This window comes from Dicentrarchus labrax, unplaced genomic scaffold, assembly GCF_905237075.1.
Source record: "Dicentrarchus labrax unplaced genomic scaffold, dlabrax2021, whole genome shotgun sequence".
In the NCBI taxonomy this organism is placed as follows: domain Eukaryota; kingdom Metazoa; phylum Chordata; class Actinopteri; family Moronidae; genus Dicentrarchus; species Dicentrarchus labrax.
The window spans coordinates 13,984,043-14,439,042 of record NW_026136704.1 but is presented as its reverse complement, the minus strand read 5'-3'; the positions used below and the strand labels follow the sequence as shown (position 1 = coordinate 14,439,042).

Sequence of the window (455,000 nt, the reverse complement as noted above, 5' to 3'; positions counted from 1 at the left end):
TCAGCTGTGGGCATTTACTCTTTCAGTTAATCCAATCAGACTTAGCCACAATCTTAGTGTATAATCACCAGAAAATAACCTAGAATGAGCCATTTTTATCTGCAGATGGAGCAGGTCCTCTTCAACGGAGTCTACCATGTTGAACCGCCATGTTTCTACAGTAGCCCAGAATGGGCAAACCAAACACTGGCTGTAAACAGAGTTCAGTTAATTGCAATCTGCAGCTTCACCTCTAGAGGCCACAAAATCCTACACACTGGTTCTTTAATTTCATTGAAAATCAAATAATCAATTAATTGACTGATCATTTATAGTTTAATGCAACTTCTTGCAAAAGGTGGCAATACAGAACCTCCATATCTAAAGCTTTCATTATGTTATTTTCACTCGAAATGTTGGAGGTGACTCACCCTCCAAATTGTCTGGAATCATTTCCCAAATCAAAGGGGAGTATTTGTCTTTGTCTGGCATCTAAAAACTCATCTACAGTACTATGCTTGAAGGTAACTTAGCATTAATGCCACAGTGACTCTCACTGCAGCCCTCTATTATTTGTCAAGGAGGTTTAATAAGATGACATTTAAGGCAAAACCTTACAATAACTTTTTAAAAATCATGTCATTAGTTTGGGTCCCTGGATCTTACTTGAGTTCTGGCTGAGCAATGTTGATCTTTTTGGCACATTTTGCACTTTGGCTGAGTTAATTTGGCTTTGACTTGGAAAAGGGTTTAAGAGTTTAGGCACAAGTCAGTCTATGCATACAGAATTACTGAAAGCGTGCTAGTTTGTTAGCTCCTGGATTTGGATATCCTTTGTTTTCATTTTCACAATCGCATCTACTTGTATCACATTTTCACTGTATTCTGCACTCTATATTGATGAGCTGCTGCAAAAGGTTATATGACATATTTGTATTTTATTTGGAGAAATTAAATAGGCACAAACATACTTTTGATCTGTAATCCACATAGTTTAAGATCTGTCATTGCCTACAATAGATGCAAGCATTTGCCCACCTTTCCCTCACATAAAACGTGTGGAAAGGAGAGGAAGAAGCGGAGGATAAATGTTATGCTTTGTCATGGATGATATAATTCAGGCCCAGCCACGGTACGCTGTTATCAGTTAGAAATCTGCCACATGGCACAACAAAATACACTCATGCATGAACAAGTGCACGAACAAAGCCTTAAGGATGATTTGTAAATATTAAATAAAAAATACAGAGATATGCACACAGTGGAAACTGAGAGGCCACATGGGCATTAGTGCACATACACACAAACACAGTCATACAGATAAAACACCACACACACACTCATATTTAACACAAACACAGGGGATAACAGAGTGGCCCGGAGCTGTCATGGGAGACTGGGTTGTCATTTGCAAAGGTGAGGTAGGGGACCGACTGAAAGGGATGGAACAGAAAGAAGGGAAAAGGCGAATGGCAGTCGGAGAAGAGGAGCAAAAACTAAAATACAAGTAATGGGGGGAGAGGGAGAAAGACTGAGAAAACATGAATTACCTGAACAATGGTACAGATAGTTAGCGGAATTAGTTTGGAGGCAGAGCCGTGAATGAAGTTGAGGGAGATCAAAAGAAGAAGGGAGATGAGGGGAGTAGGAAGAGATCAAGTGGGGGAAAGAAACCACAATTGATAGGTAGAAAAGGGTTGCCTCAGCAAGACACTTCCCCACTGATATATAGACTTGAGTGTATTGGATATGCAGCTTGATGTATTAGCCTACTGCTGTGCCACCAAAGTTATGTATTGACATCCTGAAGAGTGTGGAATTGAAAACTAATTGCAGACTATCCCCGACAGAGAAACTACTTAGGTCTGTTTCAAAGAAAATACTTACTTTGAAAATCAATATGTTGGTTTTTACCTTTTAAAAATACCCTGCACCTTGATACCTTAACAAGTCAGTAATCAAAATCATATGTGTTTAGCTCTGCAAGCTACTAGATCAAATGTGTTTCAATATTACAAAGACAGTGAGGCGCTTAGGTCATAAATTGCTCAATTAGGACAATTCGTGCACTGGGCATTTCCAATAAGCATGTGTATCATCAAAAGTATGTGGCAAGAATTTGCAACAATATTAATAACATAATATTAATTAATATAAGAAAAGGGACATCAAAGTAAATTATACATTGGCAGAAACATTACATTTTCTTTCCTGAAAACAGTGTATCAATTCCTAATGGAGTTTACTTCTGTGCCAGAGTCCCAGTGCAGCAATATTAATGCACTACTGATATCCCATCAGTAATTTCTGTAATGAGATGCTACATTGTTTTACACAACATTACTTAATAATTGTTCTTTTACTACTTGACTACTATCCCTGCAAGATGTGAAGTCTTTATACTCGACCACTACCTAGCTAACCTAAAAATGGCCTATGTGACCAGCAGATCAAGACTCACTACTCGGTTGTTTTTTTCCAACATCAAAATAACTCAGTCGACTCTGTTTTTTCAATAATTGAATTGAAAGTGTGCAGACACAGGCTTGCAGAATTAAAGATCCAGTAGTGGAGGTTGTAACCACTTGAAAACCCCTCGCCTCAGCCTCCCCTTTCAAGCGTATAGGAGAATCTATGGTGGCAACAAAAAAACAAAAAAGACACACAAGGCCCTATCTAGAGTCAGTGTTTGGTTTGTTGGGGTTACTGTAGAAACATGGTGGTTCAACATGGTGGCCTCCGAAGAGGAGGACCCATTCCCTCTGTAGATAAAAGGTCATTCTAAGGTAACAAAAACACAATGACTCTCATTTTCAGATGATTATACACTAATAAAAATATACCTATGAATGTTATATTCCATTTCTTCCAATAAATCTTCCTAAATCGTACAGTCTCCTTTAATGTGGTTGTTGTGACAGCTCACTGAACTAATAGTAATTGGCTACAGCTGTGAAAATCTGCTGCCTAAATTAAAAAAATAAAGTCATTTCAGCCTGAGACAGACAGTTTGCAGGAGAAAACAAGCCTTGTGTTTGACATTCAATGTTGACTGACAATGACACGATGAGTCATCATGACATTAATGTGAGAGTTAGCATAACTTTTATTAAGCTTTAAAAGTTCAACTGTGGCTTTGACTTCTGTTTTATGCTCTGCACACACATGTTCATTTATTCTGTCTAATTAGACCTCTGCTCAGATTGGAGCTGTGCAAAGTTGTGCTGAAATTAGTCACAAAAACTCATGAACCAATAAGCAAAGGGTCAGATAGATGTCAATCAATCTCGGAGTTTACACGTCCACCCAGTCCTCAGACAAGGTCGAATCACTTTTTTCATGTATGAGGAATAAATAAATCAATGTCATCCATGTGTCAGCACTTCTAATCAATCATTTTGTAATTAGTCCTAGCCTAGAAACGATGTAGTTATTTGCAGGCCATTATACTGTGGGTAAATACCTGTTAAACAAGTAATAGTCAAACCAAGTCTTCTTTGAATCAGACTGAAACTTACAAGGCAATGTGTTGATGCACAGTTCTGCTCTGTTTATGTGGTTCCAGGCTTTACATCACCTCTCACAAGCTTGAAGTGTGCAACAGCGTGGAACGTGCATCACTTGAACTTGAAAGCGGTTCAACTCCGGGGTATACAGTAACACTTTGACAATTTTCACTGTTTTCTCTGATAGTGAAAGTATCACCTCAGATCTAATGGGTGTCTTACCTCTAAGAGAACGCTAAGCTGCATTTTTGTCAGTGTGACAGAGTTGACATTCAGCCATGAAAGTGGACGCCGATTTCAAAGATTAGAAAGGAAAACTGGTAAGCATGTCTCTCTGATCTGACGCCAAGTATGTGAATTTGTTTGTACTGAATGCATCAGCTCGGTTGTGTGTTTGTATATAGTATTGGTGTTTGTATATGTGCAGGAAAGTGTATGTGGGTACGCTATTTCCTCTGTTATTCTGCGCTTAGATCTGCAATCTAGAATTACCTTTTTTTTTTATAAAAGCTGGGGCCGTTGTGGATTTTGGACTTCAAATGATGGGTTAGACACAAAGCCTTAAGCAACTTACTGACACAGCCCACAGTGCACTCTATTTACCCACTGTAACTGTGAGTAAATACTTTAAGATTTTATGCAGTTTCTCTCTCTTTTCTATGTGTATGTGCGTGTGTGTAAGGCCCTTTGGAGACTGAACCGACAAATCTTGCTTTTCTATGCAAATTCTTACAACCAACACAAATATAAACAAATCTACCCTAGCAGAGATAAGTGTTAGATTAAAGTAAGGGAGAAAGAGGGACATCAAAGAGGAGATAAAAGAGTGGACCTGTCTTAAGCTTCACTGATTCTTCTGTTTTGGCTGCTTACTGCTTTCAGGTCAAATACAATAGACCCACCCATAAAGTGATGTACTAAACTAGGTATCTTTGTCTTTGTTGCCTTGTCTTTTCATTCATTGCTAAAATATCCAGTATATGTATCTACATAAATATGTATTAGAAGATGATACTATATATATTTGTATTTCATATGTTTTTTTATTTCAGCCAACCCAGTGTATCCGTACGCCTGAAAAATGAACTTAATAAAGCAAAATGTTCATGAATAATATAAGCAGTTTTATCTCCTACAACTAGATAAGCAACCCAATTAACTTGAAAGCACTCAACAGTCAATTACCAAGTGTTAACAGTATGATGATATGATAACAGTTACCCGACTAGATGTGATGATTGGGAATAATGTGTTTCATTATTGCATGTTGATATTCTGACCAGTCAATCATTGGGCTAACACACACAGAAAGACAGACATTTAGTATTATGTGAAGCAACACTGAAAAAAAGGTAGATCACATTTTTCAATTCAATTGTATTTGTATAGCGCCAAATCATAACAGAAGTTATCTCAGGACACTTTTCAAATAGAGCAGGTTTAGACCGTACTCCTTATGAAGTTACAGACCCAACAATACCTGCAAAGTATTAGTAATACAAACCTGGTTTGAAGAATCTTTCAGATAATCTTAAATGTGCAAAGACAACACTTAACGTGTATGTATAGTATATTTTGTATGGTAAATATTTGGGAAAGTATAGTAACTGTAAGAGTTAATGTAAAATATATTCATTAATATATTTGACATATAAGACAGTGCCCTGTGGGTATTGAAACACAACAGCGGTCAAACCAAGTGGTCATACCAAAGACTATTTGGACAAATGGAGACCTATTTGTTCTGTTGACGAGACTGAAGCTGCTCAACCAGCTGAAACCGCAAGACTGTATCACAGAACAGAGATGACGTTGAGAAGAAGGGTGAGCAGGGGGTGGGACAAGAAACAGTAACAGGATGGAGAGAAGGACAAGCACAGGATTCAAGAACTGTAGGGATAACAAATGTGACATGGCTACCTTGGAGAAGGACGGCTTCTCTGAGTAAGGGAAAGAGAGGGGAGAGAAAGATGGACAAAAGAGGTCAAAATGGGATTCAAAACTTAAGGCAAAGGGGAAAAAGAAAAGAAAAAGTCACCTGACAAGCAGGCAGGAGTTTATTGAATTGAGTGTTCCTTGCAGCCAGCAGTTTGTAGAAATCATTGTTACTTCCTTGGCTGCCCTTTTGCCCCGTGTCATCTCCTTCCAGTCTCTTCTCCTCTTATCATCCTCCCTTCCTACCCTATCTCGTCAGCCCCTTCTCATTTCCTTTTTGCCCATTTCTCCTCATCTCGCTGTCCTCTCACCTTCTCTCCTCTTGAAGGTTTCGAGATGACATTGTTGCAGCTTATTCAGTGGCGCCATTCTTGCGTGAACTGCATATATGACCTGACAGCCACTCGAACACTCATACACAAACACACGTGTGCACACATGATTCAGATGCATATTAAAATACAAGGGCAGACAGACTCTGACACACACACACACACACACACACACAGCCAGGAGGAACAAATAAGATGAATGACAAGTGACATGAGCAGTTAGAAGAAGAAGAGCTCCCGTGAATATCAAAAGACCTTGTGGAGAGGACAGAGTGACCCTTCCTTCTACATCCTTCCCATCATCAATCCTGCAGACATCCCACCAGAGATGTTCAGCTTCCCAACCCATGTGTGACTCATAGAAGCCGTCTTATCCGCAGACCATTTATATGTCTTGCTGTGATGACACAGATACACAGTGATTTTAGTCTTTACTATTCATCAGCGGTAAATCCGACTGCTATTGTTTTTCATTTATTTATTTGTGTGTGTGACAGTGCCACACTATGGAAGTTCATACCCAGTATGTTACCATATCCTCCAGAGGTTTGGAGTCACATGTCTCAAGTCACAAATTGGATGACTTTAGACTTGACTTGACTAAATGAAAAAAAAAAAAACTGGCAACTCGACTTGGACTTAAACACCAGTGACTCGTGACTTCACTTGGACTTGAGCATTTTGACTTGAAAATACCTTCCCCCAAATCCAAACATTAAAAAGTATGTTATTTACCAAGCTAACACAGCCTGCTAACATGAGTACTGCCGGTTCCTCTCCCCGACTTGTACATTGATGTTCACCTAAAACAAGATGACAAATAAGCTTATAAATTAGATGCAGCAACGTACAGTATGAGAAAAATAATGTGTTTAACATTAAAGCATGTAAATCTATTCTATTAGAAGACCGGTATCAAAGTTTGAACTAAAAAAGAGCATAATATATAAATACTCTATTGTTAAAATGACATTACATTTGGTGAAGAGCACATTACAACTTGTTTAGGACCCAAAACTAGAAGTTTAGGACTTGGAACTTGAATGCAAAAAAAGGGCTGTTTTCAGCTTCCAGGAATTGTGTACAGATCCTTGCAACATGGGGCCGTGCATTATCATGCTGCAACATGAGGTGATGGTCGTGGATGAATGGCACAACAATGGGCCTCAGGATCTTATCACGGTATCTCCGTGCATTCAAAATGCCATCAATAAAATGCACCTGTGTTCGTTGTCCATAATGCACGCCTGCCCATACCATAACCCCAGCGCCACCATGGTACAGTGAAAACCGGGATTCATCCGTGAAGAGAACACCTCTCCAAAGTGCCAGACGCCAAAGACGCCGAATGTGAGCAGTTGCCCACTCAAGTCGGTTACGACGACGAACTGCAGTCAGGTCGGGACCCCGATGAGGACAACAAGCATGCAGATGAGCTTCCCTGACAGTTTGTGCAGAAATTCTTTGGTTATGCAAACCGATTGTTGCAGCAGCTGTCTGGGTGGCTGGTGGCAGACGATCTTGGAGGTGCTGGATGTGGAGGGCCTGGGCTAGTGTGGTTACACGTGGTCTGCGGTTGTGAGGCCGGTTGGATGTACTGCCAAATTCTCTGAAACGCCTTCGGAGACGGCTTCTGGTAGAGAAATTAACATTCAATTCATGGGCAACAGCTCTGGTGGACATTCCTGCAGTCAGCATGCCAATTGCACGCTACCTCAAAACTTGCGACATCTGTGGCATTGTGCTGTGTGATGGAACTGCACATTTTCGAGTGGCTTTTTATTGTGGCCAGCCTAAGGCACACCTGTGCAGTACCCATGCTGTCTGATCAGCATCTTGATATGCCACACCTGTGAGGTGAATAGATTATCTCGGCAAAGGAGAGGTGCTCACTAACACAGAGTTTGACAGATTTGTGAACAATATTTGAGAGAAATAGGCCTTTTGTGTACATAGAGAAAGTCTTAGATCTTTGAGTTCAGCTTATGATGAATGCGGGCAAAAACTAAAGTGTTGTGTTTATAATTTTGTTCAGTGTATGTATTTATTTATCATTGGTGGACATATACTGTTGAAATAATCAGTTAAATACATTGTGATTGGCAGAGGAATTGATCTGCACACAAGGGGCCAAATGTGGGAGATTTTGCCCGCACCTCGAGGCATCACCATGTTCTATCCGGCTCCAGCCTTAAACTGATAGATAAAGATAATAGAAGGAAGCAGAGAACATACAATTGAATAGACACAGGAATTGCAGATGGAGGAGTTCATATGTCAAACACACTTATGTCAGTAAATAACTGATTTATAGAGATTTTAGAGTCTTTGACAAAATTGAGCTGCCTGGTTTCTGTAGCTAGACCCTTTGTACTTGTACCTTTTAAACCTTTGATACCAATAGCACGTTCAGAGTTTTTAGCAGCACTGTGTGGAAGTACAAGTCTCCAAACTATTTTAAGCGTTGATTACAATCGTGCTGAAAAGGTGCAACCAAAATCTGTGTAAGTGCAAGAGGCCTTGCGTGATTTGAATTACTATGAGCATAATTGCAAACTTGGACAGAAGAAAGCGGTCTTCCACACAGTTCAAACCTATCATATCATATACATAAGTTATCCCTACCATCTATTCAATTATCGTGTCTGCTTAAAATGTACACTAGATCACCAAAAAGATAAACTGGCCGTACACTATTAGGTTCTATAAATCAATTACTAGCAAAAAAAATTGTCTACATCTGACAGTGACTCATAAACATGGATGCATTCTGGCATTGTGACTCTATCCCCCAGTGCAATGTATTAATAACGCACACACACACACACACACACACACACAAACACAAGCTGGCATTCTGACTCCATCCCTGGGCACAGCACATAAATCTTCCCTAATAACAGCGGTGGCATTTCAGCAACAATAGGGATTACACACAACCTCTGTCGAATGGTCTACCAGCCAGAACACACACACACATACACACACAAACACACACAAGATACACAATATGTTGCAAGTTCCTCAACTTGTAGCGGAGAAATAGAGACAGAGAGAAAAACAGAGGGAAAGAGAGAGAGAAAACTTTCCCTTGATTTCTCTTGTTTGCTGTTGTCAGACCGTATTCACACAATACAGCCTCATGTTGGCATAACCTGTCAGTGTTTCATTGTGTGGTAATGCAGTCAAATACATGGATTCATTCTGTCACCATAGTAAATGCATGTGTGGTATCTTTAACACCTAATCAATTCAAATCAAAATGGATCAGGCTTTACACTGCAAAGCGGAAACTAATCCATCTAAAACTCCGGGATCAGACTTGATATGCTGCATTTGGGACTGGGTACCATGAGCAGTCAGCTTGTAGCCACCACTTTAATCAGATCATTTAAACCACTTAATTTGGTGGCAAAACCACAAGTAAGCACACCTGTATTGCTGCTAATAATCCTTCTGTGCACAAGACAACTGTGCCAGAACCAGAAGGTCTGTCTCTATACAGTGATGGATGTTACCAATTCACAGTTCGGGCGTCAGTTTTGCTTTTTACATTTTAATTTTTTCTCGTTTTACACATCTGTTGGCTTGTTTAAAACCTGAATGTCTGATTGCTTGTGTGTGTCTTCTGTTGTTAGCAATTGTATCACATTCAGAGATCACAGTGTTAACATTGCCAATAGAACTGATGACCTGAGCCACATAAATAAATTAAAGGCCATTGAGAATTTACAATATGTTCTACATGCATCTGGATTTTATTTATTGTATGTCCAATGTGTGCAACAAGACACATTTTTCAGTAGTTCTCTGGGAAAGCAGAACTTAAATCTGCCACATAGAAAACCCCAAAACATGTGTGTGCATTTGAGTGTTCCTTAAGATCCTCAAACAGCTGGATGCTCTTGATTTAACAGCCCATGGGAACCTTTTACTTCCAAACAGTTCTGCTTGTTGATAACAGCACTCCAGTGAACACAGAGTAGCAGACGGAAGTTCATCTTCAAAATCAGCTGCCGGTAATTCAGCTGAAGTAGTGCTTTAACAACCATTGATATCAATAGATTTAGTAAGATGCCAGTATCAAGTCAATTTAGAAAAGGCCAGCTCCACTCACACGGACTAAAATGCTAACTACACTTTTCTGGAACTTATAGTACATGAATCAACAAACCTGAACACAAAATTATATGCGTTAAATTTGCAAATGCTCATTTTATTTTAGTCAATGCGCAGTCAAGTCCAGAATAACACCCCTGGAGCTGGTGGGTGTCTTCTTTAAACCAACCTGTCCACCATGGCATGCTTAAAGTAACTGTTGAGGAAGAGAAAAAGACCAAATATTTGGTCATAAATGTGTTCTGCCCTGACATGCCCCCGCTGGGTCTGCTACGACAACGTGTCCCACACTAATGTACTAATGAGGAATGGTGAGCGAGAGTTTCTGAAGCGTCACCACAAATAATGGAAATTTGTCAGGTAGTTTGTGAGACTAGTCACACTATTCATCACTGTCATGCTATCTCAATCTCCATCTGGCAGAGTTAAGAAATGAATACAAAACTGTTCTGCTGCAGCAACTCTTTAGTAACTTCACTTTTAGCCGCTATGATGCACTACAAACTGCTGATCATAACAGGGCACAATCTAGAGAGTAAAAAAACAAATGAGCTTCAGTTTAAATCACTGTCACGGACATTAGATAATGCTTTTGTACACGGTTCTGTACATTATTTCAGGGATTTTATGTCTACTATGTCTAATGTTATGCTCAAGCATTCTGCACAACATCCTGTGAAGTCACAAAGGCCAAACCCACACAGAGACACGTGCCTGCTGTCAGTGAATAATATCCAGAGAGGAGCATTAAGGTCAAGACTGAGACCAAACAACAATTAAAGTTAGCATTATTAGCTTATTATATACTGTTCCTATTTGCTGTAATGATTGTTCTTGTTGCTTACTTTTGCTTCTTTGGTGGATAGTTGATGATTAGAGTGTGATAATGATTATAGTTTGTAATAATTTGCATTCCATTAAACTGACGTTATAGTAATATAATCAGGTGTTAAAGTCATATACCCCCTAACCTAGCCGGACCTGAAAGTCTTTAAATTATTGTTTCTAATTGATCTGTCACAGAGCACTTATGTTCAGATGCCTCAACTTACAAAACCTGCCACAGTTAAGAGTTGCCTTACAGTCATCTCCTAATGTGTGAGACTCAATAGCACAAGAGTGTCACTGCCGTCCAGAAGAGTGATTTCCACACACCGCAACTCAAGACTCTCCCCTATAATTACAGCTATTGATAAGAAGCAGCAAGCACTTACTCATAATTACTGGTCTCTCTGCTAGGTAACAGCTGTTGGCCAGACAATGCCAGGATTTCAGAAAGGGATTTGTATAACTCAGAAACTGAAAAGAATAAGAGAAAAGAGAAAAATTTGGGAATGTACAAAGAATATAAGTTATTTTGTATAGGTCGAAAGACAGTTTATTAGTTCTTTAATGCTCTGATGAGGTTTCTGTGGCGATTTTGCCTGTACTTGTTGCACAACATTTAACTTGTTAACATCTAATTTAGTCTTGATCAGTGTTCGGCAGTAACATGTTACTGAGTACATCAACGTGCAACATAATGTGATTACTTTATTTCAGGAACAAGAGGTGTAAGGGATTGTAATTAAATTTAGTATTTACATTGCACATTCTAATCTTAGCAATGCTCTGTTTCTTGAATATTGTAGGAGGTGGGCTTGGTTGCTGTTTCACCAAGATATACAGTAGTTTGGAGGGTTAATATCACTTTAATCTCTGTGCTTTCAGTAGACAGATTGGTCCAGGACTTTTAATGGGGTCAGTATTCTTCAAATGAAGTGCTTGTTAGAACTTCAAACACAGCTTGAACCAACTTTCACTTTTTTTTTCCCAACACCAACAACCTGACATGCAAAGTTGTAAAAGTCAGCACAATTTCAATGTCTCGCTCTTTTTTCATTCTTCATACAACTTGTCCATTACATGCCGTGTGTGCAAGCAAGTGCAACACCACAAATGCCTTTAAGGAGAGAAAGTGTGTGGTGTTATCCCCAGTTGAACCCTTTTTTATGTAGACAGGCTTTTCAGATCCTGAAATTTCTGAAATTAAGGCCATTAGCTTGGCACAGGTAATGGAGGTAGGGAGAAGAAGGTTACACACGTCGAGAGATGGAAAATGCACCTTCCAGCAACGCCATATTTCTCTTATTCACAAGTTATGTGCTCTTAGCCGGTTAGCTAGTCACTCATAAGTCTATATTCAGGCATTACCAGGGTCTGAGTGAGGACTTTTGTTGTAATAAATAACAATTGTCATGTAATCTGCCCAACTTGGGTCTTGAATAAGAACGAAGATAAGCAGCTACAGGAACCTCAGTTTTGTTTGATGTACAGATTGTTCGTTATGCTACTGTTTAAGGAGAAGAAATGTGAGAAAGACAAGAAATGGAGACATGCAGAGAAGTGAGATAACTTTTGTTATGAATTGGCGCAATACAAATAAAATTGAAATTGAATTGAAGTGAGCCCAGACAGGAAAGGAGGATGTTTGGGGGGCAGAACAATAGACACAAAAATGCACAGGAATCCAGCTCATCTCAGAGGAGCACATGAATGCACAAAAAGCAAAACAGAGTTGTTTGTTTTCAAATGGCCACCGTCAAAGGAGGCACAAGGGAGGTGCAAGGCTCTGCTCTGCTGGGACATAGAAACAGATGATTGTTTACAGCAAGGATGCTACTGTTGTCTTTGTTGTTTCCCTTTAATTCACTTGTTCGTGCTTAGAAAATAACATTTGCTCTGAAGCATCCGGGAAAATTACCTTGGGAAAACATGTTTTTTTTCTGCCTTTCCCTCTGACGCTATGGTGAAGATGTGGAAAGATAAGGCATACCTATCTGCTATATAATTTGTTACAGTCCCTCTTTCTCTCATTTTACTCTCCCTACCTGGCTGCCTGGCTGTCTTTGTTTGTCTGGCTGTTTCTTTCCCTCCCTTTCTCTCTGCTATCTTTTAACCACCTTGTCCTGACAATACCCTCATGTCAGAACAGATATGCAGGTCCTGGTGTGTGTAATCAAAGGGCGAAAAGGGTTTGTTTCTCTGTATGGGTGTGACAGAGAGGAAGAGAGAGAGAAAATGATGAAAAAAAAACATCCAAAAACTACATAGGATTTATTCTCCCTAGGAATGTTTTATTTATCTGCTTTATTTTCCCTCCTCAAATCTATTTTTTGTTGCTTGCCTCTGCTTTTACGTTTGAGTGTCTGCTCTACTTCCTGCTCTGATCACTGTTACAGCTGTGTGCAAATAAATTGGGGGTTTCATTAAGAAACCGGCAATTAACCAAGTTCATTCTTCAAAAGTCTCACTGGCAAAAACACTTTACTTAATATCAGCCCTATGCTGATGCATCCTCTGAGGTTGTCTGGTAATTTTGCGTGTATGTCTGCGAGTGTGTGAGTCACTCACCACATAAAGGCCAGAGTGCACCTGTCTGGAAGGAAGATAGTGATTCTAAAGAAAACATATTTTATCGCCCTCTTGAACGAGTGCATTTCAGGGCTGATAGGGGAGATGGGAGGGCATGGTGTCACGATAAAAAGCATGGTGAGAACTGAAAGCGAGTGCACATAAATACACATACGCGCCTACAAAAAATACCCACACACGCACACAAAATATAGACTGACACACAAATACCCCCTCATTAACACACAAACACACAGGAGATAATAAATCTTGGAACAGGTTTGCAATTGCACATGCCAACACGGCTAACATCTGCAGAGCTACACAACCTTTAAAGGCTACAGACAGTTGTCTGCACTAACTCTACAACAGACAGGGCACGACCAAGAGTGACCCTCTCAGTACGGACACAGAAAATACTGCATGCCGACACGGAACCTCTTAAAAAAGAAAAAACAAGAGAAATCATAGGTTTATGATTTGTTGAATCTTAATAAAAGGAAAATACGTTGCACAATATAAAGTTCACAAAATATAAATACCTTAACGCTGCAAATAAATGCTATATTTCAAGTTAGACAGTGAGTGGGAATTTATCTTTGCAACTTTTTGATCTACTCATCCCACTCCTACGCACCTGTCTCATGAAAAAGATGTGCGTTTTTTTTTTGTCAGAATAAAAAATTATTATTAATAATAATTAGAAAATTTAATAAATTCAGATAAAAGTTGCACTGGTAAGGGGTGGAGGTAATAAAGATTGAAGTGTTTACTCTTTGATTAGCCTTCTTGGTTTGACCAAGCAGTTCCTCATGATCCTGAAATGAAGTTGCTTAATATCAAATCACATATGTCTGAGTTAGTTTAACTAACTATAAAAGTCTAACATGAAAAAGATGTCTGCGTTTTTACTCAGAGCCAGTTTGAGCTACAGAATAGTTGCAGACAGCAAATGATCTTGAAATGGATCACACCAAGGTAAGCAACCTAGAAACAAAATACACACACGATAATGTGAAGTGCTTCATCAAAGGAAGACAAAGGTACGTATATGTGCATATAATAATTCAAACGTTGGCGTTGTGGTTTTTAGTTAAATGTCTTGACTTTTTCTCTTTGGTTATTTTCTTCGTGCTCATTAGTTTTAGGAGTTACACCTGAGTGGATTGGGTCATTAGCTGCACCTGTGGTCTGTACGCTGGGTATGTCTTGCTGAGTCTTAACTTTTATTTTGTATATTATTATCAGGACAAGATGCTTTGTTCTCCTCCATGTTCTCTTGCAGCTTAGATAAAATAAATATATTTATAAGAATACATAAACTTCATTTATATATAATTATAAACTTTATTTATGCAGCACTTTTCTTAATAAGGTCACTAAGTGCTTCACAGAAAACACAACACAGATTAATAAAGCAAATAAAAACAACACAAGGGTCATAAAACATTGGGGGATAGAATAAAGTTAAAAAATGTTAAATGGCAGGAGTAGAATGATAAAACCCAGTTACTTACACTTAAGAATTAATTAATTCCTTCATATTAAAGAAAGTTTTAAGAGATGATTTAAAAGATTCTCATAACTGTCTGATTTCAAAACACAGAGAGTTCCACCTTTGGTCAGAAAAAACAGGATCTACAGGAACAACCATCAGAGATGCATCCACCGCTCTCAGAGAATCCCCCGTCAAGAAGGAAGTCAATAAAAATGTTATGTCATTTGGAGCGAGGCCATTTAAAGCTTAAAAGTGATTAGTAAAATGTTTGATGTACGGCAAATACTGTAATGGTAATAAAAGGCACAAAGCGGGAAGCTTACAGGCTACCTGCGATGATCTCTAACAGAGGAGTCATGGGGTTCAAGCTGTTCGACATACACATGCATGCACACAAATATACACTTAGCTTTACCATGACACTCAATAGCAAGCCAGAGATATCGAGAACAGGAAAGCATTCCCATCTGAACAGAGCTAAAAGGATAGTCAGTTACCAGTGTTTAGGAAGCAACCAACCAAAGGACTATTATTCAGCCATGCATTTAACGCTCCTTTACTATCCATCCTTTAACAAGCATTGACTTCCAAATGGGACACGCATTGACTTCAGAGAGGACTGTTTCTGAGAAGTGTGGCCTCGGAGGAGGACATGTATCGACTTCAAAGGACACATGCTTTGAAACACATTAGATTCAAATGGGGTAGATTCAATACAGAAACTTCAAATGAGTCATCCTTCATAGTTTATTGACTTCAAACAGAGAGAGGGAGGTTAACAGCAATATACCCAGTTACTGATATGCGACACAAGGGTGGGACACCTGCTGTTGCTGAAAGGAATGGTGAAAAAATAAAACTTGAACCACATTTATACCTATTTGATTTAAAGAGTAGAATGACAGACTCAGATGGAGAGCTACTTTTGGGACCTTTCATCATAAAGGATTGCTTTCTTTCCAAGGCCTTGTGTCCAAAAAAGAATGTTTTCTGTATCAAGTTAATGTTCGGCAGATATTTGGATTGTATTTCGCCAAGGGTGCACATAATTGCAAAAAAACAACAACAAAAAACTAATTAAACAGAAGTTGGTTTTCCAGGCAAATGTTAAAGATCAAGGTGCTTAACAGCTTGTTAAGAGAATCAAGTTATTTCGTATTTTCAATCCTTAAATTTAGATAGCCAGTGGGTGATTTATTTTATTAATTTAATAACAAATTAAGTAAGTCTGGTAAATAATTACATAAGTGTTCGTATTACAGGCTGAGTATAACAGTGGATGCTTAGGAAAAACATACCATTTATAAAACCTTCATCCAAGAAAAAATTAAGCAAAAGCAATACTAAACCCAAACATTCTAGTTATCAACATAGTTATTATTACTCTCTGTCTGTACTGCTTTAGTTCCATTAGGACTAGACACATCTGCAGAGGACTGTAAACTGTGTAACTGTAACACTTGTCTTATTCTCATTTAAGTTGTCAATCAAACAGAAACACACAGGCAAACACACACACAGAAGAGCACATGCACTGCGCACAGATATACACTCACTCACACAGATACACAAATACACATGCAAAATCAAAGTACAAAGAAACACACATGCCTCACAACTCTCTGTAGACTGTGAAGAGATCAATGGACATGTTGACAGACAACACAGAGCAGTGATAACGGGGCACATTTCCATTTCTCTGAGTGTGTGTAATGTGCATCCATCCTTAAAGGAGCATTTCACCCGTGGAAACATTAATATTTATTGAAAGTGGGTTATATATGTAGTCGAAATGTAACATACATTTTGAATTTGGTGCCTATTTGACCGAGAAAAGACAGAAAGTGACTTTAGGGCACATTTGTATTAAAGACAACAACTCCCACAATGCACAGCTCCGCAAGCCGCTCCCACTAACACTATTAAGGACTACAACAACGTGAATGTAAACCATTTATTTACAGAAATATATCAACAACAACAAAAATAAATATGTTAACAATGACAGTTATAGTTCCTCCTGAGCGTCCTCAACTTCTTGGTGCCCGCAGTACTGGCCATCTGGAGCTGGATATTTCTGTCGGATAACCTGCACCACATAAGCGGGTAAAACGACAGGATGGCCTCGATCCAATCTCTCGCCTTGCAGGACCCATTCCAGAAAGGCTGTTAGGCGATATTGTCTACAAGTCATTGAGCACACAGTTAGCGATGCATGGTCTTTGTGTTCAGCGTGCCACAGTAGTTAGCAATGCAACTGCAAGCTGTTTGTGCAGTAAAGAAGCTAGTTCAGTTGGCTGATGTTACGTATTAACCGGGAATAACTTTGTGATAATGCTTGAACTAATTGTGTACATACATGCCACGTTGTTATAAGACAGAAAATAGAAACACTCACTTTACAGTCAGACGTCCGCCCCCCAGCTCGAGCCAGTCCGGGCTCCTCGTCTGCGACAGGCAGGTCCTCTGCCTCGGCTGCAGAAGCCTCAGCCGCCTCCTGTTCAGCCTCAGCTGCTCTTCGCTATATTGCGGCTCATAAAGGTAGCCACGAACATCTGATTCGACCATCATACTTTCGAAATTTCTTCCATATTACATTGATTACCATAGTCGTAACGTCTGGCTCGACAGCGCCTCCGCTTAGCTTCCAAACAAGATGGCGGTTATATTTTTTAGTTTCTGCAAGTGAAGTTCCACCCACTGATCTGTAATAGGTCTGTAGCGTGAGTGAAAAAAAAAAAAGAGGAAGTAGTGTTTGTAGTCTCACCCCCTCTACAGAGATATGAGACTTCCTGCTTCCAATGACACAAAATGACGATTTCTACATCATTGGAAGCAGGAAGTGCAACACTAAAATCCTTATTTCTCCCCTCTCAGGGAAAGTGAGAGAATGATGCACGACCATTCAAAGATATGACTGGGTTTCTAATGATACAAAGCTTAATGCAAATGGCTGAAGTGTCCCTTTAAACCTAATATACACAGAAAACCACAATGTATTCATAGATAAATAAAAGGGTCAGAGCCCTCGGATCATGCCCTCCCCTTCCCTCAAAACTCACATGATACCTTCAGCCCTCTTGTCTCCTTTCTTTCTCTTCCCTCCCTCATCTTTTCCTTCATTCACACACTCTCCCTCGGCCCCTTGCCTCTCTCTCCAGTACAGTAAATCTCCTCTCTCCTGTCTCCAGGCTGTGAGGTTCGTTGGAGAAGCAGATAGTCAGTGACACTCCCAGCGAAACGGCCGGCCCGATACTGGCTCCAGCCCTCCCTGGGGGATAAGAACCTGACTGAAAAAACAAAAGCATGCACACAATGTCACACATACACTTTGGATTTCTTATAAGGATTGTCATTGACTGGCAGAACCCTTTTTTTTTACACAGTATATACCTAAACCTTCACTCCTGTATAAACCTATACAAACATATATAAACCTATATAAACTATATTCCCAAACCAAAGTTCTTACTACACAGGAGGAAATTGAACATACGTAATGCAGTACTAAATGGAATAAGTATATATATTACTAGATCCCATATAACGAGAACATAAACTCAAAGAAGATAAAGACAAGAGAGTCTGTAGCCATGCATGCCAGCAGCTCTGTGAGGCTGCATTGCAGTGCTTTTAGCTAAATGCTAACGTCATGCTAACATCCTCCTCACAATGACAATGTTAACATGCTGATTTTTAGCAGGTGTAGTGCTCAGCATGTTCACCATCTCAGTTTAGCATGTTAGCATGCTAACATTTTTAGCACTAAAAATAATTAGTACTAAAAAGTACAGCTGAGGCTGATGGGAATGTAATCAGGATTGTAGGTATTCGTTTTTTATTGATCGATGATTGTTTTGGATGAAAAATGAAGGGATCACCACGTACCATCATTACAATTCATCCTGAGGGGAACATTAATATGTGTACTAAATGTCATGACAGTTGTCAAGACATTTTTTTATTTAAAAACACAAATGTCAATCTAGATCAAATCAGGTAATCAGGTCATAAAAGTAAGATTCATGAAAGTCTGTACACAATTCCATAGCAATCCATTCAATATTTGTATATATATTTCATCCTGAACCAAAGTTGCCAACAAACACTGTCATCTTAACCTGGGCTGGTAGCGTGGCTAAAAATATGCACATATAATATGCACTTGCACAAACACTCAAACATGTATTGACACCCCCTGCAACACACTCAAGCAATAAGGGCGTGGCTCTCTGTTGGTACTGTCTGTCCGGGGGCCTCGTGTTCACTGAGTTGTGTTGCTACATAGCTTCTCTAAATGGGATGTGACAGATGTGGGGTCACTGCCTTCATTTATAACACAGGCACCAAAAGGAGAACAAAAATCATGCTGCAATTACTGTCACTTCATGGCTGAGCTAGATGTATGCTAACCACAGGCTAGCCTTAGGTAGCCCTAAATGCAATGATGATTCACTGACTTTGAGCCTGTACAGGGACAGGAAGAAGGCTGTTTGTGTGTGTGTGTGTGTGTGTGTGTGTGTGTGTGTGTGTGTGTGTGTGTTTTGACTAGTGGGTGTGTAGGCTGATGCCATGCCAGAGGGACAAAAACATTACCAGTGGGCATTTAGAAGGACGCCATCAGAACCTGAATGAGAGAGAGAATGCTCTGTCCACTTCAGCATACATGTTATTCTTTGTATGCGCACACCCTCATGTGTGTTTGTGTTTGTGCGAGTTCATCGATGGCTTAAATGAAAATAAAGTGAGAAGTGAGAGGCTGTTTTCAGGCGATTAGTCTGACCCCCAGTATTAGCTCTTTATTTCCCTGGGTAGCTAAACATATTAGACCATCCTCTAGCCCTCGAGCTGTACACGCACATACACACACTAACACTGTCATACTCAAACACACCAACAGACATCAAGGTATGCTGAAAAACATAAATGTGGCAGGTCTGAGAAGTAAAAAAAAAAAAATTCCTTGGAGAGATAAATAAAAGTCAGATACATTCTAAATTGGATTCTTAAGGTTATCAGCTTGCAGGGTAACTCATCTGCAAAAAAAAAAAAAAGAAAAAAAAAAAGTTGTAAGCCCTCGAATTCTAATGCCCTTCACTTCACCACGGAAATCCGGCATTTTAATCCCAGATCGGCTAAATCCAGTCGTCTGGAACAAATAGCATGGGAAGGCTGACAAGGAGACGGTAGAAAATGTCAGGAAATCCATAGGAATTCTATATGCTTGTAGTAAGCCTTGATGGGAACTGCCGATTAACACTGCACACATAAAATACAGCAGATGTCGTGACAGTATGAGTGGCACTTGGATTAAAGAAGATATATAGTGTAAGGAGTTATTCTTATTCTTACTCGACCAACTTAGAAGTAAAAAGATGGAGGGTATTGAGAGGGCTGGTGAAGTCCCAAATGCATAATTCGCCTCCTTGAGCCTCACCTGTTCTCTGCGGCTGAAATTTATCTCACAGCTAATGCAGGGGGGAGGGGGGATAATATTAGGAACGCTTGAGCTGAGGGTTTTATCTTAAGGTCAGGTTTTACATATCATATCCACACACACAAGAATTATGCAAACACAGTTGTTCAGAGTTGTTGAGAGTTAAACACACAAATACCATATGTGTGAAAGTTGGGTATTCCTCTGCAGTCCTCTTCATGTGCGCACACATACGTGCCTCGGACTTGCAAGCACTCGCATACACATACGCTGTTAGTGACAGCACCTATCTGCCACCCACAGTAAGTGACCGGGGTTAAATATGTAATGACTGCTTGTCCCACACTCAGGATTAATGGGCTGTGGAGAGAGGAGATAAAGGCACATCATTACCACACAGACACACACACACACACACACACACACACACACAGACACTCACACTAACACACACCTACATATAATGATAAGAAACATCATTAAGAGCGGTGGAATCTTGTGTGGTGTGGTTGAGCTTTGCTAAAAGAACCATTAGGATATTTTACAATTCTAAGTAGATATTTTGTTTTTAGCAGACTGCTATACAGCTGGTGTGGCAACAAAGTAAACAATAACCACTGATTTTCAGGAATATTGCATGATCAAATTATAGAAAATGTATTGAAAGGGTAATTTCCTATGCTAAGAAAGTTTCCCAGGGGGAAAGACGGAAATATATGTTACAAACAACTAATTTCTATCAGCATAAAAAAAAGTCATATTATGGTAAATTGCATATCTGTTGGCATAATTCAGAATACATGCAATAGTAAGAATGAAATGCAAATTACCTCCCTCAGTTTGTCCAATCCACCCACTTCCTCCCCTCCCTTTCCTAATATGCCACATCACACATACAGTATTTGTCTAACTGTGTAACCGTTTCAAACAAGAGGGTTGTTCAGAGAGGTGAAAATATAAAACTGCTGCCAGCACTGCGGCTGATAGTATTAGCTTTTGGAGGATTATGTATTACATTAGATATTACTGATTAAATGTTTAATCAACAAAGTTATTATCTTAAATCTTCAACCTCAGCAACATAATCAACCCAAAATGAGAAATGGGACCCACAGAAGTTGTTCATCCAGTCAACTGTAGGGAGGTTTAATGATGATGTTTATAGTGCAGCATACTTTAAATTAAGTCCGTCATGGCCTTTTTCAGAAGTTTAGTAAAAACTATTATATAATGTGAAGAAAGCAGTGTGGTCAGCCTAGCTGTTTAACATTTGCAGACACACAGTTTGGAATTATCAAAGACATGCATGCATGCCCCATATCATATTAATACATTGACTTGAATTATTTTGAATCATTCCCCTGCCTTTCATCTAATTTTCTTAAATGCTTTTTGTCATTTTGTATTGTAGCTTTGTGTTTCATATCCCAATGAAACAGTCCATTTCAACTCCTACTCTTATCTTAAATCTTTGATCTGCAGTACATAGTCCTTACATTATGCATAATGTATGTACATGAACATGAACACATATGTACAGTGTGTACACTATGCACACACATTTAAACACTTTTTCCTCAGCTTGCTGAATGCTTATTCATTTGTCCCTGTAGATGTGGTGTGTGCATAATCTCTTTTAATAATACATAACAGAAATAAAGCTACTTATTCCATTATTAACACTTTGGAGCTGAGGGACACCCATGGTTTATTCTACATTATAAGCTGATATGCTGCATGGTCACACACACTTACCGACGGACAGGCTTGTTGCATATTGATGAAATGCATATTCACAAACACTGATATGATTGCTGATATGCACAAAGAACATGGCCATGACTGAGGGAGAGGTCTTTGATTTCAGCTGAGCGGCTGTAAATCATTCAGGAGATGACGATGATGGTTGTCTCCTTGTACAACACCTTCTGATCATAAAGAGTGTGAGAGAGAACAAGTGGGGGAGATTGTCTTGTTAGTAAATGCAAAGAGATGGCTGCAGCTCTGAGACTATTCAAAGGAGGACCTGTGTGTAGCCTTTCCGGAAAAATCCATTGATTTATTAAACCAGCCCAATTAACGATGGAATACTTTCACAAATATTAGTTTTTCATCATGGAATTATAAAAATTGTCAATGATAAATTATGAAATGGGCCATTATTTACATCTGAATGCTGTCCTTATTCCTAAGCTCTCATAGCAGAGGAGAGACCATTCTAACATAATGATTTATCTTTGGTTCATGATCAAACAATCAGCTGAGTCTGTTTAAAAAGTGCTAAAGTGAGCCAAAAAGAGAAAGTGAAAATGAGCAGAAAACCTTTTAGTGCTTGAGACTTTCATCACTGCAAAAAGATTCATGGTTTCATTAGATTTAAAGAAAATCCTGAGTGTGATAACATTTTTGATCTCAGCTACTTGAGTGTTTTCTGGAGCTTTGTAATGGGAGCTCACATATCAGTGCTTTAGATGAATGTCAGATTTAGCAACCAGAAATTAAGCAGCAACTGTTTATTTATCCAAGAAAATGTGCAAACAATGTGTCTATGATTACAGATAGTTGCTGCTGTCTTCCCCCGGATTAAGCTCCACTGTAGCAACAATCGTCAATAGACCTTCCACACATATTTAAACCAATTGATAATCTATTGGCTTTCTGTGCCTGGACCCAGGCTATAGTGAAAGAGTAGTAAAAAGCCAGCAAATGTATAGGGTGTGTCTATATTGCACTTAAAGCAATACTATGTACGATTTGGTATTCGTTGTGACTTGGCACCTTCAGTTTCGGAGTGTAATACCACAGTTGTAAATATGCACAGCTGTACATGTGGATTTGTTACGATTACATTACTCATGACCAAAAACTACCCAGTCAACAATATCAAGCAAGTGGAACAGCAAATATTACTTGCTAAGTCAAACAGCACGAAGGCCAGCCAACCCGCCCCTCCAAAGCTCCTGTGCTACCAGTGTAAATACAGACACTCCCCCAGTCCCAGGGGTCCAGGGCAGTACGGTTGAGTTAGCTGGCTAACAGCAGTTACATTTCTTTACTGTCCATGAGGAAACTCTGTAAATGAAAGGGAAGCAACTGGAGGACATCAAAAGGGAAAACCAGAAAACATTTTCTCCATAAAATATGATCCAGTATCACCAAAATCAGTGACATAGTCGGTGATGTTCGACTTTGCTCTGTTACCCGCAGACAAATTAAGACAAGAACAGGCGTATGGGGAGCAGAGTGGGAATGACAGAGGGAGAACGTGCACCCAAATTATTTTAAAACTGTTTAAGGTAGAAAAGTTGGGGCCTTAAACCATGTCAACTGTCTTGCAGTTTGTGAAATGATTAAACAAAACTCTCAAGCACATTGCCAGAAGTTGATAGTGAAGCTCAGTCCTCTATATGACATTATAATGTGAACCTGCTGTGCAAAAAATGAATTGAAACTAGATGTTAGCCACAAGTAGCCATTTTTTTTTTCTACCACCCAGAGGGACACTAAACAGGACAGCACACTTCCTGCTACAGTCATCAAGGCTCATGGGAAATCTCCATGGTAACACTGACAATGTAAATCCTGTGTTTTTCCATCATTTGTGTGTGAGTGTGCGCGTGTAACATGCAACTTATCCGCTGGTGTTTATCACAGCTCATTACCACGACAACCAAAAAGTTAAATCCTCTTATGCCAATGAGCTGCATTTAGATTTACCCAAGTGCTCTTGGGAGTAGGAACCTCATTCACACACACACACACACACACACACACACACACACACACACACACACACACACACACACACACACACACACACACCAACCACACACACACATGCACAAATACACATGCTGATAGGTTACACTGAGTGTTTAGATTTATCCCAATACTCCAGGGAGATTCTAACTCATTATGCTGTGGATGTGTTGGCTGGCGAGATGCTTAAGCTGGGGCCAGTGCTGTGAGGCCACCAGAGAATTTAGTCTTGGCTCCTTCATTGCCTCTTATTTACCCAACTCAGGCAGGGACTGACTACATCTGATAGCAGTCTGGCCACCTTGTCATTTTGGAGCTGCAAAATCAGACACATCAACATGTTTTATGCATAAACACATAAACAGTCGCACAGGCAGACGGAAATACACGTACACCCACCCGCCCACGCACACACACACACACACACACATACATAAACACACAAACAGTCATTTGAATGATGAAAATGCCGACTCAGGAGAGTGGAGGTGGAGGAGATGAGATGAGTCGGCACTGTCATTGCCCATGGGCCTGTCTTATGGCTAGACACGCACAGATATTGAAGTACACACACACACATACAGAGTTTTGGCTCAGATAAGCAACAAGATGGCACCTCTCATTGAATTGATATCAATATTTGGCCAGAAAGATATTTACACTCCCCTTTAATCAGGAGGAACAGATGGCCCAGGGTCTGTGAACTGTGTCCATCCCTTTAACCGAGCACCAAGTCCTGTCAGTTTTTTAACATGCATTGAAAAATGAGAAGGCAGCAGACAGGGGAAGGAAAGACAAGCAAAGCAAAGGAAAGGAAAGGAAAGGAAAAAGAACTCTGGTTTCAGGATAGACATGTTGACCGTCCTACTGGTTCTAGCTGTGCAAGATACAAAATAACAAGTTAATGAGAAGTGAATTTTTGTAAAATAGAGTTAATTTTTTAAGAGGGTCATACATAGCTGTGCAAGATACAAAATAACAAGTAAATGACAAACAAATGACTTTTCAGACTTTTGAACAGTTAAGTTAATTTTTTAAAAGGGTCATACATTGAAGGGAGTGACAACCTCACAGCTGTAATAGTATTTAGTTGAATCCCTTGGTTATCACCATACTGTCTTACAACAGCAGTCCCAATGAATTGTGGAGTTTTTTGGCAACCACGGAGTCATTTTTCGACAGCAACCTCTCCTTTGAACGCCACGTCAACCAAATCACCAGAACTCCCTTTTTCCACCTGAAAAACATAACTGGTCTCTACCCATCACTCTCCTTTCATGATGGTGAAACTCTGGTCCACGCTTTCATCACATCCAGAATTGACTGTCCACAGTCTAATCACAAATCAAAATCCATCTTTTCAAAACTGCTTTTAATGTGTTTAGATATTGTTTCTATGAAAGTTTGTACTTTAACTTATGTGAAGTGTCTTTGAGTATCATAAAAAGAGCTTTATAAATAAAATATGTATGTATGTATGAATTATTTATTATTATTATTATTATTATTATTATTATTATTAATACTGCAGTTTCACTTTGTCTAAAAATGGTCTATGAAACCTATCAAGACATTTTCCAGTTTTGATCTTTTTTCTCTGTGCACTGTCCCTTTACAAGGCATGTCATGCCCTTTATGTCTCGCAAACTTCAGACATTAAATGAAAGTAGAAATGTATTCACACGTTAAGGTTTTAATCTCGACTTCACATACTTCCTCCCTTTCTCTGCATGTGCCTGTGTGTGCGCGTGTCTATTTGTGTGTACTATCTGCCCTAAGGAGTATTACACGAAGATGGAATTTCATGTTTCCATCCATTTCTAAAGCACCCTCTCACACTTTGGGTTGACAGTTGCTTTGAGGTATTTGCCGCTTCACTCACATTCACAAACCAGACCAGACCGATTTCCAGACCCCCCACACACACACATACAACACACAACACACAAATGCTCACAAATAGATACCAACACACAGTAATCCTGGCCCGGGTGTTGAAATTGCAGTGATACATTTCTATAGAATTGCACTAGAAGGCAAAATTGCATAAATGCAACTTGGGAGAAAACCTTTTCACCGTTCCGAGGATTAAATCTTCCTTCTAAGCCCAGATCAAATATCTGATTGTTCAGCCTGCTGCTGCTTCAAGGTGAAGCAAATGCACACACATGCACACACATTTTGATGATATAGATTAATCCATTTCATTTTTTGCCTAGCATTCCACATTCTCAACTTTCATCGCAATATATATTTCATCTGTTCACAAAATCCATGATCATTTCCCCTCACTGCTCCAAGAAAGCTTTAATTGCACCATCTTCAATTAAACATAAGCCAATATCCCTGAACAAAATCCTCTTTAGTTGGTATAATACAGGTATCTTAATGCCTGTACAGAGGAGGAGGAGATGGAGAAGAAGGGGATTTTATGAGTCAGAGAAGATCAGGGTTAGTTCTCATAAAAAACTCATGGATTTAACTACCGCCTCTTTATCTGTCTCTGTAGAAGTCACTTTTTTTATCCCTGCTTTTTGTCTGTCTTTATGTTTGTTCCTGTCTTTGCTTGTTTTTTTGTTTTTTTTAGTATTGCCTTCATTGTTCCCTTTCAGTGGGTACACTCAGTACGACGCCTAAGTATGGGGATTGTGCCCTCGTGAGACCAGCCTGAAGGAACTCTTTCAACACACGCCTGTGAAGGCCAATGGGACTGTTGCAGGCAGAGGCAGTCCCGCCTTCCCCTGGGGCTATAAAATACCCAGCACAGTCTCATGTCCTTAATCTAAACTGCACTTTACCTCGCAAACATGACACACGGAACCTTGCTAGCGAATAAATTGTCCAACGGGAGGTGGGCTTGCTCCCTAACCAAGGTGTGGTTATCAAAGCTGTATCTCTGCTGTTTACCTAACTGAGATTTGTTTTGCCTCACTAACAAACAGCCTATTACCACACCATTTAGTAATAGCTTTTAGGTTAGCTCCTCACCATTTCTTAACTTGATGAAGTTCAGTTTAAATTGAGGAGATATTTTATTATTTATTTTATAGCCCCTGCCTGTAACAGTCTCATCTACCTTGAGAGGCGTGTTGAAAAAGTTTTTTCAGGTCGGTCTTGCAAGGGGGCAAATGTATGTGTTGTACCTTGTTTCCCTCCCTTAAGTTATATCCATAACCTCCAGTTCTTTTGCTCCACAAACCCATTTACGGCACAGGAGAATGAACAGGGGCTCAAACTGCATTTGACCCATTGATACCAGACCCCTTAGATCTATAGCAGGCTTTGTATAAATATAATGTTAGAAAAAATGTCATTCAGTTTATTCAAACTATAGCCACAGCCATGTATAGAGGGGAGAGAAAGTAATGTAGTGTTGCTGTTCTATATTTGGTCACCTTATGAAAAGTTAATGCACTAACCTACATGTGCACTCCACAATCAGTGTATCTCTGAGATTGAGAAGAGTCAAATTTAAGGCTGAGAAGACTAGAGATTACTGCAATTCATATAGCAATCTTGATCCTGTAATCCTAATAGAAATGTGTTTACAATTTCACATCAGCACTCAGCACAATTAAATGCCAAAATTAAACCATGTCATGAGGCCAGGTGGCTCCATTTAGTGTTTTAAACTTACAGCAAATTGGGTCATTGTTTTTACATTTTTGACTTCTGGCATTGATAATTGATGATTATAACACAGTAATAAGCTACAGTTTTCAAAGATTTTCTGTAATCCTTGAAGACATAAAGATGGTAACTGGGTAAGTAAATAGCTATCCTTTCCATGGTTGTTTTAGTTAAAGATGATGTGTGAAACTGGTTGAAATTCAAATGTTCTGTATGATATAAAGAACAAATATGATAGTTTACATATCTTAAAAATGAAGTAAGAGTTCTTAATTAAGGGTGTTTCCCCTGTGCCACCACAGTCTCTGTTTTCAAAAGTAGTGTGAGGAAAAGGTGGTTGACCCACTGATATGCCCCGTTGCCTTCCCTCTGTCATTCTTTCTACTGCACTCTATCTCTGCCTCCCTGCCGTTCCACTAAGCGTGAACTTTGGTGGATGCATTCGTTAGTGTACACCATATCCTATTAGTAGTATCATCATTGGGTGGCTGGCTGAGCCAATGTTTCTATTTTGAGTCCATTGAAATACTAAGGGGTAAAGATCATTTAGCCTTTAGATCTGTGTTAAAAGGCTCTTTAAAATTATAATTCTAGAATTACAATTCATAATGAAAATGTGAATGATTGATGATAAATGATTAATTATTATTTCCCATTACTCAAAGGAATAATGGCAAATAGTCCAGGCTGGTGTGCTATTGTTACAGTGTGTGTGTGTGTGTGTGTGTGTGTGTGTGTGTGTGTGTGTGTGTGTGTGTGTGTGTGTGTGTGTGTGTGTGTGTGTGTGTGTGTGTGTGTGTGTGTGTGTGTGTGTGTGTGTGTGTGTGTGTGTGTGCAATTCACCTTGGGTTACAGATATCATCCAATTTGTCAAGCGGGCATAACCAATGACACTATGCAAAACGTGGTTTGTATATGCAGCAATGTTGATTAAAATTCATGTCTTGAAAGCCATTTTGACAATGAGTTAGACTGTGACATGATGTAATTCATGTACAGCCTACGCCATGTTTCATATTTTGACAAATGAAGTCATAAAGTGCAAATATAAAGTAAACATGGAATAGAATGCATACACACTAGCATACAAGCAAACATATATGTTTATAACACAAATACAAATACACAAGGGTGTAACAAGATGGCAAGTGGCAGGGAACTAAGTTCCCGACTGAGAAAAATAATGAACAGGTGTCCCACAAGCCTCAATTGGTGTGTCTGTTTGTGCACCCACTTTTGCATAGATTGTCTATCTTCACGTTTGTGCTTTTGTGTGTCCCTGTATTTGCTTACAGACTCCCTTCTCAAGTCTGAGAGCGTGCTGGCCTGTTGAATTGTTGCAGGCAATGAGAGGGGTTGACCTAAACTTCCCATTCATATTCTAAACATCATTAGTATGCAGCCAAAACAAAGGCGAATAGACTATAAAGGCTGTCAGAGAGTCTGAATTAACAACCAGTATGACGGAGCTGTCACCTTGCAGAGGGAAGATTGACAGCCTTTGATTGCATTATTATGCATCAATCACATATTCATCTTCAGGCACAAGTTATGCCAGCAAGCACAGGGGCGTACACTCCCACACAAAACAAAAACTATATAATGTGGCACATACACACACACACACACACACACACACACACACACACACAATAAAAGACACACTAAACCAAAATACCTTCACCTAACACAACATACACACACAAACACAAATAACTTGTACAGAGTCTGAGTCACTTTCACACCTGTGTCTCTGCCTCCTCCACCTTTTCACTACCTCTACTCTGTTGATCATCGAAGTCCTGATGCCAATGTGCCAGTGGTGGACTGGCAAAGTTCCCCAGTGCAGCAGGCTAAAATGTAGCTGACAACTGACACTTGACAAATTCTTGTTGGCAATGATATGCAGAGACTAAAGGAGAAATAGCAGGCTGTGTCTACATGAGCTTGTTTTGTTGGTTTATTCGCAGCTTCAGTGAAATCTTTGCTAACTTGTGCAGCCTGTCTGTATATACCTGTACAGGTGAAGTGTGTGATGTATTTAAAGCATACAAGGTTAAACCTTTCCAGATTACACCAGAGAGGAGATCTGTAGGCAGAAAAAGGGACTTGGCTGTAAATTATAAATCAGGAATGTCCAGTCTGAGGACATAGATGCAGGTTTGTGAGTCACCACATTACATTTTGTAATTACCCCATTAATTATTTATATAAACTGAAATATAAGATTGTAAACACATATTTGGAGGACAGGGAACATGGGGACTGTTTTGAAGTACTTAGCTGAAGGACAAATTGGGGTGATGGTAACTTTTCAAAAAAACACACACACACACACACACACACACACACACACACACACACACACAAAGAGAGAGAGAGAGAGAGAGACTCCCCAGCTCTTAAAAGTGGGATGTTGAACTAACTTGACAGTGAAAGTAAATTGAAGCAGACTCAGAAATGATTTTGGAAAAAGTTTGTCCCAGGTCTTCATTTAATTACTTTCCCATTCGATAATCTTGATAACCCATAACAAAATTAAATTACTTTTTCCTCTTGACTTTGCCATTTTGGATCTGGGGACCGGGGTCCAGTAGTGAAAATGCATGTTTAATAGAGAGTATATTCAATGGCAACTCAAGCAACTTCTTTGGTCTCGCTAAACTTATGTGGTTTGCAGGGCTTGTTCCATTAGAGGCAAGTTAATCTATGTCTACCCAGGACTCTTCGCAACCATGTGAATGTCTGTTGGGAGAGATTATCCCTTTGCCTGTGTTAAAACTCGAGAAAGGCTTCCCTGAATTCCAATATCAAGACCATTATGATCCAAGTTACCATGTACTGTATGTCAGCTCCCCATTAAACCCAGAGATTTTACTCTTTAGAAGCACTACAGGAACACACATTTTTACACATTTCAGTGGTTTACTTCTGTCATTGAGTTTTATTATTATCATTTCAGTTAATGAGTTGTAAACCATAAAATCAGTTTTACAACTATTGCAACAGGATGAGTGTGTCCCTACAAGACACTTCGTCACACAATGAGGTGATGGGCAATGTCAAACTATCTGCATTATGTAAGTGCGTTGGAACAGACTTAGTGTGAACTTTTGATGAAAAGCTTGAAAGTTCAGGTCATCATATTTCCTCACCAGGCATGTGGAGTATATCTGAAATCCGGATGTTCCAGATACATTTGAGTCCAGGAGTAGATAAAAAATACTTGGGTGTTAAAGAGGTGGATGTACCGGGTCAGAGGTTTAATGGGTAAAGCGCTTAAGTGGCGATAAAACAAACCCTCTCTGGTTTTAATGCCACCCAGACTTTCTCATGTGTTGCTTATACCATTTTGGTACCATCTTGGTACTATCTACTACTACTACTACTACTACTACTACTACTACTACTACTACTATCTATCTACTAAGGCACATAATCATTAACCACCTTTAATTGGTCAAAGCTTGTGAAATTAAACAGTAAAGGTAATTGAGTGAAAGTTGGATCTTTGACAACTGATTGTATATCAGAACGTGATATATATGACAAAAAAACGTTTATTTATAATTTTGCACAGTCTGCACAGAGTATGATAAACTGCCTCAAGTGATGTCACTTGAGTCAGCATTGGGGCTGAAGACTACAAGAAATTAAATTTTAAAAATCTTTTCTGTGACCAACAGTATTATAGGAGTGCAATGAGTCCTCTTTTAAGGTGCTTGTACTCTTTAATTGTGAATGAAATTGGTATGTAAACAAAAACACCAAAACAAATTCTATTTTAGTGTGCTTTGGTCTGCTTATCAGTGTTCCCATTCCCCCATGCATTGGTTACAATAACGTTCAGGGACCTTCACTTGTAATTACCTGTCTTGTTCATTTAGTTGCATTGATCCACTTTTTTTCAAGACATTGCTTAAGTGCACGAGAGGGAGATGCAGGATAAGGACGATGGGAGAGCAAAAGGGAAAAAGAAAAAGTGGAATAGATACTGTAGGTCTCTTACATGCAGATACAGTCAAGTCACCAACCATTAACCCATTAGAAAATGTGGGAGTTCAGGAAACCAGTTAATTCTCACATAATCACTGTTGATATGTGTATGTGAGGGGGGTGTGGGTACATGTATGTGCAGTACATATAATGCTTCTCTGACCATTGTACTATACACTCTAATGAAAGAGTGAATTGGAAAGGGTGTAAGTACACAGTAACAAAGGAAGTCTTCATACATACAATGAGGCTGAAATGGGAGATGTTGCTCTACGTAAGGCAGGGCAATAAACTGATATGGTTATGGTTGAAAAAAATTTGGCCACCCATGGGCACCAATGGAAAAGAAGCACAGTATGAACGCTGCTAAACACAAAGGTTGAAAATGGCCATGCTCTGAGATAAGTGGTCTTGTTACTATCTCACTTTCAGATCCACACACACATTCACACAAAGACACAATCTGTAGCCTGTAGAGACCTCCTCGGTAACAACCACATGCAGTACATACTGTATACAACCCTCTGCCAACAGCGCTGTGAACAAATCTGATGCTCATTTTCAATTCATCCTTTTTCAGCCTGTCACTCAACATGTACACTCAGTCAAAACATAGGGTTTTCTGAGCTTATAATTTGTGACAGATAACAGCTAGTGGCACAGGCAGGTGGCTATTAGTCCTGATAAATTATGAATCAGCTTTATCATGCTGACTGTCTCCTGCTGGAAATAAATGAGACTTGGGTGGTGGTACATTTGGACTGCGTACATTTTTGTACATAATGAGGTTTTTAAGTGAGTGAAGGTATGCTTGCCTGTATCTGTCTGTTTGTATTTCTTTGAGTGTGTGTTTGAATAGCTGTATTTATGAGTGGTGTGGTTATCTGTGTCATAAAGCAAAACTTCAGGTTTTAGCTGACACTTTAGTGTTTGTGAAAGTGGTGTTGACAATAACTAGACGGTAATGGCTCTCTCCTTGTGGGGCCATTCTGATTGTATATGATAAAGACAAATGAGCTGACAGCGAAGAGCTTTGCTCAAACCACTAGACAATATACACGTCTCCATATACTACCCTCTCAGCTCTCACACACAGACACAGACACACACACACACACTCACACACATTAATGACACGTTTGACTTGTGTTAACCAGAGTCCATGGGAAAAGACCTAGGTGGGCTCATATGAAAGTCCAATTAGAAAAGACAGTTAAAAGCGCTAAAGGATAATTACAGCAACGCTGAATGTTGAGCCTGTTTTCCATTGAGGCATTTCTCCTTTTCTTCTTCCCTCAACACACCATTCACCTCCATTTTCACCTCCCATCAAAAACCAAACAACACTTCTGAGATGGCATTCTGCAGTGGTTATTTTGTCTTCAACATCTTTTTTTTGTTTTGTTTTTCAGATCTCATCAATTAAAAATGATCTTGTGAATGAAATATATTTCCTGTCAAAGTTAATTCAAATTATTTTATAATTCACATCCAGATAACCAAGAATGAAACAAACGAGGCAAGAAAAAGACATGCTTACTACATTAAACAAAAATGCAAATTAGGTCAAAGATATTGAGATACTGCACTGGAACAAAGTCAAAGTCAAAAGACTAAACTAAAGTGAAAAAGAAGCTGGAAGCTCCCTGTGCCAAGAGTATGAATTTTAACTAGATGCGCTTTTGTGTAAACAGTGGCACCTGAAAAGGATTCAAGTACAGTAATTCGTGGTTGTTTTGTACTTTTCATACACTTAACTTATATACATTTTATTTCTGTCCATTTTAATCAATGAAAATGTTAACTCGTTTTAAAAAGCTGCTTTACCCCCCAAAAAAAGAAATTATATTTATTACACATATTGTAATATGATGATAATTTAAGTCACAGATGGCATCAGTATGAATTCTGTCACAGCTACAGTAGCTGGAAAAAGGTTGAGATAACTTGAAGAAGAGATGGACGGGGAAACAAGCGATGAAGGAGAAAGAAGGGGTACCCTCATGTGAGAGGAACAGCGTGAATTAGTAAGTGACTTTTCTACAATTTACCACATTTAATTACAGCAACAATACAAGGCGGCCATCAGAGAAATAGATCGACATTCCCATCTTCTCAACTTTCACTCTAATTTTCCCTGGTAATGATTTTGCATAGTAGTGATCAGACAGTTAACCTTTTCTTCATTGTCCACATTCAATACTGTACATTAAGACCATAATCTATCTATTTATATATCTATCGATTAGCCTTTCAATCCATCTGTCCATCCATATTCTGTTTATTTTCTATTACAGGGTAGGAAAACCACATTGGTATCAAATGGCATCAAATGACAATTCTACAGCTCAATAGCGAGTGCTATCTTTCGGCTAAATTGATATCATCACAAGGGGGAAATTGCAATGGGAAGGTAGATACGGTCACACAAATCTGCCGACACACATGCACACACACGCACATGCACATGCACACACACACACACACACACACACACACACACACACGCAAGCGGATTGAAGCGATTGCTCACTCCGCTCAACCCTGACCTCCGCGGTAATATCTGGTGCTCCTGCCGCCCATTTTCTCACCATGGAGACGTCAATCACAGGGTTACATGGCGGGAAGGTTAGCGGCTGTCTGTCAGTTCCACAGCTCCGATTGCCCACAGGCACAGAGCATGTACATGCACACACACACACACAACATACTCTTGACTGCTTTGCGATCCTGGTGTCCTGTGTAAAGGTCCTTCTGTCAGAAATCATTAAGCTTGTTGAATCCCCTGCCCCGCCCTTGAGAAATCAATAATTTCTTTAACATGCCACATCTCAAAGAGCACAAACATTGTCTTTTTTCCTTTTTTCTAGATGCTTGTATCTTTCATCTAGCCAAAGAAGGCAGGCCCTAATTGATGCCGCTTCTACTAGACAAACAGCAGATACTTGAGACCGATTTATGACGTACTCTCACCCAGTGTCCTTTCCACCATGGGTGCTATCATGGGCTCTTTTGTTCCCCAGTGATCTTTCAACCACAGGTTAAGACCCAGTCTTTGCACACAGCTGCACAACGGCACACACACTTGCAATCTCATTATTAAAACTATACACAAGGATATTTTTTTAACATTAGCATTTGTTTTACCCTCACTAATATTTGCATGGAGGCTAATTAGTGTCCCTTCCTGGCCCTGTTCTCTTCATGTACTGTGAGGGTAATGGTTTTGTTATTACTGCATCTTCACATGCTCTCTTTTACCACTAACAATCTTCTCTGTAGTTTGCACAGCAATGTACTAAAGTGGAAGAGAGCTTGCCAGGGGCTGTGTGGCTCTCACAATTAACCTCCAGAACTGCGAAGTAAGGGAAATTAGACTTGACTTTGGCTTTAATTACAAAACAGCATGGAACTGCTGTGCACACACATGCAGATGATACACACAATGCAATATGCACGTAAAACACACACCCAGATGCATGTGTGACATTTTCCTGTATAAATGTACCCATACGCTGTCACAAATATCCTATAAATACTCATTAAATAAACCTAAAAGCAGGTCATATGCACTCCAAAAAGAAACACATGCCACCAAATCACCTTCATTTAGAGTGTTTTTAATTCTGCTCAACAAACTGCACAAAAATGACTCTTCACGGCAGTGTCATTTGTCAAGTCATAAGTTATGAACAAATTTGCACAGAAAGATAATATATTCAATACCAAATATTCCAGCTGCAAATGAGACACTTCAGAGTCTTTACAAATATTGGTATGCATATTTCATGTTTTGATTAAGGTTTTGGCCAGCAGTATCTCAGCATCTTTCAAGGTTCTGAAATGCATAAATATTAATAAATGTAAGCCCACTGTCTTCTCTTTGCTCTTTTTGCATTATGAATGACATCACATAACATTAGGTTGCTGGGTAATGATAAGAGAACAGTGGTGCTGGTTTGATGAGTTATGCATGAAAGGACTTCTTTCAACCCTCCCCAGTTTCTGTCTCAGCAAAGCTCGTTTGCTTAAAGCTGTTTTGATGTGTGTCTTTGTGAGACCTTTGTGTGGGCCTTTTTGACTTTCCAAACTTCAAATTCACAAATTCAGAATTCATTTACATAGAGCTGCTTATTGCTTGTGCCAAGTCACTTGTGCCCTAGGATGTCAGTCAATGTTTTACGCACGTAGTATAGCGTTTTCTTTGTGTTTATTTGCTTGTTTGTTTTGTATGTAGGAATCTGTGAGTTGGCACTATTTAGCATTACAAATGTATTTATATGGTAATGTCGAGGACATGAGGAACAGGATAACACAGCCGTTCAGGCTAAAGGCACGTGGGCATGTGATGTATGCAGCCATTGTTCCCCAACGATTTCATTTTTGGCAAGTAAAGAGAAAAAAAAAAGCCTCTGAGAAAGCATTTAAACCATTATGTAAAACTACAACTCCACTGACACCCAAACAAATAAAACTCTTAAACATAGGGCCATCAGGCCATGTTCAGACAAACAACAGCACTGCTTGAAAAAAGCAGCTCTCTAATTAATTTAAATGAGATTTTTTTTTTTTTTTACGATATTTTTTCTGCTTTATTGGATAAGTGGCAGCTGGAGAGATGCAGGAAAGGCAGGAGAGTTGGGATGACTTGCAGCAAAGGGCCCTGAAATTGAACCCAGGCCACAGCGGTAAGGTCCAAGCTCCGATACATAGTTTGATGAGTATTTTTTAAAGCATGTGATTTTATTCTTAATTAAATACTGTATAAATTATATGTAGTCTACTTCACATCTTCTAAAATCCTAATTTGCTGAGTAGTATTGAGTACGGAAGCGCTGCCTGCACTGTTCAGCCAGAGTGTGACACGGAGCTCTGCAGGCGGCTCACAATCTACAGCGACCAGCAACTGTGCTGCGGCCCACAACAACATGAAAAAACGAAATAAACAAAAAAAACGCTGCAGTAGGCACAGGTTTGGAGAGGTAACAGCACTGACCAGAACAGTGCAGAAGTTGGGAATAATCATGCACTGAACATTTGGAGAAACAGAAACCAAATGGAGACAGCTTAGGCCCTCGCCTGGCTGTCTGCTTGCATTGCATTGGGCAAAATGAATTACGTGTTTCAGTGGCACATTTGCACGTGCTGGGGGGTACTGGAATTTTCAGTGTGTAGGATGATATGATCAAACATGCCTCGGACCTTGTGGCCTTGTGAGTGATGACAGTTGTGTGAGTAGCAAAGGCTGAAGTAGCGTGACATTGTTTCAACACTCGTCCCATCAGTCAACACTGGTTTCTTTTAACCCCAATCTTTACCTAACCTTAACCAAGTAGTTTTAGTTGTCTCAACCTAACCAAAGCTTAATGACAAAAGTGCCACATCAGGAAACAGTCATTTGACAGTCCTTGACACAGTTTTGGAAGACACTTATTAAGTCTGTTGCTCTGACAATAGGGGAGCTGGATCATAAAAGTCTCATGTGGGTCATCTTGGAAGGAAATGACAATCAACCTATTTTGTTCAGGACTTGTTGTCCTCAGTGGTGTACCAACCTCAACTACATCTGCTAAGCAGATGACTGTAAAATGTAACTAATGTAGATAATATATATAATATAATATATTAAATAATAACACTCTAAATTTCATATGTAGACAATACGTGGCACCGGTTTATTTGACTCTCTCTGGCTTCTGCATTTACATGCAAAGGATTTCTGTCTTTCACCTCCGCTCAAAGAAACATTTCTACTGAAAGAAGAAAAACATTTTCTCTGCCCGGCAACTGGGAGAAGATCCATCTAAGGTCTAACAGTCCACTCATCCACATTAAAACAGTAGCCATTTTGTGTCTGACTCTACGACCCCATATCAGTTGCCCTCCATTTATCAGCAGCCATTTTGTGTCTGATAACAACACAGTTTCAGTCTCTGTGGGTCAGAGAACAGTTGGTGCTAAATGATTATTACAACAGTGAAATATTATGGTGAGACAATAATTGCTGTTCTAACCAGAGTCTGTAATAACGTAGTGCTTTATGAGCTGAGGTTGGTTCACTTGCCTCTGTGCCGCTGTCTCACAGGACTCACTATTTAAATATCATCAGCCTGAATGACAGGAGGCAGACAGAGAAAACCATACGTGATGTACAACAAATACATACAGTAGAGACAGGTACTTAACAGTTGGACAGATACACAACATCTCTGAGACACATTATTCAGAGCAATAAAAAGACAAACACACACAAGAGAACAAGAAATGCAGCTCAAATGTCACAACTATTTCACCTGCCTTTACATATAAAAGGTAAGATGATTTCATATTGTATATAAGGTATGTGTGTGTGTGGGGGGGGGGTGTCTGTGTGTGTGAGCACATTTATCATCAGCACCTGCTGTGTATGCCCTGTGTTTACACATCCTGTCTGCTGTACAGTATGTACTGTGTGAGAATTCACTGCAGGTGTTCTGCGCAGTGTACGTGTAATCATATTTGTAACAACAGGATATCCTACTCACTGAGCACACATGAACACACAGAAACAGTAAAGATGGCAACACAATTCATGACTCCTGACCTCATGCAAGGGGCATCACAAATGATCTCCCAAACCCATGCATGCTAAATACCTAAATTAGTGGCAAAAACAATGTGTATATTATTTTTGGAACCAACAAATAATTTGTTCTCTCAACTGTTATTCAGTACTGTAAGTCTTTTTGGAGACATCTGCTCTCTGATTTTATTTTGTGCCTTTGATTATACATACAAATATGTAGACTCACAAGCCAGTCATACCATATAACATTGCTCAGGACGTCCATTTTCAATGTTTTATAAATTGTTACAAAGTTATTCGCAAAATATCTCTAATTTGTTTCACTGTGGAAGAGAATAGGGGTACAGCATCGTTTCAGGTAAATCGTGACCTTGAATTAAGGGACGTACGTTTGTAAGCGGCTGTTCAAGCAACTACTTTGCATTTAGAAATTCCCAGACGATTGGTTGCAAGAACCACGGGACACAGCAGTTTAAGTGGTAGGCCACTGTGACGTGTGACACACACTACATTCAACAACTAAAGCCTCATATAAAAAATTATCTTTAGAGGAGATTAATATTCTTCAAAGCCTTATAATACCAAGAACCATCGGGAACCTATTAAGCAAGATTCACAGCCAAATATGAAGTGATAAATAGGAAGGAAATGAAATGATTTGAGCCCTGACAAGGACACCTATTCTGAGAGCGAGAAAGAGAGAGAGAGAGAGATTTTGGATCAGGGAGAGGTGGCATCTGCTAAAATAGTAGGGGGTTGGGACCACACATGCACAAACTCACAGGTGAGGTGAAGCAAAACACTCTTAAGCACACAGGTGAACACTCAAGCAGGTGAATGAACTGATTTTTTTCCCTCCATATGTCATCAGAAAGGAACAAACAAAAATGAGGCAAAGCCACATGTACACAATCATAAACAGATTGTTGTTACACACACATGAATGCAAATACATACACATACATAGAATGGTCAAACCTGCAAAACTGCCTTCATCTCTATGGTCTCTGTGCCCTTCAACCTGCACCTCGTGGGTCAAGTTGGCATTTTCACAATAAAAACAGAAAGAATAGTCCCAGAGAGAGAGAGAAAGGTTCTGATTGTCAGGAAGAAGCTTAGAGTTGGTGGGAGGAGAGAAAACCCTATTATTTAGGCACAATAAAATAGCTGCCTTGGGCACTCCAAGTTAGTATGCGTGTATCTGTCTCTCCATGGCAGGGTTGGTAAGTAATATTCAGAATATTTGTTGCAGTATTAAATATTATGAATACAGAAACATGTAACTTTATTCAATTTAACTAACTTTAATCCCAAAGTTATTAGCACCCTTTTAGTTGACATCTGTGCTGATTGTGTAAACCCCATGAACGATCTTATCATTGAGTGTATCATTGATCCTTCCTGAAATGCCTGAAAGGAGAATCAGTTAATAGTAAGTCAGTCTATGACTTATTGTATTATTCACAAAGTGCATTATTACAGAAACAGGTATCCGGATGGCCTGGTGGTTAAGACACATATTTCACTGTCTGTGACCAAGGATCTTTGTTGCATGGGTCCTGTCTGTTAAATGTCAACTCAAAACTAAAGCAAAATGGTACAAAATAGTGATTAATCAGGGACAGGTGAGTGAAGAGCTCAGCATGAATATGGACAGTTGTGAGTAGTAAGTGAAATGTGTCTCTTCTCTGTATATATATATACTTTCAGTGCACACAAGTGGTTCAGCTGCAGTTGGGAAACATACATTATTGAATATTGTTCGACATTACCGTAGTCATAACTGAACTAAGAAAGAAGCTGAGAAGAGAGGTGTTTTTTTAGAGAGGAAGAATTGCTTCTCTTGCTTGTGTTCTGCTCAGTTTTTTATTTCATTTATATTTATTCATTCTCTTGAGGAAAAATTCTTTTAAGAAAGATCTGACATTTCCTCACTTTATGTATTCTGCATCTTTTTGTCAAGATCGGAGTCTGGGGAAATAAAGAAGTGTGTTTCACGCTACATAAACTTGCATGAAATTTGTTTGACGAAGACAAAATACACAAACATGAGTTGCAACATATGAGTTAAAATGGTATTTTTATACGCATTTAAAAAGTAGTTTATTGTCTCTACATCTTTAAATGTGTTTTTTTTTTTAATTCTATGAAAATTAATTCAACTTTTCACGTATTCTACCCTAGTGTGTACAAATTCCAATAAAAACATGTTGATGTGGCTAAAGAAACATACATTAGGCCGGTCTCTAATAATGGTCTGGTCCTCAGTCAACACCTCAAACTTATTAGAGCTTTCACTGTTCCACCTCAAATATACAAAAATAATCCGACAGAGATCAGAATACATTACCAATGTTGGAGGAAATTAATGATTACAGTCCTGATAAGGTAACTAGTATCTGTGACTGAGCATATTTTGAAAGTAACCCGCCCACTCCTGTGTGTGTGAAAACATGTTTGTGTGCTTGTAGTTGACTATATTTGCATGTTAATGCCCGTAAGAATATTGATGAGTCCGTGCAGGGGTGTGTGAGAGTGTGTCTGTCCGAATGTGTGTGTTTGTGAATGTGTCATACCCTCTTCCACTCATTATAGCAGGACATATCCACGTGTGGCATTTACCTCTGACCTCTGCTCCACGGCAGGGACAATTACTGAAAGGCCAGACTCTTCAGCGAATGTCCATCACATCCTCTCTCTCTCTCTCTCTCTCTCTCTCTCTCTCTCTCTCTCTCTCTCTCTCTCTCTCTCTCTCTCCTTTCTTCTTTCTTATTACTTCTTTTTCCACATCAGACTCACTGGTGGCCCTGATCTGAAAAGAAAAAGGAAAAAAATAGAGTCAATTTGACATGTAGTTTAATAAGGTGAAGTTTTATCTTTTCATGACTGGACTCTTCTACTCTTTTTCTAGCATTCTTGTCAACTGTTTTATGTCTTTTCACTTTCACTAGTTTCTCATTCTATCTCTGATACATTTTCACTTTAAATCACAGATTAGGCAAAGTTTTCTAAGTCGGGCACACAAGATAAAGAGAAAAAGATGGAGCAAAAGAACAAGGGATGGAAAAAAAGCAGATAAAGACAAGAGTGAGAAGGGAAGCCTGATTGGGGGCAGTCACGGGCCAGCTTCCTGTCCCTCTCCCTGCCTTCTTCTCTCTATCCTCCCCCTCCTCCACCCCATCCTCTCTCTCTCCATCTGCTCTCTTCCGGAGAAGAGGGGATGAAAAGATTAAGAGAAAATTACACAGAGTCCTTCTCTTTGACAAGACAAGGGAAGTGGAAAGTCGGAAACTTCAGACAACTTTTGAGATGGCGGGGTCAGGTCGGAGAAAGAAGGCCTGGACAAGAGTGGGACAGACAGATACACACAGTAAAGGACAGAAAAAGCCATTGGGGATTTGAGGTCATGGTAGATGAAGGGAGGGAGACTGAGAGAGAAGTAAATTAGAGAAGAAACAGAATCTCTGTGTTGACCCGAGACAAAGACGAGCTTATTGAGGTGGCAGAAAAGTAATGTCACTTAGGTAAAGGCCATGAGACTGAAGCCAAGGCACAAACTTCTTTAGCCAGTGAGCTCAATTTAACTAACTCATTGTTGAAAGAGGAACCCTAAAACCTGACAAAGGGTAGACTGTGGTTTTGTCTCACAGTAGCTGATCAAACGACTAACCGAAATGTTAGAAATTATTTGATTAAACGCGTTGACTTTTTGATCATTTTTCCTGCTTCTAACACATCAACTTGAGGACAAAATGTTCACTTTCTGCCTAATATATCCCACCCACTGACTGTTGCAATGATAACAAGATAATCAGTGTTACTCGCTTTTTCTTCTCCTTATCTTTTTGTGCACATCTAAAGCCTCTCTCACACACAAAGATTCAGTGTCCAGTGTAATGAATTACTTTATGTTTTCAGAGCAGACAAGAGAGCTTTTCTATCAAATCAACTTTTAATGAAACGGGGAAGTTCAAAAGAAACAAGATTTTTTTTAAAGAACAGCTACATATCCATATCGTCTCAGAGCTGACTTACACTTTATGCACGGCTGGTCTTCTAAAATCTCAGTGGAGATATGGGTGAACAGGAACAAGTTTGTTTGACAGAATGGCACAGTGTAAAGGAAAGGTGTGTGTGTGTGTGTGTGTGTGTGTGTGTGTGGTGTGTGTGTGGTGTGTGACGGGGTAATGTAATTTGCTTTTGTTTAACCCTGAGCTGCAGGGTCTCTTGTTTTAATAGAGTTGTAGATTAGTTTTGCAATCCCACATAATTGGGTAAGTGATAAGCATACTGTGCTATTCCTCTCGTACCATAGTCCGCATTCCCCCTCTCTCTCTCATCTCTCTCTCTCACTCCCTTCTCACGCACGCACACATACATAACTCAATTAATTCGAAAAATATAATAATTTATTAAAAGTATATATATTATATATATAAAAGTATATATATATATATATATATATATATATATTGAATCAGTTTTAACACCTGTTCATGAAAGCTACTGTAGTTAGTTAATGAGCAGAGAAGTCTAAATAGTTAGCTAAAAGTAACAGATAAACTGTTGGCTTGTGACACAAGTAGAACAAATGCTTAGTTAAACAAACCAAAACACGGAGAGATTATACTCTAAAAAGTAATACCTTTCTCGAACTTAAAAAAAGTGAGGTAAGTGGTTGCATTGGACTTTTTGAGTTGAGTTAACTTTAAGGCTTTATTGAGTAGAATGAACACTGTAACATTACTTAACATGAACCAAACAAAATCAGGTTGAGTAATCTAATACTACTGATAGTAGTTTGTTAGATTAGTTTAATTTTCTTGGTAAAGCTAACTCACTTGCATGTGATATTGAACTTAATTATTATGAGTACAGGTTACTTTTAGAAACCTTTAAATCCGCCAATGTTCTTACATATAAAATAGCTCAAAAGTAGTTCAGTTAAACTGGTTGGGGAGAAGAGATTAAATAGTTCATTACCTGTAATCCGGCAAGTATATTATCTTAAACAGATTGTGGGTAAACAGCGTTGTTTTGGCCATTTGAGACAATACATCATGCTTTATCCCCTTAATTTCACTGAGATAAAGGCCAACTGGGGTATTCATTGCTCATTAGTTTTTTTTTTCTCTCTTTTAATTTGCCTGTACGTCCTTCTGCTCCATTCTTCCATCAGCAAACAGCTTCAATCACATGGATTCAACATCTACAATGTCTCCTGTTAGGAGCCGAAGAAACTGACATCTGCTTTTTCTAAGGATATCCCCAATTTTGAGTCGATGTGATTCTATCTAAGCTAAATTATACCAAAGCATGGGATCGTTTAGATTTAATTTATTGGGATGTAATGAGATTTGGGTAATCGTTATATAAATGCTGATGTTGCAAATTTACCATAATAGATTAAAGTTTACTTAATCTTACTTAAAGCTGATTTTCAGTACACACAAATAGGCTACACGATAGTCATTATACATAATATTACTATATTTTGCAAAAACAATGTATCATGTGGGATATTTGCTGAATCTGAAGCAAATTATTGCTGTACTGCAGGTAGTCCTCGCAACCACCATCTGCCAGAAGTCAGGGTCATAACACACCTCCGCTTATAGGTAAGTTGCCAATGTGGTGCCTAGTGTGTGTGTGTGTGTGTGTGTGTGTGTGTGTGTGTGTGTGTTCTTGTTCTGTCTATGATATGTACATATGATAGTGCCCTTTGTATCTAGATGCTTGGATATAGATCAGTGCAATACATCAATATAATATTAAGGTTTTTTAAATATTGAGATACATATGTTACTTGTCTTTAATACATTACCAAGGAGCTTTTATAGCTCAATAAAGCTACAGTGAATCCTTCAGTTTGGTCATCAAACATTTGTATCCACATAACAAATTATAGTAAAAGTATTTCCTGAAACCGCAATGGTGACCACTAGATTACTTAAGTTTGTTTTAAAATATCACAATCACGGGTGTAGCCAGGATTTTAGAAAACCTACTTTAGTCAAAATTACGATACACAATTACCCCAAGACCTGCAAACTTATATAAAAAATATTTATTTATTCAGTATGTTTTCTGTCAAACTAAAGCACAATATCAAATGAAAATATGAAGGCAGTCGTGTTTTAAATCTAACTTCAACCTGTTTATTTAATGTCAATACAGATATTTGTTTTCTGTCAAGTCTCCCTATAATGGTCTGAAGGTCAGGCCGTATCAATAACTTCTCCTTGTCCAGTCTGGTGGAAAAAAACGAATTGTGTCAATACGTGTGTACCCAGTGAGCACCAACTGGGATTTCAGTGTTGATTTTAAACGGCCTGAATGTTTGTTTGTTTTTTGATGATAATAATGATGACGATAACAGCCATAATAATAATGATTAAAAATTAATAATAATGATGTTGATAATAATTATATTAATAAAAATAATATTAGCAATGGGTGTCAAGCATGACTACGGCAGCAGGCACAACCAGGATCCATGAATGTGTACCGACAGAAAGGGAGATGAGGAAAGACGAGCTCAGTGCATTATGGGTAGTCCCTGGGCATTCTAGGCCTACAGTGTGATTTCTTTTCCTAGTCCTCGTCATTACTGGTGCTGCAGCATTCTGGATCAATGTGTCTTAATGGATTTATTGAGGCAGCCTGATAATATGGAATTGCATTAATCCAGCTTAGAAGTAACAAATGCATGGACTAGTTCTCTGTGTCTATAAAGGAGGCGGAAGGGAGAAAAGAACAGATAAAAGTAAAGGATAAAGTAAAGAGGTTGATATGAAATTTAAAAAAAACATACAGGGAAGGGAAAAGTGTAAGAGAAGGGAAGGAACAATGAAAAGCTCCTGAGAACGAGAGACTAATCACAGGTTGTTTCATGAGTCCTTTCTATGCTATGCTGTGAGGCAGTTACTATGACAATACTGTATTATATGTAGGCTAGCCACAGTACCAAAGTGACCTCTAATGCCCTATAATGTGTGTGTGTTAGTGTGTGTGTGTGTGTGTGTGTGTGTGTGTGTGTGTGTGTGTGTGTGTGTGTGTGTGTGTTAGTGTGTGTGTGTGTATGCGTGTAACAACACTACGGATTACTTTATATTTGGTTTAGATTATTTTCTCTTAAGAATTACTCAGTTTGCTTTTTTCCATTTTATTTATCCATGCTGGAGTGTGAATGTTGCGATCTAAAAGGAACTTATGCCATTATGTACCAGCCAACAAGTCCTATAAATATAGGTTTGTTTTGTTTGCCTGAACAAAATGACACCGGTCCATTGTCAAATGTTATGGAGCGACAAACACACACCTACATGGATGTATTAGGACAGAAAAAGACATCAGTGTCAGTTTGACAGAAATACATACATACATACATACATACATACATAATGTTTGATAGATTTCCTAATTTTCTCCTTTTTTCGTAAATGTGTTTCCTGCTGTCTCTGTAGAGTAAAATAAATGATTTACCAAAGAGCCTTTAGATGATCTTCTAGTTCTGCTTTCTTTGCATTAATGCTTGTAGAAATGCACACAGGAATTATGTCATGTGAAAAAATTCTTGAAATAATCTTCCATTTGTTGTCTTTCTCTGATGGCTGCAATCTGTGTCACACAGATTTAAATTTATTGTTGAACTGCATGCGTCATTTATATCAAAATAGAATAGTTTTATAGCTTATAGTTTATAGAGTTTCTTTTGAAAATAAATTCCAGTGATGCAAGATTGTGTCCAAATAATGTCCAGAGCATTTATATTATACGCAATTTGGATTTTACTAGTACACTCCTGTACTATTAAGACTGATAGAAGCAACATTAATACACAATGATGGATGAATAAAGACAGAGGAGCAAATTAGCACAGCGAATTAACCTTATTTAAAAAACAATGAATCTGTATCTTTTATCTTACCTTGCTATATCCATGAGTTCTAAATGAATGTCCTGAACATGTCCGAACAGCTTCAACAAAGTATAGTCAACACATGATCCAAAACCTGCCCCAGATTGGGAAATGTTTGTTATTGGGGGCAAAAATAAAATAAGATATAATCCACAGGTTTAATGGACCCCTCCTTAAATTATGATTTCCCCTAAGAGAAATTAGTGCACTATTGTAATAATATATAATTCTATAATTAAACACGAAATAAAGTAATTCTGTTTCTAGCACTGCAAGTCTTCATATTAGTGCATTCAGCAAAGTTACTTCTTACTTGCAGAAAAATAATTTATACTCAAATAAAGTGGCCATAATTATTTTATAATATCTGTATTGCAGATACATCTTTAAATACTGAAAACATTACAGTTAAATTGCATCTTGAAAAAAAACTAAAAGACTCATTAGGTGAAAGAATGGGTAGAGGCAGTTCCACTGCAGTGTAAAGGCTGCAAGTAAAAAAAAAAAAAATCACATTTGAAGTAATATTATGGTAAAAGACCATATTTTATTTTTTTAATTTTTTTTTAAATGAGCAGAAATAGTAGTCCCCTTTTCAATATTGTAGACTGATAGTCCACTGTTGGTTATATAGGAGTGTAGGTATATGTCTGTGTGTTTGTGTGTGTGGGTGTGTCTAAGTAGTGAGAGAATATAAAGCTTCAAAGATACTGATTGGCTGGAGAGTTTTGGCCAGCCCACACAGTTCATACCAGAGGCCCTAACACACATCAACTCTGACTTCCTGTGTAACAAAGCTGTTGAAGTTTGAGGTGTGAATCTATAACTGATCTCTTGTTTTACTTGATTCTGCATGGAAAATGAAGTAGAGAGAGAGGGAATAAAAGGAGAAAGAGAAGGGAGGAGGGATGTAGGGTGAGTAAGAGAAAGGCAGTGAGAGAAAATCAGCTTCATGGTTCATACAGTGTACAGTATATGGTATCATTTCCAAATTGAGTATGAAGCTAGCTGTACATGTATGTTTGTGTGCTGGGTTTGTGTATCATGTTGATGCCAGCCAAAATGGGACATGAGAGGGGCTGTCAGTAAGCTCAACAAGGGGCTTTTTTTTCCTGAGGTGAGTAAAGACCTCCCTGCTAAAAATTCAAACTTGTCTATTATACTGTAGGCAAGTACAACAGCTCTTTGATGGTGGAGCTATAGTTGCATGAAAACATATGGACACCCATGCGTGCAGACACACAAACACTCACTGTCTGTTGGAGAGCAAGTTCTCAGAAAACTTTAGCAAGTTGTTTGTGCAAATACATGTGTGAACCTATTGTGACATCAACCATTGGTTTGTGAAGTACCAAGATGGTAGACTCGAGTTCGGTAATATGGCCTTTTCAAATCGTTTGTGGAAGGAAACAACGACGACTTGTTTAATCACACGTGTTCTCTATCTATGTTTCCAATGTCTTTTTGTTATGTTTTGTTTTAATGGACTTTATTGAACAAGTAAACAAAGCCCACTTCAAATATGTGTTGACTCTTAGACCACAAGACCTCTTAGTGCTTTAAGTTGCCTTAATATACTGTAACTGTAAAAACATGTATAATGCTTTTGTTAAAAGAGCAGATACTGTAAGGAAAACAAATAAAACTTGATGATGATCAACATAAACGTTTACAGTATATTGCTATAGCAGATAAGTTGTATATAAATAAGATTTTAAGGAGACTGGGCTGCAGTGACCCACAATCATAGCAATGCTACCAAAGCCCAGTGCTGTAACGTAAAAATATTTACTGTGTACTGTCCAGTGTGTAACATTTAGGAGGATCTATTGGCAGAAATGGAATTGTTGTGTTTTTGTTACATAAGAATGAACCTTTTACATCTACAGAAGCCATGTTGAACCACTATGTTTCTGTTTCTAGCGTAGCCCAGAAAGGACAAACTAAACACTGGCTGTAGAAAGGCCCTTTTCCATTTTTCACAAGTTTTGCGGTCACCGTAGTTTCTCCTGCACACGTCACAGCCCGCTCTCATTCCCAGGTCATCAAATACAGATGCCAGCAGTGTTCAGTTAGTTGCACTCTGCAACTTTAACGATATATGCCACTAAATCCCACACATTGGTCCTTTAACAAAACAGCCACTAGCTGTATGTCATGCTGTCCTTCTCAGATGGAGAGACTACAGTCCTCCACAGCCCACATGCGGCCTGCATGTGGCCTGTAGCTATGATGTCATTTTTAAGACTTAATAAAACTGAAACGGGTAAGTGAGACTGTTATGTTATGTTAACACAAGTTGTTTTTTCACAGGCAGTGTCTCCTTTGTGCTTGTAAGGCTAGGAGGACGGGAGGAGGTTGCAATCTGCAACTACACCGCTAAATGACACTAAATCCTACACACTGGTCCTTTAAGTACAATTCTTGAGTAAAGTACCATTTTATGATACTTCTCCACTTGGGAAGCAAATATTGTACTTTTTTCTTCCCTACCTTTATTTGACAACATTAGCTAGTAGCTTTACAGATCTAGGTTACTAATAAATAAAATATAAATCAACTAATAAATGATGATGTATGATTACAGATTAAGGTCTGTGGCAGTGTGTAAAAGAATTAGAAATTAGCCTAACAGCTGCAGCATTGGTGATGTACACAGTGATGAATCAATAATTATTATATTATTCAGGGGGCATTCTGTACATTTACTTTTGGTACTTTAAATTTATTTTGATGTTACTGCTTATGTACTTTCAGTTAATGCAGCAACAAGGAACTTTAATTTTTTGTTGATGGCATCCACTGTGTTTCTACTGCCTTGTTTCACTGATTTTGAGGGGAATCTGACTGAATCTGGCCAAGACGAGATGCAAGCTAAACTTCTTTTCAGCCTCTGTAAAAAGACATTCATGGTAAACGGCCAGTGTCTCATGAAAGGTGTTGTTGATGGCATTACTGGTCTTTTGGTTTGTGTTGTAAAAAGCGAACAGACAGATTTTTTTAGTTTGCTATGATACAGTTTTAGGCATTACCTAAATTAATGAATGAAGGGCTAATGTTTCCTACTGTCTTTCTGTGTCTCTCTTTCCCCTCTTCAGAAAGTTGTTAAACAGTTTTCACTTACACTTTTTCTCATTTCACCAAAGTTGCCTAAAGCACCATTTAAACTTTCTGCAAGAGGAAAATATTAACTGTAATAGTAAAAATTTAACTGAACTCGTCCAACTCTACCGCAGCTCATCTTTCTTTTCATTCACATCCTGTCATGTAAATTTCAATTCTATTCCTATTTCTCTTTACTGCGTAGCCCCCTCGGTTGTCACTTTTAATTCTGTCTTTGATTGTACTTTTGTCTTTTCATATTCTTTTATTGTCTGAGTTGAACGGGAAATGTGACTGTCCATGTTCCCAGAATTCCTTTCACAGTCTTACCAGAACGACGTACCCTGAGTTCAGTGTTAAATCCAGCTGAAAAGGAACGTAATCATATCAGTGCTGAGCAGCAAAGTGGGTTATTTGACGGTAGAAAGAGAGACTGAAAGGGACAAGAGCCAGACTCATTGCTGCTACAGGGGAAAGCTAATTCTGCTCTTTCAAAGGGCATGCAAGGAACGGCATAGGAGAAGAAAAGAGAGTCTGTGAACAGATCTCTTCAATTCCATCTTACAGCCTACACTGGACATGTGCAAGAGGGATTAACAAGGATAATAAAAGGGTTTAATGGTGGAAACTTAAGAGAACCAAAGTGTGAGGCTGAGTGTGTCACAGAGGAAGACAAACAGACAGACAGGACAGAGATGGACAGACAGACAGTTAGAATATCTAGCACGATCTTCACTGGTCCTCTCATTAAAAAGCCTGAGGAGGAAATATGTTGAGGAGCAGGGCTCATCCTTCACTTTGCTGCAGTTTCAACTGAATGGCCTTGAGTGTGTGACTGTGCCTCTCAGCCCTGATCCTGTAGTGAATAGACTGAATTTACAACGGCAGACATAATTAATACCCAGTTGAACGGACAAGAAAAATGGTTCATGAAAAAAAGGATGAAAAAAGGTAAGTAAACCGGTAGGAAGTGAAAGAGAGAAGGTCAATTCAGTATGTTCAGCATGCTGAGTTGCAGTTAGTCATTGCTGTCTATTGACGTAAGGACGAGTGTTAACTAGCTCTACATCATCTCTCATTTCTGCCTTGATAGCAGATATTGTCATTCTGGGAAAATGGCTATTGACGAGGTAAAACCACTGATCCTTCCTATGTCAGAAATACGTGGCAATCTGCCAACTGCCATACCATGAAAATCTGGATAGAAGGGGATTGCTATATGACACTAAAGAGATTATATACTATACATTTAGCAAACTTTTTTAAGCTGTCTCTGCATTGCCATTTGAGTAGAAAGGGGTTAAACCACTAAGAATCATATTAAACATCTACTGACTGTTAATAATTATTGCAAGTTAGTAATAAAATATTTTACTTTATAAGAAAGATACATACTGCATGTTTTAACCACACTGTATTGACTGGAATTACAAGAATAAAGTAGGAAGATGTGCTAAAACTATTTGTTCAACTTTCAGGAAAGGCCAAAAAAATATCAAATTGTCCATTAACTCGACTGGTATGGAGTCTGCCACATTGAACCGCTGTCTTTCTACAGTAGTCCTGAATGGACAAACTAAACACTGGCAGTAGATAGGGCCTTTCAGGTTTTTCGCGAGTTTCATGGCCACTGCAGTTTCATTAAACACACTCCCGTTCTCATTCACAGGTCATCAAATACAGATGCCAGCAGCATTCAGTTAGTTGCCATCTGAAATCCCACACACTGGTCCTTTAACAAAACCCCTAATGCTAATAGCTGTATGTCATGCTGTCCTTCTCAGATGGAGAGACTGCAGTCCCTCGCCACCCAAACGCAGGCCTGAAGCCATGATGTGATTTTTAAGACTTAATAAAATTGAAAAGGTTAAGTGAGACTGTTATGTTGACTTGGCAGCCATTAATATCCTGTGTGGACGGACAAAACTGCTGATGCCTTTAACACAAGTAGCTTCTTCACAGGTATATTAGGTCATTGAATACTTTTCATATAAATGATGTTACCATAAATCAAAATGCAGTCCTATAGTTCAAAACCTGTTTTTGAATTATGCTGGTGCAGACACTTTGGGTCACTGACTGTGCCTTTCACATAAGCTCTGCTTTACAGTTTTTCTCGATTGTTTACACAAATTTTCTGAAAGCATGCCTCATACTCTCAGAACTCTTCACACAAATCAAAAAAAACACACACACAATGGGCAAAACCCCTCAATTCTCCTGCAAAATGAAACTTTACATTCAAAACAATGTTATTTCTTCTCAAAATGGTATTTTGTTTTCAAATGAAACACACAAACCATCATATGAATAGACATTTATAAGAACCAGTTGAACACTGATGTGCTCAATGTAAAACACTATGATGAGTGGAAAACACTTCATCTCCATTCATCATAATGACTTAGGCCTTTTTTTTTGTTCAGTGTCACACTTACTACAGACAGTACATACATAAGTCTGTTGTAAAATATTTGAGAATATTGTTTTTATGCTCAGAACACACAAATACACGGTAACAAATATATTTTATTTTTCCCACAAAAACAATGTACACAATGTACATCCCAACCAACACAAAGTTGCACATACAGTGGTCTACATACAAAACAACAGAAGAATTTACTGTATACAGTTAGAGTAAAAAAAAAAAAACTATGCTGCATCCCCACTTCTGTTTCCGTCTGGCAACAGCACCTCACCCACATCACAAGCAATGTTTTCCCTGGCCAAGCAGCAGGGGAAATATCGCCTAGCATGGCAAATACAACCATGAAAAGCATCAACTGCTATATCTAACCCTAACCTGTTACCCTTTTATGCTAAAGCTCTGATTGCTAATTGTAAAACTGTGTGACAGGTGTTTGCCCATGTTATGAGTCAGTGTGAATAGTAGGGCAATTCACTTTAGAATTTTGAATGACAGTGTGTTCCTTGTGAAAACAAGATATAGTCTTCATGAAAATTGTGTCAAATGCAGAGAATTGTGTGTAGTGTTTTGAAAAAAGTGTGTTTTAGAACTGCAATTTGAGTGTAAAGCAGGACTTGTGCTTGTAGTTTAGCAGAATTGGTCCAGGGGGTTGGTGCATTAGTTACATGTTGTGGTCATTGTGTCTCAAGTACCAGTATTTGTGTGTAAACAGTTGAGAAAAACTGTAAATACATACATGTACATTATCAATGAGGTTGGTAAGGAGTTGATGGGAAAGGCTGGAAACTCCATTTAAGTCCTGATACTGAATTTGTGAGACGTGCATGTCGGGGAAGGAAAATAGTCCATAATAAAAATAATATAGCTTATAGTTGGGTTTCTGTGGTGCACATTAACATCAGCATCTTTTAATTCCCCTCAATATCCTTTCCTGCTAAAGTAGTTTTCAGTGTCATAGTACCATAGCAATTACTAAAATGTCTCTTTTTCCGTCTCCTCTGCCTGATACTGAAACAGCGACGTACATATTTAGCAACTAACCCCCCCCAATCTCTTGGATTGCTGTCAGATGGTGTTGGCAACCCTAACTCTACCACACTAACAATGTCTGCTATGAATAGAAACAATTGCCATGCCTACAACAGTGCTGCAAATTTTACACCTGCTTCTCCCACACCTTAAATCACAGATGCAATTACCTGTGCTACAGCGGTCAGTCAGCAATGATAAATCAGTTTCAGTGGCCATGTGTGTAAATTTCCACTTCCTTCTCTTTTCTTTTTTTCATACTTAAAAGCAAATGTCGCAAACCTTTATTTTTAGTCTAGCTGCTCTTTAAGTCTGTACTGTGTTGCTACATGACTTGTCCTCTTGTTAAAAATCACACTGTTCCCATTATTTATTTAGAATATTGAATAATTGTTCCTGAATCAAAACCAACAGAGGATTACTACTAGATTTTTTAACTAAGCCATGCCATGCAGGAGAACTATAATAATGTATCATCAGCTTTCAAAAACTGAAATTATGATTGTTCATACTCATTATTGTTTAAAAACATATAAGAATGGGGAGAAAATAACTTTAAAAAAAAAACAGAACACAAGGTTTTCAACAATATTAGGAGTGTGAAATAATAGTCGGCTTCCAGAATAAATCTGAAACAAAAGGGGGAACTAATAAGTTTTCTCAAAGGAGTCAACAGTGGGATGGATATTTCAGTAGTAATTACTTTACACATCTATGCAGCTGATTCAGGCACACTGAACAGAGCCCATTACTGCACAAAATCTTTCAGAAGCCTGGGATAGAAGTTAATGACCTGCTGCTGGAAGAAGAAAAAAAAAAAAGAGGGGAATTCGGTCTACACTTGAGAAAGAGACAGAGAGCGATGGATGGGGATGATTAGGAAGGACAGATTGAGCAATACAAACAGAAATGGCAACAAGAAACTGAAACAGGTAGACCCAGAGAGGAGAGGAAAGTGATAAACAGATGAATTGTGGGAAAGAGACAGGATGAGACTGGGAGACAGAGTCGAAGAGAGTGGTTATATATATAGGGGTGGTGATGGGGCAGACACAAAGGCAGCCGAGACAAGATGAGGAGACAGAGAGAAAGAGTGGTATGCCTTCTGGTCGACAGGAACAACCGTGTGGTGGAGAGAGCAGATGAAAAGCAACAGCAGACATCAAAAAGCTGAGTATGCAGGTCAAGGTCTGCGCTAATCATTAGCTCAGTCTCTCTCCTACACACACAAATCAGCATCCACAGCAATGCCTTTTTCCAGCTGAAAGACACAAATCATTACCAATACGTTAAAATGGAAGAGAATTACAGCACAGGAACAATGCCATCACGTAGATGAGGTCAACACAGTTTCATTACTCTCTGGTGTTTAGACTGAAAATAGATTTTCAGTGCAAGAATCAAATATATTTTTGTTTTGTTGACAAAATAACAGTAATTTAATAGCTCTCCAAACGTGTCACAGTAGACCAACATCAATATGTCTCTGTTTTCAAATTAAACACAGATTATTATTATGTGTTTTCGAGTCTTTTTGACTGTTTTGCTAATTTTTGCTTCTCAAATGAGCACCATGAGTGGTGCGATAATACTTGGGGCTGGATTTGCAGTGTGGTCAGTTTAATTATTTCAGGTTTTGAAAAGTGCTCCTCATTCAGTTAAGCCAAAAATAACAGAGGCCTATAGAATGAATTATTCTATCTCCCCGATCGACTTGCTATAATGAGATAAAAAGTGGGACATAACTTCACTGAAATAACAACATTACATATATTCATTAATGAGCGTTCCGTGTTTCTGTACTGGAGAAACAGAACGTATATATTTCACCTCTTTTAAAATGCAATATAATGAATATGAGTATGCAGCACACACAATAGCCTAATTGGCCACAAGATAAATCAATACAGCCTTTAAGTACTTTGCACAAAAAAGGTTATTTCTTGTTTTTTTTTAATGACATGCATAGGGTCAATACATTAATCCCTTCAGTTTCTTGTGTTCTCAGACAACCTACGTGCTTTAGCACATGTTATAGATATGTAGTAATACTGTTGTGCTTATTGGAGTGATTATTGTGTCTTTTGACCAAGACCAAAAGCTTGGGAACCTGCACAGATGAAAGGCTGCTTTATCCCACACTGTGTCTGGGCCTCCATCAGTGGGTCGCAGGGGAAATTTGTCTGCATTTTCAGGCTGTGTTTCTTCCTCTCCCAGCAAGGCTGACCTGTTAGACTGACAGGTCATAACGCGCCAACAGCCCGGAGACAATTCACTATCCACTATAACAGTAAAAGCTACAGGGACACACACAAAGGTGTGTACTTGCAGTGAAATAAAAAGGCGTACTGCCTTGTGTTTAGTTTGATGACATACATGAGTTTAACTGACATGGTTGTTTAAAGATTTCATAAGAAGTTATCAAAATTCAACAACATGTATAAAGAGAAGCGTTTTATATCAACTGTTATGAGGCGCACAAATCAATTGATGTGTGCATGAACTTCTGAACTGATTTAATGAATGGTGAAATGTATGAAGACACTGAAGGTTGTAGATGAATTACAAGAATGTGAAATGTGAACTAGTATGTGCAGTAGTTAGTTAGAGTAATTACAGAAGAGAGAGAGAAAAATAAGTAAGCATACACTATTCATAGCACTACCACCATTTTAGTCTCTTTGCCTTAGTGGTTCTTACCCCTTACAATATAAACTGCATTAATGCTCAATTATAGTTACTGAAAAGACAAACAAGTATCATTATATTCGAAAAAACACATGCATAATTTTTATTTATTTATAATTATTAGATGATTAATAATAACCTATATGTTGCTACATTTCATAGCTTATGGAGGGATATGGAAATATTAAAGACAGTCTTACTGCAGCAACATTATGTAATAGGCTGCATATTCCACTATTGATCCCACATTGATTGAAATTAGACCTTGAGGTCACACAGTCAGAACAGTATGCTAACAACATGCTTTAATCAATACCGATTGTTGTACATTTGACCCTGTTCACATTGAAGAACAGGGTCAAATTAATAAAGGCTTTTAGTCATGACCAATAAAAATGAGTATATGACATTTAAGAGGTATCTTTTCAGACACAGACCCTGTATGTCCCTCCATCTCCCGTCTCTGTTTTAATTGTGTGATTTTCAGTCTCAACACATGTATGTGTGCCTGTGTGAAGATTCACATGTGTGCTATTTTAGAACTTTATTTTATGAGCTTCATCAGACAGTGTGAGGTCACCATAAAGGTTACTGAGGTTCGAGCTTATAGTCTCGTTAAATGTTTTATGGGGAAGGCTGAGCAGTCATGCATATCACCTTCTCAATCCCTTCAATGAGACGGACCACGGCAATCTATCTAACTAAAGACAGTTAGAGCCTGAGTACTAGAGGATACTTCCTCATTAGCCTCAGGCAGCACCCAAAACATACTTTGTTATTTGACTTTTCTAAGACCTCCTTTTTTCATTTAGTTTAAACTTAATTTTGATTAATTGAATTTATGCTTTTTTTAATCGAACAGATATTGCTGCACAGCTGTAGCCCCACACACTGCATAATGCATGCAAAGGTTTAATGATCGCTTCTTGATTTGTAGGTTTTTATTTAATTTGAACTTCTATTAATAACTTGTTCTGTGGCTTGGTGCTTTGTGGTATTTTCTTATGCTAATGTAGACTGACACAATGGACATAACTTGGCAAATTATGAAATACTAGATTTTGAAGTTCCCAGCAGTCAAAGCATTATATGTCCTTTATTGTCTCCATACACTGACCTATTTTTTTCTTAAACAATCAGAGTTTCTTCCTGTCAACTGATTTTGTTTCCTATATAATCTTGAATACCATCCCATGAGTGTATAAAACCCTTAACTTGTGATGTCTAGAGACCACCTATTATCTCTCAGATCAGAGAGCTCAGATATTTACTTATATTACATCCCCATTTCCAAAATTGAGGGATTGGTATGGTGAAATAAAAAATAGACATGGATGTTTTAAGTACCTACTTGGGTGCAAGTTCAATCTAAAATGTTGAAAATGTAAAGTAAATAAATAAATGCAGTGAGTCTGCTGTGTTAAAACTTATTGTGGTTTGACAAATTAGCCAAGTTTCCTCATGCAAAGTACAAACTGCACACAACCATTACTGAATGTATTATAAATAATTTTTTAATCAATTCTATTTTATTGGTCATCACCCTACAACACATCACTGATAATACTTTCCTCAAACCCTCATCTTGTTTTAAGCGTTCAACCATTACAACACACACCATGTGCACACTGCACATCACTGACTGTGAGGTTGTGTGTATAACTCTGCATACTCTTCAAGCATCTTTGCACTGATTTAGTATGCAATATGCATAGATGGTCAGGCCACAGTCTCTCAAACCTTTGAAACAAGTGAATGGGTAAAAAGCACACAGGCAGTGGTTTACTGAACAGTGAAATAAAGCCATATGGTCAGAGGACTCTGCCCTCACTCAGCAAGTAGACAAACACATGTGGTGCACACCAAGAGAAGTCTGCAAACCTTAGTGCTCTTTTCTGAATCTGAAGGGGTCTTCTGGTGTTAAGATGTGGGGAGTATTTTCCCAGCATTGCAGCGGTCCACTGAACCCTACAAAAGGCAAGTTAAATGTTAATAAATACAAGAAATAAATGTTATTTGAAATCATTATATGTTTATTGTTTATTTATAGTTTTATGTCTACTGAGAATGACTCACCTATACAACCACATACACTACACTTACATTGACTATTTGGGATATCTGTGTAAGTAATTAATTTGAAATTTGAAAAGAGCAAAGTCATTGAATCAGTGTATTTCATAACAGAGAGAGAAAGCAAAAGCCAAAAAATAAAAAGAGCAAGATGGAGTTGATGAAATGGTGGAAATTAAGTGAAACACTGAAAGTGTGACGGAAGAGAGAGTGAGACAGCTAAAGGTAGATGTAGTCTTTTTCAGTGTAAGACCCAAATGAGAAATTTCATCTCTTGCCCTGGGTCCCAGGCTCATTAAAACATATCACTACTCTTGTCATGTGGGGACCCAGCAGGAACACGTCTGTGACCCATTCTGGTTCCCGACCATTAAAAAATATTAAGCTAGAAGAAACAGGGGGATAATGATAAGAGGGAAAGAGAAAGGACAGGAAAGGTAAAGGGGATGTAGAGGCAGACATGCAGCCAGCAGAGAAAAGAGTCTGCGTTTTACTGTCTCGCTTCATCTCTCAGCCTCCCTCAGTCTCTCCCCCTTTCTTCTCCTCGTTTGCTGCCATGGGGGGGGGTAATGTGGCATGAAATATGTACTTAAAGCCAAGCTCAGGTGGCGCCATAAAAGGAGTAAGAGACTGTCTGGGTCTGTTGTATGTGTGTAAGCCGTGTGTGTACATGACACCAGTGCGTCTATGCGTAAGCAGTTTTTATCCTATACTTATGTGATTTGTTCATACCTTTTGAATCAAAATAAAATTTATAGTGAATGTGCCACTGTGTTGATTCAGATATGAACAGCATCGTTTTGTTTCTGTGTTTACATTTGAGTGTGTGTGTGCGTGTGTGTGTGTGTGTGTGTGTGTGTGTGTGTGTGTGTGTGAGAAAGAGTGAGAGAGAGATGGCTCCCACTTTCACACATTCTCACATTGCAGGACACAGATTACTCCTCCGCGTTAGGTAGAGGTGTGAAGATATTAATATAAACTGAAACACACACACTCAGGTGTGAAGCTACCTAGTTGTTTTTATAACCAGTCAGTTGGCAGGGTGAAGACAGAAATTTGTGAGGTATTTCTTGCCTCCTTGGTACATAATTTGAGTTTGCACTTAGTGATCTCTCACACACACAGAAGTTTGTGTATTTCTACTCTTATGAATACTAATCTCTAATAATTACCATTACAACTACATGTGTATCCTCAACACTTACCCTAACGCTGTTTCTCTACACAGGAGGCGTAGCGTGAGCAGAACCATAGCCGAGTAAAACCTTCAGTGCTCTGTCTGTGTCTCTGAAAGACTGGAAGAAGGGTGAATACAGAGAGTCAGGCTCTCTCCAAAGCTCAGAGACAATCATGTAACAATTTCCTAGGAACCAGCAGCAATACTGGATCTAGTTCTATAATTAGTGTGCAGATACAGGAATTGTACTGATGTTTTTTCATCTATGTCTGAGCAAAAAAGCAAACCACATTTTGAAGCATTGAACTATTCCTTTAACAAAGAGGTTTAGCTCTGTAGGTTTAGTCAAATCATATGGTGGAAGATCAGATCCTATTTTGATGTTTATGTATGAGGCTGTATGAGTCCACATCCTGACTATGAAATGTCCTGTCCAAGAAGTGAAATGACCCATTTGGGCCATTCTGGGCCATTCTGGGTATGTTAAGTTACATGTGCACCTCAGTTTCTCAGAGTCTCTTTTTCTTTTCCTTTCTCAGCAACCATCCTCCTCCCACATCCAATTCCTGGAACTTCCTCCTATTAATTGGCTGCTGTCATTTATCTTTCCAATTACCCATCCATCCATCCACCAAATATCCTTTCTTGTTCCCCTCCTTTCGTCTTCTCTTATTTCCAGATAGCCAGCCTCTTCGTTTGCTCGGACTCAGCTCATTCCAGCTACAAAGAGAGAACTCCAAATCACTATTGATTCCACTCTCATGAAAAATACATTTTGCGCATTAGGATTCAGTCTCTGCCTACTTTCTGTATCCCCACTGCGTCTGGTCATCTCCTAATATCCTCCCTCCATTCCCCCATCCCTCCTCCGCGCTCCTCACAGCAGGTGAGAGGTATATTTTCCTTCCATACATCTGCCGAGACTTCTGTCTTCTGATCGATCTCCCACTCTGACTCTCCGGGTCCATTAGGACGAGTGTTTATGCTGGAAATATCAATACTTCTGCTCCTCTGTCTTTGTCTATCCCCCTATCCTTTTTTACAATGCACTCTTACTCTCCGGCTTCTAAGTTCTCTTCCCTCCCTGGTTATATCCCTTGCCATTGTGATTTAGTTTTCCCACTTTGACTCTCAGAGGTTTATTTCTCCACAATAGCTCTGCCCAGATTTCCCTATTTCTTCTTAATATTACTTTTGTTTGTTTTCTCTTTTCTCACTCGGCGTAAATTGCCTAAAACCGTAAGAGCTGAAATTGCTTTTCCTCACATGGGGCTGAAAGAATATATACTGTAGCTTTGTCACAAACTTTATTTGATACTAACAACTTACAAACTCCCTCTCAGTCTCATTCCTGTCCAAACACTTAAAAAATACAGAAACAAATATACAAAAGCCACATATATTTCAATTTACCTTTTTCTGCTGTGCTTGGTCATAAAACATCACATTGGGCCTGTCTGCTCTGGTGGTATAAAAAAGATAGAGAAAGGTTGCATCCCAACAGCTGTTTACAATCTCGTCCAGCCTGCCGTTACCATTGGATGAGCCTGTTTTGGAATGGCTGGCTTTGTATTTTTCACTGCTATAGCCAATTTGCCGCGGCTATTGGTGGCCACATCCTGTCTCTATTAATATCCTTATGACAGTTCAATTTGCTGTGTTTCCCCGTCTGCTCCCCCACTCCTCCCTTCAAAAACTGGTGTTATACTGGCTGCCGCCTCAATCTGTGCCGCATGCATGCCTGCTTACGATTTGGAAAATAGTATCTAGGAAATTAAACACAAAGACAACACCTGCACGTGTGAATAAAGAACATGGGAGTAAAAGATACTGGAGCTCTCTACAGAGTGCAAAATGGTTTGTTAAGATAATCCTGGCCATATTTACCAAGCAGAAAAGCCACTAAAAACTGAATTGTTCCATTATGCATTCATGGTCTTCCTTATGCTTTCTATAACACGTATGAAAGTCATATTTCTTAGGAGAAGGAGCCCACTGGGTAAATATTTTAATATTTAATACTGTGCATCCACTGAATTTCTCTCATGCAGAAAGAAATGTGTGAATTTTCTGCATGAGTATTGATTTATCTACCAATACAGTTGCAAACTTGAGTCCAAAGGCACGTATTTTCATTATATTCAGTTATCTATACTTTGGTAATAGATCAGTACTTTGAAAATACTGAAATGAATAAATTTTTCCCTAGTTGGGATCTTATACATTTCCCATATATTAATGTAAATTTGTCTCACCAACAAATCAGATCTTATGACATAAATCCACAATTTAAAGGGCAGCATTGTACCTGAAAAGCAACTACTAAAGCAACTAACTATATATTGTTATGTATCTCAGCAGTTGGGATGAACAAACACACAACAAAAAAATGCTCATAAACAGTATGCATAAGAGTTGGTATTGAGATACTACATTTAATCTCCATTAGTTTGTCCTTTGCACCCACCACAGATGGTTTAGACATGCACGCATTCCCCCAGAAGACATACGGAGACAATGGCCAACAACACTCATCTCTGTCGGTGTTGTTTAATTGCCATATTTATCATCAATCAATCACACCAGGACATCAGGAAGTGACAGGCCTAGATGCATAACAATAAAATCCTGTCCTTGCTGACATGGGATGTTTTAAACCACTTTTGGAAGTGGCCCGTGGTGGCATTTTGAATGGAGGTTTACATGAGGATACAAAGGAATAGCAAGAAAAAAAAACACTGTATATTGAGTAATTAAAACTCTGAAAGCACAAAGGGGCATTTTCCAGGACAGGCGAACATACGCAGCAATAACGTCCTAATTAAATCCAGTCTCCATGATCAGATCTCACAAATCCGATTGAAATGACAAGTGTAACCGCGGATCAGCCGACTCCATGGTGATGGAAAGGGTGAACAACTCGCTGGAACACATAATCCAGCCTTGTTATGGGAATCTTTCTATGTTCTATCTGTCTGTCTCAGTCTATGTTTCCAGGACTTATCAGGACTTATCAACCTCCCCCATCCATCTATCACTGCTGGTATCTACATGCCATTTTACTATACCAAGATAGGATTGAGACCTTTCTGTGTGCTACAGTATGTGTGTGTGGGTGTGTGCCTGTGTGTTTGTACGTACACATATGTGTGTGTTGTATTGCCATTAAATTACAACCCCTCCAGTGTCAGGCTCATTCTATAAAGGCTGTTATCACTGGGTGGAAAAATACCAACTCTACAGCCCTGGGATTAATAGAGAGAGAGAGAGAGAGAGACAAAGAAGCGGGGGAAAGAGACAGTGGAAGGAAGAAAAGTGACATAGAGAAAGATGAAAAATGATAAAGAGGAGTGGAAATGGTGAGGAAAAAGAAGTAGTAATAAAAATAAGGATATTCTCTTGTGTCTGGAAGCTCCCAGTTTCTTTTCCTATTTCTCTCATTCTATCCCTTCTTTCCTCTTTCTTTGCAGCCGTTATCTTTTGGCTTCCAACATCTCTCCGTGGATATTGAGAGCTCCTGCACATCTTTGGTCATGGATGAGGACATAATGAGGAAACCGAAGGAAGGGATGGAGGGCTGCGCTGCTTGTATGTGTGTGCGTGAGAGAGAGACTCAGACAGAGACAGAGACAGAGACAGAGAGAGGAATGGGGAGAAAGAGAGTTCTCGACAATCAACTAGAGTGGAGTGACAAGGACAATCGCACCCAGCTGGTTTTTCATCGCTTTTTTTCATTTAATTTATGATAATACTCAATTTGTCTCTTTCTCCCCTTTTCATCTTCTCAAACCTTCTTATCCCGTCTGTATCTCTATTTTTTGCTCCCCCCCCCAGTCTTTCCTCCTGTCAGTCCCTTATCTACATTTATCAACCTCTCACTTGCCTCTCTCCTCATATCTCCCTCTTCTCTTCTTTGCCTTCATGTCTCCCTGTAGTGCTCCTTTTCCCTCCCTCCAATCTGTCCTTGCGCTCTGTATCCACTCCCCCCCTCCTCTTCTGTTTTCCTGGTCTATAAGGCATAACCGGCCTCTTGTGTCAGGGTTGGCTTGGCTTTGGCGTTCTGCTACTTGTTTCTACTCTTCCTTCTCCCGCTGCCTGGGTTTTGTTCCCTCAGCCTCTAATCGGCTTTTCCGGGTTTGGGATCGTCTCTTCCTAACTTTACCCTCTCTTGGTGCCACAGGATTATCCCTGTCAAAGAGGCCGGACTTCCTAGCTTGACAAGTGTGAGTCTATCTGTGTGCGAGTGATTTCTCTATGCATGTGTACGTGTGTGTGTTAGCTTGTGTGTGCATCATTGTTTTTTGTTGTTGTTGTTGGGTTTTTTTGGTACTGATCCTCTGTAATCACTTTGAGACAATCCCATAATACCCTATAGGTTCAAAGGATGGTCTGTGTGTGTGTGTGTGTGCATGTGTGTGTGTGTGTGTGTGTGTGCGAGTGAGTGAGAGAGAGAGGGAGAGAGAGATGTTCACCCCTTTCACTCAACTGTATCCCACTGAGAAAAGAAATGTGTAACATGTTGATCAAAGAACTTATTTTGCCAGTGGAATTAGCAGTTTGTCCAAAGATTCTTCAATATTCAGTTTGATTTTAAATCTTTTTGATTAAATACATTATACATAATGTTACCATGAACTTTTTGTGTTTTACTTTGATGCACACGCATCCCTCAAATATATAATCCATGAAACAAAACAAAGAGTCTGGAGGCATGCTGGTGGCTCTGTGAGCCAGTGGAATACATCGTCTGAGAACCATGAACATCTGGACTGGATACATGAAATTTCTTCCCCTAAGTGAAAAGTCAGGAGATCAAGGTTACTAGGATTCATGCTCTGGACGCTGCAGGGTCACCTATAAAGGTCAACTCAAGCGTGTGCCCACAGTGTGCCATATCTCATAATTTACTGTACTGTACCCTGTACTGATGACACTACAGTCAAAAAGCAATGCTCAAAGTAAATAAACAAAGTAGTAGTCAAATTAATCAGAGCAGTTTGATCTATGCTGCTGATCTACGAGCAGGAAGGGAACAGAAGGCTTGGCAGCCATTTGGGGACTGGCATTTAGTCTCAGAGTCTCCCTCCTTCTTTTGTTCTTCTCTTTCTGCTCATTTCCATCCCTCCATCCCCTCTTTATTTAACTGGCTCTCTGTAAAGGTCCTGCTGTCAGCCTCCACCTGTCCCTGTCACAGTAAACAAAGACAACCAGGAGACACAGCACTCTCTCTGTTGTCTCCTGTCTCTGCTCTCTCTTCTCCCCTGCCTTCTTCTCTTACTTTCTTTTATTTTGTCTACTCTTGATTTCCCCCCCACCGCCATGTCCCCCCTTCCCCCCCTTCTTCATCTGGCAGTTTTTCCTTTCTCTTTATCACCTCCTTCCTTGCTCAGACCTTTCTTTTTTGTTTTTCTTTTATTCTGTCTCGTCCATTTTTTTACACATTTTATTGCTTCTGTTTGTATTCCTTGGCCTTGTGACAAACTTATATCATCACTGTCTTGGTTGTGGTTGTGCCTTTCTCCTTTTTTTCTTACTCTATTTGCAGTCATTGAACACACTGACTGTTTCTGTAAATCTTTTTGTATCCTAAGTTTTAAAATTAACCCAAATTATGATCTCAATGAACACAAAATTAGCTTAAATGCACATAAGAGAAGATGACTTTGCACACGGTCCTTCTCAGTGATGCCCTTTCCTCCTGTTAGGTCCAGATTTTTATATTCTGGCCTGGTTTACCACGTACAGAGCCTCAGCAGACTGCGAATGTCTGCATTATGCAAATCACTTCCTGCCCGCACAAACAAGCCGGGACCAATCAATGTCAATCCCCATTCCCTCAGCCAATCAATGTCATTCCCTTTCCTACAAAACCGGGTCTAATCGAAAGGCATTGTTCCTCAGGCCCTGCATGCTAAATCAGGAGGGCCTAAAATTCTCACATCCCGCACTGTACCAAATAACTTCAAGAATCATCGATGTACAATGAGAAGAGATGAAAGTGGACAAGATGACTTAGGAAACGAGGATGGGAAGGAGAGCCAAAAGACAGAGAGCAATCCAGTTTTCAACTTTTGTTTGTGACCGCTTAGGAAAAAGTACTAAAACAAGCCAACATAGGGAATCACACTCAGGTGGTCACTATCAATATTATAAATATTATTTTTCTGCTTCAACAGAGATCTCAACAAAAAGTAATCCATCTCCAGACCTTCAAAAAGATATGGGTCAAGTCATATGTGGTTAATATTTAACTATTTACCCAGACAACAGACTGCTTAAGGGTGTGACCAAAGATACTCCTGAGAAATCAGTGGAAAAAAGCCAGAACACAATGAAGTAGCAATAATAGGGATTTAAAAAAAGTCACTTGTGGTGGGATTCAGACCTCAAACAGCCCTGCATTTAAACTGTGTTGGTGTTCACAAGCCACATTCAGCTTTTTTTGCCTAGCAACCCTGCAGTTTTTTAGCTGGAGCCCCCTATATTGGCATCTTCAGATAGCTTCAGATAGTTTTAGAGTATAGAGAGAGAAAGTTAGAACAGTAGAATTTCCCATCACTACTGTCATGTTTTTGCCATGTCAATCTATTAGCGTACGTTCTACATTTTCACAATAATTCACACATTACAGATGGCTAAACTACAGTCTTTCCTGTAATTGACCGGATACATTGTATGAGAAAACGACAGACACTCCTCCTGAGCACGAATATCGCCCTCATTACTATCACATGTTAGGCAGTGTGCACAGACAAAAATATTTTGGCTAGAAACATACCACCAAACGTGTATCCATCCTCAAAGCCCTAGTTTCTCCCTTCTGTAACCCCATCTCACTTTCCATATTTTCTTTAATGGTCTTGGGTTCCTTTTATCTCATAAAGTGGCGGAGCTCATGCTGTCAGCGTAGTGTCATTAAAGTCAGTGAAGCTGGTTTTAATTGTTGGTGAATTGGCCTTTTATGACTAATGAAGCCTCTAGTATGGGCTGCTTGTACTATTTAATCAGCCATCATGTACTCTGTACCACCTACACACTCGACAGTGAGATAATAGGAAAGAGATAGATAGAGAGATAGATAGATATATATAGAGAGAGATAGATATTTGTACCATCCCTGACAAAAAGTTCTCAATTTGTCTAAAATACAACTGTAGGTCTGTCTCACTTCTGTGACACTAAATATGGTAAGCTTCCATTCTGTCTCTCTGTCACCAGCTTGTGACATATGCCCTGGCAGATGCAGTCAGCTATATATACAGAAAAAAACCCTGCCTATTTTGGGGTATTTAGTGCACCTTTTGCAGTGGATTCAATGTAAAGTTGTGAGCATTAATAACGATGTAATGCTGATGATCCGGGAGAGGAGATGACCCTTGAGGTTCTATTGAGGAAATGGCCTCTGAAGCAGCAAAGAAGAAAACAGGGACTCTCAGGGACACTTTATTGTCTTAGTCTCAGTATTTTTTTTACATACATTGAATCAAAATTTGTCCTCTGCATTTGACCCATCCAACACACTGGAGGCAGTGGGCAGCCATGGGCACTCTCTCCTTTGACTCTAATAAAGAAGACATTTTTTGAGGCAGGGTGGCACAAACTCAAGGCAGAACTCAAACTACTTTCTTGTGAGGGAAAATCTGCTGCATACTAACTCGTAACTATTCACATCAAGCTTACAGCTTGTGTTGCGTTTTATCTCCTGTCTTTATTTTCCATATTTTCCCCTCTCAGTCCTCTGCATAATAATCAGGAAAACGGAAATGTCATAAAAATGATTTTACAGTTTCAGCTGATTAAAATTCAAAGCCAATGGGGTAGATGGTCAACTATACTGCAGTTTAGCATTTTGCAGTTCACAGGATTTCTTACAGCAGCTCAGTTCAATGCGCTTTATTGTCCCTGAGGGAGGGTTACATTTCAACAATAATACAACATCCGATTTTCTAATTACTGTCTAATAAAAGCAGATGTGATTTGTAGAAATTGAATCTCTCAAGTCTTGCATAGTGAGGTAAAACTGCACAGGTAGGAGAGTCAAGTTTTATCATTTATGTATATTTATGACAGTTGATGTTTTTTCTAATTATCTTCGTTGTCAGTCGACAGACTCACTGATGCTACAGGCTGTAAGTGCTTCTAAAACTATACCAAAAAACACATTAAAAGCACATTAATATTAAATCATGTGATCACGGCAGCAGAGTGATGCAGCCAATGGGGAGATGGACTGGGTTGAAGCCCCTGTGCAAACAAAATAACCTTGAGAAAAACATGCTGGATTGCTGTTCTGTAAACGACCTTTTCTTTCTTTCTGCGAAGGAGAGTTTTAAAAACAACATTTTTATAAAAATGCAGTGTCACTCTATTGGAGCTGGATGATAATTCAGTATCATCTTTTGTAATATTTCTCTTTCTGCAACATACTGAAATCTGTCACAATATGATACATGGAATAATTCTGGGTTAAAAGTTCAGGGTTTGGTTTCACAATATTGACACAATAAGTTAGACTTTTAATTGTGCAGCTTTTAAATACTTCGGTAAATATTGTTAATTAGAGATAATGCTGCAATATGTCTCACTCCTATATATATATTCAATATATATATTTGAAAAGATAAGAATTATTTGATAAGAATAGTTGAATGCCGGTTGAATGAGAGAGTTATTTTTCTTCTGCTTTGAATTAAGTTCATGTGGCACAACAGCTCACCCACCAATAACTCAATGGTACACTAATACATGTGGTTGTAGTTGATTTGTCAGTCTGGTTTTTATTCTCATATTTCTGTCCATTTTTACTGTTGGCGACTCATGTTTTACTCCAAACCTCCGCTGTATAAATTCGGGACTCAGACTTTGGCTTTGATTGCTGCAAGGAGAAAACTACAACTTTGCTCCAATAGCTAGAGGGATACTTTCCGTCTTTACCTTTGTTCTGACTTAAAGACAGGTGTTTGAAATCATTTATTTTAAGTACATTATCATATTTTAATTATATTTAATGTTATAAGTAAAATTAAATAAAACCAATGGTGACAAATATTGAAATTTACCTTTATTATTGAGTGTTTGTGTATATGTGCATGCATAGTCAGTGCATATGCTTTAGAGTACACGCTGATCGATTCCCTACTTCTTGTGAAAGATCCATCAACTGCTGAGTCAAACTTAAACAAATGGAGCTGCTTGGACTGAGCGCTCAGTGGAAACAACCTAGCTTCCCATTACCACCCTGTCTACAAATTATTTTCTTGTTACAGTATGTTACAATGCAAGCACTCACACACAAAGACACACACCATCAGTACCATGACAAGTATGCACAATAGAAAGAGCCATTTGATGGAATGGGGTAATAAAACAGAGTAAGGGCAAAGGGGAAGCTGAACAATAACTGCAGCTATAGAGACCAATGTAGTGGCCAGTTTAGAGGTGGGATTTATGGCAAGGTGACACACACACACACACACACACACACACACACACACACACACACACACACACACACACACACACACACACACACACACACACACACACACACACACACACACACACACACACACACAGCAGGCTCTCATACAGGAACCATAAGAGACTCTGTCACTGGTCTCTCATCTTAGCAGGTAGCACTCTCTCTTTCCTTTCTGTCTTGGTGTCCCCCGTCTGTCTATATATTGCTCCCATTGCCTATTTTCTGTTTCCCAGCAGTCTCTGCTGAATCCTCTTTCACACCTCCATCATCTCTCACTCTTTCACTCTCTACCCCTTTTCTCTTCATCTCATTCCCTCTAAGCAGTCTTTCCTGAAACCCCTTTCATGCTTTCACCACTCTCTCCCTGCACACGTTCGTTCTTTCTCACTCTCTACAGTCTGTCCTGAAACCTTTTCATGCCTTCATGCCATCATCTCTCTCTCTCTCTCTCTCTCTCTCTCTCTCTCTGTTTCTGTCATATTCTTTTCTCTGCACCTGGCCATGACTCTTCCCCCCATCGCTGTGGTTTCCCCTCTCCACCTCTCTGACAGCTTCACATTAATCATTCCTACATCCCCAGGAAGACTGCCTTCCTTGCCTTTCTCTACTCCATCTTTCTCTCTCCCTTTCATTCTGCCTGTATCTTTCTTTCTCTCTCTCTCTCTCTCTCTCTCTCTCTGTCACACTTTCCCTTCACCCTGCTTCTCTCATTCTCTCCTCCTTGTTTCTCACCTCTCATCAAATCTATTTATGTACATGTAACAGAAATGGTATCACCTTCCTCCCAGTTGTGTGACATTATCAGTTGCTGAATATGTTGCCAAAAAGTTTTACATTAGCTGCAATGCGTGCAAGGCGGTGAATCTGATTTATTCTAAGTGAAGTATATTACGTGAGAGTCTTAGCAGGCATTAAGAAAAGAATGGCACACAAGTGGCTGCTTTAGTTAGGTTATGTTGCTTCAGGTACTGGTGAGACAATGAAATACGATCCTGGTAGGTTGGTTTGAGAGAAACCTCCCTAAGTTGCAGAGTTTTATCAGAGATCAAAACACTTCACAGCAATTTATACAACTCTGAGGAAACATTTTACAACTTTGAAAAGTTAGAACAGCAACTATCCATGAATGTATTCAAATAACTGGACACTGCATTATAAGATGGTGCCTTATTCATTCCAATAACAGTTGGAATGGGCCCATAACTTGAAAGATTTTCTCACATGGACCACAAGGCATTTTTAGGCAGGTTCCTAAGCCAAGCCCGTTGGCATGAAATAATTTACTGATATGGTTTTTCAGTTTTATTCGACATAATGGATCCAATTCTGATGATACAAAAAATCATTTCAGGGTGTTTATGATGCTCAGAAAACAGTTTGGCACCTTTTAAGAAGCGTTCTTTTTCCAATTATTGTGTTAGGAAAAAACGTTTCTAGCTATACCAAGTGTGGCAAGTACACATAAATTGCTGTCACAAGTGGCTCGCTACAATGATTCCATGATTACGAAAGTAATCTACCTGCACTTCTATCTTTGATTGGCCAACACAGTGGGTCTTCTGATGACAATGATGGCACTGCAGTACATGTAGAAACCTTTAATGTTAACTTTTTTGCTGGAGAACCCTGAATTCTTTGACAGAATCCTCTGTATCAATAGCCCTGCAGTGTTGTTTAATGCTCTCATTAAAACCAGTGAGTAGGCTGCATTAATGTGGGTCTGAACACGGCTTTAGTGAGGGAGTAATTGAATCAATGAGTTTTTGTTTGAAGCCACTGAAATTAAAAATAAAACGTTTTATTTATACAGGAATATTCAACAAAGTACTAACTTCTTTGTGATAACTGAACTAGCAAAAATAAAACTTTTTTTTTTTCCACGTTTGCACATGTACTTCTCAGGAATTTGACTATAATTCTGAAGTAATATTGGAGGCTAATGAGTGAAGTAGCCATGCTCACAAAAGGGTAAGAGGAAATTCCAGGAAATTGAAAGCTGGCTTGTTACACATTCATGACACTGTGTCGAGAAATGACTAACACCAAACAACAGAGAGCCATTCATTTAATTTCCTCATAGGCGTTTTCAACTGTCTCTTTCACACACTCATTTGTTTTATGGTTCTCTCTTATGCTCTTAAACACTGACTAATCCCTGATTAGTGTAGGAAGAGGGCGTTTAATGCTCGTCTCCACTTGTCTGCTCCTGAACTGTGACACACAAGAATGCTTACAACCACACATGCACGCACTCAGACTCACACTTTCAGCAAAGGAAATCCATGCTCACACATAAACAATTCAAAACACACACACACACACACACACACACACACACACACACACAAGCCAAGACTGCTTCTCCTGCAATGCCACTTACACGTATCGCTCTCTTTCTCTGGTGAAACAGGTACTTGAAAAGGATTTAATAGTATCCAGCGAGTGCAACCAAACACTCATACGACAATGTGTTTACCCAAGAGAGAGACTTGACATTAAAAGAGAATACATCCACACACAACCGTGCTAATTCTGCCAGGACCAATTTTGTCAAAATACACCGTAAACAAGCAGTGGAATTATGTTTAGTGGAATTAGTGTGATGTTGAAACTTCCTGCACATTTGTCTTTAAGTCAGACCAAAGTTAAAGCACGGATGGAAGCAGAAGGCAGGAAGAGAAATTACCAACATGGGTAGTATCCAGTGCTTGAATTTGGCTGGCAATCACACCAATGAAGCACTTTTCATTTCATCTCAGGTTTTCTGCAATATGTGGTTCAAATCCTCTGAACTTCTGCCGGAGAAGAGCTGGCGTTTTTGCTCTAACCACCAAAACACTCTGTTGGTAAATGGTCTATCATCAGTGGAGACAGTAGATAGTGTCAATCAGGCTCACTTAAGGATTGTTTTCACTGACAAGGTCTGACCATTCGCAGAAAAAGTGGAAGATGAACCCACCTTAAATTACTTCACTCAACTTTTGGCCTGTCCTAAATCTCTACTGCAGAAATCCATGGCATGCTATGGCTGTGTTTCACGTTTTTCCAGCCTTATAAGTTTTTATTTACATTTGTTTCTTTCTGATTAAATCTGTTGTATTTAGATTTTTTTCTGTTTTGGGTTGAGAATATATTATCAGTGAATACATACTGTCTATGTCAGCTTCTGTGGTATTTATGGCCGTACATTAGTTTTCTTCACTCTTGTTAGCAGTGGGGATTGCAAACTAAGCACTGATGCGAAGGTGACAGCAAAATTAATTGGAACATTTAAATAGCATCTTATTTGACAGAGAGCACGCAGCTGCTGAGTTATGGTGGGAAAAGTCATCAATAGAATCAGCTGATCAACCTAAAGTTGTTCCCTAAAGCTGAATCTGAAGACAATATTAAGCAAAGCACGAATGTAATTCAGAAAACACAATATCAGCGCAGTAATGGCCTGACTTGACAGGTATGGTTCAGAAATAATGATAGGATTGGAGGTGGCACTGTTTAACGGGAGACGTTGGTTTGTTTCCTGTTTCCAACCATGACCACAAACATTCCCGAACCATAACAAAGTGGTTACTATTGTGACCATGACAGAAAAGGTCTCCTAACTTCAGTAAAGTTGTAAATTTAACCCAAACCACAAAGTTAAATTTGACAAAATACTTGTTTAGTTCAGGTTTTTTGAAGTGGACGTGCGGCTGTTAAATCCATCAATGCTCTTTTCAGAGCCTCCAAACAAAATCAGATATAAACAATTAAATTTGATACCAATTTTTTTTTTTTTTAGGTTGGTCTTTTTTTATGTGACTCCTGTGTACTTCTCCCAACTGGGGGTGTGCTGACTGCCGTCTTCTATAGGTAATACACTGACTATGGATAAGTACTTCATACAACCCCACTTCAAAATTCCTGAACTATCCCTTTAACCACAGCACCATCACATCATAAAATGCACTGATTTTTCAACAGTGATTTGCTGAAACTGATGGCAGAGACAATTTATGTTGTCCTACCAATTGGGGCCTCAGATCAGAAAACGCTACTTCTCTTCTCTTTACCTAATTTGACGACGTCTATAATGTGTTCAGTCACGCTGGCCCATAGATGTTTACGAACCTGTAGCCATTTGACTATCACCCTCAGGTCTGTGTATAAGAATTATCAATGTCACCCTCATCACACATATTAAAAAGAAAAAGCACTGTGTATACAGATACAAGTTCGGCTGTGAAGTCGGTCCATGGCACCTTGCAGATAACCTGTGTACAAGTCATACATGGCGGCAAGCTATGACTGTTTGGGATCCCATGTAATCTACCATTTCTCTTGCTCAAGTTGCATGAAGAATTTTTGACTCTGCCATTTCCATCTCAAAAGACAAAAATACTGATCTCAGCATTAACACAGCATGTGGTCTTTTCAAACTAGTTCAGTATTATCATTATTTGTGGTGGCAGTAGTAGTATAAGTAAGTTATTAGAAACCAATATTCCATCTTAAAGACCTCTGGTTTTATCTGAATACAAATTCCCTTTTTCTTTATTATTAGCAGACGTGTATATACAAATACAAATGGTGACATCTGTCATTCGTCCTGGTCCATTTTGAAAATTTACATTATGGATCAACTACTGGGGATTTGCTCAAGGAATCCCGGGTCCTGTCACATGAGATTAAATAATCTACAGCTAAAACTTCAAAAAAACTCAAAAGCCATAACAAAAATCACAAGGATGTGGTCTTTTAATGACACATAGATTATGTTGATGAGAACTAATGGCATTGATACTTTTGAACCTACGACCAACATGCCAAAACAAAAACATTAAGTTCTACTTATCGAGCAAAGTAAAACATTACTTGAAATGTCACTGGATGATCAGTGATATTTTTCATTTCCCATACTGAATAAAGTAATTACATCGGGCTCCAATCAGGGGAAGTGGTGGAACACTGGAGAGCTGGCAGATTGCTATCTGTTTGACAGAGACAAGTCAACAACACCTCTATCTTCACTCACATTTCCCCTGATGCAACAACACTTTATCTCTTCATTACTAACTGATAGTATATGAGGGCACAACAGTTAATTGCATCCCAGGAATGTGTATGTCTGTGTGTTGGTTTATGGGTCATTATCCTTTATAGTTTCAGCATGTATCTGTATGCTAGTGCATATGTGTTTACATGTATATGTTTTAGGGATGTGCATGTGATGCGTATTAAAGATTTGTGTATTTTGGGTATGTAATCTCGCCGTCGCTACCCACCGGAGCTACCTGTAAAGACGGGGTGAAAGTCTCTCCACTGTCTCCTCCCCTCCCTTTCCCTTTATCTGTCCTCTTCCTCCCCTCGTTATATCTTTTCCACACCTCTCCCCTCTCCTCCAGTCCCTTTCGTCACTGCTATCGTCACCTGCAGGTGTCTGTGTCCCACGATGCATTGCAATCCGTCCGCTCCCCTGGCTGGCGGTGGAACTGCAGTGACATCTACTGAGAGAGGAGAGGTGAGGAGAGGAGAGGGTGAAGGAGAATGAAGGGAAAAAAGTAGGAGAAGATGACTCACTAGAGTATCGGAAATGCAATAACAGATTGGAGGGAATAAGGGGAATGCAAAAACCGAGTTACACCTTGAACCTTTATTGGTACGTATTCAGCTCAGTCCTTTAATATCACAAATGAATCTTTTTAAACAAAGGACAGTGTTTCTCCTATTGCAGTAGAAGTTTCCCTGCCTTCCCTATGTTATTTTCTTTGAGCCTAGTATTGTGTGCAGATAATTGCTTCTCTTTAGTAACAACAGCTCTAAAATGATTTTTATTCTAGTCAGCAGGCTTTGATACAGGCTGTCTGTGTGTTTGTAATTATTGTCTTAGCCAGTGGCTGTCAAACCCTATTACGTGAGGTCAAGCCCAAATGACTATCCTGAGCTGATGACAATAATTTGACGACAGAAGCACATGCATTAGTCAATCATGCACTTACACAGACATGTTTCCGCACGGGAACACACACTGACCCAGCATACACAAAACCACACACACACACACACACACACACACACACACACACACACACACACACACACACACACACACACACACACACAATAGATACGAGAACACCTACTACTGCACATTAACACAAAGCAAACACACAGCAGGAAATTTAGCCCTTGACAGACATCTATACCATGAATAATTCATGAGCTGGTTTACATAAACCATCCATTCAGTCATACATGAATTAGAATTACAGTTGTATGTGCAGGAAGCAATCATCATGTTATGATAATAAAGCTGGGATGTTATGCATATTCAGATACGACTTTTGGGAAATCTAGTGAAATTCTCATCCCTTTTTCTGCAAATTACATCCCATTTCAGGTATTATGCAATTTAAGACATTTTCTTTTCTATATATTCCGTTATAAACCACTAAAACACAAATATGATGTGTTTAAGCAGTGTAGTCAAAAGCAATGAAAGTCTGCATGGTAACGTAAAAAAAAGTAAAAAAATACGGTGGCTTAAAACATTAATAGTAAAAAATGTGATAAACTGCAGACATATTTTGGAGCCCTGTAAATCATTTTATAAAAGGAGTATTATAGTCTAGACCTGCTTTGTATGAAAAGTGTCCTGAGATAACTCCTGTTATTATTTGATGCTATACAAATAAAATTGAATTGAATATTTTGCAGTTACAAGTGTGGATATAAAAAATTAATTATTGGGTTAGCAGTAGTAAACACTGTTATACTGGTGAGTCATATTACATTTAATGCAAAATACCAGCATTTGTCAACTAGAAAAAGGTCTGGCAATCAGCACCTTGACATGTTACTTTTCAAACCAACGTGAGACACCTAAAAAGAGCCTGAAAATAATTATATATTAATTTGACGATTATTGTCTTGATTCACTGATTGATCTTCTGGTCTATAAAATGTTATGAAACAGTGCCAGATGTCCATCCCCCGGCCTTTGTTTTGTGTTTGACCTGCAGTCAAATACCGAAAGATATCCAATTTATAGTGATCATAGTCGTAGAAAAGCTGCAAATCTTCACATTTGATGTAAGTACATTTTTCGCTTGAAAAATGACTGAAATGATTAATTGATTGTCTAAATAGTTTGTAACAGTGTGTAACATTTAGGAGGTTGTATTGGCAGCAATGGAATATAATATTCATAGACTTGTTTTCATTAGTGTATAATTACCTGAAAATAAATATCACTGTGTTTTTGTTGGACCTTAGAATTAATCATTTCCATGTTTCTACAGTAGCCCAGAACGGACAAACACTGGTTCTAGATATGGCCATTAACTGTTAAAATATAAAATAAACATAATATATAGGAGACAGCATTGTATTGTTGGCCATCATTTCTATTGGTCATTGGTAACATTGTACTCACCAAAGTCATGGCAGACATCTGGAAAACCAACATCATTTGTACAATATAGTCAGACAATCGGGTAGATTATAAATCAGCTTTATCTGGCGATCATCTAAACCACTGTACCCAGAGGTAAAACCAAAAACAAGCTTTACCTTAAATGATGGCAATAATCCCTCATTGCCCAAGAAATCTGTGTGTTTGTCTAACCTCGGTGTGTTTAAAGTCTGTGTTATAGCCAATCCTCCTGCTGGTCCCTAAAAACTAGTAGGTTCATATATCTATAATTGTATTTATAATCTTATAAATACCGATAGGAACGATGCTCAAAACTACAAAAATAACAATGACAATATACTCCAAGCACATACAAACTGCACTGACAGGGAATGTTATGAAGCATTTTCTCTGTTTTTGGTTTACCATAATTTTAACCTAGAACACATTAAGTGTACACGCCACCTCCATTAATCTTCACATTCCCCTGCAGATGTTTTTTGTCCAGTTTCATGCTTCATGCCTTTTCAGTTTGCATCTTTCAGCACATGCTATAATGCACATGAAGAGATTACGACAGGCAATGCCATCATATATCTGATTTATATATTATTAACTATTTCCATCCTGGGGGGCCTGTTCATTTTATAAAGTGCCCATGGTGGGTGTACCCCTGTCTATCAAAGGCCAATGACACAGGGACACATGTCATATAAAACTATATTACCTCTGATTGATTGACGGGGTTATGAGACTCTGAGCAGAGATGGACAGCCATGTCAGAGGTGGTATAGAGGGAAAGAGAGCAAGAGGGAGTTTGAGAGAAACATGTTTATGTTGCAGGGAGTAGGGAAAAGAAAAGAGATGGCAAAAGAGTGGTAAACACAAACAATGACAGTTGTGAAAAGGAGAAAAAAATGAATTAAAAATGAATGTTTACAGATAAAATTGGAGGAAAAGGCTGAGGTGAAATGAGAAGGGAGAAATGCCAAAACGGATGTGACAGATAAAACAACTTGGACAGCACAGAGTGTGAAACAGAGTGAGGAAAACAAAGGTGGTAGAGAGGTCTGCCTCTTTCTCAGATAACAGAGGAGGATAGTTCACACAGTGAAGCTATCGGACCCTTAGAATAACCCTTATTATCTCCTATCTTATTTAAATAAACCACATTCACACACACACACACACACACACACACACACACACACACACACACACACACACACACACACACACACACACACACACACACACACACACAGGGGAACATCCTGAGACCTGACCAGTGTCCCCCTGCACAGAACAGCTGGTTTCTCCCGGGAGAGTTTGAGGCCAAGAGTGAGAGACTTAGACAAGTGATGACAATCTCACACATGCACATAGAAAACACTCTCCCTGACACACATGCTTACTCACAGGTTAGTATGTTTGATACCACAATTTAATTAAAATGCACTTAAAGCATATAAAATCATCTAAAATGAGACCATAATCCAGCAGTATTTGTAGCTTAACCTGCCTGTAAGCCAGTGAAGTATAAATATCAATGATTGACAGCTTATCTGATTGTCTTAATGTGACTGATGTAATTCTAGTGCTTCCAGGAGCCTGAAACAGAACACTCAGAATTACACTTTAGACCAGCTGCACCAGTATAGATGCAAGTATGTTTTGGATGTCATTGGTACACTGGTATATGCCTCATGCAAGTTTTAACACATAAAAGTGACCATATTTTCACATTTTCTCTTCAGGTGTCTTGGGAAAACATTAGTCTCCAGAGACCTAAAAGAATGAATACATTATATTATTAGCATTTGCTTTGTTTTCAGTAGTATAATAACTGAAAAGCAGCTCACTGACACACTGAATAAAAGTCTTATACAGTTCACTCATGGATATTTTGACCCCATTTAACCTGCACATTGATTTTCTTTTTCACAAGAGGAGATTATTCCTGGATCTATTCACTGCACCACAAACTGTATTTTAAATACCTTATGAGGTCGTATGCATAAGAAAGTATTATCCCTATACAGTAACATGTAAATGTTACTAATACACCAAGCCTTGCCCCTTGCCGAGATTGAGGTGTTTACTCCAGTGCATATGTTTTATAAGTCAGCAGAGGGAGAGCACCTGCTCAGTGTCCCATTCTTCCTTATTATGCTTGGCAGGGTGATGGAGCACATAGCGATAGATCAATATTCACCCTTACACACACACACACACACACACACAACACACACACACACACACACACACACACACACACACACACACACACACACACACACACACACACACACAAAGTCACACAAGCTCACAAATGTGGACCCCACACCACCGCACACACAGACACAGAAGAAAATGCACATAAACATTAATAAACATGCACACGTAATGACACAAACACATTTGCATGAGGGGTTGAGCCTGTTAGCCCATTTCCCAGGTTATGAGATGATTAGCATCCCATTAGCAGCAGTTTTCCTGCCGTGCACACCCCCTCTTTATGCCATAGGTGCTGTGGGATGATGAAGCATTGTCGCAAGGGGTCATGAATCATCCTCTTCCTCAAATTAAACACGCTACGTCATAAACACATTATGGCTATCCTGCAGCTGCAGGATAGACGTGTGTACAGAAATATGTGTGAATGTGTGTGTGTTTGACTGAGTGCCTAGTGTCCCAGTTAAGTGTAATAAAGCACAGGGCTAAAATAATGTGATGAGTTTAATGAGCAGACCATCCATGCATTCAACTCCCTCCACACCCTGCAACCTCCACCCTCCCTCTGTCTCCGGCTCACAGGTCCTCTCCCTCTCCCCATCTCCCTGTGTGTGTGTGTGTGTGTGTGTGTGTGTGTGTGTGTGTGTGTGTGTGTGTGTGTGTGTGTGTGTGTGTGTGTGTGTTTGTGTGTGTGTGTGGAGGTGTGGAGGTGTGTGTGTTTGTATGGGGAGTTAGGAGTTGGGCTGGGAGGTAATGTGATTCGACTGGAACGATTAATCTTGCTCAGGTGAGAGTGCATTGGGAGAAACAGGGAGGGCGACAGGAAGAAGAGAGATGGGTAGAGATGGTAGTTTAAATGTAAGTGGGAAAAGAAAAGAAATGAATGGTAAGAGAGAGAGAGGCAGATGACGTATGGCTGGTGATTTCTCTCCTCTCACTTTCTTCTGTCTCTATCTCTCTTCATAAGCTTCGTCCTCTTTTTTGCACTCCGATCCAATCATTTCATTTGTTGCGTCACCTTTTTTTGTTTCCTACTGCCTCACACTCCAACCATACTTCTTTTTAATGTTTCCTCTTTTCTGCAGTCTCTATACTACCCCTCCCTTTATCCTTTTATTCCCTATTACTTTCTCTCTCCCCTTGTTCAGAGGTCTGCAGTAATGTGTGGAACGATCAAATGCCAGAGCCAAAATTACTTCACCTGCAGGACCTGCATACAGTCCATATGGAGGCTTTTGCAAATACTGTGCATACATATGTAAACACACTTTATTTAAACTTAGTGCATCAGATTTCCACAGTCTATATCAAGGTTTACAATTACCTTAATGGTGAGACAAATGAGAAACCCGTGTAATTAGACTGCAACGCTTGAATCAAAGACAAGTATTTATTCCATATCTGATTTTGTTTTAAGGGACCGTTTTCAATTTGTGTGCTTTAAACTCATTATTATAAGCAGTAAATGCGTCTTGAAGACTTACTTTGAAATTACAGCCATTGCTCAGTGCTCCCGAGTTGCAGAGGATTCAGCCACCCTGCATCTCCCCTGCATTGGTGATGCAGGATTTCCCAAACAATTAGCCTTTGAGGTGAAGCAGGGGCTAGAGAACAAAAAGTGAAAGTGACATGATTCTGTAGGTGCAAATGCATTTTGTTATTTAATCAAAACTTAAGCATGTGCTTACAGTTGCCAGGGTAAAGGTAATCCATATGCATCAGCAACCAAACAGTATTCCCAAGCTTAGTTGAATAACAAAATCTAAACTAAGAACTAATAGTATTACTGGCTGGGGTACAGTGCTGGATCTGTGCTAATTTCTTAATTTGATTTCCCTCCTCAAATAGAGCGAGTAATTTGTTTAGGGGACCAGAATTTGCCCAATTTAGCTGGTAAGCTCCTTGGCAGCAGTAATGGGGATAAACAGCTAGCAGAAACTGCAGCCTAATCATACTGCGTCTGTCGAACTCTTATACACACACACACACACACACACACACACACACACACACACACACACAGTGTCTCTCTTGTCCCTGCCCCATCTCTACATTCCACCATAATTATCTAGTTTGAAATTACAGTTTCATAAGGCTAAGTAGCTCGCCAACTAACCTGTTAGCCAAGTCAATTTGTATACACAGACCCTCACACCAAGGATTCATTAGCTTTCTAGCTTATGTAATTCATAGCAAGCATCTCTTGTAATGAACTATTGCTGTATTGCTGCATCCTGCAGACAGTTATTCGAGAAATGAAAAGTTTTCTTTCAGTTTTGTTTTTTTCCCCCCCTAAATACAGTTTTAAGTGAATACAGGTTGGCCAACAGCTTTTTGTTTGGTACATCATGTATGAGATGATCTGAGAGTATTGTGAATAAACTACTATAACAGAGCCCAGACAGCTCAAGTAAATAGAGTAAAAACAGTGCTGAGCAAAGAGAGACAAACAAACACTCACAAGCAGTTTGTTATATGTCTTGAGTACACTCCTAAGAGGATCCCAAGCATATGTAGCTGTGTAGTGAGTGCAGGCAGATTTGTGTGAGTATGAAAAGTTTGCTTCATCCCATACAGTTTTATGGAGGGTCTCTAATAGGTCACTTTGGTCCTACAGAGCACACGCACACACATACACACACACACGCACACACACACACACGCACACACATCACACACACACACACACACACACACACACACACACACACACACACACACACACACACACACACACACACACACACACACAAACTACTGTAAGACAGAGTGCTAATGAAAAGGTTTCCCAGGACAGAAATTTCCTGTTACAGCTCAAATCTACTTTTAAGAACATTCACATGCAGACACACATACACCTGTTCCTCTCAATTACTCCATACTAAAGTATTTGCTTTCTTCCGCCTTTGGTTGCTCTTCCTTCTCTTGAAGCTTTTCTCACCATTTTGACTAAATCTACCTCCCAATTACATTTCTGTAATCCAGGTGTTCTTTACATTTCCTGGATGTTACACGCACCATTTGCACACACACACACACACACACTGCAAAGGATTTTCTGTTATTAACCAACTGATTCACTTTCACCTGCATGAGACACATGCCCAGCAGAGAGTTCACATACAGATGCGATTCTTTGTTTTTCTAATCTCATAGACAAGAAGTGTGGGCGGGATGAATGACACATAGGTTTGATTGACACATAGCCTCAAGACAGAACAAGCCAAAGCATCTTTTCATCCGACATAGACCAAACTCAGTGCTCCGGCTTTTTATCTCTGCGCTCGCTCATTCTCTACTTCAACAAATAATGAACTCTTTCACCCCTTACAGGGTTTTCCCCTCATTTTCTCTAAACTGTCTGTTATTCATGGTCTTTTTTTATCTGACTGCTCTCATTTACTCTCATTCATGCTCTTGCCCTACATGCACCTTTCCACCCCTCTTTTACCCTCCTGTCTCTGCTCCCCCTCCTACGCCGGGTTGACAACCCTACTGTTCCTCTTGATGTTCCCTCTATCATCTATTCATCATTGCAACAAATGATGGGTAACCCTAGAGTTCTAGAGGCCTCATGGTACAATTCAAAGCTGAAGGGCTGAGTGACAGCGTGTTGCCACTATTTGTGACATCCAGTCATGCAAGCAGTTGATAACTAGTTGCCTACCCCTTTTATAACTGGGCATGGCTGAATGGGAAGGGGGGTCTCATTTACACAGTGATACCAAGCAGAGTTGTCGAGAAGTGAAGGTACACACACACACACACACACACACACACACACACACACACACACACAAATACATGCATGAACAGAAACTCACTTGCTCAAACAAACATATACACACTTCTGGGAAGCAATGCTGCCATGGTCTTCCCCAAACTCTATTAGGGCACAGTACCTCAGACTAAAGAGGTGAGACTGCAGCTGAAAAGCACGTAACTAAACAGAGCAGGGATTTTTAACAGCATTGCTCTTGTCTGAACCCCCTGAAGAAACCTCTGGCTCTTCTTGACACAGATTTCGCTTGCAGCGAGAAGTCAAACCTGTCTGAACCCTGGTTGAACTTTTCAACTGTTTTTCCCTTCGCTTTGGTAACCCCAAGAGTATGAAAAATAGCTCTGAGTTGCTGAATTGTCATAAATATTCAATGAGAATGTTCTTCACTTGCAGTCATGTGACTTGTAGCATCTACCTTTGTGTATTGAATAGTTTGGAGAATTCAAATCTAAGCCAGAAATCTGGTGCACCGATGCAGAGGCAGATCAGCACCATGGACAGCTCTACATCAGTGAACTACTACAAAATGCTTCAGCACATAGGACTTTTACAGGAAAGCTGATTTTTGCAATGAAAGCACAGCTCATCTTAGAGGTTTTAAGTGTTTCAAGACCTTTAATAAGTAAATATATGGAGTGTGACTGTTCGTATTCTGACTGTTACCATTAAATTTCAAGTGGAACTGTTTCGGTCTAAAATGGAGATCTTTGGGAGTGGGACCAAAGTATTCCACCTTTCTATAAAAAGTTTAATGTTTTTTTTCTAAACTATTCAAACGTTTTCTTGTGTGATCCTGTTCATTCTCATCTGCTAATCTCAAAGGGACTATATCCTAACTTTTCTTGCCCTTTTCATTACCTCTCCACCCTTCATATCTTACTTTCAGTTCAACCTTGCCATTGTGTTTCATCATGGATTTGATTAAAGTTTTTTTAGGCAGGTATAAAGCAGAGCTTACAAACCTTTGTACTTCCTAACGCTGTGTTTTGTGTGTGTATGTGTACAAATGTGCCCTCAAACAAAAGAGTTTTTTTCTTGGGCCAACAGATTCATTCAATTCAGAAGTTTGTCCAACTTAGAAGTGATGTCAAAAATGAAAATAATAAAAAAAAGTAAAAGATGACAAGGACCTTGGCAACAGCGCTACGGTCACTGGCCATATTTCTCTATGCATCATGTAGACTGAGTGAGGTGGGGAGAGAGAGATTGATGAGAGATGACACGACTTGTGAACAACAGATGTTGAGCTACTTTTGTTTTTTTTTGTTTTTACATTTTTAGTGACACCGAAAGACTCTCAAATAGGTTTGCGCTAACAAACAAATATTAATATTTATTTTTCTTTATCAGTTACACATATGCAAAGATGCACCCACATGCCCAACCAACACCCATCCTTTGAATTTAAAAAGTAATATTACATCCAGTCAGTGTTGATTTTGGTCCAGAAAACAGACTGTTGCCACCTGATTCACTGAGCACCTGATGAGTATGTGTGTGTGTGTGTGTGTGAATGATTAAGCACTTTCAATATGATTTACGACAAAGGAGAGACCTGAGTCTCCCCTGATTTGTTTACCTACTAATGTGCCCGGCCTGCCAACACAGACAGACAGACACACGCACACAGACAGACAGACATGCAAATTAACACTGTCACTGGTAAAGTCCTTTCAGAAATAAGATTGATGCTCAAGTAAACTCATACTGAGGATCACACTAAATAATATCACTAAAGATTTCAGTCACTCCAGAAAGAAACTGAACTTAGGGCTCAGTAGTAAATATACAAGCACTCAATCACACAATCACACATCACCCATGTTCTCTATAATGGTGTGTCATATGTAACATAATATGACCTGTCACTGTATAACCCTACACCATAATCTTTTGACCTTTAACCCTTCAACTTTTGACTTCAAAACCACAGATCTAGGTCGAGTCACTTTTATTAGCCCCTCCCTTCCTCAGCCCAGCATGAGTCCTGTTGAAGGTGACAGGCCTGCAGTGAATACACACCAAGGCGAGGAGTGAAAAAAGACCTGCAGAGAGGAAACATGCTACACACGCGCAGCAAGAGGTCATGTTTAAAGCCATCTGTTACAGCCAGTGGGATGCAAAAGGCACACCTGTGTTTGCTATCAAAGATCTACTAACTACGTGTGCGTGTGTGTGTGTCATCACACCCCACATGCGCCACATGTATTGTGGTTTGAGGCTATTTCTGGACCTGGAAATCACAGGCCACTCTTCACACCCGGTACATACAACAGTTTTTCTTTTAATCTGTCTCCGATTCTGACTGTGCTCGTAGGCATTCCCTCAGCGACTCGTATTACCACCTCGGAGTGGGGTAGAGAGCCCAGAGGATGAAAAAATAGAAAAGGTAGAAGACCTTCGTTGGAATCAAGGAAAAAATGAATGACGGAGAAGAGTAAAGACAGCAGTGTTACATAGAGTTTTTCATTTGAATATAATTTTAAAAGGTAATTCCTGTTTTGATTAACAGTTTCTATAAAATGGATGATCAAAAAGCTGTAATGGTGGTTACCCATAGTAAACTGAATTATAATGGCTGTAAAAATAGGATGAGTTATAAACATAAAATTTGGAAACAAGTTTTTGAATTCATACTTCTTAATGAGAATCATACATGTTAACTTAACACAACAGCCCCATTAAAGATTTTGTATTTGTTGTGATTTGGTGTCCACTGTTTAAGAGTGCAATACCACAGCTGTAAATATGTACAGTGCCACACATGCAATTCTTTTTATTAGATTACTTGTGTCCAGTCCAGACAGCACGGAATGAGCTAACTAGCTTAGCAGTACAACTTACTTTAGCAACTAGTAAAGCTTTCTTAAGCTTTACGCACTTCTCCCGATAGAAGTTATGTGGCACAAGAACAGGTGTATGGGGCGAGGAGTAGAGATGACAGATGCACCATTCACCCTATTACAAATCAATGTAGCATTAAAATTATTTTGACGCTGTTACATAATGGGGCTTTAACTTTCATACCTCTCCATACATCTGCACTGTTTATCTAAACACTACATATTCCACAGGTGTTTAGTTATTCAACACCCTAAGTAATGTAGTTATGCTGCCTGCAGCGAGCATTTGAATGCCTGGATCCAAACTGATGCTACTCATATTGTACACCATTCTGGATTTGAGCACTATCTAAATTTCCCCTGTGTTGCTGTTAAAAAAGGTTATGAAAGACAAGAGCCAAGTCAGATTTTCTCAGCAGCTCAGAGAGGTTTTGAGCAGACGCTTTGTGTTGTGCTGTACATGTGCAATCGATTAAACACTATTAATCACTAGTGCTAAGATTATTATGAGGAGAAAATCCTCAGAAAATGCTTAACATGTCCTTCATTTGAGGCTAGACAAGAGAGAAAAGCCACATCCTAAATACATAGGATACACAGGATTTAAGGTTGTAATCCTTTGTGCAATCATCCAAGGACAGCATTCACACACAGAATCCCAATTCAGATGTCCAAGGAATGATGTTTGAACTCATGACTACAGAGGACATCACAAAAAACAGTAACAAATCCATTAGACCACCAGAAAGGCAGCAACATTTACCAGACACCTTATCTGAACGTTACAGTGTTGAGTGCTAGTCGCACTCTCAAGATCTTGCATCCTGGGGTTATCAAATTGGCACCTCCCTTCACAGATGTTTCGTTGAATTAGACCCATGACACTTCCAGAAGGCTCAGCAGTGATTTCTAGCATCCCAGACCAACACTTAGACTTTAAAAAGGACAAAAGCTGGTCTGGGTATTTCAGGAAGATAAAATATTATTTCATTTAATGTCACTCAGAGAGCTTGTCAGTCTTAAAAATTTAATCTGTCTAAATTCAGGCCCACAACTACTAATCATTACAATATTATGGTCTAATTGCATGTGATCTCTTAAAAATGTACCTGGGGATATGACCTGCATGATTGGGCCGCAGTAAAAGATCTTAATGTGGTGACGACAGTGGCCACATCCTCATGCAGAATAAATCCATAGTGCAGGATTACCGTGTTGCTCTGCCTCCTTCTGTTAACACCTTTACCTTTCACTGTTATTTCTGGCTCTGCAGACATACTGTGGTGCAGACAATTACAGATGTGGTAATGAAGAAAGGGTGTTAGCAGAAGATGAGGTGAAGGAGGAAGGAGCTTGTCAGTAAAATAAAGTGGAAGGCAAAAAAGGCTGTTTCTGCATGGGTAAGCAAAAGTTATGTTTATTTTTGTGTTTTCATTGTGAATTTTGTATTAAAAAGGGCAATACAATTCTGATAATAACGATGCGTCTACACTTAATGCTGTGCAATGATCACCTAAAAACCAAAAAACAACCTTTTTCAGTGGCTAGAATTACTTACATGCCTATATGGCTAGGATACAGGTCAGTTATGCAACTAAAAGTATTTAAGAGTCGGAAAAGATCCCGTTCTGTTAAAATAAAGTAATGTTGGTCAAAGAAACAAATTGCTGTCTCAAGCATCAAGTCCCACACTGTGGGCACGCAGCCAACCACCTTAAAGTATTTTCTGGTGAGGACAGTCCTGTTCCTCTATTCAGATCCCTCTTACGTGTACAAGAAGTCAGAGAGCATCTCTTGTTACTTTCCACTTAATTTTTACACCAAGAGATTTACACCCAGTAGCTGCATGTTATTGATAGTGCGGATGAGACTCAAAAGGCTTTACGGTCTTTGTACTTTGTTCCAGATGAGAAAAAATCCCCCAAAACATTAACAGGGAAAAAATAGCTATCCAGTCTCAGGTGTCACAGCTCAGCTTAGTTCAGATTGAGTTTGGCTCAGCAGAACTCCACCCCCATCACGTCCCAAAATAGGACTGCGACTGCTATCATCCCCAAGAGACCAGTGAAACCTATCAAAACACATCAGAGTTAAAATACTTCAAGTGTCCAAACTGCTTAATATCTAGGCATGGCGTCAGTAGGCCATGTCAATGGTGCCTCTCAGTCAGAGCCAGAATGGCGGAGTTGAGAGATGGTGCGCGACTGCAGTTTCACTAAATGATTGAATTTTGAAGGCAGAGTGGTGACACTGTGGAGAGGGATGGCGCCAGCACAGCATCAGTCACAGTGCAGATGACAGAGTGGACGCTTGGTAAACAGCTAGACTGGGGTGAGGAGTGGGGGACATATTGGGTGGGTGCGTGGAGAGAGGGAGACAGGAAGGTGTGACAGGAGATGGATAGGAGGTAGACAGGAAGGAAATATGAAATCAGGAAAGAAGGAAGTGAGGAAGGATTGAGGGGAAACAGAGAAAGTGGTGGATGAAGAGAGTGTGATGAAAGACAGGATGAAGTAGAAGCCAAGAGAAGGAAGAAATGAAGTGAGGAAAGGTTTAGATGACTGAAGGAAAGAGAGCAAAGAGTAAGAACACATACGGTCACTGAGCGTAACCTTTCTCTAAGTCGTCACAATCTCACTATGAATGTAACTGTGGCTGCAGTGGAATGGGAGTAGAAACAAGCAGCATAGCTTGTCCTTAAAGTTGCAGTTGAGGCAAATGTAATATTGATGCACTCAGGCCATCTGGGGACATCTGAACACAGCTGACTCCAGGAGAGAGGAAGTTGAAAGAGTAAGAAAAAAAATTCTACCAAAGCATTACTCTTATTTCTTTTTTTTAAAAGGGTGGGGAGGATTTTTAAAGGTTGATAAGGATAATTTAACAATATACAACAACAAACTAAGTTTTTAATTAAAGAACACATTTACTGTACAAACTACGCAAAGAGCAGATGACTAGATTTACAGTATTTTCAGTTTTTTTGATTCCATATACATACACTATCAAATGAGAGACATATGATGCCTGTATAATTGTACTTATCTTCAAATAATTATAGACGTCCCTCTCTTGTCACTTTAGTCTCCTTATATTTAGTCATTTTAAAGCAAAGTGCATAGAACAGTACTTTGACATTTGAGACCAGGTTCCCACATGGGGTCAAGTTGGGTCAACACTCTGGTTAAAGTTAAGGAACAACTGTCTTTTTAATTTTACAGAATTTAAAGAACACCTTTACGCTACAAAATAATTGTATTAAATGTTGTACGACACCATAGAGCCCTGATTTCCAAACCAACAATAAGTTCCCAGAAGGCACTTTTCAGCCTTTGCATACAACTGATTATCAGTTATGACTAAACTAATTGCCTTCCTCAGTGTAGCCTTAAACGCTCGGTATACTCGCCGTTGCCGACCTGTCGCGTGACAATGTAACGTCACGGGAGCAGCGGAACTATTTATACTTGCGTGTGGTGGTCGCGACACTTGTTGCAGTCTTCTCCTGAACAGAGGTGTCGCTACTGAGGAAAGGCGCGGAGGTTCTTCCAAATTTTCCGGCATATGGCCTCCTCTTTTCCAACATTCAAAGCGATTTCTCGCCATGAATTCTGGCACCCCTGGGCATCTCTGTGTTCCTTCATTGAAGGATCGTACAGATAGTCCATCTTCCTGTTTCCGCTTTGGCGGGCTCAGCTGGAAAAAAGTGGTGCGTGACCTGGCGCGACTGAGCCAAAATCCATGAGCGCCAGCGAGATCTACGTAATTTTGACGTCACGTTGTCGCGCAACAGGTCGGCAACAGCGAGTATACCGAGCGCTTTACAAGACAAGCCTTACAAAATTCGACATTGTTACAGAAACAAGAGTAATTTGTTTGTAACTTACCTCTTCCACCCCTTTATTTGCTGTTAAGGTCAAGAATGAAAAAGGAGGTGCTGGCTGTACCACAAACATTGTTTTTTGATCCGAGCAAGTAATTCTAGTTGCAGAATCACAGGTATCAATTAAAAACAGCTAATGTACAATCACATAACAGAAAGAAATGTGTCACAAGTTATGAAATTAATGCAGCCAGTGATACATTTCTTCAGAATTTATCTCATCACTTAGCACTGGATGTACAGTGTTTTAATTATTGCAGAAAAATGTGTAGAGCATTAAGCATTTCTTTTCACTTATGTCTGGTAATGACTGCATTCTGTGAACTAATTTGTTTGCATGCACACAACAGCAACAAAAAAAGAAGAAATTGTGTATGCACTGAGAAAAGTATTCATGTGCACAGTGAGGTTGATCCATATCTTTGGTACTGATCTACTGATACTAGGATCAATACTCAAAAGAAGACTTAGTTATCAGTATTATAGGTACTTCTGGTATCAATCCTCCCAATAGAATGAACTGTCAAGCCCAACACTTCAGCCAACATGGAGGATAAATTCAGTCAGAACATTTCCATGGCACTTCACTCAGTCTTCTGATGAGGACTATGATGTGGTTGAAAGCACAAGAACAAATAAGTAAATGGAATTTGAGTTGAGATTTACAAAATAGATGTTTCACTAGTGAAGCAGTTAACCAGTCAACTTAGAATTGATGTTTTGGGGGCATGGCTGTTTCCATTTACTCTTCCTTCTAACATTTCTATCACACATTGTTCCCCCTTCCCGCATCTGTTTTTGTTTTCATTTGTTGCAGCTCTGATTCTTTCCACCCTGCTTCTCTATTCTCTTGTTTTCCCCTTTAGCCCCACCTCTCAGCATGTAGCTATTGTCAAGTCCGTACTGTACAACAACCTGACATCGCTTATACACAGTCATCCAAGCAGAGAAAATCCTATTGCCTCCTCAAGCGTTTGTCCCACAGTGCTCCGTACTGTAGATAGCAGCAAACACAGATAGCAGCAATCTGCTGAAAGCCCTGGGTTCCCCCTCCACCTCTCTAATCCACAATCTGTCAATAATAGGTTGATGTCTGACAAGATGTGGTGGAGAGAAATAGGAAGCCCATTGAAATGTTACAAAGGTTTGATGTGCGATGTCAGGTACTCCCCTCCTTAAACATGACACCCTCTTCAAGCTCAGACTGCTGAGCGGAGAAATGCAATCTCTTATCTTGTCACTCTTATTGCGTGATTGCGGGGAGAGGGGGGATGGGGGGGGGGGTGAAATGGGAATGCAAGGAGGATGGCGACAACAGGAGAGATGGAGGAGAGAAAGATGGAGGGTCGAGGAAGTGAAGAGAAGTTATACGTCAGGAGCCGTACCCCTTTTTGCGCAGTTCGGTGAAATCTGAGTACTGGGGGGAGATGAAGGGGGAGAGATGTATTAGAAGGAGTAGAAGGGGAAGGAGAGGAGGCGCAGGTTTAAGAGAGGGGAGGTGAAAGCATTGAATGAAGGGTCATATGGACTGAGACGGGGAGGAATACAGGAAGAGAAAGCGAGAGCTCGATGCACACAGATTTTTTTTTTTCTCTCTGGCCATCTTGTAGCGGGAGCTCCTCATCACAGGCGAGACCGAAGCCTGCATGGTGTAAAAAAAAGATAACACAGCGAATTTAATCCCAAACTGTACTGCATCTCATAACTCATAATGTGCTACACATTCAGCCAGTATCAGAGCAAGCCTGGCTGCCGCTGTTGCCGCTCCAGGTCTAGATCCAAAATGGGAAACAGGCAAGAAAAGCAATATGTTTTAATGAGGCCGGGTACCACAGAGAGAGACTAAATTTCTCTGAGTCCCAGGCTGAAAATATATACACACACCCTTGCTAACAGCCCTCGCTTGACACTTGTATTACATGGAGGCCTCAAAATTAACATGCTAAGCGAACACACACACACACACACACAGACATACACACACCCCCCATGTTACTTCCTGTGCAGCATTTCCATGGTGGGAAGCTGCGCTAACTGCAGCGTGAACATAAAGCCCTCGGCAGGCAGCTCAGAATGATGTAGGGCCTTGTAATGAATTTGATTTCATCCTGCCATTTCAGGCAATAAACATACAAGCTTAAGATGCATGGGGTTGTAAATTTTAACTGAGGCTCTCTTTTCAGCTGGCTGTGTGAATATTGGTTAGTGAGTGGTGTGACATCCTCACAGGAGAAGGTTGTGAGGTTGGACAAGAGGAGTGCGTGTGTCTGTGTATTTATGCGCCAGGCGGTTAAGTAATGCTGGTTTTGCTGCACCGCCTTCAAGGATACACAAATTTTACCGTATATAAATAAAAGGGAATAATTATTTATTAATGTAAATGTTGATAACATTGGCAGCTATATACAATATGTAGATCTGCTAAAAAAAAAAAACACAAAAAAACCCACAAAAAACACAAGGAAGGTGCACTGGGAACAGATTTTTTCTTGTTAAAAAAACATCCCCAAGGCTGAATATTAGATTTAAACACTTAATGTTTAAGCAGTGATACTGAAATTGATTTCTTTCTTTATGAATACGAGATACTTACAGATTTAAGTAAAGTGAAAAGGTGTAGAGGACAATGAGTGTGAAGAAAAGTGGATTAACTCTGTCAGTCACCGGAACGGTTGTGAAGGGAGAGGAATGAGGGGTGTGTGTGTGTGTGTGTGTGTGTGTGTGTGTGTGTGTGTGTGTGTGTGTGTGTGTGTGTGTGTGTGTGTGTATGGAGGTCCTCAACATATTGAGCACCGAGGCTAACATATCTCATCAATTATGAAATCAGCGGTGCTATTCTTGGTACTTAAACAGTTGACAGGAACATTTTCCAATCAAATTCAAGCTGCTTTGTCAAATGTAAAAAAGACAATTTTATACAGCGTTTTATAACATTGGTGGAAATTCCAGCATCCATAAATAATTCACATGCAGCAGTTGCACTAAGCCAGACTGTTATGACTCCAATTCAAAAGAACTGCATATTAGTCTCACTGCACTGCACACATTTTTTTCTATTATGTTGAATAATCATAAAACAAAAGCCCAACTGAAATTACTGCTGATCACTGGTCTTATTTCACTATCCAGAATATGAAATCACTTAGCAGACCTATTATAACCCATATTGCATAAAAGCCCAGATGCTGTGTTATATCTTTTACTGATTTAGATTAAACACATGAGAAAAATAATAACCTGGAAAATGGTATGATATATTAAAACCAAACCAAGACATGATGCTGTGGTGTGTGCAGGTTAGAAATTATTTAAAAACAGAGAAACACAGATACCACCCCCAAAATGGCGTGCGCACATTTTGCAATCACCTCATGTTGATTGATTTTTTTCATACCATGTACTATTAATACACACATTTAGTACAGCGTATGCCTGTGTATTTACTGAAGAAGAGGACCTAATCTAAACCGCACCCATGTATTGTAAGAAAATAACACACACACACACACACACACACACACACACACACACACACACACACACACACAGACACACACCCAAGTCTGTCTTATGGGATGCTCATATTAGTATTTCACTAAAGAATTCTTTCTTTAGCTCTACCTTGAAGTGTCACTGTAATCTGGTCTATCACCTTTAACTGTCTGGAACACCAAGTTCAATGGAGCAGAGGGTAATGTGTGCGTGTTTTCCTCAGAAACAAGTGTATTAGCGAGTGTTTATCTTCTTGTAATTGTCAATAAGTAGAAATGTGCATGTGGATCTACAATCTCCGTGCACTGTGTTTTTTTACAGTCTTTGTCAGTGCTAGTGTGTTTTAATTTGTTTCAGCCTGAGGGCCGTCTGTCAGCTTTAAATGGTTGTCTTTTAGGTCTGTTAATGCCTTTGCGTCCCTTTAAACAAACACACTAACATGCAGTCATGCACACACATACAAACAAGGGTAGCTGGTACTGGCCGCATAATCAAATCTGAAGGAAAGCACTAAAACTTAAACAAATTAGCTATCACACATCAGCATGGAGCCTCGTATATTCAGATTCCCATACACCAGTGCACACACACAGACACTTTATACATTCAAAATTACTAATCACCCACCCAGACAGAGCAAGCTAAACCCACAAGGAAGTTGACTATGTAATTTTGGCTGAATAGCAGCAAGCCTCTGTGGTATAATGGCCACAATCCGGCTGAAGGCTGTTTCATTTCAGTATCAAAGTGGCTGTAATGAAGGCTGAATGACACTAGGGAAGGGCACAATAGCTCAGATATTGCTTCTAATTAATGTAGCTGATGTTAGAAACATGAATTAGATCTTTCTGAGCTGAGCAATAGATGTAATTATGTCCATTCACCACTACATATTCCGTTTCTTACCTTTTTTTTCTTTAAACTTTCTCTTTTACATATTTTTGTTTAGTGTCATCTCTCATATTTCTGTCATCCATCCTCACTCATCTCCCCACTCTCACATACACATATTACTATCTGTCTGTTTGGTTGTGAAGATTTTAATATTCCACTCATCTAGTTCAGTCTGTGCCTCTGTCTGACTGTCTACATGCCTCTCTAACGATGAGCCTAACTATCTTCCTGTCTTTGCTCCCGCAGAGGACGTCAGTCAGTCTGCCTGCCTGCCTGTCTGTCTGCCCTCTCCCTTTCTACTCCTCATGCCTTTAGAAAATAAAAGCTGAGCCTGTTTGACACCAACAGGATTACCTGAGCAGACGTGATTCTCTCACCTTTGTTCTCGACAGCGCCAACACGCCACATTAACATTCCAAAGGAAGGGGAGGAAGCCCTCTGATTGGTGAACTGGGGTTTGTTTAAACCAATTGAATGGCGGACACAAAAATTAATCATGCCCAGGTGGACCACGATTCAATTTGGAGAGCGACTGTGGTCAAGGGGCTTTTCCACATTGCTGCATATGAATGCAATTTGTGTGTGTGTGTGTGTGTGTGTGTGTGTGTGTGTGTGTGTGTGTGTGTGTGTGTGTGTGTGAGAACAACTACGAGAATCTTATCCCACATGTAACTGTCTTTTTGCCATTCTTCGGTTTCTTTTTGCCAATTCTTCATTTCTTATTGATATAGAAGCAAAACTGCATTTATACAGCAGTTTTTAACACTCACAACTCACACACACACACACACACACACACACACACACACACACACACACACACACACACACACACACAGTAGATGACAGCTGTGCAAGGTGCTGCCCTGCTCATTGGGAGCAATTTGAGGTTCAGTGTCTTGCTGGATACTTCGACATGTGGATCGAACTCCAGTAACAACCCTACAATTTACTACCTGCTCGACCTGAGCCACAGCTGCCCCAAAGAAAGTCATTTGTTGTTGTATTGTACAGCAACAATCTTTATTTCAGGGGCAATATACAACCACAAAACACATTAATTAATTTTTACCTAAGGCACTGTTCTAATGATGTGTTTCTCTCTATAAAATGTTCAAATGTCTGTTATTTTACAGAAACCATTAAAAGTAGTTTAAATGAAGGTGAAGTAGTGGCTAGAAGTATTCTTCATGGTTCAGAGTATCAGAGGTGTTTTTAAATGAACTGAAACAATTAATTTTTTATCAAACTGCTGTAAGCTGGTTCACTTCTGTACTTGGAATGTAGACAGAAGTCTGTTAAAATCAATTTGTTTGAAATCAATCATCAATATTTAAGTGTATAAACAGCCCTAGATGCAATCTGTCAATATATCAAAAGATATAACAGCGAAGAAGTCATGACCAGAGGGGCAACAAGTGGTATCTGAGTTTCAAGATACAGAACAACTTTTGGTTTGTCATAATTTACACTTGCAATCATAGTAAACCTTACCACCTGATTTAAAACTTACAGTTTTATCTACACAAGTGAAAAAATATAGCTTAAATAAACCGTTAAATGTAAGTAAACATTTATGGATGTATTTATTTTTTTAATCTGGATACAAATTTTTAATATCTATATTTCTTGTTGGAAATTAAGCTGCTTGCAGTAGGTCAACACAGAGCTCACTAAATGTCATTGTCATTTGGCCAAAAGTGTCATTTACCCAGCTGCACATAGCCTAGTAATAGGAGACCAAATTATTTCAATAATTTTAGCTGATGGTATCAAATAGGCAAAACATTTATCTGATTGCTGTGATTAGTGACGTGTATGTACGTATTGGTTGGGTAATTAGCATTTCTTTCATCATAAGCCAGACAGTGTGCGAAAGTGAACGATGTGGCAATCAGGCAAGAAAAGAAGGAAGGCATTTAGTGTTGTGGAATCACATCATATCCTATCATAATTAGGTCATTAATACAGCTTATACCTTTAATTACTACTACTAAACATGGCTGCAGGGCTAAGAAATAAAGTCATATACTCCAGTGAAAACCAATTCAATATTTTACTCAGCAACTGTGTGTGTTGCTTGCGTTTTATGCATTAGCAGAGCTTGTTCTGAAATCACATCCTGCTTAGTAAAAGAGCCGCTGGCTCCCAGGTGTCCTCCCACTTTTCCACCACCATAGAATAAGTCATGTTTGAGGTCATTTTGATATAATTTCCTTGAGTAAAACTAAAGCTGTGTATTCATTCACCTAGCAAGACGGGGCATAAATGATCACAAGAACAATTCTTGTTTAAATCACATGATTAAATATGACAGCCTTACCGTGAAAATACATGCATTTCTGTTAAACCAGCAGATTAATGAAACACAACATTGACCTGCAGATAATTTAAATGAATCATTAAAAGACTGGAAAAAGTTGAAATTATCAAAATGGATCTAATTTACAAATGATTCATATACAGGTACGTTTATACAACAGTACAGTGAAAAGATTCAACACACAAAAAGAGATATGACTCCTTAGATAACTGATGACATTTGTATTATTTCAATTAAAGTTGGGGAAAGCCATTCTGAAGAAATCCAGTATCATGACAAATAACACGATATAGTGCAAATGTTAACTACTCACAACTCTCCTGCTACTATATTTGCCATCACAACAACAGCATATCTTGGCAAACTAGAAAGGAAACTGCATGTCTGTAGGCACGTCATTTAACGCTATCAGGCACACAAATCCTGGCTGGAATAGCAAAATTAGTGGTGTGTGTCTCGGTCCAATCCACTTTGTTTCCCATTTACAGAGCCAGGGCTGTGCTCAACCACAGGGTTTTACTGGAAAGCTAGTGGACTGTGAGGAGATATTTGCTGAATTTGAAAAAAGTGTATTGGATTAGAATCAAATTACCTAGAACTGCTTACCCCATCTTAAAGAACAAAGAGGACTGTACAGAGAATATACTTTTTGTTACCAACAGAAGACAATAATGCTACACCTCACTTTTACTGGTTTCAACGGAAATATGGAATTTTAACACATCCAGTATAGGTCATTTCATATCCCAATCCCAACAATATATATCACAATATAGCACATTTTCTGTAAATTAAATGAAGAAATAGTTTATATAAATGGACCACATGGACATCTTGTTACATTTTGAATTACTCAACAAATAAAAAAGTACCCATTTAAGCATTTTGCAGAGAAACACAGAAAGAGAGAGAGAGAGAGAGAGAGAGAGAGAGAGAGAGAGAGAGAGAGAGAGAGAGAGAAGCGTTATCTGGTCCTTGGTCCAGACCAAGTATAGCATTCTCATTCTCAGACTCATTAATAACAAGCCACCTCCACATGAGGTGCACCTGCCTTTGTGAAAATGAAATTGAGGTTGAAAAATCTAAAACGCAAGTTGTGTTTTGGCGGCGACTGTATGAAACATATACTGCTGGAGAGAGACAGAGAGAAATGGAGAGAGTCGGCGTGTGTGGTGCAGAGCTGCTGGTGTAAACGCAACAACACGCTCATTTTGCATTGCAACCCTGCCTCATCAACCCCTACAGAGCGCATATTTGTCTCATATGAACTACAGAAGAGTGTGATCTACTACTCAACAAAATAAACGATAAAGCAAAATATGATAACAATAGATTTTTTCGTCACATGATATACATTGTCATATAGCACTGCCCTTGAAGTCGGTGTCGTGCCAAAACCGGAACCAGGTGAGAGGGCAATGTAATCAGGCTCAGTAGCCTCTGCAGACATCATGGCAGAGGCCGAAGAGGATGTTAACGGAGGAAGCCATGAAGAGAAAAGGAGATAGAGATCAAGCAAGAAGCTGCCAAGCACGATTAAATCAAGCTTTTAGTTGTTGCTGAGATCTTTGTGAAACAAAAGGCAAGCTGTCTTTCCCGCTGTTGGACAAGTAGTATTAGCTGGCTTGCTATGTCTTGTGCTGTTGCACTTGCTTGAGGTTTGGCCATGTTATGAAAGTTCTCGACACACTAGTTTGTGATCATTTATCACTTACTGTATGACAGTGGTGTATAACTGAATTGCACTCTGAAACTGGGGACACCAAGTCTCTATTTCTGATAGACTTAGAGAGACTGCCAGGTCGCTGGTCCCGAACCAGGAAGTTCTAGATCATAACAATTTAAGTTGGGTGTTAGACAAGCTACAGGAAGCAAGCTGGCTAATCTGTCAAACACACAGTGTAAATCCACCAAGTAACAGCATGCTCCTTGTGGACCACGGGCCAGATTTTTATTTATGGAGCCATAAACTACCTAGACACATCATCTACATGTGTGTTGAAATGCAGCATGTTGGTTTCTCCAAGTGTAGAAGCACTGGTCTATACATGCATTCATGCAAACACAAATGAGTGAATAAATGGAGGTTCACACAGGTCACTTACAGAAACACGCTAACACAAGGTGACCTTAGAAAAGTGGATGTCACATCCAGACCTACAGCAAGGAATTGGCAATCATCAGAGGGCCACAGCAAAGAATTATGGGACAGAAAATGCTAGCCCTAAGGGAGGTATGTTAGACTGATGGATAGAGAGAGAGAGAGGGAGACAGGCCGACTTGCGGCACAGTCGTCAGTAAAGTGTGAATGACACTGCAGACAGCTGTGAAGAGCCAGATAAGAAAGAAGCGAGGGAATGAGAACGGATGGAAACTGACGGAGAGAGGAAGAAAGTGACAGAGTTTGATAGAAAGGGTATCATAAAGAAGTAGATAGAGTGAGATGAGAAAATATGAGAGGAGAGCGATGAGGAGAAAGACAATAGAGGGCTGTAAAATGCGTGTGTATGTGTGTATTATAAGGACAGGGTGTTTTCACAAGCATAGAAAGATGAAGCAAATACACCAAAGCAAGTTCGTCAACACTGGCTGCTTTCAGGGGTTATGTTGGGTTAGGACTTGTGTTGAGTTTAGGGTTAGGTTCAAATCAGGGTTAAGAGTTGTTTTGACAAAGAATAAGAGGTATATTACTGCACACAGGTAGGGTGTAAGAGTATCAGTGAATGCTTTATACATGTCTCCATCTAGTCTTCAAACACACTGAAGCAATCACAACCTTTAACTAATCTTAACCCTGGCATCATTGTATTTGCTGCACAGCAACAGGTGCTGCCATTCAAATCCCAGTCTCATTTTCTTTTTTCATATAACAAAATATGATGTGTTTTTTTAACAAAATTTTTAATATCAGTAGTAAGAAAACTTCCTGAACCTTTTCAGTTAAATTGTAACCTTTCCATTCCTCTCATTCTGTCATTAGTGTGATTAAGTTTTAAGCTGAATTGATGTTCTCTCGGCTTGATAACAGACAGACATGATGAATCGTTGAGGATCAGATGTGAAATATAAGTTACGGTAAATGGGGGGTAAAGAGGAACACTTTCCGTTCTTATTATACAGGCAGGTGGCTAAGCCATCAGAAGTAAGACAGATGAGTGTTGAAAGAAAGAATGAAATGGACTGAGTGGAGAGATAAGTGCAGAGAGATAGAGGTTAATCTTCTCTCCCTCATTTCATGGTGTTGGCTCTCTGTCTCTCTCTGTCTTGGCTGTGCAATAAGATGGTTTCCACTATCGCTGCTTATTTTACTGTCTTTCCCAACAGTTTAGTGAGACTAGACTGGAATTCATTCATGGCATACATGTAGAAATAGAATTTAACTTTGCAACACTAAAAATGGCTAAAAATGTATACATGTCAAGAAATACATTTAAGGCATTTCACATTTAAGACAATTCACCATGACTTACACATTATTTTAGTGACTAAGGCTTAAAATGTTATACTAGAGAATACTTGTATATTTGGCAAGTCTAATTTCTGAATTAGGCTGAATGAGAGAAAAAGAAGAAGAGATATAGGAAGATATTTCAAACAGGGCAGGTGTGTGTGTGTGTGTGTGTGTGTGTGTGTGTGTGTGTGTGTGTGTGTGTGTGTGTGTGTGTGTGTGTGAGAAAGATTATTCAGAAGCGGTATTTACTCTTAAATGCAAAGAGGCATGTGAGCTATGACTAATGCGACTGTCATGGTTATACTTCCTGCCCACACATATAGTATAGAAAAATAAGTAAAATGAAAAATTAGATCTGTGTGTGTGTTTGTGTGTGTGTGTGTGTGCGTGCGCGTGTGTGTCTCTTGTTCCTCTTGACAGCTCAAGCACCTTCTGGCCTTTTGGCTGACCACAGCAATCTGACCTCAGTGGCAGTTAATCAAAGTCATATGTAAGCTACCATTCATCATGGCTTCCACATGGCACACACACACACACACACACACACACACACACACACACACACACACACACACACACACACACACACACACACACACACACACACACACACACACACACACACACACACACACACACACACACACAAATGCATTATTCCATGTGGATTACATCTGCTACATTATAGACATGCAAACACAGATAACAGAACACAAAAACAGACGCACAGACAGATATTAACATCAAAAGGCCAGCCCCCGTGTCACATTCAGGAGATATGTTAGAGTATGTGAGAGTTAGGGTTACATGTGAGTCAGGATATCTGTGTCTGAGTGTCCATGCTTCTGTTGCTGAGTCGTTGCAATATGATCATACCAAATGTATAGAGAAATATCTAAAGTTTTACAGAAATAGGAAAGGATATGTCTACTTGCACCGACATTATTAGCTGTGTTTCTATAAACGTATTCTTATTCGCATTTTGAAGTATCACAACTGGTTGATGGAACAGAAACTTTTTTTCCCTCGCTTGAGATGGTGTGAATGACATTTGCCAATTGGATTCTTGAAGGGAATCAGCTGAACTATGAGATGATTGTATGTAATTTTCCATTTGGAACCTTAGGAGGGAATCAGCTGAGCCATCAACTGATGTGTGTACGCGATCAGCTGCAATCGGCTGATGTAGCTGGAATTAAGAGCTGAGCTTGACTTCCTGGCCTGCCTGAACTAACGCTGTGCCCAATTTTGTTAATGAGGTTGAGTACCTGAGTTGGCCAGGCTCAGGACAATACTGTACCTGAACTATCATCTCACTTATTTCCCATCTGTCAGACTTTGAAACGCTCCCCTCAGAGCCACAGAAGAAATTGTAAAACTATTTTCACAGTCTGAGTAGAACTCTTCATAGTAACTAAACTAATCTTCATGTATAAAATTGGTGGAGTACCTCTCTCCAGCACCCTGCGTATTAAACTGTCTGCAGCATTTAAAGGGAATGAGAAGAGCTTGTGTAATTGCATTATTAAAGCCCACCCCAACTCCACCTGCACCTTACTGTATTCTTATTATTAAAAATACCGTACAATCGCCAGGCTTCAGCCTCAGTTTGCGCAAAACTGTGCCAGGTTCAAGCTTAAGCTTTTGGTCATCAAAATTGCAAAAATTGGTTGGTCACACGCACTAAGCCTCAAACTCAGGTTTGTGCTCCAGCATTTTCCTCCAGTTTCATTACATACTTGCGGATTCAGTACATAGACACAAATACAGGCACACACACATTTACTTGCTCTCTATAATCAGTGCTAAGATATATTAGAACAGTACCAGATATTCTTGCCTTAGGGCACACTCTCTCTATTGACTGGTTCTAATTTAGATAGAAACCCCCAGTGTCTTTTAAACAACTTGAGGTAAAAGAGAGTGTGAAGCAGAGAGAATGAGACAAGTGAAACAGAAAGAGTGGATGTAAAGCTGCAGAGAAAAAGGGAAAGAGAGAGACAGAAGAAAGAGATAGATGAGAAAGAGGGAAGGACAAGGAGTTAATGATGCTTTCATTTTGTTTAAATTTTATTAGGAGATTGAATTCACAACTAAATCTAGTAAAATGTAGTGGCAAGTTATGCAGCTGCTGAATTGTACTTGCGGAGATGGGAAGCATTTATATTAAAAAGGTCAAAATATACATGACAACTTAAGTAATAAATCATTCACTGTTTAATGACACTGAAACAATCTAGAGATTTTATCACATTTGTTGCTGATGTTTTGGTCAAGTTTTGGTTTTGGCAGAAAAGGTTTTAGGTTCATTTTTGAGTCAGGCCAATGAACCCTCATGAAAACAAGTGCATGAAAACAAAATGTACAGGAAAGCACCGCATTCATTATGGCATTTCTGCTTCTCATATGATCTTCTCTTGTTTTGTCTAGTAAAATGTTAGCTTGAAATGTTGAACACACCAGATCACATACAATGCAGCTACACAATGCAGAGATTACCAACATTGGTTCTAGACCATTTTTTTACTGGGATTTCTGAGACCAGACAAAGTGGTTCAATTCAGAGTTGTACAGCAGGGAGAGAAACTATGATTTGAAAATTCAACAGCATTGTACAGCAGTGGTGCTACATCAACCTAGTGAGGTTACCTCTGCAAAAAAAAAAAAAAAAAATTGACTCAGCCCTCTAGTCAGTCCAGGCACTGCTGGGCTTAACGCCCAGAGTAGATTCCCATAGACTGTAAAACATTTACTGTCCTGACAGTGGGGTTTTCCCATTTTTATGCTTCATATTTTTTCCTTTATTCCTTCCTCTTTATTCTTTTACCAGCCCCTTTCATTCTTTTTAGCATCTCTACATGCTCCCCTTACTACTATCTTTTTGATTTTCCGTTTCTCAACCCTCTCTCTGTCTAGATGTTTTTGAGAGTTGTTGTCCACTGATAAATGTATTAGACTTCATCTATGGCCATATCTCCCTCTCTTTGTCTGTTTCTCTCTCTCAGCAGGAGAAGTTAATCAAAGCGCCTGCCCCAGAGCTAACCCAGCACACTACAAAGTCTCATCATCATCATCATCTATGGGAACCGATCAATAATTCAGCATGCTGCCCAATGCATCACCATGCATAGAGATATTTCTGCTCAGTCCTGTACAGTCAGAGAGCTCCCATACATGGGAAACGGAGCCATTCACTGAAGACCAATAACAAGGAGAAAATGGCAAATACAAGCCTATAATCCCCAGTTAGTGTGCAATAGTTCTAGCCCTAAGGCTTTAGGGCTTGCAGAAGTAGTGTACTTTGTAGAGGGGCATTTGAAATGCAGACACAGTAATCGAGGGGATTTAAAAGAGCAATGGAGCAATCACAAAGGTTCTCCCCCATGGGGCACTAAGGATAATATGGGGGCATATCAAAGTACTGTGAAGTGATTTCTTCCTCTACTTGGTTTTCATCGCCTTTGTCCCTGTTTATTGTCTGGTCAGTAAAAGCCTCATATCTTCAAAATACAATTTGTGCTATACATTTACGCAGGCTTTGCTCTCTAGCAGAGCTGTTATGTCTTGATCACTCAACTTTTAACCTCCAAACAATGACATTTTTATTTACATACCCAGTCAATCAGTATGAGCCCATTTATCTCTATCGGTACAGATCCTGTATGGGCTGTGCTAATCCTACACTTCATCCATTTTTCTTCAGAAAAGAAACAGAAAAACAGTGAGAGCTTTACCTTGAGACTCCGTCAGACTCTGCCCTTCTCGCAAAGGCTTGATCATTGCGGCTGCCAACAGTCAAGGCTCACTGCTTCTCACTTCCTCTGATGATGATGATGAGGAAGACATGTTGCTGGGCAGGGACCAGGAGACTTTATAATTTATTTAACTCTGTCAGCTTCCTCTGCTTCTTCTGTCCTGTCCTCCTTGCTGGTGAGGCAGAACCTCCTGGTGGTTATAAGGAACCAGGATACTTAATGCTGCTGGACCTGCGATACCTTGTGTGAAGCAGTGACTTCTTATAAAAAGAAGCACCTTTTGACCCATGCCACTGGGCTGCAGAAAAAATATGGTGGCATGAAGAGTCTCTGCGCCCAAAGCAAGTGATTGACATTCTGAGCCAACAAAGAACAGGACCTGACTCTACGTCCAGAGGGAGGCTGCCAGCAGACATGGAGTATCCAGCCTAGGCGAGTCAAATCTTGACTCAGTTCAAAAAAGTGGAGGTGGATCTGTTTGCCTTGAGGCAGGACACCATTGTTTTCTCTAGCACCTGACAAGTCCACCGTGGAGAGTGAATGCAGTGATTTGCATCCTCAGGGCATACCCCCAACTGTTAGCGAGTGCTGTCACAGGTTAAGAGCACAACAAGAGCAAAGACCCGCCTAGAGCAGCCTTCTTAAGGCTTGATCCTGATGAGGGGGAGCAGGTCAGTCTATGGTTGACCTCAGGCATCCTTTATTCTTAAGTACATCAAGAGATTTTTAGATCTGGTTTAGTTGATTGCCTTTTGTGCTTTCTGTGAGTCAGAGATGCATTGGAAGAGAAGTGGCCATGTTTGTAGCCTGCGCTCAACCGCAACATATGAACAGCTGACAGGTTAAAATATAAGAAAGGATGTTTTATAAAGCTGATATACTAGTATGAAGTAGAGCTAAGTTACCACTGCAGAGTGATCACTTCACATCATAAAAGCACTAGACAAGAGTCAAGATTTATTTTGTCAAAGGCAGTTTCATATGCCATGGTAACAATAGTGTACCACATACACTGTCAACTCAAAAGGCACAACCTGTGCTGGCAGACATATCACTTGTGTGAAGAGGAAGAGAGAACTTGATCCTTAAAAATCGACCAACTTTGAAGAGTCTCCTTGTTGAAAGCATGGCTCCTGATATATGGCACTGATAAAATGTGGTGGCAATACTATGTCACCCATAAATCAACTTATCATCATAGACATTGTCAATGTAAGGCAAGACAGAGAGGATAAACAGTGAGATTGAGCTGCCCTAACCAGCTCAGGACTTTCTGTCCTTCAACTTCAACTGGAACAAAGTGACACTTAAATAGTGTGTCCCCCATCTCAGTCCTATCTAAGTGAAAGATCACATACCTGTATCTGATGTTGGATGAGGTAGTCAAATAAATGGTAACCAAAAAAATCTATGACTGCAGACTTTTGTTTGAGCAACATTCAGTGTTAAGGATTCTATACAGTTCTAACCCACATATTTTTGTACTATCTAATTTGAATCTGTTCATAATCCTCAGGTGACATCAGAATTATTGGGGTCGCACTGCCCCCCACAGGCTGGGGATTAAGCTACACATGACACATTTGAGAAAAGGAAGCTACGTATTGGTTTATGATACAGGGGTATTTTTTTCAAGAGCATGGACTGTCCTTCAACTCTCTCTTTGCAGTCTCTTACTGCCTGAGTCTCAAACACATGCCCATAAGATACATGCACATACCCCCCCCACACACACCCACGCACACACAAACACACCCACATGCACACAGGCCAAATTACTGTGCAGTACGCAGAGCTATGCTCCAAAATACTCTACACACACACACACACACACACACACACACACACACACACACACACACACACACACACACACACACAGACACAAAAGAAGACACAAACACACTTAAACTCTCAATTCAACAGGGACACATACCTCTGATATGATAAATGGAGTATGTGTTCCTCATCAGCGTCACCAGCACAAGGATACACACACACACCCTCACAGCTGGACAGTGAGGAAAGTGTCAGGGGACCTAATTACGAACAGGAATGAGGGAGAGTACAAGGTGTAACATGAGGGTGAGGGAAGGGACAGCACAGCAGTTGATGCAGTCAAAGGATGAATACAAAGGAAGTGTTTCTCAGAAGAGATGTCATTTAAAACTTAAACCAACTGTCCATTTTTAATGGGATGTCTACACACAACATCGCCTATTGGGTAGGTTAAACTGTGAGCATCGGTGTCTGCTGTATAGAGAAATACAGAAGTATAATAAGGGAACTACATGTATGCAATGTCTACAGCCTTGTTCCTGCTCATGGATTGGCCTAATGGTGTTATAGCACCATTATTGTTACACTTTCCCTACAGAAGTCTCACTCTTTTAGTGAAGCCACATTAAAGCCACAGAGTCAAACTCTGAACAAAACCAGGGGATTCCTAAATGTTGGCTTTACTGTGGCTCACGTCACCAAGTCAGGTTTGAATATATAACATGTAACCAACGGCCCCCCCTCACTTTCAGCCCTTACGCCAAGCTAACACATCGAAGCCCACTCGACCAGTCTGAAGCACTGAACCACTGAACACAGAGACTAAAGTGATATCACTCCTCCGTCAACCTCCCAGTAAGACAGCAAACAAGGATTTATAAATGTAATGTAATTAATGATTTTCAAATTCTAATCAAAAAATGTATTAACATTACTGTAGCAACATGTTTATGAACCCAAAACTAAAAAACTGAGGCAAGTTCCTCAAAAACGAGTCATTTCCCATTTTTGGATTAGCCAGGAGCCGGCAAAGTCAGGCACTGCCAAGATGGCGACGACCAGAGCCGACCACACTGGGCGCTTCAGAAACTTCTGTGACGTCACAGACGCTACGTTACTGTTTTATACAGTGTATGGTTACTGCCCAACGTTGGTGCCTAAAAATAGTATGTTTAAATGCAACCTCTGCTCGGCTTTGGTGACAGACGGATATAATGTCTACAGTTAAAAAATAGGAGTCAGTAAGTCAGTGTTAATGCATTTACATGTTAGCAGTACAGAATAGCCTGCCAGAGGAGGTCTTGGTGGTAAAGTGGTATCTCATTCCTTTTTGCATTGCAGTTAATTACGTCAAGGCTAGAAGTCTCTGCTCATCTACACATCACCTTTCACTACACTCCTGAATTCACTTGGCCAGTCTACTTCATGGAGAGCAGGTGTTCCTACATGGCTATTTTTCTTGCACCCACTGTGTATTTTTCAGCATCTGTGATGCTGTATGCAGGCAAATTATTCCAAACAAACCAACTCAGGTGAGCTTGCATCCCACACCACCACAGGCTCTGGCACTGCTGATGCACAGACACACACACACACACACACACACACACACACACACACACACACACACACACACACAGACTCACTACCTCAAACAAATAGACTGTAATGCTGTTACCGCAGGCCCAAATATTGCCAGCTCACACAGCTGATGAAATATTCTCTGTTTACTCTCCTCCAAATGTCCTGCTAAATCCTGCGTGTGTGTATGTGTGTAGAAAGTGGATCCTGAAATAACACAACGTAGCGAAGGCCGCTACCCAGGGCAGAACAACATTTAGACTAACCCATACACAAACACAAACAAACACACACGGAGGAAAAGACCACACATATTATCTTCCGTGCAATTGGCTGTTTCCCCTGTAAATATAAAACCAAGGATGCACAGCTTCATTGAAAACTGAGCTTGAGTGATATTTAATGTTTTTCCAGAATAATGCATTAAGGATACCATCTCCTTCAAGTTTAATTATTTTGCCAAGCACATCAGGTCCAATCCAAATCAGAAACCTCTTTGTAAAATTCTCTTTGAACGTGCTGAAAGGTGTAAAAGTCTACTAATATGTCTTTTGAGAAACAGTGTTCATGTTACATTATTCCAACTGTAATTATTCTATATATATACACACATACACACACCTGTAGCAGCTGTTCAAATAAGGCTAAACATTTTTTTTAAATTAACTGTAGTATCTATTATCTGTGTATTTTCAGATTATCCCTAAAACCAAGCCAGCCAGCACTGCAGACAAACCAAAACATGCAATGTGATTGAGGGTATATGAATACATCAGGGAGTTGGCTTTAGATGTAAATTTCATACATTTTGTTTCATCGTGGGACTCTATACTGGAGCTTGCTATATTTAAAAAAAACAGAGAGAACATCTGATTGATAATTATATATTAAGTAATACTATTTCTTGACGTCTGAGGACACATTCCAGTTTATGAACTTGCATCAATTTAGGGGCTTAGCCAAGAGAGGAAAGTGCGGAAATCACAAGTGTGATTTACTGAAAAGATAATGACACCCCTGGCAGATTAAGACAAACCTAAAAGAGATGGTGATTAACAGCTGAGTTCAGCATTTTTTATTTTTTTTTACATTGTCTGAAGATGCAGCAGTTCTGAAAAGGAGTTCTGTCTTGAACGATATCAGGTATGAACTTGCTGAAAGGAGGTCTTAGGGTTGGCAAACAAAGTGTGTTAACATCCAGTAGGGATGGCTGTGATATAAACAGAAGAAGACAGTCTACAGCCATGGTAGTGGCAACGACCCAAATACAAACATTAGTATGCTAAAATGCTCAGAATGCCAACGCAAACATGCTTATAGTTAGCAGGTATGACAAAAAAAATAGCGAAACTTACAACTACAATATCAACCCAACTCCAATAACAAGTAAAGAAATTGACAATGTACCTGATCAGTGTTGTGCCACATCACTATGGATGCGTGGCTTTAAGCTGAGAAATGTTGGATGCCTCGGACGGAAAAGTTGACGATAAAGCTCCACTCCAATAATCTAAAAAAAAAAAAAACATTCAACTGCTGATGCAAATGTAAGAAAAACTCAGTTTGTGAACATATATTTCTTTCTTTGGTTTCTAATTTCCTTTTCAATTTACCTGTTTATATTGCACCTACTGTTTGCATTATCTGATCTTCCTGCTGAGTGATTTTGAAATGATTACTTGAAATGCTTCTAATATGGGGGACTCATTACCAATTACGAAAGTTATTGCAGCTTCGTGAGTTTCCTGAATGGGATTCCTCAACCAAAGCAGGAAATGTGTCTGTGAACATGAAAATTGGACTTTAATGATTTCAATTCCACTGTGTGTTTCTGTTTATGAATTGCACCCCACACTGAATACATTTATTGTATAGGTCTCTGTGAAGTTTCCAGAGGATGATACAGTTTCAGCTGTGCTCTATAGCATACGGTACAAAATCATTTTGAACTAACGTATGACAAAACTGAAGTTAAAAACAGTTGATGAGCCAGAACATGTCTTAACAAAGGGTTAAATGCCTGCAATGATGTTGGGTGTTAAAACTTAGAGGCCATTGAATGGTTCATGGACCGGGCAAGAGGCTGATAGTGATCCTGATGCGATATTCCAACTCGTTTGTTTCCAGAGCCATCAGAGTCTTCTCCGATGAGAAATGACAGGCGTAGAAAGGCATTAGGAATCGATTCTCACTCACACACACACACACACACACACACACACACACACACACACACACACACACACACACACACACACACACACACACACACACACACTACACACACAGACTTTCAGACGCACCCACTCTTAGTTGAAACCTCCTGCACTAACTCTTGCTTTCTCACACTCTGTGGAAATCAGTCAGCAAAGCCCATTGCTTTGACAGCAGACATATGAGCAGCAGACGCAGAGTGCGCTGGCTTATCAACCATTTAGCAGCCGATGACCTGTGGAGGGAATGGCCCTATAATGATAAAGTGTGTGAACCCTGCACATTCAATTACAGGTCAGAGGGCAGCGCGTACATCAGCATGCAGCATCCATCACCACTGCTATTGATTGCCCTGCAATAAGTGTGTATGTCGTCTGTGTGCGTGTGTGTACAGGGGGCATGTATGTGTTTGAATGTGTGTGTGATGGGGCGTGCAGGCTGTTGCAGGCAGTGAGGGGTTGCACGGCTTTTGTGGACACTATAATTCAACTTGAAAGGCACAAATGTTTCCTGCCAAACTTAAGCAAAAGGGAAAAAAAGCTAAACGAAAGCAAATTTGGCACAAACGAAAGCAGTGAAATGGCACAATTAGATTTGAGAAAGACAGCCAGTGGCAGCCATTGTAGTGAGTGACCTTCCTGTGTTTTTAATTTCTGTAATCCAATTCAGTTAAGTCTCCGGTTGTCATCTTGATTTGATGTGATGGCTTTTTTTTTTTTTTTTTTTAAAACATTCATTTCAGGTTCATTTTTTTCAAATCTGACTTGCACATATTTGCAGTTTGTCTTTCTGTGTGCCGATCAGTTGTATCAGTACAAATAAAGAGAACAAGAACAATATTCATTACGATTGACCTGCAGTGACCCAGCTTCGGTGGAAATGTCTGTAAAAGGCAGCCACATTCAGTTTTTGGTATTATTCTGTATTTCAATATCCAGCCATTTTCTGTGTCATATTTACAGACACTAAATCTTATATGTAGGTTTCAACAGCTATTCAGTCAATTCTCAGGTCTGAACAGCACACAGCGCCATAAAGCACTTGCTAACAGAAAATATTCTCAGCTCCCCTTCCCTACTTAAACACTGTATATCTAATACATTAGATGTCTTATGTAGTACAAACATTAAAAATGCACTAAATGGAACGCCTTGGTAGGGTAATGCTGCTTGGCCGCACAGTCGCAACCTTTGTTGCAAGTCATTCCCTCTCTCTACCCCATTTCCTGTCTGCCTCGTCACGGTCCCTATCCAATAAAGGCAAAAACCGCCCAAAAAATAATCTAAAAGAAGGCTGATACCCTGCTTCTACGTCATTCCTGCTCCTTTCATATCTGATAGTTGCACCCACAGCTCACATATTCAATGCGGCATTTCTTTCCAGCATCGTCCCTGAGATATGAATATCAGAGCCAAGTGTGGTGATAGAGCCTGCCTTTCCTGCGTGCCTACTAATCTTCTCTTACTGATCATTTCACTGTCATACTGCCCTCCACATTATTATTTGATAGATTTTATATTGTTAGCCACATTAGAGGTTGCAGCTCATTCACTTGTTATTGATCACCTATTGTTATGTGGGTTGGGGATCCCAATTGCATAGCAGGCAATAATAGAGAAATTACCTAACTGACTAACATCTCTTCTTTGTTGGGGAACAATTATTCAGCATACTTTACCTCAGAGCAGTTAGTTGTGCACATTTTATGTGCCAACAGCGAACTGAGTAAATCTGCCCTCACATATCAAATGGGAGCTTCTGCATTTCATTAATTCAGGCTGTTCTGCAAGCTAAGATTTAAAGTTGCTCATTTGGTTAAGTATTTTAGCTGTAGTTTTGTCTGTCATTAAGACATAAGCAAACCATAAAAGCAGCAGTCATAGACACACGTCAAGGAATTGACCATTTATAGCATATATTAGGTTTGGCAGAAAAGGCTCTGCAAACGGTCAGTCAGTCACTGAATATGTAACTTGTTCGCTTAGCTCAGCAACTAACGGGACAATAAGTTCAAACAGTTTATTCAAAGGTCGCATTTGTACCATCGACTCCAGTCTCATAACTGTGCAAACTGTTGCTCATTTGTGGAACGGATTTGCTCTGCCAGAGGAGCTTCTACTGTCCATATTTGCTCACAAGCAAACACACATACAGACAGTCAGACACACACACACATACAGTACACACACACACACACACACACACACACACACACACACACACACACACACACACACACACACACACACACACACACACAAATACAGACAGACAGACAGAGATGGGTGTATGTTTTCAGTGTTGGCACACTTACATTGCTTTACTACAGGTTCCTGGAATACATACATACTTTTATTTTGGTTTGAATGGATTTATCGCAAACACAAACACAGAATATCCCATGTGACGTGCAGAAAGAGATCTTTGATCAGGACATTGACATAAAGATGAATATAGCCCAAGTGTCTGATAGGCAGGCTGGCTCGTTGATTATGGATGAGCTCTATGTGCCCCGATGGAAAATAATCTATGATGTGAAGCTAATAAGCTTTTAGAAAGTGATCAAGACGAGATGGTCTATAACAGTGGTTCCCTTTCCTTTTTTTCTTAAGGGACCCCTTTTCAATCATTGTGTAAACTGATGACCACTGCCAAAGTGACATATTGTATGTATATGTTAATGCAATAACAGTACAGAACAAGATATACATTGTGCAATGAACTCAAATAGTAAACGCAATAATACTGCAGGAAGTTTGTATAAAACAAGCAATTTGGATGAATACAAAATAAAAACTGTATAGATGGCTTAACAATTTCACTTTTCATTGCGATCGATATCTGTGCCGATCAAGGCATTTTTTATCTGATCGGTTTCGGCTATATTCAGCTTTATTGACCCAATGTGATCTTTTGTTTTATGTCCCATCGGTTGCGGAGTTTCACTGCAGGAGGGGCACAGGCAACCCAGTAGAACACTCACTCAACACGAACACCAAAAAGATTACAGACAGTTTGTTATTTTATACTTAATGCAATGCAGAGCTATTTAATGATCAAGGATATACACTGGATTGATGTTAATAACTTTAATGTACCTGAAGTGTGCACTACGCACTGTAATATCTAAGAAAAATACAAATATCGGATTAGACTTCATATCGACACATACTCAGATCGGGGGATAAAAAAAACTTGATTGGGACATCCGTACTTTTCATATACGCTCTAGATATTATTTAAGAGAGTTTATTACACATAAGGTTTAGCATTTCAACAGGAAGGGTACCATAACAAACTAATAGAAAGGTTAACATGTATAATGAACATATGAAAACGGAAGAAGAGGGTGTTTGTGTGTGTGTGTGAGAGATGTTGTTGAAAAGCACTTACAAGTGCAGATGTATGGATTTGTCCAAGTGGCAGTGAGCCTGTCAGCGGTTTTCCACATCGGTAAATTCACTCTTGTGCTTCATAGCATGTGAATACGTCACTTCCAGCGACACGAGGGCTTGGACATTTCCTGCCTCATCAGGTCCCATCCTCTCTCAATCACTCTCTCTCTCTCTCTCTCTCTCTCTCTCTCTCTCATTAAAAAGCACTTGCACTCAGCACGTTAGCATAAATACATAAATTCATGGCTCGCTAGATGAGAGGCTCTGAACATATTGCTTCTCTTCTAAACACACATACAAAAACTCATGTGATTACACATCTTCAAGGTTTGTTCTAAGGCCTTACTTCCAGGGAAAAAAAACTCTCAGTTCCTTCCAGCTCACTCACTCTCAAACAATCGGTTCCAAAACACTGGTTGAGGAATTGCACACAGAGACGTGTGTCTTTTGGTAATGTGGAACCAATCAATATGCGGATGAATACAGAGATGCGGTGTCAATGGAGAAGAGGAAAAGATAAAGAAGGGATTTAGTGTGTTGCCAAATGTTTTGAAGTGGATATTAGAGATAGTAGAGGAGAGATTGTTTGAGAGATCAGTGTGTGCTCATGTGCGTGTCTTTATATGTACAATTTTTGCACAGTGGTAGCACAGTAGCACTGGAGCATGTATTGTAATCAATAGCACTTCAGCCAGAGAGCAAATCGATGGAGGCTGCTCTATAATGGAATGCATGGTCAAGAGAGAAGCAGAGAGATAGAGAGCAGAAAGATGTGAATGTGGGCCAAGAGAGACGAAAGAGTTGGGAAAATGCAAAAAAAAAAAAAAGGATCAGAGGATAAAAAATACATTAACTGAATTAAAGGGGAAAAAACAGCACAAAAAATAGAGGAATGTGAGTTCACTGTGGCATGTAAAATGAAGAGAGAAAATGTAGGTGTGATGTAGAAAAAAAAAAAGCGGACATTTATCCACGTAGACAAATTTCTGCATAATTGCACTGCCTTTGTGAGCTTGTTCAAACCCCCTGTGAGGCTTAAAAAAAGCAATACGGGGAAATTGGCTCCAATGAGAGGAAAATTAACAATAAAGAGAGACAAAAACAGAGAAAAGAAAGAAAACAGCATGGGATGCAGGTACAGTCTTAAGTGTGCCTGTGTTAATTTGCATAAAAATTAAAATAAAAATATCAGTGTACCCTTGTGTGAATGTATCCTTAGTTCTTATATTTCTTCTGTGCTTATCTGACCTGTGAACGCAGCTGACAGCAATATGATGCAGACATGACTCCTGCCCTCTCAATTATTGGAGTTTATTTGGGGTTTGGTGAACTTCAATAGAGACTACCTTTATTTCCACTGGGGCTTTAAAGCAGTGAACCAACATGCTGTATTTCAAGTTAAATAGCAGAGTACTCTTAGAGCTAACTCGTGTTTGCAAACTGTATGGAACAGGCTGTGAAGAAACCATTTTTTAATAAATACAGGCAGTCACAAAAAGCCCACTTACAATACAAGTGTAGCAAAGTGAAATGACAGGCACTGATATGTTGGATATGTTGAGGGAGTGTAGATTATGTTATATTGCTCAGTCTTGCTCACTAAAGTATGGTTACGGAAATCCTTCCTGTCACTCAAAATCACTCACACTTTCCAGACGAAATGCATCTGACAACCTAACCAGCTGGGTAAAAACATGTCAAATCACAGAAAAGACATAAAAAGGCTGGCTTGCATGCAGTATGTTTATGCATACACTGTTAGAAGAACTATCTTCTGTAATTATGTACTCCACTACAAGTCAAAGTCCAGCATTCAAAATGTTGCTAAAAAATCTGTACTACTCAATATTTATATACATGAATGTAAAAGTGCTTATTATTAATGCATTTACATAAACATCTCTCAAAGTTTTAACCACTTTAAATACTGCTTGGTTGTAATTATTTATTTATTTTAAGTCCAACTTCAGGGTGATCATATGGTTTCTGATAAATGTACAGTAAACTTCAAGCACCTCAAAACTGCAATAAAATACAGTACTCAGAAAATTGTAATTAATTACGTTCCACCCCTCTGTGTGTGTGTCTGTCTATGTGTGTGTGTGTGTGTGTGTGTGTGTGTGTGTGTGTGTGTGCCCTCGCCCACATAAAACCCACACAGTTGGTAGAAGATAAACCGTCAGAAATAAAACAACACAACAATAAGTCACCAAAGTTAAAGAGCTTTCCCTTTATGGAAATGAACTAAAGTGTCTCAGACTGCATTAAACACTTATTATTTGTTTGCTGATAGATGGCTCTGTGTGTGTGCATATGTGTGTGTGTGTGTGTGTGTGTGTGTGTGTGTGTGTGTGTGTGTGCATGTGTGTGTGTGTAGAGTGGCGGTTTAATGGGGATTGATAATAATGTGTTTGTGAGTGTTTTTTGATGAGCTAGGAGATGAGAGGGTATCTCTCTCAGCAGCATACATATTAATAACGGTTGGGGTGTTTGGAGGGAATACTACTGCTCGACTATTACACCTCACATGCATGACTGCGCACACACACATACAAGCATGTGCGCACACACACACACACACACACACACACACACACACACACACACACACATACATACATACATGCACATACACAAACAAGGCTAAATACAGACCTCAGTAATTTCTTTTCTATCTCCATGTCTCTCTCACACACGTGCATCCACCTAAGTATGCATAAACACAGCCAGGCAAGTACTTTCCCTCACACACACACACACACACACACACTGCTATCTGCTCTCTCTGGGTCTGATAAACTTGCTTATGACAGCTAATAACTCCCATATTCCCTCTGGTCTTAATTAGGGCCAGTTATTACAGTGTTTGATGCTTTCTCTCTTTCTCTTTCTCTCTCTGTCTCTCGCTCTTTTTCTCACTCCTTGCTCTTTTTCTCTTTCCCTCCTTCTCACACTGTTGCACAGCTTGATTCCTGCATGTTGAGAGTGGAATGTGGAGAGGAAGGAGGGAGGACGACTTCGAAAAACTCCTCTCTGCCTCACTGTTGGGGGTCCGTGCAACCAGTCTGAACCCCACACACTTATACGCACACGTACACACACACATAATTATTATTCCCTGCTTCTTTCTACTTTGCATTTAAGTGTCTTAGTTCAACTTGGCTCCACGCAATTTCTAGTTTCATGTTTTTTGCAGTTCAAAGTTGAGAGCGGTATGATGGATGGAGGGTAGAAAGAGGGCATAAATTGGACTTGAATCCACAACACGACTAATGTCAAGTGTGCTTCTTCTATCAATAAAAACTCCATGTTCGGGGACGGGGAAAGGGTGTTTTGTCCTCATTGACATTCATAAATGTTTTCAAATTATACAGCCCACTTTTAATGTTTCACAGCTCTAGGGTCATAAAACTTGTTTAAACACACAAAGGAGGCGATTAGCTTTAATGAAAAAAAAAAAAAAAAACACCATTTCGAATGGCTGAAATTTGAGGTTTTCAGAAATGCTGCGTTATGTGCCTCATCCTAATTAGCAGAAGAATTCCAAAATGGGGGGAAATAATGTCAAAACAACTGGTTTACCGCTCGGTCATAAAGTTTCTAATCCAGGATGCTATCATTGGGATTCACATCACTGTTTTAGAGTTTCAGAAGATATGGAAATAAACGTAAATATATATATATGTGTCAGAGATATTATCAGCTCGTGTATTTAATACTATATTTAGTTAGTTTTTGAATTACATCTTAGGTTGAGAAATTTTTTTGAATGATGAAAATCTGGTGAAGATGTTTTATATGGGACACTTATGAGACCTACTGTTTCCTCCCCACACCCCAGAAGTCACCAACTTATTTAAACCATTTAATATTTCATACAATTCCCCCAGTGTACAGCACAGTTAAAAAAAAAATGAATATAGAAGAAAGAAAACGGAGGAAAATCAAGAGGCAGAGGGGAAAAAGAAGCAAGGACAAGGGTTTAAATCAGTCGTAGTCTGATTTGATGAGCCAGTGACCTCATGTATTATGCAGAAATTATCTGTGGTCCCAACATGATGTCATGATCTGAGAGAGGAGCATGTAGTGAGACTCCACACATCAAATATTCATCACACACACACACACACACACACACACACACACACACATATTCACACACCATCTTACAGCATGTTAATTGGCTGTTTTGATTGCACTAGTCTCAAGTTGGACAGATGACTCATATTCCTACATTCAATAAACAACTGGCAATATAATTTGGGAGATGGTTCGCCATACAACAGCTATTTGTTGAAACAGCCTTTGTCTTTATGGTTTCCTTTATACGGTGACCGAGTTATTATGTTTGCTGTAAGCGATTGTAGCTAATTTTCTGTGAAGCCAGGACGTCTGTCCTTTTATGACACATTCCTCTGTGGCTACAAACTGTTTTGCCATTAAGTTTGCTTTGGCAGTCAGTGTCAGTTGACCAGATGGCAAAGCTGAGCAATCAACAACTGAACATCAATGACTCTGAAATAGTTACATCATTGTGCCCTTTGTCGCCAGGGCTATAACCTTTTAATGACAAAGCCAAAATAATACAGAAAACCACATATGTTAGACCAAAATAAGTGCAGAATAAAGATAAAAGAGATAACACAGTGTGAAGTTTGGAAAGCTGTGAGGGTCAAAATAACAAGTGGAGGGATAATGTATCTTCTGAAAGAGCTTAGACACTCATAGTCTCTAATTGTATCACACATACTTAAGAAAGAAAGCTGCCTCAGGAACACTTTTGGACTTTTTCAGGATTTTTTTGTTTTCTCTGCTAAATAAATTACCATGACCTTGTCATGGTAAGTGTCCTAACCCTTTATTTTAAAGTTGGTTTAGCTACTAGTTTGCAGACTGTTGATATTTCTCATGGAAAACCTTTGCTAGAAGACAGGATAACTTTTGTTGTGGTTTTTTTCAATCTTACTTGTGGCTATTTCATGATGGATGAAGCATGCAGTCCCAGGCTTCATTTTTTAATAAGTCAGAATGGCTTCACAGTCAACCCGGCTAACTTCATCCAAGAGTGCAAGCTGCCTGCCAACTCAGTGAACATACACATTTGGGTCTTGCTTATTTGAGCTGACAGGGAAGCTCAGTTCTCTGAAGCTTTTGCAGGGGCAGAAAAAAAAATCCATACAGTACTCAGGGCTGCGGTGTCTCCTATCCAGTTTGCCAATTCAGTAGTTTTAATTTCTGCGTTAAAGTTGAAAGTGTCAATTAGAGTGTCCGGGGATATCATTAGTGCTCTCTCAGTCTTTTCCATAGTTGCAGGGTAAATTGAATGGGTTGTAATTGTGTGTCATGGCAGTCATTGAGGTTGTAAGCTGTGATCCAGACTGATCATGGCACAGTAGGTTGTAGCCCGCATTAAGGGTGACAGGCAGGGCTCACTCTGAGAGGGGCTACGAGTGGATACAAGTTATGAATTTTATCTTTTTCATTTACAGTCACCATAATTTTCCTGTTCATGATAAAGTCTGTTTTTATATGAACTCTTATAGATAAATCATTGATTCATCTTCCTTCTGAGGTTTAATAATGATGACTCAGATATCACCAGGATGATGATATATGTACATGTACATACAGGTGTGATGAATTAGCAGTATCTGCACTATAAATAGCCATAGCTGTGCATAATGTTCTGATACTGTTGAGGAACATCGCTGATGCAACACAATCAGTTGCAATGTTTCTCATTTGCCATTCTTATTGAGTGGGCACAAGTATTGATATGCAAATGGGTGTTTAAGAACGTTTCTACATGCATTTATTTATTATTATTGTAGGAGTAGAAATGAAGCACTCATTTCAACAATGACTGAGATTTGTAAAACAAATCAGGTGTCCATGTGGCTTTATAAACTGTGTTTAAACTGTGGGTACACACAGTTTTAGTCATGAATCAACATCTAGTTTTATGTATCTGGTCACATTCTGGCTATACAATCACTAACAGGTGACAAGGCATCTCTGACTCCAGTGACAGATCCTGCAGTACTCCCACAATGCAGTCCATCCAGGAAGCTGCATTCGCAATAATGAACACAAATTCAACCAATCCCAGTAAATTCTGAGCGACCTTGCAATTTGGCCCAACCACCGCAACCTTCCAGCAAATTTGACCTATCATTGTAGTTGCCTACACAAAATGTTGAGCCATATGTCACCAAACTCACTTCCTTGTTTCTAGTTGTGAAGATGCAGACCTTGAATATGTTTACCCTCAGGTAGGTTACTTGGAAACAGTGTGATTTTATTCTCAAGTGCAACTATTTTTGCAATCTTTTGGCAACAATCTCTGTAGGGGTAAACACTGCCCACTGTCCAGGACAGAATCCGTATTGCTCTTTGTGAATCCAAGGTTGGACAAGTCTCCTTTCCAGCACCGTAACGTTTTCCCAGAGAGGCTGAGCAATGTGAGGGGCCTCTTCCCTGTCTTAAAAATGGGAACCATTACCCCAGTGTGCTGGTCCACAGGCCCACCTCAAAACACAACATGAGGACAAGCCCCAGAATGTCCAGAGCCTTCACCAACTCGTGGTGAATCCACTCCAGGCACCTCGCCACTGCAAAACGTTTTAACTAACCAAGTGACCTTCAGTGAAAAATGGACAAGGCTTCCCCTGAGCCCCCATCAGCTTTCCCTTTGTCAGTCTGGTTCAGGAGCACCTCGAAGAGTCCGACGATCTCTACAGTCCAGCTCTCTTTGTGGCAGTTTTCTCTGTTTTTTCAAAATAGTTTTTCTGTGTTTACAAGTGTTATAGTTTTATTTCACAAACAGCAGTCATACTAATACAGTAATCTATTGGTGGGGCGTATGATAAGCTGTTTGTGTTTGGGTCTATTAAAAGACAGGTGATGCCTGGTTAGTGCATTAGATGGACTGTGACTTTACAGTACTGTACTGCATGTTAATCACAATAAACATTTCATTCATAGTGCTTACACTTAGCGCTGGGCAACTGTCTGTTACCATAACTTTCATTGACAGCAGACACACACACACAAACTCACACTCATGAATCTCTCACAGACTTAAGCTTGAATGGCTCATTGACTTGCCATTAAAAGAAAGGGCCTTCATTAGTTAGTATGTCCCTCCTAAAAGGATACTAACTGTGCATATTTGTGTGTGTGTGTGTGTGTGTGTGTGTGTGTGTGTGGGTGTGTGCGTGTGTGCGTGTGTGTGTGTGTGTGTGTGTGTGTGTGTGTGTGTGTGTGCGCGTGCGCGCGCATTAGAGTATCTGAGGCTGCCTGAGACATATGCATCTAACCATTCAACCGGTCTCCAGCACAACACGCACCCATGAAGGCGTATTCATTAGCAAGAGGGGTGCCATTCCCCGGCACTTGGAAACTCAGTGGAGCGTTCATGGCTGTGGCTGGATGTAGAAAATCAAAACATATTGGGAGAGATTCAGACGAACGAAATGGAAGAATGCAAGCGGAACATTAAAGAACATTCCAGTACAGAGTGTTAGCAAGAGACAATCAGCTCCGGTCAGGGACAAACAGGATCGGAAATGAATTCAGGCAGAAAGCTTAGACATTTTCCAGGCTAGAAATTTTACAACAGGAAGGACGAATAATGACAGGAATTATGTTCAGTGGCTTGGACATAATATAATGGTAAAGTAGGCTTCTATGTCAAGGAGTAATTCTTTCTCACTGCTGCTCTCAGATTGAGAACTATGGCCATCAGTCATTAATTTAGTATAAATTGCCTTGTAATATATTTAGACTAACCTCACCTGCTTTTCATGATAAAAGAAAAGAAATACCACCAAATACGACAAGTGCAACCACCACTTATACTTATCACTTGAAAATCAGACTAATTAAAAATATATCCACAGTAATAAGTGTAATGTCCTATAATAGCTCTATTTAAAAAGGACCAGTGTGTAAGATTTTGTGGCATCTAGAGTGCAGAAGAGACTACAGTTGCCACCAAATCATTATAACATGTGAAAGGCCCCAGGGCCAGCGTTTGGTTTGTTTGTTCTGGGCTGCTGTAGAAACATGGCGGTTCAACATGGCAGACTTTAATGAAGAGGACTCACTCCCTCAGTCGACTGCTTCACCAATTTGCAAAAACAGCCATTAATGGCGACACCATCAGACCTAATCTTTGGACAAATCAGAGATGTGGGTGGTGTTTCAGAGGTCTGAAATCAGGCAAAAATAAAAAAAACATACAAAAATGGAAGCCTCATGTCAGCCAAAGTCTGCTGTTCAAGGTAATTAAACAGAGATTTAGTGGATATAGTGCTGTACTGTTAATGCACAGTATTCATAAACCCTCACATGACCAACCTTGCAATACTACAACTGTCTTGTGTGGACATGATATACGCCGTATTACATATGCCGAGTAACTGGTGACACCTGAGCTTCTTACTGTTCACCTACATGTAGCCTTGTACAATGTTCTTTGGTCAAAAAGACCCAAATTGTGGACAGAACCTGAACAAAACTGAACAGCTGTTTAAACAGTGTAAAGAAAGAGATGCCAGAGGAAGAGGAATAGATATGGATAAGTACATGAACCGCCACTAGTGCGTGAAGATTATCATCACCATTGTTAGGGTAATGTCTACCCTTACACCCTTCATCAAAATGAAGCTCAGTATTATAGTACTGAAGCTCAGGATTAGTCAAGAGGAAACTATTTTCAATGTGCCAGAGTGACTTTTGTTCATAACCGCTGAATCATGGCTGTTAAACAATAAGTGGATCGTGGCAGTAGCAGCATGTGCTATTGATGTGGATGATGATCAGGTTACATTAAATATGACAGATGCATATAGTGATGGTAATGCTGCTTTACAGACACCTGCGCCGTGTTTATGCTGTACTTGACTCAGTGTCAAGATGTGCTTTCAGCTTACCGTGTTTTCATTTTCACTGATTTGATTGTTGTGACACAGTCACAGCAGCATTAGATCATCATTGGCTGGAGGAAGAATACCACTGAGTTCCTCTCAGGTAGCCACCTCTATACTAATGTCATATTGAATCCAAATGCACATAGTTATTAACAGAATAGGTGGATGTAGTTACTTCAGTTCATAATTAGAAGGCAATTATCAATAAGAAGGTTGGAAACAGTGAAGAAGAGGAATGATTTATACCTTTAGCTTTAGCACTGCCACCTTTATGACATCCAAAGATCTAGGCAGTAATACTGTGATGTTCCTATTTTTCTGCAGTGTTTTTGGAGGAAAATAAAATTCCCCAGTCACAGATTCACAACCATGTTAACACATAACAAGACGCAGTCAAGTCCTCAGAGTTTACTTGTCCTGAAAGTATTGTACAATTAGTTTTGAGATCATTAACACAGCAGTTTGACACTAAGCCATTTGAACATGTAAGTAATGAAATGTAAACAGACAGTAGTTACACACATTTTTGCATTTGCACAAAAACAAAAACAAAAGCTTTTTAAAATTCACACCTCCACCACTTCACACACAAACGCAGAGGGATCAACAAACCTTGGAAGTTATGAAAAGTAATAACACCTTGAACATAAAGGCTTGGACTTGAAATTACAAAACAAAAGACTGGATCACATAAAGCACAACATAACTTCAATGTGAAAATTAAAGCCTCTCCTTTTATATTCCCGCACACCTTCTCACAAAACAGCTGTCCGTAGCTGATCCTAAAACAACCACAACTTGCCTTAAGTATAAGACCCTGGCTGTTTGATCATGACCTCATACACTGACAGTGCCAACTACTAACAGCGACAGTTCTTAGTATAGAACAGACTGACCAGGTGAATCCAGGAGGATCCCTTTTTGCTTTAACCTTAAATCCACTTTGATAATCAAGGGGAGATGTGGGTAAAGTAGAGGAGACAGGATAAATAAGGATTAAGGCTACAAAGACATGGATTGTGCACAAGTCAGTACTAGGGAAAGACTTCTGAAACATTTGCATATCGATATTAAGTCCCTAGGCACATAGCCAGCATTACAATTGCAGCGATCCCTGTAACCTAAAGTCGTTTACCCATTGTTGTGGCCTTGTAACTGAAAATAATGTATATATCTATCAATCTACCTTGTGCACACAATTGTTTTTTATTTCACTTCAGTATTTTTTGACAATACAACTTAAAGGTATAATCATATTTGTAATTTTGGAGTTTCACTTAAAGCTGTACTAATCAATATTTTTATATCAACACAGAATCAAATGATTTTGAGTAACGTAAAATGGGTTGCTCATAGTGGAAGACTCAGAGAATTACAACCCAACTCTGCAGTTCCTCTGCAGCTCCATGGACCTTTTTAGCATCTTTCAGCTCATTGTGTTGGTTCTAGCCACAACTTGAATGTTTTGGTTCTCCTTTTGAATTAGCTTCATTTCAAGTCACAGCAGGCATCAAAAACGGTCAGATAAACCCACTATACACTACCTACTCATCACCAGACAGCACCCAGACGAAGCGGGTGAATGTAGTGGAGCATTTAGCAGCTGAAGAGCTGGAAATGTTCTTCAGAAATAGGTTGAGAGCTGACCTGATGGGCCAGATGGTTTGTTACACAGAATCGGGAAGTTGTCGTTTAGAAATGGGCACTTTGAAAAAAAATACTCGACAGGTGATTGGGTGAACTATCTGTCAATCACTGAGCGAACCGTATAATGCGGTCAAATTCTTACTGAAGCAAATCGGGAGAAGAGTAAGAACATATTTTCCATCAAGAAAAGCCTTCAGTGCCGTTCTTTGCTCTTCTTTCGATGAAAAAATACTTAAATGTAAAAATACACAAGTTCTGAACTGATGCTAGCAGCATCTACTCTAAACCCCTATGCGTCCACCCCTGCAGTTGCCAGTGCTTCCTCAGAGGACGCTGATTGGTCCAGTACCGCGTTGTTGTGTCTGTTGGATGTCTAGATAGGCAACTCATTGATTTTGCGGCCAGCATAGTTTCTCCTACACGCTTGAAAGGAAATGGTGAGGCGAAGGTTATTCAGTTGGTGGCAATCTGCAACCTCACCGATAGATGCTTCAAAATCCTGCACACTGGTCCTTTAACACATTCATCATATCCACTTCATTACGAAGGTGATAATATGTTAATGCTGTGTTTATAGATGTATTGCTTGAATTTGAAAACACTGCTTACCTTAAATTATCATAATTAAAAATGGTTTAGCTGTTTTGACGAACATTGTTGAAGTAAACAAACCTCACAGAATCAATCAATCCATCAATTAATCAATCAATAGATATAGGCATACTGACAGAGCTCAGTTAATTTGGCAGGGATAAACATGCAGGGCTCTTGTTTTGTTTACATTTGGATCACAAATTGCACCTTTAACAGTAACTGATTCTGTCCAGATTGTTTCTCATATTGAAAGTCTCTTTTGGGATGTTAAGGGATCCGTATTTGTAAAATGTGTAAAAAATAAATATATTGTTGTTGTTCTATCAACTTATATCCAATCAGTATGATGACTTAATTTTCCATTATTTCTACATCTTTTCTTCACCATTATTCTTTAGTGCCAGCTCAAATTGAGCAGCTCGTCCTATATTCACATCCTTTTCCACTTCTTCTCTGTCCTAGGCAGTTTCATTGTTATTGAGAGTTCATCAGCTACTTGGTTTTCTGTCCCCTTCATTCAACGGTTAATTCCTCTCATTTCTAAATGACATCCTTACAACATTTTTAGTATTGAAAATGGGGCCTGGTTAAAGAAAATGTCGAGCTCCACTCACACATGACTTGTACATAGTGACTTTTTTGATGTAGAAATTTACCCTCCATGTCTGTGATTCATGCAGCGCACTCACATCAGATAAAATAACTCTGTGCTTCTTCACATATGACTGAAATGTAGTGTAATATAATAGTATCCCCAAGAAATCTAGGTTGAGCCTATTCAAAGAATAAATGTTCCTTATCACATGCTACCATGCATGTCATCCATCTCATTATCATTTGCATTTTCCATGGATTTGTGCTTGCTCCTTCTCCAAATGAGTTCTCCATGCTGAGTAGGTGGATGAGCCTCGTGAATTTGCTCTTAAAATGCTATCAGAGCTCTCCTTAATTATTTTCACTGCAGTCTCCATAAGTCTCAACCCATAAGAGGCAGAGAAAAGTAGAAAAACTAGGAACATGAGTGTTAAGTGGAGTAGGAATTTTTATTTCATAGCTTACAAATATGACAGCTTTGCAGCAAAAACACGTATTTGCTTCCTCGCCAAGTTAGATGAGAAGTTCAGCATCGCTCTCACATCTGTGCATTAGCTATCGATCTAGAGCTGGGAGGTGATTAGCTTAGCATAAAGAGTGGAAGCAGGAGAAAAACGGCTAACCTGACCCTGTCCAGCACCTCTAAAGCTTGTGAATTATTTTTTTTCTCTTGTTGGTTTAACCTGTAAACAAACAACAACGTATAAAAGGACAATAAGCCTCATCCTCTAACTCTCGGCAAGAAAGTGAAGCGTTATTTTTTCAAATTGTCTGAATATTTCTTTAATAACACTGATGACCTATGAATCACGATCACATGGGATCCCTGTGTCTCACCTTGTCATCTGATGTAAAAGAGGCTGTTCCTACTTCGTTTGCTTTAATAGAGTTCAAGCTAATTGAACATATTGAGGTTGGGGTTCACTAAGGGGAAGTCCTGCTGTCATGCGTTCACTGTCACTGTCATTGGAACACTTAATAACACTAACGATGGCTCAGTTCCATTCAAGTCCACCTGTGTTTTTCCGGCTCCAGTCAAAATGTCTGCTGTGCACCCAGTCCACAGGAGTGGGGCTGCGTGGCTAGCAGTGATCTTGCAGGACATTGAGGGTAATGACAGTTTGTGGAATGTAAGCCATTAGCCTGCCAGCCATGCTATAGCTGCAACATTATTTCTCCGTTCTGTCTGCCGTTTGCAACAGCATGCCAATTTTGACTCTGAAGCCTGCGGAGCACACTGTTTGGAACACACAAAGTATTCAGCGATGCATTAATGGGTGTGCATACAGTCAATATGCGGACAGTTTAACCTTTGTAAATGTGGTGGGGGATGGATGGATGAGCGGATGAATAATAGATAGAGAGCACATCAAAGATGCGCTACCAATCCTGTGTTCAGAAATGATCTATACCCTTACTCCCCACGCACAGGACCACTCATTCAATGTCGGATTTCACTGCGACATTATCTTTCTGTCTTTGCCCGTCCTCCCAGTCCTCACTCATTCAATCAGTTTCAATCACTGCAATATTTCAATTTGTTTAGTATTATTTTATCGTCCCTACGAGGGAGATGTACCACTATGTCTCTTCCTGCTCTAATCCCCCAATTGGGTTGTGCAGTTAATTGCCTTGTAAATTTATATCAAGAACTCTAACCTCCAACCTACTCTCCTTGTTTTAGAGCAAGCAAGGTAGGCAGGCGTACAGTGCATGAGTATACTTCAAATACACACACCATTGCATGCATTTGTCTGCTGCTATCTATGCTAGATGTCTGTGGAAAAAAACAACAATTCATGCACTCTGAATGAACCTGTCTATCTGAGCACAAACATTCCCCCCTTTGAAAACACTAAATGGGCAAATGAGACGACTGCAGGGACCCGAACAGGCAAGAACTGTCAGGATAAAAAAAACAAGTGTTCGCATTTGAAGACAGAAAAAAATCTTTCTTTCATCTCCTTTTAGATCAAAATTACAGTAACGCTAGACCCCTAAATAGATGACATCATAACTCATCGCCTTGGTTACTCAGTCACCCCGTTTCCATGGTGTCTCAGGGGGAACTGGTTTCAAAAGCAGATCTGATTGGTCGCTGGGGCTGCTTCCCTATGTGCTGCTAATTAGCAGTCTCATGGCTTCCCTCAGGTCTGTAGTGAAGTTGGTGGGACAACAGGCTTTCATATTGAAATACACACACACACACACACACACACACACACCACAAAGGAAACAAAGCATGCACACAAAAACACATACACACAAATATGTTCTCTCACAGACACACACACAAACAGAAACACACGTTCCTCTGCTGTGTGGTGCTGGTGTGTGTGGTGAAGTCAGCGGGACAACTGCACTTCAGTGCTTTTATCATACAAGTTCAACTTGAAAACAACTGTCTCCCTCTCCCTCTCTGTAGTTTGTGTGATGTTTTCTTTTTCCTTTGTGTGTCATCACCCACCCTCCTTACTTAGGGATGTAATCAGGGAAACAGCAAAAAACAGAAGGGGAAAAAGCAGGAAGACAATCAACTCCTGTCGCAAATTAATGGAAACTGAGTCGCGAAATGATAAGATCCTGGAAAACAAAAGCCACAGTCCCTATCACAGCGTCCCCCTGCTCACTCTATGATATCTGCATCCTGTTTCTCTTATCTGACTGTATTTCCGTTGTAACTCACTTTCTCCAAGTCCATCTTGCTCTTTCTATCACCCTCCTCTCCGCTGCATCTCCTGCTCTTTGTTATCCACCAGAGGAATGAACAGATAAATAGCTTCAGCCCTGGAGTTTCTTTTTGTTTTTTCACCTCTGTGGGCAAAATTAAATGTAGCCAATGTTTCCAGGGATATATATTTACAGTGGCAGAAAACTCAAAGCAGAAAACAGTGTGAGTATCGTTAATAAGCATTGGGAAATATCTGTACTGATGTGCGTATACCTGGGATTATAAGGAACAGAACATGTAGAAAAATGTAAGAAAAAGTTCTACAAACTTTTACTACAATACAAACTTCTGTCATGTCCAATCTTTTTAAAGGGAACAGTTCAATATTTTGGGAAATATGCTTATTTGCTTTCATGTCAAGAGTTAGATGAGAGGATTGATACCACTGAGAGTGACATAAAACTGTCCTTTTGAAGAAATTGGAAATGACAGAACTTTGTATTTTCTCTTCACTTTTCTACATATTCTTTTCTGTTCTTTACAATCCCAAGCATTCAAGCAAGTATGTGTATTAATTATAAACCTTTGTATCTTTGTGAACTTTAGATATATGTATACATCTATACCTGCAACAAAACATAAAATTTGATTAAATAAAACCCTATGTCAGTATTTACAGACGCATCACATCCTAACATCTGTAAAACTTTCCTCCAATGACTAATGAAGTCATCATTAGCATCTATTAGTGACAGTTTGATGCCATGTTGCATCTCATTTCAGAATGAAACCCTTCTCTGACATTAAAAGGCAGAGTTCAATCGAACAAACACAATCTCAGGAGTTTTTTTTTTTTCCTCTAATGCACTCCCTTGCATCATGCCCTCCTTCAAACCAGTGTTTATGAGGATCATATAAAAATAAACTGCCATTCTCTGAGGGTGTACATGATGAAACAGATCATTGTCAGGTATGATGGGATTCATATTCCGAATCAATAAGGGCTTCAGGGCTCAACAGCTTCTAACACTTGAAACTCTGTATGCTGCTGGTGGTGCGTTCAAGGTCACAAACTTTTTTTTTTTCCCCCAAAGGGAGAGAATGTGGTTAGGTGAGGGGAGAGTGGTGTCAGCGGGGTGTAGAAAGGGGAAGGTGGACAACAGGATGCTTGTGCGTAATTTTTAATGAATGAGAGCTAATGTTCACAGGTTGTACAAACATATGGATGGGGGGGGGGTAGACAAAGGTGTGAGAGAAAGAAAGATCCAGAGAGTCGGACAGACATACGGCGAGAGATATACAGCAGGTTAGAGAGATAATAAAGACGTGAAGAAAAGTAAGACAGCAAAAAGGATGGAGGCAAGGAGAGGGATGTTTATCCTCCCCATGATCATGTAGCCGTCTGTCTCTCATTTAGCCCAAGGTTCTGATTAAGTCGTTTGTGTTTAAAGAGGAGGAAGCCTCTAATTCCCCTCCTTTCATCTAATTTAATTATGTGCTGACATTCTCCCTTTCTTCCTTAGAAGGATAAAAGCAGCTTAAGCTTTTATGTGGAGCTTTAATGACAGCGGCGAGGAAACTTTACTCGCTGATTGCTTAGCCTTAAGTGTGTTTAGCCTTAACACAGCACTGCACCAAACACAGTTGTATACGAGCTCTCGCAGACACACAAACTGTATTTCCGCGCGGTTGTCCCACATGGGCATAACGGCAGCTCATATAGATGCTTTCACACATGGGGTGAAACACAAAAAGTCTTTTTATGTTTAACTAGAATTCTGTCAGGGAGCCGGAAAAACACAGTCTTCTGTTGAACTTGCAGCTGTATAACTGCCTTCAGGTGCATTCCTCACTGTCGTGTTTTGGCATGGTGGATCAGTGGTTAGCACGGTCTCCAGCAAACAGGCTGGCTGGGGCTTTCCTGTGAGGTGTTTTGCGTGTTTTTCATGTTAAGGTTAAGGTTAAGTAAAGAGGAAAATGTAAATTACCCAGAGATCTGAATGTCTTTGTGTGTTTGTATGTTAGCACAGAGAGAGAGGGCCTGGCTGTATGAAAATTCTGCAAAACCCCAGAATGCATTCAAGTTCAAGCTTAAGTGAGCATAGAGTTACAAGGAGCATATAATTATACATGACTTTCCTTTGATATCGGCATTATACACAACACAACTTAACACCTCCTGAAGCTGTTGTTTTTGCTGACCTCCAGTTGTTCAACCTTTCACCACACCACAGTGATGTACAAGTGTAAGCAGGAGACAGGAAGCTACCGTGAGGTGATGTTAAAGGTGCAACACAGAGCACACTTCTTCACACCTTCCCAGCCAACAGTGATACTGGGAGTGAAAGGGGGAGGGGTTAGGGTCGTTACTAGGGTGCAATATGCAAATCGCAGAAGCTGCAGTATTTTTGATGAAAAGGTAAAATGTCTGACAAAACAACATTTTAATAAAGTACTGTAGGGCTGCAGAGATGCCCTGGCCTACAAATCTTGTTCTCCACAAGTAAGCTGTTTGTTTGGTACAGACCCATCAAAACATCATCATGATTTAAAATAAATAAATAAATCTGTGAAAAATTTTGATGCAAAAAAAAGATCATTTCCACTAATTGTGAATCATGTCACAGTCTTTGAACATAAACGCGATATGATTTACTATATTGTGCCTCTGGTCTCCAACCAGAAAGTCAGACACACTTCATGCCTTTACACCCTCCTTACTTTCTGTATTGGCCCTTAACTTTGACTCTAGACGTACATGGTGAGGTCCAGTATGCTCAATATTAACAGTTACACCAGCATGTATGACAACAATGTACAGTACGCTGAATATAGCATGACAACATGAAAGGAGTGTTCAGTTTGCACTAACAGCAGCAAACAGTCAGACATTTTACTAAAATATGATAAAAGACAACATAATGTGATGACACATCAAATAAGAGCTCTTCTCAGAGAAGGTAAATACTATAAAAGGCCTCTGCCACTCAAATTTTCTGGTAATCTCATATCCACAAATATTGCAGTGTTTCCTGTGTGCACTGTACCTCTTACCCAGTACATACTGGGACGGATCCCAGCTGCATGATAATTGATTTAAAAAGGGTTTAGGGGGGGAAAAAAACATTTCAGTCAGCTCACTGTGGATTTGATATGGAGATCGAAGCTTTCTAAGCTTTTTAACTGCACACACAGCAAAAAAATCAAAAATTAAATTAATGCTGTGTAGTGTTTTTTTAAAAGAAGCACTGAGAATGAGGCAACTATCTATAATATATTTCCATGTACAGATATATGTATCTTAGATCTTCCAATGTACACACGTAGATGAGTTAAAACTTGTCTGTCTGGCACATTGGTCAACTGTCTTCATTTCTGTTGAGTTTTCTGAGTTCCCCCAGTCTATGTAAAGTACAAAGGAAAAAGAATGACCCAAAAAGTATTTCTGGGAAATATAATTAGAACGACAAACAGAATTTATAAATAAACGCTCACGTGAACTGGTGCTTGCATTTTTACACAAACACACACACACACACACACACACACACCACACACACACACACACACACACACACACACGCACACACACACCCAGACACACTCACAGGGCACTTTGTTAATACCCCAGGTATGTCCTCACTTCACAAAAATAATCATCCCATCCCCATCAAAAAGTACGTTTAGAGACATTCACCAAACTACTGTAGAGCATCAGCTTAACAGCGCTCAGCAAGAACTGTATTGTAAGAATCAGCTGTCTAAACAGCGCTACACGGGTGGGGCCCAGCCAAATCAGCAGAAATATCTTTAATTAGGATGAGGGGTATGGGTATAGTCACACAGACAAACAAACAAGCCATTAATCACCTCATTGGCAGTCTCACACACAAGAGGCCAGACTTTAAGAGGCAGACTAGGTGTGTATGAGGACAGAAAGAGTCAGACAAGTCAGAAAGAGAAAAAAAGAGCAACGTGAGAGATACCTTGATAAAGGCGATGAAATTAACACATTTAAAAGAGGCCATGAACAATAGCCGGATAATGAGAACGGATAGGAAAAGGTTGAGTGTTTATATGACGAAGGGAAGAGAGACAGAAGGAGACAAATGAAGGAAAGTGTGACGGGGGTGTGTGTGTGTGGGGGGGGGGGGACAGAGAAATGCAGAAATAAAACAGAAAGCGGCTTAATGAAAGACATGAAAAAGGAGAAGTGGATCCAGTTTAGTATTATGCTGCTGCATTTGTCCATGTGTTATATAGGCCAACATTCATAATCATCATGAGGAAGTTGATGAACCCCATTGGCTAAGGAGCAGGATCCCTATCTGTGCAAATGGAACATTATAGCACTCACTCACACATACTGTACCCTCTGTATCTCACACACTCAATGATATACACTTCCATGCATATACACGGCGCTGGGCGTGAAGCACATTTAATATTCTGTGTTCAATATGTGTAGAAATAGAATACAAAACCTTATGGTTTAACAAGCAGCCTGCCGACACTTTTCTGCACATCAACAGGTAGCTTAATGTTTGCCTCACTAACCACATGGTTGTTATGTTCCACCCTCTGCAGCGGACCTCCACACACGCCCTCCCAATCTGAATAAAGCCAGTTGATTCTTGAAAGTAGGCTTCACCAGTGGCTGACATGTAGAAAGTCAGAAAAGAGGACACAGCATTTGAATAAAGCCCCATTCTAACGGGTTTAACATTACAGGATGAAATGGTCACTGTTCTCCTCAGTAATTTAAGTCATTATGAATTACAGGATAAGGGCTGTCATGGACATGGACAGGATGCACGACAAAGCCAAAAGAGAAAGCCAAACAGCTTTCCAAAAGCCTCAGAAGGATATCATTAGTATAGCTGCAAACTCAGTGGTTTTCAACTTAAGGCAAACGTCACAAACTTGGTCAAGGTGCAGTATGAGTATGAGGCTACAATTATCTCCCACGTCACACTACGAATAAACCATAAATCATCACAATTTTAAGCTTTCTTCAGTATCAGTGATAGCAACTCCAGAGATAGTTGTCTGCACATCCATGGATACATTGTAAACAAGGACTGCTAACAGGAGGGATGGGACCATTTATTTATTTTATTGCATATTGCGTGTTATTAAAAAAAAAAAAAACCTCCTTCACTTCATTGCGGTGAATTTTCATTATCGGGATCATCGTAAATTGGGTTAATCGGGAATATCCTCACGAGTGACCTTTCTACTGTACAGTCCTATATTGATTTCCTGATTTATTACCGCATGGGGGAGTATGCATTTTTTCCAGTCATGTCAAAATCCTCATGCCCTGGTTTACACTGAATATTTGGATAATAACGTGAATGACAGGATAATAATCGTGACATGAAATTGTCATATCGTCCCGTGCCTTGCTTATAGCTACTTCAGCATACCTTTAATGATGCCAATTCGCCCAGATCTAAACAAATAAAGGCCCAAAAAACACAAGGCTCAAAAGAGAACATCAACAGCAACCTGAAGCTGACAACAACAGTCAATATAAGGAGCTCTTCTTCTATTGATGGCTTTAAGTTTTTACTCTATTTTCATACAAAAGTCAAGGATGTTGCTCCGGAGAGGATTTAAATTACACTAGGACCAGCGAGTTTGGAAAAAAACATTAGGGAATTGCAGCTGTAATTATTGCTGGGTTGGGTTGGAAAAATTAACAACGTAATCCAGATGGGATTAATCATATGTAAACAACAATGTATGTGAACAACATTTCCTGAACTGCAAAATCACGCTCAACGCAATATGCTCGTGCCTCTTCGGCATGGACAAAACATGTTCTCTCCATCCACTAAATGGTAAACAATAACAATATGACAAACCAAAAACCTCCGCCTCCTGTAGTCTTAAAATTGCAAGATGCCACCCTCAAAAGTGCATATTTTCGTAATTGAACCAAAGATTCCACACTGTACACAGAACGACTACAAGTCTAATGGGACCTGAACAAGGGATGTCTAACGAGGAGCTCTAACAGGTGTTTCTCATTAAAGCTGGAAGAAACGAATATCTAGTGCAGAGAGAGAGAGAGACAGGGGAGGAGGGGAGAGAGAGCAGAGTGTGAAGAGGAGAGGAGAGAAGCAAACGATGAGCTGATATATTCCCGTGTTATTCATTAGTGTCTTACAGGCTGCTGATATTAATGATTCACTGTCCATAAGATTTCCCATCCCCACCACGTACACACACACACACACACCAAAACAAGCGTGCAAACACACTATATCACCCTCTATCTCTCCCTCTTCTCTCGCCCGCTCTCTGACCTTTCCGCTGAAAAACAGATTTGTCTTTTAATCTCGACTGCCTCCGCTTTTTGTTTTTTTCTAATTTTGCCTCACATTTCCTCCCTTTTTTTTTTTTTTTTTATTCTGCTGCTGCCTCTCTTTTACGCTTCACTCTTGCTTTAATGTAATCCCTGCCGTCTGTGTGTGGGTGTGTGCCTCTGGTGATCCACTGCAGGTGTGGGTCAAATATAGAACAGACTGTGCAGTAATTGGTGAAACCAAAACCAACAGGTTACCACAGTCACGCCGTCAAAGAGAAGCTGTGAGCAACTAAAAGCTCATATGAGCACACACACACACACTTGAACACACTCTTACTTCCTACCTGGCACATTCTTTTCTCCCAAGGCCAGACATTTTACATCTAGCCTTTACCTGTCCTAATTAACCAGCTAGATCGGTCCATCACCTCGGGAACTGCTCTGATTAACCCTCAACACCCCTAACTTGCCTTCCTTCCCCCCCAAACCCCTTCACCTGGCTCGCGATCCTGCCCCCTTTTCCCTAACCCACCACCTGCAGCACTTTGCTGCACATGGATGCCTCTGCTCCATTAACCATTAAACTGGCCTGCGCCAAAGCCCACGTGCGAAAGGGAGGAGAGGGAGGACGGGGGTGGAGGAGGGGGGGCTCTCATTAAACACTTTGAGCCCCGACAGAATCAATTACAGTGATGTATCGATTTGTCAGCGGGTCCCGGTGGCTCAGCCAGGGGACTGGGACTTGCCACTGAACAGGAAGGAGCAGGGGACAAATGAAAAGATTAAAAGTAGAAAGGAATGGAGAGGTGGGAAGACAAAAGCACAGCAATGGAAGAAGACATAAGGAAAGGAGAGATGGAATTAGGAAGGGACTGTGGGCAAGGAGGGGAAGACGAAGAAGGCGTGAAGGAGAAAGGAAGGACTATATAAGGGTGGAGTAAGGAAGAAATGGTTGAAGGAGGAATGATGCAAGAAGTGTAAGAGGAAAAGGAAGAGGTGGAGACAGACAGAAGGAGGAGGGAGAAAAAATGTAGACATGCAAAGGGAGGGTGGAAAATACATTTCCTTATCAAACTAAATAGCGTTCTCCCTCCTAGTGCCACCCCATTTCTTTCATGTCCTCCGTTCACCTTTCTTTAATTTCTATCCTCCACCTCCTCAACCTCTCTGTTCTTTGTATTTTCTCACTTCATCTCCCTCTCTCCTCCCCTCCATTATAACTTTCTCCGCCCGAACTTTCTGTCCGGGGCATACTGTACTTCCATCTCCAGCATATGGGTCATTTGAGTATAGTCGGGGCTGTAACCTTGAAAGTAATATCCAGCCACAGCTTAGGTGAAGCTGGGTGGGCTGCAACGTGTGACTACGCCGTAGGGAGATCGTCAGGGACGTATAATACCACTATATGTCCACGAAACAGGGATTTGGGTTTATTAAAATAAGAGAAATATGGAATCCTTTGGGCTCTGGTGTAATAAAACAGTATAGCTGGCTTGAGACAATTTAATGTATCTATCCATCTAAACAGCAAGATAACTGAGCTCATGCTCGCAGAATATTTTTTTTTATGAGGCCATATGTGGCCTTCATACATGCACAAACAAGATATCCCATTATTATCTTTCACCATTTGCCAAAGGCATCCCACATCAGAGTTACACTTTGCAGCAACATCTATACAGAAGTAGGAATAACAGGGTAGACGCATACGGCAGCCGGCACAAACTAAGTAGCTACAAGGCTTTTTATGTTTCACAGATGACAGACACGTATTCTCCTTCTCCTGTAATGAGGCAGCAGGGCTCCAATAGACAACATGGGACATGATTAGATGGCACATCCACGGCAAATATGCCTCCAACCTGACAACCATAGACGGAAAAAAGCCAGTCATTCATACAACGATGTAGATAGCACTTGAAGAGGCGTGCAGGTAAAATATGAAAGGATTGATGGCGTATGCTTCAGTCTTGTTGTGTTGTCAAGGTCAACGGTATCTGTACCTATACATGAACACACACATATAACCAGAACTGGTGATCATTTATACAGTGACACTGTAGTAAATGTAGTATTCTCTGCCAGTTTGATTCTTGTAACATCATCTTTTTCTTATTTTAAATGCTCAAATATAGATCTGGGCGTTTCACGACAGCATTAATATTTGGTACATAAATTCCTGTGAGAAATTTAAAAGGAATATTTTTTTCCCCCATTTTTTTGTTTAATAAGGGTGCCCCCCATTTTTTGCATTAATGAGAATGTTTATCTATCTTTGGAGAATCCGACAGCAGCCTGCTTTACAACACAAGAGCCACAGACTTTGAATAGCCCATATTAGCTCTCCTGTTCAAGCCTCCTTATTATCTAAATTACAAACATCCTGTCCTGAACCTTAGCTGGTTGAAAGAGTGTCCAAACACACATTCACAGAGGAAAAGCTCATTGCTAATGCAAGCTAGTTAGCTAATTAGCTTCTCAGTTGCAGCCAGGCCACAATATTATCACAAGCCCAATGCTGGTACAATAAGAATGTGGCTGATAGATTTTCTTCACCCACCAGTAAAAAAAAAACAAACAAAAAAAAACAATGGCTGGTAAAAAATTTACATTCACTTCAGGTGGGAAAAAAAGTTCATTTTGCTCCCCGACTGAAGCCCATTAGAAAGCTTGTAAACTTACCTGCAAACAGCACTTGGTTCGGTCCATTTAGATGCTGGTGTGGTCATGTAAACATATCACAAGATTTAAGTTTGTATACTACTTATTTCTACTACTACGTACATTCCCACAACCACAAACCATTACCATTCTCCTTCCATCCACCAGATGACCTTTCCTCCTTTCCCCATCAACTGGCTGACCCAGCCATCTCCACACCTGTTCCCAATTCCCTCATCTGCTCTGCAGTTGCCTGAGCTTCCCCGTCCATCTCCCGAGCTGCACCTGATGAGCCCTGCAGTACGTACACCAGCCCCTTTTTACCCAGTAGGTTGTCAGATCATTGTAGTTTCTGTCTGCCTAACTGCCTGGACCATCTGCATTTGGGTCCTTCCGCTGCCTCACACTCACCTGCCTGACAATGATAGGGAAACTTTAATAAATAAACATTTTATTCAATATTCATTTGTGGCAACTAAAGCACGATAAACGCTTTATGGTCACATTTAGGCAAATCAAAGCAGCTGGTTAAGGTTATATATCTCAAGACAGGTTGTTTTTAACTAAAACCACAATCTTTCCCTCATCTTAATCAAAAAAATCTGTAGCCTAAACCTCACTTCCCTTATCAGAATCACATTATTAGAGAGTGTAAATGTTTAATCCAAAACATACTTGGCAAAACCCTTTACTAGTAGTTTAGTGACAGGGATGCTATAGAATACACATAACATATAAAGGACAGAAGACTACTACTACTACTAAGTATGTGCAGTAAAATATTAACAGAGAATTCCCATGACTGAGGCTAAAAGGTGAAGAACGAGTAGGGAAAACAACTCTTTTCTACATTGGGTGTAACCCTTTGTTCCATTTTACCCCTTTCAGGTTATTTGTGTGATCAAGTTGTCACACATGGATGCAGCTGCTGTCCTTTGCAGCTCACTGTAGGTGACTTGTGAGACTCTGTGAACAAGGGAGTCCTTTCAGGGCATTCTGGGTGAGAAATCGAATGGGTTTTCATCAGAAAACAAGTGGACAGGCAGCCAGAGGCAGAACAAAATGTTTCCACCGTGTACCTTGCTGTGGAAGAAAATGCCAAAACCCATGAAAACCAAAATAACTAATATGGTAAAAATGACAGCGACTCTTGGGGAGACGGAGACGGGAAAAATGGAACCGCACTCTTCTATTAGATTTGCCACCAATGTCCGCTGTGTTGTTTAAAATGAAAAAGGTACAAGATTTCTCTTAAAATTCACTGGAAGGAAAAAGTTTACAAAATTCACCCGAGAACAAAACAAAAACTTAGTTTATAACTGAGCGTATTTATCTGTCTGTTTTTGTTTTGTTTTTTGCAACACACCCAGTCTGAACTCCAGTTCCGGAGAAGGGTCAGTTAATATAGTGGAGTTAAATGTCAACTCCTCCGGTTTCACTGTCTTTCTAACAGCATCAACAACATCACAGACGACTCCAAATCAAAAAAAGGTCAGCTCTCTTTTTCAGTTCTCTTTCCCTGTTTGTATGCATGAGCGTGTGAATGTGGGTGAGAGAGAGAATGAGGAAGAATGAGAGCTAGAGAGAGAGAGCGAGTGCAGATCTCAGAGTTGTTTAAACCCGGCCTAGCGGTTCGATATCCATCAGATTTATGTCTCTGTTATTTTCCTCTCCTAAACAGTAAGTGATAAACTCAGTGAAGGACACAATAACAAAGATCTACCTCTTCACCTCTCTCTCTCCTTGTCTATCGCTTGGTCTCTCTGTCTATCTCTCCCTGTCCCTGTGCTATCAATCAGTCTTGTGGTGATTGCTGTTGGATTACAGGGCTTTTGCTGTCCGCTTCTAGCGATTAACGTCAGGACAAATAAAATACCCTTATATCCCTCCGCAGTGACTGAAGTAAAGAGCAGAGGCCACGTGCGCTCACACTCATATTCACACACATAACCACATGCAGTGCACAAATGAACCTTAATCTTAAATGCAATCACAAAGTTGCCATCTTTGACATCCATTCTACCTTGTGTGTGTTGTGTAATAACGGCGTGATTTTCTCCTTGTGTCCTTGTTTGATCCTCACATGCCCATTGGCCAGAGATAAAGTAGTGGATGGTGGGTTGTGAACTCATCTGAGGACAGTGGCAGCCATGATATGTTAAGACTGGCTGTGGGGTGTAATGCAAAACGGCACAACTGAGAAAAAAACACACCAACAGTACATGTACACATTCACCACAGAGACAAACCAGTTCCAGTGCCTGGTGTTTATCTTCCCCCCACTCCTGCACACACACAGATGGCAGCAGCGGCCATTGGCACGGTTCCTTATTCCCTCCCAAAAACATAATTTATCACCTGCAGCAGCCTCTTTAGTGTGTGTGAATGTGTGTGTGTGTGTAGACAAGCTGACCTGATCCAGTGCCACCCTAACCTTATTAAGAAACAAACTGATCACCACAGAGAAAAATGTTGTGCGTTCAACTCCTGTAGGTTGAATTGGCACAGCAGCCGACTGTCATTTAACACACACTCATGTACACACGCTGACAAACACAAAAGTAGACTACTGCTGAGAATTAAACCTAACTCACCGTTTATCTTCCCTCCCCTCCTGTCCTCATCCTTTGCCTGTCTCATCGTTGGCTTCATACCTTCGACAAGCATGTATCTCGCAGCACACACAGCATAAACATTGTTCACAAGAAAAAACATGGGCAAATGCAAAAAGTGAGACAAACCATAACTCAATCACAATAATATTTAATCAATATTCAGCAATGTTTTGTTTTTTTCAAAGCAACACATTTTTATTTTCATCTATCTGCACAAGATTCAGTCTTAGGGGTCTTCACCTCACTGGAACACAATTTAAAATGACGTGTTTTTGCATGCTTTACTCTGTCATAGACATGTATCTACACGTGCATGTCTTCTGATTTGTTGTTATTTAAAAAGCGTGTGTGTTTATGTGCGTGTATGTAAATATCTCAGGGTAGTAAGAGGACACTCTGCTGGTCTCTCTGTGCAGCCGCCTCCTCATCCCTTTGTTCCTCGCTGACTCTGCCCCTGCAAGACCAAATCCACCAATCAAAGTCAGAACATCCTACATACACAGCACTCAAAAACCAGCCTATGATTAAAGGACAGATGCACTAAGCCTTTTGGAATTTGTTTCAGACGAATCATGGGGACACATTTGTGATATATTCAGATGTGCGCAGCAGCTGAAAGTTTGTGTGTCATCTGCATTGGGCATCCCCAGGGTCGCGGTTTGACAGGATTTTATCAAATCTGAATCCGGCATTGACTTCACCTACAAATCCAAGTTGTTTGAGACTTGTGGAATGTCCCTGCCTCTAAAGAACAGGAGGACAAAGGTAGAAAATTATAAATAAGAAGGCTCTGACCAATAAAACCCTGGCATTGAGGAGGTACAATTAACTGCACCAATGGGCCTGCATACTTTATTTATTGAGAAATTTAGGAGAAGCATCTCCCAGTTTGCATTCAACTATGACAAGGCCAAATTAACTTTGGATTCTATAAAGACAGCAGGCATATCAATGTCAATGACGCTGGTGTCAGATCAGGATACCAGAGGAGTTGCTCTGTTGGTGTCAGCCTCAGCCTGCAGTGATCCTCCAACAGATTCGGTGGCCTGGGTTTTATTAGAAAACCTTCTTTTAAATGTCTTTTCATGTCATCAAGGCATCCACAAATGTTCCTCAGATATTTGATGAGTGACTCATACATTCAATATATAATAGAGGGTTAGATGTCCAAACAGATTTTGTTAGTTAGACTTAAAGTGCAAACAATTTAAAGCTTCCTTATTATTATTGCAAATCCTGAACTGTATAAAGCGTGCATCAGAATATTCTCGTCTTGTCTTGATTAAGTCAATTTTCCAAATATTAATGTGATACTGCTGTGCACCTACGTACTGACTGAAGGTTAGATCAAAGACAGCCAACAGACTGAGGCAACAGTAAAGCACAGGCAGCTGGAAGCAGTTGAGTCAGAGCAAAGATAGATGATGAATAGTTGTCTGGATATGAGGTAAACACAGGCTAGGTCAGCTGACAAAGACATCAATGGATGTATACATCCTGCACGTAATACACTTTGTCACAGCATTCAATTGTGTGTTGTGTGGGTGTACTTTAGAGCGTACATGTCCTATTACTGGATTAGTCACTAAAATAAATGTACATTTTAAATGTTTTATACAAGACTAAATTATAAAGCCGCTCGAGTTTGATCTGATTATACTGTTATTCTATTTGATGGTGGGCAGCAGAGACCACTCACACAGCACAACTCCATTATCATGCATCTGCTCTATGATGCAACTGCAGCCATCAGTCAACTTCGTCTAAAGGAACAGCTATCTATTAAAGTAACAACTGCCTCTGTGAGCACCTGGTGGCTGAGAGGGGCATTAAACTGAAGGGTCCTCTGTGGATGGTACAGTATACACCTATATTAAAGGTGCAGTAAGACTTTAACAATCTTACTGTACAAACTGCATTTACAAAAAAGAATTAAATATACATACAAGTTACATACTTTGGTTTCATTTCAGTCAAAACATTTGTTCTATGGTACAGAATGGTGGATCCATTGCCAAAATAAGTTTGTATTTTTCTATTTCAGTGAGTGTTTTAAGTAATATTACAGCTGTGATCCAAATAATTGCATGGTTAAGTTCCTCTTATCTCAAGGACCCTATACTTTTGAATTTTGTATGAACTGAATACTGTCACATTGACCAAAAAGTGCATGACTGGACGAAATGTGACAGTAATGACGAAGATAACAAAAGACGCTACCTGTAAAGCTACGCCAAACTAGTCCGATTAAGTGCATCAGTGTATACGTGTGCATGTCTGAGTGTGTGTGTGTGTGTGTGTGTGTGTGTGTGTGTGTTTGAAGGTTGTAAGGAGCTGTTTTTAGAACCTCTTTGTGTAGTATGTGTTAATCCGGTTATTACACGTCTCAATGTGATATTCACAGTGCTCTGCTCAGCACAAGGCCTCTAGCGCAGATTATGCCCACTACACACACGCGCGTGAAAGATCAACAACGCACAGACACACACACCCACACACTCAGTTTCAAGAAATACAAGAAAAACACATTGACACTCTCTCTCTGTCTCATACACACACACACACATTAAGAAGCACATTAAGGCCTGATGCCCAAGATGCTGTCAAAGCTAAAGTCGTTCTGCTGGCTAACGATCCATTACACACTCCACATATCCGACATAGAGGGGGATTGACAGAGCACAAAAAAGGAGGGATTACCCCCCATGGTGACCACTGGAATGGTAGAGGAGTGTAGGGAAGTGTAGGGAGCAAGCAAGCAATGGATTACATGCCGATCATGGTGAAAAGACACAGACAACAGTATGAAAACCGGAAGTTACAAGACTATACTCAGATTCTCACAGGGGAAAGAAAGCGTATTTGCATTTCAGGATATGAAATTGGAATGGAAATGTGAACAGCTATCTAAGCTGCAGCTACTAACTCTAAGTTCTAGTGGACATGCAAATGTCCTAATGGGTGGAACAGAAAATTATTGTTGTTGGACATGTTGAAGAGCCTTCTGTCATCATATCTTCTGTGTTTAATAGTACGCAATTTTATTTATTAGCAAACTAATCCATACAATAACTATCGGCAGTTCAATACCACAGTGCCATTAGTACAATGAAAGCGGAATTTAAAATGCGGCCTATTATTAATATAAACCTGATCCTGATAATGACCCACAAATAAACTGGGATTTTAAACTTAACACACTGTTGGTTCTGGGAAGACCAATATAAAATGTAAACTAAAACAATGTCTATCTAATCTATGTTGGTCATCACAGTCCCACGTCTAGTCATGATGTTACTGTTGTTATCAGATGTTATCAGTGGAGAGAGACATTTTAATTGATCTACGATTGTTAATGGAGCAGTGTGAGTTGTTTTCATCCGTCTCCAACACACCTGTTGATTTACTCTGCAGTAGAAGGTTTCCGTGGTTATTCTAAAACTATCTGGTGCTGGTTGCACAAAATTTAACCATTGGAACCGCCATGCGTAATTGTGTTTTGACAGTGACAACATCACCCCAATTAGAGACTGCAGATGAACAGACACCTGCTGCCTTCAGATGCCTGTAAAGAGAGTCACCAGAGTAAAGGAATGGCCTTCAGTGTAGACTACTAACTGCTGTGGATTACAGAGCTTGTAAGAATCACTCATTAATTTTCATTTTTTCTTGCTGGCATTAATGAGTAATTGGAATACAACCTCAGCTGGTTAAAAATGAGAATAACAATTTTTATTTTTATTTTATAGAAGCTAATATGGGTGTGTCTTCGCCAAATAAAGTCACCATATTATCATGGAGCAACACAGTGCTGATCTGTCGTCCTGCTCAGAGCAAGCGGGCAGGGGCCAATGTGAGACGCTCATTTTTGGATGGCAGTATTTTGTGTGTGCATGTTACTCACCGTGTGAAGTGATGATTTCCATGCTGTTCTTGACTTCCACTGTTTCCTGCACCAAATTCTGAAGCCTGTTTCCCTGTTTCTGAGGTAGATATTAGGATAAGTTAATGCTTATGGCCTTCATTTAAAATCACTCAAAATTCATCAAACATGATTAAAATGAACATATATTCACTCTTGTACTACCGTTAACATAAAACATCAAATACAGAGTAATATGTTGATCGGAGATGGCCATACAATGATGCTGTGTTTGCATACATGATTTCTAAATGTACCTATGTGTATGTCTGCTCCCTTAGCCATGAGTTTGAGTTCCTGCTCCAGTTCATGGACTGTGTGTGCAGTTGTCTCAGTGTCCAGGTCAGGGTCCTCACAGCCCATCTGGTCCACACTACAGATCTCCATGATCTCCTGGGCTGCTCCGGACAACGGACGAAATGCTGGACCCACGTCTGAGCCCAATGTGGGACGGGGCAGGCAGCAGGCAGCAGGAACCCGAGAGAGAGTTGGCGTGGACTTGCCAGGCAGGTGAGACCCTGACCCTGAATAAGAAAGAAAAAGAGATATGATATGAGATGGAAGAAGGATAAATGTACAGAAGGATAGATGAATAGATGTAATTATGGATATGAGGATATACAGTAAAGATATCTTACAAAAACAGCTACAGAGAATGAGTGTGGGAGAAAGAGATAAGAGGAGATGACAGAAGAAGACAGGAAAAAGGGGAGGTGCATGCGGCTCGGGATTCAGGGAAAGAGGGTGAGAGACAGAGAAACGATCACAACAGTCAGTGGAATGAGTGGTGTCTCATCCCACTCCACTGCGAGCCACATCAAATTGAATCAGATTGAACATCCATCCCCACCTGCTCACTGTAAATTACATCGCGGCCCCCATTGAGAAGCTATGATGGCGTGGGTGCATGTGTGTGTGTGAGCGGCACACTGATTCCTCATGCTGCGTGCTGTCTAACCAGCTCCAGTGTTAAGTCTTCCATTCTTTCAATCTTCCATTGTCTCCTTACCTCACCCCCCCCTCTCAGCGCCTGGCTCTGTCTTTCAGCTGGCACAGAACCTCCACTTAGTGCTTCACAACCACCTGCACTGTCAAACTAAGCAGCATGGGAGGAATGATGCGTGCAGTACAGTGCCGTTGACACACGTGCACTCACACATACCCGTAGACTCAATTCACTTCCATTTCAAATCAGATACGACATTTATCTCGATTTTGGTTACCGATAAAGCTCTGTGCTCAATTTAAAATGCATTCAGTGTAAATTGAGAGTGAGATTAAAATCTGATCTCTCTAAATGACCTCCTTCAAGAGTTCCCGGGGAAAGTCAGATTTAAATCTTTCTCGTTTTGCATGCACTATATGTGCTCATTATTCACTGTAAGTCATATTAAGATGCATTCAGTAACATATGTATCTTTTTCCATGACTAATTAAAACATCAGCTATAACTAAGGTCTATGCACCATGCACATAGCTAAAATGAAGCCAACGAAAAACTAAAATAGTAAACCAAATGCTGTGAACTTGAAAAGGAGTTCCCCACTCACAGATGCACTGGAGTACAAAACTATTTCAAGACATTCATTAATGGCACAAGGGAGCCAAAACACAGATGTTTGGGCGAGAAGCCCTCCTCACAGTGCTGTCACACAGCACACTGGAGCGTCACACTGACAAGACAGTACAATGAGGCACACTGAGTGAAGCAACTTGCCGAAACGCCTGTGCTTAAGTTCCCTTGTGGAATTAAAAATATTGAAAACATGTTGAGCACTCGAGAGTCCTTCTGATGCTATAATTAAACATGTTGAAAAGGTTTTGCGCTCTCAAGAGGTTTTACAAGTGCGGACCTCCTTTCAAGTACAAGTATACCTGAAGGCAAGTGAGCACAATTTGGGCCTCAGTGCCTCAAACTATTTACCTTAGAGGGCAAATTGCAAATAAATAGAGTAAGGAGAGAAATAACACATACAAATGACAAAGAGTGGACAAGATTGATGAAGAAAACAACAGACAGCAGTGCTAAATGGCTTGACTGTGCAGAAAGAACAGAGCAGCGGAATGAAGTGATCAGATTTAAATGCAGTAGCTTACAGTAAAACGAGTGAGGAGGGAGAGAGGAAGTGGATCCTGTGAATTCAAAAGAGATTATTGTCTTGTCTCTCAGGTGTTTGTGTCTGTGTGCATCAATGTGTGCGTGTGTGTATCAGCACAACCAGATTACTGCAGTGTTTCTGGGGTCTGAGCGAGGGAAGTGATGACTGGACATATTCCTGGACGGTTTCCCAGTCCTGCCTGAGCATGTGCACAGTACGTGTGTATATGACGTGTGTGCGTGCGTGTGTGTGTGTGTGTGTGTGTGTGTGTGTTGTGAGAGTGATACAGTATAATCTCTTTAAGAAACCTGCATACTCAGTGCCAAGAAAGTGAGGCTATATGCAGAAATGAGGTGTGTTAATTCTGTATAGAATAAGAGTTCTGTGTATATGAGAGAATAAGTAAGAGTTAGAGTTCAGCGAGTTTGATAGTGTTCACACAGATAGACACACAAGCATGCACACACACACACACACACACACACACACACACACACACACACACACACACACACACATACATCTACCAGATGTTCCTAGTTCATTTTCTGATATTTCTCCTCTCCTGGTGGGTTTGGTTGAGTGAATTTGAATTCCAGTTGGCTGCGTGTGGGTGTCCTTCATCATTTCGAAAACCAGGTGTTCCTCAGTGCAGATACTGAGGCTGCTGCTTGGCTCGTAACCCTCTGACCCTAAAAGAGTGAGAGAAAGATTAGGAGAGGGGGCAACACCAAATCTGAGTTGTAAAATAAAAAAACTCATACGAAAGTAGAAAAGAAAAGTCATACAAAATGTGTTTAAAAAATAATGTATACAGCAGAATGTATAAAAGGCATCCCATCACTATCCACTTTCATGTTCTTTTATTGCCCTTTACATTCTCTAAAAACCTTTGGAATATCTGGATACATGATAAATGAAATCCGAAGACAGTCCCACTGCTATCAGTTAGACATATGGCTAACAAATGGAAATAGCAATGCATTTGCTTTGCAATCTAACTCCAACAGTGTTTGATTTCATATAGATCCAATGCATGGAATAACTTTTTTGGCTCTGACTGAAAGCTGCCGTGTGAATTATAGAACATTGTCATTCATTTCCACGGCTGTTTATCAATTTAAAAAGTAAAACTAGGTCATGGTTCACCCTCACGCATTGCTGTCAGTCAGCCTCTTTTTTGAGTCTACCACACGAGTGGCAATTTCAAATCACAACATATCCATTAAATCTGATACAATAATCCACATGTCCATTCAGCAGCAGCATCTGTACCAAACCAATATTGCTTAACAAGCCTGTTCAGCCAATGCAATTACTGCTGTTTTCTTCTCTCTCTCTCTCTCTCTCTCTCTCTCTCTCTCTCTCTCTCTCTCTCTCTCCAGTGGTTAGCCAATCAATTAATACTATTGACTGGAGGAGAATCTACTAACTAGTCTAAATCTGCAGCAAATGAAAAGAGGAAAGGAGGACGAGAGTCAGACAGCAAAATTTCAAACTCACACAAAGAAAATTGAGAGGGTGTGAAAAAAAAAGAAAATACAAAAATGACTAAAATGCATACAAAGATACCAAGGGTCTTTTGTCTGTTTCTTTATCCATTTGTCTGCAGGTCTTTGATTCCCTTGCTACTTGAGTGTCTACCTGTTTGTCTGCTTTTCACCATATCTTACTGCTAGTGTCTCCATACATCTGTCTGTATCTCTCTTCTCTCTCTCTCTCTCTCTCTCTCTCTCTCCCTCTCCCTCTCTATGTCTTTGGAGGTTAGAATACTGTCCAGCCTGTCTGTCTATCTGCCTGTCTCTCTCTCTCTCTCTCTCTCTCTCTCTCTCTTTTTCTCTTCGACTGGATGCACATGAGACAGAAACTGCACACTAACAACCTCATTTTCTGACTGACCGGGTGACAGGGAGTAAGAGCAGAAAGGAGAGAGAGGTGGAAAGGTAGAGCAGGAGACATATAAAACCTGTTGGATCTCAGCCCTGGCTGGGGAAAAAAAAGGAGAGGAGACAGATGGAGGGATGGAGGGACATAAATGAGTGCAGAGTGTTGTCAAGGTGATATTCCTCCTCTCTAACCTTTCTCTCTCATTAACTTTGGAGCTTTAACGATGGTGGCAGAGACAGTGCGGGGTTTGACGAGCGGCTGGCTGCATGGTGCGAGGAGGGTAGTGGTGCCCTTGTGGGAGTCTCTCACTGTCAACCTCATTCATTTAACGCAGGCTTGTCAACGAAACAGTGAAAATCTGGGCTTTAAGCCTCGATGAAGGAAAAGGTTGATGAGATCCTTTCAGGCTGTGGCAGTTTACTTTACTTCAACACACAAAGTATGAATTAGAAATCCGTGCTCGATCAAAACAGTGACCGCTGTTTGAAATGCATGTAATTCGACAGCCTTGGACATGGGTACGAGGTATAATGAGCACCAAGATAAATTATTGCAATCCAAATGTTATTACTTTAACTCTGAAGCAATTTGGAGGTGGAGGCTAGACTTCCAACAGCCTTGTTGGGCAGTCTGAGCACCTCACAGACATGGCCAGTTTACCAATCATTAGTGTGAGAAAATAGAACATGTTTTTTAACACCCAGACACAGTCAACGTCAGAAGTTCTGAAACCATCTTGTTACAGCAGTATTTGTCTGGTGTAGTTCAAGGTGAAAAGAGCAATGAAAGAAGAGGAGGATGAACAAAAACAAAACCATGGGATTAAATGTCTATGCATTCTCTCACCAGCAAAGGGTAGTGATGGGTAATAATCAAATATATAAAAATTATTAACAACATGAATAACTAAAATACAAAAAGAAAATACAAAGTTGTTCTGCACTAGACTTTGTGTATCTTGTAAAGTGCATTTTCCAGTAGTTTTCTGGACAGTAATGACTGATTAAACGATGTGTTTCCAGGGGGGTTGTATAAGAAAGATGACATTGCACTGACAACATATGCCTTTCAACATTCGTCACAAAGGTAAAGTCAAAGCAAACTTTTGTGTGCATGTGAAGGACACAAGCATTATTATCTACACCTTCAGCTGGGAAAGAAACAAGAACAAAAGGAGGCTGTGTTGTCTGTGAATGTGTCTGTGTGAGGAAATATGGATTGTTTTTGTGCCTGTGTTCACCAGCAGTTTAAGAAAATGGAGGCACTAAACATAAGTAAAAAGAAGCACACAGGCTTAGAAACATGTGCAGGCAAAGACGTGCACACATACACACAGAAAATAAAAAGGCATCTCAGGAAAGCTCCCCTTGGACCCACCAGTAGTAAATTATCAGTGTTGTCCCCCATCTCTCGTTTTCCACCAAGCAGCCAGCGCTCCTCTGGGTTTAAAACTCATTTTCATCTCTCTTGTAAGCTCTACATTTTTACATATTTGTTCTAAATCCTATTATGAGGCCTTTGTGATATGAATAACGCTTGCAAATTGGAAAGTATCTCCAGGCAAAAGTTGGACACAGAGGTAATCTTCACAATCTAATCTCTTGAAGCATAAAAACAGCAACGGCACTTCCTGATGTAGTTTATAGGAAAACATGAGCCAGTTTAAAGGAAAAAAATCTCAATAAAACAGAAGCATAAAAATTCTGGCACACATACACGTACATCTAAAAATACCTCTCTTCTTTAACCTACCTGTTGGGTCTGAATCATACGGGAAAGTTTGCCTTGTGTGCAGTGAGTCACAATGTGTGTGTTCTGGTGTGTCGGAGTGACCAGAATTCATGTCCAAACCCAGGGGCGAAAACCCATCAAGATCACAGAACTGCTCTGATCCAGACCCAGCACTCTGCTTGTGCATCACCTAAGGGGGATATGGAAACAGACGGAGGAACGCGGGAGAAGGAGAGATGGAGGGAAGAAGGGGGTAAGTGGTATAAAAGGGAACAAGAAAGGAAGAAAAATAGACCATGCAAGGATGAGATGGAGAAATGGAACACAGAGGGAGATAGTGAGGAATAGAGAAATGGAAAGAATAAATAGATTAAGGAGCGAGTTGAGGAGGGGATACAAGGGTTAGCGTTGTGTTGGGGGGTAAAGAGAGGGACATGGAAATACAATGAAGATAGTACAGGGGAATAAGGGATTAATAGTTTGGTCTCACAGCTTGAGCTTCATTTTTATCCTAACAAAATCCGTTCAAAGGACAAACTGAAATTCAATATCAATTTAACTTTTATTAAGATAGGTAAGTGTGTTAAAATTTATATTTTTCCATTTTCTACTGTGTAAATGCATATTAATAAGCCAGTGTCTTTCACTGGAGATTATTCCCTTCTCCCCCTGTTTCCTTTGTTTCCACTTGATGAATAGATTTTTAATTAACCCCTGGAGCTGGCGAGAGCATCTCACAACGGTGTGGTGGGTTAGCTGTTCTTCCCGTGCCAGTGTCCTCCTGTGAGACGGGGGTAAAATGAGGAAGCTTTTAGTTTAGTTAAGATTAGATCTGATGCATTAGCATGCTAGCCACAGCACTGCAAGACACTGCAGATGGGCCAGGAGAAAATAGGAAGGAGGGCATGTGGGAATAGTGCTGCTAAACGCGAGGAAGGAGCAAGGATGGAGAATGACAAGAGGAAGACAGGGCGAAAGAAAGAAGAAAGGCATAACAATGAAATGGCAAGAGACCAAACACAATGATACTGCGTAGCAGGAAAAATTGGAGTTTGTCTTTGTGCGGACCAATGTCTTCACATATCAAAAAGGATGCCACAGATGCCTGAACTTTCTTTCCGTCTACAGCTGGCCTAATTAACAAGGCCCGGAACCCCCACTAACTCTGACTCTTAAACCCACCCTGTATATATGCATTACATTAATGCACTCCCGTTGGTTTTTCTATCCTGCAAATTGTAAATATCTTTCCTGTACAGTTTAGATCTTTCTATCTTTATCTATATCTTTACTATATTTGTATGTGATCTTTTGTGCAACAACGTACCAAAGCAAATTCCTTGTACATGTAAAATCTTACTTGGCAATAAACTTGATTCAGATTCTGATTCTGAACTATAGGGTAAAGGTAAAACAAAAAGGAGGAAGGGGAGAAGAAAAGGGGAAAGAGAATAGAAAGAGACACAAAATGGACCAAAGCAAAGAGAGTGAGACAAAGTATGAGAGATACATGAAGGACAAGGGAGTGCTGGAAAGAAAAATAAGATCTAATCTTTTTAGGAGCAGTTTGATTTAGATCCAGAGGCCACAGATAACCACCATCTTCACAATCATGAACCGCATTTTGCTCCCTCTTTTTTAATAAAGCCTCCCTCCCCCTCTCTTTTTTAATTCCTCCGTCACAGTATAAAGGATTCATACCATTAAATGGCTGATAGGTCATTTGGGACCATTCAAGCGATGTCTTTTAAATCCACTGTTTTCTCTTTTCTTCTCAATGGTGTGCACCTTTAACACCACTCCCTTAGGTATCTCTGAGCTATAGATGAATTCTGTAGGCAATTAGTGTGATTCAAATGTTATCTAAGAGATCAGGTCAGCTACAATAAGAAACTCTAACTGTACGTCGTTGAAGTCTTCTAGCAGTGATTATGTCCACTCTAATTATAGTGGTTCTCTAAAACTTCTAAAACGTGCCCATTTATTCATTTTATTAGCCAGTTACTTCAAAGACAATCTTTAGTGTATTGGCATATAACTGTTACAGCCTATTTGGCAATTATTTCATTCATGTGTTAGTAATAAAATATTTTTCAACCCGTATGAATTCTAACTTTTATCGAGTATCTTAGTGATGTACACCAACAACGGTTGTATATGGACTAAATTATAGATTAAATTTAGTAGGCTAGTGTTAGTTACAGTGGTTTAAAGTGAAATCTTTTTTTGTATTGTTGCCTGCTTGTCAGCTTGGCAAACACTTAATAAATCTTACTTAAAGCTGAGCCCTGTAATTGCATAATATTCCTTTACTAACAAGAGCCTTGTGCTCCCTAGAAAGTGGTGCTATTACAGCTCTCTAGCCCAAGGTTCTTCCTCCAAGAGGCAAAAAGCATGTAGGAATATGGAAACATGTTACCATGGATGGTTCTGACAGCTGTTCTTGCTCATCCATCTGCAAAGCTTTTTTTCTTTCTGCATTTGTAGGAACAAAGGATTCTTCTAGATGAGGTATGGCAGTATTCCGTTGCTCTTCTTCTCCAGATCGCCCTCTCGTTAAACATCCACACATCTCTGCTTCTTCGTCTGAAGAGTCTTCCTCATCTGGAGCCAGACCCAGGCTATCACTGGACATTTCATCTCCACTGTCTTCTGAAAAAATACAGACACATAGTTTTAGTGCACTGGTCCCCAACTTGGGGGTCCCGGCCCCCACAAGGGGTCGCCAATGTTTCATGGGGGGTTGTGAGGCCTTCTTGATTTGAAAAAATATATTCAGTGTGCGTACAGTATATGTCAGCATTTCATACATTTCTGTGAAGAACACTGTTGTTAAACTGTTATTTTTAAAGCCTAGATTATTATTTAAGATATAAACCTTTTTTTAAATCTCACAGGATAAGGGCACGGTGAAGACCAGAGCACGAGCTATATACACAGAACCTTCACTCTCTGATAAACAACTTTGTCTTGCATTAGAAAAGTACACCCTTAGAACAACCCAAGAGTTAATAAAACAATGGCCTCAGGGAGAAGAAAACGCTGGATCCGTCAAAAAATAAGATTATTAAGAAGTTTTCACTTCAGAATAAAGGTTGGGAACTACTGTATTAGGATAAATGTTTACTTTCAATTATAATTCAATATGTACAAAGCTCCAGTATACTGGACTGAAATAATTGAAAAAAATACCATTAGATTTATATAGCTCAAACAATGTGACTTTCAAGGTGAAAAGTAAGAACACATTGACCGTCCTTGCTTTATCATGCTTTGAATCACTGAAGCAACATTTTCATCTCTAACATCCAATGAAAATTTTAAAACATGATGTAAGTGTCCTTGACATTGCCACACAAGCATCAAGCTCTAATAAGCTGATAAAGCAGGCATTCAGTGTCAGATTGGTCAAAGAGCTGTAGGAAGTGAAGGGTGAGAAAGATGCAAAGGATGAGGGAAAACACAGACATGATGGATGAATAGAGGAAGAGAGGCAGAAGTGTGAAGCCAGCCCTCACAGTTTTCTATCCTTGGTTCTCTATTTAAAGCCAAGATTTTAGCACGATTTATAATGTTAAAGTGACAGTAAAATATCCCCAGATGTTTTGCCCTCAGCAAACCATACCCTATACACACACTTTCACAACACACACAAGCACATTTGTATTTGCATCAGTGAATCCTAGTGTGTGTGTGTGTGTGTGCTGTGTGCTGCATACTAAGGAAATTCAGGGCAATGCTTTACAGAGTAATTACCTTCCTGACTGTTGCAGAATTATGTCAGGTATTTACTTAAAACCCTAATCGATATTTAAAAAAATAAAGAACACTTTTTATGGTTGGATCTAAATTGGCTTTGACAAAAGGAAACCATTACTGCTGAGCTCCACAAGCATTTTATTCATATAAACTGCCTGGCCATTGAGAATCGTGTTCAAGCAAAATGTACCCTGGCAGTAAGTGTTCTATCAGGAATCACTTTACCGCAAAGACCTGTGCTTTCCCATCCATAAATATGAATACTTTTTTTTTCTTTTGTATTACCCAAATCTTGGTCCCCAGGAGTTGTTGTTTAGTGTCTGAAAATCTCACCAAATAACTCCTGAAATGCAAATTGAATGAAATCAGTGTAGGAGACACTACCCCAAACATACCATATGATGGGCTCATACTGTATGTAAAAACAGTAGCAGTGCAGTGGAAAGTAAGGATGTTAAGTGGATGGGCATATACAGTACAGACATAGTATACTGCCTTTAAGATTTAGCTGCACAATTTATCTACATCAAACTTATTTGACCTTGTTACTTGGTTAATTTCATGCATGCCTCCTTAGAGTACAGATAACCCTGGTAAGATAACAAATAAAAAATACACACACACTTGACTTGAGGAAAAATTACAATAAGCTGAGTCACTGATAAACTTTGGAATATGTGGGTGGCTGTTGAATTAGATGTTCGTAAGTTGTAACTTGAATGGTGAGGGTCAATATTTCAAACTTGAATGTGAAATCCAACGCATTTCAGTCTAGTGTCATTCTGTTTGTATGCCATTGGGTTCAAGTTGTGTTCATCTTTATTACACCAGTGGCCTTCATCGAGGTAAAAAGAACTTAATTTACTTACTTAGTTTTTGTTTTAATAAGAATTTAAGTGATAAAGAGGCCTCGATAATAGTGTTGTTCTCATAATACTGTTCATAATACAACAAATTGCCTTCGTTTTTTCACATTAAAGACTGCCTTCGTTTTCCTTGCTAGTGGGTGAAATTATACCAGATACCCACTTGGACAGGTTCAAGATCTATACAATGAGAAATGTTCATATAGTGTCGAGTAGAGGTGGGAATGCTCTTTCCAAATCACATGATTTTAGTTAGAGTTGTTAATTATATGAAGTGTAAATTGGCAAATTATTTTTGAATAATGAGGAATCTTTCATGTAGAACTGAATCTCAAGAGGGACCAATTGAGCAAAGAACTGTATCATTGGCATGCATATGAATGTAGGAGGACTGATTTCTGATTGCTTGTGTTGCTATTTATGTAAATAGCTAGGAGGTTGTTTTTCTGTACTCGGTGACAGGGAGTAGGCGTGGTACCTAATATTCCAGTTGTAGTCACTGCCCCAAATAGCTACACACTTAGAGATCTGTAGGTCTGTCCAAACCACATCACCATCACAGAGTAGCGGTGCATTGTACAGTTAATAAGCTAAAAGGTGGGGTAAGCGATTCTGGAGAAATTAACAAATACCATGATATAACGTTACACTGTCACTAAAGTAGCTGCAAACTAAAAAGTAAGCGGGATGTCCGAGGGCAGGAATAGCTGTAATAACAAGTTAGTGTTGTGTGTTTTGGTCCAATCCACTTTGTTTGTTTCCTATTAACAGAGCCAGGACTGTGTTCAACCATCTGATTTTTTTTCAGTGCACACAGAGTGGAAAGCTAGCAGACCGTGAGGACATATTCGCTGAATGTGGATTGGATTACAATCCCATTACGTAGAATCACATACCCCACTTTTAAGTGTGATACAACTGATACAACCATAACAAAACAACAAAAGCATGCAAGAGTGATTAAACTTGAGTCAGACTAGCTGAAGACTAGATACACCCCACATAAAGATTGTTTCTATCAGATTTTTCAGGCTTTGACAGTCAGAGAGGAGAATAAACCTTACAACTCAGTAAATACACGAGACACACTGAATGACTGGTCAGTAACGACTGGGGTTGTGGTGGTAGATGACTGTCAAAACCAACTAGCCAAGTTGAACAGACCCAGTCCAACTTGGTCCGATCAGTTGTCACCCCAAATCATATTCATTATCTTAAACTGATCGCCACCTTTCATATCTAAGAAATCTTCAAAGAATTTTTGATATATATGAAAATAGTTATCCAGCCCATCTCCAGTAAATAATAAACTTACTAACCACTAGTGACCATTTCATTATCAAAAAAAGTCAACTTTGTGTGTCTAATTGATACTCTTGTCACCATTTCAAAACCATCAGTGCACACGCACATACAGACAAAGACATGTCATCATTACAGTTCACTTACCTATTGATAGCTCCTCTTCCTCCTCCATTTTCACAGTTAAATGAGAACTTTTGATGACATTTAAGAGATGTAGTGGAAGAGATGGGATACACTGTGTATCCTGAGGTGATAGAGATGATTCGTGGTCACCAGAGATGGGGGTAGAAGACATAAAAACTGGAGCATCTTCATTCGCTGGAGTTGACCTATGTTTAGAATATGCACCTGGAGGGGACTCTTTAAGTAGAGATGAACAGGATAGGGTTTTCAAAGGTGGACTTTGTTCCAGAGATTTTGGTATTGGGTTTGGACTGTAGGACACATGTGACAGAGGCAGCTGGAGTTGATCATCTGATAGGAGAGACTCAGGGTCACAGAAGGAATATTGGGATTGCCTTGGAGACTCCAGATTGCTAGGAGGGGGTTGGGAAAGCTTCAGTGATGAGATTGGTTCTGGGAATAACTTGGGAGATTGACATTGTTCTGGTAACGGAGATGAGTCTGAGGCTTTTTGTAATGGGGTTGATTGGTAAACTTTTGGCAATAGGGTTGTTTCAGTGGAGCCTGATGGTGAGACTGTGAACGTACACCCAAGAGAAAAGGATATGGATGAAGAAGGGGAAGGATACTCTTCTGGGATTGGTGGTCTGGCACTAGCCAAAGGAAAGGCATCAGGCTGAAATGAGATGCCATGTGATGATTTAGGGATCTCAGTTTGGGAATGTGGTAATGAAGGAGAGGACAAAAGTCGTGGTGATCCATGGTCAGGTTTTGATTTATGGACAGTGGGAGAGCAATTGGGCTTTTGTGAAGTCGGAGTTGGTGTCTTGATTGATGTCTTTGAAGTCCTTGGAGTCTCAGCAGTCGGGCATACTGATGGCTTACTTTTAGAGGACGATGCTGTGTAAATGATAACACAAATAACAATAAGAATATGAGTTGCTTTTGCTGACATGTGGCCACATACATTTTTCATTAACCACACACACACACACACACACACACACACAGGGGAGGTTTTCACCGGTAAAGGGATTATTAGGTTTGTCCTTGACTAGGACTAAGCTGCAAGCCTAGGTGCACAATACTGATTTACAACTAACATCCAATATTTTTCTGTGGCCAATATTCAATACATTGATCAAATAAACCTTCGCAACTGAGGTGTAAACTACAACAGTATGCACCTGGTATGTTCTTGACGAAACTGAGGCCACACTGACTTATTCTCATTTCATACAATACAGTCTAACATACTTTAAATGGACGTTACACAGCCACAGACAATTCTTTATTTAGTCTTCACCCTCTTTACAATTAATTTTAGTCACATGAATATTGACATGACTGTCCATGTCACTGCCCCACATAGATAGATTAATTAAAAAAGGGGGCATTTCTCTGTTAATATAACTAGAGAAAGCACTTCCCATTTACTCATAAATATAAAAAAACACACATCTTACATTTCCTTGAGTGTTCTGCTTGTGTCTGAGGTTTAGTTAGATGTGACTTCTGAGCTGCTTTGGGTTGTGCTGGGGCTCTAGACTGCTGGTATGATTGTGTTGAACTGGGAGACAAACGTCTGACTCTTGAGGACCCAGCACTGGTGAAGGCTGTTTGAGGCACCAGAGTTTTTCCCTTACTGAGGACCTGCTGAACAGAGGGAACCCTGTGTGGGGAATGTAAGACTTTATTAGAGAGTCCATGTCCACCAGTGTTAATTTCGTTGACGAAGAGTATGACGAAAAATATTCGTCACCGAACCTTTTTCACAGACGAAAACTAAATAAAAACTAAATAAAAAGTCAGATATGATGACGAAGACTGTGACGAAATATAACTGACACTTAAGTCAACAAATAAAAATGAGACGAAAATGTTAGGGAGGGACAAATGGAGAAGAGATCCAATCAGAACTACTCTTCTTGTGGGACAAGTTGGGAAGAAATCCAATCAGAGTGAATCTTTGAGGGTAGGTTGATCTATGCAGAAGCAGCAGAGCCATTTTAAAAAGCCGCGGCAAATGCAGGCGCAACAGCTAAACGAGTTTGCAGAACTTCGCACAGTTTCAAGGACGTTTTCACAACAGTTCGGTTGTTTACATTATATTTAGTTGTGTTTAGTTGCACAGTCTTAGTTACACAGCTTTAGCTGATTTCAGTTGACTTCCTCGACTAGTGTCACTAGCTCTTTCTATTCATGCCCAGATGTATCATATGAGATAAGGTGACTGGATCTGATCATAATTATCTTCCTTTCCCTTTTCTCAAAAGGAACAAAAAGGGAATTCAATCAAGTGGACACCCGCTGTTCACCTGATTGTTTAGCAGCTGCTTGGAAATTTTCATAAATCACATCTCTCCTCACTTACAAATTTTTGTTTGTCACCTCATGAGTCTAAAACGAAACTTCTACACAGGCATTTAAAAAAATAATTTCAGCTGCAAATTCCCCTCCCAATAGACATCTACTTTAAAATCAGTGTGCTTGATCTCAATTTCTTGACTACATGCTGAAAAACTGATGAACAACATTTGGTTGATAATAAGTGGATATAGTGTCAACCTTGATTAGTAAGTCAAGAGTTCTCAGAATTGCCTGTACAAGTCCCTTGTGAATGAAATCCTTGTTCTTTCTTACAGTCTACTTATTAGACAGACCTAGCCAGTTCACACAGGTCAGTGTGAATGTAATAGGCACCTATAACGTCACAGTAGATACTTGTTTTTAATTGAGGCTCACATTCTGTTTTTGTCTGTCCTCTGCTCAGCAACAAAATCCCCATCAATGTCTCTGTGTCCCTGTAGAAAACAAAGGAGAACAGTGTTGTCACACATGTGAATGAGCATGTGTGTGTCTACTCCCCCATTTGCCGTCTACATTCAGTGTGTGTTCCTGTTAGTAAAACATTTTTTGTTAAAATGAAATGCTTCAGTCTGTCTCACCTCATCCAGGACTTCTATGATGAGGCACGATTCAGGTGTAGTAATCTGAGGCTCAATTCTGCCCCTGCTGACAGGGACAGCAAACAATGATGCACAGTAGCGACGGAAATCCTCCTCCTGAGCTATAAACGCACACACATACACACAAATCAAGACAAGGCAAGAGAGTAATGCTATGTGTTGCAATGAGAGGAACTCAGGGTATTTATTTTTGTTTGGTTTTTTTTGGTGGCTGCAGCCATTTTTTTCTAGAATGATCTTTTTTAGGGCTTTTTTTTTTTAGCTGCTGTAAGAAGAACATATTGCATCACAGAAATGAAATCATTTTATAAAGTATAGATTCACTTAATGATGAATCATTCGGTGTTGGCACTGAAATTGTGTGAAAAGTGAAGGTGACCCTGCAGCTACGATGCAAGATAAACAGGAGAATCAAATCAAACTTGTTTTTATTAATGTTTTGTTTGATAAAAATGTACCAGTTGAATTACACTTAACTACATAAAATCTGTTTTTCAGATTCATTTATTTTACATTTTTCACCTCATACATCCACCTTCAAGCTTTCAGAGAGGTACTGCACTGTCACTTTTAATTAAAATATGGCCAGGCAATTAAAGTTGGTTAATGTGATTGTTGGCGCAAACCAAGTAAAAAAGTTTAAAAAAAGAAAGACAGAAAGAAAGATGTGTGCTCCTGGGCATATTTTCAAGTGCTGTTTCCAGTTCTTCTTATCACTTTTCTACCAGTGAAAGATGCCAGTGGACATGCCTCGATACTTGATGCCAATAGGAACATTTTCTTCTCTTAAACCCTCCTCCTCCCTGGATCAGAGGTCGGGGTCATACAGAGCTGCACAATTCGGTCTGTATTAATATATTATCTTGTTTCAGTTGAAAGATGTTGCCGACACAGCAGGGACTGAACCCTCCCTCCTGATGACACTACCCCTGCTGCTCAAAGGACAGCAGACAAATGTGGTAATCTATAGCACCATACAGTTGGTTATAGGTTATTTATGCAGCAAAACATAATATAGGAATACAACCTCTTACCTTGATAGGCAAATAAAACATACGATTAAATAATAATAATAATAATATTTACAATATAATGTATGATACTAAATGGTATTTTTTTCCTGGGAATAAAGATAATAAGATAATATACTGTATGTTGACATCTTTTTCTTTTTCTTTATTTCTAATGTCATCAGTCTATGTCTTTCTAGCACTGCTCAGGCACTGCAGGTTACCTGTCTGTGCCAGCTCCCTATCTCCCCATCTCTCTCTCTCTCTCTCTCTCTCTCTCTCTCATACTAACAATCCTTCTATCACATCACCACATGGGTTTGACAGCTCAGGAAAATGAGAATTTAAAACAAGGGAGAGCTCCCCACATGATGCCGGAAAACAGCTTTTATTATTCACACATATCCCACCCTTTCATATTCAAAGACAGGAGGGGAGGAGAAACTCTGCAACCTGTTGTAATTGGCATGCGTTAGAAAAGTTTGAAACAGGTGGAAGGAATAGTTTATCAGCTGCTGAACAGCTCTACATTTCCCAAAGTCACTGCTGTCTTCCTCACATCTGCATATCACTGAAACAATGGAATATCAATTATTAAACTGTGAGCAGAGGAAAATGAAATTCATGATGTGAATAGCTGTGTTTTTAGCAGACAAGTATGGGTTATATTTAAGAGCTGAAGTAAATTAACCATGTTAATTATGAATAGTTTGAGAAAGCTACAGTGATGTGAGATAACAATGACTTGTGTGACTCTAACTCTAACTTACTTCAAGCATATGGTAAGAGGTGTGAGTACATATGCAAGTTGCATAAGCTGTAGCAGCCCACCCCCAAAACTTTCCAGTCTTGCACCCCAAGCTTGACCTTCAATTAATTAAACAAAACAATACTACAGTTACAATTTATCATTTAACTGACATAGGCTGATCATAACAGCAGGATTAAGTAAAATGATTAAAATATACTAAGGAAATTAGAGACATCAACAATAAAAAGTTATAGTACAATAATGACAAAATCATTAAAGGGGGGATGGGGAGAGTTGAGTAAAAGGCAAACTGTGTAAACAATAATGTCATTAAATTGCATGTAATTTCAAACTGTCTATGTAAGGAATGTGCATACAAAGCATGGGTAGCGTATGACCACCTGGGCACCCTGACTGGTCTGCAACTACGCAGCCCCGTACCAACAAACTGTGATGCACGTGTGTTCTGACACCTTTCTATCAGAACCAGCAGTAACTTTTTCAGCAGTTTGACCTACAGTAGCTTGTCTGTTGGATTGGGCCAGCCTTCGCTCCCAGTGTTCAACAGTGTACCATACTCTCATAACATACTGCCAACTTTCTGGGTTAATGTTGGGTTAATGACAGTTTTGCAACAAAAGAAATGGGTCAAGGGATACAGAAGGTTGAGAAACTGTACTTTGATAAGCTCTCTCAAGACCAGATCATTTTGTACTAAATGTTTGGAACAAATGGCCTAATTCTCTGAAGTAAATGACTCTCACTGAACTTTCAGCCTTCAGCCTCATAAAGACCAAGATCTGACCAAAACACTCTGGTTCCCTAATGGCTTTCTAACCATTATAAAGTATCTAGAGGTTATTCTTAAACTTCATGTCTGTTTTTGGTATGTCTAGCAAGAAACAAGAAAGTCCCCTAAAGCTCAATCCTGTGTAATCAAGTCCTTCTTCAAGGTAGCTTGTTTGAAGTATCAACCAGAATGCAGGAAGAGATCTGTGTTGAATGTTTGGAATGGGATTTAAAGTGCAACCTGTGGTTGAATGGCAGACATTATTAAAAATGCTTGGGCAGGGAGAGCAAGAAGTGAAAAAAGTACAAAGCTGCCTATCTATAAAAGTTGTAATACTTTGGAGACAGGAGCTGTTTAAAGCTGTATAGTGTTACTTTTTAGACTGCTGTTAAGGCATTTCTGATTTATTAGATCAGGCACAGTGGAGAGCTGTAAGAGATATTGTTTATTTATAATATGCACCTTAGTCCTTTAAGGATACTCCAGTTACTAAGAAATATTAGTAAAAACTCCAATTTATTGTGTCAAAATTGTGTGGTTGCCTTGCCCACATATTAAACATGTCTTTTGGGAGCACAGGGAACCATTTTGACCTCAAAGATTTTCAACCATTTGAGATAGACAGCTGTGGGGAAGGGGGCAAGCAAGGACTTGCAGATCCTAACAAGGTTGAGATTGGAGTGAATCTTGATAAATGTGATGAGAGGCAGTTGACAGCCCCAGGGTCCAGAGGTTTGGAAGGGGAGAGATAACCGTGGTCTACCCGTCTCCTGACAGCCTCGGCTGGGGGCCAGACAGCCAGGACACTCCCCTGACTGATGAGCTCCAGGCCCTGAGCTTCAGACTACAGGCCGACCCCCACCTCACCACTCTCCCTGCCCCATTCCTTACCCAGGCAGAGTGCAACCTGTCAGGCATGAGCTGCCTCTAACGGCCTTCTGCCCACACAATCACAGGCAGTGATTACCCGTCACACCACCACGGATGGATGGGCAGGCACTGATACGTCTGACCCGCTGAGAGGGAGAGATTTTTTACTTTTACTATTGAGTGTTTGTATGTGTGTGTGTGTGTGTGTGTGTGTGTGTGTGTGTGTGTGTGTGTGTGTGTGTCTGTGTGTGTGTGTGTGTTTGTTTGTGTTTGTGTAGGTCATCTGTCAAACTACTCTGTCCTTAGCTGTTTCTTTGTTTGGTCTGAAAGCCTGTTTGAGTATGTACATCAGAAAGGTGGTGTGCATAGCACGAGCACACAGCTGTCAAAGCTGTATGTCAGCATCCTATCTTAGTGTCAAAAGGTGCTCATGGACACACAGACATAAATGTGTATGTGTGTACGTGCATGCATGTGTATTACCTGTTAGGCTGCTTTCAGTCTCTTCTTCATTGTTTGTTTTAGTCAGTGAGTTTAAATCTGTACCAACGGTGGCCAACGATGGATGATACATTTCAATTGGTGTTCTAGAAACAAAAAATCAAACATTAATCAGTAAAAAAGAACTAAATGAATAAAGACACAAATTGATGTATACATTCATACTTTCTGGTTTTGTTCACTTGTTAGACATCACATACCTGTGTTCTCCGCACTGCCCTTATCCCCCCCCCTTTACCTCTATTCCCTCCTTCCTAGTCTAATCTGGGCAAAGTGCACGGCCAGTGACAAAGACTTTGTGAGAAGCTCCAGGCTGCCCATAAGGGGTGACTGGGGAAGTTAATTTATATCTTTTCCATATCCTCAGACCTTGCAGTGTTTATCTTTTCTCTGTCTATTTAACGTACTCAGAGGGTTATATTTAATCATGTCCCTCACATCCCATTTCTTATCCCTTTTCTCCATCCATCCATCCATCTCTTACGTACAATACTCTACATGCAGTAGCCTCACTAGCCTTAGGCTGTTTGCATTTAGGCTTTTGCCAGAAAAAAAAATCATATTGCTCTTCTGGTCTCCTCTAGTCTTGGATTTTTAAGATACATGTTTGAATCCATCCTAATACAGAATATATCTTATACATATTATTGAGTTATTTAGATTCATGAAAAAAGTACAAGACGGAGCACAGGACAAGACCTTCAACCAACTGAGCCTGGTTTAAACATCCACAGTGCAAAAAACCAACACTGGTAAAGTGTTCTTGAGGAAGGATTTTGAATCCCTACCAAATTACCCTGCACACTGTAAGGGAGAGCTAGAGGTGAGTTTCCTTACAGTAAAATAATTTATAAGTCTCTCTAAAAGGGAGAAGGTGAGATACATTATAACTACCTAGACTCCAGACAAATTAATGGAACTGTATTATTAAGTGAATGGGAGGTGCTGCACTTCTAGTGTAAGTGATGTGTAAGACGTGCTTTCTTAGCTTGTCAGTTTTATTCATGATACTTCATCAGAAACAATATTTCATTTAGATTTAAGCATTATTTATATATCTCTTAGACTAATGGAAATACCCGTTTGATGCCCCTGCAATAAAATAAAGCCAAGTAAAAGCAAAGGGGATTTGACAAAGATGAGCCCTTCAAAAGGACCATTATTGCTGTTATATTTGCCCTGCGGACAGAGGGTTAGCTCAATCAAATTTGACATTTGTGCCAAAAGTGCTTTATGGAAGTCACCACATCTATCAGAGGTGGTATTTTGACCATTACTCCAACAATTCAGGCTTCTATTTCTGTACTCCAAGCTGAAACTTTGGCTCTAAGTAACTCTATGGCACAGGTCAAATTAGCTGCTTCAGACCTGTCCGACCTATCTGTACTTCAGAACACAGTTGACAGTTTATAGTCCAAAAAAAATAACTAGCTCAGAAAGAAGTGATGATCTACAGTCTTGCTGGAGAACAAATGTAAAAGTATTGGGCATGAGGGACAAACGAGACAATCCACTGGACATTTAGAAGCATCCTGGCATCTATGTATGTATGCTCAAGCAAGACCTTTTCTCTGATTGTTTTAAACTAACAGCCTGCCTATATTCTTTTCTTACACAGACATGTAGCAATATTATCACCCCAATAGGAGTCCTGTTCAGTAAGCCAATATTGGTTCTATGCCTATTATAAACCATGTGTGCTTTGTGTGTCTTTTTTGTGTGGACCTAATATGGTGTCTCCAAGATTGGTAATTTTTTTACTTATAGAAAGGCTTTTCTATGTCTCTAAAGTAAGCACATATGCCCTGTAGATGACCTATACTTTGAGGTGTTAGTAAAAAAAAAAAAAAAACTAGAGTAATTCCTTTGACAAGAAATAACTAAAACATAATGCCACATCGGACCAGATCTGGGTTTTAAATTTGGCAGTACAAGTCAGGTCACTTCTTACAGACGCAGGTAAGAGCCAGTTTAGTTCTATGTCTGTGCAGACTTTTATTTCAGGGTTCAGTGCCTTGATCAGAGATACTTTGACTCTGGCATTTGATGGAAGGGCGAGCACTCACTTACCCCACCCACACTGCCCAGCCAGCTAAGGAAAGGATTGATGCCCCCCTGGTTGCAAGCTTGCTTTCTGTAACCTGCAGGGCATCTACAAATCTAACAAGGTGATAGAGTTTATGAATCTAATATAGCTGAGCACTTTTAGCAAATTCTTTAAAACTCCTTCCTGCTCCACGCACCCTCCTTACTTCACTCTCTTTCCCATTATTATAGAAGCTTGTTAAAATTCAGCCTCCCACTCTTTCTTTCTGCCAGGCAGTCTCTCTGTCTCTCCATTAAGCTCTGTCACCATCACCGCTGCAGGCTTATTGCACTCTAGATTGGCTCTCTAGTCTATTCCACAGTTAAAGGCTGCTACAGCTGGGGACTTGGAGCATTCCAGCTCATGCAGTCGGCGGGCCTAAAACTGCACTCTGCTCTACTCTGGCCTGCTCTCCAGTGGGCTACTCAGCCCAAAAGGAGCCGCTTAAATAAAGGGCTGTAATAATGGGACCTGCTGAAGCCAGACCCTCAGGCAGTCTACTGCACAATAAGTGCTGAGAAACTGCTTTGTACACTGGTGGCTTATGTAGGTTGACTACAGAGAGGCATGCGCAGTGGCAAGAGAGGGTGTGCGTGATGTAATGTGATGTGTGAGTGCACACATGGGCGTATTTGTGTCCCCAGTAATGGAAGTGGCAAGAAAGATAACATTTTCCCAGTTGTTAAAGTAGCGACCTCAACCAGTTGTCACCAAGTGACCTCTGTATGGGTTTGTTCAAGTGTTGGCATGTATACTACAACTGTCTGACGTTCATGGGCACATGTAGACATGATTGTGAAAAGACGTAAAATTGACACAGTGATGCAACGTCTTAAAAAAATTTACCTTGGCATTGCTGCAGTCTTCAAAGTTGATAGATGCAGTTGAAATTACATCATCATGGTTTCCAAAAATAGTGTGTACATTACTACACTTGATACATCAAACTTAAGAAACCAATGCAGGGCATGAGAACATCTGGACTGTGTATGGTGATAGAGCTGGAGGTTTTATCTGTATGTCAACAAACTGTCTTGTAGTTTTCAGATGTACAGTAACAAATACAGAATTACTTTCAATTAATTTGGGAAAATCCACCTGTCCCACAACATGCCAACAATAAAACCAAGTCAGACGTCCTAGCTCATTTCTGAGCATACAATAAGTACCCTGTCATTTCCAGTCATACGGACAGACTTCATGTCTAATATCCATTGCACTACTCAGCACTTACATCGCAGTCGGAACTTGTCATTCCCTATAGTACTCAATCAATTTTAGTCTGACTAATGCATGAATACAGTAAGTTCATTACTTCTAGGCCCTCTAAGAAAAAGTAGTCCATACAATAATACTTGGAAATCATCCCATTTTGTGAAGAAGCAATTGCAAAGCTAAAGACATCAGTTGGCACCAGGAAGGGAACAACAGGAAATCAAGGTAATGGAACCGCAGGGAGAAACTGAGGAGTTGTTCATGACATTTCTTGAAGTTAAAAGAAAGACTTTTGAAGTTTTCCTAAGAATGTCTATTTATTTTGTTAATTATTTATCAGTAGACACTGCATGAATGAATACAGTGTATAGACACTTTGTTGTCAGTGCATACTATTTGTATGTGGTATTTAGTAGGTAAAATATGAAAAAATGTTCTCACAAATGTCAAATCTACACCATCAAAGTAAAAGTGGAATAATCAGTTATTATTACAGGAATAATCGCTGTCTTTAATTTTGATTGGTTGTGTCACATTAAAAGCTGTTGTAAAATGCATGATAATCATATTAGTACATAACACGCAATATACAGATATTGCCTACGTAGGACATGTTTTTCCCTGCAAATGCAAGTTACCTATGTTTTCTAAAGGAAAGAATGCTATTGAACCAAACTGATTTGTTGGGAGCTATTGCCTAAACCCAATGACAGAAACCCCTACATTCTTTAATTTGAATGAATATGTATGTGTGGGCCATGCACACTGTTGTCTGTCTGTCTGTCTGTCTGTGTACCTGCGGTGCTTCTTGAGAAGCAATCTGTCCATGTAGGTAAGGCTGTTTTTGGTGAACTCCAGTGTGACAGGTACCCTATCTTCTCCCCCCCTTCTTCTTCTTCCTTGTCCTTCAGCTCCTCTGTCTGAAGCAAGGTCAGTCTGGGTCGCCATCGCTGACACTGATACTGGAGAAATATGGGGAGGGGGAGGTCGCACAAAAATAAAGTTAAGGAAAGAGAGAAAGGGGGAGGGAAAACATAGCCAAAAGCAAAGAAAGAGTCAGACAAAGGTAGAAAAAGGAGCAGGAGAGCATCATATGCCAGCTTCTCAACACCTTCCTCAAAACACCTCCCCTCAAGAAGTGAGAAAACACCTTGTCACGACGCCAAAAGTGCCAAAACACAAACAGACAGGACAGAGTCTCCTGGGAATAAGAAAAAGATGTACACAATACAAAGGGAACATAGTAAGTGCATGAGAGAAAGGGAAAGATAGAGGTAAGAAAAAGAAATGTTATGATTGTACTCCAGACACTTTGGCAGTCCATAGTTGCGGCTTTAAATTGGGCCTGGGCGCCATTGGCCTGACAGAAATAATTAGGGCTGGAGGGCCTAGCAGCAATTTGCAGAGCAGAGAGAAGCGAGAGAGGAGCAGAGTCTGTCCAAGCAGTAAAACAGAGAAAATAGGAGGCCTAATAAAAAGCACAAACACCTAGACACATATACACAGAACCTGGAATAATAGCGCTAATAATACACACCCACATAAACCAACATTGTTGCACATGCGCACACGTAGGAACACTGTATATGTGAAGAGGCATAAAAATTGCCTGACGCAGTGGAGCTTGTACGCATACGCATGCACACAGGCGAGGTGATTAGTGCTGTGGTGTGGAGTAGGGCCACCCCTAACACTCCTCTCATTATCTCAATATGCAACAGCCATGGATTACCCTCCTACTGCAGTGGTAAGCACTTTCTATAAGGATTTAACAGATCAGAGCACAGATGGGGAGAGGGGGTGCAGGAATTCTGAGGAGTAGGTGAAAATTGGAGGGAAGAAGGAGAGAGGAAACTAAAAAGTGAAGGATGTAGTGGGCAAAGGGGGTAGCTGTGGCTCAGGAGTCAGAGCAGGTTGTCCACTAATCAGAAGGATGGCGGTTCGATCCCTGGCTCGTCCCACAGCACATCGAAAGTGTCCTTGGGCAAGATACTGAACCCAAAATTGCTCCTGATGCTGTGCGTCAGTGTATGAATGATTTAGTTTCTGTTTGTGATGAGCCTTTGCTATCACTGTGAATGTTTGTGAATGGGCGTTTGTGGCATGTAGCGTGAAAGCGCTTTGAGTGGTCGGAAGACTAGAAAGGCTATACAAGTACAGTCCATTTACCATTTAAAGATGGAAAACATTTTCTCAAGTACTACTGTATTTATGCATAGGATTTTGAGGTATCTGCACTGAACTTGTGAGGGAGGTACCGTAGTCTATATTTCACTTCTATATATTCAACTGATACCCATGGTTACTTTGGAGGGTTAGCTTTTACATACAAAACAAAGGAAAAATTCACAGAAAAAAACTATACAGAACTCCACTTTATAAACTATTAGACTAACCACTATTTGGACCATCTACAACATATGATACCAGTTGTGTCAAACATTATGGATATGTACTTTTTAATGCAAGACTTTGAAGTGGGGTTTGCTACTGTTACTTTTGTGTTACTTCCACTTAATTAAATGACTACATGTAATGTGAAAGGGTTTACATACTGTGACAAATCACTTCAAAGTTATCACCCACATTTGCTTCCCCACAGACCATTCCAGCCTGGTGAAAGATTGACAAGGGGGGAGAGTGAGGATAGGGTACTAGAGGAGAAGGAGGATATATTAAATATCAACATATAAGGTAAGGTATAATAGTATAACAAAAGGCACTATTTGTTGTAAAGTTCTTGTATTGCATTGTACTAGACTGCACGTGTTAGATATTCTGTCTACTCCCCATAAAGATAAAGATAGGAATAGAGTGAAAGTGAAAGAGGGTGGAAAGAGAGGATAATGAGAAAAAGTAATATTAAAATGAAAGATGGGGCTTATTACCTCATTATTCTCATAGAAAATACTGGTTACATTAAAAATTTTGTGGGTATGTGGATGCTTGCCAACAAAAGGATTAAACTAAATGGTAACAAATGGGTATTGTGTGTGTATGCGTATGTCTGTGTTCCTGCAAACATGTCAGTGTTTACCTGGTCGGACCGGTGTCCACATTGCATCCTCAGTCATAGCTTCTCCTGTTCCATCAGTCCTTTCTCCTCTCCACTGACTGAGAGCCTCCTGGAAAGATCTCGCAGACTCCTCCTCATCGTACTCTCCTCTAAGAAGACAGGTGGGGAATTCCCTCTGATCCTTCCTTTTCAGCCCCTCCTCAATCATTTCCACATTTTTCTCCCCTCCATAATTCAAGAGAAACACCTGCAACAAAAGGAAACTTGTTTTCTGACACACTAACAGAGAAAACCTGAATCTGTATGCCTGTGTATTTTACCTTTAAATGACTAAATATTCATTTGTTGATGAGTGCAAAATAACCGAAGGGACAGTTAATGAGATTTTTAATGCTGGCACACTATTGTCTTCTGATTCTGCAACCAAGGACAAGGAAAAACTCAGAAGTTTGCAAACAAGTTTGGCTGTGACCTTGGTTATACATTTGTTAATGCACTATTAAAAAGTAATGGGGAAACTGCCTTCATATTAGAACTCTAAAATATAGCTTGGTTGGGATTAATGTGAAAAAAGCAAAAAAAAAATATTATGTACAAAATAATTGCAGTTTGTACTCACACTGTCAAGAAAACATCAAACGGTGTGAAGGAGCTCAAGGCTGTATAGTTCTTAATGATGTATAATAATTTTTCCGAATAATGTTCATCAGAAGTAAAATATTTTATAATAATTTATTACATTACATACTTAAGTGTCAAACTGAGCGAGTAAAAAAATCTGCCGGCATTCAGCAGTAGTTTTCTCATCTCAAGTAGAAGAAGATATTAAGAATCTGGAGCAGTAAACTGTACAGTAGGTTCATATTTTTACATATGCAGGCTGTTAACACTAATTACCACAATTTAACACATATGAACTTCCATGTCAGACAGTTGCTGGAGTTGCTGCTTTTCGGTTTGGTGGCATTTCTTTGGTCTTGGTTTTCTAAAGTCTGAACATATAAGTTGAACACTAGATTGACATATAGAGTATACCGATCTTCTCAGTAACTTCAGACCCCAACTGTTCAAAATGACTGCTGTGTGAATAAGGTCAACTGAGCGCTGTGGTATAAAGAGTCTGAAATGTCAATCTAACTGTTTTTGCCAGACTAAGACTGTTGGGGGGCATTTTTTAGTCCAAAGGTACATGAGGTTCACAAGCCTGCCTGTAGATACAGCCCGTGGATATAGCATCAATTAGGGTTTGTTTGAAGTCTTTTCCAATTGACTCACAAGGTGCAGAGGTAAAACACACACAGCGCAAAGGCTTGTTTGACATGTTTTTTCTGTATTGTCACAGCAAGCGAACCATAAATGGAGAGAAATTTCATGCATGAGTCAATAACCAGAAAATATGCCTCATTTTATTAAATAATTGTTGGTGTAATTGTTGTTAAAAGTAAAGCAAATGTATTTTAATGATTTAAAAGTTTTGAAAATGTAAAAAAAAAAGTGTGGAAAAAGATTAAACTTGTAATTGCAAATTATGGGTAACATTTTTAATTAAGCATTCTGCACTGTTCCCTAATATAAAATTAATAAACAATTAAATCTGATAGAAGCACAAACAGCAGATTTGGAAGATAGAAGTTTTGGCTTAAAATTACTAAACTGCAAATCTGTATTGGATAAAGATTGAACCTGATGTTCACACATTTCCCTTGTGTTATCGAACAACACTAAGAAGCACAAGATAGGCCACATACCCAGAGTTAAGTGTCATTTGCAGGACATCTGCACTTTTAGCAAGAGTAATGACTCATCTTATTATTACTAGCCTGTCATTTCTTTTTAAAGTTTCTTTTTTTGGCCTTTTCGTGCCTTTCTTAGACAGGGACAGCTGAAGATAGACAGGAAAGGGGGGCAGAGAGAGAGGGGATGACACGCAACAAAGGGCCGCAGGTCGGATTCGAACGCAGGCCGCTGCAGCAACTCTGTATATGGGTTGCCAGCTCTACCGACTGAGCTAACCGGGCGCTCGGCCTTTGATTTCTTTTTAAGAGAAGATAATTATATTTTTTTCATCATCTTTCATTTTTCATCTAAACTCCCTGATCACATACAGCATACAGCAGCTCTACTACTGTAGTGTGTGTGACTAAATAACTAAAAGTAAAGATTACCACCTACCTGGCTGGGATCAGGGTGCAACGGCATAGGTTTTGCCACAGCCTCTGTTCCATTTTCTGGACTCTGATTTCCTCGTTTGGTTATTCCATTAGACGTGAATGTGTGACTGGGACTGGGTTTAGAATTGGGACTGGGATTGAGAGCAGGAGGGGAGCTAGGGCTAATCTGTTTCTGGAAGCAGCTGACAACATCTCGAGTGCTCACATGGGTCTGTAAGTCTGCCTGTAAAAGAATGCAGTAGTCTGTGAGATTAGATCAACGTTGTTGAGAGAGATGTGATACACTTTAAAGGAAATACTCTTAATTAACTGAAAAACACAACCATTTGCATACATTGTATAAAAGCACAAGATAATTTTGCATAAAATTAAAAATTGGCAGTTATTAATCAAAGTAAATGCAAAGGCTAGAAATTGCTCCACAAGGCAATCTTGTTTTTTGAGTTTTAAGTTTTAGAGACTGAAATGATGAAACATTTCAGAGGAACTAGCTTTCATCAAATACATCAGACCCTTACAGGATTACACAATCCCGTTTCATGTTTACATTACTAGAATAAAAAACCTTTTATGCCCGTCTAGCAGTAAAAAGCAGTTACTGTCTAGTTTTGGAAAGGCAATACTGTGTTTTTTGTTACAGAAAAATAAAGCCACAAGAGTGATGGTAGATCTTCAGTGTTACCCCCACAGCTTACAGCTTGTGATCAACAACAACAAAGCCTCAGAATTGTCAAACTGTAGACAGGAGATGAATCAGTCACAATTTTTACAAAAATATTTATATAATTAAGTATATTACCAAGCAAGTTCTACTTCATGTGCACTAATGGCATGGAGGCAATAAGATGAGACCACTATAGACAGCTGCCATGAACCCCACTTAAAGGGTACAACCTAATAATTTTAAGTGCTCATACCTACATCACTGGCATAACCTTGAAAGTCACAATGATGAACTCCATTTTATGGTTAACGTATGCACCTTTATTTTATGTAAATGGAACCACAAAGAGCCTGTGCAGAATGACACTGGTAATGCACATCACATGACCAAGCTGGTACCTCAATGCATGTATTTTGGCTTTACATTACATCCCATTTTAACCAAATACTGATCTATTGACAAACTCCACCCAATAACACACTTAACCTTTTTTTTTCCTAGGAAAGAAATTCTTTACATAGAGGATGATCAGATATCTCCATACTTATGGACAAGAGAAAATGGGAAGCACACTACATGAGAGCTGATTGCTTTTCTTTTTACCACAGGCTGAATTCATTATTCTGTTCCATTAATCACCACAGACCAGTAGGGCTACTGAGGTTAACCCATCTGTAGAGTTTCATCCTGTCCTTGAAGGTGTCCAGCAGAAACACACAAACAAATGCAGAGTCATGAAAATGTGGAGACACTGAGACGCTGAGAGAAAGATAGATTTTAGGTTAAGCTAGGAAGCTAGGCATTATTTTTCATGATACATTTTCTTAACCTTGCAATGCCGTTGGACAGTATAGATCACAAAATCGCAAGATCATGTGAGAATCCATCTTGTGAGGCTTCAAGCAATGTCCTTGTGTCCACACGACAGTGGTTCATCCCAGTCAGCTATTCTTATTAGGAATTACTGGCACCTACTGCATGAGCTACGGGCATGGTTTAACAGGAGGTGTGTATGATGACGTGCGTAAGAATTGACTATTGGCTTGAAAATAACAATTGTGGCTGCTGAAGAGGTATGCATAGATGCTGCTAGCAAGTATTTATTTATTGACAAAGAACAGCATTCAAGGTTTTTCTCAAGGGAAAATCTGTTTTCACTCTTCTCCCAACCTTCTTCAGTCAGAGTGACTATGTTATATAGTTCTGATTGGTTGATGTTCACCCATGACAGACGGTGATACACAGATTCATCCGCTCACCTAAGTGTTTTTTGAAAGTACCTGTCCTTTTCCAAACAGTGTCTGTTGATGATTTCCCGGATGGTTCTGTATAAGAACATTTAGCCCTGTTACCCAGAACACAAGAAACCTATTGAGTATGCAGAAAAGTTCTAGGATCACCTTAATCCTATGAAATCACTCTTATGAGCCCCATAAGGGACCTTTGTGGCGTCCTTGGTAGTTTCATCCATGAAACTTTTATGTGTGTGCTGATACCTGTCAAACAAATACGCACTATGCCACATTTAAAGGAGGCCTTTTGTGGAATAACATTACCTCTTTCGGCAATGTAGACATTTCCCCCCTGCAGGACAGAAGCACAATCATATGTTTGATGTCTTCTGATCAAGAGCTCTTTGTTTACGCCTGTGATGGATTCCGCATCTGATTTTTAACAGTTGCACACGGTAATAATGTCATTATGGATGGATGAATCTGTATACGCCCAATCGGGCAAAGAAATGAAATATCTCTGGCCTCATCAGTGATGAAAGCGGAGAGCAGCTCAGTCAGTGACACATCCATATGTTGAATTAGTTCATTCACTATCTCGTGGGAGGGAACTTGCCCATGGCCATGAAATCTTTAAGAATCAAATCTTTGTCTGCAAACAATCCAACAAGCCTAGGGACATTACTTTCCTCATCTTAACACCCTCTGAAGGAAAATCTTTGCATTGCAAGAAGTTTCAAACACTGCAACAGCTGAAGCCATCAAGAGAAACAGCATTCTTGCTGCACAAAGCCTCCAAGGCTTCTCATATGATCAGAGAGAAAAAGAGCGAGTGATCAGTGGGGGTTTCCAACAAGAATTAGCTCAATTAAATATGCTGATGTAATTTTTAAATATTGCTGTATGACTAAAAATTACCTAGCATCATAATTGTTTTGATACATCATACACACCCATCCGGTACTCCACACAGGTTAGGCTACATCAAATACCAACAATGCCTTGCAAACATTAACTGAACAAGGTCTGTGTGTGTGTGAGGCTGCAAAACACAAGTTGATGAGGCCCTGACGAAAGCCCTAACACAGCGTACCGATGAAATTAATATTCTTTTTGTCTCTCCGACTCTCATTCGCTGTCTCTCCCTCTCTCATTTTTTTCCAAAGCAAATGAAACAGGATTAGCAGAGGAGAGAGAGAGAGATGCCTGTGTCAGCTGCACATCTATAATCCCTGGTCTTTATGTCCTTCAAAAAATACAGTTTTGCATTTGTGATTGCATAAGAGCGTGCATATATGAGTTCAAAACTGTGAGTGAGATACACAGGAGTGTTGTCCTGTCTGGTTTCACAGAGCTGTTTCGATGTGTGTACTTTTTGTCTTTGTCAGCGTGTATGGCTTTGTTCCACCATAGCGGCTAACCAGTGTGTTGACCCAACCAGCAGTCAGGTAGCACATGAACACTGAGATGAGAAACAAAGAGATGTCTACATAAGCTGAGCTGCACTGCTAGTTAACAGTTTGCTGTTTTAAATATAAACATAAAAAGCTTCTGTAGCTACACAAACACACCAATAATACAGACATAAACACAAGAACACACATTATTACACATAAAGAAACACCTTTTGACTGACAGATCACAGGGTGTACACACAACCATATCCATGCACACTCACAAAGTGCACTTCATATCATATCATAATCTCTTTCTGAGTACTTCTAGATGAAAATAATAGCACCCAAGGAAACAATAACAGGAAAAGAAGCTTGCAAAATCACACACATCCTCTGAGGGAAAAAAAGGAGAAGATGTACATAAGCCAAGAGAACATGGAGTAACTACATAAAACATAGATACCAGCACACCCACACATACACACACACACACACACACACACACACACACACACACACACACACACACACACACACACACACACACACACAAATATGAACACAAGTCAGTAGCCATGAAGGAACACTGAAAGAAAGTGAAAAAATGCCTTAATAACACAATAAGAACAAAGTAACAACAAAAAAACACGAGTTACCAAAGTTCCAGAGCTGAATATGGCAAGACTTTTACAAAAGGTGTTTTTTTCTCTGGTAACCTGTATGACTACAACCAATTGATAAAGCTAGTGGAGACCATAACACTTTGGTCTTGCTGCCAGGTAGGACCATAATATGATGGGTCACTGCGGTTATATGCAGCAATGGCAGGTCCACATAACAGGTTGGTTACATCAGTAGACTCACTTTTTCTTCTCACTGATAATTTGAAGAAAAGCCTGGTGAAGCTCTAGCGGAGGTTCAGGTGAGACCCTCTGCCATGGACTCACGCATATTCACTCATAATGTCCTTGCTGTTAGCATCTGGGGCTGTAAATTGTGATATCAGCTGGTCCACTAGCACAGCGACACACCTACACTGTTAGCCTTTGTCATCTCTCTACCTTTAGTACGCTCATGCTGCTGTTACGCGCGCCCCTCCCCATTCACCGCCCAGTCTTCGCTTTGCTTCATCATTTCATCAGCCTCTTCAGCCTATCAGTCTTAGCAGAGCCATCAGCCACCCCCAGTGTCTGGACTCCATGGGGGGATTTATTTTTCTGCTGTTCAGGGCAGACGGCCCTCGATTATAAAGTCTCCCTGTAGAGTCTAAGCGCCAAAGACTTTCTGTCAAGACTTAATTATCACATATCATCTGCTACAATGAAAATCATCTTTACTTCATTCACTCACCTCTCCTGATTGAACTTAAGGCAATACATTAGTGTTGTCAACTAGGCAACAGTATGTTGACTAGTTGGTTAAAAAATTCATATCTGTAGCAACAAACACAAATACTGCTATGAAAACTGCACATAAGAGCAATATCTACTTAACATCCCATTTTCACATGATTAAATTTAATTTATAAATATCACAATGTAAAATGACATCCATTGTAAATATTTAAAAATCCATAAAGGTTGTTTAAACAGTACAGCATACTCTATTTTATTATGAGAATAGCTTTGGAAAAATGAGATTCTCCTAATAAAAATGCTTTGCATACAAATTTGTTTTAATAGGTCATTGCAATCCATTGTTTGAGTGTGTGTGTTTGTGTGTTGTGCACGTGTGGTTACAGCATCTTGTGTCCTGTATTCTATTCCCAGTGCAGTGTACATTTTCAGCATAGGGATCTGTGTGTTCATGCATTTGTGTTATCTACATACACAACTGCTGACTGAAAGGGTTTGAGAATTGCAAGTGTGTTGCAAGATTAGTGTCTACAGATCTGTCACAATTTTTTGACATCTTTCTAATGACAATGTACACAAAACGTACATTTAATTATAGTAAGTAATAGTATATAGTATATAGTAAGTAAAAATAGTATTGCTTTCATGCAATATCCAGCAACAACATATAGTTCCAAAAAGTCCAGCAGATGAGTCAACTGCCTACTTTTACGTATCTATTTTTTAACTTAGTGAATGGATTAGAATCTTTACAATTGTTATCCTTGACTCGTTTTAGGTAGTCACAATTAGTTAATTACTAGATATGTTCCAGGCAGATGTACTGCAGAATCTTTTTCCATTTTGTGGATCCAACACAAGTGTGTCGGCTTAATTAAACTGTCTGCCATTGACCTGCTGTCTTGTCTCTCGGTTTTATCTTTGACTGAGCACTGCTGTTGCTGGTCTTGGGTTGACTGCTGCCTGAGGCCTGTTCTCTGTTCTCTGTCACAATGTGAGTGTGTGATTGGATCTTAGTATGTGTATATGTGTGGTGTGTGTATGTGTGTGTGTGTGTGTGTGTGTGTGTGTGTGTATATATATAAGTGACCGGAATGAGCTTTTGAGATCAAGGCATTTGCTAATGAGGGACATCCATTTTGTGGTTCGGTAGGAGGACACAGCAAACCTGCAACAGCACAACACACACACACACACACACATATCCAGACAATGCAGCCTTTCCTTCCAGTTATTTTGTGTGTATGTGCACACGCACATACAAAACTGTGAGATGGCTTCAGAAACAGAGAAAGGGGAAAAAAGAAGAGTGGTTGAGATAAGTAGTTACTGTAGCCAGAGATGCAAGAAATGCAAGAGAAAGAATGAGTAAAGCAGAAGAAGAATAGGATCAGGACAGGTATTATTGAAAGTATCTGTGAAAGAGAAAGAGAGACAGAGAGAAACAGACACAGACACAGGCACAGAGAGGAGAGGAGATAGACTAGATGCACGTGGGACCATGCTCACCTGAATGGGGATCATTCTGTGGAGCTTCAGTGCCCCCTTCTGGTGAAATTTGGCAAAGCAGCCAACGCAGTAGTCTTCTGTGCATTCAGCACACATCTACAATAACAGAAACAAGAGATACACGGTGAAGTCAGTGTGTGTTCGCGTGTGTGCGAAAGAGATGAATGTGAAGATTTGTGTGTTGATGTGTCTCAAGGAAGCAGACAATTAAAAAAGAGTGATCGTGTAATGTGCATGTACAGTATGTGCATGTGCTATCTGTCAAGTCAACTATCTGCACTGACAAGCAGAAGCTTAAATAATATTTGTTGAAGATTTAAACCTAAAGCCGGATATCTGTTCCTTTCCTCTAACCTCAACCTTGCCAAACAAACTTTGACAGGAGGGATGAATATTGAAATGGATTCTCTGGCAAGATGCTGCAAGGTGTGTGTGCGCGACTGTTTTTGTGTGCATTTGAGAGAGTGCTTGTGTGTGTGTGTGTGAGAGAGAGAGAGAAAGAGAGAGAAGAGAGAGAGTGTGTGTGTGTGTGTGTGTGTGTGTGTGTGTGTGTGTGTGTGTGTGTGTGTGTGTGTGTGTGTGTGTGTGTGTGTGAGAGAGAGAGTGAATGCATCTTAAGGGAGGTCATTATCATATCTATCTATGAGAATCCAGTCTTATTAGTGCGGAAAAGTCCTTGCATCAGCAGGTTGGGGAGATACGCCTAGGCTGGGTGGACGGAGCACACAGGCGAGGACAGAAGGAGTGGAGAAAGCCAATGAGAAGGGAGGATATGTGGAAGGGAGGGAAGGAGACAGAAAGGGACCATGGCTTCTTAAAATTCAAGAAACAACAAACAATAAACAAACAGCCACCATTTGTTTGGTTGCCTTCATTAGACATGCAGGTTAATTTTTTTCGTTATGGCCCATGGTTTCATCATCAATACCATGTCAAATTCAGAAAGTATACATAAGTGCGCTCTCTGAGGGAACAGTGCAGGTTGTACTTTGAAGTGGGGCTTTAACTGTTTGTCTTTTGTAACTGTGTGATATACTTCTGGATCTAACGACTTACAACATTGCATCTTAGTCTCTTTCTTGTTCACTTCCATATTTGCTACTTCTTCACCTGTTTCGTCATTGCTTATAGATAACTGAGTTAAACAAGGAAACACTATAAACAAAACAATTCACTGTTCCATACAATTTTTTTTGTGGATCAACAGGGAGCAGATTTGCCAATTGCTCCTGCTCCTTTCTTTTTACTCTTTTATCTCTTCTTCTACCCTTTTAGTTATTTGTTATGTATTAATAAATGCATTTATTCGCAACACAGTGTTAATTTTTTTTTGCCCCTTACTTCTTTCTCACACATATCAGTATGTTACTGTGTGTGTTTGTGTGTGAGCGTGCACATACAATCCTAAAGCTGCGACATTGCCATTTAATGGTCCCATAAAGCAGGGCCTCATTTCCCCCTTTCAGGCCTGAGGATAAATTACAGCCACTCCCCAGGGACTACGCATCCCTATCAGGCTGCAAGCGGCATATCACTGCGCTCTCCAGTGCTATGCAGAAGGAAATGAGATCCTTTTTTTGCCTGGATGACTCTGGATTACAGCACAAGGCTAGGCATGCAGTGTGTGTGTGTGTGGGTCCGCGCACATGTGATTTTGGTAGTCTGGCCAGTATGTGTGAGTCATAGTTTAAAACAAGCCCAGATGTCTATATGATTGTGCATTTGTGTGAGCATGTGCGCGTGTGCTTTTGTGTGCTTAAGTGCAGTTCCAGACAGAATTGCAGAGACAGAGTCGTAACGCTTCCCATTATTGCCATCATTATAGGGCACAGGGGCTATCCAAAACGTGTGTGTATGTGTGCCTGAGTGGATTGTGTGTATCTGTGTCTGTGTGTGTGTGTGTTTTTATCCTATGCGTTTGCCCAGACTACTACAAGCATTGCCATTAAGCCCATCACTATGGGGCATTGGGGGCACTGGGTCCTTCATTGGACAATTCAGCACCATCATCATCAAATGCACTATCAAGCAAATTACCACATTACATTTTAACGCAATGTGTGTGCTGCCCTTAAAATAAGTTATTCCACAACAAAAAGGGCAGAAAAATGGTGGCTGTCAGCTCAATCAGTCAAACCCCTCCCTCTCCTTCATTCCCTCTATCAATCTCGCTGTGTCCCTCATTGCTCTGGTTCTCTTTCTCACTGTGAGGCATTGGTTATTCAATACTAAAAATCTGCTGACATGGGATCGGAATTACACACAAGTAGCTGAGGATCTAGAAGACGGGGATGTGCTAGTGACTGGTCATCAAGCATGTATTACTCAGGTCACTTTCATGATACACACATGTACGGACAGAAACGCACACACACTGTGGCTTTCTCCAGGATTTCTCTCTCTCTCTCTCTCTCTCTCTCTCTCTCTCTCTCTCTCTCTCTCTCTCTCCCTCCCTCCCTCTTATACACACATACAGTTGCCAGCCACGGTCCCTCCTCCTGAGCAATAGTGGATGAAGAGCGAGAAAGAATAAACAATGGTGCCCTCAGAGGTCTCAAGTATCGATGAACAGATCCAGCTAAACTATTATCACTGCAAACACAAACACACAGATAGACCAACAGATAGGACAGCAGAGAGAGGGAGAGGTAGAGAGAGATAGGGAGAGGTGAAGAAAGGACAGATAAACATGATGGACAGGGATATGGCAGAGTGAAAAGGGTAGAAAGAGAAAATGTGTTAAAGAGTGAGAAAGAAAGAAAGAAAGAAAGAAAGAAAGAAAGAAAGAAAGAGAGAAAGAAAGATGGTAAACACATAGGAGGAGAGGATAAAGATAACAGGCATCTTGATGACAGAGGGAGAAAAAAGCTGATACAGGAAGAAGAGAATGAAGAAACATAGAAGGATACAGAGGGGGGAAGAGGACCGTAAAGCACCATAAACAGAGAGATGGAGGGTGATGGACAGGTAGAAAAAAAAGAGGGGCAAGAGAGAGACAGAAAATCAGAAAATCAGAGTTTTATCTGTGTGTGCAGGTCAAGTCATTTTACTCCTGGGGCCAGATGAATGAAACTGAAATAAATAAACAGAACGGCAAAGAAGAAGTGCAATGTCACCGATTGTGTTGCACCTGTTCTGCAACAGCACCAGAATAGCTGTCTTTATGTCCAACCGTTAAACACAGCTGTGCTTATTTATAGCGCCCATACAATCATCACATCTGCACACCGGATACATGTGATATAAATCTAATCTAGTTAATCTATAGAGCTCATATTTAAACAGGCTTAACAAAGTGCCTCACAACTCAGGACGAAATTATAAACATCATAAAGAGGAAATGATGGCGAATGCAAATAAATGATAAAATTCTTCATTCGTAAATACGTTTTTTAATATGATTGAAAATTTTACAAAACGCTGTGGGGAGTGCAAAAATAGTGACACACTCAGTGAAATTGGCAAATAACTAAACAAACAATGTTATACTAATACACATCTCACTTTCTCCACTTCATCGTATCTGCAGCTGTCTCTAGTGCGCCTGGTCTGAGGTCTGGTTGATGCATACATTCTCCCCTCACTCGTCTTCTTCTATAAATGTATGCATGTGTGGTAAATGATGTATGCCTGGTTTCTGTGAATATATATCACTTATACATCTGCCCCTTGGTGTTTTTAAGTGCACATAGTAGTAAAATAAACAAGATGGCGAAATGATTTGTCAATTAGTGACATTTGATCCCTCAAAAAAGGCAGATTTGTTTTGTCTTATCAGAGACCTCAAAAGTCATGCCTCCAGAGGATGGTGGTGTCTTTTTTGTCCGGTTTGATGAGAGTTACTGAGCTGAGTTTCTATCCAGAGGATAGGAAATTCTTCAACTGCACAACACTGGAGTTACAAATATGTCAGTTTAAATTATGTCTTTCGTGTGTCTGTGTCTGTGTCTGTGTCTGTCTGTGTACATACTAGTTCAGCAGTCTTGACTTCACATTGTCCACAGGATTTTCCCTTCAGCCTGTTTCTTCTTGTCGTCCGAAGACCAACAGCAATGGGTGGCGGCGGAGGCGGTGGCTGAGGTGGGGCTAAACAGATCAAGTATGCTGTTGTTAACATTTGACAAGGGGATTTCATTTAATACTTTGACATTTAAATGCTATTTATGTTACTGACTACCTGCCTAGTCCAACAACATTGTCAAATACACAGTACAGTATAAAGCAAACTTAAAACAATCAGAACATCAACAATTAACACGTTAACATACAAGTAGTTTAAATCTCTGAGCTACTGTTGTGGAATGTATTATATAGTAAATAACAAAACATAAGAATATATCACCTATTATGATTATGACTAATTATAAACACCAAAGCCAGAACTTATAGTGCATTCACTAAGGCTGTATACATTTAACATATATCAGCGCATCATTTGGAAACATTCTGATTCAAGGTGGCATTGTGTGCCTCAGGCGTGTTCAAAACATTAAGAATTCTGCCAAGGTTGGCTACTGGTTACACAGATCAATCTTTAACAAGCGAACTCCACAGTCTGGCCTCTGTGATGGCAAGGATCCACTCTACTGAAGTAACAGTGAGCAAGACACTGAACCTTTACCGGTTCCCAGGGTGCTGCTCTGTGCTGTAGCTGCTCTTGAATGCTAACCTCCATGTGAAGGGTAGAAAGGATTTCCGTACAGGGTAGTGTATCAAAGCACCAGCGTTTTTTGGGTACACATCCGTGTTAAGGCTACCTGGCGCAGGTAACCCACAGATGAAGCCCAGACTGTATCTGTAAACTACTCACCTGTCAGTGGTTCATCCTTCAGCACTCGAATCTTCACCTTGCCTGCTGACAGCTGCAGAGGAGACAGGGAGTGACAAATCAGTGCCGACAGTTTGTGTAAGCTCTAAGCTTCCTAACGCTGTTTTGTTTATGCATTTATATGTAGGTGTTGGCAAGCTTGTATTTATAACCTACTCTGTGTTCATATTATCTTTTGCAATTTAAAATCACTGTATTTTTTTAATGTGGAAAAAAATTCATATAAAATGTGCTACACATGGGGTTCTTCAATATATTTTCAGTCTGTGTTATAAAATGAATAAATGTTATATTTAATTTATTTTATTTACTCTTGATTAAATCTTTTATATTTTTATTGCCTCTCAATGAGAATCATAATTTGTCTCCCACCACCTTTACAAGGGGGCATTTAACAGCAGTGCCCCTGCTTTCTGCTGAAACTGAAATGCAGAGAATTCAATTATTCTTATTCTTTTTTTACTCTAAGGCAGTCATAACCTTTAGAAGTTACTTTTTTCTAGTGCAAACTCAAAGACATTAGGGTTCCTCCCCTGAGATCAAGAACACAAACTTCTCATATAAATGGGCAGGGTGCACACTTTTTATTGATGCAGGAACATTGTGCATCCATAGCACACTAGGAAATGGAACTAAGATAAATTGGTAAATTTCCATTATCGTGCTAATCATAAATCTGGATAACTGTGAATATTCTTACATGGCTTGACTTAAAAAAGTCTCTAGATCACCAGCATACAGTCCTATTTTGATTTCCGGATTTATCTTGAACAAGGGGACAATGGGGTGCCTGCATCTTTCCAGTCTTTCCAAAATCCTAAACCTAATCTTATATCACTATGGCTGAAGGCTCAGCTTGCCTGTTACATCACCCACAAAAAAAAAAAGATTAAACCACTGCGTGGGAATAGTATAGATTCCAAAATAACATAATAACAGGGTGATGCAATAAATATAAGTGTTTCTTAACTAAATGCAGTATTATTGTAGTGTTAGAGCTAGCTCTAGAGCCAAGTATATTTTCCTGATTATCGTGATAATATCATCTATCACCATTATAACCAAGATAATTATAACATTTTCATGTCGTCCCATGCCTAATCCACAGACGCTGAAATAGATTTCTCTTGTACCTTTTGGAGTCTGTTCTCCTTGTTCATCTTGGTGCTGGTTGCATTGCTGTTTAAAGAACCACACTGCCCAGACTTCCATCTAAACCTTCCAGAATGCCTACACAGACAGAAAGACAACGGGAGAGAGAGGTTGTTTGGCAATTGTAAATCAACAATTTTGATATACAGCCCCTTTTGAATTCGACTACATAGCTCATCTACAGTATCATAGCTCCAATTTAAAATGAAAAGAGAAACAGTGATTACATCTAGTCCTTTGTTTGATTTGTTTATGCTTCTTTTTTAATGAAGACATGTTTTTCATATCTACAAAAACAGTCACTCTAATATTCATTTGACGTTAGAAGATCTGGGTATGGGAGCTGAAAACATAACAATCGAGATTCTTCATCAACAACAACATGCAACACAGGCACAGACACACACATCGAAACACACAGAGAAGATGTTTTTTTAAATCATTTTTCTAATACAGATTCATTTCCATTATATTTGAGAACCTTCGCATAACTGTTCCACGCAGCATATACCAAATAAAGTAGAGTGAATGGAGAAGATGCATTCTTTACATGTCCACATTAACTGTTAAAATAAATATTTGTAAGATTTTAAAAAAACTGCAACGCAAACACCTTGCTATTCCTGTATTTCCAGTGGGGTGAAAGTGAAGGCAGAATAGATGTAACAAAACTAAGAATGAATGCATTTTAATCCATTCATCCAAGGAGTCAGAATTCCAGTGTCAGACTTAAGTACAGGAGAAGGACCTGATGTCAAGAAAAATAAAATAATATATCAGCATGAAAAAGGCATAACAACACCACGCAACTAAGTCCCTCAGACTAAATCCATGAAAAAAATCACTTTGTTCCATTAGACAGAAAAGAGTGTTTAATTTATCACAACATAGTCCTTGTGTTGTTAAGAAGCCTCAGAACAGCAAGGAAAAGCACTCTGCCACACGCCTTTACACACACGCAAGAATTTGGCTTTGCCAACATAAATTCTGCACACGTACAATGTCAAAGGGGCCTAAATTTCACAGTGCATGATCCAGTCTAAGACCAAAGGGATGGATGTTTTCCATCTCGTTGTAGACAATAGAGGTCTACTGAACCTCACACATAGAAATAGAACATGAAAGGTTACAGGAATTATACTTACTCAAACATAAACACACAAAGGCATAGATGCAGATGCAAAAACAACAACTTGAATGCAAATGCAAATGCAAATGCACATGCACATGCACATGCACATGCACATGCACACACACACACACACACACACACACACACACACACACACACACACACACACACACACACACACTCATGCAGGATGCTCATGTCAGTTGCAGAAAGTGAAGAAATGGAGAGGGATCCTCATTTAGATGGGAGTTATTCATGCTCATGTTGTTGAATTATTTATGCTATTTATGCTATTGTGATGTCTGGCTGTCTTTGAAAGAAGTTTATTTTGGATTGAGCTGGCAGCCTGTCAAGGCACAGGAAGTCAGACTCTATTTGTGTGTATGAGCGTGTGTCTCTCTGTATGTGTGTGTGTGATGGCAAGAGTTGCCAACATCCCTGACGCCGTTGCTGTGCTGCGCTGACACTGAGGGTGGGCGTCAGGTAATCACCCTGGCGACATCACCTTGGAAACTGGACTGTCGCTAGGGGAGACAGTTGAGGCACACCCCCGTTGGTGCAGGATGACAGGGTGTCCCCTCAGGACAGGCAGCCTGGAGAGATAGTGTGTCTGTTTGTGTGTCTCTGAGGACTTTGCATTAGCAAAGATCTCATTATCTAATACCCACAGAAACACACTCAACTACACCCACACATGAACGTATGAGTAAATACGCACTTCAAAATAATAATGGCTTAAAGTTGTTTTTAGAAACATACAGATACATCCCCGTAGTCAATGTTTCTCTGTGTGTGATAAAGCCAGCAATGCAGTGAGAATGGCATGCAGCGACATGATTACACCTGTTAAACAGAGAAAGAAAAACACATACAGACACATGCACATTCACACAGTGCTATCACACATTGCTGTGCACCTTTCACTGTCTAGTGAGTGGATAGCAGATGACAACCTCTGAGTCACAACTTGCATATTGGAAACAAACATCAAACGCGACACCAAACACCACCTCGTCAAAAAAAATTCTTCATCATAGTCAAAGCGGAAGAAAGACAGTGAGGAGTACAGCGTCACATTAGCTTAGAGCAAGCTCATAATTCTAAATGAACAAACAAATACAATGCAAGGAAAGGAAAGGAAAGGAGAAGAAACGTCAAATTATTCAATGTTAACCCAAGGCAAACGCTGCCTGTCGTACCTGGACACACTCATGTCTAACGCTAGGACATGTACACAAACAGACATATAGCTATCACCTTTAACCGACCTGTCTCACCCAAAGGGAGAACTGACAACATCTGCGTCCCACACGTACACACACTTTGAAGTCTAATGCCATTTCCCAATTCCCGCTTTCCCAGTGTGAGACGAGAGGATGGGGAAAAAACAGAGAGGGTTGAGGAGGAGATAAAAGAGCCATTCAGACACAGAATCCTATAAACACATGTTAGCGCATTTAAGGCCAGCATGAGCAGGCCGTAAGGTTAACACACGTGTATGTATGAACACATACAGACTGAAACAGGTGCTAGTAGGGGTCAAATATAACAAATACACGTACTGACAAAAAAATAATAAACAAAGACTGGTAAAAAGAGTAAGAGAGGGAGCGCAGAGGCCTATAGAAAGAAAAGCACAGCAAAGAGAAAGCAAAGAGGGCAGGAAAAAGGAGAACCTCAACTGTACTTTTAGATAAGGCGAGAGTGAGTGTCTGTAAGCCATGTAGGCCTAAAGACAAAGCTACATTAAATCTGTGATTCGGGCAGGCCAAAACAGAGAATGATATACTGCGTTTGCCCCAAGCCACGGGTCTGGCTTTATTATCGCCTGTGTACTCTTCACAAACTGATTATACCGCACCTCCTCTCGGCAAACTGAATTTGTTCGCCTATTCTTTGAGTCCGTATATAAGTGTGTGTGTGTGTGTGTGTGTGTGTGTGTGTGTGTGTGTGTGTGTGTGTGTGTGTGTGTGTAGCCTGACTCTAAGACAAAGATGAACAATTCATCTACTCTGGGAGCTCTGCGATCTAAGAGGAAAGCAGAGAGAGAAAAACAGAGTGGTGCATAACACAGACACACAGTACACCGCACAGCCTGAGCATAAATCACAGCTTGAAGATCTGCAGTAAAGACTTGTCAAAGATATACTCGCATGTTCTGAGAAGAAAAGACGGGTAAGGTAGGAAGCTTAAAGAAAATCCAGGTAACCTTCACATCATAACACCTGATTAGCCGCCAACGCCCCCCATCCTTGTCTGCTTTCTCCCGTGTCAGTCAGAGAGGAACTGATGAGAAAGTGTCTCCTCTTCTTCATTAGAGGTGTGCCGATTAATTGATTCAAACTGTTAAGCTGGACTTCACATCTAAGAGGCTGCTGCATCGCAGCACACAGCTTTCAGATAAAAGGTAGGAGGCAGCTGCAGCTACATTAATGTGGAGTTCAATTGTAAAAGACGGATGGGACGTGTGTATCTGTTTTATTTTAGTACCTAATAATGTAATTTACTCCATGACTGCTCCTCTTCAATCCCAGTTCATGTGTTTTCAGCTTCATCACACATCACAAACTTTTCTTCTACCTTCCCATCCACTTCTGGTCACTGCGTCAACTGCATATTCAACATGTTGACCAACAGACAGCAAATATACAACAAAGTATGGAAGTATGGCAATCTGTTACACTTGAAAAGCAGTAGTTAAAGCAGCAACGAGGAATGTTCTTTTTTTGTAGACAAAATCAGCAACATTTCTACCACCTTGTTTGATTGATCTCATGGGGAATCTGATATGGTAGCATGAATTAAAAATAACTATACAGAAACAGCCAATCCTCTTGCTGAAGGTCCTGTTTGCTTATGTAGCTCATACAGAGGCATCTGTATTCAACTGAGATTGTTTCATAACCAGTTCTTTGTGGTAGTTTTAAATATAAAAGGTAGAACAACTCATCTTCTGACCCATCTCAATCAAACCAAAAGACTTGCTGTGAGTCCCCGCTTCCCCTCTGTCTCTGTACCCAGCAGCAGCATGAGAAATGAAAAAGGTGTTCAAATGTTCTTCTACGCTCTCCTTGACAACGGCTCTGCACAGTCAAGACTGATTAGGGACACCAGTGTGCACAAAAACAAATCAGCAATGCATTATTAATCAACAATGGCCTGTCTGAAATGGAAGGTTGACTAATTTGCTATTCTAAACAGGTGAATAAACATTTGAAAAAAGAATACTTAATATGGTGTTATCATTTTTTCAGTTACCTCTCAGCCACATCATATCCAGAGTAAACTATTTCATCTATTTACACTTTGTAGTGAGTCTTTGCCAGAGTCTTTCTCCTGCCTTCACACACTACCTCTCACACATACACAAACTCTCACTATATCTTTCCACCCCTTTCAAGCTGTCTTCACACACAATGTAAAATCTTTCGGAAACAAGTAATATTTCACAGACATACTGTCGAGCTTAAGCAAGATCCATGTCCTTTAGCGGAGTTGATCTGATTAAGGAACACAAGATAGACAGAACCAAAAAAAGCGTAGTACCCTCTACAACCCGCAAATTGTTGAAAAAAACACACACACAAACACAAGCGCCATTATTTATGGAGGACTAGTATCAAATGATACACACAGGCAGCCACGCACACACCTTGTCGTATCTTGGGGCTGGTGGAGCGGTAAATGTTGCAGTATTTCAGTGTGACAGGAAACACTGTGTTTATGTGCTTATCGTTTGTGCAGCCAGGACAAGATGGGCCTCTCCCCATACTGATGTATGGCTTCTTAATTAGAGCTAGGCCTCCGCTGAGAAATAAAGCAGTCCTCATACAGTATACAAGGACACACACACACACAATTCATCGCCTAAAACAATAAATACGTATTAACCTATAATTATAATCTACAGTATGCATTCCATTGTTTGTTTGTGATGTATGAATTTCAACCAATAGAAATAGATCATGTGGAAAGAGTCTCATCATACCCCAGCTTTAAATCACTAACATTGCAATTAGCAGCGCTGCCGGTAAATGTGTGTGTGTGTCTGTGTGTGTTTATGTAACCTGTTACAATTTGAAGAAGCCTGCGCGTAATATACATACACCCCTTCTCCCTAAAGCTGTCTCTGAGTTATGTGCTCATATACTGTGATATACACCTCTGTTAGGCAGTTCTCCATAACTTCACATTGGGTAACACATCTCAGAGTTATCAATGAAATGAGGTGAACTGGGAACTGAGAATAAAACAATCACATTAATAACCAGTGTTTATTTTCATTCTGCAAATTCATTTCCTGCTCACACAGATTGGGATGTCCCTCGATATGAAATTAGTTAGTTATTACAGTAATGGGCCAGGCACACACTATGTAATGAAATGCTATTTTGCATGAGTGTGAGTGAGCTATCCAATATATCTATTATAATTTGTGGAAGCATGTTTTTTTTGTCTTTGTGTGCATGTTCACTATGTGTATGCTGTCCCATTATATTTAGGAATGGTGTAAAGCCCAATGCCCAGTCAATAAGAATCCAGCATTTGTTTAATTGCAAAACATAAATAAAAGTATTTTATTATACCCTATAACAGCCATAGACCTACAACCACTAGACAGACAGTGTTTATCTAAAAACAGGCCTGCTTTTGTTCATCATCAAAACAGAATCTCTTTTGTCACGATGACACTTATTATTTGACATGTGAGAACTTGGAAATAGAAAGAAATGTTGGAGTCTGTTTCCATTGCTTACAATCAGTTTGCACAGTGACTCAGGCAATTTCATTATGTGCAGGCCTGGCCCTTACAAGAGGAAAATAAATCTACCTCAAAGAGAACACAATCATAATGTGTTCCTCTGCAAGTTCAGGAGACTTGTGTGAATGTGAACAGGTCTCTGTTAAATATGGAAAAAGAAGTTATAAATGAGAGATGAACAATGGATTCGGTGGGGGGGGACAGCCCAAATACTAAGTCCAAATGACAACTGTAAATTCATTGTACTGCATCCTCCCATCCTTGGGAGTTTGAACTCAGAACTTGACATTGAGAAGGGCTTATGATTTGTTATGAATGTTTATACATAGGTACAAACCCTGAAATAAATTAAATTAATTTTAATCTATACAGTTAATAATATATTCTTTGTCACCAGAGTGCTACTTGTTTTGTTTTGTTTTTTTTTAAATGACAGACTTACAACTCAGCTCATAACTGAAGGGCAGCTGCTTGTGATATGAATGCTCACTGAATAGCATCATGGAAACAACATATCGTTCATCTGTTTTGAAGTGTGCTTTTTGCAAGCCTCTCAAAATGAGATAAATCTATGAGAGGTATTTGTAGAATAATAATAATCATGTTGCACCAGAAAATCTGCACGCCTGCAAATCGTCTGCAATTAGACTAAAGCGTTGTGACAGTTAATGTATAATATGTTGTAAGCATTAAGCATTATTGAAAATATAGTGGCAATTATGGGAGCCGAACAAAAAGCACGTCAAACAGAATACACTGCAGACAGGTACAATTAGGACTTGTAGTTTTCATTAAGATTGGTAAAGGAAGAAAAGAAAAACACCGGGGTACTTGTGGCAGTAAATGTATTCCTTTTAATTAAAATATTAGATTAACATTAAATGCTTTCCCATTGTAATCTTACTCCTTCATTTTACTGTTGCTTATTCTTATGTCCTCTGTGTGCGCTTGACATGCTCTTCCATTAATGTCTTTCATATGTGGAGAGCATTGTTGGCCATCGATTCCAGTGAGGGGAAAATATGAGTATGGTTGCATACAAGTTGTTAGGACCAAAGTGTCTGTAGGGCTCCAGTGACCTTTAGAATAGTCCACTATATAAGCATGAGCCTACTTCATCTATGAGTGGCTTTTTCAATTTTCTGACTGCTCCTTTTTCCCTTCCATGCCAACCTTTTCTTGACCTTTATAGGTAGAGAAGTCATGGACCTCCCCGTCACTCTCATTTAGTCTCCTCCTCCATCTATCTCTATTACTCAGTGTCTCTACTTTCTCGTTGCTTGCTCTTTTACAGCTGTTGCAGTCTTTTTCCCACCTTCCTACCTCTCTCCCCCACTCCCGTCTCTCCATTAGTCACCTGCTCTGTTCCCTATACGTTCAGCTGTGACTGTGGATATGATATGTTTCAGAATCTGTACGTTAAACCTCTTATCTCCCATATCACTGTATTCCTCCCTCAGCCTTTCTTGTTTGTCAAGACTTTCTCTCTCCCCTTTTCCTTTTAGGTCTCCATCGTCCTTCTCTTTCTTCTCAGAACACTCTCTTTACCTGTTGTAATCCTCCTGTAAGCCTCCTACTGTCTCCTTTCTCTCTGTCTGAGAGTATTAATCTAAGTAACTTTTAAGATCACATAGGTGGTTACTTTCACCAAAATAATGGCACAATTTTATTATCTGCATAGGCCAAATAAAAAACTATATTTACTGTATTCCAGTACTCAATTAGAGGGAATCGGGCGTATCATTGTTCAGATATCTTGCTCCGGATTAAAGGGTTGGACAGTAAGACAGACTGACGAATGGACAGCGTCATCCTTAGAGACCTGTTGCTGGTGGAGTTAACAGCATAAGATGTCACACAAATCCAACCACAGCAAAGTAATAACGCGGATATTCCACGTTATGGAGTGCAGACGACAGTGGTAAAGAGGTACAGAGTGGTAAAACTACTTGTGCAGTCAGTTTAAACTTGATTCAGGAAAATGAATCCCCTCTTCTGTGTTTTCTGTTACAGCTGCTGCAGCCCATCCTGTACATACAGTACTTATTCACCACCATCTCTCTCCTCTCTTCCTGCTGCTTTCTGCTATCTTACTTCCATTCTCACCTTCCCACTTAGGTCTGCCCCTCTCGCTCCTCCATGCCCCCTCTCCGTCTCCTTTCTCCTCTTTTTCTGGTACGCTAATTATAACACTGATACTCACCCTCTCTCCTCCTTTTCTTTACTCATGCTCTCTTTCAGCTGTTGCAGTTTCTCCTCCATGTCTTTGCTCTCCTGGCCCAGAGTCACCGTCTCCATCTGCAGTTCTTGCAGGTTCCTATGGCAACAATGCACACACACTCACATATATGCAATCAATCAACAACAATCAATCATACAAATGACCTACTCCGTCAGATTGGACAGCCGGGCTTTCATCGATACGTTCAATTCATCTGCTGCACTAGCAGATCCCTGTTGCCATGACTGATCAATACTTTGATCAATTAGTCACTGGATCAGGGTACCACCAAGGCAGACATCAATTAAGTCAATTACCTGTTGGCAAATGAGAAACTATGTAGGAGACTGGACTCAATTTTGCGCGGGGCAATATCAAGAAAACAACTGCACTGCACTGAAGCAGAATCCAGGTCACATGGTTAACCTGCCTGAAACACCATTTAGTCAAATTCTGCCATTATCTGGGCAGAATTTGAATGGGAGCAGATGGAAACAGTGTGTCAGCCAAGTAATGCATTCAAAATGACATGTGCCTTAAATTACATCATTGATCTTATCTCATCTCACCTGGCATTGAGCTTGACGGATTTGGCCTTGTTGTGCGGAAGCACCACAAAGTCATTTAAATTCATGCCTCTTCTTTCCGGGGGCTCAGGTATTCCTCCTGCGTCTTTCGCTGTGCTTTTAACAAAGAGTCTCTCCTGCAATAAAACCCAACAGTAATGGCATAAAACTGGCTGTCACGCTGGGCCCAGGCTAAATCACAGACTGCCATAAATGAATACTGCTGTAATGAAAAGAGCAAAATAGCAGGGACAGATTTGCGCGAATGTATAAGAGGCAGTTAAAACAAGCAATCCTGTGTGTTTAAATTGTATCTGACAGACTTATACGGTTGACAAATGGCTGGCAACTCTTTAGGCAGTAAAAGCCAATTAAGAAAATTAGCCAGTGAGGCAGATATAATATATTGTTATAATAGCAAGACAGCCACACCTGTTAGCAACTCAGCTGCTACCAAAGTGGCATTAGGTGGAAGGTGTTTAGATACTGTAAGTTTCACTCAAGCTGGGTAACCGCTTAACAAAGATACAAATCAAAATAATAATATTTGTTGTCCACAAATGTGGAAATTTGTCTTCAGCTTCACATGCTGATTAAAAAACATCCCTGTAAATCCCAATAGAAACAATAATAAATAACACAACATGCAGTTAAGTTATTGCATTTTGAATGAAAGTCTTTTAGTAAATGCAAATCATTATACACAATATCAGGGTAAAACTTCAACACAGTGACCTAAGGTTGGGGGGGGCAACCCTGCCTGGCAACCACAGTGGACAGCCTTGGCAACAATGACTCAGAATACATCATCATGTTTTCTTATATGACCCATATACCTCAGTTATCTTGACCCAAACCAAGGATATATTTGCTAAAGCAGACAATAATACAGTGAATAATAAAGTTTTGATAAAGGAGAGCTAAAGTTACTGTTGACCCGCCTGTATATAAACTTACAGCAAAGGCAACAGACACACGGGTCTAACTGAAAGCTAGTCAACGTGAAGCCAACCAGACTGTGTTAACGTTACGTTACAGTGAGTGTCGGTAACCTCAAGTTAGCGACAGTAAATGAACTTCACACACTGCTGAGAATACCTAACTCACCTTATGCTTCCGCCACTCTCGGTCGGTTCCCCGGCTTGTGATAGCACTATCAATCTTTCAGTGCCTTGTGGTCATTAAATTGAATGTTTCAGTAACACACGTTGGCACGCTCCAGGCTGCGCTCAGGGCGGTTGTGTTTGGCTCTCGTTACTACGGCAACCGAGCTTCTCTCGCGATAGTTTAGGAGTTTAACGCTATTCACCAGAGGTCGTTTAGTTTGTGTGTACACTAAATTTGAACTTTTCCCTGTCTGGATTAGTTTACTAATCTTAAACTTTTTAAAGGAATTATTATAGCATGCCTTTGTTTCTTGAGGGAATAAACATCGGATTCAAAGACATCAAGTCCCCTATTGCCTCAGTAATCATGGGCAGCGGGAATTCCCTTCTAATTAAAACCCTCACAGCATCAAGATAAATGTTACAGCTCTGATTGGAGCTTTGAACCCTGGTTATTTTTTTAAACATATTTTAGAGTCGTCTTTAGTCATCCAAGATGATGTTGTTTAGATCTTTCATGTTGACAGTCATTAGAGATCAGAGGCAATAATTTCCCATTCATCACATAAGATAAATGTGCTAGATGAATAATGAATTTGATAAGACCAAAGTGAGGGATACAGTGTGTTGGCCTATGTGTATCCACAAGCTTCTGTTTGTTTGAGAAATTAGCCACCAAAATGAGTCACCATGTATCTGTGTGTTACATAAAAGTCTACAGTGTATTCATAGGATACTATGCAAAGGAAAACAATTCTCAATTCAATTGGGCACAGAGAAGAAAAAAAGCACCGTCAGCGTCCTTACAGTACAGTATTATCAATAAAAAGTTTGAAAGTTTATAAATGTTACATGTTACGCTTTTCCTGTAACATTAGAAAATAATTGGAATTTGACAATTTTGCTTTATTTCCCAAGTAAAATAAACATCTGAATTATGAAAATAACATATTTATGTATTATTATAAATAAATAAATTCATTGTGAAAAAGTTCAGTTTCAGAAGTGTTTGTGTTGGGATACAGAATATACCAGTGTACGTACAACACAACAACATATCAACTCCTTCATGTAGGCTCAATTCTATGTAGTGTTTATATGCTTCCTTGAGCTTATTTGTAATGCGGTTTTATCGCAAATACAAAGTCATTATATTTCAGTAATAAAAAAGACCAGAGCAGAAATACTTGTTTTTTACAATATTAAAATCCCCTACATACAGAAATAAAACACATTTAAATCCCTACAAAGGCCTATACCACGATCATTTCTAAAACTACATACTCTTTTGGTTTAACAGGTAATTATTTAGAACATCTTTGTATAGTAAATATATATAAATGTATATCAATTGATATCATTTAATTTCTTTGTGATGTTATTGCATACACGACTATGTGTCTAACAGAGGTAAGTCAAACAGACACAGAGGCTGTGCTTGTGCATATGTGAGTCTATCTGTCTCTCTGTCCCATAACAGTGCAGCCATGCACTCATCTATCCAGCCCTCATCTGTATTCCAGGACAAAAGAAACTTTTCTGACTCTGTTGCAAAAAGCACTCCTCTACTGCAGGCCATGTCCCTTCCATTGCTTGCTTTTTTCTGTCTCTCTATCCGTCCTTGCAAGGCTCCCTACCAAACCACAGGACAATTATGGCTCTGTAAGCAGTGAACACACCTCCACCTTATTCCTAAATCCTGCTATCTCACTCTCTCCCTCTCTCTCCTTTTGTCTGTCTCTCCTCCTACATTGTTGGCATATGACCTATTGCTCCTGCCATCAGGGAAGTGTGGGTGTATGACTTATCGAGCGGTGCCTGTGTGTGTGTGTGTTTGTGTGTGTGTGTGTGTGTGTGTGTGTGTGTGTGTGTGTGTGTGTGTGTGTGTGGATGGTCACTTAGGGTCGTGACCCTCCAGCTGGATTCTGTCTCTGCTGCTAAACAGTGACTCTCTCCCTCCCTCTCTCAGCTCTGCCTGCATAGACAGCTGGGCGTGCAGTAGCATACCGATCAGTGAACGAGCAAGAGGAAGCGATAGAAGGAGTATGAGAGGGAGTGAGGGATACAGAAATGAGTTAGGGAGGGAGGGGGGCAATAGCAAGAGGCCAGAAGGCACATGGAAAAGCAATGCAAGAGAAAGACCAAGAACAAGAGAGCGACAGAATGCATGAAAGGAGGGGTACAACAGCAGAGCAGTTGCAGGAAAAGGACAAGCGTTGTGCTGTGAAATGTCAAGGCTATTTAATTCATTAGGAGGCAATGATTATGGCGCTGTACTGAATGTCATCTGCTGGGTTAAACCTTCCTCGGCGGCCTCCTGCTGGATATATATTGACTGTTTGGCAATGGTTGGAAACCTTTTAGCAATGACAGAGCGGCAGCAACAGTGACAGTGAGAAAGGAGCCAGCCAAAGTCAACACCATTTTTATGATTCCTGTTATGCACAGGGGGGTTGTAGATAATCCTGGGAGTCTATTCACGAAATAATGGTGACATTGTTATAAATAACCTTGAAAAGGTGGTTGGAAGCTTTCACACATTCATCTTCTATACCTACTTATTCCCGCTCAGAGTCACAGGGGGGTGGAGAGCATCCCTGCTGGCAGGGAAGCAGGTCACCAGTCCATCATCGGATTAACACCAGGCAGATGCATTTATATGGGCAATTTTAATCTGCTAGGTCTCCTGGTCTGCGTGTCTTTGGACTGTGGGGTGAAAGCAACAGAAAGACATTTACATAGAAACAGCTGGCCCGTGATCCAGGACCTTCTTGCTTTGAGTGTCACAGCAGCAGCCCTCACTTTAAATTATTGTTAGGGAAATCATTTAGCCTTATACTAATTGGATCCTGACCTGAAATTATCTCACCAAATCAAACTAAAGTGCTCTAAATCAGAGAGAATGTGTGATGTATTAATTGAAGTCAATCTGTGATGCTGGCAAAGTCACATCATTATACCAACTAAAAGAACAAGAAGAAAGGCAGAGAAGGAAGAAAGACTTGCGGAATTTGATGCAGAAAGATCAAAAACAAAGAATAGTACTAATCTGGTTTCATGCTTTAAGACAACTACTGTAAATGGCCAACTACTTCATAAGCAGCCAAGAAAAGGAAGTCTCTGAACAGCCACAGCTCACACATTGCAATACAGCCTCTGTGCTATCTGAAAAAGTTGTGTAATAATAATAAAAAAAAGATTAAAGAGAAATTATGTGTTTCAGTGGAGCTGAGCAGGGACAATTTAACGATGACAGCTTAGTGTGAAGTCCTAAAAGACTTATCAATCGACAGTGACACACATCCCAGCATACATCTCTTTAGGCCGTAACACCTGCCCACTAAAGCAATCATATTCAAATTTAAAAAGTTTTATCCATCTCTGAGATTTCTGCCTCCACTCCAGTACAATAGTTATTTTTCACAGCAGACATTTTGACATGTCACAGTTGGAAAAAGAACATGTGTAATTAATAACATTAATGACAGCTGAATTTTATTTAGATGTGTCAGTTGCAGGGGCCAAGTGTGGTGCATACTGGCTCGCTCACTGGGACACTTAAATGGAACTGAGCCATTATTAACAATAAGTTCCAACTGTGCTTTTATCTGCTATAACAAGTCAAAATGTCTGATGTGATACATTTAAAAAATAGAAACAATGTCCCATAAATGTCTGAATAAGCCGCAGACCCCAATCGAAACCTCACTTTTCATTGCAATTACTTCCTACTGAAGACATACCTGAAGTGAAAGCCCTTCACTCAACCTTTTTCACAGCAGACATTTTGATTTGTAAATCCAAATCTAACGCAAGTTTTAACCACATTTCCACACCACATCAGCAAAATGAAATGCAAATGAATGTGCATCATGGGTCATGGGAATATAAACAGTGGACTTCTCCACATTTTTAACTTTTTTTTTTCTTTCAAATTTCCAGCATTTCCGCTGCAGTTTTTTTAATGAGCAAACTAAAAATGGTCATAAACACAGGTAAATGGACAGAGCTTCTTATAAAATGTACAAGAGCTCCACTCTATTCAATAGATCTTTTTCACAGCAGACATTTTGACTTATCATAGCAGGAAAAACACTGGCAAAACAAATTCTGTTAGCAATGGCCCAGTTCCATTAGTGTCCCAGAAAGCCATGCCAGCAGGCCAGCACGCACAATACCAGGCCCCCAGCTCCCCTAAATGCAATATTCTCAATGCTATTAATAACACCTATGCTTTTCCAGCAATGACGTGCCAAAATGACCTTTTTCACAGCAGCCATTTTCACATGAAATAGTAAGGCAAACACAGGTGTTACCAATGATACTAATTAAGGCCGCATTCAATTTAGAATAGCAGAGCTTTTTCAGTGAGCCAAACATGCACAATAGCAGCGCCCTCACTCTGTTTGACACAACCTTTATTAATGTCATTGGTAACAGCTGTATTTACCCTACTATTTCATAATTCAAAATGGCAGCTGTGAAAAAGGTCTATTGTCCCATCAGGCAAGTGTGCACAATTTAGATAGAATGTATATTTCAGTCAGGCAAGTTCCAGCAGTCATATGAGGGGTTAATTTTAAGTGCAATAATATTAAATTAGACTTCTTACAGTTAAAACTCTAAGGTCAAATGTAAGTGTTCATTTAGATATTGTACACCAATTTTCAACATGATAACCAATTAAAAATGGGCACTGGAGCATCTGTTTTATGATAAAAACTCTGCTCATAGCAGGTACTGTTGCTGCGCACTAGAGGCCCACAACCACTGCAGCGCTCCTTTGTTAAAAAGAGATATTGTTAACTTCTGGCAGGAGATGTTTCAAGGGCTGCAACCATAATTTACCCTCAGCGCTGTGTGGAACATCCAACTGCAGGTCCCATCCACTGAAAATAATGAGATTCCTTCTCGCTGAGGTTCTCATCACTGAAAAACCTCTCTCAGGCCATGACTGTGATGAGACGTACTCGGTGGACATGCCAGTCAAAAAGATGTGAGTTACATGATGAGGAGCTAGAGAGGCGAAAGCTGCGAATGAGGACCAGTGCCATCACCATAGGCCACAGTGGGACATGGACAGGAAGTCCTTGACATCATGAAGAGAGTCCAACATACTGACTCTCCTAATGATGTCTTCATTCTCCTCTGATTCCCCACTGAAGGTCCCACAGGGTGGTGTGTTATTAGCTAGTTGGTATACTGTGTGTGTGTGTGTGTGTGTGTGTGTGTGTGTGTGTGTGTGTGTGTGTGTGTGTGTGTGTGTGTGTGTGTGTGTGTGAGTGTGAGTGCGTGTGTGTTTTCTGCCTTTGGGTAGAAAATACATCAAAAGAGAAACAAATAATAAAAAGAGCGATAAGAAATGGATGCTGCCTTTCAGCAATATGGTAAAATGTATGATTGCTGTAGACTTACTAATGTTCTTATATCTAAAAGCCATAAATAGGGTTGACATTGACTTTGGATATATGAGTGACAGAGAAGGGAATAAAACACAGACAAAGCACAATCCAATGACTATGAAATAGAAGGAAAACCTGAGAATAAGACTATTTGACAGAGCCTGACCAACGGACAGTGAGGAGGTGTCTGTATGGATTGAAAGGTAGATAGGAAATTAGAGAGGGAGAGCAAAGTGGAGTGAGAGGGAGTAAGTGATAAAGAGAGTTGCAGAACGAGTGAAAGAAAGAAGAGAGCAACAGAGGAAGAGGACAATATATCGAGGTGTCAGGAAGTGATGGCCAGCCAGTCATTGCATGTCACTGTGAAAGAGAGGTAATGAGAGTTCTGGTGGAGGGGAGAGGGGCCAGAGGGCTGGATGCAAAGGCCAAGTGAGAAATTGAGAGGTCGAGTATGGGAGGGAGGTGAGGAAGTGGGGAAGGGAGGGAGGGAGAGATGGATGAGTGTGAAAGATAAAGGAGGAGGAGGGTGCTGGGGAGCACAGGGGAAAGCATGTGAGTGGCTCTTCATCATGTGGAGTAGCTTAAGCTGATGGCTCTGTGTCACACCCCAAGACACGCACACACACACACACACGCAACTGCATAACCAAGCACATACATAGAGATCACACAGATCAGTCAAAGCTCAGTGTCTGGGTATCTGACAGTTAGTGGGGCTTAAGAACGGTTGGTGGCAGGCAGTGATTTTACTGATGACCCTGATGACCAGCTGATAAAATAAAAGACAGATGGACAGGGAGATGGCAAAGTTAAAGCAACAGGGTAGAAAGAAATGAAAAAAAGAAAGTATCAAAGAAAAAGCTAGACGGACAGGTAATGAGTGTAAAAGATGATCAAAAGCATTTGGATGAAGGCAAAAAGTGTCAAAGAGAAAGGAAGGAGGGTAGAAATACTAGAAAATGAACGTACAGTTGGAGGATACAGTAAACCACAACCCTCCGTTGGACGATGATTAATTGTTAATTTTGGCTCAGGGTGGAAGGTTTGACAGCAACACCGACTGCCTTGTTAAAGCTGCGTCAAACTAAAATTATGTGTCATTCCTTTTTTTCTTTTTTTTTACCACATTCTATTATATCCAACTCTAGGAAAGGTAGTGAGTGTGACAGTAACGGCTGCGTAGGAATCTGGGTCAGACATGACGTTTAATAACCAGGGAACAAGCTGATACTGTTTGATCACATCAGCCTATTGTTCTGCCATGGATTATAGAGACAAATGGTGGCACGAACAAGATTTAGAATAGACAATTTTCCTTTCCAATGTCTGTAAAACAATGTGCGTGGGAGCACAGGTAAAATAAAACTCCAATACCTTTCACTGTTGGAATTTTTTTCCCCTGCTTGATCACTCTTGCGCACCCTCACTCTCTCTTTCTCTCCCGCTCACACAAACACAAACAGATTTCTGCAGGTGCACGCACACACCTGCACACAAGCACAGTAGTCTTTGAGTGAGCTGCACCTCTACTGCCATCTACAGGTTGTATGTGTAACATGTCCTGGATTGATTGCGCCGCAGTGATGAGAGCTATGTCCTGAAGAATGACTGTTGCCTCTTAAGCAAATCATTGTGGTTTTCTACGTACAGGATGGGGAGGGGAGTGGTCACCATGCTCAGGAAATGCTCAGATAGGCTACTTCTGGGAATGTGATCTGCACAGTATATCACAAATGGGATGTCATTTGTTTCCCACTCGTGCAAACATATGTACAGGAGTGCGGCAGTGTGGTAAGCACGTCAAAATGAAAAATTAAAACTCTTTCGTGGTTATGATTGTGTGTGCATATAAGCTACACCTGTGTGCAACCGAGCTCTATGAACACATAGCAGCAGCACCTGACTGATGTCTGTGTTTGTATAATTGTATCTGATATGACTGTTTATACTTGTTAGTTTGTGTTCTGTGTGGATAGCAGTTTGCACAGTTCCCCGCTGTGTTTTTTGTACCTCTGATAAGAGCCGGAATGTGCGTGGGGTTTATAGGGGATCATGTGATTGTGATTGTGGATGCTCACAAAAAAAAACCTCCAAGCTACACCAACAGCACCCCAACTAACCACAACACCTTGTGCTTTTAGAATAATAGAGCACTAGGTTAGCATTAGCATTAGCATTAGTCCAGTCTTTTTTCCAATCCGATCCAACTTTATTTGTTAAGCACTTTAAAAACAACCAAAGTTGACCAAAGTGCTGAAGGAATATGGTTTGATATATATATATTTTTTATCTTAGATCCATCGAAATTTCCTTGCAAGCAAAGTCTGTTTTGTTGAGGGAGTAGTTCAACATTTTGGGAAAGCGATGACCTTTGCTTACCTTAGCTTAGCATAAAAATCCTTCCACCTGGCTGTTCTTGCAACACGTAGCCTAACTTTAAAAGGTAGGGTTCGGGAGATTTGTTTCCCCTGCATGCAAAGCTCAGCTAATCGCCTTGCAGCCCACACTCTATACAAAATGCACAGAGGTGAGAGTGCTATCTTCTCCTCGATATCAAAACTGTATTTTTTTTTAAAATGTCAAACCATATTCCTTCAAGCACAAACGTAATCAGTGTCATTAGGGAAAGACCTGTGGATAAATAATGCATTGCACTCAGTAAAGGCTCACAGGCTTCATCCTCACACCTTCCCTTTCCCACCTCCAACACCATATCAAACACTGAGGCATTACCAACTGTTTGGTAGTGGCAATTAGCTTTGTTGATCTGTGTTCATTCATCCAGCCCCCAACAGTAAACAATCCAGATTTTTAGTTAATCATCACAGTATCAGGCCACACCACCTGCTAATACTGATTATCTATGGATTAATAGCTATCTAAACACATCTTTCACCACACATACACATGTGCAAAAACACACATGGAGAGAATTAGGAACATGCATCTTTCTGCCTTTTCCCTTTATCATATAGAATTATATGAACACACACACACACACACAAACATACATGCATACATAGACACAGCACTTGGGGTGGACAGTTTCTGTCATCGCAGCACTTTCCCAAACAGGCTCTGATTAAACAGCAGCTTAGAGCGCTTTAATTTCATGGAAGAACAGACAGCGAGAGAGGGAGCGACGGAAAGAGACAGAGAGAGACAGAGAGAGAGGGAGAACGTGTGAGAGAGAAGGGGGGGGTTCAGATGCAGAGAAGGGGGGGGGGGGCTGATAGGAACAGAGAGAATGACAGAAGCAGCAGCCAGAGAGTAGATTGAAAGGATGGATGGAAGATGAGAGAGAAAGGGTGAGACACAGGAAAGAGGGAGATTACTTGAGCCGAGGAAGGTGGCAGTGATAGACAGGATATGGGGGAGAGAAAAGGGTCACGGAGGAGTGTAAGGGCACAGGACGAAGGAGATAAGAAAGAAAGAAAGTGAGAGAGAGAGATATAAAAAAAGAGAGATCTGAAGGCTTGTCCAGAATTTAAAAAACCTTGAACAGGAGGTGAGGAGAGGTTGGAAAAGATATACGCTGCAGGCAGGTGGAGGGCTTCAATATTTCAGTCACATAAAATATTTAAATCCTGGCTAAAATCTGTGAATATACTGCGTATTTGTGATTTGTCTCATGTTCCATCACACAACATGCTTTCTCCTCCTATCTCCATCTCTCTTTACTCACACACACACACACACACACACACACACACACACACACACACACACACACACACACACACACACACACACACACACACACACACACACACACCGTATAATACTTTCATGGCACACACATGCTACCAGTTAGTGGCTGAATGGAAAGGGGATAGAGATTATTAGGGGATATCAGCCATGGGGATGTGACCACGGGGCCAAACTGTCACAGCATGTTCTGAGCCAATACACAAGTGAGCGGGTGTGTGGGGAGAGCCTATAGCAAATGAGTTAAGGAGTTAAGCCAGCAGCCTGGAGCAGTGTAAGTGCATGTGTGTGTTGGACATTTCTCCAGCTTCAATTGCACTATTCTATAGATTTGCACACTAAAATACTTCAGTCAAAGGGTTTTTAGCATTCAGAAAAGACAATGTGGATTATGCAACACACACACACACACACACACACACACACACCACACACACACACACACACACACACACACACACACACACACACACACACACACACACATATATATATATATACTGTACATAACAGGCTTTTTAAAATGCAAGGCTTTATAATATATGTTAAAGTACTCAGAAATCCATTTCCTTTGAAGAGCTCACTGTGGCCTTAAGGAGAACGGTGCAGTAGCAAGCTATGGTACCAGAATAGTAATAATATATGAATATTTATGCCACATTCTCCATGCTGAACTGCCTATAGATGGCACGGGACCTTTACGGCTGGATGTTTGAATGCGGGCTCCTTATGTGTGCGTGGAGTGGGATTGCGCACAGAATATGGATACTAGAGCTCCTGTGCATGCACGCCACGCCTTACCTTTTCATTCTTACAGCGGTCAGAATGAATGTTACATACATGTTTCAGTGATCTGAGGATAGACAGTAGTTGTTGAGTTTTTGTAACTTTTAATCTTTTATATAGTTACATCTACTACAACCGTTTTTCTCCTATGGAGTGGAGACAGAAACATTTGCAGCAAAAATATCACATGAACTGTAATTGGGTGAAAAAAAACCACATGCAGATTGGTGTGAGGGTCATTAGCTTATGTATCACATCACACACACACGCTCATCTTTTTTTCATCAAGGCAAAGAAATCACATGACATCTGGTGTGTCCTGTGAAAACACACACACAGTTAGTGTCTCATTTGTCAGGCTAATTGTTAATGAACTTAAGATGGACACGAAGCATCTCTCACCTTTACTCTTCTATTTATATCCTCTGTCTCTTCATCTTACAGCCTCTCTTTTCATCCCTCTTTCTCACCTCGCTCCCTTTATCCTTATCTACAATTTTCCTTTTGCCCCTTTCTGTCTAACCTCTACACTCTTACATCTCCTTTACCCCTCCATTTTTCTCTCTGGTTTCTATCCACCAGTAACCTCTCCTCTCTTCATCTTCTGATTCTGTCCTCTCCTCTTTTCATCTTCTCTCTGCTCCTCTCATCTTTGCCCTCTTGTTTCCTCTCTCATACGCTATTCCTTCACTTGTTTCTCTCCATTTCTATTTTCCATCTGTCCCAGTCCTTTTTCTTAGTCTGCACTCGTCCTCTCCACACTTCCCTTCATCTTACATACAGTATATATCCCTTTCCTCTGCCCTCTCATTCCCCTCTCTCCTTCGCAGTTGGACAGACTAGGGTAGATAAAGTGGAAAGGAAACCTGTTTTGACTAGTGAGGGCATCAGTATTTACAACCAAAGTGTGTGTGTACCCGCTGATCAGTAGCAGGCAGCCTTCGGGGAAGCAGCATGCAGTGTCAAAGGGAATTTATTGCCCTACACCTTCTCAATATTAAGACTGTTTAAAACTGCTACTTAGCATTCTGATTGCATGGGTCTTCCTGCTCTAAGTCAAATGTCCCTCCTGCACTGATTCAACCCAGATACACACACACACAGAGAAAACTCTCAAGTGCATATTTACACACACACTTTGGGCAAGACACAGTAAGTGCCGCTGTTTAGCATGCTGATGGATGGTTTTCATCTACATTTTTTGTTTTGGGGTTTGTGTCTTTTAAACACTGTCCTGCTTTAATATACTCCACATGGTGCATGAATGGCCATACTCACCCACACACACACATTCCTTCTCTCAGGGGAGCAATAACACAGCACATAAGCCCTATCTGAGTGATTGTCACTATTACTGTAACATGATAGAATGGGTTGAATAGCCCGGTAAAAATGTACCCTCTCCCTCCCTCTCATAAAAAAATATAATCATTTCCATCTTTACAAGCGCAGCTGTAATCATAATGCAATTAAAAACTCATTCAGGAAACCTCCATGGTGAATCTGTTGTTTCGAGAAATATGAAAAATCACATCAGTCAATAGAAAGCAGGATTTGTGAGTATGGCAGTTAGGTGAGCAGGCAGACGGATACACCGGTTTACTGATGGATGCAGAAGCCACAAAAAGTTAAGAAATAAAGAAAAAAATGCAGTTGTTTTCAATTAAAGATGCCTGTATGAGTACCAGTCCTTACAACCTCTGGGTTATTAATGATGTCTCTCTGTGTCAGCTATGGTGGCCCTGAGGAGGAATGTTATGTTTTATATTTTGCTACTGTGTTTCATTCAATGTTGTGTTTTGCAGCTCAGGGCCACCAAGACGGCATTCATAAGTGGCAGCAACTGTGGAAAAGTAAAAAAAATAATAATAATAATGATTTAAAAAAATATATAACTTCATTAAAATACAAGAAAAGACTGCTCGACTACCTTTGAAAAGGCTTATTTTTCTATTTGGAGTGATGAGGAGTTTAGAAATTCAACACAGCATGTCATGGTCAGCTGCCATATTTTCTGCACCTAATCAACGTTTTCATTAGCAGATTGAGGATTCAGCTCTTCTGTGTTTTTGGCCCATACCCAACAGGCATATTCAAATAGTTGTGCTTTGTCCTATTGCACTGTATAATTTCACAGCTGTGCGTGTTTCCATCAATACCTCTGATTTAATTGCCTTATTGCCCACTTAATTAATACAGTAGGAACTTTGTTAATGTGATTAGTTCAGATAATCGTTTCCTCAAGTTCCGGAGAAATCATCATCAACCGATATTAGACACATGAGTTTGTGTAACCTTTAGTTTAATTAATATATTGAAGACAGGTGATGAAGTTACACTGAGGTTTTGACCACGAGCCAGCGCCAAATCAGCTGTCACTTTTTGCACTTTTGGATACGTGTGAGATGGAAAACACTGAAAAACAGGCACATACTGTACAGTGTATACAGCCCTGGTTGTGAATGTTAAGCAAAGCAGAGAATATCAGGTACATGTGAGACTTTGGCTTGATTGCACAATGAAGCCAAAAAACACCTTTATAGAAACGCCAAAATGGGGTTGAACAGTGGCTCATCTGGTGGAGTGTGCGCCGCATGTAGACTTAGTCCTTAATGCAGTGGCCCGGGTTCGATATCAGCTTGTGGCCTTTTGCTGCGTGTCCCCTTTCCTGTCTATCTTTTCTTGTCCTATCAAATAAAGGCAAAAAGCTCCAAAATATCTTTTAAAAAAAGCCTATTTGTATATTTACTAAATATATTACACTTCCTACACAATGACCAATGCTTACCTTATGTGTACTGTTTGACCGTACTGTACATGGATTGATAGAGAGTTCACACATTGTTTCAGTAAACTAGTCAGACCCCCAGCTAATAAGTAACACGTGAAATTGTACTCTACATTATTAGCATCACTGTCATCTAAATTGGTCTCGGTTTTCATTCATTACAAGATGGATTCCAAGAGAGTTTAAAAATATAATATAAATTGTGAAAACATAACATAAAGGACATTTGCTGCTTTGATATGTGTTTTGATTAGCTAACAGTTTGATAGCTCAGTTCTTATAAAAACCACATGACAGGTCACATTGCACACAAAACATGCTGCTTGTGCTCTTTAGATACTTAGAATAAGTCAATCAAAGCAAACTTTGGGAAAGAACTGATCAGAAAGTTTCGTCCTTTAGTTTGTTTTCATATTTATTTGACAAAGGCTGCAGTTATTTAAAGATGATGTTTATTTATGGATTTGTCCACCTGGCTCAGAGCTTTATTTTTGGCTCCAGTTCTAGTGTTAGTTTGGCTCTGAGTGCACGTCTGACGGTGTCTTTATCCTGGCTTCAAGCTGTATGTAAAAAGATTGTGGGCTTCAGGTGATCCATAAAAGCAAAGGAGGATATAGATACATAAGTCCACGCTTAACGCACAGTATAAAGCATTAGAGGCAACCAGACTCCGGATTCTGTCGTAAAGATTCAAAGCTTCGGAATTCTGGACATTATGTCTGAAACATTTCACAACCAAACGCAAACCTGGGAACACTTTCAGTTTGGAAGCTGTGTTGTGACATCTGTCCCGTGGATGAGTTCTTGCAGTGCATCCAGACCATCTACATATCTAAGTCCTAACACCCGCTCTCAGTAAACTGGCTGGTAATGACACTAGAGAGAACAAGTAAAAGAGTGTGGGGTTGCAAGAGTGAAAGCTGAGGGGAGAACTACTGTATCTGAAGTGTCAGATGTTCACACATAGTTGTGGTATTATGATAGCTCCCTTGAGACATGCGTGGGAGGTACATATGTATGCGTGTGTGTGTGTGCGCGTGCATTCCAGTTATTAAGCTGTACGACAATAAACCTTATTTGCGGTGGACGCTAAAATTAACCAGGCAATACCAAGATGAGAACTAAATTACATGACAAATGTAAATTTGATTTATGGTAATTATGCTGCAATAAGGCAGTCGGAGCTGCAATGTGCATGCACCTGCCACCAAACTCATACATACAAATGAAGCTATCTTCAAAATAGAGTATATAAAAAGAGATTTGTGCACCATTCAAACAGATAAGACAATGTTACAAGCCTGGGCGCTTCAGGCCAATTAATGCGTGGAAAATGCATGTACATATATATGTACTGTATGCACACACAATATACTGTATATTTGCAATTCTTAATGAGTTAAACCCACCAATAAGTGAACCTCATTCTCTGAAGGCAATATACGCTGGAACTCATACTGTGGAATTGCAATTTAATGGTATCACAAATTATATTAATGTGCGCATGATGTATAGACACACACACACGATCATGAAGATTCATGCACACATATAGGAATGTGTACAGAGTATGATTGTGAGTCTTCCGCAACTTGAATATCACCCTAAAAAGAGAGACTGCTAAATTAAAATAAACTGAGGCTGAAAGGCACGCCAAATATGTGAACACACACACACACACACACACACACACACACACACACACACACACACACACACACACACACACACACACACACACACACACACACACAAGATAAGTATACTGCACCAAGAGGCCCATATAGCAGTGCACTTTAATCACAGAGTTCATTTCATTTCCTCTCCTCTCTCCTTTATCACTGGCTTGGTTCTTATTCATCTTCATAAGAAAGCGGAGGAAGAGGAGCCAGCTCCTAATAGCTCACTGATTTACATGATGAGTGTTTAGCCCCATAGACAAACTCCTGGGAAAAGGGACAGGAGAAAATACAAGTACACAGAGAGAGCTTCACACACTCTCCATAATACACACAGTAATGTAATTTGTAATTTGTTTTCATATTACTAAGTCAAAGAATTAGAAGCAGATACACACACACTCACACACACACTCACACACACACTCACACACACACACACACACTCACACACATCAAGAGAACAAACAAGGCAGTCCCTGCTATAAACAGATGAGTTAGCACTCGTGCACTGCTTTGCTTGTTTAGCGTGTAACTCAATTTCAAAATGCTAACACTTCCATAGGCTCAGGGGCATGAAGCGGCAGGCTAGCATCATCAGCCCACTTCCCAGCAATTTAACTCCACTCTTTCAACACAGAACAGTTGTGCAGTGGCCCCATATTTTACACAGAGTGAATAAAATTAATTGGGCATTTTTGGGCACACATCATTTGCATGCTGGACCTACTTTGAATTGTAGATGAAGAAAAAGAGGGGGGTGGTTGTAATGCACCGCAGCATATTTAAGTGTGTGACCGTGTTTGTGTATGTTGTTTTTTTATCTGAGATGTGTGTTTGTGTGTGTTTGCGTGTGTATGTGTGCATGTGTGTGTGCTGTAGAGCTTACATTAATGATAATGACCTCTAGCTCCACCATTACCATCCATCATCGTGTGTTGGGTTAAGGGAGGGGAGATAATAACAAGAGTGAGGGAGAGGAATCGAATGATTAAATTGATCATGTATGTTAATACGTGCATTACACGTAAAACGAAGCAGACAGGCTCCACTGTATCTGTGGAAAAACACAATTACATGCAAAGATATTTTTATCAGTTACTAAAGAATTGTGGGAAAAAAGCAGAAATGTTGCTCCTCCATTAGTCAGGGTGTAAATCAAGATGTAATATCAAGCTCTACAATGTTAAAGATGGTAAAAATATCATAACTCATAATCCTGTTTATCCACATAAAAGTGGGTATTATGTAAAAAAGATTTTATATATTTTTGTAAGATTTCATGATACCAAGTGTTTTTTGTTACTTTCCACTGATTCTGCAGGTTAGCAAATGTAAATGCAAAAGTATAGCCAGATACTGGATTTTTGATATTTGGGAGTTTTAAAAAATCCATGTATCCCTATATATCAGCTGGAATTAAGTTTTTAACACATAAACTTTACACTTTAAGTAGGACATTTCACTGTCATAAAATTACCTTGTCAGTACTTTCTGGTGAACAAACTATTTAATTGTGACACTGTTTCTAAATTACCTTTTTCAATAGCCTTCTAACAATTCTTGTTGTTTATCAGGCAACAGAAGTTGATACAGTATCTGCAATAATCTGATATCGGCCCAGCCAATCTAGTGGTCTGTGTGAAAGCTCAGAAAATCATTCAAGCAAGAACTTTAAATATAACACCAGAGGTTAGTGAGAATGATTTGCACTGTGTTGTGTACAGAAAGAAATGATGCAGAGTGATTTAAATATGGGTAAACAAAACTAGGAGTACAGTACAGTACTTTGAGCGAAATCCTTATGTCAGCATGCTAACATGCTCACAGTGACCATGCTAACATGATGACATTTAGTAGATATAACATCGACCATTATTAGTTCAGCCTGTTAGTATGCTTACGTTTTCTAATTAGCACTGAATTTACAGCTGAGGCTGATGGGAACTTCATTAGTTTTGCTGGTATGTGCTCATAAAGGACTGGACAACAAATAGAAATGTTGACCTGATGATAGCTGAATGAGTTAAGAGGTTCACCAATGAAGGAAACATGAATGTCTGTACCAAATGTCTTTGCAAACCATGCAGTAGTTGTTAAGACATTACACACAAAACCACAATATCAACCTCATGGTGGCGCTAGAGGAAAAGTCCGGAGGTCACCAAAGTCAGTAGGATTCATCCTCTGGTGACCATGAATGTCTGTCAGGGTAATCCAACCAGTCCACCCAATAGTTATGTAAACAGATAGATACTTTAATCTGGACATAGAGAAGAACAGATTGACTAACATTGCCATCATAGTGCCAAATCACTAATGAATACATCTTAAAATAACTCTTCATGTTTCACATGCTCAGTGGAAAAATCAAACTCAAAATGCCTAAAAAAAACCATGTTACAGGATTTTCAAATAAAAATCAGAGAATAATACCAAACCATAAAATCTCACTAACCAAAAGAAATGTGAATGTGAATCTTTGAGGAAACAGAACTGTACTGACAAGTGTTTTCATTTGGAAGTGCGTATGAAGCTCAAGTGCAAAAGACGAAGACGCTGACAGGCACCATGAAAAGGAAACAGAAGAAGATACAGAGGAAAACGAGACAGAGTACTGAGTGGAAATCTGATTTCGCGTTAAGTTTCTTCAAACAGTCTACAACTTCTACAAAAATCATTATTAACAATAAAACACAATTTGCTAAATACTGCCGATCACCACTTCGTACTAAAACTGTTCAACCAATTCATTACAAGAACTTGGAGGAGGAACTGGTGATTAGGCTGCAGGAACTTCGATTTAACTGAGTGAAAGAGTTTTTCAGGACTGACAACTCCACATTTATGTTTGTTGGCTGTCGACAATAACAGGTGGAGCTCACAGCAAGGGCTCCAATTAAAATCAAAATCAACCTGCCTGCTAGTAATTGCTTTTCCACCTCCACGTTATGTGTGTGTGTGATGTCGGTGCTAAATTTAACGACATCTAAATTTCACAGGCTTGTTTGGTTATTAGACGCGTTTCCAATATTCACTCTTTTAATCTAGTTTGTTATCATTTTGAGTGATCTTTATGGCTGTGTAAAGCCACAAAGATTAAATCCTGCACTTTTCCTATGTGAGCGTTTGTGTCACAGGGCAAAGTGTCTTATTTCTCCTGTGGATACCCGAGTACTTTGTGTTGCCGCAGAGATTAGACTGAGCGCCCAGACCCATCAATATCCATGACTCCTGTATTGCTCACAAACACACACACACACACACACACACACACACACACACACACACACACACACACACATACACACAGTGATAGAGTGAGCGGAACAGACCTGACGCTCTCACTCACCGGTAAATGGCTGCTCTGATGGACTGAGGCTATTTAGACACACACACACACACACACACACACACACACACACACACACACACACACACACACACACACACACACACACACACACACACACACACACACACACACACACACACACACACACACACACTCAGCTGGTGATGGAGTGAGGCCATTCCCTATCCTCACCTCAAGCCCAGTAGCTGGCTAGCAGCCCAGTGTAGACTTGCCAATTGGCCCTTCCACCAAATCAACCACACAAACTTTTCTGATGAGCTCAGTACAGTACAGTACTCTCTCTCGCTCTCTCGCTCTCTCTCTCTCTCTCTCTCTCACACACACACACACTCTCCCACACACACTCACACACACAGATTCACAAAGTCAGTATTGATTCCCCCCTGTAGAGTCCCAGTTCACACTTTTCATGTGTTTCAAAAGTTAGCGATTCTTTTAAAATGTGCAATCCTTTGTCATTTGACTTGCCCTTGGGCTTACTTAAACACTTAAATTCTCTCTTCTCCACATCTACCATTTTCATTATCCTTCTGAAACTATTACACTGTAAATTAATATTACATTATACTTTTGATTGCTTACATTTTCATGGTCATATAATGATTACTTGTGGGCTTAGGTAATAATCACAAGGATTAAATAAATTCCCTACAGCCTAAGTCCATGCTATAGCTTTGATTTTACATCTCATTACAGCTAAATATTACATATTACTGTATAAAACTGCCTCAGCCAGTGAAAAGAGACAACAGCTTTGAGAGCAAACATGTTTGATTGACCTTTATTAACTGCTTAACATCATTCATTGTCTCCCACAGACACTATCATTAAGGACTAATAAATGTACTAACTGTAACCATGTCCCCTACAGAGCTTACTCTACACCCTTACTGCTGAGTTAAGATGAAGACATCTTTCTTCTTAACTCAAAGAGGACATCTTTCATTGAAACTGCAAAACATATGTCTAAATGTACCTTATTACAGCAGACTACGGTGGAACTTTTTAAAGACTTTTTCTAAAGACTTCTGTAGCTTCTCAGGGATTTTTACAGCTTTTTTTTTTTGTTCCGTTGTGTGTGTGTAAAGATGTCTTAGCACGAGTCTGAATGCTTAAATTGAATGCTTGTCTGGTTCTGAAGAAAAGAAAAGATGTTAAGGTGTACAGATCTGCCTCTGTGTCCCAACATGACGGAATGGCAACAGCCCCATCACTGCTAAACAATGACTGAATTAGTCAATTATACTGAAATCTTCTTAGAAATTGCCATTAATGTCTTCTTCATTATGTTACAGGATATTATGATTGTGTTCATTCCAGCAGTAGACAGTCATTTGACTCTATGTATGACGACAATGTCAGTCTGTCTACCACTTTGTTTCAGACTAAAACATATCAACAAGTATTGTGGACTGTGGTGATCCCCTGGCATTTCATCTAGCGCCACCAGCTGGGTCAAAATTTACTGACTTTAGCTAGTTAATAGCTTAGTCTATGACCAAACACTAATAAGACTCCCATCAGCCTCAGTTAGCATTGTTATTTGGAGAATGTAATTGTGCCAATGGCTCATTATTCCGAAACCAAACGGCCATTCCTCCGAAGGCCCGTTGTTTTCAAAAATACACAGTGTGGTATCACCAACTTACGTACAGAACATAAGTGAACTAACAAATGTACTAATTTCAACCCTAGCAAAGTATTTTTGATGCATAAAACTTAACCAAACTGCAACCAATTCACAGCATCAACCATTTGTTTATTATTGTTACCATGATGATGAAGGTCACCTGACTTTGTCCTTTCCTGCACATTTAAATACGCTAATATATTAAGGGGAAAACTGCAGGAAGAGTGTGTATTTTGGAAAAAAAAACATGCATTCGGAGCAGGGGGCTGTCAGACAAATGGGCTTTCGATGCAATTGGACATTTTTCGGACTATTTGGGTATCAGAATAATGAGCCGTCTGAACAATGTCTCCATGGCTGTAAACTCTTGATTCTCTACAAGCTGTAGTTACTCAAGCTGTACTTATGTGGCAAAGAAAATCTAAGTCAGTTTATCTTTACAACACTGTTCTCTAAGGTCAAGACTCAAAACAGTAGCTCAAATCTTCATAGAGTAAAGGCATCTAAGAAAGGGAGTACCCCAGCTGGGCTCTGGATAGGCCTTGTCAAGTCTGATGTTTGTGTGGGTGTGTGGCGGGTGTGTGTGTGTGTGTGTGTGTGTGTGTGTATAAAGTCAGATACACAAATCACCATGAGCCAGAGATGCCAGATGGAGCTGGGATCACTTTTCTGTCTATCTTCATTTGAGCGAAGTCCCCGAGGCTGTGCTGTCCATTGTTTTTCCACAGACAAATAAGGGAGTTGTTTCAAGACAAAATTCCTTTTAAAGTCTCCATGGGAAAAAATAACCTTTTTTCAATATTGTTATGTGTTGTATTACACACTTATTTACCAATATGTACCATAAAATATCCAAAAGGAAGAAAATGCTGAAAATATAAAGTACAAAAACACTTGATCCTTCACATCCCGTTTGGACAATAAATACATCAAATGGCAGTAAGTGCCCGTGAAAAAAGACTGAGTGGTTTTGTTGCTAAAATGAGCATACATAACCAAAAAGTCAGTGAAGCAAGGAACAGAAACTGCAAGACTGCATGAAGACAAATGGACCACAAAATTGTCAGTCAGGCCGAGGTTGGGTGCCATTTTGTATCCCGGTTGGTTGTCAATTCCTCATTAACCCTTTCTCTCCTGGTAGCTCCTGCCCGCTTTTAGGTGAGTGACTGTAAAAACAATCACAAGATCAATAAATACAGTCAAGACACTCCACTCAAAGACATCTTTAAGGCTTAGTTTAATGATTATAAGAGTTCACATATCACGGATTCACCCCTGGATGGCCCCATCAGTTTTTTGTGATATGAAAACCTGTCTCACAAGTCTAGAAAAACCACAGAATCAAAACCTCCAATGTTAGGTGTCAACTTCGTGCACCAGCCTGAATATACTCCCTTGGCGATGATTGGAAGACTGACTTTGAGAACTCCAGTATAGACTGTCAACTTTTACTGACTTTTATATTACAACAGTGCACAATCACTTTCAAACCATAAGGCACACTCTAATTTACCAGAAAAATAATGCTGAATGTGACCTCTTTCTATTCTTTAAGCATCAGAGTGAAAATTATAGAAGTGGGAGCATCACAAATGCTATTTCATTCTTTGCAGTTGTAAAAGGCAGTCATGACTATTTACTGTTACACACCACACTATCCTGAGGCATAGAAATAAAACGTGAAAAAGCTGCAATTAAGTGCCATTTTTCTGGCTCAAGTTCTTATGACTACATTGCAAACAATGGCCTAGTTCTTTTTGTGCAACTGTTATTAAAGTTTTTATATAAAATAAGAAGAAAAACTTGCCAAATACTATTTTTTACTTACAATAAAAATGTTTCAGTTGTTCCTCAGAACTCCCACTAGAAATCATGGCATTTTAATTACGAACATTTTAAATACCTACAGGACAATTCAAAAACACTGCAGCTTAACCAGAGAGTGAAACAGAGCTGTGAAAATTAAACTGTACAACTACGGCACAATGCACTTTAGAGGCAGACTCTTCACCTGGATAAAGATTGTCTTCTGTCCACTCCAAAGTCCTCTCTCTCATCTTTTACCCCCACCTCTCCACGCTCTCCAGAGGTGTCGGGTGCCGGGTCAGGGGGTGTCCCACTGGGAGCTTCAGGGGACCTCTTTCCTCCCTGTCTGGTGTCTTCTTGCGCTCAGTGGTCTCCCTGGTCTTGCTCTTGTTCCTGCTGTGGGTGCAGAGGTCCATGTCCCTCCAAGGACCACTGCTCCTCCTACAGCAGTGAAGACAACAGGGCAATAATATTTGGGATCAGCGTGAGTTTCGCTGGTTTGCGAAGTGACCCTGTGACCACAAGATTGCTACTTTGAATCAGGAGATTAACTGGGGTCATTTGGATTTGGAAAACTTAAAAACGCAACCCAGTCTGCCTGAGGAGCTCACATCAAACTGTTGTGGGAGACTCTTTAATATGAGTCACAGTCTCTGTATTTCCTCCTTGCTTGAAAGCATATTCATAATTAACAGTGTATCCTTTGATAACCTTAAATGCTGGATATGCATGTAGTCTTTCATTTGCAGAATTCGCCTCTGATAAACATAACACAGACAGACAGAAATGTGGCATATTATCTCTTAAACATTTAAAGTAACACAAAGCAGATTTAAAAAAGACAACTCATCTTTGTCTAACAGCTCTGCACGCATGTGATGCTACACATGCGGACAGGCATTTACACTGTACTACCAAGAACACCTCCTTGTATGTGTACAGTATATGTATGTAGGTGTGCATGCATGTTTGCTTTTATTCATGCATGTTCTTCTTTGGGATGTGTTAGATTTGTGTGGCTGTATTTGCGTGTCTGTGTGTGTGGGCCTGAGGCAAACTGAAATGAAGCAACCCTCTGCAGACACCGCCCCGGGCTAACTTAATATGGGCCTCCTTTGACACAAACACACACACACACACACACACACACACACACACACACACACACACGTCTAACCGTGGCTTGATGCTGGGTTTCACATCCATTTCGTCAACTACCACCCACCAGCACGCTGCAGAGTGGGAGGTTAGGTTTTATCAGAGCCAGCCTGCACTTACTGTACGTTTGAACCATGAGGATCTAAGGCTGTTACCTCGACAGTGTTGTGCTGAACAATATATCTGCCATCCAAAACAATTTATTTCAAACATGCAGGTTATGTTATGTAAATCGAGCTACTGCAGTGAACTCAAATGACCTGTGTATGTATGTTTTGTTTACCTGTCCGAACAGACCAACGGTATCTCCTGGAGGGTAGCTGAGAGCCACACTGCAGTCGGATGATGACGAGAGAAGGAGGAGTCTTTCACCATGGTAACACATCTCCAGGTGAGTCACACGTTCAAGGTGTGGGCGGAAACTACGCAGTAGTTTTGGAGGTTCTTTGGTTATTCCATTATTTGCCTCAAGACAATGATGCTGAGGGACAGAGGAGCAAAGTTGAATAGTTTATCTATGTTTTGGCTGGAAGAACATTTTCCTTTGTGGATGTTCAAAAACATGCATTTAATTTATATCACTGTAAGGCCCTGGACACTTAATGTTGCTATGCCTGTCAAGCGTTACCTTCTCTTACTGCAAATAGCAGTTTACGATGGCAACATTCACAATAGCAACAGTGGCAGATTTACCATTCAGAATTCTTCATACACACACACACACACACACACACATATATATATATATATATATATATATATATATATATATATATATATATATATATATAAAATGTTATTTATTTATTTTTTTAATCTATATGGGTCCTTCCACACAGATGTACACAAAAGCAGCTTTGCATTTCTTGAATTTCTTGTTTGGCGACTGTGTATAGTTGGCTAATAAATATTAGTTTTTAGTATTCAATGAATGGATACATACTTGATATGCTAGAAAGACTAAGCTAAAGGTACATGTCCTTGGTAAAAGGACAGCTGATGATCCACGTATAAGACTAAAATAAAGGAACAGCATATTGTTCTTGTACCACGGAGTAGAGACACTATTATACTGCAATATGATAAGATCAGACTGTTATTTCGTTCTAACATAAGCCCTGTTTGGATACTTCGCTTACTATAGAAAAACATACATGGGTTAGATTTATGCATTATTATTTGTATTTTTGTTCTTCCAAAAGAAAAGGCTTTGAGGATTGAAACAAATAAGTTTTGCTGGGGTTGCTGGAGTGTAAACCTCCCTTATTCCAATAAAGAGCAAAACAGAGCTGCCAATGTTATCCTAAACTCTAATACCATCCAGGAACACAGTGGGGAAATACTACACCATTGCATTTCCTACAGTTTTGCTGTTGTGTTTTTGGTTTTGGAAAGGTGCTAAAATAAGTCACCTTCCAAACTCTTTTGACAACAAGAATTGCTCTTACAATAGACCCCTGCAAACCACTTCAATATGTGTAAAAATGCAAAGCTTGACAGGTCAGCCATAGTTACAGTTGCTGAGCTATGTCTGAACAATCACTGGGGAGGGGTTACGTGAGGGTTCAGTAATAAATGAATGAATGGCCATATGTGTTTTGCAGCAAGAAATATCAAAAACATACAGTACATTTATTGTAATTAAAACAAATACTTTGTTACTTTATGTTGAATGTTGTGTAATATGTAATACCCTGGTCATATCTGTATAAGTTAAAGGTGTATATAGTCCATATAGATTTTATATTTATTTATAATTCTCTCTCTACTCTGACGTCTGACTCTTGAGCTACTGTAACAAGTTAATTTCCCTGGTGTGCCATCAATAAATGTTATCTTGTCATATCTTAAAATAACTACCACAAACTACTGCATCATGTAAGGATGAGACCTGGTACTGAACTACCAAGTCCTGTATCTAAGAGCACAATACTATACAATACTGTGCAGTCATGTAAAGTCATCCAGACTGCGTGTGCCAGACTAGCCAAAGGATAGGATTTCTACCAGAGCACTGAGCTTGTCCAACTTCTTCAACTCTGCTACATATATACATATATCTCCATAAATTAAACTGGAAGCCAAATGAGATCAACCATTTGAATTCATTGCCTCTTATAAACTGTGACAGAGAGTTGAACTGCGAATATTGTGGCAATAATACCCGAGAGGGTGTTCTTTTACTGCGATTATGAGCATGACAGTGATGCAGCTACGCCTCATAACGTAGTCTTCATAATCAGAGTCAAAAAGTCAAAAGGGCTTCTCTGAGGTGTCAAAAACTCTTCAGCAACCAACCATGTGTGGTGTTAAGTGGCCACGCAGCCTACGCTGAAGTGAATCTCTAATCAGCTGATTTGGCTGAAATTACTGATAATTTTACTTTACTCTTTAATGATTTTATCCTCTTCTAGTGGAGGTGATTTGCCAAACAAATGACAAGAGTAAATTTGCTCTTCCACACATTTCAGACTGTGAGACATTTTTCCTCACTACTACATCATGCATTTTTCTTTTTAAGATTTAATAATCAATCTTATTTTGTTTTACGAGTAGCATAAAGGGAACTATAATCTGAATTTCATTACACAACCCTGTGTTGTAAATGACAGTAAAATAACCTTGAATCCTTGAAATTCAGAATCAGTTACCAGAGGATGGGGGCATTGTGTCCTTATGCTAATCAGTGGAGATTTTTTAAATGATTGACTGGTCTGGTTGTACTCGAGCAAGCTGCTGGGGCTTCAAAACGACAGACCGTACTGTCATTCCCAGAGTGAACAGCATGCCTGATCTAACGGAAGTATCACGGTTCACTTTCTCTTCACACTTTGTCTACTACAGTCTGTCTGTTGATCTCTGTCCCTCGCTGCGGCCCTGTGTTCATCTCCATCACTCAGCCTCTTGTTCTTCTTACAGTATACACAAATGTCATGAAGGCATGCAGTGCAATGTTCATTTGTGTGGTCCACTGCAGCTTGTATACAATACATGTGTGTGCTACAAACACCTACCTGTATGTCCCAAGCCTTGAGCGTTCCCTCCCTATCAGCTGTGACTAGATATTTTCCACAGGGGCTGACAGTCATAACAATAGACCCCAGGTCTCCATTGTGAGCTGTGAACTGTCCTACCAGATGGCTGTGGACGGTGTTCCAGAATCTGACCACACCTGATCCTCCACAAGACACTAAGTCTGCACCACCTGATGGAAATGAAGGAATATACATATATAAGTTTGTGTTTAAGTTTAAAAGCAAAAATATGGCATCAATAGCAAAAACATGAAAAAGCAGAATGCGAATAACAGTTATAACACACCTAAAAAGATCAGCAACACCTTTCCGCATGCTTGTCTGTGTGTTGAACCACAGAAAATCCTTAAATCCTTTGCTATCTGTACAATCACTGATGATGTACATATGTTCTTATTTTAGACAGCACAGCAGGGAACTTGAATGTTAGGAGCTGATACAGTATCAATGAAGGAAGCAGGTCTGACCACCCACAGACCATCAAGGGCCGAGTCTTCCAGCCAGAGGCAGAGATTGTGCTTTCGCAAAAACATACGGCACCTGAGCCAAAATGATGTCAAACTTCCCTGCAACAAAGCCTTTTCTCAATAGGAGAGATGATGCATAGACACAGAGTCAAAAGGTGGCAGCTGACCAGGTGTCATCTGGCTGTAAAATGAGTTCATAGAGTTCATAGATAGATACACTGCTCTGTTGACAACATGTACTGCCAGACGAGGGCTCAGTCTCAACAACACACACACACACACACACACACACACACACACACACACACACACACACACACACACACACACACACACACACACACACACACACACACACACACACACACACACACACTCACTCAGTCAGTCAGTCAGTCAGTCTGGGCTGCAGGCATAAAGGCAAGGGTCCAGAGGCTGATCATGTGTTTTTTTTTTTTTAGCAAGCTGCTAAACAGCTACAGCGAGCAGAAGCAGAGGCTACTGTCGGAGTAACACTGAGAATAAATCAAACTGGAATAAAAACCTGAGCAACCACAGGTAAAGTTAAAATAAAGAAGGAGAGAAAAGTAAACTTCAGAGTTTGAGTTGCTGCATATGAAAAGTAGTTAAAATTGGAAAACTTGAAGCGAACTCAACACATCAAACAATCATTGATGTGTAGCTACTGTACAAGTTACCCGGAGCCTTACTGTCTTTGTAATGTGCAAACATAATACACACAGAGTAATGCGCAAGTGTGCATCCATGTATTTACAGCTGTGTATTTCAGCAACAAAAACAAGGCTGTATGTGCAGCGTATCTGAACTTTAAAAAAGGCTTTTGATTGTGCAACTATTTCAACTCTCAAGTAACTTCACTGTGTTTGCATAGACTGTAACTCTTCAAATCGCAGGCTCTCACAAATCAACTCAAACTATATATACAATCCAGGCAAAATATACGGATGGGAATCTAATTAAAGGACAAACCTGAATGAATGAGTGGAGAAACGTGACAGGACATTGAATGGTTTGATGAAATTATGTGAATCAATTGAACACCTATGGGAGATTGGAGAGGGCTCCAGAGACTAGGAGAGTTACGTTGTAATCTCCTTTGAATTGGCACCCATCTGTGTGTTTGAAAAGACTTTGACCTCAAAACAAAAAATCCAAATCACTATTTGGTTTCCGAGTTGGGAAGTTTTCGTAGCTATAATAAAACTGGTAAGTCGTAATAGAGAATTTATTTGGATAAGAATTTATTTGGATAAGAATTTGCTTTGTAATCCCTGCCTTCATTTTGGGACAGCCCCTGAGGCGATGCTAGCTAACATTGTTACTTGAACATTATGCCGTGTCCGACATCTTACAGAACCTATTTTAACAAATAAGCCACACTCAACTAAGGTTGATAAGGATTACACAGTTGCAGTTTAGTTTTCACCTGTAGCTGCAGCCGCAGGTGTGCGCCCTGGTATGAAGAACAATCTAGTGATGGCAATGGAGTTATCAGAGTCTTCTTTGCCATTTGCACCAAGGTGAGAATCGGGGAAATGACCTGGAAAAGTTGTAGACAGAGAAGAGTGAAAAGATATAGAAGAAAAAATAAGGAAAGAGGGAACAAACAGAAGAGCAAGAAACATTAACTTAAAAATGGCAAAATTATACGGTGTTGTTTGACTTATTTGCAGCTGTGTGTGAAGGTGAGACCTAGCTGCTTCTTGCCTTCTCTGTGTTCAGCATGTGGCCGCAGTTTCCTCAAAGCTTTTTCTGTGCTGTTGTTCCACACTATAATCTCTCCATCGTAACTTCCTGCACACATCAGAAGGGAGACGAAACAAAGTGCAAGCGACTTGTGATTAACTCTTAAAACACATTGCTCTTTGGCATTCTTGTTCCGACAAGGGGCTGCAAAAACTGACAGGCTTTCATATTAACCAACAGAAAACGTCACATTTTCAAAAGAAATATTAACAATCTACACAAACTTTGTCTCAACACACACACTTTTACTTTCTTCATGCTGCTGAATCATGCAAGTCAGACACTAAAATCACTTCAGAGATGATAAAGCTCAACATCTGTCCCCAGCTACCATCTGTTCCACCACTCAAACCTTAACGTTCACCTCAAGAGAAAGTGCTTTTCAAACAATCTGCATTATATACATAAGAAAGTGTGTGTGCGTGTGTTTATCATATAAGGCAGGAATCTCGTCAGGTGGCTCGACAGTTGAACAGCAGGAGTTAATGAGATATGTGAAGAGTGTGTTAGCTATGGGAGGTGTGTATGTGTGAGCAATAGGAGGTATAAAGTTTATGAGAGAGTGGGTCGCCTGCATTATTCATGCCGCCCAGGGCCAGCTTCTGTATTTCAAGCAACTTTTATCATGCCATGTGTGTGTGTGTAAGACAGAGATGGAAAAAGGGCGTGAGGCAGTGTAGATATCTCTATCATCTACACGATGATGAGCTTTAAAATGGGGCTGGATTAACATAACCCTCATTAACTTTTAAACGTGCTCTAATATGCTAAAATCTGGCCATTTCTGACAACACACATTAATACCACAGCACACAGGCCTATAAGCACTGGGATACACGTTCATTAACGCAAGTAGAAATACATGAAACTATGTACGAGATCACACTATCAAACTCCTACCTCCTTTTCATTTCAACATCATCACACTGACAGTGGAAAGTTGAACAAAAGAATAGACAAGAGATGTCATGTTTCTTATTCCACACTTTCTTCTTAAGAAAACCTGCAAGCTAATATAGCCATGAGCCACTAGCCTCAGAGATAAGACGCGAGCTGGGTTTGGTAAACTCATAACTTTTTTTTCATTTGTTAAGTCACTTGAGGACATTTATCAGACTTCAAAAGACAAACGGCTTTATGTAAGCTTTTTCACATACGCAGCCGTGTTCCTTAAGTCCTGTAAACAAACTTTGATGTGTAAAACTGGTGAATTTCCCCTTTAACCCGCAAAACTTGTCAACAAAGAAATGCGAAATATACAGTATGTATAAATCAAAGCATCCACTGCTTGAAAAAGATGTCACTGCTGTCACTCAGTATGCTGATTTCCACGCTTTCATTTCCATTTCTAAAACATTTTGGCCATCCATCAGAGTTCAGATGAGTTGGTCCTCGGTCGCTTGGAAGGTGTTCAGCCATGGAGGATTAAGGGATCCGAGGAAAAGGAGGAGTGAAAAGGGGGAGGTTATGACTGAAGGAGGTACACAGGACCCCTGTGTGCATGTACCCTGCTTTTTTTGTGTGTGTGTGTGTGTGTGTGTGTGTGTGTGTGTGTGTGTGTGTGTGTGTTTGACAGTGTCTGTGTGTGAGAAGCCAAGCGGAACCTAGCGAAGACTCTGAATATGGATGAGGAGGCTTCAGTCCCACATCAGCCAAATGTTCCTGCCGCAACTTGATTCAACTTGAGACACAAACAAACAGATGCATGTACAAAAAATTACACACACAAACACACAGTCCTGAGCATGTGTGCGTCCAACAGAACTTTAAATTGACTTTTGTCACTGGTGGCCATGATGCCACCACTGCTTTCGCTTGGCAGCACTCGCACATAATTTGGCAACACGCTCGCTTTGATGTGAAACAGCATTACTCACTGCAACCCTGAAGAAATATGATGGCAACTGAAATGAATGCGTCATTGCTTTTAGACGCCGTCTTTGTGCTCGGCAGATTTGGGGAAGAAAGAATTAGCAAAAAATAGTTAATGTGGAAAATACTCCACATAACCACTTTTTGCCAAGATAAGTGTGGAAACGTAGGAAATCGGGACGTGAATGTGATTCGTCCTTTTTTCTGACATTCGCCCAAAGGCCAGAGAAAGAGGGAGCAGCTCACAGGATATTAAAGCGTAGGAGGAATTTATGAATGAATTACATCATTTTATGATTTTTTAGTAGTTGACCTGGATATACCAGTACCTCTGACCACACAAAATCATTCCAAACACTGAAAGGTCACAGGTTTGATTCTACAACAAAAGTATTATCAGGTAGAGTGCTGCATTCTAGCTTATAACATAAAATGCTGCTTATGAGGTGAATCATTTGCATTCATCAGATTGCCAAGACCTCAAGAGGCATCAATATTGTGAACCGACTGGCTGAATGACAGAAATAAATGACAGATAAAGAGGGATTTTTTTTTTGCAAACACTCTGCTGGTGAACTACAAAATATTCAATCAAAGCTTTTGTTTTGTCAGTTTCTTGCATCAACTGTTAACAAAGGCACTCATTGATTTGGTGTAAGCCCCAAAATACAACCTAACTGTCACATTTCAGAGACCTATGCAAATGAACACACCAATATAAATCATTTTATCCTATCTTAGCATATACAAACCCCTTCCCCTGCAGCCGTACAACACACACACACACGCTTGAAAGACAGAAAGTACTATGTCTCATTTCCCCTTACTCCCACTGAGAGAGCTCTAATAAACATAATTTAAATTGGGCATTTGGATTAAATTGGAGGTACAGCATCGAGCTGTGCGAGTGTGTGTGTGTGTGTGTGTGTGTGTGTGTGGGCGGGGGAAGAAATGCGGCAGGCTAACTAGGGAGATGAGGTAAAAAATAAACAGAAGTGAACGGGGAGTGTCAGTTAGAGACTGGAGAAAAGAGAGGAAGCAGGCAGAGAGAGGAGACGAAACACACCGACAAAGAAATTGAGGAGCAAACTTTTGAAGAAGAAGTTTCCAAGTTCACAGAGTGGCTCCTGAATTGTGCTTTTGTTCCAGCTCCAACTATTCATTTCCTTCCAAACCATTTCTCCCTCCAGCTTTGAGAACACCCACTCTTATCTACCTTTCCACCTCCATCCCTCACTTTATCGCTCTCTATACTTATCTCTGGGGTTGATGCGTCTCAGAAGGCCAGAGAAAGGTCTGCAGTTTGTGTCTGCGCGCCGCTCGCACAGACTGGTAAACTGAAACTGAACTTTCAATACGTGAGCCAAAGTGATACAACTTTACAAACTGAAGAGCGTACTGGAGAAAATTGGGTGCAGGGTGTTTGTAGTTTGATGGTTATAGAAGTGGACCAGTGATTGGAAGATTTCCAGTTTAATCCCCCAGGCAGAAAAATGTGATGAGGCGCCTTGCTGGTATTTCAAAGTATGCTGTCTTCACATCTAAAAAGACCTTAACAGACCAGGTCATTCTGGTGATCCTTTGTTAGGATGTTGATTTATTCATGTAATGGGAACGTTCTTTGTTTCTCTGGTTAATGGGGGTTGTCAGTTTCAAATTGCGCAATGTGACAGCTTGGCAAATGGGATTAAGTGCCACAGGGTTAAGGGTCCACAAAACCATAAAAAACAAACAAAAAAAAAAAAGTAAAATCATGAGCACAGACTTTAGAGACCAATTCCAAAGATTGTATGAACTGAGAAGTGGAACATAAAGTGACTGGAAGAAGAGAAAGCCAGAGGCACCCAGTGTTTCTGCTAGTGCTGGTGTGATTTTAGGACTCTATACTGATGTGTGAGTCCATGCAATGACCAGTTGCTTGATCACTTTGATGGTAATTCTGGATAATGTTATGCAATGTGTAATCTTATTTGCTTCTTCCCCACCAAATGTTTTCTGCAACAACTACTGGAAAAGGAATAGTACAGAGGTAATAAATACAGACACAACAACACCCTTCCCTGTTTGTCCAACCTACTACTTCTGAATACAAAAAACAACAAAAAACAATAACAAGACAAAAACAGAAGAGGACATTTGTCGGCCTGAATAATTGTCCCTTCGAGCTCTCTGTGGGCGGTGCTTAGTTATGGTTATATTAGAGATAGAGAGAAGGAGGGAGAAAGAGGTAAAGAGTAGGAATAAGTGAAATAAGAAGTCTAACATTTTACTGAAAATAAGTTTCTCTAGGCCGAACGCTAGCATTTAGCAGTACTGTATGTGTATCTGTAATCTTTTTTATCATATGTTATATACTGTTTGACCTTTCCAGTTCACCTGCTTCTAATGCAGTCCTAATTAAGAATTTAATTAGGACAGAACTTGCCAATTAATAGGCTCTAATATGTAAAGGTTTCGGTCTGTGGTGGAGGCAAATGTCAGCTCAGAGTATAGAAAAAGGAAGCTGTTGTTCCTCTAAGGAGTAAAATACTGATATATGAAGAAAAAAGACGGCAAAAAGCATCTTAAACACTGTATCTTTCAGCAGTGTGGCGCACACTAACGAAAGGCAATGGGGTCTGGTAGATCTGCTGTATGTTTCTAATTAGATCTTTTTCAATTCACTGACGCCTATTTTGTACACACAGTATATCATCCAATTTTACAGTATTTATAATGTGGATTTGACATTTAACCAAAAGTTCTAAAATGCGGGGTGTTCACAAACTTTTGAGTTCTGGTACACACTCAAGGGTGTACAAGACAGTACAGTTGTACTTTTGTGCTTTTGATTGTGAATTCTGAAATATATTAAGCCTTTCTCTGCCTACACATGTGCACCGACACACATAAAAACACAGAGCTATTTCCAGCAGAGAGAGATGTGTGGAGCATGAGTCCTTTGATAACAACACCACTTACTTTAATCAGCAGATAACTGCTCCCAGTTATTTTTCATTTCACTGAAGTTTCTTTTTTTTTAAGATCCATTTTCATTTCCAAGCCTTTTTTCCTCTTTCCATCTCTCCTTCCTCTGCATGAGCCCTCATTCTTAATTTAAGTCATGAAAGCGTAAATTATAAAGGAAAGAGAACACACAGAAACACAGGAGCACTCGTGCACATGCACCCTCGTGGCATTGGATACACTTCTGTTCAAATGACTGTTCAATTACTTAATACACTGTGTGGCAGTGTCTCTGTTTAGTTTTGTGTCAATATCAAAAGTGTTCATCACGTGTACACTCGCACAGACAACACACACACCTGTGACCAGAGTCTGAGGAGGCTGAAATGTGGCACAGAGCACATCACTGCGATGTTGAACACCTCCCTTCCATTCTGATGGCTCAACAAAAGACTGCGAGAAGGAATGCAGACGGAAAACTGTTAACATCCTGCAGAGACAGAGAGACACAGAAAACACAGGTGGTGGCGGTGAGAAAATTGAAAAGTATAAAGGTGTGTTACAAATCTCATAGACTTGTTTTTACAATAAATTCTGATACTAGCTGGTTTATCAATAGTACAGTAGTAGTAATAGAAGTATTAATAGCAGTAGCTGAAATAGCTGCAGTAGTAGTAGTAATCTTAGCAGTAGAAACAATATCAGTATAGAAGTAGTGATAGCAGTAACAGCGAGGATAGTAGGAGTAGGATAGTATAATTAATGTGCAATGTACAATTGTGGGGTAAATGATCGTACCAAGAGTACGGTCTAGACCTGCTAGTATATGAAAATGATTGAAGAAAAGTATTAATAATAGTAGTGGTAGTAGAAGAAGCCATGGCAGTACAAAATGCAAATAGCAATTTTAAAAACTGACTTCCAGATTTTCCATGTTAAAGGAAAACTTCTCACAGTTTTGGTATTGTATATGAAATTAAAAAACGATGCACAGTGATTTCAAACTGGGGGATATGTCTGTCAGTGGGAATTGGATATTTCAGCCTGTGTGAGATGGTATGAGCAGCAGAAGGCAATAGGACTTTGAATTAGATGCCATGCGACACAGCATTATATGGATTAAACTGTGCTCTAGGTGGATGTGAAGAAAGAGGAAATGATATGAGTGTTGAAAGTCATAAAGGCAGTATTTTCCTTTATTGCTGCTGATCTGTCGTCTATGTTCTCTTTACCGCTGTGACACCCCAGAGAGCAAGACTGTGCGTGCATGTGTGTGTGTGTGCATGTGTATGTGTGTGGAGAAGAGAAAGAAAGAGAGAGCGTGAGAGAGAGAGAGAGAGAGAGAGAGAGAGAGAGAGAGAGAGAGAGAGAGAGAGAGAGAGTGTCGTATAACTTGATGATGCTGAGTTCAGCTCACTGGGTGTGAAACGATGATGATGAAGATGAAGAGCAGATGTGATGTGGGTATACAACGAAACACGCACACACACGCACACGCGCACACACACACACACACACACACACACACACGCGCGCACACACAAATATGAGGTAGTGATACTCGTTAGAGTCCAGATGTCTGGCTGGCTCCGAGTTGTTGGCAGGCAGAGAGCGCAGGAGAGGACACAGAAACACACACACACACACACACACACACACACACACACACACACACACACACACACACACACACACACACACACACACACACACACACACACACGCACACACACGCACACACACACACACACACACTCACTCATTCTGACTATTTGACAGCAGCAGTCTCTTTCATACACAATGTGCAAACATACACAGTCTATGAGGGTGTGACTGCATCAGAACACCTGATTTGAACACATTTTCAGCATTGCATTGTAAGTAATTAAAAAATAATAATTGCACATCTACAGTACCTTTCCCAGCCCATCGCTAGTATACTCCTCTTCAGCAACAGGACCTGTGAGATCTCCACAGCCCGACCCAGGCCAGCGTTCATCCTGTGGAGGCAGCGGCCATTGAAGTCCCACACCTGCAAAAGACGCCACAAATGATACTCGGAAAAACTGTTCACATTGAGGTTGCATTGCATAAACTTGAAACGATCAGATTCTTTGTGATTTGTGCTGTTCACACATTGTCAAGAAACAAAACAAATCTGAGTCACATATGAGCAAAACCATCAAATTTGTGCCATCACAGCACCAAATGAATCAAATGAATGAATGAAATCAAAGAAAACTCAAATGTTTGTTAGGATGTTTAGCAGAACATTACAGCACTACATACACCACAACATCGTCTTGTCTAGAAAAGAAAGCGGTAACAGAAACAGTAACTGCTGTATTCACTTTTGAAAGTCCAACAGCTTGTGAAGTTAAGTTGTGTTTTGAAATGAGAAATTCTTTTGGCCACCTACATAAGTGTACAAACTATCAAGCTACAATCGTACTGTATATCCATTAAACATGACAACCCAGGTAATATTTTCACACCCTCTGTCCCATTTCGCATGATGAAGCAGCTTGGATCTGTGTTCTGGCATTTAACAAAGAAACACTGATTGGCCCAATGGGAACGCTGTAATTAAAAGGTCAAAATTTCAAATTCTGAATGGCCCTAACTGCTACACCACGGGTTCAGTGTTGATGAAAATTGGAGAGATGATGCATCTTGTTACTAATTGGTCCAAGGGGTGCCTGCTTCTTCTGCTGAGGATGACTTGTGTAGTTGTTTCAAATGGCACAGTAAGTGTATATACCTGACACTGCTTGCACATGCACAGAATGCACATGGCTGCATTTTCACAAGAGCTCATGGGGTCAGGGAACTGATGTGGTTGATTATATTGATTAAAATATGCATAATTATAATTATTGTTTAATTTTTTTTTTATCTGTTGAGAACAATTGCACCAATCTTGGAGTAATTATGCAGTGCTTGAATGAGGAGGGCAAATACAGTCACAGAGCATAATATGTTTAAATTTCCAGCCCAATTTGAAACTCTAAAGTAAAAAACTACATAAGACACAATTCTACTCATAGAAGACACACATGCTTGCATGTTCACATACATAATTAGAGAGGGTGCAGGCAGAGAAAGCTACAACCTTTATCAAAAACACAAAAATGTGACAAAAACTCGTTATGCAAGGTGACAACATGCATAACCAAACACACACTATCTCACTTATGCACAACCATACATTAGCGCCAAGATCGAAAATTGGCTGCCGCTATGTCGATAACTTAGTGCCATGCCAGTCCTCATCGGTATCTACAGCGTGACAGACATAAACCCAATGTATTGAGTATAAATCCAGCTTTACTGTGGTCAAGAACTGTGTGCATAGAACACTTTGTGGGTGTCAGTGGGTCTGAGGTAAAATATATGTGTTATCATATATGTTATGTATATACAGTATGTATGTATATGTATATATGTTATCAGAAGCAGTGAGCTGAATAGTGGACAGGATGTGGGAAGATCGCTCATACAAAGTGGCAGTAAGTGGCAGTGGAGGGGCTTGTGTGTTCCAGTCTCAATCCTGTGGTGTTCAGAGGATGAGCCACTGGAGGACTGCACTCAGTGTACTGAGATATGTTTATGAGATATTTAACTAGATTCATTCAGTCAATTTCATCGCATTAATTCAGACAGTTTCACTGGAACTATTTAGTAGATGTCCTACACTAGGAATTAATTGACACCCAGCAGCCATCAGAATAGAGTATTCACCCAGACCATGGTATAAGTTATGTATATATGTATTTAAATAACTGTATTTAAATAACTGTATATGGTTTATTTTATTTTATTTATTTTCTGTTTTTATAGGAAAGAAATGTTTTTAATTATCTTTTTCTATCTGAGTAGCATGAATGAACTGCAGACTTTCATTTCATTACACAACCTTGTGTTGTATAATGATATTACATTTCCTTGAATAAAAAAAAATCAAGTAGCAGAGCTAATAGCTTTGTTTGTTTATGGCAGCACTCCTATTTAATTTGGTCAATTTAATGGATAAATCACAAGTTTTCATTTTTTAGTAGTAGTTACAAATTCCTAGAAAACATTTTCTAAGAATTTCTAACAGTCTGCCACTTCATTTTCCGCTTCACATCTTTTCATCAAACTCTATTCCCAGCCGGTTTTGCATTTCCGTCAGTTTGCATCTCCGTGAGAATTGACCTGCAGCTATATGGTTCACAGCTGAACGAGTGTGTGTGTGTGTGTGTGTGTGTGTGCGTCTGTACACATACTTTGACCTCTCCGTCAGTGCCTGCAGTAAACAGACGTGTCTGCGTGCCATCCAGGGCCATGGTGGAGATCTCGGCGTTGCCATGGCAACGGTGGAACTGCTTGACCTTTTGGCCTGTGTCAGCCAGCCAGCAGATCACAGAGGAGGCAGAGTCGCTGCTGACTACCTGCAAATAGAGAGAGAGGATATCAATCATCAAAAAGAGTTTGATCCTTTTTATGCGGGGAGAAAGGCAGCTTCCACTGATGTATCCTTTAATGACTCTCACATAGCCAGACCATTCTCCACGCTTCGTTACATTTTATTTCAGTGCTAAGCCACCACTGAAGAAAATATGCAACTGATGCAGCCGTCGAATGGGAATAAAAGCAGGGTGGGAAAAAATCTAAAGTGGATGCACTTTTTGAAAGGAGAGATTTTCATTTTAGATGCATTAACTATTTTGTTATTTGTGTGCTGTTTTTACACTGTGTGGAAAACTAATGATAGCTGTCTGTCATGGAGTGGGGCTAAGGGAACAAAACCTTCAGTAAAACATAATAATGACATAGAAGTTTAGAAAAAAGGTAGAAAGCAGTATTTCTCTGTGAAACTTCGGTTGAATTTGACTCGTTAAAGGGGACCTATGATGCTTATTTCCAGCTCTATACTCTCACTCTGAGACTCCACCAGAGTAGCTTTCCATGATTAACTCTTTAAAAACATCCTTATTGTATGTTAGTTCTGGCCCTTCATGTTGTCTGAAACAGAGTCCTGTTGGAAATATAGCCTTACTATATTTAGCCTACTACTGTTGTTAGTGGTTAGCAACTTTAGCCACTAACTGTGCCGCCATAGCCATCTTTATTAGGTAACCCTGTACTGGGTGCTCAGAGCACTGGGGTAGTATTGGTGTTAGTCCTGACCCTGAGCAGATAATTTAGACAGACTGAGTGGGTCCCTTCATGGCCGTGCTCAGCCGCACTCTGCATTTAGTAGATAACGTGTAAGCAAATCCTTGATAAGCTGAAGTCGACAGAAAAAAAGCAAAATAGGTCCCCTTTAATGTCTGAATTATACCTTAACTAATTGTAGCTCCAACAATACCATGACAGCATTCCCACACGTTTAATGAAGTCAACATATTAGGTGATAAACACAGCCTACAATGACAAAGTCTTTTGCATTTAATTGTTTGAAGAAACTATTGTAGAACTGACGAAACAATCTCAACTACTCAAGGTCCATTTAGTGGCTGTTCTGTAGCTTTTGATCAGATTACATGATCTTAATCAGCAGATGGATAAGAACGATGGACAAAAAGTCCATCAAGTGCTCAAAGAAAATGGAAATTTGAATGTAGAGCATATGATATGATTGAAAGCTCCAGAACAGCTACTAAATCAACAAGGTCTAAAGTGAACTTCCAACTATAGTAGAAATCATCAGTATCTGAGATTTCTGCTCAGTTAATACATTTAGCCCATACTACACATCCAGTTTGCAACATCTACTGTATACTGTCTGCCTATTGCTATATGTGTCTAAAGAATAACAAACTGGGAAAAAGTAAAAAAATACCTGCATACCTGTCTGAACAGACTATTATACAGCACACAGGTCACAGGGTGTTCGTGGCTGCTGGTCCTCTTCTCCTCCTTCATGGTTTCCAGCAGGAGAAGTAGGCTGTTGAAGGAAAGCAGGAGGAGCTGACGTTCCTCATGGAGGAGCAGGAGGGTGTCTGTGTCCTCCTGCGTCTTTGGGAAGACACCGGCCAGACGGTGAACACACAGCTGACTCGATACATCCCATAGACATAGAACCTGGAAAATGTACACAGGATTAGAAGCTATATAAATCACCACATGCATGCAAAGGGAAAAAAATGTAATAACTACATTACATGGATAATTATTATCACAAGACATCATCATAATTACAAAACAGATACAATAATTACCAAGAAGAATGGTTACTCTATAGAATGTTGGTGTGACTGACGCTGTTCCAAGAACTCTTCCAGAGGGAAGTGAGGTAAAGCTTTCAGAGTTTCTTGCAATGGCAGATGGTGTTTGAGCAGAAGGCAGATGGAACATAAATCACTTCTAAAATATTCATTATCTTCAGAAAAAACGATGCCAAACATGCAGAGTTTTACACAAGAAAAGGAAAAGAAGCACAAGCACCAACATCCTCTTTACATCAGAAAGAAGAAGGGTTTAAAGGAAATGTGGTCCTAATAGTGAGAAATGCTAGCTCTTATAATGGCAACAGTGTGAAACAGGCTACCAATCATCTGCACCACGGCCTGCTTCCTCTGCAGTAATTATAGCAAGGTATAACAATTAATATTACAATGATAGGGCTCTTTATCATTACATTATCCTAGCAGAGAGTTGCACACACACACACACACACACACACACAGATCTACACACACACGCTCCTACCTTATCTTTAGAGAAGCTGAGGAGTTGTTGCTTGGTCTGCATGAAGCAAACTGCGGTGACAGGGCTTGTATGACCACTGAAGACACAAACTGGTTCGGAGGTCACATAAGGGTTCCACAGCAAGACCTGATGATCCACACCTGCTGTAGCTGCAACCAACCAGAATGTACCAAATTAGCAAAAGTGCTAACTGCATTTAATTTTAGGATTTTAAACTATATTTACTCCCCCCACCCCCACAATCAATGTTCAATGAGGTATTGACAGTTTTGATGCCTCTTTATGCCTTTGTGTATGCATAGAAAATTATCATAAGGCATTTGGTTTGCATTGATTAAAGAGAATTGCTGGACCAACTTAAAAAAGCCGAGCAGAGTTCCTGAGTTTTGTTTACCAGCAGCTTGACAGGAAGGTTAGGCCCCGAAGTTAGCAACAACTCCAGTCTGGTGCTGTAAAGGGGTCTCCCCTCTGCTCTGCTACCACAGTCTGGAGGCTAAAGCATTTGTTAAAGTAATGTCACTCAGGACCCTAAAACATACCGCTGATGGAATGAAATAAGTGTTATTCATCTATACCTATAATATAAGTTTTTTTGACAGTGATTTGAAAAATAGCATATTTTAGTTTGATTTCTTTAGATATTAAAATGTGTTATTTTACTGAATATGTTAGGTAACTATTCCCCAGCCCTAGAGTATCATATGTTGTACAGGTTGAAAGGACCTCTAAGACAAAGTTTAGGCTAATATAAAAATGGACAAGTTGAGGATGAACAATTACTTTTACATCAGAGTATACAGTGGTCCCCACCTATCAGATTGAGTCCACGGTGGTGGTCCAAGTCCCACACACCCCTCTTTGTAAAGAACGAAGTGACTCGTAGAGTTCTGCTTTCCTTTTCCCTCCAGCTGATCACCATGCTGCTCTGCGGTCTGGTGCTGCATGATACAAAGGCTTCCAGTGAACCCAGGTAATGTACTGCAGCAAGAAAGAGTCAGAAAGTGAAAGTAAATTAGGTGTGACAGATACTGTAATTAGCTTTACTACATCTAGAAAACAGTGAGTAACACTGAGAAAATACAAGCCTGCTCATGATTCAAAGTTAATTTGAAACTGGATGTTAAGAATACAGCATACAAACAGATAATTAGGCAATTCAATTAGCTTTTGGTTTGTTTTTGGGAGGTTGCTGTTTACTGTGGTAGTATTATAATTGTGAATCCTTTTTTTTTTTAATGCATCAGCACTGCATCAGAGACTGGAGAGACGACTAGTTTCAAAAGTAGAACTTCAACTGATTTTTACTTATATCTTCTGAAAGTAAAGATCACTTACATTACATACAGCAAATTACTTTACTTTCTACTTTTTATTGTGTTTTTGTTGTGTCTATGGTTTGAGACATCCCAGGAAAGCCAATGTGTCTTGGCAGAAACATCTACATATCCTTTGGAGGACCGAAGAGAATGATTTCACATTTGTTTTAATTTTGTTGAAGGGCGTTTAACATAATAACTGATGAAAGACACTGGTTTTTAATTGGACATACATTTGTGTGTCATCTGCATAACAATGGCTGTGAATTTTGTGTTTATGTATGATATAGCCCATTGGCAGCATATATACACTTAATAAGAGGGGGCCAAGGATGGAGCCTTGAGAGACACCAGAGGTCAGAGGGGCCACAGAAGAGGACGCATCACACTCACTATCAAAAAAATTCGGTTTGATATTCAAGATCTGAACAAGCCTTAAGCAGTGTTTTAAATAATAATTTTAACAACAAATTTTAAAAAATATTTTCATCCAGAGAGTCAAGGCCAGGTGTCTTGAGAAGTGGGAGAGCTTTCCAAAGAATGGTGAGACAAACACTTAAAAATCTCATTCAGAAATCTGTCACACATAAGATGTAGAGAACACAATAAGGGCTTTAGTTTGGCAGTTGCGGCCTTTACAGTCCAAAATGAAAGAGCCTCAAAATGATTGAGCAAAGCAGAGGGCGCAATGTAGAAAGAACAATAGACTTCATTTAATAAAATGTTTATCTGCACAGATTTGAGCTTAACTTTTTCTGTACAAACTCATCTTAAGAGAAGAAACAAGAAAACAATCACAAATGAAGGCCATCGGCTTCCAAGCAGCCCCTCTGTGTGAAGCAATAATGCAGCAAAAGTTACCAGCAGAGGGAATAAATTAGTTTTAACTTCAACAAATTCAATGTACAACAACATTGCAACATATTTTGATGATGACACACTGTTCATTTTATTTCATTTCTTCCAATTAGATACTTCATCCTGCTGATACCAAAATGCTTTCACTGTGAGAACTCTGAAGGACATCCACTTTCTGAAATGGCTGTGCTAAATGTGCATTGACCGCAACCCTGCTGTATAATAAACCAACCAATCCACAGGCACTCAGCACAGCATAGAATTAGGCCGGTTTGATTTGCTCACTGGTATTACAGAAAATGTAATGGATCTTGCATCACCATCTATCTCAATTAACTATTTGATTGAGAACAGCTAAATTGGATGCCACACGTCTCTATTAGAGGCTGCTTAGCTTTCAAACACTGCACAAATAAGTGCGGGCTGCGAGATGGCATGTGACAGTCGTAGGTCAAAGATCGGCCGCATAGCTAGGGCAAATAATTATGTCTGATTACATTTCATACACCACATCTTTTCTCCATCCTGTGAATTAAAAGATCAGTGGATTTTCAGACAGCCTCGCATGACTCATCATTGATTAATGAGGCCTTCTCTCTTTCACTGACACACGCAAATCATAAATCAAAACTACTTGTGATGCAGACCCAGATACAAAACATCTGCTTTAGCCAGTGTTGTATGTAACGTCATACTTATTGCTCTGAGTTAAGAATTTAAAGAGCAACAGCAAGAGTCACTTTATATCGACATCAAAGCAAACCTCTTTTGTTCTGCAACAAATCGCTGCACATTTTGGGAGATTTTACCTACACGCTGACGTACATTCTTAATGTTCTTTTTCCTTTCTTTGATCATAACATTATATGGATATGTTAATGCTTTTCTCTCACACAGACGCACACTTCCCACAGCACTCCTTCCTTGTCCTTACGGGTCTGTGTCCATCCCAATTTCCTCCTAATTTCCTCTCAATTTTCCTCTCTGTTCCACCACTCTACCCCCTTCTCTCCCTCCCCCCTACTCCTTCCTCTCTCTGGTGGCCCGTGAGCCCGAAGGTTTGGAGGTCTGCATAACCAGCCATGTCTAATGGTACACAGCCCACTCATACTGCAGGGTGGGCAACATCAAAAGAACAGCACCAGCACCCCAGAGGTATGCAAACACACATATACAGTCACACAAGCTCCCTCCTTTCCTCTCTCACACTCAAAACACTACACACACACACACACACACACACACACACACACACACACACACACACACACACACACACACACACACACACACACACACACACACACACAGCAAACCCTAATATACACTCTCTCTCTTGTTGTTTCACATGCACACACAGCCGGCAGAATTTCAATTAACCGGTGCTTTTAATGTTTTGGCATTGTCTCCTCTGTTTGCCCCTTTTTTGTTTTCCCATTTGTTGTGCTTATTTATATGTCTTTTATTCTTGTTTCCCCCCTTTAATCGGGATCTCCCCTTTTAGCCAAGCTACTCTCAGAGTGCTGCCTCTGCTGAATCATTATCAAACAGCCCAGTGACTCTTCAGAGGGGCTCTATACGAATGACGCAATCGAGACACAACTAAGCGACCTCTTTGTTACCCAGGCTGAGCTGAAGTGGAGAGTCTCAGGAGGCCAGACCTCCAGCCTATGACTCTATGCCAATAGTCAAAAGTCTGGCTATGCAAGACTATAAAGTGGATGACTAAGGACTCACTGTGTGTCAGTGTGTGTGCATCAGTGACAGAGACACACCCAAGCATTTCCATGGTGTTGCATAAGCTGTTATTATGGTGATACTGAAAAAGTGAGCAAGCAAGCACAAACAGTGGCTCTCATCCCAGCTGTCAAGGTAAAGGTGTGTGTGTGTGTGTGTGTGTGTGTGTGTGTGTGTGTGTGTGTGTGCGCGTGTGTGTGTGCGTGTGTGTGTGTGGGTATCCCTGACACCTCGCAGTCAGTTTTTTGTTTTCTTTGTTGTCATTTGAGCTGCTGATTATGTAGCCTTGCTTTCATTCTGTCCGACTAATAAAAACTATTTTTGACCTGAGGCCCCAGGTGTATGCAGTCGGTTTCAGGATTTGGGGTTAGCTAATAGTGATTTCAAATGACTGGAATCAGGGCAATTTGTTTATTTGATCATAACAGTTTTTCTGATATGTTGGCATGTTGGAACTATTGCAAGCTCTTTTTGCTGGCCCCTTCATTTACATACAATGTGAAATAGTAGAAGTCTGGGTTGAGACAGGACAATAAAGAGGTAAACAAAGACATGTTTGTGTGCATTTGTACTATGGTTTGTATCTATGTCTCTGTCTCATAACAGCATCTAAAAATTTTACTTTTGTTATGTGTGCATGTGTTTCCTACCTTTTCTTACCCAGGCTGGCGTGTGTGCTTGATGTGTCACAGTGTAACAGGAGCGATGCTTGCCTTTGACCAGCTCATCCCATAAGATGATGTCTGCTGAATCTGAGTCCGTCCTCAGACTCAGTCTCTCAAACAGAGAGATATGAGCTGAGGTAAAATATAAGCCACTGACCTGAGATAAGACGCACACACAGACACACAAACGGTTATGGAGCAATTGGCAAATGATGAAGGCTCCTGATAATGTTCTGCCTCCTTCCTTCTTCTTCCTATTCTTCTTTCCATTTACCTGTCCTCCAATGTCTCCTATTGTGAGGACGGCCTGTTCCGAGTGAGAGGGATCCACCCAGTAGTCAAGACACCAGGGAGTAAACTTCAAACCCTAGAGAAGATAAGAAGTGGTGTCTACAATGTTATATCTACACTTTCCTCAGGTTATATCATATATATAGTGTAGATTAAGAGAAAAACATTAGGGGGAAAAAATTTAAAAAATTTTCTTTTTAGAGGATTACAGCTGTTACCTGGAGTTTATACTTGCAGCTGAAGTCTTGTTTGGACAGAATGTCATAAAAACACACCTCCTTACTTGTGAAAGACACTGCTATCTGAGAGAGAGGAAAAATGAGCAAAAATCTGTAGATTGAAGTAGTGCTAATTACATGCATTCATCAATATTTGATGGTGTTATTACTGAAGAATAAATGTTTATATTCTGAACATTATGCAATAGTCTCATGTCTGCAATGCCATTAACCAAAATCGCTAATCAATAATTAATTGATTGAGTGAAATGCTTGTTTACCTCTGTGCAGTACAATATCTGCCCCAATAACCGAGACTATATATCAATAATTAATTTCTATATTAACATTTGTTCAGTTGTGTAAACTATGCTACAAGACTCCAGACGGTGGCAACATAACCGGGCCACCAATCAATCATTTGACTGACTGATCAATTGTTAATCATGCCATGTTCTAAAAGTGAAAGTCACCTTGTGTACATTGTGCAGCAGCACCATGTCAGTGACCCAGAGGTCTTTGGGTGTGACCGTACTGTTTTGCAGTCGATGTGTGTGCAGAAGGGACATATCCTCTCCATTCCGCAGCCCCACAGTTCCTCCTTTACTCACGGTCAGATACTGACCTGAACTCTGCAGGTGCAACACCTGGGAAGACCAGAGGACATTACAAAACAACAACACTTAATCTGGACAAATATACGGATTGGGCAAAGTCACAGAAAGACTCTCCACTTACTTCATAGAGTTTAAAACTGACCTTCATAATAGCCTCAAAGCTCTTTGTGATGCATTTGTAACATTTTAATGGGAAGTTAATTAGTAAAATGGAGTCTGCAGCCTCCATTTCATTTTAAAGTATTTCCTTTCCGTTCCTGCTAATCTTCAACCATAAAACTACACTAGAATAACTCCATTATACTAAATCTTCCTCTTGTTGGATGCAAGTGAGTACAAGTGAGTAAGGCACGTGCATCTGTGTGCTGAAACCAATAAAACAAAAAGGATTAATGAATGATGCCATTTTATTGGCTAAGCTACAAAATAAAAAAAACTGAGGGCTGAAGAAGAAAAGGTTCAGCTGACTGTGTCTGATGAGAAAGACACTGAATATCTTTAATGAAAGAAAGGTTTCTTCATATTTATAGAACAGAGGTCAGGACAACTACTGTAATTAATTACTGCAGACTGGGTCACTTTCCCACAGCCGACTGGAGGCTTTGTTGGATCTCTCAGATGTATTTATCGCTTATTATTCTAATTACCTATTTATCTACAGCTCATGAGTCACTGGTTTGATGACTTTTTTCCCACATATGTACCAAATGGAGCACTTACATTTTTGCCAGTCCGTGAGCTGCTCTATATTGCTTTAAAAACTCAAGATATAGCTACTGCATCAGGACTTTATGTAAGGGATAATGTCCATTATGAGATATTAACAGACGATCTGGAGGACAGAACCGTCCGACGTGCAGCACTGCGTACAGTTGACAAACGGTTAATATAATGTGACACTATGTTTAACAACAAGACCAGCTAGCTATCAGCCATTTCATTGTCCCCAAATACAATATCAGATTCTCAAAAACGATAAGCAATGTGTACTGACGGCTGCAGCCTGTAGTAGTGAGCTGAATAGTGGACGGGATGTGAATATTGGAGATACAAAGTATCAGTAAGTTCAGAGGGGCAGTGGAGGGGCTTGTGTGTTCCAGTTTCAATCCTGTGGTGTTCAGAGGATGAGCCACAGGAGGACTTTACTCAGTGTAGTGAGATATATTTATAAGATATTTAACTAGATTTTGTTTTCATTCAATTCATTTCATCGCATTAATTTAGAACATTAAACAGTTTTCACTGGAACTATTTAGTAGATGTCCTACAGCAGGTATTAATGGACACCCGGCAGCCAATCAGAACCGAGTATTCACCCAGAACATGGTATGATTTAATTACTCCAGGGTTAAAGCAGCCTTCATTGATATTTTGAACCCCTGGGGGCAGAGGAACAAGTTCTGAACACTACATTAACATACACCGATCAGCCATCCTCGGACCACCTTTGATAGGTACTGATCACTTCAGACCGGGAACTCCCAACAAGAGCTGCAGGTTTGGAGATGCTCTGACCCAGTCGTCTAGCCATCACAATGTGGTCCTTTTCAAAGTTGCTCAGATCCTCACGCTGCTCATTTTTCCTGCTTCTTCGGAAAAAGCCAAATATATCCCACCCACTGACAGGTCCCATAATAACCAGATAATCAGTGTTATTCACTTAACTCACCACACAGTCAGTGGTCATAAGGTTATGGCTGATCGGTGTATAATGACCTTTTAAAGCTGTCGTGGCATTTTAGCAAAATGTTTCCATTTTTAGCGGACACAACTGTTTTTAATATAGTCCAATATTCACTCTACTTTCAGTTCTGTTTTGGTCCCTACCAACTCCTGAGGGAAGTATGTGGCACTTTAGATGCTAGGAACTCTTCTATGTTCACTTTGTCAGTGTTTGGTGCTGGGAAGGCAGCGTTATTACTGCAGAGACTGAACCAAAACACAAAAGTAGTGGGCCAAAAAAAACAAAACAATCAACTAAAAGATGCACTGCAACCGCACTGTCGTGTGACCCCATTTTCTATATAAAAATATGGATTAGTGCAGCTAGTGCAACACATTTTCTATCTTGTCTACACTGCTTATGTCATGCCACACTTTACTGAACAGTGTTTTCCAGACAGAAATTAGAGTCTTCTGAGTGACATTAGTCTGTCTGCCTTTTTAAGACTGATCTAAGCTGAAGGGGTCAAAACCTTCCAGCCATTTGGAAAACAACTTACACAACATACTGACATTTTGACATTCTCAGGATTGAAAGATTAAAGTGGTGAGCCATCACTTTAACCACAGCAGCAGGCACTTTATACCGGCTGCTTCATTTACATATTAATTGATAGATGTTAAACTTAAAAGAGTCCAGAGCCATTTATCTCAAAAGAGGTGTGCCATTTTGATGAGCAAGACCCTAATACTTTCGAACTTCTCCTTCGCACAATGTTTAATAATGCGGAATTCCATCCAGTCAGCACAGTTTTGGATTCTCCAGTCAGTCAATGTCAAAATGTTTTTCAGATAACATGCTGCAATAGCTCACGTTTAGAATGGGAAACATGTTCTAACCCTCATAACAAACTCTCTTTCTCTGAAGAGCTCACTGGTTCTTTCACCTTTTTAACTGGGTCTCGGTGTGGACAGGTCAAAGTGCGCGGTGGCTTCCAGCAAGGCACACTACTGGTTCTGGTGTTCTTTACTTTATCAGAAAGCTCCAGTAGCAGAAAGGAACACAGGCCTGGCCAGTCAACACGTCCTTCTTCCTTCACAGCTTCGATGTCCAGAAGGAGGCCACGGTGCTCCTGAGTGACAACCACGCTGTCAAACAGGAGGCCGTATTCCTCCTTGGAGCCATGGCCAACTGATGACCAAGCCAGATGGATAAATTCGGTTCTGGACAAGGAGCGAGATGCTCCAGAGGAGGGGTCCTGTATCAAGATCAACAGGGGAACATTGCACAGTGTCTGCACATTTCTTATGAGACCTAGAAGTGTGGCGCTATGGGACGCTGTTAAACAAAGAGATATAGTTTACATTCCAACACTCTTCTTGACGTTCCCCATGTGGATTAAAGGTGTTGTAATATGAGTGATTATTAAACTGACTAAAAAAAACAGACAAACACTCACCAGGAAAAGATCCTGTAGCTTTCTATAGTCCTCTGTGTTCATCCTGCTCTCAAGCTGTGCCACCTCCATCCTTGTTCCCATGGTTACACCTCAGACCTGTCAATCAATCACCAACAAACCAGACAAGGTCAGGAAGGTAAAGCATGTATATGCGAGTCTGCATGAAGACTCGTAGTCAAATAACACATTCCCCGCATTTCGAGGTGTTACATGAGGAAACAAGATGTTCCCAGCTCCAGTAATCCCTTAGTAACCTTCTATATCTGTTTCACAGCGTGTTGTCATGTCACCATAATCATACAGCAGAGTCACAGCAGTAGCGGACTTCCTTTGTTGGCTCTTTTCAATCTATCCAAACATGTCTGTGTTGAATGGTGTGCAAAGGTCTTTCATTTAGAACAGAAATTTCCCTCCGGCTCAGTGGCTTTCAAAGGTGGGTGAATAGGTCCCCAAATTATGCCTCAGAAATGGTTTGCGGAGGTAAAGCATGTCAAGTCTCTGTTATGTCAGGTAATGTGGAATAAAATACTGAAGTCAGGTCAATGAGCAGCATGAATAATAGTATGCATAAAAGGTAAGAGTTGTTCAATTAGCCTGTGTGGTGATTAAAAAGGATGTTTGAGGTCTAAGAGAGAAATGTGAGATGATGAAAAAGTTTCATTTTAACATTTTACAAAACACCACAAAGGGCAGAGGAGGACGGCAAACACTCTCAGTTTCATTTTTAGCCCGACATAAACGTTTATGAGACAAATTCATTGGAAGTGGCATCAAACTGAGTAGAGATTTAGATGACAGGGTGCGTAATGAAAGAAAACAAATCAATGCTTAGCTGAAGCTATTTCTTATCTTTTTTATAATGGTGATTAACTGCAGCAGGATCCTGATAGTTGATGATAGTTTATCCACCTCTTTATTTACATCACTGACAACAACTAGCAGACTGCAACAGATAGGTTTATGCTACAGTAATCAATGGAAAAGAATCATTCTTTTGTTTTGTTTATGAGTGTGATAACTTTTAATCAACTACGTCCTGACGTGTTCTGCGGCAAAGCAGCTGGCATCAGTCTTTATGAGACTACAAAGACACAGTTCCATAAAATGAACACAAAAGGAGAAGCTCATATGTTGAGCTGATGCACTCTACATATTGCTGCTTGAACAAACATAAAACACATCTAACATACATCAGTCCCACTAACAGTCATTTACTGTAGGGAACTGATTTCAATCATGCACATTTGACAAAATAACAAAAATACAAATTCACCTACCTGGGTTGCCTCTCTTCTTCCTAGATGGCTGCTTCAGGTCCAGTCAACTAACTCGAAACTGTCACTGCTGGATTTCTATCTGGGGTTTATTAAAGTTGTACAGAGTATCATCCACTGCAGTCAAACTGTCCAAAAAGCCATCTCAGAACCAGGCTGTAACTGCATAATGACAGGCTCTTGGCCCGGCAACATCACTGTCAAGTTAGCGGTACCTTTCCAGGAAAGCCAGTGTGTACACACACTTCAGTCAAGCACGTTTTTAATCATGAAGTCCATACAGTAGAGCTGAACACACAGTGTCTCGGTTAATAACAAATTCAAACTTACCAAGACGACCAATTTCATCTTCTCAGTCCACAATGGGTGTCCAGAGTAAACAGGCCCAGAGTCCCCCATGCTCTTAGGGTGTTGAAACACCATTTTTAAATGTATGACATTTCAAACAAATCCTCAGCCTCTGGCTGGTCTGTCTTGGCCTTGGCTGGGTTTTGTCCGAGGGAGATCCAGCTGATTCCAGGAGCCCCGAGCTTTGTGTAAGCCAGCAATGTCTGAGAGGCAATCAACGCTAACAGCCCTGGCTGCAGCACACCCCCCCAGAGAGAGTTAACTAACTGCCCCCAGTAGCCCAGACAGTGGCAGAGGCCACACACACACACACACACACACACACACACACACACACACACACACACACACACACACACACACACACACACACACACACACACACACACACACACACACACACACACACACACACACACACACACACACACACACACACACACACACAAAATACTTTCCTTTTATTATCCCTCACTCTCAAAGACTAGGCTAAGTTTCCTGGCAACCAAGTGCTCAAAAAGAGTTGTGTTTGTGAGTGCAGGCGCTATCGTCTGTATGTAACACAATGTGCGTGTTACTTCTATTCACAGATTAGGCACCGGAGAGAAAATAATCTGTGTGAGGTACAATTACCCCTCTAAACACACACACCATGGCTACAGCAACACAATTCACAAAAACATTAGTATTCTACTGCCACTCATAAAAGTGTCCAAGTACTGAAACAACTTTAAAAAGTACTGACGTGAACCTGGACCTCAACAAAAATACAAAACACACACAAGCAGAGCTTTATACTGCCATTCAAATGCCTCTGAGAGGACTTCCTGTGGGTCACTAGCTGTACACAGACACAGACACACACACACACACAGACACACAGCAAAAGAAAAAAAAAGTCTCTTAGGGATTTGTTACACTGAGACAAATAGATTCCCTGTATGACTGTAAGCATGAATGCACACAAAAGCTATACATCTAACACAGATATTATCATTCTCCTCCTTCCCTGCTGCTTCAGTGACCACAACCAATCCCTGTATGTGACTTAATGGTCTGGAATAACTTGAATTAGCTGATTACAGCGGTCGTCAACAGTGACAGGATCAGAAAATTAGGTCTCAGCAATTTCAATAATAAAGCTTTAAAAATTAACACTATCACAATTGGATTACAGTGGTGCGTGTAGGAGCCAGTACAGCGCCCAAAATAGCCCACCACAAATCCACCATGGAAAATCCACTATTATACAGGGAGAAGAATGAAGTTGCTGGAATGGGGAAAAAATTGGTACGGATCTTAGTACTGGGAGGAAAGAGGTGCAGGCGGAGAAAGAGAATGCAAGGGCAACTGAGCAGAAATGAAGCACTTTCATACAACAATGCAAATCTGAAGAGAGACCCACTTTTGAAAATCTTTCTCAGATGACAGAACTCTTTTGCAATAAAATAAAGTGCATTTTTAACACATTCCTCATGACTTGTTTAAGAGTTCTTGAGGATTTTATTTCAACTCTATTTTATATATATATATATATATATATATATATATATATATATATATATTGTATTTGCATTTGGTTCAAGGAATATTGTCAGGGACGTTGCAATTAAAGTACAGGAAACGATACATTCATGGTCAAATACATCTGTACATTTGAAATCTTGGCCTACTTAAAATACTTCATCAGATATTTCACTATCCGTATAGGTTTGTGTTGATCCATTTATTCATTTGTCTGTAAATCTAGTAGTTGAAAGAACCATCCACTGTGTCTCTGTGTTTGTCAGAATTGTTGTAATAAAATTCTGTAACTTCTTTTCGTCTTCGTCTGCTGCTTGTGGGAATGACCTTCAGCTGCTGTGTGGTTTTGAACGTGGACTCACAAGCCAACAAGTTTGTGAGCACTAGGTTGTGCACACAATCTGCAGTCTAAAACAAAGGATTTCCTCATTGATGTTAAGTATCTGACAATGATAAACAGAAGCTTACCATTGACTTTGGTGGATTTTTGAATAACTGATTAAATAATCTCTGATTAAATACTGTGATAGCTTTTCTAGAAATATGTCAGTGTGATTATATATGCACATTCACATGGGGGGAAAAAGAAAATTTCACCAACACACAGTAAAATGTCAGTTTCACAGTGGATTTCCTTTTTTCTAAAAAGGTGCGGTAGTTCCCAACCTAACACATTTGAGAATAAAACAGAAACAGTAAACACTAAATTGTTTTTTTTTTTTTTTAAATCAATTATATCTTTCTGTCTGAAAAACCCTCTAAATTAAAAAACCAGAGCAGGAAAAATTCACTCTGGTTGAACTGCTCACCCCTACGTCCATTACCTGTTAGGAGTATGTATATATGCACATCCCCAATACTTACACTTATCCCAAATAACATTGGATTGGATCATTACCTTAAGATTTTGCATCTTGATCAGCTATCATGTAAAAAAGCCATGTGGTCTTTTATAACGTGAACTATTGTTTGTAGACAGTAAATGTGAGACATATACTTCTGTAACTAAAGTACAAAGAAAGACAGCACAGCTGGTGAGTTACTGCTCACCTGGATGGTGATGGTTTATGATGTACTGGGTGAAGGAGTACAGGACAAAGAAAGCAGACAGTCTCCATTTCAAATTCCTGAACATTTCTCCAGACCTTGATTTCCTGACAGGATTTGAACATATCTGATTTAAGTTGAATATAATGCATGCTGATAGTGGCAGGATATTAGTGCAAAGTGTGAGATACCACCATATAGATCAAGATTATGTCTTACAATAGAAAAAAAACGACAATAAAAGTCAGAGTACAGACATGTGGGAATGTATTTTAAAAACTGAATGCTGCTTCTTTTCATTGTACTTTCTTTTAGACTTGTGCAATCACCAAACTTTTAAGGACATTGGAAATAATCACATTTTTCCTAAACTTCTTCAGAACTACACGGTCCTGAACAGAGAGGGAAATGTATAAAGGAATGAAGAAATATTGACTTAAGAATCTGATAAAAGAACAACATAAAAGAGAGTTAAAAATCCCTGGCAATTACTGTCAACATGATTTGCTTTGAACCTCAAACTACCTGATCTCCCGTCAAAGCCACAGATTTATAAATTATACACCCAAAAATAATAAAATGTCTTTACAAATTACAAAGCCTCATATCACCTATTCTCTAATAAAAAAATATCTGCTTGTGTGTGTGTGTGTGTGTGTGTGTGTGTGTGTGTGTGTGTGTGTGTGTGTGTGTGTGTGTGTGTGTGTGTGTGTGTGTGTGTCTTCTCAGGCTGCTACACCACGGTCTTGAAGGCCTCCAAGATCATGTTGGTTTGGTGGGTGAGCCGGTTGGCGCTCACAAACACGTTTATCGCTCTGGAAACAACCGTGACAGAGACACAAGGACACATATGTCAATCAAACAGCACAGAAACCATGGCAACAATATTAGGATTGATCCGGGAAACACTTTGATCTGGCTGGAATGGAGAATGTCAGGCTTCAGAGAATACAAGCCAGCATGAATCCACAGGAAATGGGTCAAGGGAATTATTCAGCAATGGTGGATTTGATAGAAGCGAGTCTGTGATCAAACGACAACCATTTACATGGCGATGACAGTGTGTGTGTGTGTGTGTGTGTGTGTGTGTGTGTGTGTGTGTGTGCGTGCATAAATGTGTGTGTGTGTGTATGCGTGCTGGCATGTGCATGTACAACTATTAAATGTGTTGGTCGCTGTGTGTGCACGTGAAAAAGAGAAGGCTGAACAAGTGAGTGAGAAGACAGAAACGGAAGAAAAACAGACAGAAAAAAGTCCAAAAAACAGAGAATAAACTAGAAACAGTGTCATACTTTCCGTCTTTGAAGTAGGTTTTGAGAGTGTCACTGAAGCTCTTCGAGTATTTCACAAACTCTTTCTTCTGCTTTTCCAGTGCCTAACCAATAAATACAGACAGCCTTTCAGCTCCACTTATTTCACAGCAACTGCGTTTGTGTGTGTGCATTTTTTCTTCTTTATGTATCTACTTACCCGTCTATTCTGAGATTTAAACTGGTATTTCCTGAAGACGGCATTAACCGTGTCTAGCAGCTCCTTGATGGCACTGGCAATGTCTCTGTGGATGGCGTACACAAACAAGTTCATGTTACAAAAAACAATATCTCAAAATCTGCCTGTTTTTATCAGGCAGTTATACCCTGGAACTACAGTTCTTTAATCCAACTCCTTGTCTCCCTTTCTTTCTCTTTTCCCACAAACATGCTTTCACCTTCAACTTTTTCTCCCCTCGTATGCACTTCAAATCTGCCGTTACATAACTTTAATTTTTTAGCATTCCTTTTGAATTGATTTTATTTCTAAGCCCTCCGCTGGGTAAGTAACTTAAGCAGTGAGTCACTAAGAGTATTGAATTCGATCAAAATAATGGCAAAGTGGGCCAAGAAAATGAAACGTCTTTCACTTTCTCTCTTTAGTGTGCGAGCATGCGTGTGTGTGTGTGTGTGTGTGTGTGTGTGTGTGTGTGTGTGAGAGAATATAGTGCAGTGGACAGGAATAAGAAATGGCATATGGCATGCAGGAACATTCCAGTTTTGTTATCACTTTTCCAGGAAATGTCAGATCAGCACCTACAGTGTGTATGTTTGCGTTGCATGTTTTAATTATTTCATTTCTAAACATATATCATGACATCGTAGCCAGTTCCATTGGCTGATGAAGATTATTATTATTTTGTAACACATAGTTTTATCAAAACAGATATTCGTAAGTCCAACTTTCTCAGATACAGCTACACTGGAAAGTACCACTTCAGTATTGAGAAAAGAAGATCCTGCACATTGTTCAGCATCTATCAATCATGCGTTGAGGTCCCTCTGGACTTCAAGAGCATTTTAAATTCCCCTTCCACTCAGAAATATGTTTTTCTTCTTCTTCCTACAGCTGGATGTTTGAGCGTCACTGTGCGGGATGATGTATGAGCAGAGTTTGACACCAGAAGGATGTTTTCACATTCATCTGCTGAAAGTGGAAAAGTTTCTCTGTGCTCACTGAAAATCAGATTTTTAAGGGGCGGGGCCTGAGAGCATGATTTGTGACATCACAAACAATTTGAAAGTCAGTCCTAGTCCAGTATGTAACTTAAACAACTGTGATATAGAAACTTGAAGCTGCCAGTGCGCAAACACTGAGGCAGGAAAACTTCAGAAATGAACATAATTAGCATATTCATAGATTCTTGTATTATTAATGAGGTAGAAGGAGTAGATGTCTTTTTAAGGATTTTAATGTGGAAATTATCTTTTGTTATGTAAAACACACATTATTGTCTCGAGCAAACTATTTGTATGTCTTGATACATGTCTGGAGGGGATCTTTAAACCATTCTACACTGATCTTAAACAGATAACGCTCCACCCATTGTGAGTGCACAGGTGTGGGAGTGTTTCTCAATAATTGACAGCGACATGTGGTCAGTCAGTCACATTATATTCCACATGTAAGAAAAACAAAAGAAAGACAGGAACAAGTGAGACATCACGACCAATAAGTCTATTTACAATAAAGATATTTACAGAAATTGCATCTCTGGTGAATGCATACATTGTCCTTGTAGTGTTCATAATGCATTCAAAGTTGTGTAACCCTACGCACTACCAGTATTTTTTATAGTGTACCATAAGTAGGGTCTATAAAATCCCGAAACTCCTTAGGGCATGACATGGCACGGTAATGCTAATTAGTTTTGGGATTTTATAGACTATTACTTATGGTACACTCAAGATACAAGTAGTGCAAATGATTATGCAACTTTGACTGAGTTATGACAGCTGCATGGCCAATGTTTGCATTCCTCGGAGATGCTATTTCTGTAAATATTCTTGTGAATTGACTTAATTATGCGTCTTGGTGTTTATTTTCTTGTTCTTGTTTGTGTGGAATATACAGTAACGTGACAGATCGTATACGTGTCGCTGTAAATTATTGAGAGACACACCCACAAGAGAATAAGGGCACAGCCACACATACACAAAATTAACATTGTTGAACATCTGCCTCCAACTCACTACCACTCAATGTTTAGCTTCACTTCTGGCAGTAAAGCAGATTTGCATCTCCGCCTTGTGTGAAGTTAAACACTGGAGAACTTTGACTGTCGCAGCCTCAACCAACAGCAAATACGTGTGTGTAGTTGAGCCCTAAAATGGAATACAAACCAGCACACACTGATTTCACTTCATCTTGGAACATTTTCTATCTGACATAAATAATTATCTTTACATATAAATTATTTTACCATTCCTACTGACCAGTTTTAGACCAAATATTAAACAAATTCCATTGAATGTCAAACAGCCTTTGTAAATATGCAAATAGATTAATTTGAACAGAATTATTAACTGCACTGAGTCTTTCTTCGGGCATTTTGCTCATTCATATTGCACACAAACGCTAACTGAAGGTATTGTAGTAATACAGAAACATATCTCAGGTTTCAGCTTGTAGACTGGAGCTTTTAAGGTGTGTTAAGACAGAGTGATAAGAGAATTTTCACCCTGTATAATTAGTATAAACAGGACCACTCAACTGTTTGTGCAGTCTGTGTTTATTCACCCTAAAAGGCCAATGATGTACCAACAATATAGACATTAGCTCTAGCTAGCAACATATGCACTAATCTCAAGTGTGTGTGTGTGTGTGTGTGTGTGTGTGTGTGTGTGTGTGTGTGTGTGTGTGTGTGTGTGTGTGTCAACTCAGATTGACCTCAAAACTCCCCCGCAACTACTGAAAGATTTTCAACTCGTGCCGACTCATCGTCTTTGTTTCCTTACGCTGCATAGAGCGAATTTGCATCTATTCACAGCCACTCATCTCTTTGACTTTACATTCAATAGCGCCTCATCCAAAATTGGCTACAAAAAAGATTTTTTTATTGTGTTTATGCAATGAGGGTCTTAATCATAAAGACACGCACAGAATCAAAGCTTTAGTCTTTGTACCAAATAATTAACTAGAAAAGAAAAATATTTTAAATGGCTAAAAGTCCTCTTAAGACATTTAACATTTTCTAGCAATCTATTTAATTAACACAAGACATTAGACTGAGACTTTCTATAGAGTTAAACCTGATGTATATTGCACACACATACAGTCACACACTGAGCTGTCTTACTTGATGGTCTGTAGGAAGCCTACTCTGTCATTGATCTCATCTGGTATGGTGCTGAGGATGTGTTTCAGAGCTCGGGCCCTCTCGTTCAGCTCCTGGAACTCTGGCTCTCGCCTGTCAATCATGAACTCTGAAAACGCCAAGAGGGAGAGAAACGTAGAGATATTGAAACTCCTCAGTGATGGTCACGGTAACATACATGCAAGTACATACAGTGGACACTGAAATGAAGCAATTAATACTGGTGGCAAGTGTGAAAAACACATCTATATTGCAAATGTATGTGCATTGTTTAGTTTAAGTGAAGGCAGGATTAAGGTAGAATTTGGGCTGTTCCATGCAGGAGGTAGGTTTAAAATTTGTCTAAAGTGTGTGTGTGTGTGTGTGTGTGTGTGTGTGTGTGTGTGTGTGTGTGTGTGTGTATGTGTGTGTGAATTCATTACTGCCATCAATCACTGTACACGGCACAAGGAATTCAATTATAGACAGAAAGGAATATTTGAGTACAGGGAGAGCAGTGGATTTATGGAGAAACAGCTCCCCCCAGTGGATAAGTTGGCTAATGTAATACGGGCGAGGCATCACAGAAACCGAAGCCAGATTGGTAATCATCCAGCTTGCTGAAGTGTCCTTGAGCAGCAGTGTTGGGCACATCCCCCTTCTGGAGGGCAGCGGTTTAAAAATCCTCTATAGTACACAAAATGAGATATGTAAACTGCGGCCTTTCTCATACTACTTTAAATCTCACCATGGTACCGTCGTATAGTGGGCCTATATGAGATATCATATTTCACCCTCCTTCTCTCTTTGCGTTCACCATTCGCCAAGCATCCTACCTTCCACATCGTCTGCAGCCATGCGAAGTAGAGCCTCATTATAGTTGACTTTTAAGTTCTTCTTCTCCAGTATTTTCATAATAATGTTCTGAGTCAGACCCGGGTTCTCCTTCTCTGCCTTGAAACACACAAACATACAGTTACACTGACAGTAACAGCAGTCAGCCTTGGTCTTCTGTGGCACTAAAACTGATCAAATCTACAAATCAACACAGTGAAATGATTACAAAAGTAAAGGTAATGGCACAGTTATAAGAAAAATAGCAGTTCATCTCATGAAACGTACACAAACCAACAAAAGGAAACTTTTTTTTTTTTTACCTTTTCGAAAGCTGTTCTCAAGGTCTGCGCTGCTGATAAGTCGACTTTCTCCAACTGCAAGTTACAATACACAGACACAAACATAAGCCAGCAGCACAAACACACAGCTTAGCTCTTATCGTGGCCTCTCTTCCGTCCTGAAATGTAATTCTGCATACCGCACACACAAACCAGGCATCCTGCAATATCAAAGGAGGACGCTTTGTTATTGTACTGTGAACAGCGTGTGTTCAGTTCTATCATCTGTATTCTCCATCTACTCTTCAGGAGTATTGAAGTCTATTCCATTCCTCTGGGCTGATGGAATAGCTCGTCGCTACGTCAAACTATGAGCTCTGTCTGTCAATTTACACGTCGTGTACTCACACGTGTGCGGTTTTAAAATAAAGTGTCTAATCAATTTCCTATCAAGCTTCGCCCGGTCCCAGCAATCAGGTTTGAGATGAGCTTGACACGATGCCTTAGGCTATACAATAGTTTGCAGTTCAAACTTCGCCGTTTTATGTCTTTACTGGATATTGGACGGACAAGAAATGAGAGGCGAGAGAGGAATGATGAATGATGCAGTGTATACATGGTCAGCAGCACAAACTCATAGGACTCCAGGGCAACCATAAAAAAGATGTCATATCTATAGTGTAGTGTGTAGTGTAGTCTTTCAAACACAAAACCTCTGTCTTTTGTGGTACAATATGAAATAATCCAGCTCCATATGAGTTACCCTATATGCATAAAGCATAGATGAAAGTTTTGAACTGTTTTCAGTACAAAGTGGTATGTAATGTGTTTGATAAGTGAGGTCAATTGTTTTGTTTTCAAGTACGTGCTGCCAATTAAAATTCAACCCTGGGCGCTTTACATCATATCATCCCCTCTCTCTCCTCTGCTTTTCCTGTCCACATCTCCAGCTGTTACTGTCTAATGAAGCATACACATACAAAAAACGTATTACGTTTTTGTGGTGCTAGACAAAAAGTCATAGGGTGACCAAAGTTGTTTTTATTATCTAGGGTCAATGAATGTGTGTACATAAATTCATGGCAGTCCATCCAATAGATGCTGAGATATTACAGCCTGGACCAACGTAGTGGACCGGCGCACCAACATTTCCATCCCGAGAGCCATGTTAACAAGATTAAAAACATTAACTCTTAAGAGCGGAAAATATGCAGAGCACAGACCTTAAATAAACATACAAAACATAAAGATCATCTCAGCTTGTATGACTGTGAAAAAACATAACACACAAGTGCACGTGTATGTATACATAAGGATGCATCATGTAGACACAAATACCTGCCCACATATTATCAGCAGAATAGCACTTATCCTTGGCATGTCTTCCTTGTTAATTTAACATTAACAGGGAATATTCAACACTGTTTCTTCCGTTTCCTCATTTCTATTCTGCTACACCATAAACCTTTCAACCTTTGCACAGAAGCCCATTCACAATTAACCTCCACCAGTATTTTCATTAAACACATTATATATATATATATTTTGAATATTTACCACAAGTCTTATCCACATTTCCTTCTCATGCAACAAACCCTGGCCTTGTTTATTACATTTTTCCCTTGTGTTTCGTTTTTACTTCGACTGAAACCCTACATTCTTTACCTGGTTAAAGACAGGATACATCACATTGTAGAGAGCCATAGAGCCTGTTAAGGCAGTGTCAGCTTCATTCTTCATGTCTTCCATGGTCATCCTTGACCAATCAATGGCTCTTTGTGTTTGTGCTTGTCCACTGATGCCAGTTTCACCGCATTCAATCACTTACGGAGACTGACAGAATGGGAGCAGACAAGGACCTGAAGAAGAAGCGGGCAGGACAGGTGAACAAGCAGCGAGAGATAGATGGCGGTGGATGAGAATGACAGAGTAGGGGATTAAAAGAAAAAAATGCTAAGCATGGTTACAATCTGGAATCAGTTCAACCACCTAAATTGGGCTATTTAAAATGTTCTTATATTGAAAAGAGGAGTCATATCAGAAAATGTGCTTAGTCAAAGATGGAATAAATTCGTAAATACATTTCACGATGATTCCAACAATGCACCAGCTTTATTCCTTCCCATTACATGATATAAAATCCCATGTGTACCACTTCTCGGAAAGCTTTTCAGTCACAGACATGATCATCACATAACAACCACATTGCCAAAGGGTGGGCACTTTACTGTTCCACCGGGTGCAATGGTGACAAAACTGGCATGAGTCATACCTGAATAAGGAACACCCTCTCCAATATTATTGCTGCAATAAAACTATCTCTGTTATAATTATAAATATAGAACCTTGGCATACATATTCAGCTAATTTTCTACCTCAATCTCTTGTCATAAGGAAGGAGTAAATTCTGCTGGTTACAATTAGAGTAAAAAATGCCTTTGATATCCTCTTTCATTGCCCTGTGTTCTGTCTCTTTCTCTTCTCTCACACACACACACACACACACACACACACACACACACACACACACACACACACACACACACACACACACACACACACACACACACACACACACACACCTGACACCTCCAGAACCAGTTTTTCCTCGGCTATTGTTTGTTCACTTTTACAGGATCTTCTATGATGTCATTCTTCATTGTTATAATACGACAGATCATTAATCGTAGGGCAGGGACACTCACTTTCAGACCAAGTTTACTTCCATGCATTGTGCTTTTCAAGATTCCTGATGACCTGACCATGAATAGACGCTCCTATCTAATTTCAAGTTCTTAAGTATATTATTAAATATTATTAAATATTATTATTAATGCTTTTACTTATCCACTTTTACACAAATATTAATAAAAGGGTTATAAAAGGGTCTGGTGTGGCAGTGTTTCCTAATATCAACAGCTGACTAGGATTTTGAGAGGAGGATCAGTCGCAGCGTCATACACGAATCAGATATAGCTGCTACTGGGAGAGAACAACAGACATGGCTGCAGACAGCTCTTCTGTAGGCTTTAAAGAGTTACTTAACACCAGGCTGAAAAGCAGTGTTTTGCTGCCCTCTGTGGTTTAAAGTTTTTAAACCTGCTTCACCTCTTACCAGACACAGTATCACTTTGGTGTTGGTGTGGCTGGGTGTGGTCAGAAGAGTGTTTAATTGGACCTGTAACCACACCAGACAGTGATGTCACAAAGTACTGTACTTTGACAGAATATAATTAGTAGACAGAGGTCTTTGAAGTGAAGCCAACATGGAAGTGTCTTAAACCTGTATTCTCTCCAATGGCCAGCAGGGGTCAGCACCATGGGCTGCATCAAGAAGTCCAATGGAACGGTCTTATGAGAAATTCTCCTATTTTCACTTTATTTATTAGCTCAGTAGACAGTTTCCTAACGAGTTTATGGTCTCAATTGCATGTTTCAAGTCTTCTTCCATACACCATGATGTTCATTTTGTAAATTATGATCCCATTGAGAGTAAAATAGATGATGAAACTGGTATGCTTTAGGGCGTGGCTACCTTGTGATTGACAAGTCATTCTTAGTGAGTCCTTCCAGCGCACCGCACAAAACTAACAAACTAGGCAGTTGATCAAATATAAATCAAGTTTCTGATAGGCATTGCCTATTTCTTCTAAAATCTTTTCAGAAACATATTTTCGTGTACTGTTTATCTGTAATAGGAGAATGTGTGTGACCAGGTAAGCCGCCATTTTTTCCTGTAACAGACAAGTAGAAACTAAGCACAGCCAATGAGAGCAGCTCAACTCGCAGTACGTCGTCACTGCTTGCTCAGAAAAAACGACATTACGAAGACCATAATGCCAAACTGGAGGCTTCAAAAGTGGTGAATTCAATAGGTGACGTCACAATTGGTTGATACTTGGTCCCCAGCAAGGTGAGAAGTTAAACCACTAGAGGTCAGCAAAGACAAGCTCCTCTTTAAGTTGAACAGATAATTTAAAAAAATAGGAATACAAGAAACAGAGATATAATACACTAGTGTTATACACTCTGGAGTAATGAGAGATAATCACAAACCAAAAATGTATGTACCAAATTACAGTCAGATGAGGAGGCTGTTTGCCAGTGCTTCATTACTTTCAGGATAGTGTCCTCTTCTTCTTTCATAGTAATAATAATAGAGAGCTGACAAGCTGTTTCCTAGCAACACAATTCAAATGATCCACTCATTAAAAATCCCCAATTTATATTGAATTTCAACAGGGCTTTTCATGGGCTAAAATGGGGATTTGGTTCACATCTAAAGTTTCTCCATGTACATAAGTTACTGTTTTATTTAAAAAGTTTGAAAAATTATGAAAACAGAAGAATAACATTTCAAGAACATCTGTCCTGTGCAGACAAAATAGAGACAAGATATGTGTGAAAAGTCAATTAGTGTAATCTTTGTTAACTCCCAAAACACATATTCTATTAAGGTTGTGTAAAGCCATAATTGTCAAAGCGCCAAAATTAATGTCAGGATCTGTTTACCAGAGGCTAAGATTTCTTCCATAGATGGAGTAAACAGGATGAGTAACAGCTGCATCTGCATAAACCTTTCTCCAGGTGGACTACATTATATTTAGTTCTGCCTGCAAATGGCTTTTCTGGATGCCGGCTATCTATTCTAGCTTAATGGCACACCTAAATACAACAGAAATATTAAATAATGTTTTAAAGTTGCACCTGTACTGTACCTGATGTGAGGACAAAGGTCTTTATAGACAATGTTTTGGATCATTTGTGTGAACCAATACAATTCTATAAACATTTGCCACAACAGCAGACGGCATGAAGCTCACAACCAGATCCTGGCAACCCACAAGGTCACTTGGAGCTCTCTAATATAACCTCTTGCGTCAACACAAAAGAAATGGCAATGAAACGATTATGACCATAACTCATTGTCACATTTACAGGCCTCGAACCTTATTTTTGCTGTGGCGGCAATTTTGTGTGCGAGTAAGGTCACTGAGATAAGTTCCCTGTTTAACAACTGGGACAAACAAGGTGGTTACTTTTCCCCAACTTCAATGACTTTACATTTACTGATGTTCGTGGCAGCTCAAAGTGACGCCAGGTGATCGTTCCCATTACTACTAGTCTGTAACCCAGCAGGTTTGTAAAAGGTAAACAGGTGGAAAAGGGTTGACAGCCCAACACTTACCTGACGATGTTATTGCTGCCACTGAAGAGAAGGGCAGCGACCAGCCAACGAACAGGAGGTGGGTAATGTTGACTACAGGTAGCGTTAATGCGCTAACATAAGATTAGCACTTTACAGCAGGTGATCAAATCTGTCCTCAGCTGACCAGCGCCCGAGCTCTACCTAACTATTTAATGATAAAACAGCGGAAATATAAAAGTTCAATAACAATGGCTGACAAGTGCTTCAGTTATGAGCTCCGACGGGCTACTCGCTCCCGTCTTGTTGTGGTTTGTGTCTCATTCAGGAAGTTTTTCTGCCTCACATAGCTGTAATAGCCGGGAGCCGGGGTGGGCGGTGTTGGGAGCTGTCCGTTGGTATCGCACGAGAGGCAGGTTGTAGTTCTTTCGGTACGCCTCCTCCATGTCTCCTTATTGTAATGGCCACCAAAACAGACTACAAATCCCAAAAAAAGCACAGGTGGTGTATATTTTAAAACCGTGTGACGCTTTCGAGCAGGGCATTTTATCGGGTTCCCACTTTTACAAAGCGCACAGTATAAAAAATATATCTCCAAGGGTAAGCAGAAGGTATATTTGGAGTTTAAAGAACCGCAAACTATGCTAGTTATCAGTACAGCACGAAATTAACTGTTGCACTGTAGGTCAAGATAGTTATCCACCAGCTACTGTCAGTTGGCGTCACACGTAAACAGTTCAGAACATTGTGTTCGTTAAGTTGCAACTGATTTTAAAGACCGTTCGTTACAGGCACGTTACATTAAGAAGAAACTAACGTCATGCTAACCGTTGTAGCAGGCTGAAACCAATTGGGGCAGGTGATATAAAATAGGTTGAACAAGAATATTGTGGCATGTGACAGTCTTTCAGTGACTCGAAAACCGAACACGAAGCCGCCAGGAGGAGGGTCGAAAACATTTAAATGATAAAAGTAAAGTAAACTGAACGTTTGCATAAACAAAGACGGAAACTGGGAAAGAGTGACCATTTCGGTTTTCGTCAATACTCTTTGGTCCACGTCCATTGGACCAATCGACGTCGAGGGGGCGGAGTCTGCGGCAAATGAACTAGCAGCGAGCCGCTGCGGTGCTGGAGGAGAGCAGCAGAGAGAGACGGCACACATCCATCCATCCATCCACCGTACCTAACACCGTTTATCGGTAAGAGCCGTTTTAAGCAATTACTTACAACTAGTTCAGCCACAGAACCTGTACCGCAGTATCTGAATGACATGACAGCATAACAAACCCTAACTGCTCAGGTTTTGCAAGATAAAAAAAAAAAGAAAAGCCTATTTGTGAGTTTTTCCATAGTATTATATTTTTTTATGAAGGTGTAGGAATGTGTAGTTGTAATAGGGAATTTTATGGAATAGTATACCGGGATTATGATGCTATAATAAACATATGTATGCTTTTAATAAGGGGGGGCGGGTGGAGACGCACATTGGAGCCAAACATATTTTCTTCAAGCCTATTGATCAAAGCCGTTACCCGATTTCCACCACCCAGTGCTATTGCATTTTTGCCGGTGGTCTGCGATTGCAGTGCTTGTTTTTGTTGTTTGTTGTTCACTGAGCTCAGGCATTGCAGTGTGGTTCTTGTCCTTGAAATACAGGCAAAGGCGCGGTGACAGCATGTGGGTGAATTAACGAGGCAGATTGTAGTAGCCTGCTCCTACCCTATCCCCACCCCACACACACACACACACCTATACACACACCTACACACACCACTTGTTATTCCTTCATGCAGGTCTGTGTGTGTCTGTATGTGTGTATGTGGGGTGGTTTTGGTGAAAATCCATGTAGTATCAGAATTGTCCGCAGATTCAGCTGGTTCATATATTTGATAAAGAGAAACAAAATACATCTCTTATATCTTATATTCATATTAAACTGACTTTTCACCTCAGGTTAAATCATAGGAATTTTATATTGATACCTTGTGAGGAGGAACATGATCAGTAATAAACATTTCAGTGTCTCTCCTGATCTTGGCTCATTCTCTCAATCCTCCTATGATCTCTTTATCTCTGCAACCAAGATAATGACCTCCTAAATCCTCATTTAGGCCTACAGTGCCAGCAGCTCCATATTCAGAAAAACAGTATCCCTTTTAGTCATAATCTCAATGTATTAATCTCATATGCATCTGAATCACTGGTTAATCTCTGTTGATATAAAGCCTGCTGTTTCCTCCCTCTGCCCGCCTATGGTGTGTGTGTGTGTGTGTGTGTGTGTGTGTGTGTGTGTGTGCGTGTCCTGCCTATTCCCACCGCTGCATTAATTGCATTTCAATAATTAAATGTCTTTCAAATCAGCCTGGCGAAACAAAACGAGCAGGGAAGGGAGGAGCAGCTGACTGGATTTGAACACTCTGCACACAGCTTGTTTGTGTGTGTGTGTGTGTCAGTGACTGCCACAACCTTGTTTGTAGGTGTGTGTGCATGTGTTTGACGTTTCCCCCTTCCGTGAAATATTCTGCTGTGAGAATAAGAGGAAATTTGCAATAAGCACTGCTGTTGACTATAGATACGTCCTCTCAGAATAGAACCAAACCTGTTACGTACCGCAGTATAAGGTGAGGGGGGAAAAAATCTAATTTAATCTTTCTTTGTCGTGAAATACACGGTTACTGAATTAGAATTTACTGAAAATACAGGAGAACAATAGGCTGGTGGTGATCAGCACAAAAACCTGCAGATTGCTGACAAATGGACTTCATACAAATTAAAAACATATTGAAAAAATGTTTAAACTGTGTAATAAATCTACAGAATGTAATTAAAAACCATAAAGAAAGGTGGATGAACTCAATTTCAGCAGTTTTCCTTCTGCGGCTTTTACTTTTTCCCCCTCATTTCCTACATAAACTCACACACTGACACACACCACCTGCACGCACACACTCAGGCAGCAAGGTTTGTCCCCTGTACAGTCTGCTGCAGCAAAGACACGGGGGATTAGTTTATACCTGGCCAGATAGGAGGATGAGAGCCGAGAGAGAGATTCGAGGTCAGGGAAAGAAAGAGAGAAAGAGGTCAAGAGTTAAATCAGGGAGTTACAGAGAGGAAATCAAAATAATGGAAATGAATTGCCCGTTTGAATGAATGCACCAAACTGTGAATGTTTGATACCTCAAAGTAAATACATCCATAAAAAAGAGTGGATAAATACATAAATTCAGAGAAGAAACTCCTAAATATGGAGGATTACCTGTTAATGTGTATATAATAATTTTAAACACAGCTTTTTTTTTTTTTTTTTTGGTGCAAATTCTGAATTTAATTAAATTTAATTAAACTCTACACAAGATTGTACACACTTAAGGGAAATGTTCTGCCATTTCACAGCAGTCTGTTCAACCTTTCACAGTCTGTCCAGCTCACATCACATCAACTCTGGTTCTCTCACACACACACACACACACACACGTACCCTGGAATCGATCGGTCGATTGATTGGTGGCGCTGAGGGATGGGCTGAGTGTCCACGAGGGAGAGAGAGAGATCTCAGTGAGAAGGAGGAGGAGGAGGAGGACAGTAAAATGGCTGAAGTGATTTGGTAATACCCATATTTTCCCCTCATGCAAACCCCTACCTCCGCAGTGAACGGCTCCAACACCAGATCATTTTGAATTATCCTCCTAATTGTCTCACTTGTCACCATCTTCGTCTCTCTCAATCACCTCTCCATTTTTAAACCTGTTCCCCAAGCTAACCCTCTGCCTCCTGCAGCAAGCTAAATAATCACAGTTCAGTTTGTGAACAATTCATACACCTTCTTACCTCTGTTACACACACACACACCTACGCACACATTTCTCCCGCAGGACTAGTTGATATTGACCTTTCTTGTTCTCCGGTGTCTCTCTGGTCTTTAGTCCATTTGAAAAAGCCTCCAGTCTTTTCACTTTTACCACTGACCCCAAATAGAGGCCGATCCAATTACAGCTCAAACCTCCTAACTGTGCTCCCACAGCGCCGTAGCTGTTAGAGTGTGTGTGTGTGTGTGTGTGTGTGTGTGTGTGTGTGTTTTTCTGATAAAGAGAAAGAAAAGAGACACTGTTGAGTGTGCCTTGGCAGAGTGTGGGGAGCAGTCAACCATCTTGCCATGCTATGCAGGGGGTCGTTAGATATCATTGGCTCTGAATCAAAGCTGGTATCTGCATGGAAGCTGCCTCTATTCAGCTTTTCAGTGCACTTCCTGTTTCTGTCTGTCCGTCTTTAGTTGTGTCTTCCTCTCTTTTGCTAATTTTCTACCCACACGTCTTCCTTGTTTTTGTTGGTTTCTGTCTCTGCTCATTTTTTCTCTTCTCTCTCTCTCAGTCTATTAAACTGTCTTTATACCTCTTTATCTCTCTCTGCGTGTCTCTCCCTCTGGGTGTCTCTGTTAGCAGGGATTAATAAAGGGTTGTTAACCTCTGTTTGCCCTCTGTGGAGTGTACAGTGAGCATCCTGGGACTTCGGGCAGGTTCCATAGCACGTTATGTCATTTTCGAGCTAGGGCTAAGGCACTGAGCTGAGGATGGGCTGTAGATAGGTAATTTTGTGTGCCACTGGGGTGAATATAAACTGCAGGGGTAGACTTTAAAAAGTAGAATAGAGGTAATCACAGCCATATTGGATGACTGAATATAACTGTGCAATGCAGCGTGAACACGCATGGAAAATTACGGTAAGTAATAGAGCAATGACAGGACTCACTGTGTGTGGCCTATACACAGAAACGTTTTAAGCCAAGTAAATATGGCATGTTATTATGGCATATGCTGTGTGTGTGATAGACAACAATATCAGTGACCTCTAGCTTCAGCATGGTAAATAGCTGGTAGCTGCTCAGCACAGTGTCCAGTACTAGGGTTTTGTTTAATGGGTCATTTCTGTAAGTTCAACAGGTGCTAATGAACTATTGCACCCACCCACAGCAAACACAAACCACAAGTATTGTGCTGTTGTTGTGGCTGCCACAGCAACGGCACAAAGCTCTGTGAATTACAGCACATATCTAGTTTTGCTTTCTCAATTACAGAAGAAAATAATAATCCATAACACATTTCACACTTGATTATAATTTCCTATGCACAGGGAGATTGAATTAATTGAACTGGCCACTTTATAAATGAAATGCTGTAAATTTTCCAATTCTAAAGTTATTGGAGAGACAATTTCTACTTTTTAAGATGAGACTCAGTGATTGCCCTCAGGTTTTACTGTCCAGTGGAGTCTTATCTGCTTGGATCCTGCTAGATCTGAACTAAAATTTAACTAATCTGACATACTGTGTATGTAAGCTGTGATAAGGGTTTTGATGTAAAATATTTACAACCACTTCCAGAAATAGGCATAACCACTGACGGCTGATTACCTTTATTTAGCCTTGCCTTTTTATCCCTTTGGCACCACCTCCACTAATAAGAAATGCAGAGTTGACTGTTAACAGCTTTAGTCCACACTAAAGTGACACTTTGACATGTCACAGTATGAAAAGCACAGGTGTAACTAATGAAATGAATCATGGCTGAATTCCATTTAGCTGCCACAGTTTCGGGGTCCTTTTGTTGTGCATGCTGGCTCACTGTCTACCTCTCATGGCTCACCAGGACACATGAATAGAAGAGAGTCATTGTTGAGGTTATTAATAAAACTAAATTAGTCCTTTTACTTAGGACAAGTCAAAATGTCTGCTGTAAGAGAGCCCTGTTAATGTAACACTGGCTGCTAAATAAAGCTTCACCTTACATTGGCCAGTATTAAAATGACTCTTTGTGTCTGCCGATGGTTTACTTACTGGTTTACGGTTGTTGTGATCTGCAGGCTTATTTGGTGATGAAACTGGTGTTCAGTTTTATTTTAAGATTGACAGATTAAATAAAAAGTATGACATATTTCCTTTTTATATGTGGAATAGAAATATATCTGCATGAATGTGGCAGCAGTAATCATTGCTTTGGGGGAGCGATTGCATTCTGCTTTTAAAGATGTTAAAACTTTGTCCCCTCTACAGAATCATGTCAAAGTAGCAGATAACTTTCCTTTTTTATCAGAACAATTAATCATTATAATTTACTAGATGAGAAATCAAATTACGACCAAACCTTTAGGATTTTTTAAAAGTATTATTCTGGCCTTTTTAGATTCTACCATCACAAAAATGTGGCATTATTTTCTTACCGAAATTAGCTTCTAGATGAGATACAGTGCTTGCTTAGCCATCTAGCTGCTGTTGCCTGGTTGCCACAGTAGGTATGGGGCGTGAGCTGAACGGACAACTTGATTGATGAATTGTATCCACTTTTTTTTGGGCACAGTAATGGAAGTCCCCACCCGCCATTGCAGTTTAGTGCTTCCTTTTTCTCAGACTGCAATGGAGTTAAATGCTCTGCCCACTGTTTTCTGCTCTGCCCTGCGCGCCTGCACATCAGCGAGTGAGCAAGAGGTGAGAGACGGGTTGTCTAATCACACGGGAAAAGTGAGACACACACAGATACACGAGTGATTTGAGATTAATGGTGTAAGGTTTCATGAAGGTTTAATCATTTTTAGTGTGAGTCTGTTGCATTTTACTCAGTTCAAAACCAGAACAATATGTAGAAAGCGACCACAATGGTGCCTCCAAGGAAAACTTGAAACTCATGAATGATAATCAGACTCCATTATCTCTGTACTGCAAAGCCCTTTATAAATTAGACATATTCATGGTGAAATCGTGCCAGATTACCCTGCCATTTTTAACAGCGCGTCCATCGCAGAAATTCAAGGTTTTTCTGGGCCAGAGTTTTATAATGATACACATCATTCTCTGCAGTTTATTCCCAGAGGGATAGGCCTTGATGAAACGGGATTGGAGAATTCGTCAAAGCGCCTACGAGCTTCAGTAGTTTGGAAGTGTACTTAGAGCCTCAGTGAACCAGGGTGCTGTGATTTGACCAGAAGTAGTGAAGTGGGCTTAAGAGAGAGACACTGTAAGGGGAACTTTGCTCCGTAGTGATCACTTCCAGAGGAAAGAAGAAGAGCTGGAGCTTGCCTTGTTTTTGCAAAATGAATGTGTGTGTGTGCGCTGTGTGTGTTTGTAATATACGATGTCAGAGAGTGCACTGAGTGACAGAACTGGAGCTGGTGTGAAGAGTTCTTGCAAAGAGAGGGGTTACGCGAGATGGAAAATGCTGAGTAGTGTGTGAAAAAAGGAAAGAGAGTTTATCTGCCTACACGGAGGGAGGAAGATATCTTTTAAGGGTAAAAATTCTCTCTGTCAGCTCGGCAAAACGAAAAATGTCCATCACTTGCAGTTGCCTTGGTAACCTTGGCTTGGAAGTGTATGGGGAAACGTGTACTTCAAAGTGTGTGTGTGTGTGTGTGTGTGTGTGTGTGTGTGTGTGTGTGTGTGTGTGTGTGTGTGTGTGTGTGTGTGTGTGGGTGTGTGTGTGTGTGTGTGTGTGTGTGTGTGGGTGTGTGTGTGTACCTGTGGATTTGAACCATGAATGAGGATGTCCATGTTTAATAAATTCCCCTGGCCTCCGAAGCATGCCGTCTCAAGGTGTTGGGTTTAAATGGCAGTAAGGATTATCGTGCGTGCTGTGGATTTGGGTGACGTCACATTTTAATTGTCGAAATGTCAACTGCCGATCTATTCTGTTCGAGAATTAGGATTACACAGAGAGATTAGAGGCTGCTTTTAAAGGCCAGTGAGTTTAATTGCATGGAATTAATCAAGTTGTCAGGATTAAACCATTTCTGACATATTCAGCTCTTTTAGTCACGAGAAAACATTTTATAGCTGGGTGTTAGGTTTCCCTGCTTACGTGTGAGGCATGCTGGGAACCCCACCTTTTAGCAGATCGGAGCCAAAAGTTGGGCTGATTGTCATCAATGGCCCAACTGGCGAAGTGTGGGATCCTCTTGCAGACAGCGTGCCACAACTCAAAAGGTCAGAATGGTGTCACCATTACAAGTAATAGCCAGCCACCCATGGTGTTATTATCCACTCACACATGCAGACTTGCACACAGACACACACAGGTGCACACACAATGATGCTCCACACTACTTTCCCTGGCTTAACTGCATGGCTGGGTCTTTCCTTACAGAGAGCAGGGCTGTCTGTCTCAGAAAAGTTCAGCTCCCACAGCTCAGAAGGTCAGGAACATTACCTCCATTTACATCTCTGCCAGCCACCCCCTCCTTTCCCTCACTCTCTCTGGATCTCTCTCACTCTCTCCGCGATGTCTGACTCACAGCGCGACATGTGAGCGCAGGTGAACACACGTGACTCAACAGTATGTTCATTGCAATACATCAGGTCTGCGCCTTCGGGCGTCAATTTGATTTTTCTGTTCACGTCTGTTTTAAAGTCGTACATCATTAATGCAACAAGCTGTTGGCGAGGCTTTAACCACAACTTCTCTGCCTGCCAACTTGATGGACCATCCTGCCGCTGACTCCAGTCTAACTTAATATATGATCAGATTAATTATCTTACAGTATTTAATTCTATTTGTCCTACTCCGATTCCTTTCATACTTTTTGGCTGTGATGAATGGATGATTTAACAATAAGGCTGATATTCTTTATTTTTGTTGCCTTCAACAAATCCCATCAGAAGAACCAAAACAAACAATGCATCTGTCCATCTCTCAGTACTTTCTCACTTCCCTACGCTGTCTCGCACTCTCAGACCTGATTCCATTTGTTCCAGCTGAAGCTGTAAAACTTTAAGGACAGCTCATAAATATATAGTTTTTGAAAGGCTAAGCAATTTTGTAAACCAGCTGGGCACTGTAGTTTTTTTTTTTTAGTAAACATTACTCAAACAGGACTAAATAGTTGATTTGTTGGGGACTATTTTCAGTGGATTAATACACATTTAGTCCTCTAGTCTAGTGAGTATGTAACAGTTAATGTGGGATTAACTAAGACAAAGGCACTACATGTTAGAAAGATCAGTAACTGTTGAGTTTGAGAGAGAAGAGAAGAAGATAACCACCCTTATCCTGTTAAATATAACTCTACAAAATGTTCACATATTTGGGTATATGAACAAAATGCATGTGTGAAACTCTGTAAACTCAAATGACTTTCCATGTGCTGACTCAAGCGGATGCAAATCCAGCTGGCAGTTTGGTCCGTGCCATGCTTGTCAAAAGCAGTTTGTCAGAATACTTAGATTGGGAACAAACAAGATGACTGTCAGTGCAGAAGGACATGTTGTGATGTGTGTTATGCAAGAGAATGAGGGATGGCACTTCAGATCTTTTAGACTGTAAAATGTAGGCATGGCTGGCCAACTCTTCCTACCCAATCAGGAGGTATAGTTCTAGGGATAATGCTAGCACTAATATATATTTTTGTTATTATTAACAAATAGGAATGTAAAGATCACAAGATCGTGATACAAATATGTGATGATTCAAATCAGTGAGATTGAAAATGACTCATGATATCAATTGTGATAGATATACCCTACCTCAGAAATAAAAAAGCATTCTATAATTTGATCAAAAAAATATAAGAGAACATATATTTTGTAGATTTTTGTCAGAGAAATAAAGGAATCAGTAGTCATAATTCTTCCTCACTCTTATTTTGTTAAAGAAATTGTGAGAAAATCATATCCTGAACCCAGTACTGTGAATACTGTGAGTATTTCATTATATCCCTATTAACAAATCATATGAAAAGGCCAAAACCAATGATGGCGACTCTCAATCCCAAGCACCGTTGTTCCTTTTGAAGACGTAAATCTTGACAATAACAACAAATATATAGTCTCATTATTAAAACACGGTGCTGTCATTTTTGCAAACATTACTAAAACAGGAAAAAGAAATGGTGCGATTGTTGAGACGTACTTTCAGCCGTAGATTAGGTGCTCCAGTGAGTATTTAATAGTTTTTGGACACCAATGGAGGCAATTCATTGTTGGTTTTATTCTTTTTATGGTATTTTTTGACAATAAGAAAAGTGTAGACTATCACTAGACTAATCCTTTAATGGATTTGACATTAATGGATCCCCCACGTTGGACTGCTTTATTTTGAGGGGAGATTGTTTGTTGCATGCCAGAGCCCAGCAGCGGAAAGCACAGAACACAACAGGATGGGGGCACTAATTTTCTGGCTGCTGCCCATTGTAGTTGTTGTTGACACTCAGGTACATTGTGAGCACAGTCAGTCACCTGTCGTCCCACGCATACAGTAGCAGCCAGCAGATTCCAGCGCTGCATGGGACTGCTAATAGAATCCTCTATACAAACTGTATAATAACAGCACAGCAGAGAGACAAACAACAAAACAAATGTCCATGTGTTATTTCACACTTTATCACTGTGTCTCGATATGTTTCTCTACTCTCCATCTCTCTCTCTCTTTTTATGCTATATATCACTGAGTCTCTCTTTCTTTTTTGTTTGAGCAGCAAAAAACAATGTTGCCTGGCAACAACAGCACCAGAGTGATTGCGCAGTGTGTGTACATTTTAAAGGTATAAACGGAAAGAGACAGAAAAGGTAGCAAGAGAGGAGGAGATAGGTGAAAATAGATAACATATGGACGAGAGGAAGATGAAGAAGAAGAAGGTGAGAAGTGTGACAGCGTGGAAAGACGATGGGAAAGGATGGAGGATGGGTGGGGTGGGTGGGGTTGGGTTGAAGGCCTCTTCCTAATCAGTCATTCTGTACTCGCAGTCAGAAACTCGTCCATTCGTATACAAAGGCTCAGACACACACACACACACACACACACAGAGAGAGAGAGAGAGAGAGCAAAGCTGATTTTGAAGAAAAGAAGCTGATTTAACTCGGGATGAAAAGAATGGCCATAAAATATGTATGAGCTCATTTAGCAGATGTGCTCTGAACATCAATACTGACTGCAGTCAGCAGCTGTAGTTACCGGACATTCTTGTTGTTTATCTCATTTCCTCTAATTCTCTTTCTCCATCACTCTCTGTTATTTCTGTACCTGTGCACAACTGGGTTTAACTCTTAGGTTTGACGTGGATGTGTGTCTTTTCACCTTTGATTCCTTGTTTCCTTTTTTTTCCTTCCTTCCTTCTGTCTCTTCCCTGAACCCATTGTCCTGTCATATATTCATTAAGGAATCCAATTACTTTCTCCTTTTATCCCACTACTGCACTATTTAAGCTGTTCTGCATTTTCATTTTGAGAAACGGAGTCCTCTTCTTCAGCTAACAAGTAGGAATTGTTACTACTTTTTACCAATGCCTTCCTTTTTTACCTTCATAATTTAAATCGGTGGAATGATTGACTGACGGATGTTTTTTTGTCTCTCTGCTCTCCTCTCTTTTTCATCCACATCCCTGCTCTCTCTACTTTCATCTCTGTCTCCCTCCCTTCCAAAATCCTCTTGTCCTTCATCTCTGTTTCTCCCTTGCGCAATAATCTTCTCTACCTTTATCTCTCTCCCTCCCTCCCCTCTGCAATCCTCGTCTTTCTGCCATCACCTCTCTATCCTTCCTGCAATCCTTCTCTCTCTACTTTTGGCTCTGTCCCTCCCCAAATCGTTTTCTCCCTTTCATCTTGTCTTCTCTCAATCCTCATCTGTTTTCCTTCCTTCCACACCTCTTTGGCTGCCCATCCCCCTTCCATCTCTCCAATCACTCATTTCCTGTTCCTTAACACCCCCCATCCATCCATCTTTCTATCTGTCCTCCAAACATATTTTTACTCTCTCTTTGCTTCATTCACTTCCCATCCTCTCTTTTCCCCCCCTCTCCCTCTCTCCATCACCACATTCAATTTCTCCTCTTTCTCTTTCCATCCAATCCCTCTTTCACTCAGCTATCTGTGGTCTGTGCTGCGATGTTGATCCTGGACGTTTTGTCCCCGCTCCTCCTCCTCTCCATCCTGTTGCCGAGCTACAGTTGCTGGGCGGCGGACATTCCGGAGGACACTACATCAGAGTTCTCGGTCAGACTGTACCAACGGCTGCAGGCGGCGGGGGATCAGGACAACATAATTTTTTCCCCGCTGAGCGTGGCTGTGGCCCTGGGCATGGTGGAGCTGGGAGCCAGAGGGGCTTCACTGGAGGAGATACGACAGGCTGTAGGATTCAGCCACCTGCTGCCAGGTGAGACACACATTCATAAACAAAGGACACCAGCATCAGGGTTAGTGGACGGTGAAGGAAAAGGAGGTGAATCCAAATTCTGAAAGTGGAAAGTCTTTGGCAAAGGAAATGAAAGTGCATTTTTTCAGATAATGTGTTTAAAAGGGCACTCCACTGGTTTTACACATAAAGTTCAGTTCACTTGTCACAAGGAGCAGCCTGTAAAAACAGTTGTATATATCTTTAGTAGTTCTGTAGGGAGTCCCCCAACTTTAAGGAAGTGCTCCTATACTGCTTTTAGTATGACAGCAGTTTTTTTTACAATATATTTTTCCCAATCCTGTTATATTTGGTTAGTAATATATAAGCAAAAGCAGTCAAAAGCCAGTTAACGCTCCCATTTTAAAGGTGTAGTAATACATTGTTTGTACCACGACACCTAGAAACCAAGGTAAATATATTTGTTATATATTCCCACTCGTGTTAATGACCATGAGTTTCATAAGAAAGGTGCTTTGTAAAATGTATATAAAATGAATGCATGTTTCACTTCCACTGTGAGAAAAGTATTGTGAGTTTTAATGTTTTAAATGTTTCCTCCAATATAAAAAGATAGCATGCTAACTTATATGCCCATTTTCTCATTTATTTGTATTTTATATGCATAGAATTTGATTTCTCTTACTGTATTATTTAACGACAAACTGTATGGATCTTAAAGTAATTAAAACCACCTTGTAGTACTCGGTATACACACCTACAGTGTAAATGTGTGTTACTCCCTCTGTTCTCCAGGCGTCGAGTTCTCTTTGCTCCAGAACCTGACAGCTGCTCTGTCGGACGATGATACCCACTACGTGATACGATTTGCCAACAGCCTCTTCCTGCAGGAGGGCGTCACCTTTAACCCTGAGTTTCTGCATTTGATGAGGAAGTACTTCCGGGCTGATGTGGAGACGGTAGACTTCAGCGAATCGGCAGCCGTGGCCGACCAGATCAACAGCTGGGTGGAAAATCACACCGAGAGTGAGTGAGAGAGGGCGGGAGGAAGAAAGGGAAAGATACAGATGAAGGGAGGGCGATAACATGAATTCATAATCTACCACCTAAGCATACTGTAAAGTGACATGTACAATTATCAAAGGAGCTACATCATTGGTTTGTTTGATCACATCACAAACTAAATTTACTCTAAAATGTTCATTCTCATCCTTGTGTGCGACTTCAGAAGCTTCATCACAGCAGGCGCTGTCCTCAGGCTAATGAAAACGAATGCAGATCTTAATGCACTGTACTAATCACTCCCTCCAGGTAAGATCCGGGAGCTGCTGTCAGCCGAGGACTTCAGCAGCGTGACTCGTCTGACCCTGGTGAACGCCGTCTACTTCAGGGGGTCATGGAAAAACCAGTTCAGGCCAGAGAACACCAGAACCTTCTCCTTCAGCAAAGACGACGGCTCTGAAGTCCAGACGCTCATGATGTACCAGCAGGGAGACTTCTACTATGGTAGGGATGAGCTGTGTGTGTGTGTGTGTGTGTGTGTGTGTGTGTGTGTGTGTGTGTGTGTGTGTGTGTGTGTGTGTGTGTGTGTGTGTGTGCGTCTTTAGAATTGTACTTGAACTTTTTCTGGAACCCTTGAATTTCTGCTCATATTTCCTGAGGTTATTTAAAATGTTAATCTTAGATCTAAAATATTCATATTTGGAGTGTTATTCCCAGGAAAGGCTCATCTTTTCTGCTCAGTGAGCTCTCTTCTGCACAAACTCCTCTGGTATGTCTATTTGATTTAGTTGTATATTTTGAAGGCTATTTTGTTAATGTCATACAATATTAGCTGTACTGTGACAGTCGGTGGTGCTAAATTAGGTCTTGCTAAATCTTGTCTGACGGTAGATAAAAATTAACAACACTGTCTTCCCACTGATTTTGTACTTTTTTTTTACCCCCTTCACACACCTGTCACATATTTGAGGAACTGGAATTATTGGCTATTTTATCAACGTCAGAATCTAGCAGTTTTTGAGTTAGGAGTACTACGTGTCCAATATTGGTGTAGTTGTTTTTTTGCCAGCACTGTGAGGCTCAAGACTGTTTGTACAGAGTCCAGCATGTTGGCTAAAAAGCTGTAACATCTGAATGTTCCCAGTCTGTCTTTTTTGAATTTAGTCATTTTTTCGTCTGACGTACTGCCAAAGACAGTTAAAACAGACTCTTACTGCACTGCTACTAAAATTGACGCATTTGAGTTATTTTGGTGCAGTCTGAATGTGTGTAGTGAGACACACTTGCATACACCTACATACGTTCACAGGGTGCACACATACTGCACTCATCATTGCAAGCTCGGGATCAAGGAAATCTGTGTATGTGTGAACTGGTGAGTGTGTGTGTGTTTGTGTGTGTGTGTGTGTGTGTGTGTGTGTGTGTGTGTGTGTGGTGTGCATAGTGTGTGCATGTGTGTGCCTAAGGATTGCAGAACAGGGACAGGTCCATTGGGAGAAGGTTACGTTTGCTTTTTCATTTTGAAGCACAATCATATTGGCTAAGTAAAATGTTTTGTGAGGCCACACCCCGCTCTCTGCTGCAATGTTGCCTCACTCTATATCAGCAGCAGCTCCGCAGAACGCCACGTGTAAGTTCATGAAGGTGGATAAGTCTTTATGTTGTAATTTTCCCTTTTAAGCAGCTTCAAAAGAAAAATCATGTGAAAAGATTGGGATAAAGTCTGGCAGTGTTAATTGCTCTATAATCTCCATCTCAAAAACCTGAGCAAGTCAGATAATTTTATGTTTAGATTTAAAATCTAGTTGGACTTGTTTTGAGTATAAAGGGATTATCTCATACTGTCTCTCTTACTTCTAGTAAATGCTCATTTTCTTAATAAGAATTTTTATCTGTGGGTTTTGTTAAATTAGATACACGGGACAAGTCTGTTAAAGATCCACCTCAAGGCTATGAAGATATCAGTTCTTAGCCTCTGTAGTGTAAATGTAAGAAGATTTCTGCTCTTACAGATGTTTGTGTGTGTAATCACATGTGCATTTGTCTCTGAATGTGTGTGGGTGGGTGAATTTGCACGTGTGTATATGTACACACATATATATGAGGATGGGTTTTTTCACTAGATCCTAGATAGTTTTACAGGGTTTTACTTCCTGCCTGGGGACAGTCAAGTGCATGTCTGTGTAAAAGGGGCCTCGCACTGACAAACACAAACAAACACACCATCTTTGCCTAATTGAATTTGGGGATTACAACAGAGCGCACTCAGTACAACAGGACTACATACAGTATGTAATAAAGTTTCACACCGACTGTTACCAAAGCCTTTAAATTAAAGCGTCAGTGGTTTTTAATTAGTGCATCAGAAAAAATAACCACACACGCTAGAATCAATACAGTCGATCGATGTGCCATTATGGTCTGGACACACTGCCTGTGTGAGCAGCGTGTGTGCGTCGTGGAACCACTTGCTTTTTTTTTTCAGTGTCCATGTTAACAGGTTAGACCAGCAGCACAGCAGCACGTCTTGCACGCGGCTTCAGCAGCACTTCACTATAGAGTCGTGGTCTCGCCTTTTTTTCCCACAAGCCACATGTGGTTCTCAGCAAAAATAGACTGAAAACGATCTGTTCATAGTCATATTGACATTATACCAGCAACATATACACCTTGCACTACAGTTACAATGTCTATATATTTGTAGAATGTGTCCGAGACGTGAAAAAAGGCATCACCGCGCGCGTGTGTGTGCGTGCGTGCGTGCGTGCGTGCCTGTGTGCTTTCTTGCATAATGTGTAGATCTTTCAATGCCTACATTTGTTTCCCACCAGGTGAGTTCAGCGACGGCTCACAGGAAGCTGGTGGTGTGTACCAGGTGTTGGAGATGCCCTATGAAGGGGAGGACATGTCCATGATGATCGTTCTGCCTCGGCAAGAGGTACCGCTGGCTTCCCTGGAGCCCATCATCAAAGCACCATTGCTGGAGGAGTGGGCTAACAATGTCAAACGGCAGAAGGTGGAAGTCTACCTACCTAGGTGAGAGATGATGCGCACAAACACATACACAAATACCCACAATTGTATACAAGCACACATACATATACACATACCACAAGACTTAAAAACTAACTTTTTAGGCTATTAAACTCACTTGCACCTGCACTGCAAATATATGAAACAACATAATTTAGTACACTTTTGGCTAACTAATATATATGTCATAATGTTAAAATGTAGATTGCCACCACACAGGGACCCTGAAATGGCTGCTCAACATAAGGTTGGCCTACCTACTAATCGTCCTATAATATTGAGACATGAACACACAGACAGATGTACAACTACTGTACACATGCATGAAATGCGATGACACCTTACCTTACACAATTTTAGCCAATGCCAAAATACAGTTAGATGGGTAGGTTAGGGACATGTAGGGTTTCATGTCCACTTACTTACATTCATCTGTGACTCTGTTATCAGAAGATGATCTCTCTTTATTATAATCCACCACAACTTTCTGGCTACTAACATTTGTCTGTTCACTGTATTCAATTCTGACTTCACTGTTCAGGTTCAAAGTAGAGCAGAAGATCGACCTGAGGAGCACTCTGCAGGAGCTAGGAATTAAGAACATCTTCACCAACGATGCTGATCTCTCCGCCATGACAGGTAACACTCAGCTGTAACCACAGACACACAAAGAGGGTGCAAAACACGGAAATATGTGACCCGTGGTATTATGTAAAACACACAGATGTAGACACAAATTGTGAGAGAAATGAACTCCTCGAAGGGTTCAGCATGAGAAGTTGATTCTATATTTCTGCTTCTTGGCTGCAGTAAAGTAGCCTCCAGTACTTTCTAAGGTAACCAAGGTAACTGGCATCGAGTGGGCAGGTCAGAGCTGTCACGTCATTTGGTAAAAATAGATCGAGAGAGACAGATGTATACACAGAGACAGAGAAATGGAGACACATAACTATGCTGAGATAATTTGCATCTAAAGAAAAAGAAACTGGTCCCACAGACAGCCAAACAAAGTAACCACATATAACTATCAACTTTAGTTTTATAGTGAAGAAGTGGATCGAACTAAATACGTAATAAACAAAAACAGTTTAAAAACCTTAAAAACCTTAAAAACCGAAAGACCCTTAATGCTCACTGAGGATCCAGTCCGAAACAGCTTGTTCTTACTGGTCAGGTGGAGCTATTATTATGTGGTGAAACACAATCTGCCGGCTGTACTGGACTTCTGGCTGTGCAGCACATCCTGTACTTGCTAAAACTAAAACAGCTCAGTACATACTCAGAGGACATGGTCTATTCTGGCCTGCAGATAGGTAAGAGAGGGTGTTTTAAAATGCTTTTAATCAAATCATCAGGATTTTCTGTCGTCGCTTATTTCGAATGGGACTGCACGATGTGACCCTGACGACTACTAATGTGTGTGTTTGTGTGTGTGTGTGTAACAGATGGTAAGGACCTGTATATTGGGAAGGCAGTGCAGAAGGCTTACCTGGAGGTGACTGAGGAGGGGGCCGAGGGAGCCGTTGGGTCAGGTAGGCTTCATCTTTTATTCTTTATCATAATCTGTTCATTAACAATACCACATACATAGCATTGTCTTTGTATGAGAGGGTCTCTATGGTAAACTCAGGTCCACAAAACACTGCCACCCTCTGTCAGACAATAACTGTGTCGTCTGCCACCTCTTCTTCTCCCTCTCTCAGGAATGATCGCCCTGACCAGGACTCTGGTGCTGTACCCACAGGTCATGGCTGATCACCCATTCTTCTTTGTCATTAGAAACCGGAGGACAGGTGTGTGTGTGTGTGTGTGTGTGTGTGTGTGTGTGTGTGTGTGTGTGTGTGTGTGTGTGTGTGTGTGTGTGTGTGTGTGTGTGTGTGTGTGTGTGTGTGTGCGTATAAATGTACCTCTGAAATACGTGCGTTTTGACCTGACACTCTATATGTCCCTTTCCTCTCCAGGGTCCATCCTCTTCATGGGCAGGGTCATGACCCCAGAAGTCATCGAGCCCAATGACCATGACTTTGACTCCATGTAACATGGCGCAAGGTCATTCAATCTCAGCCAAATCAGATCCTGACGTCATAAACACTACCTATCCTCTATTGCCATCTTCAGCTGTGTTTTATACTCTTGAAAACAAAAGATATAAACTGAATATTATACTACATATTATATATTGAAATATGACATACGACATATATTGTGACTGTGTTTTGATACTGGAAGCTTTAAATACTTGGATACAGACGTGCAGAAAGAGGAAGTTGTAAATATTCTCGAGCAAAGGATGGTTTGTATATGAGTGAGAAGAACACATGATATGTAATCCACGCACAACCCCTTTAAGTTCAGCAGCTTCGCACTCACTTGCGCTCACACACACACAATTGCACCAAAGCAGTTTTCTCTACAGTTCTTAAACACATATTTACTCTTTCTTACCCCAGATACAGTATGTGCACACTATAAGTTTCACACTTTAATTATAGCCCTGTACATTTGACATTGTGTTCGATATAAACATATATATGCTCAATATTTATTGCAGAATAAACATGTGCAAACATTTTGTCCTTATACAATGAATCTTAGTAATATATCCGCTCCAGACAGTATTCCAGTCATTTTTTACACTGTAGGCACATGGCTAATCTGTTGATGAATTAATATGCCTTATCACATCTGAGTGGTTGATTAAGCCCCAGCTGGGCATCTCACAGGTGAGCAGAGGGGACTGCGTAACTAGGGCGGGTTGCTATAGAGACGGACTGGAGCATGCAGGCGCACTGAAAAAGATCTGCTGCACCGTTTTGGATGTACATACAGGGAGAAACAGTAACACCAGCTGTATTCAGTCTTTTACTCAATAAAAACATGAATGTGTTCCCATTAAAAAAAACTGTGTCCTCTGTGTGTGGAGGTTGTTTTTTTATCTGGCATTTTAAATGTAAGCTGTATGCAGTTTATATGCACCATCCACAGCATTTAGGATGTCATTAATCTGAATGCTAACAGCTAATACAGCTTTCAAGTTCTTAAAGGATTTAGTGGAATTGAAAAACGTGCAATGCTTCAAGAGTTTATGAAACCTGTTAATAAAAGGTAAATTATATATTTGGTGCCTGAATATGTAATAGACTTTATATAATGCCCTGTTAAGACTGAACAGCTAACCTCTTCAACCGTAACTCAGCTTCCCTGGGCAGACAATGTCCTGCCAAGGTATCTTGGAGTAGTTTCAGGACTGTGGCATCACCTAGCTACCACACACACACACACACACACACACACCCAAGGAAACCGATCATATCACTAGGCAAGCCAAGGATATACTGTGACCAAGGGCGAATGAGACCTGCATGTTGATTCTTGCAAATGTCACTTCATAAGGAAGACTGTCTACGTATATAAATAAATTAAGAGTCTGTAGGTTCCTGAGGTACAAACATTTATTTTAACTCTGTTAAGGAAATATTCTGGCCTGGTGCATATCATAGGTAAATAAAGTGACATTGACAGAAGGGTCCAAATGTTTAATACATCTTACAACTTCTATGTTTAAACCTGACTTACACAACGTACATAGCCGTATGTTACTTAAATAAATGTTTTAATGTCTCAACATTAAGGAGCAATTAAGAGTGAGATAAACAATTCACACCAAAATTAATTAAACATTCCGATCACAACCAACACACCTATATTCTTGCCTGCATGGCATTGGCACGCTGATAATAAAATCTTACAATTACATCCCCAACAGATGTTTTTGGCCATTATATGAGCATCTTGTGCAGTGTGATAAACACAAAGAGCACAAAAAAAGACAAAAAGATGCTTTTGATGTGACAACTGCCTTCCCCATATCTTCAATTGATGTTTTAGGAACACACATTTTCTACAACAGTGTCACTCAAGATGAAACAGATCGCAAGAGAACAAAACAAAGTGAAATCATTTAAATGATAAATAGCAAAAACAGATATACATACAATGATAATACAACTAATGGATGTCTAAAAGATGTCTGTACCAAGTCAGAGGGAATCATTTCCACAGTCCCCTGCAGTGCCAGGGGTTTTCATTTACCTCTGTGAAATATCTAATAGCTTTTTCATCTCTTCAGTGTGCACAGTGTGTTTCACTGCTGCAATATCTTAAACACAATGAGCTGCATTGTGGAGGAACGACAGCCCATGGGTGTACGAAGTAATCTAAATTACTTTCACCAGCTGGTATGATAGCTGTGCCTTATGTCTTCATTGTGTGCCAATGAAAATCTAAATCAACCTTATCCCTCCTCCTCCTCCATGACAACATCCAGAAAGACAGAAACAACGACAACAACAACAACAACAACAACAACAAAGAACCCCTCGACCTGTCCTTATGACAGTTGCTGGCTGAGCATATAGGATACCAGTCAAAGCACAATTACTCAAGCACTGTTTAGGTATAATTTTGAGTATTCCAGGGACATTCTAGGTTTACTCCATTTAGTTAACCTGACATATAATTTCTAGTTTGCAAAAGGAGATTTACATAGAAAACCTGTAAAAGCTCATTAAAGGTGACATATTGTATTAAACTGCCATACAGTGTATAAAGTAGTTATTGGACCAGCTAAAACATTTAAATGCTGCTTATGCATTAATGTATTAATAATTTACTCTGAAAGGGACCATTTCGCACTTTTAGGTGAGCTATAGGGGCCCTGAGTAAGGATTTTAAGTTTGGTTTGGCATGGCCACCAGGAGGCTAAAGTCCTATATTCAGTTATTGTCATTTACAGTCAATGTTCATTCAAACAATATGTGTCTGTTATTCTGTTTGTATCGTCCATAAAAGGAACCTCTACTTCGCGAAAACCAGCCTATATTTAATTTTCAATATATTTTCAGACACAATTTAGTGTTTTACAAAATATAGCCTTATAAAATAAATTATATTCCAATTAGATGAACAAAGCTAATATGAGGACAGAAACGTGGCCAACCATAAACATAAGAGAGGATGGGGGAGGAGATTATGTGGCAAACATAAAAGAAAGACTCTTGTAAACATGACTGATAAAATAACAGCATTGTATTTTATTGTGAGCCCCGTGGTCAGATTTACACTGAGGCTTACATAATTAAAGACAAAAGCCTGATCACAGATTCTCTCTTTGTGCCAACACAAAGCAAAGACGTTTTTAGAACATATCCCTGCTCTCCTTTATTTCAAGTAATTGAGCTGTCACAGTTCATTTAAACGCTGAATATTCATTTAGTCTGCAGAAGCTGGGAGGTAGCCTACAGTTTCATTTCCACCTCTCTTTAGGTGCAAAACACCTGAACACTGTTGCCAGGCAACCAGCTGCTTAGCGACCGGGTCAGTGTCTCACCTGCAGCAGCAGCGGTGGTGGTGGTGGTGGTGGGCCCACACACCGGTGTCAGTCTCTCCCGGGGCAGCAAGCGGGACGGTAAACTTTCTCTCGGTGAATACTGCCAGACCCACCGGGCTCCATGGGTAACAGCTCCAGCGTTACAGGGCTAAACCGAGCCGTTCGCAATGCGCTAAAGAAGGCCAGGAGAATCCATCACAAGACGATTGGGACATGTCAGAAAGGTAAGGCTAAAAAAAACTACAGAGGTTTAATTACACAATGAGGCTCGAGACTTTACTTTATACGCTCCAAAATGTAAGTTAGGTCAAGTTTACTCAAACTAATGGTTAAAATGATATTTAAAATGACATAATTATTTATTCTTTTACTGTTTTCTACTGGCGCGAGGGCAGCATAGCGAATCATTTCTGTGCGAGCTGTATCAATTATACAAGTGTCCAGCTAGCTCGCGCATACTGCGACTATTATAAGCTAATAGCACCTGCTCAGGTGTCCGCTGCTGCCATGGCAACGGGTCCTAATCTGCATTGTCAGGCCCAGTTCACCGTAACTCTAACCACTCGGCCGGTGGTCAGGGTTTCAGCACACAGCAGGGCTTACATTACGAAGACAGCTCCCAGGCAGGGTCAGGGACTAAAGATGTGATAATGCACTGGATGAGCCTCTTTCTTTCTCTCTCTCTCTCTCTCTTTCTACCTCTCTTTCTGTCCCACCTCCCTCTTTATTTCTCTCTCTCAGTTCTTCAGGTGTGAACACTCTCAGTGGCAGTTTTCCCAAATCCCACTCATCCCAGTACTCTGACCTCGGGGTTACACGCACCCCTCTCTCTGTGGACCAGAGTCCTGATTCTGGACTTGTATCTACACCTGTGAGTTGCACACTCTCTCTCTCACACACACACACTCACACACACTCTCACACACTCTCACACAATAAGCCAGTAATCGTTCATTGCTGCTGTCCTTAAGGCATTTGTGCTCCTTACCCTCCCTTCACTCTTTGACTCCTCCATCTTCTTACCTCTCCTGTGTCCTCCCCCTTTTTTCTCCTCCATCCTTTCATCTTCCTTCCCTTCCATTTAAGCCTTCCTCCCTCTCTGAACTCAACCTGATATTCTCGGTCTGTTCTCGGCACACTCTATTTCACCCTCAGGCCACTGGCCTCTCGCCTAGATTGCTATGCAGAATGATTGTTCACCCTCTTGACTATTTGAATAAGGAAAGATGAAAAATGGCTTCTTACCTAATCCTCCCTCTGTTCCATGCAGAGTTCCTTACTTTAAAATGCTCAATGTACTCATGACTCTGCAAAGTCACCAGATTTGATGCCAAACGGCATTTCTAAGGAACTTATTTGGGGTTGTTTTAATTGCTTGTGCACATGATGGATGCTTCTGTTGCAGAACTGAACCTATGCATGTTAAATAAATATAAAAACGAAGGTGTTTTTACTACAGATAGCATTGGTATTGCATACATTTTATATTCATTTATTTACATGTGTTTTTTGAGTTTTAATACATTCTCTGTCTGTGTGTTAAAGTGTACAAGTAGTTGTAGAGCAGACCAACTTGTTTGTATTGGAGAGGTTGCGTCAGTCTGTCGAGTTGTATTTTGCTCTCTACTGTGCTTTTCATGTGATGCAAACAGGTGACCTGGGGCTGTTTTGTGAGTGTCCAGTCAATTAGGAGTGGTGGTCAAGTGGAGTGGGGTCTAGAGTAACACAGGAAGGTGTAAAGTTACACAGACAAAGTAAGGGGTGAACAAGCTCAGTGTAAGGGGGTTGAAAAGGTCAAGTAGGGAGAAGGATTTAGTCCAGAGCCGCATCCCACTAGAGTAACTGAGGCAGTGAACAGAACATCGTAATTTTTCACTGCATGTTACATTAGCAGTTTTAATAATAAGCCACAGATCTGCTATTTGATTGTCTGCAGCGTGATGTGAAACCTAAAATACTGCAGTCGGTGGAAAGATCTGTATCGACAGAAGTACATGTAGGGATATATAAAGGAAAGAGAGATAAGGGATGGAATATGGATGAGGAAAGAGGGGGAGGCTGCTGATAAAACATTAACTGTTCTTTTCGACTGAAGGAGTTTGAGTAATGACTGAACGCTTTCACCTTGTTAACACTTGTAGCCGTATTGGTTAATGGTCTTAAAAATGACCTATTGATTTTGGCTACATACTAACCGCACACTATGGGAATAGAGTTTATATTGCACTAATGGGAAGCTACGGTAGATTAAGCTTTAGTGTGTCTCCTGCTCTCCCATGTATACCTCTCTTTATGTCCGCCATTATGAAGTGTAATGTGCTGAATTTCAGCTGAAATGAATCTGACTACCAATGAGCGAATTTTGATTAAACTTAGGGGAAGGATATGACTCATCGCTGGTGTCTGAATGAGTACGTGTGCGAGATATTATAACCTCTAATGATTACATTTTAATGAAATTGTTCAGATCGGTGCACGTCTCATTTCGCAGATTAACTCCACAAATCAATAGGAGGCCCAGCCAGCGTTCGCGCTGTTCATCCCGCTCTTCTTCTTCTTCTTGTTCTGTCAGCTCCCATCAAGTCGGTTCCGGTTCGTGTCGTGGCATCGCCTGGAGCAGTGTGATGTCACAGGGGACCAGCTGACCTGCCCCAGGGTCAGAGAAGGTCTGGATCACTTTGAGGAAATCACCACTGTGACCTTTGCACTCTCATTTGCCACAGTGGAAGTAGATGTTTGCTGCAGTAATTTGGGGTTGAATGTGTCAGGAGGACAGGGAATGTGATAAAATAACCTCCTGTGATCGAATGGTAGCAAGTACAGTTTTCAGGCACTGCTGCCCATGCCTTCTTTAGAGAATTGTTTCAGAACATGCCAATGTATTTTTTGTAGGAGTAAAAAGAAACCTTTTATTTGAAAGTGACCTGCATTACTAAAGCTGAATTTCAAATGAATTAATGTAAGCATTCAAAAGGAAAGAGGGAGTTAAACATGTAGCATCTCTTCCATTTTTGTGTTGCTCTCATTTCCTGCAAGTTTCATTTAACGTAGCAGACGAAGACATAAATACTGTGACTAAGAATCCGAACTGCTAAGATTACGAATTACGAAGAGGCTTTTTTGTTTTGACAATGTCATCAAAAAGGGCCATCAGAAGAGGAGCTGTTTCAAAGAGAGGAGGATGACATCTGTTTGGAGAGAGGAAGGAGAAGGAGGAGAGAGGGGGAAGGACAGAGATGGGAAGAGAGACTGCAAGAGAATTGGGAAAACTGTCTGGTAAGTCAGCAAGTGTATGTGTGTTTGTATAATGTTAAGGATATACAATAGGGGAGAAGAATAGAGACAGTTTGAGGGAGGAAGGGACGGAGGGAGGAGATGAAGGAGTAAAAAGGGGAAATGAAGACCCTGATGATTCTCTCACCTGTCTCTTGTCAGGAGTTAAATCTGTCCTACCAGGACTTGGGCGATCCCTTCCAGCAGGAGAATTTCCTACGGATCCTCCGCCGGTTGATCCGTGTGGAGAAACTGCAACTGGTGGACAACTCCCTCACCAATCTGAGTTCTGTGCGCCTGCCAAGGTATGAACCACACTACCCAGACTGCACCACAACTCCCTCACCTGTAGATCTTACTCTCTATTCTAATCTTCTCCCAGAACGTGGAGACATATGAATATCAAACGCTGAATTCAGAGTGCTAATAAATCTGTTAAGAAGTAACGTCTCTGTTCCTTGTTGAGTCTATGTTCGCGGTAGCTCTATTGAATGTGTTCAGCAGTGTGTATGAGGCTCACAACACAAACCAGATACCATTAAAAGGGAAAAACAATCTTGTCAAGCAATATCATATTACACATTCCCATTGATTAATTAATTAAATTAAATATAATAAAGATAATAGTTTAAGTGCTATCTACTATCTTGTTAAACACTGCTGCATATCACTGCTGTTCCTTTTGACAAGGTTTTTTATCTTGTATTTGGTTTATGTTGTCCTTCCTCTTACGTGCCATAATTATGACATTTTTGCAATTTTCCTACTAATAGGTATCTTTTGAGCAGTCATGTAAACATGGAGATTGTCAGACTCTTAAAGCTAATACCCAACTATTGATCAGCTAAAGATCACTCACTTGTGTGTTAACTTGTATTTTCCTCATGTGGTGTTGATGTTATTTCGTCCACCTTTGCATATGCTTCTCATTTCAGAAAGTAGTTGTCTTTTTTTCTTTCTTTTATGTTAATTTGGGTGAAAATAACCACAAAACAGAAAGATGAGGCTCATGTGTGCTTCCGTTGGACAGGTGCAGAATGCTAAACCTGCAGCGTAACCACCTGGTGTGTCTGCGTCAGCTGCCAAAGCTCCCAGTGGTGGAGCACCTTTGTCTCTCTGAGAACGCCATCAGCTCCCTGGGGGGACTGGGAGCTCTGGGGAACAGCCCGCTCCGCTCCCTCAACCTGACCCACAACCCAGTGACCTTCACTCAGGGCTACCGTACACGGTGAGGAGACGGATATGGATAGAGGAGAGAGCAAGGGAGAGAGAGACAGTAAAAAAAGACGAGACAGTGTTTGTAAAAGAAAACATATAAGTTGATTTTACCAATATTTTCTTCTCTCATTCCCTCTCTGCTTTCTCTGTCTCTGTGTAGTGTTTTCCTATGTTTGCCAAAGCTAGAGATCCTGGATGGAATTCCCAAGCTGCCAGAAGACTCTCTGCCTACCAGACTACAGTTCCCAGAAACCACCAGGATGTGCAACATTTTATGACATTCTTGCATTGATGGATGTGTACGGAGTCAGTCCTCCCGATCCTACAACACTTGAAGCGATGACAAGGCTTCAGCAAAGTACTCTTCAGCAGACGTTGAAGTTGCACTGAAGGTTGCATTGAGCTGTTGAGTTATTCACACAAATTGCCGAAAAACACCGCGCTGACAATGCAGTCAGATGTGGTAATGTGCTTCAGGGCCATGCAAGATGCTTTTTATATGTAGTACCAATTACATCTATTATTATTATTGATATATTTGTAAGTGAGATTTTTTATATATCTTATTGACATATTTTGATAATAAATAGAAAATAGCTTAAAGACTTATACCTGTTTTTTCACGTCCATTTGTTTTCAGTTTAAAACTGAACGTAGTTCAGTACAGAGATATGCATTGAGTGGTTTTGACGAACCTCGGCTTTGATGGAGGGAAAGAGGGAGAGGGCTAATCAGATTGCTACATGACTCATCTCTGCCAGCTCGACATCTCTCAGGACTTTGCTGAGCCGACACACTCACACTCCTCTGTCTGCTACAGGCCGCACCGAACACACACACGAGAATTTGTATCAGATACAGCTACAGAAACGCAGTCTAACTAACTAAAATATAAATTTTGTATGTATTCCTGAGGCGTTAATGGTTATGTGTCTTTACTGTACATCAGTAATATCTGAGAAGAGAAACAGGACATCCGCTTTCGAGGCTTATCAAACATTTAGTGTCCAGACTCCCCGGGATAATGGCCTCATGTGTCCTCTGACTGACTGGGTAATGACCCATGAGCCTCATGCAGCAGGTCACACACACACACACACAAAACATGTACACAAAGAGTAATCCTTGGTAGCTTGCAAAGCACTCACATTGGGATTGTTTGATTCCCACTGAAAGTGCTTTGGATAAAAGAATAAAGCAAATGGCATCCACGCTGTCGTACATAACGTAGTGCTGCAGGGGTTACACACATTGGCCCCGGAGCTGATTTATTCATACATTGCGGCAGTGTATTCTTTGAATAGTGGTTTCACTTTCAGCCTGCACCTGAAACATAAACACACTTTGTTATCTGACTCTGCCTAACACAAGTATGAGTATTGCATGCATACAAGCATCTCAAGTATGAACTAGGGCACACAGACGCCTTCTCTTCCCTCAAAGTAATGCGGAGAAACACAATTGAAGCAGCCGATATCTCTCTAACAAGCATACAGCCGGGCACAAACTACCAGTTACATGCCTCATTGGGATTCGTTTAAGTGTGGAAGATTGTTTGTGCAATTTGTGTGTGTGTGTGTGTGTGTGTGTGTGTGTGTGTGTGTGTGTGTGTGTGTGTGGAGATGGAGAAAGAAGTGAGTCTGCAGCTGATGAATGAGAGATCATTACTGCTGCAGAGAGACAGCATAATGAGCTCACTGGATCCTGGTGCACCGCAAACAGGATCCAGGTCAAGAAGAGAAGCTTCGAGTGATGGTTTTCAAGATGCTATCGATTATCTCTGCAGCCCATTCTGACGCTTGCGCTTCCTTCGTGGCAGTTAAATAGCCGAGAGAGAGTTTTGAGTTGATTTTCCCCAAAAAATGGTGGGTGGAAAAAAAATCTTTTCATAGCTCGGAGCTTCAGCTTTCAAGTAAATCTTGCACCGGTGTTAAATGGGAGATTTGAGAATTGGTGGCAGTCGTGTGGGCATGCATCTCAAGATAGACTCCAGGCTCTAGGCATCGACATGTTAAGAGTTATTCACGCCTGGTAATTCACCCATGAAATGATGAGCAAGAGAGTGCAAGAATGTGAGGAATGTGGAGGAGTTATCATCCCTGCCATTGCTTGTCACTGGAAAAATGTGTGTTTATATATATATGTGTGTGTGTTGTGTGTGTGTGTGTGTGTATATCTCCCTGTGGCCTGCTATTAGCGCAGTAATGAGACACCTGTTACTCTCATACTCCTCCAGCATCCCACATGTCCCTCTGGGGGAGATCAACAATCTTGCAACGGCAGAGGGATGATGGCAGGAAAAAATAGAGTGAAAGAAAGGAAGACACCGTGAGAGAGGCAGAGAGAAAAAAAAAGCACAGGGAGGATGACAGTAAACTGAGGGGTAGAGCTGAAACAGAGACTGAGAGGAGGAGGGATGATTTGATTGAGACTGTGTGCCGGGGACAAATGTTGTTCATTAAAGGTAATTGCCTTTCTCAGTCAACCTCCTCTCGTTTGATTTTCATTTCATTCTGATTTGTCGGTTCATTTCCCATGTGAGCGAGTTCGCACACACAATCTTCTCACCTCTCCGTTCTCAACCAGAAAAAGGGGGAAGGAACAGAGTCGGCGGGATTTATACTTAGGCACATTGGAAGTGCAGACGTGATCGACTGAGCAAGCGCCCCGTGATTTCTAAACTCAAGCATGAATATTTATGACTTTTCTCCCCACTTCTGCTTGATACATATTTATGATCATCTTGTCACTGTTTGAAAATAGACCTGACAGAGGACTATGAGCTTGCTGCAAGTCCCGGAATACTTGCATCTATCCATTTTATTAGTCATGTCAGGCAACAGCCACGGAGCTTCCCAACAACTTCCTCTGGATGCTGCATGGGACCTCTAGGTGCTCTCTGGCTGGAGCTGCACGTTCAGTATTCTTATCAGCAGTTCAGTCGACGAGCAGCTCTGAGGTGCTTTCACCAGTTATTCTTACTAGGGTATGGAGACACATGGATGCCAAATGCTGAGTTCATTTTAAAGACACAATTATAAATAAACAGATTAGATTAAATAAATAAAAAATCATATATATATTGATATTTCAGAACTTATGTTTTAGTTTCAGGTTTAATCAATTCATCATGTTGCCTTTGGAATGTCAGAAAATACTTTAAAACGCCCATCAAAGTGTCAGAGATCGAAGATATACAGAGATATTCAGTTTAATTCTTCACCAGAGGACATTTTTGCTTGGAAAAAGATCAGTTGATTATATATAAGGTTAGGCAGAAGGGTCACTTATACTGTCCTAACAGAAACTAGGATAGATCTAGGTCAGGGCAGCCCATAGTGGGACCCGCAGGCTAAAGAGGGTCTGCCATAAGATTCAAATTGGCCTGCCAGATGTTTCTAGTGAAGACAAAAATAATAAATAGAAACTAATTACATAAATCACTGATAGTTTCTTCTAGGTGAAAATTATTTTTAGGTAGCACAGTGGACAGAGTGGCACTGCACAGTAATTCAAAGGGGGCTTGGGACGCTAGCACCATTTTTCATCTTAAAAATACAACACAATAGGTGTTTGCTTTTGGCCCGAGGACTACCAAGTGTCAGTTTGGGAACCCCTGACCTAGAAAGTTGAAAATATATGTCTTTTCCCTCTCTAAGTATTTTAGTTAGTGCCACAGTGGTAACAGAGCTTTTACACTTTCCAGCACTCGCCAGAAACAGCAGATTTCTACACTGTAATTTTGCTAGAGCAGTGATTGCCTGGACTGCAGTACTCATATTATTTCCTAAAGGCTAATGGAAGTAAAAAATAAATAAATAAAAAAATAAATAAAAAAAGCAGCTTCCTTAGCTTGTTGAGAATGTAGACTGCTTTTATCATGGCTGAGGCTTAATGATAATACTTTTATTTTCCCCTGCAGACAGGATTGACGGGTACAGACAGACTGCAGCACAATTCCTAACTCTGAGGAAGGCTCTACTTGCTACAAGACTATTCAAACAGACTAAATGGCAGCTAACCTAAAATGAACTTTAGGGTTTAGGTTATTGCTACATAATACATTGCTGGTTTAGCATCCATCTTACGGGCGAGTAGCTCCACTGGAGACTGTAAATGGATTATATCTTCAAGAAGGTGAAAGTACAGAATCAGACAACACAATCCCAATGACCTGAAATCCTTTGACCTCTTTATTCCCACACACACACACCATTTAGGTGACAAACGTGGTTCGATACAATCAAATTCCCACTTTTTTGTATCAAATATAACTGGTGGAAAAATGTACAAATTGTCAGCATTTATTTTTTACTATACATTGTACAGTAGACTAAAGATTTTGCAGTAAATTGCATTAAGTTTGTGAATTTAATTCACACCAGCAGTCGACATGAAACAGCCCCCCCCCGCCCCCCACTTAAGGCTATGCTGTAGCAATATGCAAGAGGCTCAGCACTAACTGGCATGCACTCGTCTCTCCTGTCCTACTGAAACGCTTTCCAAATGTAAAAATGACTAAGACCTAGAAGAGGTTTCCATTGGAAAGGCACATGTCAGCGTGACCCTTTCAGCATAGAACTGCGTCACCAGAAATGTCTCTTTTGACTGGCATTTGCGGAATAATCCAGTGAAAAAAACTCCTGCGTATCTGCTTCAGGAAGTTGGTAAAAAAGCCACTATGACACAAACTAGTTCGGTCGGGGGAAATAAAAAAAGGAACGTTGCACCTTTTTACGATTGTCAGAGTTGTTACAATCAACAATAAATAACAGAAAACGACTCGATCGATTGGAATGACAGAATGTAAATTAAAATTTGAGCTCTACAAAGAATACAACTGTTTGCATAAAACATACATATGAAGGCCTGAACATAAGGACATCAGAATAACATAATTTATCTTTGCTTTGTACACACACTCAAAGACAGCACATGATGAAAATACATTCTCCGTCTGTTCGCTGGTAAGTAACAGAACCAGACGGGCAATCAGGCAGACGTGCGAGTAGACAGAAAAGCAAATGAATAAAAAAGAAAAAAAATATACAGTATACACCCAATTTCCGCCAAACAAATTCTGTCCATTTCCACAGTGTAAGCTGCTCATTTCCATCCCCACAGTGTTTGGAATAGCATCCTCATCTTTCAGGCATTAATATCCCAATTTTCTTAATTGGATTTCTGAATGGATGGCTGGTTTTATTCCTTTGGGAAACAAGGGAAAGAAAGACCTGGTGGGCAGCCGAAAAGGCACTGCAACTGGTCAAGGTCTGCGCCCGTCTTACATCTCCGCCCTCCGATTGGTTCCCTTGTCTCGACCGGCTGCGTCCTCTTCGGCCTCCTCCTCCTCTTCGTAATTCTCCTCCTCGTTATTCTCTGCCTCTTTTCTGTGATCCCCAGCCTTTCTTGGTCCCTCCTGGTGTTTTACTTCATCCTGGAGCAAATCATAAGCACACAACACAACTATTTAATGGCCACTGTATGCAAACATTTGGAGGTTTTTCCACTAAATATGATCATTTTAGACATTTAAAAAAAAAAAAAAAAAAAAAAAAAAAGGTATTCATAACACCATTTCACTTGGAAATTATATTATCTGTCTTCATGTCTTCCTCTCGGTCTCGTAGATTGTTTTTTAAACTCAGGATTTCATGCCATTTTACCAATTAGGAGACAACCAAGCATGTAGGCATAATTATAGTATAGCTAACTTTTCTATCAGATTGGCAAAAACATGAAAAGATATGTTTAAATCCACATAGATTCTGTGGTTTGTGACTGTGTGAAGAAGGAATGGGTGTTTATATATGAGCATATTCCCCTGCTTGTCCGTCTACAGGATTGTATGCACAGGGTTATAATTATATTCTAAAGAAATAGAGGCAGAGACTGTAAAGGTTCAACTGAAACACCTCAACCACACCAACTGTGCGGCAGTGGATGAATGGAGCTGAATGGAGTGAAAGCTCCACTGAGCTCAAATTACAGAGAAACTTAAGTAAGTTCACTCATTAGGTGACTGGGTCTGTGTCTGAGTATGAAACACAAGTCAGTAAAAGAAGTGGGGGGGACTTTACAGATACACCATCATATCAGGTTATATGAGCGTAAACCACGTGTTTCATCTGCATAATAACGGTTTGTTTACACACATCTCAAATCTTTTGTAATAACCACAAACTGGGGCAGTGAGACAAAATGACTCTATACATGAATCATTACATGGACAAAACTGACCGTATATGAAATCATAATTCATTCCCATGCATGCTGCTTCAATTTGGGACAATGGTTGTTTGGGAACTTTAATTCTAAGCCATGTGTACAGCCTTCCTGGCAAAAAAAAAAAACTAGGGATTATAAATAAATGAATGTCACTCTCCAAGGAGGTCAGGAGTCAGGGTCAGTTACAGAACAACAGAAAGTAGTAGGGAGTCAAATGTCTTGAGCAAGGACACTTCAGCAAGCCGGGCAGGTTATCAGAAGGTTTGTACATTACTCAACACTGGAGATTATATCACTTCTTAAAATGACCTTTTAGAAATATGACCAAACCTGTGTACATTACCTCTTTTACAACATTATGTAAGCAAGAGTATTAAATACACTATATTTACTTTAATAGATTTTAAAGATATAATGTTTTCTCCATTCGAACAGATTTCTTCTCAGGACACATTAAATAAACTCAGCCCCGGTGGTAACCTGAGACCCCGACAGACTCAACATCTGATCTCCCTCATTTACCAGGACACACACGGGCAAGGTTCAAGTTACGGGGACAAAACACAAGCATGCACGCACATGCTGACACAACTTCACCCCCTTGTAGCCAATACATCCAATACATCAGGGTAAATATTGCTTTCCGGATGTGATATAAAAATATTTTTTACCATATGCAACAAGAGCTTTCTGCTGTAACTGGTTCAGGGTGTGATGTTACTCAGAAACTGGGATGGAAACCAATCAAATCATTTTCATTTTCAACCCCTCCAAAACTTACCACCTATACGCTAATGAGTTTGTTCGTAGGAGCACACAGCCAAGCCAGGGATTTCACCTGGGTCACTAACGTGGTGGTTGAATGCATGTCCTATGTCCTACCTGGGTTCCTTAAAGGTAAATGTTTCATAGTAAAAAACAGAAAAAAAATAGAAATCCTCTGATTTTGGTTCCTGCAGAAGAACCCACCTGTTCTATGTTCTCCTCATTATATGGATCCTCTCCTTCCTCCTCCACCTCCTCTCTCTTCTGCCCACCAGCTATGTCCTCCTGAGCCTTCAGGACACCAACAGGACAAAAGACATACATTATAAAAAATGACTTTAAAAATGTACGTATGTGTGGTTTCAGTCAGTGTAAAGAATAAAGCTTGTGTCTAGTGATACACACCTCATCCTCCACTTCCTCCTGGTACTGATCATCCAGCGTGTCTTCCTGCTGATCTGGGTTTCCCGCCATCTGAACACAAGCAAATTACACACAGACAAACTAAAACAATAAATTAATTAACATTTACTTTCCATAATCCCGATGTTCTTTTCTTCCCCTGATGTCTCCACTTCTCAAACTCAGTTAGTTTCATCTCTTCCACCCTGAGCAGTGTTTGTGTGCACATGTTTATGTCGTGGCTGTGGATGCTTTTCTCTGCCATTTTCAACATGTTTCCATCTCAACCTCTAATCTTTTTCTGGGTCGGCGCTCAATTATTTTCCTCCTACTGTACTTGGTTCTGTTGATGCTGCGTATAGTTTGTATGTTTTATAGTGTTTGACCAATGCCGTCCCCCGGCCCCTTACTCACCACCAGTTCCTCCTCCACAGCAGGCTGATCGTGGCCTTGGTGCGTCTCAACGTGCTGAGCTGGTGCTGCCGGCTCCTCTTCCTCCTCTACCACCTCCTCATCCTCTTCTGCCACTCTGTGCTGCGGCCGCTCATCCTCGGCCTCCTCAAACTCGTCCTCTCCCTGGTTGTTGGGGTCGTCCTCAGGATCCAGCTCACCATCGACACCACCCTGCAGCAGAAAAGATAATAGTAAAATAACACAGAATTAATTGAAGAGCGCAAGGAAGAGAATAATGACACTGGCGGGTTAACATTTGCATAAGATGAAAATGGATGCTGCATTAACATTAGAACAAGAGCACGAGATATGATAAAATGACTGCAATAAAAGTGCAGTGTGGTGGATTAATAACTGAATGTGTTTGGCAGGATGAAACTGATTGTGGGAGTCGGTGTACTCTGATGTTGTATTAATGGCCTTGTTGGTATTCAGAAGACTTAATAGATCACTGGGTTGACTGACAAGTGGAAGATGAATGTGCCAACGCCGGACAGTGGGCAGGGAGGATGAAAGAATCGATTTCTGGATGGATGGCTGAAAGGACGTATGACATATGATACGCCGGTGTGAATGTTAAGTGACTGAATGAGCTGAACGGATAGACAGATGATGTGTTAACAGACGGAGACTGGAGGATGGCTAGACTGTCACCTGCTGATGTGGTGGCACTCTGTGATCCACTTCTTGTTTCTCCTCCTCGTCATGTAACATATGAACATCGCTCTCTGTTAACACACACACAGCGCACAAAACATATTTGGAGTTATATTGCTATTATGATGTAATAATTAACATTTTTAAGTATCTGTTGATCCAGGGTATTTCTTTTTTTTCCTGGTAATCTTTCTGTCTCACCTTCTTCATCGTCAGTGTGACGGTCCTCTTCTCCTTGAACAATATCATTGTCCATATTCTCATACTCGGTCCTTTTCCTAATAACATAAGATAAGTTTGTACTCCATGGTTTCATGTATCAGTGACAGACATGTAACACAAGATCAAGTCACAAGGTTTGTACAGAGCTACCACTCAATGGAATATGTAACCACGCTCCCTAACAAAGCCACGAGTAAAGCCAACTTTAAAAAGCAGCTGAAAGAAGTCCATTCTTTTAAAAAAAGGTAACATGATCTTACTTGTTTGTGTGTTGTGTGATTGTGGCCTATGGTAGTCTGATATGCTATCATAATGTAGACCTTTCTAGGGTTCTCGTTTGGTTTCGTTCAGTTTCTTTTATTTAATGCTTTCCTCATCCCTGGTAAAACAATGTTTGGTTTTATTTTAATCGGTGTTCATTTGTTTCTCTTGTGACATTATTTAGCTATTCATAACGACTGAACAATGGAGAGACTGACAATATATCTATTTATTAGTTTTCGTTGTTATTGTTGCTAGAATTGTGTGTGAGTATGAGTTTTATGTCAACAGTGGATGCGGTTTAGGGTGGATGGCTCTTGTACATTGTGTGTGAATGTTTTGTATTTTTTATTTAGACCTCAGGAAAAATAGTTCCTACCTTGACAGCTAATGGGGATCTGAATAAACACTAAACAGCAATGACAGTACAGGGCAGTCAGAAGAGCACGGGCCACATCAAGGCAGAGCTATTAATGTTGAGAAATGTGCATGAGTACTACAGTGTTTTTAGAATTTACTGCTTGCTATATAGCAGTTTTTATTTAGAAATGTCAATACATTTCTAGCTGCATGTATGTTATATCATTTGTGTGGTAGAAAGATTCCAGTTTGCCCTTAAGTAGACAATTTTGCATATCAAGACCCTTTTGTCTTAGCACAAATTTAATCATAGTGCCAAAATGTTTGTGGATGTGTGTGTTACTGCCAGGATCAGACAATAAATTATCAGATGGAATTACTACTTCCAGTTTGCATGAAGGAGATGTTATTATTGGCTCAGGTTAATCAATGTATTGCTCGTCTCATTAAGTGCTCCTTTTGACATTTCTTTAGGAAAAGATAATTAAGAAAATGGCCGACAGCCATGGTTGACTGAGCTGTCCCCACGTGGCTTTTGAGGGAATGTGGCAACAAGACTAAAGATAAAAACCATCTTTGAGTCATTTAATTTTACTTCTTGTCAAGTGTAATACTTGCTTTGAAAAGTGAAAAGGACAGATTAAACTGCAATAACTGCGATAACTCTGAGCTTAAGTAAGCATTCTGCATGTTTTTTTCATTTGCATAACCAGATTTTAAGTGATTGCGAGTTGAAATCTGACCTTTGATGCTCCTCTCTGAGCAGCTGCTCCCGTCTGTCAGCCTCCCTGTGGTGCTGCTGCTCCCTCTCCTTATCCTCCTTCAGCCTCTGCTCCCTCTCCTTCAGCACCCTGTCCCTCTGGACCTGCAGGGCCTCCTGATGCAGCTGGATCTGCTTGCGCTCCTCGGCCCTTTGAGCCTCCAGGCGCTGCTGCTCCTGCTGCTGCTCGTAGGCCGACTTCACATGCTCCACCTGGGCGTGCGCCCCGAGCTGCAGCTGGGCCTCCGGATGCAGCTCTGGATGGGGACCCTTTGAGGAGATAGACAGATGCAAAAAGAAAAAAGAAAAATTTGTTGCTGCTAATTTGACACATCAACATAGAGGTGAGGTATAATTCATCCTTTGGGAAAGTTTAGATGGAGATGACAGCATAAAACAATGAGCACAACACGTAGTAAGCAAGCTGTCATTAATCAAAGGGGTAAACACTGAGGAAAGGTTGTAATTTATTCCGGTTCCTCTGGGATTAAAGCTAAATGATTAGCACTTTAATTTGAGCAGTAGCTGTGTCCCCGAGATAACAAGGACACACGTGACTAATTTATCATTCAAAGGTTAGTTATGTTGTTCAAGGAAGCTAATCTCTAATGCTAATGGTTTTAATGACACAATTATGTATACAAGTTTTAAATGAGAAAACAGTTACTGTAAACTAGTAAAAGTCAAATGAGGGACAGGGAATTTAAACCAGTTCAAGGCCTTTTAACCCTGTTAAGATAAGACTGAGTAGTCTAAACCAGTTCTGACCGGCTGTGGCTGGCGTCTCTGTCGGTCCAGGGCGTTCTGGTCCGGCTGTTCTGGTTCTGGCTCCTCCTCTTCCTCCGGCTGCTCATCCTGTGGTTGGTCTGGGTCCTCCTCCAGCTTCTGAGGCTGTCCTGCTTGAGCCATCTCCTCTTCCGCCAGCTCCCTCCTCCTCTCGGCCTCTCCTTCTCCATCCTCCTCTTTGTCTGACAAGGTGTTCTGGGTCTTGATCTCTGACTGAGCGTGCACATCTTGCTCTTGATGGTCCAACTGAGCACAAAGCAAAAAGAGAAATAATTAAATTTTGTATGTTTCCATATTTACAGTTTGCCTTTTGTCCGGATAATAAAGTGATCCCAAAGACTCCCGAGTTACCCTGGACTCGGTGTCCTGGTGATCCTTGTGATCTTCTTCATGGGGGGGCTCCTCTTTGTGTGGCTGTTCCGGTTTTGTGGCCTGCTGGGCTTCGTGAACATGGGACTCGGGCACTATGGCAGCTGCATGGGACTGCTGGGGGGCAGGATTTTGTTCAGGCTGTCTCAGATTGGGCATCCTGTTCAGGGAGTCCCTCAGCTGCTTGTATTCATCCACCTGCACCTAAAGGAAACAGCATACACAAGCATAAGAGGGCTGAGAGAGGATATTCCTATAATATGTGAACCTTGGGAACCTCGAGACAGAATAGGCCGGATATTGTTGGTACTAAATGTATCTAGCAGAACATTTTAACACATTTCTCTCTAACTGACCGTGCGGTTTAGACCATTATAGCATTAAATTACATCATTCTTTATACATGAGCACACACTTTCTAACCCGGCCAGGGCGTGAACTCTTTTCGAATTCTTGCTAGATTCCTCCCATCTCTCTTTGTCCCTCCATTATATCTTTCTGGCTGATTGGCTGGGACGTGTTTTTAGACACACTGCTCCGACAGCTCTGACTAAACCATACCTCCTGGAGTGAAGGAAGGAGTTGTGTGTGTGTGTGTGTGTGTGTGTGTGTGTGTCTGTGTATATATATAAGTGTGTGTGTTTGTGTGTGCTCAAGAAGCACTGATGGAAAACAGGACAGGCTTTAAAACAAATTAGCAAATGCAGACAGACAGAACGAGAGAGTAAGAGAGGGGAAAAAAGGAGGAGAGTGAGGGAGTATCCATCAATGCAGACTGAAAGGAGGAAAGCATCTGAAGCACATCAGCAGGGTACTGTATGTTCAATAAACCATTCCGGCATTTCAAAGGTCAGTCTCAGGGAGAAATGGCAACATCTGATCTAATTACCCAAAAACCCAAGCAGTACCTCAGGCATCTTTTTTTCCCCCTTCTCTACTGGAGATTACACAGTTCACGTTTAAAGTAAAGGTTAAAGTAAGGCTGAGAGGAATGCGGAGCGAAGGAGAGAATGTTTAAGTTGCACCTCATTGGTAACAGAAAGTCCCCCGTTGTGTGGCTGTTTCACTCCTTTAGCACTGTCCTAGTCTCTCTAGTCTCACTGCTAACATGCTACAAAAGACAAACCCCTTGATATGATACATTTAAATGCAACTCTCTAGGCTTTCTATCAACTAGATGTCAAATACTTCTCTCAAACCTTTCATCACTGCAGTCAATAGTATTTGCATATATACTTGATGGGGGAGAAAAATATGTGACCAAAATAGTTGTAATGCTGCAGTTCAGCATCAATCAGCTGACTGGAGTAAACAATGAGACTGCATCTCTACAGGCTTGTCCTACCTGAGCTGCAGCCAGCGCACTCTTGTGGTCTTCCAGTGTCAGTGCGAGATGGTCGTGCGATGCCTTGAGGTCCTGATGCTGAATCTAAACGCACAGGAGAAACCAAAAACCATTTATTTTTTACGGCTTATATTTCACTGCCCAAAATCTGACACAAGTTGTGTCTCATAGCAAAAGTTGACAGATATATACATGAGAAAGAAGAGGTAATAATAGAACAGACTTAGTCCCACCTGTGCATCCTGCAGCTGTTTGTGAATTTCATGGTGGGCTTTCCTCAGCTGTTTATTCTCCTCCCTCAAGTTATATACATTATCTGCCATCACAAACGGCAAACACATTAACAGAAAGCATGCATCTAAACAGGAAACCCATGAAACAAAAGCAATATTAAAATAATTACAAAAATAATTAGAACCACCTTTATTTTTATGCTTCTTTTTTATCCTTTTATGTTACAAACCCTAGTTCCACTTGTCAGTTCATATCCAGGCTCAAAGCACTGGCCACGTAGTTCTGTGTATTAATAACTTATAACCATATTGAAGATGTGTTTTAAGTAATAAGGCTTGATGTAGAAGACCGTTACTTACTTACTAGATCTAAAAGTCTGCACATAAAGCACTTACACTTAGACTTCACACCTGCAGTATTTGATTAAGTCAGAAGATGGAGACAAACAATCGTTAATGATGACACAACTACAGAAAACTACACTGCACTGGTACAATGTATGTGTGTGGAACTGAGAGGAGCTAAAATACAGTATATACAACAGCATTGTGTGTGTGTGTGTGTGTGCGTGTGTGTGCGTGTGTGTGTGTGTGTGCGCGTGAGACCATCGGTACCTTTGAGCTGGGAGATTTCCCCGTCTTTCACTTGCTGCAGTTTATCGTAGCGGTCTTTGTGTTCGTCCAGCAGCCGGCTGTGGTCTTCGCCCTGGACTTGGTGCTTGTCCTGCAAGTCGTAATACTGCTTCTTCAGGTCCTCGTGCTGATTCTGACAGAGAATAAAAAGATGATGTCAGGGGTCAGCAAAACATAGCTAGTCTAGCTAGGGAGGCTCAACATTATAAGCCACCAATGGCACCTTGTCAGGATCTAACATACCACCCACAGTTTAGTTGACAAAATGTTAAAATATATATTTTGTAATAAAGTGTCTATAATGACTTCATATTTGTACAATTAGATGATGTAAGAATCACTTTAGGCCTATAACAATTTATTATTCATTTCCATAAAATGTTTTATCAAAGCCACAAGGAGCCACTGGTGAGGGGCTAAAGAGCCATAGGTTGCCTACCCTTGGTCTATGTTTTGTTTTGTTCATTTCATAAAAGCATAGGTTTATGAAAGTACACACACACACACACACACACACACACACACACACACACACACACACACACACACACACACACACACACACACACACACACACACACACACACACACACACACACACACACACACACACACACACACACACACACACACACTTTACACCAAAGAGAGGAAGGATGTAGTGTGGCGAGGTCAGAGAGATTGTGTGTGCAAATGGATGACAGGAAGAAAGAGGTCTGTGAGGATGTCTGTATTAATGATAAGAATAAAGGAACCTACAGGGTAACCATGTGTCTGTGTATGAGGGGATTATAATGATCTATACCTTTAACATCTGATGTTGTACTTGTAGAGAATTGAATCTGCTGCCCGACTCTTGCTGTTTGAGCATAAAAACAAACAAAAAAAACTTGTATCATTCCCATTATTGAAAAAAATGAAATTGTTTGTAGTTCAGGATTAATGGTACTGTCACAACAGATAATGGTGAAGAGATTAATTATATCTGATGGTGGCAGCTGTAGTAGCTGTATTTGTGAAGTGCTTTTAAAAACACAACAAAGGTAACACTACAAAGCACTTAATTTAACAAAGCAATGAAAGCAGACAGAAAAACACGGAGGACAGGTGATAAGAGACAGATTAAATGCGATATTTTTAAATGATGATACGAAGTCAAAGCAGAGGTGATAATTAAGAGGAAACAAACCTTCTCCTTGTTTATTGACTGTTGTGCCTCCAGCTTATAAACCAGATAATCTAGAAAAGAGAAACACAGAACAGTCATATTCTAATTTCTTTATAGTTCATTTTAACCTGTGTGATGGAAAATTGTGCGTTAACTTGAGAAATAACTTGCTTTTGATGGAGAAAAGGTACAAGAACAACAATATTATTCTGACTTACATAAACATAAAGTTCATTCAGAGGTTTTGTAAACTCCATAAAAACTCAAACCCACATTTCCATAAACAGCTCAGTCCATTTACAAAAAATGAATCTTCTTACGCATCACTATCTTGTTGCAAAATAAAATTCTTCTATACTTTTATATGTGATGCTGCAGATGGTGTTAAATATTTTATTACATCAGAATTCATACATACATTTACATTTATTTAGCAGATGCCTTTGTCCAAAGTAACTTATAATAATAAGTAATGTAAGAGTTACATATGAATTCCACTTCTCCAGTGTAGATATACCGATATATAGATATAGTCAGAATTGAGCACAGATGTTATTTTTCTCACCTTCTTTGGCCTTTTTGTGCTCCAACCTCTCCTTCTGAAGAGACTTCTCTAACCTGGAGCGATGCTCGTACACCACTGGACATATAAGACAGCGAAGAGAGGGGACGAATGAAGATGGAGAGAAAACACAAAAGGTTTAGCGAACTCTATCTGGGGCCACGTGGAAGGCAAACTAAACAAAATGAGAGCTGTAACACAAATATGCACACTTCACAAAACATATGTGCTCACAAATACTTTGCCTTTATAGCAGTAGACAGAAAGAGGATGTTCATTTCATGGTTGATATGAGATCCAGGTGTAATATTTATTCAACCAGACTGCGATCTCAGTACATGACAGCTCCTCCATCGGCAGGAAGCTGTGGTATTCCTCACTGGCCTGGTGGTCCAAAAGTGTTTACAAATACTAATAGTTCTGCTTCTGCTGTGCCTGCTGGGTGACACTGTCTGCCACAAGCAATAGTGAAACCATGATGAAGTATAGGAAAGTTTTTGAAAGTAGTCGACAACGTGACTGGTAATGGTAAATAATGAACAAAAACTGTCCCTAAAGCTCCTTCATAACATAAAGCTCTTGAATATCTCTTTATGTGAACTGAGATCCTGCTTTAGCTCTTTCGTTAACTTCTAATCTCTCCAGCCGTCCTCTAAACTCTACTCGCTCAAATTTATCCCCTCCATTTTTTTTTTTTTTTTTTAAACCTTCATCAGATTCAAGATGAAATCCAATAAAACTGAAATAATCCCTGTGGGGAATTAGGGTCATTGTAGCAGCAGAGATAATGCAGCATAACCCAGTGTTCTGAAGCTGATACAGCAGATACTTACACATATAAACAATGCAACAAATGAATAAGGAATAGTAGGTTTGCATGCTGCAGGTCCTGTCACCCCAGTTGCACCCATCCTTGCTTTTGTTCTTTCAAATGAAGCCTCACTGATAGAAATCCACTGAGGGAACTTTCTAGAAAGCTCCTGTGAGCCTGAACGGTCGATAAACAGACTATTCGGGCTAAGTGTGCGCAGAAGGGAGGTTGGAGCACATAACAACCAGGAAAATAAACAAAACAGGAGGGAAGATTAGGGGGAGATGACTGGAGAGACATAAGAAGATAAAAATATCTAAATGAGGTATCATTTAAACACGTCCTGCTCATCCTTAAAGGACCAGTGTGTAGGATTTAGTGGCAACCGGCGGTGGAGTTGCACATGGCACGTCAGCTGGTGGCCACAAAATGCACAAAAAAACGCTAATGGCCCAAACTAGAGCAAGGTTTTACTTTGACCATCCCGGGCTACTGTAGAAACATGGCGGCCGATACAACAGACCCATTCTACAGTAACGAAAACACAAACAATGTTTATGATTATACACTAATGAAAACATAGTTCATTAGTGTATAATCATAAACATTGTTTAGGAGGAACACAGTAATATGCATAACTTAGTTAAACACAACACACAGGAACTTTGGGACACACAAATCAATTGGATGAATAGAGTTAGAACACTTTACTGTGCCCTGTTTAAAAATATGATAACAATGTCTTGTAAAACTGAATATTAGTCTAAATATGAACTTTCATTTATCAGATTCAAATTCAGTTGTCGTTATATTGAGCTTTTATTCCCCAGATTTTAACTGGAGACCAGTTGTCTGTCCAAACACAGCATTTCAGCACCCATCCACTCTGTGTTTAGTAGATAACAACACCTCACCTCTATAGCTTAAAGTAGTGGTGCCATTCAACTCATTTGAATGAATGATGATTTGAATGACAAGAATAGTAACTCCCTTCAACATTTGGTAATAAACGCTCCCTTACTGCCCCTAACCTCGGTTCACTCTGAAGTCACAATTTAAATACCATCTATTCTCGCACTAATCCCTTGTCATGGTCTTGCGCCAGCCTCTGACTCAACAATCTTAAAAAAAAACCAAAAAAAACAAAAACCCAGACTGTGAATACCAAGTCATTTGTTCCTCCAGCTTCTTACATGTTCTCTCTCTGACTTTTGTGCCTTAGGTTGGGGGGTTGGGCGGCCTAACTGATGATGTGGCTGTTCCTCCGTATGAGTGCCAACTGAGGGGAAAATGTGTAAAGGAGTGTAGGGCACGGAAGCAAATGTAGTAGGCACAGAGAATTAGAGAACGAAAAGAAATGGAGAGTGAAAAAGAGGAATGCTCGAACAGATGGGACGGGCACAAAGATAAACAGAAAAACCAGGAGAGACTGAAAGGAAAGAGACTGTCAGGGAAACACAAACTCACACACTAAGAGACAGAATGAGACAGAGTTGGTATATAATAGGGTAACTAATGGTTACCTAAACTAATAAAAGGACAAACATTAAGTTCAAATTGATTAACTGAATAGCTTGGTGGTTAATTGGAACATTTCGTCCTCTTTTCAGCTGGTAGAAAACAATGAGTTCTTTTCAACATTGGGACCTTCTCATCTGAGGTTTGGTAAACAAACAGTGGCACCACAGGCTGACAAAATCAGACAAGTTTGGCCTTCTGAATGTCAGATCCATCTCAAATATGACTTTTACATTTCATGTTTTTTTCTTATTTCAGCTACGCTTGACTTTATGTGTGTAACAGAGAGATGGTTACAGCTTGGTAATGGTTGTTTTACGTCAGAGCTTTGCCCTCCTTCACATGATTTTATTAGTCGGCCCAGACTTAGTGGGCATGAGGGGAGGGGGGGAGTTTAGCTGTTGTTTTTAATGAGTGTCTTAAATGCCAACCAATAACTATGGCAGCCGACTGAAGTTCTGAGTACTTACTTTATCTGACTTTTTGAAACAACTGTACCGTGGCAACGCTCTTCTGTTCACACATAATCGATCTTTGTTGTTACAGATCACTCTTGTGTTATTTGTAACAACATACTCGGGGCTGAAACTACAAATCATGAAGAGTAAGTGCACTCCAGCATTTTTAAAAAGTAAATAGAAAAACTAAATGTCCTACTCTTCTCTGACTGACTCTGTCTCGCGAGCGCAAGAGCAGGAGGGTTGAGTGTCGGTGGAAAAACACTAGACTCGAGGTGCGCTATGAACAGATGAAGATACTATTGACGTCACCTAATAAGCTTGTTAAGAATGTGAGAGCCAGGGCTTCAACTAACCATTATTTTAATTATTAAGCCAAAACATAGTCAGTTTACTGTCACAGAGGACTGAAGAAACCAGAAAATATTCACATTTAAGATTGACACAGAGAATTTTGACATTTTTTCTTAAAGAAAATTACTCAAAACGATTAATTATCAAAATAGTTGACAACTAATCAATCAATCTGCTAAACGTTGCAGCTAGCTATAGTAAAAAAAATATTGAATTACTGCTAACAAGCATTGTCCAAAAACTATTTTTAATATTGTTGATTGTCTTTTAAACCCATCAATCTTTATTGATTCTAATTCCTGTTTCCTTCACACAGTTTTCCTTCCCTTATCTTCCCATTTTCAGCCACTTCAACCCAATTTCTGTTCTCAAACTAGTGATTGTGGCTGCCCCCCGTCTGCTCAATATAGTGAATGCTTCCCTTTTTACTGGCTGTGTCCTGACTATTTCATGATAGCCTGAGTCCATCCTCTTCTCAAAAAACCTGGCCTTAATCGCTCCATCTATAGTATCTACAGGCCAGTTTCCATCTATTGCCAAAATCTTAGAAAAGACATTCCACATTTCATAACAGCTCCTGGAAGCCCTGTCAGAAAGAAAACCATAGCATAGAAACCATAGAAATGCAAGCGCAACAGTGATTACACACAGGACTAGTATTACCATGGGACCTCATGTGATTTAGAAATGTGTTTTGTGCAGCTCATTCGCATGCGATACTAGAATTTACCAACATTATCTCCCAGCCGGTGTGGTAATGAAGCTACAGCTGCTTTGCCACATTTAAACATGCACTTAGTGTTTCTGCTGCTTTGTGATGCTGCATGTAGTCAAAGGAAAGAAAATACATTAAAGATGGTGTGTGATGTTGTAATGTGTCTGACTGAAATCCAACAAACTTCAAGTAAGTTTCTTTCCAAATTCTTTCTTTGGATATTCAAACTGACAGCATGGATTTCTTCACACTTCTCTAGGCTTGATCAAATGGACATGGAGCTACGTGACATTAGGGAGGTTTCACTCCGCTTGTTGGAGGCTACACACCAACAACTGTGAGAACAGTGAGAAAAGATGAGGCCATGTTGCTCTTAGCTCAGCACAGTTCAGGCCACTCCACACACACACACACACACACACACACACACACACACACACACACACACACACACACACACACACACACACACACACACACACACACACACACACACACACACACACACACACACCCTCTCTCTAGGGGACAACATGGACAGGCAGCTACAAAGAAGCTACAGTCATTTGAATGTGCATTTGAATGATTACAATCCACAAATAGTGCCACAAGGCAAAGTCATTATTTACATACATCTCATATAGAAACTCAATGGGCTTCACATAGACAACTATTCATAAAACACAACAGGAGAAGGTACAGGGAGAAGAATAATTGAAAAATTGGTAAAAACTAAACTAAACTATTTGTTTCTTGATGCTGCAGATTTTATAGCATTCTAATGTGACAACATCATAGTCTAAAACCTCAAACCAAACATTTGCCAAAGCTTAATAGTTCAATATACTACAAATATTCTGCTGCAAAGATCTGAACCCACCACCTGCTTATTATTCCTAAAAACAGAAACCACATTCCAAACACACACCAACTCATTTTACACAAACCCTTATCTTGATCAAACCTCAATGATTTATTGTTTGAGGGTTACTCAACAGACCGATAAAACATTTCCCCACAGTGTGGTTAAAGTGCATCGGCAGAGCTAGGACAACAGAGCTCTCTATGGTTGTGACCTTTACCATCCTCCCGGTCTAGCGGGGAAGGCTGGATTGGTTAGAGTTGGCCAGTGCTGTGGACTGTGAATATTATCAATCGCACAGGGAAACTGGCTCCAAGACTTTATTTGAGGACTGCTTGCGTGTGTCATATCCTCACCCTTGTGTAAAAACACACACACATACAAACAAATACAGGAGATGTTCAATTTAGAAATGAGTGAGATTTAATACCGATCTCATTCCAACAAGTTCAGGGTGCAACATTTAGGAGGACCTATAGGCAGAAATGCCGCGGGTCGCCTTCCATGGAGGTCGCCACATTTACACACCATTCTTACTTGCATATTGCATAGTGTATATACTTTCATTTATAGTCTTATATTTTTATCATATTTTGTAATATTTTATTTTGTGATATGTTGATGTACCTCCACTTCTGTACTCTTTCTTTTTGCACAACGGAGGATCAATAAAGGTACATCTTATCTTATCTTAAACCAAACACTGGTTTAAATTGGGCTACTTGCGTTTTTCACAAGTTTTGTGGCCACCACAATTTCTCCTACACACTTCTCCTTAAAAAAAAAGGTGGCTTTCAAACTTCCTCCTGTGATGGTAATTCCTGTGGCTTTCTTTCTACCTCCTACTGGTAAACATAACCCACACAGGTACCTTTATACCCAGTAAACCCATACTTATACTAGACAAAAGGTTACTCAGACGTCACAGACTGGGTGGTGTGAGTTTTCATAGCACAGCTGACCTTTTTTTTACTGAAATTGTAACTCAGTTAATCTGATAAATGGGAACCTGGCAATTAACTCACTTCCTCATTGACCAAATAATGGACTTCACGATGAAGGTTAAGAGAACAGAGCAGAGAGATTTGGATATTTGAGACCCCTGAATAAACTAATTCTAAAATCAAAAAGGAGTGATTTTGCTTTTAATATTCACATGAGTTTCTGGTTTATATTCTGAATGTAGGCAGCAGTGTTCTGTTGTGTGCTTTGGTTGATTATTGTTCCATGTCGTTCCTTTTTATTTTAAAACGGCCAGTATGTAGGATTCAGTGGCATCTAGTGGTGAAGTAGCAGATTGCAAACATTTGAATACAGCTTAGCCTTCCAAGCATGTCGGAGAAACTACGGTGTCTGTGAAGGACTATCTAGAGCCAGTGTTTGGTTTGTCCGTTCTGGGCTACTGTAGAAACATAGCGGTCTCCGTGGAAGGGGACCCGCTCCCTCTGTAGATTAAACTGGCTTATTCAAAAGGTAATGAATGCACGATTTGTATTTTCAGGAATGAAAACATTATTATGTATATTGTACTTCTGCCAATAGATCCTTATAAATGTTACACACTAGACCTTTGGAAGAAACTTTGCCAGACAAAATTGGATTCATTTAATTATTCTGAAAAAACAACCAAACAAACACAAAAACAAATCCAATGTGGTAAATCCAGGGAGAAAGTACACGTCTAACTCAAAGAACAAAAGCATGCATTTCTTTTTGTCTCCTGGATAACAACAAACCATTCCATCTGTTGAGACAACAGCGCTCGTTACAATGAACAGCATGCGACAACAGTGTGGGTGATATAAAAAATATTACAACACTCATTTAGAGACGGCTACAATTATTACATTTGATTACTGTTTTCCAGATGACATATAAACAATGCTGAGTCTGTGAGTGTGTGAGGGAATGGGTGTTAAATCACAGAGACACATTTGTCAGAGTACAAGCATAACCACAAAGTGCCAGTTGATCCTTTTAAATGACTGACAACTGCCAGCCTGTGGTTAAAGTGGGCAGTGACTCAATATGGCTGGCTAACAGCCCCCAAGCTATGGCCCACCTCTAAATATAGGACACCAAAAACCACAATCAACAGTCAGCCATGGATATCAAGTGGCCCGGGCCTTATAATTGGCTAAAAGATCCATCGTCTCACAATAAAAGCACGGGTGTGGTGCACAAGTCGAGAGATGCAGACGGAGTTAAGCAATACCCATTTCATTCAAACTGTCACATTATACTGTCATGTTGTCTGTTTCTCGATACGTCAGCTTTGAGAAACGTGAAATAGGAGCCATCTGTGTAACGCAGACCTGAAAATGACTAAAAGAAGCTCCTTAGCTTGAGGAAAACAGGCATTCAATTGAGGTGGGGTTTGAACACTGCCTTACTTGAAGCAGTTTGCTTCACTCCCGTTGAATGTGGGACCACTACCCAACTACCTTTGTCTTAGAAACGGACACAGTAAAAAACAAAGTATGAAACGAGTATGAAAGTAACTTAATACTATGGAGATACAAATAACACATTTCCTCTTATAAGGCTGCCCACTTGAAAGCCCTAACCACTACAAAAAAACAACTCTCAGATCAGATTTACTGTTTAACAGTTACATTTTTTTATTTTTTTTTATTTGTCACAAAGCGCTTCACATCACACCAGAACAATCACAGGCCTGTGTATGCGTGTGTATGCGTATACTGTTACAAACGTGATGGGTAGGAGTTTAAGGGGAACTCCCTGGTAGGTCTGCAGGACCAAGCTGTGGACGATAGAGATAACTGCTGGTTAGGTGGATCAAAGGCTGCATTAAATTAACAGGTCCAGAGTCTAAAAAACCCTGAAACACTATGTGACTCCCTGATGTGGGCACAAACCTTGTTCTGAACAGATGAAGCCATGGAGGAGCGGGCTCTCCGCCCAACTGTTAATTTCAAACTCATGCAAAAATGGCATGACACAAAACATCCTGTCAGCGCAGCAGTGTGTGTTAAAGTGCGTTTGTAATGAGGGAGTACATCAGTAAGGTCACTGTAGTACAAGACTATTTAATCTTTCATAGAGCAATGCGAGTTACTAAAGTTACGTTTTTAATAAAAACACTGTGCTGGTAATACAGAGAGACACAGTGTAGGTCTACTAATGTGTGTCACTATTCTAAACACGGCAATAAAGCAGATTGATTAGTCCGTATCTACTGATTTTCATGTGTGAATGCAGTTTTTTATTGCCGGTCATAATGTTTTCTGACTGTGACTAAATAACTGTTGACATAATATGCTGAAGTGTAGCCAGGGATGCTGTAAAAGAACAATCTCTGATCCAAATCAAAATCCAACACTGGACTGAAATCATTCATTCTTTTCATATTCAATTTAGAATCAAAAATCAAAACAATTTGTTATGTTGTTATTCATTTATGAATCCAACACACAAACAAAACAAATAAGGGCTTATTTTTCATATTTTAGATTTTATGCTCAAGTCAAAAACAAAGAATGAGATTTGTTTTGATACATGGCTAAATAATCAATATTATTAATGTGTTGTGCTGCAAAAATAGGTTTGTTTACATCAGGAATGTCTGCAAATATTGGACTAAAACATTTGCAAAACATACCAAGTGCTTATCTTTAGACTAGAAAAGACTACAACATGGCCACATCAAAATCAAAAGTGCTGCAAACAATATTGTCTTCTGCAGAGCAATGTCAGCACACAACCGCCTGGCCAACCCATAAAAACAAGTTAATACTGTACGCAACAGTATGCTTCGCAAACTCCTGCTTGAAACCAAGGTGACTGTGCCCTCTTTTCCTCATCTGTTCCTCCAGCTGTGGCTGACACAAGCAGATGTTCTGGCTGACATCATGACTTGAAAAGGTATACTAATCTATGTACTGTTGAGGTGAGCCTGGGGACTCAGTGACTATAACCAGGTGTGCGTTTATGTGTGCGTGCAACAGCCTCTAGTCAGCAGTAAACCAAATTTCTGTGTAGCGGTGGGATCTAATTTCCTAGGCCTAGGTAAAAGGCAGACTTGTCCTAACAAATGAACTCTCTGTTGAACCCAATCTGCTCAGACTACAACCTGTTTAACACAAGATTAGAAGGCTACCTAAGGTCAAAGGTCAAATGCTGGCTCTCGGTAAAACGGTCCAGTCAGGTCAGACGGCAGACAGACATAGCTGGAGTTGCATTTTTTCATTTGACACACACCCAAAATAAGCGCTTATTTCTGTGCAGTTTCCAATACCACCACCCACTGAGCATTTGGCAACAAGAGAAAAACTAACCCAGCCGAACTGAACTACGGCTCGTTTTGAACCGTATTAGGTTTTAAAACCTGTTAAAAAAAGGGCGCAAGCGTTTGACAGGAAGCGCGACAACAACAAAACAGCACTTTTGTTAGCGGAGTCTGGTGTGACATTCGTTGCATCCAATTAGGAGTTCTCACGCTCGCCTCTGTCAACATTCAATCACATCCCCCAGTGTTTACCTTGGAGCTGTGCCGAGAGCGACTCCTGGTGCTGCTGGTACTTCAGTGCCATCGCCTCCGTCCTCTTGAGCTGTTTGTGCATCTCATACGATATCATCCCCCCGTACATCATCCCGCAGACCACGGTGACCAGCAGGAGACACTGGAAGATCCTCCGCTGCCTCCGGGAGCACACCCCGTTCCCCATGTTGGACCCGCAACCCTCCCCGCTGTGTGAGGGAGAAAACCCCGTCTCCGCTCCTGGAAACTTCCCGACTCAACTTCTTTTTTCTTCTTTTTTTTTTTTTTAACCTCCTGAAGAAGCCCCCCTTCCTCCTCCTCCTCCTCCGCCTCCTCCACCACCTCCTCCTCCTCCTCCGCCCCTCACTCCCCGAGCATTTCCAAGCAGAAAATATGAGTTAAGTGCTAATATTTCCCGACGTGCACATTATTGTAGCATAGCCACATCCACTAGGACTCTCTCTCTCACTCCCCCACCCACCCTCTCGCTCTCTCTCTCCCCCCTGTGACTTCAAAGTAGCCGCTCAGATTTTCGCTCGACTTCACGTCAAACTCTTGCGCTGTTGGAGAAATGCGGACAAAAACCCGAGGGCTCACGACTCCCGCTTGCGTCCCAGTGGACCTTGGCGCACTTTAAACTTTTCCCGACGCAGTTTCCGAGACGCTCACGGGAAAAAACAAAACCTTGCCGAAGTCCCTGACGAGGCCTCCATAGCACCTTTAACTTCAGTTACGTGTCAGCCCAGCAGCTGCCAGCCATCCAACAGCGGCTCTGGAGGAAGTCCCTCCTCCGACAAAATCAGAAATTTCCCTATTCCCGCCCTCACAGGGGGTAGATTTTATCAATTGGTCGCCAGAGAGCTCGATCAAAAAGCAAGCGAGGCATGTGAGGGTGGAGACCTTTCCCCCCACACAGACCTGGTTTGTTGTGAATACCAGCATTTTAGGATACTGTGCAAACAAAACTACAAAGCTACACACCTACAGGACTGTTATGTTATTATGAGTAGTTGTTATACAGTATGCCACCCCACAGTAGCTTAGAGGCACACCGCAGTGATTACAACAGTGAATACATCCCTTCAAAATTAACTGTAGAACAATACACTCATATATATAATATATATAAATAACTGGTATTGCTGTGCAAATTATATACAAATGGAATACTTGTGGACCATTTAATCTACAAGTAATAAAAGTTTTATGCGTAAAATGTGCAAAAACAATTCACTATAACATCTATAAGCTAAAACTTACCTACAAACATGTTTATTGCCTTTTTGTGTAAAGTAACAGCGGCTTTAGAAATGACTATATCTGTCAGAGATGTAGCCAAGCATACTTAATTCTTTTCAGCTGTGTAAGTTTTACAGCCACCACAGGACAGAGCTTACATTCATAATGTGATACTTTATTATCCCGAGATAATTATGTATTTAGCTCCCTTTAAAGAAATGTGTCTCTAGGTCCCTTCTCTTTAAAATCAACATAGGCACACGTGTTAACTGATGATATGCTGTGTATTGCAGTTTATTCAAGTTTCATACATTATACATAGTTATTATCATACATACAGTGGTTTTTTTTACATACAGGCTTTATAAGAGGACACTGGCAGTAAACATACCCTGGCACAGAGCTTAGAATTACAATAAAGTTGGCCATGTACAGTAAAATGCACAGTATGCTTAAAGAAAATAAATATATCTTAGCAATTGTGTCACTATTAAAGTAAAAACTACATCTTATAAATAATACATGTTATATATCAGTGGTTCCCAGCCTTTGTCCTGAAGAGACCCCTTTTCTAGCATTGAGTAAACTGACTACTCCTGACAAAGTGACATATTTTATGGATATTTCAGGAAATTTGGGTAGAACAACCAATTTTGATGAATCTTTAGCAGATTATTTTATTATTTTAGTCAAACTCCTAGTACATAGTTCTTTTAGCTATTTGGTTGTTTTAACCTCTGGCTTTTATTATGTTTATCAGAGAGTGAAAGCTCTGTGAATATAGCTTGTTGTCATGTCTTCAAAGTTTCAAGCTTAAATAAAACATAAAAAAAAAAAAAACATTAAAAACTTTAAAAATGACAATTTAATTTAGTTTTCTTCACATAAATGAACAAAATGCTGAGATGTAGTCCTCCTGTGTACATCTTTTAAGTTTTCCTACACCCCTTAAAATCCTCAAGGCCCTGCGACCATCTGTGAAGCTTTGGCGACACCCAGTTGGGGTCCCGACCCCCAGGCTGGGAACCACTGTATACAGTAGCAATATAAACAATAAATATGAACTTTTCTAGTGCTAGATTGAAAAAGATTAATTCAGAAATAATTAAGAAGGGAGATCAAAGTATGAATCGTGCAATACAAAAATAATTTGCAAAAACATTTGACTCTAATTGCATATATTTGCAAATAAACGTCCTTTTCAGTAACTTAATTCATAACAAACCCCCCATATGTACATAAGTCCACATTATTGCATCACCTGACTATAGCCAGTGAGTCATATTCATGAGATTGTGATAATATTATACTTAACTGTTACTTTATAAAACAGATGTTACGACGTTATTTCACATTTTTAAACGCAACGTGTGCTCGATTAATCTCCCATTGTGCTCTAGTTACGAGCCGGCTCTTCATGCACACTGGGAGAAATCCACACTATAACAATGAGGTAGAGAAATCTGCAGATCTCGGCAAGTACACGGTACTCTATTGATGCAGATGAGCAGGTTAAACGGTGACAGCACCACATACATACTGTCTAACATTTGGCACAACATTGATGTGTGGATAGGTTTGCTAAGTGCTCATCAATAAGAGAACGATTTGTTTATTTGTTGTTTTCTCCTTTGTTGTCATCTATTTGTGTTGTGCCAGTATGTGAACGACTGTAATGAAGCTAACAAGGTGTTTTTAAGTGTTTTAAAAATAAATTGGAGTCGACAAGAGCGTCTCCTCTGCTTTAAACCTGTTGACAGAATAGAAACAGGAAGCTAATTTTGAACCTCATTACTTTAACAAGTCTCTCAATAGCATCCCATTAATGTTCCTGTTCTCTCTGAAAATACATCATCACTAACCCCCTTTCTCTCTTCCATGTCTTTGAATGACGTGATGATGTTACAAAAAAGGTTGTCATTACTCTTAATGCCACTCACACAACACTTACAGACACAGATCATATTAGAGGGTAAAAAAGAGAAAAAGGTCCCACTTCATTTTCTAAGAAAAACAACATCTTAAATAAAACAGTCACTAACTTAGAAACCTGACTTAATTTAAAAATTGATATAGAGTGCATTTATATTAAGATTTTAAGTTTAAAAAAAAGGCACAAACAGTATGTTTACCCAGGAGAGCTTGAACCAAAAAAAACGGAACACCCCTTTAAACAGGAATGAGGCCATTATACCCCTGCAGACGTCCACATCCTGTCTATTTAATGTCATATGACATACGTCTTGCGTTCTAATGTTTTGCAAGATAATTTCCTGTTAGCATTAGTGTTGGTTCCTCTATTACTGTGTATGTTATGGCACTCGCATACCAAACTTAAATCCCATACCATGCATCCTTGTTTAACACTGCAATCCTCTACGTCTGTGTTTACCCTGTCAGAAATGTGTAAATAAAACAGGCACTTCATTCTTCCATAATGCTTGCATTGGTGAAAAGATGTCTGGGATTTACACCCCCTCCCCCCCCCTTCTGGGTGTGTACAGTCCCCAATGGCAAATAAAAACACATTTATTCCATCCAACTCAAAATTAAGAAATCCCAGGGGACCATTTGAAAATGACAGCACTCATTACCAGAAAAAGATTTCAGTCATGTTTACTCAGACAGAAATGTGTCTAAAGTGGTACTAAATTGAACTACACTAACCAGTGAACAGAAACATTTATTGAGCAGATCTTTTCCTGCCTTAATACAACATTAAACCAATAGAAGAGTTGATCGTGGTGTTTGTCCTATTCACAGCAGAATATCAGACTATAAAGACGCACTAGAATAGCCGACTATTATCTTCTACAACACTTCTGCAATGTCTTTGTTCTCTTAGGTTGAAACGAGTAAATCAATGACCACCGAGAAGCCACTGAATTATCCAAAACAAACCACAGACTGACCAGTCCATTCTTGTGTAAGTGGTCCATGTTGTCGTCCCCTCTGTGTCCTATAACACCGACAGTTCCACTTCCTCGCACAGAAGTGGCTCTACTTCTGGGATGCCGATTAGCGTGCTGCTTTTAGTAGAGGTGTTCCTCCTGTACAGGATGAACTGGGCAGTCACCTGACAAAGTCAAGGCTCATACAGAAACAGGGGAAATACACTACACACTACAGCCAGGCAGCCAGCTTAGCACAAAGAGTGGAAGCTAGCCTGGCTCTGTCAAAGGGTACAAAACTAGATGAGGGACCTCCAGGTGGTACCTTCAGACCAAAGCCAGTGCCCTATTCCCACCCCCACCTTCCAGTCTTTATGTTAAGCTAACTGGAGTTTACAGACAACGGTATCTAACTCTCAGCAAGACAGGGAATTAACAAACTTCCTCCAAAATGTCAAAATATAACTTAAAGTACGTGGCATGCATGTAATTCAAACATGTCAGTCAGTATTTTTGTGAAGGCGCTTACATAACCCTCCAAAGACTGTAAATGTAAACACTACATAGACAACCGTTGCCACTTCATAAAGTTGCACTGTCCAAATGCAATTCATTAGTACAATTAGCACCTATCATGTGATACATACAATAAGTTAACATCTATAGCAAGAGTGCTCAAATAACATGTTGACTGTCATTTAAAACATACTGTATGTGCAGAGATGTTATAAGCTATACTTACTGTATGCCTGGATATGGATCATTTAGGATGTGAACGAGTATTCGACACTGCTACATTGCTGAAGGATACAAAGAAGTCAAGTATGAGGACTCCCAGACTGCCAATGAGCCAGGCCAGATGTTTGATGATGAAGGTCTGTTTGGAGCCCCTCAGAGCAGGCAGGACCACGATGACGCTCAACCCATATGTCCCATTGCCCATCATAGCCAGGGCAAACAATAGGTAAGAGGTGCCCTCTGTAGACTGCCGCTGGAACTAGAATGGATAGAAAATAAAGGACAAAAAGGAAAAGGTTGGGTAATATATGTTAACCACAAGCCAGGTTTCAGTTTCACAAACAACAATTACATAGCTTCCGGTGAACTTGTGCTCCAAACAGAGACAGACAACCGTAACAAACTGAAACGATAAGGCTGGTGTCATACTATCTTTTTATTGCCACCAACAAACCCCCTGAAGGAATGATAACCAACAATGAATTCATTCTTCAAACAAACACTGTATTGTGTCGAGCATGGAACTGTTCTGTCGGTGTAGCTGAAATACACACACTAACTGAGTTCATCGCTCCTATCATAAGTGACCAGGAACGAGAGCACCCATCCAATATTGTGAAACCATAGAAACCTTTTAACCTTGACTGAATAATGGAGTTTTATACCCAACATAATGTGAATGCCCTGTAGATTACTACATGGGCTGGACTCAAACAATACTAGGCAAGAAGCAAGTGTTTGCCATAGTAATACTGAAGGTAATCATCTACTCTACCACTTTTTTTTGTTTCACCAAACTGGATGAGTAACCTGCCACTAGGAATGACAAGGTTAAAATGTTTTGGGCTTTTTGCCAAAAAAACAAGCACGTTTGAACATGTAGGAATTTTCACGGGGCAAGTCCGACTTACATGATTTACAATAATCAGGGGGGTGTGTTTGTGTGTGTGTGTGTGTGTGTGTGTGTGTGCCCAGGAGTTTCTCTGGCATTGGCAGCATACTAAGATGATCCCCCTTCTGGTGATTAATAGCTGCAGTCGAGCCAGGATGTTTCTCCAAGCACAACAGCACCATTGTCTCCAACGTCTGGTTCTCATTTTAACACACATTCTGTATATACAAACACACAAATCCCACCTCCCTCATCAAACACACAAACACAGTACCCGTTTATGACTAATGGACGAATAATAAGTACAGTTTTGTTTTTTTTTAAATGGCCCTCCTGGATCAGACCCTGAGAACGCTGTCCAAGATCTCCCCGTCAGGATGGCACGGCTCACATGCAGACCACGTTAGAGAGAAAACGGGGAAACAAACTCCACATGTCAAATGAATCACACCAACAAATAGTCACTTACATTTTTATAAAGCTGGGGCAAACGAGAGCAGAGGTAGAAGACAGATGCCAGGTATCCACATATATAGCCAGTGATTTCCACTGATTTAGAGGTAGTTGGACTCTGGCAACGATGAGGACACACAGAGAGCGAGAGAGAGAGGGTGAAAAGGGTCAAAATATTGCACCTACACAAGAAACAGTACAGTCACAATGTGCAGTCAAAAGTGAGTTAATGTGTATTCAATAAACAGGACAAATAACAACACAAATTTGATTAACACTTAAATCTAATGACTACACACATATATATGGGAATATATACAGTATACCTCACACAATTTACCTACCTGGGTGTCTAAAGTTGTACTATTGTCTATGAGGAGTTTGGGTAAGGCCAGCAGAGCTAAGGTAGCAGCACCACACCACATGAAGCACAGCCACTTCAACACAGGGCTTTCTAGAGCAAAAAACACACAACACAAAGAACTGACAGTGAAGACACAAGCAAAGAGTCCTTCAATCCTTTGCATTAGCTGACGTCTACACATAGTGTCTACACCTATTGTTTGACATTAAAAGTAGCCGGTAACAAATGCTGCATAAAATAAAACTAACAAAGCTATGTGCTGTCTTTGATACGTCGCTGTAAGATGTATCATTAGCCAGTCATGCACTTTTGGCTTTAGTGGTAACCACTCATAAACAGCTGGAACTGTAATGTCCTGTTGTATTTATCTCATTTGTGGAACAAATATTTACATCATAATGTAAAACTATAAACTATATACTATTAGTAAGCTCACTCATTATTATGAGGGTTGGAATCAACATAATCTCAGTATATCTGGGAGAAACTCTGTCCAGTGGGAAATCTTACACAGTAACTTAGCGTGATTATCAGACAAGAAAATGACAACTTGTCAGTGTTTTTATCACGAAACACTCTTAATTACAGTATTTATGATCTCTTCAGCATTAGTGAGATATGGAGCAGTGATCCCAGATTTGTAGTTTCTTATTTTCTTCATACAGGCAGTAAGGTGACAGCGTCTTACAGCTGACAAGTTCTTACTTTCACTTTTTGATGTCATGCTGTTAATTTGCCAACAGCAGGATAACTTCCTTCCTCATAGTTATGCGATAAGGTTGACTCACACAGCCCATTTTAACTCAAGAGCAGAGATAATGTCGGGGCTTACTTCTGCTGGAGCTGTTCTTGATCTTATAGTAGAGAAACTGGGAGATGAGAATCAGGTCTGTGAAGATGTAGAACACCACTGTGACTACCTGAGAGATGGACACGGAAAAAAAAGACATTCACAGCTTAGTTATAAAATCTGATTTTGCAACTTCACTCATAACATTTGTTGGCTATGTGTAGATAAGTTCATACTGTTTAGTGATGACTTAGGAAAAGGTACAATGAGAACAAGCTTTAAATGATTGTGACTGGTAGTACTGTGCAAGGGTTCATTTTCAATTCACCAATTCATGTTAAGATTCAAAACCCCAGGAGTCTTGTGCCATTGAAATGTTCTTCTATCTGAAGATGGCGACAAAACGTAACAGTTATAAAACATTTTCCAGTTTCAAACACAACAATAGAGACACATACATGTGAAAATGCCTGCAGGAAAAAAAAGACCTGAGCTCAGCTTGTCCGTCCAATTTCAAAGACAAGAGAGGAAATGACCCGTCCTGAGTTCACAGTACAGACATACGCAATCCAAGGTCTCAACAGCTACAAATGAGACAGGATAGGCAGTTCATGTTGGTGTGAGTATGTGTGTGTGTTCACCTGAATGGGCAGCTGGCTAGTGAGGTAGCAGCCTGCAAAGCTGGTCACGTCTCCACTGAAGAGGAAGAAAAGAAAGCCAAAAGACATGGCTTCCTCCACTTTGCCGTTCCGATAGGCCTCATAGACCTGCCTAGATAGATAGATAGATAGATAGATAGATAGATAGATAGATAGATAGATAACTTGGATAATCACAAACACTTTGAGTTTCACCTCAAGATCCAACACTTGATACTTACGGTAAAGTGGACAGCAGAAAGCAGAACATGGATATGAGTCCTATCACCACGCTGCAGTATTCCCACACATTATCCACACACTCCTCCAGCAGGTACAGGATCCACGGCGTCCCGTTGACACACACTGGCCGGCCCAGTGCCGGGGCCGTCCAGTTGGCGGCGGCCACGTCCACACTCTTCCCGGGGAAGCGCGCAGTGGCCATGGCGAGATGCTGGCTCTGTCCGCCGGCTGCAGGCTCTGACCTCCTGGCTCTGACCTCCTGGCTCTGACCTCCTGGCTCCTGCTGCTAGCGCTGCTTCCAAATCGTAAGTAGATGTGTGTTTTATTCTGGCAACATAAACCCAAACCTGATGAAATCAGGTCTGACACACCTACCTACCTCATAAAACGGATGTGTGGAGATTTTGTTCTGACATTTGACGAGCCTACAAGAGACAAATAAACCAGACTATGAATTAAAATCCACAACGAAAACTGTGAGGAATGTTAGGCTGCTTAAGAGTTACTGCCAAATTAATAATGACGCTTATATATCGGGAAATGTTTCCATATTTGTGATGTTTATCTAATTAGGACACCTTGTTTACTCCCAGATAAACACCGACAGGCTCATTTTAGCTTAATATGCATTAGCTTTACACACTGTCATTGTTTAGAAGAATTCCCATAGACTTGAGGATGAGGATGCTAACAAACAAAGATGGCTAAAATGATCTTCCAGTAAGCGCTCACCTGACAAAACGGACTCGGTACCGACTGCAGAGTGTTTGTGGGTCTCCGTAAACTTTCCCCACATCCTCACCAGCTCCTGTAAACACTGTTTGAGCCTTTGAAGAGTAGCACAGATTAGCTCCTGATGCTGTCATCCATCGCTGATGTCCCTCAAGTGTCAAGACATCCTGAATGGCATCACAATATCCGGTGGGGATTTTCAAAATAATATCCAAACGGACAGGACATTTTTATATTTGGAAAATTACTGATTAGCAAATGGATAATAAGGACCATATGTCGTGATTAGTTTGTAATAAATAATGTTATTGTGTATCTCATTTACACATAGGTCCAGATACACTGACTGCACAAATAGGATGTAACTCTATGCACAAGCTTCACGGCAACAGCTACATATATAATGTAAAATAGAGATTTACAAGGTAGAAGATATCCTTTAATGTTGTCTGTATGGTATTCAGCGGCCTGTACGAGTGTAAAAGACAATACAGGCCATGTTTTAAGAGGAAATGCATGTAGCCCTTGTAGAGTACGCTTTATCGCAATTATTTTACAAACTTACTCAGTTTAATCTAATAATTCCAATATTTCAATATAGGTTTAAAATTGCTGATGTGTGCTAACCTCACACCAGTAACCACTGAAAGGTGTCAAATCATGTGCTTCTATTTTGAAGCCAAAGGTGAATTCATGACTTCTATTACTTTGACGCGCCGGAAACCGCTCACATATGTTCTAGCTTCACTTCCGCTGGCTGATGTCTGGAGAAATAGCACCACCTACTGATCATATGGACCTAAATACATAAACAAGATAAATTCAGGCCAGCGAACACTTTTAATAGACTGAAGAATATTCTTAACTCTTTTCTGGTACAGCCCTCATATTGTTTTGTACAATTGTAATTTTTTATTTAAACAATACTACTGCTACTAGTGCTAGTAGTGCTTCTACTTTCACTAGTAGCTACTATCCTGATATAATGTGTTTAAGACAAACTTAAACTTTTGAACTTTTTGTAGGACCAAACAAATAAATGTAACAGGGCCTTTATCTTTTCCTCTGCTCCCCATTTAAATAGTTGCTGTCAGCAGTATCATTATGGGATTCAAGCAAACATTGAACTGTGGTCATTAAGCCTCATCCAACATCTCTCAATCTGTGGTACCAAAGAGCTCCTTGTAAACTCCCAGAATGATTAGATCACAATGTGTTAGGTGGTGAAAACAAGAGCAAAATGGACCCTGTCACAACAAGTTTAATATATTTTAGAAATCAGTTCACATGGTATTGATGCCACAACAGGTACCATTTTATGTTAGTTCAATGTTAAATGTTTTATCAGCATTAAAAGGAATTGATGCTGACTGTAGTTGTAGTTACAGGTTTATTAAGTCTTGAACGACTTACAACTAAAAGTACAGAATCTAATTTGCAGTGACACCTGATGTTTTGGTACTCTGTAACGAGCTGAGAGAAGACCAGTAGGATAAGATGTTCCTTTATTGTTGCCCAGTGGGAGAAATTTAAGTCAGACACAGCAGCATAGGGGAATGTAGGGCAAAAAAAGTGTAAAAGTACAATAAATAATCACACAATTATGTTAATAAAAAATGTTATAAAGATATATTAGAAAATAATAAGACTTTAATGAAACATATATACACTGATGTATGCAGTTTACAGTAAAATGGTGTGCAAAATATTTCAAGCAGCGTATAACTAAAAACTAAACTCTACATGTGCAAAGAGTTAAAGTTAAACCAGTCTTAGTCAGTATGCATGAGCTACTTGCGTAGGTCATAAAAAGTCATCGTAGTTACTATAGTTCCCGGTTGTACCTGAAGGCAGCACCCTAACCTGTCCCTGCCTCCATCCACCTGTTGCGCCGCGCGCTCTCGTCGGCCGCACGATGGCGCGCTTTCCAATGGTGGCCGACGAGGATGGATATAAGGCATGCTCTGTGGGGGAACTTGGAGCTGTGCGGGGATCATTTGTGTTGCTATGTGCCGCTTTGGACCGAGGTTTGGAGGCACTGAACGAAGCTCCTCATCCAGTGTCTGTGCGTCCTCGTCCTGCACGGAGCAGGTAAGCTGTCCGACGCTGTAGGTGTGAAGGGGCTGAATCAGGTCTTGTTTTTTTTTTTCTTGTTGCATGGCATTCTGTCATTAGAGACAGGAACGCGTTGCCGGGCTGAATGCATGAATGCCACTCGCATTCCTCGATGTCGGGAAAGTTGACTGGATGAGGTGAAATCGGCGGTCAAAGCACGGATGTGCCATAATCTTCCATAATCACGCATCAAATACCTTTTAGTCAGGGAACGCAACGAGGAATCCTCGGGACAGCGCGCAGGTGGATTGGAGAGGGGTTTTCGTCGTTTGTTGCCATGAGCACTGAATGTAATTCATGGTTAAATACTTGTTAATTATTGCATATGCTGACAGTGTGTTTGCAGGCTGCACACACTAACCTCAGGCTGTAGAAATAAAACATTTAAAGTGTAGAGAGGCACATATAGCATATTAGTGAACATTTTTATCTATTTTTGCTGGAAACATTGTGGTATTCTAGACTTATTTTACACCTGCTTCACTTCCATGCAGTCTCTCTCTCTCTCTCTCTCTCTCTCTCTCTCGGTGTTTCGGTGTAAATACAGTGGAATGTGCTCTGGGAGCTTGAAAGGCAAGTTCAGTCGCATTACTCACATTTAGTCTGTGCATTTTTTCTCTGAATGTTCTGTCCAAGTCGAAATCTACTGTTGCTCCACTTGTGTGTGTGAATACAGAGAGGAGGGGTGGGGTGGTGTGTGTGTGTGTGTGTGTGTGTGTGTGTGTGTGTGTGTAGGGGGGGACTCCTCAAGGTCACAGACTTGTGAGACAGACGTTGATGTCCCAGGACGAAGGACATTGGACTTGAACTATTAGTTTTATACGTTATTACTACAACTTAACATCCATGTATTCATTCATGTTTTCATTCATTCTCCATTCCTGACAAATTCACTATGTTCCAGGTTGAAGCTGCCAGTTTGTCACAGGACAGATAAATGGACACACACTGAGGACCACATTCATTCACTTGCTTCTCTCCAGACTGTGATGACCTAAATTAAATATGATCATATTTTATTGTATCTTTTAAAGCATATATTCATGTGCTTTACACTGGATTGCAAGTCTTTAATTAGCTTTATCATGTGACTTGGTTCCCCAGTAGGTACATATGTTGACACACTCAGTTTTCCTAGAGGATGACTAGAATGTGTTTATGAGTTATTTCTTTGTATCTTTGCTTTCATTGTACTGATGGCATGTAGGTGATTTTCAGCTACCAAAAAAAGGAAGTCATTTTTTAAGAACCAGCTTCATGTATTAGACATTGTTTCCTCCATGATATGCACCTATTGCAAGCAAGCAGCAGTAATTCTGAATCACCTATTAAACCCACTTGCTCACTCAGGAAGCAGGAAACCTAGATAAACTGGAGGATGCAAGCTATGAAAAGATTTCTAAACTTAGAAACATATTAAACATGCATTGAGGAAATATGAAAGCAGCTATTAAGAACGAGGTCCTAACGTTTAATGCACTGAATTTATTCCTTTAAGCCCGTACTCCTGGTTCAGACCTGTACGCTGAAACCAGAACATGCTTCCGTTCAGCTCTCAGGGCGAGACTCTTGAGTTTGGGCTGCGGAAGGCAGCGGGGAGTAATGAATAATAAATGGCGAAGAAAATGTGCGTAGATGTTAGTTGGCAGAGTGTGGCGGTAATGCACTATTCCAACCAGCACTTCTCTTCCCTGCTATGGAAATCGTCTCAGTGGTTGAGTCTCACAGCGCAGCAGAGCCAAACTGGAGAGCAAAGAGGAACCCCCCACTGCCACACTTTAGCTTAGATTCACTGGCATTTGACACAGTTATGCCTGCAGAGACTCACACACAGACACACACACACAGGCACTAACCCTGCACACATCTGACAAACACACAGTGAAGTCAATTCAAATCAGCCTACATAGACCTTCTTTTAGAAGTGGATCTTTTTTCCCCCCTCAGATTCAAATTAGTTTCACCTTGGAATCCAGCACGGTGGGTCCCAAAAGATATTTTTGTGTGACAAATTTGGGTTAAAGCTGAGAGTTTATAAAGAAAAACTTTTGTTCTTAAGGTATTACAGAGCAAGACAGTTAACTTTTATCCACCATTATTTATTACTACATACTGTAGCACTCCTGTTGGGCTGTGTATTGGCAAGAAACTTGGCTTCATAATACGTATAAATACAGGGGGTTACGATTCAAGGCAACATATCGCAATTTTATAATTTTATAAATTAAAGACCACTATATGCATTAAACTTACTTTTGTATTCATCACAGTCCCTGTACATCTAAAATCATAGACCTCAGTTTACATTTACAAAACTGCTATCTAACAGTTGTGCCAATACAATGTTTTTGAGAATTGATACAGTTTTACAAAACAAGCGTGTCGATATTTTCTTACACCCCACATTTAAGTGATAGTAATAAAGCTGATCCGCTTATGGATTGTCTTATCACGTCCACAGTGACGGCTCTCCAGAGAGAACGTGAAATATTCACGTCCGCTCTCGGTCTTTCCACCATTCCCATTCTGTCTGTCTTTACCTTTTCGTGGCTTCAGTATGTTTTACAGTAGCTATTTTCTCCAGCTCCTGTCGTACTGTAATTCCCAATCGTAGCTCCACAGCTGCATAACTGCAGGGCATAAATAATGGAGAACTTTCCCTTTCTCCCACACACACACACACACACACACACACACACACAAACACACACACACACACACACATATATATATAATACAGTACACTCCTACAGTATGTTCCTAAGCTAAACCTCAGGAGTCTGTCTTTCAAGAAGTCCTAACTGAGTTGTCTAGACCTATTTCCAAAGAAGTCTTAAGGGAATCTCTTCTTTGTGACTTATTCATCTTACTTATTCATGAAATTCATGGCATCAGTTACATAACTGATTGGCCCAGTTATAGGGAATAACTATCAACGCACCCAGCCTTTTATCAGACCATTAATATGGACAGTGGATTTTTGCTCAGGAAGTTATTTCAGGACCAGCACATGAGGCATTTTGACAGTTATGCCGATTAGAACTAAATGGATTAGTTGAGTAGTTGACTGACAGAAAGATAATGTCCAACTATTTCGATAATCAATTATTAATTAAGTAATTTTTCAAACAAAAATATAACCTGATTCGAGCTTCTTCAGTGTGAAGATTTGCTGGTTTTCTCTGTTTTCATATCACTGTAAACTGAATATATTTGTGGTTTTAAACTTTTAATTTAACAAAATCAGCAATATATATATATAATAATATAGGTCAATCTATTTTGTAGATTAATCAATAATAATAAAATAATCATCAGTTGCAGCCCTAGATCAGATCAAATGAGACCGTGCATGTTTATGTCTCACTGTGGCTATTTAGATAACTAAGTTAGTAGTTGTAGTTCCAGTTGTTTTTGATGGATGGAAATAAAGTAAAGTATAGAAGCCACAATAGGACTTTTTGGAGTTTAACTGCACACACTGGCTCATGTTTTTTATTTAATTAAGTAAGCCTTATTTCTCAGGATACCCTTCAACTTTCCCAACACCCAGAAACAAGTGCTATAAATGTTAACACACTCCAGCATGTACTCCTGCATTATTCATTCATTATTCTGTGTAAGTTTATTTTAGTGCCATTTTTAAACGTGCCTTTTGTCTGCATATGTCAAAATGAACTCACACCAATTTGCTATTACAAAGTTATTATAAGTAAGATTAACATCTTTAGAGTGTTGTTACAGTGACAAAAGAGCAAAACACCAAACCATGTAGCCCCAATAAGAGCAAACACAATCAGTCCTGAAGATGTGTTTTCAGGGGTGTAGAATGGCAGCCAGTTGGGCACATTTCTCTTTATCTTAATGGTGAAGTGAGGAACACAGTTTTTTTGAAAGCAGCTTCCCAACAGGGTTCAGATCAGTCAGGGTTAATAATTATGTGCATTAATAAAGACTGAAAGAAATAAAGAAATTGACTGGGGAACTTCTGTAAATTTGACAGGCGACAGAAAGAAAGAAAGAAAGAAAGAAAGAAAGAAAGAAAGAAAGAAAGGGGAAAGGATGAGAGAAATATTTCTTCCACATTCTGCTTCTTAGTTCTTACTCACATATGAACCACTGATGTAGATAAAACTGTGGAATGTGGATTTTTTTCCTCTCTAGTCCCCTTCTGTCTCTCCCTTTCACTCAGCTTCTTTCTAAAGTATTTGTGTGTGTGTGTGTGTGTGTGTGTGTGTGTGTGTGTGTGAGATGTCTTGCGAGCCGAGCAGGTGCACATTACACAGAAGGCTAGGGCCGACTGAGCAGAGAGAGAGAGAGAGAGAGAGGGAGGGAGGGGTGGTCTGTCTTATAAGTCATACAAAAGAGCCAGTGTTTTCTCTCTCAGAGTGCTGAGTGAAGACAGTAATGGCAGTGGTGGAGGAAAAAGAGAGAGAGAGAGAGAGAGAGAGAGAGAGAGAGAGAGGCCCTTCGGTCACATTGTCCTCACATAGCCCTAACCCTCTCACCGGCCCCCCCAGCATGCACCCTCTGTCACCCCTCACCCAGTGGCCCACTCCAGCTCTCCTGAAACATGTGGGTGCCTTACATTCAACCGAATTCCACTGGAAGAATTTATGTCGCCAAAGTACTCGCAGGAGCATGACAGACAACATACCGACAAGAATAAAGTGAAAAGTGTAACTCAGATATGCTGTTTGAATAACTGTGAAGCATTTAAAGTGTGTATCACATTATACAGGTGAAAACAAGGTACTGCAACAGTCCTTTATTGTGTGTGTGTTTAAAGGCTGCATTCCTGAGCTTGCTGAGCCGTAGCTGGGTGATTAATAGTAACTAGCTGATTGTTTAAGAACTGAAATTCCTCAGGCCCCTTTTTTCCTCTGCATTTGCACACACACACACACACACACACACACACACACATACACACTCACAGACCCTGGTGCTCAGTCACTCAGACTGGCTGTGACACAGTGAGAGCAGGAAGGGATACTGTAAATAAACAACAGTTCACTAGTGAGGAGAGAGAGAGAGAGACAGAGAGAGAGAGAGGGGATGGCATGTGTATATGCTGCATGCTGTTTGTGCAATTGTGTGTCAGAGAGAGAGAGAGAGAGAGAGAGAGAGAGAGAGAGAGAGTGTTAGTGAGGCATTCAGGTAGAATAATGGAAGCTCAGTATGCGAGTTGTCTGCAGGTTACACAGGGAATTCAGGACATCGAAACATTATCCACCTCTGGCTTTCTCTCTCTCTCTCTCTCTCTCTGCTTCTCTGTCTCTATCAGCTCCTCTGTCGCTCTCTGCCTTTTACACAGTGTGTGTGTCCAACTCTCATTCCTCTTCTTCTCCTGCTGTTTCTTTTCTAGATCTTTTCCACCTCTCTCCCCGTTTCTTTATCATCTTTCTTTCTTTTTGAATTTTTGAATTTTTTTTGGTAAACACCACATTGTCGCCCCCCTTTACTGATTGGGTGGGAAATGTTAGAATACAATTCAGCAGCAGAGATGAAAAATGAATCAGAGGGTAATATCTGCTTTTGACTTTGCTAGATTGACAGCCTATGTCACTCGTGTCAGTAGCTGTGTCATGGCGTAAAGACAACAGTTTCATTTTTACAAAGAATAGGAAATATGCACAGATATATAGCCTTTCTGTCTGAGAAAAAACAATCGCTTTCAATCCTTCTCATTTTGTTTTTAAAAAATTGTGAGAAAGTCATTTTGTGAACCCAGTATCTTGAATTGTATTGAATCTTGAGTTGAGTGAGTGTATCATTACATCTCTAATATATAGTAGCCTATGTACAAAAGTGGTGAGTTATACACATCCAGCCAGTGTGTGTGTGTGTGTGTGTGTGTGTGTGTGTGTGTGTGTGTGTGTCTGTGTATGTGTGTGTGTGTGAGACAGATAAATCTCTTTGCTCCATGTTTTACGGCTGTTTTGTTGTTTTGGTCCCAGCAGCCTGGCTCTGACCAATAAGAATTCCTGATGTGGTATCCTGGCAATGGGCAGCTTGCCATTGCCATCACCAGCTTGGCAGGAGAGATAACGGTCTTTGTGGACTTGGACTCACTCCAATGTGACTTTCAGAGAAATGGTGTGAGGACAAGATGACGTCTGATTTTAGACGGAAGTGGGTGCAGGGAGCAGACAATGACACAGATACATATGCTTAGCTGCTCTTCCAGCAGCAGACAAGCTGAATGGCTGAATCTGAAGAGTGTGTGTGTGTTTCATTACATGCACAATGTTTCTATAAAGGCATAGGAATGAGCAGTGTGTGTGTGAGCGTATGTGTTAAGGTTTTTATGTGGGAGGACAGATATGCTTGTCATTTTGTGAAGCCAGACATATAACACACTTTTAGAAGTCGTACATAGATGTGTTTGTGAAACTCCCCTCCACTTCCTCTGGTGCCCCTTGTAGAGTTAATGTTTTAATGTTTAATTGAGGTTCACCGAAATAGAGATAATGGTTAACATAGTTCCCACAACTCTGACTCCATTCATTACACGTTGTAGCAGAGGACTGTTTATTCTGAACTATTAGATTTATTTCTCCATTATGAACACTGTATTATAATGTAATAAATACAAAAGCATATTAAGAATATAACAGATAATACATTATTTTTTTTGTTTGTTTTGGCCGTTTAAGCAAAACATGTTCAAGTTTAATTTGAATCCACCACAGTGTAGAATATTACTTCACCAACAGTTCCTAAAAAAGTCAATGAGGGTGCACAGTTTAAACAAACAGCTCTGTGAACTGTAGTCACACATTCCCAGAGTACATGCATGTGTGTGAGTGTGTGGGTGTGTGTATATGTGTGTGTGTGTGTGTGGGTGTGGGTGTGTGTGTATGTATAGGTGTGTGTGTGTGTGTGTGTGTGTGTGTGTGTGTGTGTGTGTGTGTGTGTGTGTGTGTGTGTGCATTTCGGAAGGTATGTAAGGTTTTCTAGCAGATGTCACACATTACCAAGGAGTCATTTAGTTCACATCATCACATATTAACTTACACTTGCTGCACTTGTAGAGGAGGAAAACAGAAGGAGAGAAAAGGATTATAAAAGGCAGAGGGACTGACGAGGGAGAAGGACAGTAGAGGAGTGATTGAGCACAGGGCTGTATCGAATATCCATTTTTTTTTTACATTCAAAGCTTCTGTTGAGGTTTTTGTATGAAGCTTCGATGTCTGTCATCATATTATATGACATCATCACCCTAAAAAAAACCCTTGAACAAAATCCTCAATTTGTAACGAATGAGACGGAGTAGGATTTATCACTGCGGTGGTCAGGCGAGCTATAGAGTGACTGCTGAGAAGAAGCAGCGTTAGCAAGAACAAGGCAGTGAATCAGAGAGATAAAATGCTATTTTCTGATCGTTTCATGGCGGTTACATTCTAAAGCACAAATAAAGAGGGCCACACCTCTGCTTGACAGTGCGGGTAGGTCTAGCTTTGCAGGACTTTCTGTGAAGCACAAACTTCATCCTGTGTGTGATTGTGTCGTTCTTTATGCATCCATGACACAGACAGAGAGGGACAGAGACAGCAACGTAACCTGGTCATAACGTTTTTATAGAGAGTACAACATTATGAATGAAGCTTCAAACTGTTGGGTATATTGCGTGAGCAGATATTTTTTAGTTACTTCTGTTGTTGCTTTTGAATATCATTGGCACATGACTTCTGTTTGACAGCAAAGCACCACCAGCAATAGTATAACATTTTGGGATATATGCTTATTTATTTCTTGCTGAGAGTTAAATGAGAGGATTGATACCACCCTCATGTCTCTTTGTTAAATATGAATCTACTACGGTCACAGCAGCCAGTTAGCTAGCTTAGCATAAAGACTGGAAACAGAGGGAAACCGGTAGCCTGGCTTTGTTTGATGGTACTGAAATATACCTGAAACACACTAATTGACACATTACATTTAATTTGTTTAATCGGTACAAAAACTGAAATGTGAAAATAGTAAGTTATGGTTTTACAGGGGGTTATGTGACCACTGCTCGCCTGGCAACATTACAGTGACAACAATATACCTAGAAGTTATTCCTACCGGCCACGATGCGGACAGAGCCAGGATAGCTGTGTCCCCTGGTCTCCACTCTGTATGCTATGCTAAGCTAAGCTAACTGATGGTAGCTTCATATTTAACTGATTTGTTATTTAACTAACATATTTTACTAAGATATGAGTCCAACTCTTGGGAAGTTATACAGGTATATTTCCCAAAATGTTGAACAAATCCTTTAATATTGACTCCCTTCCACTTCTGTAAGTCTGTTCAAGTTGTCCAAGTCTGTTTCTTGAGACCAAAAATCTCTAACAAATCCCTAATTAAACCTCCACAGCTTATCTTACTGGCTCAGAGTTGATCGTCTCAGTCTCAGCTGCTCAATCTATTTCTTGTCAGAATGTTATTTTGTATACACAGTGAACATCCCAGCATTTTGGCTCTCTTTAGTTAATTTAATCTTCCTCTCTTTCTCTTTCCCCCCTCTCTTCCTCTTCAGCTGTAGCTCCTCCACTGTAGAAAGACTGCCTTCTCCAGAATATGCCTTGTCTCCATGGTAACAGACCTCAGGCAGACCCAGAAAAACATTGGGCCAGACTCGTCCACTCTTGTCCAACCTACCTGATCCTGGACTGCACTGAAGAGGTTTTTAACAAGAATTTAGACATTTAATAACTCTTTATATGTTTGTAATGTTCTCTATTAATTATTTTAGTAATTTCACCAGTTAGACTGCGTTCACCGGACCCAGAATGCCTAAAATATTGCCTGAAAATTTAAGTTGATGTTATTTTTAGAAGGTATTACTTTCTACTCTGTTGGGTCTCCAATGCAGAGGACTTTCTATACATCCCTTAAACCAAAAGGAAACCATTATTCAGAAGTTTGCTTTCCTTGATCATTATGTCAGGGATATATTCATTCTCAATTAGGGTATCTTAAACTGGGAAACACCAGTCCCAAACTGGTCTGAGAGGAGCCCTAAACCAGGACCAGGATGCACCAGCTGTTCAGTCAGGTGCTGGGGCAGAGGGATCTATCCAGAGCGGGGGATCTGTTTTCTCTGGAGGACGCAGAGATTGAAGACTGTCTGTCTCAGGCTCTGGACCAGATCAAGGCCATCTCCTGCTCACCGGTCAGTAGGCGGAACCAACACTTGTAGTTTATATTTATCCAAAATATTACAGGGATAATGTTGAATGTATTATTCATGTTCTCATCCATAATTCATCTGTTTTTCCTTCATTTATCATTGTGTCCTTCATTTTGCATCCTCTTACTGTCTACTGGCTGACAGGACTATTTGACCAATGACAATGACCAGGCTGTGGTGGAGATTTGCATAACGCGCATCACCACGGCCATAAGGGAAACGGGCTCCATCGAGCAGCACAGCACGGCGCTGGTGGGGCTGTGGGAGTCGTGTCTGGAACATAATCTCACCCCGCAAGGTGAAAACACAGAGGACACACCGCACGCCAAGATAGCCTCCGACATCACCAGCTGTATCCTGCAGGTACACAAACACAAACACAAACACACACACACACACACACACACACACACACACACACACACACACACACACACACACACACATACACATACAGGAGACATTGTTTTGTTGTGTTGTACACCTGAGATAAGTACTTCGTTATTTATTTTCCCTGAAGCACAAACTGCACATACAGCATACACCTTCAACACTTTGGAAATGTATGCATGTTTGATTAAAACAGCAGCCAATGTGATATGCAGAGCATTTTAGATGTGTTATCATAACCAATACTTAACCAATTTTTCCTGCTACTAACACATCAACTTGAGGACAAAATGTTCATTTGCTGCCTACTATATCCCATACACTGTCAGGTCCCATGATAACCAGATAATCAGTGTTATTCACTTCACCAGTCAGTGCTCATAATGTTATGACTGATCGGTGTATATATTGCAGTACATGAATATACTTTATTACAAATAAAAGTATTGTGTTAAAATGTCTTATTAGATAAATGTAAACAAAATATCAAAATTATTTATAATGCAAAGTGAGTGAGTCTCTGAATCTGAATCTCATCTGTAAAACAAAGGTTGTACGTTGGAACTTTCCATTACCTCAGCAAAAAAAATAATTTCAGAAAATGATCTAAATATAAGATGCCTTTGAGGGTTCCTGACCCCTAAACCAACTCTTAACACAAAAATACTGTCAAAGCAATTTGTTTTTCTGGGACCATTTTATTGTTTGGTGGTATTTTTTACTTACAGTAATGCTGCAGATCATAAGCTGGAAATGTTCAACTATCTTAAAGCGTAAACATCAGGTTAAAAGGCTTTCTGGGTAAAAAAAAGAAGATGAAGAAGGTTGGGTACACAAGTATAAATTCTAACATCCATCATGCAACATATCAAAGGTAGATTTTTACTTTGAGAGCAAATATACTTCATTGGTCCTTAAAATGTAAATGTAAATCCACATCAGACCTCCACAGCAAAAAGGCTTAAAAGCAAAGGGACTCTCTCCCTCCCTCCATTTCTTGTGGGAATGGGAATGTGCTTAATACCATCGTAGAGAGGGTAGTTCTTGATGAAAGGTGCGCACGCGCACACACACACACACACACACACACACACACACTCAAAGAGGTGAGACTAAAAGTTCTGACAGCAGCTGCTCCAGGCTCTAATGTCCTAACTCAAGCAGTTATCAGAGCACTTCTCTCTTTCTTCTGTCAGTCGCTGTTTCTTTGTCTCTCTCTCAATCTGTTTCTCGATTGATTTCATTCTGCCTATCTTCCCTGCCTTACTTGCTCTTTTCTTACCTTCTCTTACCCTCCAATACCTTCATCTCCTCTCTGCTCTCTTCTACTCTCTTCTACTCTCTTTGTCTTCCTGTCATTTTGAATCTACAGATGCACAAACGCATCTCTTACCCTTCCACTGACTCTCCCACAGAGAGGATGAGCGAAGTAAGCAACAGACAATAGGAAGAGGGGTTTTCATTTGCACGCTGCTTGTGCACAACAAACACACATGTAGTGTATATGCCCACGGATTTCTTATGAGGGCATCTTCAGTGTTTTTTTCCTTATATGGGCTGATTGATCTGTCCTGTGCCTTATGTTAAAGTGACTCTACCTAAAGAGAGAGAGAGACAGGACAGATAAAAACATCTGTACATTCATTTGCAAGTTAAAAATGTACTGTAAATTAGTGCCTGTTAAATAAATGTAATGTAGATTGACCGATAGACAGTCTGATGGAGCGTCTCGATTGGTGGAGTAATGAAGTTTTTGTGGACACTGCCCTCCTGTGGCAGAATAGAGTTGTGGCAGACTGAGAGAGAAAGACTACTATTTTTCCAGCTCTCTGCAACATCAACAGTAAACATGATGTTGAAAGGCATTCTGGGTATTTCTGAGGTAGAAGTAGATGAGGAAGGTAGAGTTTGAAACTGGTTACACAGAGGAGAATTTATAACATCCAAGGAGTGCAGTGAAGACTGCTGATTAATTATACATCAAGAAACATATCCAACAGTGGATTTTTGTTTTAAGAGCAAATATAATTGATGTAATCACTGCTGGTGGTCTTAAAAATGTGAATATACATTTTTCCTTTACTTTTCTTTCCTTTCCTGTCTCTAAAATGCTTAAAATCAGAGGGAGTCTCCTTTGTTTCCTCCACCTTCTCTAGAGGGACAGTAGCCTGGAGCAGCAGCAGTACACACACACACACACACACACACACACACACACACACTTGGTCTCAGTCTGTCCTGTTGAGGGTGCTAGTGTATTTAAAATCCCCTTCCTCATTCTTCCTTCTGTGAATGTTCACAGGGACAAACTTCTGCATTGATCTGCATCCTCAAACACAACACAACTCATAGCTGCTGCTTTTTGTCCCAGATGGTCCAAAATGTATTTGGTGCATAGCTGACAGTAGTGAGGATATATTTAGGCCTCACTGAGTGTGTTGAGTGTTCCCATTATACTCTCAGTGCTTTCAAAGATCAAGCATCTGTACTGCTGGGTCACTGTAGATAATAAGAAATAAAGGCCAAGACTTTAAGGGCAGGACCTTGATTTTCTCTGATCACCATGCAAACCCAGGACTAGAGAGAGCTGGTTCTGTGTGAAACAGATCCCTGCTTCTGTCAGTGTTCAGTTTGTGAATGCAGTTGCTCTGTGTTCAGAGATTCTCCAGTAGCAATACTGGAACTGCAGTGAGCTGGCTTAAAGGACCAAACGCTTTTACCACAAATCACTTTACAGATACAATTATTTAAGTCCTTCCCCTTGACCTTCACTCTGCATAAAATGATGTGTGTGCAGTTTCATACTAAAAGCCATATATATGTCGTCATACATGTCTAGAGGGGATCTTTAATTTTTTTATATTTTATATCATTTGGCTCATCCCTTAAAATGCTGAAAAATAGTTACTGTTAATATGAAAAGGTGTTGCTGTCTCCTCAAACCTCCTCTCTCCTTTTGTCCCATCAGAACTACAGCTGTCCGTCAGTCATGGTGCTGGCCGTCCCGGTAGCGGTGCGGTTCCTGCAGAGAGGGAACAGGGAACTGAGCAGGAACATGTCCAGTTATCTCTCCCTGGCTGCTATTGCCAAGTCCGATCTGCTGGCTGAACACACAGAGGCCATAACACTCAGTGTGCTGGGAGGTAGGAAACACATACACGTTTACACAGATGAAGATTTCCATAGATAGTGTATTAACATACATGCACACAGATCTGCATGAAAATGTTTTAATCCCTGTGCTGCCATGCTCCGCTAGATGTTGCTGTGAAAAAGGGTAGAAAGTTTTTGTTTTTTGTTTCTGTGTGCAAACTTTCAAACTGCACTCCGTCTGACTCTTTCTCTATAAATATGGTTTAAGTGTTCTCCTGCCTTCCTTTACTCTTTCAAATCCAATGCTATGTAGTCGTTTCCTTAGTTTCTGCTGCCGTGCACACATACAGATCTTCTTACACACTTAGGGAAATGTGTGTGTGGGCGTGTGCCTTTTGCAGAGACTATAAAAAAAAGAGAGTCACAGAAGGAGATTTGCAGGAAAGCTCTGCTTAAGAATGAACATTGAAATGATTCTCTAACAAGGGTTATTGTATTTATTTAGTTGTTAATGGTTGACATGTGGTTTTAGCACTTGTATGCTCTTACTGTGAGGGTAGCAGATCTGCAACAATGGGATCAGCTTGTTTACTGGAGTAGAAAAATGGATTACTGTTGTAATCAGCCGTTGTAGTAGCCATAGTGAATAATGTTGTAATGATTGCCAGCTCATTGAGGATATTAATGATGGTAAATAACAGCTGTTGCAAATCTAATTTCCCTGATGGCCCTCTGCATGGAAACTCATACGCAAGAGGTAGTTATTGGGGAGAGAAAAGGGCAACAGCCGTTTGTCTTTGTCTGTTTTAATGTTACATAAACATATTCTCCACTTCAATTTTTGTTTAAAACATATAAAACAGGTTCACTGCTTTCATTAATTTGCCATACTTCTATGTAAAGATTTTTCAGTTTACACAGATGATAGGCCATTTGTGCGTTTTGCCCCACAAGAAATTCAACTGTAAGAATTAAAGAAAATAAAATGTGTTTTCCCAAAAACCAAATAATATGAAATCAAATACGAAGTGTGTGGAAGTGCACGTGTCCTCTAAAAGCAGAACTAATGGGCTCTGAAAATCTTCCAGAAGTTTAATGTGAAAATCTCTATGTTCAACAACTTCCCTTCTTAACATTTGAGGTCAGAGAGGGGAACCCAGCTGACCTCTGGTCAGTGGTTAAAGACAGCTATTCCCTGAAACCTTTTTTCATGCCCTTTAACCCCTTTTTTCAACACAGATGCTTTTCAAGCTCATTAGTGTAGTGAAGGTGTCTAAATGGCTGTAGTTAGCACTGCCTGATGGAGATCTGTTTACCCCTCAGGCCTTCACACACGCGCCACACACACACACACACACACACACACACACACACACACACACACACACACACACAAACATACTGCTGTGCAGGGGTTCAGTTAATAGAGAACACCTCACTTTCTATACAAGTAATTGAGTCGCACATTGTGTGAACATGATTTTGTGAGGCTCTTCTGCATTTACATGTGCAGGTGTGTTTTTCTCTGTGAATCATTTGGTGCTTTTGGCAACGTGCTGAACTAACACCTCACAAACACACACACACACACACACACACACACACCTACACACACACACACACCACACACACACACACACACACACACACAAGCACGTGGTGCTAATCACCTCATGCAGCACCAGAGTGAGTTGCCCACCATGGTGATGCTCCCACTGAGCACATTTTCTGCCAGCAGCTCAGCACATGAAACAGCTTAGCTCTCTGTTGTCTGCTTTATTTTACAAGTTTAGCCAGGGTTTCAGCTTAGAGCGTCAGATAGTTGGAAGACACTTTACACCTTTGATTCATGAAACTGTTGGTGAAAATAGAGATAGCAAGTGGTCCCTGCCAGTGGGAAAACAGGAATCAGGTGCTTTTTGTCTCATTAGAGTAGCAATATGAAAGTAAAGAGACTAGTTTTTCATTTGGTTTCTGTGTTTAAAACAAGCAACAGTCATCGTGGCTTAATGTCTAAATACATCTAAATGCTGTTCCTTAAATTGCTGCTAAAGACTCCACAGTTTATCTCCAGTAATACAAAGTCATTACAACAACAAATCAGCTAATGTTATTGCTTTTTTATAATATTGTTCCATTGAGGGTACACTGTGAAGTATTTGACCTGTGCACCAATGATTTTACAAATAGGTCTGCGTTTTGCTTGTATTATGAACGGACGTGAAGAAGTAACATGTCACACACACCATTCGGTTGAATGACTGTCACCTTTGAGAAATTACTAAAACAAAAAAGGATTAGTTTGGGGAGCACATTTACCTAATTGGCAAACTATTACACTCCACCGTGTTTATTGCTGATAGAGTTTGTCCCACAGCATCTCCAGGTCTTCACCTTTTTGCCTGGGCTGCACAATTAATCGCGATATTATCATAATCCAAATATGGCTAAGTGCAAGAAGAAAATCTCAGAAAGCTGGAATCTTTTGATAAAGGTCAAATGTGTGATAAAAATCTAATGAAGTAGTGCTGCAGATATGCCCTGGTTGGTCTACAAATCTTGATTTAAAAGACCGCAACAAATTTCACATCATCATGATTTTAATAGTTTTTCCCGTGAAAATGTAATGGGTGATGCAAAGATGATCATTCCCACACTAATCGAGAATCATATCGCATTTTAAATATCTGTCAAAATAATCACAATGTGATGTTTTACCATATGATGCAGCCCTGTATTAGACAAAGGTTAGAATAGCGGCGAGCAATAAACTCCCAGCTACAAATACATATTTTACAGCTGCAGAACTCGCTGACTTTTTGTGTTTTCTAGCAAGAAACCCTTTTTTTTCTGGCTAAACTTTTTTTTCTCCATCCGTGTAAGGTAATACGTAATAAATATTTTGATTAGCATGGTTATCATGTTTAGCTGCACAGTTGACTTTTGACAGTTTGACTGTTTAAGCACAGAATAACATCTGTAGTGTTGCATATTACTCACACATCAATTCGGCATTACGCCAAAGTCAAACTCAGTTCATTTGGTAGAATAGAGACGCAAATAAAGAAGTCCCACACTGATTGTATCAGTGTGTCATTTTAACATTTACTCTTTGTAGTCCACATTGACGTATCAAATTCCTGATTGTCAGCTGCTCAGGGGAGATACAGTCATAATGTTTGTTTCAAAACTTTGACCTGAGATTTCTTTCCAATACTGTTAGAAGTCCCCCAAAGCCATCACATAATATCACACTGGGGACACTCGCGTACACTAATGCACGGTGAAACCTGGCCTTGTTTGTGAGCTGAGAGAGAATGGGGAATAAAAAAAGAGAGAAGAAAGAGGAGGAAAAGATAGGGGAGATAAAAAGTTATATGCAAATACACACTAAAGCTTCCAGTGGCTGTGATCCAGCTTGACAGGGGGTGATGAACTGATGGTGGGCCTTATTAAAGCTCGAAAACACACACACACACACACACACACACACACACACACACACACACACATACTGAGAGAGAGGATGAAAGTGAACAAGGCTTCCTGGAGGGCTTTATTATAGCGAGTTCAGATTCATGTTTCCTTGGGCAGTTTTTAATGCAGCCTAGGCAGTTTCAAAGTTACCCCCTGCTGCAACCCACTGCTGAGGCTCCTCTACGCCTCTCTGAACATTTCAACCTCATGTTGCCTGTTTAACAAGCCCCTACTTCTCTCCTCCCCTCTGAAACCTCAACATAAACACAACACAACATAAACACAAGACTGCAAACACATGAGCGAAGCCCAACTGCACACACACGCGTGGCTCATCGAAGCAATAACAGATGACCTCTCTTTTTTTTCCCAGCAGCCCTTTCTTCAGGAAGTGAGCTGATGTAATAGGGGTTTGGGTGATGTTGATGATGGGGGTGTTATGGGTTGGCTGCACGAGCTTGCAGGAGGGATGGACTGTGTGTGTATGTGTGTTTATGCTGAAGGTTTGTTGCTGAAGCCTGAGATACACTAATTCTCTCCAATGTTCTATGTTTTTTGGAAGACAATGTGTTGGCACATTAATTGGGTGTATTTTGTACTTTGTTATATTTCTATCTTATATCTTTCAGTTCAGTGTATTGTGAGCTTTATGGGGATGTGTGTGTGTGTTTATAGTTACAGGAAGTCAGCAGCAGGATGCAGAAAGGGTTTTTTTTTATAGCGTGCTACAGTAACCAGTACATGCACACAGAAACATGTGGCATTGCTTTGGCCCCATAGGGATTTTAGAGCCTAGAGTTCCTTCCTTCTTTAAGTAAAACCTGATCTTGAGTTAACACTTAAGTTTGGAATGTGTCATCTGTCAAAGTTATATGTCTCTTTTGCTTCCCTTGCTGCAAAACATGTGTAGTGACTGTACTCTGGCCTGTAAGGTTAAGAGAAGGCAGAGTGAGGAAAGTTTGGGGCGAGTAGGTTCCTGAATGTGAAAGGTGGTGTTTCCATTTTGTAACAGGTCACAGTTACAGAAACAGTGAGAGACTGTGCAGAGGTTGTCGCTGCGGGAGAAACTTGTTATATTTCACTAATGGGCCTGTAAGCTAATGGGCCCAGTAAACTGTAAGCATATGTGAGCAGCAAAAAACTATCTATATTCATGACATGTGTTGAATTTATATTTGATGTGTTGTATATCATCATTTGTGCAATTCAAACTTTGCATTTTTTACTATCATGAGAATTTGAACCTTTTCCTGTTTCATGATTTATGTAGACATTGTGATAACTTTTTATTTTAAATGTAAATCCAACCAATTCTTTGTGAACAGATAATAAGATGAGACAGGCAAAGCTAATAGAGAAAAGCCATTTTATTTTGCCTTGTAAAGCACTTTGAATTACCTGCTCTGTATGTTGATCAACAGACAATGCTGTGTCAGCAGTTGAACTCTTGTTACTGCTGTGAGCTTTGTGATGATAATTTAAATGTTAGCCATCATATATTGGCAGTGTAGGTACAATGTTATCTTTGGCGTATGACTCTTTTTAATTAAATTGTCTTTAAACAAGCAAACACCTAATTCTTCCAAACACTATCAGCAGATGTCTTTGGCAAAAATTACAGGAAATTGAAGGTCCCGTGTGTAACATTTTGGAGGATCTATTGGCAGAAATAGAATATAATATTCATTGGTATGTTTTCATTGGTGTATAATCATCTTAATATAACAATTGTTGTGTTTTTGTTACCTTAGAATGAATCTTTTTTATCTACAGATGCTATGGGTAGCTTTCCGTGGAATTTATGTTGAACCAATATGTTTCTACAGTAACCTACCAGTAACACTGGCTGTATGTCGGGCCTTTCATGTTTTCTGCGAGTTTCATGGCCACACATTTCACATCCCACGTTCCCAGGTCATCAAATACACACCCGTCCTTTAAGAGGTTGATTCAAGGTGAAAAGTTGTGAGCAGGAAAAATCTAACCTTTGGATAAGGGGGAATGCCAGGGGTCAGATGGTAGAGCACTCATGGTCCACTAGCTGGAGGTTTAGTGGTTCAGTTTCCTGTCCACATGTCTGAATGTGCCTGAGCAAGACCCTGAACCCTAAATGGCTCTTAATGAGCATGCATGGTAGTTCTTCAGCCATCTGTGAGCATGAAGCCTAAAAGCTCTCAAGTGCACTCGGTTTACTGAGTGTATCTAGAAGCCATAAGCAGACCTAATAGTCGGATAGTTGATGAGATTTTGAAATTACAGAACACTGGGAATACACTATAACTCAAAATGTTTATTCTTACCTCACTTTCCATTCATCCAGTCATGTTATGCAAAATATATTTATGTACAAAATACATTCAGTTTCACTTTTTCACAAGAACAACACAAGCAATTTACAGTATAATACAAGACAACTTAGTTCATAGAAGATTAGATTGTGTAAACATTGTCCTCAGTTTCTTTTCTAAAATAAAAAAAAAAACAATGTCAATCTCACATTACAAAGTAACAGTTTTACTCTTATTACTTTATGCAGTATCAAAAAAAGACACATTTATTAACCTAATATTAAATGAGAACTACTGACAAAAAAACTAACAAAGCAGAACTGGAATTATATAACTCATATGAATGTAAACACTTTGATAACTATAAGTTTGGAAATGTAAGTTCTTGAAATGCTTTAAAAGCTTTCACAAATCCACGAAAATTATGAGACTAAAATAATAAGTCGCTAAAAAAATTGCTAGTTGGCAATGCTTGAAATGAAAGCAAGTACAGCAGTTTTCAGTCACACAGGTATTTCATACATCATGTGTTGTACATTATATTACAACACATTATTAACACATTAGTATGGTACCTCTGCTTTCAGTTGTAATGGGGATAGATGACAGTCAATATTCATTGTACCTACAAGACTACAAAGGAAGAAAAGCAAATATTTAATTCTTTTAATGTTAAACAGGCTTTGTATTGATAATCGATTAACTGCACTTGCCATTTCTGTACAAATCTAGATAGAAAGAGAGAAAATGCATTACTGCTCTAAAACAAAAATCACTCTACAGTTACAAGATAAGGTCTTGTAATTGTCTGTGACCTCTTATTTCCCTTTCCTGCATGGCTGTCTGGTGATTACTCTGTTTGCTGGCTCAGAACCCGTTCACTTTGACAATAGACTTTTTGTCTTTCTTGCAGTCTAATTAAGTCTTTGGTAAATGCCGCTTGCAGCATTTGTCCTGCTACAATACAGTAAGTTTTCTATACTGAATACTGAATGTGCGGTGTGTGTGTGTGTGTGTGTGTGTGTGTGTGTGTGTGTGTGTGTGTGTGTGTGTGTGTGTGTGTGTGTGTGTGTGTGTGTGTTATGGCCGCAGTTCAAAAAGTTATGTCACAAAAATAAACTACAGTCTCTCACAGCGTTGGCTTTCTCTCATTTGAACGTGCGCAGTAAAGTTCATTGCAGCTTTAGTGTTCATGATATTAGCAATGTGGATGATGGAAGTTTTGATAATAATGTAATAATTAACTATAGAGACACAATGATGATGATAAAATGTAAGTTGTTCTCTCCGGTTTTAGCATGAAAGCTTATTACGATGTTGCTGATATTCACGATGATGATGATGATGATGATGATGATGATGATAATGATGATGATGATGACAATTTCCACCACAAAGCGGAAGAAACTGTTAGTTGATGAACTGAGCACCTCCGTGTGGCACCATCTCCGTCACTCCCCATGCCACCATGTTCCCCCGCTGCTCGCAGCCCTGGCCTTCCCGCAAAGCCAGCTGGGAAATCTCCTCCTCTGACAGCACCCTGTCCCACATGTTCACCCCTGTCATCTTCCCTGCGAACGCCTGCTTGGGATCGAACCCTCCCTCAAACCCTGGCACCCCACTCTCGCTGCTCGGAGACTGAGGGCAGCAGCCGTTCCTTTCCTGCCCCAGCTGGAGTGAGCCTCCGTCGGGTAAGACGTGTCCCTCAGCCACTCCGGGTGTGGAGGCCACCTTTCTCCCGCCTGCCCACAGGGACGCAAGGCCCTGGTCAGATGACCAAGCCCCACACATGTGGATCCACTCTGACGTGCCTCCTGGGTTCAACACGCCCCGTGCCTCCACCAGGTGTGCCTCTCCTCCGATGGTGAAGAGCGCAGAGGTTTGACTGAGCAACAGCTGGATCTCATACGGGTTGCGGCGGTTTCCGTAGGAGAACAGCACGGTTCTGTTGGAGACAGCGGTCGGCTTCACCCACATACAGACAGTGAAGGAAGAGAGGGAGAGAGGGACATCGGGTGTGACGGAGGTGTAGATTCGGCGGGAACGCATGGGAAAGAGGAGCGCCATCTCACAACCTAAACAACAACAAGATGTGATAGTGTTCATTGTCACAAAAATCATCATTTCATATGCAACGTTAGGTTGCCTTTTACATTGTTATAAGCACTGTAGTATCTCAATTATTTAGATTTGTTACATGGCCTGATGACATTCTCTTTTTTATCTTTATTATTCATCAGTGTCAAAAAAAGATTTTGAAATGTGTACTCAGTTATATGGATAAGGATAATAGTAGTCTACAGGTATTAATACATTGCTGGTAATTCAACCCTGTCCTTGTGCAGATGTCAGATCAGCTTTTATGTATATGGCATCTTTAACTCAACACAGTTGAACTAAAGAACTTTACAGAGAAAGTGACAAACAGAACTACAATGCATGACGTTGAAAGCAAAAAAAAGGCATGCACTCCACTACCAGTAAAGAGAGGCAAGAACCTGGGTAAACCATGCGAGATGAAGATGTCTCAGGGGAACTAAAGTAAAAACTTATATTAGTCAAAAATGATTCAAGTTGATTGAAACTGGATCTAAACATCAGTGGATCAAATATAGATGTTTTTATATTTGGCTTCGCAGAAAAGGAAAAGAGTGCCCATGTCTGGTGTAATGAGGGTAGTTTGCAGGACTGTAATAATGAAGTTATTACTATTCAACCGACATTTGATGTCCTTAAGTTTGTTGTTTGCATTGGTTCAGTTTGTTGCTGCATCATATGGATAAATGTCCTTACACATATTGTTAAGCCATACAGTGCATTCTCTTCAGTGTGACCACACTGAATGTTGTTCTGAAAATGTACATTTAGGTGGCAGTATTGCATATAGAAGTGTGTTTGAATAAAAGACATGAATAATTTTTTTCTGCTCCACCAACACACTCTCATACACACAAACCCACACCTCCCACTCTGGGTCATCTGGTTAAATTCATTATTCCCCTTCTTCTCTCTTCTTAATCACTCACTCTTTCTCTCATATAGTCCCTGGTGAACTCTGTATTGTGAAACCTACTTTTGTTGATTGATCTTTTGATGCCTAAATTACAGAGAGAAACTGTGTGTGTCCCCTCTGTCGGAGGTATGTATAGTAGTCATTGTGTCAGTGTGTGGAAAGCTCTTGCTTATTGCCCAAACCTGATTTCTTTGTTTTACATTCTTCTTCACTCTCTTTTAAGTTTTTCATTTTTGATCTCCATTAGTCTCTAGTTCTCTCTCCCTTTCTCTCTCTTGGTTCCAGTCCCCCCCCCCCGTTCCTCCCGTCACTCCTTGTATTTCTGTCTCTCCACCCAGTTAGTAGACACACTCCATCCCTACTAAAACCAAATATTGATGTTACATTTGTCTCAGGTTTCTGCCACTCAAAAATAATGGTAAAAAAAAGACATTTGAACGGGCTGAGTGTGTGTGTTCATGATGGTTTCCATCTGGTTCTGGTTTTCCAGGGTGCTTTGGTGTGGTTTTTGTGGCGACTAGCTAATGATTACATCTCCCTCCGCTCTGTATGTAGGCTAGTTTTACATTTCAGGACCGTAAAGGTGTGTGTGCCTGTGTGTGTGTGTGTGCGTGTGTTAGATGAGTAATATAACCTATCCTGTTTTTGTGTGTGGTTTCATTTGATTAATTCAAGGAAAGGAAGTTGTCTTACTGACATGTGTGGTGCCTTTGTGCAACTAAACTTGGTCCAAGTTTACTTACTCACATAGTCACTAAATCTCTAAAATTACACTGTTATTAATCAGTGATTAATTCAAGGATGAAGAGTAAACCAGAGCAGCAGCTCTGCTAACTGAAACCACATGCTGTAGTGGCTTAAATCTGAGAATTTGTGTTCACAGTCAGTCCAGCAAGAGATCTGTATTATCCCATCTTTTCATCAATTTATTGTTGTCTGCTATTATCTTCAGACATCTACAAGTCCTTAGGCAAAGATTCAGACTGTGTCCCACTGTTTCTGGGCTTTTTCTTGTGTGATAACTTACCAAAATGTGTTTATAATCAATTTTAAACAAACAGAAATAATAGCCAATAAGTGAGTATTATACAGCTGACCCTATACCTGACGCCTTGCTGTCTGTCTTCTTCTCGTTTGGCTGTACATTATAAACTGAGACTAATGTTAGTAAGTGAAGGGAAAAGGATAGGTTGCGACTTGAGGAGGGCAACACGCCTGGAGACAGACAGAGGAAGTGGAAAAGGTATTTAGGACGAACACAAGCTGCATGATTAGTTGTTGGACGTTCAGAGGCAGAAGGGGGTCTCATTCTTTTACTTGAAGCGTGACCTGAATGTGTCAACACAGAAGAAAATGTTAAGGTGGAAGGTTGTCTGGGTGCCACTGTTGAGAAAGGTGAAGAGAAATACAAAGAAACAGAAAGAAACAGGTAATGACAGACACAGAGATTGCTAATGGTAAGATAGATATCTCACCTGCGGGTAAGTATCTTTGCCTCGATGACCTCAGCACCTCCTCCAGTCCCACCCTCGCCTGTTGCAGCGCAGCCAGCACTCCGTCTAAAGCCACCTCTCGTGATGTGACCTCTTGCTCCCGGTTCCCAGCCCCTCCACCTTCTGTAAGCTGGGATCCTGTCTTTGAATTCATCCTCATCCCAACTCCTTGGCTGCTGAAGCAACTGCTCTCCAGCTTGGCGAGTCGGGAAGCTTGTGTTCGTGCTGCAGAGAGGAGCTGCTGTAGCATCGCCTCCAGGTGGATTGAATTCCCGACAGGACTCCCAGAAGCAGCAGCAGCAGAAGTGTGATCTCTGGGTCTGATGCGCTCCAGGGTCTCTCTGAGGCGGCCCTCCAGCTGCAAGGCCATCCTTCTTCCCGCTGTTTCCACTGCAACCCCACAGGAGCCACCATACTGGGCTACAAACCTGACAAAAAGGACCAGTGTGAAAGATCTGCACCTTTTCAACTAAAGATCTTCATCCCTCAGTGACCTCATTTTGTGCCAGAAAATCAATCTTGGCTCCCAATTCGCTCATAAAAATATTGTAATTAAAATGAACTGGATGAATTCAGGATACAGAAACGGCAAAATAAAATTTTTAAGGAGAAAGTGGAAAAAAATAATTTCTCATATATGAATACTCTGGTTTTCTTAGTCTTCTATGATGGTAAAATGAATATTTGAGTTTGTCACTCAGATAACACAAGACATTTAAAGACGTCACCATGGGCTCTGGGAACGTGATCCATCATTAGACCATTTATAGACCAAATGATTCATCAGTTGATCAAGAAAATGGTTGTTAAATTATTTGATAATGAAAATAATCATTAGTTGCAGCCCAAGTCCTAAGTGCCTCATTAGATCAAGGATTTACTAGCATTTGCACTTTGAGGTCGTAAACTTTGATCACCAGTGTAGTAAACCTCTGAATTACCTTTTAACAGGCACCAACTCGGGGTACTATAAAAACCTCCACAAAGTCAACAGATGAATAACATTTTTGAGAGCAGTTTCACACTAAAACACTGAAACTGTATTGGGAACTTTTAATTTTGTGACTGAGTTTCTCAATTCACATTTTTGGCTAATTGAATCTCCTTTGAGACCGTAATTACTAGGACCCCTGATCCCTTTGTCCAACCAACCTGAGCATTTCTCCGCGCAGTGACCCCATCTCCACCTTGATGATGTCATCCGCGTACTGAAGCAACATGTTCTCCCTCATCTGACTGTTCTCCAGCATCGAGAAGATTTTGTCCCATTTGGTCAGGTCTGGAGAACCGCAGGGGGCTGGGCTTAGTGTGGCTGGAGACGGGGATGGTAAAAACACAAACGTGAGACAAAAAAGAAAAGTGAAGATATCAAACAGAGGATTAGATCATTGAGAGTTTCAGTGTGTATGAAGAGGATTTTCTTTGGGGTAGAACAAAGTCTGCGTGGCCACTATCAGACAAAACTGAGACAACTGCTCCTAACATTCCCTGTGTACACTAATTTTGTCACTTCTAGCATTGTCTTGTCTTACTTTTTTTTTTACTCTTACTGACGTTATAATCATGCTCTAATTTTTTAATCTATAATTCCCATAATGCTTTGGGAGATTTAATCAGCAGATATTATGTAATCAGTGTCGGCTGTCAGCTACAATCACCAAACAACATTTTAGCCTATATTTATTTGTATTTTGGCAAATGTCTGCCATTAAAAGTATGCCAATTTAGCTCTTAGTAGTTAATGTTTATAATGCAACCATGGATAAACAGACACAGACAACTATTACTGGATTACTTTGATACTGGAGAAAACTTAAAAATGTGATTCTGAAGCAAGTTCTGGAGTTATAAAGAGTGTCTTTTTTCTATGATTTCTAAGTGCATTTATGAACATTTATTCAGAGTGGACATTGGAGATAATGATACACTCGGAAAGTATAAGTCACACTAAATCTAAAAATACATGTATCATATGTGTGTTAAGATTTGACTGAGTTATGACTTCTGGTTGTTACGACTGAGAGGGAATATGAATTATTACTTAAATTGCGGCACTTGAGCACAAAGTGTTTTAAAGTACTTAATTGGACTTAAACTCCTTAGACAATCCTATGTCATCACACAGTATGTCATCATACTCTGCTCTTCAAAAACAAGAGCAATGTAAGAGTTAATTTGTCCCACACAGTTTGAAAAGATTAAAGGTGCGAGGGCAGGTGTGGAGAGAGCAAGCAGGAAGTATCTTTTATCAGATGTGCTGAGTTGAACATACTATGATCTCTCCAGCTTTGACAGGAACATCAAGGCCATAATTGTAAGGAGAGAGACTAAAAAATAAAAACATGTTGAAGTCTGCTGGAGAAGGCAAAAAATTGTAATTGCTGCAGGATGCAGATGTCTTATTTAGCCAAAAAGATGAACAACACAGTTGGGGACAAAAGAGGGAGTGAGGTTGTTTAGGGGAGAGATGAGAACGTGAGAAAGAAACAGGACAATTGACTCATTAACCGCAAGGAACTTTTCTTTTACACTGTAAAGGAAAAGGAAGACCTCCTGAGAGCAGGGGAAAGATAACAGCAGTATAGAGAGAAACACGGAGACAGGAGAGTAAAACAATCCAGGAGTGAGAATATATGTCAGACACACTGTTCTGATTAACGTTTGAGCCTCTCAAAGTCTATTTACACCTGCAAACGTCTTCTAGAGGGGCATTATCACAGGACTGCAGGATTTGTTTTGGCTGCCTCTCTCCATGGTTCAAAGTAAATTAAGCAGAAGGTTCATGCACTCTGCTCCCTCTGACTTACCAAACTCAAAGAGCAGGACTGTCAGAGGTTTATAAAGGATTTTGATGGATCTGGGAGTAAGTGGAGTGCAAAATTAGCTGGGATCCTTGACCCTTTGTGGTGGTTTTAACCTACCTATTAAGTCTAATCTTTTATTATGAACTGGTTACCACTTGTGTACCACAGATCACAGTTTGGTTTTGTTTGAATCATTTCTAATGTTCTTTAATGAATTCATTGCATGATTCTTTTGTGACTTTCAACCCGTTGACCCACAACTTCAGGGTTTTAAGTAGCAGTTGCACACTTACATTCATTTTAAACAGAATACAACAACAAGCAGGCAGATGTGAACTACAACCTGTACCCTCCTCTTGCCAGCAGTCATTTACTTATCTGCCATCATTTTTTAGCCATTAGCCATACTCATTAATTTTAAAATGGAGTGTGTCATGACCTCTTTCATGTTTCCCTCATTAATTCAAATTCCACTCAGAGATTCAGAGATTTTATCAGGTCAGGAGCAATGATCTGTGTCTTCCTCCAGGCTTTGACCTCTCTCCTTCCTCACACACCTGCATACAAAACCATTCTGAGCTCACATGATTTGACTTCTCCTTCCTTTGTCCAGCAAGCCAATTATGAAATGTTTTGTATTTCTTTGTCCTTCTTGCACCCGCCTTTTCTTGCTTTGGCAATCTTTTTTGTTCTCTCTTCACTTCATGAGGTTGTGTTTTACTACTCTTATGCATCTGTTCACTGCCACTCTCATTTTTTGCCTTCAGTTAGGTTTAATCACATGGCAGGCTGTGCCCAGAGTTTGCTGCCTGTAAACAGTTGGTGCTGCAATTATACCTCCTGCCAGCTTTAAAGCAACAAACAAATGCAGAATGCGAGCTGTGAGGGGCCCATTGCACGCACACAAACACGTTCATGTACACACTTGAGCACATTTTTTTCTCTCACAAACTATGATCCTTTCCCAAACAGCCTAGAGAAGAGATTCACTGTCATATACTGTGTATTTTTGCAATTGGTGGCCAGTCATTCATGCTGTAATATGTGTCTGTCCCGGTCGGCAGCTGAAAAAGCCCTCTGCCTTTCTGGCTCAGCATATTCTTTGATGCTGCTCGTCTCATACACAAACTCTGTCTCTGCCAACAGTCTGTATACTATACATACTGTGCTGTCTCTTTCTCTGTCTAACATTGTATTTAAAGCTGCTGATTGCTCTTGTATAGTTCCTATTTTTATAGAAAATATTCATTTCTTCTTATTATATTTTTTACTTTCTCCATTTAACTTTTATCTATTATCTAAGTACTCAAAACTTACCAAATTGAACATGAAAATGAACAGTCTGATAGGCACACCAGCAACATAATCAGCAATCTCACACTAATTAATCACTAAATTGAAGAATTGTGAAAAAAGTGTGAACAGAACTGTGTCTAACAACCTCTGAGGGGGCTAACTGGACCCCTCCATACAGTACTATATATTTGTGATTGGTGCCTAGTGCATCTTTTTTTAGGAGCATGTCAGGGATGATGAAGCTAATGTCCTCATCTCACCTCTCACACAACCCCATGCATGAATCCTACAAGAAATCAATGTCACGCTCCAGAATTTAATTAAATTCCAACCATGGCCATCTGAGAATCTTAATCAGATAATTCTTTGCTTCCAGCACACACACACGCATGCACAGTTTAACACTTACGTTCTGGCGTGTCTCCATCTGTGATTTCATTGTAGTAGGTGTCGGCGTAGTTGACCTCAATATCATCCTCCCCATATGCGAGAACCAGACACACACATGCTGACAGCACACACACTGCCTTGGGGAGCCTCCACTGAAACATGCTGCTGCTGCTGCTGCTGCTGCTCTTCTGGCTGAGTGTGTGAGTGAGTGTATGAATCAGTGAGTCTGATAAGTTGCAGGTCCACTTCTCTTCTTACCTGCTTGTCTATGCGTGTGTGTGTGTGTGTGTGTGTGTTGTTAGAGAAGGTTACTGTCAGGTTGGCTGAGTGTGGTTTGTTTGTCTCTGCTGCTTCTCTCTGTCTGTCTCACTTTCTACAGCGCTGCAGGTCCACCACTCTCTTTTTCAACCCCTCACTCTCTCATACAGTATTTGTCCCTCCTCTCTAATGACTCCCCACCTCTCTCTCTCTCTCTCTCTCTCTCTCTCTCTCTCTCTCTCTCTCTCTGTCTCTCTCTCTCTCTCTCATTCCGTCTCGTTAAATGCTGAGCAATCCTTTGGCAGGAGGCCAGGGAGTTTAGAGTACTCAACCAACACACACACACACACACACACACACACACACACACACACACACACACGCAATTGTATTGCTATACAGTGCTTATGAGCGCTTTCCATTGATTTACTGTGCAGACCTTAATCCTCAGCCCTGTTTACCTATAATGCATAAATCCAGTTTATTACAACTTTGGTTAATCATTATAAATCACCACTGTAAATGCTGACATTTGGGATTATGGTGACATCGCTACAGCAAAGTCTGACAAGGCAGGCAATCAGGTTGTAAGCAAGCCACTGTTACTTAGGTGAACCCAAACATGAGCTTGCCTGAAGTGTTCATCCCTCAAACTTTGTCAAAGTCAAAGTTGAACCATGATGTCCGTAAACTGTGATATTTTTACATTTGACTTCCTTTTCACTTCCAAATCAGTTTAGCCAAGAGGCGTTTCTGATCTGTGTGATCATCAAACTGCTTGTGATTCTTGCCCCGTCTGACTTCTTTTCTACGATGTTGCCACCAGAGCCCATTTCTCTAAATTTGCAAAGTTCAATTTTTGAGACAATTTCTTCTTGTGTTAATTTGTACGTTTCACTAATCAAACTACACTCCAAACCTGTGACCTGTGCATGAAGATGTTAGAGGCCTGCAAATCTGCAATTTGTTAGCTTGTTTGACATGTGGCACTACCACCAGGGTTGGCTAGTAACTGATTACTTGTAATTGGGATCATGTAATCAAATAACAAAAAGTAGTAAATAAGTATAATTTGAAAAAATGGGTAATTAGATTATAGTTATAATATTCCTATAGTATTGTCAAGATTACTTGATAAAAAAAATTATGCAACACATTCAAACGTGAGGCAATTTTCTCAAAATTTCCGTTCTTGTGAAAACTTCACAAGTACAGAAATGTAAAGGCAGCGCTCCAGCCTGCGAGCGGCAGTGAGTAATGCGTCGTTGGAGGTAGCCTGTGTGTCGTAATCAGATGTAACTGCAGCTCCTGTGACTCACAGAGAGAAAGAGAGAGAGAGGGGGGAAAGAGGTAATGGAAGGGGGAGGAAGCAGAGAACATAAACTTTCCTGATTTTTGCCCCATGCAGAGTGTGTGTGTGTGTTTAGGTGTGTGTGTGTGTGTGTGTGTGTGTGTGTGTGTGTGTGTGTGTGTGTACTGAGGGAAGTCTGAATGGAACCCAGACATCAGGGGTTTCTAAATGGGTTTATTGTTCTCCAGCTTCGCTCTGTTTATTTATTTATTTTTCAGCCTTCGCCATGTGTGCATGCGCATATTTGTGTGTATACACTGTATTTGCATTTGTCTGGTGTGGGTGTGCAACTATATATTGTTGTGTGTATGTATTTTCAGGGGGGTGGAAATAATGACTTCCTCATGAGATTCTGGGATTTGCCCCTTCTCCCACTCTCATCCCTCTCCCCCTCCTTCCATCTTTCTGTCTGCCTGTGTCTCTCTTTCATTGTGTCTGTTTTCTATCTCACAAATACCTACTGAAACGCACACTTGTTCACTTGTTATCTGGATGGAACAGCCTTTTCATTCAGACAGCTGCACAGAGAGAGGGGGAGTTGTGTGAGAAAAAAGGGACAAGTAGCAAAACTGCTACACAAGAACACAATAATGCTTTAACCTGTTAAAAGTTTATTGAGTTTATAAGAAGTTGCTGAATTCAACTGGTTTAACTCCTCGCCTTGCTACAGGGAGGCAGAAGTGTACTTGAGCTTGATTGTTATATTGAACAAAAACAGAAAAATCATCAAAATTGCAATGAAATGAAATATAAAAATAAAGGAATTAACAGGATAAATACATGCAGCATTTTAAAAATGTACTTCTGTGGCTTTATTAGATGTAATAGTTCTGTATTTTTTTATTTTTACCTTTTTCAACAGCTTTACTTTGGTTGTGAAGAACCTCTGATGTAGACGTGTACTCCGGGGTCCGTCAGTACACAGGGTCAATCATTTAGGTACAACAGGGTTGAAACTTTCAATCAATGAAACACAGTGTTTCATCCTTGTATAGAAGCTACTCTTCTCTTCTTTCACAATGGCCAACATATTTATTTCTACCCTCCTGTCTCCACTGACAATAAGATCAATTTCCTGGAAAGAGAAACCACCCTGTTCAACCATTATCTTCGTAGGCATAATTTAAAAAATTTGTTAAAACTTTGAATTGAAAGCATAGAACGACAGATGTGTCTCATAACTCAAAACACAGAAACAAGCAGGGAAACCAGACTCTAAACTTTGAATTGATACCACATTGAAGTCTGTAGATCAAATAGCGACTGAGCTGTAAAATCTGTGAGAAATCTTGTGTCATCCAAGGAAAAACAACTTGTTTTAATTTCTGCCATAGTGTAATACTGAATGACTAAGAAATCACAGACACAGACAAAAACGGACTCTGAACTTCCAATGCAGTTATGTGTTAGAAGGAAAATGATAAACTAGACTTAAAGGATCAGTGTGTTGGATTTAGTAGCATCTAGTGTTTAAGTTGCAGATCGGAACCAACTGAACACTGCTTCTGTCTGTATTTGACGAACTGCAAATGAGAATGAGAAGACTTTGTAGTGTTTAGGAGGAACTACGTTGCTCTCGAAACTTGTGAAAAAAGGCAAAAGGCTCTATGTACAGCCAGTGGTTTGTCTGTTCTGAGCTACTGTAGAAACATGGAGGTTCAACATGGTGGACTCGTAGAAGAGGACCCACTCCCTCTGTAGATGAAATCGGCTCATCACAATAATTTTTATTTGCAGGTGATTATACACTAATGAAAACATACTTATGAATATTATATTCCATTTCTGACAAAAGATCCCCCTAAATGTTACACAGTAGAACTTTAAAGCTGCATTTATTGTTAATTGTTAATAAAAGTTTAAAAAAGGCATTAAAGGCATTGAGTGGACCCATATCTCCATAGAAGGTATCAAACTGAGAAGGGTATGTTGCCTTATCATAGAGAGAGGCAGACAAATATGTAATGCTTAAAGATAGAAATTGAAAATAACAAACACGTGCACAGTATGTGTGTGCATGTGTGCAGTATAAATGTTTCATGCTTCGACTTCTACCTGAGTTGGGAATTATGCCCACTGGAAACACATCATACAAGATTCTCTGACAGAGCAGTAAAGAAATTACTTCAGTGTGTGTCCTTATGCCTGTTTGTCTCTTGTGCATTGTGTGTGTGTTCTTGGGTAAATGTAACTTATTCTGAAGAAATCGTGATAAAGCATTCTCCAGAGGAGTATATTTTATTTGGACTTTCATCTTTATTTAAAACATTACAGAGTGAAGATCAAATGTATTTTTACCTTGCAGGATTTAAAGCCTTGATTCATCAGAGAATTTAGTTGCTCTACTATGTGTTTTATCACCATAAATTAGGTGTTTTTACTTTTAAGATGAATATAGTGAATTGTTCCACAGGGCGCACTTCATATTCTTCCTTTTAACACGGAGATAAAAGCAATCATACATCACAAAAAAATGTCATTCTGTAAATATTAAGAAAGATAATTTTACATATTTTACATATTTTACACATACAAAATCATCCTGCTACACATGAACTGTTGGGGAAGGGACTTTGTTTTTACAAGATGCAGTACGTTGTTGGTTTTTGACGTTACACAGATGTTTTAGAGCATCAGATTACTACGAAATCTGATGCTTTTGTTGAAGTTGGTAGTCCAACTAACTCTTTGTTTAGAGCCAGATGAGTGGAAAAGCATTTATTTGGTCACTGTCATTACACACTGGCATATATGATCCTCAACCTCAAGGGATAAAACAGTGAGTTTAGATGTGAGATTGTCTTGACAGCATTGTACGTTTGTTCAAACAGCTGAAACATTTACAGTGAGAGTCTCAACGTGCAATGAAAAGTCTTGTGGAAAGATGGACTGATGGACAAACTCATCATTATCTTGATGTCATATCATATCATATGACATCAAGTGTGCAGATGTGTCGACTACACTTCCAGCTGTGCTTAATTACTGCTGACTCTGCAGTAAGTGAGAGACGTGCTGAGGAACATGTCTGTTTGACTCGCCAGAGTCTGAAAGCGTCACTGATGAGTCGTGTATTCTTTATAGATGATATGGGATGAAAACAAAGTTTAAGTCGGAGTGGATAGGAAATTTTGTCTTTCACTCAGTCTGTATGGATGAAGTTATCTAGGTAAAAGGGGACTTTGCAGGAGAGACTGTGTGTGTGTACATTGATGTATGGATTTTACTGCTGCACATCTGGCCTGCTGTTATAGTTTACACTTTATGATTTTGAGAAAAAATGTCTTTATGCATGAAACATTTTGAGTCATGTGTACACGTGATGAAAAACCCTTAAATTTCTCTCTTTGCGCTCTGCACTGGATCTCTTCCAGCTGGACAGTCATGTTTCACATGGTGCTGAATGGGGGGTGGGGGGTGGGGGGCGTTGCTCATGCAGCAAAAATGCACAGGATCCCAAAGATATGGGCTTTCTGGGAGAGGTTTGACTCCTGTCTCTTACATTTTGCTTTGAGTTTCTCCCCACTCTCGCCCACCTGAGGTTATTTGAGATGTGTGATATATGACTTTCAGGACATACACACACAAAATGTGAGTGTTGGCGCTACAGAAACACGTTTAAGCCATAAAGCTATACAGAGACATCCCTCTGGATATCATTTCTGCTGATCGTTGCATTTTTGTCCTGTACAATAACCTCCCTTGCGTAAGAGTTCAGTGTTGGGAGTTTCTTTTGGCTGTACATTGTTGGATATGAATAGAATTCCTTTGTCCAAAATAGAGCTGCAACAATAGTTGATTAATTGATTATTCAGTCGACAGGAAACTAATCTGCAACAATCTGTGCATCAGTTATCATTAATTAACTGCTTGAGCAGTTCAAGGAAAAAATGACCATGAGCTTTGGTGCGCACATTCATGTTTTCCTCAGGATGATTTGTAATACCTTTGGTGATCCACTGGCTTCATCTAGCACCACCATCCAGTCAAAAACAATATTTGTCCAAAATTTTTATTAATAATTAAATACTTGCAAAACTACAGCTACAACGACAACCCCGACAGCCTCAGCTGCACTTTGTGTTTATTGCTAATTATTAGCGAAACTAAACTAAGATGGTGTACATGGTATAAACATGAGATATGACTAACATCAGCATGTTAGCAGGGTTATTTTGAGCATGTTAGCATGGCGATGATAAAATATCTTGATCCACTTGTGGTTTGGTCTTACCGACTTTGAAACATTTAAAATTGAAATATGCATGTGCACTTTGATTCAGACGCTGGTCCCAGCACTGTTAGTGATACCTTCTGTTAATGGTTTTGTCATTGCTGTGGGTTGTGACAGCCATATATCTACACCAAAGACACTGAAAACATTTTCCCATGACTCAGTCTGTTTTAGTGTCCTCTTAGGGCCTTTATGGAAGTATTTTGTTTTAATATAGTAAGGACAAAGAAAGAATATTACTCTAAGGTAGCCAATAGCTGTACTGAAGTCATTTTTTATTCAAAGTTAAGTGTCTCTCCAGAGCTGTATGAATATTCTTGTGTGACTCACCTTGGGATTCGAATGTGACATTTGGAAAACATCACAGCAAAAGAAAGCCACCATGTCCTGTCCTGCCTCTTCACATAAAGTTAACAATAGTTACACAGATCAGTCAGTTCTCAGTTCTGTTGGAAAATGTCTGAGGAGCCTTTAAAAAATGTCTCCTTTGTGTTGCTAAAGAACCAACAGGATATTTTATTGAGGTTTGTTAGTCATAATGATGGGTTGGGTGTATGCTGGAATGAAGGTATGAAGGTCAAATACTGTACACACTTTCACACGCACACGCAGAGAAAGCTGTAGGGACATACAGTGGGAGTCAAAAAGGTGGGTTCGCAAAATAAAATATGTATCAGTAAGTATATTTAAGCACAAATCAAAAGAGCATATTCAGTCCAGTCAGGTTGTGTCTCACATGTACTGCATTTAAATGTGAGCTCTATAAATCCTCTTCTGTATGTCTCTGTGCACACTCTCATCTCCTCCAGCCTTTTAACATTCCTCTGAACAGACCTGTACATTCTGTACAACCTCAGCTTTATGGTTATTACCAGCTCTCTTTTTGTGCATTTACTGTAAATGTCTCTTTATTATGGTGATTTGTGTCCAGAGATAGGTGTATGTGTGTGATGTTATACAGTATGATCTATGATTAAAGGGAGGAGAAAGGGACATGAAAAAGAGCCACTGACCATCTTCTAGATATTTATGTGCACAGAACAGTCAGTCCTTTCTGTTGATCAGCGCCAGTCATCTGTTCCAGGATTAAAGCTGTGATTAAAGTGATTTATAGCTGTGGATCATCTGTTGTGTGAGACCATTTATTTAGGTTAAGATTTTTTTTTCAATATGACAAAAGTTCACCATATTCTGGCCCAGATGTGGATGATAAATACTAAAAATACTCTTAGTATGATAATACTGTAATTTAAATGTCTAGCTATTAACTGAAAGGCAATTCTGCTGCAGCTTGAGGATGAATTATAATCACTTTGATAATCCCTTAACGTTACAACATGTCAAAACTTTACTTTGTCCAATAATTTGGTTAATAATCATATAATGCCATAACACATGCAAAACTAATGATATCCCCTATGATTTCTTGTTGATACACTATTGATTTATTTGACACGAATAAACATGCATAATAAAATGGAGCTTTAAAAGAAAACAATAAATTGGTCTAAATGGTCAGAATAGGACAGGTTTTTTTAATAATAAAAACATTTCATTAATAGCAGCAAGATACCCACTTTTTCTTGCATAATCTCCCTCTGTTTCCTCTTGCAGTCCACCATGAATAAATAAAGTTTATTCAATCTAATCTGATTTAATCATCACATGGTAACCCACACCTGATGAAATGTCTCATAATAAAGTTGTTTGTTACATTACAGGTGTCTTTCTTCAGTCAGTATTCCCTTCAGTCTGTCCGGCTGTTACTGTTCATTTAATAAAAGATTATTAGAATAAATTGCAAGACATCAACAAATACAATTTGTCCATGGTTTAAATCCTTCATTATCTGTGACACAAACCATAATTTTATACATCTCTTATAATAAGATCCAAAAAACTGTGGTTAAACATTTAATTTACAATATCTTTTGTTGTCTGGCGTTTGGTTCACTGTAGGACACAAAAGCCATTGTTTGAAATCTTGAAATGTCACCAATAATGAACCTACCATTTGAAAACAAGAGTCTTTGTGCTGCAATGTGAATCATTTAAAGATGTTGCATACGTGAGTCAAGGGCTGTTGGGTAATGGCGTGGGTTCTGTTGGGCTGCGGCTGATTTACAAATGCCTTTACGTCCACTCATGCGTCAGCACTGACTTTCTTTTTTCTTTTCGTTTTTTTTCTTTTGCATCAGCATCATTGGAGGAATATTGACAACAAATGGAGAAAGATTTATTTACTGAGCACAGATGGCGTATCACGACAGGGGATCGAAAAGAAAATAACAGTTACAGCAAATATGCATGATGTTACAGTACAGCTACACCCCAAACAGCTTATATGAAAATGCTGGTTTCATCAATCAATTCTCTTGGTAGTAATAAAATTATAGTCACCAAGTTAACTGTTGAGATCTGGGAATGTGTCAACACAACACAAGCAGTCAGACAGTCGTACAAGTTTTATGAAGCCAAACATTATGTACACTCAGTTAAAACTAGTTCGGGTTTTGGTGCTGTTGAACTGTATTACATTATATAGAGCGGCATTTCTGTTATTTAGTTAACAATCATTGACGTCAATGGGGTAGACAAAATATTAGAAACACCTGTCAGTATAACACAATACAGTTCAACAGTCTTCAAAATGATCATAAGATTGAATTAACAACTCTCTTAAACATCAACAACTGAACAGTATTCATTAAAGTAGGATTTATTGCAGGACTATTTTAGTCTCCATTGGTTTTATCTAGGTGTACCTAATAAACTGGCAGCTGAGTGCACCTACATAGAGTAAGATTAATAATACATTATAGTACAAAGAATACGTTACAAAGCAGTAATTTACAGTGCATGGAATTAAATAACTAGTTACTGGTGACACTTATATAAAGTGAGAAATAGGTTTGGAAAAAAAACTATTCCACTATATAAAAAGCCATAAAAACATAAATATTATGTATTAATAGTAGTTTTATCGAGCAAAGTTTGAATAAGCTCTTTCTTTGAAAGGGAAGGAAAGACTGCTATTTTGGGTGTTATTTGAGGGAAAATGTAAGCTCTAATTTCTTACTTTTTAAAAAATTCTACTTTTCACACTTCTACTGAACTCACACTGAACACGGGATATTTTTCTCTGTCTAACTAGTGTTTTCTATGGCGACCCTTTCCTGTATCCAATTGGTGGACACCATATTCAAACTTTGTCTGTGAGGCTTACTGAAGACATCTCTGTTACTCTCTCTGGCAGGTAACCACATGCTGTTACGAGTGTTGCCATCAGTCTACCCCAGACAACCAGATACCATCCACTGTCACCTAGGCGACCTCACGGCGATGATGTCACAGCTGGAGTCCCCAGAGCAACACCATCTGATCAGACTCATTCAGATGGTTGCTGAGCAACATCCCTTTGTGAGTGTTTGTGTAGTTTTGTGTTAGAAATAAATCACAGTGTGGGTAGATCAAACTATTCTTATAACTGCACTTACACTGTCACTTTCCCAGTAATCTAAATACAAATTACGGTATATTTCATCATATTTCTTCAAGGTTTTTGTTGGCACTATCTTCGTCAGCCTTGGATAACTGTTTGAGGAAGCCATGGCCCTAAAACACCTAATTAAAACACCTATTATTTAAAATTATAATGAGGTAGCTACAATACCTCAGACTGTGGGGTTATCTGAAAATAATGGACTGTCCAACTAAATCAAGTCTCTGTGGCATATTTAACTTGGCATTGTCTTACAGTGAAGTATGTGTGCGGCTTTTTTGCTACGTCTCTGCCAGTGAGTCTTAATCAGACATTCAACTTTGCTATAACCTGTAATGAGCTCATGTTGAAATAGTTGGAAGTGAGGAAACGGAGCCATGCATGTGCATATTTCTGATTAGGAATTCCCTTAATCATGCATATTTTGGAGCAGAACTGCTGGTGTTCAACATGAGGGGAAAGTACCACATACCAGCAACCAGAGCACAGGGGGTAAAACACAGATAGTCTCACTCACATGTGAAGCACTGGAGACCGAAAACAAGCCATCTGGAGTTATTCTAATCTCCACCCCCCACACAGATGCACAAAATATTTCTGTTGTGATTGTAGCGTCATTCATCACGGTTGTTACCAAATCCTCTGCATCCTAATATTCATTGCCTGGAAGTGATGTTGTACTGAAAATATTGTATGGAACTTTGAAATTATTCAGAACAAATGACTCAAAACGTAGCAGCAGGGGGGCCGGCAATGGTGGCCATTGTTAGTCTGATCCAGTCCAGTCTAGTGCAGTCCAGTGTGACCAGTCCAGATAATGAGGAGGAAGACAGACAGACAGTCCTACAGTCAAGCTTTTGTTTATTAGTAGTCAGCAGTCAGTTCATCTCGCTCCAAGGTCACTCCTCTCACCTCCAGCCTTCATTAAAGGCACATCAAGTCTCTGTTTGGTACTGTTTGTTAGTGAGTGGTGTCAGGATTCCCGCTATAATCAAAAATAATGAATAACCTCTCTGTCTTTGTTTCTTCTTACCTTTACAGATGTTGAGCCCTCAGGTTCCTGCACTAGTCAGTTACCTAGGAGACCAGTCCCTAACTGAGGCCCTACTGGGTGCGCTCGTGGACGTGTCGCAGGCCAGCCCTTCCTCATTGGTCAGCTTTCTGCCAGCGCTGAGGATTGTGGGACAACAATGTCCTGCTCTCCTGGGTCACGTGGCCAAAATCCATGGTGCCGTGGGTATCATCAGCGAGGTACAGACGCACACATTCAAAACACACACAAAAGAACGTGTTTATGTACGTCTGCTTCAGTGATTTGAAGTTAAATCAGAAAGTGGAAGCAAATTTTAAAATGTGGCATCGTTACATACAAACTCTGTGGAAAGATGTGAAAAAATGTGGGTTCGTTCTAGAAAATTGACACATTCACTCAGGTTGTTATTCCATATAAAAACAGGGTGTAGAAACTACAATTCACCAGGTAACCAGCAGACACTCTGGGAAATTTCTGATACCAGCCATAAAATACCACCACTACCCATTAAATGGTGAAATTTTCTTTTTACACCTAGACTTACATTGTAGATTAAATCAATCTTCACGTCTAACTCTCTGCAATAAAGCCAAAAAAAGTGTTGTTTACCAAAAATTCTAACTACACCTTCGAAGACAAAATGTACAATTATTCCCAAACTCCAGTAAGAGACAAGAGGGAAAAAGTCTGAAGGAAAACATACGTCACATTCCCATGAAATCAGTCTCAAAATCACCCAAAAACACATAATAACATGCAGGTGGTGCATGCTGATAGCTTTCTGAAGCAAATGTCTGTATTGTTGGTGCATTGGTTGTTTGTAGTAAACAAAGACAGACTGCAAAAACACTCAAATCCATGTAAAATGCCATGGGAATAACATTATTAATGCACCTGAAGTCTGCTTGGCACTGGGTATTGTCACACACACACACACACACACACACACACACACACACTGAAACATGCAGGAGTTATTATTTTAATTAGTAGGGAGGAATCGGCTGCACTCTCACATGACTTTTTCTCTGTTGTCCTGCCAAGTATAAAACACACACTCACACCACACCAGACAGGCCAGGCAAATCCGGAGGTTTTGACTGCTGTCTAACACGTCAGTGTTCCTCTGGAGTGTACGTCCTAAACAAATACATGCCGACTCCTCTCTGTCTCTCTACAGCTGCATAGAGATGAGGAAACAAACTGCTGCTGTCCTGGTGGGGAGAGAAACTAATCTCTCTTGAAGGAACAGTTAAGGAGCAGCTCTGTGAGGAACCTAATGGTGCCGGCATGACAGAATTTAAGGGAACATTAACCTCGAGAAATGTTTTTATGTACATTTGTGACAGAACTTCCTGCCTGATATTGTGTTTAAATATGTGCTTGCACCAATGAGTTCAGCAGGAATTCATTTCTCAAATACTGCTATACTAAAATACTATGCTACTAAAACTATACTGCTACTACTAATATACATTTTTGGAAGACTTAAAACATCACAATTAGTTTTAGACTAAGCTTAATTTGTCCCATGAGCCTCATTTTGACCAGCCAGAGGTTAAACACTCTGCCCTGCAGACTTGGCTGCTCATTTGCCCCTAATAGCACTGATCATGTAAAAAGTGGTGTTTCAGCCATTAGCTGACTGTAATTGGAAAAACACTTGAGCCAAGTGTGAACCTGTCGTGACTGTCGTGTTGTGATTGGTTTGTCGGGTTCTGCTTTGAAGCCCCAAGTTTGGCATTATGGCCGTCGCCATGGTGGTGACGTACTGCGAGTTGACCGTGTTCTTAAGTTGAACCTCTCTGTAGCAGGAAACAATGGTGGTTTACCTGGTCACACAAATATGTTTCTGAAAACATTTTAGGAAAAAAAATAGTCAATGCAGTAACTGAATTTTGATTTATACTTGATCAGCACTGCCTAGTTTTGTGTGGTATGCTGGACAGACCCACTGAGAATGGCTTGTCAATCACAAGGTAGTGACACCCTAAAGCATACCCTGTTTTATTGGCCATTTTACTCTAAATGGGATCATAATTTACAAAATGATCATCAAGCTCCATGGAAGAAGACTTAAAACTAGCGATTGAGACCATAAACTTATTAGGAAACTGTTTACTGAGCTAATAAATAAATACAAATTTTCAACTGAGCTTAATATAAGCAAAGGTCTTTTTGCTACCAGTGGAGCTGTACCTACCTGGCCACAAAAAAGAATGCAGGTTTAAGTTACTACCGCATTGGCCTCACTTCTCAGCAGACCTGGGAGCTTTGTGTACTTCTTATTTCCTGTCAGTGATCACAGATAAATTAGCCCAGCAACTGGAGCAAATTGCAAGGTGGCATCGCTGCAGACTGATGGGCTGCAGAAGGAGGGAGTGATGTATCACAAACATACACAGGCGCACCGTCTTGTCTGACTCTCTTGAGCCTACCTTCATTTGCTCATCCGAGTGTTTAAATGAGCACTTGTAATTCCTCTGTTTATATTATCTTTCCTTCCCATCTGAAAGTGGTTCTGAGTAAATCCTTCTGTTGGCTAGGCTTTAAAAGCTGACTGTGTTGCTATGTAACGCAGTAGATGCAAAGGACACAAAACTTGAAGTCAAGGAAATTCAAAGGACGACATAAGACATACTGTACACCAGATAATGTATGGTCATATTCAGTATACCACAGCATCGACACACCCATTAGCTAAGCACGTTTGACATTAGCCCCATATGTGACCTTGACCCTCTGTACACTCGCTGACTCTGTGGCTTCTTAGCGCAAACCTTATGGAGGAAATACAAACGTTTTGGTTTTTTTACGTGTTTTCTGTAAGCTGTTTGCATCTTTCAAGGTATTTTCATGATTGCACCGATATTAACTATCTGTCTGGGAATAGAACACCTTTTCCCAAGGCACAACCAACATTTAAATCCAAAAACTGTGCCAGATATTCAGAAACTTTAACATTCTTCAAACATTAACCCCACTGTCTCCTTCGCTCGTAAGCCTGTGTGAGCGAGTCACTGAGTGTGAGGAGTGCCAAGGTCACGTATGGGGCTAGCTTGAGTATAAAGAGCATGAGATAATTGTATTAACTTGTGTTGTGCAGACATAGGAAGTAGTACATGATTGTCTATGCAACGCTATGATAGGGTAGGATGAAGTCACCCATTAGTCAGTCTGTTGTGTGTGTGTGTGTGTGTGTGTGCAGACTGATGGAGGTGACAGCAGGACTCTCTCTTTTCCCCAGGGTCCATTTAAGGCAGTTTAACAACAATTTGGGGAAATTAACGAAAGGGGGAAATATGCCACAACTGTCTTTAGATGATGCGTGCCTCCATTTACACACACACACACACACACACCCACACAGACACACGCACACACAGATAGACACACACACACACACACACACACACACACACACACACACACAGATTATGGAGCTGGAAACTATAATAAAGTTTTCTATTACTCCAGGGCAACCTTTCCTCCAAAAGCTCCCTTACTACTCAATCTTTTTGTGGAAGAACCTGCCAACCCAGCTTCAGCACAGACACAAATGCACACACACATACACACACTCGCACACACACAGTTGGTCAGACCTCGGTGTCCTGTCTTTCTTCACATTGGAACCATTTGGAAAATAACCCATGTTTTTCTGGGAAATGCCTCCACAGAGGCCTCCTGGTGATGGCAGTGGAGAGTACCTCCTGTGGGTTTGTGTTTGTGCCCTACACACACACACACACACACACACACACACACACACACACACACACACTGGGATGCATTTGTACTTGATTGTAACAGGATTGCACAACTCTCTCTGGCTCCCTTTACCTCCTGAAGGGAGTTAGTCTATATTGAGTTTCTTGACTTCTTGCTTGTTAGATCAGCATATATCACCATGTTCATCAAAGTACGCTGAGAGAAAGAAACTCCTGAACACCCCAGTGCTGTCCAACCCAGCAGTTTTAAGAAACTAAGATGTTATTTATTTGGTGTTATTGCTGTTTCAGAAACATGTTTATTGACTATGGTTATTTTTTTTAAGGCTGTAGTTTGTAGTGGTCTTGTATTGCTTCACATTATATCATTAGTCTCTTTTCTTTTTATTTTAATCTCTGTATTAATTAGGTGGACAAAACATCAGAAAAACCTTTCAAAATTATGCAGTCTGACTCAACAACATACATGAATCACATAGCCTCAAAATGTGAGTCAGCACTCGATTTAAGTATTATCCTCAACAAAATCTAAACTGTTTAACTAGGACTGCATCATACATGTGTTGCTGTTTTCTGATCATCAGTTTATATTCTAGTTTCCATAAAGCAAACATTTGTTATCCAGTATTTTGTGAAATATATGGATAGTTTTTCCTCAGGCCTATAAAACTTATTCAAAATGACAATTTGGGAAGGTAAAAATAACTCTTTGCTCATAGCTGGAAAATATAAAACCCAAAAGGACCCAAGTTAACTTTGCTTTGTTTTAAAGCATCACAAGCCTTAGAGACAGAACTTGACATGCTGTTGATGTGGAAGATTTAAAAGTGTAAAGACATAACTCCAGGAAAATTTTCAACATGAAATTAGAGTATAGACTGTAAATGTAACTGTAAAAGATTTTAGTCTCTGCAAACCAGTAACAAATGTACAGGATGACATACAGTATGCTATTAATCATAATCTAGTTTAATTGACTCAGATAACTGACATACTTGGAAAGGTTTGTTCTTCTTTTGCTTATTATCAATATTTAAAGTGTTTTTGTATGGCAGGAATATCACTTTTGAAGCGCTTGACTGACTCTGCTGAGTGTCTTCACAGTTCGTCCGTACAGACAGAAATTGAAATCATCTCTCCCTCGATATACTGTATATACTCACTCTCACAAATAATGAATGCGCTCTGGGAAAGAAAGCACACATTCATGCACACAGCAGTATCTCCATGGGGCTTGTTAGGGAGTGAGGTTAGCGGTTGTGTGCCAGACTCCAAAGGAAGCAGAGAGATCAGTGTGCTGATGGACAATCAGAGGAAACTGACCGAGCAAAGAAAGACAGAACAGGTTAGTGAGCGGAGAAAGGATCTGGCTTGTTGCTGGACTGCTGCAGTGTTTTCTTTTCTTTTTTCTGTAAAGTCTGAATCATTCAATATTTAAATGACGTTTTTTAACAAATATCTCTTGCACACAAACACATGTGCTACTGCCAGAGGAGATTGGCTTCTAGTGTTTTTGGATTATTATACTGGAGTGATGGGCCAAGTTGTGTCTTTTTCAGGATGTGTTTATGTGTGTGTCGGTTTGTGCCTTTGTGCACAGGCAGAAAAGATCTGATTTCTTTTTCCAGATCTGTATCTGTCCTGAATATCTGTTACTCTGCCATAATTATTTGGAGAACATGAAAAATTATAATCAAATACAACAGTTCATAGTTTTCTTTCCTTTAACTTTTTTTTTAGAACTTCCTGTTATTGTCCTCTTTTTGCAGGTTTTACATAAAAACTTGAACCAGTGATGTGACATGAGAACAAGGCCAAGTGCTTTTTCCAGACAATTAAACAATGTCAACATTTGTCACATTTGACCATTAAGGAGGGCTGGAAGGCTTTTAATAAAGTAAAATGTCTCACTTGCAAACTGTAAATGTTGCAAGTTCTTCTTATGCTGTAATGTTTGGAAGTATTGTAACGAGACCTGAAAAACTAAAATCATCTTGACAATAAAAGCCTAAGGTGTGTTGCAGAAGTAGCATACATCCTAGTAAAGTCTTTGTACCTGCAGCCTGCACTCCAGGCACGCTTCTGTTTCTCAACCTCAAAACACTCTTAAATACCTTTTTGGCATGTCGTAACAGTATAAAGTCAACTTCTAGCTTTTCTGGTAGTTTTAGCATCCACGTATAAATTTAGCATCCCACAGAGAGTGCTTGTGAAACATGCCCGAACTGTGCAGTAACTACATTCTTCTCTCCTTGTTACAAAGTGTGCTCGAGCTCTGTAAGCACCGGTTGGCTCTGTCGGTCTTTCTGTCCCTCCATCAATCCATTAGTTAATCTCTCAGTGGGAGGTCTTTTTTTTTTTTTCAGTTTGAGCGTTGTGATGTTTTACAAGCATAAACCCTGGTTTTGTTTTTGTGCACAGATGGGGGGTTTTGTTAGCTTTGTTTTTCTGCCTTAAAACACAGCATGAGAGCTGTTACTAAATAATGTCACCTTAGTTCATCTGTCATCAGTGAGTTCTGTGTTTACTGGTTTACTTCACTTTAAAATGTGTGTTTTTATTAAATAACGGTATGGGATCCAAAGAGGGTAAAGATAAAACCTCACAGTTTAATTTGTGATTAAATTAAAGTATTGTATTGGTTATGGTTTTACATATCACAGGAAACAGTAGATATAAAAGGGAGGCATTAACTTTCCTTAGAGAATACAACAAATATGCATAACAGAGTGTTTAAACCTCGTAAAGTAACATAAAGTATTATTCTTTGTCAAAGGTGAGCAGGTTGTATATGTTTTGGATATAGTTTACACAAAAAGCAGGCTGAGAATGATGAAATATGTATGTATGTGTGGTATTTCAAAGGCCAAACAACAGCAAAACCATTTGGGAGAAGAAGAAGTTTATATTTTAAGCCAACTGCATATGTTTGTATTTAATGTTGTTTGTAGAGATTTAGAAAGAAAAGAAGTTTCACCAAAACCCCCCAAACTGCTTGGAAGTGTAACACTAATGTGTTTCGTATTAGATAAAATACACTCTTAATTTCCCAAAACACATGTGGTGAAACAAAACTTTCAAACTGTCCTCTCTGGTCTCATTTTCAGTGATTTTCAGTCTGTTCAAAAATAACCCACAACATTAAACTGGATGTTTTTGTACCGTAAAACAACTTCTCTTCTCATATTTCTTTCTTTCTTTTCATCGTTCTTTGTGTAGTTTCATGCCATCATGGCTCACAACACCAGACGTTATCATTTTTAACTCCTTGTCTCCTCTGTTGTCTCCTTTCTCCAGACTCATGCTCACAGCTCGTTGGTCTACCTGGTGTCCCTTCTGGGCAGCATGGAGCACAGCTTTCACCACACACTGCTGCTGGAGATCAGAGCTCTGACCGACCGTTACCCGTCTTTGCTGGGAGGCTGCGGGAAAGACATCTACAGGATGAGCAACTCGTTCACTGCTATAGCCAGACTGCTGGGGAGGAGGCTGGAGGAGAGCGCGACCATGCACTGCAGGTGAGGAGAGACACACTTACAGGGAATGAGAGTGTTGTGTTTTACTCTTGTTTATGTACACACCTATCCAGAATATACATAAATCCAACCACATGTACACTGAGTCCTTGCTGCACTCTCTCCTTTTCCTGTCTGTCTTCAGCTCTCCGGTCAAATAAAGGCAAAAATAATGAGACTCGCTTGATAAAGTGAATCTTTGCATTCATAATCAGAAATGTTTGGTGCTGATCTGACAGCAGATATTCACTTGGTTTGGGATCAGAAGGAAAAAGTCAATTAAAGTCATAAAACCTGCATGTAGTTCCTGCACTATTTCCTCCCATCATTTAAATGCACTTATTTCTTGACTCGTGGTCCTGCATGAACTTCTGTATAGTTTTGCCTCTGGTCTTGTCACAGGTTTGAAGTTGGAAAAAGGTCATGTACTTCCCTTCGTCAGCCACGATAACTGTCGTCCTGAGGTGGTTTGCTTGTGTTTTAAGGCCATTGTCAATCAAATCTGATCAATCCAAACACAGTTCCGTAGAAGCAAATTCCTGATTGTTGAACTACTAATATACGTAAGGATTTTTTCCACCCAAACTCAACATTGATTGTTACTTATTTGTTTTTAATGTAATGTAAATAACAAATGACAAAGGACAAAGTACTCAAGTAGTAAACAACTGGATTCAGGAGCAGAATAGACAATGAAATCAGTATTAAAATAATAAAAATAAAATGATTTCAATACTGAAATGCTAAAAAAGTGGCTTATTTATCTGTGAGTAGTTAAAACTTGCACAAAGCCAAGAGAATACACACATGGAGCCAACATATTTAACAGATTTATTAAACTCAAACCTTAAAAAGCTACATTTGTAAGTCTATATTATTTATAGACCATCAAAATGTTTTACTCACAAAACTGTGATTGTTTATATTAAATTATGTCCACCAGTGACTTTGTTATAATTGCTATATTTAAAATAAAGTAGAAGTCACGTAAAGTGCTTCAAAACGCAGTATGTGTGTGTGCATGTGTTTGCGTGTTAGTGAGCATAAGTTGACTGGGATTCATCTGGCTGCAGTATGGGAATGACACGCACAGCTCTTTCCAAAAAGGGAACATTGTGTGCAGAATTAGAGGCTTCCAAATGCTTTGCTTGGGGTCCTCTGAAAGAAAGATAGGAAAACGAGGGACTGAGAGAGGCAGGGTGGTTTATTAGTGAAAGAAGAGGGGGTGAGGGCAAAAGAAAAACAACAACAGGGCAGATTGAAGTCCTCTTTAGGAAAACAAGTGGACTGTTTAATGAAGTTATAGAGGCCACTCGCGCAAAAAGAAACATGGACAGAAAGAAAGGGAGCGAGATGAAGGGAGGGAGGGAAGAATTAGTTTGAATTAGAGAGCAAAAGAGAGGAGACAGGCACCATAATGAGGGACAAAGAAAAACAGAGCCAAAGAGAGAGGGAGAAAATGAGATGTTGCCAGCAAAAGACGGAGAGAGGGGGACACATGGAGTGAGAGACACTGAAATAGAGCCAGTCATCGTGAGAAAGCGAGAATTACAGGAAAGCTAGCCAGAAGGGGAGGGAGGGAGGGAGGAAGGTGGGAAGGGACGGGGAGAGTGAGGCGACTGAAATCCATCCAAATGTGTCCAGCTTCATCTCACGTGCCCACCACCTGCAATCCAACCCTTTGCCCTGTGTGTGTGTGTGTGTGTGTGTGTGTGTGTGTGTGTGTGTGTGTTCTACAGGATGGACGAGGCGTGCCCGCCGTCTCCCTGTGTATCTCTTCCAGGAGCAGGAGGAGGAGTTGGGTCAGAGCAGCGGCTGCAGGTCAAGATCCAGGCCTTTGAGGAGAAAATGGGGGAGGAGGGGGAAGAGGAGGAGGTGGAGGAAGAGTCTCCTGCCCTTCAGCGACGCTACAGCCTGAGCCAAGCCGTCAGGGAGGAGAGGCGAGAGATGAGATTCAACAGGTCTGTTAAATAAATAAAAAATGAAACCTAACCCTGGACTATTTCCTGCACGGTGTTAAAAACAGGAAGCAGATAGAATTTTAATTGTTAAAGGTCCAGTGTGTAACAATTAGGAGGATCTATTGGCAGAAACTAAATATAATATTCAAAGGTTTGTTTTCATTAGTCTGTCTGTCCATTGAGTCCGCCATGTTTTCCGTTGGCTGTAGTGTCTACTACACACTTTATTAATTCCCAGGTTGTCAAATACAGACACGAGTAGTGTTCAGTTATTTGCAATCAGCAACTTCACCACTAGATGCCGCTAAATCCAGCACACTGGTCCCTTTAAGATGTATTATTTTGCAGCACTCTTACTGTTATTCATGGTCTGTCGTAGGTCAAAGAGCCTGGCCCTCCACGCTGTGCGCTCACGCTCCGTCAACTCAGATGGTGGGGAAGACGCTGAGGGGTTGGAGCCAAGCCCAGACAACATCTTCTCCAACACATTAGTGAATTTGCACTCCGAGAACCAGGAAGCACCGCCTACTGAGGGGAAGCTGGCGGGTGATGGCTCCATGTCTGCCCTGGACAGAGGGGTCGCAGAGGCTGAGAAAGGTCAAAGCAGGGAGAAGGATGGAGAGAAGGAGGAGCAGGGGGAAGCCGACAGGCTCCTTATACATTTAAGAAACAATATGGAGACGATCAGAGAGTTCTGTAAAGACATGGTGCAGCAGATCCCCACACCAGAGCAGTGTGTGATAGAAGGTAATGTGAACATGATGACTGGCTTTGGAAGTGCGTGTTTCCTTTAAGATTCGCTCTAGAAATAATTGTATAACAGCGTTGTGGGTAATAAAAAGGTACACAGGGAATCAGAGGGAGGGTTTGTGTAACCTGCTGAACCTGAATGAGATTACAGTCAGACGTTTTGGCTGGTGCTGATTAATGATGGTGTGAATACTCCTCCTCTTCCTCTCTCTCCTTCCCACCTTTACTCTTTGCCTCAAATACACATACATACAGATGCAGCTTTGCACATCAGTCATTAGTGGGTTGATTAGTGTCTCTTGAGCCCTAATCGGACAGAGATTTATTTCTCTTGGTTTTAATATTGTGCAGATCAGTGATTTTAATCCGAGGCAGAGTACATATGTGTGTACATATTTATTTATTTAATGGACTATTAGCCAAAAAAGGTCCTTGGATGGGGTCTTCAGTTGAATGTGCTCTTGTAATGATTTCCAGCAGCAGGGTGGTGTATGTTCGATTGACCATGGTCATGGTTCATGTCACCCAGTCACCCAGTGCAACTGTATGGCTCGCTGATGTGTTTTTTAATAACATCTCTTTTAGTATAATCAATTTATTGTATTTGGTCTTTTCATGGGATTTTCTTTGACAAAAAAGAAAGCGTATTTACAGTCCTGTCCTTCCATCCAGCTGCAGAGTCCAGTGAACTCTGGAGTGACAGAATGTTGCCAAACTCTATGGGGCAAATGTCATGGAGCTAATTTGTTAATAGAGAAATTAATTACGGTATAGAGGCAGTGGATTGTTTTGAGGTGGGCAGGGTCATTATATTCAGTTACATCCATACAACACAGTCAGCTTAAAGTAGAAACAGATGAATGTTATGCATGCATTTGTAATATGCTCGAAGCACATGTATATATGTAGGTGCAGTTCCTGTGTGTGTGTGTGTGTGCATGTTTTCATACCAGACTTTTAGCAGTGCTCACTGAGGTCAAGCAGTTCATGAAATGAGAAACCTCTTACGTCTCCAAACTAATCTAATCCATTTTCTAAAACTTTGTAATCCATTTTCACATTTCCCCTTTCATTCTCATATTCAGCAGTTTGATATTTTATTTTCATTCATGTCTTATGATTTCTGCTTGTTCCAATTCGATTTGCTTCACTTGATTTAGGATTTCATTGCCATCTTTTAGCTGTGCCTGTCATCACCATGTCTATATTGAATCAGATCTTTCTCTTCTTACTTGATGCAGGCCCCTCCCGAAATGATTAATCTTAACGTTATGTGACACATAATTTCAAGCAACACAAACCTAAAATATGTAGCAATACATTTGAACATTTGTCTTGCATATAGACAGATTTACACAAGAACTCTGAGACCTTACACACCTGTGGTTTACGTGCAGACATCACTTCACACTTGCGTACATAAATAATTGGACAGTTCAATCCTTTCTGTGTTCCTTTGTCTGAGCCATCTGCAGCAGTGAACCCCGCCTATGGGGACACAGCTTCATTCTTTTGAACATATTAAGCACATATAAAGGTCACACACACACATAAACACACACACACGGACACACACACACACACACATGGACACACTACACTAGATTCAAACACGACACAAGAAGTGATGATATTTTGATTGACAGGAGGGGATGTTTTTGCTCTGCCACTGGCCTTAATGTTATTTTAACTAAGACGCAGCCAGGAGTTATACACACACACACACACACACATACACACACACGTACATACACACAGGAAACAATACATAAAATAACAAACTCCTCCTTTGGCCTCTGGTTAATTGATTAAATCTGAAAATAAATGTAAATAAATGATTGTTAAACACACACACACACACACACACACACACACACACACATTCATTCCTCATCTCATAATTGGTGCTTTGCATTCGCTCTCTTAGTATTAAGTGTCTTAATGAGAATCAACCCCAAGGCACTTAGGATATGATGTCACAGGTGGTCTCAGCTGTATGATGTCATCATGCTGCTGGCTGACCCACACATCTGCTGCTCACCGTCCATCTCAGGGGATGAGGATTACACAGAAGAGTGCACAGGCACATGTATACTAGCACTGAGAGGCTCAGGAAGAGCTTCTACCCTGAGGCCATAGGATCCTAAATGAGGACACTGCTGTAGTTTCCCTTTGTCATTAACGCGTGTTGCAGATAGCCAGCATAGCTTCAGAGTTTTTACTATGAGTGCCAGCTTAAGGGAATAGTTTGATTCCTTTGGATTTGGGAAATGCACTGATTTGCATTGTGGCAGAGAGTTAGATGAGGATATACCGCTGTCATATCTGCCAGTAAAATAGAGCTACAGCCAGAAGCCAGTTGGGTTAACTCAAAAACAATGGGAACGGGAGGTAGCTCTCTCTCTGTCCAAAGGTAACTTTTTTCCCCATCCGTGTGTAAAAAAAACAATTTGCTGGAGACTTCATTGTAGATGGAGCTGTCATTTTGTGTCTGTATTTACAGCCAGCTGTCAAAAATCTTACAGATAAACATGTTGCATCAATAAAAATTTTAGAAGCTTGTGAATTTCAGCGTGCATCCAACCTCTCATTTTCCTCTGTATGCTGTTTATTGTCCTGCACCTGCACCCAACAAGGGTTTGGATGTGCACACTATTCACCTTTTTTCTGCTTTGAGTGGTATCAGTCTTCTCATCTAACCTTCTACCACAAAGTGAATGAATTCATTACGATTGCTTTAAAAGACAGAAGAAATCCCAAACCTATTTAACTATCAAACTCAGGCCCAGCTGTGCAGCAGAGAATTCATTTTACATGGGTATCATAGAACTAAAAATACTAAAACGAAGCACTCCAAAAAGTAACCTTCAGTATTTCATTTTGATCTACCAGATGATTGCCATGTGAAGCAAGTTTCTTCTCGTTGGCTGAGAGGTGGGAGTTCGTGGGAGGTGCTGGTGGGAAGAGAAGACGTTTTCTGATGATTATGAGACTGGGTGTCCTTGCATGCTATGAATCACTCTGTAAATATGTTCCCAAGATTACACAAGTCCATATGTGCAAGAGACAGAGAGAGAAACACACAGAGAAAGGGAGCTGACTCTGCTTTTGCTCAGGAATTTTCATTTAAGATGGGCACATGGAACATCTGCTAAATTTGAAGGAATTTGCCATTTTTATACGTTTGTGTGTCTCTGACAGATTCAAACAGAGGATGTGTGGCCAAGCTGTCGTTCTCCTGTCCTCTTAAGGGCCATTACTGTCTGTACGCCAAGTCCTGTTTCAACCTGACCAGCCGGCAGCCTCATCTGTGGATACACATCATGCTGCTACATCTGCAGGTGCATAGAAAACTGGAACACACACATGTAGTGCACATAATGTGTCATTGTATTTAAAAGCATGTATACACATCCAGAAACTTATTTTTTGTTCATTTCTCTCTACAGAATGGCTGACTCCATCTTTAATCTGGTTCTGATATATTTCCATGCTACTTTTTATGCTCACTGGAATAGTTCAACACTGTAGAAAATTTTGACTTCTTCTCGTTTAGCAGTAAAACCAAAAATATAAGCTTAAAATTTAATGTTGATATTAAAACCATCTTATTTGGGAATATATGCAGACAAAACTTGCATTTCTTTTTCTCTGTCTCTGTCCAAACCATATCTCTGTTTTGTGTAAAGGTTTTGTTGTTTTTTCTTCTCTCTCTCTTGATCAGAGCAAGTCCAGCGTCCCACTGTGCTCCAGGGACGAGTGTGTCCAAAGACTTGCTTCTCTTTGGGAGAAGACACAGATGAAAGGAGCTCACAGCTTCCCCATGGCCATGACACAGCACATCACGCCACACAGGAAGGTACTGGACCACAGTGTGTGTGTGTGTGTGTGTGTGTGTGTGCGCATTCTGCTTAATCCTAAAAGCTATCTGTCTCCAGCATCGAGGATGAAGTCATCTGTTGTGAAAAAAAACCCAAACTCTCAGATAGGTCAAAGTTCAACATCCACTTTGTTTAAATTAGGAATTCACTAAACTGACATTTTCGTATACAAGGCCTCTGCTCTCCTCGTCCTCATCAGGTCTGTGTGTGCGTGTGCCTGTGTCAATGTCTGTTTTTGTAACGTGTGGGTGTGGGTGGTGTTCCTTGTGCTGCCCCTTCATAATGTGACGAGCTAAGTGGTCGCTGGGAAACAATTAGACCCACAGAGAAAATACAGCTGTCGTTTGTCTTTCTCTAAACGTGTGTTATAGCTGCAATGAGAAGGACCTGCTATGGTTACCATATGGAGCCTGAACATACTCAGTTATTCGTACACACATACACCCACACATAGGAACTACACTGGGCTGGAAGACTCATGCTGTGTGACACTCAACAGTTCAAACATTGTCGTAAACTTCTGCTTTTACTGTCTTCGTTTTATCAGTCTCCATTAAAATCTCTGATTTACCTGCTCAGTCACCAGTAAAATATGCTTCCTGCTGTTCTCAATTGTACCTTAAAGGAATAGCTTTACATTTGAAATTATTTGCTTGCTTCAGTTAGAGTCTTGTCTACTTCTTTATGTTTAGAAGGGGCCAGAGAATTTGGCTTAAATGCACTTTCACATCCAAGCAGCCACATACAAAAAAATACCTTTTTAACATCATATGCCAACAAGTTCCTCTTTACTAAGATGTAACGTCAGTTCTCCTTCATCGAGCTTTGTAACTAATGTAATGACATTTTTTTCGTCCATGTGAAGTTTAAAAAAATAGCAGAAAATGACTAGGTCTACCACTAGAAAAACTATAACAATAAATTATTGTTACTGTTAGCCAACCACAAAAGTCAGTGTCAGCACTTTTTCAAAGTAAAGGCGTACCACTGGCTTCATATTAAAATGTATTTATTGTGAAACACATGCAGGAAGTGGTGAATGTTTGGCAGCAGTTTTACACACTGCTGCAAATTATGCGAGCAAAATGTAAGAACTGTATTTAATGTGCATGAGTGACGTTTGGTGGATACCCAGTCGACTTTATAGGTTCAGTTTTGACACAGATAGCGATCCAGTGGACCTGCCAAGTACTCTGGGTAGACTCACAGGTTGATAGCCCTTTTATGTCTCTTTTTTCTTTAAAATGGGTTCTCAGTCTCATTTTCCAGGAAGCACCAAGAAAAAGCAAACAGAAAAGAAGATGAGATTTAACAGGATAGAGGGAAGAAGAAGGTCATGACTTTTCCCTCCATCCATATGCTCTGCATTTCCTTTTTTCTTTGTTTCAATCCATGTTAGTCCTACATCTTTACTCCTGTCGCTGTCAGCCAATCAGAAACACATGTAGTGGAAGATGATGAGAGAAGAGATGCGGAAGGGAGGTAAGCTATGACATATATGAGACAGAAAAGGTTATCGGTTATTTTTGTACCAACAGGGAGATTTAAAGGGAGCCTATATAGCTTTATGAGGCTTCAGATATTTAAGAGGGACTTATGTATGGCCTCTGACAACTCAGGTTAGTAGTTTTATGGCACCGAGATAATAGAAAGCTGGTGTGAGCAAAGATGAGAGGGATGGAGGGAGTTAAGAGCTTCAAGAATGAGCTGGGGGAAGGAGGAAAAGGTTGAGAAAGATGCAGTAACAGTAAAAAGGTAATGTGTTTAAAGCATGGAAATAGTAAAAAAAGAACTGAAGAGTCTCTCAGTCCGTCACGTAATTGGAGAGCCGCAGTATCTTTGTGTTTATCATTTAAATGTAAAAAAAAGTTTGAGGGAGGTGTAGTGGACATCTGAAAAAACATCATGAATGAAAGAAAAGGGGAGAGAGTAGTATCAAACCGAAGCAGAAGAAGTAGAGAAAAAACACTGTGATATATGGAGAGACCGAACATAAAGAAGAAGATGTGAACATGCAGAATGAAACAAGAGAGGAGGATGGTGGCTGGGAATGAAGAGGAGGATTGGGGGAAGAAGGTGAGAGGAATTGATTGTGAAGAAGTAGAATAAAAAGTTTCACAGAGGATGTGGCAGGAGAAAAAAGGAAGAGAAGGAAGACATGGCATGAGATATGATGGGAGACTGAGCACAGTGGAAGCCTGAGAAGCCTGAGATACCTGTCAAGTATTGTTTTAGCGTTTGTCTTACTTCTGGCCAGAGTGAGAGAGTTTGTTGATACAACTTTGGTGGAGGAAGAGGATGAGGGTAGAAAGGCTGAACACCAAGAGATAGAATAAAGCTAAAGACAGAGCTGAGATTAGATAAAGACATTTGGGGAAGGAAAAGACAAGAATGGGGCAGCATGGGAAGGAGAAAGAAAGAGTTGAAGGAACAAAAGGATCTGGTTTACATATGAGATTTGTTGTCCCTGTCTGTGCCTGTTTGGAATTGCATATAGTGTCAGGAACCTTGTTCTCATACATTTATATATTTAGACAGAAGATTTCTGTCAAGACTGTCAACCTGAGCCTTGTTTATTGCCCTCTTCCATCTCTCCTTCACTCCCCTTTCCAACACTCCCCCTTCTCATCAACTCACCTTTCTTCTGATTTACACTCCCCTCTCTACTCCTCTTCCTGTCTTCACCTCCTACTGTCCTCTCTCTCTCCCCGTCTCTAGTTGAGTTTATTCAGGAAACCTCCAAAATGCCTCTCTGTCCTTCCCTCTCCTCTCTTATTACTTCAGGGTGCAGGGCGGGAGGCAACCTGTTGCAGCAGATACCTGGATTTTTGTCTACTTTCTTTAAGTAAGCTTGTTTGCACCACTGCACTGTTTCAGTTGGTGTTGTTTGTACAGTGTCTATTTTATTGTTTTATTTGATACACTTTTAATGATTTATTTACTTTAAGTTTCTCTTTTTATCTGTACTTATTTCTGTCCTTGTGCTGTTGTGTGCTGTCTGTCCTTGTGCTGTTGTTGCTGTTGTCCTGCATCCCCCCTCTGGGGAATGAATAAAGGATTATCCTATACCTTATGTTATCTTTCATCTTCTCTCCTCTCTCTTTTTATGTCTGGTTCTACATCACACTGTACAAGTAGCACACTGGACCAGGACTGACTTCCAAACGATTTGTGATGTCACAAATCATGCTCCTAGGCCCCACCCCTTAAAATTGGATTTTCAGTGAGCACAGAGAAACTTTTCACTTTCAGCAGATGAATGTGAAAACATCCTTCTAGTGTCAAACTCCCATATATCATTCTGCACAGTGAAGCTCAAACATCCAACTGTAGGAACAAGAAGAAAAACACATTTTTGAGTGGAAGCGACTCTAAACTTAAATTAACTGTGTACCATATCCAAAGGGATTTAATGAAGGATGAATGATGAAGGATTTTTTCAAATGTGACCAGCAAGAAAAGAGACTCACTTTTTCAAAGAATTGAATAACCCAGAATGTGTTTATATGTGTAGTGAGTTAACACTATAAGTACAGAGCACTCCACTGATTTAGCATTGCACTCCTAACATTGTTGGCCACACAGTGGACAATTGTATCAAAATCAATGCAGCAGAACTAGACATATCTTTTTTTAACCCACGCCTTCCTTTCCACCCCTAGATTACCCACAATGCAAAGCAACCACTAACAATTTGGTCAGATATTCAGGTGTGTTATGTAGCCTCGAGACGCTAGCCTCAAGCAGAGATGAGGATCAGGCTACAGAGGTCTGATACTCTCACTTCTTTCTAACTCTATACCACCAAATTTCTTTCATTTTCAAACTTGTAGTCTTCAGACCCAGCTGATGCTGACTCAAGTGACATCATTTGAGGCTGTTTATCAGACTTCAGAGCTCCATCCGGAGCCAAAAAAGGCTTTACACAACGTTTTTCATGCTCCCCCAGACCTGTAAGCAGACTGTAATGTGTACAATCAGTGGAGTTCCTCTGTAACAAAACTTAAAATATAAGTGAGACTACAGGGAATTATCTCTGACTGTTTTGTTTCTCTTCTTTCAATGAACCAGCACATTAAAGCTGAAGATGGAAACTGGAACGGCAGATTCAATACAGCTCTCTTCATCAACTGCATGCAGTCGTCATCGGTCATGTGCAGTTACAATCTTGCATCTTGATCAAATTATAATGATGGTCTACAAACAGTGATAGAGGGAGGGAGGTGAGGTGCATAAGGAGAGAGAGGGGGCCATATTGAAAGGGTAAAGGGGGTTATATGAGGAGAGAGAGATTAGATTCAGATCCACATAATCCAGCCATTGTTTCTTCATCTCTTTACTGAATCCACCTCTCTGGTCCTGATGAATCAAATATGGGACTGAGTTTGTCCGCCTGTTTCCCGGCTGCAAATTTGTCACTATAAACATCTTCCTAAAGGCTCATTTAAACCATATACAAATCATGGCCTGTGAGTTGGTGTTACGGTGTGGTGAGCCTCGCACACACGCTGTAGTTTGAGGTTTTCTGGTAATCGACCCAGGAAGTACATATGTGATATCTTACTCATTTCACTTTAATTAATGATTCATTACTCACTGTTTTATGCAGCAGTTTTGGGCTCATTCTTCACTGATTTGTTTCTTCTGAAGCATTGCTCCTCAACTGCTGAGTCACAGTCTGTCTTTCATTGTCTTTCCGCTTCTGTCTTTCCTTTGCTTGTTGCTTGAATAGATGATTCAGATCAGCTTTGCTTTGTAATCAGTAAACAATTTTGAAGCTATTTTAATGACCTTGGCATTTGTTTAGGCATGAATCTGATTGTCTAATCCAGAAAAAGATCTTTTTTTATTTTCTCTGAAAACCAAAACTTGTTGGAATCAAGATGATGGTAAAGTCCAAAATTATTCAATGATGCTTGTCAGGAGCTTTTCCCGTTTGTCAGCCTCAAGTGACAACATTGGGAGTTTTCCAGGGATAACTGACTTTAATAACTTTTATCTGTGTAGCATTATTTCCTTGAATGAGTGTCCTGGATTAAACTTTTTGTCTCTAAAATGATCATGATTCAGTGAAGGGAGTATTCAGATCCTTTACTTAAAGCGGCTATAATTGATATATTTTAATATTTTTAATCAAACTTCATTGTGAAAACAATGGGACAATCTAAGAGGCTTTCACTCATAGTGATGAACCTATAGGGAAGGATCCCCTGAATCTGCAGCTCCGTAGGCTTTACAGAGCTTTATAGTGAGTTTCAGCTCATTGTTTAGCTGTCCACTTTACTGCTTTGATTCACTCTCACCGCTCTCATAGCTTTATCTTTAACCAAACAGCAGACAAACAGTCAGCAACTAGCTGGTGAACATAGTGGAGCATTTAGCAGCTAAAGAGGCAAATATTTCCCTCTGAAGTTGGTGGAGACCAAAATCAGAGCTAAAAGGAGAGTGAATATTGGACTGATGTTTCGCCAGAAATGTCCAAATAAATGATGATAAATGACACTTATCAAAGGTGATGATATGTCAATGTTGTGTTCACAGCTTGTTTCTGATTCATCCAAAAAAATCAGTTAGTCAGGTTTAAGTAAAAATACAACAATGTAAATAATAAATTTCATGTAAAAGAGCCACATTCAAAAACATACAGATACATATATATACACGTATATACATATATATATACACAGAAGTATTATCAGCAAAATGTACTTCATTCAACAGAGAAGTGGCTACTATGAGTGATGTATTATATATATATTTAAATATTAGATTGTTAACACTAATGTTTCAGTGTGTATGTAGCATTTCACTGTTTTAGTTGGTCGAGGGGGAGATTTAAATGGGTACTATTTATGATCTCACATAGAGGGTCAAAACTGAAGAAGCCAAGATATCCTCATTTTTTAGTATTAGTCACAGCCCAAAACCCTGAATCCTTCACTTACCTATCTTTGAATAGACCCTCTCTGCCTGATAAATGCTAACATCTGTCAAACGCCACACTCTCAGTTTGTAAGGCAGGCTTTGTCTTAAGCAGAAACTAAGTTAACCTGGATGACATCATTAGAGTTATTTATCTTTAGAAAGCTCTTTATAGGAGTCATACTCCTTATGTTGAGTAAAATTAACTTTATTTGTAAAATTGGTGGCGTCCCCTTTTAACTGCATTACAATCAGTAGTTAAATCTGCAAATGTGTTGTGTTTTTTAAACTCATAGTATATATATTTTTTCTAATATGCTAATATTATCATTCTAATATAAGTAAATAATATAATATTTACCTCTGAAATGTTATGGAGCACAAGTATAAAATGGAAATAATCAAGTGAAGTACAAGTACTTTCAGTTTGTGGACCTTTTAATGTCTCTCTCTTGTTTTCTCTGTCCAGTCTTTGTTTTTCCAGTAATCATAATCGAAATTTCTCACCTTTGCAACATATGTGTCTTGAAGACCGCTCAGTCCCCTGAATCATGTCCAAATATTGATGTTCATGTAAATCCACAGATGGCCCATCTCTCTCAGCCACACATGGTCCTAGTTAATCTGTATCCGCAGGCAAAGCCCTTTGACCTCAATTATTTAAGTTGTAACAACACACAGAAAGCTCTGATATATGGATGAATCTAAATGCTCTGACACTCTTTTAATCAAATGTGCGCTTGTTGGTGGCCAGTACTGTGTGTGCGTGTGTTGAAATGAGAGTTTTTAAGTCTACGGCTTTCACATATACATCCCCACTCATTAACATCAAGGACTGAAGGGGGCACAGGTCTAAAGGTCAAACACACGAGTAGCTCAGCCATTACAGCTACTTGATTTTCTTATATTCCGTCAAATCCAGCTCCCTCTGGGCGTTTCATGTGAGTCGACCTCTGCTGTAGTGAGAAACACTCTCGTTAAATGGATCATCAGAAAATGTGAAAGGAACTGCAGCAGGATCAAAGTTCAGAGAAATGATGAAGCAGAGTATTTTGCTGGGCTGGTGGTCAGGATATTTAAACTGGGAATTCAATATGAAGAGATTTAGTAAAACTCTGCAAATACATTATGAACACACACACAAACATATACATATACACATATACACACACAGAGAATGACTGCTTCTTTGTCATGAAGACTGATGACAGTAATCCATCATCTCCTTAAATGTTCCTGTTTCTCTCCAAACCAGCCTAAGATAAATACGTATTATCACGTGGGTTAAAGTGTCACTGAAGTGTGTCCGTGTGTATTTAAAGTGAAGTATAACTCTTACCATGTGCAGGGGGTCTTCAGGGATTTGAAATGGGGTCTTGGTTTCCATTGCTTTCTATTCTGACACACACACACACACTGATGCACAGTTGCAAAACTGGAATGTCAGGCTCTTAAGTGCCTCTTAGAGATGAGGGTCACTTATCATTTGTGTGTATACACTGGTTGTCTGTATGTGCATGTGTCTGCATGTACAACAGCTTTAACAAGCTTTAACAGTGTTATTCGGTCTGGTTAAACCTCTCCTGTAAACTCCTTTCTTTTTCCCATTCCTTCCTTTTGCTTATAGTGTTTTGTGTCGTAGATACTAGAAATAACATCCCAATACTGTAAATAAACTTCAATAAATTTCCTATTCTTTGTTTCATCTCAGTACTCCACTTATCAAAAAAAAAAAAAACCACTGTGCTCTGTGAAACTGCTGGAAATGTCTCCTTGTGCACATTGTTATGAGTCAACTACAGAGGTGTACAGTATAAATAAACAGCAGCAAACAATGTGAGCAGAGACAATTTGGTTTACAAAAATATTCATCTTTTTTTTGCATCTGTCACACTTCTCCACATTTGTTTAAGCTGCAGATGAAGAGAGGCTTTCCAAATGGATCTACACCGACACTCTTGTTTCCACAGATGTCCAAAACACAAGAGGACACTGCACAAAATATTATAGGAAAACATCAATGAAAATCTATGATTCAGGTTATAGACTATTATATTTGAATAGCTTTAATTCAGTCCTATTGTAGGCTATGTGTGCACTGTTCTACTCAGATGTCCCAGTAAGTCATGACAGTGTGAATGTGGACTGGATTACACAATACCAGGACCCTGAAACTGAAGCAGTTAAATGGAGTTCATCCATTTTAACATTTACACTTGGGCTTTTCCTACTGTGACATGTCAAAAGGTTTTCTGTGAAAAAGTATTATTGCCAGTACTAATAAATACCAGCTATAAAGTTTAAATATAGTCATTGGACACTTAATAAATATGAGGTTTTTCTTTTCTTCTGCCTTCAGGACTTGGAAAGTCTCCAGATTCAGCTAGAAGAGGTGCGTTTCTTTGACCTGTTTGGCTATAGTGAGGAAGAGGGAGGTTGGCTCTGCTTCATGTGTAACAACCCTGAGAAGGCCACAGGTACACACACACACACACACACACACACACACACACACAATAACCTAATGTGATTTAAGGATTTGGTCACTATCCCAAGTCTGACTTCATCAGGACAAATTGCTTACTGAAGGGGGGTCGCTTTTCCAAAGTAAACTAATCAGAACTGAGTGACTGACTGATTGCAGTGACCCTTTATAACGACACTAAAATCAGACTGGCAGCTATTAAATAAGAGCTGCTCTTTGCTCCATTTTCCTGGCCTGTTCTGGGAAAAGATTATTCCCCTTGAAGGTTTTGAAGGCAGTGAAAACATCTCATGGAGCTTTGAAATGGTTTTACCATCAGACCCCAGGGAAACCCAGCTGTGCCCAAGAATGCTGGTGTTAGCGTGTCAGCTGATCCTGTCATATTAATATATGAATCTTATTTTCTGTTTTTACCGCTGCCACGAAAATAATCTTAAAATCTGAAACTGAAAAACATGAACTGTTGTCATGGACAACAATGAGCTGGTGGTGGAGGCGTCTTGTTTTTCAAACGTCTCTCTGTTTGTTTTACATGCACACTAAACCATGTTGTACTTTAATCATGGTTACGTATGACTTGACTATGATTTTGTTTAAGTGTGTGTGTGTGTATTTTCTATCTGTGTACTCAACTCAACACACTGAGGCTGTGAAAACTGTATAAACTGCAACCAAAATATAAAAAAATAACATATGAAGCACATTAAAAAGCATGTAAAACATTTTAAACGCTTTTATACACCTGTCTCACACACAGCGGCCCCTCGCTATTCAGACCTTCCTGTTCAGGCTTGATTTACGCTGTTAAGCATCTCTCCCCTGCTGTCCCTCGCCTGTTTCTCCACTCTGACAAGTGGAGAGAAAGAAAGTGTGTGTAGGTGAGTGATGAGACTGTAAATCTACAGTCTATAAATCGATGAGCGAGAGTTTAGCCTTAGGAGAGCAAATATGGCAGAGTCTGGAAAACAAGCTTTAAATCTGTGCGTATCTCTCTGTCAGATTCCCATGGAAGCAGTTATTAGTTATGTAAGAGGAGTTAGACGAAGAGGGCAGTTTGTGGCAGATGTTGTGCTCTGATGAAGAAATATGGAGGGAGACTAGCTTCTGAGAAAGCGAACTTGAAATCAGGTGTAGTGTAGTGTCACTAATAAGTAGCTATAAACCTCCGTCCAAACAAGCAACATGGTGTTTTCTGGCTTTTTGATGGCAGCTAATAAGAAGCCAGCAGGTATTTCCCAGCAAGTTAAAGCAAAAGGCAGGAAACTATTTAACAGTGGAAGGAAAGCGGCAGATGGGATACAGTTAAAGTTTAGTGTGTGCATGTATGTGCTTCAGAGGGAGAAAATGTCACATTATGGATTATGACCACATCAGAGTTTATTTAATAATAATGAGAAAACAACTTGGTTTATGTGAGTTTAGGATATTTTAAGATCTCAAGAAAATAAAGTTACTTTGTTATTACAAAAAAAAATCACAAACAACAACATATAAATATTTACGATCATGGAAAAGAATAAGGAATACTAATTAAAGTTAAAGGTACCCTGTGGAGTTTTCTTGTACACAAAGTTATGTTAACAGTTTCTCACGGAAACACATTGTGTGTGTATTCCTGAGGTCTAACAAACAAACAAGTGTATTTACTTCCTCAAAAAATATTTGCAAAGATGCCTGTTTGAAGTATTCTTAGGCCAGGATTGTTTACATCCGCCTTTGGTTATCAATCTACTTCTTTCCTGCCTTTTGTTGGTGCATTGCTACGTTTCCCAGCACAATTCAGGTAAAAGTTTTTTGTACTGGCTGGACAAACTCTTACACTGTATGTCAGAGTTAATAATACACTCTCCCTGGCATTAGATTAAATGTTCAAGTATGATTAGGGTTAATTCCAGTAAGACTGTTTCCTTACTTTCCACATTTATTTTTGATCCTGCCATCAGTTCTGATTTAAGGTTTGTGTCTTACTTCAGTATTCATTTCCACTGCCAGGAGCACTGCAGCCTTATTACAATCCAATAGTGAGCCAAAAGCAACCAAAACACATCCCTTTTCCCATAGTAATAGTCTGCATGAAAAATAATGACATTATAAGTCTTTTATAGCTTTAGGTAGTTAGAAAACAGGTCGAAAGTAGAGCTCAAAGCCAGGTAAAGAAACATTATGTATAAATTGACATTCTGTTCAATTAGGCGCCCCCAATTCACTTATAAACCACTGTTGTAAATATGGACAGCTGCTATGATTACATTACTTATGATCAAAAACAAGCAAGTCGATAACTTTTCTAACATCAAGTAAGTGCAACAACAAAAGACATAGCAGGTCAGCTAATATTACTTACTAGTCCTACTGACAGAAAGCCAGCTCGCCATCTGTCGGCCTTTTATTTCACAAAGCGCTCACCAACAACTAAAAGCCATTCACTCTTGTCCGGCGGCCTCTTGCTCGGTCACTCTCCCCTTTTCTCTTCTTAGCTTCCTCCATCAATGTCCTTTTCGGTCTCTTCGCCTTGTCATGATGTGCGTAAAGGCTGCTGGGCCTGGTTACGTTGCCCGCTCGCCCAGCTCTGGTTCTAGCACGACACCTCTAGTCAGCTTTCCCCGCTGGCTCCCCCTCGCCCCAGGCCTGAAAACCTCCTCCTCACAGCGGTCCCAAGGTCCTATGCTACCCGTGTAAACACTCCCCTGATGCTCTGATGAGGTCCCAGTCCAGGCACAGCTAACTGAGCTAACTAGATAGGTACAGTGTCAGTTAGCAGCTGTCCATCAGGAAATTGTCTAAATCACAGAGAGACATGGAATATTTTCTGCATAAAATATAATCCAGTTTCACCAAATTCAGTGACATATTTGGATGGTTTGTGACTTTGTGCCGTAAAGCAATACGCACTTCTCCCGACCAGGAAGAATTAGAATAGTCACATAATGTGGCTTGAAAGACCGGCATCCAGAAAATATACATTTACAAACAGTGAAATATCCGACAAAAGCTCAAACATGTAACCTGGTCTGGACTCGTAGGTTGCTAAATGCCTCCCTACAGTTGTCAGCACAGTTAGAACTTGGAAAAACACACTGTTGAAATGGTTCTACAGTCATCATTGTTTAACATATAAGATGATTTAGTGGATGTTAATCCATTCAAGTGGAATTGATATTCATGCGGTTCACTTATATTGAAGCTATCATTAAGCTGGATTCACAGCTTTTCATTTTCTCTTTCTTCTATGTCATTGTCCTGTCATCACCCATTTCTTTAAATACACATGTATCCAAGAAAACACACACACACACACACACACACACACACACACATACACTCACATACATACACGTCAGACTGCCCATTCCAAACAGAATAAAAGCCAAATGAAAGCCATTCTTCCAGCTGCTCAGAACAAACCAGTGTAATCACTGAGCCAGCTGTATGACTGCGAGGAACGGATGATTACCTTTTAGATTCATGCCAGTCTCTCAGCATCACAGGAGGGTTTAGAAAAAGGAGTAGTGGTACTTCCCCACTGGGATTGTGTGATTGGAAATGTGTACGTGTACATCTGTTTACTAAAGCATTTGTGTCCTAATGGCCTTGGATGGCCCCACTGCCCTGCATGTCTGCATCTGGTATAAACCTAAAGGTTTGTCTTATCAATGTATTTATGTCAGATATCTATTCAAAGTAATTACCCTCTTGTTAAACCAATTATATGTCTAACTGTCACGTTTTTTACAAATGGGCACGTCCCTGTGAAACCTCATGAAAACATTGTTAATGATAGTAAAGCCACCACTCATGTTTCAGAACACAGGACAGAGCCCCGCTGCACAAAGATAGGCTCAAACAAACCTTCTGTAACTGAAATCACCATCATTAAACCTGTTAAAAACAACACATATTCCGTCACCATTAAAGTTATAGCAAACGCACAAACATAGTCCACTGAGTTTTTAGTGAAACAGGAAATGAAGACATTCCAAGGTAATTGAGCATCCAAACTGTATGTGTGTGAATACATGCAGCCAGCGTACACTTGTGTGCTCGAGTATGTGTGATATGTTTCCAGCTGTAACAAAGATTCAAAGAATAAGAAGAAACAAGGACTGGGAGTTACTTTGTGCTACTTAGCAGTCAGTATTTTTAACTGTAGTCCTGATATGTGTGTGTTACCTGCAACAATAAATTCTCCCAACATGGCTATATATCTATCTTGCACTGTATTCGAACAGCCTACTGTGTTAAATAAGTTACCCCTCTGTGACCTCTACCACCTGAGGCCTGACATTTTTTAGTCACATGAACTCAGTGGCCTGAACCAACACTCAGCAGCCAATCATTAGTCAGCTGTCAGCAGTTGGCTACATAACTCTGTGGAAAAGGGGCTTCTTAACATATTACGTAAGACGTAAATACAGTACATTTTTACCATGTAGTCTTTATTGTGCAAGTTCTGAAATATTAAAATAATAATATACGGTTTTGGGTCAAATAGAAAAGAGTGCGTTATACAAAAATGTCCCCAGTCGTTCCAGACCCCTAGGCCTCTATGAGAACCATATAGATTCACATCAAGTGAGATTTTGCAGCAAGAAATAGGAACACATTTTTACTGTGCAGTACACAAACTCATCAAAACACATTTGGCAGGTAATTTACACTGTCTGCAGCCTTACAGGGAAGTTGTTCTTGGTTTACACAATGAAAACATTCTGCATGTACTGTAGAGGACTTTTATACTCTGGGGTAGTCACCTTACCACAGTGCCTGTATCCATGTCATCAAATATTAGTTCAAACTCTTTAACCGGCTCATGTTCATGAAACTGCCCACAAATTCAAAAGGTTTATGAAGATGTGAAACATGTTAACATTGTCTTCCACCAAAATGAAAATGTCCATTAAACAAGCCCACAATATGCAGTCGAAGACAGAAAAAAACCCACAATCTGTCCACTGGAAACTTTTTTAGCTTTCCAACTGTAAGCTGTCCAGCTTCATCCAGAATATTAGGTCAAGTTACAGTAAATGATAGTGATGACTCATCTCACTGAAACAACTGTAGCAACTTGACTTCAGACCCAGCGCAATTTACATTTGGAACTTTTCACTTTTAAGTGACCCACTTTTTTTATTCTCATCATAAATGCTGCACATTATACTTTGAATATTTTTACCTTGGAGGCATGCTGTTCACATTACTGGCTGCCACCGGCCAACGTTTTACTTTATACTACTTTATATTGCTTTGCCATAATAAAAACTTGCTGACTTGGCCTGAGTGGCTCGCTGTGATTACTGCAGAGGTTACGCACACAAGCAGGGAGCTCGTCTCGTGTTTTAATGGTAAAGGAGAAAAGAGAGAAAGGTGAAGTGTTTTTCCATTGCTTTATGATATACTGTTGAGTTTAACTACTGGAATTCCTTTGAAGTGAGCGGTAATGAGCAGAGTAGTGTGTCTGTTTGTGCATGTACTGTATGTGTGGACATACGTGGGTTCAACGTGTACGCTCTCTCTCTGGTTCTCTGACGGTGTGTCTGGCGTTGTTGAGTATTTTCACTTGGATGGCTACAACAATGCCGTCACCTAATCATCAAACTTACTGTGGTAACTGGTAACAAGAGAAAAGAGAATTGTAATTGTCTTGAGTGGATTTTTGGCACTTGAAAACATACACACACTTATACAAACATGCCTCTACATGTGGATCTGCACACACATTTACTCATGTCTGGAAGACAGATCCCCTGTATGCTAAAAGATGGAAAACCCCAAAAAAGACTTTCCATCATTCCACCATCAATCAGTGAAGACGTGCTGGACAGAAATTTTCACCTCCAGGAATTATGTTGCAAATTCAGGAGATTCCCTGGCTGAAGAGACACGTTCATCACACTGTGCCAAGTGACACGGAGAGTTGAATGAGAATGTGCTGAAATGATTTAAGGCAGCTAGATATTCCTCATAAGGAAACTAAAACCTCGGGCTATTACCTCATTATTGACAAGAAGGGACAATTGTTTTATGATGTTCATCTATGAAGCTGTACTGTCAAACTTTCCATATGAATTGTAAAAATTAGCAACGCATTGGCCTCAGACAGCTAACATCACCAGTGTCCCACCGACTGGCCCGTGACACCTCAGGCTTGACAGTAGTACCAGCATCTCGGGTCTACTCACCTCCCTCTCTTCTGCCGGCCAGGTTGTGCCATTGCTCACTCCTCTTAAGCCAGAGCCAGCTGGAGAAGTCCCTGACTAATTTCTTGTGGGCTGGACTCCCAGTGCTCTCCAGAGCGATTGCCCTGGGAAGCTCCTGCAACCAACCAGCTCCCTTTGCTGGCTTTCACAGATGAGGAGCTGATATTTTCAAAGCTTGCGCTCGTGTGCTTCCTGAATTATGAATCCACGCCTTGCGCTGAAAAGCTGACAGTAGTTTAACTTTTATGCACGTCCAAAAACCGCTAGAAAACCGTGACGTGTGGCGCAAGAAAGGAGCAAACAACATGGAACAATGGTTCTGCAGGTGATGCGTTTCTAGCGGTGCACTGAGAGAGGCAGAAGAAGAAATTGCTCCACCATGGGTATTAGGGGCATAGATTAAAGATGGCTGTCAGTATTTGCTTGGCCACCGTGGACGTAGCTAACAATGTCAGTGTTACTGTAGTTGCTATGGAACTGTGTCAGTAGTGGTTGCTACTAACAACAGAATATTCCATTAAATCTCTAATACTTACATTACTTACAATACTGTGTTTGTGTGTCTGTTTCCTTTTTCTTTCCTGAAGCATGTTTTTACAAAGCTGGACATGTTACAAGAAGCACTTTCTCTTGGTAATGACCTTTTTTCGACTTATGAAATTCTGTCACTCAAAAAGGGAGGCTTGACATTTAACACAGAAGGGGGCACGGGTAACTTGTTTACGACCACATTTTTTCCTAACATTGGTGGTTAACAAGGGTGAGTCAATGTACTGTCAACTGTGGTATAGGTTTCTGTCAGGATATGTCTCACTGTTCTCCTCACACCTCATCTTGATGTTGTCGTCCTCAAGCCAAAACCTACAAACACCAAACTGCAGAAATGAATACACAAATGGACTCATACATTATAAAATCCAAACAAACTGACGGATACAAACATGAAGGTCTCTTCATATTCAAACCTGAGGGTGTAATTAGGTTTGTTTGGAGGGACAGCTGTTTCTGGTAATGATTTGGGTTGGACATATGACTCCTGTCACAGTTTTGAAATCCTGTCTCTCCCACGAGGCTCAACATGTAGCACAGAGCCACTGGCGAAAGGCCTTATTTAGAGTCAGATATAGAAATAAAATGTGTTTTTAATAATCTAGCCGTACAGATAAAAGCATAAGCGTGAATGCATCAGAAACAAACAGAGGACACACTGGGATGTGATAGAACGCAGTGCTCATTTTGATTATTTGAGCTGACATCCTTTCCCTCAGGTATCAATAAAGTCCTGTCTTAGCTATAATCAGTAAGGGATGCAGTCCACTTTGTTAGCAAAATGACTAAAAAAATCTGCCTTGTTAACTCAGTCTGCTGCATAAACAATGTAAAGGTGTATTTATTGTATTTAATTCACAAATATGGTAAAAAGACAATTCTAGAAGGGAGACAAGGAAGATAACTGGATAAAAACTAATCACTGACTGCCTTTAATAATACATCATATTAATGTATTTGTTAAATATATTTTGTAGTAACTTATGAACTAAATAACGTGGCGTTAATGTGTAACACTTTCCTCTGAAATGTCAAGGAGTAAATGTACTTAAATGAAGTAAATACTCAAGTTAAGTACCTTAACATTAGTACTCGAGTAAATGTACTTACTTATTTTCCACCTCTGTTTACTTTCTCGTCTCATTGTTTGACGTCAGCGTGTCTCAGGCGAGGGGTTGTGAACTATAGTGCCTGCCTGAGGCTGACAACTAATCCAGGGATCACTTTCCAGGTGTCCTCATCAAAGCAAAGAGACGGCACGAGGAGCTGTGATTTATACAGCAGACAAGTTTATTTCAGAAGGAAAAAAAACAGAAATATTTGTTAGATGATACAGACAAGCCGGCACCCCACCATGGGGGGAGTGTTTCCACTTGTACATAGGCAGAGTGTCTGTCCAAACAGGCTGACAGGAAGTCCACACACACACACACACACACACACACACACACAGACACACACACACACAATAACAGACAATTTGGGAAAAATGCAAATGTTTTACTCACATGATTGTTATTCCAGTGAATCATCAGTACAATATTGAAAACATACAAATACAAAACAATGTCACACTTTTTTCATCCAGTCAAATATCTCCTAAAAAAAGCACTACTGTTGTCTCTGGAATTAAAGGGTCAGTTCACTCAAATTACTACATACAGCTTTTGTTCTGTGACTTGTTGAGATTGTTTCTGGAAAGACGTGACATTTTTGAATGTAATGTTTTAAAGCTGTGAGCAAAGCCAACTGAATTCTATTCATCTCCGTTGTACTGGGATGAAGGAATATCAGAGATTAATATCTCAAAACCTGGACAATATAAATCAAAATGAAGTGCATTGCTAGATACCACCAGACAAACTGGGTTTGGGTGAACTGACCCTTTGAAAGGAAGATTTGTTTCTGTTACAGCCACCCATAACTCGGTGGTCTCTATTATGTAAAATCTTTGGGCTGCTGCTGAGGATTATTATCACTATTAATAAATTTACTATTTTTATTTATTCATCAATTCATCATTTAGTCAAATGTCAAAACACACTATTAAATGCTCATAAAAAGTTATCAGACCCTGAAATAATGTCTTTATAATGCTACAAAGGTTTTGTTTGACCATCTGTCTGAAAGGTGTTTTTTACATCATTTACAATGATGTGAAACAGAAAAACAGCAAGAAAGCTTCTCTTTCTTCTTTCTTCTCCTGTGAGGTTGTGATGACCTTTACAGGTTTGTCCTGTTTGGCGTCAGGCACCTCAGTGAATCATCTTTCCAGCCAGCTTGCCCACACGTTCACACACACTCTGATCAGATTGAGGTAATCTCTCAACTGCTTTACTCATCGTCGTGGATACAAAGAGTGTCTCTGTTTGGTGGTCAACATTTGAAGTCTCTGGTTTTACTGGCACCGAACCTGAACCAACCAATACGCGTGTGTTTTGGCCCGCAGATCACAGTACTCTCACACATATCACACAGTCAGTTACTTAACATCAATCTGTGATCACTTTGATTGATCAGTTGGTCAGAACGAAAGTTGTATTCAAGAAAAACATCTATATTTATACATGAACACGCCGTTGCATGCCATTATAAATACACTCACACATACACAGACTCAATCGGTACTTGATCTAACTCAGTGTGGGTGAGTGTCTCTAATCAGACCGGTCCAGACTCGACTTTGTGGGAGTTCTCTTCCAGCCGATCACACACACACACACACACACACACACACACACACACACACACACACACACACAAGTGAGATAAAATGTTTTTGTCGATTTAAACTGAACAACCCATTAATGTTGACTGGAAGTGGGAGAGTTCAACTTTGTTTGTATCGCACAATTTCATGCAAGCGCAGTTCAAAGGGCTTTTGAGTAAGAATTAAAGAGACAGAAACAGAAATAAATAAAAGTAAAGGAAATTGAAAACAGAACTTTAAGATACACAATAACTATAAAAATGTTTAACTGGCTGGTTTTACAGTAAATAAATGATGAAAGGCTCAGATCAGCAGGGCGGCTGTCCTGTGCTGCAGATGCAAAGATGTTATCACACTTTATTTGGAGAAAGTTATGGGGATATAAAGCAGACAGGTGCTTTGTGACAAGATTTTTTTAAAAGATCTGGAGGGTTCACGACAGATGGTGCGTTCACTGACATCTACAATTGACTCTTCCTAAATCCCTTTTGCTCTGTGCTCCAAAAACAGTTCAGAAAACCTCGGTCAACTTTCTCCCCTCCTGTACTTAAAGCTAGCTATGTGCTGGGCTCATCTATGTTGAATGCATGTAGCATTTCTAAGTACAGGAAAGGGGAAGATTGACAGAGCTTCTCAATTAATGTGTCTCTATCTTTCTTGTGGGGCCAAAAAGGCACATTTTGGTGTATGTAGATCAGAGTACAGGTGGTCATTAAGTGTTTATATTGACATATTGTGCAATTAAGTGCAGCAGATTTCACATTTGAGGCCTTTTATGCAGAGATGTTACAGGCTTGATAGAAAATGAAAGGATTACAGTAAAATAAAAGAAGCAAAACATGGAAAAGTAGAAATTTGCTAGCCTGATTAAATAATAAATTCTAAGCATATAGGAGGTCTTATGAAATTGTCTTGTGGGCTGGATTTGGCCACAGCTTGCAGAGTCTTGAAACTTGCTGGAAATTGATGACTTATCACAGTGACAATGCTGCATTATTTATTTTACCACAACCGTTTTTTAGATTTTCTGGCAAGATATAGCTTGTGAATATAGTGCTGTTCAATGGCTGATTCATTCAAGTCTCAAACGTCAGACCCTCCCACCGACTCATGAATGCATCATAGTGACCTTTCAGATCAAATCCATTGATAGTCAATAGGAATGTAAAACAAATGGGAAAAAACATGAAAACACTAATATATTTTATTTTTTGTCTGTTCTTTTTCTTTCTTCTTTTGATCTGTTTCATCCTTCCTTTCTCCCTCTCTGTGTCTGTTTGTTTGTCTAGTGGTGAACCAGGAGGGACAGCCTCTGATTGAGGGGAAGCTGAAGGAGAAGCAGGTCCGCTGGAAGTTCATCAAACGCTGGAAAACCCGCTACTTCACCTTGGCAGGAAACCAGCTACTCTTCCGGAGAGGCAAATCAGTACGTAGCCCATGAAAACTAAGCCTCCTCACACACAAACACACTTCAACACACATGCACATTGTCCCTGGCCTCTCACTTAGAAAATCCTCATTAATATTTCCTTGTTCCGTGTCATTTGATCATGATGAAACTGTTTATGAAACAGTGGAAATCTCATCTTGTGATAAGCTCAACTGTCCCTCAGGAGCATCCTGTGAATCCAACTGTAACAAACCATGGCCCCGGTAAGGACTCTTGGGGGACTCCCAAGGCCAAAGCATGATGCGGCACCAAGATGAGTCACTCTCACCCACTATAACACAAAGCAGATATCATTACGCACAAGTAGCAAACACACAAGATGAGGCACTGCCTCGTATTGTATGTGTGAGTGAAAGAAAGACAGAACGCAAAGGTGAGGAGATTTCCCTCTTGGTTGCAATAACACATTTTTTCCTCCAACTTCACTGTGTGCTGGTGACTTACTGTAAGGGTGAACAAAGGCTGAGGTCACAGAGAATTATTGTGCAAAAAGGAAAAATCAAAAACAGCAGCATAATCACAAATGTTTTGAGGTCAGAAAATGTTTCCTAAAAAATAAGGTCAGGTTGACCCTACAACTTTTTTTTTCAGCTCAGTTCGTGACAAAATCAGATATATTTGGAACCTTTACTCCACTTGTACTTATATCCTGGTTTATCGCTATCATCTACTATCATCTCAATTGTAATTTAAATCATTTTCACAGCCAACAAGAGATACGGTATCCTCTGGATCTTTAGACTGGGCCAGGTTTATAAAATCAGCCCCCAAAAAACGAGAGCAAGGCACGACATCACAGAGGAATATCTGGAGGGGGGGGTATTCTCACAAATGTAAAGTAAAACTCTCCTTTTTTTCCCTTTTTTTTCTACTCCGAACAATAGTCTTTGTGCTCCAATCCAGATGGTAATGGATTCCTCTCAGCAGCCACAAATTGGAAGGGTTTTGTGTCTTTGTTCTCAGTCTGTCTTTGCCAGCATGTTCTGGAGGTGGTTGGTATGTTGTGAAAGACCTTGCCCAAGTCAGGAGTGAGATTAAGAACCAAAAAATGTTGTTCACACTGAATTATCAAGCAGCTTTGACACACTGAGTGGTGTGAAACATTCCCCAAAACCACCAGCCTGTTATCTCGCTCAGGTCACATTTATTTTATGAGGAAGCATATACCAAGTGGATGATTAAGGATGCTTATTTTCTCTGTATCGTAGGTTATTGTTGATCCCAGTGTGTCCTCCCTTGAATATTGCATTTTCTTCTTAATTAGGACCAGACAGAGAGTGATGCCAAAGTACAGGCAGGCCTGGACTTCGATTTGGCAAGACCTCATGCAGGAATACAGAAAAAAATTAGGGACAGGAAATTAGAATGAATGAGGTATTCAGTGTGTCTATACTTAACACAGCACTTAGATACAGTTGTTGTGGATATTAACCTAAGCCCAAGCACTTATACCCTTTATCCAATTTACAGTTTGCTGTATTCAACAGATTGTGAAGCTCCATAATCCATAATAATTTATTTGCAAGGTGATGTGAATTCAAAAAGCAAACATGCACATCATGAAAAGAATAATTTTAACAACAGACAAAATGGTTCTTTTTAGCAGCAAAGTGTAGTTGTACTGTTGTGAGTGTCTCCCCCAAAAAACATCCCAAATTTTTTTGTCAGGGTACAAATATGAATAGTGATACAATACAATAGTATAATAATATAAATAAGAGAATAATCTTGCTGTCTCAACAAATACACACATAAATACACTAAGGTGTCTGGACATTTTAATTTATTCCAAACTACAGGAACTTCAAGTCTCTGGCTTCATACCAGCACCTTTGTCTCATTCAATGTATGCTGTCAAAGGCGTTAAAAGAATGAGTAAGTACACACTAAAGGTACAAAATGAATAAGGTTTAAGTATCATGAAGCAATATCTTAAAGGATTATTTTCATCCCATGGGTAAAATCAAGCAAATGTCCATTTAAATCAGTACATCCACTGACATGGATCTGCTGTGGGAAACCAGACCCTCAGCACAGCCAGCGGGGAGGTAAAACTGTGAACACTTTGGTTGAATGCTTTTCAACAAACACCCTCACACACACACCACAGAAAGGATGTGGGCTGTTGCCATAAGTTTTGCAGCCAGCTCTGGTTATGTGGTTATAACCACCACAACGAACTATGAGGTAAGAAGACATGGCTGTGGTGCAACATACACACAACCACACCTCCCCACTCTCACACACACACACATTCAAAATGACTCTTAGTGGGGTAAAACATGGAAACGATGTGCAGCACAGCTGGAGGATATCCTACCCTGGAGAAGAAGAAGAACAATAGTGTAATTGTTTGTAATTGTCTGTGAAAGGTTTCTTCTGAGGTTGTATGTACTGGAAACAACATTATGACACACAATTGTGATGCTGAAATAAGAAGGCAATGTCGGACATTGTGGCAACAAGAGATATTGATATGGTTAAAATGCACAAAGAGACTTTAAACATGGCTGAAGATAAATTTCTTCAGTTTTCTTTATTATTAAGATCTCTTTTCTAATCCTACATTAACTCAGTGAGCACAGGTTGTGTAGCTCCAGGTGATATGGAACAATAGCTGTTGGCAAATGAAGAATTATGTGATTTTTCACCTGAAGTTTTCATTTGTTCGATTGTTTCTCTACCTCTCTCATTTTACCCCTCGCAGAAAGACGAGCTGGATGACATCCCCATTGAGCTGAGCAAGGTGCAAAGTGTCAAGGTGAGAAGTTACATTGCATCATCCCCCAGAAAACTTTCATCTGCAAGAAGTCTGCTCCCAAAACCTTTTTATCTTTACTACTGTGTGAAAGGTCTAAATGCTCCCCAGTCCCAAGTATAAATAATTTAAGAAGACATCCCCAATACCGTGAGCAGCATTGCGGCCGTAAAGTGAGAAACAAGGGGGCTACATAAAGCTTCTTCTCTTTCTCCTTTTTTATTTTCCATAGGTGGTAGCCAAGAAGCGGCGTGATCGCGGCCTGCCACGGGCCTTTGAGATCTTCACAGACAGCAAGACGTACGTGCTGAAAGCTCAGGATGAAAAACATGCTGAGGAGTGGCTGCAGTGCATCAACGTGGCCGTGGCTCAGGCCAGAGAGAGGGAGAACAGAGAGGCTACCACCTATCTGTGAGAGCAACACAGTTAAAGCTGCAGTACGTCACATTTATAAAATATACATCTGCTTTCACTATATCCTCACAGAAATAATCAGGTTCCTCTGGCTCCTCCTACTGATCCTAAAAACGATCGAATCAGAGCCAAGAAACATAGTTAAAGGTTGAGTCTCATTCCAAAGTCGTACATATTGGTATTTGATGACCTGGGAATGAGACTCAACAATCAATTATATTGATTGGTTTCTTCCAAATGCCATTAGGAGCACTAGGAGGAGCCAGAGGAACCGGATCTGTCTTGTCTTCTACTATCAGGACATAGTAAAAGTTACCTACTGCGGCTGTAACTAATGAGGACACATACTTTACTACTGACAATACGTACATGCCAAGCACACATGCAAACTCATACATGCACAAATATACACTAAGTAATATTTTGTTCAGCTGTACACAAACACACAAAACACTCACTGCCAGTAGTTTAACTTTATATCTGAAATCAATGGAATACATCTCCACCCCGCTGAGGGCGGAGCACCTATCAAAAACAATCGAAAAACAACTTCTTATGCAGTATTTTTAGAAACAAAAAAGACTCACCGTATGGTGTGTCCAACCAGTATGAAGGGTGGTTAAATTTTTTAAATACTGACTGGCTGAACTTACTGTTACACTGCGGACTCTGATGCACCTACCAACTGTGGACCATCATAAATGAATGTTACAGTACATAAGTGTGTTAGAAGATCTTCACCTGAGTGGACCATACAGTGTGGAAACTCCCTCTGCTTGAGCTTCAACAACCATACAAAACCAGCATCTGTGGAAACCTGGGATTTCTGAGTTTAATGATGCATAATGATTGAGATGTATTTGAGTCCAGAGTAGTATTTAGCAATAAAGACTCACAGACATCATAAAGACTTGTAGCAATAATGAGACTGAACAGTTTCTCTTGAAAGCAGAAAGGCTGAAGAAGAGGAGCCTAATGGACAGCAGATGAGAAGGACATTCAATACTGGAATAATGTATGTGTGTGTGTGTGTGTGTGTGTGTGTGTGTGTGTGTGTGTGTGTGTGTGTGAGAGAGAGAGAGAGAGAGAGAGAGTATAATGTAGTCGTCAAGGAATAGTTCAACATTTTGGGAAATTGCCAAGAGTTATATGAGAAGATTAATACCACTCTCATGTCTGTATGGTACGTATGAAGTTACAGACAGAAGACTGTTAGCTTAGCATAAAGACTGGAAATAGGGGGGGATTGCTAGCCTGGCTCCGTCCAAAAAAAACAAAATCAAACTCTACTAGCACCTCTCATTTATAGCCCTGGACGTAACTCCCCATAAAACCAACTTGTCGACCTTCAGGCCGAGCCAGGCTCGATGTTTCCCACCAATTCAAGTCTTTATGCTAAGCTAAGCTAACCCTGCAGCTGTCTGTAGTTTCATATTTACCAGACAGGAATATTAATGTAGATATTGAATCCAGTGTTTTTAAATAATTTTGTATCATGTATTTTTCATCAATAACAAAACCTTTTTTCCTTGAAGGACAGTAGACAACAAGTTATTTAAGAATCAATGTTTCATCCAAAATGTAAAAACATTTTGATCCTTTTTTCTGTTTCTACTCTTGTACTAAAGTGACTTATGAAGCAAGACCCCCTAAGAGTTAATGCAGTGGTCAGATTGCAGATGCAGTGGGCTATTTTTTGCTTTCAAGCTAGAAACGTCTGCAACAATTCTCTCCCACGTTTCACTCGTGTCGGCTCAACTGTTGCTTAACACTGGAGTTAGACCACATATTTCTAAGAAAACGCTGAAGGAAATTAGTGGTTTGTTTGCAGATTCAGAAACAGTGCCAGTTCAGTCATACTGATTTAAAACAACTCAGTAAAAGGTTTAGGCAGCGAGAGACTGTAGATGTATCCGTCATCTTCAAACAGGCCCTGTCCAAAGATTAGGGGTTAAAAGCTCGTGTGTTTTGTGGTCTGTTGTTTAAACTGTGATACTAGATGAAGGAGAAGTGAGCATCTGAGCTCCAGTTTTCCACCTGAAAAACTCAAGGCCAGCACATACGTGGAGCACTATAACTCCCTTATGTTGCACACTGATGCAAATCTCTTGATCCAAACATTCCCGGTGGGCCGTGGCAGATTGATGCCTGATTCTGATCCTGATCTGGATCCACATCTGAGTTGTGTGTCTTCCCACAGGTGAATGCATATCAAATGCTTTTGGTTAAACGTATAAAATGCGATGTTCGGAATACTTTAAAAAAGATTTTCTTTTGGTCTGTGTATGCAGTCATAACACTGCCCCACCCCACCGGGTCAGGTTACCACCGTGTGTGCTCTTTGCTGTCTGTGTGACCCCCTCCACACAGCAGGGCTGGCCTGCATCTGCTTACACATATATTTTATAAACGTATTATTTACTTCATGCCTCTCCTTCACATTTTGATTCCCTCCTTCCTCCTTTAAGATTTATGACCTACATACACAGCTGGCTATGCGCCCCAATATCAGGGGGATTTCCTGCAATAAAAGCTTTTCTAAAAGGAAACATGTTGTAGTTTCGCTAGTGGCTCTACGGGATTGTCGGTCTTATTTTTCATCTAGTGGCATCATGAGGTCAACATTTTAATATGTCTAATACTTAAGTTTATGACCGAAATACCTACAACATTAATGACATTCCCATGAGCCTCAGCTGTACTTGTACTTGTTTGTTTTTAGTGCTCATTAGCTAATGTTAGCACCATATGCCTCACAGAGCTGCTAGCGTGCCGCTAAGCTAATCATGGCTTCCCCCCCGTTTAACACGTATCCACCATCATTTTTTCCTAAAGCAAACGGACCCGAGTACAATTATATATAGTAACATTTTAAATATTTTTTTTATTCTTGATGTGTCAGCTTTAGCACCTAGCGACAGTTACTTACTGTCAATAGATTTACATATACATTTATATATATATATATAGATTTATAGACAAAGACTTTCAATCACTTGATTATTGACACTTCGGTGGCATTTGTCGTGTGACGAACCTCTCCTATCTGTGCAGATAAGCTGGCTGGAACAAACTAAAGTATTTGTGTTTAACTGAACTATACCCGCTCCAGCTTCAGTTCAGAAAGTCTTCTCCCCTCCGCTCTAAATGTTCCATGAGGCTGACTTTACCCTCATAGTTGCACAGTGTTGATTTCTCCATGTTTGAAGTGAATGTCTGATCATATGAATGTCAAAGTTGTCTAGAAGTAACAATGTAACATGCTGCCATGTTGGCCTAGTTTCCAATCCTGTGGGGCCAGAAAAAAAAAGAGGAATTGTTTTAGGAAGGTACTTTCCTCCTAATGAAATACATTTGTAGGCAGCTGAGTAAATAGACTACAGGATAGATACTGTAGCATCTATCTATCTATCTATCTATCTATCTATCGTCTCACACTGGAGAATAGTGAGCTGTTACTTTAAAGCACAATGAGATTACACTGAGAGTTTAGAGAGCAGATACCAGGATGGAAACACTGCTGTAAATTTCAACAATCACACACTGTATGTATATGTGAAGATGATTGACACAAGTATTAAAGTTTCTGAATGTATAAAAACATTTTTTAATATAAATATCAGCCTTGTGTAAAGAATCATGATTTTTTTTTTTTTTACATTTTACTGTAGTGTTGTTAAATTACATTTGATTTTATGTTGATTTTTGATATAAGGTCAATATTTATTTTTTACAAGCACTATTGTAACACTTCAATCATGTCTGCAAAGACTAGTGAATGACAGATTTTACCATGTCATCTCTGTCTTTCTTCCCCTGTTGTTTTTATATAACTGAATTAAAACTGCAAACAAATGAATGCTGTATTTTATTGACAATTAAATTGGTGTTGTTATGGATTGTATATTTGCCTGTGGCACCGTTTGCATGTCTGACACTGCCTTCTTGTCTTTTTCCTGACAGAATTGTACAATAAATCTTTACCAGTGAAATCAGTGAATCTCTCCGACTCTTCTGTCTTTCTACACCTGGGTTTGGTTGTGTTCACAAATTACATAATAAAATAAATTGAATAACGGTTTCCTGGGTCTTCACTAAAAGAAAAAAAAGAAACTGATTTGAACAAAGTAGGGATTGTTTCTGTGTCTAAGTCCAGCTTTAGCTAATTTGTCCAGTTGAGTTCACTTACCGGGCTGACTCACACAGTGTTGCCCACAGTGACAGTGATCCTCTGGCCAAGAGCTCCTATCTGTTGCTTCAGTGCTTTCTGCAGAGGACGAGCCACACACACACACACACACACACACACACACACACACACACTGGCAGCAGTATACCATATTTCTAATCTCCAGGAGATCATTTCATTACATCCCAATGTACATTAAGATAGATGCTGTGCAGAGACACTGACTGCAGAGACACTGAGCGTAAACCAAAACATTCCTTCCTCCTTGCGTGTAAATTTGTACTATTTGCGCCATCTGAAGAGATTTTCTCTGGCTCCAAACCCTTCAGATTGGATCTCCCGCTGTCACTCTTTTCATGATTGTTGTGATCCAGAAACCAGTTTCACACATCAGCTGAACTGAGTCTGGCAGAACTGATTACTTGACATTCTCAAACTGACATTATGTTCCCATTGCAAGCATCCAAAAAGCACTTCCAGACACAGATTTAGTATTACGAACCCTAGGGTACGATATTTGTCACAATTATGGAGTCTATAATTTCTGGATTGTTAACAGCAGAAGCTCTCTCTGTTTAGTTGGAACATTTAATCCAAACAAATGCAACAAGAAATTTCTGCTTTTAAAGGCTGTGTGTGCTCAGTACACACATTTTAATTGCTTGATGCCTTTATGTTCAAACTACAAACAAATGTGTTCCACGATCATTTTTTTGGCCACCGTAAAGATCTGCTGTAAACATGTGCAAGCCTTCCTTGGAGTTAAAAACCTCATCTTTTGGCATAAACCCAAAGCCAGTATAGTTACTGGCATATCTCTGAATCACACAGATTATCTGGTCATAGTGGCGCTCACAAGCTAACCCCAGCACAAAGACATTTGGCGTTACAAAGATCTTTGTCCAACAATGAGAAAAATACATGTGTCTGTGCCTTTCTCCCTTCTTACTGTACATCTCCACACAGAATCAGGAAAGTGCAGCAACACCGGAGAGATCAGACCCTCACATCCCCACACTTCAACTACAGCTGACAGAAATACATGATCTCCATCAACTGTCAGTTCAACACTTTCTCCAGATGAATCTGTGCTGCCTCCTGTGTAACAAACAAAAGGCTTAATCAAATGAGCAGTGAGTCTTCCATTGGTTCCTCCATTGGTTATTAGTAGCTGTAATGATAGACATTAAAATGCCTCAGCATCTGTTAGACACTATCAAGTCATCAGTCGTGTCATGTTGAATCCCGACCATTTTTTTTACAAATCCTTAAAGGTCCAGTGTGTAACATTCAGGAGGCTCTACTGGCAGAAATAGGAATATAATATTCACAGGTATGTTTTCATTCCGAGGACTTCACGGAGCAATGGGACTAATGTGCGCCCCGGCCCCGCGTTACAATCCTTGGGCAATAAAAAGTGATTAATACATAAAAATAATACATAAAGAATCTTACATATAGAACCTTTAAGATGATATTAATGTAATTCCCAACTTCAGGACGAGAGGTTTCATTTTATAAATCAACTGATATTAATTTGGCATGTTCGTGAGTGTGTTGTCATTCATCCATTTACAGTCTATTCTGTTCTCTATGGGGCCTCAAACTGATCAGAGGAGAGTGAAAGCCATGACCTCATATTGAAGTAACTCTACCAAGTTATAAAACAAACCAAATTTAAATATAGTTAAATGCAATGCCCTACAGCTACATACAGTACAGACAGGGGTCATTGGTACACTAACTGCCCAGGGGACAGGGTCCAAACATTTACTGGCACATCCTTTACAACAGGGACACTGGAGCACCTCGCCTGAGGCCCTCACTTTCTGTTTAGTAATGTTTCACTGCATCTTCACCTGATCTGATACCATACTCTCCCCATTAGTTCAAACCCATCGGCACTGCTGGTAAGATGAGGTAATGTTCAGAGTTTATCACTGTAGTGGATTTGTCAGGTGGGACCTCACGCAGACCCACACAGAGTACACTGAATGATTATAAGCCGCGTATTGTTTGTATCAGGGGTGTATTTGACCCATCTCCAACTCAGCAAAGATTTACAGAGCTGTCAGACCAACAGCCAATGTGTGTGTGTGTGTGTGTGTGTGTGTGTGTGACCTGTATGTGAAGGTGCTTTAACGCGCATCATAAAAGAGTGTGTTACCCAATGCTTGGCAGTGTGTGCGCCGCCTTCCTGTTGCACAATTTGAAAAGCATCAGATGGCCCGACAGTGTGTGTGTATGGCATGTCATCAGTAACTGTGTGACAGATTTGATGGAGTATGTAAGAATTAAAGACTGGAAACTCTGAGACCAAGCAACTGCTTCATGACACAGGAGAGATGGAGCAGTGAGTGACAGACGATGATAAAACCACATGTGGGGGTCTGGAAACTTCCCCAGTATGCTCCCTCAACCCCTCCTGGTTAAACTGTATTGTACCATTTACATTTCAAACAATACATCTCTAATTTAAACATGTTGCTGTTGACCTCTAATTTCATTTAAGTTCTCATTAAGATTTGGCTCAGGCTTCTTCTGTGCAATATCTTGTTCTACCTCATTTTTTGGCAAAGACGCCACCAAGTAAACCATCATGAAGTCCAAGAGGTCAGAGAATCAGTTCATGAGTTTATAGATTGTCCCTGCGGTATTTTCAAACACCAAGTGTGGAACAAATGTCTCTGAGTTGGCCAAAGGGACTGTGGTGACGCATTTTTTTAAAATTTCTCATTAGTCATTAATTACATTCAGCTCTATCTGTTGCTCACTATTAAAATTAATCTTCTCATTAAGACCTAGTGAAAATATTTTTATAAAGCTGCGTTCCGTTAAAGTCCGAATATGTGAAGTCTGAGGAAAGACTTGAGTACTTATATTAATAAGTACAACAGCACCCTCTACTGCCACAACACTGATCCAGATTTTCTTTTAGAAGTAGGTAACACTCAAATCAAGTCACTTTTACCTCAAATTAAATCATGGATGTTGAGATAAGTCACGTGCCTTAGTGAGTCGAATACAAATCTGATCAATAGTCCGTCTTCACCAAATATTGAACAGAAATCATTTAGTTTCAATGAAGACCAAACAGTTCAGTGGTATAACTCATTTATTATTAAATAAAAACTGGACATGAACACGTGCAGACTAAAAACCAGTTTAACAAATTGACGACCCTAAAATTTTCTGAATCAAGTCTGCATCCCCTGCTGTAAAAAAAAAAAGGAAAAAAAAGGGAAAAACATACATCTATAACCGGTTTGCTTTTTTTTTTTTAACTGTACAAAACACAGCTTTAGCAACATACATCTGTCCAAAAAAGGAAACAAAAAAGGAAACAAAAACCACTCACCTGCCAGTCCCTTAATGTGCAAACATATTGATCTTTCCTGAATGATCGCTTTTATTTTACATTTATCCATTCAATCCTCCCACTGAGCAGTTTGCTTTTATAAATCAAAGCGTTCACATATTGTCAGCGGATATCAATCCATCTTTACACTGTAAATAAGTTTCTTTTTCCGAAAGTCCATAACTTTACATGTAAAACCAAGAACACAAGGGTAGGCTAAAGGGATGGTAGTGGTGTGTGGGTATCATGGGAAAAGAAAGAAACTCATAGGTGGAGGAGACAGACAGGTCTGGGACTGATGTCACACTGCACTGGTGCATTCCCTCAACCACAAATCATGTCTGGCCAGGTGGGTAAAAAAAATGCCTAGTAAACCTACAAACAGTCACACTGCATGCTGGTAGTTACTGCTGCAGCCTGGGTATCTCAGATGCACACGTTTTAATCTACAAAAACACACCAACCACCTCTGCCAAATATCAGCTACAGGTGAGGCTGTTGTGTAGATGACAGTCGAAGCAATGATGATCTGTCACCAAGACGTTTGTGCATGCAGAAGCTATGTGTAGGATTCAGGACATTTTAACATTGTTCCATAAATGCCTCCAATGTCGAGGCTTTAATAGTTATTCATAGTGACATTTTCATAATAACAAAACTGAAGCGTAATTTGGTTTAGGCCAACAAAATTAAAGGTTGAAGAGAATAAACATTCCTGTAAATTATATAGTTCCAATGGTCAGTTTCAGGATGCATATGAGAAACCCAGAAACCCAAGTAGGCTTGTAATATACTCAAAATGAAATCAGACTGTGTTCAGACATGTATCATTTGGCTTTGACAGCGGACTATATTGATGGGTTTTTTAATTAGTCACCAACTCATAAGACATGTCAGCAGTCATCTGACCGGTTGCAGATATTGGCTTTACTTCCAATATGAGTTGTAACAACTTTATACGCAACCCTTTGAAGAACGTGCACAATGTGTCTGCTGACATGACTCATGTTACTAGAACACACCGATCTGATTTGGTTTTGAGTATACTGAAAATACTTTAGTGACTATCAGTCCTAGAGCTAGTCTGTTGGTGTGTGTGCGTGTGTCTCAGCGCCGGTGACGGCTATGTCCTGAGTGTCCACTACTGCTGTGGTGTTTGCTCTTGTGGCTACGCTCCCTCTCTCTGTCCCTGTCATAGGACCGAGATCTCTCCCTCTCCCTCCGTTCTCCTCGATGACCAGTTCCTCGCTCATGTTTGTGTTTCTTTGAAGAGAGGTCAAAGGAGGTGCGGTCTCTGTCTCTCTCCCGTTCCCTCTCTCTGTCACGGTCCCTGTCGACTTTGACTGGAGTGCGGGACCGTGTCCGAGAACGTGAGCGCTTTCTCTTGTGACCAGATCCTCCGCTGTTGCTGTGGCGTCCGCTGGACTTGGAGTCGCTGTTGCCATGGTGGCTGGTCTTGGACTTGAGGTGGGGGAGGAGGGGCGAGGGCTGATGTCGCCTAGGTGATGGACTACGACTGTGAGAGCGAGAACGTGAGCGAGAACTGTAAGTCCCTGAGCGACTGCGTCTACTGTTGTAACTGTGGAAACAGAAGAGGAAATCAAAATATGAGGAACACATCGAGCTAGTTGAACAAAATTACTGGTTGTCCCGTTAACAAAAGCTTTCAGTGTTATCCCTTCATACAAGTCAATACTTAGACCAGTAAACAAAGAATTACGTTACACATTGTAAGTAATCTTACTGTCTGCGAGGGGAGCGGGATCTAGATCGGGAACGCGTTCTCGAGCGAGACCGACTTCCACTCCTGCTGTTCCTCCCAATCTTCACCTCTTTCCTTAAGCTTGGGAAAGAAAAAACAAACATTAGGTTTGTGAAAATAAAAAGACACACTGTTCAATAACAATTAAATACTTAATGAGGGACAAGTACTGAGAGTACTGTTTCTTACCCATTGTGTGGACTCTTGTTGACCTGAGTCCGGTTGTCTGGCTCCTTCTTAACTGGTTTGAGGGTCTGCGGGTTTGGGGACTTCTCTTCAACCTTGGCCACATTTGGGGAGCATGGCTTGGAAGCAGGAGAGAAGCCACCCAGTGTGGACAGTGCAGGGGTACCATCAGGGTTCAGGCCCTTGGCCTTCAGCTTAGCTTCTGCCAAGAACACCTTCCTCCGCTCAACCTCCTTCTCCATCTGGTCATAGTTAGGCTGGAGAAGAAATCAAAGTGTCAGTTTACACAGACAACACTCAGTTCCCTTTATTGCATACTGAGCCGTTTTACAGCTTTGCAGACTGATGTAATGTGGCAACTGCAAGTCACATGATGACCCATGGTCGTACCAATGCTGTGCTATTCAAAACAAAAACAAGACAACGAAAAAAATACCTTCTTCCTGGTGTAGAGTTTAAGGGTGGTGATGCAGACCTCTTTGACCTCATCTTCAGTGGCTCCGAACAGCAGGAACCAATGAGGTCTGGATGGCAAAGGTATCTGAGGATAAAAGGTTATAACATTTGGAGGTGTTATACTGTATGGCTATAGATGGTTTGACGTGCTGACATTTGGTGTGAAAACAAGCCCAACATATTTCTCATTTGTGTTAAGGTGAAAAAGGTTAACATTTCCTCTCTTACCTGCAGAGCACGGGCAGCGAGGAATATGCAGGCACAGGCGATAGTCTCTGCTTGGAACCTCACAAACACGTTTGTCCTCAGGGTGTCATTCATGTAGTTCCTATAAAGGCAAAAAGAACACATAGAAACAAAAACATAGCATCTTCTCTACACAAAGCCACCTCTTACTCATACCGAGTCATGTCACAGCTTTAACCACATGATTACTGTAGGTCAATGATCGCCAACATTTTCTGTCTATAGAGCTAACTCCTGATCACGGCTTTGTACATTTCATTCTTGAATAAAGCCTCGCTGAATTCTTACAACTAAGAAATCTTCACAACTGAGAAATGTGTTGCTGGTGACTTCTGATGAAGCACAAACACTGACTAACTGGTCACGGCTATGCTGGAGAATAGATTTCCATTAGTGGATATTAACCATTAGAGGCACTGAAAGCATTTCAATTGAATAACAAGACCTGATAAGTTACAAAGAAAAAGCTAAGCATTGTCAAGTTACACAGTGCACAGAGAGGAGATATGTAGTCAGATCTGTTTAACTTTGTCCATTTCTCTCTGGGGTATCCATGGGAGTGCTGTATGTCACAGGTAAAGCATGAAGACAAATGGGAAATAATCTACTGAAGACCTGCCGAGACCACCTTACCACACTATGACCTGGGAGTAACTAGATTAAGAAAAATGATGATCGAGACAATGACACATGCCTTGGAAGGGAGGATGGGGGATGGGGGGCATGCAGGCATATGGATGTAACACATTCATTGACAATGCAGGTGCCACTTCTTTAGGTCTGAGGGAATAGGACAGCACAGCATGTATGGTGACATGCACAACAGCTAGATTTTGGGAGTCAGTAGCAGGTTGATGTAAATGATTCAACACAGTCCTAATATTTTGACTTTAAAGTTTGTACGTTTAGTGTTTTGAACTATAAAGACTGTTGCCTAGAAATGGATACAAGAACATACAGCTGAAAAACAGCCACCACTATCCACTTCAAATAAATGCTTTCCAACCATTAGTTGAAATTGACCCTGGTAAGACCACTGATTCTATTTATCTGCAACCCCATTCCACTATGTGGCATTGTAATACACTAAAAAGACATTAGGTGGCAATCTATGCATCACTACTTAGGCCAAGTGTAATCTCTGTGCTACAAAACAGATTACATGTCAGTGGGGTTGTCTACGGCAATGGATAAATTAGATTAGCCATAGGGAGAGCATTAGGAAAGACAACATGGCCAGGATGTGAATCAGGCAAGTACAGGGTGGTGTGAACATCTATGTCCTTAAGACACATAGAGGTCAGAGAGACAAAAAAAAAACGTGTGATAAGAAACATGAAGGTAAAAACCGAGAGACACTAACTTGACACGGATCCCACTCCATTATCAAAATGAACTACAGCCAGGAAAATACTAATACACTTCACAAAGCAGAGAAACGTCATGTCTACAGTGGTGACACTCCATATGCATACTATACTGTGTATGTCAATTTCCATCCATCAACATGGTATGTACTGCTCCAGTGGAAGTTTGCCACAAGTAACTTGAAAACCTGTCACACAGCGATTACTTCCAGTCTAACCTGCCTTCAACAAATGACCTGACGTGCACTTTGGCAGGTCGGTGTGAAACTGCTATGCCAACGCTACTATAGATTACACATGGCCGTTGGATTCTGACTGCTGCGTGGGCGAGACAGGTCCTTGGAGGCAAAACCTGAGAACTGGATCAGCCTGTAAGACAGACACATGTCTGGACACCACGTCAGTTGGGGACAGGACACAGTATACTACTGTAAATATTTTTTAAGAATAGGCAGGTAAACTGGTAAAAAAAAAAAGTTTACTTCATTGCTAGATGCAAGTAAACTAGGAGAAAAAAAAGTCAGAATATAAATGTATCTGAAGCTACTTGGCAAAGATAGGTATTACAGTTAAAACCTTTGTAGCAAGACCAAAAAAATACAAATCCTTTTGGACACCAAAGAGAAAACAAGACGATGTTGGCTGTTGGGAAAGGCCCGCCCGCCCCCTTCAGTGAATCTTGGCATTGGGATTGGCTGTCTGGAGAGGGGCAGCCAGCCAATGGGGGGAGCTTCCTGAGGTCATGTGGTTGGAGGAGGCAGAGTTCAGAGGTTCTTTATGTGACTTACCAGCATGGACTACCCTTTAATCAAAGAGTAGAGAGAAAGGACAAAGTTAAACCAAGTTCCCTGGGCACTGTAAATCAAAAAGACTTTACAGCAAAGCCATGTAAGGGCAGACAAGAGAGTGAGACACGTAACAGGATTAGGCAATAAAACAAATTGCTCCATTAGAGAAAAAAAAAGAAAAGGAGGTGGACGGGTTAAAATGGAGTGAGGGGATGTCGCAGTCAGACCTGGGCAAAATGGCTTGTTGAACGCTTTTCAAATTTGTCCTTAAAAACACGAGAGGTACTTGAGTATCACTTATCTGACAGGTGTGGTTTCCACATAAGGGTGTGTCCAAAGATCCTAGCAGATAAATCAAGTCCTCTTCAAGTAATTCAAACATTTGAAACTCTTTCAACTTAATTTTTTAGCCCAGGTCTGGTGGCACTTCTTGCAGACATGACAGGTTGCTGCTGTGGGGGATGGTCAGTGGAGAACTAGGAAGGAACTTACCAGGCCGTCTGGACCAGCGTCTGGTTCTTCTCACATTCCAGGACTTGGAGGTACAAGACGATAATCTGAAATCACAAAGTGGTTGCATAAAAAAAACAGGAACAGCCACAAGTGTGTCATTTTGTCAATGAGAAGTGAGAATAGGCTATCGAAGCTGCTTCCTGTGTGGTTGCATCTGCATGGAGGAACAAAGCTGCAGTAACTAAACTACACAACACAATTACCAGTAGTCACGAGTGAGGCTTTAACTCACCTTGTGTGGATGCTTGACGTGGACACAGAAACCCAGCTCCTTCAGGACCCGCCGTTCCGCTTTGATGACTTGGTTTTTGGTATTTATGTAGTTCTGATCAAGTATCAATGAACTTGGAGTCCTAGTTTATAAAGGAATCAAAATAAAATAATGTTTCCCCTTTCAAAATAAAAGTTAAAAAGAAAGTGCCCTTCTGCTTTCTTGCACTCTTTTCTTTTTTCCGTTTCAACCAACTCAAAGCAACAAGTTTAACTGTTTAAATGCCTGACAGTTTGCTGGGGTTTGTGGACTCCTGTGGTTCCAGTGAAAGCTTATGGGATCTGCAGACAGCCCTCGACCTCAATCACCCCATGTCACAGCTTTAATAGAAATATCAACTCAGATCATCACCCACATTACTACCTCAGCATACAAAAACTTTATACTATTCAAACTTCAACTGTCCACTCAAATAAAACCGCAAACATGCTATAATGAGCTATGTCAAAGTCATTCTCACCTCTTGCGAAGTACTGTATAGGTTAGTATAACATAGCAAAAACCACTAGTACGACTACTTTTCTTTTGTTAATAGTACAGCAGGGTACGCAGACTCAAAGAAAATATATAAAGCTATTGTATTCCTTCTCCAATGAATACATTTCACTGTAAACAGACCGACACCAACCTACATGACACCTGCTGATTAAAGCAGATTATTTCGACCCAAGCAGATCTACAATTGGAATTTTACAATTAAAAAAAAATCTTTCTGGATTCAAAATCTTGGATTACGTGCATTCTGACTATGAGTCTGTTCATAGGCTGTCAGCCTCCCTATTATGTACTATTCATGATATATGCGACATACGTAACAAGAAAATCTATATATGACTTTAAAAAATCTGACTGACATCTTTGTAACACATGTGGTGTTGATTCAGCATTTGAGCTTTTCAGAACCAAAGTTCAGATCTAAACTTAGTATTTTGATTTCTCAAATAAACATAAGCTTAATTGTGAATACGGTCATGCTACAAACCACATGCATGGAAAAACTCCCAGGAGCAGTGTTATATCCATTACTAAACATGACAATTTAAAGCCAAAATCCACGTCTAAAAAAACAAGACTTACTACAAGTGCATCACACTTACTTTATTTCCTTTACTTTGATTCAATTTAACTTAACCTTAATATAATGCCAAACTACCAAAGCTACAGTGCATGCACTGACCCTAAACCTAAACATAACCCACGTGGACTACAGGTATCGAATTAAATAGTCTACCTTCAACAAACAAGGTGATATTTCTATAAAAGCCATGGGCAACAGTTGGTGAATGGGGTTTTGCTCTTTAAGCACAAACAAAATGCATGGTGAGGAGCAGTCAGAGAAGAAAACTACATTACCCAATGGTCCGCAGATTGACGGACAGATACCCAAAGCTTAAGATTGAACCACAGGAGTCCTCAAGGCGCCCCGGGGGCCAAGGACCTTCGGCCAACCTGTCATCCCCGATCCCAGTGCCCCTCGGTGGCTCAGACCACGGGCGTCTCCCACAGGAGGGGTGGGGTGGCCCTGGGGGAGGAGAGACCCCCTTGCATCATGGTTGTCATGCCGACTGCTTCATCTTACGTACCATTCCACATCACCCAGGCTTTGGTAAATGTAGCTGGTCGCTGTTAGTTGGTTGCAAGGGAAAAAAGAAGCCAAGTTAATGCCAAGGCCTTTAGTATTGACATGTACAGATTTCTATGAAGACGAAGGCACACACAGATTAAGCAGGCGTGCCTTGTCTTACAAATCCTAAAATGCACTCCACTTTTTAAAGTGAGCTTGTTGAGATATCAATTTCAGTGTAATGCCAAACTCTGATGTTATATGTAGACAACTACACGTCTGAAACTACCAGTGAAGCGGAAACTGAAAAGTTTTAAAATGGTTTAGAGTACATGGATAAACAGAAGAGCACTTTCACAACAAAACAGATCAACATTGTACAACATTTAACATCATACTGAATAAAAACAAATGCAATGTAACATGTTCCGTTTAAAAAAAAAAACAAAAAAACATTATTTCCAAAAAGGATTCAATGTCGATGCTTACTTTTTGCCTCTGATCTGTCTGAGGTGGTGGAAAACATTGATGACGTCTCGTATTCGCCGCGGAGCTTCTTCAATCTTGGAGGCCAAGTTGATACAAGCCATAGCAACAATCTGGGAAGAAGATAATTAAAGCAAAAAGGTTGGGAGGAAGAGTTCCAAAACTTAGGATATGCAACCTAAGAGACGTTGCCCACAGGTGGTCAACAGGGTTGGGCAAAGTAACCGAATATACAAGAAAACACATTTAATAAGAGATCATATACGGCCCGTTTATACTAAGGCAGCGCCTGGTTTAATACTGTAAACCTGTGAGCGAGACTAGTTTAAGGGAATATTGAATTAATGCAATATTTTAGCATTAAGTTGACACAAGATAAAGGTAAATATACTGTGATTAAGGTTAACTTATCTCAGAATATCAAAACTATATAGTAGTACTGATTGTGTTCATAAGATTAATGTTAGTTTGTAAAGAGACTGGTGCTGTGTAAAGTCACACTGACCAGATAAAATCTGAACCTGGAATAAAGTGTGCTAAATAAATGTGTCATGTTACAAGTACTTGTCTGACTTGAGGCTTTTTGTTAATCAACTTTTAGTCGGTGATTTGTTTCGCACTGTAGTGTCTTCGGTATGGCCCCCTCTTTGTCTTACAGCAGTTCAGAAACTCTGCTACAACGTATCGACAATATGGCTGCCACGAACGTAACCACAACGTTACGCTATGCTAACATTACCGAGCAAGCACCGGCCCGACAACGAGCCATGAACCTGGTCGTACTTACCTCAAAGCTGTGTTTGACGAAGGACTTGGAGTAGAAAAAGCGGTGGAAAAGCACCTGCCCCGTTGCCATAGCCACCTGTCGAGAAAAATACAGAGCACGACGGTTAGACTTTGTCTCTGGCCTAACCTTGCACAATGGACCGCCGCCATTTTAACTCCACCACGCCATCGTCTGAGCGCTAACATTAGCACGCTGCTAACAACCGGGGCTGTGCCGTGTTGTGGTCTAGAAAAACCCACCGACTGTCGACCGCTACATGTAACGTTATACGTGAGATGTTTTACCTATTCAACGAGGCTCACCTGGGGTAACCGGAGAAGAATACCCGCTGACTGAATCAGTTCACATCCGAGGATGCGAAGGTCGGTCTCCGTGTTCAGGTCGAGGCCGTCAAGCATCGACGGCGTCGGGGAGAGCCTTTCCTCCGGTATGAGCGAGTTGTCGATCGTGAGGTACACTTCTGAGTAAACTTTATCCCCAATGAGAATGCCATCGTTGTTTGTAGACGCGTTGGACGATACAGAGAGAGGACCCGCAGCCATCTTCACCAGGAAAAAAAAAACACACGGCGGTTTACAGCTACAGCTACAGCTTCAGCTTCAGCTCAGCCTCGACGGGACGACGGCGGAGCGGGGTGAGTGACCGAGCGCGTGACGTCACCATCCTGTTGAGACTCATGCACATCCGCCGTGGTAAAATAGTCCCGCAATATTGAGCGAATTGACCGAAAACAAACCTACGTTGATTTATTTACCGCGTTCACAAGCTGGTACTGGAATGTAACACGTATTAAATATTTAACTGTATCTTTCTATTGTTTCTTTATTTACCCTTTGTTAACTTCCTTTATCTCACCTGTCTATAGGCTACAGCTGTAGACTCGGACACAGTCTAAATACAGTTAGTTAACGTTTCGTATTATATATTATTATATTAAAATAAAGAGTTAAACAGATCAACTGACCCGATGTACAATAATGTTGATATTGTTGTTTTCATCATTACAAATGCTACGTTAATGATGCTCCCTTCAAGAGCCCTGCGTAAACGCGACTGTCCAATTTCAAAAACATTTAAGATGACAAATAAAGACAAATGAACGCTACAACAATAATTGTTTGTCAACAGTTTCATTGTCACAATAAACCGTCTAAGACCCTCTGATCCGGCAGCCACAGAGAAAATGCCAGGAAATGTGTATTAGGCATGTAAGACCATTTTTTCAATCAACTAATGGCAGCAGTTATTAAACAGATGCTTTGTTTTGCCATCAACAGCAGCACTGCCCCCATACATTTGCCCCTTAAACGTCACATCAATCGTTGGCGATAGAAGCATCTCACTAAATATTTTAATTAACGTAGTTATTGTTGTTTCCGACTTCACCCAAAGGCAGCACAAGGAAGCAACTCATCACCACCAACGGTTTCTGTGACGTATTTTACGGGAAAGTCCGGACTTCTCGCCACTACGTCTGGAACATATCCATCCGCCAATTAAAAAAAAAAAAAAAAAAAAAAGTAATAGCAGCAATTTACCAGTTTTATTAACTAAGTCATTGTTTGCCTAATTTACCCACAGTGTACAGGAAGTCAGCAATGTCTACTACTAGTCATTTTATATTTAACCGTTTAAATATACAGCAAGCCAAACAGAGCAGGACAAAATGGTTCAAGACAAATTACAAACTTAATTTGAAGACTCTGGCATTGATTGGGTGAAAGAAGGTGCAGCTCCATATGCACAAGTAATTACCAGGAACATTTTGTTCACTCACCGTCCAACCCCTCAGGATTTAATGGCCAGAGGCCTTGCAGTAACTACAGACGGACAGCAGAGTGAACTAGAGACACACCAATGGAGGTTTCTGAAAATTGGGTGCTTTAAGTGAAGCAGTGGGCATGATGTTTGATTTGCTCAGAGCATTTGCAAATTAGTCTGAAGATGCCATGCTAGACATATGGCCCTACACTGCTGTAGTGTGTGTGTGTGTGTGTGTGTGTGTGTGTGTGTGTTGCACTGTACTGTATGTGTGTTTCTGTGAATGTTGTATGTACATTCACAAAATCTTTCATTCATGAAATCAGCAAGCCATCTTGCAGCTGGTTTACTGTGTATCTTGGCTTGTTGCAAGGGCAAATCCAAAGCACGTCATTTTGCGATTTGATCAATAGTAAATTTGTCGGGGAATCTACACCACTAAAGTAAAATATCAACTGTGGCGGATCCTGCATTCTTACATCATCTTGAGGCCCTGTCTTGTAGACGGGCCTTACGTCAAAGTCTAGTTTTAAGAGCTTAATTAATTTAGTTCATGTCAGTGGTTTCCAACATTTAAGATCAAGACGACCCCATAAAATGAAACAGCGTCTGCTTGCAACTTCTTGTCACAGGTCCTCCAAAGGCTGATTTTCCATTTCAAACGTCTCAGATTGTTTAATTTGAATACCTATCTAATACTGATATTTCACAAAAAAGCTATTTGTTTCGTGTAGGAAAACAATGTTTTTCCTTCTTTTCTATCCTCTTCTATCTTGTGACCCATTGGGTTTACATTATGCTCACATGGTGCATATTCCTAAATTAAGTTGTTTTTAATCAAATTACCACAAACCAACAGACACATAGCAATCCTAGGGACCAGGCAGTTTTCTAGCAACAAGAGCTCTGTTTTTATTGTTGGGTCTGCAGACGAGTATAGTGATATTGCCACGTTTAGTCCTTTGTGTGCGGTGTACACGGAAACAGCAGGGTACACACATACACAACTCACAGAGGGAGGAAATGGGGAGTTCAGTAGGAGACCAAGAGCAAATTATTACCCCGAGTCCCACTAACACTTTAATCCCTCCATGGCTGGTTATTTCCTGAGGTTATATACACTCAGTGGCCACTTTATTAGGCACGTGCAGAATCAAATGCAAGCCAATACAACAGCTCAGCCATACTTATTTTTGTTTTACAAAACCGATAATGTTCAGTTTTGATTGACACGACAAGGCATTCATTTAACTGTATGTTCATCACTAAGGTTGTAGTTTGCAGTGCTGTTGCACTGGACTACAATATACTGAGAGGTATGCTGGGTGATGGGGGAGTAATATTGGAAAACACATGTCAATATAATGCAGTTCAGCATAACACCACCATTAACAATGGCATCACCAACAGACATAGATGGTTATAATAATAATAATAATAATAATAATAATAATAATAATAATAATAATAATACATTTTATTTATAAGCGCTTTTCAGGATACTCAAAGACACTTTATATTTATATTTAATTCATATATATTTATATTTATATTATATTTACACCTCTTTGATACACAGACTATTATTTTAAGCTTTATAAAAGTAGAATATGGAGCAGAGCTGTGGTATTGGAAGGCATTTTGTATAGGTCCACCTAACAGTGGCCAGTGTATATTTATGAGTGTCTGAAGCTATTGTAAGCACTAGCTGTAATAATGCAAACATAGCGTAAGGGTCTACGTTCATTGGCTGTTGACGCTGTGTGGCATGTAAGGGGCAGACAGAGATCCACACACAGATCTACCTCCTCAGTTTCACTAATACGCCACACGAGGTGGCAGACTGAGGTCTCATTGTCCCTGTCATTAACCAACACCTACAACCGGCACCTCCGGCCCTCGCACTTACGCAGTTACCACGACGACAAGAATACTGAGCATTCTTTCTCCGGGTTGCCTGGGTGACACTAATTATAGGGTGTGGGAGGGCTCACGGGACGGCAGAATTCCGGAACGACCATAACGACGCAGGAGAGAGGCGTTCAGGGACGCCCAGTGACGAACAAGGGCTCAGTTATACACACACGCCACTCCCTTGTGTGTGGCGTGTGTGTTTACGAGCAACTTGCACAGATTCCCCAAGGACACGTGTGCATGCCTGCCCTGCTATGATAATTACTGCGAGGAGATCACACTCCAAATGTGTGTGCATGGCATGTGTGTGTGTGTGTGTGTGTGTGTGCATATGAAAGTTTGTGCATGTGGGCTTTTGTTAAGGCTGATCTAATCTGAATGTTTAAGAGCGATCAAAACGCCGTTCATGACAACGTAATGGGGCTTTATGCTGTGTGCCCACGAACATATCAAGAGGTAGAAAGTGTTAGATGGAAATGTATCTATTCAGGACAGGTCTCTCTCAAACACCCACATGCTCCATGGCTCTTTCTCAAACACACACAAACCAGGAAGGACACCAGGTCAAGGGCTACAAAGCAAGGGCATGAGCAAAGGAACAAACGCCAGTAAAAGAGCAGAGGGGAGGAAAAAAGAGAGCTGACTGGATCAAAAATAAAGTGAAGGCACAGATAGCTGAGGAGGAAAGGCTGCAAGGGAATTGCTTTTTAGCAACAGAGTCAGAGGGGTTGAATACTAAAAGAAGGCCAACAAGATTAAAAGAATATTGACAGAGAGAGAGAGAGAGAGAGGTGTTTGTGTTTTGAGGGAGACAGAAGGAGAGAGAAAGTGTGTGTGTGTGTGTGTGTGGTCAGAGCAGACACAGGAGTGTTTGTGTGTGTGTGTGTGTGTGTGTGTGTGTGTGTATTTGTGCTGTGGGACGGAGCAGGAGCAGCTCCTCTGACTGGCAGAGAAAGAGGTTATATCTTCAAATACACAGCAGACATGCAGGTCACGGTTGGAGGAAGTTTAACAGGGATAAAAGGAAAGGTCAACGGTCAGAAGTGCATGTGCAGGGAGAATGTGAGCAGCGGTCAAAAAGGTCAGCGCATGTCTGGAACAGACAGTTTTCACGGCAGACATTATTAGTTGTCAAAACAGGAAAAGCACAGGTGTAAATAATAACATTAATGATGGCTCCATATAATTAAGTGTCCCACTAAGTCATGCCTTTTCTTGCTTCAACAAGTCAAAATATCTGGGTACGGGGTAAGTGTCAGACCTCATACATTTACATACATATACAAAAGTACTAAAGGTCGGCATCAAATATCTGGTGACATTGTTTGGCTTTAAAAGGTTGCTCAAGGTCCACTTACTCTTTTTTTGTGGTATTTTCTAAGTCAAGAATGAACTGTCAGGCTCAACCTTAAGCCAACAAGGAACATGGACGAGAATTGCTCTGAATAATGTGTTTAAACAGTTTAAACAGCTAGTTTCACGACAACTGAGCCAACCCCATCTGCTGATGAAGACCATGTGATACAGCCAGAAGCTTTGGAACAAGACGGTAAGTGAACCTTGAGTTGAGTCTGTTTTATCATCTGCTGGTTCAAAGGTAAAGAATGAACTCTCGAGGTATGGAAGGTATCATTTGGGTACAGAAACGCAGGTATCACACTGGCAGCAGTAAGCAGCAGCAGTGAAGACCTTCAAACGCTAACCACATATAAACACACACACACACATAACAACACTACATTGTGATGAAGACCATACAATTGATGTCCTTCAGTGACGTTACATGATTACAAAAAGTGAGTGATGGTGGCAGAAACAATCACTCACTGGAGACACACACACACATACACACAGCAAAGTCTCATGCAACGAGTAAACACACACAAGGCCACACACACTCAAACACAGGAAGGCAACAAGAAGTCAGCTGCAAAGCACAAAAGAAAATGTTACCATTGCCACATAAAGAGAACATGTATCGTTTATTGTTTATGGTAACTAAGATTTAACCAAATTGATCAAATTAGCTATAAAACCTAAATGAATTTCTTCACTGAGAATTAATGAGTTCAGGAAAAAACACACACACTTATGTTTAGTAACCCTCTGACTAAAACAGAGGAGGTAGAACATTTTTGTTTCAACGACACCAAATGTTCTGTTTTATATTTCAGAACGTCCTCACCAAGATTCGTAGCAGATAAACCGTGTGTGTGTGTGTTTTGGCAAACAGAGGAAACGTTGGCAGGAGAAAATCATTATCATCCCACCTTGCTGTGTGAACTGCGTGCACATGCATTGTCTCGCAGATGTATTGGAAGAGAGGGACACGGGGAAGTCAAACTAAAAGCTTTCCATGTGTGCCAGTAAGCGGGGAAATGAGTTCCATGCCACACACACACACACACACACACACACACACACACACACACACACACACTTCACGCATTTCTCCCATCATGCCAATTCATCCCAAATGTAGAGGGAGAGGAAGAGAGGGAGGGAGGGAGGGAGGGATGGAAAGACCTTGCACGGAGTGAATGATGTCAATAACACACAATGCCTGAGGGGAGAGTGTTGGGTAATTGTAGTGTGTGTGTGTGTGTGTGTGTGTGTGTGTGTGTGTGAGAGAGAGAGAGAGAGAGTGTGTGTATAGTGGTGCATGCCTTACAGTTTCTTTTGTGTTTGCCTGCCTTTTGTTTGTGTCCACGGGTGGCAAGGGACAGGCTGTCATGCTCCTTCAGCCCTGCCCTTGTGACAGGCTGTGTGTGTGTGTTTGCATGTGTCTGTGTGTATGTGTGTGTGTGTGTGTGTGTGTGTAGACTCTGTCTGTGAAATGCTGTGCGTGCCAGTGAGACTGCGTGAGTCGGGTTGTGAGAAAACAAGTGCATGTCTGTTGTAGAGTGTGTGTCCTGGGAGTTTACTGGTGTACGAACAGGATTCAGTAGTTGTGTGTTGCGTGTAAAGTGTGTATGTGTGTGTGACTTTTACAGTAGGCAGTTAGAGGAATATTTGACTAAAATACACCTGTTATTAAATTTTAATTGCTAGTAATATTAAAGTACTTTAAAATTACAATCAAAATAATACTTCAGAAGAACACTAAAATTATGTTTTATTTTGAACAGGTGCAGTAAATGTTTAATACACACATGGTCCGGATTGCTCTTTACAGTCTCTCTTTCCTCTCCATTACTAAACTGACCTTACGTTTGACTTCGCTCACTGTGCTGCTCGCTTTTAGTCTGGGCAGTGTCCCCTCTCGCTTCTTTTCTCCAGCTAACACCCCATCACGATTCCAGGACTCCAAACTCCTCCCTGCTCCTCCTCCATCTGTGCCCCAGCCTGTGTCTTTGTCTGCGCTGGCAGGGGAGGGTCGGAGTGTATTTGGGGAGTTCAAAGAGCGAGTGAGAGGTACCCGGGCTTGACTATGGAGATGGAAATGCTTGTTCCCCAGTGGGGGGTGTCTCTCCATGGGGTTCGGAGGAGACCTGGAGAAGCCCTGATGAGACGCTGGGGATCGCAGCCCAAGGAGCTCCTCTTGAGCTTGAGACAGAGCAGCAGTCAGCTCCTCCCTCTCCTCACACTCCCTTCTTACTGTCTCCTGGAGGAACACCACCTGGAGGGGAGAGAGATAGTATATTAAGAAGTAGATTTTAGTTTAGTTCAGGAGCTGTTGTCAAAAACAAAGACGTTTTGATATCACAGTGGCACACCAGTTTTGGTATCATTGTGCCTCTACAGAGACAAAAACAAAATCTGTGCTCACTGAAAGTGTCGGCACAGAAATGCTGGATGGTGGAAGGAAAATCTGTAGTTTGGCAAGAAATAAACCACAAATTGTCATTTTTACATTTTCTTAAGACTGAATTAAGATGGACACCTTTGTAGTGTGTGAGAGAGAGAGTGCAAGGCAGAGGGAGATAACAGGGAGTATGGTCTGAGAGAGAGAAGAAGAAAGTTATGGAGATTTAGGCTAGAGACATGCAAAAACAAAACCAGACAAACAAATAAGGAAAAAGCTTTACTTAATATGAAAAGAAACTTGGATGCAGAAGATGAAGGTGGTCATTCTGAGCAGCTTGCTGGCACTGATACAAACCGGCAACAATCAGGGAGATTCGGTCAACAAGACCCACACAGGCAAGCTACCCTAGCAAAGTCACAGCGTTCCAGTATTAATAGCACGTACAGCACAGGATCATGCACCAAAAAAAAGCAGCTGCTAACAAGCTGTAGCACACAGCGTACAGACACAACTAGCTACAGACTGGAAGAAGAATATGAACTATTCATGCAGATTAAAATTGATACACACGACACTAAAACTGTTGGTGCTTGGAGGTGAACATGTGATACATTATATCATTAACATCTTCAGGTCTATTGAGAAATCGAGCTCTCACTCTCACTGAGTCAAATGTGGTTGAAACTACAGCTCTTGTTATGTGACAGCCAGACAGAAAAAAGAAAAGCTGCTCACTTTAAATCTTAAGCCAAAGTTTAAAAAAAGCTGCTCTCACAAATGCCCTTCATCAGCTTTCTCATCACTTTGCATGCATTTCCTACCAATACGGCGCACAGCCATAAATACTGATCACTGGCTCATTTAATTACAAACACGTGCCACTTGAATGGTTTACATCATTACGACCATCTGCGGTTTGATAACAGACACGTGTTTTATGCAACCTAAAATGGTCAGGTGACAAACGCAAATACCAGAATTGAAAAGACACTTAATGGGAGATTCAGGGAGATTTGGACTTATCATAAACAAATGACTTTCAAATTTGGCACACATTCTTTTAAAACAAAAACAACAAAACAAAAATTGCCAGTGGGTTAACATACGGATTGTAATGCATTTGAAATAAAACCACTTTACTGGCATCAAGATAATGACACTTTAATGACAATATGTAACTATTATTGAACCTTGGCCACTGTGGCTACAAGTGATGTTACAAAATAATGTAACATAGTTTCAGTACCTCAAAAGGTCAGTGAACTGAAACCAGAGTAATGCAGTACTGTACCAAATGATCAACAGAGTGATTTATTGCAAATTAATTTAATTTCTTTGTTCGTAAGAGGAAGACTGTTATTTCTTCTTTCAAAAGTTATACAGACTAGCTTTAAAAGAAATGTTAAAAACAATTTGACCAATTTAGACATATTAAGCTTTCAATCCCACTTTCATAAATGTGTCAAATATCACATGAAACTCCTTGTTTCGGTCAAACTTAATCGCCAGATAGAGAAACTAAGCGCAGTATGAGACATAATAATTTGTGAGCTTTTAACATTCTGACTGGCCAGACTGTACATTCACCAGTCCATCAGTCTGACCAGTAATTTGGTCCTTGTCTGATCTGTGACGCTATCTGAAGAGCTCCCTCGTGCAGGCATGCAGGATGATTATAGGTTAAGGAATGATCCAAAACATAGGTTGCGTTAGTGGTTGTATATCTCACAGTATGTATCTCTCTACTGTCAGGTGTTACAACACTGTATGCACATATTTTGGAAGAACACTCTGCTTGTATGTACAGCTCTGCCGAGGGGATCCCTGTATGTCCAAATCTGTTCAGTGAGGGAAATCCCCAATGATGATGGACACAGAAAATGTGTGTATATTCTCTTTTTACACCCATAGTTAGTGTGTGGCTTTCTTTTTATGTGTCTGTAATTGTCAACATATGTGTATGTGTGTTAATAGGTGCCTATATGCCACTATATCCATGTTCCATGTGTAGTGTCTCACGCCTCATGCCATTGTATGCAATTATTGTGAGAGTGTGTGTGAAAAGTCTGCACACACGTGTTTCGCCACTTCCTTTCTGTGTGTGTATGCATTACTTGAAATGTGAGTCTCCTTCCTGCCCGTTTATATGCAGGCATGTGTTAGATCCCGCTTGTGTGTGTATGTGTGTGTGTGATGTTGTGAATGCCGGTCTAGCTGTGGAGAGAGACAGCCATCATTAGGGGCTCCTAGTGAGAGCAGGATTACAGGGCTAGTGGATGGAAATCACACGCAGACCCAAAGAGCCCCTGCTTTTAATCTAACACTGTAAACCACATTTCACCTAGCAACACACACACGCACACACACACAAGCACACACACGTACACACACGCACACACACATACACATACACATACACACAAGGACTCATTTTTGACCTTGTGTGTGACCTTAGGGCTGTTAGCAGGAGGTTAAAGGTCAGGCGTCTTTTCCCTCAGACACCGTGACCTTTTCCTGGTCCATCTGCAACAAAGCCAGAGAGGGAGGGGAGGGGTGAGAGAGGGAGACGTATAAACAACATAAAGAAAGAAAGACAGAGAGAAAGAGTTTGGGTGGAGGAGAGAAAAAAAACAAAGCAGAGCATTGAGGGAGGGAGAGAGATTCAGACTGAATGGGGGACTATCAGTGTGTGTTCTTGTTGTGTGTCTGTGAGCACAATTACACTCTTAAGCTTTACTAATTTCCAAGACATTAAACTACACTTTAAAATGTATATATAATCTTTTAAATTACTGGTACTTATGTTTTGTCAATAAGTAAAGTGGTGACAATAGCGTGGTGATTTATTGGATACAACCTTAAGCAAGGGCCATAAGGTCCTCAGGTTAAACATTTGTTGGTAGAGATGCCATTTAAGTATGGAAAAGAATGGCAAACTCTTGCATTACAGTAGTATAGTTCAACATTTTATTTCATTTTTGTTCAGTTTCTGTGAAAATTAAACTCAAAATGACTCATTCAACCCAATATATTTATTATTTTGTTGTCTTGAAAACTTACTGGGTGAAAGGTCCCTCATAAGCTCCAACACTTCATGATGAAAATGCCTATTTGACATTGCAACAGTATCTTGGCAACAGAGCGATATCACAAGGTCATGATCAAAACCTGATTATCTCTGACCAACACACACACGTACAAACATTGATAGATCAATAAAACTTTTATAAAGAAAAGGATGATAGAAGCTTGGGTTTGTATTAGATAAGAACTACGAGAGATCATTAAAAACAGAACTGAAGAACAGAGTCAAAAGGCTAGGAACACAGAAAGAAAGAAAAAGAAAAAAGGAAGGTCATCTAAAGGGATTATACTGATTGATCTGCTCTAAAACTACAGGCACAGCATATAAAAAATGCCCCCTTTAAATTAGATGAGAAGGAACAGAAAGAAAAGGGTGGTGGGGGGAAGGAGCTGCTGTGCTGAAGGTCCATGAATGAGATAAAAGAGCATGTCAGCTGTGAAATTGGCATCAGGGCACCTTGAACTGGCTGAACCTATCTGGACAGGCACTCTGAGAGGGAGGCAGTTAAAGAGACAGTGGGTGAACGGAAAGGGAGGGCTGTTAGACTGCAGCAGTACAAAGCCGAGCTGGATGAGGGAGTGAGGAGGAGAGGGAAAGGGGGTGATTAGAAGAGGAGGCACTGACTTGACTTAGTGACCTTTTCTAGACTAGAAATGAATGCCAGTCTCCCACCTTAAAGGACCAGTGTGTAAGATTTAGTGGCATCTTAGAGTGTAGTTGCATCCTCCACTTGCAAGCATAAAAAATAAACTATGGTGGCTATGAAACTGACAAAAAACACTAAAGGTATATGGTTCAACACGATAAACTCCATGGAAGGCGACCGCAGCGCCTGTAGATAAAAACTGCAAGGTAACGATATATTCAGTTGATTATACACTAATGAAAACGTACCTATGAATATTTCATTCCATTTTTTCCAATAGATCCTCCTAAATGTTACACACTGGACCGTTTTCTGTTACTAACCTGTGTATATTCACAAATCATCCACCTTAGCTGAATCTTTCTCCAGCTTTAAATCTGAACCATTATTCCTAACAGACGTTCATAGAAAGACCCGCTGTCCGCAGCCTTCAATGAATCTTCTGTGGTGGCGCACAATAGACAGTATAGTCTCATTTCTGCAGCATGCAAACAACTGCTAACTGTCAAAGATGAAATGCAAAATTTCAGTGTGAGCTTTGACCCCTCATTTACAAATCCACTGGTATTCTGTACATTTTCTAAAGAGGTTATGCTGTCACCCTTGCATAAATGAATACGGTGTTTGGCTGAGAGTTTTCTATGTATTTAGCTTTTTAAGGTTTGTACTCAATACAAACCAACTGTGTGCTTTGATTTAAATTTTAAAGCTGCATTAATTGCTATTTCTATATTAACAATGGATTAAATGGCTACGTATAATGTAAAATAACTATTATACGAAGCATTTTAGCGTCTTTCAGCTCATTGTTTTGGTTTTACGACTTTACAGTTTAGCCAGTTTGCCCACTTGCTTTGTGTTTGCTGGATGTGCAAATAGACAATTGTTTTCCAGCACATTTGCCGTATTAACTGTAAAAGTTGAAAATATGTGAATGTTGTGTTTATGACTTGTTTGGCTGCTCCTATTTGGCCAAAAAATAAATTAACAATGCTTAAATAAAACTTAACACTTAAATACGTTGTGACAACAGGCTCCCTCATTATGAAGTAGATGAAAGCAAAAAAGAGATAAAAATAAAGAAGCAGGAAGTAAAATGAGAAATAAACTCAAGGGAAAGTTGAGTTAGAAAGGTGTGTTTGTGTATGTGACTGTGTGTGTTAGTGGTCAGACACACAAAGAGATACACACACACACACACACACACACACACACACACACACACACAATATCTAGCAAAGTCACTCTTACTCATCACTTTAGGATGCTCTGCTTCCTGTCCTATCTTTATTCTTGTTCATAAAACGTGCTCCCTTGCCCTCTTTCATTCACTCCCTCACACACAAATACACCGTTGCCTTCCTTCCTTCGGGCTCTACATATGTACGCCTCATCCTGCTTCCCCAATATACTGCCTCCCTCTTTTCACGTTTTGTTTCAAAATTTAATTCAGCTCTATTTGGATGGTGCTGGCACAGAAAACCATCACTGCGCACTCTGCTGCCAAAGCAAATATGAACTGTGTCTGTCTCTCTCTCTCCATTTAAACTCTCTCACTTTCTTTAGCTGTGACCACACTCACACAAACGCACACTTACTAAGTTTAATCCAGCTCTGTTTGAATAGTGCCGGCACAGAAACACAACAGTAGGATACATACAAAACAAATGCAAATCTCTCTTTGTTTTGTCTGTCTTTCTTATTCTTGCGAGGACAATTAAACGCCACACAATGGAGAAGCATTAGCAAAACGTACACACACACTCACCCCCCCCCACACACACACACACCTCCTCTTGTAGTTCAGCATTCCTCTCAGTCATCAGCTGTAGTTCAGCTTTAGCTTGGCTCAGCTGTAGTGCCTCCTGCTGTTGGGAGTGCTGCAGCTCCTGGCGTATTTCCTCCTCTCTCATCTTCCTCTGTTCCACTCTGCTCCTTCGCTCCTCCTGCAGTCCTCGCAGCTCCTGCTCTCTTTCCTTCAGCTAGAAAAGATTAAAAAAATACATTCTGATTTGTATATATTTACATTTTCATTTAACTATGATTTTTCAACTGTTAAATGGCTAGAAACTTGAGGCTCACTTTGGATTTGTTCTTTGCTCGCTCATTAATACATCTCACATGTGACGTCTCAAACACCACAAAAAAATTACGCTTTTCAGCCATTTTCACACCGACTCACCGAACTGTGTTGCAAGACTCAAGATCAAGATGACATGAGTGTTACCAGCCTTCTTTCGTCATACAGTATGTTGGCAACATGTTTTCTGTTACCTACAGTTTGAACAGGAAGTGGGTTGGTGGGGAAGCTGCCACGCCAGACGCAATGGGAGCTGAAGGGGTTGAGTGGGAATTTTCAATTTTACAACACTATGGAAAATCATTTACTGTCACAACCTGCCATATTAGTGGTCTATTGAAACATCCGTATGTTTTGGTTGTTACTCATACTGCAAAACACTGTTCTCTTGGCTCATATACATTTTAGGGTGTGGCCAACAGCTTGTTCACCTAATGTGTCAATACTTTCTGTTGTCTCACCCTCACTGTCTAGATTTAAAGTCTCTTTCTTTATCACATCAGTTCCACGCAGAGATTAACCACAGAGTTATTCACACGTCTGCATGAATGTGTGTCAGTAGTCTGAAGAGAGTGTGAAGGCATGTAAGGGAATTAATCACACACACACACACACACACACACACACACACACACACACACAAACATGAGGAGGAATACTGACAGTAACATAGACTGATCAGACAAGCATTACACGCAGAACAAAGTGGTCTTAAATAGCTGGAAGGTAGAAACTCGCAGACAGTGGATGTAGAGGAAAGTGAAGCAACCAAAGGAGAAGAAGAAAGACAGGGCAAGAAAATAAAAGTATATATACTGAGTGAAGCACATGCTCTGCCCACTGAATGATCTATCTTCATCACTGATTTCTTCAAAAAATATGGTAAATAAAAAGAGGAAGGGGAAGAGGAGGGCATGGAAAAAAGGAAGGTTAATGAAGAATAACCATTACAATAACAATTGTAAGCAGTCTTTTACAAATGCATGTCATTTATATATTTTTCCGAAGCAATGTTGTGTTGTGTTTAGTGGTAATTCTTATTCATTTTCATTATCAACATCAACAGCTACACACCTTCTGCTGAAGTTGTGTGCTGTCTCGCTGGTACTGTTGAAGCAGCAGTTGGTTCTTCTCCCTGTCAATTGTCAGCTCTAACTCCGCCTCCCTGCGGAGCTCCTCCATCTGCTCCCTCAGGTGCAATGCATTCTGGGTTCGCTGCTCTTCCAGGGCAGCAGCCAGCTACAAAATCAAAGACAAAGGATACATTGACACCCAGTTGAGTGTGTGTTCATTCTCACACACAGTGATGACAACGCTAGTGCACATATATCTTTCCCATTTTAAATGTTTTACCATATCAATGACATTAGTGTATCTATAGTGTGTGATGAAAACTCCAAGTAAAGTTCAGTCTAGCCCACATCCTAAGGCCTGTCTCTAATTCAGAGTCCTAAAAGAGACCATGAAGTGTGGATTTTTTCATGATATAAACAGGAAGGAGGAAGTTCACACAAAGCTTTGTCACAGAGTTTAACAAGAAGCACCGAGACAGACATAAGGAGACAGCAGTGGTGTATCAAATTGCTGGGTACAAAACACTCACACAACCTGAAAATACAACCTTTGAAAAGTTTTGTAGCTGCCAGGAAGGTTTTTGAAATGATCTGGCATTGTTCTCTTACCCTTTAAAACACATCAGTGCTTCTGTAAACATATTTAATCTCAAAATACTGTGTCCTACCCACAGTGTCTAACCTCTAAAAGACACTTTTGACAAAGCGTTAATGTTCCATGTTCAGTTTATATTATCGCTGGTGCGAGATATAAATAGAAACAATGTCTTAACCCTTTTCAGAGTATATGAGAGGGGCTTTGGTTATACAAAGCTTTCTCACAGAGTCTGACTGGTCTAGTCATCATACCCTGGCAATAAAAAATTAAGCGGCAGCTTTGGCTCTTGTAAGAGTGGGGCCGAAGTTTGCGTGTGACATATTTTTATTCAGGCTCGGCCAAGGCTACCTTGTTTTCTGCAAACTGGGCTGGGATCATTGTGGCTGTGAGCTGTGTGTGTGTCTCTATCTGTTTGTGCCATTTATGCGTGCAAGTGTGAAGAAAGAGAAATAGTGGATGTGGGCGTCCCAAAAAAAAAAGATGTGTTAGCGTGTGAAAATGTGTATATTTGGGCCTCTGTGTGTGCGTGTGCACTGTGCTTGTGGTTTGAGAGACTGTATGAAAGACGAAGATTGCGTGTGTTGGATCAAATGAGAAAGCACCACTTCCTCTTTGCTGGGTGAATGTACGTGTGAGGAGCATGGATGGTTTATGTGTGTGTATCCTTTTGTGTGTATGAGTGTGTGTACACAGCTGCTGTTTGTATTTAAAAAGTGCAGAAGAGTGACCACTTCCTTTCCATGAGTAAAGCCCATAATGAACAATAACCTGTATGGACATGTGTGAGGGAGCCGGCCGTTTGCATAATCAATCTTTGTCACATGGCATCTACTGCATTGACATTTGTTTCTCAGAATGTTCAGCACTTTTTGGGAGAATAAGCCAAACATAATAACACAACTGTGATAAAAAAAAATGCACACAGTGGGTTTCTGTGATGCAATTTGTGGGGTTAAATGTGTTTTGCAGCAGAACTGGGTCAGTGGTTGAGATCAAGTACATGCCATATATGACATAGTGCGCAAACAGAACTGCTACAAATTCTCAACATTGCGGCGTGCATAAGAATAAACAAGTAAATAAATTACTACAGACACAAGAACTGGACATACTTGTAGTCTGAGCAGTCCCATTCATTTAACATCACAGTACAGTAAAGCATAAAAAAAATATCAACCATCTGTGCTTTTGAATACGTTTGAGAGTTCTTGTTGTTCTGGCTGACGATATGCAAACCAAAACCTTGTGAAAACAGACGTGGTCATTTGCACCTGTGAAAGTTTACAGAAATCCCCTTTTATCTGTATTTTACCATTTTTATGCAAAGTGACTGGTCAGGATTACAAGCTATTTCCCTTTTAATGCAAACACACAATGATAATGGTAAAGTATACAGTACATAACCTCACAACTGGTGCAATGGACCTCAACCTCAAAATCTGTATCATTAAAACCAGTAATGACCTGATCCTTCTTAATAAATATACAGCAACAATGTTTTTCTTATATTAAAATTAATTTGTAAAAAAAAAAATTGCAACGGAAACAGAACGGTGACTTGAAAGTTCCTCTTTATTGTGACGATCAACTCAACCTCGGTGACTCTTGCCGCCAGACAGGCAGAGAGTCAGACAGCGCAAGAGACACTACTACACTGTTTGACTAATAAAAGACAGATTGGTTTTGTGTGTGTCTGTGTGTTTGTGTGTGTGTTTAGTTTATCTTGTGTCAAACAGACTGGTGGTCTTGGAGCCTCATAATCTTATCCACATTGTGTGTGTCAGGATCCTCCCTGTTAAACTCCTCTGAACTGTGACAATGGTTTGGATGCTGTCCTAACATCTATTTACTCCAACACACTGGAACTAAATGCTGCCAGTCATAAAGAGATACACCCACAGTCATATATATCCAGATACAATACGAGGCAATTAGATTTACTGGTAAAACCTTTAGCTGTAGTTATAAGAATGTCTGGGTCAGTCCTTAATGACTTCCTGCCGACACTGGGCCAGAGTTTATTTTATTATACTTGAAATTTTTTTTTTCCTAGAGAGTTCAGCTGCATGGCATTCCTGTAAAGTTGAATTGAATCAAAATTAGCAGGAAAATATGTTAACATCTGCTCACTTCCTCACAAAGCTGTGTGGTTCCATTGTTTTAAAGGTAAAGGATCATGCTTTATACTGATCAATACAATGAAATGCCTGGATCTAGATCTGTCCATGAACTGGCTTAGGGGCACATCTACTGAGTTTGTTTGTGACTGTTATTACTGCAGTTATTGTCTAATCAGTAGTTATAGGGTTATTGTTAGTATTGGTAGATCATTACCTTTGAGGCTATTTGCTGTCTGCAGTCTTCCTCCATCTTGGTCAGGGTTCTGCCATGTAACTCAGTCAATATCTCCCTGTAAACACAAGGAAAACTATATGAAAAACACACATACTGAAAACATTCATTCGGATATCTCATTTTGTAATGAAAGTAATGTATAAGTATATCATTTAAATTTCCTCTTGAATACTGCATCTTTAAGAGTGTTTATCTACATAAATCTGACAACATCAAGCATCCACAGAGTAAAGAGAAGATAAATGCTGCATCAAGTCAACAGTGACATCTGAAACCATGTTCAAATAGAAAACTGCCCCAGGATGAAATAACTCATTCCCTTACTTGATACAGCAGCAGCCAACAGTCTTCCATCTGTTTCTAAAACCATTACCACTCTGCTGTAAATGCCTTAAGATTCCCACATGAAACCAAATAACATGTTCACAGTCACTGCTGCTGCTTTAGCTTCTGGACTTTTACAAAGACCTTCAGTGCCTTTGACGAAGATGAAGAGACTGCACTGATAAACAGAGGAAATGAAATAAAACCCTCCACAACTAATCATCCATATATTCTGACACCAAATACAAAACCAGAGACACAGACTTGGACACATTCTAAAAAATAACATGCAGCGAAGCAAGTGTAAAATGCTCACTCTCTCTCTCACACACATACACGATTGCATCAACAATTTTTTACAGTGCAGCACTTTCTGCAGTTGAATAGATAAGTAAGTAAGCCATCACATCTATATCTGTATAAGCTCCGATAATATTTACACATGCTTCTTTTTTGATGATCCTCTCAGCATGTCAGGTTGCATTAAGAATATATAACAAGAAGTCTCCCATAAGGGAAACGGGGGGAGAGAAAGAGGGAAAGCAAGAAAAAAAGAAAGAAAGAGAGAGAGAGAGAGAGAGAGAGAGAGAGAGAGAGAGAGAGAGAGAGAGAGAGAGAGAGAGAGAGAGAGAAAGAGTGAGATGAGTGTTGAGATAGAGAGAGAGGGTGAATTTCATGGATTTGTTGATCTTTGATCTCTGTCCAAATATAATATGTCATTCCAGCAGCTGGTCGGGCTGATAAGATGTGAAGCAGCATAAATCTTAATCCAGCCAGAGACAAGTTGAGGAACTTATTAATGTTTATACAGTTAGAGTTGGTGTAAAAAGGCTCTTTCAGGAAGCTCTCAAATAATGTGAGCAGCAACAAGGATTCTGCTGGAAGAAGTAATCACACAAAAAAAAAACAAAGGCATAAAATATATATGAAACAAATTTCAGAGATATCTGTAAACACATATGAATATTGGATCTTCGCAATAGAGACCTGTCAGCGTATGCACACACACAACGGCATGAGAACATTTAAATACGTAAACATTTGTATATACGTTTGTATTGCAGCCCTACGTGACACAGCCACTGCATATACAGCACTGTGTCTAAGTGGGTCCATCTGTACAAGAACAGCATATGAGCTGATGTCTGTGTGTATACAAGTGTGCACACTTGACTCTGTGTATATCTGATACTGGAGTAGATGATCTACAGTATAATAAAGAGCAGCAGCTACATTCCATCTCTTCCTAGTCGGGGCAGACACAATATTATTCACTCCACTGGCTCTGGCTAATCACATCAGCCTACTCACCACACACACACACACGCAGAGAAGCACAAAAATAGATGCAGACAGACAGCCATGCATGAATGCTCCCCAAGAGTTGCAAGTTTGATGCCAAGATCTGACTGCTAAAGCTCTTTTAAATGTGTACCAGTCTTGTTGAAAGATGGGTTTCAGAGAGGAGATGCAAATTTAATAAAAAAGGGGGAAAAAAGGCTGTTGCTGTTGAACAAGCATTATGAAACTACCCATCAGTTCTGCAGTTAAGTCTCAGCTGGTGAAAAACCCCTGGAAGTGAGGATTTGACAGTTTTATGAAGCTGAAGCCTTTTTAATATGTAACAAAGTGCTGATGCATACAGTGCATGTGTGTATCTGTGTGTGTTTGGGTGCTTGCGTGTTTGTGTCCTACTGTCAGATGTAATTCCAGCTCTCTGATTATCAAAAAAGTAGATCCCTGCGAAGATAGCGTACCAGAAGTTTTAAAGTCAACTTTGAGCCTGCATGTGCATGTGTGTATGTGCATCTGTGCGTGTGTGTGACCCCCTGGGGAGTGTGAGCGTGCAAATTCAGCCCTCAGAAGGAGGTCTGGGGGGATTACAGGGAGGAATGATGGGAAAATCTGGGAGCACTCTCTCATTCACTCACACGGCAGGCTGCTTTTAAGGACAGGCAAGTGTGTGTGTGTGTGTGTGTGTGTGTGTGTGAGTGAGTAGTGTGAGCGGCTGCTACCTCATCAAAAGGCACAGAACATTTTTCCACTTTATGCTGATACAATCTTTGTGTGCACACGCAGACAAAGAAAGCTGACTCGACTCCAAACGGTATCCAATTCTTACAGCGAAGCTCAAGGGCAATTTTAAATAGTCTTTATTGTGTACGAATCAACAACGCAGATCAACAGCTAACAGGAATCTCCGCTGACCTCATACATCCTCTATACGATTTTCAGGGACATAGCTCTCCACCTGTTAAGATGATTAAGATTTCAAAGTCAAGAATCTCCTCACACCACTCACCCGTCCTTTTCGAAGCAGCAACGGGCTGCCTTGTAAAAAATTTGACATGAATTTACAGCAATGGCAATTTATGACAAGTGAATAAAAAGGACTGAGAGCCACAATAAAAGTAAAGAGCCAGACAAGGATGATATAATACTTTCCACTCTGGGAAAAATTGAGAAAAATATAGAAACAGAAAAGAGAAAAAAAAGAGCTGTAAGAGAGCGGTAAACATAGCTGAAGGAAGTATCTTATAGATGTTGACATTAATCGTTTTCAAGTCTTTATTTTTTAGCCTAATTGTGTAAAGCCTAAGGCGTTAAACCACTTCTCTGTGGAAGGACAGACAGAAGGGAGAGTTTTCGGGATCATAATTTCTGTCACGAAAACATTCCTCCACTGCTTGAAACCACTTGAAACAAGTCCTCTCACATTTAACAGATGGATGAGGAACCGCACAGATACTCCTGACCTCTCTTGACTTTTAAATCTTTTACTCTCTCCACTTTCTGCCACTTTCGCTCTTTTTCTCCCCTCTCCCTCCTCTTTCCCTCTCTCGCGCTGTCTCTCTGTTTTTTACTTTGCGTCAGTTATACTGAATCAAGGGCAAGCTGTCATGTTTCGTGTGTGTGTGTGTGTGTGTATAGATCGTGTGCGGCCTCTGTGACCCAGGCTGTGTGCATGCGAGAGCCAGACTGTGTGTGAAGTAACCACTGCAACCACAGTCACGGTCTCCAGCCCTCCTCCCTCAAACCCTGCCTCCCACCCTCGCTCTTAATCTCCTCTCCTCCTTCCTTCCCTCCCTCCCTGTGTCCTTGCATGCTTCTCTCTATCCTCCACCTCCCTCTATTCCTTCCTCCATCCCTCTCCGCTCACATGTCTCCCTCTCTCTTTCTTCCATCCCACAATCCCACCGCCCTTCAGTCTGACCACTCAGGCCTGGGGGAAACATTGTCTGCTGGTTACTAAGCTTGACTTTTTCGCTGTCACTCATCAACAGCTGCATTGTTCCATATTTCAAGATTCAGGTCGGAGTCAATAAATAGACAACGGGGGAAATTCTCTTGAACTATCCTGTAACTTAGTGACCTTTTCCAGTAGTAATTTGGCTTTAATTTAAGTTTGCACGTAACTTCCCCTCATTATAAAGACTAGACAGTTTTGGAGGACAGCTTTTGCTCATTGCTGGCCATTAAAAGTGCTGAATAAATCATTGTTAGTTCACTTTTAAGACGTTTTATTTTGCAATGGTCGTTTTTATTTTAAAAGAATGAAGTGTCAACCCTTACCCTTCAATCACCTTTACTTACACTACTGTGTAATAATGTCTGCATAAAAGTTTAAAGGTACTCTCCTCTCCAAAACAAACCTTGATTTAAACCGGTAAAAAGGGCTGAATAAAGCAGTTTCACCTCAAACAACCAGACAACCACAACGCTGACGCATGCAAAAAGAGGATATGATGCCATTGACAGGAGACTGGTGAAACCCACTGTTACCTGAATAAAATTACAGATTTCTCTGGGTTTGAACATTTGGGATAACAAAAGTACACAACTCAACAAAATATATAACATAGGTCTAATTTTTCTGGACATTTTAATGAGGACATCTGACATGTTATATTTTTAAGTTTACATATTCTGAATGCTTTTGTTACATGTCATACAGCATCAGGAGAGTCAGCGTTTTTACACCTGACTACAGGAACAGATCCTGGGGGTAGAAGGATGACGCTTGTTTCTGGTTAGATCATGCAACAGAAGGGTTGGCACAGTGCGGTGTGTGTGAATGAGATAACAGGGGTTACAAGAGGACAAAGATGGAATCTGATTAATTTAGAAGGCTTGGTAATGGCACAGGAGAGGTGGTAATTAGGCGTATACTGCAAAGTGTAGCATAAATCTGTGAGGGTGTGAGAAAGGCCGATGTATGAACAAGGGAACATCGTGTCCTTTCATGGGTCACTGGAGGTCAGTGAAAGTGGTCAAATTTCTTGACTTTATAACAAGGGCTAAAAATAATGTGTTGGAATGTGCTTCCGTGCACGTATGTGTGTATGTGTGAATGCTTGCGGTCGGGACATAAAGTGAGTACAGTCAAGTCCGTAATCCAGCTTTTTCCTCTCTGAGCCTCTCTAAACATCTGAAGTAAGGACACAGACACACGCGCACACACACACACACACACACACACACACACACACACACACACACACAACCCAGTTCAGTTGAGGACACTGCACAGACACAGGCTTGGGTGTCTCTTTGTGTCCCACCAAGCCATTGATATTAATTTAAATAATGAGATCAACTGGAAAAATTGAACTACTTCAGCCTAGAGGGGCATGCTTTCACAAGTCCACCACTGAGTTGTAGCGTTCAGATATTTGGGGGTTATTCTCGTTTCAAATTATCAATAGCATTGTATTGTTTTTACTGTCTTTGAAAGGATTATTAATTAGAATAATTACATCAAAAGACTTTGATTTCATTACGCAATGCTTGCTGCTGTTTCTCCTTGCCAACGGGATAAAAAGGACACAGAATGGTGAGGTTGACTATACAAGGCAATAAGGGAACTTTTGATGGTAAAGAACAGATGAACCGATGATTGAAACACACACACACACACACACACACACAGATACACACAAACAGACAGAAAAGAGTTATGAACTGGCTCGAGATCCTGAAAAAAGAAAGCAAATCCCTCTTATGCAAGGGGTCGAAAGGAGTATTTCCTATGTGAGACCATTTCCACGATGAAGGTCATGGGTTGCAGTGCTGTCCCATAAACTTATAAGATATACTACATATATATAAATGTGTCACCTATTTGGCTCTCCTGCACTACAGTACATATATTTTCAATGCCAGGGTCCTCAATTTATGACTTGGGGAGACAGCAGTGTAGTAAACAGCTACTCAAGGAAATATGGCTTTCAACAACCATTTATAAGTGCTTGTATCTTCCGTGATTAATCTTTTGTTTTTATGTCACAGTGTCAGTTTGTCATACAATGCATAATGGGGTTTACAGACCATCTCTTCTCTTGTTTTGTTTTTTGTTTTACTTTTACAGATTAACTTCCTGTCATCACAGCAGCATCTTCTTCTTCTTACCAGACAAATTGCAAGTCTCTATCAAATGTAACAAATGGCACCAACCCTTATTTGTTAGCTTGTTTATTGATTACTGCAGGCATGCTGGATGGATTCTGTGGTTCTGTTAACTGCTGTTTTAAAAGGTGATTGTTTGTGTGTGAATACACAGTGTAGCTTTATCTCAGATGTCTTTATGGTTCATCTGGTGGTAGTGGTCCCTTGGACTATAAAGTCTGTTGCAGAGGAACTTTGTGAGTTATTTGTATTCACAGACATTTCTGGAAGGGTTCAGCTCGATTGGAGCGTCCTGGGGTCACAAGCTGGTTTTGTTTTGCTTGACTGCATAATCTGGACGTAATAAGCTCATTGCACCGTCCCTGTCTTGCATCTCTGAAGCCATAAACTCTGTAGGTCTGTCACCAGTGGAGGCTCTTGGTCAGAGAGTTTGAACCAAAAATGCAGCCCTGGTGAACAGAGCTCTGGTGCTGGGAAGATTTGATTGGTCCACTGGTGATTTCCGCGGATGTTCGAGGTATCTATAGGATTTGTTGCAGGACTCTTGTGTTGGGGAGGATAGGAGTTTTATTGCGTGGTGTCAGAGGTCAAGGGTGTTTTTCTTGCGGTATTCTGGTTGCTGCTGCTGCAGTGAAGCCGTTGGCAGTAGTTTAATATGTGATGAGCCTAAGCACTAAGGGAATGTACTGTAGTGTAGGAGAGCTGAATACATTACAGGTTTGTTTGTCTGTATATACAGTATACACTGTATTATATAAGTATGGGACATAACTGTCTCCTGTGACCTTCAGACCATCTAACAAACATCTCTTTCCAAGAAGTGAGAAAGAAGAACCGGTGGCACTGAAAATATATGTATTGTAGCACTGGAGAGCTGAAAAGATGAAAGGTATATTGATTTGTATACACATATAATAGTTTATGGTGCAGCACTGTAACTCAAGACCTCCAGCATGGAGCCGGCCTTTTACTTCCTGCATGGAAAGACACACATAGGAAATACTCACTCAACATTTTGCATTAGGGGGTTTTAATTTTAATTTGTATGTAATACCTTCCTTTATTTGTATCTTTATGAGTGTTTAGACAAAACCGTATGTTATGTTAGGTGTACCTTTTTGGGAAAAACATAATAAAGGATGAAAGAAAAACACATTATTTTACATTAATCTCGTAAAAGCAGTCCTGGAGCAGAGTAACAGACACTGTTGGAGTTGGTATATTTCTGTATTTCTACCAAAGATTTAAAATAGAATGGCTCTATTTAATAATCTGAAGACCCTAGTTCCATCAAGCTAAAAAACATCTGCTCTTAAAAAATGCAGATAACAGAGCTAGTGCTGTTTTGATCTGACAGCAACGGCACGATCCTTTCCTTAACTAGAAAATGTTGATTTAAACTTTGACTTAAAGCTCCTGATAAGGGGTAAATGTAGCACTATGTAACACCCCTGAGGTCTGAGCTCTGTCAACTTTATCTGCAAACAGTGCAATCAGGGACATCTAGTCAAAAAAAAACCCTAGATAAAGTATTGACATTGATAAACACCAGTAAATGCAAGGTTATTGAGCGGTGTGCTGGACAGTGTGAGCCAACCACACAGGGAGCGGTAAGACCTTACGTAAGAGACTGGGCACAGATCCCAACACTCTATTAGATCGACTCGGCCTTTGGTTTGTGCATTGACAAGAACACATACGCAGGATTTCCACCCTATACTCACCCCATGTCCTCTCAGACACAAAAGGGTTGTAAATATTTAACATTAGAACAAAACAGTCTATTTCCCACTGTGGTTTTGGTGTCACTGTTAAAAAAACAAAGCACAGTCATGCACTGACGCTGGCTCCCACTAAGCTTCAATTAGCTGGCAACCCAAAGCAGTCATTTTTTACTTTGCGGTTCAATATCTTACAATATTTTCCCAAAATGTGATGGATTTATTACGGGCTTTGAGCAGGACCAGTACACCAAAGTTTGATAATATTAAACTGAGACAATCATGTTTGCGACTGAATCACTGCTGCCTCATATTTTGCTCCTGTCTCATCTGTAACCGTTAAATTAACATATATACCTGTTTCCCAAAATGTTGTTAAAGCCCCTGAAAGCTTGGTTTTCAACCTTAAGTATTTATCTATATAAAAAAATGTAGATACACCCCTAGATTCCACTAAATCCTACAAACTTCCTTTAAGCTTATCACCGGTAGGTAAATCTGGTGTCTGTGGCGACTTTCCTGCCAGCATCGGTGCCTTTTACATCAACCAACAATACCAGCATTTTAAGTGATGCTGAGCAGAACTGAATTTTGTGTTTGTGTAATTGCTCTCACTGCCAGAGGGGGAGACAAAAGGTTAGGCACTGCAGGTTTAAAAGTATAACACAACCCACCAACTGTCTTCATACTCTGATTCAAATATATTAAGAATGTAACATCATCTTTTTCTAAATGAAACCCCAATTCAAAGCGGTGAGAAGAGCACAGAAACTAAATTAAAACAGAAATAACAGTTCTAACTTTGGCAGAAAGTAGACCTGTTCATGTACGACTCTATCAAACAAGATAAAAAGCTATTTGTCAATATGTGTTTTCTGGGCCTTTAAGAAGGACCAATCTGTGTACCCGCCTATTCCCAGTGCTAACATTTTAAACCATCATACACATTTCATTCAACATTAGGTTGTAGGTAAGGAATCTGAATCAGATGAATAAAATATGTATAATAGAATAGAAGTAGATGTAAACGGAACAGAGCAGATATCGCAATCATGACCTTTCTCTCCTCAACTCTCTTGTTTCCTGCTGGACCTCCTCCAGAGCTTCCCTCAGTTGTGTCACTTCCTCTTCAGCTGCGCTGCACTTCCTGTTCATTTGTTCCTCTCTGTGCCGCCATGACAACAGCTGCTCCTGTACGGTGTCGCACCTTTGTTGGCATGACAACCACCTCTCATGTTTCTCCTCCAACTCCCCTTTTAACCTGTGGAAAAGATGCAGAACATGAAACACAAGCCATACTGTAATATGCTAGGAGGACATGATTGCATGTATATAGGGCATGTGCACGCATGCTTTAAACAACCACACGAACGCACACACCTGCAGGAACACAGTAACTCTGTACTGGCAGGTCAACAGGTGAGCGTACGCGTCAGAGTAAGTCTGTTACGTAAGAGAGAAGCCGTTTATTCTCCAACCTTATCAGGCTCCTTATAGTCAAGTGGTTGACACACACCAAAACTGGGCCAGGGCCCAGATTCAAACACCCATTCTCTTTGTAAAAGAGACAGGCAAGCTTTTCCACACAGGTCAAGTACCAAATCATTGTCGTGTTGTTCTGACAGTGAATTTTGGTTTGTCAAGTGAAAACACAAAGGAGACAAGAACACAGATATGTCAGTATCTGTGTTCTTGCAAAATCAGTCCCCCTTCATCAAAAGACAGACATTTTTGAAAAGAGAGTCCAAGAAAAGAAAGAGATGGACAGACAGAGAGAGAGAAACAGCACTTAACTGTTATCAAACACAGGAAGGGGTGTTTTCTCGTCTCATCTCTGCTCCTTACTCTGAGGAAAGGTTGGGTATAAGACTATTTAAACACAGTGAAACTGGACAGTTTCATCACTTTAAAAGCAGCAACTACCAGATTTCTCTGCAGAAACCAAAAGCTCCTTGACCAGATAAACATTATCTTTAGTGACCTAAAGTATGGTCTCCAATCTTAGACAGTTTGGTAAATTGTTGTCTCCCATTACATTTTCTCTCAGCTATGGAGGGGGTGCACCCTCCCTCCCAAAGCTCTCATCCCATCTGAAATAGCCTCCACCCCCCTCCCCACTGAAGTGCTATCATATGTTACACTGTATAGGAGCCAGAGGGTGAGATCAGAGACTGCTGTGTGGGAAGGGAAATAAATTGACAGTGTAATTGAACACACCAGGCTGCCAGTGGCTTAGAAAAAGAATACCAGCAGATACCATGTGAAAAAACACACGCCCCACATACATCTAACGCCTGCATGGAAAGATGAGAGGCTCTGTGTGTATATGTCTGTCTGTGGGTGTACACATGTGGGTTGGGTGTGTAAGCACATGTGTCTGCCTGCGTATTGGCGTGATGTACTCCAATAGAAGTGCAACTGCGCCTCTACAGTATGTGCGTGCATCTGTGCATATATTAGTGTGTGTGTGTGTGTGTGTGTGTGGCTGTTTTGTGTGTGTGTGAGAAACATGAGTCCACGCCAACTAAGGAGTGCTTCCATCTGTTGCACCAGCCTCACACGAGACTCTCTGCTGTGTCACTGGCATTTTATGGAGCCTAAGATCTCCTCAACTGATCCAAGAGCAGATCTCAGCTGACACTAATATCCCCACCTCTCTCTGGGAGGAAGGAGGTGGATAAGAGAACTACAGCAGAGGAAGAGGATGATTTGGCGGAGAATGAGTGGGACGAGTAAAGGGATTGTGGGAAAGTTGGAGAAGGGATAGGATGGGAACTTATCACAAGATACAAACACAAGTACAGTGAAAAAAAAGAGGAGAGGTCAGTGTACCTGAGTAGTTTTTCTCTGTCCACTTTCTGTTGGCACAGCTGCTCCTCTTTCTGTCTCTGCTGCTCCCTGGAGACACAAAGTGCACGGCACGGGCACTCAATCATTTGTTTAGTCAGTAAAGGCAGACTGACATACAAAACGAAAACAGAGTTATACTTTCCTCTTCCCCTAAAATGTATTTCACATTCAATGTACCCACGTTTCACATTCTGGCAGAGGGAAATACAATCTCCCAGAGCATGTTTTTACAATTTCAAGTGTTATTGAAAAGTACTTGAGCAAGATACCAAATCCATACAACTGCTATTCTGTGTACTCCTACGCTTGAATCTCCATGTGAAAGAAGCCAAGCTTAACAATGAATTCTCCCTGTGGGATCAGCAAAAGTTCAACAAAGCTTTCTGTATATCACAACTCGTTTGGCTTGCAAAATACTATTGGTTGTTTCCATAAGTAATTTAGATTTTTTTTTCGTAGTAAAGTAAGTAAATAAGCAATGTGCATGTGAAATGAGCTCTTCTTGCATGTGCAGCTGCTGCCTTGCTCTTGAGAAAGTAAATTGGAAATCAGTTTTAATTCTAATTCTGCGTGCCATGACAGTATGTGGTACTCCCGCCTCCTGTGCACACACACCCACACACAATCACCCACACACAGACTTTACCCTAACCCTCCTAACCCTGTCGGCTTCTCAGCCTAATCCCCTCTCTGGCGGCATGATCAGTTAATGTGTTTGTGTGTGTGTGTGTGTGTGTGTGTGTGTGTGTGTGTGTGTGTGTGTGTGTGTGTGTGTGTGTGTGTGTGTGTATAGCTGGCTGTCTAGCCCTGTGACCTTGCCGCCACACGCAATGAGGATACAGAGTGAGAGGGCTCGCACGTCTGAGCTCACAGTCAGACAGCCTATTTTCACTGCCCATCAACAATTGTGTGGAATTACTGGGTACATTTTTACTGAAGTCGATTCAGTAAAACAGCGAGTTCATCTCATCTCTCCATTAATAATTTATCATATCGGCATCATAACAGAATGTAGGGATCCCGTTGCTGCGAGCCACATAATGACGTATGGAAGTATTAATAGGAATAAAACAATATCTGAAAGTTAGCCACAGATAGGCAGAAGAGACACAGGCCCAGATACACACACGTAATCAGAGTAATACACTCACAGCTGTCTGGCACCAGTTATCAGCCTCCCTCTCTTTGTAGCTCTCATCACACATCTCCATCCCATTTCCTCTCTCTTGCTCTCTTTTTTTAACCCTCTTTTCCTTCCGTGCTGTCACAGCTACTGGTGATTTAGAGCAGGCCCCTGAGTGCTCCTACACTCTGCCTATTTAGCTGCAGCATACAGTTTGTAGTTTACAGTCCGCTGTGCCTGTCCCTCGTCTTTCTCTGTCTCGCTCCTACTTCTTGTCTTTAAGGTGAGAGATGACATGATATCTGACTCCCAGCTGCTGTTTCCACTAATCTTTATCCTTTGGTCTCCTTTTTTTAGAGGTGAAAAGGGAGTTGAGAGAAAGAGCAATAGAAACAGAGTGAAACAGAGGAAGGTGTTTTTGTGAATTACTGCAAGACAAAGGGTTCAGAGTGCAGTCAAGTGTGTACAGTGCAGTGAAGGAGTGGCAGAGCTTTTTGAGTATTTCTGTGGCTGCAGGCATGTGGTGTACCAAGTGCGCACATGGAAACAAGGTGGATTCGAAAGAATCTATTATTATACATTATCATAGGGAGTGTTAGGGGGCAGGTTTCCCGATCACAGCATAAGTGTTCCTGAGCGGTGTAAAGAGGAGAAAGACGTTCAAATTGTCTTCTTCCATGGAGATGTGTGCCCAACGTGAACTGAATACATCACTGTCTCCACCCGTAATGACTTGCACTGCATAAACTGAAAGAAAACATGTAGAATAATGAATCATCGTGTAGCGAATACGTTTGCTGGTTGCGCAACACTTAATCAAGGTAACCACAGTGGATCTGGCATGTGTAATCACAGCTTGACAACAAGCGTCAGTCAAATTACAGATTGCAGACAGAACACATACCTGCCACCTTCAGCTGACTGTGAAGAGAGTTAATCAGCTGTTGTGAATGACAGATGCTGATAAGAATCAAAGATTAATCTTCAATCTGCCATCTTGGCCAATAAATATATTTTTCTCAGTGTAATTAGATGTGTCAACCAGTCAAAGAATGTATCATAAAAGGGAAACAGACAAGAAAAACATGTGGGTGTGACTCCACAAATTAAAGTGAAGAAAAATGTGCATAGGTTGCTGTTGATCCAATCCGAGCAGACGGGTGGCAGGCGGCGCAAAACATGGTGAATCTTGACACCGAAATTGTAACGTACCAGTGACACCCTGCTGAGCCTCTCCTCCCACTGTGGTCAATGGCAAGTCATCAAAATATCAAACAGCAACATGAGAGGGAAAAACCTCTCCGCACTTCAGGAAAATACCATGTCTTTTTCGGCATGTGCTCACATGATAACAAAGCCCACAGTGAAAAAAAAAGTTTTTTCTTTTTAACCTGAGATAGAAAGAGGAAATTAAAAAAAAAAGGTCTATGGCTGCTTTTATATAATATGTGATTAACATTAAACTAAGGTTAGGGAGGGAGGGTGTGTGTGTGTGTGTGTGTGTGTGTCAGTAAAATGGCAGGACAAGATCTTGTGGGTAACGAGGTCCTTGGATACATCCTGAGATCAATAGTTATTTCTACTGCCAACAGTCACACAGGCACAGTGCGCGCACGCGCACACACACACACACACACACTTTAATACGTACATGCACACGCACAGAGCAGTCAGCGTGCATCAGCCTTATGAAAACAAGCTGTATCACATCAATCACATCAATCCTTTGCTCTTTCTCTCTTGACCTTCACTCATTCCATCATCCACTCTTTCATCTCTCCTCCCTTGCTCAGCACATCCATCCTGTCTTTCATCTATCCCCCTCTTCCCTCTAATCCATCCTTTCAACCTGGCCCGCGTCTGCGTCGGATGATCCATGTGTTCATCCTCTGATGAAAGGATGAGCTCAATGTCTCCTGCCAATCAGAAAGCAGCAGGAAGCTTCCCAACACATTCTGACATACATGTCATCCAGACGTTACAGGAAGGGGTTGTGACGCTCTCTGTGATCCTTTGACAAACGCTGCCAAATTGCCCTCAGGCTCTGTGCATACTATAACTGCCCATCACTCCTATGGACTTAGTATGGACTTAGGCCAATAGTATGAGCTCACAGACAGAGTGAGTCCCTGTGCCATGGAGGTACATGTACAAATGTTGTGAATACAGGAACATTCTGGGTACAAACAAGCTAAAGGACAGGAGACCCTGTAGAGTGTAGCGAGTAAGTCTGTGTGTGTGTGTGTGGGGGGGGGGAGTTGCCTGTCTGGGTGCGTGTGTAAATAGTCATGACAAAACAAGCTGCCCTTGAGTGTCTCTGTAGCACGCTGATCAGATTGCATGCTAGGATCAGAGGGATTCCACAGCCGCTCACTGTCCTTAGACCGCCCCTGAAATATGTGTGCATGTTCGTTTCCAACGCAACAGGGCTGGCGCCACAGAAATACAACAGGTGCGGAACACAGACGTTTGATGGAGGTGAGGGTCAGAGGTTGGGGCAGTTGTCATGGCAACACCTCTTGTACACAAACAAAGTGGTACTTTTTGTTCTTGGATCTTGAGCGAGCATCAAAGGTTTGGGAAACTCTGGAGCTGATATGATGCATAGTGTGACTGAAAGGATACAGAACACACACACACACACATACACACACACACATACACACACAGACAAAAACACACACAGACAGGCAGCTGCTGTAGTGGAGGGTGTTTGGACAGACAACCAATCAGCATCAACTGATCAACTGGTCAGTGAAAGGAGGTTTAGCCAATCAACTCAGACATCCCATCTGGACCTCAGTCTAGACCTCGCCTGACTGTCTGCCACGCATGACACAGAAAGAGAAATCATTGGGTTGTGTTTATTTTACTTTGTCAGTGGTGGAATTTTAAGTACTGTAATTAAGTTAAAATGTGAGGTACTTGTACTTTATTCAAGTATTTTCATTTTATGCTACTTCACACTTTTACTTTTACTACTTCATTTAACAGCTTGAGTTAGCAACATTTCACAAAACACACAATGAGCTTATAAACTATGATACTTTGTTAAGAGATTAAAATACCCAACAATATATAAATAGTAAAGATTAGCCTCAACAACAGTAAAATGTAAGCTACACATTTATGGGCCTGGATTATTGATCTAATAAATAATATATAATAGAGTAGACCACTTACAGGGACCATTATTCTGCACTGAGTACTTCCATTTTTGTAGCAGATTTTGCTAATAATACTTTAACTTAAGTAACATTTTCAATGTAGGACTTTTAATTTTAACTGTACTTGAGTATTTTTACAGTGTGGTATGGCTACTTTATTTCCTCCACCAATGCATTTTGTAAATAAATAGATTAATATTAGGATTAGTATCATGATTTTCCAATTTGCCTCAAACTCTTTACCTTATTAAACACAGAATTTACTCAAACTATGCTTTATGTATTTTATATTATACTTTTTCTTTTACTTTTTCTACCTTAAATTTGAATTACGTTTCTCCAAATTGTAATTATACTATTGCTACTTGTGTCTACTTTTTAAATGTGGTACTTATTGCATATCTGTCCACCCTGGAAAGGAGATACTTCCACTGTTGTTCCTGTTGAGGTTTCTCATATTATTTCTTGTTAAATTGTTTGTTTTGTGGAGTCTTCATCAGAACTTAAGATCTAGATATAGAGAGTGTCCTCTCAATTGCAAAGTCCTCTGCTGTGTAGTAATTAGAGCTGTTAAGACAGATATGAGCCCCTCCTTCCAGCAATCCCCTCACACACACACACACACACACACACACACACACACACACACACACACACACTCCTTATAATGCAATAAAGTCTCAGACTGGAGCACAGACCCGCCTCCTCCTCCTCCACATACACCTCAACATGCAACATGCCTTAAGGCTGATTCTCCCTACAGCATATGTCCATATGTCTGGGTGGGTCGCGTGCGACTGAAAACACCCCCTCCATCCGCCCTGTCTCAGTCCTGATCCCTGTATTGGATGGACGTGCACATTCCACACACATGCACACAGACACACATGAAGTCAACACAGTAGCATGTACTGTTTGTGTGGCATGGCGGGGGGGATGATGGGGTGGCTGGATTTGGCTAGGCTCTGATCTGTACCTAAAACTGGTTTGGTGAGACATTTGGAACACAAAACAAGTTACATTAACCTAATATTTTATTGGTAAGAGATGATGGTGCATTAGCTTAAATTATCTTGTACCAAAGCCATATGTTTTCATTTGTTTAAAATGAAAAATGAAATAAGGATGTATGTTTAAACAGAAGAAAAAGAGAGATAATGAAACAGAAAAGTGGTCAAAATGTGGTTAATAAAGTAAAGGAATTATCAAGCGGTGGAATATGGCAAAAGAAAATCATTGTGGAAGGAGGGAAAGATGAATTAAATTAAATTAATGTTTCATTTGATGTCTAGCTGGTCAAGTAGTTGCAGATTATAAGCAGATGCAGAGTAGATACAGTAAAACCACCACTTTCTGGGTCTTATAGTGCACTGTTAGTTAGTGTGTCTTACTGAAATGCTCAAAAAGTCCAAACTGGTTGTACAAAATCTCTGATGTATCAAGATATCAAGATTACGTCAATGTTGTTAATGTTTTTAATGTTTAGTTAACCAGTGATGAGACACAAACACATACACTACTCACAAAAAGTTAGGGATATTCCACTTTCGGGTGAAATTTATGGAAAATGTAAAAAAAAGTTGATGCTACAGTGATATTATATCATGAAAGTAGGGCATTTAAGTAGAAGGTCAAATTAAGATCACCTGGAAACGTTATAGTGCATTTTATGTACATTCTGAAATTTCATCCGAAAGCCGAATATCCCTAACTTTTTGTGAGTAGTGTACTTATACACACATACAATCACATACACATGTTGTATATATATGTACACACACCGATTCAACTCAACCACACATACTGTATGAGATAGTCTCTGTACCTGAATGCAACAGCAGTTATCAGTTATTATCAATCTGAAACTGATAAGAAAGAGAGCGAGAGAGAGAAAAAAAATAAATGAGTAGTTTCCAAAGGACAAAAACAAAGTTGAATGAAACATTTTTGGGAGAGAAAAGAGAGACTGAGAGGTCATAGAGGGAGAAGGAAACATTAGTGAACAAATGAGTGCTTCATCTGCAGTCTGTCAGGTCAAGGAGTCCTTTCATTTTCCGATTATCTGATAAAAGCAACATTTAACATTCACTCCCTTTGTGTGTCGGGGGATATTTGTGTTTTTGTCTATCTTTGTGCATGTGTTGTGGGTGTCCATTTGTTGGTGCCTGTGTGGCTAATTTTTCAAATATTATGAATGAAATCATGAACACAAGATTAAATAGAATTCTCTGTTTCTTAGAAATAACTATAACTCAGAATTTGCAAACATTTGAAAAGGTTATCATTCTACAGTGAAAACCAGAGTCAGGATAGCGCCAAACATGGAATCATTTATCTATTTTGAATTCTTAAAGGAAAAGAAAAAAAAGTTTTAATGGACGGCAAAACTTGACCTAACCAGCTCAAGCATTCTTGTGCTTGTGATAGCAATAGATAGCCTGTCATTACAGAGAAAACACTGCATATTGTGTGCATGGAGTACTTCTGTGGTTAAGAAGTACATTGGCTTTTAGTCTGTTTTTCCAAAGTACATGCATTCAGATTTCCCTGTGCTGTGCCCTTTACAGTTTTTGATTCAAACCCTACAGTTTGAGGAAAAAGAGTTAAAGGATCCTACAGTTTAACCATTCTTCTGCTGATGCCTTAACTTAAATGTGCTCTGTCTCTATGACAACACTAACATGCTGATGAATAGTAGGCATAACGTTTTACCATTTTCACCATGCTACTTATGCTCTTTAACATGCCAACGTTTGCTAATATGCTAGCACTAAACATAAAGTACACACAGCTGAGGCTGGGAAGGCTGTTAGTTTTGCAGGTATTTGGTCACAAACCAAAGTGTTTTGACCTGATGGTAAAAGGTTAAGGTTTCATCAAAGTGATTATTTTTTCCTCAGAGGGACATGAGTGTGAGAACCAAATTTCATGGCAATCCCTCCAATAGTTGTTAAGACATTTCACATGTCAACCTCATGGTGGCGCTACAGGAAAGTCAGGTGATCACCAAAATCAGTAGGAGTTATTTATTTTAATCCATTCAATAGCTGTTGAGATATTTCAGTCTGGACCCAAGTGGTGTACTAACCATCATACCAACCTAGACGATGCCATTACGGAGGCTATAAAATATGCCTTACTCAAAACTGCCGCTGTTATGAAGGTACATTTGTGCAGTGTTAGTTGAGGGTGTGTATGAGTGTTTGTCTGTGGAACAGGAAGGAACATGGAAAAAATGTCAAAGGAGCTGCAAAATGTTTGAACTGATAGAGCTTCATCATCAGCATATTTTCAAAAGCCACCGGGGCATATTTTTCCTCAAGTCCTAAACCCATGACTAGACCTTTGTGTGAGTGTATACAAGTCAAATCCTCTGTTGTTGCAGCTTAGCAGGCCCGGTATGTGGAACGTGTGCATTTCCTGGTTTGGGCGGTGCCAATGGGGCTGTTCAGAAGGTTTTGGTTGGTTAAGGAAAATCATACATAGAGCCAAGCCCTGCTGTGACCTGTTCCTCACCCGGCATACTCCACATACCAAGATCCACCTGCGTCCCCATCTGTGCATATGCATGTTTTTCATAAACGTGTGTGTGTGTGTGTGTTTTACCACATACTGTAGACACTTACATCAGCTGCTGAGTTAGGTGCTCTTTCTCTTCTCTCATTTTCTGACAATCCACACTGGAATGCTTCAGCTCCTCTCTCATCACTGTTCAAACACACACACACACACAGATTTAAGTTTCCTTGACACGTTGAAGATGCTGTAAAAGCTTACAAAAGCTTGCCTGTGTATAACGCCGGCTCAGAGCCAGGCTTGTCACCAGAGGCTGTTACACTGCATGATTTACAGAATGTGAGAGACAGAGGAGAGAAAAGAGACAGACAGGTACACAAGCCGAGTTTTCTATCACATTGTTACTTCACGGAATGGAAGGGGAAACAAAACAAGAGGAGGAGGAACACAAAAGAAGGACAGAGGTTCCAGACAGAAACATGAGAGTCCCACAAACAAGGGATGAGGAGGAAGAGTGAGAAAAACAGAAGGGTTGAAAAGAAAACCAAGGTGGAAAACTGAGACATGAGGAAGCAGTTGAAAATGAGCTACAGAAGTTGAGAAGAAGGGAGTACGAGGGAATTTGTGCTCAGGGGAAGCTGTGAAACAGTACACCACAGTCTGGCAGTCTTTGTTGTTGTGTGTCTGATACAAAGTAGCTGCTGTGTTGCTACTGTTTCCTCCCTTCCCTGCCTGTTCATTTTCACCTTGACAGTCACGATACAGTGTGTACATAGCAATGGGATAAAATATAAAAAAAACAAAAAGTCACAAGAATAAATAAATTATTAACCAAGATGAAAAAAATCATTTAATAAACACAGAAGTCCTTAAAAATTACATTTTAAACAATATGGCTAATTTCTACTTGCTTGAATCTGAACCCGCTGTGATCTTTAAGTGGTAGGGAGACTAATTTTGTTCTTCACATTCAAATTTACATAACAGGCCGTTTCCAGGCCGGTGAATACATTTATTAAAAAACAGACCTGGAAGAAATGCTTAACTGCAATATTTAGGCCATGTCAGGCCAGCAACTTGTCAGACTGTAGCACTGGACTTACTGCAGCTCCAGGCTGGAGTGTATATCACGCAAGAGAAAAGCACTTAAGTTCCATGTCTGAATAGTGAATAACTCGAGACACGCCACTATTTTCTGGAAATGCCACACTTAACTGTCTTTTGTAGAAATATTTGCATAGTGGCCTCAAGTCTTCAAGTAGAAGTGAGATACATGAGATGAGATAGGCTTATAATCATGATTATCTTCACCAACATTTTCAGTTCAGCGTCACTGATACATTTAAATGCAAGTAGAAACAAGAACTGTTCCTATTGGATGTCTTGTACACCATAGATAATGGTATAAAAAGGTAATTATCATCATCAGAATCATCACACCAGCCACAATATCAACATCAGTGTAATTATTATAGTTAACACCAAATAACAATGATGGCTAAAAGTGAGTGTATGGTCCTATTGTATTGTATATACTATGTATTATATATTATGTATATATTTGGGATCTAAACACCAAACTGATTCTTTCTTTCTTATAAAAACTGCCTGCACAGGCATCAGTATATACAAACCTGAAGCATTAAAATTAGGCTTGGCAGAAGCTTGTCTGGTTAAACTAAGCAATAGTATTAGAATATCAATATAGGAGTTACAGTTACAGTCATACAGTACACAAGTAAGGTAAATGTGCCATTCCTGCCTGACAAGGATCTCACTGAGCCATAATGAAGCTATAATAACAATTATTGCGCAGGTAGTGTATTTTTTTATGTATGCTGCATAGTGAAAATAGTAAACAGTTGTATCTGTGTTTCTATCACTGGCCAATATTTAACTATTTAATATTTCTCTGTGGCTTGCACATTCAGTGGCTAACCAGGAACATTACATGCAGAAGGATTAATTAACATACTTGCCATGGAGGTCCCCATGGTTCGATTGCTTCTGCTCCATGTTTGACACAGCTATTGATATGGAAGAGTGTGCCTGGTCTATGCATTTTATTTCTGTGGTATTTCCAATATATTTTGTACGAGAATCTCAGTTAAGAACGATAATAACATTTGCTATATTAGTATTACCATTAGTATTATGCATGACAGACAATGGCTGTGTCGGTGTCCGGCTAGCTGCTTGCATGGCCAACAGGCAGGCGGTGTGAGTAGTGGAGTGTGTCAAAGAAGTGTTATGTGTTTGTATTTGTGTGCGTATGTGTGTGTATGTATGTGTCTACTGTATATTGAGAGACTTGTCTGTGAGGGTCCTTTAGAGCGGTGCAGCAGGGCACAGTGGCTGTGGCTCTGGAGAGCTCTCCAACTGATCCAGCAAAGTCAGCCTGACATTTTCCTTCTCCGAGTCTTTGTTTTCCCCCCTCTCTCTCTGTCTCTCTCTCTCTTTTCTTTTCTTTTTCTCTTCACTGTTTCTCTCCTCTCAGTCTTTCTTCATCTAAATCTTCCCTCTTTCTGTGGCTCTGTTTTCCTATTACTCTCTGCATTGCCTCTCTCGCTCTCTCACTCAGCAGGAAGAGGGGAGTGTAGGAGGTCCTTCTCAAAGCAGCAATACACCGATAATTGCTTTCTGGTCACTGTGACATGACAAGGTCTGCCAGGGTAAAGCAACACACACACACACACACACACACACACACACACACACACACACACACACACACACACACACTCACAGACACTCAGAAAAAATGACACAATAATACAAAACACACAAGAATGCATATACAAAGAGCCACATGAAGAAAGACACACAAGCAGCAGAAAAACACACAGAAACACTCACAAATACACACGACACGTCCAAACAGAAATAATTGTATAAATACTTGATGGAGCAGAAAGACTTTGCAATGAAAGCAAACCAGCCTGTCTGACTTTCTCTACAGTGCTTCTCTTATGTGTCACAGTGCTTACACACAGACACACACAGTGTGTAACAAGGTGGCTGTAAATATTACAGCAGCTTACTGGCAGCTTTCCACCAAGGTACTGTAACAGTTTTACAGTACTGTTGCTGTGCAGGTTGTTTGCAGTGCTGCCACAGTAAATTTTTAATTAGCTGTTAAGTAAATCACAGTAATAAATATACTAGTATGCTCCTCCCCTTTGACATGTTCACGACACTGTTAAGACCAGGGAAGGTTTTAAGTGCAGAGAATATCTGATAACTTCAAATCAAAAACATTATCAACATAATTAGCCAGGTTCCCTGAGGATTGCACTGCTTGCCATAAATCTGGTGGTCGTAGAGAGAGAATAACAACAACAAAAAAACATTAGACAAACAAAGCGAATCGTATTCATAGTTGTAAGTGGTGCTGAGATGATTATCATTAACTGTTGGATAACTATAAGGCAGCTAAACTGGGCTTAGCACTTAGAAGTCAAAGAAATGCTAATGACAAAAGTCAGCAAAATGAGCAAAATATAAGAAGAAAAGTTCACTGTATGAGCAATCTACACCATAAAACTTTAAAATAAGAAAAACGTGGGTGATACCAAAAGAGATGCTTGATACACACTTTAGCTTTGTCTCTGCTCACCTCATCACCAACTCCAGGGACTATAAAGAAGCACCCCGCTCACTGCTGCTGTCAATCTAAACCCATCAGATGTTACAATAAAAGAAACAAAAAAAGAAAACTAAACTGAGATGTTTGAGTGAAAATCTTAAATATAGAATGCATATATACCTGAAAATATCAGATAAACTGTGAGGAGAACAGGCTATACATGCAGTTTCTGTTGAGTTACTGTGAAGATTCAAAGAAGGGGGAAAAACAGGACCAAACACAGCTGATGAGAGTTCACAGTTCACTATGTTCACTAACATAGACTATAAATTAACGAATTCCAACATGAAATATTTTGCAATTCACAGAAATTGGTTTCACACAAACATAAGCGCACATAGACACACCCTGCGCCTCTTGTTATGCTTGGATTTGCGTGGTTTGAGGCAACATATATGGAGCAGAACAGTAACAGTAATCCACATGACCAGGGCCCTGGAGATTACAACTACTTTTACAGTTACCTATTAACACACACACAGCTGCACCCTGGAATTCTAACGAGAGTCTACATAACTATTATATCACATTCTTAAGTGGTCGGGTACCACAAACATTTTTGGGTGTCTGCCTAGTTTATTATGCGCAATAAAAGCAATACTTCTAAACCACAGAGGCAAGGGAAAGACAGTCAGGAGTGTAGCTGTTATTTCACTGAACTGGAATACTATGGAATTTATTTTTAAAAAATGGCTCAGTAATAGTGAGTTACTTCAGCTCTGGTTCAGATACCATTCTGCTAGATGTTTGTATATCAGGGGAACAGTTTATTTTTAATGCAGTCCATAAATCTTCCAATAATTTATACATGTTGCAACACATGCATTTTCAACTTGAAGATTTACGTAATAAGCAAGACACAGACAGAGGCAGGCAGATGTGGAGATGTTTCTATATTGCTGTTGTCACTATCAACACACACATACAAAGTTGGCTTCCAGGGAAATAGATATCATAAAGTCCCAGGGTGTTGGCAGATGGCTGTGGTTCAGGCATCGGTCACACACACACACACACACACACACACACACACACACACACACACACACACACACAGATTCATACACCCTTAGTCACGCTCACAGCCTTTCCCTTAATTTTACTGTCAACCCTCTATCCTCTTTTCCAAAACACTGAATGAAAACTCCCACACTCTCAAAACTCTCTGTCCATCACCTTCAAATCATGTTGTAAGACTCAGCTGCTGACATCTGCACAAAATGAACAGGGATTAATTCTGCTTTTATGTCTTCCTCTGCTCTCAGTGCTCGTCTTTGTCTTGCTCTCTGTAAAATTCCACACCCCTTGAGGTTGTTTCTTGTCTCCTCCCTCTTCTTCTCCACCTAACCATAAACCACATTCATCTGTTCACATTAGGCAACCTCCTTATGTTTCTCTCTGTCTTTTTTTAACCCCCTCTCCTTCTCCTTTCTTCTGCTGTTCTGACGCTAACCACAGAACGCTGATTGACAGGTAGCACAGTTTAATTGCCAGCTAACGCCCATATCAGTTTGGAGGCATATGCAGGTGACTGGCTAAGGTGTGGGCTTTGTAGAGGTCCGCAGCTCAGTCCGACCAGGCCCAAGGGTTTTCACACATTCATGGCTGAGTTCAGGCCCATTTTCACTGACGTACTACAGGTTCTGGTAATAAATAAACACAGCTGTAGTTTTGAAATGACATTAAAATACAAATAATCACATATTCATTATAGATTGATGTAGCACTAAAACAAGTCCTCAAAGAAATAATCTGCAACTCTTTGGATTATCAATTGATATAAAACCTGAATATTCTTTGTCTTTTGTGATTGTAGAAAATAATCTTTGAACTATTAGTCTGACAAAACTAGCATTACCCTGGGCTTTACTAAATTGTGATGGCAATTCATTTTACATTTCATGGACCAAATGATGCCGGTTGCAGCTCTAGATTGACACATTGATTAATCGATTGATCTGTGTGTCCTGTCCTGATGCCCGTAGGCTAAGTTGGGTCCATTTCTGTGTTCAGGCTGCATGAGGACCTGAGTGTCCTGTGTTATGCTCTGTCCTGTGTGTCATGTGTAGCTTTTCCTGCCCCCTTGGAGTCATGTGCTGCGTCTCTGTGTTTTTCATATATCCTGTTGTGTATCCCGTTTGTCCTGCAATGTGTCTTGTCACTTTTATTTAGTACTGTCACATGCTTTGTGCTTTGTGACCACTAAACACACACGGAACAAAAGTGCGGCTAAATAAGTAACTGTTAACTTATCACAACAAACATGACACATGACGCTGAAATGTTTTTGTGATTAAATAATGATAATGGAATAATGATTACAAGACAGGAAATGTAGGCCTGTTGGATAACACTCTTTATTCTAGGCTAAGCCGCAAATACGTAGACTCATGTACTACAATATTCAGGTTTTTACAAAACCCTCAAATCTTTTGATTATGATTGAAAATTATTGTATTATTTACATCCACTTGCATACCTACATACTTGAGCTATAAATGGTTGCTTTTTGGGAGACGAGACACAACTTAATGCTGAACAAAGCACAGCATACAACAAGTTTCTGAATGTGAATGTGTAGATCGGTTTGGGAGAAGATGTAGGTTGTTTGACCAGATGCACTGTGTGCATGTGTGTTTATGTGTATGTGTGTGTGTGTGTGTGTGTGTGTGCATCTGTCTGTTCGTGTAGCAGCTGCCTTTCATGCTCACGTCACTGAACAAACACATACTCACACGGCATCAACACAAACAGCCGACTACATTTTTTTTCTTCCTCTTCCTCTATCAAATTCTCCCTCGTTCCCTCCCACTGCCACACACACGCACGCACACACCTACACAGACACACACACATATATATATACACACTTGGCAGCTGTTTGGAACGTACAACAGCAGAAGGAAAAAGACCCACCCATGAGGTGAGCCGGAGGTTAGTTCTCCTTTGGGCATTTACTGTCAACGACGAACACGTCTCACACACACACCCACCCACACACCCCCACACCCCCAAACACACACACCCACACACACACACACACACACACACACACACACACACACACACACCAAGCCTGCAGTCCCGCTCCTCTTGCTCGCAGTCTCTTTAAAGTTTATAGTAAGGGTTTCGTCAGTTTACAGCATTTACACACATAAAACCATGAACACACACACACGCACACACACATTCCTTCCTGTATAAATTCTCTTTAAAGGTTACATGAATTCGTGTAGCAACTGTAAATATACGCACGCACATTATAGTCAGCCATTGTGAGTGCTGCCCTCAGAACTAAAAAAGTCCACGGCATAGTTAAACTAATATTTATTCCTGCTGAGAGATTATTTACAGGACTCTTCTTTGCCTCGTTTTTTCCCCAACTTTTCTCTTTCATGTCCAACTCGGTATTAAAATACACATAAATTACCCTCATATATCTGAATTTCGCTCTCACTCTCTCTGTTTGTACTTCCTTAAAATGTGAAGTTTAAAGGTGGAGTACGTGATTCTAGGTAATACGATTATAATCCAATACGCAGCAACTTTAGTGACAGTTTGCAACATGGCTAACGTTAGTTACATTATTTACTGTGTTTTTGTCCACACTATATCATGGTATTTGTCATAGTATTGGATTTTTCCAGAATAAAATAATTTTTATTTTGTGTGGATTCTTGTGGCTCCTGTGGAAAAAAGCAGAAGGGTTTCCAGCGCCTCGTTTCACTGATTTCAAGGGGAATTCGACCGAATCTCATGGCAGGAATTAGGATTATCTCTATAGAAATAGCCAACCGTCTCACTGATGGTCTTGTTTGTTTATGGAAGTGATATAGAGGCATCGGTATTAAATTAAATTAAAAACTCCTTTGTACGTTTAAGTTGGTGTGTGTGTTAATATGCATGTGTGTGTGTGTTACTGTACCTGAGAACACCTGTGTGCTGTGCTGCAGTATCTGAGATCTGAAGGCCTGCCAGGCCCCCATCAGCTGGCGGAGGAAACCCTGTACATCTGCTAGCTCACAGCCAGAGGAGCGGAGCGTGGACAGGGTCACTCGCAGGGCCTGCTGCTGCCGCTCACACAGAACTCTGATAAACACAGAATAACAGGGTGAAACTGACCATTTGGTCTCAATAAATAGACAGCATTTCATTGTTATATCATAGATGGCTTTAACATCTGAACATCTTAAGTGAGCTGTCACATACAGATTGAGACAGTCGTGTTAATAGCTACCTAGGTAGCTGTTAACAAGTGCTGTTAAAGTGACAAGTGTGTGAATAAGACAACATTAGCCATTAAAGGTGTGGCTCAGAAACATTGCACTTGGAATCTCAAACTGGCAGGGAAATTCTCTCTTCCTCCTTAACAAATACTCTGACTATGACTCTTAATCCCCAATTGCTCCAGTGGAGTTTATCGGTGTGTAAGAGCAGAAGACAGTGGTTACTGCTCCCCTGTGTGAATGTGTGTAACTGTGGGCTTTTGAAGTAGAGCATTTCTGAAAAAGAGCATACTGTAAGTTCTGTGACAACATTCCCTGGATAGATCAAGGTCTTTTAAAAATGCAGCTGCTCTTTTACTGCAAAGAGTTTTGCCCAGTTGGTAATAAATACTGTATGTGTCAAGTAACACAGTAGTCACGATCACACATTTTGTATAGTATTTCAGTCTGCTAATTCATGTTAAGTCAATTTCCAGTAGATATAAGCATTCATATACAAGTGAATGTCACATGTTAGGATAGTTGAGTGGAGACAAGAGCCACACGAGACGCTCACAACCACACACAACCCAGCTAGAATGGCAGCAAATTGTCTCTGGCAGCCGCGACACAGACGGATCATGTATACATTGTCTGCAGGGGCTAAAAGGGGCTAAGACGAATATCATGTAAACCACAAGTCCTCTGTTTGAGTCCAGCCGGGATCTGTGTTTCATGTCTTCTCTCTCTCTCTCTCTCTCTCTCTCTCTCTCTCTCTCTCTCTCTCTCTCTCTCTCTCCTCACATTTCCTGTCTACCTCTCAAAAATAGATTGTTAAAAATTAATGTCAAAAATGCCCCAAAAAGATATTTTGAAAATATAAAAATTCAAATCAAGGAACACAGAAACGTATCTAATATGAAGCAAATCATCAGGCTTTTAAAACCTAGCCAATTAAAAAGACATTGAAAATCTAGTTTGAAGTGCTACAGACCACTTAAGACTACTTGTAAATTAATTTGACACTGAAAATTACTCTGCCAAGCTTAAAACTAATTGATCTGACAAATAATTTAGTGTCAAGAAAAAAAATACATACACCAAATATTTTTTCTTTTTCCATTTGGTAGTTTAAAACACAACCGTACCACCTTCTTTTATTTTGATAAATGGAAAGAGGGGTCACGCAGGAAAACACTCAAACTGAACAGATTACACTCTTTCAGTTTCAGTCTGAGCTTGCATTGAAAGTGAGCGAAAGAAGCCTTAGTGCCCGCTCAAATGCACTCACTCAGTTCCCTTGTTACACTGAAGACTGACTGTCCTTACTCGCACTAAATTCTAATGCTGCTTTTACAAATTTGTGCCCGAACACTCTTAAATGACTTGCAGACTAAACAGTGCTTAAATTGTTATGAACTGTGAACGGTGATTTTCTCATTTATTGGCTTCCACAGATGTAAGGAACGAATGGCAGGTATAAAGAGAAAATGATAATTAAAAGAGAGAAAAAAGGAGAAATAAAATAAATATAAAACAGGTGGATGTACAAGATAGAAGGAAACTGAGGGCTGATGTAACCACAATATCCTTTAAAAAAAAGGGCACAGCCATGTTTTACAGCACTCTCCCTTTCCCTCTCTCTCCTCCATCTCTCTCACTCTCAAAGAAATATGTTCAGACGAAAAGCACTTTGAGCAACATGAAAGATCACTAGCTCAGCTCACACAGAAGTCACACATACACACACACACACACACACATACTCTCAGTCAAGTCACAAACCCATGCAATGCGCAGACGTGGAAAACTCGAGTGCTGGAATAGAACATTCTGTTATTCCAAGAACACTTTCGAAGGGAAATGTGGACGAGAGCACAGTGAACAGTTTCCTATTTTTTACACACACACACACACACACACACACACACACACACACACACATATATGTATGTGCACACAGACACTTGTGACACACATGGACAGATTGTAGGCACGGGGGAGCGGGGTCACACACACACACACACACACACCTGTATACTCACAGATGAACATTATGAACATGGCTGGGTCTTGCGTGCAAAGTGATGTGACAGTTTTTGAGAGCTCAGCAGGGTTTGAGTGGTTGTTGTTTTTCTTATTCAGGGTTTGTGGCTTAAGGTGATCAAAAATGAACGACGTCTCAGGCGAGATGGGATGAGAGGGGAGACTTTGAGAGAGAGACTGTGTGTGTGTGTGTGTGTGTGTGTGTGTCAGTGCGTGCGTGCGTAGCGGAGGAGAGCATGGGCACTGCTTGTCACGAGAGCCAGTTTTATAATGTCAGATGACATAAATCATAAGGCTGACAGCACCAAATGGAGGAACAGATATGAGCCAGATCTGTCATCGGTGATAAGGCTAAGATAGTGAAAAACAGAGAGGGAGAGAAAGAGACTGCATGTGTTTCCTCACCCGATGGTTTACTCATTTAGCCGCTTTCAATGTCAGCAGCCTGATTGAAAAGCACTTTTTTCCTCATCTCCTCCCTCCCACTCTCTTCACCTCCACCTTCACTCCTCTGCTTTCACTAACTGCTCATGTCTTTTGCAATCTCCCTCTCGATTTCCATGAAATAACCGGTGGGTCAGCTGAATTAACTTTCTCTCCTCTGTCTTTTTCCATTCTCTCTTTTATTATCGTTCCTCTATCGTCTCAAACAGTTGTTTTCCATCTGCAATGAGCCCTGGCCTTCTTGCCGTGCATCTGGTCAAGAAGCTGACAGCCAAGCAAGGAGATGCAAACCCGTACTCTTTTCTTTTTTTTTAATACATATTTTGTTTTTGTGTTTCATCTCCATCCTGCTTTGGCTTAACTGAAACTTTATCACGTTACCCTTCCTCCACTCTCTCACGTCATTTTATTTCCCTTTGTCTCCTCCCTCTCACGTATTTCCTTACCTGAGAATTTCACCTTGCTGCTTCTCTTTTCCGAGTAACTGCTCCGCCTCCTCCTTCGTGGAAGCTGCTATTGCCAGTCTGCCAAAGGAAGAAGAAGGAGAGCAGAGGAATGAGAGTGAAGAGTCGTGAGCAATATTCACTCATTAGAGAACCTAAGCCTAACGTAATGCCACTGTACTCCCATGGGGTAAGATGAGCTTATAGATGATGCAGATTTAATGATCGTGAGGGCAGGATGATCGTGATGAGATGGAATGAGATGAAAAATTTAAATGTTCCTCAAAGGTAATTGATATTAAGAGACGAGCTTCCCATTATATCTTATTTCAGATGATTCAATAAATAATAAATAATTATTTGAATATGAGAGTCAGCAAAGCATAACGGCAAAGATGTAATATGATTGGAGTGCAAAAAAGAGATAAATTGCATTGGAAAGTAACTGAATTACTCATAAAATGCTACAGAGTAGAAGGTGCAATCATGATAACAGACCTAGGAGTTAGTATATCCAGGACACACACTTACATTGCAAGGTAGTAGGAAACTATAGCCCTCACATCTGAAAAATGCTAACACTTATTTACACTAAACCCACACTTGATGCACAGTTATCAGAGTGGTATTCAGAGTTAAGTGTATCCTAAAATTCACCATGGTCTACTGCACCACTGCAGTCCAGTTGTTGCCAGTAATGCGCCCATGAGCTAGTTTTATGACCAACAATAATTAACAAACATGAAGAAGTCAAAGTTTATGACATGCTCTTGATTACTTGCAAATACCGCAACTGTAGGTATTTGGACGGACCCTGCTTACTCTGCAGACGCTTTTAGCCTGATTGATTCCAGACAGAAGAAATCCAGTCCGACAGAGAGATTCCAGCAAGCAAACAAAAGACACATAAACAATGAGATTGTGTGACCTGGACAAAACACATCCTGTTCTTTCCTAAAACATCGCAAATAAGCACTGACAGCCAGACAGAGAGAGTAATAAACATAATGAGCAGTGCGTACTACAAGGAGCAGACTAGACAAATAGAGACTAAAACCAGACAGGTAATAATCATGACCAACAAAGTTTAATCAAGAAGTGTAATTTGAACGAGATGCGGTGTTCCTGCCAGGGGATTTTCTGCTTATTGGCAGCACTTTAGAAACAAACGTGAGGTAAGCCAATTTAAAGGTTTAGGAGTGATGTTTCCAAGATATTGATGCGAGTGATTCCCCTTTGATGTGTAAGAGCTCATGTGATTTGTTTTGTCTGTGCACAAGGTCAACCTAGGGCTGGGCGATGTATTGAATACTATTCCATATAATATATATACAGGCATGGATGACCATATCTTCAAATTCGAGCCATAGAGTGTGTTTATAATAATTACTGAAAGGCTGTGTGTTCGCACAGAGAAGAAATAAAAAGTCCTTGTTTATGTAATGTTACTACAGTGTCTTCTAGCCTACTCTTCACAGCAGATTTGGCTGTGAAAAGCTAGTAAGGAGCTATGAGTCATTGTGATTTTTATCCACCACAGTTAAAAAATGTGTGATAAAATGATTAATAACGTGATGGATACTCTACCCACAGTTTCTAGCTCTGAAACGTATTTGGGAGACCTTTGGGTTTAAGTTACAGTAATAGTCTTTAGCCTCATAGATGGTAACTAGCGAGCTATTCACAGTATCTGCTGTGAAGAGTACAGCAAGATGGTGAAGTAACGTTACATAAACAGGGACTTTTTATTTCTTTTCTGTGCTAGCAAACTCAAGAAACAGCCTGTCAGTAATTATTATACTGCAACCTGAGCTTACACACCGACAACAACATACCTGCTAGACTCCCTCACACACACAGGTTACCCAGGAGACCACCGTTCTTCCAGGGGAGGCTTGGCCAGGAAACACACAGGTGTAGCATACCATCCCCACTTTGAAGGTTATCCACTACAAGTAATTAAGGTCTGCATTCTAAATCACAAAAGACCATATCTAGAGGCAACGTTTGGTTTGACCGTTCTGGGCTACTGTAGAAACATGGTGGTTCAACATGGCGGACTTCCAGTAAATGTTCCACACTGGGCCTTTGACGATTATGTGTATGTTGCATCTTACTGCTGTTAGAGCAGGTTGTGCTTGAACTTGAACTACTTGATATACTGTTTAATCTATAGCAATGCATCCAATTCTCTAAGATCATCATATGTGAGAATTTATGGTATGTTATTCAGAGAAAATTTGTATGCTATATCGAGATATATCGAGCAGTGTAGTGCTAAGGCCAAGTTATATTCAAGATACCTGATACTACGCTAACTGCTAATAGGCAGAAAGCAATCTAGATAGCCTTGTCCTGCTCGCCAGGTTGAAGTAACAATGTCAGCTGTGTTGACACGTTATGTCAAGGACACAAACAGAGTCAAGAGAAAGACATGCACACATGGTGATAAGTATTTCATTCACAGCTGATATTGCGCCACCTTACTTACTCCAGTCCATTTTTTACTGCAAAGGCATCATAATACTGGTACTTTGTGAGTAGCAGTGACCACAAAACACATGAGCCATCTTATGGCAAAGATAATCTAAGATTAAAGGTCAAGTGCCAATGATTTAGAGCTTTCAACCGCTATTTATGACCACTTTTTATCACCTGACGGTAAGTTCACACTTAGGTCATGTGATGACATCGGAGCTCTTACTCTGTGATATGTAATGGTTATACAATATGTGTCTGTATGAGCATTTTATGGACTGAATTGGACTGGTATAATTGATTTAATGCATGGATTTACTTCGTTGTTTTTTGTGTTTAAATAAGTTAAACATATGTTCTCCTTTTATTTTTCTTTAAATGTTCTGGTACTGTGTAACATATATTTATGTTTATATTCCTGCTGCAGTTTTGGCCTGAACTAAAAGAGACTTTTTATTTGCAAGAGACCATCCTGGTTCAATAAAGGTCAAATAAAATATAAATGCCTTCTCTCTGATGAACTGCATGTACAGTAGAGTGGTTGAGAGCAGGGTGAGAATGGGTTGAGCAAGAATGCGTGTTTCTAGTAATCCTGTCAGTGTGTGTGTGTGTGTGTGTGTGTGTGTATGAGAGGCCTTTGAGTCTGAGTGCATGTTTACAAGTAAATAAGTATGCGTGTGAATGTGGCTTAGCTGATGTATGCGTCTCTGTGCATGTGTGTGTGCGCGAGACAGAGCAAGTTAGCGTTCTCCATTTGCATGCTAGCCTGTCTGTTTGTATGTTTGCCACTTTCTGACCAAGTCTGGTTGAACCCGTGATCCTATGTGTGTCTCTGTGTGTGTATTTGTGCGTGCATGCCTTTGCTTTTCGAGTGACGGCAGCCCAGACTCCCACTGTTCACCCATCTGTCCCCACCAGTCCCAGAGCGAGATCAGAAAGAACACTGCCTCGAGAGGCGCGTGTGTGTTTGTGTGTTTGCGTGAATGTGTATGTGTGTGTGTGTATTTTGTATTACGAATCTGTGCGTGCTTTGTGTGTGTGAGCCTGAGCTCCTGTTCCCAGGGCAGTGGCTGTCAGTGGAATAACTAGGTAGTGAAGCGCCAGTGAGTGCGTGCCAGATTAGAGTACCCCCTACCAGCAGCCCAAATCAGCTGCCTCATCAGGACATGTCACACACACACACACACACACACACACACACACACACACGAACAGTATTGCACAAACATCAACAACACTGATCTGCCAGCCACAGTGTTATCGTGACCTACCAAGTCAACTTTTTTCTTTTTTTGGAGTGTATGTGTCAGAGAGTTTACCCGTTTTATGCTCCTTCATATTTTCAGAGATTTCAGACTGAAGGTCAACATAACAAAGCCAAACGTAACTTCCCCTAGTAGGCTTATTTTAAGCCCTACACTATGTACAAAATGTTCTGTTATTATGTCTGTTTATCCTAGTTTTTGTACAGTCCTCAAACTCAAGGGTGACAGCAATTTTTCTAATGCTGGCCCTTACCTTTCAGACTTGCCCTTTCATATCAGATTATGCAAATAGCTTTAATGTCCCTCTTTGCTTTACTGCTTTTGTTTGTGTTGTTTTATTGCTGTGCAACACTTTACTGTTTTATCTGT

The 455,000-nt window shown here is 40.2% G+C and overlaps 11 protein-coding genes and 1 long non-coding RNA gene across 28 annotated transcripts in view; 3 read left to right on the top strand and 9 right to left on the bottom strand.

Annotated features, from left to right (window-relative positions):
• Positions 1-16,702: 16,702 nt before the first annotated feature.
• Positions 16,703-20,472, bottom strand: LOC127361854 (uncharacterized). Its single transcript, XR_007884361.1, has 3 exons — positions 20,378-20,472; positions 17,161-18,052; positions 16,703-16,945 (listed from the first exon to the last, which is right to left on the bottom strand). It is a non-coding gene; the product is annotated as an uncharacterized LOC127361854 (long non-coding RNA).
• Positions 20,473-137,233: 116,761 nt separating this feature from the next.
• On the bottom strand, positions 137,234-190,233 carry zbbx (zinc finger, B-box domain containing). 6 transcript variants are annotated; one of them, XM_051396843.1, is made up of 24 exons: positions 190,098-190,233; positions 188,994-189,127; positions 188,407-188,520; positions 180,291-180,387; positions 179,140-179,191; positions 178,300-178,415; positions 174,330-174,425; positions 168,174-168,395; positions 166,023-166,248; positions 165,709-165,767; positions 165,541-165,598; positions 163,782-163,947; positions 159,667-159,770; positions 155,742-155,863; positions 155,539-155,597; positions 154,260-154,465; positions 152,815-153,693; positions 149,160-149,392; positions 147,453-147,521; positions 146,762-146,930; positions 143,644-143,814; positions 141,281-141,547; positions 141,006-141,084; positions 137,234-137,555 (listed from the first exon to the last, which is right to left on the bottom strand). In XM_051396843.1, the coding sequence occupies exons 2-24, from the start codon at positions 189,056-189,058 to the stop codon at positions 137,477-137,479; spliced, it is 3,708 nt and encodes a 1,235-aa protein (XP_051252803.1). In that variant the 5' UTR covers positions 189,059-189,127; positions 190,098-190,233; the 3' UTR covers positions 137,234-137,476. The 6 variants fall into 6 exon arrangements, with proteins under 6 accessions (XP_051252803.1, XP_051252805.1, XP_051252804.1 ...); XM_051396845.1 differs by having other exon boundaries at positions 143,650-143,814; XM_051396844.1 differs by having other exon boundaries at positions 149,160-149,389.
• Positions 190,234-208,600: 18,367 nt separating this feature from the next.
• On the bottom strand, positions 208,601-240,147 carry LOC127361830 (WD repeat-containing protein 49-like). Of its 5 annotated transcripts, none has more exons than XM_051396852.1 (20): positions 239,641-240,147; positions 239,310-239,392; positions 238,037-238,132; positions 237,524-237,835; positions 234,771-234,944; positions 234,298-234,381; positions 234,063-234,155; positions 233,774-233,945; positions 230,023-230,190; positions 229,213-229,361; positions 228,352-228,585; positions 226,785-226,949; positions 224,433-224,548; positions 222,876-223,006; positions 217,645-217,746; positions 217,379-217,492; positions 215,444-215,634; positions 212,713-212,910; positions 211,477-211,712; positions 208,601-210,631 (listed from the first exon to the last, which is right to left on the bottom strand). In XM_051396852.1, the coding sequence occupies exons 3-19, from the start codon at positions 238,115-238,117 to the stop codon at positions 211,635-211,637; spliced, it is 2,562 nt and encodes an 853-aa protein (XP_051252812.1). In that variant the 5' UTR covers positions 238,118-238,132; positions 239,310-239,392; positions 239,641-240,147; the 3' UTR covers positions 208,601-210,631; positions 211,477-211,634. The 5 variants fall into 5 exon arrangements, with proteins under 5 accessions (XP_051252812.1, XP_051252810.1, XP_051252814.1 ...); XM_051396850.1 differs by having other exon boundaries at positions 239,314-239,392; positions 239,641-240,146; XM_051396854.1 differs by having other exon boundaries at positions 217,660-217,746; positions 239,314-239,392; positions 239,641-240,144.
• A 2,070-nt stretch (positions 240,148-242,217) lies between these two features.
• On the bottom strand, positions 242,218-253,449 carry pdcd10a (programmed cell death 10a). Its single transcript, XM_051396895.1, has 8 exons — positions 253,139-253,449; positions 249,616-249,809; positions 247,993-248,046; positions 247,672-247,789; positions 246,839-246,965; positions 243,700-243,784; positions 243,522-243,604; positions 242,218-243,044 (listed from the first exon to the last, which is right to left on the bottom strand). Exons 2-8 carry the CDS (start codon positions 249,703-249,705, stop codon positions 242,963-242,965), a joined length of 639 nt encoding a protein of 212 aa, XP_051252855.1. The 5' UTR covers positions 249,706-249,809; positions 253,139-253,449; the 3' UTR covers positions 242,218-242,962.
• A 160-nt stretch (positions 253,450-253,609) lies between these two features.
• On the top strand, positions 253,610-272,151 carry serpini1 (serpin peptidase inhibitor, clade I (neuroserpin), member 1). Of its 2 annotated transcripts, XM_051396882.1 has the most exons (10): positions 253,610-254,297; positions 264,278-264,328; positions 264,935-265,223; positions 265,998-266,228; positions 266,514-266,708; positions 269,036-269,240; positions 269,779-269,876; positions 270,683-270,769; positions 270,941-271,030; positions 271,199-272,151. In XM_051396882.1, the coding sequence occupies exons 3-10, from the start codon at positions 264,956-264,958 to the stop codon at positions 271,273-271,275; spliced, it is 1,251 nt and encodes a 416-aa protein (XP_051252842.1). In that variant the 5' UTR covers positions 253,610-254,297; positions 264,278-264,328; positions 264,935-264,955; the 3' UTR covers positions 271,276-272,151. The 2 variants fall into 2 exon arrangements, with proteins under 2 accessions (XP_051252842.1, XP_051252841.1); XM_051396881.1 differs by lacking the exon at positions 264,278-264,328 and having other exon boundaries at positions 253,611-254,297.
• Positions 272,152-274,576: 2,425 nt separating this feature from the next.
• Positions 274,577-279,726, top strand: LOC127361848 (uncharacterized). The gene is made up of 7 exons (XM_051396891.1): positions 274,577-274,850; positions 275,368-275,497; positions 277,199-277,292; positions 277,772-277,902; positions 278,062-278,204; positions 278,930-279,127; positions 279,278-279,726. Exons 1-7 carry the CDS (start codon positions 274,840-274,842, stop codon positions 279,393-279,395), a joined length of 825 nt encoding a protein of 274 aa, XP_051252851.1. The 5' UTR covers positions 274,577-274,839; the 3' UTR covers positions 279,396-279,726.
• Positions 279,727-283,287: 3,561 nt separating this feature from the next.
• On the bottom strand, positions 283,288-303,857 carry golim4a (golgi integral membrane protein 4a). The gene is made up of 16 exons (XM_051396860.1): positions 303,541-303,857; positions 294,325-294,399; positions 293,781-293,830; positions 293,397-293,450; positions 292,574-292,724; positions 291,959-292,041; positions 291,726-291,809; positions 290,363-290,584; positions 289,994-290,257; positions 289,209-289,495; positions 287,824-287,900; positions 287,620-287,693; positions 286,927-287,136; positions 286,516-286,584; positions 286,315-286,401; positions 283,288-284,554 (listed from the first exon to the last, which is right to left on the bottom strand). The coding sequence occupies exons 1-16, from the start codon at positions 303,725-303,727 to the stop codon at positions 284,402-284,404; spliced, it is 2,127 nt and encodes a 708-aa protein (XP_051252820.1). The 5' UTR covers positions 303,728-303,857; the 3' UTR covers positions 283,288-284,401.
• Positions 303,858-305,044: 1,187 nt separating this feature from the next.
• LOC127361846 (lysosomal amino acid transporter 1 homolog) lies at positions 305,045-312,674 on the bottom strand. 2 transcript variants are annotated; one of them, XM_051396885.1, is made up of 9 exons: positions 312,521-312,674; positions 312,168-312,213; positions 311,788-312,080; positions 311,549-311,678; positions 310,950-311,037; positions 310,098-310,207; positions 309,770-309,871; positions 308,482-308,667; positions 305,045-307,855 (listed from the first exon to the last, which is right to left on the bottom strand). In XM_051396885.1, the coding sequence occupies exons 3-9, from the start codon at positions 311,988-311,990 to the stop codon at positions 307,739-307,741; spliced, it is 936 nt and encodes a 311-aa protein (XP_051252845.1). In that variant the 5' UTR covers positions 311,991-312,080; positions 312,168-312,213; positions 312,521-312,674; the 3' UTR covers positions 305,045-307,738. The 2 variants fall into 2 exon arrangements, with proteins under 2 accessions (XP_051252845.1, XP_051252844.1); XM_051396884.1 differs by having other exon boundaries at positions 311,788-312,213.
• Positions 312,675-314,374: 1,700 nt separating this feature from the next.
• veph1 (ventricular zone expressed PH domain-containing 1) lies at positions 314,375-392,759 on the top strand. Of its 3 annotated transcripts, none has more exons than XM_051396856.1 (16): positions 314,379-314,611; positions 323,166-323,311; positions 323,599-323,801; positions 323,964-324,182; positions 327,178-327,352; positions 351,163-351,326; positions 352,450-352,659; positions 359,470-359,690; positions 361,427-361,648; positions 362,028-362,395; positions 365,600-365,739; positions 366,123-366,257; positions 374,561-374,678; positions 385,432-385,568; positions 388,300-388,353; positions 388,583-392,759. In XM_051396856.1, exons 3-16 carry the CDS (start codon positions 323,664-323,666, stop codon positions 388,763-388,765), a joined length of 2,484 nt encoding a protein of 827 aa, XP_051252816.1. In that variant the 5' UTR covers positions 314,379-314,611; positions 323,166-323,311; positions 323,599-323,663; the 3' UTR covers positions 388,766-392,759. The 3 variants fall into 3 exon arrangements, with proteins under 3 accessions (XP_051252818.1, XP_051252816.1, XP_051252817.1); XM_051396857.1 differs by having other exon boundaries at positions 323,577-323,801; XM_051396858.1 differs by lacking the exons at positions 388,300-388,353; positions 388,583-392,759 and adding an exon at positions 385,756-386,556 and having other exon boundaries at positions 314,375-314,611; positions 323,166-323,801.
• ptx3a (pentraxin 3, long a) lies at positions 333,050-342,472 on the bottom strand. Its single transcript, XM_051396879.1, has 4 exons — positions 342,083-342,472; positions 338,726-338,885; positions 337,556-338,001; positions 333,050-335,142 (listed from the first exon to the last, which is right to left on the bottom strand). The coding sequence occupies exons 1-4, from the start codon at positions 342,222-342,224 to the stop codon at positions 334,478-334,480; spliced, it is 1,413 nt and encodes a 470-aa protein (XP_051252839.1). The 5' UTR covers positions 342,225-342,472; the 3' UTR covers positions 333,050-334,477.
• Positions 392,760-396,050: 3,291 nt separating the features above from the next.
• ccnl1a (cyclin L1a) lies at positions 396,051-405,382 on the bottom strand. 3 transcript variants are annotated; one of them, XM_051396875.1, is made up of 10 exons: positions 405,040-405,361; positions 404,738-404,812; positions 403,954-404,063; positions 401,862-401,982; positions 401,609-401,673; positions 398,944-399,043; positions 398,696-398,800; positions 398,263-398,516; positions 398,056-398,154; positions 396,051-397,890 (listed from the first exon to the last, which is right to left on the bottom strand). In XM_051396875.1, the coding sequence occupies exons 1-10, from the start codon at positions 405,277-405,279 to the stop codon at positions 397,419-397,421; spliced, it is 1,641 nt and encodes a 546-aa protein (XP_051252835.1). In that variant the 5' UTR covers positions 405,280-405,361; the 3' UTR covers positions 396,051-397,418. The 3 variants fall into 3 exon arrangements, with proteins under 3 accessions (XP_051252835.1, XP_051252837.1, XP_051252836.1); XM_051396877.1 differs by lacking the exons at positions 396,051-397,890; positions 398,056-398,154; positions 398,263-398,516; positions 398,696-398,800 and adding an exon at positions 401,117-401,130 and having other exon boundaries at positions 405,040-405,380; XM_051396876.1 differs by lacking the exons at positions 396,051-397,890; positions 398,056-398,154; positions 398,263-398,516; positions 398,696-398,800; positions 398,944-399,043 and adding an exon at positions 400,482-401,130 and having other exon boundaries at positions 405,040-405,382.
• Positions 405,383-411,510: 6,128 nt separating this feature from the next.
• Positions 411,511-455,000, bottom strand: part of lekr1 (leucine, glutamate and lysine rich 1) — a 71,479-nt gene continuing 27,989 nt past the window's right edge. The window contains exons 4-12 of one of the 2 annotated variants that reach the window (XM_051396861.1): positions 450,892-450,969; positions 447,676-447,839; positions 440,215-440,296; positions 432,281-432,346; positions 430,506-430,709; positions 421,977-422,052; positions 419,046-419,210; positions 417,682-417,873; positions 411,511-412,031 (exon numbers count right to left, since the gene is read on the bottom strand). In XM_051396861.1, coding sequence (XP_051252821.1) covers positions 411,582-412,031; positions 417,682-417,873; positions 419,046-419,210; positions 421,977-422,052; positions 430,506-430,709; positions 432,281-432,346; positions 440,215-440,296; positions 447,676-447,839; positions 450,892-450,969 — 1,477 coding nt within the window. In that variant the 3' untranslated portion in view covers positions 411,511-411,581. The remainder of the gene's footprint in view (positions 412,032-417,681; positions 417,874-419,045; positions 419,211-421,976; positions 422,053-430,505; positions 430,710-432,280; positions 432,347-440,214; positions 440,297-447,675; positions 447,840-450,891; positions 450,970-455,000) is intronic. The other variant, XM_051396862.1, reaches the window with a different exon arrangement.

Bases quoted from the DNA above. Each gene is read 5' to 3' on its own strand.
- veph1 (XM_051396856.1), top strand. From the start codon at position 323,664: ATGCACCAGCTGTTCAGTCAGGTGCTGGGGCAGAGGGATCTATCCAGA. The intron at 359,691-361,426 runs GTGAGGAGAGAC...TGTGTTCTACAG, and splicing joins AGCGCGACCATGCACTGCAG to GATGGACGAGGCGTGCCCGC. The intron at 362,396-365,599 runs GTAATGTGAACA...TGTCTCTGACAG, and splicing joins AGAGCAGTGTGTGATAGAAG to ATTCAAACAGAGGATGTGTG.
- LOC127361830 (XM_051396852.1), bottom strand. From the start codon at position 238,117: ATGGGAACAAGGATGGAGGTGGCACAGCTTGAGAGCAGGATGAACACA. The intron at 233,946-234,062 runs GTAAATGGAAAG...GTCTTATCTCAG, and splicing joins TAGGAGACATTGGAGGACAG to GTCAGTGGCTTATATTTTAC. The intron at 217,747-222,875 runs GTGTGTGTGTTG...TGATGTGTGCAG, and splicing joins TCCTCAGACTCTGGTCACAG to GAAGTTACGATGGAGAGATT.
- pdcd10a (XM_051396895.1), bottom strand. From the start codon at position 249,705: ATGACCATGGAAGACATGAAGAATGAAGCTGACACTGCCTTAACAGGC. The intron at 248,047-249,615 runs GTAAAGAATGTA...TGTAACTTGCAG, and splicing joins TGTATCCTGTCTTTAACCAG to TTGGAGAAAGTCGACTTATC. The intron at 243,785-246,838 runs GTAAGACAGCTC...CGCCATCCACAG, and splicing joins GGCTTCCTACAGACCATCAA to AGACATTGCCAGTGCCATCA.
- golim4a (XM_051396860.1), bottom strand. From the start codon at position 303,727: ATGGGGAACGGGGTGTGCTCCCGGAGGCAGCGGAGGATCTTCCAGTGT. The intron at 290,585-291,725 runs GTAGGACAAGCC...TGTTTCCTTTAG, and splicing joins GTGCGCTGGCTGCAGCTCAG to GTGCAGGTGGATGAATACAA. The intron at 287,694-287,823 runs GTGAGACAGAAA...GTGTGTTAACAG, and splicing joins TCACACTGACGATGAAGAAG to AGAGCGATGTTCATATGTTA.
- ptx3a (XM_051396879.1), bottom strand. From the start codon at position 342,224: ATGTTTCAGTGGAGGCTCCCCAAGGCAGTGTGTGTGCTGTCAGCATGT. The intron at 338,886-342,082 runs GTAAGTGTTAAA...CCCCGTCTCCAG, and splicing joins AGATGGAGACACGCCAGAAC to CCACACTAAGCCCAGCCCCC. The intron at 335,143-337,555 runs GTGAGATATCTA...GTTGTTGTTTAG, and splicing joins GCAAAGATACTTACCCGCAG to GTTGTGAGATGGCGCTCCTC.
- serpini1 (XM_051396882.1), top strand. From the start codon at position 264,956: ATGTTGATCCTGGACGTTTTGTCCCCGCTCCTCCTCCTCTCCATCCTG. The intron at 270,770-270,940 runs GTAGGCTTCATC...TCCCTCTCTCAG, and splicing joins CGAGGGAGCCGTTGGGTCAG to GAATGATCGCCCTGACCAGG. The intron at 271,031-271,198 runs GTGTGTGTGTGT...TTTCCTCTCCAG, and splicing joins CATTAGAAACCGGAGGACAG to GGTCCATCCTCTTCATGGGC.
- LOC127361848 (XM_051396891.1), top strand. The intron at 277,293-277,771 runs GTCTGGATCACT...GTCATCAAAAAG, and splicing joins CTGCCCCAGGGTCAGAGAAG to GGCCATCAGAAGAGGAGCTG. The intron at 278,205-278,929 runs GTATGAACCACA...TCCGTTGGACAG, and splicing joins AGTTCTGTGCGCCTGCCAAG to GTGCAGAATGCTAAACCTGC.
- LOC127361846 (XM_051396884.1), bottom strand. From the start codon at position 311,990: ATGGCCACTGCGCGCTTCCCCGGGAAGAGTGTGGACGTGGCCGCCGCC. The intron at 311,679-311,787 runs GTAAGTATCAAG...CTATCTATCTAG, and splicing joins TTTCTGCTGTCCACTTTACC to GCAGGTCTATGAGGCCTATC. The intron at 307,856-308,481 runs GTATCCTTCAGC...TGACTTTGTCAG, and splicing joins TCCTCATACTTGACTTCTTT to GTGACTGCCCAGTTCATCCT.
- zbbx (XM_051396843.1), bottom strand. From the start codon at position 189,058: ATGAATTTAAATGACTTTGTGGTGCTTCCGCACAACAAGGCCAAATCC. The intron at 188,521-188,993 runs GTGAGATGAGAT...TTGTTGCCATAG, and splicing joins TCCGTCAAGCTCAATGCCAG to GAACCTGCAAGAACTGCAGA. The intron at 166,249-168,173 runs GTAGGTGGTAAT...CTTTTGTTGCAG, and splicing joins TGCACCCTGATCCCAGCCAG to GTGTTTCTCTTGAATTATGG.
- ccnl1a (XM_051396875.1), bottom strand. From the start codon at position 405,279: ATGGCTGCGGGTCCTCTCTCTGTATCGTCCAACGCGTCTACAAACAAC. The intron at 398,517-398,695 runs GTATTTTTTTCG...TTTCTTCTCCAG, and splicing joins AACTCTACACCAGGAAGAAG to CCTAACTATGACCAGATGGA. The intron at 398,155-398,262 runs GTAAGAAACAGT...TTCTTTCCCAAG, and splicing joins AACAAGAGTCCACACAATGG to CTTAAGGAAAGAGGTGAAGA.